We start from the raw sequence: 502,814 nt of genomic DNA, 5'->3' as shown, positions 1-502,814 counted from the left end.
GTTGTGCACTTGAGTAGTTGATAGAGAGCCAGAAAACCTGGAGTAGGGGGAGAAGTTAGCAGAATTTCCCTTATGCACATAGTATTTTGCAGTAGGATTCTGGCTAACCGAATAACCCACTGAAGTGCAATAATTAAAGCATTGCACATAAACAACGAGCTTTTAACATTTTCAAGTTAGCCCAAAATGCTATGCTTTCCTTTAATTTTTTCTGTTTCTTTTATTGACTGCAATGAAGAACGTTGCAGAAGTTAGGGTACTGCTTTTCACAACATGTAAAGGCAGTTAGGCAAGTTGGGGCTCCCCCATTTAAATGGAGCTTTCTCCTTATGGAAAGAGTTACTATAGTCCCCTTCTACAAGTGGTTGACCAGGAGGAACTACACACAGAACTGATTATTCTGCAGGGCATGCCCTAACAATAGTTCACTAGTCAAAATGTTTCATTCACAAATGAGATGTCACACTTGGTGGTGACAGTACATTTAAAATTGCGATGTTGTGAAAATTTGTTCCAGAGAGTGAGTCATGCTGCCTGGAGGCTTGGTTATAACTAGCTATTTTGGGAGACAGAAAAATGGCAGGTATAGCCCTGTGGGTGGTGAGGTACTGCTTGATCCCTGGATGTTCTCCACCCTTGGTAGATATCTAGATATGCATCTATATTAGACAAGAGTAGCAGCTTATGGTTGTGCAGCCCTCTGAATAACAGCACTTAGAACTTTCCAGTTAAGTATCCAAAACATTTCACCAAGTTAGAAAGCACAGGACTCTAGAGAATGGAGCCATGACAGTTAATGGTACCAAACTGCTATAACTGTGTAGTGTAGATTAGTGGTTCCCAACGTTGAGTCCTAAGATGTTCTTGGACTTAAACTTCACCACTAGCTGTGCTGGCCAGGATTTCTGGGAGTTGTACTCCAAGAACATTTGGAGATCCAAGGCTGGAACTGGTGAAGATGATAGATGCACTCTAGAACTGGGGTCTTCAAAGCAGTGCTCACAGGAACCTCTGTATACACACAACATTTCACGGCATTTTGTATTATTTAATATTTGTCGAAGTTAATCTCTCTTTCCTTAATGGTAGACTGGCATGTGGCAAAGTGATTTGCCAGCCTCAAGTGCCATTTGTTACTTTCACTAATACCTCAGGACCTCACAGAATCCCCAGATGCGTTCTTTCAAAATCTACAGTATGCAGCAGATAGCTAAACCCCAGAGCTTCATTTAAGCATACCTAGACTCCCACTTCTTTTCATGTGGAGGGTGTGGAGGATATTGGTAGATGTTTATATGTGTGAGTTTACCCTCTTAAGGAGGGTGAAAGAGGAGAGCGCAAAAATGGTCTGAAACTCAACATCAAAAAAACTAAGATCATGGCCACTGGTCCCATCACCTCCTGCCAAATAGAAGGGGAAGATATGGAGGCAGTGACAGATTTTACTTTCTTGGGCTCCATGATCACTGCAGACGGTGAACAGCATCCACAAAATTAAAAGATGCCTGCTTCTTGGGAGGAAAGTGATAACAAACCTAGACAGCATCTTAAAAAGCAGAGACATCACCTTGCCAACAAAGGTCCGCATAGTAAAAGCTATGGTTTTTACAGTAGCAATGTATGGAAGTGAGAGCTGGACCATAAAGAAAGCTGACCGCCGAAGAATTGATGCTTTTGAACTGTGGTTCTGGAGGAGACTCTTGAGAGTCCTCTGGACTGCAAGGAGAACAAACTTATCCATTCTGAAGGAAATCAACCCTGAGTGCTCACTGGAAGGACAGATCCTGAAGCCGAGGCTCCAGTACTTTGGCCATCTCATGAGAAGAGAAGACTCCCTGGAAAGGCCCCTGATGTTGGGAAAGTGTGAAGGCAAGAGGAGAAGGGGACAACAGAGGACGAGATGGTTGGACAGTGTTACGAAAGCTGCCAATGTGAATTTGACCCAACTCCGGGAGGCAGTGGAAGACAGGAGGGCCTGGCATGCTCTGGTCCATGGGGTCATGAAGAGTTGGACACGACTTAATGACTAAACAACAAATGTGTGAGTTTCCATGAAAATCACAAGTTTATCTTCTGTGTAGCAGATATTTTGTACTTTCCCAAGGAAAGTCTGGCAGTTGGAATTTATGAATCATCTGTGCCTGGGTACAGGGGAATTTTCTTCAACTGAGTTGCTTATCTTGCACTCTTGCCAGTTTGCCTTCCATAAAATGGATGCCGGGGGGATGTAGGTTTCAAGATGTTTCGGATGCTCAGGTCCAACTTCTTATTGCATTAGTTTCCTAGGCAAATTTCTTTTAGTCAATCCAGTTTGCCTTCTATGTCACAATACTTTTGTCACTGCTCATGCCCCAAATGGCAACCATAGTATGAATGTCATTATTGTCATGCCCATAATATTTTCTCCAAATTCTAGACATGTTCACCAGCCCCTTATCTAGAAAGAGCAAATGCCAACAGCATATTCTTCACATTACACATAGAACTCCAATACTAGTGAAAGGGTTGTCTAGTTTAGAGAATTAGTAATCGTGAGAGTTCACCATAGGTGCCATGTGACTCGCATGCCCCTCTTCACTTTTTTAGGACATTACCAAAGAAGGCAGCATCATGTCATATTACCAGAAGCATCTAGCTCCCTTCATTTCATTTCTCAAGGCAACTCTAACACTCTTTTCTTTGGTTTAATCTCTATATCCAAGAAAACAACAAAATAGATAATCAGAACAACCCTAATCAGCAGCTGCAAATGACATCCATAAATATGGGACTTTCCTAGGTAAAGGTAAAGGTTCCCCTTGACATTTTAGTCAGTTGTGTTTGACTCTAGGGGGCGGTGCTCATCCCCATTTCCAAGCTGTAGAGCCAGCATTTGTCCGAAGACAGTTTCCGTTGTCACGTGGCCAGCGCGACTATACATGGAAGGCTGTTTACCTTCCCACCGAGGTGGTATCTATTTATCTACTCGCATTTACATGCTTTCGAACTGCTAGGCTGGCGAGGAGTTGTGACAAAGCGACAGGAGCTCACTCCGTGACCCTGCAGCACACAACAGTCAAAAAGAGATATTCACTGCACACTATACATTATTGGTATATGTCCAATAAGATGGCTGTTTTTGTTAACTGTGATCAATAATTTGCTTTGAGAATGCACTTGTTGTGAATAATGCATATGACAATTAAAGAGGGTTGGGTATAATGTAATGTAAAAATGTAAAGCCGTAGATGGTTTGAGCCCTCAGTACATGGCAGAATGTCTACTCCCAACAGGGACTGCCCCTTCTACATGGACTTTGCAGGCTGGCTGGCTGAGGGTGCTGAACCCAAGGGAGGCCTGGAAAGAGAGAACAAGAAAACAGGCCTTCTCTGCAGTTGCACCCTGCCTTTGGAATGATACCACCTGAAATCCACCTTGCCCCCTCCCTGATATCCTTTAAAAAGCTTTTTAAAAGACTCTTGCTTTGCCAATCCTTTTAGAATGCACTGAACTGAGACCTATTATTATTATTATTATTATTATTATTATTATTATTATTATTATTATTATTATTATTATTATTATTATTATTATTATTATTATTATTATTATTTTCGTCGTCGTCGTCGTCGTCGTCGTCAACAACAACAACAACAACAACAACAAAAACAATAATAATAATAATAATATACTTTGATTTATATACCACCCATCTGGCAGCCAGGGCCACTCTGGGAGGTTTACAAAGGATAAACAAACAACAGAATAACAAAATAATACAGTATCAATACAATTGGGGCATAAATTAAATATCAGAAAGTGCATAAAATATAAAAGACAAGAAGTATGGTGGTGTGATAGATGATATTTCAGCAAACACTGAGCGCATTAGCCTTTTATCAAATTACCACCTTTTAAGAATTTTCTTAATAATGATTTACAGGTTCTAAATGTCTCAATTGGTTTTAGTATTTAATTCAATTTGTTGTTTATTTTATGTTGCCACTGATTATGTAATGTTTTTGTTATGGTCTTATTACTCATGTTAACTGCCCAGAACAACCATTGGGTTAGATGGGCAGTATAAAAAGCAAATAAAATAAATACCGTAAGTACGAAATAGAAAATTTGCCTATCATAATGTCCACTAAATGTGTTCTCCCATTTTGCTTTCTCTGTATAACCCCTGTAGAAGTCCACAAACTATCTGGGATGAAATGTTCAGGACAGGTTTTAAACAGAATAAATCTAAAATTTTAAATGCATCCTGAAATTTGGGTCTCTCTTTCATAATTGGAGCTACTACATGTTTCCAGTTCCTTTTATTTTTTTCAGAAGCTGAATACCTGCCTTTCTGATAAAAAGGTGCTGACAGTAGTTGACAATAGTAAGAATCAGAATAGAAACAAAATCTTGATGAAAGCTATAATATATAATTAAACATGTCAAAAGCAGAGTAAAAACACAGCAGAGACTTAGCCAGCACCTCATCAGTTTGGAGCGACACAGAATGAGCCACCCTGAAGAATGTAAAGAGCACATATTTGGGTATCCTCTGGGAAATGACAGCACCTTGTCGGGTGATCCTTCCACTCCAGAAGTACCATTGGATTGCTTCTGACATGAATGAGGAAGAAGCCCCCGATCAGTAACAGACCACTTGACATGCTGTCAAGGCCACTTGACTAAAATGAACTTTGTCTGTTGGTGGGACGACAACAGAGAAGGAGCCAATCTACTTTCCGTTATCAGGCATGTCTTTGATCCTGAGTGTGGTAAGCAAGGGCAAAACAATGCAGCTAAATCATCCCATAGTTTGAACTTACCTGATCTTGTAAAGATGTCTCTTTCAAATTTAGAAGACAGGCATTCAATGAACAAGAGATCCTTTTTGATCCCAAACTGCTGGCCCATGTGTACGCTCAGAGTGACCTTTGAATATTGTAATAATGAACAAGTTTTTATAGCGAGTATGAAAACTCTACACTTGACCAGGAAGGGAAAAGTTCATTAGAGTATTGGGGGCGAAGGTTCTTAGCAACATAATTGCATTTGAGGATGCATTTTCACCCGTTCCAACACTAATATAATGTACTGTAATGTGGACACAGATGCTTGCACATGCCGTGAAAAAGACGATTCTACACACTACAAGGGGCTTGTTTCCTATACAAATACATACAGACTCACTTTAATATCCCTCTCCAATAGGTCAAAGAAGAAATTATTTAACAAGGGCTACAAGAGGTGACCCCTAGAAAACATTTTGTGACGCCCTTAAAGGGTTATGACTCCCAGGTTGGGAAACACTGTTTTATAGCATGTCTTTGGACTGTGACTGACCATCAGTGGCTACTCTGATTAACAGGCTGACTTGAGTAAGTCATTTTGCCAGATTCTATATGGGAAGATTTGGCCTTTGAGTGCTTGTTGCTAAATCTGGCCCAGTTCTTCCTCTATTAAAGTCTCTGCTTCATTGCTGTCATTAAGGGCAATTGCTCTGCTGATGAGCAATACATTTCCACATAACTATTATTACCACATTACCATGTGACTGGTTTCCTTCTGCAGGTAGAGGAGGGTGTGGCAAACAATTATGCTATAACAATTTGCTTGATAATTTTCCTTTATAATAAATTTTGTTGGGTCTATGACTGTAAAATGAATTGATTTATAAGACATGCTTTCTGAGCCAAATTTAGCCATTATCTTATCCAGTCTTATAGCAATAACAGATGACCAGGTTTTAAAATAATTATTAAAAACATATTGGTCTATATAAGAACTGAGCAGTGTTTGATTTTTTTTATTAGTTTATGCATTACAATTATCGTAGTTTCCTTCCATGCGGCTGGAAAGGAACAACTTCATTAATTACTTTTGTCGGTAGGAACTTAATTTTACATTTTAAAAAATAAAACTCCAATGGCAAGCTATCTTGTCCTGCAGATTTATTATTTGTCATTTTCTTCACAGAAATGAAAAAAATGCACAGAAATTCTTTACACAATTCTGACTTACAGGAACCCTTACTAGGGTTTTCTAGGTATAGAATACTTGGGGTGTTGGCTATTCTCTTCTTCAGGGAGTGCCTTGGGTTTGTGTAGCTTGCCCAATGCTACTCAGGCTGACTCTTTTCCTCAGAAATGCAGGGGGGGGGGGTTGAACTTTGGCTCTGCAGCCAGGTACACCCATACATGGAACTCTCTAGCCAGCTATTTGACAGAAAACTCTATCTCTAGATGTTCCAACATAGAAAAGATCAACAGACCTTTTAAACTACAAGGTAATTATAAATGTGTGTGAGAGAAAGAGCCCCAGCATTTCCAACTTTTAGAACTATAGCAACCGCTAGAGATTTGATCAAAGACAGAGTCTGAGCTGATAAAAACTGAAAATCTGATTCTGGGGGAGTGATGTCAGACTGATTAATTGTTACTAGATTTGAATACCACTTCCTCGAGTTGTATGAGAAAATGTTTTGAGTTTTGCTGCCGTTGCCAAAGTTTTCTTATCGTTGAGTTTTTAAAAATTATTCTTGTGTTTATGTTGTGGGAGGGTTATTATGTTTATTATTGAAACTATCTGCCATATTTGTGCTCTGTTACTAGATGGGTGGAATATACATACATAAAAAGTGGGGAAAGGATTTGTGGTTGAATATGCGTCAAACAGAATAGAAGTGAATTTGTGAAAGTGTAGATTCAAAATTAATTTCAATTAGTTTGAGATTTTTTGCACAGTATTTTTTCAGTGATGACTTATACCTCCTAAATTAGCAGTAATGGCCAAAACTGTATGATATACTGTATGCTGTAAAGGCAGATTGCCACTAATTAAGGTACACACACACAACTCAGATGGCTTTATATGCAACTGGCAATCCAAATAGAGAATCTTTAATTAACAAATTAAAGAACCACCACTTGGATGACCTGGGCAAAGTGTGGCCCTCCTCCAGATGTTCCTGAACTGCAAATCCCAACATTCCTCACTGTGTGGGTTAGGCCCAATTCTCCTCACACTATTGGCTGTGTGGGCTAGGCTCAACTGTCCTCACTATTGGCTGTGTGGGGTAGGAATTATGGGAGCTGCAGTTCAGCAACATCTGGAGGGCCGCATTTTGCCCACCCCTGGATTACAGCTTGCAAGTAAAGCCATCCAATTCACATGCAACAAAGAATCACAAAAGGAATCTTGTCTGAAACAACCACCACCACCAGTTCTTTTGGCAGCCCTGTCTGAGTTTATAAATGATCTGCTTGGTACTAATACTACAGTGCCCCAAAGTACGGTAATTTTGTGAGTTATATACAAGTAGAAGGAGGTGATAACTAATCGGATATCAAAGTGGATTCCAAAATGACTGTAGTAGCAAACTGGGGAAAACAAACAAAAAATAGAGCCTATTTCTGTAAATAAGTCGTTCAACTGTGTCTGAAACACTACCCTGTTAACTAAACTGACACACTGGATGAAATCTTGTGGCTTAGTGCAGTGAGTCACACTAGAGTGAGCTAACAGGGGCCTACTCAGGTTGTGACCTACTTTGGCATAGTCTCAGTTAGAGTAGACTCATTTGAATCAATGGAGGGCTTGATTTACTGACTCCTCATTGATTCAATGGGCCTTCTTTAGTGCAAGCCACTATGCTGCGCAACATAATTGCGGCCATCATCAGAGGATGCAGAGATTATTTCCATGGGAAATAAAATTTTGTATGAGCAACAGATAACGGCTGAAATCCTTTTATGTGTGCTGGATTTGCACATTAGTGCAAGTTTATGCTGTGCAAGCCAGATGGTATCATCTTCCCTCTGACCATGTTCATAATGCTGAGTAGTGCCCAAACAGGATTAGGGATTGTGGACACCCAGTGTGGTGCAGTGGATAAAGCCTGGGTTTGAATCCCTACTCAGCTATGGAAATCCACTGGGGCATGGAACTGGTAAAACTACTCCCTAAAAACCTACCTTGAAAACCCCATTAAGGTTGCTGTACATCAGTTCCAACCTGATGGATTTTAGGTACGCAGTGTGGTGTTGTGGACAGAGCAATGGAATAGCGCTCTGGAGACCAGGTTCGAATTTCTTGCTCAGCCATGGAAACTCACTGGAGCCCTATTAGGGCTGCTAGAAGTAGGTTCGGACCTGACAGCACATAACTAAGGATCTCCTTCATGCTTAATCCTGCTGTTGCTGTATACTATCAAGACAGAACTGACTTATAGTGAGCCTAGTAGGGTCTTCAAGGAATGTGGGGTATTTAGGAGTGGTCTTACCACTACCACACCACCAGTGAATTTACATGGCTGATTGGGGATGTGAACCCACACCTCTTGAATCCTATTCCATCACTCTGTCCACTATACCATACTACAACATAGCAAATTTGCAAATTACAACATTGATATTTCTATAAAATCTACAACATACAGGAAAATGATGAGGCATAACAGGGAGGTTTAATCTACACCCTAACAAACACCTAACATCATTTGCAAAAGTGAGTGCAAGCTTTACATGTGCCCCAGAATGAGAAAGCAGATTTCTCAGAAGGTAAAATGCATTGTATCACTGTTAAGCTGCAGTTAATTTTATTTATTTATTTATTTATTTATTTATTTGATTTTTACCCCGCCCCTCTAGACCATGTCTACTCAGGGCGGCTTACAAAATAAAACAGAACAGTATAAAAATATATAAAATCATAAAATTACAGTTACAATTTCAATTTAAAACAATTAATTTAAAGAGAGGATTACCAAGATGGAATAGCAAAGAAAAGAAAAAAGGAGAAAGACTTAATTGACTGGAGGGAAGGCCTGCTTGAATAACCAAGTTTTTAACTGGCTTTTAAAAACACCCAGCGAGGGTGCCAGCCAAATTTCTGTTGGAAGCTAAGAATTGTTAATGTTCACTTTCGAAGGAGAGACAAAATACTATTCAGGCATTCTACAATCCAGCATTGTGAACCTCCTTGCAGAGGAGACCCTAGCTTCACCCCTTGCACTGTTTTGTTCTTCATGGTTCAGGCCTACTTGATGAATCTTTTTTTAAATCTTTTTTTATTACTTTTTCACTCTATCTACATTTGATTTGTGCTTGTCAAACATCATGTTGCACGACTTGCATACAATTATTTCTTTTTTATATCTCAGTATCTTCCAAGTTGTCCCCCCAAATTCCAGACATCTTTCAGACATTCAAACCATTCATGTACGTATTTTAGTATATAATATTGGCTACTATCATAATATTACTTTCAGAGTGTACAATATTCTCAAGATCTTATAATAACATTCTTAATAAAAGTAGTTCCAGATCCATGCCCCAACCTTATATCTAGTTTAATTTACCTAAAAAGATACTCCAGTATCTTTGCCAAGAATACCCCATGAACAGAAACAAAAGGCTAAAAGATATGACGCTGGAAGATGGGACCCTCAGGTCGGAAGACGTCCAACATTATACTGAGGAAGAGCGTAGGACAAGTACAAGTAGTTCCAGAGCTAATGAAGTGGTTGGGCCAAAGCTGAAAGGACGCTCAGCTGTCGACGTGCCTGGAAGTGAAAGGAAAGTCCGATGCTGCAAAGAAAAATACTGCATAGGAACCTGGGATGTAAGATATATGAACCTTGGTAAGTTGGGTGTGGTCAAATAGGAGATGGCAAGAATAAACATTGACGTCCTGGGAGTCAGTGAACTAAAATGGACAGGAATGGTTGAATTCAATTCAGACGATGACCATATCTACTATTGTGGGCAAGAATCCCATAGAAGAAATGAAGTAGCACTCATAGTCAACAAAAGAGTGGGAAAGGCTATACTGGGATACAATCTCAAAAATGATAGAATGATTTCAGTACAAATCCAAGGCAGACCTTTCAACATCACAATAATCCAAGTTTATGCACCAACCACCAATGCTGAGGAGACTGAAATTGAACAATTCTAAGAAGACTTAAAACACCTTCTAGAACTGACACCAAAGAAAGATGTCCTCATTCTAAGAGATTAGAATGCTAAAGTAGGGAGTCAAGAGATAAAAGGAACAACAGGTAAGTTTGGCCTTGGAGTTCAAAACAAAGCAGGGCAAAGGCTAATAGAGTTTTGTCAAGAGAACAAGCTGGTCATCACAAATACTCTTTTCCAACTACACGAGGCAACTCTACACATGGACATCACCAGATGGGCAATACCAAAATCAGGTTGATTATGTTTTCTGCAGCCAAAGATGGAGAAGCTCTATACAGTCAGCAAAAACAAGACCTGGAGCTTATTACGGCTCTTATCATCAGCTTCTCATAGCAAAATTCAAGCTTAAACTGAAGAGAGTAGGAAAAACCACTGGGCTAGTCAAGTATAAACCAAATCCCTTATGAATACACAGTGGAAGTGAAAAACAGATTTAAGGAACTTGATTTGGTGGACAGAGTGCCTGAAGAACTTTGGATAGAGGCTCGTAATATTGTACAGGAGGCAGCAACAAAAACCATCCCAAAGAAAAGGAAATGCAATAAAGCAAAGTGGCTGTCCAACGAGGCCTTACAAATAGCAGAGAAGAGAGGGAAAACAAAATGCAAGGGAGATAGGGGAAGTTACAGAAAATTGAATACAGACTTCCAAAGGAGACTTCCAAGGAGAGACAAGAGGGACTTCTTAAATGAACAATTGTGAGGGTGCGCCAGTTACCTCCTCCCCCGCTCCAAATAAACCAGGAGACATTTTCAAACCAAAAGACTCATCTTGATTTATTAAACTTGGCAACGGCACAGAAACATTCACCAAACTGGGAGTAAACTTCTCCGGAAGGAGCAATGGCTCCGACAGGGGTAACCATGCTTCAATCTCAAACAGGTTAGTCGACTTCGGTGCCCAGCGACCAGCCAGAATTCTTTAGCCAGACATCTTGGAGAGTGAAGTCAAGTGGGCCTTAGAAAGCTTGTCTAACAACAAGGCCAGTGGAGGTGATGGCATTCCAGTTGAACTATTTAAAATCTTAAAAGATGATGCTGTTAAGGTGCTACATTCAATATGCCAGCAAGTTTGGAAAACTCAACAGTGGCTAGAGGACTGGAAAAGATCAGTCTACGTCCCAATCCCAAAGAAGGGCAGTGCCAAAGAATGCTCCAACTACCGTACAATTGCACTCATTTCATACACTAGCAAGGTTATGCTCAAAATCCTCCAAGGTAGGCTTCAGCAGTATGTGGACCGAGAACTCCCAGAAGTACAAGCTGGATTTCGAAGGGGCAGAGGAACTAGAGACCAAATTGCTAACATGCACTGGATTATGGAGAAAACCAGAGAGTTCCAGAAAAACATCTACTCTTGCTTCATTGACTATGCAAACGCCTTTGACTGTGTGGACCACAGCAAACTATGGCAAGTCCTTAAAAAATGGGAGTGCCTGACCACCTTATCTCCTGAGAAACCTATACGTGGGAGAGGAAGTAACAGTTAGAACTGGATATGGAAACACTGATTGGTTCAAAATTGGTAAAGGAGTATGACAAGGCTGTATATTGTCCCCCTTCTTATTTAATTTATACAGTATGTAGAATACATCATGCAAAAGGCTGGACTGGAGGAATCCCAAACCGGAATTAAGATTGCCGGAAGAAATATCAACAGCCTGATATGCAGATGATACCACTCTGATGGCAGAAAGTGAGGAGGAATTAAGGAACCTTGTAATGAGCATTAAAGAGGAGAGTGCAAAAACCGGTCTGAAACTCAACATCAGAAAAACTAGGATCATGGCCACTGGTCCCATCACCTCCTGCCAAATAGAAATGGAAGATATGGAGGCAGTGGCAGATTTTACTTTCTTGGGCTCCATGATCACTGCAGATGGAGACAGCAGCCACAAAATTAAAAGGTGTATGCTTCTTGGGAGGAAAGTGATGACAAACCTAGACAGCATCTTAAAAACCAGAGACATCACCTTGCCAACAAAAGTCCGAATAGTCAAAGCTATGGTTTTTCCTGTAGTGATGTACAGAAATGAGAGCTGGACCATAAAGAAAGCTGTCTGCCGAAGAATTGATGCTTTTGAATTGTGGTGCTGGAGGAGGCTCTTGAGAGTCCCCTGGATTGCAAGGAGAACAAACCTATCCATTCTAAAGGAAATCAAACCTGATTGCTCACTGGAAGGACAGCTCCTGAAGCTGAGGCTCCAATACTATGGCCATCTCATGAAAAGAGAAGACTCCCTGGAAAAGACCCTGATGTTAAGAAAGTGTGAAGGCAGGAGGAGAGGGGGACAACAGAGGATGAAATGGTTGGACAGTGTCATCAAAGCTACCAACATGAATTTGATGCAACTGTGGGAGGCAGGGGAAAACAGGAGGGCCTGGTGTGCTCTGGTCCACGGGGTCACGAAGAGTCAGACAGGACTAAACAAACAAAAAACTAGAATACAGTGGTGCCTCGCTTAACGAGTGCCCCGTTTAACGATGAATCCGCACACCAATGGAGTTTTTGCAATCGCAAAAGCGATCACATTGCGATGTTTTAAATCGGGGAAAACCGCATTGCGATGATCGTGGGGAAGCGCTTCCCCACGATCATCCCAAAGGCCCCCAAAGGCCCCGCCGATCAGCTGTGTTGCGAGGGGTGGAGAGAGAGAGCCCCGAAGCCCAGCTGATGGGCGGGGGTTTGGGAAGCTGGCTTCCCTGTGATCTTTGCAAACAACCGCCCATCAGCTGTGCTTCGGGCTGCTCTTTCTCCCCTCCCAGCCTGGGCTGGAGCTGGGAGGGGGGAGAGAGCAGCCCGAAGCACAGTTAATGGGCAGTTGTTTGCAAAGGTCCCGGGGAAGCCAGCTTCCCAAACTGCCACCTCTGCGTGCTCTCTCTCTCCCTCTCCCCACCCCTTTCAACTCCAGCCTCGGCAGGAAGACTGAGGCGCCGCTGCCACCTGGGATCTTTGCAAACAACCGCCCATTAACTGTGCTTCGGGCTGCTCTCTCTCCCCTCCCAGCTCCAGCCCAGGCTGGGAGGGGAGAGAGAGAAGCCCGAAGCACAGCTGATGGGCGGTTGTTTGCAAAGATCACAGGGAACCCAGTTTTACAAACCGCCGCCTCCGCGTGCTCTCTCTCTCTTTCTCCTCACCCCTTTCAACTCCAGCCTCGGCAGGGAGACTGAGGCACCGGCGCCCCCACCCCGGCTGAGAAAGACCCTCTGCGCCTGCAGCAACCTTTGCTGCAGGCACAGAGGGTCTTTCTCGGCCGGGGTGGGGGCGTCGTTGCCTCAGTCTCCCTGGAGGAAGCACAGCTGATCGGCGGTTCCAAAACAGCGGCCGCTGTTTTGCCTCGCTTTAGAGGCACCAAAAATGGCCGCCGCTATGGAGGAATTTCGCTTTAAGGTAAGTTTTTAGCCCATAGGAACGTGTTAAACATGTTTTAATACGTTCCTATGGGCTTTTTAAAATCACTTAACGATTAAATCACTTAGCGACATTTTTCCTGGAACGGATTAACGTCGCTAAGTGAGGCACCACTGTATATAGAGTTGTATCTACTGCAGTATGACCTTTAGGACACTAGGTGGCAGGCTTCCGCAAGAATTGATAAATACTGTACTGTACATCACAAATTGAATGCTTCAATTTTATTGAACAGAAATTTCATTTTTTCTAACATTGTTACAAAAAACGATTAAAAAGCATATACAAAAATATATTAGTTTCTGTAATGTTTTGTGTAGATAATCAAAGTGCAGAACAAATGGCCATAAACCCAGAGGGAAATGTATGCAACGAAACCTTATTTTGAACATTAATGAAAATCCAGAAATGATTTGATTAAATAAGGAGGGTTACATTCCTCGAGACATCTAGAACTATCAGACAAAATTTATTCAGTCTAGTAATCCCCATGTGTGCTGGTTTACAATCCCATTACCTCCCCCGTATCAGCTGGCTATGATGGGACTACATCACATCTCGGATGTGTGCCAGGGATTGTGATGGCTGCCTTAGATTGCAGAGAACATGGTTACAAAGAGGGAAGCATAAACTGATATGGAACAAATTGGGGGTCACAGCAACACATACTGCTTAACATGGGCTTGAAATAAGCTAATGAAGTTCAGGCACAACAAAAAGAAAGGCAAGAGGAAAACCTGATTTAGCAACCTGGTCAGACTTCTAGGCCAGATACTTCCTACATGGCGTGAGAGTACATCATTGTGGGAGATGAAATTTCCAGCTCAGCATCAAGTTTCATGTTGTAGAAATGCCACCACATATTTTCCTCAGCACTAAATATACTTTAAAGTTAGGTTTGTACAAGCTGCACCCAACATAAAAAAGCTAAAGTTCTGCTCATGTGGTGGGATTTTCCTGCTTCTTTCCAATTTATTCCTGATGGTTGGGAAATGGGTGAAGTCATATTAGAAGGTGCAGCTGGCAGAGACTTCATGGAAACTGAGCAAAAATGCTCCTTGTCTTAAGGAGGTATAAGTGGAAGTGATGTTCACTTGACGGTTGATTTATATTTAGATATGCAGTAAGATTCAGACAAAATTTTGAAATATTCTGTTAATCATTATGTGATGCAGCCCAGCTTATGTGGTCTTGCAAACCAGGCTTTGTTAACTTGCTACAATGCGATTGTTGAGTCTTTTGAGAGTTGGAGATGTGCACACAGCCCTCCCCTCTAGAAGATGGACAAAGGAGCAACCCACAGATGTGAAAATCATGGAGGCATAACTCACTGATGTGTCTTCTTGTGCCATGTCCGAAGCCACCCTAATTTTCTTAAGTGTTTCAGGCCCTCCACTGCTGAAGTAGAACCGTAAAAGAAAATATACCTATTTTTATCCTTCATAAATGTTTGCTTCAAAGACCCAAGTCTATTGTGTTTAAAGATAAACTCAAACCCGGTAGTTGGCAAACCAAGGTACTTCTAACTGATGAAAAAGAAACAAAAACAAATTTCAGTTATATTACTTCACAGATTCCTTCAGGGTATAAAAGAAAAGTGATTTAATTACTGAGGGGGGGAAGCAAGGAAACTGAAATGATCTGAGGAGGCAGTAAAGAATTAGAGCTAGATTTGTCAGATCAGGTTTTCTGTCTCAGTAAATCTGTGCACTCAAAGATCCACTAAGATAACTGCACAGGAGCCAGATGTACTGCTCAAATAGAAACCAGAAGAGCACACACACTGGGAAGAGATCATAGTGCAGTAGTTAAATACATGTTTTTCATGTTGAAAACTCCAGGTTTAATCCATGATACCACAATTTTTAAAAGAAACCTGTAAACACTGGTGTGCCACTGAAAGCCAGAGCAGAGGATTCTGAGAGACAATTATCAACAATCTGGCTTTGTAGAACACAGCTTCATATGAAGAATACAAGTTACTGGGTGGACCATTTGGAACATTTTGATGAATAAACCACATTCACAGGTGATAGCTGAAAGGAACAAGCAAAAGAACTGATATTTTTGGTTCAGCAGGAGTGACTGCTTCAAAGTGCTTTTTAAAATAAAAAGTCCCTTCACTTGACACTCACACATGACAAGGCTACTGAGTCACTGCACATGCCATAAATATCCCCAGCATCGATGTGCAACCATCTCCCCTATATTAAAGAACTGAAAGGAATGCACTGAAGGTTGAAAGAGGAAAGAATGCTTCTTGTGGACGGGCTGAGAATAAACAGGGTCAGGCTTGTTTTCCCTGTGCAAAATACAGACAAGGAGTTTCAGTCAGCACACCCTTTATTGACACAAGATAGCGCTGCCAAATATATATGTGTGTGTGTGTGTGCAAAATCATATTTCTGTGGGACTGCATGTTCCAAACAGTATCTATGCATATCATCACTGCACAAAAAATATAAATCATGGAAAAAACAATAATCAACTAACTGGGCTTCATAGTAAAGCAACAATTAGCTTACCACAAGATTTGGCAACAGCTCCTTCTTTGGATGTCTATCAAGGGCTACTAAACATAATGCTCTGTGGAACCGTTTAGGTGTAGTAAGCCTTCAAACCTATTTTTGGACTACAAGTCCTAGAACAGCTCAGCCATTATGAACAAAATTATAATATTCCCATGCTACACTTCTAACTGTCCATGGGGAGGCCTATCGCACTCCTTCTCTACCTGTGGAGTTTCTGGAGATTTCTGGTTGGTCACCAAGAAATGGAATCAAGAGAACTGTGGTCTGATCTGGCAGGGAAATTCTTTTTCATACATCATACTTTAAAAAATCAAGAGGGACCAAGACCATCCACATTCTTGTATTTTGGATCACCATGTATCGGTGCAAAAGCTAGATAGTTAAAAAAGCTGACAGAAAAAAAATATGATTCATTTGAAATGTGTTGCTGGAGAAGAGCTTTGCCGATACCATGGACTGCCAGAAAGACAAACAAGTGAGCCCTAGATCAAAGCAAAGCAAAAGCAAAGTGCGCTGCTTATATACCGCACCATAGCACTTCAAACACTCTCTGGGCAGTTTACAAGTTAATGATGCAGGCTACACATCCCCCCCCCCCCGCTGCCAGTGAGCTGGGTACTCATTTTACCGACCTCGAAAGGATAGAAGGCTGAGTCAACCTTGAGCCGGCTACCTGGGACTGAACTCCAGGTCGTGAGCACAGTTTTGGCTGCAGGACAGCAGTTTAACCACTGCGCCATGAGACCCCTTCTCAAGCTTGAACTATCTCTGGAGGCAAAAATGTTGAAACTGGAGCTGTTTTACTTTGGCACATTAAGAGAAGGCAGGAGTCTCTGGAAAAGACAATGCTGGGAAAGGTAGAAAGCAGCAGGAGAAGAGGAAGACCAAATACAGATTGACTCCCTAAAGGAAACCAGAGGCTTGAGTTTACAAAAGCTAAGCAGGGCTGTTGAGGACAGGACATTTTGGAGATTGATCACTCATAGGGCTGCCATAAGTTGAAGGTGACTTGATGGCAGATAACAACAACAGTCTTTAGAATACCTATAGAACTCTGGTAAGATTTTAGAAAGTAAACTTCAATAAATATACATAATTTTTTTCATTATATTATTTCACTGATTTTTTGAAATGAATTTCATTTTCATATAAAATGTCTTTCTATGCACACTTTCCCTTTTCATTCCCCAGATGAGTTTCAATTGATAGGAAAAAATTTAGTACAAGCCATGCTTTTAATTTCTATAAAGCTGTATTAAAGTGTATCCTTACAAGTTCTACAAAGAATTTCAGGAGGTGGATTCTGCTATATCATGAAGATATTTTCAAGTATCATTAATAAATTAATGAATGCCTTCTGTAAGAGGGTGGTTTGAAAATGTTAAGACTTCCCTCCGGAAAAAAAAGGAAGCTCTGTCTTATATTATACAAGTATTACTTTTTGGAGTGACTTAAATTGTTTTACACTTCCCATACTTATTTCTGTATTTTGATTGTAATATACTGTGGAGAAACCCAGCAAATGTGATATTTTCTTGCCCCCACCCCATGTTTAGGAGGACACTGAAAAGGCACTTGTAACAAATACTTTTTCTACCAAGGAACTTTGTTGTTGTTTAGTCGTTAAGTCGTGTCCAACTCTTCGTGACCCCATGGACCAGAGCACACCAGGTGCTGGTCATTAACCGAGGAACTTACAAAGCTATAAATTAATCCTGCTGTTACTTTGCTGCTTCTTCTAACTTTTCAGAGCCACTCTGAACATAAGTAGATAGGAAAATGTAGGAACATGCCACCATGTCACAGATTATACATGTGTCTATTTTACTGTACTGCACACTCAGGCGTACACACTGGCACTTGGACCAGGAAGGTGCTGCATACACCCACAGTGAAACAGACTCTGGTCAACCACAGTAACTTTCAAGATGGCCTGAGCAACAGCGAGTTTTCTATAGGAAAAGTTTGATGTCTAAAGCAGCTCTGAAAATGCTTACCAACATTACCTACTTTCAAGTGTGTTAAAAAGCAATCTTGGTGGCTTTCAGGGTGAATAGGATGCCACCCATTACAATATGAGATTTCCACAATGCATTTATCATTCTGCACCACGTAGAGATTTTCTATGTGACGGAGGTATCAGATGGACAGGCAAGCTACTGGGGAGCTCATAGCCCTCTAATTTTATCTTGATGAGATGTTTTGCTAACGCAAATTCCTCCTCATCCAACATGCCGTCATTGTCACAGTCAGCAAGCTTCCAGATTTTCCCCAGCACGCTGTTTGGCAGTTTAGAGGTCAACATTTCCCTTTTTGCATTGGCTCCAGAGATTCTGCCATTGATTGGGGAAAGGGTGTAAAAGATTTCATCATAGGCAGGTTTATCTTTAGCAACAATCCATTCCTCCTCATCAGCTCCTTCCTTGGCACCTTCCCCGTAGCCTTGGTCAAAGGGCCCTGCTGTGGTACCATCAAACGCCCCGCCCTGAACCTTCTGCATTGGCATGCTACGCTCTTCTTGGGTAATCAACGTCATCAGGAAGGCAACTTTATTGGCCAGCATATTATCCACAGCTTCAATGAGCTTTGGTTTCAGAGAATGGAATTTGGTGAAGTCATAATTCTCCAGTAATTCCTGTGAAATGACAGAAAACACTTGTCAGCAGTGCATAGTTGAAATTCTTGGGCTTCCCCAAGACTGAAGATGATGACAGCAGAATGAATATCACCTATATCTAACCCCATGATGATATGTCAATCCTGTTTGGGGAGGAGAATGAGCAGATCATACTGCTGATTACATTTTTCACAAGTTATAAATCAAAATTTGTTTTCAAATCTGTCTGGCAACAAATAATTTGAAATGGGATTTACACGGCAATTTCTCAGCAGCAATTTCAGAGTTTTCAGTTGGCATGTAAATAAAATATGGTCCGGGGAAAAACACCACCATTTGGTGATAGGCTTTGTGAATGAAATCACAAAGCTATGGTAAACCCTGTCACAGTTACATTTCTCGAAACTACAAAGCAGAAATGTGACTCAAATGTATTGTCTCAGAAAATATTTTCATTAACAGCTTTAAACAGAAACAAATGTCCTTCAATTAAGATAACAGATTAACAAGTAAAAACTTACACCTATAGGACTTACTAACAGCAGCCTGAGTTTTGTATATTGTAGCTCTATTTATTTAGTTACTTAATGTGGTGTTTTTTTTTCAGGGAATAAATGACACAACTTTTTGTGCAGAAACTGCCCAAAGAGATAATGCCACTATATTATGGCATTGTGTTGTGTGATAAAGCTACATCCAAACTATGGCTATTCTAACAGGGTTTTAAAAGGTATATGAGATATTTAAGGAGCAGTTCTACCAGTGCCACACATGCACACCTCATGGCCAAGTGGGGATCTGAATCAAGTTCTCCTGAGCCTGTCACATTATCCACTACACCACACTGGCTCTCATGTTTTGGCTGCAACGGAACAGTCTTGTGAAAACTGGAACCTGTTACAATGAATATGATGAACACCTGAATCAAATATGATCAAACAGAAATTAATGCTTGCAAATTTTCTAGTTCTTTATGAAGCAAGATGTCTTGACTAGAGATGGGAACGAAATGCCAAAATACTGTAGTTTGTCTTGGTTTGTGGTTCATCAAGGTTGACCTAGTTTTGACCTAGTTTACGGATGAACTATGAATCGATTTGTCAGCGGGGGAGCCTCCACCAGCTGCCCCTGCCCCCTTTCCACTGCCCCATCGCTTGCCCTGTTTATAGCCTGCCAATCAGCTGTTCAGTGGTCTACAGACAGACAGGGCAAGACTGGCTGCCTTGTCAGAAGGTCCCCCCCCGCCACTATATTTGCAAATGGTAGCCAGATTTCCCTCTCTGCTTATATCCCTGAAGAACGGCTGATCCACGGGCATAGGCAGAGGGAAGCTGCTAAGAATGGACGAATAAAAAACGGGAATATTCATCCCTTCGTATTCATCAAGGTCTCCGGAACTGACAAATACAAAGGAATGAATATCTGACAGGCCAGCAATATTCAATGAATATCACAATTTGTTTTTTATATTCGTCCCCATGTATAGTCCTGACACACTGATACTCTTAGGTGAACAAATTGTGAATTGCTGCTGTTTTTCCTTTCTGCATTTTTTGTTAATAACAGAACTAGCAAAGCTCTCTTGGAAACAACAACAAAATCAATAAAGATTTATAACCCTCAACGCTACAGACCCGTTTCAAGTGCTTTCAAGTTCTCAACAAAATTATAGAATCAAGAGTTTGGGAGAGACTTCACAAGCCTGATTTTCATTAACAGACGGGCCACCCTAGAAAAATTCAATCTATGGTGAACCCACCATGCAGGAATTGTGCTGTGTAATAAACTCAAATTATAGATGATACAGCATTACTTTGTTTCAGAAATGCTCATTTCAATTAGTAACCCATTCTTCATTTGTCTTCTCTGTTCTCCAATTTACAAGGGTACTGGGAGAACGACAACTGAACAGAAACAGAGAAGCAAACTTTCACACACTGTTTAACTTTCATGCCACACTAGATAAGACGCCAAGTCACAGGGAGCTCTCCTACAAGTTTTTCTTTCTTCTGACACAAACCGAAGCTGCAGTTTGAAGTGAAAGACCTGTGTTACTGCAAGAGCTTGCATTTTACCCTTTTTCCCTCCAGTGGTTTTCTACCTGAAAATTCCCCCAACTTTCTCTCCCTGCTCCCCTTGGCAGAAATAATAGAGGTGATACCCCACACCATCTGAGATCTGAGAAGAACTACTTGGAGAAGGGTTTTAGCAACCCACAAACTTTCCCCTTCCCTGACATTAAGTCTTTCATTTGAGATGTCAATTTTCATCATTTCATTTTTTAAAAGTAATTTTTAAAAAATGTAAAGGTAATTTTAAAAAAACCATGTGGCTTGGTTCTCATATTTGGCATATGCAACCCGAAACAGTAGCCTAACTATTAGTAATCTCATCAACCTTTGCCTTCTACAGTCTCCTAATTTAGAGACAGAAAATCAACAAGAGAATCATATGTATTGGAACAAAGAAAATATAATTTAATCTAAAATATTCCAATGTGTGTTTAAGCCTGATGAAGCATATGCAGTGGAAAAGCCTGCAATGTTTTTCATGAATGCCTAGCACAACAGAATGTATTCCTTGCTCCTATTTGACAAGTGGGCTTCTACATTTTCTCCCCAATTCTATACAGCAGTGTAACCATACTGTTTTCTAAAAGGACTCCCATGGAAAGCACTGACAGCAGAAACACTAAAATGCTATAGACTGTGCAAAAAACAACCAACACATGTACATCCCTTTCAGGAGCCTCTTGGCATAGTGGTCAAACTACAGGACTAAAATCAAAACTCTGCTCATGACCCAAGTTCAATCCCAACAGGCCTGGTAGCTGGCTCAAGGTTGACTCACCCTTCCATCCTTCCAAGGTCTGTAAATGGAATATCCAGTTTGCTGGGGGGGGATTTAATCCTGAATAATTAAATTGTAAACTGTCCTTTAAGTGCTATAGGACAGTATATAAGCAACACGCTTTGCTTTGCTTTCCATGACAGGTGTATGCCATACCCAAAACGAAGAATACATAAGTAAGATTTCAGGGAGCTACTTGCTGTAAGAGTTCAGCACTTTATAGAGGAACAACTAAATGATGAATTTGCAAGGAGGTGTATACAATTCTTTTTCCTCTACGTTAACTAGTGTTAGACTTGCATAACTGGAGTAATCTAACTGTGCTGGAGAGACCCAGGTTCAACTCCCCACTCAGTCATGAAACTCAGTGGGTAAATCTGGCTCTGCACCTCTCAGGACAAAGTACCCCCCAATGTTGCTTTGAAACTGCTCAAGGGGAAAAGAAAAGGACAACTATATACGTATGCCACATATGAAACTCTTTAGAGGAAAAGTGAGAAATAAATGGCAATGCTTGGCTTCTTTACACAATAGATGATATTACTAGTTTTTAAGCTTGCTCATCTGTAATTTTGCATGGACTTCTGAGTCACTGTACCTGCATTTTTTTGACTTCTGGGAAATCCCCTGGTGAGATCTGGTGTTCTTGTTGCAATTGACGATAAATCTCAGGTAGTTTGTTTATTAATTCCTTCTTCTTAGCTTCTTTTCCAAATACAGAAGGCATTTCTTTCTTCAGGTAGCTAATGATGTAAGCATGTACCTACCAACAACATGTGGTTGCAAAATTACTGAAGAGCTTGCTTTTGAATTTTCAATTTACCTGTTGCAACAACAAACCTCAAACCCACTCCCTCCTACCCATCATTCAGTTATCCCAACAGGATACAAACCAGTGGCTGAAATCTTGTTGTGAAATTCCGTATGCACAACATTGATGATATCAAGAGCAATGGCAAATATCCACTGCTTAAAGGCTTCCTTTGGTGATTTTCAGGATGCGTGCAACTTTGTCAGATTGTATCTGAATTACACAAATCCTGAAATCACCTTTAAACAGTGGCAATTTGCCTATAATCAGTGGCAAATTGCCATTGGTGATAATGTCATCCCTATAGTGCACATGGACTAAGTGATGGAATGTCAACAAATGACACACAGAACTTAACCCTACACAGCAAGAGACAGATATAAAGAGAGGCATCCAGGGGGAAAAATATAGAAAGAAGAGAGGAGAGGAAAAAGCGCAAATGAAAGGGGGAAGGGAAAATCAGATTAGGGTGCCTTGGCCCATGATACATAGTTAGTTCATTACTACAGATATATGCATCCAAAAAGGTACTAAATATGCAAATCATGCAGGGCAAATAATCGGTTTGCTAGATATCTGCAGACTGACTTTACAGCACAATAACTTTAAGATAATCATAGGTAGATACTAGAGATCGGGGTATTCATATTCGTATACAAATATCCCCCCACAGGTGCAAATAACAAGGGTCTGGTCCCAGGCCAGACCGACCACTCATAATTCTACCGCTGCCGCCAACTCCGGACTCCCCTCCTATCGCTCCGGAGCTCACAATGGGTTAGCCACTCCTGGCAGAAGGCAGGATGATGAGCCTCTCTGCCAGGTCAAAGAGTGGGCTCATGTTACAGGAAGATGATTTTGGTTGGGCTCATGTTACAGGAACAATGGTTGGGCTCATGTTACAGGAAGATGATTTCGGTTAAATATCAGGAAAAATTTCCTAACTGTTAGAGAATTGGGGTAATGGAACCAATTACCCTGAGAGGTGGTGAGTGCTCCAACACTGGAGGCATTTCAAGAGAAATTAAGACAACCACCTGGCAGATATCCTTTGATCCATATTTCTGCATGGAGCAGGGGGTTCGACTTGGTGGCCTTATAGGCCCCTTCCAACTTCATGATTCTGTGATTCTATGCCATCTGCAGATTAGGCTCAGATTATAATTTTCACCTTTGCAAGAGGGACTCTCATGAGAAGCTAACACACACATATAGTAAGAAACTTGGGCAATTAATTATGTGTGGTAGCATCAGTGTCAATGAAACCATATAAGACAAGGATAGAAATGAAAAGGGGGATGAAAAGGGCAGAAATGAAGAAAAAGAAATATTTAGACAGCCCAACCAAGCAAATACTGGCCTAACTGACCAGATAGGCGGGATATAAATAAATAAATAAATAAACAAACAAACAAACAAACAAACAAATAAACAAAATAATTAACAAAACTAAAATGTTGATCTCTAAGAGTAAGTCCCCCACCTCTACCTCCTCAATAATTGTTTACATTTCAAAAACACAACCAAGAGTGGACATATGGTTTTCTATGGTTCATAAATTTATCTGGAAAATTTTGTGTTTGCAATACCAGATTGCTAAAGTATTTCCTTATTATTCTTAGAATGGATCGGCAAGTGGGTGCTTGTACATATGAACCCCTAAAACAACTGACTGAAGGCCAAATAAACCTGAGTATTGCTAAAAGCTTCCCACCCAGACTTTCAATCCCTTTGTAAACAAAACCTAAAGAGGCCTATCATAAAGTCTCTAACCTTCTATACTGAAAACTAGAAATAGCACATTCTAAGGGTAAAGGATAAGATTCAGCTGAACAGTTGGAATGGAAGTTATGGATAGAGACTGGTAGAACAGATTTCAACATTAGGGAAATAAGCATCATGAATTTTGCAGATGGAAAGCACAAATACAATGAAGAGTACTTTGCTCTTGTTGAACAGATCCTAGACTGACCCAACATCTTTAAGATGTGTTGGAACACAACGACTATAATCCCTTAGTAAGAGCTTATGGGCATTGCATTCCAACACATCTAGAGGCTGATAAGCTGGGGAGGGCTGTGCTAGTCACTTCTGCAGCTTAAGTGTCCTTCCCATTGGCTATCCCTACAAGCCGTGTGTTCACTTTCCTTCTCATACCTCACCAGGGGATAAGGACTTCAGGGTAAATCTCACTCTGTCACTAGCTTGAAGATAGATTAGTGAGTCATTAAATTTGGCAGCAAAATGCTGTGGTCAACTGATAAAAGAATTTCAGTGTGCATATGCACACACATCTAAAATGCTGCTTGCACCCATATTTTTCAAAAGGAAAAACACAATGCTTAGTTTCTACAAGCAGCATTTAAAGGCGTAACCTGTTGAGATGGTCCTATAAAATCAGCTTGATCAGCCTCTGCAACATATGTTGCATATCAAGAAATGTCACTTCTATCTTCCAAGGGAATAGAATTCACAGTCAAACAATCTGCTGCCGTACGCCTACCTTTTTACATCAACATTCAGTAGAGAATAATACTCAGCATAGAAAAACAACACTTTTATGAAACGGCTTGTGGGGTCCCTACTGCTCAGTGTCTTCCCCAGTACTCCTCCACCCCAAATGAGCATTTCTTCAGATGCTCCATGTGTTTTTGGACAGGTAAGAATGTTCTCCTGCTTCAAAGCCCACAAGTCAGACCTATCATGTGGGATGGAGGCAATGCCAGAACAGAGCTGATAAGCCTCTAGAGTTGATAGGGAGGTGGCAACTATTTTGATGCAAGAGGAATTTCAAGAGCAATGGGGTCAGGGAGGAGTGAAGCAAGATCAAAAGCCACATTATAGTTTCGTTTTTCCTCTCTCTTTTAAAAGGCACTACTACACAATAACTGTTTTCTTGAATAACAGCTACTTAAAATTATTTCAAGCTTAAAGTTAACTGTATACTTAAGCTTCACTCTGGATAATTAACTGCTTGTCTTCCTATAGGTATATTGTTCTCTGTTCATTCTATGGTTGAAGCCCAATATATTTAGTTGGATTTTAAAGCAAATTATGAAGGATTAAGGGAACTCTCTCATCTTCTGCTATATTTAGCATCCCCTGCCTCCCATTCCACTTAGTTTGGTGGGGTCCCAGCTAAGAGCACCTCTTCATTCTTACAGCTTACCTTTTACAAAATCAAGTTATCATTGTATTATCAGGGCAGTATGCAAATCCAGGCCCTCTGTGACAATAAATGCCACAATCTGAGGAAGTAGTTGTTCCTCAGAGGGACGCAACAAGGGAGCTTATGTGGTTACACCCAGCCATGAAGCTTTATCATGCCCCCCCACTTACTTTGGCTAGTCTTGATCTCTTGATCAGATCATTGAGTTTTCTCACTGTTGCCTTTTGAGGTAGGTTCTGGATGTCCTTGAAAAGATCCTGAGCCTCCGCCTCAAATAGCCTTCGGTTCTCTGTGTTTTGCAGGGGCTGGGCCCAAAAAGAGCCAATGTAGACCCGCAGCACTTCTGGAGTGTTGATCACTTTTCCCAGGGACCACATAAGCGCACCATAAACTCTCATTAACTGCTGAGTGTCCACTTGGTCAGCCTTATTCAACACCACCCGGATCTTGTCATCCTGACCCCGAAATGCTTTAATTGCTTCTGAGAACTCGTCAGAAATATCAAGTTTATGAGCATCAAATAAGAGAATGATGCGATCAACCCGCTCACCAAACCACCGTAAGACATCACAGAAGTCATAGCCTGAAAAACAAAAACAAAAAGAGAGAGCAAACAATAAAAGGTTATCAAATATGATAATGCTTGGAAGTTATGTGAATCCTCTAATATAAGTCTTGTGAGATAAAATATGACATAACTTTGCAGCACTTGGAATCATAACATATCCAGATGTTCTGGTAGAGAGTGCCTCAGTCTAGAATACACAAGCCAATTCTGTAGGGCACCCTACATCAAACAAACAGAAACAAAAATACTGACAACATCCAGAAAAGTTGTAACCAAGTGACTAGAGCACACTGTCAATAGATTAGCCAGTTTAGTCTGTAATAGAGATGGGCATGAACCTCCGGTTTGGCGCAGTTTGTTTTCCGGCCACACAGCTGATCCATGGTCTGGCACCTTACCCCCTCTGGCTGGTAGCCACTCAGAGGCAGCGCCCCAGCTTCCCTGCCCTACCTTCTCTGCCTCTTCGTGGGCATCCGCTGGAGGGACAGGGTGGTAAACCGCAGATCAGCTGTGTATCCGGGAAACATCTGCACTGAACCAGCAGTTTTTGACTGCCTATAATCTGTAATCCAGAAGGCACTTTACTTGGATTACGGCAAGTAATCCTTTGCATAGGATTTCCCTGTTAGTCATGACAAAAAACTCCAAAAGAATACAGATCACTATTACTTTTTTTCTGAGCACTACATGTTTTAGGTAAATATTACTCTTTTTTAACACTGCTTCTGTTTTCTTGTCTTCTCTTCAAACTTTTATTATCACCTTGTTTTATCTTCTTTGTTGCAACTGCCTGCTGGGAGAGAAAGGGTGATATGAATTTTGCTATCAACAAGTAAACAGACAAACTCACCTCTACAGATACGCTGTTTCTCTCCTGAAAGAATGCCAGGGCTATCTATGATACTGATACTTTTCAGAACCTGATTAGGTAACTGGGCACACATGAACCTACAAAGGAGAGAGGAAGAGTTCTGTTGTTTCAAACATGTTAACTTCAAATGTAACTAGAAAAGGCTTTTGGTATTTCTGAACAACAAACAGAAGACTATAGCAAGACATGCACAATGTATTTTTTGGACCAATTTCTATATGTGAAAAAAGATTCAAGGCTCCCAGGTTTGCACAGCATGAGACAGCTATGGGCTTCCTGAACTAGCCTAGCTGTGTATTTGGCAAGTGTGAGAATGAGCCCTAAACATGCACAGAGGGGGATCTCTAGTGGGCCAAAATTTGTCCTCATATAAACAAGTGCTACATGCATACATTAACATATGTTCACTGTCCAAGACTGTCTGGTATTTCCAGGCATGACCCTGGCTTCCTCCTTCTGCGCATAAGGGGTATTTATCTGAACACCCTTCCTGTCAGACAAAAAGAAGAGTGTTGCTTTATTATGAGCAGCCGCTTCTCTGGAACTGCCAAGCAGCAATACAAGACCAACTGGTCTCTTTCCTACAGAAGATTATCTCAACACTTTCACCATCTCCTATCAGAATAACATAGTAAAAATAGAGACTTTATGTAGATGTAAGCAGTACCATGGTATCTGAAGAACATTTATTTGTGACATCTGTACCCTGTCCTTACTGCCAGGAACTCAAGGGGATGTTTTAATACATGCTTCGTCAATTTGGTGTCCTCCAAATGCATGTTCCTTCTAATCTTCTGGAATGCTGGGTAGGGGTTCCATCTCATGCATTGGGGGGGGGGTCCTAGCCATAAGCTGAAGCAAATGGACAGCAACATTGGCTCATCTGTGCACCCTCAATAAAGTGCCACATGCCTGCACAGCCACACAACTTAGAGGGAAGTTGGGTTCCAACATTCCCAGACAGCATGGGGGACACCATATTAAGGAAAACAGTTTTAATGTCACAGTAACTTTTAAGATTTGTTTAAAATGCAACCTTAAGTTCTATATGGTTTTGACTATGTTGTTTTAATTATAATATTTTAAAAATTAAAAATGGTAAGAAGTGACTGAATAGAACAAACATTAATTATAATAGTTGTTGTAGGGTTTTCGGGCTGTTTGGCCGTGTTCTGGAGGTTCTTCTAGAGTTCTAGCTCATGTCCTCTAAAGATGCCAGCCACAGAGAGTGGCGAAACGTTAGAAAGAAAAACCTCTAGAACACAGCCAAACAGCCCCAAAAACCTACAACCATCGGATCCCGGTCGTGAAAGCCTTCGAGAATGCATTAATCGTGATATTTTGTTCTCATACAGTTTCTTTTTCTTTTTTCCTTTTGCAAAATGTCTGACTTTGAATTAGTACTAACTGCTACACCAGTTGTCAAGTATTAGGAAAAGACTGTGTCCTTTATTTCAGCTGAACAATGACTCAATGTTTTTTAATTTTCCGGATGTCAAATGATGTAGAAACAGTGGCAGGTTTTTCAAGATAAACAAGAACAGCAATTATATATGGAGACAGCACTGTGTTACACACTAAAGTCATTTGTAGGCACGTGATTGACATATAATAAAAAGAGGGGGAAGGAAATTTTATAGTGGTATAAATGAAAGATGTCCACAGTTTCTCATTTAGAACTATCTGTGAGTTTTTTCATTAAAAAGCAAAAAAAGGTCATATATAGGCCCCTTCCAACTCAATTATTCTGATTCTATCAGAATTAGCATTTTTCAAACCATTTTGCAAATTGATAAATACCCGTTATTTTAAACATTTCAGGCAAAAACAACTTAAGCAAGTTTGGAATTTATTCTTGTTTCAATGAAGTGAAGGAAGACTGCAATGGAATTGCAAAAAAACACCAAAACCTGGAGAGAGACCTCATTAGGTTGAAAGAACAGAGTTTGTCACACTTCTCCTCTTTGCTCACAAAATAAAAGCAGAGAATTCATGGCAAGTGCCTGAAAACAGTAACTGCGCAGAGGTAGGTTGTTTAAACGAGGCTTGGAAAACTTAGCAGTTTCTATTGCTCTTCCACTTGACAGCAGGATTAGAGTCTGCAAGTGCAACTCTGAGTTGATTTCTCAGGCAACAGCAAGGGAGCTGACAAACAGGAAGCCCTGGAAAGGCTGCAATTCTTCGTCAGATAACTAACTCAAACGCCTGGTAAAGCAAACACCAACATAAATGTCTGAGCCGTTTTACTTTGTACATTTGCAGAGAAGTTACAAACATACCACACTGTCCTTAATCACTGTGTGGGGGCAGAAGCCTGAAGCACTTGACAATACCCGCATGGAATGCAGGATATTGTGTTGTTATGTGCCGCCAAGTCAGAACTGACTTATAGCGACCTATAAGTTTTCAAGGTAAGTGAGGTATTTAAGGAGCGGTTTTACCAGTTCCACCGCTTCTAGTGAGTTTCCATGGCACAGCCAGGGAATCAAACCCAAGTCTCCTGAGCCCTAGTCCATTACTCTATCCACTACACAACACTGAGTACCCCTGGATAACATGATGCTACTAAAGCAAAGACCCTGCGAAACAGAGAAGTGTTCCTCTTCAATGGAACCAGAACCACTAATGCCAATAGAGAGAGAATGCTGAAAAGAAGTGTGGTTTAAGGAGCCTTGTGGCGCAGTGGTTAAACTGCTGTACTGCATCCAAAACTACAGTGGTACCTCGCTAAACAACAACCCTGCTAAACGAAGAATCCGCATGACGACTTTTTACGATCGCTATAGCGATTCACAAAACAGTCAGTCCTATGGGGTATTTTTGCTGGACGTTGATTAGGTCCGTGCTTTGCGAACCGTTTGTTCGCAAGACAATGATTTTTTCGGCTTCGCAAAATGGCTGCCCTGTGTTTTCCGGACCCATGCTTCACAGGCCAGCCATTTTTACACCTGATCGGTGCTCGCAAAATGGCTTTCCTATGGGCGATCTTCGCTGGACGACAAGGTATTTTCCCCATTGAATGCATTAAACTGGGTTTCAATGCATTCCAATGGGGAAAGGGTTTTCGCATGACAATGATTTCACTAAGCGATTTTCACAGGACAGATTATCATCGTCATGCGGGGCACCACTGTACTCACGACATGAGTTGAATCCCAGGTAGCCAATTCAAAGTTGACTCAGTCTTCTATCCTTTCAAGGCTGGTAAAATGAGCTCCATTCCATAGCTCATCTTCAGGTAAGAGATAAGTAGGCAAATCCGTACCTTCTTCAGATAACATTATTCTAGTCTCATTTACTCCACTGTTCAGTGATCTTAAAACTGCTATTTTTAAAAGTACTGACTCATCCCATTTGAATAAATTTTAGACTCTTCCAAAACTCAATGCTGGGGAGCTTTCACAAAAACAAGATATGGTACTTAAACTGGCATTGCAAATGCAAAACCACCCTATTACAACCAGTAGTGACTTACGCATTGAGTGATTGGATTATCCCCCAAATTGAGAGGGGGGCCTGTCCCTCTTCTCTCCACAATCTGTTTATGATTAAGGATATATACAGTGAAAATTGTAATGTCATTTCAGATTCTTTTGGGTGGCTGCCTCTTTCATTGTTTTTTTTTTCCTCATGTATCAGTTTTCATTTTACATGAAAGTGAAAATCTGTTTCAGGTTCTTCTGTTTTGGGCTTCCCCTTTCATGATTCTGGCACTCCAGAAATTTTAAAGAACCCTTAGAACCTACTTCAAAACAGCAGAGGCAAGGTAATAGAGAACAAATCTATTCAAAAGGCTTACAAAATATGTAAGAAAAATTATCAAAAAAACCACCCAAATGTTCATCTTTAATATAAACACACAATAAACTGACCAAAAACAATGAAAAGAGCACACAATCAAACGGGGAAAGCACCCCCTCCCGACATATAGAGGCAGAAGCAGCAAAATAAATAACTTTTTTAAAAAAATCCCACCTCTCAAAAAGCAAGAAAAGCAAGCACCTCAGCTGTGTAGGGGTGGATGTCGCAGGACCTGTCAAGCACCATGGAGACGCAGGTGCAAGAATGGATGTCATCCCTGTCCTTCAGCCTCAGCCACTCAACACAGGATCTTGGGCCACAACTGATGCAGCCTCTGCCGCTCCATGCCAGGAAACTAAATGAGGACTCTTGCCAGGCTCATCATCCAGTCCACTGTTCAGTTCAGCAACATCAGAAAGGATGGACTCTGACTCCTCTGATACTGAGCCCTCCCCTGCGAACGTCTTGCCAGGCATCCCTGATCCCGAAGAACCACCTCAAACCTTCTTCTAATCCCTCTTTGTGCCCACCTCTTTCACTTTCACTCGTGGCGCAGTGGTTAAACCGCTGTACTGCAGCTAAAACTGTGCTCACGACCTGGGGTTCATATCCCAGGTAGCCGGCTCAAGGTTGACTCAGCCTTCTATCCTTCTGAGGTCGGTAAAATGAGTACCCAGCTTGCTGGGGGGGGGGGACAATGTGTAGCCTGCATAATTAAATTGTAAACCGCCCAGAGAGTGCTTGAAGCGCTATGGGGCAGTATATAAGCAGCACACTTTGCTTTTTTTTTTTTACTTCTAGGTGCCTTTCGTGGAAACACGTTTCCCTCCTCCTTACCTCTTTGAGAACACAGAACATTGGTCCCACGCAAATTCTCGGGGGGGGGGGATGTAGGACTATGACGGGCAAACTGCCTGAGGCACTGGTAGCAACACTTCCATATAATCACAATCTCAATCTATTTAATCGGCTTTTAAACAGTTTTGTTTATTATGATTATTTGAGTTGTATTATTGCTTAATTTGTTTTAGTGATGTTAGCTGCCTTGAGTCCTTTTTCAGTAGAAATACGATATTAAAATATAATGAACAAAAATGAATAATTATCATGTGCAGATGCAATATGCTGTTGATAAAACACAGAATGATTCTTATTCCAGTAAAATAACTGAGAACGCACCCAATAATTTCAGTAGTAAAATACAGCACTGAAATTGGGCAGTATACTACTCCACCTGTTCTATTAAAAATAATGATCTATTGCCAAATTGAATCAAATTTAAACTTTATCAGGCTTTCTGATGAGTAAAATACAGAAGTAGTTTCATAATACCTCCTTCTTGTGGTGTGCTGGGACTATGCAGCTTGCCAAGTACAAAAGAAGTTCTTCCAAATATTTTGCATGTATAGGAGGCCCAGAGGCCCCCCCAACATGGCAAATTTACCTTCCACACCCCTTGGGAATATAAGTGCAATATTTGAGCAAATTTTAATAACTTGCTGGGGATTGGATACCCAGGGAGATGCTGGGATTGCATCTGGATCCCCATGCCACACTTTGCCCAGCCCTAATTTATTGCAACTCAGTCACACTATCCAAAAAGAGGGGTGCACGCAGAATGAATATACAGTGGTGCCTCGCATAGCGAGGTTAATCCGTTCCGGATTAACCTTTGCTATGTGAATACTTCGTTAAACGGAACAAAAAAAAGCCATGTTTAATGCGTTCCAAATCGGCAGAAAACTCACAGTTTAACGAAGTCTTCCCATAGCCGGCAGGCATTTTTGCGTCCTCGGTAAGCGAGGGGAGGGCGCAAAAACGCTGTGCGTGGCCATTTCGGCTGTTCCGGTGGCCATTTTGGACCCGCTGAACAGCTGATCCGCGGGTCGCAAAGCGAAGGTTGGTAAGCAAAACGCTTACCGATCTTCGCTATGCTAGTTTCGGCCATAGAGGCTGACGCAATGCCTCCGCATTAGCGATCCTGGAAAGGGGATGGATAGCTATGCAGATTCGTCGCTATACGAGGCGCTCGTTAAGCGAGGCACCATTGTATTCAAATATGTATAGATATGAATATCATATACAGAGTGCTGATCGCTGTTTATGAAATGCCCTGTCTAGGAATCCGGCAGGACCCCACATTACAGCATTTTAAGCAAAAAGTGACAGCTTTACACTATTGCTTTGGCCTTCTAATGTATTAGTACTGTATTGGTGCATTTTTAATCCTATTGCTCTCATTTCCTACTCTTTGTTTTCTGTCTGTTATATTTTCATGATGTTTCAATAGGTTCTATATTTTTACTTCACATTTTATTCTATTAATGTGTTTTATGATTTTAAACTTTATTTTATGAATGTCCAAAAAGCTTTGGCTATTCAGCAATAGAGGAGCATTAACAATCATCAGGGTTGTGTGTGTCTGTGCATGTGTATCTGTGTCTAAGAAACCCTCTTTGTGTTACTAGCCTGGCTTGTCCAAAAGTGCCCACTTACTGTGTAGCCCAAATTATAGTCCTGCATGTTTGCCAGCCAACAACTCTGGAACATAAACAGTTACAAACAGCAAGGGGGGAAAAGCCTTGTGGTGCAGCAGTTAAACTGCAGTACTACAGTCAAACTGTGCTCATGTTCCAGGTTCAATCCCAGGTAGCCGGCTGGAGGCTGACTCAGTATTCAATCCTTCCAAGGTCAGTAAACTAAGGACCCAACTTGCTGGTGGGGCAATGTGTAGCCTACATAATTAAATAATTAAATTATAAACTGCCCAGAGAGTGCTTTAAATGCTATAGGATGGTATATAAGCAGCACACTTTACTTCCCTCCCCCATAAATAAAGGTCAGCAACAGGCATTAAAACTAAAAGAAAGCAGAAAATGGTTTGGAAAGAGAGTGAGTGCCTAGTGCTACTTTGACCTATGCAATCAAAGCCTGCATAATAGTCAGTTCTCCACCATATATTCACATACACACTCAACTGTAATGAAGATTCAGTGCAGCAACTTAAAACAGAAAGAAAATTTGAGAATACAGTCAACCTAAAAAGTGACATACCACCCCCCTAGCCACATCTGTATGCAAAGCAGCTCCTCAGCTAGATGGTGAGGTTGTTCTGAATGTTTCCAAAAGAGATTTTGGCTTTCAGGCTTCAGCTGTCTACTCCTTCTGTCTTGGTTCTTCCTTCTTGTCTCTCAGCAACTGGCACCAAGTAGTTTTGGTAAAATGTCCACATTTTTAACCCCCCAAAAGCTGCAGCAAATTTCAGTGTTACACAGGATCACACAGCTGACGCAAAATTCCTTGAGCTGCCCTGCATCTGCTCCTGTAACATACAAATATTTCTGTTTTCCCTTGCTGGATACCTTTTCCCAAAAGAAGTGTTTACCTTAAATATATTTGTATCACCTACACTGTTCACTGTATTTTTTTAGTGCTTGGTAATATTGTCTCAAAGCCCTATGCTAGTTTTTTTTCAAATCTAGAAAGAACGATATCGAACTAGAATTAGGAAAAGAAACAGAAGTTATTATCCAAACTGTATGTAGATCTTTGAAAAAAGGTTCTTTCAGTTTTGCTCAGTGGTTCCCAACCTTGGGTCCCCAGATGTTCTTGGACTAAAACTCACAGAGGTCTCCACCACTGGGTGTGCTAACCAGAAAATCTGGAAGCTGTAGTCCAAGGTAAAGGTACCCCTTGACAATTTTTGTCCAGTCGTGTTTGACTCTAGGGGGCGGTGCTCATCCCCGTTTCCAAGCCATAGAGCCAGCATTTTCTCCGAAGACAATCTTCCGTGGTCACATGGCCAGTGCGACTTAGACACAGAATGCTGTTATCTTCCCACTGAGGTGGTCCCTATTTATCTACTTGTATTTGCATGCTTTCGAACCCCTAGGTTGGCGGGAGCTGGGACAAGCGACGGGCACTCACTCCGTTGCGTGGATTCGATTTTACGACTGCTTGGTCTTCTGACCCTGCAGCACAGTTCTGTGGTTTAGCCCGCAGCGCCATCACGTCCCTGTAGTCCAAGAACATCTGGTAAGCCAAAGTTGGAACCATTGGTCTAGCTGAATAGCAGCAGTATACTCATAAGTCACCAAACTCAGATTGATGCCACTTTCAATGCAATGTCCAAGGCAAGTACAGTGGTGCCTTGCATAGCGAGGTTAATCCGTTCCGGATTAACCTTCGCTATAGCGAAACATCGCTAAACGGAATTTAAAAAGCCATAGAAACACATTGAACTTTGTTCAATGTGTTCCTATGGCTTTAAAACTCACCGTTAAGCGATGTTCCTCCATAGCGCCGCCATTTTCGCGCCCTCGGTAAGCGAGGGCAGGGCGCGAAAATGCGGCACGGACCTTCCGGCGGCCATTTTGGAACCGCCGATCAGCTGTTCTCCCCTGCTTCGTTATGCGATATTAACTAAGCGAATCGCTTAGCGAATATCGCAAAGCGAATCGCTTAGCGAATATCGCAAAGCGAAAAAACACCATAGGGGCCATCGCTGAGCGAATGCTCCAGCGATGGCCCAGAGCCCCTCGTTAAGCGATTTCATCGCTCAGCGAGGCGCTTGTTAAGTGAGGCACCACTGTACTTGGGAAGAGCACTCAGCTTGTCTCCCCCGATCTCCCCACCCCACCTCAAACAGACTAAAAGGAGATCATACGCAGATTTTCTTTACCTATTTAAGAATGCATTTCCAAAACGATCAAGTTTGCGGAATGGCTTCTTTGGGTCTACTACTAGAGCATTTCCTGGAGTGCTTCCTTCTGTGTCTCCATACATGACAGCAATGAAAGAATCTGTAGTTGGTTCTGGACCGATTCTCATTCCTGGAAAGTCCTGTTCCAAAAGGTACCTAATTATGGTAAAGGAAATAAGAATACAACACTGAAACAATCAACCGAGAAACAAGACAGTAAGGACAACCTTTCTTCTAAGTAAAATAGTTAGATAATTCAGCTCCTTTTTGACTAGCAGTTTCCACAGTTACACCACCACCACCGAGCTACCAGTATGAATGAATGATTGAATGAATGAGTAGTATCTACTTCTTCATGTTTTATATTTACAAAATAACTGCAAAGTTCTAAATAGAAACAAATCTTTATATCTATGAAATGTCAAAGAAGACAACAAGGGACAGACCCTGCAACCAATAAAATGGATTAGGTCAACCAGCCAATCATAGCCAAGCTATTGTTTATATTTTTGAAGCATTACTTTATTAGAACAAAAAATAAAAATGTAACAGCTAAGAGGTTCTGTATTTTTACTAATGGGAAAAACAAGTAATTTTAACTATTAATGTGAAATATTGACCTGAATCTACTTTACAGTCCCAGTTGAAGTAGACCCATTACATCAGGTGGATTTACACTAATGTTGTCTTACCAAGCAGCAGGTGATGCAATGGATCTCTTTTAGTTGAAGCTAACAATTAGATTCAGTCCCACTAATAATGTAGTGAATTATTATAGCACTGAACACTATTCAGTAAATATGAATTGATTCAGTGAAAAATTCTTCTTTTTTGACTTTTACCCTGGAACATCATGATCAGCTCGCACCTCCAGATTTCTCAAAATTGAATTTAAATATAAATGTAAGAAAGAACAGCATTTTTAAAAGTCAGCTTTCAAAAACATTTCTGTTTAGGAAAATCAGGCCAAGTCCTCAAGCATCACCAGGCTGAAATAAATTCTCACTTCCATCTACATTATCACATTAATCAATTAATATCTCATACTGTACTCTTTGGGTGTGATCAGATGGGAACCTGAAGATTTCACTGAATTGCATTGGAAAAGGTCCCTTCCTGAGCGCAATCTTAAAAGGGACCCTTTAAAGCAGTCAGGTTCTGCTTCCATAAGCCCATTCTGAAAAAAGAGCAACACTACTGTTGGACCAAAAAGGACTGGATGTAGGATTGAACAGAGCTGGGCTGGAGCATGATCTGCAGTACGTTGTCTGGAAAATAGGGTGAACCAGACTGTGCTGTCAGTACTCCAAAATGTGATCTAAAACCGTGTTTGATCATACACTTAGTTTATCTTAGTACTGAGTCAACTCTGAATCTCTTATGTCCCTGTCTCATTTTAAAGCATATTAGATGTGAAGATGTTTTTTCTGTGCTGCCATGTTTTGCCCCAGGTACTGCAAAGCCAGAAGACAAGAAATTCTCACCCTAATTTGTTAGCAAATGACACCATAATGAAATCTTTTAAAAGTACAGTGGTGCCTCGCTTAAAGATTTTAATTGGTTCCAAAAAAAAAACATTGCTATGGGAAAACATTGCTAAGCGAAACATGTTTTCCCATAGAGATGCACTGAAAACCGGATAATCCGTTCCAATAGGAACAGATTGCCGTCCTTAAGCGAAAATCGCCATAGGAAACATCGCTAAGCGATACAATGTTTCCCCCATTGGAATGCATTCAATGCATTTCAATGGTTTTGCGATGTCCATTTTTGCAATTTTAAAAGTGTCTTAAAATGTTCAAAAACTGTTTTAAATGCTTGGAATCGTTAGTGCACCTTCTAAAATGTGTGCAAACTTAATTTGGCTTTGTTCTGACTCTTCGTTAATTTTTGGTGAATTTCAAACCCCCCCCCCATTGAAATGCATTGAACTCAAGTTTGACAGCTGTCAAACAGGCACTCCAATGCATTCCAATGGGGGAGAAAAAATTCACCAAAAATTAATGAAGACTCAGAACAAAGCCAAATTAAGTTTGCACATGTTTTAGAAGGTGCACTAACGATTCCAAGCATTTAAAACAGTTTTTGAACATTTTAAGACACTTATAAAATTGCAAAAACGGACATCATTAAGCGAAACAGGGGACCCAAAATGCATTCGCTATGCGAAGCATGGTCCCAAAATCGCCCATAGGAAACATCGTTAAACGATGCAGAAAATTCTTTTAAAAAACCCATCGTTAAGCGAATACATCGTTAAACGAAGCAATCACTAAGCGAGGCACCACTGTAAACTACCATTGTATAGTGCCATTTTCTGCTTCACATACTATTTCCTATGGCCAAATAACTAGTGGTCAAATGGCAATATTTGAGCAGCCAGTATAGCGGCATGTTATTCCTATGAAAGACATTAGAATGACTTGACTTGTTAAATCTTACCCTGAATGTTTATTATCTACTTATTTTAGTAATATTAATACATACATGTCTCTTGACAGTTACAATAAAAGCCAGAACAATTCAATTCTAACCTGCATACCAGACAGCAATCTTCTCTCTAATAGACTAGTGGAGTTAGGTGAAAATTATATCCTCCCCACCAAGTTACTTACCAGCATGTTATTAGGTTAACTACTTCCTGCTGTACCCAGCGAGAAATATTGAATTGTAGCCATGAGAAATGTATCCTTTTTGCATGGCATTCTATATTGTCTCTAATAAAAATGAAGGCTCCATTCCATTGTAATTGTGCTCCAGTACCTTTAGAGCAGTGGTGTCGAACTGTGGCCCTCCAGATGTTCTTGGACTTCAACTCCCAGAAGCCTTCACCACCACCTCTGCTGGCCAGGATTTCTGGGAGTTGAAGGCCAAGAACATCTGGAGGGCCACAGTTCGACACCACTGCTTTAGAGCATTGTTAGGTTAAAAACAATTCTGTATTCTCCTCACATATTTAGGAAGTATATACTTTCTGCTATACTTGCTAGCCTCATTTCACTCAGAAATGAGCTGAATACTCTATTGCAGTAATTAAATCAAATTTCATATTAGAAATTATTAAGGAACAGAATGAATACTCAGTACTGTAGTAAATCTCTGAATACAATCATAGCAATATAGTGTACAGCCATCTCTTGAATACTGCACATAGTTCAGACTATCCAATTTCTAGAAACAAACAAAAAACCCCCACAGATCTGGAGAAGGTTCAGCAAAGGGAATCTACTGTGATATAGGGGAGTGGAGTACAGGATCTTCCCAATGAGGTCAGGCTGAAGAGGAAAGGTCTTTTCAGTTGGGGGGGGGAGGGGACCACAAAGACAATGAGAGGACATGATAGAGATGTAGATTAGGAATGATCTGAACAGGAAAGCTTTAGAATGTATCAGCCTTTCCTTGAGCTGTTCAATATTAACTTCCTCATGATCAAAAGATTTTAACACAATATGATGCAGAATTAGTGCCCTAACCAGTAAGCATACTTTTTTTTCCTATTCCTGCTCAGTTTTCAACTTTTTAAAATCTAAAAATGTAGGCACATTATAATATATGGTTAAAGAGGGTTGTTTTCTCCACCATGCAGTATCACCATAGAAAATATAAAGATTTATGAGACCAGTAGCTAATAGAGGAACAAGGGTACAAAGCAACAAGTGTGCTACACAGGAGGACTATTTTAATACAAGCTAAGAAATATATAGTAGTTCACAAAACACAAATCCTGTGGGTATTAAAATGTAGATTGTTGGTCTTCGGCAGCCATCTCAGCTTTCCTTTTCCACACAATTCCTGAAAACAGTACTTGCGGTTAGGCAGAAATTCCATCAAGTCAAATACTTGTTTCAAATAAGAACACTACCAATGGTTATTCCAGAGTCCCTACTCTATTCCGCCAATGTTATGATTTTCCAACTGTGTTGCAAGAAATACTGGATTTATCAGGGTTTTTCTGATAGGAAAAATCTGTAATGTCAAACTCTTGCAGACTAAAAGGCAGGAATGAGTGTATTCTAGAGTGAATTCTCAAGTTCACACCAGGCAATGATAAAGTCCAGTTAAGTCTTAGCCTGAGCTCCAACTAAACCAACTATGCAGTGCCTACTCGAATTAGGTCACAAAATATAGGGTAAGTGATCTCTTAGAAAGCTATGAAAGAACATAGGAAGTAACAGCAAACTGAAGACAGCTAAGAGGGTTAATGTCAATTAGGAAGCTGAAAAGATGAGTGCAAAGATGGTTATTCTCCCTTGAAAGGAAGATGAGAAAAAAGTCAATAGAAAACGCAACAGAAATTAAAGGAAAAGTGAACACGGACAACAGAACTGGCAGATGGAATGGAATGTTTTAATGACAAATATTATCACACAATCAAAAGTAGCTTGGGGTTGGCATCATCTGTTGTCCTGTGTAATTGTACCTGTTAATCAACTGGCTGGTTTTAATTTATATGAGATTCTTTAAGGTTGACAGAGAGACTGCAAATGTGACTCCCTCCTCCTGCAGTTGATTGCCAATCTGTTTCCTTGTACCCTCAAACTTTACGTACTTATTGAAAGCATATCTTTTTCTTCTGATCTTTCATGAAAATGTTTGGATCTCTAACACTGCATTACTGTTTTTATTAGACAGTTCCACTGTTTGATTATACCTATGAGACTTATGCAGATCAGAACCAATACAGAAATATTACATACGGTATATGGACAGAAAGACATAACTCTATGACATACAAAGAAATGTGGTTTGAAAGCAACCACTTTGAAGCATAGCTGCTGTAGCAATATGGAAAACGGAATGAAATTATTCCAGTAGTTGTTTATTTGGACAGACTGAGAATAAACAGGGGCACCCCACCCAATTACAAAGTTAAAAATTATTTTTGTTGTATGCACATTAAAGGACAGAGGATGTCTGCTGGAGACTGAGAATCCTGTTTGAAACAAAACGCATGCCATCTGGAACCAGTACGAAGGAAGTCTCATCTTCACAAAGCCAGGAAGTTAAGAAAGAAAAGCCACTTCAGCAGAATACAGTAAATGTGGGCAGATGAGGTACATACATTGACGTTCTATGCTTTCCTCGGAGATGAAAATATTGGTTGATACTTAACACATTTCCCCTCGTGTTTTCACACCACAGATATTCTTCACAGAGAAAGTGTTGCATGAATGAAAAAAAGAGGAAACTCCAACAATTCAGGAGTTAACAGAAATTTTTTTGAAGCAGCAGAGATGGATATTTTAACTGAAGTATTAAAAAAACGAAGAAATTGTTGAGGCTAGAAAAAAGTGGGAACCTTTGTATAACTGGATGAGAGATTAGAACATGAATGGGTTAAATTTATAAGAAAGAAGATATAAGATATAATTGTAAATTTTAAAGGCTTAGAAAAAATGGGAAGGTAAGTTTGAAATAAGATTAGTAAGAAAACATATCAGCAAAAGTAATAATGATATATATTGTTCTCTATCACATTCTGTATTTTTTTTATTTACTCCAGTACCCTGTTCCAAATCCCCCTCCCTATGACCTTTCTTACCCAATGGAAAATGATTTAAAAAAAAAAAAAGAGAATGTGTAGCATGAACCAGATAATACATGCAGTGAGTAATCTCTCTGTAGTTACAGCTCAAAAAGAACACCTGGAATCAGAGATTGCTGCAAGTTCAATCCATGTACTGTTTGTTCATATGATAACTTCTCTACATGTAATCATGGACCCTTAGGATGTATATGTGTGAACTTGCAAAGAAAGAGTATTGTGCATGATTTTGGTAGGAAGAAATTATCATTAATAATTTTTTAGGACAGGAAAAAATGGAAGCAGATATTGCGTGTTATTTGCCTTCAAGTCAGAACCAACTTGTAGGGACCCTAATTGGGATTTAAAGATAAGTAGATATTTAAGGACTAGTTCTATCAGTTCCAGCCCTGTGACTTTCCATGGAGAAGTGAGGATTCAAACCCATCACTCATTCTGCTTCACCATACCGATTAACTCCTGACTATTAAAGCATTCCTGGTGGCGATGAGATTGGCATTACAACAGTGGAAAACCAGCCTAAGCCCATCTTCAAACAAGACCATAATCAAACATTCACTTAATATGGCTAATAAAAAACGTATAACCTGTGCTAAATGAGAAGCATATACTGTACAAAATTCATACTTACCAGAACTGTATACAATGTAAAATAAATTAAATATCCATACATGTCTCCCATCCCTAACCTCATGTTCTTCTACATTTTTTGTATATGCGTGTTTTAGCAACAGGAAACCTTTATGGGTTTACATCTGAGATTCTCTGAATCACAAAGATCATGACAGTTACTGATCAGCTGACTAGGAGCCTAGCAACCAGCAGCGAACACTTCCTCTTGATCAATATGCCAGAAAGGGATGAAATCAAAAAATCCTATTAACTGGCTCCTGACTCAGTCTTGGAAAGAAAACTGCCTCCTCTACACCACTAGACAATCCACACTAGGAATTTTTAAGAGCTTTTCAGGACCTTTGTTGATGGTATTCTTCTTATCCCTCTACAAAGGCTGTGTCTGGAAATATCAGGTTTCAACAGCTCTTTGCTGATCTTAACTTCATAAGAGGTGAGACAACCATTCAACTGTGTGTTGTGCATTTACATTGTTCACTTCGCTCTGGAACTCACTACCATCTGAAATACAATTAGCACCATATCTCCTTGGCTTTAGGACACAGATCACAACCTAGCTGTTATCACAAGCCTTTTTTGCCCTTACCCCTGATAAATCCTGTCTCCAGTAACCATTTTCCCCACCCCCACCCCTCTGCCTTTGTACTTGCTGTCATCTGCCACCTACGATGATTACTGTACTGTATATTTAATTTTTTTCACTTAATGCTGGTTTAGTTTCGGGGTTCCTATTTTTTGTAGATTATTTTTTTGTCTGGTGCCTTATGTGAATCTTATTATGGCTTCTGTATATTTATGTCATTTGTATCCCACCCAGAATAGTGGCCGCTGCACTAGCTGGGCATGATAAATAAATGACAGCCAGATTTAACCCTATACAGTACATCATATCTTACCCTACACTGAACACCTTCCCAACTTCCCTTCACAACAACGCCTCTGAGACTGTCAACATCAGTATCAAGCTAACCACTGACTAGACATTAGTTTCCAAATGGGAAAGAGGAGTGTGAAGAAATTTCAGAACAGAAGAATGAATCTGAGATTTCTGTAACTACCAAAAAAAGTATCAACTAAAAAAAAAAAATTCAAAGTTGATAATAGAAAATAAATGTAAAATAATTTTACTACTTTGTTCTTTATTTTTAATTTTAAATTACACATTGCTCCTTGTTTGTTAAAAAGGGCTGGATGGTGGTAAAAGAGAAGTGGAGAGGTGTGAGGCTTTCTCAAGAATAAAAAGGGGATGTAGTACCAAAAAGCTTGGAAACTGCTGCTCTTTATAAAGTAGGATACAGGGCCCAGCGTCAGGAAAGCATACACCAATAGCCATTCATCCTACCTCATTCCTGAGATCAAGATACATGTGAATAAAAATAGTAATTAGGAAAAGAATACTGCTTTATGTGTACATAAAGGAAGAAATGCAGTTGATATGAAACCTGCTACTACAAAGGGAAGTAATGAAGTAACAAGAAATATGCTTCTATATATTTTACTGAATGGTTCTGAATTTCCACCCCTTGAGAAAGGATAATTACTGACAGCAGCCTAAGGAAGCACTCCCAATTTTTCACAGGTGGTCTCTGATATCACACTTTACCGCCTACGTCCAATATTAGGTTTACACAGTTCCTTGGCCCGTTTTTGGTAGATGACCATGCCTAGGTTACTGGGAAACCAGTTCATCTATGCAAGTTTTCCGGAAGCATACCTTTTTTTAAGCAAGCAGGAGGGGAGTCAAATAAATAAATAAAGGCGCTGAAAATTGTAACAGAAGCTCGACTATAGTTTTCTGGGAGATAATCAATTTGAGCTACTTGACAAACTTGCGGATAGGGCGGTGTGTGTTCGGCCCCTACAACTACCCACCCACCCGGGTCCCTGTGCCTCGCAGGCCCTGCCAAGCCGTATAGGAACCGCTCAAGAGCTACCCCAGCCGGGGAGGAGCCATGATATTAAAAAGGTCTGCCTGCCACAGCGACCCTCACCATTAACAGCACTGGGCACCGCCTGAGGCGAGGCAATGCTGGGAGATATTTACTCAGGGCAACGTAGGGAGAGATGGGGCATTTCGTGGCCAGGAGACGTAAACCTGGAAAGATGACGCGCCATTTACTGACTAGTCTACTCTGGGCAGGGGTGGGCGGCGGGGGAGGAAGGCGCTTCCCCGAGGCCTTTTACCTGATGAAGGTGGTCTTGCCGGTGCTGTACTGGCCCACGAGGAGCACCATGGGCTTGTTGTCGAAGTCCGCGTCCTCCAGGGCGGGCGAGTGGAACTCATGGAAGCGGTAATGCTCCTCCAACGGCAGCAGCTTCTTGGAGTAAAGCTCCTTCAGGCCGCCGGTCACCGTCTCCACCACGTTCTCGCCTTCGCCAGGCCTCTGGCGCCCGCTCTCTTTCCCCAGCCAACTAAACATCCCGACGGGAGAAAGGGGGGCGAGGGTGGTGGTTGACGGCGATGGTGGCGACGGCAGCTCGCCTAAAATTGTTCCCTCTCGCCCGCTCCGACCGAGAGGCCAAGCCGGCAGCAAGCTCCGGGCCCCGCCCTGCCTCGTCGGCCTCTGCGCCGGCCTCGCTCAAGGCGCGGGCACGCCCCGTCGCCCAAGGTTGGCCGCTCGGCTGGGCGAGGATTTCCCTCAACATCAGCAAGAAAGGGCAGCTCCCAAAGGCAGCGGGGCCGGTTGGGTTGTGGCTAGTTGGGGGCAAACTTTCGTGACACCCCCCTGGGGACGGTCCCAGTCCTGCTGCTGGGAAAGAAATGGCATGGCAAACGGAGCTTGTGGCTACCTGAGGGGGGGAACGCTATTCGGAAGTGGATAAGGTTTAGTTAACTGTTAGTGAGCCCCAAAGTATAAGTGATGTCTAGCTCTGTGTGGCTTAAGGATATCAGCAAGTGGAACACTTCCTTTGGTCCTGGCTGAAGGGGCAGAGGAAAGGAAACATCTTTTAGACTGTAATTGCTGGTGCACTGCATTGCTGCTTTAAAAATTAAGAATGATCTTTTCTTTGCCTTGTCTGAAGGACCAGTCAAGAAACTCTGCAGTCTAATCTGTGGGTCATTGATGGTTTACTATACTGTAGTCCTTTTTTAAAAAAAATCACTTCCTGGAGGAGCCAGAGCAAATAGGGTTGCTTGACCTGTAAATGTGCCTTTTGGATGTGAGAATCGCAACAAATGGCATACTGTATCACTTCTCTAACCAACCCCAAAAGGCCATACAGTATTTAGAACACACCAGCCCACTTCAAATGCACCTTATGAGGAAGTGCCTCCTGGAGGATTACAGTCGACCCTCGACTTACAGACGGCTCGACTTACAGACTTTTCGAGTTACAGACTTCTCTGGCTGCAAAATTTAGATTCGACTTGCAGCCAGAGAATCGACCTAGAGACCAGAAAAAACCCAAAATGGAACAAAAATAGAATAAAAACCGCTGGTTATGGGATTAATAGGTTTTCAATGCATTGTAGGTCAATGGAGATTCGACCTACAGACTTTTCGACTTGCAGCCACCGTTCCAATACGGATTAATTCCTTAAGTAGAGGGTCCACTGTATCAGGTGAAGACAGCATCATTCAATCTCCTGTTTTATTTATTTATTATTTAATTTTTGTCTCAATTCTCAGGGATTTTTTTACTCCTCAGAGGACACAAACATATAAAGATCTCCCATCCCATCCAAAATTATCAAAACATAAGTGTTGGTGCCACGATCTTTAACAGTTTTGATTGCATGGGTGCTGATGGTTGCAGACATCAACCCATTTTGTATCTCACCAGCAAATTAATTAGTGCTGCTAGGTAGGACTAAATAGATTCAGCAAAAGAAGACTGTTTCTGCCTATGAGTCCTTTTATAAAGTGACACCAAGTGACGTTATGGAGTCAAGAAAAAATGGTTTTTATTTTTAAATTAGCACCAATCATGCTATACCAAAGTAAAATAATCTCTACACAAAACTCTAGTTCATACATAATTAGTACAGAAACATGAAACAATATCTTAAGATGTGCCCAGTCCAAAGGAAAAGAGATCTGTTGGGAATGAAATTTTGTCCATGGAATATGTAGATAATAAAAAGCATCAACATAGCAACATTACAATATTTTATTCAAAGATGCATTTCTATTATAACTAGTTCAGACCATTCCCAAATAGTTTCGCAGTAAATGGTTCTCTGTTCTTGCATTACTTGATCACTCTGCTTCATTTCTTGATAGATGCTGTATAGTAATTAAAGTAGTGTTTCATCCTTTACGACTGATTGATTTTCCAAAAGATAGCACACACATCTTCTCTTTAAAAAGATTGGGTAGTCTCTTTAATATTCTTTGTGTTTTTCATTCTAGAATGGAGTGTCTGTTATACTGCACTGTTGACGAATATGTAAAGGAGTTGAGAGTCTCTCTTCTAAGACTCAAATATGGCCATCATAAATTATGAAGCTGCTAGCTATTGTTATGCTGCCTTTTCCGTTCCACAGCTATTCGTAAAGCCCTCATTAGCATGTCTTTGTTGTTTTGGATATTGTATTGACTCAATTTGACCAGTTTTTCATAATCTTCCTCTGGATATCGCAAAGTATTTATATCATAAGGTCCAATAGTACTAGCAACATCAACCTCACCATCTGGCATCTCTTCAGGAGTACGTTTTACACCTGCAATTTAAAAAGAAAGGAATATAAATCAGCAGATGGTATGGAGAGATAGCCATGGTAGTTACAGCAGACAAATAAAAGGCAAATATATATCGTTATACATTGGGGACACTGGACAGGGCCTTCTTTGTCACTTTGTCCAAGACTCTGGAACTCCCTCTCACAGGAGGCTAGACTGGCCCTATCTTTACTGTCTGTCGCAAGCAGGCAAAGACCTTTCTCTTCAGGCAAGTTTTTCCCTGAGTGAATGGCTGCTGAGTGGGATTTTCAAAATGAATTATTGTACCTTGACTGTGTTTTGGTGTTATTTATGTTTTTTGGTATTGTATTCATTAATCTTTTTACTATTGTATAATTGTTACTAACAAATACTCTTTAAATTTTTGTATGCTGTCTTGGGTCCTTTTGAAGGAGAAAAGTGTATTAAAAATATTTTAAATAAATAACAGTTACAAATGTAGCATGACTGTTTTCTTGCAGAGTCCTCTTCATAGGAACTGGCAAGCCACTCCAGTATCTTTGCCAAGAAAACCCCATGAAGAGAAACAAAAGACTAAAAGATATGACGCTGGAAGATGAGCCCCTCAGGTCAGAAGGCGTCCAACATGCTACTGAGGAAGAGCGGAGGACAAGTACAAGAAGCTCCAGTCCTAATGACGTGGTTGGGCCAAAGCCGAAAGGACGCCTGGAAGTGAAAGGAAGTCTGATGATGCTAAGAAAAGTACTGCATAGGAACCTGGAAAGTAAGATCTATGAACCTTGGTAAATTGGATGTGGTCAAACAGGAGATGGCAAGAATAAACATTGACATCCTGGGTGTCAGTGAACTAAAATGGACGAGAATGGGCAAATTTAATTCAGACTATTAACATATCTACTATTGTGGAAGTATCCTATAGAAGAAATGGAGTAGCCATCATAGTCAACAAAAGAGTGGGAAAAGCTGTACTGGGATGCAATCCCAAATACGATAGCATGATTTTAATACAGATCCAAGGTAGACCTTTCAACATCACAGTAATCTAAGTTTGTGCACCAACCACCAATGCTGAAGAGGCTGAAACTGACCAATTCTCTGAAGACTTACAACACTTTCTAGAACTGACACCAAAGAAAAATGTTATTCTCATTATAGGGGACTGGAATGCTAAAGTAGGGAGTCAAGAGATAAAAGGAACAACAGGGAAGTTTGGCCTTGGAGTTCAAAATGAAGCAGGGCAAAGGCTAATAGAGTTTTGTCAAGAGAACAAGCTGGTCATCACAAACACTCTTTTCCAACAACACAAGAGGCGACTCTACACATGGACTACACCAGATGGGCAGTACCGAAATCAGATTGACTATATTCTTGGCAGCCAATGATGAAGAAGCTCAATACATACAGCAAAAACAAGACCTGGAGCTGATTGTGGCTCTGATCATCAGCTTCTCATAGCAAAATTCAAGCTTAAATGGAAGAAAGTAGGAAAAAAACACTGGGCTAGTCAGGTATAATCTAAACCAAATCACTTATGAATACACAATGGAAGTGAAGAACAGATTTAAGGAACTAGATTTGGTGGACAGAGTGCCTGAAGAACTATGGATGGAGGCCTGTAACATTGTACAGGACGCAGCAACAAAAACCATCCCCAAGAAAAGGAAATGCAAGAAAGCAAAGTGGCTTTCCAACGAGGCCTTACAAATAGTAGAGAAGAGAAGGGAAACATAATGCAAGGGAGATAGGGAAAGTTACAAAAAATTGAATGGTGACTTCCAAAGAATAGCAAGGAGAGGCAAGAGGGCCTTCTTAAATGAACAATGCAAAGATATAGAGGAAAACAATAGAAAGGGAAAAACCATAGATCTGTTCAAGAAAATTGGAGCTATTAAAGGAACATTTTGTGCAAAGATGGACATGATAAAGGACAAAAATGGTAGGGACCCAGAAGAGGTGGCAAGATTACTCAGAGGAATTATGCCCAGAAAGGTCTGGATGTCCTGGACAACCCAAATAGTGTGGTTGCTGACCTTGAGCCAGACATCCTGGGGAGTGAAGTCAAGTGGACCTTAGAAAGCATGGCTAACAACAAGGCCAGTGGAGGAGATGGAATTCCAGTTGAATTATTTAAAATATTAAAAGATGATGCTGTTAAGGTGCTACACTCAATATGCCAGCAAGTTTGGAAAACTCAGCAGTGGCTAGAGGATTGGAAAAGATCAGTCTATATCCCAATCCCAGATGTTTTTCTGGAACTCTCTGGCTTTCTCTATAATCCACCGCATGTTAGCAATTTGGTCTCTAGTTCCTCTGCCCCTTCGAAATCCAGCTTGTACTTCTGGGAGTTCTCAGTCCACATACTGCTGAAGCTTACCTTGTAGGATTTTGAGCATAACCTTGCTAGCGTGTGAAATGATTGCAATTGTACGGTAGTTGCCACTTTCTTTGAGACTGTCCTTCTTTGGGATTGGGATGTAGACTGATTTTTTCCAATCATCTGGCCACTGCTGAGTTTTCCATTGATGATGGTTAAAAAAAATAGCGCACTGGTCCTTTGATGCTGGGCTGTGGCACCAGGGTGGGTGACATGATGTTTAGCCTGGTTTGTTCCTTTTTGCCTCCCACACATAGAATGAGGGAAGTTGTAAGAAACCCCCCCCCAACTCGGAAGTCTCTAGCAAACGTCATTGCTGGCACCACTCTGGCAGCCACTGATGATGATTAAATCCTCTGCGAGCTAGTAAAATTTTAATGCAACTTGCTAGGCACTTTGGACACCTTACTACTCCCTATACCACCCCATGGCTGGTGTGCAATGTGTTCCAGCAAAAATAGTTCACATCTTTATTAAATTTGATGCATCCTGCTAGTTCAGTACACAGCCTGTGTAGATTCAATAAGATTTTGAATTCAAATAATGTATCATTTCCTTCCTTTCAAATCAAGGGGGTAATGTCAGCGTATATAAAATTTTGGGGGGATAAAAGGTAAAAAGGTTCCCTGACCGCTGCCTTAATCTAACGCAGCACCGGGGGAGAAAGAGTCAAGTCCAGCTCCAAAGATTCTGCCAGCTCCATATCAACCAAATTTCTCTAGTCCTCAAGGCTGTCAAATGACTAGCAGGAATGTCAGTAGGAAGTATCAGCCTGTTTTGTAAAGTTGTTTTTTTTAAAAAAAATGTTCTTATCACCCAGGCCCGGAGAATTAAAGAGCTTCTGCTAGTCTTCAAGACATGAGGCATTAGATAAGTTAGATAATGAGGAATGGCAACAAATGACAACAAATCCTCCCAGCTCCTGGTCACATCAAAGCAGCCAATGGAATAAAGTAGATGCAGTGAAGTAATTAAAATAATTAAAATAAATAAGTAAAGTAAAATAAGGTAAAACCTGTGGAGCCTCCAGATAAATGCTGCAAACAGCACCCCACCAGAACCGGAAGCCCCTGTAGTCACGTTTGAGTAAGATTTCCTCAAACATAAATACAAGAATGTAACAACAAATGCAAATTCCTCAAGTGAAAAAGAGTGCCTTGATAATCAAGACATCCCAACTGAATTTTTTTTTCTATTACTACAAGGTTTTTCACTCCTTCTTGATAGCAAAAATATTAGGGCCCCTTTCTCCCCAGCAGCAGCACTAGCCAGAGTAAAATAAAAAGCGAACAAACTAATGCACAAAATGTCAACATGGTTTTTGTACAAAATCCCATTTTTAAAAACAAAGCCCACTTCAGAGTGGTTATTGGAAAGTAAAGTAGTGAGAGGCTGATGTTTCATTCTAAAATTTTGAAGCGTGCCCAGCTCTCCAGCAAAAATAAAAGGATAATAAGGGGGTGCAAGGGGGCATGAGGAGGGTTAAATGGGACAGAGAGGAGTTATTGGAGGTATTTTACCTGTGAGATGATGGTTACACTTAATTAATTAATTAATTAATTAATTAATTAATTAATTAATCAATCAATCAATCAATCAATCAATCAATCAATTAATTTCTATGCTGCCCATCTGGATGTATGGGCAGTATAGAAAATAAATAAATAAATAAATAAATAAATAAATAAATAAATAAATAAATAAATAAATAAATAAATAAATAAATAATTTAGTGTATGAGTTGTGGTTTGTTTTGATGCAGTGTGTGTATTGGTGTATTTTTTTTCATCCAACTCATTTCCAGGATTCATCAGTTTGTCTTCTACAAAATGCATGTTGTAACAGAAAATTGGGTTCAAGGATGGCTAGTATATAGGTCAAAGATGGGCAATTTGTATCCTGAATATCTTCTTGGAACATACAACATGCATCAGTTCTGTCCAGGACTAGCCAGGGCAGATGCATAATGGGAGTTGCAACATCCACAACATCTAAAGAACCACATGTCGCCCAACCCTGCAATAGGATCACAGAGAATTTATCACTACCATCATTTTAGCCTCACCAGTTTGCCTTCTGTGGAATTAATGTTTTGTATTTGGTTGTGCCCACCATAGCAGCCATTTTATGTCTGGGCAAGCCCTCCTTGGTAAATATCATGGAAGAATGATCATGACATGCAATTTCCAAATCTCTCATAAAAGATTAGGAAGCCCTACTCTAAACAGTGTAACCATCCACAGATACCGTAACCTTGCCCCATCTGTCTCAGGTTCCTTTCATATCCTTTGAATGAACTGCTCTGCTTGGGCAAAGAACAAAGCAGTTTATAACAGAATTTTTTGCTAGTCCCAACTTAAGTAAACCACTGGTACAATGGAATTTACATAAGTTTTGATCCACCATTCAGCAATTGAGTCACTAGGTGTACTCCCTAGCTGAGACTAGCAATGGAATACTGGCTGATAAAATGAAATAGAAGGCCGAAAGTGCTGGGATACTCCAGACTTACCAGGTGCTTTGTATTCTCTGAAAGTGTCACAAACCAAGGGAAAAATCAGCACCACAGGAGTTTCAGGGCTTTCCTCTTCTCCAATCAAGTAGCACTCCTTCACATGTTCATCTCTAGGTACATTTTTGGGGAATGGAATTCCTTGATTTGAGAAGTAATCGGAGGCTTTTTGCAGAGGCTGTGTATTTGGGGTGGAAGAAGATTTTAGAACTGTGGAACTCTTACATAATAAAGAGACTGAAAGTGGATTCACAGCAGTGTCTGCCCCTCTGTCTCTATTGGTTAGAATGTGTGGCTCCCTACCTTGCCTCAATGATGATTCTGTCACAGGGCCTTAAAGCCTTTCATCCTTTATTAATTTCAAGTGAGCAGAAGCTGTTTCCTGATACGAAAACTCTGTCAAGTCAACAGCAGAAATCAATTCTGTTGACAGTCATTTATTCTGGGGAGAAGGGTGCCCAAAGCATTAACTAAGCAAATCAAATTTTAGGGTAATATTAGAAGACTTCTGGGAAGAGCTCCCCTTCAAAATATCAATGTCCAGTTTTCCTTAAACCCCAGAAATCCCACTTCTGTGATGTGTAACTAGAGAGACAGTAATGGAAGAATACAAGGACCAAGGGGAGAGAACTTCTGAAGCCCATATTAGAGTTTGAGCATCTGTAATTTCTTATATCTAGTATTAGCAGAAGTCAAATCAAATGACTAAAAAAATAAGAGAAAGAACAAGTGAGAAAGATTTTAGCAGCATCACTGACTTTGGCTCTATACTATTTTTGGAAACAGGAATATATATCCTGCATATAAGGTGCAATAGTAGCAAACAGCAATGCCCTTAAGCAGTTTGAATAACAACGACATCAACATTTTTCTTGGTAGATATGTGCATATTTACAGTATGACAATAATGAACTTTATAGAATTAACTGCTTTCATAGAGCTGCGGTACAGTGTGGATAAAGGTAGTTGGATATTCTCTCACTGGCACAGGGTTCTCTCACTTTCATCACTCAAACAACTCTTATCTCACTTTCAAATTGTCACATTTCTGCTTTTATTGGCCTGAGGAGGAAGCAGCTACAAGAATAAGATTTCAGCAAAAGAAGTCAGTGGGTTTTGGCATTCTACTTCCTCTTTGCCTCAGAAAAACAGAAGTGAGTGACAGTCAGAAGCAAGTTAATTATGCATAGTTACTGCTGTAAAAAAGAAGAACCACAAGTCATCTCACCGCTAATTGTGCTCCTGAGCTGTAATTTAAATGAATGAATAAATCCACTTTTCTCTCTGGCCTCAGAAGTGGTGGGTAGCTGGTATCAAGGGCAAACGCATTATCTACCAGATACAGGTAATCTTCAGATCCCGTCAGCTGATTAGGAAAACTGTCAAGATCACAGTCTAAAAGAAATGAATTTATTCTCAAAAGCAGGCAGTACAAAAGGAAGCACAATCCAGACACAGATTTCTTTTTCTTCAGTGTACATCAATACTACTGCCCTATGCTACTGAATAGAGAAGGCAACTCCTCCTTTCCACTCATTCCCATCCATCTGGAAGAAGAAATTGACAGTCCTAATACAGGCCTGGGATACCTGTGGCCCTCCCAGTGTTTTGCTTTAAATCTTCCATCAACCCCATTTAGCATAGCTAATGGCAAGGCATTCTGGGAGTTGTAGTCTAAAACATCTGGATGGCAAGATGTTTTCCATTCTTGCCTTGAAGCAGGGTGCTATACCCATAGGAGTTTCTCGTCTGATTCAACATCTCTTCCCCCTTTTCCATCTGGGCTTCTACCCAGGGAATGGGCTTATCTTCAATCTATTGAAGATTGGAGATATGCCTTTTTATGTCTTCCAGCACTGAGATAGGATTTATCTGTCTGCATTTAATCAATGAAAAAAGCTTGTTTCAACAGTTAAGTGGGAAGCCCTTTTTTATTGTTCAGTGCTGAGAAAGAGTTGAACAGAATTCATCTTGTGGTGAATTCAAAAGAATGTCCAACATACATCCTTCCTCCTCAGTTCCATCTCTGGAACCCTTTCCTCAACTCCTTTTCATTGGGGCATGGCTGGAGATAGAACAACCCCTATGTTTTATCTCCAGACATTTGGAGGGGTGAAACCTGCCCCCTGACGTCATCTGGGTCAATGAGTGGGTCCCTGTGCGTTGGAACCCACTGTACCTCTTCAGCCTGCCCTGAAGGCTCCCTGTGATACCTTTATGTCTGATATTGGTCACAGAAGCTACTCAGAAGAGATGCTTGTGCTGTACCTTTCCACTCTGAAAATTTACTCTCTAGATACTTGTTGTGCATTGGGCAGCCTCTCAAAAAATTAGGAATTACTGAAACTGCTGGTCGCCACATTATAATGTCTTGAAAAATACTGGCAAGGCTATCCGGAGGACACTGCTTGCGAGTAGGTAGTTCATGTGCCTTTGGATACCAAGGAGACTCATCTGCAGAAGAAAAAGAAAAAAAACCTCACATAAAATGTATAACTTTTTCATAGTAATTATTCATAGTAATGCAATCCTTTACCTGTTGAATGGTTCCCTTTGTTATTCCATATAAATATTCTGCTGAACTGCATATTAACCTTTGTCATAGAAGAAAGCTGATAAGAAACTTCATTTTATGATTTGTTTTGGCCACTGTGCCCACTACATATAATGTGCCATTCCCTTCCCTCCCAATCATATATGACTACAAGAAAATATATGGTATAGACAGCACATCATTAGGAGCTGAAAGCCATTAGTGTTTCAGGCTTGAGATGCCGGTAGGCCTTCACAACTCTGTGATTATACTTCCAGAAGAAGCCTGTGTTTATGTCCAGGTGACCCATCACACACACACACCCCGACAAGGTAATTCACAAAATTATACTAGGTATGAAAAGCTTCTGCTGTGGCTTTCAGATGCTCTTAATACTTAAAGATTTACTTCCGATAATGACATGCTGTCTTCAATTTATGGTTTGGCCCGAGGTTAGAAAAGCCCTGGCCATGACAAGTGGAGAAACAAACAGAGTCTGGCAATGCAACAATGGTGAAATGAGAATTATGTTGAATCTGTCCTGCTGTATTTTGATTAATGTTTCATATATCAACAGAATTGGAGGAAACATGTATAGCAGTGTTCCCTATGAATGTATTATGAATGTTTCTCCCAGGAATTGATAATCTTTCCCCGGTTTGTGAAAGAACAGTTTGCATTTGCAATTTCCCCACATTGCAACTACATCTATTTGAGGCACACCTTCATTGCTGACTATGAGATGAAAAGCTTTCTAGGATAACTCCCACTCATGGGATTGAGTTCTTTTCCTATCTTTGCTTGTTGTCCCCACTCACGTGAATTGATACATGATAGATGTGTTGCATAATACTAACAGATTTCTGTGGTTAGTAACAGGAATGACAGTGAGCACATTTCTCTCTGCTTAGTCACACTGTTGTTGTGCTGTCTCAATTTGGACAATGTTGTCCACAAGCAGAATTACAAATGCTTTTAATGCTTTGAAAAGTGCCAGGAATTCCAGGTAATTTATGTAATTTCTCCTCTCAGTTGGAGACCAAAGGTCATGATAGTTCTCCAGTGAGCTTCCCTGGACAGTTGTACTCATGTCGGTTGTCAATAAGACCATGAGATGCAGATGTCTGAATAGGATTCTCATTGTTAGGTATTGTGCCATTGTCCACCACATTAGCTGTCTAGCTAATTCTCTTGATATTCCAGTTTTCGGGTCTCTTGCTGCTGTCCTAACTTGTTAGAAAGCAAGACTGAAGATCTTAACTCTAGCGTAATTTACTACTGCACAGTAGATATCTCTCATGTCTGAATCTGGGCAAGAAATCAATGGAGTCAGAGAGCCATATGAGGCATCGCAGTCATAATCTGAGTCTGAATTATCTGTATTTCTCTCCAAATTGGACTGGAAACCAGACTGAAATGACTATGTTCTGGTTACAGTATTTAATGTAATGCATTTATATCAGCGGTCCCCAAATTTTTAGCCCCGCGGACTGGCTAGGGAAGGCGGGGTACCCTGCTGCACTTGCAAGCATGCATGAAGAAGTGTGTGCACTCTTGCGCAGGTGCGCTCATGCGCATGCACAAAGGAGTGGGGCACTCGTACGGGGGCATGCTCGTGCACATGCACAAAAGGTGGTGCAGCACTTGTGTGCGTGCGCTCGTGCGCAGGTGCAAACAGGCTGTGCGAGGGGAAAATGGGGTGGGGAGTTCTGTCTGTGTGGCCCAGTCTGGCTCAGGCCATGGGCCAGCACTGGGCTGCGGACATCTGATTTATATTACTAATATCTCTTGTAGCCATGCCATAAATAAATGGTAGAATACTCAAATCATTGAAGCAGAGTACTGTAATGGTACACATTCACTTCTCTACACGAATAAGTAAAGGAGAAACAAGTTGTCATGGAAACTTGCCAATGTCAGTTACTCTTTCTCGTGTCCATGCCTGCCAAAAATCTTCTGAACTCACAGTCAAAAACCAGGCATCCATAAGATTCACAGAAAATACACTACTCCAGATTCCTGTAATAGGAGAGAATAAAACAGATGTCCTTCCTGAAGTCTTATAAATAATTGTGAGTTTTTAAAAATTTCTGACTGTAAAATCACTATCAGTATCCTCCAAATTGTTTGAGAAACATTGTATATATTATACGGTTGAGAAGCACCATTCAACATTTTATTAGTTTTGTCTGCAGTCAGCATAAATCTCAATGGCAGATCACTACAAGTTAAGAAGTTAGTCCAGGCATTTGCTCTTGTTCATTGAGCCATTTGATTTGGCGTAGAACATCAAATGACTACACTCACTACTTAAGCTGCAATTTTGCCAACATGATTTATGCAAACTGCATTATGCCAGCACAACAATTCAACAGAATTTTGCTGCTAATCTTAAAAATCCACATGGAAACTTTTTCTCAGGTCCTTATATGGAAATGGATATTTTGCCCAATATTCTCTGCATGTTTGGGGGCATTTTTGATAGCGGTGCTGATGAGGATTATTTTCCATAATATCCTAGGAACTGGTGCAACTGTGGCATTTCAGATGTCTGTGGTCAACAGCTTCTAGCAGCCCTAGACACCATAGCCAATGGTTGTGATTGAATAACATCTGGAGGGCTAACTAATCCTGCGATGGACGACACTAAGGACCTGGTCATTGTGGAGGATGCAAAATAGTGGCAGGACTAACGACACAGTAATACTGTTGCCGATACTGCAACTTGCATCTAGCAGCAAAACAGAATGAAAAAGATACAAAAACCAAATGCACAAGGGAAAAAAAAGTTGTACTGGTGACCTTGAGGAAACCGCTGGAGAATGATACTCAGCCATAGAATACTCAACAAAGGTATTTCCCAAGTTTTTCTGCCAACATTTTGCAGCAGGCATGTCCACTTTGGACAAATGGGTCAGATGTATTTCTTGAGTCTGGGGAGTGTATGAGGTGTATCTAAGATCCCTTGCTCATCCCCAGCATGGGGCAACACTCCAGGAGATCCTTCTTACTCCATCTAGGATGCACAGGATTGGAAAGATGGGTCATAATTTGAATTAAGGAAAGGAGAAGTTCCTGTCCTAAAACCTTCTCTGGACACTCCAGCTATAGAAGTGTCAGATAAGGCTTTAGATACGATCAATGCACTATTATGTTCTCTTTCAGCTGCTAATCCATCCTTTTGGCGGAAGTGTAGAACAAAGTGACAGTCTTGCATCACTGCTTAGATCGCCTTTTTGCATTTTGGTGCACTTTGTCTCCTCTCAGCTTTCTACACTTTACTGAAGTTTTCTTACACTGTTAAGATTGAGTATGTGGAGAAATGAGGGCTTTGATTGGATAGGTCACACAATCAGGGCAATAGGTCTTTCTTTCCTCTCCCCCTACCCGATATATTCTTTTTTTAATCATTTTTTTGTGCAGTTGCTGGCTTGGATTCGGACACAAAATGTTAAGGTCTAGCATGTCCTTGAGAGAATCATAGCTGTTTGCATTTCTCCCAATTCACAACAACACTGTTATGTTCCTGTTTTACTTGACCGAGAACTAGAAATGGACAAATAATGTTCAGAGACTCTAGATGAAGTGGATCAAAATGTTTCTTAAAGGGCAGAGGGTTGTTTTGTCCTGATCTATATGCCCCATATTGAGGCAGAAAGTGGGTTGGGGGCCTTCTGCACATATCTGGTGTGAATGTTCTTAGAAAGCCATTTTGCTCAGTTTCACAAACATTTATCAGTAGTTCTTTAGATCAGTAGTCCCTTTGTATCATCACATTTCCATCTAAGAGTAATCTAAGATATATACAGATCTGTGATAAAATTTGGAATTATCAGTTTTAAAGAATGTACCACTACGGCTGCCATGTTATACATAGTTACCTGGGATTAAGTCCCACTGAATTCAATAGGACTCACTGGATTGCCCTGATTGTAGCTCACTCCGATAAGACTCCAAAGCTTCCAGGATGATGGAATCTTTTCTTTCCATTATTTTTAATTTGTTCATAGTAACAACGCCTGTATTGCTTACATATCAGAAAAATCACACATATATAGCCATCTCTTATGTGCTAGGACTTTATGCATTCATGTTTTTAAAAAATGCCAGATATCCTTGAAAATAATAGTAACGGGGTTTTGATATTGAATTGTTTAATTCATGAGACTAAAGGCATTCAGAATTCATTATTATCAATACTTTAATTAGCACCGAATTACCTTCCAAGTAGCAAATACGGGATTCTGGGATTTTCTTCATCAAATGACCCATGAAGAATTCACTACCAAAATGCTCAGCCCGAATGTAGGCTCCATATTTTTGGAATCCTATTTCATATGGGGTGAACTCCAACCATTCTAGGGAAGGAAGCCATAAGAGAGAAGTGGCACAATAGTCTCCAACAGATAAAGAGAAAGAGCCATTAAAACTATTTTTCATTTGATATAATCTTCTATCAAACATGTATAACATATAATTCAACAATAAACATAGAGGAAAGAACATCTAGATAAAAGATCTATTTACAAACCCATTACCTCTAGTATGTACCAGATGTTATATTCACACACATTTATAACTGATATCTCAATATTTCTGAATTAGATAACTCATTCTTCATGTTTCTCATTGTATACCTTTTAACGATGACATGCAGGTGTAAGACTAGAACACAATCATTACCTCTAAATCCCCTATTACTCAGTTTTTCCTTCACATTGAGACACAGGTACACAGGCAGTGGGTTCTGGCCAAGAGTCAAAGCTTGCTGCTGATCTGTGAGTTTATGAGGATTTTTCTGTTTGTGAGAGTAGGAAACAAAGGGTTAACATCGCAATAAAAGATGTAGTAAACAGCTTTGGAAGTTATGCTTTTGTTTTGTTTTTTCTAACCAGGTTTTCACTGAGGTTCAAGTAAGCTATCTTGGTTTAATGACCTTGCGACTACTTTTCTTGTTCTATGTTTTAATATCGTGGGGTTTATTCTATATGCTGCTGTGGTATTTTTCTGTTCAGAAGGATATAATGAACACATATTCTAGCCAGGATGTCATTTGAATCCAATTCTAAACTATTGTGCTAAGTTATTCTGTTCAAAACCTGCTCTGATTAATTTGTTTGTACTAAAAATCCTGGGATAAACATGCTTAAATTCAGTCAAGAGTGATTCAGAGTGAATATTTATTAAAATGTCCTGCTTATATACCATCCAATAGCACTTAAAGCACTCTGAGTTGTTTGCAATTTAATTATTCAGGCTGCACATTGGCTTTCTGCATCAAAATGCATTCTACTGGTGGAAAAAAATCTTTTAAAAACTAGACACAAATGAATTCCTTTAAAGTCAATGTCATATAGTCCTCATTCCCTGCCTGCTTATATTATAGGCACGAGGGCCCTGCAATATATTTAGCCAAAGTCGAACTCTTAACCTAATTGGCCTAATTTGGATCTATCTCCATGAGGTCTAGATGAGAGTGCAGTGGCCAAATCTGTTTTGTGGTGAAGCAAAGTGTATTCACAATTCACCTGTATCTGGAGTACAAATAGAATTGACTGGGGGCACAAATTATTTCAGCTAAAGCAAACTGTGAACATATCTAATACACAAACCCATGAAGCCAACTATATGAAATCTGGGGGGTTTACTCCTTACTTTAGAGTTTGTCATGTCTCGGAGTTTCATTAAATCAGTGCAAACAAAAAAGTTACAACCTTTTTGTTTTTAATGCAATTAAACAGGAGGCTTAGAAATCACTTTGGATTTAAGATGCAAATCAAATCAGATGGGGCATAAACCTCCCTGGACAGAATCAAGATTCATTCTGAATTGCCCTCCAAACTAATTTGACTGTGCACAGCTCTTAATAACCGACATGTTATCTGCAACATACACATATGATGTGAACTTTTCAGATACATCAAATATAACAGTGAAGATTGGAATCACATGTTGGTGTGGTCTTCTACAAGGTGGACCTGTGTAGCAGGCATAGTTCTGTCAGCCGGACACTAAGTTTTGGAGCATATTTTTGCTAACAATATACAGAATAGAAACTTTTTTTAAAAAAAGTAAACACAATGGATTTTGCCTAGCTATTTATTACTATTCTATCAGCAGTTGGTATATATTATTGTTTTGCAAACAAATCTCTTCCTCTCTACAGTTGCACAAGTTTGTCCCACTGAAATGAAGCAACACAAAAAAGCTCCATATCTGCTGGCTTGTTCCTTTAATCAGAATTAGTAATCAGCTGGCAAAGCAGAAGTTTGAGACAGAACAATATAGTACCCCATCACGCAGCATAGATTCAATGATGAGTCCCCACAGATCTGTAAAAGATATACTATGCCCTTCTTGGTACCGCTGCCACAACTCCTCTACATAATATTTCAGGCGTTCCGGAGAAAAACTTGCAAGGAACTTGTTTTTTCTCACTTGCTTGTGGACATCAGCGAGAAGACCTTCTAAATCATTACATGACCAGTTAGGGTCCTCATACAATTTTGACAGTGTCCTGGAAAGAAACAGGAGTCAAGACAAGCTAAGATTCAATAACATCAAATGTAGAAATACAGTAAATAAGTTTTTCAAATAAGCCAGTATTTGGCTGTACTTATGAACAATAAAATATGACTATGACAGAAATGACGTTCTTGAAGTGGTTGTAGGTGTGTCTTAACCATCACCCAATACATTGCAGAAAACCGTATTCCTATATAGGACAAATTGATAAAAGTGTCTGTCCTCGCTTGTCTGGAACATCACATAGGAAATCTTTCCCTGATTAAGGGAAACAATGTTCCAAACTACACCAAGCATTTTTAAAATAAATTCACATATTTTCCCTTCTCACCGACAATCTGTAAGAATGCCAAGAAATGTCATGTTTTCTTTAGCTCACCTAACTGACCTGTCAACTAAAACAAGGATTACCTGGTTCTCCTGCCCACATTTCCTTACCATGTTGTGCCAGATAAGCCAGTGAGGTAGAAAACACAATCCAAAACACCGAACCTCTGGAGAGTCAACAGGTGGGCATACAATGCTGTCAGTGCTCTGATCCCACCACCTGTTGTCATAATTGCCACCACCGGCACCTGTTTTAACAAGCAATAAAAGGGATAATGCTTATCAGAAGGGCCTTAATATTAGCCTTCACGATGCAACAAATATAAACCCCATTGAAGCTATAATTACTTCTGAATATCTGAAGAACAACAATTATAATATCTCAAACATAGTCCCCCCCCCAGGTCCTGTGGCCTCAGGCTATGTTCAGTTCCCTGACATAGTCCTTAGACAAGGCAGGGGAAATGTACACTCATGGCAACAGAAACAGTTCCGTCAAACAATAGAAAGACAGAAAGTGTGAAAGTTTTCCAGTTTTTAACCATCCCTGGAATCCAGATCATGAGGATTTTAGCCAACTTAGAAGACAACAGCACCGTTTCACCTAATTTTACTAGGAGAGCTCTAACTGACCTTAAAAGGGAGGGGGAGGTGACCTTGATTAGCAACATAAGAACACAGGGTTATGTAAAATCAACTGCTAGCATACACTGAAAAAGCTATCACAGGAAAGAGGACATGTGGGTGTGTGTGGGCATGTGTTTGTGTTCTGTGCAGGCCTTTAAAGACACAGCATTTAGAGTTTTACAAGCTGTGGATTACACCATAACCTGGAATGTGACAGGAAGAACTGGATCATAATTACCTGACTATTACCACAATAACCCTGGGTAGAGCTGGCTGGACAGTTTAGTGAGTGGGAGTAGCTGAAGTTCAGCTCTCCACTGTACACCCCAGATGAGCCAGTCTATGTGGCCTTGGGCAAAAAGCACAGTCTCAGGTTACCACCAGAAGAAGGGAATGGTAAACCACTACTGAGTATTTTCTAACTACAAAACCCTTGATTTGAAGGCACATTGTTATTACCATTAGAGCATATGAGCATTTGCAAGGATCCCCTTCACACATACAGCCAGTGAGTGGAGACAGTGGATGTATGTACCATATATATGGTGGGCTAGATCAAAATTATGGAATCACAATCCGATCCCACACATTGGCTACGTAGATTGAATAGTAGTGTGAACAATGCTAGTATATGCATAATGTGGAGATGCAGAAGGGTAGGACTCTGCAGGAGGGTTTGGACCGAAATAGCAGGGAACTGTAGGATCTGGGCATGAGAGTTTTGGCATAAAATAATACTGTTAGGAGCTATTTGATTCTCAGCTGCTCAGCTGGCCGCAAAAGAAAATCCATCTATCAACCTAAAATTTTAGCCTTCTAACCTCATCATCCTGCAGATCTTTCTCAAGCTGCAGAACCCTTTTAAAAGCAGCAGCAGCCACCTTCTTTCGCTTCTGCAGGAATTCTTTTTCTTCCGCGCAGAGATCAAATCCCAAACGTACATCAGGACATGATGCGCTGTAACATATAGGCGGATATATCAATTGCAGATTAATGTGAGGTATGCTGAATCAATGGATTCAAGCCAAAAACCAACCAACCAACCAGTGGGCTTAGCAAGAATTGCAACTCAGTACTACTTTTCATTGGTATCCTGCCCACTCTGTGCAAAACACTGCCTATGCTAGCACAGAATGCTAATGCACAGTACTATTACAGAAGCAGATGCTATAGGTAATCCTTCATTAGAAGAGGAACATTCTCAAGGGCCAGTTGTATAGGGTTGTCACATCAAAAGTTAATCTCATATCCTGGATTTTTCAAAATAGAGTGTTTTGTTGTGTGATTGGTCTTCTGAAGTCTGATTATCTCAAACATGGGAGCCAGGCTGAATCACTTATCTGCAGCACTAACATGCCAGCTCTAATTCTGGGTTATCAATGCCAGTTCTAATTATAGTTTATCTATAATGGCACTATTTGCCCTGATTCAAAGATCGTTGAAGGGCTTCATGTTGAAAATGTTCAAATCTTCACTAAGAACTGTAGCATCACTCTTCAAAAAATGCATACCCTCCAGTGTCAGAATGGACCTTAGTCAGAATGATTATGGTACAGTTAAGCTTTAATCAGATCATACACATACCTGTTTAAAAGACAAAGATTCAAATCCTAGTCATGATGCTGCAGAAACCTAAACCACTGAAATCAGTAAAAACCACGTCTTCCACTCTAAGAATGGTTAGTAGAGCACAGTATTAGCAGAAGAGTGTTGTCCTGAATTTGGTGACTCCAGAGCAATCCCAGTAAAAGCAACGGAAGTAGTAAAGACCTCGGTAGTAATAGAGTTAATTTCAGGGTGTTGCTAGTGGTAAACATATTCATTATGACCCTACTTTTTTCACTTAATGTTACATGTTTTAAAGTTGTTGTTGTATCAAAATGGAGGCATTCAAGAGAAATTTAGATAACCACCTGGCAGATATGCTTTGATTTTATTCCTGCATTGAGCAGGGAGTTGGACTCAATGGCCTTATAGGCTCCTTCCAACTTCATTATTCTGTTCTATGAAACTAAATCCAAATATTATTTTAATCTAAACTTTGGCTCCTAGAACTTAAACCAACATGTGTTAAAATATTTTTTTATCCACACACAAACAAAATAAGTTCTCAAAGTGAGGGGAAGGCACCCCAAGTTCTTACCATTTCTTTGCTTTGAAGTGTAAATTAAAGTCTTTCTCCTGAAAATCAAGAACGTACATAACTAAATATTACTAATTCTGTCATGTCATTGAAGCTTTCCTAGTTTTCCTGCAAGATACAAAAAAATATTTACCCTGTTCTTTGTCAGGTATACATAAATATGCATATATATAAATATGCAGGAATGTCAATGTTGAAGGTAGCTGTTCTGGTGAATATGAAAATCTGTAGTATTTGGGATTCACAGCGGCATTCACCTAATACTAGCACTATAGGTTTGCGCTCAAAACAGAGTTACTGCATTATCCTCTCACTCTATCCTTGTTCTCCTGAGCCAAATGTTCTGACATAATCATGTGGTGCATTTCCCCATATTTACTCCACAATAGTTACCACTGAAGTCAGACAAGGAGATGACATCACAACAGTGGAAAGCATGCCTAAATGTTACCAAGACAAGCATATTACTGAGTTCCACCATGATACTATTACTCATAATTAAATGGACACATGCAAGGGAGGAAGTAGAACAAAGTGTTCTTGGTGGTGTTTTCAGAAGTTGACTGATTCCCAGGAGTGAGGGAAGATTGCAAGGAATCTTCTTTTTTACTCCATTGGCTAAGAATGGACAGGGTGAGACCCAGATCCTCCATGGATTGAGTTCTATGGACTGAATTGGGCTTGTGGACCAGGGCCCCCCAAGTGTGTGTGTGCCACTAAACTAATCTGTGAGGCCTGTGACAATGACCTAATTGTGATTACCTTGATGCCACGTATAAATATTTGCCATGTTATATCTCCTTATGTCTGATGGAAGTGGACTTGTCCATGAAAGGTCACATTAAAAAAACATAAGTAAGTCTTTAAGGTGCCACCACGTTTTTGTCTTTACCTTTTTTTTCTTTTCACCTATGATGCTTGCACAGACTAACATGCCTATCCCTTCTACAACTATAATTGTGACTGACATCTTCCTTTCATCATGAAATGATGCCTCTGATGCATTTCAGTGAGTTGTGAATGGCTCTTCACAGACTTTGCAAAAAGCTTACACAGTTTTGACATACCAAAGGCTTAATTTATTCCATTTTACTTCCACTCCAGAAAAGCATGGAATCAAATTCTCATATAACTAAAACAATCAAAACCTTGCAACTCAGCCAGAAGTTTACCTCTTTTATTACTTCCTGATCAATGGGGAGCAAATTCACAGGCAGGGCCCAGTTCCTGTTCCTGTTCCAACCTGGTCGACCAGAAACACAGGCACACTGAAAAATAAATATTGCTTTTTAAGAAGCAGAATAATTTTTTCAATACCTCTCCCAATTAAAAGAGAACATTACTAGCTGTGATTACCCAGGCTACTACCATGCTCAATTATGACATACAAAGGAATAAAGCGATCTCTTCCTTGGGATCACAACATCCAGCTCTCCTTGCTTATGCCTGGTGTAATGGAACATGGAAGGTTCAGTGAAATGCAAGCCGGAGGCGCAGCCTAGTGAAATGTTTTGGGTTTCTTCAAAGGATCCTTTCAATGTGCACTTGATATCTTGTTCTGAAGGAAGATAACACAGTGATGGTGATTACAATGAGGAGGAGAAGGAGGAGAAGCACCACAGAAAAGAAATCACAACTTTTACAAATAAAATCAGACATATCTGCACATAAACTGAGATTACTTTATGGATATTCTTATGTTAAGTTCTTTGAGCTTTGATGGAAAAAAGTGGTACAGGCATTTATGAGTAAGTCACAGTGCAGTCCTTCACATCAGGGGTGGGCAAGTTGTGGCCTTCCAGACTTTGCAAGCTTTAGCTATCATAGGCAACAGTGAAGCTGCTGGGAGATGTACAGTGGTGCCCCGCTTGACGATTACCCCGCCTGACAGTGAAATCGCTTAACAATGAGGTTTTTGCGATCACTATAGCGATTGCAAAACGATGTTTCAATGGAGAAAATCCGCTTTACGACGATCGGTTCCCTGCTTTGGGAACCAATTTTTCGCTTCATGACGATCTTTACAGCTGATCGTCGGGTTTTCAAAATGGCCACCCGCTGTTTTCCGGACCTATTTCCGGAAGACAGCGATCGAAAATGGCTTCTCTGATGGAGGATCTATGATGTATTTTTCCCATTGGCATTAACCGGTTTTAATGCATTTCAATGGGTTTTTTACTTTCGCTTGATGACAATTTCGCTTAACAGCGATTTAAACGGAACAGATTATCGTCGTCAAGCGAGGCACCACTGTATTTCAACAATGTTTGAAGGGATACAAGTTACCATCCCTGCTGTACAAAGTTTGCATTGTAGTAAGTGTAGCAGCTCTTCTTTCCGCTTTCCAGTGGATTCAGTACAGCTTACTTGTAACACAGTGTACCTATGCTTTTTCCATCTACATGCCATTCATAGGTTTGTAACCAAGCTCTTTCTGGTTAAATATACTTGTGTCTCTTATGAACCCCTTCATGAAATATTACTGCTTCCAAGCCACCTCAACATCTAAAAGGCCCAGTGCTAATTTAGAGAAATGTGTCTTCTGAGGCAGATGACTCTGTAATCATTGATAGTTAGATCTCTATCTCACAATGTTCTTGCAAATTACACTTCATAGATTTGCCTAGAGCAGAGCTGTGAAAGACAACACTATCAATTACCACTATTATGTAAACCTGCCATCTCCATAGGCAGAAGGTGGAAGAGTGCTGGGAGCAGCAGTCAAGGGACTTCTGGAGGCCACACTTTGCCCACCTTGGCTTGCCTGAAAGCCACTCAGTTCTCTGGCAGATCACACATTGTATATCACACCAATTAACCTTTCAAGCCAAGGATACAGTGTGTGTGCTCAGAATCAAGAGACAGTTAGGAATGAGAAATCTGACTTTTCCATCTGTATACATATGCAGGAAGAAGACTACAAAAACTACTTCCTGCTTTGACCAACACGACATATTGCATCCTTTGTCATCCATATACTGAGAGATAGCCAATAAAAATCTACCTGTGCTAACTATGAACAGTAGTTGTGGGACCTTGGTTGTAGAACAACCAAGAAGTGTATTTTCTTTAGGTGCTGTTGAAATTAATGGGATAAACTCACATTGTGTAAGTTTATTGTCTATGCTACAGTTCCTTTGTTACACCATAGTGATAGGCCTTTTTTCTTGGGAGCACAAGAGATGATCCTCAAGACCAAAGATGCCTACTTCTTCTGGGAACTCTTCTTGTGCGTTCAATCACAACACTGTTTAGAATGATGGGAGGCTAAACTAAAAGTAAGGCCATAGGACTTCGTGTTTAGAATATATGTGAATATACTAGGCCATCTAGGTCCCAGCTTGACACATAGGCTATGAGGAATGTCCTTTAATTTTCAACAACTGAACTCATTGGAACCCATTTTTATACCAAATAATTAAACATGATAATTTGACTCTAAAACTCTTGTGAAAAAATCATGTACCATTAGCTTTAATTTAATTTAGACATTGATGACATTCATTTCGACCCAGTCTGGGCTCTGAAGAAACTTAGCAGACATTTTAGATTGTCATAGTACTCTGAAAAAAGGAAGTTACCATCTCACCTGCAACCCATTGCTGCAAATGCTTGAGAATGGATTCTAGAATTGTACTCAGTTAATGGTGGCTGATGCCCATTACAGTTGCAAGCTAAAAAACATGAAAATGGGAGCCGTCTACAGCAGCGGTCCCCAACCTGTTTGAGAACCAACCTAATGCCCCCACATGGATGTGACACACCCACCGTGCGTGCAGGCGGGGGGGGGGGGGCGGGCGGAGATCCGTCTCCGCGGCCAAGTTCCATCAAGCCGACGGACCAGCACAGGGCTGTGGACCGGGGTTTGGGGACCCCTGGTCTACAAACAAAGACAGCAATTACATTTTAATGTATTTAAGAGCATTACATTTTGCCTTCATGGTTGCTTCAAAGTATAAACTGTGCCTAAGGAGCAGGCTGCCTGGAAATCACTTGAGTTTAAAATGGGCAATATCTTATCTGCGCTAATGGAACACCCTCCACTGTGCTCTATCCAAAATTGCTACGAAGAACTACAGTATTTAAAGAAACAATAACCTCACGTTTAGAACGCTTTTTCTTTTTCTTCTTTTTCTTCTGACTCCCCTGAACCTCCAAGCAGCAACATTCACGACACTGAAACAGAAACAATGCAAAAAACAAGGTCCCACCATTTATTTCACTCTAAGAATTCTGTACAAGATATTAACTGTGTTTCTTTGACCAAATGCCTTATAATCTTCTGGCATGATGCTTTTAGGTAACTTAGGTCTTGTTCAGACAGGCATTTGTCCCGCTGATTGGTGCATTGGATGGGGAGGGGAGCAGATTAGTCTGCTATTTTTTCTGGTGACCACATGACATAATCATTAGATCTGCCCAATTTGCCTCAAGAGCTCCCCAACCTGTACCTTTTTGAGCCCCAGATTCAATTCTACGTATTGTGAAGTGGCTTAATAAGTGAGCCATTTCAAGATATCACCCCTGGAACAGTCTGCCCGCAGAGATGTCTGGCTCCCTCGCTGGGTGTTTTTAAGAGCAAACTCAAGACCTGGCTCTTTAGTCAGGCTATCCCTCCTGTCATCACCTAATTACTTTTGCCATCTTGAATTATATTATTACTATTGTCTTTATTTTATTAAATTGTTTTTACTTTTATGTATTATTGTTGGCCGCCCAGAGTAGGCTTCGGTCTAGGTGAGTGGGGTATAAATTGAATGAATGAATGAATGAATGAATGAATGAATGAATGAATGAATGAATGAATGAATAAATAAATAAATAAATAAATAAATAAATAAATAAATAAATAAATATTGTCAAACTGAAAACATCACCTGCTCCCTTGCAGAGGGGCAGGGGAAGTGAAATTATTATTATTTTTTACTCTGCTGGACAATTGCTGTTGCACTGAATCACTTTGATTAAATTTACAAAAAAGAATATTCTTCAGCATTGTGTGAAGTGCCAATTGAAATCACAGCTTTCTTGATTGGTACTACAAACAGGGTAAAGATTTCTTTTAAAGAAATTCAGGAATGGCCTAGCAAAGGCAAAAATAATATTTTCACTTCCCTTGCACAGGAAGGAGCCAGAGGGATGGCTTGAGATCATTCTGAAAGGCATATCACTTCTCTCCCTGACCTTAAGTGACTCTATTTAGATTGCACCAGCCACACCAAAAGATACAACTAAGCTCTGGGGAGTCAAATCAGGTCAATATGTGACTTAGCAAGAATTCTGAAATACATTAACCTAATACAGTATCAGATTTTGTTTACAATTTTGTTTTGTGGGACCTTACACATTATTTTCTCCATTTATCAAACAGGTAAGTATCATAGTGCCCTTTAGCAATTATCTCTTTATTCTGTACCTTTGGAAAAACTGATGTGGAAATTACATGCAAAAATGGTACTGCTTATTAACATTACTAAAAACTTTGTAACTGAGACCTGAAAGCAGCTATGTTGATAGATGTACTGTTACTGATTTTTCTGTAGACTGAAAAAAACATTACTCAATTGATTTTTGCACATCTTGTCTGAAATATTCTTACTTAGTGTAGTACGTTGCACTGGAGTAGGTATACTGAATCAGTGGGAATATGATGGGTCAACTCCTCCATAAATTATACTGATACAAATGCACCTCCTCTAATTGTGACTTTCTTCAATAGTAAATTATAATAAAAGCAGGTCCATTTTAATCAATTGAATGTATGGAGAGTCGACTCACGAAATCCCCATTGCTTCACTTGGTCTACTCCAGTATGACTTAAAACACTAAGCGGATTTCAAGCACTTTTTCAACATAATAAAATGTGACTTTAAAATGAGTTTAGCTATTGTATGACATGAAGATTTCAACCAATGATAGCTAGTGTTAATTAATACATTGAGAAAGTGGATATAATACTAATTACTGTACAGTGAACTTTTTGCAAATGTTGAAATACATATAATATTGGCATTCATTTATCCCTCTGATGATTCTACAGATTAAGAATTGTCTGACTCAGAGTGTATCCATATGTATTAGACAATATAAACTGTTTCTTAATAATATGTAAGCTAGTATGAGACTGTTCTGTGTAACTGAACATGCAAGAGCCCATTTCAGGATCTGTCTAAATTTCAAAAGCATGTCCCTTGGCAGCCTCATAAAGTTAATTTATAATAATATTAGATAATAACTTTTAGACTGCAATATCCATTATCAGCAAATTCATACATATATAATGGTATTAAAAAGGAATACGTCAATAAATACGTTAATAGATAAAAATTACCACCACTGCTCCATTACTAGTTATCATTTCAGGTGGACCCTGTCTAGGAAACAGAAACAGATACATAATTTTACAACTTTAATTATTTAAGTATAATTTTTAAAGAGCTTTTCAAAATATGCAACAACTTAAAGTGTTGATAAATTATTTTGACTTTTATTAATTTTAGCCTACTTTTATCTTTTGATCGTATTTGCTTTTATTTGTTAGCTGTTTTTTTTTTAGTGCCATTGTTGGAAGAAAGGTAGGGTATAAATGAATGAAATAGATAAATGCATCACTTTTAATTTAATATTCTGTGACTCCCAGAAATGTTGTATTCAGAGGCTGAAGCCCTAAATTCTGCCTACTTCACAGAAGGGAAGGTTTCACATCACTAGACGGCCAGGAAAACACTTGTGAAAAGCTGGAAAAGCAAGGTGTTCATCAAAGACCATTCTCTCCTGACACTGATTTACTGATCTTTTGAAGTAAAAAGACTTTTTGGATCTTCTTCAAGTAACTTTTGCTCTTGGAAGTGAAGGGCATATATTTCTGTAGCATACCTACTGGGCTATGTTTATATTATAATTATTTTATTCTATTGCTTGCTCCAAATTTTAAAACCCTTGCAAAGTTAATTGTATGTGGGATGCTGGTTTAAAAGATATTCCTGTAGAACCATCACAGCAGTACATTAAAATGGATTTGAATGTGCTCATACACATTTTGAAAGAAAGGTAAAATCCATCATAGATGGGGTAGCTATGTTAGTCTGTGCCAGCATTATAGGTGGTGATGGTGGGAAAGTTATATATATATAAGTTAGTCTTGAAGCTAGTACCACGATTTTTGTCTTTTTTTACTCTTTATTTTGTTTTCACCTATAATCCATCCTATGGGTGGGGAGTGTTCGGGAATTTTATGTGTGTGCATGTGTCTGGTCTCTGGGTGTCTGTGAATTTCGTTGTATGTGTATATACTTACAATGACAATAAATTATTATTATTATTATTATTATTATTATTATTATTATTATTATTATTATTATTATTATTATTATTATTATTATTATTATTATTAATTACTTTTTAAACTTAAGATGATCAAAAGTTATGGATGACCGATTGTAATAACATATTTCAATTTTCTGGATGGTCTGTGAATGAAATGAGAGTTTGTTGCTGATGTATTAGCTTCTATTAGTCCCTATATTTCTTTTTCATTTGAATACTCACATTGGCTCCAGTGTAAATTCAACCTCCAACTCTTCTTGTTTCTGAAAATCAAAATGTAACATAAATGACACACCTTTGGCAAATGACTATTCCACATACGTTAGGTTCCCCATATCTAATCTCCAATAAATTCCTATCCCTTGATTTTGAAAGTGGCATGCAGAGTCAGCTCGTGATGATCAAGCAGGGTTCACTCTCAAACTTAGTACATAAGCCATCCATGGTAGGATATCAGATACATTTTTCCAACTTTCTTGTAGAAATTGAAACTAGAAGTTGAAACTGAACTCGAAAAGCCCTGAAGAAAATATGAACTCCATACCCCAAGTCTTTAAAACACCTTCCCTGGCCCTGCATGTACTTCCCAACAGGTCTTTGTCACAAAGCATTTTCTCGACAAATAGGAATAACTTCCATTAGTGCTGCATTTCTCAGAACCTCACTATCATTCCCATTTTATCCGACCTCTGCTGTGTAAGACTTTTTTCTTCATACACCCTTGATCTGGTACATGTTTTTCCTGAACACAAATCTTTCTACTCATTGTCCCTATTGGCTAGTGAATAAAATAAAAATGCATGGGTGCATTTTTCAAAGGTATACATGCCTAGTCATATATATTTTGAGATGTCTCTCCGGGTCTGTGTGCATTTTTTGTCAGTGGAACCTGTTTCAAGTCTTGGAAATATACAGATTTGTGAGGCAAGATGTGATCCATCCTGTTGTTTGTCTTAGGAACTATAAAATGGTTATTTTCATAGAGAGATGCAAACGGTATTTTTTAAATCCTGCTTTCTCCCCAGATTACACATCTTACTTTCTATATACAGAACTCATCTAGAGAATAGTACGTGAAGAAAGAAACTGCTAGGGAGGTAAACTGCTGGATTAAGTGGAGAAAGACACTATGTTTTTCACTCAACCATCGTTCATGTTTAAAGTTTTAAATCCAGAAGCTATTATATCTCCAGAGCAGGCCTTGTGGGCAGCCCATAACAACCATTAAGTTTGTGACTTTTATAAAAGGGAATCAGGAGACTCATTTGACAGTGCAGGAGGATATGGGGATGGACCTTTCTTTTATTTCCAAATATTTGATTGATGAGAGTCAGATAATAAATGGGGTTAAGTTTTCCATTCAATCTTATGACAGTCAAAAATAGGGAAAACTCAATATGCTCCTCTGGCTAGAGCAAGACTGTATTTTGAAGACTGGAAAGGAGAGAGACTTATTCTGGTTCATGACTCTTGTGAAGCCCCATGCTTTCTTTTGGGAAATGATGTCTTATATGAAAATTGGTATAATTCAAAATTCTTCTTTGCCAGTGGCACAGTATGTCTATGAACGGCAAAAGAGACTTATCTAGATTCAAAGTACTGCTAAAGAAAACGTTGAATCTGCTCAAAAGCAACAAAAGTTCTATCACGACACTTAAGTCAGGTACAAAGAGTTCAGTGTTGGGGACCTTGTATTGGTTTTGAACCCCCTGAAAATTGATAAACTTCAGATTAACTGGCAAGGACCAGGAACAGTAATTCAGTGAACGGGAAATGTTAATTATGTGGTCCAAATGTCTAACAGAAAGGAAGACTCATCATGCTAACAGCCTTAAGCATTACATTGAAAGGTCTGCTGTAGTACTGAAATACAATGCAATCAAAGAGAGGAAGATGGGATTGTTGTCGTGTTGTCAGAATTTCAGAATACTGGTGATTGGGAAGAAGTGCATTTTAACTCGAGAGGTTACTGAAACTCAACAAGAGAAACTTCTAGAACTTATTCAGTGGTACCAATCTGTTTTTAATAAGCCTGGTAGCACCTCTTTAATTCAGCACAAAATTGATACTAGGGACCACCTATCTGTACGCTTATCACCTTAAAGGGCTGTAGGAGCACATGCTGAGCAAACTGAAAAGGAACTATATTTCATGCTTGAATTTGGCGTAATTAAAAGTAGCCAAAGTTCCTGGTCTAGTTCCGTTGTCCTTGTGCCAAAAAAGATTCCTCAAGGAGAAATTCAGGATGAAATTAGATTTTGTGTGGACTACAGAAAAGTAAATGCTTTGACAGAACTTGATAGTTACCCAATGCCAAGAGCTGATGACTTGGTTCAAAAGCTGGCAAGAAGCCATTTTATCAGCATTCTAGATCTCGTAAGAGGATATTGACAAATTTCCATAAATCCAGGTTTGTGAAAAAACTGCTTTTGTGAGTAATTGTGGATTGTTTGAGCTCTTAGAAATGGCCTTCGGATTAAAAAACATGCCTGCTACATTCCAGCATTTAATGGACAAATTATTAGCTGGTTTACCTTTTGTTATGGCTTATCTTGATGATCTAGCTATTTTTAGTGATGATTTTGATAGTCATTTGGCTCATCTTGAGATTGTGCTTTGCAGATTGAAGGAAGCTGGTTTGATTAAAGCTTCAAAATGTCAGTAGGTAAAGGGAAAAGTTACCTACTCGGGCTGTCTAGTGGGAAGTGGAAAAGCAGAGCCCCTGCAAGTTAAAATTAAAGGTGTTCAAGAATTGCCTATTCCTGAAAATAAGAAAAAGTTAATCTTTTTGGGTCTTGGGTCTTATGAGCCTCGTGGCGCAGTGGTTAAATCGCTGTACTGCAGCTAAAAAACTGTGCTCACGACCTGGGGTTCAAATCCCAGGTAGCCGGCTCAAGGTTGACTCAGCCTTCCATCCTTCCGAGGTCGGTAAAATGAGTACCCAGCTTGCTGGGGGGGGCAATGTGTAGCCTGTATAATTAAAACTGTAAACCGCCCGGAGAGTGCTTGTAGCGCTATGGGGCGGTATATAAGTCCAATATATAAATAAATAAATAATAAATAAATAAATTTCAGCAATACTTCCTGAATTAACCAGAAATAGAATGTCTGTTAATGTTGTTTGGACCCCAGAGTGTCAAAAAGTCTTTGATACCCTGAAACTTAAGTTAGCACCTGTCTTAATGGCTCCAGATTTTGAAAAGTCTCTTGTGTTTCAAACAGATGCCTCAGAATTTGGTATTGGGGCAGTTTTACTTCAGGAAGCAAGTGATGGAACTTTGCATCCTATCTCCTATTTCAGCAGAAAGTTATTGCCCAGACAAAGAGCTTATTCAGTGCCAGATAAGGAATGTTTATCGATTGTTTGGACTTTGAATAAATTTATATCATTTTTAATTGGAAAGAAATTTTTGCTTCAAACTGACCATTTGGCGCTAAAATTCCTGCAGAGAGCCAAAGATAAAAATCGATGTCTTCTTTGCTGGAGTTTAAGTCTACAAGATTTTAATTCTGAAATTAAGCACATTCCAAGACGAAGAAATGTGGTGGCAGATGGTTTGTCAAGAATACATTGTGGAGTGGAAGAGTGAGGAGAGATGGTTTCCTGATTTTGAGCAGGATTGCATTCAGTATTTGTACTAACATGTTTCTCTGTTTTCTCTTTCTAGAACTACACACAACAATAATCAAAGTCATAATCATATATAAATGCTGCTATTAGTATTGTTCTACCTCATCCTAAGCTAGCTCATTGCTATATAATAATATAATCTAGAAATTATATCTAATCACAATTATTCAAGATATAAAATAGAGATCTCCCAATTAGTTAATTGTGCTCTAAAATGCAAATCTGTCAGAATAAGATTTTTTGAATCCAAGGAAAGAGCGTGTGAGGATATGGGTTTTGTAGTACTTGTTTTCCAGAATTCGCAAGTGTTCCATATCAGCCTGAGACCCAGCTCTTGTTGTGGAGAAGAACCAAAGTCACCGCTCAAGACTCATACACATTTCATTTCATTCTAAGTGCTTGCCAGCCTGGGAGCAAGAGACTGAGCAGTAGAAAGTTATAAGAGAGGCATTTAACCAATACAATTTGTATCTTTTTGTATTTTTGTTTTATAACTTTTTACTCTTTTTAAATAAACCTTTTATATTTTAACCTTTTATATTTTACTCACACCCTTGTGGGTAAGGGTGTGAGTGCCTAAAGAAAGTGCCTTAGCCACGAGGGCTATGCTTGCTATTTTTGTTCTTTGGCTGTTCTACCTGGTAAGGCTGGTGTGCAAAGTTTAAAGTACACAACTAAAGAGTTTTAACAGGCATGAGGATCTATTTGAATCTTTATTTAACATGTTAAGCATTTTTTTCAGCTAGGGAAGAGGAGAAGAGGGCACAAAATGCCATCATGGACTTGGAGAAGGGCCAGTCCTTCTGCATACTTACCTGGGCATTTAATTCAAATTTCATAAACATGGATTCTCCAAGTGGGACTTTCGCTATGTCAAACAAAATAATATGGTCGTTGTCATCTCGAATGACATCTTCATCACATACAGCCAATTCCAAGACATTCTGGAAACAGAAATAATGATATAAATGAATTAATGGAGTAGAAACCCCTGTTTACAGCTTATTAGGGAATTACTTGTAAACAGGCCTCCTGCTGGCTGCAACAAAGCTGCAGATTAGCTGTAAACAAGACTTTCCTCCTCTCATCTTGTGTGGCCAGTTAGTAGTATGAACAGGCCCAGGGAAACCTGAATTCCCTGGTGTGATTTCACAGCGACTGAATGTGAGTGAATGTGCAACTCCCTTGCACCCTTATTGGTATAAGAATTTGCTTTATTTATTTATTTAAAATATTTTTACCCTTTCTTTTTCCTTAAAAAGGACTCAAAGCAGCTACATCAAGGTCTCAGGGCAAATGATTGGTATGTCTAGTTTTAAAAAAATATGTAGAAGAGTGAGGAAAGTCCTTTGAGGAAACTGTTAAAAAGTTGTTTGCCGTTAGGTGGTGAAGGCAGTAGCATGCTAGATGGACTAGCAGTATAGAGACTTTGTAGGGCTGCTTATAACCTAGATTGTTCTGGGACTGGTGGTTGGATAAGGAGGGCTTTAACAGACCAGAAAGGATAAGCTGAAATGCTTAGAACCGGGATATCCTGTTGGACTTGTCTGCCCTGGCTAACCTGGCTAATCCTTTTTAGGTTCATATAGCATGTATTTATTGCAATGGGATTCAAAACAATTTATTTGTGAAATGGACCCATTGGAGAAAATAGGAGAAACCACCAGAAAAGAAAGTAAATGACACAGTCCCAGTACTGAAGGTCTTTGGGGAGCACACAGGGACCCAAAGAGAGCTGCATTTTGAGTTCTGCAAGCATCTGAAAGTGCTAACTGACAGACCTGAAATGGAAAATGGTACTCTAGCTGCTGGTTGTATATATCTGCTGTACTTATACATTTGTAAATTGAAAAGAAATATTACAAAACACCAAGATGTCTCCAGCAACCTTCTTTCTAAGCAAAAACCACCAATGATCTCTTTTCAATGCTGGATAAGCACTGCCTGCCTGCAATTTCACACTATTTAGAGAAGTAGGTCAAACATAACTGCATATATAATAAAAAAAGCCCAATGCCATATATAGTGGTAACAGTAAGGCCTTCTGTTGCAGGTGGTTACATCAGGTTGGCCCAGTTATAGGATTATCTAGAAGCATCCTGAATTAGTGTGCAGTTTAATATGAATGAGGACAGGATACAAAACACTCACAAATGCATTACTTAGCCCACCACCAGAAAATTCATGATAATTTTGATATGGCCTAAAAGAGCTGAAGTATGTAGCAATTCGTATCCTACCTTAACCTGACTCTGGATCCTGAAGTAGAAGGTTTCATTCCACACTGGATCGCTGCAGTTTGAAACTGTTTTTGTCCGGGCTTTTTCCAATGAGGCAGTAGGCAGCCACAAGCTCACATAACAATCTGTTTCACTTACTGTAGGAAAGAATGCAGAATAATTAGTAATTTTATTAATGGTGGACTAGACTGAGCATTATCCCTGAGGAAGCAATTAAGGGTATTTACTATATATATTTTTGTTCTCATAGGCATTGCCATAGAACACTTTGATTGTTGAAGCATTATGTATACCCTTTGTTCTTTCAGATGGATATTTATTTTTATGCAGTGGTCCTCAGTCTTTCATATTTTATGTACCATGAATTATTCTATCAAAGAATCTGAGCCCCACATGGTAAAAATAAAGAATGGCAATTTTTTTCCAGAGTAGAATATATAGATCGTTACATATTTTTTTTCTTTTTGTCTATTTATCAGTCATGGGAGTTTGATGGGCAGGATTGAGGAATTAGATGAAATACCAAGTTTCCAGAATGACTACTCTTATGTCATTCATTCATTCATTCATTCATTCATTCATTCATTCATTCATTCATTCATTCATTCATTCATTTGGACTTCTACCCCACCCATTTAGTGGACAAGCCACTACTCTTGGCATCTTCCAGAAAATAACAAGAATATACAACAGAATGTTTAAAATGAACATACAAAAAGAAAAAAACCTTAGACAACCTCCAAATAGCAAATAGTGCAAGACTCAGAATGGGGAACCATGGACCAGCATAAACTTACTACAAAATTAATATTACAAAGGGATGAGGTTTGTAAAGGCAGTTTTAACATGCTTTTGAAAGCCCAGGAGGGCGAGGGCTGATTGCACCTTAACAGGAAGAGAGAGTTCCAGAATGGGGCAGCCACCATTGAGAAGGCCCAGCTTCTGCATTACGACTTCCGGGCTTCGCTCGGAGTGGCCACCTGCAGCATCAAGGATTGGGAAGGGTGAGTGGGACAGGAGGATGCCCTGAGGGAGAGACACTCTGACAGGTAGCGTGGTCCTAACCATAAAGGGCTTTGTACGTTAACATGAGTACCTTGAATTTGGCCCAGAAGCATACTGGCAGCCACTGCTGGTGAGCCAGGAAGGGCAAAATATGGTCAAATTTAGATGTATCAGTGACCAACCTGGCTGCCGTATTTTGCACTTGTTGCAACTTCCGAACTGCCTTCAAGGGCAACCCCATATAGAGAACATTGCAATAGTAAATCCTTGAGATTTCCAATGCATGAAGCAGTGTTATTAGGGACTTCCTGTTGAGAAGGGGGCAGACGGAAAAAGGCAGATGGAAAAAGGCAGACTTGGCAATGGCCAAGATCTGTTTCTCCATTGAGAGAGCTGGGTCCAGAAGCACACCCAGATTTCTGGTTCTTCAGGGGAGTGTGACCCCATCTAGATCAGGTAACAAATCCCCGGCCTAACCAATCAGGATGCCCTACCAACAACAGGGTCTCCATCTTGTCAGGATTCAATTTCAGCCTATTTGCCTTAATCCATAGCGGCAGCCCGGCAATGTTCTAAAAGCTGCATAGATTCCCCTTCTGAAGAGGAAAAGGAGAGATAGAGTCACATGTCATCAGCATATTGGTGACAACACATTCCAAAACTCCAAATGACCTCCCTCTCCAGCCTCATGTAGATGTTAAACAGCAAAGGGGAAATGATCAACCCCTGTGGGACACCACATTGTAGTTTCCATGAGAATGAAACAGCTTCCCCAAGCTGGACCCTCTGGCACCAGCCATCAAGGAAGGAATGAAGCCATTATAATGCTAGACCTCCAATTCCGAATCCCAGTGACCAGCCCAGGAGGATACTGTGGTTGATGGTGTCAGAGGAGGCCGAGAGATCCAGGAGGACCAACAGGATTACACTCCCCCCGTCAACTTCCCATAACAGATCATCTAGCACACAATCCTCCAGTCAACCTTCCATAACAAGTCACCTAGCAAGATGAACAGAACTGTCTCAGTCCCATGACGAGGCCTAAACCCCGACTGAAATGGACCCAGACTATCAGTATCCTAAAAAAAAACACCTGCAGCTGATTGCACCAACCTCTCAACCGGTTTCCCTATGAATAGTATGTTAGCAACCAGATGGTATTATTCAGGTTGTTGGTTGGCTTTTTTCAAAATGGGCTGGATCATCGTCTCCTTTAGGATGGAAAGTACCGTAAATATCCATGCTGTAAGGAGGAGTTTTCGATCTGCGTTGTCCATTCAACTGTCACTGCCCTGATTTTTTTTAAGAGCCAGGAGGGCCATGGGTCTGATGGGGAGGTGGTGGTCTTAGAGCATGCAAGTGACTTGTCCACATCCTCAGGTGACAAAGGTTTTATTTTGATTTGTTTGTTTGTTTGTTTGTTTAAACTTGTACCCCATCCATTTAGTGGACAATCCACTACTCTGGGGATCTTCCAGAAAGCACTGTAATCTATACAATTAAAAAGCAGTAACAACCCAAAAAAGGTTGAGCATATAAAAATAAAAACCCATTTGGTGAACCAAATGTAAAAATTAAATTAATATTACAAAGGGGTGAGGTTCGTAAAGACCTGAGTAAAAAGCTTGCTTATGGAAGCTCAGGAGGGTGGTCAACAATATCAAAGGCAGCGGAGAGATCCAGGAGAACCAACAGGATTACAATCCCCTGGTCAGCCTCCCATAAGGGAGAGCAGAACTGTCTCATTCCCATGACGTGGCCTGAGCTCTGACTGAAATGAATTCAGACTATCAGTATCATCCAAGAACACCTGCAGCTGGTCGGTCACAAAGGTTGAAACTGATCCAGTATAACTGGATCAGATGGTGCGGTGGATATCTCAGTATGATAACCCCTGGCAGATAGGTTTGGTGAAGCACAAGATGTTACATGTACAGGACAACATGAGGACTGGAGTGCCAAATCCTTAGTAACTGTCCTCAAGACCTTCTATTTCACCCAGACTAATCCATCTCCAATTGATGGCATGTACACTCCTGATAAAGAACCATTTTCAAAGGGATCCATTAACATCTTAATAGCTGCAAGGTAGAAGCAAATTAAGCAAATGTACTCATTGTTAAGTGCTGTCAATGCGCCTCCAGTTTATGGAGATCCTATGAATGAGTGATCTCCAAACTAGCCTGTCGTCAACAGCCCTGCTCAGCACTTGTAATCTCAAGGCACTGGCTTCTTTTAGGGAGTTACTCCATCTCATACAGTATTTGATCTTCCTTCCTTCAGCTTTTCCCAAAATTGTTGTCTATTCCAGCATATCTACGCTAAGCAACAGAATTTAAGCCAATCAATGTTTATCTCTAGAATTCATATCTGCTCCCTCTTTTAAAAGTATGAACAGTTGTATGACACTATTCCCCCTGCTGTGGATCACTTTGTGTGGACTGGGTATTACATTTCTCTCTATACTGTGACAAAATGTACTGCATAACAACTCAGCAATATTACTGCAGCACTTCAGCAAATCTATGAGATTCTTCAGGGGCTGCTTCTGTTTTCTGTGGAAAGATGACATGTGTATTCAGGAAACTACTGCAAAAAGATTAAATGCACTCATTATTTTCTCCAGAAAACAAATTATAGGGAAAAGAAATTGGCTTAAAGTTAGCCAGACAGTAACATCCTGTCAAGTGTCTGGGGACAGATAAATATATTGACTGGTTCTCAAATAATGGTCAACAATGGTGTGGTCAAGCTCTTTCTTGGGAAAGGAGTCCATACCTGTAGGATACAACTAAAAAAGCTCTTATGATTGCCATCATCTTCCAATTCTCTTTCAGAGCAGTACTCAAAGGAAGGCTTCTGATTATTATTTCAGTGCTCTATCAAGTATTGGTTTCCTAAATTATATAAAGCTTTATAGGCTGAAGTTAGCAATCTGAATTGGGCTCAGAAACATACTGTACTGGAAACATGTTTGGCAAACGTTTTCACTAACTGACTTGGAAAAGCCATCTCAGGTAACTACGTAATAGCTGTTCCTTGAAAAAGATGGCTACTTCAGATGATAGCCCAGGCCAGGCATTAAAAAAAGAGAGGCTTGACTCCCTTTTTTTGTCTTTCTGGAAGTCAAGGGTATCTGCAAAACTCTCCCTCAGCCACCATATTTTGAACTAATCATTTTTCTTCTGTCAGTATTCTTCACTGCCCAGCTTTCACACCCATAGATGGTGATCAAGAATACAAGAGAACGGATGATCTTGGTTTTAGACTCTAGTGACACATCCATACTCATATTCATTATGTCATATCCTGAATCCTCCACATCTTCCCATTTGCCTCAATAATATATGCTGATGGTAGGGGTTTCTTAAGAAAACCAAGCATAAGAAAAACATTAAGATTATGGATTAAAATATATCCAGTCATGTGTAAATATATTCAAAGATGATAGCAACAATTCAAAGATTTTAAGCAAATATCATCAGTTTCTTAACTTCATTTCTTCCCTTAATCATCAGCACTAATTCTCAGGAAAATGAAAGATAAGGCAAAAAACTTTTTAATGTGTCTTTTGTGGTGATCTGCAACAGATTTTCCCTCTGTTCCCCTTTCCAAAACACAGCAAGGCTGAGGAAGCTAGAAATAATAATTCAGCAAATATGTTTTCCAAACATGGTTGAATCAAAGATGAAAATGAAAATGATGCAAGAGCCTTAGTATCATGGTAAACCAGCTGACAGGAAATATGACAAACTACTGAAAAAGATCTTTCGCATTACAGGATCTATGGTTGAATTTTGCAAAATTTAATATAATTAATAAATGCTCGACACTGGTTCCCTCCCCCCAAAGATTAGTGGAATAGAATTATTGGAATATATTCTCACTCTAATTGGCAGCTGTAATTTTAGACATATGCATATGAACGTAAGAATACATAGAAAAGTCATTTGTAAACTTTAAATGCACAAAAAATAGGTAGATGGGGATCATTCAAGTACAGAATCATGACAGATTAAACCACGTATTACCCAAATTTATACTCTACATAATTTCCTGACATAAATTTATAAATAATGGCTGGAGATTTATGCCAGTTGTTGCTCAAAGACTCCTGGAGGGCATGGCACTGCCTACTGTTATCTACAAACTCTAGACAAATATGCTGTTCCTGGGCCTGTTTCAGCACAGAAGCAAACTGTTGAAATATGTTTCAACCCAGCATGCTATTATGAGAATTAACTTGTTCTTAAGCAGCCAATTAACAGCTCTCTTTCCTTCTTTCTTGGCAGGAGGGGAGCTTAACCTTTTTATCTCTGAGGCAGTTTTCATTTTCCATTAGTACCAGTTGAAAATATGTTGTGTAGAGCTCTCTCTTCAGTCATGATTTTAACAGACTAAATGATTCTTCTTTTTACCATGAACAATCAGGTCTTTATGTCAAGTTTCTGAGTACAGTACATACTTTTGTGAGTAAATACTGTTTCTTAAACTGTTTTTATCTACTAAATGTAATATTATATTTGTTTGCCTCTCTTTGTACTTTCTACACAACTTTTAAGTTAGTGCTCTTGAAGGAAATCTGTTGTATGTCACTGAAAGAAATCAAAATTCCTGGCTGACTTCACTCTATTTAAGTTCATGCTTTCTTCCTTCTCCTTTATATAAAAAAAATCATCACTATCCTACCTGATGCACACCCATATCAACAGCTTGAAGCTTGTGAGTACCAACTTGCATGTGGATTTAGAAAAGATGGGGGGGAATTTATGAGAGGCCATTTGACCATCTGTTTGTCTCAATTACTCACTTGACACATTAGTGCTTTATTCCAAGGGCCAACCAGTTCCCTACCCATCCCTAAATTAAAAATGTTTTAAACAAAACACTTTCCAAAGGGGAAGTGTTTGTCCTTTGCTAACTAGAGAACATAGGTAAAGATTCCTGCTATGATATGATGAAGAAGAAGCTATTCTCATATTGTTGCATGTAAAATAGTTTTCTAAGCTATCTGGGCTTTGGAAAGAGTGGATGATCACTACTATGCTCAGCTGCAAAGATAGCTGATGTAGTGTAGTGTAGTGATAAGGGTGTTAAACCAGAACATAGAAGATTTGAGTCCTATCTTGCTGTCCTCCTGGCACAAAATTCAAAGCCACTGCATCAGAGGCAGGAGAGCTAAACAAGGAGAAAACTGAAACCAAAACGTTGTTCTAAAGTATGGTTTGTGTTGATGGAACCCCAAACCATGACTTGATGAGCTACTATGAACTGTTACAACCTTACCGCGGGTTGCTAAAACAGATTATGTTAAACAGCAATATTTATTTTATGTACATCCGCCATAGATGAATTGTAAACACCTAGTAAACTTTCTTGTTCATTTATTAGAGATGCAAACATCTCTTTGATCAACTTAACTTGAATGAGAAACACTTCCGTTCTTCAGTACTGAGAAGAGCAGAAACAATAATAATACTTTCATGAGGAAGGTACATCAAGTGAAATGCCACCTGTGAGATGAGGAGGAGGCTGTGGTTGTTGTTGCTGATGATTGCATATGGCTATAGATATCCCTCTCCCCTACCCTGGTAATATTATTATTACATCTGCTCTTCCCAAAAGAAAATAAACATTTGCCCTCTCAAGTCAATTACATATGATAAATATTTATTTCTCTAGTACACAAAAACACTGCTAAAGCATTCTAGATTAGTACATTTCTAGATGCTCCATATCTGAGGTGACCATAATGGCCCTATTACAATTAATGCTGACATTATAATTAAAGTTGATAAACATCCATAAATCTGTCACAACTCTAGGGAGAAAAATAAAGCCAACCTAATATTTATTCTCTAGTCCTCAGAGGTTTCACTTGAGACATACTGTACTGTACTTTCAATCTGACTTCATCAGAGGTTATGCCAGTTAGGCACTCATTATTCCATTAATTACTGGAGCAATAATTCTTAGCATTAATTTTCCTTTATTGCCAGAGGTAAGGTTGATAGAGGAATAAATCCAGTCTCACTTTAGCAAATGCCAGTTTTTTTATTACATGAAAGCAAGGAATTGTGGTTTAAAATACATTCCAGTCAGCAGCTGAACAAAGCCACTTCTAACCTTCATTTCTTTCTGAGATTGGTTTAGTAAACTAGAGTTTACTGTAAAAATAATCTGGAAAGCTGTCTTATTCCTCCTGCCAGTTTTATGTGGAAGATAGAGAAGGAAGGTTCCAAGCCTCACATTTTGCACATAATTATTCCTACTTGATGTTACCTAAATCATGACCAAGGGCTAATAAAACCACTCAGCTAGGTTTAATGGTGGCTGAAATTTAAAGCCAAACTCTGAAAATCCTATATTGTCTTTCATTTGAACTGCATTTTAAAAATCTTATTCCAGCAGCCTTATTGGTATTTCAGCAACCATTTTATTATTACCGACAACCAATATTTCATTTTCTTGAAAGCATAGACTGTATAAACTGTCTGTAGAAATAGTACAAACTATGCATTTTGTTAATAAAACAGCATTGATGGAATCACCTAAATCTTTAATAAATAGTACACCTAGTACACAGCCATAGGACTTTCAGATTAACAAGAGCTTTATTCAGATGTTCAGTAAAATGGTTAATCTCAACATGTGAGCAGAGGAGGTAGTGCAGCCTTACCTGCCTTTGTGTCCCATATGCAAAGCACAAAATCTGGATAGAAGAACTGCTTCTACCTGTGGAGGCTTTTCATGTGATCAGAAACCCTTGGAAACCAAGGTTCCTCATCACACTGAAATGTTCATCACACATAGAAATGTTCATCACACACTTGCAGAAAACTATGATCGGGGGGGGGGGCAGAGCTAGCCTTCTCCCTCCACTTACATGTTCAGATGAATTGCTATAAAAACACCAACACCAAAACAGGGCTAAAGGATCATGGTGAAAAATGAAAATACTCACAATAATCTGCCTGATGAAGGTTGCGCATTCGTATGATTCTTACAGTTAGCACATAGCATGGTGATTCTATACTCTGCAAAAATAGACAAAAGATAGACAAACTTTAAAAGTGTTTAATGTATCCCTGTCCAGAACAGCTACAAAGCATTCCTTCTCAATGTGCATGTCCCACTGAGAGTGGCCCCCGCCATGACGAGGCAGTAAGCTGTGGTAGAATTGGGACTTTATTGGGAACAAAGAAAGGTGGAAATATGATGCATGAACACAAGTTCTTGCAGAGTTGGCCCCTGCAGGGTGTGAGGGTGCTGGCGTTTCCTTGCAAAGGTGATCCAGTACTAAACTCAAAAGAAATAAAATAAAAATTAAAAAACCAGAGGATCATCAACAAGAGGAGAGAACCCGAGGTGATGGTGATCACCGGATCACCACCACACATATAAAGGGAATGGAAAAAGAAGCAAGCAAGATGGAATGAAATACAATGCCACGGAATGTGTGTATTTGAAAACCAAGCTGCTTTACTACAAATCATAGAAATAAAACCAGAGGTGGGACTAGAGGAAGGAAGGAAAGAAAGAAGAAGGAATGCGGGCTGATATGCCAATTGCAATGTATCCAGTGCAAACACCGATCTCCTGAAACATTCCAGAGTTCCATGTGAACACTGATTACAATTTCAAATGCAATACAGGCTTCAAAGCAAATAAAAGCAAAGCAGAGTTCTAGTGTAGTCACACCCTTAATGCCAAGTTTAAAATGCATGGACTGTGATTCTCAACAGAGATAGAAAGATATCTGAGTGAAAGTGATGCAACCTGTTTCCAAACCTATGGGTTGCAGACTCAGAAGACAAAACCAAACTGCAACAACTCTATTTTCCTTTCTTAATGCATGCTTAGAAAGTTTCACCAGTAAAATTGTTCCAGTTACTAAGCATTTAAAACGCTTCCATTTAGCACATTTAAACAGCTGTTTGTTCCTAGTGACCAAAATAACCCCCCTTCAGTTTGTTTTCTTCCCCATGCACCTTACCTGACATTCAGCGTCCCACTGAACTGCATTATGGTACAGCCACTGTGTTTCTAGAGTCCCCAATGATTTTGTTTTGCTATTTAGAACCTGTCCAGAAAGAAAAAGCAAAATTCTGGAATAAAATTGGGAAAATACCTATATTTTAAGGGTTTCCTCCATTCTTCACAAAATTTCTGTTCTTTAGGGATGTTTCCTGAACCCCAGCTGGCCAGAGATGCAGGACATAGATGACTGGGACTCCACCAGCATATCAAAATATGGGCTGATGAAAGATAAGGAGTCAGATTATATGCTTAAAGCAGGGGTGGGAATGTGGGGATTTGGCAAGGAATTGAGAACACCAACTGCATTTTGTAAATTTTTTCAAGGATCAATGAAAAATGCTAAGTTTTCTTTCTCTCCTTAAACATTTATTAATCACCCCCAGGCAATGTACAAAAACCTGAAACAATGTCATAGGGGGAAAGAGGAGAGAAAAATAAAAGAACAGAAACAGAACTATTCTTAAAACATACCTATGAACAAAACTACAGTACCATCCTTCTGAAATGCATCAAACAAGTTTTCCAAGTTAACTTAAATCTATCTGACTCTCCATAAGAGGAATTCCGCACTCAGCATCCTGCCTTTGAAAAGATCCCCATCAAGCTAACCTTTCTTCCTTGTGGGATAACAGTCCCTTGGGGAGAAGGTAAAAGCTGACTCCCTGGGATTCCCCAAGTGGAGGCTATTTAATGTTGCCAACCTCTGTATGGATTTTTTTTATTTCTCCTAAAATACTGAAATGTATCTTCTAAGCCTTACTTACTGGCAGTGGTGGCTACAAACTAAGATACACTGGTACTTTTTGACCCCACCTTTTTTATTCAAAACTGCAGTCATCAACAGAAAGCAACCACTGAGAACCTAAACTGGATTTGAATTTGGCTCTTGGGCTGAAAGAAGTTTCCAAGGGAAAATTACAGGTTTGTGGCTTTTCCTCGCCCTTCTCTGAGCCATCATCTTCTCTGCTGTCTTCGATAAGGTCCTGCCTCTTTGACGATCTGTGTTTGATTTCACTTCGCAAACTCCATTGTCTATAGTCTGATTTTTCTGCTTGCTGTTTTCAAATTTGCATCATTTAAAGTACCTAGAGCAGAGATTTCAGTCAACGTAAGAACGGCAATCTCCATGCAACCTGACCAGTGAAAACCCACACTTGCTTTTCTTGTTTGTTTGGCTCACAGCATCTTTCAGATAGATGAATGACACTGCTTTAATGTTCCGCTGTCTCTTGTTGGCATTCTAAACACTCCACTTATTTATATTCCTCAGTCCACAGTTCCTTAATATTTGGAAAGGAGTTAGAAGGACTTTTAAAAGGTTCTTCCTTACAGTGAGGAGATTTTGAGAGGTATGTGTGGCATAGTGAAAGCCGTGGTTTCATACAGCTCTCAGTATCAACATGCAGTTTTATCACATGATCATCCGGTTATGGTTAGGAAAGAATAAAGTAGCATACTTGCGTAAAGACATAACGTCTAGAGCCTTGTAAAGCAACCCTGAAGTTCTATGTTTTGTCCTTACCTGAGGAAAAGTAGCTGGTGACTCCATTGTAGAAAGCACTTGCCTCAAAACTCATGCTACCGAGAACAACTCTAATGTAGTAGTGACTCTGGAAAGATATTGTGCGCACCTTGAAATGATAAAAGCTGCTCAGCAGGTGTCATAAACACACTGAGTCAGAGCCCCACCTCTTCTGAGATTTCAGCAGGAGAAAGAATCCCCACCTACTTTGCTTTCACCCTGCAGACATCTGTTGCAAGGATAAGGCCGTATGTGTTGCAAGAAAGGACCCTCTATGTGATGAGAATTACAGTAGAGCTACAACAAGCTACTGTATAGGGCTGCCTTTGAAGATGATTTGGAAATGTCAGTTGGTTTATAATTCTGCAGCCGGATTACTGAGTAGAACCAATTACAAGAGACTGTGTAAACTGCCTTGTTACTGCAACTTCGCTAGCTGCCAGTGTATTTCCCATTTCCATTCAAAGTACAGTACTGGTTATAACCCATAAAGCCTTATATGGCTTGGGTCCAGGCTATCCGATGAACCATATTGCCGTTCCAGTCTCTGAGATCTTCAGAGGAGGGCTTTCTCTCTGTCCCATCAGCATTGAAGGCATGTTTGGTGAGGAAAGAGCATTTTTAGTGGGTGCTCTCACTCTATGGAATTCCCTCTGACATGAGGGAATTCAGGTTGGCCCCTCCTTATTGCCTTTCCTCCAACAGGTGAAAATCTTCCTGTTTCAGGAAGGCTTTTAATTTGGCTTTCTATTTGTGAATGCCCTGGAAGAATTTGAGTTTTTAATGGAGGGTGTAGCAAGTTCTGTTTTTGTCACCTATCTTATATTTGTTTTAAGTCAGTAATGGTTTTAATATTGTTGTGGGTTTAATTTTGTTTTAATATTAATATTCTAATTTATTGGGAGTTTAAATATACTTTTTTAGTTGTTGTACACCACCTTGAATCTCTTCACTGGGAGAAAGGTATGATATAAATAAACAAAACTAGAGTAGTCCCTATTTCACAGACTCTACAGTACAGATTACCTGGTAGGAACTGAACTTTCAGGTTAACTTGAGTGGGGGAAACTATGAAAAGGCCCCTTTTCCATTTTCTGAATCTATCATGGCTTTACAACAAACAGCCTCCAAAACAAGATTTGGGAAGGCAAAATAAAGGTTAATGAAACTTAAAAATTTCTTTTAATTTTTTTATTTCATATTACCCTGCCCCACCCTTTTTTGCCTTTTGTTTTTTTCTAAATTGTTTCCTGGAGTGCCTGTCTACCTGTCCTGCATCTTGTGGACTATAGAAGCCTTGTCTCCCCATATTGTGGCGGTTGGGGGGGAGGGTCTCCAGAAGCAGGAATTGCCTTGACAGCACACCAGTCTTATTATTATAAATGTATCATGCCGTACAATGTTTAGAGGGATATTAAAATATCAATAATATGTTCTGAATGAATATGCTCCATTTTATGTAGACCAGCTGGCAGATGTACTTAAATCTACAAATTTTCATTGGAGTAGATCTCACTTCACAGATCAGTTTAAGAGGACTTTTAGATGTGCAATCAATTTTTTTTGCAAAAACTAATAGAAAACCTAACCTTACTATTTGTATGAAATTCTGTCGGTTTGGAAGTTCGTGCCAATTTGTCCTTTGGATGAACAGGTGCTCAACATTGTTCAGTCCCATCTTTTCTGGCGAGTGCTCACTCAGAGGCAGCATCCCCCCCCCCCCCCAATATCCTCCAGGCGTTGCCTCCGAGTGCGCACCTGCTGGATGAGGTGGGACCGGGAAGGACCAAACACATGCATTTTCGTCCAAAGCACAAACCAGCACAAACTGACAAACTGGTGGCTCATGCCCATCTCTATTCGTTAAGAGTTGGTAGCATGTTCAAATTAATATACATATATACCTTTCCATTTGTCTCCTGCCTGTCACATAGTGTTAGTAAGGCATTGAAACAATCTCTTCTTTTCAAAATAAATAAATAAACAATCCCACTGAGCAACAGACTTGAGGGATCAAGCTAGGTTAATTTCACTGTTCCTTTTAGTAACCTTCTCTCAGTGATGTAGTAATGGGAAATAAGATAATCAGGAAAACAAACATTCCTTTTGTATTGTTAGCCTAATTGTTCTGAAAGGAGAATCTCAGTTCAGATATGCGTTTTACTCCTGGCCCTCGTTACTCATAAATCCCGTTTAAATATAGGGCATACTTGTTTGTTGTTGTTTAGTCACTAAGTCGTGTTCGACTCTTTGTGATCCCATGGACCAGAGCATGCCAGGCCCTCCTGTCCTCCATTGCCTCCCAGAGTTTGATCAAATTCATGTTGGCAGCTTCAATGACACTGTCAACCATGTCATAGGGCATAGCGGTGTATGTCTATTCCCTATCTCTATAGTGCTCAATATAGGGATAGATTTTATAACTTTCTGGAAATTCGGTAGGACACAGACCTAGCCCAGCAACAATACTAGGATATATGTCAATAGTGAAGGGATCTCCATTCTTCAAGTGTTAGGTCTTGGATAGGCAGATTGGTCCCATCATTCAAAGATTTGGGAAATGTTGTTGTTGTTGTTCTTGTTGTTGTTTTGTTGTTTAGTCATGTCTGACTCTTTGTGATCCCATGGACCAGAGCACGCCAGGTCCTCCTGTCTTCCACTGCCTCTCAGAGTTTGATCAAATTCATGTTGGCAGCTTCGATGACACTGTCCAAACATCTCATCCTCTGTTGTCCCCTTCTCCTCATGCCTTCACACTTTCCTAACATTAGGGTCTTTTCCAGGGAGTCTTCTCTTCTCAGGAGATGGCCAAAGTATTGGAGCCTCGGCTTCAGGATCTGTCCTTCCAGTGAGCACTCAGGGTTGATTTCCATTATAACTGATAGGTTTGTTCTCCTTGCAGTCCAGAGGACTCTCAAGAGCCTCCTCCAGCACCACAATTAAAAGCATCAATTCTTTGGCAGTCAGCTTTCTTTATGGTCCAGCTCCCACTTCCGTACATCACTACAGGAAAAACCATAGCTTTAACTATGCAGACGTTTATTGGCAAGGTGATGTCTCTGTTTTTTAGGATGCTGTCGAGGTTTGTCATTGCTTTCCTCCACAGAAGCAGGTGTCTTTTAATTTCGTGGCTACTGTCACCATCTGCAGTGATCAGGTAGCCCAAGTAATTAACCTGTCACTGCCTCCCTTCTATTTGCCAGGAGATGCTGGGACCAGTGGCCATGAGCTTAGGTTTTTTTTATGTTGAGCTTCAGACCATATTTACATTCTGTTCTTTCATCCTCATTAAAAAGTTCTTTAATTCCTCCTCACTTTCTGCCATCAGAGTGGTATCATCTGCATATTGGAGGTTGTTGATATTTCTTCTGGCAATCTTAATTCCGGTTTGGGATTCCTCCAGTCCAGCCTTTTGCATGATGTATTCTGCATACAAATTAAATAAGCCAGGGGACAATATACAGCCTTGTCGTACTCCTTTACCAATTTTGAACCAATCAGTGTTTTCATATCCAGTTCTAACTGTTGCTTCCTGTCCCACGTATAGGTTCCTCAGGAGATAGATGTGATCAGGCACTCCCATTTCTTTAAGGACTTGCTATAGTTTGCTGTGGTCCACACAGTCAAAAGCTTTTGCATAGTCAATAAAGCAGAAATAGATGTTTTTCTGGAACTCTCTGGCTTTCTCCATAATCCAGTGCATGTTAGCAATTTGGTCTCTAGTTCCTCTGCCCCTTTGAAATCCATCTTGTACTTCTGGGAGTTCTTGGTCCACATACTGCTGAAGCCTACATTGTAGGATTTTGAGCATAACCTTGCTAGTGTGTGAAATGAGTGCAATTGTACGGTAGTTGGAGCATTCTTTGGCACTGCCCTTCTTTGGGATTGGGATGTAGACTGATCTTTTCCAGTCTTCTGGACACTGTTGAGTTTTCCAAACTTGCTGGCATATTGAATATAGCACCTTAACAGCGTCATCTTTTAAGATTTTAAATAGTTCCACTGGAATGCCATCACTTCCACTGGCCTTGTTGTTAGACAAGCTTTCTAAGGCCCGCTTGATGTGTGAAGTCAGGATGTCTGGCTCAAGGTCAGCAACCACACTATCTGGGTTGTCCAAAACTTTCTAGTACAATTCCTGTGTGTATTCTTGCCACCTCTTCTTCTGATTCTGTTAGATCCCTCCCATTTTCGCCCTTTATCATGTTTATCTTTGCACAAAATGATCCTTTAATATCTCCGATTTTCCTGAACAGATCTCTCGTTTTTCCTTTTCTATTATTTTGCCTCTATTTCTTTGCATTGTTCATTTAAGAAGGCCCTCTTGTCTCTCCTTGCTATTCTTTGGAAGTCTGCATTCAATTTTCTGTATCTTTTCCTATCTCCCTTGCATTTGGTTTTCCTTCTCTGCTATTTGTAAGGCCTCATTGGACAGCCACTTTGCTTTCTTGCATTTCCTTTTCTTTGGCATAGTTTTTGTTGCTGCCTCCTGTACAATGTTACGAGCCTCTATCCAAAGTTCTCACTCTGTCCCCCAAATCTTGTTCCTTAATTCTGTTCTTCACTTCCACTGTGTATTCATAAGGGATTTGGATTAGATTATACCTGACTAGCCCAGTGGTTTTTCTTACCCTCTTCAGTTTAAGCTTAAATTTTGCTATGAGAAGCTGATGATCAGAGCCACAATCAGCTCCAGGTCTTGTTTTTGCTGACTGTATAGATCTTCTCCTTCGTCATGGTATTGTCCATCTGGAGATTTCCATGTATAGAGTCACCTCTTGTATTGTTGGAAAAGAGTGTTTGTGATGACCAGCTTGTTCTCTTGACAAAACTCTATTAGCCTTTGCCCTGCTTCATTTTGAACTCCAAGGCCAAACTTCCCTGTTGTTCCTTTTATTTCTTGATCCCCTACTTTAGCATTCCAATCCCCTACAATGAGAAGAACATCTTTCTTTGGTGTCAGTTCTAGAAGGTATTGTAAGTCTTCATAGAATTGGTCAGTTTCAGTCTCCTCAGCACTGGTGGTTCGTCCATAAACTTATTGTGATGTTGAAGGTCTGCCTTGGATTTGTATTGAAATCATTCTATCATTTTTGAGATTATATCCTAGTACAGCTTTTCCCACTCTTTTGTTGACTACGAGGGCTACTTCATTCCTTCTACGAGATTCTTGCCCACAATAGTAGATGTGATAATCATCTGAACTGAATTCACCCATTCCTGTCCCTTTTATTTCACTGACGCCCAGTTCACTGATTGACCCCAGGAAAGTAAGGCATGCTTCATGTGACAGGTTCTAAGGACCCTCCTCCAGCCCAACAAAGACTGAGCATTCTCTGTGGCCACAGAATCCTGGCCACAACAGAGTTGGCTTGGAGACTGGGTCTCACTCCAGAATGTCAGGTGTGTGCTTTTCTGCTGTGTCACAGGCTGCCTGTGAACTATAGTGTTTATGCATATATGGAAAATCCGACATAGGGGGATGGAAAATCTTGGGGCAAACCATGGCTGGAACCCGAAATAGAAAGACACCATTCTCCTTCCCCGCTCCCCCCCCCCGCAAGTCTTGCAGTACTTTTATTTTGAGTTTGGAGGCCATTTGTGCTGTCTTTTCCCTACTAAAGCCTTGAGATGTTAGAATGATTGTTGCACAATCCCATTTTTTAAAAAATGATGGATGGACATTTCTTTGTGGTACAGGCTTAGTAGATTTCAAAAATCAGGAAATAAAAGGTATTCTTTCAACATCACCACTTGGATCTATCACACCCATATTACAATACTTTTTATTAATGACACCTCACACAGGATTGCGAAGTAGGTAATTGAAAGGGAAGTAACATAAAGGTTATGCTTCTCATGCATACAGTCCCAAGGTTCAACCACTGGCATTTTCAGCTAGGGCTGGGAAACGTACTTGTTTGAAAACTGCTGCCACTCATTGAAGGCTGGGGTGGAGAGCCTTTCATCCTTCAGATGTTTTGCCAAACAACACCCACTAGTCCTACCCAGTGTCAAGGATGGTGGGTATTCCAAATATCTGGAGGACTAAAGATTCTGTGCGGCAAATGTACAGTTCTAAGGCCAAATTGATCAGTGGTTCAGCTAAGTATAAAGGGTTACTATGCTTTAAAAATGGCCCATAATAAGCCCATTTTATAAACATCCTGAGATTAAAACCTCTCCTTCACTTTTGGATCCAAAAGCGAAGGAGAACTTGGACAGGTTATCTTACAATTGCAATTCTGAGGCTTCCCCATCTAGCATGGGAAAGTTAATATGTTTAGCCTTTAATAGTAGCTTAATAACAGTCATTTTTTTGTTCTGCAAAACAAAGCAAAGTGTTCTGCTTATATACCACTCCATACCTCTTAAAGCACTCTCTACGTGTTTTACGATTATGCAGGCTACACATTGCCCCCCCCCCCCCCCCGGTGAGCTGGGTGCTCATCTTACTGACCTCGGAAGAATGGAAGGCTGAGTCAACCTTGAACCCAGGTTGTGAGCACAGTTTTGGCTGCAGTACAGAAGTTTAACCACTGTGCCATAAGACTCAGCAGAACAAAGTATAGCACAAGGCAAACATTTGATATTCCTCTTCCATTATTTAGTGAGGCTGAACCCCATAACTATATAGGTAACCAAAAGGGGACTAGTTTTTAGGCAGAACAGAATGCAACAAGCCAGAATGGGGACTTCTTAATAAAATTAATGCCAAAAAGTGTGGGATGTACTGGACAAAAATCCAAGCAATATTTTAGACCTCAAACTCCATTAATATTACTTATTCCTTAACCCTCTATTACCCCAAAAGCTTTCTGAGTAGGACAGCACAACCAAATTAACCAGCCTCATCCAGCTTGTGGAACAGATGAAAACAGCCACAAAATGGTCCCAGGAACAACATTCCAGTATCTGTCCTGTACAGAAAAATCAATATTGCCAAAAACAACCTGGAAAATCGACTTCTGAGTAAGCCAGCCCAAAGAAATTCACCAGAGCCAACCAGCTAGAGGGGACTGGGGCAACCAGCCACAAAACGTTTCCAGGAACAAACATTCCATTATTGGTTCTGGGCAGAAAATTGATATTGCAAAAAATAACCTAGAACAGTCACTTCTGAGTAGATCAATCTTGAATTGACCCCAGAAGGTGATTGGCAAATGTGATGGAGTTGAAGCAGTGTGGGATATGTAGTCAGAGAAATTAAAGATGGAGTCAGACAGGTTCTGTGTGAAGATGATTTGAGAGAAGTTGGAACGTGTTTTTCTAAGTGCTATGATAGTGTTTTTCTGAAGACTGGTACAGCGTAGTTCGAGATAAAGCTGAAAGTTGGACCAAGGAGCCCCTGAAAGATTCAACATTCTGAGCTAATTGGAGAAGAGATAAAACACCTGGATCTCATGGGAATTGAGGGCAGAGGAAGGTGTTACAGCCCCTTGAGACTAATTGGTTAACATCCATGAAGTGTCAAGAAGAAGAGATGAGTTAGAGAATGTAGAAAATGGATGATGGGTTATGTGGGAGAAGTTCAGTTAAGGTCAATTCCATGATGATGGGAGTGAAGAACTTGATGGTTTGAGCATGTAGTTTGAAGGAGAATGTGAGTAAAGAGGAAGAAGGACTAGCCCACCTTAGGGCTAGCCCACCTTAGCCCAGCTTAGTAGTGTTTCTTATTTTAATGGGGATTCGTTATTTTATTTATCTGTAATGATCTTTGAATATGTTCTTTAAGCTAAAGCTTGAGCAATATAAACTGATTCTATGAAACTCTATTTTTCTAATAAAAATAATTATATTCTTACAAAAGGACTGGTCTCTTGGAACAGCAGAGTCTGGCTAAATCCAGGAGGTGGAAGGGGCCACAAACTAGATATCTTTAAGAGTCCTACCTAACTGAGCGGTTGTGAGTTCTAAGGAATCACAGAGCCAATGTGTCTGCACTTGCAAAAAACTGAGTAAAAGTAAAGAGTTCTAAGGTTAGACTTGTTCAAGAGGCTTATGCTACGCACTGCTGAGGTCTTGGGACTTGCCTCAGCGCAAAGGTAGGTAGGTAAATGGCCTGTCGAACTCTCTGACCAGGTGCTAAGCGCTCCTTATGGAGGCTCGGGCACCACAGCAACCAATGCAGATGTTTCAGAATAATATTCTCTTGATACTATGTACTAATTAATTAGCAGTCTAATTGCTATGTTTTGCACTGACTGAGGTTTATGAGCATTCTTCGAAGCCCCAATAAAGAGCACACTGCAGTAGGTGTGATACAAATAAGATATGGGTGGTTCTTAGCAAGCTAGATTGATGAAGGATTGGTAATAGGTGGCATACTAAAAAGAGTTGTGTAACAGTACTCCATAGTTGCCACCAGAGTATCCTAGGCAGGGTGGGCTCAAGAACATGACTACAAATGTCACTTTTCTGAGGATAGAATCTCATCTGCAACAGGATAGATCCCAGTCTCCAAGTGAGACTTTCTGTTAACCAGCAGCACCTCTGTATAGCATTTCTTTTCAGCTTCTTTGACCTTCAACCCATCTGTTGTCAAACTCAGGGTATTGGATGTTGACTGCTCCTTTGCTATCGAAAAGGGTCATTATAAGAACTGACGTGCCAACATATGGTTATTGTTGTTATTGTTGTTAGGTGACAATTCATTAAAATGGAGGTAAAATGACACATAGGGACGTGGTGACGCTGTGGGCTAAACCGCAGAAGCCTGTGCTGCAGGGTCAGAAGACCAAGCAGTTGTAAGATCAAATCCACACGACGGAGTGAGTGCCCGTCACTTGTCCCAGCTCCTGCCAACCTAGTGGTTCGAAAGCATGCAAATGCATGTAGATAAATAGGGACCACCTTGGTGGGAAGGTAACAGCGTTCCATGTCTAAGTCGCACTGGCCATGTGACCACGGAAGATTGTCTTCGGACAAACACTGGCTCTATGGGGATGAGCACCGCCCCCTAGAGTCGAACACGACTGGACAAAAATTGTCAAGGGGAACCTTTACCTTTACCTTAAAATGACACATATCGATTCTTGAATGACTAATCGTGAAATAAATGTCTGTGTACTGTAAACAGGCACTAACTAAAGATAGGCAGAAATTGTGCTTTGGTTGTTTGGCCGTTTGGTGTAGTGCCCGCACAGGTGTTCCATGGGCACCGTGCACGTCCCTCATCCATGTGATTGCCCACTTACCAGCTACAGCACACTTCTCTCCCCTGCCTTCTCCACACTATCTGTCACTAACAGCAGTGCACTTTCCTCCACTGCCTTCTCTGCGCAATCAACCAGTCACTGGCTGCAGCACAATTCCCTCCTCTGCCCTCTCTATGTGATTGCCAACTCAGGTGAGGAAGCAGGGCAGGGAAGCCTGAGGTACTGCCAGTGACTGCGCAATTACGTGGAGAAGGCAGGGAAATTATGCGCACAGTGCTCACGGAACACCTGTGCAGGAGTTGCACTGAACCAGGCCAAACCGCTGAAGCACAGTGTGTGCCTATCTTTAGTTAATACCTGTGTAGACAGAGTGTATTTTAAAAGTCTATATTTCTAACGTTTTACACAATAGGGCCTCCACATTCATGTAATAAGGCCTTCATATTCAACTCTTAATGCATGATCACATGGAAAACAACCTTCTACTCGCTGATAATTTTGTGGGGATCATCTCTTGGGCAGGGCCAGATTAGTCATTTTCTCACTTTTTCCTGACCTCTCAAGGTGGTTTCAGGAACTTTCAAATAAAGTCTCTGTGACTTTACTTGTTGTTTAGCTGTATGAATTTTGGCGGGTGGAGCTCTTTATCCTATGGCGACAAAAGCTTCACTTCTTTGACATTCCCTTCTTCAGATACTTATTAAAGATATAGGAATGTTGCCAGATACTTATTAAAGATATAGGAATGATTATGTCAACCATTGGATATTCCTATTTGGCCAGCAAATATAAAAATAGGGAGAGAAGTTACTTTGTTTAGTCTAGTTTTTCTCTTAGGAGAATGCTGTGTTTATTCACTGCTGGATAACATGCACCTAGCATATACTCTGGAACTATGTTAAAGGTCTGCCAGAATATGAGTATTAGCTTATGTTAGCTACCTTTCTTGTTTTCTTGTGCGATTGTTCTTGCCTCAAACCCTTTTAATTGCTTCTTTGCTACACAATCTTTTGATTATTTCTGTAACTTTAGAAACTGTTTGGAAAACTTTTCTTTTTCCATTTTCCCCCTTTCCTTTTCTCTTTTTTCCCTTTTCTTTTTTGCTTTTTCCCACCTCCTTTAATAAAATATAAAATTTTACAACTGTTTGGTCATAATGCAGAAAGAAGGTTATTGGTACTTTAAACCAGACCCTGCCTCAATCATCTATTAGGAGCCTATGCATTTTGTGGTATTTTTTAAATGCTCCTGTCTTGCAGACTTGGCATGAAAGTTGAAGTGTTTAATCTTGTGGATTTGTTGGTACTTCCTTGAAGTGGAATAATATGTTGGGAGGGCACTAGGCAGAAAGGTTTTCCCCAGCTAACTGCACACATGGTAATCCTGGATTTTATACACACCAAGAAAGTCTGGGCAGTGTGGATGATTGGTTAGTATGGGCCTCTCTGACCTGGCACAATCTTGTCAGCAACCACATGCAAAAAAAAAATCCCACCCCAAAAATACCACAGGTTTCCCATGCCTTTAACATTTTTGTGGAAGGAGGAATGTAAACTTGACAATCAACCCGTTTTATTTCACTGGGAGTCCCTTGAGAAACACCCTGAAAAGAATAAACACATTATTATTATTATTATTATTATTATTATTATTATTATTATTATTATTATTATTATTATTATTATTATTATTATTATTATTATTATTGTTGTTGTTGTTGTTGTTGTTGTTGTTGTTGTTGTTGTTGTTGTTGTTGTTGTTGTTGTTGTTATTGTTATTGTTGTTGTTGTTGTTGTTGTTGTTGTTGTTGTTGTTAATTTATTTAATTTATTTATTTAATTTATACCCCGCCTATCTGGGCGACTCGTCCACTCTAGGTGGCTTTAAGCTTTATCCAAATTAAAAATAAATAAATAAAAAAGATTACAAGGAAATAAGTGTGGACCAGCCACTTAGCAAATAATTCAATTAATCTACTTTAGGTGAGATAAGCAACTGAATTTAGTTGAAGGGGCACAGCCATATTTTACCATTGTTTGCTATTTGAGATCTGGGTTATAATCCCTGTATAAATTGTACGGTGCTATTTACCATTGGTTCCACTGTACTGCATAGAAATGTGGACTATAACAAAAGCCTTTGAAAAGTGGATTTACTTCAGGATGCTAAGAACTTCCTGGATCACATAGGTAAATAATGGATTGAAGTACAAGGCATTTAATGTAACAATTGACATTTTATAAGATGGCTGTTACTGTTGGATCTCTCTCTCTTTTTTAATCTTTTGATTTATTGTAAAGTTAGGGTGGTGCCTCGCTTAACGGGCACCTCATTTAACGATGAATCCACATAGCGATGCGGATTTTGTGATCGCAAAAGTGATCGCATTGCGATGTTCCCTATGGGGAAAAATCACTTTGCGATTTTTCCCCATAGGCCCCATTTTCCCCAGCTGACCGGCGGGCGAAAAAGCCGGCGGGCGCTTCAGAAGGAGCGCGGGGGAGCCCTCCCCCACGGTCCTTCCCAAGCGCCCACCGGTCAGCTGGCCGAAAAAGCGGCGGGCGCTTCAGAAGGAGCGCAGGGGAGCCCTGCCCCACACTCCTTCCCAAGCGCCCGCTGGTCAGCTGGCCGAAAAAGCCGGCGGGCACTTCGGAAGGAGCGTGGGGGAGCCCTCCCCCGCAGTCCTTCCGAAGCTCCCCCGGTCAGCTGGGTGAAAATGCCGGCGGGGGCTTTGGGAGGACCGCGGGGGAGCCCTCCCCCGCGGTCCTCCCAAAGGCCCCATTTCGCACAGCTGATCGGCAGTTCCAAAATAGCCGCCACGTCAAGAAAATGGCCGCCCGCAGCATTTTCACACCGATTCCTGGCTTACCGAGACGGCAAAAATGGTGGCCCTATGGAGGATTCCCGCTTAGCGTTGAGTTTACCCCCCCATAGGAACGGATTAAACGGAGTTTAATGCGTTCCTATGGGGTTTTTCTTTCCGTATAGCGATGTTTCTGGATAGCGAAGTTTTTCCTGGAACGGATTCACGTCGCTATGCGGGGCACCACTGTATTTATTTTTTAGTATTGCATCCTGTTTCTCACAATGACAGGATTCAGAATACTGTTATAGTGAAATAAATAGAACAAATGCAAAGCAAAACTAACCACCAGTTCTGCTCCCAGGAGGGCAGAGCACCCTGCTTGCTCTTCCATATTGGAAAGCCCCCAAAGGAGGCAGTCTAAGGCAAGAAGCTAGACTCAGGTGACCTTAGATCTGCTAATCAGGCGCACACCCCTCCTGATCTGCTGGATCATCCCTCCCCGTATTGGAATTACTTTGGCATATATTTCTTCCTGCAATTGCTTTGAGTGCCACAAGGCACAGAATGCACCAACAAGATCCCCACCAAGGGAAAAGTGACATCTTTCTCCCTTCCATTGAATGTTGCTGTTTAAGATGGCACAAAAGCTCCATCTTGAAACATGTTGTGGCAAAAAAAAGTATGATAAAAAATTAATGCAAATAGAGATTTCTAGACATGAGGCAAAAACCATATAGAGGAGGAACAGTGGGAAATCAAGGGGGATCAAAGTGGTTAAGATAGGGAAAAATAAAGCCATACTTTGTAGGCTGCAGCTCTGAATGGAGAATGGATCTTATTACAGGTGATTATTTATTATTGATTACTTTCAGGCTCTGGGGGTAGACTCACATAAAGAAATATTTGGGGCAATGGATGATATGTAGGACCTAAGAATTAAAGGTTGCAGATTTGAACTTGCAGTGTTTATTCTCAACAAAACTTGAATTACCTTCCCCCCCCCCGAATCCATAGATCGTTGAGTAGTATGGGATAATACCTGCGGGCAAACCCTTGGAGGACAGAGCTTTAAATAATATCAGTCACATCTTTCTTTCAAAAGATGAAACTTCTATACTAATCATATATTGTGACTATTATATTGTACATAATGTGCTGTAACCTCTTTGGCAGACCTGGGTTTGGGAAAAGGCATGGCAGCATGTTACATCATCCACCTCTTTCCCATAAACATATTGTGCTAGAGCAGGGGTTCCCAACCTTTTTCATCCTATGGACCGGGTGGGGAAGGCGGGGCACAAAGCGATACGAAATAATTAATGATTATGATCACCACCACCATCATCATCATTTTTGTTACTGTTAATTATTATTATTACTTTTTTATTGTTGTTGTTACCACTGTTATTATCATTATTAGGGGATTTGTGACAAAGGTAACAGCAAATGGTACAGAAGTAAATATTTTCCTAAATGAGGAAATGCCCATTAAACTCCACACATAGCAATATCTTTGACATGTAATCTTAAGGCCATAAAGCATATGCCAAAACACCTGTTTGCTGACCATCTTTACTGCCTTTAACATTTGGTATTATATGCTGAATACTGTTTGATCTGATCTGTATCCACATAAATGCCATACAAATTGGGACAATCTCACCTTGAGGTGATCAGAAAGTGGCCTGAAGCAATTTGTTCTTGGGTTTCTGAAAGGTCCTTGTATGTTTCTTGATTTGGAGGTGTAGGGGAGGACCTCTAAAAATGTGGAATATTTGACGTCAGATGGGAGACACTGCACAGTGCGATTAGTTGTAGAAATGTGGTGGACCTGCTTTATAGCTCAATGATTAAGTATCAGAAGTTGGGAGTTCGGGATGGCACTTCTGTTCGGGAGGAATGGGCAGCTAAGAACTACAGTGGTGCCTCGCTTGACGAGTTTAATTCGTTCCAGCGAAATCGCTGTAGAGTGAAAACGTCGTAAAGCGAATACAAAAGCCCATTGAAACGCGTTGAAAACCGTTCAATGCATTGCAATGGGCTGAATAACTCACTGTTCAGTGAAGATCCTCCTCAGGGGTGGCCTGTATAGCAAGGAATCCATCCAGAAACACAGCAGGGAGCCATTTTGAGCAGCCGGCGCCCATTTTGAAAGCCCAGCGATCAGCTGTTTTGATCGTCGTAATGCGAAGAATCGGTTCCCGAAGGAGGGAACCGATCGTCGCAAAGCGAAAAAACCCATTAAAACATTGTTTTGCGATTGCAATTGCGATCGCAAAAACATTGTCGTGAAGCGTATTCGTCATTATATGGGGTAATCGTTAAGCGGGGCACGGATGTAAACCATTGTGTTGCCAATATGGTAAACAACTTTTAAAGTGCATTTCTTCCTTTTGAAATCTGATTTTTCTACATAAATCTTCAGAGGGAAAGATAAGGAATGAGTACATCTAGTTAAACTCTTTAAAGACTGTGATGATTTAGAGTGGAATGCTGCTTTCGTTTTTGATTGTGATAAGCTGTTAGAGTTTTTAGAACCCTGTTTCTAATGAGAGCTTCCAACAACAATATTCATTCCTAATTATTCTTCTCTATGCCAAAGAGGAAGGCTGTTCAAACTCCTGCTTGGACAAGAGATAAAGCTTTAGATAAAACTCCTGACAAGCCGTTGGATTGTAGCCTGGAACACTTGAGGAGGCATTAGAAAAAATAAAGAGTCAGAGAACAAAGTCTCACCATCCCAAGCTGTAGATAAGCAAGAAGCAATGGACGAAATGACACGGGTTGTGAAGGACATGTCCTGTAAAATTAGTCAGGAGTTTGAGCATGCAGTGAGGCGAGCCAAGTCTATTGAAATGAGCATTAATAAACTTCAAGATCAAGTCATAGGAATGACACAGGAGTTGAAAATTGTCAAACAGAAAGTTAAGGCAGTGGGAGACAGGGCAGAAGCAAAGGAGACCAAGATAAGCAAGTTGGATGAGAGAATCAGCAAAACAAACAAAAAGCTGATTTATCTGGAAGACAATTCCAGAAGGTCCAACATTAAAATAAAGCCTTCGCGAATACATTAAAATAATGAATTTTCAATTGCAACATGGAGAAGACCTCAAAAAAGAGATTGTAATGTGGGTTAACTCCATAATGGGCATACAACACTTGCATGAACAGGACATAGAAAGAGCTCATTTTGTTGGCAATCCCAAAAGCCGAAGGACAAGACCAGTGGTGATGAAGTTTTTTAATTATACAAAGACAGAACAATTTATGAGAGAAATTAAACAAAAACAAACCAGCTGGTCTACAGAGGCACTAACTGCAGATTTTCCAAGATTTAAGCAGTGACCCCTTAAATTGGAGAAAATCTATGAAGCCTGTTACAGCAGTATTGATAAAAAAATAATCTCAAATACCAATGGGGTCATTCTGGTTTTGTTTTTGTTTCTTTGAAAATTTGGAAAGATCAGGTTCTGTTTAAAATCCACTCATGTAAAGAAGGTAAAGAGCCACTGAAGGCATGGAAACTCTGGCAGGAGAAAGATGGAGGTCAAGAGTTAACTCCGACTTCAAGCAAAAAAAAAAACAAAAAAAAAAAACCCAGAAGGTTGAAGCAGAAAGGACGAGATTCCTGAAGGAAGAAGACAGACCACTTGTTGTTTCCCCCTTCTAAATCGTTTAATTTTATTTACTTTTACTTTTCTTCTCTCTTTCCTTCATTCATTCATATCAATTTTTTTACTTTCTTTCTAGTTTTTAGTATTAACTATACTAATTATATTAATAAAGGATAGCAACAGTAATAATAAAACTGAAATTATTAATAATTCTGGATTTTAATTGTTTGTTTACTTACAATTACAGGGGAGAGAGGGGGTGAAGAAGGGGGTTTCAGTATTATCAAATATTAAGAAGAAATGCGAAAATTTGATAAAAAGAGCAGAGGCGAGGTTCTGGTTGCGGTTCCACTGGAGAATGGTGGTGTTTCCCCACCACCACCTTGTGCCCTCACTAGTAGTTATAGCAGAGGAATATGGTGGGGCGGGAAAAAAGATAAATGTTCAGTGGGTTGTTAGGGGTAAAGCATTAAATGTCTGGGTTATGTGGAGCTTAATTTTTAGTATATTTTTGTTTGGGGGCATGGGTTGTAGTTGTAGTAGTATTAGTAGTATTAGTATTAGTAGTAGTTATTATGCTGATTATGATTCATCATCATCATCATCATCATCATCATCATGATCTTCAGTTTTTAGGCAAAGGTCTTATCAGCTTCTGCACCTTCTACTCCAAAAGCCATGAAACTATGGAAATATCCCCTTAGCATCCCTAGTCTCATGAGTCTAACTCATTCAATTGGGTCCACTTACAGTGTGGCCCAAATTAGAGTCTGCATGTTTGGTATCCAACCACTCTGGGACATACACAGACACCCACAGAAAGAACAAAATGTTCTGCAAATGAGGTCAACACAAGGCAATAAAAAATTAAAATATAGAAAATAAAACGGGCTATATTTTGACCCACCCATTCAAAGCCCGTAAAAGACAATCAATTATCCATCCCACATCCACACCCACTCTAAGTGTAATTAAGATTAAATATAAGAAATTAAGAAACATGACCAGTGCAAAAATTGATGAACCACCTTCTCGTTGCCATACCTAGATATGTAAGGGTTGCTGTTGGGTGGCTGGGAAATACATTGAAGCCTGTCAGGTTGGGTCTGAGCCCTCCCCAGGGCTCAGCAATTAGTGTTCCCAGGAGATGTTTTGTCTTTCATTGGAGCATCATCTGTCTATCTCCTTCTCCTTTGGCATTTCCTTCTTTCACCGCAGCAGCTGGCACCAACTAGTATTTTTGTTCACCCAAAAACACCCAAGCATACTTGATCTGTAGGGTGTTCTAGCTAAACCAAGCATGACTGGGGCCTTCTTGAACTGTCCTGTCTCTGCTCTAATAAGGAGCAGATATCCAAGTTTTACTCCATTTTAATGCTTTATTCCAAAGCCGGTGCACTATTTTGGAACATGTTTGCAATGAAATAAAATAAATGGGGTCCCATCATTTATCACCAATGGACATTCAAGCTCTGTCAAACGTGTGAATAATCTTAAGAAAGCTATGTTATGTGCCGTTCTGTTTTTCTCACCCAACATGTTTAGGATTTGGATGTTACAAAAACTCCGGGAGGCAGTGGAAGACAGGAGGGCCTGGTGTGCTCTGGTCCATGGGGTCACAAAGAGTCAGACACGACTTAATGACTAAAGTACAACAACAAGTTTACACAACACATATAACAATCTCAGTGTTGCATCTGAACAAACAAAAACGAGGATGAGTTGACATTTGGTGGATATTATTCGTGTGTGACAGATAGTATTACTTGAATTAGTAAACAGGAATTTCAAACACTGTACTCATATGTCATTCCTGCTATTTAAAAATGCTTTACTCCTAATTGTTACTCACAGTTATTGAGGAAATGATGAAGAAAAGAAATGCCAGTCATACCTATGACTAAGGTCTTAGGAAAAGGATAAGAACAGTTCTGTGCATTTAAAGACATGTATGAGACTTCTCTTCCTTGCCTGTAATTCTAGTTCACCTCAAAGAGAGATGAGGTGAATATGGTGGGAACAAAAGTTCCTGATGTGAGTCCCAAGAATAAGAAAGCTGACAGTTAATCTATGGTCTCTAACATTTGATTTCTCCCCTCCCCCCCCCACCTTTTCTAGTTCTTTCCATCAGATATAGGTAGAAACTTGCAAGTTTTGACAATTTTTTCAAGACTGAACTGAAACAAAAATTGCTCCCATATGCGCAGTCCAAATGTAGTAGGGTACAGTTTTTCCCAGAGATAGGAAGAGCATGCTATATCTGCTTGTCTTGAAGCTACTGAAACTGAGGAGTGTCAGGAAAAAAAAGGGAGGGGGAATTTTGGAGAAAAATAACAACCTTCCTTGCTTACTAATACTAGCTTTCAGTGGAAGAAGAATTTTAGGACCCAGAGGGACTTTCTTGGCCTAAGGTGACTGCTTACCTTTCTCACTAACCTATTAGCAAAGTCTCTTTTCCCAGGCTTGAGGCAAACCGCTCCTTTCTTCCTGCCTGCCTCTGCTTCCCTTCCTGTTTCTGCTTCTTCTTTCCTGACTTCTAATGAGAGCAGATGTGAAACCACATGCTCCTGACCCAATGTGTAGCTTGCATAATTGAATTGTAAACCACCCAGAGAGTGCTTTAAGCACTATGAGGTGGCTTATAAGCAGCACATTTTGTTCTTCTTTCGCCATCGGGCAGGAACCAGGGTGAACTGGGCCCTCACCTGGGTGAGGCTGCAATTCCTTTCTTTTACTCTCGATTATAACTCAAGATCAACTATAAGCAAATATTTTCTTTTTTCTACCTTAAGCTAGTTGTAGAATGATTTATTACTTACAAGCGGGCTTGATTGGAAGCAGGGAATTTGAGATACACTACCTTTACCCTTTCCTCGTGCTGTAGCTGGTTTCTGGTACTTTATACTTTAACAAAAGGAACAAACCAAATCCCAGAAATATGTAACAAAAAGGGAAGTTACTTCAGTGATAACATGGCTGAATTCTAACTCAGACTCATAAAAGTGAATAACTCAACAATCCAATAAATGGAGTAGCTCTGTGTGTGTGTGTGTTGTGTGTGTGTGTGTGTGTGTGTGTGCACGCGTGCGTGCGCGCGTGTGAATATCCCATGGGTGTCTTGAAGTTATTGTGCAGTGTTTGAGTGAGGTAGGCCACATTAACATAGGACAGTGGTTCCCAAACATTTTCAATTTGCAGCTCCCTTTCCTTCCCAGTCCTGGGATCGGGTGCCCTTTCCTTGTGCATCAGCTCATCCTCCTCCCTGGGTTCAGCTCCCAGCCTGCTAACCTGGGCCTTAAGTCTCAGGCAGGCGGGTGGGATCCTCCCTCCTCCTCTGCTGCCTCAGGTCAGCCTCCAAGCCACGGCACCTTGCAAGGAGGCAGAGCTAGAAAGGGTGGCTCTAACCCCTACCCATTCCCACCCTGGCGGTTCAGCCCTTTCATCCACTGCAGGAGGTACATAGAGGGGAGTGGAGGTGGCCTGAGCTACCTCTTGTGGTCTTTCTTTCCACTGGCCCCACTTTCCATGGCCCACTGACTGATAGTCTGTAAAATCATGGTTGGGTGGAGCTGCTGGGTGGGGGGTCAGAAACAGGCATATCCGTGGGCATCCAGGCCACCTACCAGCACAGCCGCCCCAGCCACGGCAGCCAGATGAGGCGAGAGCAACGCAGCCCAAGGAGGCGGCAGGGATTGGAACCACTAGGCATTGCAAAGGAGCAATGGGGGGGGGGCAGAGACTTTGCTCTGTGTTTCCTTCCCTGTCCCATGGCGGATGGCGCCCCTCAGGAGGCTCGGCGGCACACCCAAGCATTGTGGCACACCCTTTGGGAAAGACTGACATAAGAGGATGTACTAAGCTAGTTTCCTTCCTTCATACTTACTGACAGCTTTTTTCCCCCAGCCTTTCCTTTTCCCCTGTGTTCCAAATAGCATGACTGACAAATGTGACAGAGAAGATCGCAATCAAGTACCTTATCCACTGGCACAATGAAGGTACTAATATGGGGGTGTTCGTTCCTCCGTTAACAAATTGTTTAATCGAGTAAATTTGAATAAATAGCACAGTTCTTGTTACTCTTCCACTTTGTGTTTAAGCAATAGAATATTAGCTTTTTATCAATAAACCTTTTAAGGAGAAAAGTTGCATGTCTGAACATTTATGAATGCAAATTATTCTGATGTTTTAATCAAGTATGTAATTTTCCTTCCACTTTTGCACTAGAAATATTAATACTCGGCCAAATGCATAAGCTGAAATTCAGTAGCAAAACTTATACCATGTAAAGTTGAGGACCATCAGCTGCAGCAGTTTTTTATAAATTAATTTCCCATCCACCTTCCTCCCAAAGATCTCTAGGCTTCCTATGTACCCCTTTCATTGTGGGAAAGCAAGTGGGGGCCACAGGATGGATGGCAAATAGTCTTTAATTTCTGAAAATCACCACTCTTCTGATGATTTACACAAGTATAACATAAAATTAGTTAAACAAATGGAATAAATCAATTGTTTATATATATAAAAATTGGAGATGCCCAACTTTAGCAGATGGAGGGACCACCTTGGCCCCTTAAATCACACGGGAACACAAATTTCATAAAAACAGCAAATTCCAGCAGCAAAATAGCAGAAAACGAGGGGATTCCGCCCAAAGAAACAAGGCATGTAGAGAGCATGGGCCTTTATAAGACCAGAGTTCCAGTTCTAGGAGATTTCCAGGAGCATGGGGTCTGCTTAAAAGGTGGTATGCTCTCGAGAAACTGAGCCTTCTTGTTTGTGTCATACCATCTTTCTGGAATGGGCTTCTGGTCAAACTGCACCAGGCCCCTTCCCTCTCACCCGTCAAGAGACTGCTGAAAAGTGAAGCTCTCATGAAGGGTGCCAAATCGTGTTCCCCCATCCATCCGCTGTCTGATACAAATTGCTTTATATTGTTTACTGATTTGATTTACTGCATTGTATTTCCTTTGTTTATTGAAAAACTTTGGGGGGGGGGAGAGAAATGGCAATCCTGATTTATCAGCAGTAAGATTGCACTCAAACTTTTAAGACATAAACACTTCATGGCCGAGGGCTGAATGGAGAAATCTGCCAGTTTCATTTTTTTCTCATATTCAAGTTCTTTCTACCCCAAATATGGAGAAAAATATAAAGGTTTAGCATGTCTTTGAAAACAAACTGACATGAAATTCTTAAACATTCCTGATTTACCTTGATTTAAAAACTTATTGCAGCCATCTTAATGGGATAAAAATCTTGTGACCGTAATAATTTTGCACTGCAAATGCACAAAAAACAAGAAACAGGAGCAAGAGGAGAAGACAAGGGAGAAAACTGACAGATGCTGACACTTGGGGCTTACTTTCTAAGAAAGTAAGAATGGTAGTATTTATCAAGGATAGGGATTCAGAAGTCATGACTCGCTCTCAAATCTGACTTAATTTGTATTGGTGACTGACAGGAAGAGGCGGGCCAGAGGATCTGCCCTTGGAGTATGGCAGGCTAGAGTGTCAAAATGAAAGGCCTTCAGACTCCCTGCATGCTAGGGCATTCCTCCTGTTTCAGAGGACCTCCCTGTACTGGCATGTCAGCTGGCTGGTGGGCGTGGGGGGGGGGAAGAGGCAGCAGGCCCTTGGCTTTTGGAAGAGAAGCTGGGCTTCCTTGCTTTGAAGATAGTGGGGATAGGTGGTGGGGCCTGCTGTCTCTGCACATGCAGTAGCATGGACGGTGCATGCACAGTCCAAGTCACAAGCTTTGAGAGCAAGGCAGAAGAGTCAGACCTGGGGCACGGGAGCCCCGAGACTTGCACTTGGGCTTGGGACTCGAGCCCAAAGACTTACCAGCATCCCTGGCATTTATTAGAGACAGGAAAAATAATCAGAATCCTTGTTCTAGCTAACTAGGGTGGAAATGCAGGGAGCAAGGATTGCACCCTCAGCTCAGTGGGTTGGAATGACTGGCCGTAGAGTCAAGGGATGGAAATTCAAATTCCCATTGTGCCTCCCGAGGAGAGGTGAGAGGAGTTATTTATTTATTTATTTATTTATTTATTTATTTATTTGAATTTTACCCCTCCCCTCTAGACCATGTCTACTCGGGGCGGCTTACAAAATAAAACAACAGTATAAAAATATATAAAATCATAAAGTTTTCTTTTATGTAATTTTGTTGTTTTTATTGTTGCATCCCTCGTTGTAAGCCGCCTAGAGTGGTCTATCGACTAGATAGGCGGGATATAAATAAAATAAATAAATAAAATAAATAAATTACAATTACAACTTCAATTTAAAACAATTAATTTAAAGAGAGGATTACCAAGATGGAATAGGAAAGAAAAGAAAAAAGGAGTTACTTGCCTTTCCATATGCGTGGCCTTGGGCAGGCTGCACAGTTCCCGAGTACTGTCAGAAGGAAGGGCTGGCAAACTACTTTGGAGTACTTTACATCTAGACAATCCTGCAAATATTACTGTTGGTTGATAGTACATTATTATTATTACACGCCTTTTTATACAGCCTCTGATCAAGGTGCATTGCAGAATTTGGAAAAGAGTGAAAATAGAAGGGTAATATGTGTTCTATTTCACACATTACTTCATGAAGTAAGAATTAGTTGGGTTCAGATTGGTTCATAAACCAGTCTCTTGTGCACATTGACATAAAGAAAAAAATGGGTGGAACATCAAGATTGCTAAAGAAACTGGAGCAGAGAGGAAGAGGCTGTAAGTGGTACTAGTGAACATTGGTGCAGCTTTCCATCATGACAGACACCATTTCAAAATAAACATTTTAACCATATGGTAAATGTATGTTACATCTTAGCATTTTCAGAAAATGTTTTTGAGGTGCAGTGGGAAGGGGAAATAGCCCCCTTTTGCTTCCACTGGATTCCAGTATTCTCCCAGTAGAAGCCCAGTGTTTCATTCTGCCCCAAATTATTTGTGTTAAATGTTTATCCTGAAATATTCAGTAAAATAAATGGCAGCTATAGAAATGGTGATATCTCACATGATTGTAGTGAGAAATTTAATCAAAATAGCCATATAAAAATAAGTGCTATAAATAAAATGCTATGAATTTTCTATCATCCACTCAAATATAAATGAGAATACATATTTTTACACCTTTTACATAAAATATACAGAATACATATTGTTACACCTTTTACATAAATTTGGATTAAATATCTTTATTCTTTATTATAAAAATTTCAATATCACATTTAAGCAAAAGTAAAGAACTCCAACACATAGATAATTTGCATAGCCACCACTGACTGAAATCTGTGATGCAGTTGTACAAAAGGCGTAACCTTTGGAAGCAAATTGCTGTAAATTACGAAATCTCCATATCTACTTCAGAATGATTCATGTGACTTGGCATGTGATGGATAACGTTTACAGAGATTTGTTAACTTTACATCAATTTGTTTCCAAAAGTTATATCATTGCGTAACTGTGCAACAGAGTTTATGGCCACTAAATGAGACACCTCAGAGTTCTTGGCAGCACCAGAAGTCTATGTGGAATTGGGAAGCGTTTGGGTGAATACTAATTGCTATTTATCCAAATTACCAGGCAAAGTTGGTTGCAGGGTGCTGTCATTAAATCTGTGTGGGTCAAATAGAGTGGTGGTGGAGACATTACTTTTGACCTGAGGTTCATATGCATTTAAGTCTTATTTCATGAAATGAGAAGAACTGAGAGAGAGAAAAGAAATCTAAGAGGGCAAAATGATGTAGATGGGAGAAATAAAGGAGGTAGATAGGGGGGGAAATGGCTAAGTCTGCTTTTGCTTCTGGCTCCACTCTCTTTCGCTCTATCCCTCAACCATTGCTGGCATGAGAGGTCTGGTATCTTTCCCTGAGGAGATGCTGCTTCAGCAGAAAAGAAAGCTACCCTCTGAAACGGAGCACTGAACAGAGGGCATGTATTACTAGGTGCAGGTGTGTGGCTTAAAAAAAAAAAAGAACCCTAGGATGACAATAGACACACAAAAGGAGCAACCTGACGACAGGACTTAGCTATACTGTAGTTCTAACTCTGGGTATGCTGAAAATTATGCCTAGTCAAGTTATGCCTAGTTTTTTGTTTTTTGGGGGTTTTTTGGATAGGGAAGTATTTGTGGGGCATTTAAGTTGCCTTCAATGTTTTTTGCCTTCACCCTTGTGTGGAAACTTCCAGATTGATAAGTCACTACACATGTTTCTCCTACATATACAGTAGTCAGTTTTAAGAGGGAGAAGGGTACCTTTCATGTTTGACATTAAGTGAAGTCTCAAGATCTAGATCAGGCTTGTCCAACCTGCGGCCCGAGGGCCACATCCGGCCCAGGTCAGCTCATAATGTGGCCCAGTGCAATTTTTTATTTTTAAAGAAATTCCAAAGTTTAAAGTTACACTGCCGGCATTTGCGGCCGGAATGCAGCTGGGGCACGTCACAGCGGTGGGGGGAAGGAAGGGAAGGAAGGAAGGAGCAGGAGGGGAGGGGAGAGGGGGGCTTTGTGACTGCATTGCACCGCCCTGTCAATAGGTGGACCCCCTCCAAGCCCCATAATGCCACCGGAGTCGAAGCTGGCAGCCTCTGCTGTCTGAGATCGCAGCTGCTGGTAAGCGCGCTTGGAGCGGGGCTGCGGAGGATGGCTAGGACTGCCCCCTCCATGCGGCCCAAATCAAATTTATGTGTGGCCCAAACCAAATTTTCGTCTTCTAACGTTGCCCAGGGAAGGTGAAAGGTTGGACACCCCTGATCTAGATGGTGGAGAAAGAGGTCCTAGATCAGTGATGGTGAAGCTGTGGCACATGTGCCATAAGCAGCCGGATCACTCTTTCTGCCCCCCTGGAGCCAATCCTGAGGCGGCAGCTGCTGAGGTTGCGGTGCTGGTGCTTTGACAGGGCAGTGAGCCAGGATTTGGAGCAGCTGGTGCTGGCTGCAGATCTGGAGTGGTGTCTCGAGGCATCTCTGTGCCTGGGATTCCCCCTTCCTCTGCAACTTCCAGTTCTGCCGCTGGCGGCCACCCGCTGGTTTTTTTCCTCCCAGTTTGGGCACTCGAGCCCAAAAAGGTTTGCCATCACTGTCCTAGACTATAAGAATATTAGCATTAAGAATGTGACCAGTGAGGGGCAAAGAGCTAAGGCCAAGTGGTGGCAAGGGGAATCCCATCCAACCAACCAATTTCCTAATATCATGATTTGTATAATCTTGGAAACCAGCATCAGGTTGAGGATTCAATATTGCTTGAGTGCCATTTTATTTGGCCTGAACTTGAGATATTTTATGGGGGGTGCTGGCCCATTTACCTGTAACTTTTTTGGCCACTGATACATGGAATAATATAACACAGAGCAGATGTGTCTCATATTCTTGTTTTTTTTCCCATCATTTGTTGCCCAATCCATGCACCAATCTACCAAGATAATACTGTATATCTGGGATTTTCTGAATGTTTAGAGGAAGGATTACATATATACAATCTATTATTATTTTTTATTTATCCCCCAAGGCTCAGGATTATAATAATTTTTCCAGCTTTTCCCTTCTCAATTTTGAAATGCAATCCAACACAGAACTTTGAAGTCATTGAAAGTGAAATAAGTATGAGTAAGGCTGCACATTTGCCTGAAAGTAAGCCCAACAGAACATAGTGGGTCTTTGTTTAGAGTTCTGGATTGTGCCCCAAAAGGGTATGCAAGATCACTTCCAATATCAACACCCACCTGGGCAGCAGGAAATCAAGAAATGATACAGAATTGGTGCAAGTGATAATATGAGATTTGGAACTGTGTTTCTGGCTTTGAGTGATGATTGTTTTGCTCTTGTGCTATTCCTTCTAATACAGTTGAACAAAGACTACCTTGAGGACATCGGCACAGCTGGTATCTAGGTTGTGGGTGTCAAACATGACAATTTAGAATATCAGTCATTCACAAAATAATTACAAGTGCTAGAGAAAGATTACTTCTATTAATGCCTTCATTTGGGTGTTTTTTGTTCATCTGGAATTATCCCATGGTGAGACCAAAACAGTTTTTGTTTTTATTTATGAACATTTGGAGAGCTTAGTCCACATTTCAGCTTCTCACTGTACTCTTGAAAACATGCAGTAAGGCAGATTATTTCTTAAGTACTTTTTTCCGTTCCACTGCTATATGCAAGGCCTTTAGGATCAGACGTTGGTTGTTCAGAATATTGTATTCACTCAGGTCCACTAGTTGATCAAACTCTTCTTTGCTGAACGTCAGTGAATATGTAGAATAGGGGCTGCAGTTACTGGAGAAATCAATATCACCATATTTCATTTCTGATTCAGAACGTTTTATACCTGAGAAAACATTGCAGCAAAGAGTTGCTATAAGAATAAGATTTGCGAAAATCAATTTTATGCACATCAGAAAGAACAGAAACTTACACATACAATGTTTTTGGTTTAACTGAAGACATTTTTTAAAAAGCTGACATTCTCCATTCTTATGACTGACTGCCTTTGCTAATGTTACTGTTATTCAATTTTGATGCAATAGCACCAGATAATCAGAGCACTTCATGTGCTTTCCAAGGGATATGTAGCTGTTGGTCCAGTGTGAGTGAGTAGGTAGCAGGTAAAATCTTTGTTCCAGGATTATAGTGTGATACTTCAAAGGTGTTCTGACAGCAGTAGGCTCGAAATAGGCAGAAACCACTCATGCAGAAAAAATACCCTTGTCCCAACAAAATCTCTTGTGTGACCTCATCTCAAGATCTTCTGGCAAAGAAATCTGCCCACACAATTGCTGTGTTGACAAAGGTCCAAGTTAGAACCCCATTAGTCTAGTTCTAGCTTACAACTTTATAGAAACCAAATATGTCATAAGAGATACTGAGATCTCAATTATATTCCATGCATGTTTCACATCTCTAACAGGAAGAAAACAATGCATATTGACTGCATACCAGGTGCTTTGTAATAGCGAAAGGTATCATTCACTTGTGGAAAAAACAGTAATACTGGTGCTTCCAGATTCTCTGCATCTTCAAATAAATAGCATTCCTTTAAATGTTCATCATCTTCATGTAGCACAGCTTTGGGAAATGGGATTCCTTGTTCGGCATAATATTTGCACGATTGCTTCAGAGGCTAGATGAGAGGGAAAGAGAATGGTAAATATGAGATAAGGTTGCCAGACACTTTGAGTGGGTCATCTTGAAGTAAAGAAGAAAAGAAAACTCTACATTAACATAGAATCTTTGTAGGAAAGCATGGTTAAAAGAGATAAGGCAAAAAAACCACACATCTCACCAATGATTGTGATCCTGCACTATAATTTAAATGGATGATGACATCCACCTTCCTCTCTGGTCTCAGCAGAGGTGTTGCGCTAGTATTTATAAAGAATCCAGTATCTTCTAGAGACAAGTATTCTTCTGTTTGGGTCAGCTTATTGGGTGAAGATGAGTCAAGTACAGTGTCTAAAAGGCAAGACATGGTTGCAAGAGAAATGGAGTTAAGTCCCAGTTCTCGGAGCCATCCTGCGTCTGATGGCTTTAAACTCCTTTGTCTGGCAGCTGATTTTACATTCCAGTTGAATAGTTTATTTGCCACCAAACATTATTCCCCCCTCCCCCACCAAGGGGATTAACAGCAGATGGTAAAGACTAGAGATGGGCACAAACCTTGATTTGGAGGTTTGTGTTGATTTGTACACGGGCCACCACAGATGCCACATGTTGCTTTCCCCTGCATCCCTGAGGCGTGCTCCTCTCCTCTTTGGCTGTCCCCGGCAGGAGCATGTATCCTTGGCTGAGAGGTGGGATAGGGAAGCCCATGCTCTTGCTGGCAACTGGTTGAACAGCCAAAGAGGAGGAAGATAGGAGAGCACACTGGCTAGTTGCTTTTCATAGGGTTTATTCTGAGGATGGATCATTCAGTCTATGGCCAGCCTCCTTTACTTTTGCTTGTGTTCTTCATTTTTTTCCTCATTAAACTGTGATTTAAAAATAAATGCACAAAAATTTCATTTATGTCTGTACAGTATATTTATTTCTGAATGTGTTTGCACATTAAACAGCTATTGGCCAATTGATTTTGATACCTTTTTGAGCTGCAAGCATAATAAACCTCAATCAATTATCAGCCACTTCTGACACATTAGTTTAATCCTACATAGCTAAAGGAAAATTCTGCAGCATTATCCAACAGCCACACAGTCCAGTGATATGCCCATCAACTGGACATTTCAACATAAAGGTGAAGTGAAGAATGGCGGTTGCTGTCTAAGCATCTTTCACTGCCTATTCCAACATTAAAACATTCATTTGAACAACAAATGAAAATACCTTTCCATCTGCAGAATGTCTCATTCTTCAGATAGTTATTGTCCAGCTGAAGACCTCTGATAAAATTGTGATACTGGGCAACAGATAGGCGATCAGTAAGCACATCTCTAAAAGCACTGGAGAAAGGTCCTCCAGGTGTGTACAAATGTGTCTTTTGCTCATGTGGTCTAGTGGGTAAACAAGGCGTTTCATCTACAAAAGAAAAGGAGGCACAGTTAAATGTTTTACTGTATAGGCATTGAACAGGGTGGGCTGCCTCCAGAAAGCTGTGAGCCACACATATGCACCCATGCATCTTTCTCATCTCTTAAATTATTTTCTTTCAAAGAAACCTCTATAGCAGTCAATTTCTTTAAAAATCCATTTTGGAGGTGTGTGGGGAGGCAGGAGTGCTAGCCGCCCCCAATCCTGCCAAAATTGCCTACCATGTTCCCTAGCAGTTAAAAGGGAGGTTGAGCCCCAAACACATTTTTAAAAATAGAGAAAATAGAGAGGGCTGGGAAGCCCCAGATCAATTGGGAGGGTGTTCTGTGGCTGTGGGTTGCCATTCGTCCACCACTGAGCTACTGGTTGTTTATACTGAGTACACGATTACAAACTACAGCCCCTTGGAAAAAAAGTATGTTTGATGAAAATGCTAACTTACTTACCAAGAGCAGGGTTTTTTTAAATCCCCTTGCAAAATTTCTAATTGATCATTTAAACTCTCCGATAAATGGATAAATAAAGATTATTTATTTATAACTCCTTAACAGGGCCCAAGGTGGCTTACTATATTAAAACAAAGAATATAAAACTTGAAAGAGGGGCAGTCAATTAAAGATAAAATTTAAATAAGGAATAAATAAATCTGAAACATCTGTACATGTTTTTTATGAAAACCGAAGTTCCTTTACATGTGGCAGAGTTATAGAGTATCTTTGCAATGGTCACAGATCAGCTTAGAACATGAATGACAGAGAAAATGTCAGTGTGATAATGACCAACCTATATCAGTTATTTGGTCTCGTGTCCACCTGTGCCAAAATTCCTCTGAACTGTGAGATATATTCCAGAAATACAGGAGATTTAGGGAAAAGATACTACTCCACATGCCTAGAAAGGGAGAGAACATTTACAAAGGAATTTGCAAAAGTTAAGAATTACTGTTATTTCATTCTTCTGTTGAAGTGAGTTGCATTTCATTATTATTTCTCAATACATTTTACTCAGATCTATCAGGGAATCGTAAAACAAATACAGTAGATGATAATGGTGCTATTGTGGCATCAGGACCTTCCCTGACTGTGACTACTCCAATTGTTCTGTTTTGGCCCAGGCCCCCTTTCAGATATCAGAGAAAGCAGTAGTGATATGAGTACATAGACTTCTCCTTTTTTCCTTTGGCAGGAATTGTGGTGACAACATCAGCATCTGAGGTGACCATTGAATCTCAGCAGTGGAAAAAAGCATTGCACTCCCACCCTTGCAGTGAGTTGGGGGCCTCCAGCATCTCAAGAAGTTATCGAGCCTATCCCACTTTGGCTTCTTACAGTTCTGGACACTGCACTCTTAAGAAGGATGCCAAGAAACCAGAACAAGTTCAGAGAAAGGCAACAAGGATGATCAAGGGACTAGAAACCAATCCCTATGGGGGAAAACTGAAAGAACTGGACAAGTTTAGCCTTGAAAAAAGAAGACCAATGATAGCACTTTTCAAATACTTTAAAGATAGTCATACACTAGAGGGGCAGGATCTGTTCTCAATCATCCCAGAGTTCAGGACATGTTACAATGGGCTCAAGTTACAGGAAGCCAAATTTCAGCTGAATATCAGGAAAAAAAATCTTCCCACCCACTTGTTTTTATTTATAAAATTGTCCCCATGCAAGTCTTGGAGGGAGGTTTATAAAAAACAGCTGTGGGAGAGAACCTCTCTCACCTATCTATGCTGGGCCTGTCCAGACCAATGCCATGTACACTGATTTTCATTTTTAAAATACAAGGTCTTAAATAGGGACTGTTTTAACACTGCAGGTAGTTTAGTGTTTTTTTAGTCCATTAATTCTGCTAATGCATAAAAGTGCCAGTAGAACAGGTTAAGAGAACATATTCTGAGCTGTGTGATAGTATGTTAAGGTTTCCAATTAACAGTTTAGTTTGATAATGATGATGTGGGTTTATGATGTCCCATGTCTCTTCAAATGTGACATCTCTATGATTTTTGGATGGGTAATACATCTCAATTGCTCTTTTGCTTATTTATTTTAATTATCCATTTAAATCCTTTCCCACTATCCCTTCACTTGGCTAACACCTGTTCATTGTACAAAAGTGTGATTTTAAACAAAGTTGCCACACTATTCCTAGTTCACTGTAAAATCAAGTACGTATGTTGTTACTAGTTTAGAATTAATCACATGATGATGTAATTACATCATGAGGATGATGATTACCTTCCATGTAACAGAATCGAGTCTCTGGAAGCCTCTTCATCAAGCGTCCCATAAAGAATTCGCTGCCAAAATCTTCAGCTCGAACAAAAGCTCCGTATTTTAATATCCCCACTTCATATGGTGTGAATTCCATCCATTCTGCAGGAAAATTTACATAGACACAAATGAAATCTTTTCCATGCAACTGCATTCAACATGATTCAAGCAGTCCATACAGTGGCAGTTCCCATTCCCTTCCTTTCTCCTTGCATCCGCTGTAGAGCATATCTGAGGGTACAGTACACGTGCAAAAATCCATTCTACCAATGGCCTCCCACTGATAGATGGACACCATGAAATACACCAACTATGTTTTTTAAAAAATAAATCCTGTTTGTTTATTTGTTTATTTATTTGCTTGCTTGCTATGTTTGTTTTTTGGTGCTAGAGGCAGGGTTCTGATGCACCATTTTCTGGTGTACATGTTAACATTCTGATCACAATGATGGTCCATTTTAAAGGTTCGGTCATGGGAACCAATGTCCAATGTATTAACTAGTCAGACTCTGTAGTCAATCTGATGCACATTTTCTTGGAGCAAAGTCCCACTGATTCAGTTTCTCTTATATAAGCAGCATGCTTTATTCCTTGGTGAGTAGATTTAGAATTGAAACCACAGGGCAAAAGTAGAAGTTATTGTTACAATATTTGTGTTGAAACAAAAAGTTCAGGTTCTCACCTATGATTCTCGCTCACTTCTTCTGCACCTCATCAGCAAGGATGGTAAGGAATTTCAGTTCTTGCATTGTTAAGAATGATATTTTCATGCAAAAAGAATCAGTTTTGGACAGAGCTGCCAGTCTAAAACTGCCAGGTTTTGCATAAATGGGACAAGTTTTGTATGTGCAAAATTACACGAACTGCCCAAACTAGGCTGGCTTGATGCCTGACTTAAATGGGTTCTTAACAGTCAGCAGTCCTTCTGTGGTTGCTGCTTGTATCTCTGCTTCTCAAAAGGAAGAACTTTAGGAACATTTAAGCTAACTACAGAGAGCTTGAGGGGACAAAAGGGCACTTCATCTCACTCCTGATTGGATTTAAGGACACTTGTTGGGCTTTAAAAATCCTTTGTTAGGGTTTCTTTCAAGACAACCTAAGCTGATGTGAAAAAGGAATTTATTAATATTATTTCCATCTTTAGATTGTGTGTGTTTATTAAATCTGTCTTTATTAAATTTCCACATAACTGCTCAAGGTGGCTTTGAAAACATTACCAATCTGTTGCCTGCACAGAAGCATCAGCAGCTGTGGCACTTCTTACCGCTGAAATCCATGGTGCTGTACTTCTCTTTCACATTGATTGCAGTGTAGATTGGTAAAGGATTCTGACCCTCGTTCACTGCTTGCTGTTCATCTGAGAGTTTGTGGTTGTCTTTCTGTGTTGTTTTAAAGAAAAAAAATAGATTGGCTAGGAATTAGTGAACATGGTGAAAAATAATACTTCATATATTCAATTATAGAGTATTGTATATAAGAGAGTAAGTGTAGCTTATTTTGGAATGGAGAATGTTGCAGGAAACGTTGACATGAAATGTTGACATAATATGAGTAATGCTGACATAGGGACTCCTATTGGATGTGTGCTGAGAAACTGTTGTGTCAGCTTTTCACCTTGGATCTGCGATACGAATAGATAAGTATTTTGCACCTGTTCACTATAAAATAAGTAATTACAAAAAATGACAAGCCTGCTCTCATAAATGTCCATGTCACTCTGCTTCTTCCCTGCCCACCAAGGGCTGGCATTTAAATGTCTTATTTATCTCATACTACGATGATGAGTTTTCTCCATGCCAGTAAAGATATGAACATATGCCATTTAATGGTCTAAATTAATACAAGAAGTAACAAAAATACTGTACCCCATCATTTAATACATATTCAATAATAAGCCCCCATAGATCTATACAAGATGTCTTGTGTCCTTCTTCTTTCCTTAGACGCAGTTGCCTGTTGTAATATTTCAGACGCTCTGCAGAAAAGCAGTCCAGTTTGCTTTTAGTTACATGCCTTTTAACCTCCTTAATTTGCTCATTCAGATCCTTTTTTGACCAATAAGCATCTCTGTACAAATTTCCCATAGTCCTGGGAAAGAAAAAAACAAGAATATCAGCACAGTTCTGTTGAATCAGACCAATCGTGCTTAGAGTCTGACATCATCTTTCCAGACAAATGCCCCAGAAAGCCCATGAACACACACACACACACACACATACACACACACACACACACACACACAAACACACAAGCCCCATGGAAGCTCCCAGATGTTGTTGGACCTCAGCATTTATCATCTGCAGTTAACATGACCAATGATGAATATGATGAGAATCATGCTCTAGCAACATCTGGAAAGCCATGAGCTTTTCCACTCCCAGCATATTATTTCTGATCAGGGAATTTCCATCAAGCCCTGACAGCTAATCACTATTGGCAGAAGGCTATGCTTGGTTTTAACTGCAGATGGGGATATTTGTATTCATATATCCCCACACAACTAGAGTTAACTGTGGGGAAATCCCCAGGGAACCCTGCTTGGAAGCCAGCCAAGCAGCAGTTGCATGAAAACCAGGGAGAGATCTCTGAAGGTCTGCCCCCTAGGGCTGGACCATCCACTCAGCAGTGACGGCCTCGCTCATCCTTCCAATCACTCCCAGAGCATCACTCTTTTCCTGCTTGGTTGGCCACTTAGCAGTCATTCAGGGAGACTCGTCCTTCCTCCCCTTGCCTGGAGTGACTAGCTGTGCAGATAGAGAGCAGGGCTCCGGGAGTGATTGGAAGGATGAGAAGAGGCCACTGCCACCATCAGAAGCATGAGTGGACAGTCCAGCCCAAGGGGGGACCCTCATTAACTCTAGCTGAGTGGGGATATTTGTATACAAATACCCCCATCTCTAGTTTTAACTTATGAAGCCCCCCATGGCTTGGGACGTCAATACCTGTCAGAGCACCTTTCCCCAAGAACATAGACCCACTCCACCAGATCCTCACAGGTCATGCTCATATGGATGACCACACCTAGGGAGGCCAGAAAGACTTCCACCAGAAACTTGGCCTTCTTGGTTGTGGCACCATCCCTTTGGAATGGGTTTCCAGTCAAGCTGTGCCTGACCTCCTAACCTTCAAGAGACTGCTCAAGACAATGGTATTTATTTATTTATTTATTTATTTATTTATTTATTTATTTATTTATTTCCCGTCCATCTGGTCTATATGACCACTTTACTGAAGCTCTTCAGCACACCCTCTCATGAAGGCCAAAATTGTGTTGCTCATCTATTTATTGTTTGATGCTGATTGAGCTGTAAATTTAAGCTGTTCATTGTTTTGATTTCCTTAATTATATTTATTTTTGTTATCATTATATTATATTATATTATTTGTATTGATATGATTGTTAACTGCCCAGAGTAGTGCCTTGCACTAATTGGGCAGTATAAAAGTACAATCAATTAATGAGTCACTGTTGGGATTCCCGAGTGGCTGTGCTCATTGGTTTGGCACATACTTGGGGATCTCAGCAGAGATTTGTTAATCGTCACTTAGAAATGACTGAATGTTACACTGGTTGCCTTCTGCATGTGTAAGAAAGCAACAGAATTTCAGCTAATATATTTAACTGTGACACACTGAATCCCATTATTAGTATCACTGGGGGAGGGGGAACCACACTCTTTCAATAGTCTTAATCATCCATCATTTTATAGAGTTATTTACCCTCTCTAGGTCTAGCCCAGATGTTTTGTGAATTGAAACTTCAATTGTTCAGAGATAATCAGTGAATCTTAGAGAATTTTCATCTATATTTATATCTGTATATAACATATTACAATTTGACAAAGCTACTTTTTAAAACTATAACTCTCAGAATCTAATAGTGGTGATAATGTCTCAATACATGGGTGATTCTGGGAACTGGTGTCCAAAATCTAACATTTTCAGGTTCTGATTGCACAATATTCTTTATGTTTGGGATGGAGAAAATGTAATATTTTTAAAAATAGAATGTAGAAACACAACAAAATGGATATATTTGCCCATCCAGGTGTGAATCTTTCTGTATTAATTCAGTTATTGCTGAATTTGGCTGGTCACCTCATCTTTAACACTTATATGGCAAACATGCACAACATAATCCTTTATTGGGAATAACTGTACCTACTGACTTCCATTATTATTATTATTAGCAGTAGCAGTAGCAGTAGCAGTAGCAGCAGTTTTATTTATATGCTGCATTTCTCCCAACAAGGGACCCAAAGCGGTTCACAACATTAAAATTCACACAATTAAAAAACACAGTAAGTTAAATATTAAAAGATAAATTAAACAATATATGATTATAAATTAAATTAAAAGATTAAAACATTAAAACATGGAAAGATTAAAATTATTTGCTGAAATGGGGTTCAGGGATTCAGTTGTAATTGTTAAAAGCCTGCCTGAAGAGATGGGTCTTTAGGTTTCTCCGAAAGGATGACAGGGAAGGGGCCATCTTGATCTCCTGAAGGAGAGTGTTCCATAGCCTAGGAACTTCCACAGAGAAGGCCCTCTCCCGTGTCCCCATCAGCTCAAAAGAACTACCTGACTGTTAGGATTGCAGCCCCAGCCCACCCCCATTCTTCTTAACCCGGACTACATTAGACAAGTCAGAAAGGCATTGAAAGAGTGGTCCCCAACCTTGGGTCTACATATGTTCTTGGACTTCAACTCCCAGAAATCCTGGGCATAAGAGGTGGTGGTGAAGGCTTCTGGGAGTGGTAGTCTAAGAACATCTGGAGGCCCAAGGGTGGGGACCACTGTCATAAGGAATACAAAGCCATTGTCTTGATTTCAAAATAGGTCAGTAGCTCTATTTTAAATTCATCCAGCATATAAACTGATCAAACGTTGCTTATATAACTCTAATTATAACCTCATGTCCATGCTCTTACCATGTTGTTCCAGATAAACCACTAATGTATGTTGCACAGTCTAAGAGATTTAATTTCTGAAGACCTCGTAGGCTTCCATACAATGCCGTTAGTGATCTTGTACTGCCCCCTGTTGTCATAATTGCCACAACTGGAACCTGGATTACATAAAGGAACACATTAGGACACAGAAAGGTGAGACGAGGGTTTGGTCGGGACACACAGAGTCCACGGTGTATGGTTATCTCCTGCTCTTCCTGTAATCTATTTTTATTTTTTCATATATATCTGTAGCAAATCCATTTGGAGACAAAAACATGGGAAGCATGAAGGCGACATGCTGAAACGCTTTTAACAGGGAAGAGGCAGGAAGGAGATTGAAATAATAATATATGGATGGATCAAGATGATTTTCTCAGAAGAAGAGAGAAGAATTGAGATGTGAAGAGAAAAAGTGGGGGGCTGCATTGTGCAGGATTATTTAAAGGGGAAAGACATATAATATCATTGCTATTAATGATGTTACATATAGCACCTATTGCAAAATCCTAAGGGGAAAGAGTCAGAAGGATGGACTGTTCATATGTAAGTGGCTGCAATAAATTGAAGGCTCTGCCAGCTCTTCCTAGCAATGAAAAAGTAATAACTGTTCTTCCCTTCTCTCACTGCTTTCCCATTATTTTTGTTGTTCTCACTTTAAAAGAACCTTCTCATTGCAAGCATCAAGAGGGAATAATTATACATTGTGCTTGATCTTAGCTAAAAGGCAAAGAAGGAACTAAGGGGATGGTTGGAGTCAGCAAGGCTGTGAATCTAGCAGATACACAACCTCTGGTCTTCTCTTGTTTGCATGTTGACCTTGGCAATAAAGCATCTGAAAGATGAGATTGAAGCCCATAGGAACGCATTAATCGGGTTTTAATGCGTTTCTATGGGCTTTTTAAAATCGATGTTTTCGTTCTACAGCGATTTCGCGGGAACGAATTAACATTGTAATGCGGAGCACCACTGTATTTACTTGACTCTATGACTGTGAGTAACTGGTCTGTTATTTCACATGAGCAAGTTTACCTCCAACTAAAGTTGCTGACTCAATACCAGAAAGAAAGAAAGAAACAGAGGTGCAGAGGAGCAATAAGGAGAACAAATGATTAAAAAAACACCTATATTGGGGCAATTAAGAAACAAATTAGACACTACTTCATGATCCTTTAAAATGCCCCGGAGAGCTTTATTTTCTAAATGCTTTCACTATTGTACCCTTGAAGCACTGGCTAAATTCTTAACTGTCTCACACTTTAAAGAAGCAAAACCCAAGAGCCACAGATGAAATCACTTTCTCATCTCTCTGTCCTCCTATGATTTCACATTGTTGTTGTTGTTGTTTAGTTGTTAAGTTGTGTCCGACTCTTCGTGACCCCATGGACCAGAGCACGCCAGGCCCTCCTGTCTTTCACTGCCTCCCAGAGTTGGGTCAAATTCATTCTTGTAGCTTCGATGACACTGTCCAACCATCGCATCCTCTGTCGTCCCCTTCTCCTCTTGCCTACACACTTTCCCAACATCAGGATCTTTTCCAGGGAGTCTTCTCTTCGCATGAGATGGCTAAAGTATTGGAGCCTCAGTTTCAGGATCTGCCCTTCCAGTGAGCACTCAGAGTTGAATTCCTTCAAAATAGAAAGTTTTGTTCTCCTTGCAGTCCAGGGGACTCTCAAGAGTCTCCTCCAGCACCACAATTCAAAAGCATCAATTCTTCGGCGGTCAGCCTTCCTTGTGGTCCAGCTCTCACTTCCCTACATCCCTATGCGGACCTTTGTCGGCAAGGTGATGTCTCTGCTTTTTAAGATGCTTCGAGGTTTGTTACTGCTTTCCTGCCAAGAACCAGGCATCTTTTAATTTCATGCCTGCTGTCACCATCTGCAGTGATGATGGAGCCCAGGACATTAAACTCTGTCACTGCCTCCACGTCTTCCCCTTCTATTTGCCAGGAGGTGATGGGACCAGTGGCCATGATCTTAGTTTTTTTGATGTTGAGCTTCAGACCATTTTTTGTGCCCTCCTCTTTCACCCTCATATCAGAGGTTGTTGATATTTTTCCCGGCAATCTTAATTCCGGCTTGGGATTCATCCAGTCCCGCCTTTCACATGATGTATACTGCATATACAGTGGTGCCTCGCTTAACGAGTGCACCGTACAACGACGAAATCGCATAGCGATCCCTTTTTTGGGATCACTAATGCAATCGCTCAATGAACTTTAGATAGGGAGAAATTCGCTTTGCGAAGATCGGTAAGCGTTTCGCTTACCGATCTTCGCAAAACGAAGCTCCGACGATCAGCTATTTGGTGGACAAAATGGCCGCCGGAAGCCCCAAAATGGCCGCGTTCCAATGTTTAATGCGTTCCAATGTTTAACGCATTAAACGATGTTTAATGCGTTCCAATGGCTTTCCCTGTCCTGTTCAGCGATGTTTCACTATAGCGAAGGTTAATCCGGAACAGATTAACCTCGCTATGCAAGGCACCACTGTAATTTAAATAAGCAGGGGGACAATATATAGCCTTGTTGTACTCCTTTCCGAATTTTGAACCAATCAGTTGTTCCATACCCAGTTCTAACTGTGGCTTCCTTTCCCACATATAGATTTCTTAGGAGATGGATAAAGTGGTCAGGCACTCCCATTTCTTTAAGGACTTGCCATAGTTTGCTGAGGTCCACACAGTCAAAGGCTTTTGCATAGTCAATGAAGCAGAGGTAGATGTTTTTCTGGAGCTCTATGGCTTTCTCCATAATCCAGCGCATGTTAGCAATTTGGTTTCTAGTCCTCTGCCCCATCAAAATCAGCTTATACTTCTGGGAGTTCTTGGTCCACATACTGCTGAAGCCTACCTTGGAGGATTTTGAGCATAACCTTGCTGGCGTGTGAAATGAGTGGAATAGTATGGTAGTTGGAGCATTCTTTGGCACTGCACTTCTTTGGGATTGGGAAGCAGACTGATCTTTTCTAATCCTCTGGTCACTGCTGAGTTTTCCAAATTTGCTGGCATATTGAGTGTAGCACTTTAACAGCATCATCTTTTAAAATTTTAAATAGTTCAACTGGAATGCCAATACCTCCATTGGCCTTGTTGTTAGCCATGCTTTCTAAGGCCCACTTGGCTTTGCTCTCCAGGATGTCTGACTCAAGGTCAACAACCACACTATCTGGGTTGTCCTGGATATCCAGATCTTTCCTCTGTGTATTCTTGTCACCTCTTCTTGATGTTTTCTGCTTCTGTAAGGTCCCTACCATTTTTGTCCTTTATCATGTCCATCTTTGCATAAAATGTTCCTTTAATAGCTCCAATTTTTGAACAGATCTCTTGTTTTTCCCTTTCTATTGTTTTCTTCTATATCTTTGCATTGTTCATGTAAGAAGGCCCTCTTGTCTCTTCTTGCTATTCTTTGGAAGTCCGCATCCAATTTTCTGTAACTTCCCCTATCTCCCTTGCATTTGGTTTCCCTTCTCCTCTCTGCTATTTGTAAGGCCTCATTGGACAGCCACTTTGCTTTCTTGCATTTCCTTTTCTTTGGGATGGTTTTTGTTGCTGCCTCCTGTACAGTGTTATGAGCCTCCATCCATAGTTCTTCAGGCACTCTCTCCACCAAATTGAATTCCTTAAATATGTTCTTCACGTCCACTGTGTATTCATAAGGCATTATACCTGACTAACCCAGTGGTCTTTCCTACTTTCTTCAGTTTAAACTTGAATTTTTCTATAAGAAGCTGATGATAAGAGCCATAATCAGCTCCAGGTCTTGTTTTTACTGACTGTATAGAGCTTCTCCATCTTTGGCTGCAGAGAATATAATTGATCTGATTTCGGTATTGCCCATCTGGTGATGTCCATGTGTAGAGTCACATCTTGTGTTGTTGGAAAAGTGTGTTTGTGATGACCAGCTTGTTCTCTTGACAAAACTCTATTAGCCTTTGTCCTGCTTCATTTTGAACTCCAAGGCCAAACTTACCTGTTGTTCCTTTTATCTCTTGACTCCCTACTTTAGCATTCCAGTCTCCTATAATGAAAAGAATATCTTTCTTTGGTGTCAGTTCTAGAAGGTGTTCTAAGTCTTCATGGAATTGGGCAGCTTCAGCCTCTTCAGCATTGCTGGTTGATGCATAAACTTGGATTACTGTGATGTTGAAAGGTCTGCCTTGGATTCGTATTGACATCATTCTATCATTTTTGAGATTGTATCCCAGTACAGCTTTTCCCACTCTTTTGTTGACTATGAGGGCTACTCCATTTCTTCTATGGGATTCTTGCCCACAATAGTAGATATGGTCATCATCTGAATTGAATTCAACCATTCCTGTCCATTTTAGTTCACTGACTCCCAGGATGTCAATGTTTATTCTTGCCATCTCCTGTTTGACCACACCCAACTTACCAAGGCTCATATATCTTACATCCCAGGTTCCCATGCTGTATTTTTCTTTGCAGAATTGGACTTTCCTTTTACTTACAGGCACGTCCACAGCTGAGCATTCTTTCAGCTTTGGCCCAGCCACTTCATTAGCTCTGGAGCTACTTGTCCTTGTCCTCCGCTCTTCCTCAGTAGCATGTTGGACACCTTCTGACCTGAGGGGCCCATGTTCCAGCGTCATATCTTTTCTGTTCATAGGGTTTTCTTGGCATAATATTAGACTATTTAAGAATATTTGAATTGCTCAATAGAGATAACTTGGGGGAAACTGGGTGTTTATGCACAAAAATGGGGGAAACCCCTTGAGTGGCCTTGCTGTGATCTGTGGACAGTGGTTTATAAATTAAAACTGCCCCTGGCTGAATTTGGATATACAAATCGGAGGAATCAGAAATGGCAACCAACTCTGTTAGCCAACCTACAAGCTTATCCAATGTAATAACTCAAGATTCTTTTAAGAATTAAATGCAGGAGATGCAAACAAATATTATTAAGCAAGTTACAGAACAGATGAAAGCCCAAACTCTAGAAATCAAGGCGGTGACTTTAGGACTCAAAGAGGACATTGGACAAAGTACTCAGAAGATAGACCATTTCACCAAAGGCAGCAGAAAAAGACCAGCAATTAAAAATATACAGGATAAGAAGGAAATGGGTCTACCAATGGATTGGTGGGCAATGCTAAAATTAGAATTAAGATTTAAGAAAGATAAGCAATGGGCTTTTATAAGGGGAAGGGGAAGGTGGATGAGTTGTGGACTCACACTACCATGTTTCCCCAAAAATAAGACAGGGTCTTATATTAATTTTTGCTCCAAAAATGCATTAGGGCTTATTTTCAGGGGATGTTTTAATTTTTTTATGTACAACAATCTACATTTATTCAAATACAGTCATGTCATCTTCTTCTGGTTGCTGCACAATGCTGGACAATGCTGGAGGACGGGGTTTCACTTAACTAGGGCTTATTTTTGGGGTAGGGCTTATATTAATGAGCATCCTGAAAAATCATACTAGGGCTTATTTTCAGGTTAGGTCTTATTTTCGGGGAAACAGAGTAGTGATAAGATTATACAAAAATGTATACACATCTATACATCTGCCTGCTAATCTATTCATGATATGAAGCAAACACACACCACAGTGCTCATGTTCTATGTATTCTGATCTTAATTTGCTTGTTAAACATGTTCTATCCTATGCTGGCTGTGTACCCTCAAGTCCTCATGCATCACCAATAAAACAATCTGAAAGATTTGCCTATTAACCAATTAGCTGATAAGTAAATCCATGCTAAATATATCTGGATATTATAAGAATCTTCAGACAGCACCTTTCTAAAGAAAGTCTGCAGTAATTCTGAATTTAGTAAACAACTAAAGATGACCCACCTTCAGTAACAACATCCTCCATTACACTAACACATAAGAACAATCCATCACAAGCACTTGCTCATTATAATTAGATGTCATCACTTTTGAAAAAATCAAGAGCAACAGGATCAACAGTAGGAAGAGTAACCATAGGGAGATGGGGAAGATGAGGAAGAAAAGGAAAAGAATGAGAAAAAAGGGAGGATGAAGAAAAAGAAGAGGTGAGAATGAGGAGGCAGAAGAAACTAAGAGGATGTGGAGGATGAAGAAGTGGTAGAAGGAGGAGGGAAAAGAAAAAAAGAAGCACAGATTGATGGTCAACAGAAAAATTTCCTAAAAAATAAACACAACAAAATTTGATGTATTAACTTCTTTGGGGCAAAGAAATTTCTATTCCACTTATTGCCTGCTTTTTGAGTCTCTGAACAAAAGCACTCTTAGTGACTGGTTCCTCTATTCCCTCTATTCCCTCTCTGTTCCCTGTACCTCCACTTCTGTACCTGCCTGAGCTGAAAAAGAGAAGTAGAATATAGATGATCATACACTTCAAAATTCTAAAGAGTTCCAAACTGGAAGCTTTATGGGGCCAACCAAGCAAATACCAACCTCTGGAAGTGTCCATCCAAAGTGGAGTAATGCCTCTGGTTTCCAACTTGGAAAACCATTCTGAAAGGGTACTATGGTAGCACATAATACCAAGGTGAATCAACAAGACTATTTTAAGATTAAAGCAAATCTTCCTTGTTACACATCATCATATAGGGTGACCAAGGTAATCTTAGGGCCAAACTAGATTTGAATTATGATTGAAAAGGATCTAGTCTACCATCATCTGTTTAAGGTCCTGCCCAGAAAAGGGACCTTCACAACTGTTCTAAAAGTATACAGATCTTCTAGGCAAGGGTAGATTACTTAAGAAGCAGTCTTAGCACTGCCTTACCATATCTATTTAGAATACAATTGCATTTACCTACATATATTCCTCTACAAACCTGACATTCTTTGGAATCCTGGTCAGTCGCTTGACCTGATTACATACCTCGTGATCTTGTAGGTCCTTTTCTAGTCCAAGAACCTTTTTGAAACCATCAGCAACAATGATCTTCCTTTTGTTCAAGAATTCCTTTTCCTGGGGACAAAGGTCACATTCCAAGCGAACATCGAGGCCTCTCTGACTAGAAAACACACATAAAGAAAGAAATGCAGCATGTATATTAGCATTTGAATCTGTTTAGAGATGTCTTGAAAGTAATCCTACATTGATCATCAGTACAGTGGGTAGCAAGACAAGAATCACTAGTTTTTTTTTTAAATCAGCAAACAACATGTATGCGATGGCTTTACACAGCATTAGTTTGGGATATATACAATGCTGCCAGAGTTAAACCAGAGATGTGTGATTTACTCAAGCTGGCAGGTACACCATTTCCTCTCATTATAAAATAAAATTGTTTAATTGATACAAGCCTTGTATATTCACTAAACATAATTTTGGACTAAGTATTCAAAGTACATCTATGTTATTAATTTTTATTCTCTCCATACATATATAATACAGTATCCCACTTTAAATCAATGCATGTTTAGCTAATTTCCCTTATGATATTTTTCCAAGAGACAAAGAGAGAAATAGGTAAAATGGTAGCCATTACCATCCAAGAGAGGATAGATCTCTTACCAGTCTTCTGTCTTCACATGCAAAGCAAATGTATTACTCTGAAAATCCAGAATGTGAATTTGTTATTAATGCTTTTCAGTCCTAGGAATCCATTGTAAACACTGTCCTTTAGGCACTATGCATAAAGACTCTGAATCCTGTTCCAGCTTAGGAGAGATATGTAAAAAGACTTTGGAAACACATTGTTTGCTGACTTGGTAACTGTAGGCATAAAATTAGATCCAGATTCCAATAAATACTTCAAGGACACAATCTCTGTTCTTTCTGGCATCAGTGTTCTTTCTGAGAAGTTTTTAAAAATCATATGTCATTTGTAACTTAAGGAGAACAATCCTTCTTTATTATGGGTTTACTCACTGAACAATGCAGTGACTATTGCAGGTTTATAATTGCTGATTTCTGAGACAATTTCAGCCACTTGACTAAAAGATTCCTTCTTTGTCAAAGGCACTTCCACTTATGAACGGCAAAGTTGCTGTTTCCTCTACGGGCCCTCCTTTGTACAGTAGAAGGCAACACTCGAGGCAACCAATGAATGATTTTTCTCCTCATGCATGAGCAGAAATGCACTATCTTCTTGCAGGTGGTCAATGAATTTAAGTCTCTGATTCTGTATCTGTTGTTCTAACCAGTCAGTTTTGTTCACACATGTTTTTTCCCAAACACAACTTGTGTTGAATGCTTTAAACTGCTAAGGTAAACATGTATTCCATAATTTCTTCCTTCTGCATTACATTTTTATTCCTCAAAAGCAGACAAAATAATTAGCAACAGGGTGTGATCAGAGAGAGGGAGAGGTGTGTGTTCGATCTCACAAGAAAGGGTCACTTTGTAGGCAGCAACCTCCCTTAAAGTGACTCTTCTGTCTGTCTGGGAATCGTTCTAGCTTTTACCCACTAAAATAGTAACCCTACAAATGGAACAAAAAGGTCCAGCTTGGGCATGGACTGGGATCAAGCTGAAGCACAATTCCCTGCTTTGTAATCACCAGGGACTAGATTGCACTGGACGGCTCCAAAAGTGATCCAAAATATGACCTATTTCCCTGTGTGATCACTTAGTCAACTGACCACTAACTGATTGAGACTACAGGACCAGGATTACTCTGGTTATATTTTTTCTTTTCAATGCAGAGCACACGTAATATTGTCTATCATCTACCTAATCAAAGCCAACGGTAATGATGGATTGGTCTGCATAATCTCATATTCCACAGAGCGGGAGAAAACAAATTCCTATTCAAACACAAGTAGTTAAAAGTATTATGCAAGATGAGAACCAAGACAGTTCTTACCTCTGCTAGTACTATGTTCTTGCTTCTAGGAATTGAATTAATTTCCACTTTTAAGGGTCTTTCCTCTTTATTATAGGAACATCGGCCCTAGGAAGATAAATATGATTTTTTTTACCAGAACTTTTGAAAATTTTGATTTTGATGTACCTAGCTTGTCTGTCTATCAAATGCACCAGCAGATCTGCAACATGAATAGTCTCTTAATAGCTTAAAAATCATCAATAAGAGAGGGGGAAAAGCGGGAACAAACAGGAATCTTTTTACAGTTAATGCAAGGTTGCTGAACAACTTACAATGGCATAATCTAGGCCCTTCTTTGGTAGTTTAATGTCAAGGGTTTGATGTTTATATTTGACAAAGTGGAATGTGGTCTGACACGTTGGCCTCAGGCAGAAGTTAGAGCCAAAATTGAACTCCCGGTGTCTTTCATAGGATCCTTTCACTGTAAGAGCCAGTCTTTGTTCTAAAAGAAAGCAAAGAGTTTTCTCAAAAATTAAGTTGTGTTTGAGGACAGTCTCATGTACAAAGTGTGACAGTAGTTCAGCTGGCAGGTATCTAGCCCATGGACTAAAGGAAGGAGATAAAATGTCAACGTTGTTGCTTTTTCACATATAAGCAAGGTATCCAGGGAGTATGCTGAATGTTTTTAATGATAAGTGCACTTCCTAGAAACCTCTGGGTACTCAGTTCTCCTTAAAAATAAGCCAGATTTCCCCTCTCCACTTTGCCCAAGTGTAACAAAGTGATAAGTTTCCTGCCATTACTATACTGGTAGTGAATTCCGCAAAGGCAGAATTTCCTGAGAGATGGGGAGAAGAAAACTAGAAGTAGCCCACCCCAGTATGAAATTGTACTAAGTATTCCTATAGAGTGGTCCTTGGCCCGATTGGTCGTATATTTACTTGCTAGCTAGCTAGCAAACTAACTAGCAAACTAAATAGCAAACTAACTAGCTAAATGAATGAATGAATGAATGAATGAATGAATGAATGAATAAATAAATAAATAAATAAATAAATAAATAAATAAATAAATAAATAAATAAATAAATAAATAACATGCATCACAAGGTATAAAGTTGTGAGAGAATTCTTTCTTAATGAAATAAAAATCTTACTTGATTTTTTTGCCTTTTTCTTCTCCACCTCACATTCCAAACAGCAAACTTGGCGGGACTGTAGAAATGTAAGGAAGCACAGCAGAAGAATATTTATTGTGAATTTAACTAAAAGAAAAACATTCTTTTTTTCTTCTTCACCAGCCTTCAGAAAGGACAAGGTCAGAACTTTTAACCACTAGAATCTTATTCATTTCTTAAGATCAATGGAGACCACTTAGGTTGAGGGGAACACATAAGCACTATTCCCTCTACCATCATGAACCCAGAAACACAACTGTTTGAATAGAGAGAGGCTGCATAATCTCTCTGTGTGAGCCCAAGCCCTACAGAATCAGGGTCCTGCTTGCACAGAGAGACTGCATGAGCAGAGCAGTCTCTCTTTGTTCAAACAGTCATGTTTCCATGTTCAAAGAATGATGGAGGAGGCAGGGTTAGCATTCTTCCCTCAATGCCTATGGGCTCTGCACACCTCTTAAAAACTAAACAGGCTTAAGAATATTTTCTATAACAAATATATAGCTGAATGAGAAGGTTCTTCTACCTAATCCTTGAAATCTTCAGATATAAATACCGGTAGTTAAAAAAATTCTGTAAATAAATAAAATAGGTAGTCAATAAGTATTTTCTACAGGGTTTCAATATTTTGAAATGGAAAGGGGTGAAAATACTGAGAGGCAGACATATGTCCTTAAGAGGCATGCTCTGTTAACATCCATGGAAAGATCTGCATTTTAGTTAGAATTCCTCTGGTGTGAGAAAAGTTAAACAGGAGGCATATTATCTGAAAGAAGGACAGGACTGTCGTGGTGTCCATATTGTGTCAACACTGTGCACAGCAAATAACTAGGAACATATTGACTATGTAGAGCAGACAATGTTCAACAAAAGCAAAATCCCCCAGAATGATCCTAAACTGAAGGCATTGTTCCATTTAGCTATAAAAGTTATTACTATTGTGTTTTTCCAGTCATAGTGAAAACTATTCTTGTTGAGTCCTGCATGGAAATTGTAATTTTGCCTCTGTTCAATTATGTGAAACTGGAAATTTGGAGAGAATGCTGGGCACACATATTTGCTCCTTCCACTTCCAACGTCCTCATGTTGACAGGGATCATTTCTTGGTATTCAGTTGAACATGCCTAAAGTGCTGTATGTGTTCAAGTCCCTAACATGGAGGAATTTCAGTGTGTTCAACTGAATGTGGTTAGCTCTCTTTCTAGAAGTACAGTTTACAATGCATGTACAGGGCTTATGTCTGTAGGCCTTCACTGAGTGTAGGTATCCTTCAGTCTTGAAAGACTATGATAACATGCTCTGAATTGAGGTCTTGGAACAATATCTAAGAGGCCGAGAGTGACAATCCCTTCCACATTGAAGACAATTTGACCCCTTTCCAGCTCCCTGATTTTGCTGGTTTTGGGACTGCCTCTGTGCCTCGGCCTGCTGGACAAGGGTCTCTTCAAATTGGGAGAGGCCATGATGCACCGCCTGCCTCCTGGCTGAAAGCTCAGAGGTCAAAGTTTCCCATCTGTTGAGGTTCATTCCTAATGCCTTCAGATCCCATTTGCAGATGTCCTTGTATTGCAGCTGTGGTCTTCCTCTGGGGCACTTTCCCTGCACTAATTCTGTATACAGGAGATCTTTTGGAATCCAACCATCAGCCATTCTCACAACATACCCAAGCCAATGTAGATGTCACTGTTTCAGTAATGTATACATGCTAAAAATTCCAGCTCGTTCTGGGACTACTCTCTTTGGACCTTTGTCCTGCCAGGTGATACCAAAAATGCATTGGAGACAATGCATATGGAACGTGTTCAGCTTCCTCTCCTGCCATGCACAAAGGGTTCAGGTCTCGCTGCAAGAGTGTGCTCAGGACACAGGCTCTATAGACCTAGATCTTGGTATATGCAGTCAGCTTCTTATTAAGCCATATTCTCTTTGTGAGTCTAGAGAACATGGTAGCTGCTTTGCCAATGCGTTTATCCAGCTTGACATCTAGGGAGAAAGTGTCAGAGATAGTTGAGCCAAGATATGCAAAGTCATGAACAACCTCCAATTCTTCTGTAGAGATGGTACTAGAGGGAGGTGAGTCCACGCCATGACCCATGACTTATGTTTTCTTCAGGCTGATTGTTAATCCAAAGTCTTGGCAGGCCTTTCTAAAATGATTTGTAAGTTGTTGGAGGCCTTCAGCAGAATGGGCAACAACAACTGCATCATTGGAGAACAGGAAATTCCCCCATGCATTTCAGCTGGACTTTGGTCTTCACTCTCAATCTAGAGAGATTAAAGAGCTTTCCATCTGATCTAGTCTGGAGGTAGACACCTTCTGTTGCAGTTCCAAAGGTGTGCTTCAGCATGACAGCAAAAAAGATCCATGTCATCAGTAATTTCCCCCATGGGGAAAGTGATCCATCTGCAGAAGACACATTACTGCTTGTTTTGTAGGCTCTGCATGCATGCAAGAACCCCAGAATTCCCTTTCACACAGAGAAAATAATAGCAATTAGAAGGAGGTAGGTGTTCCCCTCTACTGTGGTGATTCTGTCCATATGACGAAAATCTGACCAGGACTCCAGACATTAGCTCTGTCCAGTCATTGCCTACCCATTTGTTGTCATGATACTTTGAGGAAGCAACTGCCCTTTTCTCTCTCTGTTGTCTCTTTCCCCACAAGGAGAGCTGACATATTTGAAGAAGAGAAACTCTTGTTTATGTGTTGGCTCTAAACTTGAGCAAGAACCTTGATTTTCAAGTGGTGAGAGGATAGTTGCTCCTCTCAAACCTTTTTGTAATGATTGGGTAGTTAGTAACTGGATATGGCTAATTAGGTATTGAAGGCAAGAGAAGGAAAGTGACATTCAGTTTCTTTACACTGCCCTCTCAGAGGAAATAATGAGTTGCAGACTTGGATGTAATGTATAATATTTTTGTGTTACCTGCCCTAGATATCTATGGTGAAAGAAAGAAGATATAAAATAAAAGTTACCAGAAGAACGCCATTCGTAATGATAGTTTCGAGGACTCTTGAACTAAAAAAGGCAAATGGAATAGAGTTATTTTTAATACAGTATATGTATATAATTGTAGTTAAAAACATAAAAACAGACCTGATAGATTTCACCTGAGACCTTTCTAGCCCAGTGTTTAGTTTCCACAATAGTCTACGAGATGTATGTGGGAAGCCCAGAAGCAGGTGATGAACACAATAGTGTTCTCCCCATTTCCTTTCCTTCCCCAAGAATTGGTATTTAGAGAAGGAGGTCATATATAGCCATCAGGTCTGGAGCCATTCATAGCCTTTTTCTCCATGACACTGTCTAATTCTCTTTAAAGGTCCTTCTTACATTCCTTGACTAAAAATTATTTTAGTCATTTGCTGAAAAGGTGAGATCAAAAGTAGAACAGGAAATCTAAAAGAACATGTTCTCATGGGCCCTCATTACAGAACAGTCCAGCCTCTTTGATGGTGCAGATTCCCCACTTCTAAAAACTCAATCTGTTTTGTAGGTTTATAGTCTAAGTAGGTGGTCCATAGTCCAAACATGTTGACTAGAGATGGAGATATTTGTATGTGAATAACCCTGCACAGCTGGATTTAACTTGTGCGCCCACCAGTGGTGGCCCCTCTCTTCCTTCCAATCGCTCCCAGAGCTCTGCTCGGCTAGCCACTCCTGGCAATAGGAGGGAGGACAAGTCTGAGTCACTAGCTGAGCAGTGCTCTGGGAGTGATTGGAAGGAAGAGAGGGGCCACCACCGGCAGATGCATGAGTGGATGGTCCGGCCCCAAGGACTGGACCCTTGTTAAGTCTGTGTGGATGTACTTGTACTGTATTTGTATACATCTCTAATCTTGACACCTGGAAGTGAGATGCCGCCTCTGCTCACACCACAAACTGCCCTTGGAGTGACAAATATAGCTTTACATATTCTGTAGCATGTGATTTTACTCACCTGTTTTGTAACTCAAACTCTATCTCCAGCTCCTCATGGTCCTAAAATTAAAAAAAAACCACAACTGAATGAATACAAAGACTTTTCAACAGTCTAACCTATCCAGTTTGGACGTGTACTATGCATGCAGTTTGCAATCTCAGTAAACTAATGGATAATAGTAAATGCATGGATGTAGTTTAGAATTTTCTGTGAAATATTTGTATTGTTTAAGATACAGAACCTAAAATTTCAGTCTTTCTGAACCTTGATGAGGTAATTGGTTACTCTGGATGAAACCTAATAGAACTATTATCACCTGAACAGACCTTTTCCTCTATATGACTCTGGCACGTCCTTAAACAAATACCGTGTTTCCCTGAAAATAAGACAGGGTCGTATATTAATTTTTGCTCCAAAAAACACAAAATTTCAGGAAATTTTTTATTTTACAGTCATGTCATCTTCTGGTTGCTGCACAATGGTGGAGGGTGGGGTTTCACTTAGCTAGGGCTTACCATATTTGCCGGCGTATAAGACAACTTTTTTGGCCCAAAAACATGCCTCCAAGTGGGGGGGAGTCGTCCTATACACCAGGTGCACTTCAGTTGGGCCAGGGAAGGAGCCACCGCTGCAGCTGTTGAGTGAGTGACGCGGGGCTGCGCCGGCCGGGGAGGTAGGCAGGCAGGCAGGTGGTCAGTCCGGAGGGAGGGAGGGAAGCAGAGCCAGCCATGCCTGAGTGGCCAGAACCTGCCGCCGGGCTGCCTGCTGCGCCGCTGAGCCAGCTGCCCGCTCTCCTGCCCACCGCCGGATAGCCGCTTCCCCTCCTCCTCCTCCGCTGCCACCGCCCGCCCACTCGCTTCCCCTCCTCCTCGCCCTTCTCCTCGCTGGCCATGAACTTCCAGGGTGGGCCTGGGCAGAGCCCTGGGCAGCCGCCACCGATGCCGCAGCAGAGCCATCCACTCTATATTTTGAGTGGAAATGTTGGGGGGGGGGTCGTCTTATACGCCCAGTCATCTTGTACGCCAGCAAATACGGTATTTTTTGGGTAGGGCTTATATTACGAGCATCCTGAAAAATCATACCAGGTCTTATTTTCAGGTTAGGTCTTATTTTCAGGGAAACAGGGTAGCAGAATGTAACTAGAGATGAGCACGAACCTTGGTTCGGAGGTTTGTGTTGGTTTGTACGTACAGCACCACAGGTGCCATGCATTCCTTTTCCCTGCCTCCCCAGCTGCATCCTCCAACTCACCATCTGGCTCATTCTCCTCTCCTCCTCTTCTTCAGCTGTTCAACCAGTCTCCAGCAGGAGCACGGGCTTCCCTGTACCACCTCCTTAGCTGATCGCCCTCTTATCCAAGGACACATGCTCCTGCCGGGGACTGCTTGAACAGCTGAAGGAGAGTACACTCCAGGTGGTGAGTGAGTCATTGGCCAGAAAGGCATGGAAGGGAATGAACAAGACCTGTGGTGCCATATGTACAAGCTGGCGCAAACCTCCGAACTAAGGTTCATGCCCATCTCTAAGGTCTTAAGATAATCTTCCTCCCAAAATTTAGCACCACCATTTTTAATATCTCACCTGATGAAGGGAATATATCCCCAGAAATGTGTACACTTTTGTATGCCTCTACACACATTTTGCATTTTTTTTTGGTGGCCATATGTAGTTTGGACTGTAAAGCAGTTTATACCTTTGGCCCTGTTTTGTGTTTGTGGAATGGCATGGCAGCCACGAGGGATACGCATGCAATCCATGTCCCAAAGCTCCCTGATTAGGTCTTGGTGAGAAAGAAATCATGAGGAAGGAAAATAGAAGAGCTCCATTTCTAGCTTCCCCTATTGAACATCCAATAGGTGGCACTGTAACATTTAAAAAGAGAGATGTATGCCAAGTTCCGGATTCAAACTAGCCTATAGGCTTATCGCATTTTCTGTAAAAATGTTCCACCAGGAAGCAAAAGTCACCTACTTGCCATAGCATGAGGTTTCCCTCACTTCTGAATCTTACATTTAGCGTGCTTCATGCTGCAATAGTCATTTGAAGACATCTCTTGTATAGGGATATTCAACATACCCCTGCACTTACAACCAAACTGGTTCTTGAATGATGAACACAAAGCAGTCCATTGTAACTTGAACCTTTTTTCCCCTGTAGGTGTAATGTTACGAATAGGGATTTTGTTCTGAAAATGATTTTGCATCAGTTGACATGAAAATAAAGGGGAAAGCAAAGGCTTTCCTTACGCTTTTTGATGATTTAACACTAAGCACATCCCATCTTTTCTCCTCAGACACAGTGAAAGGCAGGAAAAGTCTGTGCAGCTGCTGACTGAGTCAGCTGGCATACTACCAGTTGTCTTGTTCCCAACCCTAGTTATCAGTTGGTTATAAATAACAAGTCAGGATGTCATTGGGGGTATTGTCCACAACCACAAGGCTCTGCAAAGCTGGAGGTTGCATGTTGGGGAAAAGTTATTAATGTTTTTGGATAGGGGAACTCTATGCTCCTCATCTTGTCTAGCTAGGAAAACCACCGTTCTTGAGAATAGTATCAAAGCTGGACATTGCCTTGCAGGGGGTAAGACAGAATAGGGAGAGGGATCAAAAAGAATTTTGTTGCATTCAAATGTTTTGATAAAAGTGGCCGTTTTGCATCACCTGGCTTTTAATCACAAGACAAAATAAATTTTGCTTCTGATATCCACAATTTTGAAAGGCTTGTAGTCTGTTTTGGAGGAGATAAAAATATACCCCAAATGATGTGTCTGCTTAAAAATTTGAATGGCTAGAATGCATAACCTGCACAAACTTGTGAAACTACCTTTATAATTAAAGGTGTGTAGTTACTAGTGTGTAGTAAAAGTGCTGCCATGGCTGTGGAGCGGATGACAAGGTAAACAGGAGATGAGTTTTGAACCACAGGCCAGCAGCTTGTAGCACTCAGATTTTTTTCTCTCTAAAGGGAACTTGTATAGCAACTGCTTTCTTTTCTTTTTAAAATTATAACTGTAGCAGTCTATTTAGGGGTCTTTGAAGTATAACTACCTACTTTTTCCACAAACAATCTGCTTCTTCATTTGTGAAAAAGCAGATTGTTATTCACAAAAGTTCACACTGGAATAAATTTTATTTGTCTTAAAGGGGACAAAATACTGCTGTGTTTTTTTTTTCTGTGTTTGTTTTTGCACAAACGAACACAAGCTAACTGAGAAGTGTTTTACCGTTCCCTTCCTCTGGGGGTGCCCTGGGACTGTGCAGCTCGGCCAGGGCTACATAGCCTGGCACTTCTCCCAGGAGGCACAGTGGACGATCAAATTCTCAACCTCTGCATTAGCAGCCAAGTAATCCATGGAGGAAGGCAAGGTGTGGCCAAGTATTGGTCCTTATTTTATTTATTTATTATTCGATTTCTACCCCACCCCTCTAGACAGAGTCTACTCGGGGCAGTTTATAAGCAGTTATAAAACATCATTAAAAGTCATCAAAGCAATCACATAATTAAATCAACAAATTTAAAAGTTCAAGATGGGGAAAAGGAAAACTAAAAAGAAAAAAAATCAAGTGTTGGCTGGAGGGAAGGCCTGCCTAAAGAGCCAAGTCTCTAACTGACTCTTAAAAACACCCAGCGAGGGAGCCAGGGCGATTTCCAACGGCAAGGTATTCCATAGTCGAGGGGCCACTGCCGAGAAGGCCCGGTTTCTTGTTCTTTCTTTCCGGGCCTCTCTCGGCGTTAGGCCCCTCTGCCGTCTTTCCTGGCTAAAATGAATGACTCAGATAGATCTAGGTTCCGCCATGTATCGAGGTCCTAAACCGTTTAGGGCTTTATAAGTCAGCATTAACATTTTGAAGTGGATGCGGAAACAAATGGGAAGTCAATGCAAGGTGGCCAGGGTGGGAGTGATATGCTGGTATTTTCTCGTCCCAGTGATAAGTCTGGCCGCCGCATTTTGCACCACAGTCATTCTGTCAAATCCATGGCTGCTCTGGTATATGAACCAGTTTCTTCAGCCAAAGTTCAATATAGTAACCACTGCATTGCTTTTTGTCAGGCTGCTACACTTTGGCTGGGATTCCCAGTGTGGTTCAGTGGACAGAGTAATGGACAGAGACTCAGGAGAACTGGGTTTGAATCCCTCCTCAGCCATGGAAACTCACTGTAGATGCTGAACTGGTAAAACCTCTCCTTAAATATCTCACTTACCTTGAAGGTCCTGTTAGGATGGCTGTAAGTCAGTTCCAATTTGAAGGCATTTTTTAAAAACAATACTTTGCGTATCAACTCATGCTAATAGAGTAGTATTCAATAAACAACTACTCTTAGGGTTTCGATATAGCAACACAGCTCCCTGTATTTTTTGACTCTGATGACTGATGTTGCTAAAATAATGGGGGTTGTCATGGTTATCTCTTGCCACTACATTACTCAGAAACAAGCTGTTTGTAATACAAATAGGATGCCAAATGTTATTTTGCTTAATTGATCATTGAAATTACAGATTATATGTACATCAAAGGGACAGATCATGGGATTCAGATATTTAGGCAATGTCACACAAACATTGTAAACATGTTTGGCCAAAACAAGGCCCTCCAAATTTCTCTCTCTAGTAGCCTATTCAGGATTGCAGCCTTTACTCATTTTACTTGGGATTCCATTCCACTGAACTTAAAAGCCTGACACAGAATACTATGAAACACTCAGCCATACTTTCTACTGACCTTTGGATTACAGTTAAAGCACATGAGAACTTTTTCATTCATTGGGAGTCCAGCTACATCAAAGCGCACAGTGAAGAGAAGTTCATCTTGGCAGACATCCTCATCATAGACACTGAGCTCCAGCACGTTCTGATAGGAGAAACGTTTGTAATTAGGCTATCCCAGGTCAAAAAGGATAAGTATAAAAGTGACAGGATCCACCAAAATTGAATCATGGATGTGATTAAAAGCAGATGTTTTTATTACATCTAATATGTGCTCAACTGTTAGAGATAGGCACTAACCCCCCCCCAAAGGAACAAAGTAGTTCAGCAAAAATTGCTGATTCATTGGTTTTGATTGGTTTGGGTTCATTAAAAGCGACTAACTAAAACGAACCAAACCAACAAACTTTTAAAGTGGTTTTTGATTTGCTTTTGTCCATTATCTCCCCCCCTCATCCCCACAGCCTGCCCCCACCCCCTTCTTGCTGCTCCTCAACCTCTACTTGGTCCTGCCTCCTCCTCTTCTTCCATCATCATCCCAGAAGCACGGCCTTCCAATCACCCAGATGCTGCCTTCTGTGCATGCGCTGAGGACCCAGTTGATCAGAGATATCAGCTGTGTCACCAGAGTCCCAGCTGATATCTCTAATAAATTGGGTCCACAGAGCATGCACATGCACAGAGATAGCAAGCCTGGTTCTTGGAAGCCAGGCCTCTGTTTCTGTGCATGCCCATGCCTGTTAGCTGACAGGCATGCCATGTGCAGAAAGAGTGGCCCAGCTCACAGAAGGGAAGCCAAGCCTCTGGTCTATGAAGATGACAGTGGCAGAGGAGGAGGTGGCAGCACAAGGTAAGGAGGCGATGGGGGCAGTGGGATAGGGGAAAGGCGGGTGGCAGAGGTGGTGGTGGGTTTAGTTTCCCCTTCTCCTAGGCATGAACCTTTTTTTAAAAGTTCAGAAAGTTTGTGGTTCATGTGTAGCCACGAATCATAAACTACCATTTTTCTGGTTCATGCCCATGTCTAACCTCTGCCTTTGGTCTACCTCTAGCTCTTCACACATTCATGAAGTTGCCAGGCAGAACATACCTCCATCAATGCGATAGAGCAGTGGTTCTTAACCTTTGTTACTCGGATGCTTTTGAACTGCAACTCCCAGAAACCCCAGTCAGGACAGGTGGTGGTGAAGGCTTCTGGGAGTTGCAGTCCAAAACTCCTGACAGACAGCTATGACATCACCTGCCCATCACTGCTGAAGCTATGTGTAATTGACCAATGGCGTGAAGGAGGGTGGGACTTAAGGGGTGGAGCTGTTGTATATAAGGTGAGTGAATGGTGTGAGAGAGTCAGATAGGGCTTTGAGATAGGGTTTGCTGATAGGGTCTGATAGGGCTTTAGAGATAGGAACGGTTAGGGCTTGGTGGTACTGTACTATATAGTGAGAGTTTGTGAGTGTGTGAGTGTGACAGTTATATTATTATAGTGATTGACATTATTTACATACAAGTGATTACCATTCCGTTTGTTTGTATTCAATAAATCTTATATTTATTTTGAAATCATACTTTGGCCTGAAGCTTCATTTGAGGGAATGGTTGGTGGCAGTGGTACTGAAGAGTGTTTGTGTGTGACGTAATAGCCCCTTTGTGAGGTATAAGGAGGCTGTTACAATAAAACTGGTGTCCAGCGGCGGGATGTGAGTAGTCCAGTAAAGCCTTGGCAGGATCGTGCCCAAAGCAAAGGCTGTGGTGGTTTGGCCAGCGAGTCCTGAGTTTAGGGAAACTCTGAGGGGACAGAGCGAAGGCCAAGGGCAGCAAAGCTGAGGGATCTCCATTTAAACAGCTAAACCTAGCTCAAGGTAGAGCTGTGTGAATTTAAGATTGGTGCCAGAGGCAGAATAATAAAGTGAACTTTGTTTGGCAAGAGGCCCAGCTTAAGGGGCTAAAGCCTAGTTACAGTTGCTAGCTAACTGTGCTGGAGAAGGCTGCAACTTTATATCACAGACCAAGAGTACAGGAAAAAAGTGACTTTCAAACCAAGGCTTGAAAGTTGAAACAGGAGGCTTTGGTGAAATAAAATGCCCTTAACCCGAAGTAGAAAAGCTGAACCAAGACCAGCCGAAATGGCAGCTAGTTCAGACGAAGATATTAGTGGGGGAGAGGACAGATTTTCCTCAGCTCAGGAGGAAAGGTCCTCTAGAAAAGAGTTAACAGACCTCAGAAAGTTTGAGTTAACGCAAGCACATGAATACAGAATGAAACAGCTAGAGATGGAGGAAAAAAGGAGACAGTTAGAAATAGAAAAGGAGGAAAGAAAGAAACAGCTAGAGATGGAGGAAAGAATGAAACAGCTAGAGATGGAGGAAAGAATGAAACAGAGAGAACTTGAGGTAGAGAAAGTGAGGATGGCTTTTGAAATCAGGAGGCTGGAATTGTTAAATCAAAATAATAACAATAATAGAAATTCCAACTCTGAAGAAGGGCAGTTGTCAAAAGCAGATCTAAAGAAATTCCCTACTTTCAAACAGGGAGACTGTCCAGAAGCATTTTTAGCTCTTTTTGAAAGAGCATGTGCTGATTTTTCAGTCAGAGAGTCAGAAAAAATGATTATTCTGAGATCTCTAATTAGTGGAAGCCTCGCTGAGGTTTACGCTGAGATGCCTATTGAAATGATTAAAGATTATTCTGAATTTAAAAAGTTGGTGTTTGCCAGGTATGGCATCAATGCTGAACATCTGAGGCAAAAATTCAGAACATTAACCAAGAAGCCTAATGAATCTTACACACAGCTAGGTGCCAATTTGGCTAAATATTTGGATAAATGGTTGGCGCAGGAAAATGTACAGACAATTCAGCAATTTAAAAATATAGGATTGGAACAGTTTTATTCCCTTCTACATGGTGAAATCAAATATTTAGTCAAAGACAAGAAACCTCTAGATTTGAAACAGGCAGCCGAAACTGCAGATTTCATCTCACAAATCAGAAAACCTATGTATTCTGAGGGAAAGAGTATGAGAAAAACATGGGAGGATTATTTATTTATTTATTTATTTATTTATTTATTCATTCATTCATTCATTCATTCATTCATTCATTCATTCATTTATTCATTCATTCGATTTTTACCCCGCCCCTCTAGACAACGTCTACTCGGGGCAGCTTACATCAGTTAAAACAAGTTAAAAAACATATAAAATGCATTTATAATAATTAGTTCTAAACAAAAGGTTTTCAAGGTGGTGGTATACAAAAAAAAAGAAAGAAAGAAAAAAAAAGATAGAGAAAGAAAAAGAAATAGAAATCCCAAGGGACAAGTTAAAAGCCAGCAGAAAGTGGGCGGCCATTTTGTGGGAAAGACTTCAGAACAGGGCCAAGCCAGAGGCCAGAATTTGGAGGGAAAAGAAAAAGGGGCTGGAAAGGGTCCATGCAGTGATGGAATTTGCTTCATTTGCCATGAAAAAGGCCATATTGTGTCCCAATGTTACAAATCTAAAGAAAATAAAGAAATTTTACTTCAGAAAATGAATTTAAACAAGACTAAATCTGTGTACTGTATCCAGAAGGGACAGATAACTCCCCCAAGGGAGGAGTCAGTTGCCATAGCAACACCAGCAGAGCTCTCAACAGAAGCAGATAATAGTGAAGATAATATTCCTGTGGCTGAGATCAGACATTGTCTACTTATAAGAACTGACCCCCAATTATTTGAAGCAGCTGGTGATAATATAGGAATTTTAGAACACAACTATTTAGCATTAAGAGACACGTGCTCTCAGGTCACACTGTGTCACCCTGATATCATACCACAAGATCACATTATACCAAATGAGAGTATGACAATTAGGGGAAGAAATAGTTGTTTTGCCTGTAGCCGAAGTGTTAGTTCGTTATAAGGGCTGGCAAGGAAATTGGTGCGTTGGAATTTCCTCGCAACTGCCTTCAGCTGTACTTATTGGGACAGACCTCTTTGAGCATGTTAAGAAAGTGTTAGTTCTTACACGTTCACAATCAGACCAAACAGAGGCAGCTGAAAACGTTACTGACATTCATGAGGGAGAAAATGAAAATATACAACTAGCTGAGGCATTCTCACTTGAAATACCCCAAAGCAGTATATTTTCACAGGAACAGCAAGCAGATTCCACTTTAAAAGGTTGTTTTGAGAAAGGGTCAAGAGTGGAATTATCCCCTGAATCCCCTGAAAGGTCCCTTATTAAGCAGGGTTTTCTGCATAGAGAAACACTGATGAACATCTCTAAAGGGGGAGATGAGATTCGAAGCCAGTTGGTGGTGCCTGTTAAATATCGCCAAATGATTTAAGAAAGGGGACATTTTGATATATTTGCTGCACATGTAGGGATAAATAAAACCAAGCAGAGAATAACTCAAAACCCTAATAACTGGGACCAGAAATTGCAGTTATTGCTATATGCCTACAGATCAGTCCCACAAGAAAGTACCGGGTTCAGTCCTTTTGAACTGCTATTCGGGAGAAAAGTGAGAGGACCACTTGATCTGATTAAGCAAAATTGGGAACAGATTGTAGAAGAAGATCCACAAAATGCAGTCTCATACATAGACACGTTAATGAACAACCTCAAAAGAAATTTAGAGTTGGTGCTGAAAACCTGCAAGCCCAGAAAGTCAAACAAAAAGTTTGGTATGACAAAAAGGCTAGGGAACAACAGTTTAACCCTGGAGATGAGGTGCTGATGTTGAGGCCCATCAAGGGGAACAAACTACAATTGAACTGGGCAGGACCTTATAGGATCATTTCAAAAATGAGTGATCTTAATTATATTATTGAAGGAGATGAACACCTAGGCAGGAGGGTAGTTCATGTAAATGCCATTAAGCCATACTATAGAGAGGAAAAGAAAGTGCTTTTTGCAATGAAAGCAGCTGATAAAGAAGAACATGATTTACCATACTGGGAAGGAAGGGATGAAATAAAGTTCAACCCAAGGGAGGTGAAGATCAGCCCTGCACTCACCCTGGAACAGCAGAGGGAAATAAAGATGTTGGTTACTAAGTATCAACAGGTCTTCTCAAACAAGCCTGGTTTAGCCAAGGGAGTGATGCATAGAATCGATACAGGAAATGCACCCCCACAGGCAGTAACCCCATACAGAGTAACAGGACCTTATGTGGACAAAGTGCGCAAGGAGCTGGATGAGATGCTAAAAGAAAATATTATTGTGCCATCATCTAGCCCTTGGTCTGCTCCAATAGTTCTGGTTGACAAACCGGATGGAAGCATTAGATTCTGTGTGGATTACAGAAAATTAAACCTAGTAACCAAACCAGACGCTTACCCCATGCCCAGACTTGACAACCTGATTGAAACCATCGGGGGTTGTTGATACATTTCCTGTTTAGACTTGACTAAAGGGTTTTGGCAGATGCGGATAGACCCTAGAGATCAAGAAAAAACCACTTTTTGTAGCCCTTTCGGCTTATTCGAGTTTCGTGTCCTCAGTTTTGGCCTTAGGAATTCCCCAGCTACATTCCAAAGGCTGATGGACAAAACTCTGCAAGGGCTCAGTGCATTTACAGTAGCCTACATTGACAACATAGGGATCTTTAGCAACACCTGGCAGGATCACCTTTGTCACCTAGATTTAGTACTGCAAAGGTTAAAAGCAGTGGGGTTGACAGTAAAAGCCAGTAAATGTCAACTGGGTAGCCGCGAGATGAAATATTTGGGTCATATGGTAGGGGGAGGTGTTACCCCATCCTGCTTATAACTTTTTTGAACTGTTACCGTCTGGCAGAAGATATAGAACAATTAAGACTCGGACCACACGTTTTCTAAATAGTTTTTATCCTAGAGCTATAATTGCAATTAATAATGAGCTTAAAGACCACCAGTAGTGAATAATTAGTTGGACTGTGTTACTTGGCCTGAGGTGTAGATGTTTGTATTTTTAGTGGGGGACTTCTAGTGGGTGGGGAGTGTTTGGGGAATGTTATGTGTGTGCATGTGTCTGGTCTCTGGGTGTCTGTGAATTTCGTTGTATGGTATACTGTGTATATACTTACAATGACAATAAATTATATTATTATTATTATTATTATTATTATTATTATTATTATTATTATTATTATTATTATTATTATTATTATTATTATTATTATTATTATTATTATTATTATTATTATTATTATTATTATTATTATCAAACCCCTAGAAGCCAAGGTAGAGGCAATACGCAATTGGCCTAGACCCAATACCAAGAAAAAGATTAGATCCTTTCTTGGTTTAGTGGGATACTATAGAAAATTTATCCCCAGGTTCAGCGAGATTGCAGCACCGTTGACCGAGCTGACGAGGAAAAGGAGTGATGACTGCATCCCATGGTCCCGTGACTGCGAGGAGGCGTTCGGGAAGTTGAAGGAGGCTGTAACCAATCACCCTGTGTTGCGTGCTCCAGAATTTGATCGAGAGTTTATCATTTACACCGATGCATCCATTGCCAGGGTAGGAGCCGTGCTGTGCCAGTGTGATGACAATGGAGACCAGCATCCTGTTTCCTACCTAAGCAAGAAACTTCAGAAAGGTGAAAAACACCTGTCGACCATAGAAAAAGAATGTTGGGCCATCGTCTATGTGGTCAAGAAATTAAATCCTTACATCTGGGGGAGACACTTCATTCTGTGTACAGACCACTCACCTCTGAAGTGGTTAAAGACTATGAAGGCCCAAAACAGCAAGCTAATGAGGTGGGCTTTAATTTTACAGGACTATGACTTCGAGGTTAAGGTGGTCAAAGGGACTATGAACTGTGTTGCTGACGCCTTATCTCGACGACCAGACGAAGACAGATGAAGAAAATAGGACTCTTGAAATTAATAAAGGTGGTTAATAAGTTATAAAAATATGTGGTTAATGTAATATATATATATACAGTGGGGTCTTGACTTGAGAACTTAATCCGTATTGGAAGGCGGTCTCAAGTCAAAAAGTCTGTAAGTCAAGTCTCCATTGACCTACAGTGCATTGAAAACCGATTAATCCCGTAACAGGCCATTTTTGTTCCATTTTGGTTTTTTTCTGGTCTGTAAGTCAAATCTCAGTCTGCAAGTCAAACCTAAATTTTGCGGCCAGAGAAGTCTGTAACTCAAAAAGTCTGTAAGTCAAGCCGTCTGTAAGTCAAGGGTCCACTGTAAGCAGTTGATTTAATATGTGTAAGTATATTTTGAGTAATATGGTTATGTAAAAGTGTGCTTGATATGATAATGGTAAGTGTTGATATGTGGGGAAATGTATTGTTTTAATGCTGTTTCCAGTTGTTTTGGGTGAAAAGCACCTTAGCTTTCCCCATCAAAACAACTTTTAAAGGGGGTAGGTATTGTTATAGACTGCTATGACATCACCTGCCCGTCACTGCTGAAGCTATGTGTCATCTACCAATGGTGTGAAGGAGGGTGGGACTTAAGGGGTGGAGCTGTTGTATATAAGGGGAGTGAATGGTGTGAGAGAGTCAGATAGGGCTTTGAGATAGGGTTTGGTGATAGGGTCTGATAGGGCTTTAGAGATAGGAACGGTTAGGGCTTGGTGATACTGTGCTATATAGTGAGAGTCTGTGAGTGTGTGAGTGTGACAGTTATATTATTATAGTGATTGACTTATTATTTACATACAAGTGATTTACCATTCCTTTTGTTTGTATTCAATAAATCTTATTTTTATTTTGAAATCATACTTTGGCCTGAAGCTTCATTTGAGGGAATGGTTGGTGGCAGTGGTACTGAAGAGTGATTGTGTGTGATGTAATAGCCCCTTTGTGAGGTATAAGGAGGCTGTTACAAAAAGTTCAGAATGTTTGTGGTTTATGTGTAGCCACGAATCATAAACTACCATTTTTCTGGTTCATGCCCATGTCTAACCTCTGCCTTTGGTCTACCTCTAGCTCTTCACACATTCATGAAGTTGCCAGGCAGAACATACCTCCATCAATGCGATAGAGCAGTGGTTCTTAACCTTTGTTACTCGGATGCTTTTGAACTGCAACTCCCAGAAACCCCAGTCAGGACAGGTGGTGGTGAAGGCTTCTGGGAGTTGCAGTCCAAAACTCCTGAGTAACCCAAGGTTAAGAACCAGTGCGAGAGAGCACCTGCTCAGGATTTATGGCCACTCTGGATCATTTCCCTGCACCTCTAGCTGTGACTTGGGGCTGGCCCTACCATTAGGCAAAAGGAGGTAGCTGTGTCAGGCAGCATGAATGGTTTAATTTGCTACTGTTGTATTTTTATTGCTGAGGAGGAGGGGAAACATTTGTGAGATTTTTTTCCCTCTGGGTTCCCAAAATATCTCAGATGACCTCAGATAGTCAAAGATTCCTTGATTAGTGAGGAATGCCATTTGCTGTTCCACCTCTAGATACTGCTGTCCATCCATTCAGGATTGCTGCTGGTCTGGTGACCCAGGAGGACTTACAGATTGAAAAAGAATAACATTTCATGACAATAAAATTTCACCATGTATGAGGAAAAATAAAGCAAAATGTGGCACTTTAAAGACTTATGGGCTCATTTTGGAGTTGGGTTTTGTGGATTACATTTCCTCAGGCAGTATCTGCAAAACGTCTCACTGAACTAAATCTGTCAGCCTTTAAGGCACCACAGTTCTTTCGTTTTTATTTTTATTATTTTTATTATACATGCTGGCAACAGGCTAACATGCCTGGGTCTTTGAAAAGAAGTAAAATTTCATTAGTTTAAAAGTCAGACATACTTTCTACTTTCTATGTAACAATATTTCAGATTTCTGAAAAATCAGGTCTGAACAAGAATATAGGAATGTTCTGGCCCACCAGTTAGAAAAATTAAGCAGTTCCCTACCTTTGCTTTGCACTGGACCAGGAAATGAAAGGTTTCATTCCAGACCGGGTCTCTGGAATTCTGAACGGTTTTTGTTTGGAATCGTGTAGAAGAAGCTGTTGGCAGCCACAGGCTTAAGTAGCAATCAGAATGGCTTACTGTTGGGGAAAATAAGAAAGTAAATAAATTTTTTTAAAAAGAGTGGCCTTGGCTGCTAGATGGGCAGTACATAAAGAAAGAAAGAAAGAAAGAAAGAAAGAAAAAAGAAAGATAAAGAAAGAGAGAAAGAAAGAAAGAAAGAAAGAAAGAAAGAAAGAAAGAAAGAAAGAAAGAAAGAAAGAAAGAAAGAAAGAAAGAAAGAAAGAAAGAAAGAAAGAAAGAAAAGCACACCTCAGAGCCCACCAGAGGGCCTCTGCGCAGGTCTTTATTTATTTTATTTATTTATTTAATTTATACCCCGCCTGTCTGGACTACCAGACCACTCTAGGAGGCTTCCAATACAGCCCTCTAGTGGGCTGACAGGCCAGCTGCTCAGGAAAAAAAATATATACAGATTTTGTAATTTTTAAAATTCTTAATTTATTCTTTTTTAGCACCAGGGGACTTCTGAGAGGTGGGGACATCTGCAGAGGCCCCCAGTCTGGCTGACAGGCCAGCTTACTACTACTACTACTACTACTACATCATCGTCATCGTCATCGTCATCATCATCATCATCATCATCATCATCATCATCATCATCATCATTATTATTATTATTATTATTATTATTATTATTATTATTATTATTATTATTATTATTATTATATAACTGAAAACTCCCTACACACAACTGAATAGAAAGGGAACTTAAAAAGTCAAGAGGCACAAAAGATCAGTTGTTTATTGATAAAATGATCCTGAAGAATGCAAAAAGATGAAAAGCATGGCCTGGATAGACCATTAAAAAGCATTTAACTCATTGCCACACAGCTGTTTGAGATTAGTAAAAACATTCTGAAGTTCCTCAAGAAAAGCATGGAAAAAGAAAACGGTCCTAATGGCACATGGTGAAGAAATTGGGGAAGTTAACATCAAAAGAGGAATATTTCAGGGGGATTCTGTGTCACCATGGCTGTTTAACATCTCACTAATTCCCATATCAATAATTTTAAATACAACTGAATTGGACTACCATATTTTACAACAAGCTGGAAAAATCAATCATCTCTTATACATGGATGACCTAAAACTATATGCAAAAAGTTCCATGGAGATAGAATCACTGCTAAACACAATGCAACTATTTAGTGAAGCTATCCAAATGAAATCTGGAATTGACAAATGTGCAGCTCTGTCTATACACTGTGGCAAGTTCCAAAAACCAGATGGAATAAAGTTTAAAAGATGGCAATATTATACAATAACTCTCAAGTGATGAAAACTATACTCTAAATACCTTGGAATACAAGAAGCAGATAACATTGTGCACACAAAAGTTAAAGAACTGACAGAAAGGGAATATATCAAAAGTCTGAGGAAAATCTTAAAGTAAAAATTGAAATACAATCAAAGCCTTAAACACCTGGGCAGTTCCAGTAATTAGACACCCAACTGGAATTGTACTCAAAACAAGAAGAAATGGATTGAAAAACACGGAAACTGATGAACATGCATCATGATGGACAGATTATATTTACCACAAAAAGTCAGAGGCCATGAACTACTGCAAATACAGGAGGTAATAGAGGAGGGGGAAAAGAGAAGTCTAAATGATTACCATATTTTTCCATGTATACGACCCCCCATATTTTTCCAATGTATAAGACAACCCCCAATTTTGACCCTTGCCAAAGGTGGAGGAGCAGTCAATGGGCAGCCATGAGGGGTGGCCCAGGGATGGCTGTACCTCCACCTTCTGCAGCTGCTGCCACCACCTATTCACTTCATCCAGCTCATGTTGCCGCCTTGTCTCCTGCTCGAAGGGAACCCGCAAGTGGCACTGGAAGAGGTGATCCAGTGGGGGCGGCAGTCAATGAGCAGCCACGAGAGTTGGAGGCAGCCACACTTGGCTGCCTCTCGCGGCTGCCCATTGGCTGCTGCTGGAATTGCCTCCTCCAACGTCATTTGCGGGCTCGCTTTGGGCAGCGGACAAGGTGGCAATATGAGCTGGAGGAGGTGACTGGGCAGGTGCGGCAATAGCAGCAGTAGGCAGAGGAGCAATCGCTCTGGGCCACCCCTCATGGCTGCCCATTGACTGCCACTGCCTGATCACCTTCTCCAGCACCAGTGCCAGGGCTCACCTGCAGCTCACATTGCTGCCTTGTCCCCTGCCCGAAGGGAGCCTGCGAGTAGCGCTGGATGAGGCAAGTGTCATTTTATACATGAAAAAATATGGTATATCAGTACAAACAGAAAAATTACTTAAGGCAGTTAAAATGGAGAATATTTTGAAAACAACAATAACAAAGGCACAATATAAGAAACAACAATTTGAAAATAAATTAAACATCTGAAAAAATAAACCACTACATGGACAACACCTGAGAAATATTGATGGAAAGCATGATCGTAATTCAACATGGTCATGGCTAAAACTGGGAACCCTTCAGAAAGAAACCGAAGGCTTGATTTTTGCTGCACAAGAACAAGCACTCCAAATCAATGTGATGAAAGCTAAGATCCAAAGAGTTAGTGTTAATAGCAAATGTAAACTTTCCAAGAAAAAAATGAAATTGTCTCACACCTCATCACCAAATGTCCAGAGACGACACAGATTACAAATTTAGACATGATAGAGTGGCAAAATTAGTGCACTGGTCATTATGAAAAAAATATAACTTGCCAGCTTCCAAAAACCCATGAGAACATCAGGGAGAGTAGGTGTCAGAAAATGACAATGTCAAGATCTTATAGGATTTCCAGATCCAGACTGATACACACCTTGAACATAAAATACCAGGCATAGTAGTAATAGAACTAAGAAAGCTCTGGATCATTGACATCACAATTCCAGGGGATGCCAGAGCTACAAATAAAGAATTTGAAAAACTAACAAAGTACAGAGACCTGTACAATCAAAACGTCTCACCTCTGGAAGAAACACACTTCAGTGATCCCCATAGTCATTGGGGCCTTGGGAACAATATCAAGAAATTTCACACGGTACTATAAACAGTTGCAGATCTCAGAAATCACATCACCATTAGAGCTACAAAAAATGGCAATATGAGGAACATCATACATACTGTGGAAATATTTAACAGATACTTAGGTTTTTGGTTAAAAGTTGTATCTGTTATATAATAACAGTCAATGTTTATTATTATTATTATTATTATTATTATTATTATTATTATTATTATTATTATTATTATTATTATTATTATTATTATTATTATTATTATTATTATTATTATTATTATTATCAGGGTTTAAAAGTTGTTAGCTGAGAGGCGGGGACCTGACCAGAGACCCTGGTGGGCTGATAGGCCCACTGCTAAAAAATAAAAAATAAACTTATATTTTAGCAGTGAACCTGTAAGCCCACCAGGGGGCCTCTGCAAAGGTGAGGCAGAGAGCTATGCAGAGGCCCCCTGGTGGGCTGACAACCAGGTTAACAAAAAATTAATATTTTTTAGTTAGCCAGTTTGTCTGGTGGCCTCTGTGCATATCCCAACCTATCAGCTGAGAGGAAGAGATACGTGTGATCTCTAAACATGTGAATTTGTGGCAAAATAAGTAGTAAAAGATAGTAATGGTAGGTAAAGGTAAAAAGTATCTTGATAGTGTGGCCCTCACCTCCCTGGTCCATGCACCTGTAATCTCGAGATTAGACTACTGTAGTGCACTCTACGTGGGACTACCTTTGAGGTTGATGCAGAAGCTTCAAATGGTGCAGAATGTGGCAGCCAGATTACTGAATGGAACGAGAACATTCCAACATATCTCTCCCATCCTGGCTGCTTTATATTGGCTGCCCATTCGTTTCCGCATTGACTTCAAAGTGTTAATGATGATATATAAAGCCCTAAACGGTTTAGGGCCTCAATACCTGGCAGAACGCCTTCTCCCACCTAGATCTACTCGAATCACTTGCCATAGCCAGAAAAGGTGGCTGAGGGGCCTGACACTGAGAGAGGCCCAGAAAGAAAAGAAAAGAAAAAACCAGGCCTTCTCGGTGGTTGCCCCTTTGACTTTGGAATAGCTTGCTGCCAGAGATCTGCCTGGCACCCTCGCTGGGTGTTTTTAAGAGCCAATTAAAAACTTGGCTCATTAGACAGGCCTTCCCTCCTGCCAATAATTGATTTCTATTTTTCTTGGTTTCTGCTGTTTACTCTCCCATCTTGATTATATTGTTATTGTAGATTTCAATTGTTGGTTTTAAATCTGTTTTTGTGTATAATATATTGTGAGCCGCCCTGAGTAGACTCCTGACTAGAAGGGCGGGATAAAAATCCAATAATAAATAAATAAAATAAATAAATAAACAAGAATGTGGATTATCTTCATCTTCGTCTTCAATGACACATCCTCATACCTTACAGTAGTTCCTTTATTGCTGCCCTTCCTGCTCCCAGTCTTCATCTAATTTCTTGGCTGCAGTTTCCATTTGGATTGATGATTGAACCAAGATATAGAAAATGTCTTAACTATTTCAGTTTCTTCATTGTCAGTCTTAAAGTTGTGCAGTTCTTCTGTAGTTATGATTTTTGTCTTCTTAACATTCAGCTGTACTCCTGCAATTATTTTGAGTTTTGGAAAACTACCTGGATTCTCAGTTTTCAGTCTTGGCCCTCCAGGGAAAACCCATACAGGACTGGTCTGCCTGGCGAAGGAGTCTTATTATACAGGATACATAGATACATGGCAGCAAAAAGGGTGCCACTCTTATTGACCAAAAGGAGGTCAATGTAAATGACAGCCCTTTTGTAAAACAGTGGTATACAATAAGGTCAATATATATATATATATATATATATTTGCATTATACTCAAAGTGAAATTGTTCAAATAATGGTATGAAGGCTGCACATTCCCTCATGGCACCTAAGAGTCTTTAGATGTATGTGTGTGAGATGAGTAGGGCAAGGAGCAGAGCTGGGAAAGTTGCTTCAAAAGTAATTAATTATAGTTATTGTTCCAAATCACTCTAAATTAGGTAATTACAGTTTTAGTTACAATTTTAACACTTTGATTTCTTGTTTCTCAGAAGTAATGAAAAAGTTGTTTTTAATAAAAACAGCTGAATGGCACTACAAACCAGAATTTGAACTTGAACTGTGTAATGTTCTTCCTCTACCATTTTAGGAGGCCACACTGCCTTTATACCACAGACAATGCTGTTATCCCTTTCAAAGTTATAGTCTTGATGTAATGTATTGCAGAATGGAAATAATTACAAAAAAAATTAGTTACTTCTTTGCAGTAGTGGAGCATTGTATGGGCAGAAGGAGAAATGGTTTTAAGTATCCTCTGAATTCAATTCACTTGTAAAGATTCCCTGGGCTCCTCACCCTGTTACTCTTTGTTTATTAGAAAATTACAGAAAGACCTTAATTGGCAAGCTGCATGGTCCATTGATCATGCCACCATTATATAAAAGAAGAAACAGTAAAGGTACTCACAGGTATCTCCTCGATGGATATTTCTTCCTCTGATTGCTCTTATACAAAGCAAATAACAAGGTGATGCTTCTCCCTGCACAGTAGTGTCATGGAAAAGATTGCAATAACATGTGAACTGTAATTATGAAATTTGGATTTATTTGTTTGTTTATTTATCTTGAATGCCTCCCCACTTGTGTCATCCACCACATGGGAGCTTTACAGAATAGACCGGAAAACACCCACCCACCCCTAAACACCAGCCATATACAGACCCAAACAATATGATGATGACAACCAACTCAATAAAAAAAACACTAAATATAAGATTTAAAAATGGACAATAGCAGGGGACATGTTCCTAAAGGCCACTTTATAAAGTTCTGCCCTAAATAATTTCCTAAACGTCAGGAGGGACTAAGCCTAGTGCATATCAGATGGAAGTTTATTCCACAGAGTAGGGGCCACCACAGAGAAGGCCCAATTTTTTTCTTGTCATCTTTCTGGCTCTCTCTCAGTGTATCTAACCTTAAAACAACTGTTTGGGAGGAATGTGTAAAACAGATAGCTGTTTTCTGGGGGAAACATTCTGACAAATATCAGACACCTGAACCTAAACTGAAAGGTAGAAAGACAGAAACACGGAGTAGGAAGAGGCCATAAAAGAATCTAAAAGGGTATTCAGAAGCTCAGAAATCCCATTCATATAAAGCAAGAGTTATACTGAAATGTCATATGAAGTTGAAATCCATGTTTCTGGGACAAAGATTCAGGAGCAATGTAAAGAAGGGGGCTTTGGGATAAGAACTGACCTTGGAGGCCAATTAGTTATTTCTCTGTTCAGTGCAGATTTCAACCCCGACAAATGGCCATTCAGCACCTGCCACAATATTTCTAGTGAAGAGCCCTTCGTTGTCAAAGGCATTCTTCGGCTGCTGAACAGCTCTTGCCGTTAACCAAAATTCTGTTTCCCTAACATTAATTCTACTCCTACCCACTGAGTCAATATAGAACAAGTGACAAAACAGACATTCTGTACAGAAAATTATGTACGGTATCTGGTTTTGCCAAGGCACCTGTTCCCCTCAATCCAAGCTGGCACCAAAACTCACTGGTTCAATGGAAACGTGTTCGTTCATTCATTCATTCATTCATTCATTCATTCATTCATTCATTCATTCATTCATTCATTCATTCATTCATTCATTCAATTTATACCCCCCCCCAGACAGTGTCTACTCGGGGTGGCTTATAAAATCATAAAATATCATTAAATAACAATAAAAACATCACAATCTGTCCTCTGAAGATGCCAGCCACAGAGACTGGCGAAACATTAGGAAGAACAACCTTCAGCACATGGCCAAAGAGCCCGAAAAACCCACAACAACCATTAGAACCCGGCCGTGAAAGCCTTCGTGAATACAAACAACATTCATAATCATAAAAACATTTAAACAGTGTTTAGTGTGATCAAAATGGGGATAAAAAAACAGAAAGATAGAATTCAAGAATTGACAGGAGGGAAAGCCTGCCTGAAGAGCCAAGTTTTTAAATGGCTCTTAAAAACACCCAGCGAGGGAGCCAGGCGGATCTCTGATGGAAGGCCGTTCCATAGTCGAGGGGCTACTGCTGAGAAGGCCCGGTTTCTTGTTCTTTCTTTCCTGGCCTCTCTCAGCGTTAGGCCCCTCAATCGACCCTCCTGGCTATGCCGAGTATTTCGGGTAGATCTGGGTGGGAGAAGGCGATCTGCCAAATGCCGAGGTCCCAAACCGTTTAGGGCTTTATACATCATCATTAACACTTTGAAGTCGATGCGGAAGCAGATGGGAAGCCAGTGTTTGCATATGTGTAGTGCTTACTCAATATCAGCACATAAAAAGCAAGAAGTGGCAAGTGAGCAGTAGGTAAAGGGCCAATGGGTTCATGCATATGGGCTGACTGAATTCTTTAGAACAAGACAGAAGTGCCAGTATCACAACTCTTGAGCCTTCAGGTTGTACATGAGTCCTGGTAACAGCAATGCAGGACTTAAATCTGGGAACTTTCTATGGACTTCTGGGGAGCCTTCCACAAGCAACAGTAAAGGGCCTAGACAAATGCCTCACAGATCATGTTGTAGAGGTAAGGCCACACAAGGTGCAAGCTTTAGCAGGAGTGACGCCAAGCACTGAAGCTGCTTTGTGCAATTTGTCTGGCCTCATTTCATGATTCAGTTTTGTCTAATTATCAGTATTTCTTTGTATCTCTGCTTCTGTGACACAACAGAGCCATTTTGACCAGACTACCTTCTTTGCTCCCACTTTATCTGGAGGCTTCAGGGTCTGATCTGGACCACATAGTTTCCAAGGGGAAGGGTAGTCTCTGAGGTGACCTGTGTTCTGAAACAGATAACCTTGGAATCAGCATTCAAGAAAAGAAGGGATGTGGTTCTCTGTGGCTCATGTGCTGAAGAGATAGGACATCTGGGCTTTAAATAGCCATTTCGTATCCTGTCCTTCATCTGCATTGCACTTTAACAGAGTAGATTGCATAGCTAGGAAGAGAATGCTGGTTGCCACAGCACAGTGCTGTGAAAGGGAATTCCAGGTCAATGGGAATTCAGGCTTACATAATTTTCTGCCTCTGAATTGTTAGTACAGTACAAGGAAACTAGTGCTATCAGTGAACAGGATCAAGCTGCCAATGATGTTCTGAAAAAACTACTCACAACCAGGTTCATAAGCATATTAATCAGCATGGTAAAGTAAAATGAAAATCTCAGTTAAGACACACAGTAATGAGATGCTGTACAAAATAATAGGCCATCATGTACATTCACGTCCTCAAATAATTATCTTGGAGTAAAACACAGGAGTGGCAATAGCAATTAATATGCCTGAGTTTCAAGAAGAGCGAGACTTCTCTCATCAGGTTTTTTTTTTTTTTTTTTGGCTACTTGTACTCTTGAGCACAAACCAAATTACCATTTCAGAAATCTTTTTGACTAGGAAAGAGCAACATGGGCTTGGTCTGAAATCTTTCCAGTGGTTTTTATCTTACACTCTCATAAATCATAATTAACTCTTTATGAACTTATGCATTGTCAAGAAGCCAGCAGTGTTTTTCATGGTTTTCAGCAAAATATTAATACACTGAAATCATTGAAATAAAAATGTATAAAAGCCTTATAACCGTAAGAGATGAACAGAAGTTAGTTTTCATCATTTTTTAAAACGCTCATAATGAATAATCAGGTCTGGATTCTCTGAAAGGGAAACATTTGTACTCTTTTTCAAAAACTACCCGTGCTACTTAAGCCTTCCATGGTAGAGGGGGAGTACCACTAGAGAGAAGTTTCTGCCACTCTATAATCAAGGTTCTATAGTTTATGGATAATATTCAAAGTTGTTTAAAAATAGTCCCTATCCATATAATGTACAATACAGAATAAAATATTGAGTAACAGTTATGCTATCCTATATACAGGGCATTTAACAGTTTAACATGAATGCTTTCACAGATACAATAGGGCTCAGTCTGGCTTCTAGTTAAATATATGGAATTGTAGTTTAAGGATCACACCCTAAAACACCACTTTACATTGGATTTAGTAGCAGGCTGGAATTCTGTGTAGATCTATGCACTGAATTGCAACAAATACACATAAATTTTCTTTCTGATCTGGTTGTCAAAAAACAGAATACTCTTTCCTTCCTTCCTTCCTTCCTTCCTTCCTTCCTTCCTTCCTTCCTTCCTTCCTTCCTTCCTTCCTTCCTTCCTTCCTTCCTTCCTTCCTTCCTTCCTTCCTTCCTTCCTCTTCCATGTTTACTGTATATTTTCTGTGTTTCAATGATGATGCCCTATGTAGCTAGAGGCACTGAAAACACAATGAAAACTATAAAGAACCAAGGTTAAACTGCTGAACTGCTGAGTGTTCTTGCTGTAAATACTTTTGAGCCTTAGGGCATCTCTGTGTAGAAGACTTGAACAAATAAAACAATAATATCCTGTCCCCTAAAGAATCTCGGGAACTGTATTCTGGGAGATGGGGAAGGAATCTCGAATACAGCTCTAAGGTATAAGAAGATCTGGATTGTGTCAAATTAGAGGTCTATCTAGGTCAGTATCCTGCGTCCCACAGTGGCCTACAAGATGCCTCCAAGAAGTGCACAGGCATGACATGAGGGCTGGCCAGATGTCATTCTTTCTTTAGCACCTGGTGTTTGGCAGTATACCAGTTCTGATCCTGCAGGATGTATGTAACCATCAAGAGTCTGGTAGTTAATCACTGGTATCCTTAAATTCCATTAGGAATTTAAGTCAGCTAGCTGTCATTTAAAGCCTTCTAGTTTAGCAGCTTTGGGGTTATAGAGCATCTTGCTCAACTGTAATGTCTAATGAGGAGCAAGGTTTTTATAGTATAAAATACACACTTGAAAACATCCACTGAAAAAGATGCCCTGGACCAGCTTTCACTCCATCCATTAGAACAAGAATATCCATTAGAACAATGCTTACCAAATACGATAAACTTCCACATGCTTCCATCATGTGTTCTGTGCAAGTATGTGCAGACCAAATGTTCTTGATGGCAGCTCAGGATAAGACTAAATATTCACACACATTTGCAGTCTTTAAACTAGCAGAGGTTGTTAAATACCTGTTTCAGATATGATTCAGAACCACACCTCCCTCTACTTTCTGAAACTAAAAGGAATTTCCCCCTCTTCCTTCTGTACCTTGCTAAGTGTGGAACAACTGCCAACTAATGAGAAGTGTTTGAAGGTGGCAAGGCTGACCTCATGGTGATGCAAAAAAAATGATGCGGCTTTTCTTTTCCAGTTGTCCTATTCACCAGCTCTCTTTTCCTTGTTTTTTGCTTACACAGGCATGGATCAGAGATGAATTGCCCCTGGAATTGACTGGAATTATGTATTATGAGGACCTGTGCTCATCGAAACCTATCAGTTGGGCCTGAAGGATAAACATTTTGTTCAGAAAGAGATGCCATTCAAATGTACATTGCTATCCCAACCCTGGAATAAAGATGCGAGACAAAGATATGGGTTAAATATGGGCCACTTTATTGATAACATCAAATACGAAAATGGCAATCCTTTGCCAAAAGAGGGGGCCTGCTGTAGTGCAGAAACAGGTAAAAGGCAGGGGTATGCCAATACCCTTTGATCAAGAAATGGACGAGTCCCCGGCCCCAAATTCCAGCGGTCTCCAGACAGCAGGAACCCAGCCAGCCACTAATAAATACCCCCAGACCTCAAGCCATCTTTCGCTGATGACTTTTGGTCCAGAAGTGGCTCAGCGCATCTTCCCGCCACAGGCACTGTAATCGCACAATCCACAGTGCCGGGAAGTCGGATGCGCTGTTGGCTTAACTGAGATTACAATTGGGACTCACCGAAAATACCTGTTATTTCCATAGTACCCCCCTGTGTGACCAAAATTTATCCACCAAAATGCCAAGAACCCTCATCCAGTGTGGGATAGGCAAAAAATCCCCCCATCCAAAAGCCAATCAGGATGAAAGTCAAAAATTCCTATCCAGCCCCTAAAAGGCGACCAGAAAAACTCACACTAGAAAAAGGGAGGGCAGGTGGGAGCCTGTAAAAGAAGAGAATGGTGCGAGGGGGAAAGCCCTTTAAGTACCCAGGGCTTTCCCACCCCTCGCACAACCCTCATGATACTTAAACACAGTCTCGCTGTATCCCGGGTGGATAGCAAGGATCAATCATGCTGGCCAAAGGCGATGCCTTGCCAGCGATCACAGCAGTTGCTTACTTATTCGGTTCTATGCACACATCTCCTTTGCTGGATTGGAGCAGTTATCTCTTCATGTTAAAGAACCATATTCCAGAAGTGAACTACAAGATACATATAAAAGGCTCCAGACACCTCAAAATGCTCCATGCTGTCTGTGGGTGGGTGTCTGTTCTATCTATTGAATTTCTCCATAGGAGAGGAAATTTCTATAACAATTTCTCAGGGATGTGTTTTATGATTGGCGGTGGCAGTGGTAGAGCTTCTGGTCTTCCTAAAATGTGCTGTTGTTATAAATGCAATAATAAATAATTAATTAATTAAATAAAATACAACAGTGCCAGCTGCTTGTCTATCATTTTGCAAGCTCATATACAACTTTCATGTATGAAAAATAAAAATGTCAGTGTTTTGGGGGGGAGGAAATAGATTTTGAGAAACTATAGCTCAGCTATAAAAGGAAAAAAATGCCATTCTTCTAAACACAATACTTCTCATAAAGGGAATGTTCTAGCATACAGAATGTTGGAGTTTTGTATAATGTGTTCCTGTTTGGTTTGGTTTGCTAAGTTTTTTCAAAACCTTCATTTGTGTTTCTGTAGGTATGAGAAGAGAAGGCTCCTTGGAAAAGACCTTGATGTTGGGAAAGTGTGAGGGCAAGAGGAGAAGGGGACGACAGAGGATGAGATGGTTGGACAGTGTCATCGAAGTGACCAGCATGAATTTGACCCAATTCTGGGAGGCAGTGGAAGACAGGAGGGCCTGGCGTGCTCTGGTCCATGGGGTCATGAAGAGTCGGACACGACTAAACGACGACGAGGTATGATTAACTGAAATGTTTCTTGGCAGAGACTGGCTGGATAGCTCAGTGATATAGATATATGGCTGCACAGCCAGAGGATGGGAGTTTGATTCCCCACTGCACTTCCTGTGAGTAGAGCCAGCCTGTGTGGACTTGTGCAAGCTGCACAGTCCCTGGGCACCCTGAGAAGAAGGGGATGGTAAACCACCTCTGAGTATTGTCTACCCAGAAAACCCTGAAAAAGGTTATGCATACTTGGTTGTAAATAACTTGGAAACTGAAGAAAACATGTGCTTAATATTATTTATACCTGTATAGCAAGTTTTGAGGATACCAGAACTTTTTTTCTTAACCTCAGCAAAAGACAAAATCTGAGCATGGTCACCAGACATATAATTACAGAATAATCAGGAAAGCTAATTCAAAAACACAAAGCCCTCTAAAAGCACTATACTGTACTTTGTTCTCAGTCATGTCACTTTAGTTAGGAATTGCACAATGGCATGGCAGGCAGTTTGAGGTCTAAGCAACAAGGATGAATCAGAGGAGTTGAGCAAAGGGAATTAAATCTCACATCGGACCCTAGGGGGTAAAAATGGCCACAACTCTGTTCATTGCAGTTGCCATAGCTATAGGTTAGCATGAAGGACAGAGCCTCACACTATCAGACCAATTGACCTCTTTTCAGCCTTCTCGGCTTTTAAGATCTTCTGGGGAGGCCCTTCCCTTGATCGTCGAAGGTCCAAAAAATTGTTTTAACTGCCCATATGAAAAAAGACCAATTGAATGGAAACTTCCTCAGGAAGGAATTCCACAACCCCTGTCTATTTAGGATAAGACAATTTTTACCTCAAAAGGTATTACAGGAAAGGGTGTGAGCTGCTGGTTAGCTCAGTAGTTTAGGACTCTGACTGTGAAGTAAGAGGTTGAGAATTTGATTCCCCGCTGTGCCTCCTTGACAGGGGCTGGGCTTGATGACCCATAGGGTCCCTTTCAGTTAATTTTCCAACCTTGGTTTTCATCTGGATGCCCTACAATGTTTAATTGAGGAAAATAATTCTTATGAATTAATTATACACAAGGGATTGCCCCCTCCCACATTTTTTATGTATTATACATGGCTAACATGTACAATACATAAAGAAGATATTTTATGTAATAATTTTGTGTTATTTTTTATTTGCTGTTATATCGTATTGGAAGCCGCCTAGAGTGGTTGTAGGACCAGATGGGCGGGGTACAAATAAAATAAATAAATAACACAGCTGTATTAAAATTTACATAGAGAGTCTGGCACTGGTGTCTGAAAAAGGCATGAGAAAGATGTTTAAAAAGCCTGTGTGATACACTAGTTAAGAGTGCTGAACTACAGTTCGGGAAAACTGGGTTCAAGTCTCCAGTTGGCCATGAAAGTCATTGAGTGATCTTGGGCCAGTCATAGTCTTTGAACCTGAGGCACTTCACAGGGTTGTTGTAAGGTTAAATTGGGAGGTCATGTGTGCTATCTAAAATGTGCTAGAGGAAAGGTGGGATATATGCTAATACTAATAGTAATAATAATGCAGGGTTGCTGGGAGTTGTCGTCCAAGAACATTTGGGGACCCACTATCCTAGAGGACGGGATGGCCAACTGGTTGGGTTTGAAGTTTGAATCAAAGCACCACTGTGAGACTATAAGGGACACTGCCATGTTTTGTTTCAGGTTCCCCTTGCAGATTGTCTAGAGCTGGGTAAGAATTTAGATGAGTTTTTGATGAGAACTATCTAATGCTTCCAAATTCCTCTTTGAGGCATGTCTTTAACAGCTATGTACAGATAACATGTTCTTTCCATACATGGATTCCCTGCATGTTAAATTTCACTGGTGCAATTCTTTAAGAATTTGGTTAAAATTAAAACTAATTTTGTTTTGGTTCAATTAACATCCCCAAATTGTAAGTCTGTTTGTAAATATGACAGAAAGAACTTAAGGATTTCTTTTGAAAAATGAACATGAGAGAAAGTGAAACTGACAGATCAGTTCATATCAGTCTATAATAAACACAATTAAAACACATTCAGCAAAATTTACTGTCTGTATAGTCAGTTACAGGTAGCAGTGGTGACAACGGAGAAAGATAATCTGGTGTAGTTTAAAGGTCTGCGCATTAAGAACTTTTTTTAAAAAAAACTTTCCACAACTTTCAGCCAATAGCTAAAAGGGGACAAAATAGGTTTTAGCAAAATGAAGTTGGGGAAAAAGAGTTTCTCTGCTCACCAGCTAGTACATATTGGTGAGGTAGTTCCTTCTACTGTAGGACAAAACAGATATGCAAGTGTGTGCAGTTCTGTCATGGTGATATCACCCAAAAAATTCATTATAGCTAAAATAAATAGATAAATTGCAGACAAGTTTTTATCATTTGGCTATATATTAGATGTTTCTTTAATTTATTCATTTTCTTAATCTGTTGCTTAGAAGTTCTCTTTGCCTGTTTTATAATTGTATATCACAGCATTCCTCCAGAAGGCTTCAGGCTGGATTGGCAACATTTTTTGCTTCATACAGCATTTTTGCAAGTCATGATCATCTCTGCATATTTTCTTTGAGTTTGAAACCTCTAATGTTACTTTGGAACCCAAGTTGCAAATGAGTGCCAGTTTTTTTCCCACTTAACCACCAATATCCCCCCCCCCCTTTCCAACTGCTCAAGGATCCACCCTCCTGGTTGAAAGGTTCTGTCAGTACTTCAGAATACTTTTTTTTTCCTTTTTGGCTACTGTAGTCAATGCTTCCAGACTCGTTCTGGCTTAAATCCAGAGTCATCTGCCTGTATCTTTTGAAACGAGGCGGAGAAATTACATCACTTGCTCTGCAGAGATTTCACATCAAGAAATCATTCAGGATGCTGTGCCGACACATCCTTAAGCTGGTTTAGCCACCTTTACTGAAACTGTGAAACCTCTTGTATCTGAGCAATACAAGCACCCAAATGGCTAAAGCATGGTCTATACACATTGTAAAAATCATCAGAAAAATCTGTTTCTCAATCTACGCCTAATTGCAAGTAGGCGTGCAATTAGGGATATATGTAGATGCTTGCACCACACTGTATAGCTAGGAATGAGAAAGTAGGGGGGTTGTTTTTAGTTTCACCATCATGTGCTTCCATAAGATGTTATGACTCTGCCTCTGGGTGAGAAATTAAGCAGCAGGAAAAAATTAGAGGAATTTAATAACAGCACCAGCTACGGTTGCCACCATTAGTGGTCTTCCAAGATAAATACCATGGAGCATCTTTTATTTTTAACAATGATTGGGGAGTAGCTGGGCATGTTGAAGATAAAAGAGTTATTACTGTGTGCCTGCCATTACATATTTAATAATACAAAATAATTGAACTGGAGGAAATTAAATGCAGGAAGTTGTGTGTGTATATAATGTTACCACTCCTGCTTATTATGCTATGTGTCTCATATTAAATACTAACTGTTTAGTTTCCCAAATTCATTTCCTGATCCATTAATTCTTGCAAAATAGTTCATAAAAACGGGGATTAATGTTATCACATGATTGTTTCATGTACCTGGTGCAACACTGGCTTTCATGTTTTGGCAGATACATTCTGTAATTACTACTGCTCTTATTGCAAGCGGTTTGGCATGGTACCAGTAACTAAATGACCCAGTTACTTCTGTATCCAGTTGTCTTGGGAAACTTTGTGTGTACACCTCATGTACGGAAATGACTCAAGGTAAAGTAATACTCATTTGAAGCAACACTGTTGTGTTTTTTTAAATCAAGCCATTGCCCTCCCTCATTCACAGAAATTTATGGGAGCTGTGCACATGATTTTTTTTATCCCTATAATCCTCTGCTATAGCTGCAGAGTGTTTCCTTGTGCTTATACGGGCAGCTCTGTACCTGAAAATGTCTACTGAAATAATATCGAAACAGTTACCATCCTTTTGCACCAAATGCAAAATAGCTTCCTACAGAAGTTCAACAGGCAGCATCTCTGTTTTAGGAAGCTAGTTAAAATGCAATTATATAAAGATGCCTTTTACTAGTGTTACTGTTGACCTGAGAAGTTCATATTTGTTTTACATTTGTTTAATTCTATTTTAATGCAGGTTTTACTGTTTCAGCTAGTGACAAGGTTTTTATTATATTTAATAAATAATTTAGTCAACTAAATCTTTCTTATTTTTTCCTTCTTATGCTATTCCATCTTGGTAATCTATTCTTTAAATTAATTGTTCTAACAAATTGTAATCAAAATTTTTATGATTTTATTTATTTTTATATTGTGCTGTTTTATTTTGTAAGCCGCCTTAAGTAGACATGGTCTAGAGGGGCGGGGTAAAAATCTAATAAATAAATAAATAAATAAATAAATAAATAAATAAATAAATAAATAAATAAATAAATATGGTGGTTTTTAATCATATGATTTGTAATTATGCCTTTGATTAGTTGTGAACCACCCAGAGAGTGTTCTTACTATTGGGACAGTAGTAGTTGAAATACCGCATATACTCGAGTATAAGCCGACCCAAATATACGCTGATTTTACCACAAAAACTGGGAAAATTTATTGACTTAAGTATAAGCCGAGGGTGGAAAATGCAGCAGCTACTGGTAAATTTCAAAAATAAGAATAGATACCAATAAAATTACATTAATTGAGGCATCGGTAGGTTAAGTGTTTTTGAAGATACTGCCCTTCTGAGCTGTGAGACACACTTCACTGCCTGTGCAGAGAGGACTCATACCAGATGCTGAGCTTATCTACTGCTGTACTGCTGCGTAACAAGATGGAGGGAAGCGGAGGATGGGGTAGTAAGGCGGGAGGAGGAAGGTGGGTACATAGAATATGCAGAAGGAGGAGGATGGGAGCATCCTGGAAGTGGAAATGCAGTGTACTTAACCTGGGTCATCGGACCACCCACAGAGGCTGCAGGCACCCGTAAATGAGCAGGGGAGACTGGAAAACACCCACACTGCAGGGGAGAACATGTAATTTTGACACTGGCTCAAGTATAAGCCTTGGGGGTGCTTTTTCAGCAAAAAAAATTGTGCTGAAAAGCTAGGCGTATACTCGAGTATATACAGTAGTCTTCAAATTCAATGTTGAAATGGCATTTGATGCTAAAAGTAAGAGAGGTCCTGGTCAAGGAAATCGAAGCATTGCTGTTGGAACTGCAGTAGTAAATATGGTTGTGCAATTCTTAAGGATTGCTGTAACTGAAAACAGTTCTAACAACTTCTCCCCATGACATCCATGCTATATGCCATGTTGTGCTTTTTAGAAAGTGTTATAAACTCACCACAAAAAAGCAGGTGGTACACAAACATAGCCATACTTAGAGGAAGTAACTGGACAGCTCAATAAGTTGGATACCTGGCTGCAGAGCAATTTATATGTTCCCAATGCACCTCTTGAGAGAAGACCCAACCTGTGTGGCCTTGGGCAAGCTACACAGTCCTACAGTGCTGCCAGGAGGAGGGGTGGGTAAACCAGTTCTGAGTACTTTGTACCTAGAACCCATGGAAAGGGTCATCGTACGTCAGAATGAACTTGACAACAGATAATTAATTAGAGTGGGTTAGATCGAATCCACATGACAGAGTGAGCTCCCGTCGCTTGTCCCAGCTATTGCCAACCTAGCAGTTCAAAAGCATCCAAATGCAAGTAGATAAATTGGTACCACCTCAGTGGGAAGGTAACGGCATTCTGTGTCTAGTCACTCTGGTCATGTGAACATGGAAATTGTCTTTGGACGAACGCTGGCTCTACGGCTTGGAAACTGGGATGTGCACCACCCCCTAGAGTCAGACACGACTGGACTAAATGTCAAGGGGAACCTATACCTTATAGAAAAGCACTGTATCTTACATTGGTCCCACAAACATCTAAGTACTATTATTTTCATTAGTCTCATGGATAGTCTAACACTTTAGCTCTAATACCTAGATCTTAGAATACTTGAATACTGTACCTAGAATTATGAAAATTATGAAATTGATTGTTTACATCTCACCATTCTCCCAGAAAAAGGGATATAATGTGTTTTATGACTTCTGTAGATTTGGGATGCACCCATGAGCTTAGCCATTTGGTTTATTCTTCTTCTTATAATACAAATTATTGCCAAAATAACAGGAAACTTAGGCTACTTAGATTTGTTCTGTACCACAGTCCAGCTAGTAGCATTCCCAGTTTTTTTTTTAAAATAATGCTATGCACATCTTACAGACATGTAGGTAAGATGAGCAGGAAGACAAAACTATAATTTCATCGGACACTGTGGGGCTACTCATATACACTTGGACTGTATTGGGCCTTATGTGTGTGGCAACAGCGGAGGAAGTTTGTCCCAGGGCCTTATTATATCAAGAGTAACTTTCTAGATTATTCACATAAACACATGCTTACAAGCCAAAAGTGAGGAAGGCCAAATATGAAAGCAGTGGATGGGAGTTAAACATGGTTGGGTCTAAGCACTGTGTTATACTGAGTCTGTATTTCCTGTATCTGTCCACACTCCTCTCTTTTTCCTCCACCAAGGCAATGTGCTCCACAAATCTCTTCCTGTACCTTGCAAAAGACCTTCAGCTTCAGGAGCCTCTGAAAACTATCTCTGTCCTCTCCTGCCCATGACCTTGGCTCTTTCACATAAAGGCCAGTACAAAATTAGCTTTGGAAAACGGAGGTATCTGGAGTGCCAGGAATGATAACGTAGCTCTTCTAAGGTGTCATCAGTTTTGCCAGTGATTGCCATGTACTCACAATGGTTACCAAAAGAGCAAGAGAGTACAACTGACCATATATAGTGGTACCTCGACTTATGAACTTCTCAACTTGCAAACGATTCGAGTTATGAACTGCTCCGTTCGCAAAAAGTTGCTTCAACTTGTGAACAGAGTCTCCACATACAAACCAAAAAAGAGAAAAAAAAACTTTCCTGCCTTTTTTTTTTTGAACTAATTTCATCTTAGGTCAAAAGAAGAAGAAAAAATAAAAAAAAAATATCCCCCTAGTGGTAGAGTATGGATTAACCAGTTTTGCATTAGTTCCTATGGGAACTAATGCCTCTACCTACGAACAGCACCTCAACGTAGGAATGAAAAACAGCAGGTATGGATTAAACGGTTTTCAATGCATTCCTATGGAAAAGTTTGCCTCAACTTTTGAACTTTTCGACGTACGACCGCCGTTCCAATATGGATTAAGTTCCTAAGTCGAGGTACCACTGTATTACAATTGTGAAGAGTTTTTGAGTACTTCCAGGTGCATGTGCCTGTGTGAGAAATTATTTCCCCTGTATTAATGATGCTTGAATAGTTCTTCTAAAAAAAGAGGCAACACATGCTCTTAGTGTTTTCCATTTTTTGCCAATTTAATATTAAATACATCCCTAAATAGACACTGGCAGCTTACAGTGAATTCTGCCCCTCCAGGTAAGTCCTCCTGACCTCCCAATAAAATCCAGAACAGTTCCCCTACTGAAACACGGAACGTCTACTAGTGAAGAGATGAAACTGATACCAGTGAGCCGTTCACTTCTCCGTCTCCTTCCTGTCCCACGTTCTGAGCACATTCAAAAAAAAACAACCTCCCCTAGTCAACATGTTTTGGCACACAGAAAGGGAATTATTTCTTGGAGCAGTGCTGCTGTTGTCTTTTCCGCACCACGGCTTCATGCAAAGCTTGCAAAAGCATGTCCTTGTTGTTTAAGATGTTATATTCACTCAAGTTCACTAGCTTATCGAAATTCTCCTCAGTGTATTGGAGGCAGAAAGTAGAGTAGGGGGTCCGCCAACTGGAAACGTCAACCTTTCCTGCCTCCATGTCAGCATCAGTACAGCGTTGCTCACCTAAGATTAAAAAAAGCAGGTTGTTGCTTTTGCCCTAGTTCAGAAAAAATATAGAGAGACATTCTGTTCTAAACCAAAGATTCCTGGCACAGTTTATTCTGGGTCTTGAGTTTTCTTTAAACCATGCTAACCTGTTTTTTTTTAAATACAATACTACAATAAACTCATTTGATCTTACAGCTATCATCAGAATTCCATTTTCTTCTCTGACTTTTTACTGAAGTACCTGAGACGCGACTTACAGTAGGTTGTAACTATGCAGTGAGGACTCATTTAGAAGCTCGCTGTGGGCCTTATATCAGCAGGCAAAGACCCTTCTAGTCAGGCTGGCCTTTGACATGTATGAGGGCTGTTGCTGAAACAGGCTTTAATTGGTTGGATAGCAGGCCTTTCTTTTTTGTTAGTGCACTCTGAGTTTTTAATCTCATTTTATGTGTTTAATGCATTTGATTCTTACCTCTAGCAGTCCTCTTAAGAGGGCAAGCAGAAAGATTTATAAATCTAATAAACAAAACAAAACTGGAAAAAAAATCCTAGTACTGTGGTTCATTTGTTGCTGTCACTTTTTTCAAAGTGTTCGGAACACTTGTCCAATCAATAGAAGATATTCTACTCCACCGTAAGCTAGAGAAGTAAATATAACCTGCAGACACAGATATTCCCCTTGGAAAACCAACTTTTCCTAATCAAGGGTTTTACTAACCTAGAACCAGCACTCAGTCAAATGAGAACTTGTCAAATGGGCAATAAATATGTAGTGCAGAACTGTGGTGGGAATACTGTGTGTGGAAGAATACTCATGTCAACCATTCCATACCCTGGAAGAGGTTCATTGCATGATGTTGGATGACTAGCTAGCTGCACAAGCTATTTCTCTACCAGTGCATGACTGGTTATATTTTGCAGCCCTGCTAAATTGGGGAACCAGTTACGCAGTTCCACCCCCACACCACAGTTTCTTCTAACAGGATTCTGGCTGTAGTCTGCAGGCAAGCTGTGTCCACTTGCTTGGCTCCCGTCAATCACTCACCTGGTGCTTTGTAAAAACGGAAAGTATCATTCACTAGTGGAAAGAAAACCAGGATTGGGCAGCCAGGGACGTCAGCCCGACTGAAGTAATAGCATTCCTTCAGGTGTTTCTTGTCTTCTTCACTTAGGACAACTTCTGGGAATGGGATTCCTTGTGCTTTGTAGTACTGGCAAGCCTGTTCTAGAGGCTAGATTCAAATGGAAGTTGAAATAAGAGATAGTTGAGAAGTGAAAGCAAGCAAACTGTTGTGAAGCCCGACAAATAATATTGCAAAGCCTTAGAATTCCAATCAGGCAGAACTACACAATCTATTTGAACACAAAGGCTGAGAGTCTTACACATGAAACAAAATTAAATGCACCACTTTGACAATGAGGAACAAAATAATTGCACCATGTACCTCTTAAAGCACGTTTTTTAGAATTAAGCACAAATGGGGGGGGGGCAGAGGAAGAGAGGTCCAGATTATATTATAAACATGCACTTCAGAATTCCTAACTCGACACTTAAATGCAAACATTATATGAATTGGTTGTTGTGGGTTTTTCAAGCTCTTTGGCCATGTTCTGAAGGTTGTTCTTCCTAATGTTCTTCCTTCAGAGGACAGTGCTACTCCTGTCCTCTGAAGATGCCGGCCACAGAAACTGGTGAAATGTTATGAAGAACAACCTTCAGAACACGGCCAAAGAGCTTGAAAAACTCACAACAACCATTAGATCCCGGCCGTGAAAGCCTTCACGAATTATATGAATTGCCATGATCAGATTTGAGATTTGACTCTAACCATGTAGATGTTTTATCTGTCATAATTTTTATCCTGATTGAGCTTTCCTGCACCTATTGCTTCAAACAAAAGAAATATATTCTTACTTTGTCTCCAGTACCAGATTGCCAAAGGTTGCTCTGAACCCATGTTTCTGAAACAGTCACCCATACCACATGTTAAGCCCCTTTGGAAATTGAATGACATGTTAATGTTGCATAAGAACCTGCTATTTAACAAAACCAGAAGCAGTGCTTGGAAATGCTACTCTTCTTTTTTTTTACTTCAGCTCCTAAAATCTGCTAGTCAGAATGTCTATGATAACTTTATCAGAGCCTTGTAAGTTTCCTGAAGTAGCCCTTTGGTTCTTGGCTATTATTTTTAATATAAAATAAAATACGAGCCCAGTAACTAACTGGAAATTTTCTACACTATGTTTGTTATCACACTATTAGAATTTGGTAAATTGGAGTTTAGCTGCTAAACTTAGGACAGATTATACTTTATAGCACTTGTTTATTTCTTCTTATGGCATTATCGCTCCAGGCTTGCAAATATTTCATAGCCACATTGCTGTAGACATCAGACATGAAAACAAAGATGTGCTGGACATCAGATCTGCTATCTAGCTGACCAATTAGAAAAGAAAAGCAAGTTTATTTTCATATGTGGACTGGGATAAGTTCATGTTAGAATAAACAAACAATCTTTCCGTTTTCAAAATCATTGTCTCATTAGCTCTTGCAAAACAATTTGGACCACAGAAACATGTCAGATAAATTATCAGAGAAGTTGGCCAACTTGTTCCTTATCGGAAGACAAATATATTAATGTTTATCTTGCTGGTTTGTTTTCATCTTCCAAATAGGATCACTCTTTGTGGAAAGCTTGTGTCAGCATTTTGTTCAGTGAATACAGACATAACCTACAGAATTAATATTCATTCCCTGTGTAACTAAAGGTCATCATGGTGGATTAAGTGTTTTTGAACTTTATAGAGCTTTCAATATTGATGAAGACAAATGAACAGAAGAGTGGCCTTTGAACACAATTCACTCAACGCCATTTCAATGCAAGCAAAATTCAGTTTTACTGTTCCTGGGGAAATACTGCTTATCTTCTGTAATCTAATGTATAAATCTCTCTTGCAGGAGGAAAATGTGCCAGCAAGCACTACAAAGTCTATTACCAGTGTCTGTGAGCCTGAACTGTAACTGAAATGGATAATGACATCTACTTTCCTCTCTGGCCTTAAAAGTGGTGGGCAACTTGTATTGATGAAAAATCCAGCATCCACCATTCCCAAGTAGTCTTCATGCTCTGTCAGCTGGTTGGGACATTGGTCCAAGACAGTAGCTGTAAAAAGAATACATTTCTGTTACCAGCAAACAGTAAGCCTTCCTCAGATTTTTAAACACCCATTGAATTAAAAAATAATCCACTCTTTCTGCATTCTGACTGCAGTTCCAAACCATGTCCTTGAGAGTAATTTGCACTGAATTATGAGACCTACAATATATAAGAGCATGTGTTTTGCTTTCCCAAGAAAGTAAGCCGATTCATTCACAATTCCTTAGGCTTCTCTGAACTAGCCTTCTAGGATATGATGTAGGACTTCAGTTCACATGATGTGAACTGGAAGTAGGTTCCAGGGAAATCAGTAGGAATTATTTATGATCAAACATGCTTAGCATTTGGCTGTCGTATGAATGTATAGGTCCAGTGTCCACTCTTTTTAGAGGAAGGCAGAGCGTGGCCTTGAAAACCACTTTTAAGTCCAAATAGATTGAGAACTGTTAAACCACATGACGCTTGAGGATACTTTAGATTTGTTCTGCCTGCTTTTTCAGAACTGTGTACTTTCATGACCAATGGGTCCTTTCCCCACCTAGAATGCAGCCTTAAAGGCCCTTTAATGCCATATGTCTCAATAGATTAGTACTTCCAGTGGCAGCGCTCTACCACAGTTGCAACTGGAGGATGTATCTTCCATTGTTAGAAGTCAGTGGGAATATGAGATGCCTTTCTCCCTATATTTTTGAAGCTCAGCCACCCCTAAACAGGCATCATGGTAGTTATGATACCTATCTATATAAATCTCCATGGTTGTTGTTTCTTCCCCCTTATAACATGACAGATACTGAATTAAGCAATGGTAATTTAGTACTTATATACATATATGCCCTTTATTTCTCCACTTGGTGTCAAAGTCATTTGTTGATATACCAGATGACTTCTGTTGTTTCCCTTCATCATCCCTATCTATTAAGTGTCACAACACAAACTTGCAGGCAAGGACAGTCTTCTTTTTTAATCTGTGTACAGCTGTGTACAGTCAATTGTGTGTGGAAGCTTATTTCTAACCTTGTAGAAGCAAGTTCTTAAAGAGCGATACTGAACAGTGTACTCCCAATCAACAACCATATCCACCATTTTACCTTTCCATTTATGAAAATGTTCATTCTCCAAGTAACAGTTATGCAGCTGAAACCCCTTCAGGAAATTGTGATACTGGGCAACAGACAGGCGATCTGTCAAGACCCCTCGAAGTCTAGTGGCAAATGTTCCAGCTGGGACATACATGTGGCTCTTTATCTCATATGGTTTTGTAGGTAGATTGGGCTCTTCATCTGCAGTACGGCACAAAATGTGACAAAAATTTGTTTTTCTGTTTATAAGCATTCATTAACATTTGTGTAATTCAGTGGTTGAGATGCAGTTGCTATGTGTAGTAAGTCACACTAGAGTAGGCCCATTGCATCAGTAGGGATTTGGTCAGTCAACTCCTTCATAAGTTCTGTTGATTCAAGTGGGCATACTTTAGTTGCAACTGATTTAGTTTAGCATGGTAAGTCACAAGTAGAGTAGATCCATTTGAATCAATGGAACTTAGGGAGGATTTCAGTGGGTCTACTCTAGTGTGACTTACTAAGCCAAGCAACAAGATTTCAGCCAGCACTAGCTAAGCAAGGCTTCTAACACCAGAGATGTTGGCAAGTCTTTGGGTCCAAGTACCAAATCTGAGTCTAGTCTTTGCTACCAAGACTCAAGTCCAAGTTCGAGTCTTGAATCCCAAGCCCAAGTCTGAGCCCCTATTAAAAATAAGCTTTTCCCCCAGAAAAAAGGGAGGAGTAGGTGGGTTCCAAGCCGCTTTTAAGTAATTGAAAAAAAAAACCCTACCAAGCCAAGTTGAGTCACCCGTGTGACTTAAGTCTGACTTGACATTGAGTCCTGTGACTTGAGTCCCATCTCTGTCTAACACTGACAATCCTCATCAAGGGTGCAATGCATTAACTAGACTGAGAGGTACATGAATACCCACAATGAGATGGCTGTAAAAGGCCAACCCCAAACATATTTACCTAGATGTACGTTCCTCCCTGTTCAGTGAAACAGGACCTCCCTTCCCACTTAGGATACTAATGTGTGTTGGTAATGGTTTATAAGAGCCTACAGGCTTGATAAGCAAGCATGAAAGTGATCGTTGAGTCCAGATTCATTTCCATTCCAAAGCGGAACCAATAGAACTGTTAAGCAGTCCTGATATGCTATTAGCCTTTCAGGTATTGTGTCCTCCTCCTCTGAGATGACAACTACCATGCATCTGAGACCAGATGATGCCTTTTCCCCTTCCATGTGCAAAAACCATCTGAAAGACTGCATCCTATCTCAATAATGGAAAAGTGTCCCCAAGTATTCTCAGACTGATTTGACCAGGGAGGGCCAAGAGAAGTTCTTTGGTGGAAGACAACAGTAATGAAGTAAAGGAGGAGGAGCTGGCTGCTGCTGCTGCTCCTTGCCCCAAACCCAGGGCTCAGTATGATCCTTCCACTGCTCCATTACAAGATGGCCAGGGCCTCCCATTAAGTGTTCATTCTTGTTCAGCTTTACAAACTGATCCTTACTCTACCTATGGGTGGGGCTGATTCTATTAATAACACTTGCAGTGTTGCCTTGTACCAAAGGGGGACAGCTTTTTTGAGATGATGTGTGATGATGATGGCCTTCTATTTCAACCTTTGTCACAAGTAGCTTCCTCACTGGAGGTGCGCATTATGAGTGTGCATTACTCATTATGTTTTGGCACGCCATTCTTTGGCAAGATTTAGTGTGGGCTGCCAAGTCACAAATCTGATGTTTATACTAAATGCTGGAGAAAACCTACACAGGTTGGACAATGAACAACCTTGTGGCAGCGTGAACTGGCCCTAATCGGTTAATATGTAAAGAACAGAAAGGAACTCCAGATTCCCATTTCTTAAGATGCCGTTGCAGGACATGATGAAATTCCTACTTCATAGAAGAGAAATGGGTAAAACAGAAGCATCACATATACTCACCAATATCTATTAATTTGTCTTGAGTCCACCTATGCCAAAATTCCTCAGAGGTGCTAACCCTATTCCAGATGTACATCAAGTTCACTGAAAATATGCTACTCCACATGCCTAAAAATAAAGGGGAGAGATGAAAATAAATACTTCATAAGGAAAATAAATCTCTTGAAAATTGCCCTTCCTTTCAGCTTGCCTGTGACTACAACAGTACATTTAATTTCGACACTGACTAGGCTTCTATTTTCAGAGCCTGAGTTTATACACATCAAGCTTGTAAATTGAGCAGATTACTCAAGGTCAAGTAAAAAAAAGGCCAAGGAGAACAAATGCTGATGGGAACATTTTCTCTGAGCCATCACTTAATGGAGGCAGGGGAAGAGATGCATGGCAAACATATATACACAGCTGGTATGTATCATATAGCAGGTTTTACCACAACTTGCAGTTCTAAATATTGGGTCTGATATACAATGAGCTGCCTAATTTGGAACCACTCCTTTTATGAAGCTGTTCAGAAATTCATATAAATGGGAACCTTCATATTAATAGTAGTTAAGTCACTAGAACTACAGGTGGTGCAAGTGATACACAGACAGGAAAATGATAAGCAGCTGGTTGGCACAGTTTTCTCTTCAGGACAAACAAGAAGTTCTGATGATTATAAACAATGACAAGGAATGATCTCCAAGGAGGAATGATCAGAGGAGTCTTACAACTGGTGTTCTTTTTCCCACCATTTCAATGAGGTGAAAGGCAAAAGTCTTGTGTTTTTCCGTTAAAACAAAATGGCAGTCACAAAGTTCAGTCATTATTAAAGCAGGTGTATTTACCACATGTAGAGGAGAAACACTGCAGCTGTGCTTCCCTCCGTTTCTGCTGTTGTTGTGCTCTTACAAACAAAGAGTACACTTTCAAGAAGGAGGGAGAAAAGAGGAGTGTAACAGCTGCCATTTTTTCACTGTTATCCCAATGAGGTGAAGAAGAAAAAATGCCACGGGAGATCTCCATATGAATTGAATCTCTGGGCAATCCATATCTGGATTCACATGGAAAGTTTCCAGAGATATTGCAAATTCTTTCCGTAGATCTGTTACCTTCCAGATGTAGACAAACAATTGCACTGGAATCAAGAGGAGGCAAGGCTGCAGTGCTTACCTCTATGTGTGTCTCTTTGTTTGGGGGCCACGTGTAAATGTACAAATATTTGCCATGTAGCCCCACTTTTATGTCTGAGGATGTGGACTTGTCTGTGAAAGCTCACATTAAAATATATCATTTAGTCTTTAAGGTGCCACAATGATATTTTTCTTTATTTTTTTCTTTTTCTTTCTTTCTTTCTTTCTTTCTTTCTTTCTTTCTTTCTTTCTTTCTTTCTTTCTTTCTTTCTTTCTTTCTTTCTTTCTTTCTTTCTTTTCTTTTCTTTTCTTTTCTTTTCTTTTCTTTCTTTTCTTTTTTGGCTTCTATGCAAGGTAAATGTACCCACTTTAATAGCGACTGATTAGGGTAGTGTGTTGCTGGATATTCCACTGGATACACAGCTCCATGAAGCTTGGTCAAGAAATTACATTAGGGCCCTGTTGGTTTGGAGTCATGGTCTTTAGGTGAAGTGCCACGACTACAGTGCCCCCCACAAAGGCAGCATTTAAACATGCCCCAGGAAAGAATGAGACCATGACCCCCAAGCCAAGCCAAAATACTGGGCATTTCTACATTATTTATCAAGCAATAGATAGCTTTGGATCTGGTCCTTATTTTGAAGGCTAAGGAAACATGAGAGTAGCTATTCCTGCTCTTAAGATTTTTATTATAGTACTTAGGGGGTTTTTTTCTTTAAAAATTCAATATATCACCATGAAGATAGCATATCCGGCTTTCTGGAAGCTTCTTTATCAAGCGGCCCATGAAGAATTCACTTCCAAAGTTTTCGGGGTCCACAAATGCTCCATACTTGAGAAATCCCACCTCATAGGGAGTGAACTCTAACCATTCTGTAAGTAGAATACAGCATGATTTTAGAAGGAGTGCAAATATAAATGGAAATACAGAACCTAAAGAGGGAAAGATGCAAACCATTCCCATCACATTCCCTGTGATGCCTACTTTGCCTGCCTCCATGTACTGGTGGGATGAGACAAGAAAACAGGTTGTTGATTCCTTCTACAGCAGTGGTGTCGAACTGTGGCCCTCCAGATGTTCTTGGCCTTCAACTCCCAGAAATCCTGGCCAGCAGAGGTGGTGGTGAAGGCTTCTGGGAGTTGAAGTCCAAGAACATCTGGAGGGCCACAGTTCGACACCACTGTTCTACAGTCTTAATCAGAAAGCAAAATTGGTTGGCACTTCAGAAAAACAAAAATACTTTTGAATATCTGAAACTAAAAGCCTATGCACAGACATGCTTTCAGAACATGTTTTGTTAAACTGAATGGGAATTACCACCAAGTATACAGTACATGCATATATGGTCAAGTCAATTCTGACTCATGGTGGGCCTTCCCTAGTTTTCTAGATGGAGAGTACTCAGAAGTAGTATACCATTCTCTTCTTCTGGGGGCATCTTGGGTAGCACAGTGAGTTACAGCCAGAAGTTGGGGAGTTCTATTCCCCCATTGTGCATCCCAGAAAAACCAGCCTGTGTGGCCTGGGACAAGCTGCACAATCACAGGGCAAACCCCTCCCCAATATTATTTATATATATGCAAAGCTCATTGAATGTGCATGCAGCTAGTTGGGGGATAATTTAATTTTCAGGCTTTGTTGTTAAATCACAGTAAAGGCTCACTTACTATAGTGCACATATGGTGCAACTGCATAAAATCTTAGATACCTCACCAACTTAGAATAATAACAACAAAATCCAGTGTAATCACCAGTCCACAGTTCTCCTCAAGAGCAAAAACAACTCTTCTGTCTTTCCCAGGTCATATGAACGTGTATTTACAAATGTAAAAGGGAGTCATGTCACCTTAAGTTCAGAAAGTCAAAATAACTCTATTCCACTCTTTATTTTTATTATCAAAATAAATACATACTCTGTCAGAATAGCAGTAGTTACCTAAAATCAATATTTTATGACTGTGGTGATAATCAAGAGGTGTAATATTGTCATTTAAATATTATGGATTCCAGAGAGAGCCAAATGTAGAATTTATTTAATTGCCATTAAAGATATAACATATGAAGTCTCCTCCCCCACCCACCTTGGCCTTCCCTTACCTTTGAAGTCTTGAGTGCTGTATTTGTCCTTGATGTTGATAGTCACATAAATTGGCAGTGGATTCTGAGCATCTATCAGTGCTTCTCTCTGATCCGTAAGTTTGTGGTTATTTTTCTTGTTGTGAAAGGGGAAAATGTTATCTGTTAAGTCATGGCACAGAACATCTTGGTGCATATAACTAAGCCACACATAAATCTAGATCTAATGTCTTAATTGCTTATGATGAATATCTCAACCATGACTGAATAAGCCAGAACTTGATATACATTATCCTGATATAGGCAGCAGCATAATTACACCATAGATTACTGAAACACGAGAGAAAGCTCTGTATAAACAGTGTTTTCCATAGAGTGGGACCAATCTATGTGTGGAAATGACCAGAAGAAGGCGGGAGCAGGATTATACCTGTTTCTCATCCCCTGCAACCCCCAGATTTTATTGTTCTTTACGTCTTTTGAGCTACATAAGGAGGCACACATTCCTTGATAGTCCCAGTCATGCTGCATTACTAGAGCTACCAGCATGTAGATTTGACCTTTGGCAGGGGGGTTTCCATTACTGATGTCCATTGGCTTCCCTTCTGAGCAGTATTTAATGACACCATTTAAGTTCTGCAACTCCAGATCAATAATTGTTTATCTTAATTAATTCAACATATGTAAAATTAAATGTAATAAAGTTTCACATGCTCCATTATTTATTAATATTTTTTGCTATATTTCTGCCTGGCCTTTCCACTACTAGTCAGTGTTCAAAATGTCTTACAATTATAATAAAATACAATAAAAGAACAAGTAAAAACAAATGCAACTATAGAATCATTAAAATTAAAACAAAACCAAACATAATATTACATCAATTTAAGTTTCCAAACAGTTAAAATCATCACAATATATTAAACAGTATCACAAACCAATTTGAAACTATGTGTCTTTACACCCTTCCTAAAAGAGTGGAAGCTGAGAGGGTACCTGAAAAACCCTTTGCAACTTTTAAGGTTCCCAGGAGGGTCTCTCCTGAAGATCTTAACCTCCGGAGAAGTTCCTAACAAGACTGATGGCCCCTTAGGTATCCAGGCCTCAAGTTGTTTTGGCCTTTGAAAGTTAAAACCAGCAGCTTGAATGGGGCCTTGTAGGTGACTGGCAACCAGTACTGAGGCCATATGATCTCAATACCATGCACCAGATCTTGCTCCCCTAGCCAATTCCTGAAAGACATCTTCTACTAAAATGATTGAAGCAGTCTTGGTCCCATATCTGAACACAGCCTTTTACTGGCATTGCCATCACAAATTCTTATAGCGATTCCTGCTTCTAAAGTAGCTATTTTTATTTATTTATTTATTTATTTATTTATTGTATTTATACCCCGCCTATCTAGTCATTTCGACCACTCTAGGCGGCTTACAACAAATGATAACAAGTTCTAAAAAATTTATAACAATTAATTAATTAGATGATTCTATAAGAATCTATATTTACAATCATTTGCGATAAATAGACAGACTGAATACTGTACCCCATCGTTTAACATATACTCAATGATGAGTCCCCAGAGATCTATAAAAGTTGTCTTGTGTCCTTCTTGCTTTCGTTGATTCAGCTGCTGATAATAGTATTTCATACGATTCATGGAAAGCATTTCCATCTTGCTTTTGGTAACCTGTTTCTTTGCCTCCTTTATTTGCTCACACAGATCATGCTGAGACCAATGAGCATCTCTATACATATGCGCCATTGCCCTGAAGAAATATGGTATGAAAGAAAACCAAAGTGTGAGCGACTAAATGTGCATCTGGAGTTACACAGAACATTACAGACATGCAACTGGAACTTTGAGTCTAGGAGTCAGAAAGATTGTGGTACATCCATGGTTTCCTCATCATGTTCTCCAGAAGAATTTTGCAATGGACCTATGCCAGAAAACACACAAAGCTGCAATCGGAGTGACCCATAATTTCTATCAAGCCATCAATAACTAACTTCAAACGTTCTTTGCAAAGCTCTTCAATCTTGCATTCAACAACATATTTGGAAATCATCTGTGGTGATAATACCTATTTTCTGGGAATCTTTCAAAATGATTTATAAAAGAAAAGGTGTGACTACTAATAAAAGTGCAATGAAGAATAATTAGGAAACTACATGCTACAGCATACATTATTTATTTATTTATTTATTTATTTATTTATTTATTTATTTATTTATTTATTTATTTATTTATTTATTTATTTATTTATTTATTTTATATCCCGCCTATCTAATCAGTTAAGACTACTCTAGGCAGCTTACAGTAGCAAAAACGACAACAATATAATTAAAAGCAATTTTACATAAGGAAAACTTTCAGCAAGATGGGACAGACAGTAGGGAGTGGAAGGAAAGGGGAGGGGGGAGGGGGGAGATCAGGAATTGACAGAGGGGAAGGCCTGCCAAAACATCAATGTTTTTAGTTGCTTTTTGAAAATGCCCAGTGAGGGAGCCGCGCGAATATTAGGAGGAAGGTTATTCCAGAGGCGAGGAACCACCGCCGAGAAGGTCCGTTTTCTTGTCTTTTCTTTCCGGGCCTGCCTCGGCGTTAGGCTCCTCAGCCTCACCTCCTGGCTTGCACGGGTGACATGGGTAGATCTTGGTGGGAGTAGGCGTTCCGTCAAGTATCGAGGCCCTAAACCTCGATAGGAGAGCTGATCACCATTTTCAGCTGAATGCCAAAAACATCAGCAAAATCATGACTGTTTCTGCAACAACAGTAACATAAAGCAAAAAAGTCCAGGGTGTAGAGTATCACCCTACAGATTTCTCATGTTGAATCTGATATTTGTTAGATTTAATATATTAAAATTTAAAAACTATAATTTAATTAAAAGTAGGGCTTAGGGAGGAAAAAGAGAGGAATAGAAACTATCGGTACCATACAAGAAAGACGCTGAGCTCATGTCAAAGGAGAAGAAGCCTATCAAACCTCTCCTGTACGTTATCCTTTTTGAAAAGCTACATTGTGATGTGAGAGATATTTTCAATGTGACATAGTGCTTGGACTATGCCTTTTTTTCTTCTTTTTTAAAAATTAATTTGACTACAAGGACTCTGTGTATGTCTACATGTCTGTGTTCGTATGTATGCACCTGTGAGTCCCATTTGTGTTTCAAAGATCAGAGTTCTTGTTCCAACCAGCTTCTACTGTATGTTTTAAAATGGAAGATCACAATACAATATTGGGGATATGCAACCTTACATGACCCAAGCTTAACTAAACGAACAGCAAAGCCCCAGAGGATAACATTTGTAGTTATGGCTCTGATGTCCATGCTTGTACTTGTGCATTTCTAGATGCCTATGAAAGAAATCTCATTAGCATTATTGCTTGCACACACATTTCTGGAAGAACTATTTGTACACCTCCAGCACAGAGGACATAGAAAGAGAAACAGGAGACAGGTATTAGGAAATTTGGCAGTGGCAAATTTCTGCTTCACTAAGAAAACAGAAACGGAATCATGGGAAGGAAAAAAACTCTAACATCCTAACCCAACTGCAAAAAGGCAGGAACATAACAGTGGAAGAATATTTACCATTGCTTAGGTTTCTCTGGACCTTATGTACTGTTCAACTGTATGTTGAACAGAACTGGAATACACAGCATTCCAAGTGTGCTCACACACACCATAGAGCTGTATAAAGGCATGATGGCGTTGGCAGATATTCCAACATGCCACTTCTCAATCCATTAATAGTCTCCAGAAGGACATTAAGCTTTACTTACCATGAAGTGCCAGACAGGCCAGATATGTATGTTATGCAGTCTAAGAGATTTAATTTTTGGAGAGCACTCATGCAGCCATATGTTGTTGTAAATGATCTTGTCCCGCCTCCTGTTGTCATGACTCCCACCACTGGAACCTGGATAACACATGGTCAGAAGTAAATGCATTGACCAAATAGACAATTAGAAAAGCAAAGACAAGCAATTTGAATGGAGGGTTTCATTGCAGGATAAAACATTTGGTTAGGTTTAGGCTGACTGCTATTTATTGGGTGGCTCAATTGCACCTTGCATAGGATAACGTGAGGATCAAGGTAGCCCAACCGCTATCCTGAATGCAGCGAGTGGTTACCTCTGTAGCCAAAATAAATGCCTGAAGAAGAGGCCTTTGTCTGTTATAGTCTGTACTTGATGCTCAATCATTTGAAAACAAACAGCTTACATATTGTTTTCCTACAGAAAAATATACTCTAGAATATATTCTATATTATATACTCTAAAATATATTCTAGACCAGCACATATCTACGTCAGAGAAAGGATATAGATGGATAAATACTAGGGGAGGGGCAGTTGAGTAGTAGAGCAAAGGCTTGCAGGAGCAAAGCCCTGGCACTGTCTTAATAATAGGAACTATAATATCACCTGCCACCCTCTTCAGACTTCCCTGTTCTCTTTAAGCTTAGGTGCAAAACTCCTAGCAGTTGGGAGAAAAAAATGTATAGTGGTACCTCGACTTACGAACTTAATCCGTACTGGAATTAAGTTCGTACGTCGAAAAGTTTGGAAATTGAGGCAAACTTTCCCATAGGAATGCATTGAAAATCATTTAATCCGTAGCTGCTGTTTTGCGTTCGTATGTCAAGGCGCTGTTCGTAGTTAGAGGCATTAGTTCTCATAGGAACTAATGCAAAGCTGGTTAATTCGTACTCTACCACAAGGGTGTGAAATTTTTTTTTAAACTTTTCTTTTGACCTAAGGTGAACTTACTGTAGGTCAAAAAAGGGCAGGAAAGGCTTTTTTGTCTCTTTTTTTGATTCGTAAGTCGAGCCCCATTCGCAAGTCAAAGCAACTTGTTTGCAAATGGTTTGTAACTCGAATCGTTTGCAAGTAGGGACGTTCGAAAGTAGAGATACCACTGTATTTTCTCAGGAACAATAAATTGTTTGAAACTATTCTTGTTCTAATGTGGATTATTTGAGGAGTACTTAATCTGCACACTCTCCAATTATTAATGTGCACTGACCCTGAGCCAGATATCCTGGAGAGTGAAGTCAAGTGGGCCTTAGAAAGCAAGACTAACAACAAGGTCAGTGGAGGTGATGGCATTCCAGTTGAACTATTTAAAATCTTAAAAGATGAGGCTGTTAAGGTGCTACACTCAATATACCAACAAGTTTTGAAAACTCAGCAGTAGTCAGAGGATTGGAAAGGATCAGTCTGCTTCCCAGTCTCAAAGAAGGGCAGTGCCAAAGAATGCTCCAACTACCATACAATTGCACTCATTTCACACACAAGTAAGGTTATGCTCAAAATCCTCCAAGGTAGGCTTCAGCAATATGTGGACTGAAAACTCCCAGAAGTACAAGCTGGATTTCGAAGGGGCAGAGGAACTAGAGACCAAATTGCTATCATGCGCTTGATTATGGAAAAAGCCAGAGAGTTCCAGAAAGACATCTACTTCTGCTTCATTGACTACGCAAAAACCTTTGACTGTGTGGACAACAGCAAACTATGACAAGTCCTTAAAGAAATGGGAGTGCCTGACACCTTATCTATCTCCTGAGAAATCTATATGTGGGACAGGAAGCTACAGTTAGAACTGGATACGGAACAACTAATTGGTTCAAAATTGGGAAAGGAGTATGACAAGGCTGTATATTGTCTCACTGCTTATTAAACTTGTATGCAGAATACATCATGCGGAAGGCAGGACTGTATGAATCCCAAACCGGAATTAAGATTGCCAGAAGAAATATCAACAACCTCAGATATGAAAATGTACCACTCTGATGGCAGAAAGTGAGGAGGAATTAAAGAACCTCTTAATGGGGGTGAAGGAGGAGAGCACAAAAATGGTCTCAAGCTCAACATCAAAAAAAAATTAAAATCAGGGCCACTGGTCCCATCACCTCCTGGCAAATAGAAAGGAAAGCGATGACAAACCTAGAGAGCATCTTAAAAAGCAGAGACATCAACTTGCCAACAAAGGTCCGCATAGTCAAAGCTATGGCTTTTCCAGTAGCAATGTATGGAAGTGAGAGCTTGACCATAAAGAAGGCTGACCACCAAGGAATTGATGCTTTTGAACTGTGGTGCTGGATGAGACTCTTGAGAGTCCCCTGGACTGCAAGGAAAACAAACCTATCAATTTTGAAGGTAATCAACCCTGAGTGCTCACTGGAAGGACAGATCCTGAAGCTGAGGCTCCAATACTTCGGCCATCTCATGAGAAGAGAAGAATCCCTGAAAAAAAACCCTGATGTTGGGAAGGTGTGAAGGCAAGAAGAGAAGGGGACGTCAGAGGACGAGATGGTTGGACAGTGTCATCAAAACTACCAACATGAATTTGACCAAAACTTGGGAGGCAGTGGAAGACAGGAGGGCCTGACATGCTCTGGTTCATGGGGTCACGAAGAGCTGGACAGAACTTAACAACTAAACAACAGGAACAACTGGTGCTGTAGCCTGCATCCTGAGGAACTCTTGTGGGGAAAAGGGTGGCTATACATAATGTCATTGTGAGAACCTGCACTTCTAAGTTACGACTACACCACCGGGAAGAGCATCAGTAAGTGCTGACTTCCCCTGTCATGTATACTAGAACAAGGTCACTTTAGTGGTAGATAATCATCTGTCAACATTCCGGTAGACGTACCTCATGATCTTGTAAGTCATAATCTAGTTGGAGAACCTGTTTAACAGCTTGAGCCACTCTTCGCTGTCGTTTATGTAAGAACACTTGCTCCTGTTGGCAGAGATCATATCCCAAACGCACATCAAGGTCTCCTGGGCAGCTACAATGACTAGGATACACACAAACATGTACATTGTATTTTATCTAAATAAAAGAGAAATCTTAGGTTTTATCAACCAGAAATATAAGGATTAGCAAATTATTCATTCAGTGTTGTATTATGTGAAATAATCATTGGTTAGTTAGTGATTTCACATACTATTTATTTATTTATTTATTTATTTATTTATTTATTCATTTATTTATTTATTTATTTATTTATTTATTTATTTAATCAAATAAACAACAATCAAATAAACAATATTCATAATCAAAAAACATTTGAACATTAATATAGCATGATCAAGATGGGGAATAAAAGAACAGAAAAGATAGAATTCAAGAATTGACATGAGGGAAAGCCTGCCTGAAGAGCCAAGTTTTTAAATGGTTCTTAAAAACACCCAGCGAGGGATTTTTAAAAATTTAACTTTTTTCTTTTAGTACTGTAAGCTGCTTTGGATCCTTTAATACATCTGTTAATAAATCCTAAATAAGACCACTTGGTGAAGAAAGGAGACTGAGGCTCTTTGTCTCCAACTGCTAGTCCTAATTAGAATAGTTTTCCTCAGTCAATGGAACTCCCCATAAGTGTTGATTTGCCAAGATCCTATTTATTTAACGCTTCTATTAGCAGCAATAATTGTACGTATTTGTTTAACTCTTCTATGAATGCCACAAGCACTTTAAGGAAGCCATAAAAGAAATTCAAGTTTTCGTATCTTTTAAGAATTCTACAATTTAATAATGTTGGAAATACATTTAAAAAATATATTCCGGGCATCTAGTATAAATAAATAAATAAATAAATAAATAAATAAATAAATAAATAAATAAATAAGTAAGTAAGTAAGTAAGTAAGTAAGTAAGTAAGTAAGTAAGTAAGTAAATAAATAAATAAATAAATAAATAAATAAATAAATAAATAAATAAATAAATGCTTAGTTAGTTAGGCATCCTTCAGTCTCGAAGGACTATGGTAATGTGCTCTGTATGGAGGACTTGGAGCAGCATCTAGTGTGGCTGAGGAGGCCAATTCGAGAGTGACAATCCCCTCCACGCTGAAGACAAATGCAATCTGTCCCCTGTCCAGCTTCCTGATGTTGTTGCTTTTGTGACTGCCTCTTTGCTTCAGCCTGCTGGACAAGGGTCTCTTCAAATTGGGAGAGGCCGTGATGCAATGCCTGCCTCCAGGCTGAACGCTCACAGGTCAAATTTTCCCATCTGTTGAGGTCCATTCCTAAGGCCTTCAGATCCCGCTTGCAGATCTCCTTGTATTGCAGTTGTGGTCTCCCTCTGGGGCGCTTTCCCTGCATTAATTCTCCATACAGGAGATCTTTTGGAATCCGACCATCACCCATTCTCACGACATGCCCGAGCCAACGTAGACATTGCTGTTTCAGAAATGTATACATGCTAAAAATTCCAGCTCGTTCTAAGCCTACTCTATGTGGACCTTTGTCCTGCCAGGTGATACCAAAAATGTGTCAGAGGCAACGCATATGGAAGATGTTCAGCTTCCTCTCCTGTCGTGCACAAAGGGTCCAGGGCTCACTGCAGTAGAGGAGTGTGCTCATGACACAGGCTATTATAATATTTTAAAAGTATTAAGCAGATATCATAGTATCTTCCCAATCTTGAGCAGCTCAAGTGAAAGCAGATAAAAGGAACTGTTCTTGTGTTTCTCCAATTGATATTTAAACATTATTTTTCTTTCAATCATAGATCCATTGTAACCTAACATTCATTCCACTCCTGATAAATGACTTTTGATTTATTGTTTTACTTATTTCATTAGTTTTATTCGTATGCTGCCTTTCTCCCGATAAAGGGACTTAATGCTTGATAACGTCATTTAACCATAACAATTTAACGATTAGTTGATTAAATTCCAAAATAACAGTAAGAGCAACCTGAACCTCCAGATTTTCAAGGAAACTAGGATGAGTGGAAATTGCCTCTCTGTTGGTGGGGAGGAGCAAAGGAGGGGGCATTCCACCCCAAAGCCACAATTATGTCCATGGAATGAAGATGCTGCCATTGGTAGGCCTTGAAACAGGCCTTTGTGGAGGAGAAATTGCTCAAGGCATCCATGCATGCACTGAATCAGAAGCTCTTTCATTACTCTAAAGAATTACAGCGCTGAGTCCATCAGCTCTATGAAAGCTCCAGAGCTTTCATAAACAACGGCAGCACTTGAATGGCTGTTCTACCATAGGTCTTGAGAGAAATACTATCAAAATGAATGAAGGGAGACGTGAAACCATGTATGCTATCTTGAGCTCACTTGTCGGAATATAAATTTATGTAATAAACAAAAGAAATACGGAATAAATTAAACCTGTGATGATGTATTTACTTAACTAAACTTAAGCCGCCCAGAGTGGTAGAATATACCAGATGGGTGGATATAAATAAATAAATAAATAAATAAACAAACAAACAAACAAACAAACAAACAAACAAATAAATAAATAAATAAATAAATAAATAAATAAATAAATAAAAAATAAATAAAAATAAGAACCACTGAATTCAGTAATGTCTTACTGTTTAGTAAGCGTATAGGGAATTTACATTGTAAGATTCAGTCTTATAATATATTATTTGGTATCCCTTATAGGAACAAATACAAATATTTCATATCAACGGCTGCTTTGTGTCAGCTGTTTATAAATCAAATGCACTATTTAAGTGTTTCATCCAAAAATCAGAACTCATGAAAATATGATGCCAAATTTAGTTGATGATGATGATGATGATGATGATGATGATGATGATGATGATGATGATGATGATAATAATAATAATAATAATAATAATAATAATAATAATAATAATAATAATAATAATAATACAGTGGTGCCTTGCTTAACGAGCACACCATATAACGACGAATCCGCATAGCGATCCCTTTTTCGGGATCGCTAATGTGGAGGCATAGCTTCGGTCCCTATGGCAAAAACTCGCATAGTGACGATCGGTAAGCGTTTTGCTTACCGATCTTCGCTTTGCGATGCCCGCGGATCAGCTGTTCGGTGGTTCCAAAATGGCCGCCGGAAGCCCCGAAATGGCCACGCGCAGCGTTTCGCGCCCTCCCCTCGCTTACCGAGGGCGCGAAAATGGCTGCCGCTATGGAGGAAACTTAGCTTAATGATAAGTTTAGGGCCCATTGGAACGCATTAAACAATGTTTAATGGGTTCCAATGGGTTTTTACGTTCCGTTTAGTGATGTTTTCACATAGCGAGGGTTAATCCGGAACGGATTAACCTCGCTATGCGAGGCACCACTGTAGTAATAATAAGAATAAGAATAAGAATAAGAATAAGAATAAGAAGAAGAAGAAGAAGAAGAAGAAGAAGAAGAAGAACAACAACAACAACAACAACAACAACAACAACAACAATAATTAGAATAAGCATCATCATCATCTTAGAACTGCAGAGCTGGAAGAGACCCTGTGGATTGAATCTGGCCCCTGTCAATGAGACCCAGTGGGGAACTGAACTCCCAACCTCTGGATCTTTAGCCAGGTGACTAAACTATGTCCTTAACAAAGAAAAAACAATAAACATTAAAATTTCTTACCATTCATCCACTTTCACATGCAAATTGTACTTTTTCTCCTGAAAATCAAACAGTAAGATTCTATAAGTCACTCATTGTTTAATGTGGATCATTCATTCAGAATTGGGGGTGATAATCCCTGATTTTACAAATAGTTCCTTATTCAACGGCAGGAAAATCATTGAATAGGATGTTTGTCATAAACACATTTACTTGAAAGTAAGTATATCCCTGTAAATATTTACTTAACTAGATTAAACTTCAATTTTGTTAACACAAAATGAAATAAATGCTAACCACAAAGTCAATTAATTTATAGAAACATGAAGGAACAGAGAGTGGTGTAGATTATATGGAGTAATGAGATAGATATGAAGATATCCAGTTTTTTGATGGTTACCTTATGCATTGGAATTTGTTTTAAATTCCTATAAGCATCTACTTGTATGATGTAGTATGTAGTGTTACTTGTTACATGGACTCTAATGCCACAGAGTAGGTTCTTTGCATAGGAGTCGTTCTTTATTTTTGGATGTACGTGCATATATAGAGAACATTGTTCCAGCTATGTTAGAATCTGCTTCACATGACAAACCAGCGTCACATGAAGGATAAAGATATCTCCACATAATGCTATAATATACTGTATAAGCTTACTCCCTTTCCTCACCCAAGGACTGTATTCTAAACCTGCAGTTTCAAAACTGTTCCCATCACAACTGAAATGTTTTTATCCATCTAAATCAATGTACTACTGAAACTCGGGTTATTCAACACTTTGCAAAATAAGTAATATTCTAAATGCCTGGGGGCATTCCAGTAGGTGAAGGGGCCACTCTAGTTACTATACTCACCACCATTTTAACCCCAGACTGGGTGATACCCAGAGGGTGTGTGAATTAGCACTATGGTCAAGCTTCTAATCTAGGTTTTCACCTGTCTCCTTACTTAAGGCAGAAAAATCTCCTGACTATGCACTTTGTACTTAGCACACCAAGCAGACAAGGTAGACCACCCAAAATAATGAAATTAGTGAACATAGCCTCTGGCCAAGGCACCTTCTTTAGACACTCAAATCCTTTTTTCCTCCAGAAGCATCACATGGTTAAAATATAGATAAGTTTGTTAAAATTATAAGAAAGGTATAAAGAATTCAAAAAGGTGGTTGTACAGTTCCAAAACAATGCAAAGGCAATAAGCAATGCATGTGCAGATAATTAAATGAATCAAATGAAAGCATTCCCCCTAAAATAATAAAGGTTAACTACTCCTGCCTGAAAGCTAACTGCCATCTAAGTAATCATAGCTGAGCTTCTTCTCCTGTGTCTCTATCCCTATTGCAACTATCCATCATCATCAGCAACTCCTAGAGTCTTTGACCAATAGTCATGCTGGATGTTGAGTTTCTGGTCCAGAACATCTTGAAGGCACCAGGATGGAGAAGGCTAACTGAAGTCATTCTCATATTGCAGCCCAGAACAAATTAGTCTGACAGGAATTGTAGCGCAAAACATCTTGAAGGCATCAGGTTTGGAAAGGTCAGCACTTGCCATTCTCATGTTGCAGCCTACAACCTAAAGGTGGATCAATAAAGGCTAGCCACACATGCTTGAGGAAGCTGTTCCTACAAGAAGACATTGCTTCCCCAGAATTTAACCAATAACTCTTAAGGTCCAAGGAACAAGCAAATGATCCTGAAATCTGTGAGCCACAAATCTGTGGTAAAGATGCCGTGTGGAGAATATCACAGAATTCCTCTTCTCTCAATCTACTAATCTATTCTTACTAGCGTAATAATTTTAACATGCTATGCAGTTACTTCCTAAAGCTGAAAACAAGGGCTCACCTCTACTATTGGCACTTTCTCTCCGACGGGAAGGGAATTCAACATCACCGGTGGAACATCTTCTTTGATGCGGTAAGAACAGGTACACTGTGGAAAACAAAGGATCACCTCAATCAGAAAAGGCTTGTTCTGGTTATGTGTAGAACTGGCATTGTTATTAAAAGAAGTTGACGTACAGGATTGTAGCGTGGCTTTGTTTTTGGCAGCACAACATCCAGAGTGGGTTCCTTGTACTTGGCATAGTGAAATGTCGTTGGGCAAGGGGGTATAACGATGGCATCTGAACCCATCCTGAAGGAATGGCAGCCTTCACAAGATCCTTTTACAGAGACCGAAAGATCCTTCTCTGAAGATAAGAGGCAAAAGTATACAGAGAATCATCATCATCATCTGTGTTTGAAATCCTTCAAATAGCTTAATACCTCAGGATAAACATTAAGGGTGGTATTAGTGGAAGGCATTTCCTGCCTGCTAATGTCCCCCTTCACACTCCCCCCCCTCCAGAGTCCCTCCACATTCTACCCAAATGGTCTGGTAGTCTTCCTGAATTGGATAGACGGCGGGAAAATGCACTTCCAGCAACTCTCTTTTCCAGATGAGACATTTGTGAAAGATCATAATTCTGTGATAGGACCAGATGATGTTTATTATGTCCTGATATGTAAAACCATAGAATTCAAAGAGTGTGTGTTTTGGTTGATGTGGGTTTTCTGGGTTGTTTGGCCATGTTCTTAGGGTTGTTCTTCCTAACATTTCACCAGTCTCTGTGGCTGGCATCTTCAGAAGAGGGTGTTTCAGGGTGTGTTTTCTTTTTCACATGACTGCATGCAAAGTCCCAAGTTCAAATCCCAGCACTCACAGATGGGTTGGGAAAACTTCTGCCTCAAAACCCTGGGGAGCTGCTGTCAGTGTCAGCAATATCAGGGTTCATGAACTTAATACTGTATAAGATAGTGCCTAATGTTCCAATACGGAGCATTGTTGAACCATTCTTGGATATTAGTGATAAGATAAGCACTGGAATTACTGAGAAGTATCTAAACAAATGAGCTGGCTAGATAGCTCAGTGAGTTTGGCTGCAGAGCCAGAGACTGAGAGTTCAGTTTCCCCCACTGTGTCTCCTGTGAACACAGCCAGCCCAGGATGCCTCCAGAAGAAGGGAATGGCAAATCACTTTGGAGCACTCTCTGCCTAGAAAACTCCTGAAAAGGGTCATCATAAGTCAGAATTGACTTGACAGCACACAATTGTTATGGTTGTTGTTGTTGTTGTTGTTATCTACTCAAACAAGGGCATCTTCCTCTGTTCTTTTTAGCACTTTTGCACAGCATTGGAAACAGACAAAGAGATTATATCTTTTTGTAGTATGTAATTTAAATACTGTTTATAGCGATTTCTGTCATTGAAGAACACTCTTTTCAAGTGCTAATTGCAGATTTTCATTCATTTCTTATAACAATGTAAGAAATTCTGTTTGGCACAGTAAGGTATGACAAACAGTAAAAAGAATGGGAAATCATCAGGTTCAGATGGAATACCAGCGGAATATTATAAAACTTTTGAAGATGTTTTAGTGAATCCATACAAGAAACTAATGGAGTTTATTGAACAGGAAAGAGAAATTCCACCTACATGGAAAGAAGCCATAATATCAATAATACATAAAGAAGGAACTGAACTGGAAGAAATTAAAAATTACAGACCAATCTCGCTATTGAACATAGACTATAAGATATATGCTTCAATATTAGCAAACAGATTGAAAAAAAGTTTTTGTACATATAATTCATGAAGATCAGTCAGGCTTTCTGCCTAAGACACAGATGAGAAACAATATTAGAACATTATTAAATGTGTTAGAATATTATGAGACACAACCAGGAAGAGCAATGTCTATGATTTCTCTTGATGCAGAGAAGGCCTTTGACAACATCCATTGGAATTTCATGTTAAAACAACTAAAAATCATGGAAGCCGGAAAAGATTTTGTTAAGGCAATAAGGACTATCTATAGACAACAGAAAGCGAAGATCAGAATAAATGGCGAAATAACACAGAATATAAAAAACACAGAAAGGAGCAAGATAAGGATGCCCATTGTCTCCCTTACTGTTTGTACTATTTGTTGAAACATTATTACAAGTTAGAACACAGATATAAAAGGACTCAAAATAAGAAGGGAAGAATATAAAGTACAGGTGTTTGCAGATAACATGGTCTTTATTCTAGAGGATCCAATGAATTCAATAGGGACATTAACAGAAACAATAAAAAATTTGGACAAGTATCCGGACTAAAAGTAAATACACAAAAAACACAAATTTTGACTAAAATATGAAGAAAGAAGAGATCCAAAATTTAATAGAAATGATGGGTTTTAAGGAGGGGAAAAATTAAATACCTAGGAATCCAGATTACAAAAACAACCAAGTATTTTGATAAAAGACAATTAGATCAAATTAATTAGTATGATCGAAAAAGATCTGGAAAAATTGTCAAAATTTCAATTATCATTTATGGGGAGGATTGCAGCTGTAAAGATGAATATATTACCTAAAATTACCGCATATCTCTTTTTCAATACCAGTCCTTACAAAACAATTAATACTCCAAAACCTTACAAACAAATGAAGTTTGTCTGGCAAGGGGAAAAAATCTAGAATAAAAATAAAAGCATTGCAAGACACAAAATTAAGAGCAGTCTTTGGACTTACAGATTGGTTTTTATATTATAGAGCCTGTGCATTAGTTTGGATAAAGGAATGGATAGTCTTATAAAATGACAGAATACTAAAATTAGAAGGATAATAGTTAAACTTAGGATGGCATACCTTCCTATGGTATCAAAAAGCAAAGGATAACAAACAATTCAAGCACTACCTGATAAGGAAAGCTTTGAACTGGGTTTGGACTAAGATCCGGGAAGAAAATTATCAAAAAGTTCCTGAATAGGTCTCACCAATGGAAGCATTCACACATTCAACATTAATGGAAAAGAAGAAACTCTTGAGATATAAAGATTTGTTAAAATAAGACTTAAGTATGAAATTAAGAGAAGAATTAGAAGAGCAAGGTATAATATTTGATTTGTGGACAAACACACAAATAGATTCAAGATATGCAAGGGACAAAACAATAGGCTTCTCTAAGGAACAGAGACCACTAGATAAGGTACTTCTGAATGTAAAGGAAAAATTGATCAAAAGGTTTATAATAATTTATTAAAATTAAAAATGAAAGATGAAATAGTTAAAGAATGTATGATAAAAGAGGCCACAATGTGGGCCACAATATTAACTTGAAGACATATGGGAAGACAATATTAAGACACCTCTACTTGATGTTTTCTGCTTCTGTAAGGTCCCTACCATTTTTATCCATCTTTGTGCAAAATGTTCCTTTAATATCTCCACTTTTCTTGAACAGATCTCTAGTTTTTTCCCTTTCTATTATTTTCCTCTGTATCTTCGCACTGTTCATTTAAGAAGGCCCTCTTGTCTCTCCTTGCTATTCTTTGGAAGTCAGCATTCAGTTTTCTGTAACTTTCCCTGTCTCCCTTGCATTTGGTTTCCCTTCTCCTCTCTGCTATTTGTAAGGCTTCGTTGGACAGCTACTTTGCTTTCTTGCATTTCCTTTTCGTTGGGATGGTTTTTGTTGCTGCCTCCTGTACAATGTTACGAGCCTCCATCCATAGTTCTTCAGGCACTCTGTCCACCAAATTCAGTTCCTTAAATCTGTTCTTCACTTCCACTGTGTATTCATAAGGGATTATACCTGACTAACCCAGTGGTCTTTCCTACTTTCTTCAGTTTAAACCTGAATGTTGCTATAAGAAGCTGATGATAAGAGCCATAATCAGCTCCAGGTCTTGTTTTTGCTGACTATATAGAGCTTCCCCATCTTTGGCTGCAGAGAATATAATCAATCTGATTTCGGTATTGCCCATCTGATGATTTCCATGTGTAGAATCGCCTCGTGTTGTTGGAAAAGAGTGTTTGTGATGACCAGCTTGTTCTCTGACAAAACTCTATTAGCCTTTGCCCTGCTTCGTTTTGAACTCCAAGGCCAAACTTACCTGTCGTTCCTTTTAACTCTTGACTCCCTACTTTAGCATTCCAGTCCCCTAGAATGAGAAGAACGTCTTTATTTGGTGTCAGGTCTAGAAGATGTTGTAAGTCTTCATGGAATTGGTCAATCTCAGCCTCTTCAGCATTGGTGGTTGTTGCATAAACTTGGATTACTGTGATGTTGAAAGGTCTGCCTTGGATTCATATTGAAATCATTCTATCATTTTTGAGATTGTATCCCAGTACAGCTTTTCCCACTCTTTTGTTGACTATGAATGCTACTCCATGTCTTCTATTGGCTTCTTGCCCACAATAGTAGATATGGTAATCGTCTGAATGGAATTCGCCCATTCCCATATTTACCCCAGTACCTTATTCCAAATCCCCTTCCCTATGACCTTTCCTTTACCCAATAGGACATGAATATTTTTTTTAAAAAAAGCTATGATGAATGATAAACATATCCATACACACTCACTTGATTTATGTCGTGTCTTCTGATCCACTTCAGCTTCTAATTTGCAAACCTCCCGACACTGTAACATAAATAGCCAGCAAATAAAACCAATGAAATTTCACAATTCTATTAGGCTGCTTGTCTTAGATTACTTTGCAATGTAATCAGGACGTTCATTTCCAGAAGGACTAATAGGGTGTACCCATAGGACATTTTTACAGCAATAGCAGGCCCTGTTATTAGCAGAGAAGAATTCTTGGAATTGATATGAGTCTTCCAGATGTTCAGTAATACAGAAACAGTTCTATTTTCCCTGCTTATTGGTTGTTCAAGAGCAAGAGGAGAGGCTCTTGTGATATTGTATGCCCTTTATATGTGACTATGTCAGCTTCAACTGAGAATGAATCCTGGGTTGCCATGGAAGGTAGCAATGGTAGTGAATATGGAAGTTGGATTTGGCTTTCCATCAATGATGTTGAAAATAAAGGGAGAAAGCAATATGTAACCAAAATACATTTAAATCAATGTATAACGTGGTTGTGCTTAAATAAGTTTAGATGGGTGAGGCCCAACTATTACAGAATCAGAAAATCATAGAATCATAAAGTTGGAAGGCACCTGTAAGGTCATTGAATCCAACCCTCTGTTCAATGCAAGAATAAAAATCAACGGATATCTGCAATAATGTAGCCTTCCACCTCTTACAGCGTTCCGCATCTACTCCTGGTAGCCAACCAGCATAAATAACGAAAAGGGAAGACAGGGGTTACAGGTCACAGCATGTGGAGGGCTCCACACAATACATCTCTGTGCTACAGTCTTCCACTGAAACAAGTGGAACATCAAAATGATGTAACTTTGGCTTGATGGTGCTCTAAATGTAGGAATCAACATTCCACTTCATGGCAAATGTGATAATTTTAGGCCTGTAAAGAAGATTTTTAGGGCACCTCCATTTATTTTCTTTAAAAAAACAGATTAGGATGATCAGATTTAAGAATCTGAATCTAAAATTTTAAATTCTGTCCCTTCATGACAGGAAAGTGAAGTGGGAACTATTCACAGATTCGAGTCTTATTATGAGAAATGTCATCCTGTCACATTGCCCTCCTATGTTGAGTTCAGATACATGGCCAAAATTTATTTTGAATTCATTGAATACTAACCCCAAATAAGGCTGTCAGTAGAAAAACAAGTTGTGCTGTTAAAAACTCGAATTTCAACAGGGCACACAAGAATGATAAAATCTGCAGAAATATAATATAAAAATTACCACTAGAACTCCATTTGTGATTATGGTTTCAGGAGGTCCTGATCTAGAGAAAAAAATAAACAGATGGATATTTTGAATATATAATGATAAGCTTTATTGGTCATAATTGCTATTGAATTCTGGCATGATATGTCCTCACATATATTTACATCTAACTTAAATTAGCGAATATGTTATTTTGTCCAAACATTTATCAAAAAAGTTTTTGTTAGTGTCTATCAAACCAAAATGTTGAAATCAAAATCAAAATTGAAATAACTGAAATACAATTTAAAAACAATATTTTATATTCAAATTATAGAAGTTTTGATATATTCTGAATTTGTGTAAAACTTTGTATAACCTTTATGTCTGCCTGCATCCTCGTATACTAACAAGAAATTCACTTGGGTGGGGGGAAATATTCTAATGAATAGGGATGTAAATCTTTCCTTATTTTAACTCAACAGAATGATAAATTTCAAAAATTTCTCTCTGCCCAGTGAGATAAGAGGTTTAGTGCATTTTTCACAATATGGAACTTTTTTCTCATGTAGGAGCATAATATTCCATAGTATATAATAACCTTTGCACTGCAAGGGACCCTATAGGTCATTGAGTCCAGCCACTCTCAAGGAGGCACAATGGGGAATTGGTTCCTCAGCCATAAACCTCAGCCACTGAGCTATCCAGCAGTCCAGTAGTTGACCATTTTTGCCTAGGATATCTTTGTGTGTACATATCAACTGAAATCTAGTTGGTGTTACTACACCTATGAAAAGGTGATAATGTTATCAGCGTTATTTTTCATAATTAAACAGTTTCTCCTTTTTCCCCATCGCTTTTACTACTTGCCAATTATCTGTTTCATAGCGTTTCATGGGGAGCTGTGGGACATAAGGAAGAAGTCTTTCTTGCTACCACCATACAATGTTACTAACAGGTGAAGAATGTTGGTGATGGACAACTTCCTCCTGTTGTCCTGTGGCTTCCATACTATGAAACAGATTATTTGCAAGTCAGACAATCCACAGAAAAGAAGAAGAGGGAAGTCTTTAGTTATTGAACATCTCTCCCAATGGTGACATCATCATCATTCTGCAGGCATAATTATACCAATAGGATTTCAGCCATAATGTCACATTTTTCATTTTAAAATGACTGAGATTTTAAAAGATAAAGTTTAAAACACTTACGCAGGCTCCACTGTAAATTCAACTTCCAGCTCTTCTTGTGCCTATCCTCAAGAATACAGAAAAAATAAAAACAACTTAAATGGGTACATAATTTTCTTTTGTTTAGAAATTAAATGTATTGAATTTGAAGATTAGGTAAAGGTAAAGGTAAAGGTTCCCCTTGACATTTTTTTGTCCAGTCGTGTTCGACTCTAGGGGGTGGTGCTCATCCCCGTTTCCAAGCCATAGAGCCAGCGTTTTGTCCGAAGACAATCTTCCATGGTCACATGGCCAGTGTGACTTAGACACGGAACGCTGTTACCTTCCCACCGAGGTGGTACCTATTTATCTACTCGCATTTTGCATTTTGCATGCTTTCGAACTGCTAGGTTGACAGGAGCTGGGACAAGCGACGGGAGCTCACTCCGTCATGTGGATTCGATCTTACGACTGCTGGTCTTCTAACCCTGAAGCACAGGCTTCTGCGGTTTAGCCCGCAGCGCCACCACATCCCACTTGAAGATTAGAAGAGCCCACAAACTGAGAAAGTAATCAAATCATGAATATTGAGTTTTGCCAGGAACCTAGGCAAACCTCTTTAGAATTAGAAATCTTAATTTCATATTTAAGCAACACTTTAAAAAACAGCTTCACTTGCGGCAGCAGGAAGTGTAAACAAAAATGATGGTTTTAGTGCTGACCTGATGAAAAGTTTTCTGTTTAACAAAATAAGGCTTCTTGGCTGCTAAAAAACTGAATTTTATGGAAAGAAAGTGCAGAGATCATCTTCATATTGTTCCTTATGCATGTGGCCAATGCTAAGAATTTTGCCTCGTTTCTTTTAAAGAAAATCTTTCCAAAATTCACAAATTTCTTGAAAAACTAAAATGTTGGAGAAAGTGAGACTGACATATTCAGTCTTAGCAGTAGTGAAATCTGTCCAATGGATCGCAGTGATCGGTTTACCTTTTAGTAGCAAAACCAATACAAGATGCGGGCAAAGTGTCAGACACAACCTGGCCAAACAAGGAACTCTGTTCACCTTGAGAGACCCTGGTGGAAATTATAATTGACTGATAAACTAGAAATCAAAATAAAGCTACAGTGCTATATAGTATGTATTAAAGGAACATCTTAAAAAATAAAAATAAATCAGTGGCCAAAACCCTATTACAAAATATTGCAACCATAAGAAAACTGGGCCAATAGTTTTCAGTTTTCTATCTGTTGTGTTTCTGGGTGTGCAAGTAAGTGCACAACCTAGTTCATAAGCTGGCTACATCCCAGCATGCAACTGCCAGCCAGCATGTTCATGCACACTAATAGGACATATACTATTTCCAGAAAACTGAACTGCTAAATAACATGCAATACATTCACACTTGCTATTCCTGAAGTCTCAAGCAGCCAGGCAAATATGGAATCTTAAGGATTCCTGGTCAACAACCATGCCATCCTTTTTAGGAGAATGGTGCTGTAAAAATACTTTAAATAAATACATACATAAAATTCTGCATGGACCTTATTCAGCTTGATGAGTCACATGTTTTACAGGCATGCTGTACAATACGTGATACTGATGGGTTATTTTATCTTCCTATCTTGGGTCTTACCTGTTCTTCAGACTTAAAACACATGAGAACTTTTTCACCAAATGGAAGTCGAGCAACGTCGAAGCGTATAGTGAAGAGGTGGTCATCTGTACTGACGGCATCTTCATCATAGACAGCCAGCTCTAGCATGTTCTGTGAGAAGTAAGAAATACATGAGCCACAAGATAAGCCCTGTGTCTATCAAAGAAGGGAAACACTTTGTCCAGAATCCAGTTCATTGCCATGTGACGTAACCTTGTGCAGGCGTAACTTTGCCGGGCATTATGCCCTGCCAAAGCAGACTGCATAATCTTAATTGCGAATTGATGCGCTGCTTGTTTATCTGTAGCTATATTGGTTGAATTTACTTGCATGTAAGGTATTGTTTTGTTTTTAAATCTGTGGGATACTGCTTTAGGAGTCATTCTTCTCTTGAACGACAGAGGTGTTTTAAGGGGGAGATGCTTAAATATTTCAGTACTGCATAATGTAGTGACCATTAATAATAATAATCATGAGCTGTCAAGTGGAAATTCTGACTTATGGTCCAAGTTTTTCTAGGCACAGAGTACTCAGGAGGGTTTGCATTCCCTTCTTCGGGGGCCACCCTGGGATTGTGCAGCTTGCCCAAGGCCGTCCAGGCTGGCTCTTCTCCCTGGAGCCACAATGAGGGAATCAAACTCCTAATCTCTGGCTTCACAACCAGATACCAAAATCACTGAGCTCTCTAGCCATCAGCTGTAAACAGAACATGTCCTGTGTTGTTTTTCAGCAAACAACAATGCCAAGATGTAGGCATCACAAAGTGTGGTTTGGCTCCATTTGTGGGTAGGGAAGAGAGGTTTATGAAATATGAAGTGTATAAATTTAAGCCCAATCTTTAATTCTTATAAGATCAGGAAGAACAAAACAAAATCCAGAAGTGAGTCACTGCAAGGTTTTTTTCCTGATGAACGAGAGTTAATAAAAGAAAGAATATATTACATTGTAAGATATTTAAGCAACACTTTCATGCCTGGGGAAACCATTTTTACTAACGTTACAGTACACTATTTTATATTAATAGTATTTTGACATCTAATGAGTAATACTTATTAGAGTTGGCTAGTAAAATACAAATTAATTTGTATATGGAAGACCTGATATTTAAAAATGAGCACACATTTATTATGAGAAGCTCTTATAGCTGCAAACCCAACCATAAGGCTTGCACATAAAGACTTACACGTTTACTGCAACATGGTTTTTCTCATAGCCACCTTGTGAAGTCACCCGATTCCTGCTTAGGCCACAATAAAGGACTCTTAAGTTGCTACAAGACTTTTTCAGGTGTATTGCAGTTGCCAGACTGCATTTCTTCTTGCCCCTGTCCTACACCAGAGAGCGTTGTTACAATGCTGTACATTAGGGCTATGCAAAAAGAAAATCTGGCCAACTTCTGAACTGAATCCAGACCAGTTTGAGTCAAGCCCAAAGAGGAGGGGAATGGTCTGAATGAGATCCAAATTAGATCAGGACACTAAAAGAAAGTCTAACTGTACGTCTGCAAAAAGATGTAAAACCACACCATATATATACATTCCCTTCTTCGGGGGCCACCTTATATATAAGAAGACATATGGGTCATATACTAGAGAGAAGATCTGGACTTTGCTTATTGATAGCTCTGGCTTGTAATCTGAAGTAGGAATCTTGCCTGCATTGCTTTAGGGAATGACTGTATGATTTTATTGAAAATATATACTCAGTTCCTTCTCTTGTCTCTCCCTCCCGCCCCCCCTTTTTTTGGCTATTAGTTGTACATCTCAGCAAAACCTGCAGTTAGTGTTTTGGGGGCTCTTTATTTTTATCTTCATTAGTCTGAGTCTGCCTTATACCTTCCAAATTTTTTGTTTTGTTAATTTGAATAACCCACTCAATCCTCTTTTTGTCTTTCTTGCTAATTTGTGTGTGAGAATACCAGTATGTTCATTGTGTGTGAATCTAGTTCACACACCCTCTGGTGACCAATCTCAACATAGCATGTCTGATTTTGATTTTTTTGTTTCAATCTGTCTCACTTGGTGTGTTTTCTTTGTCTTTACAAAGCAGGTCTTCGTGTAAATAGAAGGTACAGACACCATCATGGAGTAGAAAAGCAGTATTAGCATATTGGAAATACTAATGTTGCATATCAGAGAAGATGTAAAGGATAAAAAGAAAAAACCTTGGACAATTTGTGTAAAACTTGTTTCACTTCATCAAATCAGAAGGTGGCTACAAATACGTAAGTGGAAAAAAAAGTTACAGTCATTAAATATTAGTAGCCCAATCCCACCTCAGATTTTTCTAGGATTTAACAGTAGCAGCCCACTCTGATGGGTATATAATGAAAAGCAATCATTCCAAATCCCAGTACAAACTGATGAGAGTTTGAAGATTCTGAAATTTGAGCAGAATTCAGATTGGTTATGGCTGTATAACCATACCATATATAAGACTGAACTGAAAGAGGTCTTAATCTAAATTCTCTGACTTCAGAACTGAATCAGGGAACCCTTATGCAGCCCTTAAACGATAATGATAATGTAAAAAGGACGTTGCAAATGAAATGAAGATGCAGTTTTTCTGAAGCTTGATTGAGGCAAGCCAGGCATTTAAATGAAACTTCCTGTTCACTGGGAGAGAGGCAGGATATGAATGAAATGAATGAACAAACAAGCAAGATATGAGCACTGAGACCCAGCTTCACTTAGCTTCCAGTCCTCTGTTCAGTTGCCTTACTATAAGCCCCAGTAAACTTGACATTGAATGACATTGAAACATGTAGCTCATTACCAAAATTCCTGATGGGAGTCTTTTTTGCAGCCTTCCTTAGAGATATTAGGGATTGAACTTGTGGCAAAGGGTGTACATCACACATGAGATTCCCTTTGTAACATGCATACACCATTCAGACATTCAGAACATTTACTATGGACTAATTCAGAGTCCCACCAGATTCCACTTGGAGGCAGTATCCAATCTCTAGATCTTGATGCTTCCCATTGGAATTAACAAATGACTATAGTTTTTCCTGTTGGACAGGGCTGGATGCTCATTTGATACAAATGTCACAGAAAACGCAATAGAACATGAATAAATAATGGATGTGGAAGATATGGTGGCAGGAGCAGAAGTACTTGAATTTCTGGAATTTTTCAAGCTACCACGCTTTATGTCTCAAGCATACTACCAAAGCTTTTAAATGTTTCTGTTTAGATGAAAGAACTAGTAAAGAAATATTGAACACTGAAATATACCTGTAGTGTATTACTTCAGTTCCCTGCCTGTGATTGGAGAGGCCTGATAACACCATTTATGATGATTAGGAGCTAGAGTGATGGACTTTATTTCTTGCCGAAGCCAGCTATAACTTTTTGTTTTAAATCAGACACTTCCCCCTCCCTTTAGAAATACAGTAATAATTACTTGTAAATTCTGGGGGAGTGGAACTCCTTGGCAGTAATCATATTAGAAAGGAAGGTACTATACCGACCCTTCCCCACCTGTAATGCGACAGAAGTCTCAGACTAGAAGTTCCATCATCACTGATAGGAACTGATACTGGAATGATGAATTTGCAGTCCACCACATCTGGATGGAGCCGGCTGGGAAAGCCTGTGCTACTCGATTGGAGTTAGTGCTTCTGTAAAGTCCCACTGCATGAGAGTGTAGGCGGCCGTGCGCTCTGTACACAAAAGTATTAAAATCAGTCCATGACAGTAGTTTAGCAAACAGGCTCCATTTACATGTGTGGAACTGTCTCGTCACCAGTCCATGCACACATAGGCCAATCAAGAGATGCATGTAGGTGGTGAAGGACAAAACCAAGGTGTGAATGATATTATACCATCCAGTTAAAAAAATAACGGTATTAGCCATCTGCAGCTGGAAGAGAGCTCTGTCAGTTCTCACCTTGACTTGTCCTTGAATCCTGTAATAAAATGTTTCGTTCCAAACAGGGTTCCTGGCGTTATTAACAGTTTTAGTCCTTTGCTTTTCACATGTCGCAGAGGGCAGCCAGAGGGTCACATAGCAGTCTGATTCGCTCACTATGTAAAGGAAAAAAGAAAAAGAAAAAAGTGTGTGTGAGAGAGGGAGGGAGAGAAAGTTGCTACTAACTTGTAACCAACTTTTGAAGCAGACCTTTTCCCTTTAACAGCATGTTGCTCTTGGACGAGGACATGCAAAGGTAAATCACTAAGTAGATCAGAAGCATGTTCCGATATTTTCATTTAAAATGGGATGCCCACTGGTCCCCTCAGCCAAATAAGTATGCAGAGAGAATGTGTGTGTGAGAGAGAGAGAAAAGCAAGTTTTATTGTTGCCTACAGGCATCCTTCTGGTCCTAGCATAAAGGCCAGTAAGCAGTAGTATTTGTACCACCACATCGAAAAACAGAAGGAGAAAGAAGAAGAAGAAAGGTGGTCAGGGAAAGCCACTCAAAGCTCAGACAAGAGGCATAAAAGTAGCATATAGATATAAGAAAGAGGGAAAGAAAGAAGATGCTGGTATTGGACAACCGTCACATGCACACCTAAATAATTTTAGTAGTTCAGTTTTTACTAAAATGGATATGAATAAAATAAAACTCCAGAATATAAATTCCAGCTCGCATAAGATCACCATAATGGAATGGGACTTGGGTACCCTGTTTTACTGTGGCTCAAGTCCTTCCTGGAGGAGAGAACTCAGAAGGCGGTGCTGGGAGATTCCTGTTTGAAGATCTGGTGGCTGTCCTGTGGAGTCTATCAAGGTTCTGTTTTGTCTCCTATGTTATTTAACATCTAAACGAAACCAGTGGGAGAGATTATCCAGAGTTTGGACGTTTGGTGTCACCAGTATACGGATGGCAACCACCTCTACCTCTCCTTGCCACCTAAATCTGAGGAAGCTACTTCGGCTTTAGATCAGTGTCTAGTTTCAGTAATAGACTGGATGAGGGTGAATAAACTGAATCCAGACAAGACAGAGGACCTCCTAGTCATTGGAAAGGAATTTCAAATAATAGGGATATAGCCAGTACTGGATGGGATTACATTCCCATTGATAAAACAGGTGCACAGCTTCTGGATTCATTCCTGAAACTGGATGCCCAGGCCAAAGTGCATTTACACAATTAAAACTAATGTGCCAGCTACGTCCATTTCTTGAGGGATCTGATCCGGCCACTGGGAGATACACCCAGTTAATTCCCAGCTGGATTACTATAATGCTGTCCATGCTGATGAAAAGTGTCAGGAAACTTCAACGGGTCCAAAATGCAGCAGCCAGATTGCTGACTGGGGCTGGTAACAGTGATCACACAACCCCACTGTTACAACAGCTCCACTGGCTGCCAATCAGTTACTGGGCACAATTCAAAGTGCTGGTTTTAACCTACAAAGCCCTAATTGGCCTAGGTCCAAGCTATCTCTAAGACCATTTCCCCCATTCTGAGCTGGCCTGGGTATAACGATCATCAGGAGAGGCATTTCTCTTGGCCCCACCTCCTTCACAGGTGCGTCTGAGGGGGGTATACGAGTCAGCCTTCTCTGTTGCTGCACCCAGACTTTGGAACTCCCTCCCACAGGAGGCCAGGCTGGCCCCATGTTTGCTGTTGTTCCTCAAGCAGGCAAAAACCTTTCTCTTCATGCAGGCTTTTAGTAAGTCCTGGCTGTTAAGAAAAGACTTTCTAAAGAGTTTCTAAATGGAGGGATATCTCTTATCTTTTTTGCAATGTGTTTTTATGTATTATTGGAATTCTGTTGCACAACTTTGCACCATGCAACCTGGATGATGCTATCACCAAAGCTATTTTGGGGAGAAGTAAGCATATTCTATTCCCTTTCCCCCAGGTTCTGGGGATCCCTAGAGATCCTTTTCATCCTGGGGAATTCTTTGGGAGCCACAGAACAGGAGGTAGCTCTTTAATGGTTGTTGCTGGTTTCTCAGGCTGTTCTGGAGGTTTTTCTTCCTAATGTTTCACCAGTCTCTGTGGCCGGCGTCTTCAGAGGACAGGAACTAGAACTCTGTCTGTGTTCTGGTCTAGTGTGTGGGATAGTTGAGTATTTGTAGCTCTGGAATCAGCTTATTGTCCTTTTCAGGAGATTGGGTGATGATGGTGATCAGGGTTGTTGTTGTTGTTGTTGTTGTTGTTGTTGTTGTTGTTGTTGTTGCTATGGGTGTATTGTTGTGATAAGGGGAGAAATGATCTGTCACTGTGATTGATGGGTGTTGTTAGCTAGTCTTTTGTGTGCATTGATCACTGGTCTTTGTGGCTGGGTAGAGTTCATTGACCTTTATGCAGACTGTATTTTTCATTGCTGGGAGCCAGGCTTCGTTGAGTTTTAGATTTTCTTCTTTTTTGTTGAAGCTTTGCTGATGTTTGTGGATTTCAATGGCTTCCCTGTGTAATCTAACATAATGATTGTGGGTGTTGTCCAGTACTTCTGTCTTTCAAAATAGGATTTCACGTTCAGCTTGTTTCAGGGCATATTCAGGTACTGCCGATTTTTCCGGTTGTTTCAGTCTGCAGTGTCTCTCATGTTCTTTGATTCTGGTGTGGATGCTGCATTTTGTGGTTCCAATATATACCTGGCCACAACTGCAAGGTATCTGGTATACTCCTGCAGTGGTGAGGGGGTCCCTTTTGTCCTTTGCTGATCGTAACATTTGTTGTATTTTTGCAGTGGGCCTGAATACTATTTGCAGGTTATGTTTTTTTCAAAAGTTTCCCCATGCGGTCCAAGAAAACAACACTGAACTGAAGAAGAAAAACAGCCACCCACAAATAAAGTATTTCTGCCATACATCAAAGGGGTCACGGACGCATGGGGAAACCGAAATCCACAATTACTGTTCATAATTACTGTCCTAATTTCTTTGAGCCTGATACATCAGACTGTTGTATATGTCTAGAGTAGAAGAAGCTTCAATTCCCTATTAGTAAAGGTACCTGTATTCCTTCCTGTTGCAGACACATATTCCTTGATAAGGAGATACACTTCGTACAATATCCTAATAAAGACACTGAATGAAATCCAGCAGTAAGTCACAATTAGAGTAGACCCATTGAGTCAATGGAACCTACATAGGTGTTGATTCACCAAATCTCCATTGATTCAATGAGCTTACTTTAGTTGTGACTTACTACTGGATTTCAGCCATTACTTCCTCTATATGTTAAAGAGACCAACTCAATAGGCAATTTGCATCTGAAATACACCAAAATACCTCAAGCTTGGAGCAATGTATTAATGATTTCAAAATCCGGAACAAGCCTCAGCAATCTGCATTTTTTCCTGTACCAGATTCTTTACAGGACTTTGCTTTACCCAGTTACAGTTTCTCTTTCCACCTCCAAACAATAGTTCTCTTTCTCTTATCATTCATCTAAAGAGATGAAGCACCAAGATGTAAATCATGCTTAGACGCTCACATAAACAGGTGCAATAATCTAGTCAGCAATGAAATCTAACAGTAAATGTCTCTTGTTCCTATTCTACTAATGTTTTAATTCTAGTGTATTTATTGCTTTTTATTCTATGTTTCATGTACTCTTGTAAACCTCCCAGAATAGTGCTTCGCACTAATGGGGCAGTATATGAAAGAAAGAAAGAAAGAAAGAAAGAAAGAAAGAAAGAAAGAAAGAAAGAAAGAAAGAAAGAAAGAAAGAAAGAAAGAAAGAAAGAAAGAAAGAAAGACTATGATGTTTTTAAGTTTGAAGCAAGTGTGAATTAATTAGGGAAGGAAGCGCACTCACAGGTATCAGCTTTGCGAAGATTTCTCATCCGTATGATTCTGACACTAAGTAAACTGCAAGGAAATGTATCCATTTGCTGGAAAATGATATGCAGAAAGGAAGGGTGAATATTAAATTTTCTGCAGAGCAACAGTTCCTGCCATATAAGAAATAATGCTTAGCATTCCATATTTTTTCCAGTTTTACAAAAGCAAACTATGTAAACTGTCATTAGTAGTTCAGCAAACAAAATGTTTGTCGCGGGCGGGGGGGGATTAAGAAAAGTCACCTCTCCCCAATTCCACCAATGGGATTATTAAGTAAGTTTTCCATGAGCAGGAGAAGATTGGATTGAAGCTATTATGGTTGGTTCCCTCTTTTATAAGCAAACACATTCTGAAGTTAAAATCTGAACATACTGGACTATGAGATGTAAACACTACGGGCAATTATATTTCCTCTCAGTTAAATGCCATTTTAGTAAACTCATTTCAAAATCTTGATTTTTTATAAACTTTTCAACAGCACTCAAGCCTGATGTTTTGGAAAACTGGGCAGTTATCAGACACATGCCCTTCATTTTCTACTTCCTGCACTCTGTGGTTTAGGGACATCCTGATAGTAAGCTATGTAATCTCTGAATGATGCCAGCCAATGAATTCCATGAGCTTGCAAAACGTCAGTTAAGTCAATCATCATTACAATTATCAGCTGCATCTTATGTGGAGCCAGGGTTCTTTTATCAAATTCACACATAATTCAAAACAGAAGCCGTGTCTTAATTTCATATGTGACATTTGTCTGTTTTTAAAATGAATGTATGAAGAAGATGCTTCCAGCCACCCTTGGGTTTATTGTTAAAAATCTGCTGATATCTAGTCATGCTGGTGAAATGCTACACCAGTATTTATCATTCCCTGTAACCAAGACATCTGATGATCATCTTCATTAATCTAGACATTCCCCTGTACTGATCACTATCTTTGTTTCCTGTGGGTGGAGTCCATAGAGGTCAGTGGGTGTATTTCCATAACCTAATTGTTATTTATATGTTACCAGTTTCTCTATAAACTGGTTCTCTCAGAACTCTCAGAACCACTGTCTCTCTCTCTCTATATATAAAAATCATGGCGGGTGAGTGAAGTGTCAGATGCTGAGAGGAGGGCTAATGGCCCAATCTGCAAGAAGGAGGAACCTGGAAACTACAGACCAGTCAGCCTAACATCAATCCAGAGAAAATTCTGGAACAGATAAGTGGTCAATCTGCAAGCACCTTGAAAACAATGCAGTGAGAACTAAAAGCCAAGACGGATTTGTCAGCAGCAAATCCTGTCAGACTAATCTTATTTTCATTTTTTTGTTGGGTAACATTGATACAAAAATGGGAAACCCTTTCAATGATGTTGTCACAGCTTGTTGTACCACAGATTGGGATACAGCAAGCTAATACAGTGGTTCTTAACCTTGGGTTACTCAGGTGTTTTTGGACTGCAACTCCCAGAAGCAGTCACCACCAGCTGTGCTGGCTGGGGTTTCTGGGAGTTGTAACCCAAGGTTAAGAACCACTGAGCTAACAGACCCAGAATCCAGCAGTATGGAATTCAACCCCATGGCCTAAACCTTCCCCATCCCTACATTAGTGTCGCTCTATGAAGGCAATTTGTGAGGCAGGGAAATCATCTTCAATTTCCCTGTCCTTCCAGTGTTCTCTCTTAGATAAGTCTTTGAATCTCCTCATAATTTCATGGAAGGGCATCAGAGGCAGAAATGCTCCAATTGTTTTTGCTCCTGAGTCCTGACATTATTTGAGATTTCATCAGTGGTTACACAACCCTACTATGGCATGGTAAATTATTATACAGTACTGCAGTGGAAAATGCTAGGGGTACAGCTGCTACCTATATACTGTCAGGGAGGTTCTGCTGTAATCCTTTCATGGCAGAAAATAGTTCAGGATTTTGCTGAAACAATGAAAAAGAACACATCTTGTAGTTTCTCTCCATTTTCTCCATTTTTCTCACATTTGGAAAAAAACCCATTGAATTTCTCAATATCTGACAGTTGTTAAAAGTACAGTGGCCAGATCAGATAAGGGCAGAAACCTTATTTATCAATTGGCTTCTCCATTATCCTTGTCATCTTCCCACTTGTGTTACTCAATGGCTGATCTCACTCTCTCTCTCTCAGCATTTACCTCCATCTTTCAGTGGTTACAGCCATAACCTCTTTCCTATCTAAATCTATCTATCTGTCTATCTGTCTGTCTCCTGTGAGTGGCAGTGCTTGCTAGTCAGCAGCAGTCACATGGTATCCTGGCACTCACCTTGAGGCCACTGTCTCCAGTCCTGCTCTGGACCTCAACCTCTCCTCAGTTGTTGTTGTTGTTGTTTGTTGTTGTTGTTATTAATTTACTTATTTAATTTAATTTAATTTAATTTATATCTCGCCTATCTGGTCGGGTCAGGACCACTCTAGGCGGCCAACAATCATAAAATGAGACAATAAAAAATATATAAACAATTCAAATGTTAGTGCCTAGCAGAGGTGAACGTATAATTAGATAACAGGTGTCCCAATACAGCTTGGCTGTCATTGGACATAGGACAGGCTAGTTTTTGAAGCTTGACATAAAATATATTCCCATTGCAGACCATAGTACAGTGAGAATGAGAGACACATTCCGATAACACACAGAGAAATGAAATGCAAATTGTAACAGATGAGCTCTGGGACCGACTTGCGCTAGTGGTCGAGTAGACCAGATAGGCGGGGTATAAATCAAATCAAATCAAATCAAATCAAATCAAATCAAATCAATCAATCAATCAATCAATCAATCAATCAATCAATCAATCAATCAATCAATCAATCAATCAATCAATCAATCAATCAATCAATCAAGATATGGCAAAATTACAACAGTAATTAAAGTCAACTGTGATTCTCTTTAGAAACAAAACAAATTAAAAGGTATCTTTGTGCATAGCTGCTGGCACAGCTGCTTCCATGAAGGATCTGTTTAATGAGTTGGTTCTTGCTCTCTGCCATTTTGCCATTCAATCGCAGCCTTTCCCCAGTTCTGAAAGTCTTTTGTACCTTGCATGGAGAATTACAGGGTACTTCATCGCACTGATCCGTGTGTTTGATTTCCATGCTTTCCACAGGATATGTGTTGATACTCAAGTCCTAGAGGAAAAAGGATTTTTTTTTTAAAAAAAGGTAAAACATAGAAGCCTGCAACTGCATTGTGTCATAACATTATGCAGTGCACACATACCAATATAAATGTTGAAATTCCATGGTACAATAGTTAATTATTAGGTGCTTGGGTATATTGGACACGCACACACTTAAGAGGATGTCTCAGTTGTAGGACATGGACAACAGGATGTAAATGTTATCCTTCCACTTGATATCGCAGCAATTTTCAAATGCTTTCCAGTGCAATCCTATCCATGCTTCCTCAGAAGTAGGTCAATAGTTATGGAACTTGTTCCTAGGTAAGTGTGAGTAGATGTGGGACGTGGTGGCGCTGCGGGCTAAACCGCAGAAGCCTGTGCTGCAGGGTCAGAAGACCAGCAGTCGTAAGATTGAATCCACATGACAGAGTGAGCTCCCGTCACTTGTCCCAGCTCCCGCCAACCTAGTGGTTCGAAAGCATGCAAATGCAAGTAGATAAATAGGGACCACTTCGGTGGGAAGGTAACAGCGTTCCGTGTCTAAGTCGCACTGGCCATGTGACCACGGAAGATTGTCTTCGGACAAAATGCTGGCTCTATGGCTTGGAAACGGGGATGAGCACCGCCCCCTAGAGTCGAACACGACTGGACAACAATTGTCAAGGGGAACCTTTACCTTTACCTAAGTATGAGTAGTCTTGCAGCTTAAGTGATCAAAGCATGAATATTTGAATTTTTTAAAAAAATCATTGCATTAAATATTTCCTGTTTGTAATCTCACCTTTCCAATCACTGCTCACTCTTTCTGTTTAAACTGTGGGGGAAATTACTGAAACATAACATAGAGAACGTGGAACATCCATACAAAAATGTTTTACCCAATGGAACTCAAGAGAATAAACCGTCTGCTGCCTTAACTATGCAGTACGCAGTTTTGGATTACTTTAATTTTTGTGCTCCAGGAGGTGCAAATGGACCCAGTCCATATCAGGATTGGACAAACACATACGAGTGGGAAGAACCTCATATTAACTCATTGTTGTGACCTTCGTTCTACCTTTCTCCAAGGTCTTAGACAGAAGGTAACTCACAACAAGATAAAAAACAATACCAGCAAGTACTGATGAAAAGAGACTGAAACTGTTAATTTAACGGCCAGTATTCTGCACAGTATTTATCCAGTGGCTCCCATATATTGTGCAATCTTGTCAAGGTATTGGTTGTGCACAACTGGGCACTTGGAGAGGACCTTGTTTTTAGTCCTGTAGCAACTTCCATAGTTGGAGTGCCCCACATGAAAATGACAAGTAGGACGCTGGCCTCTGAACAGTTTTTAAAAAGCACAATCAAGGAATTACAGCTAGAGATGGGCATGAACAAACTATGAACCAAGATAAAAAAAACACATCATGAACCAGGCAGTCCCCATCACCTCCTTGCCTGGTCCTGCTGCCGCCTCTGCCGCCGCCACCACCATCTCCAGCAGGCCGGCTTCCCTTCCAGGAGCTAGGCTTGCTATCTCTGAAGGTGGCGGTGGCGAAAGTGGAGGAGGAAAAGATGAACCAGGTAAGGTGGTGACAGGAGCAGAGGAAAGGTGGGGTGGGCAGCAGAGGGGGTGGACGTGGTAGGTTTGCCCCCCCCCCCGGGAGGCATGAACAGGAAAAACAAACAGCAATCTGGTTCTTTTTTCCAGAGATTCAGGGTGGTTCATTAGAGGGGCACAAATCATCATGAATCATCATGAATCATCATGAACTACTGGCTTTCTAATTTGTGCCCCTCTCTAATTATAGGATAAATAACGCTATTGCATTAAAACTCCTTAAAAGGTATTTTTTTTCCAAAAAAGCACAGTTCCCTCTTTTGCAGCCCAGTCTGAATGAAAACCATTGATGCATCTGAGGGAGGTCCCATCCCACCCTCACGTCCCAAGACTCTGGAGCCTTCCATCACCCTCTTGGTAATACTGAGTGCTCAGCATTGGTGTTGTGACCTGACTGCTTCTGTTATCAATTCCACTCCCCCTGGACTCATTGCTAATTTCATCAAGGGCACGGTAAAAGAAATGCACCTGGAAAAAGCACTTTATATCTATTTGCTGCAGTGGCAATGCAGTAGTGGTGGTGGAGGTGGTGCCGTTGGCAACACTGGCAGCAGCATTTCTCTTCCTTCCTCAGGCAGTGGAAGATTGTGGGTTGTCCATTCATCCTTGCTGAAAAACAGCCCTGACCATTGCTTTGTGTCTGGGTGAGAGGTTGGTAACTGATGAAAAAGGAGGCTGCTTCTGATATTTTCTGTTACTTGTTGTCACTTTGTGGGTGGTAGTGAGTATAAGAGGGTATCCTGTAGACCAGAAGTCCACGGCCTGATGCTGGTCCGTGGCCTGAGCCAGGCCGGGATGCGGTGACAGACCTCCCCCACCCCTGCACACACTCCGCCCGCACAGCTCGTTTGCGCCTGCCCATATGCATCTGCACCCACATGAGTGCTCCCCCACCCCTTTGCGCATGTGCACGAGTGCCCCAAGTGCCATGCTGCCCTTTGCACATGCACACGAGCACACACGTACCTGCATGGGTGCCCCTGCTCTTTCACACATGTACACAAGCGCAGTGGGGTGCCCCACCTTTCCCAACTGGTCTGCGGGGCTAAAAAATGTTGGGGACCACTGCTGTAGACCATTTTGACTGCTGCCATTGATGTTGTCACCATTAGGGCTGCCCTTTGCTATGTAAAGTTTGGCATCCTTTTTCCTGCTGTCAGTGTGAGCACACAATATTGTGCAACAACACTGGGCTATATCCTGTCATTTTGAATCATGGATGCACATACAATATCCCACATTCATAAAATGGAGGATTTTTGAAGAACTGGATTTCCTGGCTTTATAAAATACGAGTTTAAGTATACATACACTACATGAAACTTTTCTCATGTAGAATTACTTAGTAATAGAAGATACCAGAAGATGAACACTTGACCTGTACTATGCTTGCTGGGAGAGGAGAGAAGGCAAGAACAGATGGGATGTGGCTCTAATGTGGTTAGCGCTCCTGTCAACACTCTGGTTGATAACTGGTCCACCTTCGTAACCAGGGCTATAGACACGATCGCACCTAAACGCCCTCTCCATCGTAGAGCTCGTCCAGCGCCCTGGTTTAACCAGGAGCTTCGAGCGCTGAAGCGACATAGGAGAAGGCTAGAGTGTAGAAGGAGGAACCCAACGGATTATAATAGGATAGCTGTCAAGGTCGCAACTAACCTTTACCTGTCTAAGGTAAAGGCTGCTTGTCGAACTTACTTTGCTAACCGGATAAGCGAAGCGTCCAACCAACAGGCGGAGTTATTCCGTATAGTGTGCGACCTATCTGGAACTGGTCTGGATGATAGGCCTCCCCTTAGTTTTTCACCTGACCAGTTTGCAGCCTTTTTAAAATCTAAAGTGGAGGCTATCCGATGGGACCTCTCTCCTTTTTTGAACACAGTAAGTCGAGCAGAGATGTCCAGCGCTCCGTCTTGCCCGGTAACCCTTGACTCCTTTCAGCCTGTCACGCCTGATTCTGTGGCCAGAGTGCTTGACCGCTGTCGAGCCACCACCACCTCCTTGGACCCTTGCCCGGCCTGGCTAATCAAAGCAGCCAGTCCGATAACAACAGAATGGGCCACTGCAATAATAAATGGGTCTTTCCTTGACGGCAGGTTTCCCTCTGCCCTCAAGGAGACACTCATTAGGCCCATAAGAAAGAAACCTAATTTGGCGGCGGACAAAATTGGCAATTATAGGCCCGTCGCCAATATTTCTTTCATGAGCAAAGTAGTCGAGAGGGTGGTGTCTGACAAGCTTCAAGCACATCTGGATGAAACAGATGCCCTGGATCCTTTTCAGTTGGGCTTCAGGCCATGCCACGGTACAGAGACGGCATTGGTCGCCCTATACGATGACTTGTTGAGGGAGGCCGACAGCGGTAAAATTTCTTTGTTGGTCCTCCTCAACATCTCAGCGGCCTTCGATACCGTCGACCACGGTATCCTCCTGGGGAGGTTCTCTGAGTTGGGTATCGGTGGCTTGGATTTAGCCTGGCTCCGTTCCTTCTTGGAGGACCGCCCCCAGAGAGTGCAGCTTGGGGAGAGTATTTCGGCCCCATGGAGTCTCAGTTGTGGGGTTCCACAGGGGTCGATCATCTCCCCAATGCTGTTTAACATCTATATGAGGCCGCTGGGTGGGGTCATCAGGGGATGTGGAGCATCATGCCATCAATATGCTGATGACACCCAGCTCTATATTTCCTTTTCACCAACTACAGGTGATGCCATCCTGTCCCTCCAGCACTGCCTGGGGGCCGCACAGCAGTGGATGCAGGAAAACGGGCTGAGGCTGAACCCAGACAAGACAGAAGTTCTGAGGGTGGGTGGCCATGTGGATGGTAGCTTGGGAAACTCCCTCATGTTTGGGGGGGTGGCCCTGGCCGCAAAGAGTGGGGTCCGCAGCCTGGGGGTACACCTGGACCCGATGCTCACCATGGAAACGCAGGTGGCATCGGTAGTCCGCACCACCTTTTTCCATCTTTGGCAGATTGCCCGGCTGCGACCTTACCTGGACACGGGGGTGCTCACTACCTTAGTACTTGCGCTCGTAATTTCTAGATTAGACTACTGTAACGCGCTCTACGTGGGGCTTCCTTTGAAGCTGATGCGGAAACTTCAAGTGGTGCAGAATGCGGCGGCCAGACTCCTTACTGGAGTGAGAAAATACCAACATATCTTTCCTACTCTGGCCATGCTGCACTGGCTGCCCATCCGTTTCTGCATTGACTTCAAAGTGTTAATGCTTACATATAAAGCCCTAAACGGTTTAGGACCTTGGTACTTGGTGGAACGCTTACTCCCAACTATTTCTACCTGTGTCACCCGCGCGAGCCAGGAGTTGAGGCTGAGGAGCCTAACGCTGAGGGAGGCCCGGAAAGAAAGAACTAGAAACCAGGCTTTCTCGGCGGTGGCTCCTCGTCTCTGGAATAACCTACCTCCGGAGATTCGCGCTGCACCCTCGCTGGGTACTTTTAAGAACCAACTAAAAATATGGATGTATAGGCAGGCCGTCCCTTCCAGTTAATTCCTGTCCTCTTTCCTTTTTTCCCTCTTTATTTGATTTATTTTTATTTTTCCCATTTTATAGAATCATTTAATTAATTAATTGTTATAATTTTTTTTAGAACTCGTTATCCTTATGTTGTAAGCCACCTAGAGTGGTTGAAATGACTAGATAGGCGGGGTATAAATACAATAAATAAATAAAAATAAATAAATAAATAATCCCTCTGTGCCAAAATATTCTGATGGCCTATGTTGGACTTAATGAAATGGTGAAGCAAAGGTGTAAGTGCAACACATACAACAGAGAAACATACACACACTTTAACCTCTCAGGTAAATTAACATTGCCATGCCTGCTCCATGCAGACCAGAAAGATACGTTCCAGTTTCCAAACCCTCTCCTTGGTGTAGGCAACCTGAGGAGGTAAAGCTATATTGGACCAGCGGTTCTATAGACATGTTGTGTGCATGTTTTCCAAAAGATGTCCTCTCGCCTTTTGAAATAATAATAAAAAGGGAGAGCTGAGAGTTAGCAAAGATTCTCAAGGGAAACCAAGATCAAAGCCATCCATACTATGTGAGAGACAGGAACAAAAATCAGCTCATTTGAAATATGGCATTGGAGGAGAATTTTACTGATACCACAGACAAACAGAAAGCCAGAAAAGCAGGCACTTAGTCAAGTCAAGCCTGAAATTTCACTAGCTCAAAAATGAGGAAAGCAGGGCTATCTTACCACACATATAATGAGAACACTGAACTGACCAGAAATACAATATTGCTGGGGAAAAGAGGTAGTAGTAGGAAGAGAGGAAGACCTAACATGATTGGTGGAATGGTTGAAATATGACATAACATAAGTAGGCACCAAAGCTTTGCTAACATAAACCTTCCCCAGCCATAAAACAAAACAAAACAAAACAAAACCACCAGTAATTTCACAGCTTAAACGAGTGAATTTCTGGATATTTGTTCTCTATTATTTTTTTAAAAAAATATTTTAAAATATTTTTACAACCAGAGACACAGAACCCCTTTACCAGCCCCAATTCCTGTTTGTCTAGGAAGTAGTTAATCCCAAAAGAATATTTACTGAAAGCACCCTGGGCTGAGATAACTGCCCTGACTTTTTGTAGTGCAGAAAAAATTTGAATACACCTTACAAAATTGTATGCTAATGCCCTGGGGATACATGGCAAAATGTCTCTTTCTGGAGCACTGTCACTCCACCACTTTTTTAAAAGCAGGTCTGTTTTTTTCTTTTAATTCTTTCATTGCCCTCCAAACATCTCCTGTTCTGGCCCATGAAGTGGCAACAAGACTTTGGACTACCCTTGCTGGTAAGGTCTTCCATGCACACTCAGTTTTATAATGACATGGTTGTTTTTCCCTTTTGAAAAGCTCTTTTTGAGGATCAGTATTTCAGCCCCTGATGCCTGGATTCTTCCCGAATAAAAGTGGATGGGGCCAACCATTCTCTTTCAATGTAATCCAGATTGGTCTTTTCAATTTTTATGAGTTATTTTTTTTGAATCTGGGGACATTTAGGGCCTCTTGTTTCTGCACACGGGGAGGGGGTAAAATAGTTTTTATTTTAAAAATTCATTACTCAAAAACACTTTGCCTTTGCCCAATTCCCCCAGATTTGGCACAGAGCAAGAGCAGACTGTCTGCTCCATCCGTGCCAAATTTGGTACTGATCCAAGGTCCAGTTCCAAAATTATAATTTTTTGGTTTGGGCTGCCCCCATTTTGAGAATTGTCTTGTACAATGTTGATTTACTCTGCTGCACAATAACAAATAACCTGATTCCAGCCCATAAAGGACATAAACAGCTCTTTGATTTGTGTTCAGACATAGACTTCCTTCTTAGCATCAAATGTTATCTGTTGAGCGTGCCCGATATTAGCACAGCAAGTAAATATATATATATATATAAAATAAAACCTTAATTCTTGAGAAGAGATTAAGCAAATAAGCTTTCTGTTTTAAAGCACCCCTTACCTGGCATGATGCTGTTTTTGACAAATTGAAGTCGTGTGTGGCTTCCAGAGTCAAGGTAATTGGCAGAGGCTCCTGAAACATTCTTACTGTTGTTGTGCTGGCAGAAGTAAATGAGAAGGCATCTTAAAATTAAACTCAAGGCCCGCCCATTGAGATTACAGAAGAGAGATGGAACCCAACCCATTTTCTCTTACTACAGTAGAACAAGCCCATCAAATGGCTGCATTGCCTAGAGGAATGAGGTTGTGGTTGTGAAATGTCATCTTTCCATATCTTTCTTCCTCACTCCTTTTTTTGCTCCTTTGTACACGTGCAGTGGAAAACTTGAGAACTTTGGCTAGCTGTCAGATAATTAAAGTTTGAATAAAATTTACAGATTTTTTCCTTATGAGAAAAAGCACTTTTATGATATACTTTAAATTTTATCTAGATATGTGCAGAAGACTCATGACCCACTCTGCACACCAAGAAAGGCCATACAGATGGGGCTGTATCCTACAGGAAGCACTCCAACACAGTCCATCTCCAGGTCAGTGACATAGTCTGTGCGTTTCTGTATTATTTTTTTTAACTGCCAAAATACAAATAGCTATGACCTCAGTTGGGGCTACATAGGCCCCTGGTTTTATAACCTATCAATTCAAGGCTTGTAAATGATCATCCTTCTACAATGACACATCATTCTGTGCCATCAAATCAGAACTGACTCATAGTGACCCTAATACTGTATAGGGTTGCCAGACATCAGCCTAATGTCCTCCATCAGGCAGGCAAAGATAAAAACCTTTAAAATGTCAGGCTTTTGTATATTTTGTTATAATTTTGGATGGGAGGGGGAGAGGTGGAAGGACCCCCCCTCCGCCCTGTCTTTCCCCACCCCCAACCACCCGGCAAGCCAAGCAGTGCCCGAGTGCATCGATGGGAAGGCAAGTGTCCAAACTGTGTGTTCAAAGTCCCTTTTGAGGACTCCAACTCCCACACTCCCCGGCTTTGAACTTATGACCCTCAGGGGAGGGGAGGCTGCCTCATTCGGCTTTGCCCGCTGCCATTTTCCCCCTGCCTGCGCCAAAGCCTTGTTTGGGCATCCAGATTAGCAAGGCTGCCTCTGAGCCTGTGCAGAGTGCAAGAGTTTGGGGGAATCCCACAGCTGGGCCAGAGTGGGTTTGGATACAATTGGCTGTTTAAATAATGGGTGGGGTTTTTTTGGTATTTTGAAAAAAAGCCTCCATTGAATTTATTTTTATTTTTTAACATGACTGTTTCTTGGTCAGTTCACTAAGAGACATTTATTGGCAGCTATTGTAATAAAATTGTATTGATTGCAGGTTTAATGTGGAACAATTCAAATGAAACATTCAATATGTCCTCCTCTGTCCTCTTTTTTTGTCTTTCTATGTCCTCCTTTTGGTACCCATGTATCTGGCAACCCTACCCTAATAGGGCTTTCAAGAGAAGGGCATAGTCACGTGGAACATTTGAATCATTTATTTTTCCTCCTTTTTTATATCAATCTATTTGTATGTACTGTATAGTCATGTACTGTATAGTCATGTGTACCACTGGGCCCATCCACATGGCCATCAGGTTAAGCAGTATGTTTCTTGCTATTTGTACCTGTTATATAGATTACACATGTCATTTCAAATAAACTGATTCTTTTCCCCTCCTGTTTGTGGGTCCCTGCTGACCTAAAATTTATTTTTTTAAAAAAATCATAAGTGATACATTGCAATCTTCTGTCACTCCCAGCTGTTGGTTGATGCATCACCTGGTGGGATATGGCACTAAATAAATGTAGGGCAGCATTAAAAAGGACTTGAATTTGTGTTTAAAAGTTAGGGGGGAATTAACTATAACCCACACAAAAGAAGTGATAAGAGTTACAATATGGAAGATATCAGCTAAGTGATACATCAATAAATATATAAAACATATAAAAGAAAAAGTAAGTGATTTATCATTAAGCATCTCTAAAGAATTTTTAAAAGAGGGGGTACAAGCTCAGTGCCCATGCAGCGGCCATAACACCCAACCCCCCCCCCGTTCACAATGTAAATAACATGTGCCAAAGTGTGCCAAATTGATGAAGATGGAAGCAATACAGGGATTGAATCATCATGCCGTGAGGTGAGAAAAAAACTGACTTGCTGGCCAAATGAATCAATGCCACCCATGCGTCATGTGAATGGAAATTTATAAAACAATTTAAATAATGGCAGAATCTATATAACTGGGGGGGGGGGAGTTTAGCACGTGTGACTGCACTCTAAAAGTGAGATATTGATGGAGTGCTTTCATAAGTTCCACTCCACCAGTGAGTTTCCATGACCAAGAGTGGAGTCAGGCCTTGGTCCATGAAATCCTAGTCCAGCGCTGTCCAACCTTTCACCTTCCCTGGGCCACATTATAAGATGAAAATTTGGTTTGGGCTGCACATAAATCTGGTTTGGGCTGCATGGGTTCCAAGCGCGCTTACCAGCAGCTGCAATCTCAGACAACAGAGGCTGCCAGCTCTCGACTCCAGCGGCTTTATGGGGCTGGGAGGGGGGTCCACCTATTGACGGGGATGGTGCAATGCAGTCACGCAGCACCCCTCCTCTCCCACTCCTTCCTTCCTTCCCTCTCCCCCCCCCCACCGTTGTGACGTGCCCCGGCCGCTTTCTGGCCACAAGCGCCAGCAGTATAACTTGAAACTTTGGAATTTCTTAAAAAATAAAAAATTGCACTGGGCCACATTACGAACTGACCTGGGCTGCATGCAGCCTGCGGGCCGCAGGTTGGACAAGCCTGTCCTAGTCCATCACTCTGTCCACTATACCACACCGGGTACCTATAATTATGTGTCTTCAAGTCATTTCTGACTTATGGTGACCCTTTTCAAAGTTTTCTAGATGAGGAGACAGTGCTCATAAGTGGTTTGCTATTTCTTTCTTCTAGGGTCACTCTAGCGAAGGTGCAGTTTGCCCAAGGCAGTAAAGGCTGGTTCTTCTCCTGGGATTCACAGTGTGGAATTGAACTCCCAACAGTCGGATACCAAACTTGCTGAGCCATCCGCACAGCTTTGACCTTAATAGCATTACAATATTTCAGTGAACTCTAATGAACTAGCTTTCTCTTTGTCTCAATTACTGCACCACAGAAGGGCTAGTGTTTAGCTGTCCCTCACCTTCACCTTTGGCACCAACACCTCAGTCTACTGTTATTATATTGCTTTCGGTATCCCCTTGCCTCAGTTCAAATGGCTGACCATCTCTTTCACCCTGTTAATGGTGAATGGGCTACAAAGGATCTACTGTGGTGTTCTGCCTGAGTCATGAAATAGCTGCTTCTTGTTCCACTCTGTAGTCAAATCAGAATCATAATACCTTGATTCAGTTAAGTATTGCTTGTTTGTCCGACAGCAGCCATAGCTTATTTGAATGGTTAAGGAAAGTATCAAGATTGATTCAGGGCAGATTGTAATATTTATACAGAACTAATCATGAAGCTGTCCACCAAAGTGCTGTCCAAAATGCCCTGCTAGTTACCTTTTCAGGATATCCATCGGCCAAAATCCTGTGGCTTGGTGTAGTAAATTGCAGTAGAGTAGGCCCATTAATCAATAGACCGTATGGAGGCGATGATTCATGAAATCTCCATTGATTCAATGGGCCTGCTCTAGTGTGATTTACTACACTAAGCAACAGGATTACACAATGGCCAAGTGTAATATTCTCTATTTGTGGGGGCCTCATGGTTTCCCATCTTTCCTCCAAGATGTTGAAATCTGAGAACATTCACTCCCATTCAGATAAAAAGAAGGCGTAATATGTAAACATAGTTATGTAAACGCTTATCCCAACTCAGGGTAACTCAAGGAATTAAAATAAAAAGGGAGATAACTCTCGCAATTATGAAGATAGCATCACTATAAATCCTGTTTGAGGACTGTTTTCCAAATTTTCATTAGCACCTGCAGATATAACATATTTCCAAGTCTGACCTTAGATACACTTGAATGAAAGAAATCCCATGTAAAAGATTGAGTACAGAACAAGCATGAGTTCATCTGTCTTTTCCCTCTGTTCTAGGCTACGAAGTTGTGATATTAGAATTAGAGAATGGAAAGAAGAATCTATAAAATTGGAGTGAAAATATTAATTATTCACATTGTCATTTTCTTTGTTTTTGATACTATGAGACTCTATGGCTCGTGTGTGTGTGTGTTGTACAATCACTAAATCAAAGTCTCAAATATTACAGTTAAAAATGTGGTCTTTCTCCCAGATGCCTGCCAGACTAAAATGGCTCCAGCTATTTTTCAGAAACTTTAAATGAAATGCTTGAGAGTAATTTAGGTAGGTAGGAATTCTACAGGAGGCACCACACTTGAAAAATGCTGACTCTCTGCTCCCTCATTCTTCCATTTTCCAGATGGATCTCAGACAAAACCCAGTTCTCATTGAGATGGTGAATGTATATCTTGATTGTAGTAGTCCAGGTTGTAGATGAGGGACCAGATTCTCAGAACCAAATAGTTCTTCATATAAAAGGATTCGTGTTCAGAAATAAGAAATAAAAACAAAATAAAAAATGAATACGTAAAGGAAAAGGATAGAGTAGAAATATTTTTCTGAGTCGGTTTCTGTGTGTTGTTATTACTGTTATATGCTGGCAAGTCGCCTCAGAGTTATGGAGACCCTATGAATAAGATACAGTGGACCCTTGACTTATAGACGGCTTGACTTACAGACTTTTTGAGTTACAGACTTCTCTAGCCGCAAAATTTAGGTTTGACTTGCAGACTGAGATTTGACTTACAGACCAGAAAAAAACCAAAATGGAACAAAAACGGCCTGTTACGGGATTATCGGTTTTCAATGCACTGTAGGTCAATGGAGACTTTACTTACAGACTTTTTGACTTGAGAACCGCCTTCCAATACGGATTAAGTTCTCAAGTCAAGACCCCACTGTATCTCTAAAATGTCCTTTCCTCAACAACCCTGCTCAGCTCTTTTTAAATTCAAGGCTGTAGCTCCTTTTGTTGTTGTTTAGTCGTTTAGTCATGTCCGACTCTTGGTGACCCCATGGACCAGAGCACGCCAGGCCCTCCTGTCTTCCACTGCCTCCCGGAGTTGGGTCAAATTCATGTCGGTAGCCTTGGTGACACTGTCCAACCATCTCATCCTCTGATGTACCCTTCTCCTCCTGCCTTCACACTTTCCTAACATCAGCATCTTTTCCAGAGAGTCTTGTTTAAGGGACTATCAAAACCTGACAGAGGTTTGTGAGTGCCAAAGACTTTCTAGCATGATTACCCACTAATTCCTGGAATGATGGTGTGTTGAATTGTAATGTCATTGTAAGGGAGGTTTTTAGGGAGGGAAATATAGTATTACCGAATATGTCCATAGCATTTCCTGCAACCTCTCTTGGCACATCTATTTCGCTTTTTAAAAGCAACAGAAACATACAGCAGAACATTCCTGTTCTACAACAGAATCCCATACCCACATAAAGTTATATATCCTCTAGCTAGGATTAAGCAGTATCTGACTTTCATTGCTAGAAAAATAGAAAACCCCAAAGTTAACTTGAACCTTCGCTTGCTTGGATAAGGCTGATTTAGAAACAGGAAGCTGCTGTGCCACAAATTAGGGTCAACGGTTTCCATTGCACTTAATGGCAGGTGGAGGAGAATGCAGTTTTATCACATCTGGAGTGTTCCTGCCTCACCAAAGGGTTGGTTTTGCTGTTTCTGTTTGTGAGGCAAATTTTAGATAACCCCAAGTTGTGTTGTAAAGGAAGACGGTAACTTAGGAAGACGACTATATGAAAGACATACAGATGGAAGAGCACATATCTTGAATACAACCAGTCATGCCTTAGGCCCAACAAAAAAGCAGGCAGAGTGGTGGTGGGAGAAGCTAAAAGAATGTATTTTTCAGCACTATTGCTGACTGCCGTACAATCTACAGAGAAGCTTCAAGTCATAGTGGTACGAGGGCCTCTTTTTTGGGGAGTGGGGATGAGGGCATAACCAAATCATATTTGAGAAATAACTTAATGAATGGAAACAAAGTTGTTTATTAGGCTTATACTGGGTAACGTTTTCTGTATACTCTTAAGCCTCTTCTAAAAGAGGCAGTTTGAACATATTTTTCCATTCCCTTAAGAAACCTAATGTATACAGTGTGTAGTAGATAGAATGATGGAAGCTGGTGTTCAAATCCTTGCCCAGCCAGGGAAACTCTCTGGCGGTGTGGAAGTGATGAAACCACTCCTTAAACATCTCACTTACCTTGAAAGTCCTATTAGTTTGGAGTCTATACTGTACGTTGATTCCAACTTGATGACACATATTTAACTAACTAATAACCCTAAGGAATTTTTTTTAATGACACACACAAAAAAGCATCACAACAAGTAATGGATGAGTTTTTTCATATGCTTTGGCCACATTAATAGTGAAGAATTAGAGTTCTGGGTATTGTTGCTGATAACATAATAAATTGCTTTTAAAAATAAAATTTCCAGGTTGTGAGCAGTCCATACAACCATGTGCCTTTTAAAAATTCATTCTGTATGGCTAGTCAGGATTAGCAACGAAAGGATGTCAACTGGCAGATCAGTGGAGGCAAGGATCATAAATGTATTCCTTCTTAAGAAGGCAGGAGTGGTGAACTGGAGAAATCTTGAAAGAATGTGAAAGAATCTTGAAGTTATAAAAACATAGGTCAGATATAATCTATAATGACTTCTTAATTGTAAGCAATTCACCTCCAGAAGTTACACAGATAGTGTTCACAAGGGTAACTACTTTGTAGCACATTAACAGTGCTTGGTAGGGTCTGGCTCATACTTACGAACATCATGGTTTTCATCATTGCTGAAGATGTTGTGTAAGCCACATGTTCTTGGACTACAGCTCCCAGAAACCCCAGGTAGCACAGCTAGCAGTGAAGGCTTCTGGGAGTTGCAGTCCAATTACACCTGGGTTACCCAAGGTTGTAAGCCACAGTTCTAGGGAACAGTGGAGCCTGCTCTGGGGTTTGTTTACTGAGAGGAATAGCAATGGTGGAAAAACATATCTACAAGAGAGATTGAAAGCTATGTTTTTAGCACTATTCATCCTCTACCACTAACAAAATGATAGTTGCTGGTTAGTGTTGGGAGTGTTCCAGAAGGCACATATGTTTCTTGTATGGTTCCAGTAAATTTGTTTGAAACAAAAATGAAAATAAATTCTGGAAAATATACTTCTGTCTGTGTATGAGAATGACAGGACAGGTGGATATCACTGGCAGAACTTGTTGTTGTTATGTTTACATAGAACAATAGTGAGGATATGGAGTCTGTTTCCACTCCTCTTTATTTACAGTTAGTCAGTTTCTAATGTAATGTTGCTGACATGTTTGAGTTACCCTGCATAACTGATATAACTTCCTAGGCAATCGTGATTTTAGACAGAAAAATGTTAATAAGCATCTTAAGCATCCACCTTTAAATGTACGCCTTAATGAACATAGCTTGCAAGTCATAGAACAACTGATTAATAATAGTGAGAAGGGATCTGTCCAACTTCCCACACTGTGGGAAGGTGTGGCATACTTAAAGATATCCGCTAGTTTGGCCAACATTATGCAGATCATAGTATGCCACATGCTGGAGCAGGAAGGCTTGAGTTGCACATTCAAATGGCCCCATTAAAATAAATTTATAACAAAAAGTTTTTTAAAAAAACCATTAACAGGTTATCAGATACTCTTAACAACAGTGGGTTGGTTAGGTGAGCTGAAATTAGAAAAAAAATCTAGATAGGGAAACAAGGGGTGAAGAAGCTTAGATGTTGTGTTTGGCTCTGGTTTGGTGACATATAAACTTGCTTGGTATGAAGCATTGTGGTGAAGTGATTAATTAGGATATTAGGTGCTGTTTATCTCTACAATTGCCATTGCCACACTCCCAAGGCAAATGATAAAAGGCAAGACAGGAAGATGCGTAGGTGATGTGGAAAACACTTAAAAGGCTTTTGCCTGTTAAAGGAATGAAGAAGACATACAGCAAAGTCAATGGTAAAGAATTCAAACACTGACACAATCTCTTTATTACTTCCTTTCGAACAGCTGATATCACTCAGGCAGATGAAACACAGAAATCGGCACAGAAACCTATTCAAATTATCATGTGATTACAGAAAAAGGACACACAATCATTGCTTCATAACCCCAAACAACAGGGTTTTAGGAAAAGCAGCCACTTCAGGTAGGCTATAGGAAGACACCACATAGTGGTAAATCACCACACCAGGGTCATAACAAGTGTGAAGCAACTAAGATTTTTCCCCAGACCACCAAATGTTGAGGTGCCTTGCTTAGGACAAGACCATCTCCATCAAAGATTCCAGTTTTTTTTAAAAAAATATTGTTTTTCAAAAAGAATTAGCACAAACAATTCTGGTAACTTTAAAATGATTCGACTGATGATGTTTCAAATGCAAGGCACGCTTTGACTTTTATACAGACACACAGAATTTCTGTACTTAAAAATGTGTGAAGCACTGCACCCTGGTGGAAATAAGTGCCTGACTGTTTTATGTGATTGATTTACAGCTTTTGCAACAGCTAGATGGAAATTGGTGATGACTGCGGTAGAAATAACTGGATTTTTCATTGAAGCTTTTGTTGAATTAGGGTTCCCCATCACCCTTTCTGCCACTTACCCACACCAAGAAAGACGCCATGGTGGATCTCAGGGTCCCATGCCTGAAAGGAAAGAGACCTGAAAGTGGCATGAAATGGTGGTGTTTGACTCCATCACAAACAGAGAAAGACTCGAATGAGGATGATCAGGACCATAACTAGCCTCTGTATAATTTAGACCCAAGATAGCTTGCCTCCCCTGTTCCTCCTCTATTTCTTCTTAGCATGTGGATGTGTAATATGGCCAGCTATACCCTGTCATGTCACATCACCACCCGTACTCTTTCTCCTTTGATTTGGAATGCTGAGGCCTGCTACTAGATTCAAATGAGTGCTGTTACAGACAGCTATGACATCACCTGCCCGTCACTGCTGAAGCTGTGTGTCATCTACCAATGGCATGACGGAGGGTGGGACAGAAGGGGTGGAGCTGTTGTATATAAGGGGAGTGAATGGTGTGACAGATTTAGATAGGACCAGTTAGGGCTTTGAGATAGGGACGGTTAGGGCTAGGAGACTGTGAGATAAGAACTGTGCTATATAGTGAGGGTCTGTGAGAGTGTGTGTGTGATTGTTATATTATTATAGTGATTGCTTTATTATTTATATTCTAGTGATTTACCATTCCTTTAGTTTGTACACAATAAACTTAAGTTTTTATGTTGAAATCATACTTTGGCCTGAAGCTTTATTTGAGGGAATGGTTGGTGGCAGTGGAAACGAAGAGTGATTGAGTGTGACGAAACGGCCCCTTTGTGAGGTATAAGGTGGCTGTTACAAGTGCCTCTTCCTCTTCTCTTCCAAGTGATGAGACAAGAGCACTGTTGGCACCTCTGTGCTATTTTTTCAGGGGAGAAGGCTGCGATAGCCTCAGCCACAGTTCCCCCTTTTATCCAGGGTAGGGAGGGAATGCTGGTGCATTGCTGAGACATCCTTTTCTGGAGGTTGGCGTGGGAAGATGCACACAGATGCTGGTCCTCCTCTAGCAGAGATGTGTGTCATCAGTGTCATTGCACAATGCTGGGTAGCAGTGTCTCAAGAAAGTTGCTATTTCCTGGGAGCAAGAGCAATGCAGAACTAACGTCCTACATCTGTGTGGTCAGCACCAAGGTCAAATTAATACATGAACTCTATCTTGGGTCTCATGGGAACTGGCTGGTGTTGTCTTCAGTGGAAGGCTACCCAGACAGCCCACAATTTCTGTTATTTTTTTTTCTAAAGGAGACCCATCTTACAGTGTGTAAAGCTAGGGCCTGAATCCAATTGGTCGCTTCCACCTAGAGTAGGCTCCTTCAATCTGCTACTGAAAGGTGGGTCAACACTCACAAAATTCCATTGATTCAGTGAGTCAATTAATTGGATTTGGAATAAAGGGTTTTTTAAAAGCATTGAAATTCAGCCTGTTGCACTTTTCAAACCTGTTCTAATCAGTGAGTTCCCCTGAGAACTATAACAAGCCTTAATAGTATTATGTGAGTTGATTTATTGCTAAAAGCCTTGATACCAAATGTTTGCCTTGGTATTAAATTTGTCTTACTTTAGTATTTCTGCTGATGAAAGATGTTTGCCTGAGACCCAAGGAAGAGACAGCTTACCCTATTCTATCCACACTAGATGTGCTCAGGTGATCACCAGATGAAAAAGAAGGCTTTTAATAGGAATTTTCAGCTTACATTAAAAATGTCACCTTTAGAAATGTCCTCTTCTAAGCAAGTATTAAGGTACAGAAGCCCTGTCTGCCTTTTTATCTGGTTACCCTTACATGGACAGAAGGGATGATGAGAGCATGTTTACCGTGGAGGGTTGATTTTAGCTTAACATTCCAATTTGTCAATACGGGGGAGCCTGGAATGGGAGGAGGAAGTGTTGACCAAAATGGCCAGGTTGTCCTTTTGTTTCTGATCACCCTGGCCACATTTCCTTAGGCACAAACATTATTTTATGTGCCAACAAGTCAGAACTGACCTACAGTGACCTTCACAAGGCTTCTAAGGTAAGTGAAATACTTAAGGAGTGCTTTTACCAGCAACACCCCCAGGTGAGTTTCCAAGACTCTTTGGGGATTCAAACTCAGATCTGTCACTTGGTGCCCTATATCACATTGAACATCATAAGCATTATACTGTTGTAGAAAAGAATGAATGTTACAGCAAATACCATCAGCCTGCCAGCTATCAGCATTCCTAAACAAGTCCTAGTACTGACACCAGGTCTATTTACAAGCAACCCCAGTGGCTATTGGGGGAGGGTATTTTTTTTCTTTTAAGAAAGGATTAAACCAAGAAAAGAAAAGAAACCCTGTAAGAAAGCAGTGACCAATGTTCACTTATCACTTATCCATTTTTCCTTTTCATTAAAGGCCAATCCACCAGCGGTGATGTAATAGCAATTTTTAGCAATGAAAGGTTCCTCTTATTTGAGGCTCCCAAAGGTTTCCACCTTGCAAAAGGGAACTCCAGGGAGCCTCAGAACCTTAAAAAAAGGGAAGGGGATAGAAAGCATTTAATTAATTTAAGGGACATGGTGGCACTGCAGGTTAAACCGCAGAAACCTCTGTGCTGCAAGGTCAGAAGACCAGCAGTCGTAAGATCGAATCCACGTAACAGAGTGAGCTCCCGTTGCTTGACCCAGCTCCTGCAAACCTAGCAGTTTGAAAGCATGTAAATGTGAGTAGATAAATAGGTACCACCATGGTGGGAAGGTAACGGCGTTCCATGTCTAGTCGCGCTGGCCACGTGACCATGGAAACTGTCTACGGACAAATGCTGGCTTTACAGCTTAGAGATGGGGATGAGCACCGCACCCTAGAGTCAGACACAACTGGACTAAATGTCAAGGGGAAACTTTACCTTACCTAATTAATTTAAATTACATGTTCCTGGTCCCAGATTACATCAATAGCTCCCACTATGTAAAGTTAAAGGACCAGGATTTTGGCCAGTTGTTCATAAGGAGGTATAAAATTATTTAGTCAGTGATCAATGGCCAGATTTTAAAACTGATAGCAAAGCAAATTCTGTACTTACAGTCACAATATATAAACATCAACATGAAATCTCAGATGGAAGCTCAACTAAGGGCCTGTCCAGACAGGTTCATAGATCACTGTTGGTATGATTTGGTACAAACATGTGTTTCTACTAAGATCCATCTATCCTGCCCCTTTAAGAACTATCCTGCTCCTTTTTGGCACAGCGCTAGGGGCTTTACCCCATTTTCTCTTCATGTCACTGGTGTTGCTGCTGCTTCCCTAATTATAAGTAAATCAGGTAAACTTTGTTCACAAACCTGATTGTAAATCAGGTAAACCTGATTGTGACTAAACTGGCAATCCAAAGACCTTTGTGAACCCTTCTCATGGAAAATTAGACATCTTCAGTGTGAATGGAAAGATTGCTCAAGTAAGATAAAATAGATTGCACTGAAGAGAAGAACCTCTTAAATGCAAATCAGACTACTCAAAATCCCCCTGTCTGGTCTGGACAGGCTTCGGTTTCTTAATCTTAGACAACAGTCTCATTAAGGAGAGTACTTAAACACTACTACTACTTACTATTACATTATAATAATTGGGTGCTGTCAAGCCAATCCTGACTTATGGTGACCCATTTCAGGATTTTCCAAGTAGAGAGTACTCAGAAGCAGTTTACAATTCCTTTCTTCTGGGGTCATCTGGGACTGTGCAGCTTGCCCAAGGCCACACAGGCTGGCTCTACTCATAGGAGGCACAGGAGGGAATCAAACTCCCAACCTCTGGTTGTGCAGCCAGATCCTTAAAGCACTGAGCCATACAGCTAACTCTGCTTATTACTATTGTTGCTGCTGCTGCTGTTAATAATATTATACTTGTCGTTTTATACTTGTACTGAAATTCACATTTTAAATCAGTCTTTGAGATAATACAACCCAAGTCAATGAGAAGAGGTATGATGAAGTAGAATCAACATTCTTTTAGAAAGTCTCCTTGTTCAAACAAATGTTTGCAAAATACTGGCCTATATTCACAGACCCAAATTGACCTTCTCTTAAATTGACGTATGCAGTGGAGATAAATTAATCTTTGGAAAAAGGAGCATTCTGTGTGCGCATCCATCTATTACACATGTCTTGACTTGGCATCCATTTCTTCTGATTTTATTTTCCTTTTGATTGCTCTTTGCAAAGCTTGAAGGATCAAGTACTTATTATTCTGAATGTTGTAGCTAGTCAGTTCCACGAGTTTATCAAAATCTTCTTCTGAGTACTCAAAGCTTGCTAACCCATATGGAGAACAGGGACTGGTCACATCAACGTCACCCTGCTTCAGTTCAGATAGACTGCGTGCCACACCTGAAAAACAAAGACCATGGTTGTTGGCATCACATCACTGGGGGTATCTCATACCTAGAGCCCACCTCTCTCCACATGAGCTCCCTTCCTCAGTGTCATTTTGGGAAATGAGATCTAATGATCAGGATATCTTCGCAGTCCAGAGATCATGGGAAGGCAAAAGCTTGATAGGTCATTGACCATGTGGGTCACTGACCATAACAAAGTCTATCTGAATGTGAATCTACACCATGTGGAATACTGTTTGCGTGTGGCAATTTTAACCATGGCAGCAAAATACTATGTTCTCCTTTTGTTTTATGTGGTTAATATGGCTGAATCCATGTGGGGAGACAGTTCACACCAGCTGTTTCAAACAGAGAACACTTAGTACAATATTGGTACAATATTTTTGTGTGACTTATAAACCACAGAGACAATTTGGATTCCCTCCAGCTCTGCAGTTCTAAGATTATTATTATTAAATAATAAAGAAATAATCTTAGAACTGCAGAGCTGGAAGGGAACCTATGGACAAGTGGGAAATCCAATCTTCTGGTTACTCAGCCAGGCTATCCAGCAACAACAACAATTACTGTATTATTATTATTATCATCATCGCCGCCACCGCTATTGTTGTTGTTGTTGTTGTTGTTGTTGTTGTTGTTGGTGGTGGTGGTGGTGGTGGTGGTGGTGGTGGTATTATTATTATTATTATTATTATTATTATTATTATTATTATTATTATTATTATTATTATTATTATTATTAGTCACTAGGAGAAAATGCAGAGCAAAAGAAAAAAGAAATTAGGCCCATGTAAAGATGATGCTCTAAAATTTTGGAAAGAAATGTGGGAAAGCCCAACTGGACATAACAAATTTGTAAAGAAACTCAAGGAAAAAAATGGATTATATTGTTATAACAACTGAAATCATTAAGAGGCAAGGAAAGGATGTGAAAAATTGGCGTGCACCTGATCCAGATCAGCTGCGCAGGTTTTGGTTAAAGCATCTAACAAGTCTCAATCAACATATAGCAGTGCAATTTCACCACTTACTTCAAAACTCTACAACTGAAGACTGGATGACAACAGGCCACACATTTATGATAAGAAACAAACAGAAACCTTTATTGGCATACTGTACAAAATTAAACACACTAAAATGCAGATAAAACATTAAACAGCTAACATGTGGCAGGGAACAGCCAAATGCATATTTAGGGCTCCGCATTCTGCAACAGCACTCTGCGTTGCCTCTGCATGATGGAGTAGATGTATCTGGCTAGTATCAGGGTAAGTTCTTTAATAGTGCCACCTAGGACATGTAGAATTTTTCTCAGGTCGTCCCATCCAGAATGGGAGGAAAGGAAAGTGCTCAGATAAGACAGGCAGATATCCTTATACAAGATACAGTAGAACAACATATGCTGCGAGGATTCAACCACTCCCTGACCACAAGGACAGACTCTCAGTTCCATATATCTGCCCTGTGCTAAGTTTGAAGGTAAAATATTGCACCTAGCAAGGGTATATGTCCATCGATCTTGTGGATACTCTAAGTGATAGAGGTAATTGGGTCTTCTGCCATGGGAGAAAGATCATCAAAAGGGCAATGAATCCAGTAATTATTGACCAATTACATGCCTTGCAACAATGTTCAAACTCCTCACAGGAGTACTGCCAAGATATATATATAAATACTTAACTGAAAACTCCCTATATCCAGCTGAACAGAAAGGGAACTTTAAAAAGTCAAGGCACAAAAGATCAGCTGCTTACTGATAAAATGATCCTGAAGGATGCAAAAAGATGAAAAACAAACCTTAACATGGCCTGGATAGACTATAAAAAGGCAATGGCCTGGATAGACTATAAAAAGGCAATTGACACCCGCCTAAAAATGTTTCGGATTAGTAAAAAACATTCAGAAGTTCCTCAAGAAAGACATGGAAAAATGGAAAACTGCCTTAATGGCCCATGGTGAAGAAACAGGGGAGGTTAACATCAAAAGAGAAATATTTCAGGGGGATTCTTTGTCACCACTGCTGTTTAACATCTCACTAATACCCATGTCAATAATTTTAAATAAAACTGAATTGGGCTACCATATTTCACAACAAGCTGGAAAAATCAATCATCCCTTATACATGGATGACCTAAAACTAGATGCAAAAAGTTCGAGATAGAATCACTTCTAAACACAGTGTGAACATTTAATGAAGACATTCAAATACAATTTGGAATTGTTAAGTGTGCAACTCTGTCTATACACCGTGGCAAGATCCAAAAACTAGATGGAATAGAGTTTAAAAAAAACTGGCAATATTATAAAATCACTCTCAAGTGATAAAAATTGTAAGTACCTTGGAATACTAGAAGCAGATAAAATTGTGCACACAAAAGTTAAAGAACCGACAGAAAGGGAATATACCAAAAGACTAATTCATTTTGGTTCCAATCTGTTATTCCAGCTGGGTATCTAATTATGGAACTGCCCATGTGTTTATGGCTTTGATTGGATTTCCACCATTTCATTTTGATTTTAAGATTTTCCAGTCTTTTGATTTTTCCTGCTTGTTCTGAAATATGCTAGCCCAATCCAGCTTTATTTAAAATTACTGTTGTTATTATTATCATTTTATCAATAAGCAGCTTATCTTTCATTCCTTTCCCTTTCTGTATTTATTATTATTATTATTATTATTATTATTATTATTATTATTATTATTATTATTATTATTAGTAGTAGTAGTAGTAGTAGTAGTAGTAGTAGTAGTAGTAGTAGTAGTAGTATTGTCGTCGTCGTTGTTGTTGTTGTTGTTGTTGTTGTTGTTGTTGTTGTTGTTGTTGTTGTTGTTATTATTATTATTATTATTATTATTATTATTATTATTATTATTATTATTATTATTATTATTATTATTATTATTATTATTGAATTGATTTTATCTCTATGTGTTCCAGTAATTTCATTTTATATTTACCCAGATTGAGATTTTGGGGCATGGTGCATTGTGTTTGGACAAGTGTGGAAAAATAGACTAAATCTCTTTGTATTTGTTTGATTTTATGCCAGCTAAGAGGGAGAACAAGGAGCCAGTGCTGACCCCGACCCTGGAATGGAGCAAGACCACCATATCCCTTTTGGCATTTGTAAGGTTAAAAAGGTGGTCAGTAATTTGAATAAAGGAAAGGGGAAATTGGCAATAATGAAGTAAACTGAGCTGCTGGTATCAAAGGAGATGGTGAGTGAGAGATGCACAGTCTGATAAACATTGTAGGGAAGCTGCTTGCCCATGTTGTGCTGAAGAGGCTCCAGGTGCTTGCAGGCAGTCTATCAAGAATCACATTGTGGATTTTGAGCAAATCCACATGGTATTCTCCCTCAAACAGCTGCAGGAGAAATGTAGGGAACAATGACAGCCACTCTTTGTGGCCTTCATAGATCTTATAAAGGCCTTTGATTTGGTTAGCAGGGACAGCCTTTTTAAAATACTTCTCACGATTTGACGTCCACCTCAACTCCTTAACATCATCAGGTCCTTTCATGAGGAAATGAAGGGTACTGTAGTTTTTGATGGCTCAACATCAGATCCCTTTTACATCCGAAGTGGAGTGAAACAGGGGTGTGTCCTAGCACCGACTCTGTTTGGGATCTTTTTTGCTGTCATGCTGAAGCACACTTTTGGAACTGCAACAGAAGGGGTCTATCTCCAGACTAGATCAGATGGAAAGCTCTCTAAAGATTTTAAGGCTCTTTAAAGATTGAGAGTGAAGACGAAAGTCCAGCTGAAATGCATGCAGGACTTCCTCTTTGCCGATGATGCAGCTGTTGTTGCCCACTCTGCTGAAGACCTCCAACAACTCATGAGTCACTTTAGCAAGGCCTGCCAAAACTTTGGATTACCAATGAGCCTGAAGAAAACACAACTCATGGGCCAAGGCGTGCACTGACCTCCCTCTATTACCATATCCACACAAGAATTGGAGGTTGTTCATGACTTTGTGTACTTTGGCTCAATAATCTCTGGCACTCTCTCCCTAGATGTCGAGCTTGATAAACACATTAGCAAAGCAGCTACCATGTTCTCTAGACTCACAAAGAGAGTATGGCTTAATAAGAAGCTGACGACATATACCAAAATCCAGGTCTATAGAGCCGGTGTCCTGAGCACACTCCTGTACTGCAGTGAGTCCTGGACCCATTGTGCATGGCAGGAGAGGAAGCTGAACACCTTCCATATGTGTTGCCTCTGACACATTTTTGGTATCACCTGGCAGGACAAAGTTCCAAACAGAGTAGTCCAAGAACAAGCTGGAATTTTTAGCATGTATACATTACTGAAACAGTGACGTCTACATTGGTACAGACATGTCGTGCGAATGACTGATGATCAGAAAGATCTCCTGGCAGAGAATTGTGGCAGAGAATTATGGCATTGAAATCACCCCAGAGGGAGACGACAGCTGCGATACAAGGATATCTGCAAGTGGGGCCTGAAGGCCTTAGGCATGGAGCTCAACAGATGGAAAACCCTGACATTAGAGCGTTCAGTCTGGAGGCAGGCGTGACAGCATAACCTTTCCCAATTTGAAGAGACACTTGTTCAGCAGGCCGAGGCAAAGTGGCAGTCCTGAAACCCGCAAAATCAGGGAGCTGGATAGGGGACAGATTGTATTTGTCTTCAGTGTGGAAGGGATTGTCACTCTTGAATTGGCCTTCTCAGCCACACTAGATGCTGTTCCAAGACCTCTATTCAAAGCACGTTACCATAGTCTCTCGAGACTGAAGGATGCCTATTATTGTGTTTTAATGATGTGAGCTGTCTTGGGTCGTAAGGAGGAAGGAAGGAAGGAAGGAAGGAAGGAAGGAAGGAAGGAAGGAAGGAAGGAAGGAAGGAAGGAAGGAAGGAAGGAAGGAAGGAAGGAAGGAAGGAAGGAAGGAAGGAAGGAAGGAAGATTTATGAGGGAAAATACTACTGGAGTTACTAATGCAGGATGATGATGATGATGATGATGATGATGATGATGATGATGATGATGATGATGATGATGATTACGATTACTATTACTATTACTACTATTACTACTATTACTACTATTACTACTATTACTATTATTGTAACTTACCTGGTGCTTTGTATTTTCTGAAGGTGTCATTTATAAGAGGGAAAAAAACCACAATGGGAGCTTTTGCATCCTCGGGATCTTCAAAGACATAGCATTCCTTCAGATCCTTATCCTTAATATGACTCAGATCCACTTTAGGGAATGGAATACCTTGCTTTGAAAAGTATCTGGAGGCTTCATCTAAAGTCTGAATTATTATGAGAGAAAGTTAAAAAGGAAAATAAATATTAACTTTTAATCAACATGATTTTTGTGTAATTTTTGAAATAAAATTCCTAGATTTGTGGCTTTCCTCTTAATTTCTAAATAATCCTGTGCACTGAGTACTGACGAAGGATTTCATGAGGCTGCAGCAGGCATGTATATATATACCTCACTTTTCACTGTAATGACATGTTTTGCAGCCTTTATATGCATCTGGATTAGGCAGGGACAGAAGTAGCTGTACTGAGCCTACGAGAATCTTTCCAGAAAATATGGGACTTCATTGTGGTCTTAAAATATTTAGTCATCCATTAGAATGTTCAGAGTTCCTTACGCATCTTATCTAAACAAAGCTTTCAACAACTTGAAAATGTAGTCATACCAAATTGGACAGTAATTGCCAAAGGCCACTTGGTACGTTTCTGGCAAATACAAGATTTTAATCATAGAGTTAGATCTTCATTTATGGCTCATTCTCATTATCTTTACTATTCATCTAGTTGATGAGGCAGAAGGGCATAAAAGATGGGCAAGATGAATAGATGAAGAGTTGGACACTGATTGTAAGATGTAGCAAGAAGGATACTTATTTCCCCATCTATGACCCTTGTCAGGGATTACATAGCAATCTTTATGAAAAGGGTATAGAATCAGGAAATAGAGTAAAAATCAAAGGGCCACCATTTAAAAAAATATGAATATTGCTGTAGAACTAAGACAAACAGGACTACAATGAAGATCCAATGACAGATTGTGGGAAAAGGAAATAAGTATACTCTCATGAGATATATACTCTCTCTCTGTTTATATATATATATACAGTATACACACACACACACACACACGCACACAGAGAGAGAGAAAGAGAGTATGGTATATATTTCAAAAACCTTCCTTCTTTTCATTACATCCCCTCTTCACCCTGCTCTGCCCTTTCCTCCACCAAGCATCTTCTACTTAAAGCAGCCACCTTATTTCTAACACAGTGGCTCCCAACTTTGGATAACCCAGGTGTTCCTGGACTGCAACTCCCAGAAACCCCAACTAGCACAGCTGGTGGTGAAGGCTTCTGGGAGTTGCAGTCCATGAACACCTGGTTTATACCCAAGACTGGGAACCAGTGACTCAACAATACAGCTGAATGTATGCTTGTCAAACTTCACAGTCTAATAGAAGGGATCGAAAATGCTGATCTTTAAAATATTGTGTGGCCTTGGGGATTTTAACCAATTAATGCTTGAATATGGACAATGATTTTAATCCCAGTTTCAGGAATATGATCTGAGTGAATGTAACTGTAGGAAGGACATAGCAAGACAGGATATTGTGAAGTGAGGTGAAAGAGAAGTTTGAAAATAAGTTCAAATTTAATGTAGTTAGTGCATGTTAGTGCATATGTTCTACATGGAGATCATTAAGATGGCAGCTGCTGCACATAGCACATTATGCTTCTACTCCAATTACAGTCTTCATAAAAGGGGTGAAATCCATAAGGCAACTGCATGGATTTTATACTGCAGTATGAAGTAGGTAGTATGTGTTGACTATTTTCAGCTTTCAAGTGGTATTTATAATGTACAGACATGAGAACAGGTCTTTCAGTATGTTTTTCTGTAAATTACACTTAACACAAGCAAAATACAATGGTTGAAATCAAGTAGTAAATTACAACTAAACAAGGCCCATGGAATCAATGAAACTACAACAGAGTTGATATACCAGGTCCCTACTGATTTCAAAGGGCTACTCTAATTGTCACTTATTACATTTTTTTGCCTTTGTATTGAATTTTAAAAAACACTTTTTAATAATAAATAATCTCACTTTTGTTTGTGATCCTGAAGAATAATTTAAATGAATAATAACATCAACTTTTCGCTCTGGCCTCAAAAGTGGTGGGTAGCTGATGTCTAAGTAAGCTGCGGTATCTACAACAGACAGGTATTCTGATGTTGCTGTTAGCTGGTTCGGAAAAGTGTCCAGTACAGTATCTGAAAGCAAAATGTTGTTGTTAGCAGTTCATTGTTTCAAAAAGTGATCTGTTGCTTCTATGTTGATAAATGCACCCGTTCCCAGACTTTGATGGCTCATTACCTATACAGTACATATTGCACATATAAAATAATTTCTACATTATTAAATCTCAGATCAATTACTGACTGAGAGTCATTTCATCAATCCCAGCATTAGAGTTTCTGGCCATTTTTCTCCCTCAACTGCAATCATCCCATTATAATATCATTCAAGGACAGTTAATAATAATAATAATTTATTGTCATTGTAAGTATATACACATACAACGAAATTCACAGTTGCCATCTTTTCAACTGAGTTTCATTTGTCAGCTTTAATTGTTTAGATTTTGTCTCCCTCATCGTGAACCAGTTAAAAATCAGAACACTACAGATTAGTCAGGCCAAGTTCCACTCACTGTCTAGGGTTTGATGGTTTTCCCCTTCTATCTTAAAATGCAAAAATTGTGCTTTTCATTATTGTTGTTCCTTTTGTTATGAGGCGAAACAAAGGCACTTTCATACTAGCTAAGATTAGTATCATTGACCAGTTTTGTTTCTTCCATTCCAAATATAACCTCTTTCTCCTCAGTGTTAAGTTCCCTAAAAATGGACTGACATGAAATTTCCCACCATTTGCACCAACCAAATTCAGTCTGTACCTGCTGCCTCCTTCTCCTTTTCTTCTTCTCCTTCCTCCTTGAGCAAGAAAGCGCAAGCAGGTTCTGTTCCTGCTGCCTTTGCCTTTTCCTGCTTCCTTTTGGCCAGGGGTCCTTGCATGCATGGTGGGGTGAAGCCGTGGCCCTCCATACCTAAACTGGAAGTTGATTTAGCACCCCATTCCCCAAGTACAGCCCCTAGGTTAATGTTCAATTAGTCACCTAAAAACATGTATACCTAGTTTTCAAAATGAAAACTGTTACTTTTCCTTTAACTGAGCTATCCTCTTGACAAACGTTTGTCTGTCTGTTTACCTTACAAGCAGCTTTGCAGCCTTTTAGATATTGCACAAAACTCTTTAAATTGTGGAGATTCTCTTTAAAATGTTGCTTACTTACCCTTCCAAATACAGAAGTTCTTATTATCTAGATAGCCATTGCTGAGTTGGAATCCCTTCAAAAAATTGTAGAACTTGGAGGTTGTTATGCGCTGGGTTATGATTTCACGAAGAAATGTTGGAAATTCAGGAGCAGGGATAACCAGCTGAGTGTGCAATTCTTGCTGCCTCTGTGGTTGTGGAGGTAGTTCTTCTGTAAGTTAGAAGGAAAAAAAACACCACTTGTTAATTTACTGAAAAAAAACTATATGGAAGAGAACTAAAGATGTTCTCTGATGTACATTATAATTCTTTTTTTGTTTTTGTTTTTGGAACATGACACAGTGGCATGTTTTTAAAATCTATGTAATACGGGAGCTCTCTACATGCAGGAAATGCTTTGCCCCAGCTGGGGTATGTTCATTAAAACCTCTGTGTGCTCTTCTGCGTACAGCTGTGCCCATAGCATGTGAGTCATGTGACATATTTGGTCACCATGATGAGATGGAAGCTCTTGGCTTCATGGCTTATTATGAATACCCCAACAAGTCTGGTAGGCAAGAACATATAGTAACAGGTGCTAGCTGGGGAAAAAGCAGGAGCAACTTAACACTGAAATAGTTGTGTGGCTACTCTGTAGAGATGCCCCTATGAACAGTTCAGGGTGCCAAGACTAACATATGAACAGAAGTGTGAAAATCCATTGGTCTTGTTCTTCTTGTTTTGGCTTCCCAGCACAATTCAGTCAGAGACCTAAAGATTCAACCTGTTTCTGAGTTTTGGTTTAAATTCCAGACCTGACTCAGGTTGGATTGGATTCAAATAGTCCAAACTAGAGATGGGGGTATTTGTATTCATATTCATTCGTAGACAAATACGAATAGCCCTGCACAGCTGGACTTGATGCGTATGGTGGTGGCAGCAGCCTCAGTCAACCTTCCCAGAGCACTGCTCTCTTTCTGCTCATCTAGCCAACTCCAGGCAGAGGGAGGGAGGATGAGTCTCCCTGCATGGCTGCCAAGTGGCTAGATGAGCGGAAAGAGAGCAGTGGTCCAGGAGCCATTGGAATGCTCACCGAGGCTGTCGCTGGAGGACATGAGTTAAGTCCAGCTGTGCAGGGGTATTCATATACGAATACCCCATCTCTAGTCCAAACCAAGCTAGAAACTAATTGAATAGCTGAATTGGGCTACAGATTGCATCAGGCAGCTGGCACAGCACTCATCATAATTGTTTGACAAGACTGGCTCTGAATTAAAAGGTCAGTCCAGGGAACACACAAGGTTTCTATGTGTGGATGCTTCTCTACTTATTTAATTAACGGAGCTGACTCCATATAATGCAAAAGGAAGGAACCCTGAGAGTTTTCTCCTCTTTCTTCGTCACAAGAAAGGGGGTAACCCCTTGTAGGCCTAAGTGCTCCTGCAAACTTTTACTTCACCTTAAAATTGCCTTGAAATTAATTAAAATGTACTGTAAATTTTCTAAAAGTGATTAAAATTCAAAACCAAAATCTTAGAGTATTTGAAATATAAACAAAATTAACTCTGAGGTCTGAAACTTTGCTGAAGGTCGAATTTGAACTTTATATACAGTACCATGCAAAGGAGAGGTCACAGCATAACAATTCATTTTTATGTTATTCTAAAATAATCTAAGTAGAAAAGGAGATATCTCATGCCTTAGATCAGCTGAAAGAACTACAATAATGGCAAGTAATGTTCTCAGGACAGAACAAAATCAATAATCTGTCACAGCTGCTTATTTTTTCTGGCAGAAAAAAAAATGTAAATCTTCTTTTGAAAATAAAGGTGAAAATAGTGTTGCCAGCACATGCACACACACAGGAATGCAAACCACAGTTTACTGTTGCAATTTGCCACTAAGACTTCCGTGATTTTTTTTTCTGTGAGTTTAAATCACCAATGAGATTCTGGACAAATAGGTTGCTCAGATTAGCGATGGCACTAGAATGAATACTATTGAGGGGATGAGATGAAACAAAAATCTAAAGTCAATGCTTATTTGTAAAAACAACTAACCTATATCCTTCACTCTGTCCCTAGTATATCTGTGCCAAAAACTTTCTTCTGAAACGTCAAGGGCACGCCAGGCATCCAGCAGATTATAGGAAAACACATTACTCCACACACCTGGAGAGAATGACAGAGATCTGGTAAGAACTTCTGATACAATATGATAGCTGTACAACAACATTTTGTTTGGGGGCATTTACCAGTTCCTACTGTGATGATTTATCAGACCATTTAGTAAAAGCAGTAACTTTATGAAGCTAAGTATCATGATGTCAAAGCCCAAGGAGTTGGTGTGTGTTTTTTAATTTAATTTTTATGATGATGCTGTCTGCCAAACCTCTGTTCCCTGGGAACTTAGCTGCAGTCCTTGCAGCAGCGATGTATACCTGTTTTCCCCAGCAAAACTATGCTGTGTGAACTGTGCGCACTATAAGGAAAATAATTTAGTTGTGCCTGGATCTTAAGTTCAATAGCTTTACAAAAGACCTGCCCTCTTTTCAGCATTTTTCTCTTAGTTGCTTTGCTTCTTCCCTTAGTGGCCTTGGAGAAAGATGCGGCTGGCAAGCATGTATCCTAGTGTCCCAATGAACTGAAGAACATATGCAGCAGCAGAAGTATTGCTAAAAATGCACATTGTTGAATTACCATCAAAAATATCAACCACCAGTCTTCCAAAGTAACATGGCACGGGGGTATTTGCTAAAATCATCACTGGGGTTTGAGCTGGGTGCTTTCTGACTCAAAAACAAACCCATTCTCAAAACCACCACCAGAGGGCAGGCATTCCCTGTCTCTGTTACTCTTTGCCAGATACAGATACAAATCGGGGATAAGCTCTTTAAGCGTTTGTTTCGCTTAAAGAGTGGGACCATTTTAGGTGACATTTTCATTGCAGGGTGAGATTTTTAGGTAAATACAAATATGGAGATAAATGCTGTGTGGTGTAGTGGAAAGTATGAGGACTAGGACTCAAGACAACTTGTCTCAAATTCTTGTTTGGTCATGATGACTCTCTCTCTCTCTCTCTCTCTCTCTCTCTCTCTCTCTCTGTGTGAGTGTATTCTCTCTGAGATCATACATATAAAGGCAATGGTCTAAATACAAATGTTAGTCCCAGCTGGAGTACAGTTACTGAATCAATACTTACATAAATGTTAACTTATTAGATTCCCATTGATTCAGTGGGCCTACTCCAGTTGGGATTAATTACTGGATTGAGTTTGTTATTTGAAGCTTGATGCAGAGGCTGAAATGAACAAACTAAGGCGTCAATAGCAGTATTACATGCAGGAGACATAGTTTAAATTTCTACTGAACAGCTGCAAGAACCTGATTTCTTTGATAAGGGCCCACTACACTAGTTGACATGAGATTCTGTGGGCATAGCCCGCTTGTTCAGATTCATGTATTACAGTATTCAAGCCACCAATTGATATGTACACTGGTTAGGTTTATGGGAGCATTACTGAATGAGCAAGACTGGAGAATATGACAAGGATATCACTGCTCATAAACTTTTAAGAACTGTATAGCAGAAACACTCTGTAATCAGTAAGGTAGCTTACACGGACTATTTTGGGGGGAGTTGAGGGCTATGTGCAACTTAATGAATTTGTAGGAAGAACTTCATTACCACCTTTTTTCCATGAGTCAAAATATAATAAAAGATCATCCAAATAAATTTCAGATGAAGAAGAGGGATCCAAGCAAGAAGTCTCCTCTCTAGGTGCCAGCTGTGCAACTACATTGCAGACAGTTTCTTACACCAAAAACTGACAGACAACTGCATGCCTCTATCTTCCAGCTACCACTTATTACAGAGTCCATTCTAATTACAGCCAAGCTGTATGTTGCAAGTCAGTCTGTGCAGAAATGAACATGTTTAGGGAGATGATTCAGTCTGACATGCAATTATTTCGGGGCAGGGTGGTTTTGCTAAGCCAGTTTGGAATGGGGTTTTGTGTCAAAAGGCCATATGCAAAAACAAAGAAACAAAATAATTCTAGGCATATAATAACATCTTTTTAAGACCACCATTTTGCCCTTGGCCCAACTGGTGGGCCTCAGTGTTCAGTAATTCAAAAGCAAAGCAAAGTGTGCTGTGTATATACAGCCCCATAGTGCTTAAAGCACTCTCTGGGCAGTTTACAACTTAATTAGACAGGCTACACATTGCCCCCACTCCCAGGGAACTGACTACTCATTTAACTGACCTCGAAAGGATGGAAGGCTGAGTCAACCTCCAGCTGGTGACAGGATCTAAAGCGGACCATGAGCAGAATTTTGACTGTAATACAGTACTATAGTTCAAGCACTGCACCACGAGACTTCTGTTATCATGCTATTAGAAGTAAAGAAATGCTAAGTCACCTTTCATGAAGCAGATCTGAGATTCTGGAATCTTCTTCATCATTCGACCCATAAAGAATTTGCTTCCAAAATCTTCTGAATTAATATAGGCACCATATTTTAACAAACCAACCTCAAAGGGAGTGAATTCCATCCATTCTGTAACAAGATCAGACCAATGATAAACAAGATCAGACAATGGTAAACTGAAATTTGCTGTCATTAAATCAAGGGTGATTTTTAATTCTTTACTTCTAAGTTAATGTAGCTTCTTTCATAATTTGTTTGTTTGTTTGTTTGTTTTTTATTTATTTATTTATTTATTTATTTATTTATTTATACATACATACATACCCGGCCCATCTGGTCTATTAGAACACTCTAGGCAGCTATATGTATTTATTTACTCCAGGAAATTATAATTTTTGTTCACTTTTCACCACCCTGCCCATCACAAAATGATGTACAGAAAATGAATGAAACAAAGGAACAGAGGTAGAAGGAGTCACCATAAGGAGGCACAAATGAATAATGTCATGAGAAAAAAAACTGTTAGATTGGCAAAGACTTTTTCTCTTCAGGTAGGTTTTTAGTAACTGGGTATGAACAGAAATGTTTTTTTTTCTTAAGGAGGGATATTATACCAATTACTTTTTTTGATATGCTCTTAAATAGTTTTAATCTGTTTTGATGTAATACTTTTAACATGTAAGATGTTTAGCTTTTTAATACCACAATTTATCATGTCTTTGGTTGCTGACATCTGTTTTTAAGCATTTTGCAAGCCACTTTGGGTCCCTCTATTGGGAAAAAGGTCGGCTATAAATGAATGAATACAAGAAGGAAGGAGGAACCGAAGGAAGGAAAATCATAACTAAAAAGATACCCTTAAATGACTTTTTCAAGGCCAGTGCTAGAGAAGAACTAATGAATATTAACTCAAAGAGAATTCCACTATTTCTTGTCCACCATTGATAAGGTCTGCAGAGCTTAACTGTCAATACTGACAGATGTACAAAGAGGAAACCCCCCCCCCCAACACAAGCCAATGACAGGCTTTGATCTAGGCCCAAAAGCCAGCACAACTGGTACAAAAATAGAATCAAAAGTTTAGACTTTCTGGCCCTCATTAGGATTTATGAGGCGGAATTCATACTGGAATTATAGCTTCTAATAGAAGTGGAAGCATTTGTGGCTAATGCTCTTTTATTGAAATAGGGAGAAGCGTCAGGGGCAGGAAGGAGGAGATAATTTTCCTTCCTCATTTGTACTTCAGTGGACTAGGGGAATGTGAAGCAAGCAAGGGTGTAATGCAAACAACTTTCTGAGCCAGGGTGATCTCACACCTCTAATGACTCCAGTCCATTGAACAGATTGTGGCTATAACTGTCTTTAAGTAGATAACCTATTCATAGTTAGATTAGAGACTTTCTTTCACAAAAATAAAGAGCAGGTAAACACACCACTCATTCCCTAAGCAGGAAGACTATCGAAATGAGAAACAGGACTCTCATCGTGCAGAGGCTGCATGCAGACATCGACTGCTACCCTGCATCATGAAGGTTTTCAGTCTGGTGAAGAGCTGTGATACTTAATGGGTTTCTTCAGTGCATCTGTGGTCTATCAGCACGGGATGGGAAGAAAAAATTACACTATACATGGTGCCTCGACTTACAAACATCCCAACCAATTTGAGTTACAACCAGCTCTGGCTGCTGAATTTTGCTTTGACTTGCAACCGGCACTTCGAGTTCTGAACGGGGGAAAAAAGGTGGGGAAGGTAGGTAATTTGAACTGCTTTCAGTGAACCGTTGGTCAGTGAAGAGGCTGGTTCTCTGTAGCTCTTTCACCCCAGCGGTTAGAGAGTGTGGGTTCAGAGAGAGACTTCAGATTGCCTGGTGCTGTATGATACTGCACTGGTTTTTTGTTGTTGTTGCTTTTTTGCATTTTTGTTTTTTAATTTTTTTTCTTTTTGGATTTTTTCTTTTTGACTTTCTTTTTTAAAACAGAGAAACTGCCTGTTCTGGGTTTTTGCAGCATAGGTTTGGGCTGGGGGAGGGTTATGTTTCTATGCTCTGATAGGTCTTGCAGTGTGTAGTTGTAAGCATTTTAGTCCATACTAGAATGGTTTTTTAAAAAATTCTGTGGCTCCTAGGGTTTGTGTTCTGTGACCTCTCTTTTGTTTTAATAGGTGTTTGGTTTAAAATGTGTAGGTTTAAAATGTGTGGTTTTAACATGTGTGGGTTTAAAATGTGTTTTAGACTCCAAAGTCTCTTCCCCCCCCCCAATTGTCTTCTTTCTATCCTCTTTTTGTGCTTAAAAGCACAAACCTTTGTTTGAGCTGTCTGTGTGCCCCAGTGATGACCTTCTTTCTTTCCTCTTTTCCCCATTGTTCCCTCCCTCCTTTCCTGCCCTTTTTTTTAACCTAAGTCATCTTAGGTTAAAAGAAGAAAAATTATCTCCCTAGTGGTACAGGACTGATTAACTGCTTTTACATTCGTTCCTATGGGAACGAATGCTTCGACTTGCAACCGGCAAGAACAGCTGGAACGGATTAATCGGGTTTCAGTACATTTCAATGGGAAATGCTGCTTTGACTTACAACCATTTCAACTTATGGACATCTTCTGGAATGGATTAAGTTCATAAGTTGAGGCACCACTGTATGACAGAACATTCCCAATGCAGTAAACCATTGCCAGCAACAATAATGTACCTCTCCTTCATTTCCTTGATTAACACTGAAATACTTTGACATACCTTGTTTCTTTTACATGTGACTTCATGCTCAAGAGGAGGAAGAATTTTTAAAAAATCTTATAAAGTCTCTCACATTATTGGATGTTGGCCGTGTCATGAAATACTGGCCATAGTAGCAAGAGAGAATAAGAGCAGTTTAGATTAATTTAGGATCTCAAATGTGTGAGCCCGTGTTGTTCTTTCTGCCATTATTTATTTAAAATAGTTTTACTCTCACCTCTCTCCTTAAAAAGAATCTAAGGTAGCTTACATCGTTTATTTATTTGACATATTTATTTGCTGCCTTTCTACTGGAGGATCCTAAGCAGCAGTATTTAAAAGAAACAAAGTGAAAAGCCAAATAATAAATTATTACAATATTTAAAAAGCAATAAACAAATATTAAAAGTCATAATAAGAACAATATTAAAAACAAAAGCAAAACACAGAATAAAATGTTCCTTTTAAAAATCCCCTTAGTCAACCAGCCTGCCTGAAGATCACGTGGGATCTTGTTGCCATAAAACTCTGTTAGATTTCTTTTTCTTCTTTCTTTTTTAAAGAAGACTCAAACTATCATGCAACAATTAAAGTATGTGAAAGAGATATAAGCCAACTCATAACAGGAGATCTTCTCATTTTCAAACCATGTAGATAAGATTACCTTTAAATTCTGGAAGACTGTACTTGTCTCTGGTGTTGAGAACCATATATATAGGCAAAGGATTCTGGCCATGACTGATAGCACGTTTCTGCCCTGAAAGTGTACTACAGCATTGCTGTAGAAAAACAACAACAACTCAGTTTGGCCAATATTAGCTTATTAGATTGACATAATTCTACATTTACAGTTACAGGAAAGGGATAGAGGCAGGGGAAGATGGGCCTAATCCTTTAGCATAGTCTTAGACACATCCTCATATATCTACCCTAGTTCTCTCTTAGCCCCCATCCAAATTCCTTCTTGCTGCATCAGAGAGGGATTAAAATAGAGGTGGCCTGAAATATTTCAGAAAATAAGTCTCAGAAATTTTCTAAGAATTTTCTCTTTTGTATCCACCCCCCTGAAACAATTCCATGTCCCCTAAAGGACAGCTGGTGAAATGCTCCCCAGATTCTGTGCTTGAGGTTGTCAGCCTCAACTGTGGATTCAAGCCGGTATATATTAAAATTGTGGAAGCAAACAAATGTTTGGGCCACAACCCCTTCTGACCTCAAACTTCAGCCCCTTGTCTCCAACTCACTATGGATGAACAATGTAGTTTCATTTGGTTTTAACTAAGCTGCAATTTCTTAGACGAGCGAGTTCAATTTAACATGCCTAAAATCCTCTTTTTCAATATTTGTATCAATTAAGTTTTCTCTAAACATAATCCCCCAGTTTCATTTTGTGTAATTCAGAAATTAGAAATATGTGTTACCCCATTGCCTAATGCTTTGTCAAGGAGAAGTCCCCAGAGATCAGTAATACATGTTTTATAGCCTTGCTTTTGCCGCTGCTCCAAAGCATGGCTGTATTCCTTTATATTTTCTACAGAAAAGAGGCCAAGTTTTGATTTGGTCATGTTCCTGCGAGCCTCTGCAATTGCTCCTGAAAGGTCCTGCCATGACCAATCCTCATGTTCGTACAGATTGGACAGGGTCCTAAGGAAAAGGAAAGGTTTTAAATTATCATTCCAACACACATCTAATCAACAGAAATCTATAAAATCAACAATCTGGTTTGTGAACAATATAACCAGTGCTCCAACATTGCAGGCATTCAAGAGAAATTTAGAGAACCACCTGGCAGATATCCTTGGTTTGGTATCCTGTATTGAGCAGGGGTTGGATTCAATGGTCTTATAGGCCCTTTCCAACTTCATGATTCTATGAACCATGCATTGATTTGGGTCTTGAGAAGGGTTCTGGCATGCCTCTGAGATTTCTCAGCTGAAATAATGTCAAAACCTTCAGCAGTCTTGAAAACAGGACGAACATCATATTGCCATGAAACAGGGCTGGCAGAGATGGAGTGAGGTGACTGCCTCACTTACTGAAGCACAAGAAGCTGTCAATTTGCCCCTCTCCAGTGACTGGGAGGCTCCTGCCACTCTTGAGCTATCAGAAGGATCAATTGCTGAAATGCCTAGCCCTTTAAAGCCAGCTGTTGTGGGTGATCTGGAAAATCACCCACAACAGCTATGCTCAGGATGGTTCGTTTTCCAAGCCATTCCGTTCACGGTGCCTGACCCTGAGAACCACTCACAGCCAGGCCTTTCAGAGTTTGGCAGCTCTTTGTAGAACAGCGGATTTTGCTGGTGGAACTTTAAGCAGAAACCCACACAACTATGATGATGACAATGATTATGGTGTGTGGGTGTATATGTATATGGGTGTGCCACTATCAGAATGTGGGGAAATAAGTCACCACCATTGATGGGAGAGCAGCACTTTGCTTCCTACCTTAGACAACAGGAAAGCTTGGGGCATTCCTGGCAAAAAAGCTACACAAACCACTTCACCCTGTCTAACTAGACCTATGTACTTTTTCAAAAACATAACTAATTCATTCTAACATACAAGTATAGATTTTATACGCGTTAGATTATAAATATACCCTATAGCCAAAATCCAGTGGATTGCCTTTGCTGGATCAAACTCCTGATAGAATCTCAAGCTTTCCTTCTTTGTGCAGTGTCTTATGCGTGCCAAAACCCTGTTCCAGGAATCTGACAGAATCTCTGGAATAAGCTTTTTTGGGGCACCTCAGAAGACTTTAGCAAGAGGGCGAAGGAAAAAAAATCCCCAAATCCATTGGGTTTGGATACCAAAGCTTACATCTGGATCTTGGCCTATGTGTCTATGATAACACATCTTCTTCACAAGAAGAACAGTAAAGGTATTCCAATCACAAACAAACAAAATGTTAAAGTGCTGAAAGCAGAAGACTTCCAGCGTAGCCAACCACTCAAAAATGTTAGACCTTATGTATTTATAATTAATATATGAGTCTGTAGTTCCTCCCAGATTAGTAGACAAGATACCTCTCCATCCTGTTTGAGTAGGTCAGACTTCAGAGATAAGAGTCCACCTCCCAAGGCCAAATAGTCACCTTAAAGAATGAGATTTCCTCATATTCATTTACATACAGTACGAATGTAATACATTTTCATTTAATTTCTAGTTACGTTTGTTATTGTGTATTATGATTATTTTGCTATATCCATTGTTGTTTCCATTGTTGTCAACCACCCAGAGTGGCCTTTGGCTAAATGGGCAGTACAGAAATCAAATATATATGTCATGTCAGAACAAAGCAACCGATTTATCCCTCTGGCTTTTATTTCCTAATGCTAACACACCGTCTCTTCTACTTCTGCTTCCTCCTCCTCCTCCTCTTCTTCCAGCTTTATTATAACAGGTGAGTAATGGAATCAAGTAGTTGATGCATTTTATTTATTTATAACGGACTTATAATCAATTCCTATCACTTTCCATTCAATCACTTTTCCAAGGCAATTTAGTGGCGGAAAATGTATAAACCCATGTCAGTAAGTACCTAACAAAGCAAGAGCAGAACAAACAAACCATCCCAAAGGTGAGTATTTGGGATGTGGAGAATATAGAAATGCCAGATGGAAGCCCACATGATCCTCTCCTTACCATGTAGAGCCAGAAGATCCAGTGATATATGAGATACAGTCTAAGAGATTCAGTTTTTGAAGACCAAAAAGGTTGCCATATAAAGCTGTGAAGGCCCTGGCACCACCTCCTGTTGACATGACCGCCACCACAGGGACCTGTTCAGCATAAGACACAGCACTAGTTACTTACTGTATTTGGTTCCTTTTTTTTTTAAGTAGTAGAGGGTGTTTCTTTGTTAAAATTTATGTGAATAAGGATCAATTCAGACAACTTCATCTTAGCTCTTTTTTAAACAATAACTTGCCAAAAATTTGCCCATTTTTTCATATCTAGGATGAAAAAAAATGAGGTTGGTTTTAAAAAATGATGGTAGAAACTGAAGCTGGCAGATTTCAGTTCCAGGAGTGAAGCCATCCATAGGCAGGGCTTTTCAGTGGGTAACTGTTGAAGGTCTAGCTTTGAACCTCTGCATAGCCAACCATGTTAGTAATGGAATTGCCACTGATTTTTCTTTTGAGAGGTCCCTTGTTTTTATAGCAAGCAGGCAACTGTAGTGTGGTCTTCTTCAGCTATTTTTGGTGACAGTCTATCTACCTTTCTGAAGTCCAAAGCTGCATTGAACTTTCAGTGGGGGTTGACTTCATTCAGGTTTTTTTTAGCTTTGAGGGAATGCCTGCTGCACCTCAGAAATTACTAAACTGGGGCACAGGGACCAGATTATACATGGACTTAAGCTATGTACCTCACTGCCATCATCATCATCATCATCATCATCATCATCATCATCATCATCACATGCTCTAAAACAATTCTAACATAGTGAAGTTTTCCAGGGGTTCCAAGGTTTGAAGAGCCCAGAAATAATTTACTAGTCCCTTCTTCTTGGGGCACTCTGAAACTATGTCGCTTGCCCAAGGCTACACAGGCTGGCATTTCTTCAAAAAAGGTACAGTGAGGAATTAAACTCCTGATTTCTAGCTCTGCAACCTGGTACCTACCTCACTGAGCTATCCGGCCAGCTATTTCTATAATGTATTGAGTTTTTGTAAAAACAAATAATGGTGCAATGTGTCCAACTAGTTACAAGACCCATTGCTTTCAATAAGACATAAGATCTATTCAAACACTATATATTCATGTATAGGGAAGTGAATGGTGAAAACTTTCATTTCTGTTTCATTTTTGGTTCTTTCAGGGGGTGCCTCTTTCATTTTTATAGGGTTTTTTGTGCGCTGTTCCTTTTATTAAACATGAAAAGAGTCATGTCTTTGATATCATTTTGTTTTCTCCCCCCCCCCTTTTTTTGACAGTAGTCCAAAAAAGCCCTTAAAGAACCTGTAAAAACTACTCAGGGCAGGGCAACAGAGAACGAATCTACTTCAAAAGCAATCAATAACAATAACCATCAAAACTCCAACCTCCATATATACCTTTAACAAAATAAATACACATTAATTGTGTTTGTGTTGTGTGTTGTCAAGTTGGAACTGACTTATAGTGACCCTAATAGGGCTTTCAAGGTAAGTGAGATATTTAAAGAGTGGTTTTACCAGTTCCACCCCCCCCAGGGAGTTTCTATGGTCAAGTGGGAATTCAAACCCCAGAATCCTAGTGTATCACTCTGCCCATTACACCATACTGGGAAACCAAGTCTGAAGCTAAATAAATAACTGATTTTAAAAAAAATCAAAAAGGGGAAGCACTCACTTGCATACATGCCCAGGGCAAAAAATAAAATAAAATAACAAAAGTAAACACACACACACACACACACACACACACACACACACACACACTTTTCTCTCCCAAGGTCCCAGGAAAGAAGCAAAAAACACAAGTCCTCTCTCCCTGTGCCAAAATAACTAGAATATGGGAAACTTTCTCTCCCCACTACCATTCAATGCCTTATCTTGTATTTTCTTCTTTGAGTTCAGCGCAGAAACAGGCAGGGAACAAAAATTATCTCTGAAAGAAAAGAACTAAAGGGAGGAATCCAGAAAAAAATAATCCCAAGGAGGCACACTGGCATAGCCAAATTGCCTGGCACAGTAGCAAAAATAATTGAAAGAAACGGAGAAAAGATTCACACAAAAATGAATTTAGAAAAATGAAAGAATCTAAGACTGACTCATGGCCAAGTATCCAAGTTACACAAAATGGAGGCAGCCAGGAGCTTGGACACCAACAAGAAATGACACTGAAACAATGACCACTCCTACTGTGCTCCAACTAATCCAGGCTTTTTTATGCATTCAAGATTCCTGAACATTCTGATTGGCTTTTGACAGCACTCATCACAGTGCTATTGGATGGAAAATATCCTGGTTAATTTGACAGACAAAGGATGAAAGAAAGGGTAAATGAAAGTGTGAGATGCGGGGGGAAAAACACCACCCACCAATGTTTATGTTCCCCTCCTTAGTTAATACAAATAATTTGTATTGTATTTAAAAGATTTTCAGGAGCCAACAAAATACCATATTTTTCCATGTATATGACCCCCCCCCATGTATAAGGACTGCTCCCTAATTTTTACCCTTGCTGGAGCGGGTGGAGCAGTCAATGGGCAGCCACGAGAGGCGACTGGGCACAGCTGCTTCTTTGCCTCAGTCTCCGCCTCCTCCTGCTGCCTTCCATGTATAAAATGACCCTCAAATTTTCCTCTGATTGCTTTAGGAAAAAGTGTCATTTTATACACGGAAAAATATGGTAAGGTGAAAATTATGAAAGAGACTCTTTCATGATTTTCTCTTTTTGTTAAACATGAAAGTTCATCCCTATCCACATTCACTTACCACATGAAGAAAGTTCTTTCTCCCCCCAATCTCCCCCCTCCAATTTAATTCCCCTTCCACATGTGGAGGGTGACAACTCTGGAGAAGGAGATCTTTGCTGGCACATACACTTTCCATATAAATCAGAACTATGGAAAATCAAAGTGTGGACTCATGCTGGAGCATGCCCATGTGTACTAGAACTCTCCTTCCAGGATTAGGAAGACTGAAATGAAGATTAAGGGGCAAAGCTAGAGTGGACCTTGTCCTTGTAAATACTGTAAGTATCCCAAAATAGAGTGCAGGTATAGAGTTTCACTCTCCGCATTAGGATCACATGCCCAATTCTTCATACTGAATACATACATACTTGAGCACTACCATACCCACCTCATGGTCTTGTAAACTGTTTTGCAAGTGGAGAACCTTTTCCAGCGCAGTTGCAACAATCTCCTTCCGTTTCTGTATGACTATTTTTTCCTCCGTACATAGGTCATACCCCAAACGTACATCTAGGTTTTTTGGCCTTGTAGGATGAGAACAAGCAAAATGTCAATGTGCTGCGATTTTATCTTTGACTGAAGAGTCCAATAGATATTTCCTGTTTCTAATAAAAGAATCGAAGACAAAATGAAGCTGTACTCCTGCATAAATGTGGTAATACTAGATATACTTGTAAAATGGAGTGAAAAAACAAAGATGGTAGTTTCATGCACAAATACCAAATATATGGTGTACAAAACTGCATTTGTGCAGTAAATATCACACCATGTTTGGCTCTCTCTGTGTTATTTTATTTATATTTTCATAGTTTTTTTCTGTAAATTGTGCAGGAGTTTCTGCTGAAAAGTAAAATGCAAATTTTGATTCTAGGTAAATAATAAATAAAATGATCAGAAGTTTGAGTAGTCTGCTTTTCTGTAAAAATTGTTACTTCATGATTTTGTAAGGGGGATTTTTTTTTTTTTACTATAGTTCATGAAAAAGTTTAATTTTGGTAACAACTATTTCAGGTGGTCAAATTGCACATTCAATAAATACATGTAGAGAGAAAACAATATGCTTCATTCCTTTCCCTTTCATTAAATCTGATAACTGAACTCCTGCATGTTCAGCAGCATGAGCAAGTGTTTGTTTTTGTAATTATTACTGTTTCTTTTCCAGGTTGCGAGGATATATAGCATGTAACAGTTGTGTTTTGCCTTTTCAAGGTGTGCATGCTCTAGAAGTCCTCAGCATGGAGATGTGGAGAGTATTTGGGGGGAAAAAACACAACCTTGCTCTTTGTTATTTCTAAATCTCCTCATGCAGAGACTCCTCACTGAAACTTCATACCGCACCAGCAAGATTTCCAGGCTTCCACAAAAATCCCTGGTCTACTTTCCCTCATTTAATTTGTTGTTGTTTTCCACATGTATCATTTGTACCAAAAGCTGCCAAATTCTATGCAGCTCTATGCCTTTTCTGAGGAATCGTGTGCAGGAAATATGCCATTTAGCACAAAAAAATGTTAATAATTCTAAGCATGTTGGTGTGTCTTCTGAGGAAAAAATGACCATGGAACATTTGAGAAATCCCATGAGATTTCCTACAGGAGTCCTCAGGGGAAAAATAATTTTGGATAAAGAAATTTTGCAATGAGGAGGGAACAAAAGGAGTTTTGCACCCTTACCTCAGCACTCCTTTTGCTACTGTAACAAGTTGTATTATAATACCAATTTCTGGGAGTTTTAAAAAGTATCAAATTTATTTATTTATTAAATTTCTAGACTGCCCATTGACCAAATGGTCACTCTGGGTGGTGTACAACAATATAATAGCAATAAAATAAAATAAAACCCCCAAAACCGCTCATATAAGTAAAAACAATACAACATATGGCAAACAGGTTAAAGTTCATAAAGTAAGTACATCACCAGAACTGGCATATGCTTACCAATCCTTTATTTTTAGACCTAGATCAAGTGTGTTGTCCTAGAGATTAAAAATAATATAAAACTTTATTAGTGGCTTGTTATAGCATGACATATCCTTTATTGCTTGCTCTTCCTGTTTGGATAACTTACACAAAGACAGATTACTTCACCTCCCTCTCAATTGAATGCACACACACAATATATACTGTATATGATTTGCCAGGAGAACTAAGAAGTAAAGGTCTCAACAAGTAAGCTCATTTTGATTCATCTTAGTTGATGCCGAGAAGAGACTAGCTTAGGGGGCCTAGGGAACATTGCATAGCACAGAACTCTGCCCTCCAGTGCTTTGCTGCCATCCATAGCAACTGCTGCCTGAGAAGATTGTCTTACTTTGCCTACTAGTAAGACTAGCCTGCTTAAAAACAAGCATCCTCAGCTGTCCTTTTTAATAAGAGCTACATATCACAGAGGAAAAAAAGGCCAATTTCTCAACGAATCTTGCTTCTCTCCTGGACGTTTCACGCAACCTCTTTTATCTGTGACTTCAAAACCTGTCGCATCTACTATCTCTTGTTTTTTGTTTTCTCTTCCCACACTATACACAGCAAAACACAGCCTATCTATAACAAGAGATTGATTTTTCCTGTAGCTACACGTGTATCCAGAGTACTCATCCTTATCTGTTAAGAAAAGGCTTTTCTAATGACTGCTGAATGTAAATAACCAAACCAGTCATATGTGCTAGAACAGTGGTCCCCAACCTTGGGCCTCCAGATGTTCTTGGACTTCAACTCCCAGAAATCCTGGCCAGCAGAAGTGGTGGTGAAGGCTTCTGGGAGTTGTAGTACAAGAACATCTGGAGGCCCAAGGTTGGGGACCACTGTGCTAGAAGATGATATCAAATTATATGGTAATTTTCAAACAGCAACCATGTTAACCTGTTTCCCGAAAAACAACAAAAAGACCTTTGGTATCTTCAGAACAAACAGATTTATCTGCATGTGTTTTCATGAATTACAGTCTACATCCTCCAATGGTGTTCCATTAAACATATCAGTATGTCCTGATTCTATCGTACCACTAGAAGACTACTGTATCTGATTTGTAGCACAGTTCAAAACAGTTTGGTGAAATGTCTGTCTTGTTTTTCTCTCCCTCATTCTCACCCTTATAGTCAATTTTGGATACCAGGTTCAACTGGGAACAAGGAACTTTCAGTGCATCTTTCTAAGATATCATGTAAAATGATGGGATTATATCCATAGCAATGAAAATATTGACTAGTAGAAACAGAATGAGGAATTACTTCTGTTTACCATATTATAATTCTCCTTTAGTTTTTCATGCCTTAAACAGCAACATATCTGTTGTGCTTGCTCTGGATAATTCATTCTGTGTTTCTACATAAGTGGTGTAAAAATTCAAGACTCTTCTTACTTTGCTTGTGAAGCACCATAGATCAGCATTACAATATATGTGTTGGCAAATCTGTATATCTTTTATCAGAGCTTGGAAATAATTATTAAAGACAAATTTGTTATTCCTTACTTGTTAGTGTCAATAACAGTTTAGTATAGTAAGTATGGTATAGTACAATTAAAGTAGACCCATATGAATAAATGAAACTTATGGAGAATTTGATTCACTAAATCCCCATTGATTCAATAGGCATTATTCAATACAGTAGTGCAATTTACTAGGCTAAGCAACAGGATTTTGTTCACTGAATGCCAGTTAAGTTGTTTCTGAGTAAGAATTAATGTTTATTGTCCGTTTTATTTGTTACTATCTAAAGGTCACAATGGTTCCTCTTTTTTTCAATTAAAATATTTTTCAATTGAATTTAATATTTTGATAAATTATTTTGTAAAAACATTTTAATAATTTCATTTATAACTTAATAAGCTCCTGGCAAATTGAAGGGGAAGATTTGGAGGCCGAGACAGATTTTACTTTCTTGGCCTCCATGATCACTGCAGATGGGGACAGCAGTCACAAAATTAAAAGATGCCTGCTTCTTGGGAGGAAAACGGTTACAAACATAGACAGCATCTTAAAAAGCAGAGACATCACCTTGCTGACAAAGGTCCACATAGTAAAAGCTATGTTTTTTCCAGTAGCGATGTATGGAAGTGAGAGCTGGACCATAAAGAAAGCTGACCACTGAAGAATTGATGCTTTTGAATTGTGGTGCTGGAGGAGACTCTTGAGAGTCCCTTGGACTGCAAGGAGAACAAACCTATCCATTCTGAAGGAAATCAACACTGAGTGCTCACTGGAAGGACAGATCCTGAAACTGAGGCTCAAATACTTTGGCCATCTCATGAGAAGAGAAGACGCCCTGGAAAAGACCCTGATGTTGGGAAAGTGTGAAGGCAAGAGGAGAAGGAGACGTCAGAAGACAAGATGGTTGGACAGTGTCATCAAAGCTAGCAACATGAATTTGACCCAACTCCGGGAGGCAGTGGAGGACAGGAGGGCCTGGAGTGCTCTGGTCCATGGGGTCACAAAGAGTCGTACATGATTTAATGACTAAACAACAGCAACATAATCTTAATGGAAACCTTGGTTCTGGTTTTTCCCATCCTAACTGTCCCCAGATAGGACTGAGAAAAAACCCATCCTGAAATACTGGAGACCTGTCACCAACCAGTGTGGACCAGAAATGGGTAATCTCAGCAGGGCCAAGGACTATTTTCCAAATTTGCCCCCAGTCTATGGGCTCCACCCAGCCCACTCCCAATGTAGATAACAAGCCACCTAGACTAATTATCAGACTTGTTTTAAGGCAGCTTCTTCTGTTTCTGCTACAATATCAAGAGATATACAAATTATAGAATCATAGAATAAATGAGTTGGAAGGGACCTATAAGGCCATAAAGTCTAACCTCCTGCTCAGTGCAGGAATCCAAAGCAAAGCAGATCTGACAGATGGTTGCCCAATTGTCTCTTGAATGCCTCCAGGAATCTTTTTATTTTATTTATTTATTATTGAATTTATATCCCGCCCTTCTAGACAAAAGTCTACTAAGGCGGCTCACAACATCAAACAAATAAAAACAACAATTAAAAACTACAATAATAATATGATCAAGATGGAAGAATAAACAACAAAAGCAAGAAAATACCATCAAGAATATACTGTATAACCAGGAATGGAGTGCTCTCCACCTTCTGTGGTTCCATTGTCGTACTGCTCTAACAATTAAGACATTTTTTTTCAGATATTCAGCCTAAATCTAACTTTCTGTAGCTTGAGCCCATTATTACATGTCCTGTATTCTGGGAAACATAAGGATTAAGACCTCTTTCTATACTTGCTAGCTGCACAGCCACAGAATTGCATATGATTAAAATATTTAACACCAATGCGCTGAAGTGCCCTTGAAATCTGTAGAGGACAATGTATAACTGTCTGTGTCTTTTTCTGAGTATTCTCCCATCCACCAATATTTGATTAATAATGTGATCAGTATTTTATTTATTTTATTTATTTATTTTATATATATCCCGCCTATCTGGTTGGTTAAGACCACTCTAGGCGGCTAACAGCATAAAATAGCACAAAAGATAAATATAAAAACAATTTTTACATAGAAGAAACATTAGACAAGATGGGAGGAAACAATAGGAGAGGGAGAGAAGAGGGCATCAGGAATTGTTTGGAGGGAAGGCCTGCCGAAACATCCATGTTTTTAATTGATTTTTAAAGATACCCAGCGAGGGAGCCACGCTAATCTCAGGAGGTAGGTTGTTCCAGAGGCGAGGAGCCACCGCCGAGAAAGCCCGATTTCTTGTCTTTTCCTTCCGGGCCTCCCTCGGCGTTAGGCTCCTCAGCCTCACCTCCTGGTTCACACGAGTGACACGGGTAGATCTTGGTGGGAGTAGGCGTTCCACCAAGTATCAAGGCTCTAAACCGTTTAGGGCTTTGTACATAAGCATCAGCACTTTGAAGTTGATGCGGAACCGGATGGGCAGCCAATGCAATGCGGCCAGAGTGGGCGAAATATGTTGGAATTTTTTCACTCCACTAAGTAATCTGGCCGCCGCATTCTGCACCACCTGTAGTTTCCGCAGCAGCCTCAAAGGCAGCCCCACGTAGAGCGCAGTAATTAGGTGGAATTGACTTATGTGCTGTCAAGTCAATTCTACTTTATGTCAACCCTCCCAGGGAAGTAGGAAAATCTAAATATAAAAAAATCAGAAGTAGTTTATCAGTCACTCCTTTTAGTGGTACTCTGAAAGCATCATGCAGCTGCCTCAGACCACATAGGTGGCAGAGCACATAACGCAATCAACTACATATATTCTGGGTATTTCAGCTGGACCTTGCGAGCACAGCTAGCATTCAAGCTTCTGGGCCCTGGCTCTACATCCAGGTGCTTGAGCCCACTGAGCTATAACAGCTGTAATGAAGCAATATTTACCTTGCCTATATTGATTTTCTTTTCCACTTGACCTGAATCCAGAGGCAATGTGAGGCAAACTTTCTCATCTATATCTTTTCTAGAAAAACACTTAAAGAGAAGGACATCCAAATTTAAAATATTACATAAAAGCAGATTTAAATCATTCTTTAAAAGCAAACTTTAAAACTAGTTTTAAACACTAAAAGCCATATGAAATGATGGAGTCTTGGCTGCCAGCTGGAACCTCATCAGCAACGGAGACACTGATGAATGGAGCTCATGGATGCATCTCCTGCTTTGTCTTGGCTGGCAGCTAGAATTTGAGAGTCTTGCCAAATCTGGAGGATAGGTGGACCTCTCAGCTAAGAACACCAGTACATTTCACACCTGCCCCCAGATTCACCTCCATCTTTCACCCAAATACAAAGACACAAATGACTATAGAAGTCAATAAAAGGAATAAAATCTCCGTTCAAAAAACATGAAACATACTGAGTCGGTGCCATACGGTTTCCTTGTTAGCTCAGTTTCCAGTGCAGAGTCCTTATACTTGACGTAGTGAAACACCAGAGGTTCGGCTGGATGCAACTCTGTGTCCAAAGAAAACTCTCGAGTTTCTTCATAGGATCCTTGAACAGTAAATAATAGCTTTTTCTCTGCAACAATGTACACATAAAACCTTGTTGTTAATTGCTGTCACACATTTTGTTTTCCTTTAAATTCATATACATAGGGATAGGTGAGAATTTCAAGGCTGTTTTTGATAACAATTTACAAAAATCCACATGTTGCTTAATTTTTTAAGCATTTTGACCCATTAAATTGTGGACTTGAGTGCCATCCCAGTGCTGGATTAAGACTGTGAACCCCTTTTTTTCTGAGTAGCTCCTCAGCTCAAACATCTGTATGGCAACCAGGCACCACATGTCTCTCTCCAATTGGGGAAATCTTTTGGGACAGGAAAAAAAAAGATATTTAAAAAAATTGAATTGGGGAGAAAGCAGAACTGACAGGTTTTCTGATCCCTAAGAGTTGAACCAGCAAAACAAGACCAACACGTAATACGAGTACGTATACTTTACAGTGGAAGTCTGATGACAGACAGCGAGAGCTGCCATTTTATTCTGCTTTGGAGCGGCAGTACCTCATAAAACACATGAATACCTATAAATTAAATATGTATACATTTCTTTTTATTTGGCTCAATAAACAAAAACATACCAGGTATGTACATTTAAATCTTGACAACAACCCCCACACACGCACACATACCAGTTTTGCAGGGTTTATATTGCCATATTTGCCTCATCATTTGCTCCTTCGCTTGCTGATACCACGTGAAAGGAAAAGGGGAGGAAGCCACACTTCTTTAAGACACAGGCTCTATCTGGTTTTAATGCAGAATCTTGCTCCTGGAAACTTTTGGGAAATGCAGTTCTGCTTTAAAATAAGTCTGGCACTCCCTACAGGGCTTACTTTAAGGGAAATGCATATCCCCGTCTTCTCTTCTGCCTTGCCTTCAAAATTTGATGATGCAAGGGCAGGCTAGGGGTGCAGGAGATTTGGGAGTAGCAAATTCCCCCCTTCCCCCCAAAAAAGCTGGATAAGGTTGCTTTAACTTGTGCTCCATTGTTTTATCCAGTTTTTATCTGACTGTAAAATCTAATTTCATGCTAGTATACTCTGAAATTTTAATTTACTTGGTCAGTGAGTAGAAATGGAGTAAACATGCATTGAAATCATATCATAAAAGTGGGGGGGGGGAATAACACATCACATTTAGAACATTTTAAAAAAAACAAGCAGGTTCACAGCAGTTCAAAAGAATGATGTTTCTTCTTTAAAATGTTTAATGATTAAAACCTGTCAGACCTTATACTTACAACTGATTATTTTTAAAAAATTTAAATAATAACCTCTTGATTTCTTCTTAGTCAGCTTTTCCTCATTTGCCTGCACCTCCAAGCAGGAAATTTCACGAGACTATCAAAAGAGAAAGCAAGACAAAACAAGCCTATAATACACTTATTCGGTGAATTATGTAACGAAATTGACTAGCCCAACCTAAAATGCCTGATTTGTAGGTCTACTGACAGGGGCAGGGTAGGATGAGGCAAAGGTACCATCTTGCTAACAGAAGGGAGATTTTATCTGTAGGGATCAAGTCAGGCTCAGTATTCCAGTTCCACCCACCAAAATCCTCTGTGGAAAAAACCCACCCTATAATCAGCATCACTTCTACATAAGGCCATGAAACTGAGCTTGTGGGATAGATTGCAGATAGCTTTGGGTCCACTCAGTTCATAGTCCCTCCAAAGACACCTGAGCTATGGCTGCTTGAAGCTGGGATAGCTAGTTAGCCCATTGGTTTCACAGAGAGTCTACCAGGCTGAAAAACCCGACACAGTCCCACCAGCACTCGCCCTGGACACCCAGACTTGTTTTTCCTATATGCAATGGCAAGAACGCCATCTTGGTTTTTGCCTTGGCTGGAAAATATCTCGGGCTGGTCATGGTTAGTGGAAGACTTCCTGATTTGTCCTCTCATGTGAGGAGAAGAGCCAATGGGTAGTGTGAGCAGCCAAAAGGCTTGATCATATTATGATAAGATATGGCCATCTGAGCACTGTCTTCCCACAAAAGCCAGTCTGCTGGACCTATAAAACCCTTCCATGGGACTACAAGCCAACCTCCATGTTACTTTAGCTGATATCAGGTTAGTGTTTCAGAGGCATGATTTTAACAGTCCTTTGCAACAGAAAACAAGGCCCATGTTAATATCCAGAAGACCAATCATAAAACAAAACAGGCTAAATTGAAAATTATTGGGGGGGGTCAATTCCTGTCAAAATCTGTGAAAAAATTATCGGATGACAATCCATCCCTTCCAGCATTCTCTCCTCTGATTATGTCCTCTCTGTAATGCATTGACCTTAAAGCATCTGAATTGTACCAGCAACTACTCTATGATTGCTAAAAGGGAAATCATTGGGGAGGGGACTGAGATTACTTACCACTAATACACCATTTGTAACGATATGCTCATGACGAACAGGGCTGCAAAACAAAATAAAAATACTTGACATATTTTCAGTGATTGAAACCAGCATTTCTGATTGGCATTTCTAATTCCTCTCCAGCCCACTTCATGCCCAAATAATGGCACAGAGGTTGGTGCTCAACCCACCCTATGCACAACCCAGTCCAGGTCATTGTTAGTATTTATCCACTCTCAGTTCCCAGGAAAAATACCATTCCCCTCAGTGAGGAAACGCAAATGGCAAAGCCAGGTCATAGACTGAACAGTGCAAGTAGGACAGAAGGCCTTCTGGCCCGGCAGCAGCTATCTGCAGAACTCAGCACTGTCTTATTTTATCTTATTACTGTTCCAACAGCCCTCATCCTAAGTTAGTTAATGGTAAGGACTGAGGGATTAATTTTAAAAGGGCAGTGGGCACAATCCTCTTTGATTCCTTCTTACAAGGCATTGCAAGAAGACACTTACTGTTCTTTCTCTGTCTCTACCCATTTGCTTCCCTTGTTCTGTGGCCACAGTGTACATTTTGATGATTTAATAGATAATTTTCCACAAGGCAAGCAGGGAAGATTTATTTCTAAGGCAAATAATATACTTCTTTTCTCCTTTGTCACCAACTCAGCATTTTCCTGAGATTTTCTTTTTTCTTTCTCCACATATAATTGTGACACATGAATGCAAGATTTATCGTGAACAATCTGCTCATGTGCTGCTTCACCCTGTCAATACCCCTGGGCTCAGGACTCCATATATGGATGGTCAGAAAAGGTAAAAATGCTACCAACTCAGTTTGCTTTTACACATTTGTCCAAAGACAGTGCATCTCTTACAGCATTACACATCTTGTTGATTTACTTTGCTCTATTTTACCCACATTATTTATTTATTTATTTATTTATTTATTTATTTATTTATTTATTTATTTATTTATTTATTTATTTATTTATTTAATATCCCGCCTATCTAGCCAACTCAGGACCACTCTAGGCAGCTCACAATCATCAAATAATAAAGATATACATATATAAAACAGCATAAATAATAAAACTTTACAAGGGAAGAAACCAAGTAGAGAGGAAAGAAAGAGGATCATCAGGGATTGTCTGGAGGAAAGGCCTGCCGAAATAACCATGTCTTTAATTGATTCTTAAAGATACCCAGCGAGGAAGCCCCGCGAATCCCAGGAGGGAGATTGTTCCAGAGGCGAGGAGCGACCGCCGAGAAGGCCCGGTTTCTTGTCTTTTCCTTCCAGGCCTCCCTCGGCGTTAGGCTCCTCAGCCTCGCCTCCTGGCTCGCATGAGTGACACGCGTAGAAGTTGGTGGGAGTAGGCGTTCTGCCAAATATCGAGGCCCTAAACACATTATACCTTCTGATACAATCAGTTATTACAGAAGGGATTTAATTTAATTTAATTACCAGATAGTTATCCTTCAGGGTACAACATAAAACCTTTGCAAGATTACAAGAAATCTGAGAGTCAGATCAAATGATTGATATATAATGCAGTTTAGCTTGTTTCGGCGGAGCAAATTGCCTTGGAAATCTAATAGGGAGCAGAATTTCAGAATTAAAGGACTCCTAGTCCCATGTCAGCAGAAACCCACAAGGCCAAATTTTGGAGCGGAGAATCCTCAAACTGGCAGGGGGTGGAGCAGCCCCCTCATTTCCATGTCATTCCCATGCCCTTGTTCGAACCATTAGAAAAATGCCCCTGCGGTACCACAAGTTCCATCAGAGGCTGCCTCCATATTGAGTATTTGTGGCAGCCTCCAAATGAACTCGTTCTCCCATGCACGTTTGGAAATAGCAGAGAATCTTTGCAACTGATGCTTGTGTAAAAGGACAGTGAATGACCAATAGCTGCCCAATAACTGGAGCTCCGGAAAGTTATTCCCATGGTCACCTTTCACAGTAGGTAGATAACACACTTTTCTATGGTTGCCCGTTCTAATGATATGTTGCATCACTGTGATGTACTCACATGCTTTCCAGGCTAAATTCTACTTCCAGCTTTTCTTGGATCTGTAAAAGGAGAAATAGGTTTGCCATGCTCTGAGGCAAAGCTGGTTTGTGGGGAGAAGAATGCGAAGCACAGATGTGTTAAGCATGCATTGAGACCAAAAACTAATTTGTGTGGAATTTGATGAATAGCTAGCATCCAAATAGCTGCAAAAAGGAGACGCCATGAAATAATGATTTGCAAAATACAGTTACAACAGGTTTGCAGAATTCATCAGGTTAAGAAAAGGGATTATTAAAATAAGATGCTTTCTCAATAAATGGCAACCTCTCTGGAACATATTTAGAGAAAGTGCAGGCTAGATATAAGATATGATTTCATATACAAAGAGATTCAATAGCACATGTTATATGAACTGCCAGAAATTTATTATTTCTGACATTTATAGATCTCTTGACTACTCTAAGCAGTTTACATCCATGAATAATCAACCAACATAAACCAAAATACAAGCCTACAAATAACATAGGTAAAGGTAAAGGTTCCCCTTGACAATTTTTGTCCAGTCGTGTCCGACCCTAGGGGGCGGCGCTCATCCCACTCTTCAAGCCATAGAGCCAGCGTTTGTTCGAAGACAATCTTTCCGTGGTCACATGGCCAGTGTGATTTAGACACGGAATGCTGTTTACCTTCCCACCGTGATGGTACCTATTTATCTACTCGCATTTGCATGCTTTCAAACCACTAGGTTGGCGGGAGCTGGGACAAGCAACGGGCGCTCACTCCGTCACGTGGATTCGATCTTACGACTGCTTGGTCTTCTGACCCTGCAGCACAGGCTTCTGCGGTTTAGCCCACAGCGCCACCACGTCCCACAAATAACATACATTACGTTAAACTAAACAGTGGTGTTAACAGGAAAGACAGATATGCATTCACTTAAATGAGGATGTTCTTAAATGCTTCTCAAGAAACAAAAACCATCTTTAACATTCTCTTAGAGGATCGGGGACTTGGCTTACATTTAGCAGGAGCCTATTCCATAAAGATGGGACCATAGAGAAGAAGGCATGATTTCTTGTAACTGTCTTTTTTGCCTCCCTCAGTGTGGCCAACTGCAGAAGCAAGGACTGTGAGGAGTGGATGGGATGGGCCAATGTTTTGAAAGAGGATACTCTGGCAGATAACATGGAGATATGGTTGAATGTATTGACTTTTCAAGTGTTTGTCAACATTCTTGCCTGATACGTTATTGTGGTGGTATTCCTTGATATTAATACTAGTCATTTGGTTAAAAGGGTGGATAACTTACTGTTTATTGCATATGCTTATATATGCTTTAACCATATCTGGAAGTTGAGTCATGGCAACTGGACTTCTTTCTTCTTAGGTTGAAATATTTTGCTACTCAGACTGAAGAAGCTACTTGGATGAATTGCTGGTCCTTGACTGTAATAAAGTTATCCTACCCTATCCTTAAGGGATGTGGTGGCGCTGTGGGTTAAACAGCAGAAGCTTCTGTGCTGCAGGGTCAGAAGACCAGCAATCGTAAGACTGAATCCACGCAACAGAGTGAGCTCCCGTCACTTGTTCCAGCTCCTGCCAACCTAGTGGTTCGAAAGCATGCAAAATGCAAAAATGCAAGTAGATAAAGAGGTACCACCTCAGTGGGAAGGTAATAGCATTCCATGTCTATTTGCGCTGGCCACGTGACCATGGAAATTGTCTTCGGACAAACACTGGCTTGGAAATGGGGATGAGCACCGCACCCTACAGTCGGACACAACTGGACTAAATGTCAAGAGGAACCTTTACCTTTACCTTATCCTATCCTACTTGGATGAGTAGTGAAACGTTTCAACCTGACAAGAAAGAAGTTGCCACGACTCAGCTTCCTGATAACCTCACCTGGATGACTGAGAATCTTCACGGATATAATACTTTAAACATATTAAATATTCTCTTCATTTGCATTAGTCATGATTGATAATTTAGACGTTCACCACTTAGTGTCTTGAAAAAGTAACTTTGTTATAATTTGTGAGCCACACAACTGACATTGCTTCGGGAAGCAAATTATCCTGAGTCCAGTTGCCATGACTCAACTTCCAGATACCCTGAGTTAAGAAAACTTTGTCAACATGACCAGTTGCATGCTGAACCAGACAACTCTAAATGCAACATATAATGTCTACACCGATTCCTTAAATTAAGACAATTCATCTCCATAAGTTATGTCATTCAGTGTGCTCCTATCACCCCAGCAGGCTTCACTTAGTCTGGTCTTTGTTTCCTTCTACTAGATACATGTAAAAGCAATCTCCAAAGCAAGGGGACAGTGTATGTGTTCTCCCACCATAGCCTTTATGATGTGATGGGTTACAGAGAAGGTGAATGGGGATTCACTGGTTTCAGGACTCAACAGGGAGCAATTCAGGATGGTGTGGGACCCGCAGGACTACCAGCTGTGCCTCCTTGAACTGAATCCAGCATCCTGTTTCTAGCCAAAGAGATATTTCTCAGAAGCCTACATGAAAGACATGAAGGCAATCACCATCTAATGTCCTATATCCTCATCATCTCCTGCTCAAAGATATTGCTGCCCATGGCCACAGTAAGTCTGGCAGGCAGTCACATTCTTGCACTGATAAGGCTTCTGTACACACTCTAAAGATGTGACACAATGGAATGGATCCATTCTATTACCTGCATCAGTTCTGTAGGCCAGAATCACTTCATTCCACTCAAGTTTATCAAAAGCAACCTAGCTGTTTCTCCTTCCTGGTCTCTTTATCTTAGTTCTCTCCCTCCCAAATTTACAATCCTTTCTACTCACCCCCACCTCAGTTTATGGCATATGATTGGCAGCTAATTTTTTTTTCTTCAGCAACAGCTGAGATGGCTACAAGACTCTTCACATTCAGTCCTCTATTTGGAATGCTGAAAAGAACTGGCAGTGATATATTCCACCATCCCAGGCCTAACTATGTTTGGGCTCTTCCCTCTCTTCCCACAAATTTATTTTATTTATTTATTTATTTATTTATTTATTTATTTATTTATTTATTTATTTATTTATTTATTTATTTTATATCCCGCCTATCTAGCCACTTAAGGCCACTCTAGGCGGCTTACAACAAGTGCAATTACAATAAAATTAAGACAATTTTAAATATGGGGAAAACTTAGACGAAAAGGGACAAAGACGGAGGGAGAGGAGAAAGAGGAAAGATCAACTCCTTGCAGTAATTTCACATCTTAATGGCATTCTTCCAATATCCCACTTTCTTACTTTTGGATTCAATGGAAATGTGAGGCAAATGGTTTCTCCAAGTCGGATTTTAGAAACATCAAAGAGAACAGTAAGGAGGTGGACATCTGCAAGGCAGTGCTCTTCATCATGAACCATCAGCTCCAAGACATTCTGAGAAGACAGAAGCCAAGTTAAACCATGAAGTCTTGATTGTAGAGCATAAAGCACAAACGTTCAAAGCAGTCAGGGAAAACCTCCTGTCCATGGGCCAAATCTTTCTTGTGGGACATTCCGATCTTGCCCATTATCTTTGGTAGTAATAGGAATCTTTCTTTCACAGGCAGAGCTGGAAGGCAATTTTGATGCGGAAGTGCAGAAGGCAAACAGTCAAGCCCCATCCCACTACAACATTGATTCAATCCAGAAAAACTAGATTATTGTATATTTTCCTTCCCAGTTTTTTTTTTATCTTCTGAGAATCCTTATGATAATGAAGTGGATTAGCACTGACATTGAGTAGTGTTACAACAGCATGAGATCAAAGAGATTTCCAAGCTGTCACACTTTTCAGCTTACGGGAGGTACCTTATAAGTGTACCTCCAAGTCAGAAAAACCTCACTTCTTGTAAGCACTTAAGAGCAATAAAATGTTGGCAGTAGGTCTTTGATTAAACCAGTATATACATGTACTTGTAGGTTTCTACTTCAGTACAACAGGCCCTAGAAGTTTGAGCAGAAAATTTAGGACACTGTACAAACACCTTTGTTTTCTTCCATTGGCTTACTACTAGAGTAGAAATAGCATATCTTTGGGAAAAGGCAGTCTCTTACAGTGGATTTAGCACATCTGGAACATTCCATGTATTTAGAAGTTTACAAGACAAATCCATGATCATTGCCCAGACATTTTAAATTGGTTTCACTAATGATTAATATAGTAACTAATACCCATACTCATGGTATGCCTTTGATGTCTCTCCATTTTATGTCTGACTGTACTTCTTTTTATTGTGTGCATTATATTAAACTGTGTTATATTGTATTTATATTATTGTACATTTGTTTGGAATCTGTTGGGATAAAGGGCAGATTAAGGATGTGACTACGTAGCACAAAAATGCAAATGGATTCACTGTGAAGTCACATCCAGGGAGTCAGGTTTTCCTGGGTTAATTTGCTTCAGCTGACCACAGAGGAGTCGAATCATCTCCTCCCCACACCTGGTGCCCGGCTTGCTTGTTCCCTTCTTCTCTTCCTGTTCTGTTTATTTCTTCTTTTTTAAGGCATGCTGTCCTAGTACTAGACTAGTTAAGGGACCAAAGGAGAAAGTAGGAAGGAAGAAATCAGCAGAGAGACAGGAGGATGTTTTCACTTTAGTCTTGTTTCAAACTTCTTTGTTGTACTCTTGCTCTGGCTGTCCAGATTTGCAGGAGATACAATTAGAGCACAGCTGCCTTAAAGCTTCCTCCCCTCTTTTTTCCCCTTTAATTGGCCAGCTGCCCCAGCATTAGATCTGCAAGTAGGTAGGTAGGTAGGTAGGTAGGTAGGTAGGTAGGTAGGTAGGTAGGTAGGTAGGTAGGTAGGTAGGTAGGTAGGTAGGTAGGTAGGTAGGTAGGTAGGTAGGTAGGAAGGAAGGAAGGAAGGAAGGAAGGAAGGAAGGAAGGAAGGAAGGAAGGAAGGAAGGAAGGAAGGAAGGAAGGAAGGAAGGGAGGGAGGGAGGGAGGGAGGGCACTCAGGCATCAGCTCAAAGAGAAACCAGTTTTCCTGATGCCCTGCCTGTCTCATTTCTGCTGAAGCCATTTGGAATAGCTTGAAAAACAATAGCTCAAACCCATTCACATCATGTGATCTCATCAGCAGAATCAATGTGAAAGCATTCAATTCCAAAAAAAATATTGAAGCCCCAATGGGAGAGGAAAAAAACTAAGGATTTTATGTTGGATGGGGGAAGGAACTCTAGGCTGTTTCTCATTGCCTTTTATATCATGTAGCCAATGGGGGGGGGGGAATGTGAATTAAACCACCCCAATTCTAGAGCATTTCTCACATTACTTGTCAATGTTTTTGCACCTTAAGACAATTTGGAATAAGTACTAGTAATTGCTACAAGAACTCAGTGGCTCAGTGGCACAGTGACTTTTTCAGAGGATCAATAACTCTTCATTGCATTTGTGATTAGGAGATATTCTGATCAGACATGTTGAGTCACAGATAGAGATGGGCATGAACTGCTGTTCCGTGGCACTGTGGCTTTCCTTGCCCCACCTCCTCCAATAGACACCCACTCAGAAGCAGCAGGGCAACTTCCCAGCCTTGCCTACTCCAGCAGGTACCCATTCAGAAGCATCTCCTGGATGATGCAGGGCTGGGAAGCCACACTGCTGCCTTTCAGTGGGTGCCCAGCAAAGAAGGCAGGGCCGGGAAGCCAAGCCACTGCCTCTGAGTGGGTGCCCACCAGAGGAGACAGTGCTGGAAAGCCAGGGTGCCTACACAACAATTATGTGACCCAACTGTGGAACCATGGCTTCTGCCCATCTTTAGTCACAGATAATGATGGACGGTGACCTTTTTTCAACCATGGCCTAGTGAATGTCTAAATTTTTCAGCTTTGCAGTAGCCAAATGTTTTCTGTTTCACTTCCTAATCTAATGTGGGTTTGTTTGTTTCCTGTTATCTCAGAAGGATTAAAGTGAAGAACAGTATCTTACATAAAACCAGATCACCAAGGTGCATCATGCATCTCAGATGACTCTGGGGAACTTCTAAAAGCTGTGGTGAGATGCCAAGTTGAGCTACATAAATGCACAACAAACAACTCTGTATGTACAGTAATTATTCTTGAGTGGACTGATCTGAACCACATAGGGTAAAGCAGTGGTGGAGGTTAACTCTTCTGTAAATCCATTTGGTAGTCCCAACTGCAGTAAACCAACTCTAGAAGAGACAAGATTACTCACATTCATGAATTGTTGAATGGTGAGTCAACACCTATATAAATCCCACAGATCCAATGGATTTAACTGAGACTGCCAATTGGATTCCGGTCTCTGTTCCCAGTCTCATCTTCCACTCCATGTCTCAGTTACTGAGACTCAACAAATCTCTCACTGTCACCTGGGTGTTTCTACCAATTAACAATGTTAGCATTCCTATCATTAGGAAGACCACCAACAGGATTACAGGATTCCTACCAAAATAACTAATTCTGGACAACTAACAGTACATCTCAAGCATTAGCAACATTCATAGCCTTATCAGTACTCCTAAGTCTACTCTTCTGTGTACACCTGTGTACACAACTCTTACTCTCTCATCTAGAGATGGCTATGAAACGAACCATGAACCAAAACAACCCAACAAACTAGGCTGGTTCATAGTTATTTCATGACCCAGTTTGGGGATCCCATTTTGCCACAGCAAAATGAAACACAGAATTTTTTTCCTCTTTGGCAATTTGTTTGCTTTAGCAAAAAGAGATGCCTGCCCATCCCTTCCCACTATTTATTTATTTATTAGATTTTTACCCCACCCCTCTAGACAATGTCTACTCAGGGCGGCTTACAAATAAAACATAGCAATATAAAATATGTAAAATCATAAAAATTTACAATTATAGCAATTGATTACAACCAAGATATTACCAAGATGGCATACCATAAGAAAAAAGAAAAAGAAAGAGCTAGGGGTGGAAATCACTTAATTGACCGGAGGTGGAAATCGCTTAACTGACCCTGTCACCTCCACCTTCCTCCACCACCACTGCCATCGGTGCCATCCTCAGAGGCAGGAGGACCAGTTTCCCTGTCAGGAGCCTGTTAGTGTCTCTGAACATGTCTCTGTGGTGGCAAAAGTTGAGGCATCAGGAGCAGATAGCGCCCCCCTCCTAGCACAAACCAGAAAAACAAACCTTGAACTGGTTCATTTTTCCAGGGCCTCATGATGGCTCATTGTTAGCCATGAATTATAAACCGTGACACACCCCTGTTTTCCACTCTCATCACATGCTATAAAGAAAAAACACAGAGCCAGCCCTACCATTTCCCTGTGGCGTTCAACTCAGGTGCCAGAGCACACAGGGACAAATATGTGGTTGCTTCTTCATGCGGTCATCACTGACCCTGAGGCACTCATTTATTCATTTCTTTTTTTTATCTTGCCTTTCTCCTAATAAAGGGATTCAAGGTTTGTTTGTTTCTTTTTTAAAAATTAAGAAAAATGGAGTTCACATTCAATAAATGATGTTATTAAATATTTAACCCATTAAAACGACATTTTGTCTCCGGGAGCTACCCTGCTGTACTGCTCTGTTCTACAGATGGAGATGTCCAACCAAGTTTGGAGGGAGCAGCACATTCACAGGAGAAGGGGATTTCAGTTTCTGTGGATTTCTCTGGGCGTTTCTTGTACCTGCCCTCATGATAAAAGAGCACATAGGAGTAGGGTTGCCAGATACACAGGTACTAAAAGGAGGACATAGAAAGACAAAAAGGAGGACAAAGGAGGACATATTGAATGTTTCATTTGAATCGTTCCAGATTAAACCCATAATCAATACAATTTTATTACAATAGCTGCCAATAAATGTCTCTTAGTGAACTGACCAAGAAACAGTCATGTTAAACATTAAAAATAAATTCAATGGAAGCTTTTTTTCAAAATACCAGGGGTGGGTGGGCAGGTGGGGGCGGGGAAAGCCAGGGGGAAGGGGGTCCTTCCACCTCTCCCCCTCCCATACAAAATTATAACATAAAATATAGAAAAGCCTGACATTTTAAAGGTTTTTATCTTTGCCTGCCTGATGGAGGACATTAGACTAAAAAGGAGGACATGTCCTCCTTTTGCCTGACATCTGGCAATCCTACATAGGAGCCAGGCCAAAATAAAAATAACCATTAAGACAACTCCAATGATTGCCAGTAGCTGCACTTTGCTGCCTGGATTTTCCTTCTTTGGTGGCAGCATGCATGCAGGAAGATATGTGAAGGCGCCATTCCCCCCCCCCAACACTTCTCTCTAAGACCAGATAGCCCAGTGGCAATGATGAAGCTGGGGAGGGGGGGGGTTAGTACCTTACTTCCCACTTGAGGCTGCAGGAAAGCTTGGGGTCCCCCTGAGAAAACACCTAGGACCATCCCGAGGAATCTTCTCAACAACAGTACAGTTTACACTGCTATACACTCTTTTAAAAATCATTTAAAACAACTATAACTGAACAGGTAATTATATTTGGTTAAAGTATTTCTGTAACAAGAGTGGCCCAGTGGTTTGAGTGCTGTAACTGGGAGAGCCACATTCTAACCACCACTCTGCTGCGAGTAACCATTGGATGACATCGGACCAGTCACCAGTCCCTCAGCCTGACCTTCTTCATCAATCTGTAGGGATAAAATGGGGCATGGAGAAAAGCCATACAGGCTGTCTTGATCTGACTGGGCTGTAAATGTAAATATATATTGAATAACAAATAAAGAGCCTGACAGAACATTGATCTGAATATGACTGAAGAGTTCAGACAAAATGATTTATTGTTGAATGTGTGTCTTACTTTGACCTGACTCTGTATTCTGAAGCAAAAGGTTTCATTCCACATTGGATCCTTACAGTCTTTAATAGTCTTAGTCCGGACAGTTTCAAAGGAAGCTGTTGGCAGATACAAGCTGACGTAGCAATCTGACTGGTTAACTGTTTCAAAAAAGAGAGAAAAGAATGTAAAAGTTATATTCTTAGGATACACTGAAAACAAGGAAAAACATAGAAATCCAAGACATTTTTCCCATTGTATCCCATGTCTGCCCACATGTTGGACTGAGATAATTTAGGGGATAAAGCGCCTACAATACCCAATCCAGTTAGGCCATTAGCCCTAGTGGCTGAGGAATATGAAAGCTTTAGAGCAAAATGTAACTTTTTCTAGGCTGATCCTATCTATTTTAAGGTCTCATCAGACTAAAGCCCCCACCATTCCTCTGAATGGACATGCTAGTTAGGGCTCATAGGAGTTTTTGTAGGCCCAAAACCTTTGGAGGCCACGTGTTCCACACCCTTCGCTTAGCTCATAAAAATAGTGTGGCTTCCACTTATATACAGTATGTGTCTCTTCCATAAAACAAATGGAACAATTTCTCCCGCTGCGTAGGTCTCTTGCAAACAGACTTTTTTTTTATCTCCTGAAAGTACTGGGTTCTGCAATGAATATATCCATTTCCCACCCTCAATTCATGCACAGTTCCTCTTGCTATGATCACAGCAGTGCATTTTTGTCATGAATTTCTGCACCTTTTTTTTTGTTCCGGAAAGTATGGTTTACTTTCATTACTGCTTCTTACTTGTAGTTGATGTTTCTGGTGAGAACTGGATGTTTTCAATCAACATTTGAAAAAAAGAGAGCTCCAATAGAAAATCTGTATTAGGGAAATCTATTTCTAAAAGATTTCTTAATTTTGTTTAAAGAGAAACAACTTTCTTAAAGAAAACAGAAATGTGTTTTAAAGCAGAGCTTTGTATACAAATCCTGGTAAACTCCACGCTCCTTTTGACACCAAATGGCTGAAAGAAAGGGTGGAACAAAAGCTCAGCTTGGAAAATCTCTTAGTTACAATCTATGAGTGTATAAGTATGTGCTAATACAAGGCTTTGTAGTACCTACAAAAAGCCACTCTGAAGCTGGAAAACATCCAGCATTAACTGAAATATTTAATGAAGATATCCATTTCATGATTTGTGAGATTCTTAACAAAAGTGTCCATGTATCCTGGGTTTTCCATCATCAGGAGGAAATGGTGAGCATCCTTTGATTTTTGTTTTCTTTTTATATTTCTTGCAAGCAAAAATGTACAATAAAAAGGACACATATTTGAAAAAATAATATAAACATGCTTTAGTCAATGCAAAACTTTTAAATTACATAAATTAAAATGGATACATTAAAATGTTAAAATGGATGCATTAGGACCAATGTATGGCAAAACAGGGGCATGCTGCCTTACAGGGAAAGGGAGGAAGAGCTTCCAGCTCCATGACAGAACTTGGGTGGAACAAAATTGCTTGGTCAGTTACTGAGAAATATGGCAAAATCAAAACTAAAACATTTTCCGTTCTATTCCCTGTTTCTTTAGAATTTGTATAGCTAAGCAAACCCTACAGGCATAACTACAAGCAGTAAGCTTGGTTCCTGCATGTTTACACAACAAGGAAGACAGGCAAAGATGCAAATAACGGTTTTAGTAATTATGTCTGTAATTCTCTGATAAAGAGAATTAGCCACTCTCCCCCCTTCATAGATTGCTGCCTTGTCGTGGTGAAGGGGCTTGACTAATTCAGAGACGCTGTGGGCTATGCTGTGCAGGGACACCCAAGACGGACAGTTCATAGTGGAGAGTTCTGACTAAACATGATCCACCTGGAGGAGCAACTGGCAAGCCACTCCAGTATCTTTGCCAAGAAAACTCCATGGACAGAAACAAAAGGCTAAAAGATATGACACTGGAAGATAAGCCCCTCAGGTTGGAAGGCATCCAAAATGCTACTGAGGAAGAGCGGAGGACAAGGACAAGTAGCTGAAGTCGTTGGGCCAAAGCTGAAAGGACGCTCAGCTGCAGAAGTGCCTGGAAGTAAAAGGAAAATCCAATGCTGAAAAGAAAAATACTGCATAGGAGCCTGGAATGTAAGATCTATGAACCCTGGGAAGTTGGATGTGGTCAAACAGGAGATGGCAAGAATAAACATTGACATCCTGGGCGTCAATGAACTAAAATGGATGGGAATGGGCGAATTCAATTCAGAAGATTACCATATCTGATTACCATATCTGATTGTGGGCAAGAATCCCGTAGAAGAAATGGAGTAGCTCTCATAGTCAACAAAAGAGTGGGAAAAGCTGTACTGGGATACAATCTCAAAAATGATAGAATGTTTTCAGTACAAATCCAAGGCAGACCTTTCAGCATCACAGTAATCCACGTTTATGCACCAACCACCAATGCTGAAGAGGCTGAAATTGACCAATTCTATGAAAACGTACAACACCTTCTAGAACTGACACCAAAGAAAGATGTTCTTGTCATTATAGGGGACTGGAATGCTAAAGTAGGGAGTCAAGAGATAAAAGGAACAACAGGTAAGTTTGGCCTTAGAGTTCAAAACGAAGCAGAGCAAAGGCTAATAGAGTTTTGCCAAGAAAAGAAGTTGGTCATCACAAACACTCTTTCCCAACAACATAAGAGGCGACTCTGTAAGGTGCATGCATGTCTGGCCTGGATAAGGTGAAGAACCAGAGAGAGAGTTAGGACACAAAGATGGAGACCAATAGAACCAGAGGAACTATGGGACTTTGTATTTCTAGCTATAAGCCATCATTGTAAGAAATTCAACTCTTGAAGTGAATGTTTTGAACTATGCTTTCAGTAAGTTGACAAAAAACATCTGCTGCTAATTTAGGGAGTGGAGCAAACCCAGGGGTTAAGAAGACTCTGGTATGAGGATCCAAATGAGCAAGCAGATTCCACACCTGTCCACTAAGTAATGGAAGACACATTAAGCATTCCATACTTCACAATAAGTGATAAGGAACATATATATAGCGGGAAACAAAGAAACATCTAATGCGCATGCCCAGCTAGCAAACTGCCTTTATTAATGTGTCTTGTGAGATCCTTTGCTGTTTAATATTGTTCTTCTTGGGATACAAATATCTAGTGGTCACCATTTTGTGACAACTCTACACATGGACATCACCAGATGGGCAATGCCGAAATCAGATTGATTATATACTTTGCAACCAAAGATGGAGAAGCTCTATACAGTCAGCAAAAACAAGATCTGGAGCTGATTGTGACTCTGATCATCAGCTTTTTATAGCAAAACTCAAGCTTAAACTGAAGAAAGTAGGAAAAACCACTGGGCCAGTCAGGTATAATCTAAACCAAATCCCTCATGAATACACAGTGAAGAACATATTTAAGAAACTAGATTTGGTGGACAGAGTGCCTTAAAAACAATGGCTGGTGGCTCGTAACATTGTACAAAATGCAAGGGAGATAGGGAAAGTTACAGAAAATTGAATGCAGACTTCCAAAGAATAGCAAGGAGAGACAAGAGGGCCTTCTTAAATGAACAGTGCAAAGATATAGAGGAAAATAATAGAAAGGGAAAAGTCAGAGATCTGTTCAAGAAAATTGGAGATATTAAAGGAACATTTTGTGCAAAGTTGGACATGATAAAGGACAAAAATAGTAGGTGCAACAGATGCCTACGTTGCTCCTGTCAATCACAGTGGAACCTCATGTGCATAAGCCAATGAGAGGACAGGAGATGCAGATACAGAGTTTTATAAGTTAGTCAGTTGGAGAGTTAGTGAGAAGAAGAAGGGAGGTTTGCAGAGAGAGAGAGAGAGAGAGAGAGAGAGAGAGAGAGAGAGAGAGAGAGAGAGAGAATTATTACTAATAAATATACACTAGTTAAATTGAAAATAAGTAAACAAGACGTGATCTAATGTGGAACATAAAATATAATATGTCAATGATTGTGATCTAATGAAAATGAATAAAGACCATCTGTGATTCGGAGTTAGCTTTCATACCCTTTAATAAAACTAATTATGTTGTTGGCAACAAGTGTAAGAGTAACATTTACAGTGTGGATAAGAGAAATCCACTGGTGGCAGCGAGAGAGAAAGAATGAACATCGCCAGCATGGATCCTTGGGTTGAGAGAAACAAACAGGGGCATGGGGTGTATGTCACAGTAGGGACCTCACAGAAGCAGAAGACATCTGGTAAGAATACACAGAGGAATTATACCGGAAAGATCTGGATGTCCCGGACAACCCAGATAGTGTGGCTGCTGATCTTGAGCCAGACATCCTGGAGAGTGAAGCCAAGTGGGCCTTAGAAAGCATGGTTAACAACAAGGCCAGTGGAGGAGATGGCATTCCAGTTGAACTATTTAAGATCTAAAAAGATGATGCGGTTAAGGTGTTACGCTCAATATGCCAGCAATTTTGGAAAACTCAGCAGTGGCCAGAGGACTGGAAAAGATCAGTCTACATTCCAATCCCAAAGAAAGGCAGTGCCAAAAAATGTTCCAACTACCGTATAATTGCACTCATTTCACACGCTAGCAAGGTTATACTCAAAATCCTACAAGGTAGGCTTCAGCAGTATGTGGACCGAAAACTCCCAGAAGTACAAGCTGGATTTCGAAGGGGCAGAGGAACTAGAGGCCAAATTGCTAACATGCACTTGATTATGGAGAAAGACAGAGAGTTCCAGAAAATCATCTACTTCTGCTTCATTGATTATGCAAAAGCCGTTGACTGCGTGGACCACAACATACTATAGCAAGTTCTTAAAGAAACGGGAGTGCCTGACCACCTTATCTATCTCCTGAGAAATCTATATGTGGGACAGGAAGCAACAGTTAGAACTGGATATGGAACAACTGATTGGTTCAAATTTGGGAAAGGAGTACAACAAGGCTGTATATTGTCTCCCTGTTTATTTAACTTGTATGCAGAATACATCCTGCGAAAGGATGGACTGGATGAATCCCAAACCGGAATTAAGATTGCCAGAAGAAATATCAACAACCTCAGATATGCAGATGATACCACTCTGATGGCAAAATGTGAGGAGGAATTAAAGAACTTCTTAATGAGGGTGAAAGAGAAGAGCGTAAAAACTGGTCTGAAGCTCAACATCAAAAAAACACAATGATCATGGCCACTGGTCCCATCACCTCCTGGCAAATAGAAGGGGAAGATATAGAGGCAGTGACAGATTTTACTTTCTTGAGCTCCAGGATCACTGCAGATGGTAACAGCAGCCACAAAATTAAAAGACGCCTGCTTCTTGGGAGGAAAGCAATGACAAACCCAGACAGCATCTTAAAAAGCAGAGAGATCACCTTGATGACAAAGGTCTGCATAGTCAAAGCTATGGTTTTTCCAGTAGCGATGTATGTAAGTGAGAGCTGGGCCATAAAGAAAGCTGACCACTGAAGAATTGATGCTTTTGAATTGTGGTGCTGGAGGAGACTTTTGAGAGTCCCCTGGACTGCAAGGAGAACAAACCTATTCATTCTGAAGGAAATCAACCCTGAGTGCTCACTGGAAGGACAGATCCTGAAACTGAGACTCCAATACTTTGGCCATCTCATGAGAAGAGAAGACTCCCTGGAAAAGACCCTGATGTTGGGCAACTGTTAGGGCAAGAGGAGAAGGGGATGACAGAGGATGAGATGGTTAGACAGTGTCATCAAAGCTACCAACATGAATTTGACCCAACTCTGGGAGGCAGTGGAAGACAGGAGGGCCTGGCATGCTCTGGTCCATGGGGTCACGAAGAGTCAGACATGACTTAATGACTAAACAACAGCCACTCTCCTCCCTTTAAAAGTGGCTGTAAAAAAATTACATTGCTCAGCCTCCCCATGCCTTCAAGGATGGGGTGGCTTAATGACAGTTTGAAATTAATTTCCTTGTGGGAAATTTTGTGCTTGATGAAAGTGATTTTAAATCCAGCATGGTTAGCCATCCAATGCAGCATAAAATCCACCCACACTTCTCTTTGTTCTTAATGTCATCCATCTAGTGCTACTGTCATGAAGGTTCAAAGACAAAAGGAACACTTGAGATGACTCACAAGTAGTTGCCTTCAGCCTCACCAGGCAGGCTAAGCACCAAATTGACACCTCTAACTGCAGCTTTTGCAAGATGCAATCTAACATATTGCCTTTCAGATTTGGGGGGGGGGGGGTTAAGCACAACGTTATGCATCTAAATCAGTGTTTCCCAGCCTGGGAGTCATGACCCCTGAGGGGTCACAAAGTCTTTTCAGGGTGGGGGTCGTGGGTCACCTTATACAGTATGTGTTGTAGCCCTTGTTAAATAATTTCTTCCTTGACCCTTCAGAGTGGGATATTAAAATTAGTACGTATGTGTTTGTATGAGAAAAAAGCCCTTTTAGGGGAGAAAGAATCCTCTACTTTCTGAAAAGGGATGCCTTTACCCCATTAAAAATGTCATTTTATGTAAACATGGGGGGGCCTCACAGGTTACTTGGCCATTATAAAAGAGGGTCACAACTTGAAAAAGGTGGGGAACCACTGTTAAAAATACTGTCTATATATGTTGCAGAAGGACCTCAGAGAAGGTGGTTCAGTGCCTATATCGAAGAACAGAAATCCATTTTGAACAAATACTGCTTACGTTCTGGCCAGAAAAGTAACTAGACAGACAGAAAGACAGACAGAACCACAGAGATCTTAGTTAGAAAAAAAATAGATTAATTCTCTTGCGACTTGGCAGATTTGGAAATATAGAATTTTTCACAATTTCAGCCAAAATCCATTTGAATGTTAGCTAGGCTCACAAATAATTTTGCGCCCTATGGGGTGTCCAGGCTTTCTTTCCCTTCTGCACCTTGGAGCAATCGTAGTAACACAATGGGGTGGAGAAGGCAGAAGTGTCCCTTTGGCCTTATTTAAAGTCTTAACAACCTGAAAGGCTGAGGTCAAAAGATCTTGGGGCATGCTCTAGAGTATGATAAGCATGCATGCTCCTCCCTCCTCATCACTCTCATTCCTCCCTCCTCATCACTCTCATTTTTTTCAAAAGCTTCCTTAGAGCAGCAAATGAATAGCATGAAATGAATAACATAGATCCGAGATGTTTATAATAATAAATATTTGTTATTGAATAGCCAGTTAAAACTTGGCTATTCAAGCAGGCCTTCCCTCCAGTCAATTAAGTGATTTCTAATTTTTTTTTGCCATCTTGATACTGTATTGTTTGGAATTAATCGCTATAATTGTATTGTTTATGATTTTATATATGTTATATTGATGTGTTTTTATCTATGTAAGCCATCCCAAGTAGACATTTTCTAGAGGGGCGGGGTAAAAATCTAATAAATAAATAAATACATACATTTAGAGAGATTTTTGTGGCTTTACCATACTGTTACGTCCTTGCACCGATTGTGAAAAGTTGAAGCTATCAAAAGGCAATCCTCAGTTTAAAAAGTCTCTTCCATGCGAAAGGTTATGCAGCACAAGACCAATTTAAAGGTAAAGAAAGAATCACAACATTCTAACATGAACAGCTTCTCCCTCTGTTCTGTCACCCCTACTATGGTGACATGCATTATACTTCTCATTTCAACAGTTTTGCACTCTAAACCACCCAGAGTACTGCATGCTGTAATGAGGCAGTATATGAATAAAATAAAATCACTTTGGTGCGCAAATATTATGCACATTTTGCTCTATGTACTACAAGTGGCCTCTCAGTGAATATGCTACATCAAAGTAAATTAAGAGATGCTGCACAGAATCTCTGCTGAAAGCGAATATTACTATAAATGTTATTATACGGTAGCATACTCACATAAATCTGCTTTTTGCAGGTTTTTTATCTGTATGACATTCACAGTGAGCAAATAGCAAGGAGAGTCTTCCATCTGGAGAAGAATAACAAATATTTATTATTATAATTTGTGCTATAAACAGACTCAGCTTTGCAAAGCAGTGCAAAGGTAAATAGAGCTACAGGCCATGGGGGATACCTGAACTTCCACCCTCCACTAGGCAAATATTAACAGCAGCCCATGCTATGTACCTGATCCTTTAGAGCAGTGGTCTCCAACCTTGGGCCTCCAGATGTTCTTGGACTTCAACTCCCAGAAATTCTGGCCAGCAGAGTTGGTGGTGAAGGCTTCTGCGAGTTGTAGTTCAAGAACATCTGGAGGCCCAAGGTTGGGGACCACTGCTTTAAAGGGTCTATGATCTGATCCATAGCAGTCAAGACTTTTGTTTGGGCAACTGTCTCTGCAGCCAACGTCATTTTGGTTTTATTTTTGAAAAACTGGAGGAACAGTTTACCGGATGGTTTACAGTTTACATCATGGACTGGTTGATTACAGGCATTGGGGCTTTCAAAACAAGCATGAGCAGCCTGAATTGAACTCAGCAAAAAAGTAACCATGCAGCTTTTTCAACACTGGTATGGCAATTATATGTCTGTGTACCAGACATATAATTGAGGCATTACTATATTGCTCAAGATTCTGGGTTGTTCTGTAAGGGGAATTTTAAACATTAATATGGGACCAAGTCAAAACTGAAGAAGAATTATTGGACTCTGATCAAATCTACAAAATTAACTCCAAAATTTCAACAAGGAACAAAGTCCCAAGAGAGATTCTATTCAAATTTATACACAAGAAAACTAGAGACCTTATATTGACTAAACAAAGAACCCACCCACTGGAAGTAAATGGAATGGAAGTACAATTTTTCAAGATCTTCCCTCAGATGCACCAAGGAAAAGAAAAGACTTTGACTTTTTCACTCAAAAGCTTAGAAAACAAAAAATAAGGTATCATTGGAAATTTCCCTGTGTATTGGAAGTGACACTACCAAAAGGGAAATTTATTTTATCCAACCTGGAACAAGGTAAACAACCATTTGAAGAAATTCTAAAGAGAGGCAGCTTAAAGACATTGCATCAATCAGAAGAGTTGGATAATTTACCATCTGGAGAATCATTTAAGAGTGACACTCAAAGTGAATCACAAATTCTCCATGTGGGGATCTTTTTTTAAAAAAATTATAAACTAAAACCATTGGCAGTATTTTTAGAAGATGGAGATTCTAAGTATTGTATTTTTCGGTTGTCCTTGACATGTGTGAAATGTATGAATTTTTTTATCTGTAGTTTTCCTTTTGTACTTCTCCATATTTCAAAATAAAAAAAAATAAGGGGGAAAAAGATTCCAGGTCATCTTCAAGGACATCTACAATGCATTATTATAAGCTTAGCAGAGCACAGACAGACAATCTCTAACATCAATGGTCTAAATTCCCCCACAAACTGTTCAAGAACATTTAATCACCTAATTAAATTTAAAGCAAATATAACATATATCCAAGAAATACACATGAAGAAAGAACATGAACATGTTTTAAATACCAAAAAATGAGAAAAGCATACTTGGCATCAGCTAAAGAGAAGAAAAAAGGCATTGTAATATACATTAAAAACTACAGAACCTACTGTAAAAGATCCCAACCTATAAGATCACCTGAGTCTCAAGGGACAATGTTGCACCAAGGTGCACCCCCACGCCTGGTCCTTTGGAGTAGAGCAACCATTTCTAGAAAAGACTATAAATCCTATTACAGGACAGAAGACTCATGTACCAGAATTTACCCTTAATCCAACCCTCTACTGACTCATCATCTGCAAAAATTCAGCTGTTTCAGATTATGAAGAGAAGACAGAGCTGAGTGTCATCAACATATTGATGGGACCTCACTCAAAATCCACTAACAACTCCACCGAGCAGCCTCAGATGCTGTGGAGCATAGGAGGTAAATGGACTCTTATGGAATTTAGGTGTCTGGCTGCAGAGCCAGAGGTTGGCAGTTCAATTCCCCAGTGTGCCTCCCAGGAATAGAGCCAGCTTGTGTGGCCTTGAACGAGCTGCACAGTCCCAGGCTGACCCCAGAAGAAGGGGATGGCAACTCTAAATATTCTCTAGCTGGAAAACCATAGAAAGGATGGCCATAAATCAGAACTAACGTGATGACACATGATCATTATTATTGTGGGATACCACCACTTAAATGGCATGGAGTCGTGCCCTGCTGCCACCTACCCCACAGACTAGGACAAAACAATCTTACCACCTCTCCTGTGACATGGGGTTATGAAAATGTCTGTCTCATTCTCATAGGGATGACATGGGTTCTCATTGTGCATTTAATGGGAAAGCTCAAAAATGTTCTTCTTGTTGGGAGATAGAAAAGGCGCATTGTTGTCTTTTTAGTCAGCTTTGGGAGACATTTTGGAAACTGGTTTCTGTAAATTATGCAGTGTCGGAAAATGTGACAACAACAGGTGCCCTGAAAACTAGTAAAACTAAACAAATATAAGTGTCAGTATTGAATATATTGTTTAGGTCTTTGTGATCTGATTGCCTGCTCTTTAGTGCTTCTGATGTGAATGTGCACTTATCTTTATGGAGGAGAAAAGACACTAACTTTGTGCAGAGACGTTTTGCACAGGCTGCAAATTCACAATAACAACAGCAGCAGCAAAATGCTTAGTATCTCAGTGCCGCCCAAGAGTCAGAATCTCTTGGGGACAGGAAATTTTTTCCATGGGCTAGATAACTCAGTAGTTTGGGTATCTGGCTGCAGGGCCAGAGGTTAAGAGTTGAATTCCCCACTGCATCTCCTATGAGCAGAGCCAGCCTGTGTGGCTCTGGGCAAGCTGCACAATCCCAGGATGTCCCCAGAAGAAGGGAATATAAACCACTTCTGAGTACTCTATACCTGGAAAACCTTGGAAAGGGTCTCCATAAATCAGAACTGATTTGAAAGCACAGTTCATAGGGCACCTGGGAATAAAGCATGGTGTCTTTACAATGTGTTTTGACCCTATCTGTGTTGACCAGAAGCATAAGACTTGGAGTTGTGGAACATACACGTTTAGCAATTTGAAGCATGGGGAGATTTCCATCTCTCTGTCTCATCATCTGAATACCGAGTGTGGTTTAGTGGATATAGTGATGGGCTACGACTCTGGAGACCAGGGTTCAGCTCCCCACTGAGCCATGGAAACTCATTGAGGGCGTAACTGGTAAAACCACTCATTAAATACTTCACATACTTTGAAAGCCCCATCAGGGTCACTATAAGTGAGTTACAACTTGACAGCATGTAACAACAACTCCTCTCTATTTAATTTTGGAATTGTTTCAGCAGAGTAGAGAGGATGATCAGCTCACCCTAGAAGTAAGAAGTATCCCCCCCCAACTGTGGTTTTGTCACTGCCCTTTGGTAAAGTGACAGAGCTTTTTTCAGTGGCCAGTAGTTAAGGCCTGCCATCCCTCTCCACCCCCACCCCAAAAGGCCCCCAAATATGATAATGCATCATGTTCTTTGAAAAAAAAATCACAGATGCTTCAGAAATAGACATCTCCACCCCAACCTAATTTGCTCCCTACTACTGAGTGACATATTTTATAGGGTGAGTTTGTTCAGCTGTTGTTTTGACAGGTGAGTCCTACCTTTAAGGATTTGCAGAACATGTTCATTAAAAAAAACCTTTTGGGGATACAGTTCAGGAATCTCTCCATCAGGATCATTATGAGCTGTGCTAGCTGAGAGGTTCTCCTGAGAGCTCAGGTCTTTAAAAAGGGCTGTTTCAAGCTCTGAGATTAATTTGGGAGCCAACAAGTACGAAAAATGATACATTAAAAATATTTTTAGACATTTCTAATTGTACTGTGTCACATAATTCTCATGTCACTTCAATGAGTGTGTCTAATTCAATGAATGTGGCTGGATTGAATAAACACTCCAGACGGTACAAGAACTGGTTCTGTCACATAGGTTGTACCATGTGCTCCGACATCAGCTAGGTATTTCAGCTCCTTCCAATAGGATCACAGTTCAACCAAAGAGTCTCCTGCACCGCATGGAAATTAATGGTAGTTGTATTCATGACATGACAATTAGCATCGGTACACAAAACAAATGAACATGCCCATTCCCAGTCTGTCAATAAATCCCTCATTGCTTGTCTTAATGCTTGGATGGAAAGAAGGTGGTGATCTAACACGTTACAAAGAGAGCTCATAAACTCTGGTCATTCTCACAAGGCATCATGATGACAGAAATAACAGACCCTTGTGGCACCCTGAAGACTAAGTAAGTTCTATTTGGCATGAGATTGTGTGGCCATCGTCTTCATGCACCTGAGAAAAGGGGCTCTGCCCACAGGAAGAATTTATGCCAAATAAAACTTGTTAGTCTTAAAAAGAGTCTTAAAGGTTAGTCTTACAGACCCACAAGGGTCTTTGTAGAGTTTCCTACAAGAGACTTGAAAGTGTGAATCACAGAAAGAAAGCAAACGCAGCTCAGTGTCAACCTTTCCCTTAACATACAGAAGATTATAGCCTTTGAATTAATCCAGAATAATAATGACTTCCTACATTGTCTCACTTATAAATATACTTAGAAAAGGTAGTAAAATCTGCTCTTTTGTAAATATTCAACCACACTGGTTTTGAAAATTAAACCAGGAATCGTATACATGTTTATTGAGAAGCAAACCTTTGTATTTCAGTATAACTTTGATCTTTGGTAAATGAATTGTAATTTAAAGTGTAATCAGAGAGTGTTATCGCTAATCAATGTGAGCTGAGTTTAGAGTCTGTACCCTCAAGGATGACATGTGCATGCTAAGCCCTATTCAGGCTGCAGAGTAACAAAGCAGGGACGCAAAGATGCACATGAGTTTCCCTTGACCTGGATGTCAATCCAAATTTGCACATTGCTCACAGATCTGAGGGACTTCACAAGCACATTCCACATTCAGTGTTTCTAGGAGATCTGCAAACCCATTCAAATTGATGTGCATTAATTTCAATACAGTATCCAATTTAGTCTGGAGCCAATCCACAGTTTTTAAGCTGAATACTACTACTGTAGCCATAAAGAAACAGTAGTGCACCAATGTATCCTCATCACATTTCTGACTGAACTGGGAACCTTGAAGTCTTAGTTATAACAAAGAACAAAAAATAAGGCAATCAAGTAGAAATATAGATTTGTTCTAGTGTACGTATCTCCCACTATGTCAAAAAGTAAAAGACTACAGACACTAGTCTGGACTCTGTGTTTTGAGAAAAGATGGTATTGTTTACACTCCAGTCAGTCTTAAAATGGAACTAACAATACATGTAATTTTGCCTGAGAAACTGCTAAAGCAGATTAAGAAAAATACATAACACAAGACTGATTCCTGTAGATTAGCTTGGACTTCCTCTTACCTCTTTTGCTCTACCAGATGATGCCATTGTGATTTAGGTCAGGTGGAACTGAGATACAGAAAGTTGATCTTGTGTTGCTAATGCTTGGCAGCAAAGTCTTTTAAAACACAAACTGGCACTGATGGGTTAATATTGTATGAATACTGCCACACTGCCCCACCCCTTCTGACATTTCAGCCCAGAAAGATGAGGATACAGACAATGCATCTGGATAGGTGAGTTCAGAACAACACATTCTGGATAGGTGTCTTGGTCTTCCCCCAAGGGCATCCCGTGTTTAACAATTAAAGCAGCCTCCGACTGAGTAGACCGATGGGGATGGGATAGGGCTGTTTAGTCCTTTCCTTTTGATCCATTCAACTCCAGCTCACATGCCCAAAGAAACTTCTCAGGGAGAAAGCATTGCAGTAAGTAAGATTATTTTGAAGAAACAACTATGTGTAAAGCAAGGACATCTAGAGGAATTTTTCTCTGGGGTGGGGCAAACTTGCATCATAGTGGGTGGGCATAATTTGTCAGAGTGGTGCATGTTGCTACAGAACACCTGCCCATTTTCCTCCTATGTGTGTTTATTCATTTGTTCATTCGTTCAAGTAAAGGGTTTGTATAAACATTGATGCATATGCATGCTTTGATCCTCCTAAGCCTCACACTCAGTGAAATTTAAGAAGCCTACCATTCATTAGGAGAAAGATCTCTGGACGTGGAACTTGATACTACTGACATGGAATGCAAAAGGCACCAGGAGTTTCAAGATGTAGTGTAGAATGAGGAACATTCAACAAAACAATAAGAAGAGCCTCAACAAACAGATGAAGAGCTTAGGGGCCAGGTATTTATTAACACTGATTTTAATTTTAATTTATTGACATCAATGATTATATTGATTAACAACAACAATAATAATATGATTATATTGAGTAACTTCATATCAGGAAAAGGCTTCCTATGTTCCAAACTGGTTTCTTTCATCTTGGAGACCTTGATGAACGTGCCTGTAGAGAATAGAGTTGGAGTCTTAAGGGACAATCTTTGGCAGATGGAGGAGATATGGCTGTGTTTGATTAAGATTCAGGGTTATAGAGAAGCGTAAGGTGTGCTCACATGGAAAAACTGATCACAATTTGGACCACTTGCAGAGCAGTCTGGTGTGATCTATTCCTCAGCCTTCACACAATAAACAGGGAAATGCTATCCAGCTTGACCTCAATCTGTCCCTCAGCTGGACCTTTTTTTGGCTTCCACTTTTGGAGGCTGGACTGACGTAATTCCCCAGTTGATGAAAATATCATTTTAAGTGAGATCACTCATGTTACAGAATCCCTTTCTGGTGTGATCAAGCTCATGCCTTTTGAGTCATCTGACCATACCCTTAGACTGCTCATTTGCCTTATCATATCCTCAACCATTTTATTTTTTAAACACACCACTTCTTACAAACATAAAATGACTTTTGCACTACTGCCATTTTGAACGTTATAAATGTTATTTTGAAACTGCTTGTTTTGTTTGTGAAAAATGCCTCTAGAATTTCAATTTTTGTACCCAGCTCATGGGGGGGGGCACTATGTGTAGCCTGCGTAAATAAATGGTAAACCACCCAGAAAGTGCTTTAAGTACTATGGGGCAGTATATAAGCAGCATGCTTTTCTTTTCTTTTTAGCTCAGATAGCCTGGAAGCCAGTCTAGGTCAACATGACCTTTTTTCAAGAGTTTTGATTCATCATTTGAATCATGTCTAATCAAAATTAGAGACTGGAGATTGTCAGGCTCTAGTGGGCTCAGCCTGTGAGTGAGAACGTGAAAAAAAAATAGGGTTCTGGTCCATGTGTACATAGATATTATACTGTATCTTGCTTTCATGTGATTTTTTAGAAAGCTTACTTTCCAGCTGTCTTGCAGTGAGTCAACCTGGACCAAAACTTGTTTCTCAAGAAGAAAAGATCAAATATGCAGTGACTTGTAGCATACAACACCCAGCCTAGCAACAGTTCTTTTATGGTCCAATTTATTTATTATACACTGCAGTTTGAAAGCCCTTTTTTCCCCATCAGTTATGTGCCCGCCCTTTCCCTATCTGGCAAACGAGTGGTGCCCATAATTCCAAGCAAATTCCTCCCACTGAGGCTGGGGCACTTCAGAGGAAGATTTGGCTTTGAACTCCTGGCTCAGCTTGTCTCACCTTGCCTCACTTTGTGGGGGTGGGAGGCACACTAATAAACATTCCTTTAAGTAGTCATTAATGGCGCTGTATGCATTTTTGCCACCCTCACTTCCCCACCCCTCATTTGCTCCTCCCTTGACCTCCCATGTCAATTCCCATCAGAATAAAAGAGAGAAAGAAGTATAGTAGCTTTCATGTGTGATACAAATGGAGTAACTGCTAACCCACAGAAATTTTACTTTCACCAGACTACTGAAAAAATGCAGTTTCTATCCTGGTGTCCAGAATGTGAATAGATCTGGTGGCCAAAACCTCCCATTGATGCTCTGAATTTTTCTGTGTTTTCCTTCATTCTGCTCCATAATAAACAGAACAGCCTTACAGCCTCACTCCAAAGCTAGGTACAAAAAGCCAACATACCAGGAAACTGAATAACAGTGGGGGATAGCTCCTTCAAAAACACTCCCTTTTATTGCTTACAGAACAATGTTGAACACAAAATAGTACATAAGATAACAATAACAATAACAAAATAACAAGTCAAGCATCATAAACATAAACTAATAACAAATAACAAACTCTCAAAAAATGGTGACAACAAATCAATTGACATTTACACAACATGGCTCGAAATGTTTCTCATGCAGGTGAATGGACCCAATGCCAGTTTAAACAGCAGTGTTTTCACTTGCTTCCTGAAGGACAGCGGGGTGGGGGAAGGGAGCTTTGTCCACATCTGCAAGTAGTAAATTTCATAATGTTGTGAACACCACCAAAAAGGCCCTATTCCTGGTAGACATTTTCCAGGCCTCCCTCAGGATGGCAACTTGCAACAACAAGGTGGCCCAGGTGGTAGATCTGAGAGAGAGACTCCATCAGACCCTCTCTTACACAAGCTGGTTCACAAAGTCATCTGGGGAGGCCCCCCTCCATACCCACACTCACAGACACACAGACACAGACACAGACACACACACACACACACACAAACACACACACACACACACACACACACCATGGTGGATGCTTCTCAGCTCAAAAAGAGTGACTAAGCAAAAGAGGTTACACAAATAGACTTTTAAATTCCAGCAGGGAGTGAGGGAGGGAGAAGTATTAGCAGCCTTGAGCCAAATTCTCTGCTCCCTAGAGGCACTCACGGCTTGAAGCAGGAGGCAGCCCATACTAGACAAGCCACAAGCTCCCTCCCTCCCTCAAAAAATAGAAGTAGATTTTTTAAAAAAAAATAAGAGAGTTCTTTTTTATGTCATATTGGCAGTCAATATTGCACAACACATAGAGCCACAGAAACAATTTACACTGACATAAGCATTCAACATCAACATTGTTTTTTAAAAGTGAGATAAGAATTGATGCAGAATAAGCACCCCCTCACCCCACTTTAAACTAGCATGCATTTGGACTTTTTAAAAAAATCAACCAAAACCAGTCAACAATCCCCCCCCCCCAAAAAAAAGTATTCTTAGTTGTACGTCATGTAAACTGATAACTGTGGATCAATTTCAAGCGTGTTCACTGCTGCAAATACAAGTTTAAATGTACATGTAACCGTACCCTCAACTCACAGTTCCAGATCATAGAATCGTCATAGGGTTGGAAGGGACCTTGGAAGTCTTCTAGTCAAACCCCTTACCCAAGGCAGGAGACCTCATACTATCCCGGACAGATTACTGTCCAATCTTTTGTTGAAAATGTCCAGTTATGGGCCATCAACTTGGTGAGGAAAAGGACTCCAGCCACCACCTAATGAAAGTAGAACAGTCCAGCTGTTTACCACAATAGTGGAGTAAATGAATATATTATGTACAGGGTCTTAATGGTCATCTGATTACATTGCTCTTTACATATGGCATTTGAAATCAAATAACTGCTTTATTAGATGACAAATGTAATTATTACACATCAAGTCAGAAAAACGGACTAGGCAACTTTTTTTATCTGCAGAACAGAAGAATTCTGTTTGTACCTAGCCTAGCCTCCCCTCAAGACAAAATAACTACTGTACAGTGTAAATTATGTTTCTACAGATATAATTTAATCCTTCCTTCTTTCCTTTCTTTCTTTGTCATCAGGGAGTGTGCCAAGATTGCTGTAGTTTGTGGGACCTCACCTCAACAGAAACGTAGGCAAACCGCAATGAAAAACAGCTGCCAGGCAACTACTCCAGAGAGAGAAGATTCCACAGATTAAAACTCCACCCAATAAAGGTTGTGGAGCATCCACTCCATAAAAAACTGACCTGCCCTCCATGTTGCTGTCTTTCCTGTGTTGAGAAGAAATACAGACCAGATGCCACAAGCAGTCCCTTGTCAGGTGCTGGTTTGTGTCTTCGTTCAGTTCTAGGTTTTGATTTTAAGACCCCAAGTTAGTGATGGATGGGTATTTTATTCCAGTTTATTTTTATTTTTTTTACCAAATTACGCCAAATCCAGGCAGAGGGGAGGCAAACTGACAACATTTGCTCATAGCTAGCCTAAACAGAAGCACTCTGGACTGTTTATGAAGCACCTTGGCCTTATGGAGGACATCTTCTTCTCTAATGTTCCTCCCTACTTGCTCTGTGAGGAATGACTAGGGTTAAGAGGTCAATGAACCTGATTTCCTTGGTAATGCTAAGAGGTCTGGCTAAGGCAAAAATTCCCTCCACTCAGGAGAATTCCCATGGGCAGACTTTCCTAGGCCACAATAAACAAACACTGGGCCTGTCCAGATTGACTGTTTGAGTGTAGGGTGGATCAAGCTACAAAGGGTCTGTTGATGGGGGGGGGGGAGAGTAATATTTATTTATTATTTATTTAACGTATATTCCGCCCACACTACCCAAAAGTCTCTAGGTGGATATGTCAATATGTCATTGCCCCCCCACCCTGGAATAATCAGGCGAGACAAGTATTATGGGATAAACATGGGCCACACTTTGTTTACTGTAATAGCCATTTCTTTGTCATCCAGGAGTATGCCAAGATTGCTGCAGTTTGTGGGATATCACCTCAACAGAAACTGAGGCAAACCACAATGAAAAACAGCTACAAACAAATGGTCCTGCAGTAGTGGGGAATCAGGTTTTGCATAGGGGTCTCACCAGATCCCTTACCAAACAAATGGATGAGTCCCGGGGTCTCATGGTCTTGGAGACAGCAAGAGCCTGGCCGGCCCAAATTTGACCACCCCCAGACCTCAAGCCACCTTCCCCTTGGTGACTGCCAGTCCGGGTGTGGCCCCAGTGCATCTGTAATCTCACAATCCACAATGCTGGGAGGTTAGATGAGCTATACATTACCTGCGATTGTAACAGGACTCATCAAAACCTTTTCCATCCGCACTACCCACCATAGCATAGGTACTAGCTATACTAAGTCCCATGCCCACCAGTCATCTTATCCAAATTCAAAAGCAGGCCCCCCTGGATGTCCTTAAGGAATATGTCCAGGCCCCTATATGAGAGGTGCACACCATCAGTTCTAAAGAGCTCAGGCCTATCTATACAGATCTCATGGTGACCAATCACTGATCCCAGGCCGTTACATATTGCCCGACACACTTCTCTGTTAACACTCCTCTTGCTGTGTTAACACGCTGGCAGGCCACTCTCCTCTCAAGCTGAGGGATAGTCATGGATCACATGATCCGCATTGCCAAGTATGCTGCTCAGCCATCTGAGGTCCAGCTTTATGCCCAATATCATGGCCTTAACACTATACCTGGAGGCTGCGAGCCAAATGCACCCGCCCTGCAAAATTGGCTCCATAGCATTCCTCTGTACCCTTTCCATTTGATCTGGGCTGTAGCTCCAGGGCCCAGATTGCTTCCTCAAGCCGAATTTGCAGTGTAACATGCAGCCCAAAATATATAACCATGGCCGATTATCAGGATATGCAGCCGGTTCATCGCCACTGCCATACCTGTAATGAAAGAAAAGAACCAGGCACTTGCCTAAACGTGAGGAAGGATACGTACACATCTACAGTAACTATTAGAAGCCCACCGTCCCAACAGCTTAATTTCTTCAGGGTCATAGCCTAGGGCAGATAGTCCTCAAGGAATGTGTGCCAAATCTTAAGCCTTGTATTTCCACCTTTTGCAATGCCAGATCTGTCAGTTTCCAGAATTGATATTTTGTTAGGGGGGAGCCATCCTTGTGAACAAAAAAAGTATCCCTGTTCCTCTCCCCAAATGCTCAAGTAGCTTTCAACTGCCTTTACCGAACATAGATTCCCTATTGTGAATGAGGCGGACTAATGTAATATCAGTTCCCTTGCCACGCTGATCAGCTGTAGATCTACAGATATGAATCCTAACATTATTATCATCTAACCTAACATCATGCCTTTGTAAAGCAACACTAGATGAATCACCCTTCACTAATAACTAATGAATGGATTTAATTAATTAATTTAGGAAAGAAAAGGTGGGAGGGAATCCCCCCACCCTTGAGGGGTCCAGACTCCGAAGTCCAGCACCCCTTCAAAGACCGTCCACAGAACCACCCCTTGCTAGAGTCCTTTTCTTTCTCTGCTTTAATTTAATTTTTTAAATATATATATTAAGTTCAATCATTATTCCAATGTTATGGGGCACACACCTAGGCGCTCCCCGTTACGTTCCAAATTGTGGGGGGTGCTAATGCACCCCCCGAACTCCAATATCAACTGCATCACAAGTGAGCGAAGTAGCACGCGCGAGTAAAAGAGCTCACAGTCCATCTTTTGATGCAAGCCTCAAAAGAGGCTAATGGGAGGTTAGAGTGCTCGTTAAATAGGGCGCTCCTTCCCCCTCCCCTCCTGGGTCGCCTTTGTGAGACTCCCATGTCTTGCAATATCCCAGGAGGAAACAATGGAGCTCTGCGCTCCCGAAGCGTGCTCAGCAACATTTGGCATATTCCTCCCATCCAAACAGCAAATCACCCCTTGTAGCCCAATCAGCTGTCAATTGAGCACTTTCCCTGATAATCTGAGTGTAGTTCCATTTTCTCCCTTCCCCACGTCCTGTTTGTTTATTTGTTTGTTTTGCTTGCTTGCTTGTTTATTAATAGAGATGGGATATTCATATTTCTCTCCCCAGGGAGACGAATAAAAATATTGCCACCACAGGTAGACGGGCCTTTTCAACCCATCGTCATCATTCATGCCACACGAATCGCGGAAATAGCCTCCAGCAAGGAGGTGGGATGACAAGTCTCCCCACTCAACTGCTGAGTAGTCAGCAGCACAAGGAGGTGGGGAAGCCCCAGCCAGGCTATTTCCATGATTGGAGCGGCAATCTGGACTGTCTGGTTCATGCGGGGGGGGGAGTTCAAAAGAGCCCGGCCACCTATGGTGGCAATATTCGTATTCATCTCCGCCAGTACAGTAGTTGAATACAAATATCTCATCTCTATTTATTAAATTTGTATACCACTCTCATTCGTGCCGAAACACCGCTTCATCTGCTGCTTCTCCACTTTTTTCTGGGTAGTAGTTGTGGGTTACTTGGAACCTTCCTGAAAACAAATCTAATTGCAAACATTTTCTCCATAGTGTTACAACTAGAAAATGAACATTTTGGCAGATTCCAGGAGAAGCGTTAAGTCTTATTTTGTTAATATGTGTCATCATCAAAGGCCTTGAGTGACTTCAGTATATGGAGTTGTCTGCTTCTGAACAGAGATTGCCTCCAGGATGTGTCCTACGGATAATCTAATAATGTAGACTAACCATAATCCAGCAGCTATGGGTTGAATGGTCTCTCCAGCTATTTTGTTAGAACAGGTTCCCACAAATAAGGTGTGCTTTCCAGGAGGAGGCCTTCCCTACAGGGGAATACATGGTATAGATTATTACTAATGTTTTGCTAGTTCAGACTAATGCTCATCTGATGGCAATATATAATTAGACATTTTACAGGGCCGATTTAATGAAATATGTGGAAAGGCAGAGATCCTTTAGAATGTCCTGATGCTTTTTAATCTGAATAACACATGTCAGAGTCTTAAAAAAAAAAATAAGGGTGTGGGTGTGGGCGTAAGGGCCAAACAAAATGTAATGTGGCCACTGTTAATATATCATGTGCCCAGTTCACATATAAAGCAGAACTATTTATATATAAATAGGTTGTAAAATAGAGGGAGTCAAACAGGCCCTTCATCATCTTGAAGATGTTTCTCCCAGAGCACATATGCACACTGCTCCCATCAATCCATCTGGCATTGCCAATATTCATGGATTATGATAGTTGCAATCCAAAATATCAGGAAGTACCAGTAGTGGGGAAGACTGCTGTAAGGGGAGAAGGAGGTCTAAAAACATGAAAGCAGATCATGATCATCGGGCATAGTTATATATACTGGGCAGAACACTATGCAGCCGCATCTCCTTGGGGGAGCAATCTGGGGCTTGGAGCAAGGACTCACATTACGTGGAAGGGGCTGTGTGGCATGCAATGGGGTCAACTGTGCAGAATGATGGCGTTTGGCCACTGACCACCAGACCTACTGTTGATTCATCTTGGAGGCAACAACTTGCCTCGACTACTGGGCAAGGTGTTGATATTGGACATTCTGCGCGATCTTAAGAATTTGAAGGCAGCATACCCGGCGATGCGGATCTTATGGTCTACGATTATTCCTCGGTTAGCCTGGTGAGGCTCTGAGAGGAGTGGCGCTGTTAACAAGGCCCAGCGGGGCGTCAACAGGGAAGTATGCAGAGGCGTCCGCAACAGCACTGGATCAGTGATAGGTTACCGAAGGATTCAAGCTGAGAATTCCGAATTGTTCCGGAGTGATGGTATTCATCTGTCAGATGCTGGTTTAGAGGTCTTCTTGGAGGACATGGGGGGGCCTGCTTGCCGAGCTCACAGGGCTCTGTGGCAGGCATGGGACATAGCCAGGCTAGTCCCTATGCTGTGGCGGGTAGTGCGGAAAAAACAGGTATTTACGGTGGGTCCTGCTGTGATTTGAAGTAAGCCAACAGTACATCCGACCGCCTGGCACTGCGGATCGTGCGATTACAGTGCCTGTGGCGTGAAGATGTTCTGGGCCACTTCCAGAATAACAACCCTTGAATAAAGGGGGATCAAGATCTGGGGGAGTTTGTTAGCGGCCGGCTAGGTTCCTGCTATCCTTAAGATTGCTGGAGCCTGGGGGCCGGGGATTCGCCCTTTCATTGATCTAGGAGTATTTAGATACTCACGTCATTTAACTGTTTCCGCACTACAGCAGGCCCCCTCCTTCTGAATGGCAATTTTGAATATGAATGTATATTAATAAAGTGTGGCCCGTATTTAACCCATATCACTGTCTTGCGTTTTATTCCGGGGTTGGGAGGCCAATTGCTTTTGTTTGGGTGAGAAGTGGTTAACTGATGAAAAAAGGAGTCAGCTTCTGGAATTTTCCCTTGCTTGGTGTCACTTTGTGAATGGTAATGCACACAAGAGGGTATTCTGTAGACTATCTTGACTCTTGCCACTGGTTAACAATCAGGCTGCCATTTGCTTGGCATCTTTTTTCCTGCTAGCAACATGGGCCTGATATTGTTCAGTGATGTTGGACCATTTCCTGGTGTTTGAACCATGGATATAGGAACACATATTCCACATCCATAAAACAGAAGATTTTAAGTGAATTGAATCAGTGCCAAAGCTCTGCTGGCATCAAATAAAATAATTCTTAAGCACAAAGCAAAGTAATTTCACAGCTTAAACAAGGGAGCCTCTGAATATTTGTTCTATTATTTTTAAATTAGCTTTTGAAATATTTATACAACCAGACAGAGGATACCTTTGCTAGCATGAATGTCTGTTTTGCCACAAAGGAGTTAAAACATTCTCCTAAGAGTCAGCTAACTGGGTCCTAACTGACAGGATCAAAAATTTAGATTCCTTCAAACCTGGAGTTGATGTTTCCTTTGAAGACTTGTGTCAGGAGCCTGGTCTCAGAAATCCTGAGAGACTGTTAAGTGAAAACGCTCAGGGCTGGGGACTAATAAAACTGCTCTGTGCTTTTGCAATGCAGAAATACTTTAAATAACTTTGAATATGCATTTCAAAATTATATATGAATTCCCCAGAGATACATGGCAAAAGGTCATCCTTTCTAGAGGACTGTTCCTCCATTACTTTCTTATACAAGTCTGTTTTTATAACTATTCAAAGAAAACCAGTTTTTTGTCTGTTTCCATGACCTTTCATCACCCTCCAAATATCCTCCTTCCCAGCTCACAAAGCTGGAACAATATATCTACTTTGGAACTCTCTTGCTGATAGGGCAGTTCCACACATGCTCAGACTTATAACTAAAAGATATTTTTCTCTTTTGAAAGGCCTTTTTGAGGATCAGTATTTAAGCCCCTGAAGCTTGTATTCTTTCCAAATAAAAAGTGTGTGTGTGTCCAAACATTTTCTTTAAAAATAAGCAAGATTAATATTTTCAATTTTTCTGATCTGTTTCAAATCTAAGCATTCACTTATTTCTGAATGGGAGGAAATAGATTTACTTTTTTAAAAAAATAACTTGAAAACTGTATTCTTGAAGGTTTTCGTAGCCAGGATCCGATGGCTGTTGTAGGTTTTTCAGGCTGTTTGACCATTTTCTGGAGGTTTTTCTTCCTAATATTTCACCAGTCTCTGTGGCTGGCATCATCAGAGGACAGGAGTTAGAACTCTGTTTACACCAGAAAAAAGACAGAGTTCTAACTCCTGTCCTCCGAAGATGCTGGCCACAGAGACTGGTGAAATGTTAGGAAGAAAAACCTCCAGAACATGGCCAAACAGTGCAAAAAAATCTACAACAACCAACTTGAAAACTCTTTGCCCAAACTTCCCCAAATTTGGCACTGGTCAAGAGCAGACTCCCTTAAAGCTAGTGACTCCAACAGAAAAGATTAGCAAGGAGTCAAAAGTAACTGAAGAAGCTTAGTCTGACAGATTCCCTTTTTGTTAGGCCACTGGCACTTAATACTTGAGAACAGCCAGCAAATCTCTTTCTCCCACAACTCCTCCTTCTGCCCAAAGGACTGTGCAAATCCACACTTCTCAAAATATGAGTATTTTTTCCCTTTTCCTTGTTGCAGCCAGAATCAAACTGAGAGAAAATCAGCATGGGGAATCAGGGCAGGAGAGAGTCCAGAAACATTTTGGGGGTACAAGAGCACACTTAGAAATATAGTGGGTGACTGAGTGAGTATCATCCATTGAAATGCTAAAGGAATGAACTCCTGTCTACAAACATACTTCTCCTCCATGTACACACACTAGCGTACACATACTAGACATGAATCATTGTCTCCTTCCAATACAAAGAAACCACACAATTTCACCAATGAGGTGGCAATGAATTTACTATTGGTCTTTGTGACAATTTTTGCATTTGCAAGACCCATTTTAAGAAAATTGCATAACTTAAGTACCTATATTGCAATACCTCATGCTTTTTAAAGTTTAAAAGCAGTGAACACTTTAGCCCCACCCCTCTACCTACATATAACACTTAGGTATTCTGCAAACATCTAAACAGAGCTTAAGTAATATATACATATTTGTCTCAAATGCTTATCTTTTTTTTAAATCAGGAATTTCAAGATATGCAGTGTGTTTATCTTTAAGGAGTCCAAGCATGGGCATTCCGGAAAAGCAGGAAAATCAGAATTTGTGAGGAAGAATGAGGTGACACTCTGATGTAATGGCTCATTATTGTTTATTCCTGACTTTGGATGTTTCTTCATATGAAACCCAATTAACTAATGAGCGTGTAGAGTTGGTAACCAGGTGCAATAATCAAGAGACCAAGAAGTTGAAGACAATGGCATTGGGTGTGTATAGTTCTCCAAACTTTCATAGTCTCTACTGCACAATGTTTGAGTGCACCAGAACTGCTGCAGCTATAGCAACTACAGAACATCAGGTCTGGAACAAGTAAGGTTATAGTACCACCAACTAGTTCTTTTATATAATCTCCTTTCTACAATCTTCCCACTCCTCCCCCACTTCAGATGCATACATTTATGAAGATATCTGAGATGTCTGAGCTTGTTTTTTCTTTTCTACGGTGTTGTGCAAAACCTGCATGATTGTGCTTGCATTATTCTGGACATTGTAATTAGTTAGATTCAGCAGCTTGTTGAAATCTTCCTCTTGCAGTGAGACCTGTCTTGTGGAATAGGGAGAAAAGGCACTAGAAACATCAACTTGGCCCAGAGACATCTCACCGGCACTGCGTTCCACACCTAAAGAAAATAAGAAGGAGACGATGTCATCATGGGCAAGCCATTTCAGAAGCCCTGGCTGAGCTTTAACAACCTGAAGCCCTCCAGATAAGATGGACTCCAACCCTCACCAATCCACAACCAACATGATCAGGGGCAATGGGCACTTTTTCTGACCTGATAAGGACCAAGATGGGGAGGACTGGTAGTAGTAAGGGATGTCATATTTGGAAGGGCAGCACCACCATCATTATCTACATCTCACAATAAGGGGTCTTTGATGAAATGAGATGGGCTCCGTTGTATACAGCTATAGTTCAAAGATTGCACTTTTGGGTGGATTGTCTGTGGATTGTCAGATGTCATCTGGAAAGCTCCATTAATAGAGATAGACTAGCCCCTATTTATCTTGCTTTCAGGATTCTTGTGAGACTTGCACAGCATCCAGAGCTCCTTAGATGAAGGGCAGGTCACAAATGTCATAAGTAAATGACATTTAGGGCTTATTCGAGATTCAGAGTATCTGGCTGAATCCAGGAGAGCTGAATGGGGGATTCTGGGGATTATATTCCAAACAGTCAAATTTCCAGACTCTGGATTTGCTTTTAAAACCAAAGAATGCCCAAATGTGTTTAGGTTCAAGCTATGGCCAGAAGGGAATGTGGTGGCGCTGCAGGTTAAACTGCAAAGCCTCTGGGCTGCAAGGTCGTAAGATCAGAAGTTCAAATTCACATGACGGAGTGAGCTCCCATCGCTTGTCCCAGCTCCTGCCAACCTAGCAGTTCAAAAGCACATAAAAATGCAAGTAGATAAATAGGTACCACCTCGGTGGGAAGATAACGGCAATCTGTGTCTAGTTGTGCTGGCCACGTGACCACGGAAACTATCAATGGACAAACGCTGGCTCTATGACTTGGAAATGGGGATGAGCACTGCCTTCTAGAGTTGGATATGACTGGACAAATTGTCAAGGGGAACCTTTACCTTTTTATGGCAAGAAATGTTTTCACTTCCATACTATTTGCCATTATCTTACCAGGTGCAAGGTATCTTTGGAAGGTATCATTTATAAGTGGGAAATAGATCACGGTGGGAGCTTCTGGGTTGTTTGTGTCTTCAAACACATAGCACTCCTTTAAGTTCTTCTTTTCATCATCACTTAGCTCCACCTTGGGAAATGGGATTCCCTGTTCTGTGAAATATGTGGAGGCCCTCTCCAGAGGCTAAGGATTACAAAGCAAAGTACTTTTAGTAAGAGCAAAAATATAACCATAAATTGTTATACTACCGTATTTTTCCATTTATAAGATACTCCCTTTTCTAAGCCCAAAATTGAGAAAACTTAGCTTTGAGTATTCAACATCTGGGCTCAGAACATTCAGACATTACAAGTCCCTGTTGCATCTGAGCCTACAGTCTCCACCTCCAACAAGGTGTGTTCCAATTGGTTTGTTCAGCATTAGCTGATGTCAGTTCCATCAGGCTCGTGAATGGAGGAAGCAAAATCTCCGGACTGTAGGAAGCTAAGCCTCGTGACTGAAGGAAGTCTGTTTACAGACGCAAGGTACGGGCAGTTTTGTTATCTCCATGTTCTCAGCTTACTGCCGTGTATAACACGCCCATCAATTTTTAGTTGAATGGAAAAAAAGGAAAAAGTAGCATCTTATACACAGAAAAATGTGTATGTGGCCTCATATCAGAACAAACTTATAGTGACTCTAAGATAATATCCTAGGTAAGTGAGATATTTAAAGAGTAGCATTACCACTGCCACCCCCACCATGAGTTTCCATGGCTAAGCAAAAACTCAAACCCAGGTCTCCTGACTCCTAGTCAGTTACTATATTCACTACACCACACAGGGCTGCCACTGACTTAAACTATCTGTGATTTCTCACTCTAGAGTTGAGACTAAATTTTGTAATTCAGTAACATTTCTAAATTCAACATTTTTATATGTCTTAACACCTTCACATAACAAGTGATTGAAATCTAAGGATAATCTTTACAACTGTGAAGTGACAATGTCATTGAATGACTACTCCTTCACGTTAAAATCTGATGTAGACCGAAGAAACACCAAAGCTCCTGCACACTTGCTAATTTATTTATGAACACTTACATTCAATACCAATTTGATATAGTCAATACTTGTACAATTCTTTAATTTGTTTATTCTATGCTGGGGCACTTTAGTCCCCCAGACTTGCGTTGAAATCCCAAATACTTTTTCTTTTACAAAACTGACAGAGATGTATCCTTACAAGGCAGGCATTCAATTACATTGTCATTTCAATCATAAAGATTATCACTAGATTTCAGTCACTTGCTATATACTTTCCCAATAAACAAGTTTTGGTACCAGAAACACAGTAATTACACCCACAAAGAACAACTGAAGCAAAAAAGCAATTCCTCATTGAGTTCCAAACAATCCAGGTTCTTTCACAGACTCCTGCTCCTCCCTAGATGTTCTGATTGGTTGGTCATAGCAGCCCTCTGACACTATTGGATGAAAAAATTCCTGGGCAGTTTGATAGACAAAAGGTAAAGAAAAGCTAAAAAAAGAGGGAAAGCCACAGTCATTTGTGTTTAGATGGATCCTTTGGGGGGGGGGGAATTAACACAAGAACTAAAACAAAAAACAGAAGAGTTGTGTCTGACTCTTCGTGACCCCATGGACCAGAGCACGCCAGGCCCTCCTGTCTTCCATGCCTCCCGGAGATTGGTTGGTAGCTTCGATGACACTGTCCAAATTCATGTTGGTAGCTTCGATGACACTGTCCAGCCATCTCATCCTCGGTCGTCCCCTTCTCCTCTTGCCTTCACACTTTTCCAACATCAGGGTGTTCTCCAGGGAGTCTTCTCTTCTCATTAGATGGCCAAAGTACTAGAGCACTCAGGGGTGATTTTCTCCAAAATGGATAGGTTTGTTCTCCTTGCAGTCCAGGAGACTCTCAAGAGTCTCCTCCAGCACCACATACAGTTCATAGGTATCTATAAAGCACAAAACAATTTCGTGCATTCTTTGGTGCAATCCGGTAGTCAATGTATATTTGCAATATGATCTCAAGTTCCTATTCCTCTCCTGAACCAAGCTTGAACATCTGATGTTTCTCACTCCAGATATGGTAAAAGTCTTCATTGCAAAATGTTGAGCATCAGTTTGCCTGCACAAGAAATTAATGGAATGTTCCTGTAACTACAGCAGTTTTTTGGCATATGCTTTTTGGGAGACTGGTCTGTGAGCTATTGTTTTGTACTCCATGTTTGCTAGCATAGTCTTAATAGAATTTTAAAAGTTTCACTCTTTGCATCTTAAAAAACTCTTATCGATATCCCATTTGTTCCTGGTGAATTCTTTGTTCCAATTTTTTTCAGCAACAGTTTTCACTTAACCTTCTAAAAGAAGAGGTGCTTATTTAAAGGAATTTGTCATCCATAGTTCTGTTCTACATTGTTCTTCAGTATATTGTTTTTATTTCTATTTTTTATCTTGTTTAGATAATATATTCCCTTGTTATTTTTCAGTACTCCTAATCTTGTTTCCAATTTTCCTTTGAACTTTTTCGTCTTATAGAAAAAAATCTCTTGTTTTTCTTCTTTTGTTGTTCTCTTCCATTTTCTTGCAATTATAACAGTGCTTTTTGTATTTCCTTGCCAGTCATTAAAAAGTTGCATTTTGGATTCTGGCTCTGTTTTTATCAACTTTTTCCTTCTGCTGCTCATCTGTCATTAAAATTATTCTATATACAATCCTGGCTTTTCTTTTCTTGCAACTACAGGAATTTTGTTTGTTTGCATCCTTCCATGACAAAATTACAATTCATCTGGATTATGGGAAATTGTGTTTGGAAAAGGAAATCAATTTATTTGTGTTTTTTGAATTCTTTAATAATTTTATTTAAGTGATAATTTGGTGCTGCAATTGTTCTAGTATTCTTCTGCAGCTTTACTCCAATGTTTTAAATTACCAGTTTCCTAGTTTGTACCACAATCTACTCCTAGACAAGTTTTTGAAGTGTGAATAAAGCTTCTCTATCTTGTGTTCCAAGAACATAAGCTATCTGATTTTGTATTGGCTATCTGATGACATTAACATGTACAAGTACAAAAGAAAGTACACCCCCTCACATTTCATAAATATTTTAGTATATCTTTATTCAGTGTTGTCACATGAAAATATACACTAAAATATTTATGAAATGTGAGGGGGTGTACTTGGCTACAATGTGAAGCAGTGAGTATACAGCTTGTATAATAACAATGTAAATGTGCAGTCCCCTCAAAATAATGCAACACACAGCCATTATTGTCTAAACCGCTGGCAACAAAAGTGAGTGCACCCCTAAGTGACAATATCCAAATTGGGGCCAAGTAGCTGTTTTCCTTCCCTGGTGTCATGAGACCTGTTAGTGTCACAGGTCTCATGTGTGGAGGAGAAGCAGGTGTCATCACTCTCACTCTTTCAGACTAGTCACTGGAAGTTCCACATGGTACCTCATGGTAATGGACTATCTGAGGATCTGAAAAAATGAATTGTTGCTCTACATAAAGATAGTCAAGGCTATAAGAAGATTGCCAAAACTCTGAAACTGAGCTGCAGCATGCTGGCCAAGACCATACAGCAGTTTAACAGGACAGGTTCTACTCAGGTCTCTTCATGGTTGATCAAAGAAGTTGAGTGCCTGTGCTCAGCGCAATATCCAGAGGTTGGCTTTGGGAAATAGACGTATGAGTACTGCCAGCATTGCTGCAGAGGTTGAAGGGGTCAGCCTGTCAGTGAGCTGACCATACGCCACACTGTATGAATTGGTCTCCAGGGCTGTTGTCCCAGAAGGAAGCCTCTTCTAAAGATGATGCACAAGAAAACCAGCATATTAAGATTTATTGAAAAAGGACTGTGAGCTAAGGTCTAAAGAAGAGTTAGAGACACAGAATATATACATAGACTGGTGGTCCAGAGTACAGCTAGAATCTAGATATAGTAAAGACAAAATGGAGGGTTTCTATTCAGAATAAATGATATTTGATAAATTTTTACTAGGCTCAAAAGATAAAATAATTAAGAAAATGTGTAATTATTTGTTAGAACTTAAAATGCAAGATGAGATGGTTAAAGAATGTATGATTAAGTGGGCACAAAATATAGGCCATAATATTAATACTGATCAATGGTAGCAAATATGGCAAAATAATATAAAGCTTACACAATTGGTTAATTTTAAGGACAACATATATAAGATGTTTTATAGGTGGCATATGACTCCAGAAAAATTGTCAAAGATGTATACAGATGTATGAAATGTCTGCTGGAAATGTGAAGCACATGTGGGAAGCTATTATCATATGTGGTAGACTTGTAGAGTAGCGAAACAATATTGGATAGGAGTGCATACTGTGTTACAACAAATATTGCTTTGTAAGGTTCCATTAACCCCAGAACTGTTTTTATTGAGTATGATTATATATATAGTCAACGCAGCTAGAATTCTCTATGCCAAAAATTGGAAAAGTCCGGTGGTACCGAAACAAGAAAATCTTACGGAGAAGATAAGGGAAGCAGCAGAAATTGACATTCTATCAGAAGCAGTTAAGGACTGTCCTTTACAAAAGGCAACTGAAAGATGGGACTTATTCTACAAATGGTTAGTCACCAGACAGTGTTTAAATAACATAGATCAAAATGTGAACTAAAATCTGGAAGGCAGAAAATAGTAGAAAAGCGGAGTTTGAATCTTGATATTGCAATATGAATAGAATGGATGTTAGCATGTTTTTGTTTCTCCTCCCCCCCCATCCCAACCCTTTCCCCCTCCCTTACCTTCCCTATCCTACACCCTAACCCAAGTTATCAAAACAATAATAAAAAAAGAAGGAAAGCCAGCATACAATTGCTGCAGACAAGCAGAGTAAAGACATGGATTTCTGGAATCATGTCCTGTGGTCCAATGAGACCAAGATAAACTTATTTGCTTCAGATGGTGTCAAGTGTATGTGGCGGCAGCCAGGTGAGGAGTACAAAGACAAGTGTGTCGTGCCTACAGGCAAGCATGGTGGTGGGAGTGTCATGGTCTGGGGCTGTATGAGTGCTGCCGGCACTGGGGAGCTACAGTTATTTGATAGATCCATGAATGCCAACATGTACTGTGACATACTGAAGCAGAGCATGATCCCCTCCCTTCGGAGCCTGGGCTGCAGGGCAGTACTCCAACATGATATCAACCCCAAACAGACCTCCAAAATGACCACTGCCTTGCTAAAGAAGCTGAGGATAAAGGTGATGGACTGGCCAAGCATATCTCCAGACCTAAACCTTATTGAGCATCTGTGGGGCATCCCGAAATGGAAGGTGGAGGTGCGCAAGGTCTCTAACATCTACCAGTTCTTGTAACACTAATGGGTCTCATGACACCAGGAAGGGAAAACAGCTACTTGGGCCCAATTTGGACATTGTCACTTAGGGGTGTACTCACTTTTGTTGGCAGCAATTTAGACATTAATGGCTGTGTGTTGTGTTATTTTGAGGGGACCGCACATTTACATTGTTATACAAGCTGTATACTCGCTGCTTTACATTGTAGCCAAGTGTCATTTCTTCAATGTTGTCACATGAAAAGATATACTAAAATATTTATGAAATGTGAGGGGGTGTACTCAATTTCTGTGATATACTGTATCTGTCCAACAACTTGAAGCATGTATTTGCAATAAGCAAACAGTTAGCTTCACAGTATTCTATAAGTCACTCTCTTGTTTCAGTTCTAACTCTCAAGACAAATTCTCCAATTCTTTTTTATTCTGTTTTATTTCATATTTCCAGTATGAAATACTTCCGCCTTCCAGTCACCTATGATTATTGGTACACTCATTTTGGTGTGTAATCAGATTCTTCCTAGACACCTAAATAAAATTTATAATTAAAGCACAGATTTGAATTACTGCTATGTTGATAGGCTTTCTATGAAGTCTGAATGAGATTAATTTGCAGACTTAGAATGAGAGTCCATAACTGTTAGTAAAACAGTTCATAATTATACAACTGAAAATGTCCCACACTTAAGTTCCTTCACATAAAGTATTATGTCTATGTGTTCTATTTCTTGTTTTATAATTTTGTGCTTACTTTGATTCATACTTCTCACATTCCATCTACCAACTATATGCATCATGCAGCACTGGACTTTCCTTTTGTGGCTCTGCACACAATCACCTACATGTCCTTTCAGTTTTACTCCCGTTATTTCCTTAGTGACAGCGCTATTGGTACTTTTCCTTCGCTATTCCACACTAGCTGATTAAGTGCCTTCCAACCTTAGTCTCTTTTCCCATCAATATTTCTTGTTTCATTTTGGAAACTTCATCACAAAGGTTTCATAATATAAAAATTTCAAAAATCATTTACTATTGCCTTCCTCTGCACAGTACTAACAAGAGTTTAATAGAGTGTCACTGCTGTTGTCCTTGAAAGATATTCCAGCAGAGTTACTTTCCCATTACTGCTGCCCTTCAGGAATTTCATTGCACTATCACAAATTGATATATCAATTCTCTTCTGCTGACATAACCATTAATTTCTGAAGACAGAACTAAATCTTAATCTGGGTCAGATGACCCTGATATGACTTTAGACTCATAATGGAGTCTCATCTCCTGATGGTATTGTTCTCAGCTTCCAGCACACAACTAAGAGGGCATCAAACATTAGAAATGATTAAAACAATTTATCAATATGCATTTGATTTTTGCAAGCAAATTTAAGTCAAGAAAATAAAAATATTCATTGCCCCCAATGACTAGCTATTTTAATACAAATTATATTCATTTAACTTTAAAGTAATAATACTAAATATTAATTTCTAAATATTGTTTTATACATAATGTTTTGAAGATAGTTTTTATTTGACTTCTTTTTTCAAAAATACAATTTAAAAACTACAAATAGACTTCTCTAACCTTGGTTTGTGATCCTCCAGTATAGTTGAAGTGCAGGATGATATCAACTTTCCTTTCTGGTCTCAGAAGTGGAGGACAACTGGTATCAAAGAAAAATGCTGTGTCTACCAGTTCCAGATTGTCTTCAGGATCTCGCAACTGATTAGGGGAGTCATCGAGAGTTGTGTCTGAAAAATAAGATATTTGTATTAGGAAGAGAGGGAGGCAGGCAGGAGAGATAGAGATTAAAATGAGATTGGTAAGATTTAGAAACATAGTAGGGCCCCCATATCCATCCAATCAGTATCTGCTGATTCACTTATTCAGTCTGAAAGTATTAAGAATATTTAAAGAAAAATCTATAAATACATTTTTCTAAAAATGAAGTTATCAGAACTGGCCACTAAAGGGAGCAAGAAACTCTGCTATGTATAGCATTTACTATTAAAACAGTGTTTGTTATTATCCCCATTTTTCAGCATCTGTGAGAGGGCTTAGAACCAGGATACCAGGTGTGTGTGTGTGTGTGTCAAACTGTAGCAGCTATTTCCCTTTGCCTGACAGGATTTCTAAATTTGAATATGTTGTTGGCTGAGAATCTGTCTTCACAATCTGTAAATCCTCAGTTTAAAAAATAGCCAAGGAAGCAACTCTAGGTCTGACCAGAGGACAGTTTTGGAAACAACTGATGTGGGAGTAAAGACTGGACTCATATATGTGCTAGACTTACACCCTGTACAGTCTGTGGTCTGCCTTCTTATAAGGTAGAAATTTCACATGCAACAACATGCAGAAGGTCTGCAGAGAAAGTGCCAAGGCCAAAGAATGGATTAAATCCAGAATCTACACCATGGTCAAACTTTGTGCTACTATGGTGCTTTGGCCACCCTTGTTTATGATGTACGTTGTTGTTGTTGTTGTTTGCCAGTCTAACTCATTAAGCTGTTGGGCAGCTGCATTCAGATTTCATGATGTGCATATTGTGCAGGTCTTATTAAAGACACAGTGCATATATACAGAAGTACATAACATAGGGTGACTTCTGCAAGAAGAAGTTTATCTCAATGACACGATTATAGTAAAAGGTACCTGGCAGTCAGAAATCCTGAAAAGCATAAGATGAGCACATGTAAACAGCCCAGAGTGACTCTGGCACTCAAATAGGTGATATAGAAGTCAAATAAATAAATGAATGAATGAATGAATGAATGAATGAATGAATGAATGAATGAATGAATGAATGAATTTGCAATGGTTGTTGTAGGTTTTTCGGGCTCTTTGGCCGAGTTCTGAAGGTTGTTCTTCCTAACATTTCGCCCATCTCTGTAGCCGGCATCTTCAGAGGACAGCACTCTGTGCTCTGGTGCAGTTTGTTTGGGAGTGGAGTATTTATGGCTGTGAGATCAGTTTTTGTCCTTTTCAGGAGATGGGTGATTAGTGTGTCTTGATGTGAGTGTATTGTTGTGCAATGCTTAGAAAAGACACCCTTTATGAACTACATTTTGCAGGCTCGCCTACTGGGAATAGCCATTTCAAACTCTGTTCCAGAGCAAGACGTTGGTTTCACTTCTGTACAGAGCAGAGCAGCTTCTGCCATATGCACTGATACAGTTCTTGGGAAGGTTATTAATTTGCACTGCAACTTACATACACGATAGCATACTGCCCAGAGGGAGCAGTCTAGTAGTAACAGTCCAAAAAGCAACTTTGTCACACTCTGTGAGATATCCCAGAAGTGGAAAAATATGCTATATGATCAATGAGCAGTCAGGAAGAGGCTATTGCTGGTAGAGGAAGCAAACGGTGTTGTACCTTTCCATTTACAAAACTGTGGATTTTGGGTATATTCATTATGCATTTGTAACCCTCGTAAACAATTGTGATACTTGGACACTGATGGGCGATCTGTTACAATATCACGTAGAGAACTAGAAAGGCTTCCTGCTGGGGTAAACATCCGAGTTGGCATCTCATGGGGTTTCTCTGGCAAATCAGGTATTTCCTCTGTAGAAAGACAGAAGAAATGAATAGAAACATTCCTTTGAATTGGAATTAGGTACATTATTTTATTTAGATTTATTACACATGAATTAAAGTGGGCTAATAACTCTTAGAGAAAGGCAGAGTATAAATAAAGTGAAATTATTAAATCAATAAAAGAGTGGCCACACAGGACTTTTACCTAACCTGGGTCTTATCACAGCAGTCCAGATGTTTTGCATTCATTCCAGGTGGACTGCAAATATTTGTTACATTTCCACTTCCGCCATGCTTTTCCATTGCAAATCTCAGACTTTGGCATTTTCAGGAAAGATGACATCATCCTACTATACTACATTTTGTTACTTCTGTAACAACGTGGAACATGGATTACTTACCAATTTCTGTGATAGTGTCTTGGGTCCACCTGTTCCAAAAATCCTCTGAATTGTCTGCTGCATGCCAAGCATCCAACAAATTCTTGGAAAACACACTACTCCACATCCCTTTGGGTGGGGGGAAAGGAGCAAAGATATTAATGGAGAGAAGCGTGTCAACTCAGAATGTTATCCTGCCTTCAGGACCTAAAGGATCCTTCAGATTCTACAAAACTCTTTATTGCATCCTCCATGTAAAGACTCATTAATTTTGTCAAAGAGATGCTGGCTTATGAACTCTAATGGTCAGACTCAATGATACAGTTTCCTGCATGTATACTGAGCTTTTCACAGAAAGACATGAGAACTTCTGCTATCTTTTTACTCAGACCTGGAAACTCTGCTGTCTTTGGCCATCAGGTTTTGTGTAATTATGTGCCTTGGACTCTCCCTCCCCTCCCCTCCCCTCCCCTCCCCTCCCCTCGCTCCCTCTCTCTTATTCCCCTCCCACACACACCCATTCTGAATGATAAGTAATAATTATGTCCATCAAGTCATTTTCAACTTATGCCAACTCTTTCCAGAGTACTCAGAAGTGGTTTACCATCACTATCTTTGGGGGCACCATGGGATTGTGCAGCTTGCCCAAGGCTACACAGGCTAAGTCTTCTCCTGGGATGTCCAGTGAGGAATGATTCTGGCTTCACAGCCAGATACCTCACTCACTGAGCTGTCTCTCCAGCAATCTGAATAATATTGGCAGTTTTATTTCTATCCCTTTACTAATCATGTCGAGCATGGAATTCCTTCTCTCATCTTTTAGACATGATGTATTGATAGCAGCGTTTTCTTCCATAAGCCCAAATGAACACAGTGAAAAAAATCACAGAAATATGATATTCAGCATCGTTCTGATATATGATGGTGTTGCACCAGACACACTGTCATCTCTATTCTTATCAAAATGATTCCCCTTCCTAGTGTAAAAAACTCACCTTGCATAAAGCAGATCCTTGATTCTGGGAGCTTTTTCATCAGGTGACCCATAAAAAATTCACTTCCAAAATCTTCAGCTTGAACAAAGGCTCCATATTTCAGGAATCCCACCTCGTACGGCGTGAACTCCACCCACTCTGCACAGAAGTCAAACAAATAACATATCAAAGAGAGGCTGTTTTTCTTATATAAACTTTCCAAACATTGACCACCCAAGGGATTTCACTTGCTTTTTACATTTTAATCTGATAAAACAGCATATGTCAGTCGCTACCAAAGGTTGACCATAATTGTTAGGGAGACAAGGAGGTCGAAGAGAGAATTCTCAACTCGTATACCAATAAAACTGCTGTTCCCAGGCTTGACCTTCCTTTATGTCAGAATTGGGATGTAGGTACTTGAACATGGCAGTAGGCTGCCATATCCAAACAGGCAATAACATTTTCAATATAAAAAGATTTGGAAGCACAGTACCTCTGAAATTTCTTGTGGTGATCTTGTCCTTAACATTAAGAGCCAGATAGATAGGAAGAGGGTTCTGACCTCTGCTCACTGCCCGTCGCTGATCTGAGAGTTTATGGTTGTTGCTCTGGAGTTTGGGGGGAAGGAAAATATACATCTGATTAACAGAGGTGTGTGTGTGTGTTTGTGTACAGGAGCAGTCAGCTGTCTCTGAATTAAGTTCCAAATTAAGATCAAAAGAGGGCAAAAATCAAATTATTGTTTTTTGAACCATGCTTAACACTGACCATTTCATTTACTTCTTTGTTACAAAGAACACATGAGAAATTCATTGAGGCTCAGAAGGGCAGTGCATGAATCCAAGGAAGTTAACCCTTTCCTCTCTTTGCCATTTTCCTGGTTGACTTTCTGCTATCAACCTGCTGCTTGTCCTTAGATAAACAGCTCACTGAAAAGAGCCCTCCTGTTGGGATTAATAGCAGCTGCAGGTGGTGATTTTCTGTTTTTGAAAAAACAGTATGGGGGAAAGGGTTAATCTCCTCTTCCTTGTGCACAGTAGTCTTGAAAAGGTTTAGGTTTCATAAAGCACAAAATTTGAGAGGCCAGTGTCACACAGGCTTCTCCCCCATCCTTCATCACTAGCCATGATGGTTAGAGGTGATGAAAGGTTCAATCCAGTATCATCTGGAGAATCACAAGCTGCCTACGCCTGTTTTAGGGTGTTCAACATAAAAGAGCTGTCTTGAGAATAGAAGACAAAACTAATTGTGCTAAAATTACAGTTTACTCTTATCAAAATGTTCCTAGTATTCTCAGTGGTCAAATCTTTCATATCACAGTGATACTATATACAAATGGTAATCTTAAAATAAAACCCTATGGAAAATTAGCCAAGATGATCAGGAAGACTATATTCTACAATAAATATGGGAATAGATTGCTGCTGCTGCTGCAAAAGATAAACAGAAATACAGATTGGAAGACAACAGAGTGAAGAGGATAATGAGTCTTGTCTCTGAAGGCCCCACCTTGCTTTCATGAACAAAAGAAATTGCAAAGATGAAAAACACTGGAGGCACAGAAAATTTTGAAGGGAGAAGAAAATAATACATCTGAAAACAATCACATATAGGATACCCCATCATTCAGCATGGCTTCAATCATGAGTCCCCAAAGATCTATAAATGATGTCTTGTATCCTGCAATGGTCCTCAGACACAGCTCTTTATGGTATGCCTTGAGACTTTCCAAGGAAAAGGCATTTATTTTAGATTTGGCAGCTTGCTTCCGAGCTTTCTTGATTATCTCCCCAAGATCTTTATATGACCAATCAGCATCTTCGTACAAATCTGTCATGGTCCTGGAAAGAAAAGATGTAATAAAGAAGATCCATCTAAATAATGGAGAGTAGCCGCATTGTCCATGAAATTTCTGGTTTCATTTACTTAAGAAATAGACATCCCTACACTTCAATAGACCCTGATTTTAGGAAAGTGTGAAGGCAAGAGGAGAAGGGAACGACAGAGGACGAGATGGTTGGACAGTGTCATCGAAGCTACCAACATGAATTTGACCCAACTGTGGAAGGGAGTGGAAGACAGGAGGGCCTGGCGTGCTCTGGTCCATAAGGTCACGAAGAGTCAGACATGACTTAACGACTAAACAACAACAACACTTCAATAACATTCCCAGAATGGCTTATTTTGAAGCATAATTAAAAAATTAAAATTGTTTTTCTGAAAGAGCAACAGAAATAGATAATAAACCCAGCCAAGTTATATCTCAGAACTGAAGTATAAGGCCTGATAAATGTTTTTAAAAGTTTGTCCTAGGACTGGACCCCATGGAGACACGTTCCATGCTTCATTCACAACCACTGAAGGTCCTTTCCTCAGCTGCCGTCTACTTTTTAAGGCGATGTACTTTTGTTATAGCAGGCGCTGGTTGTCACAGAAGCTGGCTATAAGCATATACTGATTAGGAAGGCAAACATAACTGGCCAGTATAGCCAAGGCTCACTTGAAATGACCAATTATGGACGTTGGAATTTATATATATGACTATTGTCGGTCTTATTCAAACTTGTGCCAGCATTGTAAATGGAGAAAAGAGCTTTCAAGCTGGCATCACCTGGTTCCATTCCATAACTTCTCTCGCCCTTTTGGAGTTTGTCTAGCGCCAGATCTTAGCCCACAGAACAGTATCTTTGTTATCACATTACACTTTTTCTATACATCATATTGAAGTAAATATTTTCCTCCATTTCCTTCCCTGAAATTGTCCTTTAATAATAATAATAATAATCTTTGAGTTGCAGAGCTGGAAGGACCCATGTGGATTATCAAGTCCAGCCCCTGTCAGGGAGGCACAGGGAAGGAAACTAAACTCACAACCTCTGACTTCACGGCCAAACACCCAAACCTTTGTCTGAAGTGTTCCAAATTCTACAGATCTGCCACCTGAGATTTCCTATAGAGCTGGTTTAGAGCACAGCCTTAACTTATCTAAGATGGCTGAGGGTCTGGTGAGCTGACACTAAAAGCCAATTGAAGCTGTGCTGAATCTAAACTTCTTCCAGTCTTGGGATCTTGGAAATTAGTTGGGACTAACTCTGCGCTAGCAGAGCAGCTATGAGTCTGGGCTGAATGGGTTTAGTGCTAGTGTAAGGCAGTTCTCCTCCACTGTTCCTCTTCTCTATTCCTTCCTTGTCTCTTTTGCTTGATAATCACTATTGTGCCATCAGATTCATTTGTACCATCACAGTGGCAGTTGTGTCGACACGAGTTTTCTACACATTCAAAATCCATAGCAGCTGGTTTTATGTTTGAGTTTGAATGGCACCACCTGGTTTCCATATGTTGGGTTGTTTATGGAAGCAATGAAATTATAATTGCCATCTGCATGATCTATTGACCATAAACAGGGGAAATTCTAGCTTTGAAAACTCCATTGAGGCACAAAGTACTGAACATTGTATAGAAGTATCAGAAGTAAATCATAGATAAAAACATTGTTCCTTACCATGTTGTACCTGATGAACCAGTGATATATGAAACACAGTCTAGAAGCTTCATTCTCTGGAGGCCCCAAAGAGTGCCGTACATAGCTGCTAATGCTCTCATCCCACTGCCTGTGGTTGTCACAGCAATGACAGGCACCTGTTCAAAAGAGCAAAATGGCCAGCTATCAGGAAAACATGATGACAAGGTGACAAAGAAGCCCACAAAGAGTGCTGATCAAGTTGGAGAACTTCAGGTTTAAGCTAAGAAAATAAAACCACTTTAGGGGACTTCTTGTTTTTTTGTGTGTTTTTTTTGGTTTGTTTCTTTGTTTTTTGTTTTTAACTAAGAGTGACTGTGGGATGGCAACAGCCCAACTTCTACTTTTTTAATCTTTGAGAGAGAGCAATGATTCCAACAAAGTGTCTATATTTTTTTTAAATTCAGGAAATAACAAGTACATGAAAGACATTCTGTCACTGACTCTTTCTGAAAATCCATTCATTGCTATGAATGACGCTTGTACATTTGTGTATTTGCATGTATGTTGGTTATATGGGACAAGGTATGGAAATGAACCATTTATAAGTGCATGGACATTCACATTGATGCAGACCTCAAAGCCTTCCCTGATGGACCACGTGCATTCAGGGGAGCCTGCCTAGGCCTTAAGATAAGGCATAAGCCTTGTTGAAAGTTTCTGAAATAGATACTAACTGGTTAATAGGGAAATAGGAAATGGCCTTTCAGGAGGTGCCCCTCCCATCTGTAGAATTTCTCCCTTCAAAATATACATTTCACCTGCTCCCTGTTAGGCAGTCCATAAATCTATTTTAATTTCAACTCCTTTTTGTTTGGGAAGTGAAGCTGTATGCTTGCTTACTTACGCATATTTATGTTTATTTTATTTATAACTGCTTCTCTTGATGTAGTTATGCAACTTGTTCAGTTCTGAAATAATGAGAAATCAGTTTTCAAGAGCAACTTTGTTGCTTTGTGCTGATGCTTGCTGAAGCACTCTGGGAGCTGTAACCTTAAAAAGTAACTTTTTCTACTTCTAGCATTATTATGCTATTTTGTTTCATTTATTTCTGAAATCTATTTTTATTACAGAAACATAATTAATGTTGTATTCAAATTACAGGGTCAAGAAAGGCCAAAAACAAGGACTTTTTAGAGTTCTGGATCAACTGGACAAACTCCAAATGGATACAGAAATCTGGCAGGGATTTGTGCTCTCCTGGTACAGTGGTGTTTCGCAAGACAATGTTAATTCGTTCCGCGAAAATCATTTTTGTGCAAAAACATTGTCTTGCGAAATGCGGTTCCCCATTGGAATGCATTGAAATCCATTTAATGCATTCCAATGTGGAAAATAGTCGTCGTCTTGGGAAAATTGCCCATAGGGAAAACCGTTTTGCAAAGCACGGACCAGCTGTCAAAATTGCTGTCTTGTGAAAATCGGTCCCTTAAAAAACCATTTTGTGAGTCACAGACCTAGCTGTCAAAATCGTCATCTTGCGAAAAACGGTCCTGAAAAAAAGTCTTGCGAAGCACGGACTGAAACATTGTCCAGCGAAAATCGGCCATAGGGAAAACCGTCTTGCAAAGCGCTATAGGGACTGCAAAAACTCATCGTCTTGCGAATAAACTGTTTTGTGAGGTAATCGTCTAGCGAGGCACCACTGTATTTCCATTATGTGTCACTTACTTCCTGGTCTTTCAGGCCTTCCCCTAAATGAAGAAGATTTTTCAATGTAGCAGCCACCACTTTCTTCCTTTTTGTCAGGAAATTCTGTTCATCCAAGCACAGGTCATAACTCAGACGTACATCCAGATCTTTCGGCCTTTTAAACAGCAGGCCCTGGGTCCTAAAGCGAGGGGAAATGTACACACTCAAGTTTTACATGCTGCTTTATTGCTAGGCTGCCACCTAGCAAAGAAATGGCAAGAGTTGTATGGCTCCTTTAAAACTAAGAAACAACAGCATGACATTTCTTGAATTATCATTCATGTCATTGGATACACGGATTATCATCTTGGAGGTTCAGTGCACAGTTTGTGCAGTTAGGTGAGTAAAACTGGAGGCAGAAAGTCACAATTATACTGCTACTACTTACCATGGACAAGGTTGTTCATGATATGACAAATATCAAGGCAGTAAATTGCACAGATAAAACATTACTCATAAATCATAATTGGGACCACATCCTCTAACAGGACGTAAATAGGTACCCAGGCAGGGCGATGTGTCCTGGTGAAATCTATGGCCAGGATGTCCGTGAAAAGTCAGAACAGCATATGGATTTATAGGTACCCACAAGCTCTCTCGAGCTACAGGCCTGGCAGGATTCCTCTTTCCCCACCTCAGACTGAATAACATGTTGCTTTTAAAACCAACAGAATAGGTGGTTCTTTAACAAGGCTCAAAATTGTAGTCCAAAGCAGGGAAAGGAACAGCAGCACACAGGCATCTGGCAGCACTCAAAATGTGGGATTTGTTAACCGTCAACAAACCTAGTTAATACTCATACAACACAGCAGAGATTTAAGACTTTAAAACCAACTGGAATAATTGTGCTTACACAAAAAGCTGGATCTCTGTATCTCTGCATAGACTTAATTAGGCATTCAGGATAGGGAAATATATGAATACATGAGGAAAAGAAATAGGCCTGTTCCTCCCCATTTTGCCATCCCTATCTTCAACTGAAGAGTAATAGGCTGAAGAGGACAACTGCTTCTCTGTCTGTCTGTGTGTGTGTGTGTGTGTGTGTGTGTGTGTGTGTGTGTGTGTGTGTGTATACAGACACACACACACACACACACATATATATATACACATACATACACATACATATATATACATACATACACACACACACATTTCTATGCATATCTATAGTGTGTAGGATAGGATGTTGGAACCTTCATGGTTTAGTACTGAGAGAAAGGACACATTGCAATTCTGTGCAGGCAACTCTTAAACATGCCTGTGTAGTTAAGTAAGATTCCAGCTTGTTGAGACGGCTGCACAGAATGAGATTTCACTTCCATAGGGCTTGTCTACACGTTCCATTAGGAGTGGGCTGAAGAGGGCTAAACAGGACCACCAGGAGGTCTGCTTGGCCATTTTGAGTCACCCTTCTATCCAAATGGCCTACGGACTTCAAGCAACCCTGTTTGGTCTACACCGGCCTACTGTCAACTTGGCAATATAGAGAAGTAGCTTAAGAAAAAGCAAAAAAAAAAAAGAGCAAAGCGTGCTGCTTATATACCGCCCCATAGGACTTAAAGCACTCGCTGGGTGGTTTATAATATAATTATGCAGGCTACACATTGCCCCCCCCCCAGTAAGCTGGGTACTCATTTTACCGACCTCGGAAGGATAGAAGGCTGAGTCAACCTTGAGCCAGCTACCTGGGATTGAACCCCAGGTTGTAAACATAGTTTTGGCTGCAGTTGACCCATTTCACCACTGTGCCATGTATATTTTAAACTGTATTTTTAATACAGCTGTGAATATATGTGGTGTCACTTTAAAGACCTAAAACACCAAGGAAAAGGTGTGTTAGCACTGTGCAGCTCAGCCTGCTGTCAAATTGCCTATTATCAAAATACACATTTGCTTTCCACTAGTCTTTTAGTGTTTTATATATATGCAGAAATGATTTGGGATATCACTTTAAAGACCTAAAAGACTAGCGGAAAGCAAATACTGTATATATTTTAAAATGTATATATATAAATTTCATTTAGTCCTTCCATGGAGACAAAAAAGTGATTCATTTGCCAGTTTCTTGAAGTGGTTTAACAAGAGAGAAACTTCATTTCCTAAATGTAATTACATCTTCCATTCTTCCCTGACAAGGAAAAGAACATGCTCGACTATTCATCTTTAAAAGAATGATCACTATTTCATATTATATTCAGACAAATACATAATAACTATTTGTGGATGCCTGACAAATGGTCAGCAATGATTCATTAGTTGTGAGCGCTTGACATTAAAAGCACCTGAGATCAATGGGATTATGAATAAAAGGAAGACAGATTTTGAAAAAAAGAAAAGGAAAGGAAAAAAGGATGGATGGATCAGAGCTAGGTGGGAGAGGCACTAGGAACCATACATGAACGATGGAGCTTAGAAATTGATTTCTTACCAATCTTTTGTCTTCACACTCAAATCAAATGTTTTGTTCTGAGGGAGAAAAACCAAGAATACAGGTATCAATGAACAGTGTCATGGACCAATTAAGTGTGCTGCTTATATACCACACCATAGCACTTAAAGCATTCTCTGGGTGCTTTACAGTTTAATTATGCAGGCTACACATTGCCCCTTCACGCCATCAGCAAGCTGGGTACTCAGCTTAGTTTACCAACCTCAAAAGGATGGAAGGTTGAGTCAACCTTGAGCTGGCTACCTGAATCCACCAGGGTTGAACTCAGATTGCATTTCAAAAGGAATGATACTTTTTTCACATTTTTATCACACTTCCTCAAATAACATGAAGTGTATGTATGTATTCCAGTACAGTACACAAGTAATTAAGACACAGAAATTACCATGTTCCTAAAGATAGGAAAATTAGTTTCTGTATTCTAGAAACTGAACAGAGGGAACCTAGTGCTGTTGCAAGATAATTAATTGCCTCCTGCCAAGGAGACAGGGGCGCCTCCCTCCATTCAAGAGTGACAACTGATTTTCAATACTTGGGAAGGCGCTACACTAGACAAGCACTAGCAAGCACTTCCTCATCATCTGTCACTTCTGGTGGCTACTTTATTCTGTTTTCTGGTAAGACTGGGTCTAATCAAACTAGGAGCAGCATGTAGATCTAGAGGGACATACTGTACTACACTCCAAAAAATTTGGAAGAGCCCTCAGCATGTTGTGAGCCACCTAATTGATCAAATCCAATGGACAAGATTCAGCTGTGTACAGTTATGCTGGCATAAACAGGATCTGGCACTGGGGATCATTAAATTGATTTAATGGAAGGCTTCTTATCACCCACTTCCAGGTTCTGAGGCTCTGGTGAAGCCTTTGAGAGCTCCAGAATGGGGGTGAACATTTAATAGTCAAAAATCAACACCAGATCACTGCCACCAGTGATCCAGCGGGAATTTTTGACTATGAAAGGCTCCCCTTCCTGGCCTAACACCCCTTAATCTTAGACAAAGGGAAGAAAGAAATCATAATCTCTGCCTCACAGAAATAGAGTCCGATGCCACAATAGGCAATATATCTGCTTTGCACTGGACACAGACTGGGATAGCATGGATTCAACTGTTTATTCAGTTCAAGCAAATATAAATTACACTTGACAATTATCTCGTTAGATGAGGAAATTGCTTAACGATTAGGTTTTGGCGATTGCAAAACGATGTTTAAATGGAGGAATTTCGCTTCATGATGACTGGTTCCCTGCTTCGGGAACCGTTTTTTCGCTTAACGACTATCAAAACAGCTGATCGTCGGGTTTCCAAAATGGCCACCCGCTATGCAAAATGTGTTAGGGACTGATTCCTTACTATACAGGGAGCAGAAAATGGCCGCCCTATGGAGAATCTTCACTGGACAAGCAGGTATTTTGTCCATTGGAACACATTGAACGGTTTTCAATGCATTTCAATGGGTTTTTTTATTTCGCTTGATGACGATTTCGCTCCACAGCAATTTTGCTGGAACGGATTAACGTCGTGAAGAGAGGCACCACTGTAAGTGTGAACTAGGTATTTCCATCATTCCCAGCACCACAATTTGATGTTCTCCAGCCTCATCCTGAGCCATAATGATGAGCCGAGCTGACAAAATAATTTGCAGAAGGAAACATGTTGACATGTTGCTGAGTAATGGTAGAAGTACTAGCATACAAAGGATAGATATAAATCAGACAATTACAGACATAATTTTAGAAAATAGTAACCTAATTTTACTATGAATAATGGCATTGAATGTTACCCCAGGAATTCAATTTTTTGCTTTTCCTTTTGGGTTTGTTTGTTTTTTCTGTTTGTTTCAGTTTTTGTTTTGTTCAACAGTCGATTCTCACCGGTGGTATAGTCACATTCTCTTGTAAAGGAAGTGAGTTCAAGGGAACAATTGTTGACTCATTTCTTTCTTGGGAAGCCTGAAAATAAAATAAAATGAACTCTCAGATAACATTTTATAAAAAGCAGTCTACATTTCCTGCAAGGAACGTCTGAGGCTAGAATGAAGATCCCAGAACTCTGTGCAGCTGCCCTCTATTGGTGAATCACAAGGGTAAGAAGTTGCGTAAGAGACTGGAGTGACTCTTACAGCAAGGAAGTTTTCTCATCAGAACTTGGGAACGTTTCTGGAATTTGTAGTCCAAAACTACAACTTTTCTAAATGAGACTTGGTTATTGTAGGCTCTGATGTCTTCTGAATCTTACTCTGCCCCCTAGTGGCTTCCATTTCAGAGCAGCCTGTGGCTGGCTACTTATGCTTCCTCTCTCATTCATCAACTCATTGGATGATGTAGTTCCCACAGTCTTGTTATAGAGACAAGAAATAACGTACCACACATAGCTGTCTTCTTGGCAGTTCAATGCCAAGTTCTGATTGGTTATATTTGATATAGTGGAATTTAGCTGGAGAAGCACGGCAAAGCCAGGTACGTAGTGTGAGGTTCTGAGCTTCTTCATAGGATCCATCCAAAGATAGGGTGAATTTTCTTTCTAGAGGAAGGCAAAAAGGGAGACAGAGAAGAATATACCAAAAAAAAAGATGATTCCATGAAAGTACTTGTGATAGAAACACTTTTCCTGCATAATTTGGATGCCGAGTAGCTCTTCTGTGTATGGAATGACATTTTTCACTTGTGGAAAAGAGCCGTATCCCTTAAAGAGCATAAGGTGAGACCTTTTGAGCTAAATGTTTTGGGGCAGAAATGCAAATATTTGGCGGGAGGGAGGTAAGGCTATTGTGGAAGCCCATTTTATCCACCCTTGGTATGGATCAACTGAAAGCTGTAAATTCCATTTAATCCACAATTAAATGTCAAATGATGATTAATCCACAATATAGAATTACTCTGTGAAATCCACAGAATATTTGAGTACAAGCATTTCAAACAAAGATTCATTTTCGACAGTAATGGGACTGCTGACATACTATCATTCCACTGTTTTATTAAATATCACACCTACCCATCTATATGCCACCCAAAGAGAAGGAATTCCAGAACACAATCTGCCTGGTGAGGGAAAGTAGGCCAGTCAGACAGCTTTCTGTCTTTACTGCCTGTGACCTTACCACTGGGATTCCAGCTTGACTAGTAAACCTATTTGCCAGCCGTGCCTTGTGAGACCTCAGCTTCCACCTGAGACTTCACATCACTATTGGGGACTGAGTGATAAAAGTCTGGATTCCTGTCAGTCCAGGACTGCCCCTGGATTGAGCTAATGCCAAAGGGGATAAAAAAAAACCAAAGGGGGAACCACTTCAGGTTTGATTCTAGATTAGTACATGGACTTGGCCAGTATTACAGCATCCTATCTAGGTGGACAAACATGTCCACCTAGTTCTCTGTACAACAGCAGGTGATGACTGTAGGGGAGCAGGGGGCTTAGTTTCAGTAACTTATCATGATTCTCCTTCACCAGGTGTACCTTCCTAGATAAGGTACTAGACCATGTAGTGGTGAGGCCGCACTTGGAGTGCTGTGTCCAATTATGGTCACCACAGAACAAAAAAGAGCCCCTGGAAGGGGTGCAGAGAAGAACAACAAAGATGATAAGGGGACTGGAGGCTACATCCATTGAAGAATGACTAAAAGAACTAGGTATGTTTAGCTTAATGAAGAGAAGACTGAGTGGAAGGCATGATAGCACTCTTCCAATATCTGAAGGGTTGCCACAGGGAAGAGGGCATTGATTTATTCTCCATTGTACCTGAGGGTAGGACAAGAATCAATGGGTGGAAACTTGTCAGAGGGAGATCCAACCTGGAAATAAGGAGAAATTTCCTGACAACCATTTCCTGAGAACCATTAGGCAGTGGAACAGCTTGCCTCCCGATGTTGTGGGTGCCCCATTGCTGGAGGTTTTCAAGAAAAGTTTAGACAGCCATCTGTCCAGGATGATATGAGGTCTGAGATGGTATGAGGTCTTCTGCCTTGGGCAAGGGGGTGGACTAGAAGAGACCTCCAAGTTCCCTTCCAACCCTACAATGATTCTATGAGTCTATGGTGGCTCTAACCACTAGGAGTTCCAGAGTGAGATTTAAAGACTAGTTCTATTTCAGTCGAGATTCAGGACTGGTTGCAGGATGGGAATATATTTTGTTGGTCTGATGAATGACTGACACTGAGAACTAGATAGAAGGTGTTGGTTCTGCTGGACCTCTCAAAGCCTTTCAGTAACTTTGACTTTGGTATCTTTCTGATCCATTTCTCTCAGGCAGAATTGGGAAGGATGGTTTTACAGTGACTCTGGTCCTTCCTGGTGGGGGCTGCCCAAAGGTTCTGCAGTGGGACTCGTGTTCAACACCTTGACCTTGGGTTTGTGGGGATCCTTGGGGGTTCTCTTCTGTCCCCCATGTTATTTAACACATACTATCTACCTGTTTTAATTCTTCCTCCATCCACTTGAACTTCCATACAGGCAACTTCACGAGACTGTAACAAATCAAGACAAATAATCAGAAATTACAGAATGCATGATAAGCATACTGTACATTTTATGCTTCAGCTGGACTTCATTGTGCAGGCAAAATGTTATGGGAGGAAATCATTGCAAAGGAAATAAAGTTGCCCTTAATTTATGGTTGTTCTGAGAAGGACTTTCTTTTAAATTTTATTTATTTATTTATTTATTTATTTATTTATTTATTTATTTATTTATTTATTTATTTATTTATTTATTTATTTATTTATTTATTTATTTATTTATTTATTTATTTATTTATTTATTTATTTATTTATTTATTTATTTAATATCCTGCCTATCTGGTCTGATTGAGTTTCCTGTGCTAAAATGCCACCCTCGAAGATGCAAATTGATAAAAACCAGTTGTCTTTAAATAGGTTAGGGAAGATGCTCTTACTACACTTGGAACAGCTCCCACATGTTAAGATTAATGTTAAGATTTCTGAGTCAAAGGATGTGTGGTCAGGTTGATTTAATATCAGCTTCTTTCACTTCAGAAAATGAACATTTGATGACGAATATTTAAACTTCCTTCTAAGTTTAATGAATATATATTAATCTCCAATATCTATCTTTTCTGTGGGGCATGGCAACCATTTCAACCACTCTAGCCCTTACTCAAGGCCAAGAAATATTGGCACAGGAGAAAATGATTAAAAGTCATACAGCTCCTAGTGAGAAACTGACATCATTATGGAAAAAGAAACCCTTCTTTTTGGAGGGAATAACAAGTCATATCAGTGTCCAACTGGGAATTCTAGGGGCATAACGGTGAAGATTCTCCACTTCTGTCATTATCTTCCACTGGCTGGATGGACATTTCTGGCCATTTTGTTAATTAGAGCAACCACAACAGCTTGAGCTCTTTCAGGTTGATCAACAAGATGCTCATCTACTAAATGAGGCAAATTCCTTGCATTCTGCTTTTATTACAGTCTACTATTTATACTCCAGAACGACTGGTGGAATATAGGCAGATGCTCTGCAGCTAGAAAGGTGAGGCTTTAACAAGAATATTTTGGTTCCTTGCAACTTAGGACAAACAAATGGACTCTTAAGAAAGGGGAAAACCAGTTTTACACAAACACATACACACACACACACACACACACACACACACAGAGAGAGAGAGGATTATCTTGATGGAGAAATTAGTCTATCGGCTGACATTCCTTCCCACACAAAAAAGTAATACACTAGATGACATTGTTGAGGAAGCAAATTCCAGAGAAGCAAGTAGGATGGGGTTTATTTGGGTGTGAAGCCATCTACTAAGACAAGAGGAATTACACCCATATATATTTTGCCAGTACATGTAGGAGTCAGCATATTCAATGGACTACAAATACTAGTCATAGAATCTGTGATTTCCCAGCGTCCTTGGCATAGAGGTCTGTGATGAAAATGACAGATGCAATGCATTCTTCATTGTGACCGCTTGGTGGAAATCTCAGATTGTGGGAATGCTGCAATGTACAGAAGCTGAAACCAAACCTGCTTGCTTCAGGCCAGGTTTTCTTTAGCATAGCATGACATAGGTAACTTGAGGAATGTCAAGATTTGAGCACCCTCGTTTTAGGAACTTTAGCTTTACCAGGTATGTAGTTCAGGAACAATAATGAAAGATTAAAATTACCACCAAGACGCCATTAGTAAAAATCTTTTCTGGAACATCCGGGCTGAAAAGAGAGGAAACAATCAGAACATCAATAATGTGTCAGTAACTGTTTGCACAGCAAAGATGGTACTTTACATCTATTTTCTTTTTCACTTTGTTTGTCCCCAGCTGTATCTTTTGCAGCTGCTCATGCAACCAAAGAAGTTGTTGGACCATAATTGGGCTGCTGTATTAACATATAGCCATCCTTATCATGGCTTGACAAAATCACATTTTGGGACTCAGAATCCCCAGTTAGCATAGATCAAAAAAGTAGCTTTCCAAGCTTTGATTCTCAGTCATTCTACAAGGCCTTATTTTCAGAGGGAGAGAAACAAAATATGAGAGCAAACCAAAGCTCAAGACAAAAGCCAAAACTACAAGGCATTGTTCTGTAAAGGGTGAAGAAAGCCAGAAACACTTTCAAGTACAGTGGTCCCTCGCTTAACGACGATAATCCATTCCAGGAAAATCGTTGTTAAGCAAAAACTTCGTAAAGCGAAATTAAAAAACCCATTGAAACGCATTGAAAACCATTCAATGCGTTCCAATGGGCTAAAAACTCACCGTCCGGCAAAGATCCTCCATACGGCGGCCATTTTCGGTGCCTGTATAGGGAGGAATCTGTCCCTAAGCACAGCGTGGAGCCATTTTAAGCAGCTGGCGGCCATTTTGAAAACCTGACAATCAGCTGTTTTTGATCATCGTAAAGTGAAAATCACTTCCCGAAGCAGGGAACCGATCATCGCTAAGCAAAATTCCCCCATTTAGACCACCATTCTGCAATCGCAATCGCAATTACAAAAAAAACATCGTCGTAAAGCGGATTCGTCGTAATGCGGGGCAATTGTTAAGCGGGGCATGACTGTATTCCTTTTCAAGAATGTGCAGATGTGAGAGTATCTGGAAGCTGAGTCATGACAACTGAACTTTATTATTAGGTTAAAATGTTTCACTATTCATCCAAGTAGCTTCTTCAATCTGAGGAGAGTTCGTAGGAGACCCTTGATATATCCTCCACATTGGTTTCACTTCCCCCTGGTCTGAATAGGATCAGTAGAGGGACAAAGGACTGGGGGTGAGTGAAAATCCCACTTCTGCAGTCTTTCTGCACCCATTGTTATTAACAGTGGTCTTTGTGATGTGTGTGGTCCTAATCTTTCTTGGGACAGATGAAAGGGTAGCACAATAAATAGGACAACGATTGTGTCTAAGCCCTCCACCCCTGCTGAGCGAGGGATTTTCTATATGCACATGTATGGCCTCCCTGGCCAGTGTAGCACTCTGAATACTCTTCTTTGTATTGGACCGCATATACTATATTGCTCCTGTTGTGTTTTGGTGTCCTGTCTTTTGGGTAGACAAGTCTCTGCCTAATGGATGAAGAAGGACTGCAGAAGTGGGATTATCCCTCACCCTCAGTCCTTTGTCCATTCAACAAACCCATTCAGACCAGAGGAAAGTGAAGCCAATGCGGAGGATATATCAGGGGCTCCTACTCCTCAGACTGAAGAAGCTACTTGTATAAATAGCAAAATGTTTCAACCTAATAAGAAAGAAGTCCATTTGCTGTGACTCAACTTCCAGATAACCTCACCTGGTTATCTGGATGACTGAGAATCTTCACAGATAAATGTGGGTGTTATAAAAGAGGAGCAGCCAATAATTCCAAGCCTTACCAACAACATAGGTACTCCTGCTACAACTAAATGCAGCAGAAGGAAGCCATATTTTGGTTGAATACAAGGAAAAACTTCCTATCAGTTGTACCAGTACAGCAATGGAATTAATTGCCTCATGAGGTGGTAAGTTCTCCAGCACTGGAGGCATTCAAGAGAAAGCTAGACAAATATCCTAGGATTTGTGTACCTGCAATGAGCAGGGGCTTGGATTCAATGTCCTTATAAGCCAGTTCCAACTCCATTACTCTATTATTCTATGAAGATCAGGAACAGCATTACTAAGAAAGAGATTGGGTAGTACACTTTCACCCCCAACAACATCAGTACCAGGCAGAGGACTGGCTTATTTCGAAGGTCTCAGACATGACCTTGTATGGTAACCCATGTGCTAGCTGTCTCTTGCTAGAGCTTCTTTTGATGATCATAATAAAAATCATGTGCCATCTAGTCAATTTTGACTTATGGTGACTATTTTCAGGGTTTCCAGGTAGAAAATACTCAGAAGTGGTTTATTTTGGCCTTCTTCTGGGGACATTCTTGGGCTCTGCAGCTTCCCCAAGGCCACACAGAGTAGCTCTTCGCCCAAGATATAGAGGAGGAAATTGAACACCCAACATCTGGCTATGCAGCCAGATACCTAAACCATTGAGCTATCAAGCCAGCTCAGCTGTTTATAACTTTGGGCAAAATCTGAGCCTCCAAATGTTTCAGACTATGAATCTCACTAGCCTTAGGCAACACAGTAAAGACTGATGGAATTTGTAGCCCAACCATCTCTGAAGGTCCATGAGCTGGCCTTTCCTACTTTACTGCAATGCAGATAAGCACCTGAGAATGGAAAGAATGCTTTACTGGGTGTATTGCGGTTTTTATTAAGTCTATCTCAACACAACGAAACACTTCGACAAGGAATTCTGAAGTCTTGTCAGATTTCTCACCTCCAGCCAACAGCAGGAAAAATAACTATTTTTCCCCTCAAGGGTCTCTGTAATTTACATTAAAAGTCTCATTAAAAGTGCAAATACACAAAAGTAAAAAAAATACTGCCCTGTTGTTAAAAAAAAAAGATGGAAGCAACCCAGCTAGTGCTTCAGATTCTGAAATTAGCGGCCATTTTAACTTTGGGCAATTTGTATATATTCTGCACAATTTGCAAATTATGAAATTTTGCAGAAGAGGCTGATTTTGTGCAAAAAAGAGACACTTTTTGTGCAAAACATCACATTCTTCAATGTGAGAACATTGTCAAAACTCATAAAAAATTCTTTGCCCTACTTTCCAACAAAAAAAATTTCTGACATTTCTCAACTTTGACTGAAATGGTGAGAGAAGCAAAGACAAGTCAAAATTTACACCCTGTCCATATTTTGTAGCTATCTTGTTGCTTTAGATATAATTGCCCAAATCCTCAAGTTTCTTATACATGTGATAACTGTGATACACATACAGATCCTTGAAATGCACTACATTTCCATTTATTTTCAGTGGAAGCAGAATCTCAGTATACAAGAATGGGACACACAGCTGTGCTTCTACTGAAGTACATAAAAATTGGCAGTGATAGAATGAAATTCATGTGCATCAAAAAGTACTTACGAGGCAGTAGATCTGAAAAATCATGTAGAAGATTAGCAAATGCTATGTTATGAGTCTCCTTAATGTGTGTTTTGGCATGATAACTTTATTAACAGTTGTCCTTACCTGCTCTCCAGTGTGAACTCAACTTCTAGTTCCTCTTTACCCTGTAATTTTTTTCAAAAGCATTCAAAGTGATTACATGTCCATGCATTCCTTCTAAAAATAATTCCCCGTCACATACTAATAATGTGTTCCACACTTTGAAAGGGCAGTGCAGGTGTGCCATCGGCCACATCCTCTAGACCAGATGTGCACACTGCCCTGAACATGCACACTTATCTAATTTTTTAAGCTAAGCAAGGTTGACTCTGGTTAGTACTTGGAGGGTGTTGGAATATATAAGTGCAACTCAGCATTTATCTATGTGTATACAAAAATGGTAGAGTTGTGTACTTTACATAACTTAATGTATGTAACCAATACAGTATGATTATGTCTGGCATTAGCCAATGGGTTACCTGCCAAATTGATAAAAAGAAGAGGCTGTTATTTTCGAGTTAGATAGTCTGGAAATTGTCTGTTAGAGATGTCTGTACTCCTGTTAGGAGTCTGCTTGCCTGTTACAATGTCTGATTAAGGAAGATAATATGAAACCATTATAAGTCTGTCGGGCAAAGGTCTGTAATTAGTCCAAATGTTTCAAGCACTGTTAGTTTATCCTATGTACAGTATGTGTTTATAGTAAGTGTTCTTGAAGTTTTTACCATGACCGAGTAACTATTATTCCAATTGCGCACACAAGCACACACAAAGGAGAATACTATTCATACTCTATGTGGTTTTTTAATACTACACTTGAACTGCTGTGTACAAACTCTCATACATTTCAAGAGAGGGAAGAATATTTGGATGATACCAGAGATCTCCCATGTGGGGCTCAGAAAGAATTCTGTCTGTAACCCTGGAGAGATATTACCAGTCATAGTAGTCAGTAGTGGGCTAAAGGGACCAACATGATATAAGGCAGCATCCTATGTTCCTGTTCACACAGCATCCTGATTTTGTGTTTGACATCCATGTTTTGAGTATGGCTGTCTGGACAGAAGATCCTTCTGAATGCAAGCATCTACAACCAAAACTCTCGAGCTTGCACAGAGACCTAAGTGCATAGAGCTCCCTGATTAGGTAAGTACAGAGAGTTCCTTGCCGATATGCTTCTGGACTGAGTCTATGGTATTCACAGTGACATATAAAGCCCTAAATGGCTTGAGACCAGGATATTTGAAGGAGCACCTATCCCTATATAAGCCTGCCTGATCACTAAGATCTGATGGAAGAGGGAAGCTCTTCTGTGCCTCATGATTAAGAATAGTTTGTTGTGTGGAGACAAGGGAGTTCCCCAGGTTTGGTATGCCCTCCCCTTGGAGGATCGATTGGTGCCAATATAGGCATCATTTTGGTGCCACGTTAAGACACATTTATCAGAGCCTTTGAGGGTTGAGGACTGTGGCCTACACAGGTTTTAGTGCAATGTTTTTGTTTTACGTTGTTTGCTTTTAAATAGTTTTAAATGTCTTACAATTTAAAATTGATTTATCACCTGCCCCCAAGATCCTATGATACAGGGCATTATTTAAATAAATAAATAAATAAATAAATAAATAAATAAATAAATAAATAAATAAATAAATAAATAAATAAATAAATAAATAAATAAATAAATATCCACACTAAGTGCATGGGCGTCAAGAGAGCCGTCTGACTTCCGAGAGACAGGTGATAGCATTGCCCTATCGTGTTGGAAGGTTGTTGTGAAAGTAAGGTGTCAAGAACAATGTACGTATATGGGCACATTCAGGCATTTGGCTATGTAGTTAAAGTAAAATTACATGTGGTTGAACAAAACTGAAGTTCCGTAGACCTACTACTGTGTCTAGTTAGAAAGATATTAGCTACATCAACTCAATGTTGGCACATAATGTAGACAAATCCAGCTGTGGCTCTTTTCTGGCCAGATGTATTGCCACATATTAATCTTGTATTAGAAAAGTCTTTGGTGCATATGTATTTTTAAACTATGTTCCTGTGACTTGGAACTTAACTAAGACTCGTGATTGAATCCAGTGTGCTCTCTCTGCAGCTGTAAGAAAGACTCACTGCGCACAAGTGGAAAGAGAAATACTCAGTGTCCCTATTAAATTGTGAAAAGATCTCATCATTGCTATAGCTTTGTGCTACTGTCTATTATATCACACTACTTCCAAGTAAATATTTTTTTAAACAGGTGGTTGGCATATGTTATGTTATCATAAGCAATGGATCCCTTTCCCCCTTTTCTTTCTTTATTTTCTTCTTTTTCCCCACTCTCAAAGCATTTATAATTTAACTTTTTTTAAAAAGACAAAAACACGATAGGAGCAGGCTAACCATATTCTCTCTGTCACATAGAGAACAACAGCCCCAACAAACTTCCTTCTTTCTACATGGCCCTGATATTTTGATCAAACGTGTAGCTCTAAATTCTCTTACTTAAAGCCAATTTTACTCAAAATTGAGAAAACCCTGTCTCTCATTTTCAAGGTTACAGACTTCTTTTAATTTTTTGGTACAGACCTTTGGATTCAGCTGAAAGCTGAGGCAAACTGTTTCTCCAAGTTGGATTTTAGATACGTCAAAGAAAACAGTGAGAAGATGATCATCTGCAGTCTGTTTGTCTTCGTCACAGACTTTAAGTTCCAAAATGTTCTAGGGAAGGCAAAGGAAGAGGAGTACTTGGTTAGAATGAGGATCATGGCCCTTGGCTTGCATCCAGCCACCCCATAAGGAACCATTTTGTCTTGTCGCCTCTTTCTTTGTACAACAGAAGACTGAACATTCCTTTTGCTCAATTTTGCTTGCTAACGGCATATTCTAATATACACAATTTACTGGGAAACAGTAAGGGAGGCAACCACTTAGCATTTCAGTATCACGCATTTCTGATTAATAGGTTAGATTCAGGCCTACTTTCACTGAAGTCTGAAATTATTATTATTATTATTATTATTATTATTATTATTATTATTATTATTATTATTATTATTATTATTATTATTATTATTATTATTGTTGTTGTTGTTGTTGTTGTTGTTGTTGTTGTTGTTGTTGTTGTTATTGTTGTTATTGTTATTGCTGTTATTATTGTTATTGTTATTGTTATTGTTGCTATTATAGTTATAGTTATTGTTATTGTTATTGTTGTTGTTGTTAATTATTATTATTATTATTATTATTATTATTATTATTATTATTATTATTATTATTATTATTATTATTATTATTATTATTATTATTTAGTTTATATGCTGCCCACTCTACCCAGAAGTCTCTGGGCGGCTTACAATAATTAAAATTGATGCGGTTAGCTGAATATTGGTTTTACTAAAATAATAATACACATTAATTGTGATTTCTTTAAATGCAATCAAGGCACTACTAGGCTTCTATAGGAACTATCACCAAGGCAACAATACCCATTGACTGAGAAATAGGTCCTACTGAAGTAAATAGGTAAATGCATGAGTTTGCATTAGATCTTCGTGTGGATTTTCCTCTTACATCAAACATTGGTTTAAAAGTTCAGTAACTCTGGGTAGAGCCAGTGATTAGGATCATGTATAGATTCTTAAGCATGACATTAGCAATCTAGTGGGCAGCTAGGTGTTCACTTCTCGCTCCTAAGCATACAATTATTTCTGGTGCTACAACTTCTCCATTAACTTTGGATGTGCAATCAGATTTGGAATTATTCAGAATTCACTGAATAATGTCCTATTTGGATACAGTAGTTCTGAAATTAAATGACACCAGAAGTAGGTCTGTGGCAAAACTGGCATCCCATATCAATTGCCATCCTGAATGACCTTTAGCCACAAGGTGGTGCCAGATTTATATTGGGCTGTCAGGCAACTTGTAAAGTGGCAGGTAGCCAGAGCACACGTGGCCCATTTTACAAGGGACATCTGAAGCAGCCAAGATGCAAAACACGCCTGTCTCTCTCTAACAAGAGTGAAAGAGTGTGTGCTCTCTCAGGCAGGGGACATTGGCATTCCACACTGCTCAAACTTGGAATGTGGATTTGTTGAAATTTTTATGTTTCCCTTAAGATTGCTGGCTGGACTTCCCTGAAGTCCCCTTTAAGTAAGAGAGAACAGCACACTCTGCTCACAGTACTAGGTATGCCATAATTCATGTCTTCCGCCCCCTCCTTCTGCCTCTTTCATTCTTCCAACTGCTACTCCAAGATTGTGCTCACTCACACAACTGTGATGTGCCCCATGAGGCTGGCACACTTCTCATCCACCACAGGCTATGTGCTGCTTCAGATCTCCCGTTGCTGTCCAGGGTGTTTGCCCACTGGCCAGTCAGCCTGTCCTCTGTTTCCCCAATGCTGCTGGCATTTCCTGCTGGCATTGCAACTGTTCAGAGTTCAGGCAGTATGCCCATTACAGTCATTTCCTAATACCTAGGCATTGCTGGCTGTTGGTGGGCACTCTTTTTGTTTGACCACCATCATTGGGAGGGTGTCAGAGGGAAAATCCTTTTAAAATGTTTTGCCTGATTGTGTTTTTTAAAAGGGGGAAACAATGACTATATAGTATTCATATTAACTGTAAAAGAGTTTGAGATAATCAGAAATTCTGGATTTTTAAAATTCCATATTCTGAATCCAAAGGGCTGTAATTCCAAATCTGAATCCTGGTGTTAGTGCACATCTCTACTATTAACCTTAATGTTCAAGGAAATAAACAAGAACATTGTTGATAATTGCTTTGTGCGAGACTAAAAACGATGGCCTAATAGACGCATGTAATGGGCATCAGAGACCATGTGACCTGTTTATACTTATTAAAAGAATACAGTACTTTATTGGGAAACAGTAAGGGAGGCAGAATCTCAATGACTTATGTGTCACATATGTCCTGTCACAGGGGGAGGGAACTTCTGTTCCTCTAGAGGTTTATTGATTTCAACTCCCAGAAGTATCCAGCCACCAAAGCTAACAGTGACAGGCTTTGGGATCTACAGTCCAAAATTATCTGAAAAGTCAAAGTTTCATGTACTGTGGTAATACCATATTAGTACTTTAATACTGCAGGAAGAAAATAAGAGTGCATGACTCTGGCCGGTTATTGCTCATTGGACATCAAGGTTTCTTGTTTTCTTTCTTTTTTCCACTCAACTTCTGAGTTGAAGCAATGCAGGAAGCAGAAATAAGACTTTCAGCAACAGGAATCTTAACCATCCACAACTACGCACAAATTTGTCAAACGTGCCCCAAAGAGGTTAGTATAAAAGTATTTCATGTTCATTTTGCCTCTTTATACTATCATTTAGATGGATTCCAAGAGGTTGCAAGGGGAGAGGAGGAGAGATTCAGCGTTAAACCATAGAAAAGACTGGCTATTTTTTTAAATTTCTGGCAACAGCTACACAGCTCCCACTTGTGACTGACTAACCAGCACCACTTAAGAAAGATCTAGTGATTTGTGTTGAGTGTGGTCACCGTAACACCTTACCTTTACTTGGTTTTGAATCCGGAAGTGAAAACTTTCATTCCACACTGGATCTTTGGTGTCATTCACAGTCTGAGTCTTGGTTCTTTTCATTGAAGCAGTTGGCAGCCATAAAGTCACATAGCAATCAGACTGGGTAACTATTCCAAAAGAGATTATTTAGTGGTTATATAGCCATGTGCCATAACCATTCAACAGTTATGATGAGCAGCACTTTTTATTGCTACGGACAGTAAAACATTGTCTAGGCTTATACTGTATGTTTTCATTTCATCTGTCATTTGGCCAAAGCTTATTTGGGATGGGCTTCAGGAAGGACAGTTAGAATCAGAGGAGGTAAAGAAAAAAGGATAAGGAGTGAATGGAGACATTTTTCTCTCTGAGGTAAAACAGCAAACAGTGTGATGAAGGTGTATAATGTCCAAGGCAAGGGAAGATGAGATGATTCTGAAGCAGAGCCACACACAAAAAAAGTCTTCAAGCACCACTTCCTTCTAGTAAAAATGCAATAACAGCAAATTAAATAGTTAACTATTTCCTACTTGTTCATGCCAGTAGTACCTGCCTGAGGCAGGCAAATCACTCTGTCTGATGCTAAACCTAACCTTAATTGTTTCTTTAAAAGCAGTGCAATCAAACTCAAAGATATGATGGCTGTAGGAATAAAGATTTGGCAGAAGTCTCCTCTGCTGGCTGGCATGACTTTCTGCCAGCCAGGGATGGAAAGAATACTGTTTAAATTCCTCGTTTTCATCAATTTGCATAGTCTTCGCCTGATGAAATATTTTGAAGACAATTCTTCAAGCAACCACTGCCATATTTCTCACCTCCAGCCAAAACTGAGACAAGGAACTCTTTTCTTTTCTACTCAGTCTCCACAGTTTGTATAAAATACCCCTGATATGCATCCCATTTCAGAAGTAAAACACAAAATTATACACCAAGCACAGAAGTGCCAGCTGATTATTCAAAAAGAACCAAATAACCCATCCAGTGCTTCAGATTCTTATCCAAAGCAACAATCAACACTAACATGGGACTATTTTGTTCAAATTTTGTTAATGCCAATATGAGAACTCTGGGAAATTTTGTTGTGTGTTTTAAGAGTGCTTCCTCTCAACAGAGAAGTGAAGATTTTGTTTTAAATCTCTTGAGTTACAGTCCAACATTCTAATCATTACCAACATGATTCAAGATGACATGTTTATCATTTATATAGTTACACCTATATTAATCACTTCTAATGATAATGATACTAGATAAAAATAGACCATCATGCTATAGGTATGCAAAACAGGGCTGTACACAGGTCTCCTGATTTATTTCAGAGACAATGTTTAGCACTTTGTGATGGATCCCAGTTTGGTCTCTGGTGATTCAGGTTCCACGCAATTTAATTTGGAACCTAGATTTGAACCAATTAGTACATCCAGATTGCCAGTTTTCTCATTGACACTCATTGGAAGACCAAAATTGCTGTATGGTTTTTTTGTTTTGATTTTGGGTGGGCTTTTTTCAAGTGTATATAAAATTTGGAGACATGATAGACCTTTCTTCTTGCTGTCTAGATAGCTAAGTGGTGTTTTTTCTTTTTCTTTTAGTAATCTCTTTCTAGTTACAGATGCAGAATAAAAGACCTTGTGGTTGCATGGTTTTCTTTCTGATACTCTATCATTTATAACTTTGAGATTTATTACAGAATGTATTATATGATGATGGGATTCTTGTGTAGATCTTTACATTTCAGTGAGTATCTAAAAATCTTTGTATGGCACATCCCAACAAGGACTTCCATCAAGAGTGCGATATCCATATAAATAAACATATACAGGTATTTGTACACACAAACAAACAATATAACATGCTTAAGCGCTTTTTATGCAGCCCTTGTGGAACATTTTGCCATTCTATATGAAACTGTTACAAATAGTTGAGAATGAAAGCTGTTACTATCACATAGTAAAGCATTTGTGCCTAGACATAATATCATTAATCGGCAGCTGTTAGAGTCAACCTATGTAGTCATGGGCAAGCTGCACAGTCCCAGGGTGTCCACAGAAGAAGTGAATGATAAACCATTTCAACGTATTCTCTACCTATAAAGCCCTGGAAAGAGTTGCTATTAGAGATGGGGATGACTCACCATTTTGGCGAGTCATCCTGCTTTGTGAGTTGTCAAAAATTGCCCCCCTGAACCGATGAATAACAAATGTATTTGTCGATTCGTGGGAGGTGTTACTAAAAAAAACCCAATTCCTTAAGGGAATCCAGGCTGCCCTTTGCAAAGATGGCAGCTGCAGCTTCCCTACCCTAAATGAAGCTGCTGCTACCATCTTTGTAATGGGCAGCCAGTTTCCCTTTCCCTGATGGAGACCTCAGCAGCAGCAGAGATGATTACAGTAAAGGGGTGGAGTGGGGCGGTAAGGTAGGGAGAGGAAGAGGGTGGGGTAGGCTGTGGGGATGGGTGGCTGTGGGGTGGGTGGCTGCTGATTGGCCCACCAATCAGCCAATCAGCCGGAAAAGCCACAGGATGGCTTTTTTTCTTCATATGGAGGACAAATAAAAATTGGGAAATATTCATCCCTTCATATCTGTGGGGATCTCTGGAACCCATGAATATGAAGGGATTAATAGTTAACAAAACAGCTATTTTAGACAAATATCGCGATCTTTTTTTTAATTTGTCCCCATGTCTAGTTGCCAAAAATCAAAATTGACTTGATGGCACACAATTATTACTCTGCTGGATGGATAGCTCAGTGGTTTATGTATCTGTCTGAGGAGCCAAAGTTTGAGAGTTCGATACTCCACTGTGCCTCCTGCAAGTAGAGCCATCCTATGTAGCCTTGGGAGAGCTGCACAGCCCCAGGGCGCCCTCAGAAAAAGGGAATGGTAAATCACTACTTAGTATTCTCTGCCTAGGAAATCCTGAAAAGGGTCACCAGAAGTCAGAATTGACTTGATGGCACATGGGTATTATTATGAACATATATGTGAACATATCAGAAGAAGCTAGAAGTTACTGAAGAAGCAAATGATGGTAGGAAAAGTTGAAGACAGCAGAGAAAGAAGATTCAATATGGGATGGATTGCCTCAATAAAGGAATCCATGACCTTGAGTATGCAAAACATGAGCAGAGCTGTTAATGGTAGGACTTCCTGAAGGTCATTAATTCAAAAGGTCAACATAAGTTGCAAGTGGTTTCAGAGCACATCACCACCAAAACAAGCCATTTGGGTATCGTTTCTATGGCACCTCCCCCACATCATTGCAAAAGGGATGGAGAGTTTGTGCAAAAAGGTGACCAAAAGCACCTAAATGCATGTCTGTATGGTAAGAGCCATTTCATATCGCACACGTTTCACTGGCAACCACAACACATTAATTATCTGCAAGTCTCCAAATGCCACATGTATTTTAAATAGCAATTTCAAAACATGAGATGTTCCCTTAGCTAGATGAACAGGTTTACAATAATAACTTCCCACACTTGAAATCCTCACCTTGTTCTTCCCACTTTGCACATTTTTTGCATTGGGAACTTGTTACTACACAAGGGAGAGTCACATCCTTTTTTAAAAAAAATGTTCCATCTACAAGTATAATTTCAACTGAATTTATGCAAAATCTTCCTGTCATCCACAATACTGTCTTACATCCTTATATGACCTGGGGATATTGATCACATGCTTCCAGCTCTAAGCAACTGACAAGCCATAACTTGCCTGTGACTGACATCAACGCTAACTTGTCACATCACAGTCTCACTGAAATCTCATTGAGGTCTGGGATGATGCTGCCATTATTCAGGAGGAAAAGGTTCGCAGATAACACCACAAAGCTAAGCTGGTGTCGGCCTAGTAGTAGGTCTTTGTTCAGTCACCATTCCAATGCTGCGTATGGTGGCAAGGTTTATGCCAACTCTCAAGGCTGGGTATTGAAATAGCTACTACCTGGAATCCAGGTGCTGTTGAAATAGAAAGAGGGTTCCACATGCCACACAAATGTGTGCAACATTTCTGTTCAGTCTACCTGACAGCCAGGTGGGCCCTTTCCCAGGATATTTCACTCCCTCTCTCCCTCAGGCTGTTTTAAGGTAGTGGTTCTCAAATTTTGGTCCTCCACCTCTTTTTGAATGTTGACTCCCCAAATCTCTTACCTTAGCCAAGCTGGCTGAGGCTTTTGTTGGCTGAAGTCCAAACAAGCCAAAGGGCAAAAGGTTAAGAACAACTATTCTAGGGTATTTCTTACTTCCTTCGTGATTTTTTTAAAAAAATTCTCTCTGTGTTTGTGCTTATGGGAATCTTTACATATCTCTTATGTGGGCATGGTTTGCGCTGTCTAGACTACATGGGGTCCCTAAGCACATAATGAGCTTGTCATTAGGATTAAGGCAGATTCCGGAAACTGATCTCTAAGATTCTTCATTAGCCTCCTGCTCACAAGCTGCTGCCCTTATTAGGTGGCAGCAGCATTTTTATCTTGCTAAGTAATTAGCACATGGCTGTGTCACATGTTTCAATGGACATGACACAGAGTCCTTCCTGTAAGTAAGTAAAACAGCACAGCATTTATATGGGTGAAATACGTGCTGCTTTGAATACTTTTTGGGATCAATGTCTCCTTTACACAGAGAATTTGTAGATCAGTGTTAGGATTATGTGATACTAATGAACATCATGTTACAGAGTTCCATCTACTCTGCCTTACTGGCTTTAAAATTAATACACACACATACACATCCAGGCACAGAAAAAGGTCAGAATGAGCCTTACTAGAAATCATGATTCATGATGTACTGGCTTCTTTAGTTCCATGAGCCTCTCTTGCATTTATCTTCCCACAGCATGTGCAAATATGTCAAAGGCCTTGACTACACAATCTAATACTGCAGCTATTGTAGGGGTCAATACAAAGTGCATGTTTTTTTCTTTTCTGATCACACAATGCAAAGACCAATTCGAATTAGTCCAGTCCTTTTTGCTCCCAACTTTTTCCCCTCTGTCATTGGGGGCTTCTCTGTCTTCTACTTCTACTTTTTTCAAGCCAGAAGATGTCAACAGACTTTCTCACATGAGATCAGTTGATTTGTTCTTGTAAAGATGGTGTGTGTGTGTCTGTGGATGGGATGAAGGCATTAGGGGCATGATGCTGAAGAGCATAGAAATACCTGCCCCACCTTCTTTTCTCCCACTGGTCTGAATTTTTTTCCTTTTTACATATATAAGATTAGTGCTAAATCAGCTTATTAGTTTATTACTAGATTGATATACTAGTTTAGTGCTAGATCACTTCCAGATGAGGGAAGCAATTTTAAAAATTGTGCACAGAACAGAAACAACCCATACGAAATAAAAGAGGCTCCTGTAATAGGTGGTATTTCTATGCACTTCAAAAACGTTGGAATGCTGATCCCTTATTCAGAACACTGCACAACCCTGTCAAAACCAAGTGGCTTGGCAGTGAAACATAAATGAGTCAGCAGAGGTGGGACCAGAGGAAGGAAGGAAGGAAAGAAGAACAGTTGTGAGCTGAAATGTGTATTCCTGTTCGGCTGGTAAACAAACCAGTGGTTCATGCCCATCTCTATTACATGCCACAAGTTGTTTCTGATCCGTGATGACCGTATGAGTCAGTGATTACTAGAAGGCCCTACTTTAACCCTGCTCAGGTCTGCAAGCTCAAGGCATGGCTCCCTTTCTTGAGTCAATTCATCTCAGATATCATACACAAAATATTTGTTCTATTTTTCTGTTGCTTGCAATTTCTCCCACCATTACTCTGGTAACTCTTATGTTCTCATGTTATTACTGAACATTGTGTTAATACTACCTAATAACAGGCACTAATAACTACCCAGTTCTCTGGGGATGAATAATTCCTGTTTCATTTTGTTAACTGTCAGATAAATGCATTACTTCCAAATGTTATTAGCTGGGCTATTAGCTAGTAGATGCATTACTGTCATTCCATATGGCAAAAATATTCTGGCGTTGCAAATGGAATGTTCAACTTACTTGGAGCTAAGTTTAGTTTATATATATGCTGCTTGAAACTTTCCATGATGTCAGTATATGTGTTCCTTATGATGTGAGGCATCACACAGAACAAGAGAGGTTCTAGGAAGTGTAACAATACTTACAAAGGTCTGCCTTCCGGAGATTCTTGATTTTTATTATCTTGACAGTGAGGATGCTGCAAGGAGCAGACTCTACCTGCAGAACAAGAGCAACCACAAGGAATGGGTGAACCTTTAGCTTCTGGTGCAGAGATTGCATCTTGGTGACTTTATTGTCTGCCATAAGTCACAGAAGTTCCACAGGACCAACATATAAAAGCAAAAGCAAAAATACAATTGCAAACCCAGACCAGAGGAAACAGAAACCCTGCTCCTAAAGGCGTATAGAGCCAGTACAATGCACCAAAAAAGCATTTACTCTGGTTAGATAAGTCACTTCATAAGGCATGGATCAGTGGGTTAGAGCACTGGGTCATGAGTTCAATTCCCCGTCATTCCTTCTGAGAATAGAGTCAGCCTGTGCAGCCCTGGGCATGTTGCATGGTCCCAAAGCACCAGCACCAGAGGAAGAGAATGGTAAAGCACTTCTGAGTAGTTTATACCTAGAAAACCCTGGGAAAGACTTCCAAAAGTCAGAATTGATTTCACAAATCATCCTGCACAAAGTTAACTTTTCCAAGTACTCAAGATTATCTGATTTTGTACTACAGTGTAGCCCACAGAAGCTGTTGGGCTTGGGCTCTCGAAGGAAAAGCCAGAATTTTTAAAGGCAAGAAAACTCCTGCAACATTGGTTTGACATTGACTTTGAAATGTATAAAAACATTTTTCAAAGTTTTCAAGGGAAAGCTTTATTAGTCTATTGCAGTAAAACAAAAAAGAGTCTAAAGGTAAAGGTAAAGGTTCCCCTTGACAATTTTTGTCCAGTCGTGTCCGACTCTAGGGGGCGGTGCTCATCCCCATTTCCAAGCCATAGAGCCAGCGTTTGTCCGAAGACAATCTTCCGTGGTCACATGGCCAGTGCGACCTAGACACGGAATGCTGTTTCCTTCCCACCGAGGTGGTCCCTATTTATCTACTCGCATTTGCATGCTTTCGAACCGCTAGGTTGGCGGGAGCTGGGACAAGTGACGGGCGCTCACTCCGTCACGTGGATTCGATCTTACGACTGCTGGTCTTCTGACCCTGCAGCACAGGCTTCTGCGGTTTAGCCCGCAGCACCACCACGTCCCTTAAGACGTGGTCTAGTAGCACCTTAAAACCTGATACATTTGATTTTCCACAAACTTTCCTGGACTCCCACTCTCCAACCCACTGAGCTGTTTGGCCAGTACCTTAAATGGGTCATTTATTATGGCAGGAGCCCAAACATCCTGGCATACATAAGCTGATTAACACATGCCTAGTGATGAAATCAAGTTAGACAATGAAAGTTAAACAAAGTATTTTCTAATAATCATAAAATATTTAATCTGTACCTCTGTAAATCAGATGACAATGGGTCACTTACGGGGAATTCCTATGGGATTCTCATGAGTGTGCAAGGCTTTTAGACCATATTATGAGAGAGTATCACTAGAAACCTCTACACATGACAAAATGTTGGTATGTATTTATATGCATCAGCCATATATATATAGCAACTTTTATTTACTTATATGCATCAGAATATATGTATTTTGTCAGTTGTAGCCCCCCAAAATACAAATCAGTGCACTTATACCACCTACTGGGACTGACTGGCTGTTTACTAAAGCAGCTGAGTTGTTCCCCCTTGGAGTTTGAGGCTGAGATATGGTCCTCATGTGCTAGAGAGAGTAATGCTCTGTGCATCAGTTTTGAAGGTTCTTTGAATGGTTGGCCCTGCACTAAATAATCCCAACAAATGTGCTGGACTCATGGAAATGCCCTCTGGATTTCTACAAATGGGTCATTGATACTGGACTACTCAAATATAACGAATAGGGCACTTAACCTTTGGTAGAAGTCAGGGTGAAATCCAATGCAGTTTTTCCATTGGTAGAGTTGCTTCCCTCACTGGAATTGTAAGGGGATGGCCTCAAATCCTTCTTGACCTTCACCAACACTACTGGAATACTGGTTGTTCCATGGCCCAATACAGTAATCGTTATCACAGAATTAATAGCATTTGCATTACCCGGGGTGACTAGTGGACGTGTCATTCTTTCAAATCTTCTAGGCATATTCACACTTCTGGTGGTGACACAAGCTAGGGGAGATCTAGTTTTTTGTGTGTGTGTTGTTGTTTTTTAAGTTGCATGGCAATAGAGTCCCCTTTCTTATTGTCCATAAAGTGTCACATAGTAGTTATGGCTGTGGAAGTTATTTATTATGACACATCTATGGAGGTATGATATCGATGATCTGAATGCTGGTAACACCCAGCACCAGTACTCACTTCTTTATGGTGTATGAATGTGTTCCATTTCCATATGAGTCTGGACTGCAAGTGAGTACTGATAAACTTCTTGCATAGCTACATTCACACTTTCTGAATATGCTTAACAACTTTTGCCATCAGCCAGAAAGCTAGACTACAGCATCAAGAAAATATAATGTATAAATGTGAAGGATCTAGTTGTGCTCCTGGATTAAGTGAACCTGATCTGCTCCCAATGTTTTGAGAGACTTCACCTGGGTGATTTGTGGTTCTGTTCTCTTCTATGGCCATAAGCCGACCAAAGTAATTTTTAAGCAGCACAAGAAGTAGTCCCATGTGAGGAATCTACTCCATAGACTGTTTTCTTCACCAATATTTGCATACCTGCATAATGTATGTAATATGTTCAATTTGTGTAATTTTCAAATATAGGCTTGGTGCAATTTTGACTCTAGAATCTTCATATTAGTGGATAGCTGTGGGCAAATGTGAGAGGTGTGAAAATGTGCTCCTTTTGAATGTTCAGGAAGAAAATCATCTTGTCTAAACATGCTATGGTTAATGGATAGACTGTGTCATGTCATGTGCAGATATTTTGAAATGTAGAATTTATTTACAACTTCAAATGCACATTTTAAAAAAACTGCTAGCATAGGACAAATTATGGCCAGATGAAAAGGAAGTACAGACTTCATAAATATGCAAATTGTAATTGTGAGGTAAATATGAACCTGCTAATGTCTGATTCATCTAGCACTTACCAGTTCTGACACAGAAATAAACTGCTAAGCCTTCAGTCTGCATCTGGTACAAATTTTTAAAGTAAAATCTGAGCAGACTCTGGAAGTGAAATGACTTCTGCATTCTAAGCACTTTGGGAATTAGAGGATTAAGGAATAGCAGGCTCTGTGCTTTGAAGTGGTGCCCCAAAATAAGGCATCTTTTTCTTAAAAAGAAAAGAGGGCTCTATTAAAAGATTACTGTTACTTATGAAGCATTACTCTTCCAGGTGCTGCTTGTAATCATTTTGCTTTACAATGCTGACCTGCCATTTTGCTTTACAATGCTGACCTGCCATTTTAAAAATATTTTTTCTTCCCTTGAAATAACAAAGAACTGTATCCCACTAAGAAAATCAATTTGTCTTGTGACACCTTAGAACTAACCAGTTCAATATGGCTTAATGTAGTTAAGGTGGGCTACAATCCATGAACGCTTATGCAAAATAAAACATTTATAAGATGCCACAATGCTCCTTGTTTTTGCCATGGGATAGATTAGTAACAGGAAGCTGGTCTTAAAACAGGAAGGTCTTCAGAGAGGGAGCAGACTAACAGAACTTCCCACTTAGATGTATCTATACTGTGAGCTTTTGTGGACACACAGCCCACTTCCCCAGATATGTCTAACCAAGCAGACTATGTATTCACCATGAAAATTCATGCGCTGATCCATTTGTCTTAAAGGTGTCACTGGACTGATTATTAATTTACAACAAGCTACCATGGTTGGCTACCCCTGTGGGATTTTCTTGCTTTGGTTTACCATGCACAAAATACAGCTCTTACAGTATGTGTCATGATGGGTTTGCATTTTCATCATTGTCAAACAAAAGTACAAAAACACATCTGTTTGTTTAACCTCTACATTTAACTGCAAACATTTCAATGCAAAATTCCTCCTACACAGGCCAATTTCCCTAAGGAGGTTCTTCCCTAGGACACATTTCGTGCTGGTAGCAATAAGCCAGCTGTAGAGTCTGTTCTGGTCCCATAATGTTCCCAGGTTAGCTGAAGGGGCTAGCAAACCATTAGTGATGGTGGCAATCTCCTTCGACTGAAGAGACAGGATGTATCTTCCAGTAACATTGGCCCTCAAGTAGGAGTCCTGTCGAAGTCATGTAATCTGCTTTGAATCTGAGAGAAAATTACTGTCTCGAGGGTTTTAAGTTACCTTCCCAATTTTTTTCACACTTGCTATTTCAGCCAGAAGGTGGACGCTCTAGTTGAAAGAATCCTTCAAATTTTTATTTAGTGGAGCATTCAACAGGAATCTAACAGCTTCCTTTGCCCTGACTTGTTGGCAAAGAAAAAAGCATAACTAATAAATGTCCATCAAATGTTTAAAAAGAAATGTTCCATGAAGTTCCCAATATTTTTTGGGGAGGGATCCAAATTTAATTCCATACTGAAGCATCATTACAAAACAAAATCTCTCCTGCAATGCCCAGATTCAAATAATAAAGAGGTTTATTTAGAATCCCCCATGTCCTTACCTTTTGTTTACTTCCATACACCCCCATTGCAGCAGCTCTTGTCTAACAAATCCCAAGAGTTTCCCAGCAGGCAGCAATGGAAGGAGGAGATTTAAGTCTTTAAATTTGGGAGTTGATGAGCAGGTATTTTGCAATATGACTCACAGCTCCTCCTCATTTAATTTTCATAAAAATGAAGCAATCTCATTCATCAAACTTCTTATGCTGAGAGCAATTAAGTTCCATAGAAGTACAGTTGCATGTTCAATGAACAGGAGACCAGGAAGACACTCATGCTTTGGCACAGACTAATAGCAAAAATGTACAAAGCGCCATACACTTATACACTGTTTAAACATGTGCTACAATTGTAAGAGAACCATAATTTGGTGTGAAAAGGAGAGTCTTCATATTAAGCAAACTGATGTAGAGGAAGCAAATCAATTGAGCTGTTTAAGAATTTTAGAGCTAGATCATACATTACTCTTGTCTCTAGAAAGGCACCAACTATTATGTCTTGGTAACAAGTTCTACAGCCTTCAGTTCTAATCTTTAGAACAGGAATTGGGAGAAATTAGTCCAGGATGTATTGGTGGATCACCAAATTATCTGTGGTGGGTCAGCAAGTTTTTTCGGCTCCCTGTGTTTTTAACAATAGTGACTTTGCTTCCAAAGAGGGCCTTCTCCCTCCTCAATTAGGCTGTTGACATTAAGGAATCCTAAACAAGGGGCACATGAATAGATATGTGGGCAAAAAGATTTGTGGCAGCTCTGGTGCTAAAAATACATTCTTAGTCTGGGTGGGCACCCAGACGTTACTCAGTTTTACGTTTGCCTTCCCGATCTACTGCAGCTTCCTATCATGTAGTGTAGTGTTGTGAAGCAACCAGATATATTTATTTTTGTCAAACGTATTTTCAGATTATGCAATACAAACTATATTCAAGCAATATGTGACTTAGCTATCTGGATGCAGAGCCAGAGGTTGGAACTTCAGTCCCACACTATGCCTCCAGGAGAAGAACCAGCCTATGTGGCCTTGGGGAAAATGCACAGTTCCAGGATGCCCTCAGAAGAAGGGAATGGTAAACTACTGAATTTCTAAGTAATCTCTATCTAGAAAACCCCAAAAGGAGTCACTATAAATCTGAATTGATTTGATGTCACTAGCATTAGTTATTAGTGATCAGAATAAGAACAATTTGTGAGCTGAAGTCATTCTTTGCAAAGTTAACAGCTATCTCTGCTAAGTATTTGTAGAACTTGAAATAACATGGATGCAGGAGTTTTGTTGTGGTTTTTTTATGAACAATAACTCCCAACATCCACCAGTCAATGTGTGATACACTGGCTTGGAGAGTCAAGGATTTACTGTATAGTGGGAGAGAAGGCTGGGAATTTAAGTTATGCTGTTGAATAACAAAGAGGGCTACATACTAGATAGTATACTTTACCATAACTTTTAAGCATATAGAACTTTGTATCCTATGGCTATTGATAATTTTAGTGAGCCATTCAGGAAATTTCTTCCAAATATAATTACAACGGAACCTGGTAAAACCTTCTGGTTCTGGACAATTACCAATACAGAAACTCTGTACAACTGCAAAGTTGTTGTCCCATATCCCAGTAGACTCCACTAAGTTGTAAGTGCTCTCAAAGGGTGTAAATGTAGAGAACTTCCCACCTCCCTTCTCATTTCTTTGGTGGCTTACGTATTTGGGATAGAGAACTTCAGGATCATGTGAGCCAGATGGGTACGAACAGTGCAGTTACATAAAGTGCTTTCACAATATCTTCATATTTTTCTAGCCTAATGTCCACAAAGATAATATGAGTTTTTATGAGCTAGACTAAATACAGTGGGGTCTTGACTTGAGAACTTAATCCGTATTGGAAGGCGGTTCTCAAGTCAAAAAGTTCTCAAGTCAAATCTGCATTTCCCATAGGAATGCATTGAAAACAATTTAATCCGTATCTGCTCTTTTCCATCCATAGAAACTAATGGGAAGCTGCTATTCTGCCTTCGACCACTAGAGGGGGATATTTTGTTTCTTTTTTTCTTAGGTCAAGAAAGGTTCAGGGAAGGCAGGGAAAAAGCAGTCCAGGCAGTACAGTACAGGCAGTCTGAAGACTGTCTCCCAATCCACTCTCTAAACGCTGGGAGGAGTGAGGAAGCAGACAGGCACCCTTTTCACTGGCCAACAGTTAACTGAAAGTTCACATTTTGCACTTTCCCTGCCTCCCACGTGGGTTTTTTTTAGTTCTTAACTCAAATCTAAGTACTTAAGTCAAGTCAATATTTTCCTATGAGAGCGGTTCTTAAGTCAAAATGTTCTTAACTCGAGTTGTTCTTAAGTCAAGACCCCACTGTATGTTCCCTTCCAAACTCCTGGATGGGAAATTCCATAATATCCCCTTTTCAGAGTTTTTATGTCCTTGCAAAAGCAACCAAGTAGAAACCGTGACCCACGTCCTTCTGTGCTGCCCTTTCTCTCAAGAACTATGTAAGGAGTTTATTCATCCTGTTATTCACAAATTTCCGGGGCAGCCCACTGAATTCTATGTGAAGCTACTTCTTTCAGACAGGTCGTTACAGACCACAAATTGTGTTGTCAGATTCTGTAATGCTCCTATGCTCACCTGCAGATGTATGATTGCCAGAGGTTTTAGTTCTGCAAGCCATACATAGTGCTCTATTAATAAGTGGTTTTATTATGTAAACCATGTATCTTTTTACTAATATATTTCTATAACTTTTTTATTATTATTATATCCTTTAGTATTATGTAAGATTGGGTTAACAACTGCAAATAAACTATTTAGTGGCTTCTGTCGTGGAAAGGATAGCACTGGAAGATTCTTATGAAAAGTAAATTTTGCCAGTTCCTGTGGTAAGAATCGAAATCAAGCAAGACAAAGCCATTTTTCCCAAACTGTTTAAAAATGTTAGAGAAGAAGAAAAAAGAAATCATCAATGCTCTTCATTTTCAGGGCAAGTACTACCAAAACTATAGGCAAAAGCTCAGGCTTCCTATTCCCTCATGAATTTGGACAATGTTAGTTCAGTCCTAGTTGCCTGTCATTGTGTCTAAATGACAAATCAGAACACTGGTAAAGACAACTTCTAGCTGAGGAGAAGTTGAGAATATTTAACATTCAAGAAAATTAAAAGAAGAAAAATATTTTGATTTCTGACTCCTTAGAGGAGGTATGTTTGTTATTTCCTCCTCACACACACCTTTTTCAACGTCATCCCACATCATTCTGATAACAGAAGAATGTAAACCCACATAGCAAGAGCAGGATCACCTAGGAAATGTACCTAAGTGTCAGAGGTGGGATTAGACAGAGGCGTGAGTATAATGCTTCTCAGATAATCCAACCTGGCCTACCTGCTTTATGCATTCCAGAGCAGGTAGCTGGAGATCACATGGAGAATGCAATGGTACAATTTCTCTCAGGCAGTACTGTAATTAGATTACTGATGATTTCATTCAGGGATATCAAGGCGAAGCATATTATGGCTTATGTAAATTGTGGGAATATGGTAATGAACATGGAAACATAATTCTGGGACATATAAATGTAGAAGTTTTAGTTAAGTAATGATCTTTAAGAATTCAGCCTGAAAGGGAAAGCAGAGTGAAAAGAGTTATGAAATTGTACAGCAAGACTGGAATGTGTCCTATCTGCAAAAATGCATCATGCTTCTTGTAGGCTGGAGACAAGATAGCCTTTTCCAGCGAGGTGAAGGCAGTGAATTAGAAGTATAGCTTCTACAATGTGACCACTCCTCCCATTATTATCAGAGGTATGGATGTTGCAACGCTTTTCAAAAGCCTGCAAAACCAGTTGGACCAGAGATATAATTATATGGACTGTGCCATGATATGATCTAGTCAGTAGATGACAATGCATACATTGTGTCTGGGTGTCTTCACAGGTTTCCTTTGTCTTCTGTTTTTGTAGGAGACAATACATTTCTGTCTAGCTTTCTGACTTGTGTTCCTCCCAGGACTCCACAATATGATGTCCAAATCCACATTCATGTATTCTTCCAACAATAGACCTTTAACAAAAATAAATTGGTCTATTAGATCAATCAGAAAATGTCCACCTATAAGAGGTAAAGGTGTTGCCAAAATTATTGACACTGCTCAAGATTTTGAAGTACAGTGGACCCTTGACTTACAGACGGCTTGACTTACAGACTTTTTGAGTTACAGATTTCTCTGGCCGCAAAATTTAGGTTTGACTTGCAGACTGAGATTTGACTTACAGACCAGAAAAAACCCAAAATGGAACAAAAACGGCCTGTTACAGGATTAATCAGTTTTCAATGCACTGTAGGTCAATGGAGACTTGACTTACAGACGTTTTGACTTGAGAACTGCCTTCCAATACGGATTAAGTTCTCAAGTCAAGACCCCACTGTATCTCTAGATGCATGGTGCTTGTTATACCAAAGATGGTAAGGAGGTAAGAGGGACAGCTTGTAGACAAAGGGCCTTTTCAGCAGCTGCCCCGAGACTATGGAATGCCCTCCCGACTGAAATTTGTCTGGCCCCGACACTGATGACATCTCGACGCTGTTCCAGAAGGCTTTTAATTGAAATAATATTAGCTGTGGGTCCGATGGCAATTTTATATATTTTTTAAATTGTATTTTAAATGTTGAATTTTTATTGTATTTTAAATGTTGTAAGCCGCCCAGACACCTTTGGGTAGTGTGGGTGGCATATTAAATGAATGAATGAATGAATGAATGAATGAATGAATGAATGAATGAATGAATGAATGAATACATACATACATACATACATACATACATACATACATACATACATACATACATACATACATACATACATACATACATACATACATAATCTTCTTTGATGAGTTTCCCAAAGAAAAGTAATGCATGGTTTCCCTCTTCTTATCATGTAAGTTACTACAGTATATTCTATTTCTCTTAATAGGTGATCCTAAGCCCATAACATTTAAAGAATAAAACTTCAGATCACCTATCGTTTTAAAATCGTATGTTACATCCTTTGATTTGAGAAGTGTCTATTGTTACAGAACCCTTTTTTACTAATGCCCTGAGTTGTATTTTGATTACCCAGTTGGTTCTCTGTATTGTATTGTACAGTAATCAGTAGTCCAGGGTGAGGTTAAAACCAAATAAGACACTTCATATTTTATATGAACTGTATTGTTATTGTCTATGGTTTGCTGTACTGAGGATTCTGCCTCTTTTTCTACATTAGCTAGACTAATCAGACAGCCCACTGGACATTTATCAACCTCCCTAGTACCCCCATGCTTCAACAATTGATTGTTTTAAGGGGGCAGAAGAGAAATTGGGTGCAATTATTTAAAAGAATGACTCATTCTTATTCCAGTTCTATTAAGTATGTTCCACAACAAAGCCTATCTTTGGCCCTTCAAAGTCTGTAATAAATGTAATATCCATTGAAGTTGATTTAACACTTTCTTCAGTTTGGGATAACAAAACAACCTGATGTTTCATCATAACAAAAGCAAAGGATTATTTTATCCTTGTATTGCCATCATTTTGATGACCATGGCAAACATGGTATTTCAACATGGTAAAAACTTTTTTGTAATTTAATTCAGAGGAGAAAAGGCGAATGGTTGTTGTGGGTTTTTTGGGCTCCTTGGCCGTGTTCTGAAGATTGTTCTTCCTAACGTTTCGCCAGTCTCTGTGGCCGGCATCTTCAGAGGACAGCAGAAAAGGCGAGATTATCTTGTAGAGTACTATTTAATCCATCTAAGGAAGAGGGACTGCGAGTCCCAAATCTTCAGGAATGAAGTATTTCATTTGAAGCTCATCCATTGTCTATTAATGGTTGGCGCAAAAGAGTGTGGATGCCCAGTGTCATGTAGTGGATAGAGTAATGAATTAGGACTCTTGAGAGACCAGGATTCAAATTCCCACTTGGCCATATCTCACTTAAACATCTCACATACCCTGAAAGCTCTATTAGGGTCGCTATATGTCGGTTCCAACTCAAGGGTACAGAACATACACACACAAAAGAGTATGGAAGTTAGCCCTCGCTGAAAAGTTAACAAGTGAAATAAGAGTAGGCAGGAATCCATCATACACTGGCAAGTGTATAAAAACTGTATGTTGATGGTTTCTACTCAGTTTGTAAACAGGAGTACTAATCCAAGGGTGAAACCACTCATGATGTACTTGGGTATTTGGCAAAGTTAAGGTTGAAGAATTGAAATTTGATGTTACGATTTATCAATAATATTGGTGATATAAAGTTTTGGACTTTTAAAGATAAACTTGTGTGTGAGTGAGTGAGGGGTTCCCCCCCCCAAAAAAAGTATGGCAATATTGTGATTTTTTGTGATGTGTAGTACTATGCATATTTGCAAATACATTTTTATTAGAAAAAATAATTCACATTTTTAATTCCAAATTCCTAACAAAACAAAACAACACAGCACAGTTTCCTGAACCAGAAGCCTTCAACTTTAATAATCTTGCACACTGACCTCTTTCTTCAACAACACACACTACTGGTCATCATGAGTGATTCTCAGACATTTTCTGACATGCAACGATTTATCTGGCACTTTGTTATTAATTTGTTATGCATGGCATCCAAAGGAAAAGGAAAAGACAACTCCACATTTTCTTTTTCATTGTATTTGTTAAAAAAAAAAAGGAGTGTGAGACCAAATCTGTACAACAAACAGAATTATGCCTGCAAACTCAATCCCATAATTAAACCAGAACAGAGAGAAATAGTTCTGAACTGCAGATTAAATATATATAATTCTTAACAGCAGAATTACAAGTATTTATCTGAACATATATCTCACTGTGTTTAAGAGGGCTTCCACACTAGTAAGTGTGCTTCAGTAAGTATGTTTCAGACAGTAGCCAAACATCAGCAACCTGGGGCTTATGACTTCTGCCATTTTCTCCGCTCTACAGCCACACGCAAGGCTTCAAGGATCTTGTTCTCATTGTTTAGGATGTTGTATTCAGTCAGTTTCACCAGTCTGTCAAAATTCTCCTCGGAAAATGATACTTCCCTTGTAGTAAATGGGGAAAGAAAACTGGAGACATCTACATTGCCTTCCTCCACATCTGTGGGGCTGCGTTCTACACCTGTGAAAAATAACAACAGTTCAATGCTTTAATCTAGGGTTTCATCCAATGTGATCAGCCCACTCACACAAATGTAAACGAATCATTGGTCTAGTTTGCCCACTTCATTTTGTTGACAGCTCTGGACCACGGCTAAGTGACTTAGCAGAGAGGGAGGCAGACGTAGGAAAACCAGGGCTGGGTTGGAGGCAACTCAACGTGTGGGAAAAGGAAGATTGGAGCTGAAGAAGGGAGGGTTGTGGAGGAAATGCTTGGGATCAACAAGGCTTGTTGGACCATCTGAAGTGATGTGGACACAGGGAACCATTGGCACATTCCTAGGTGTGTGTGAGGGAGGAAGGAGGCAGAGAAGAAAGAGTACTTGTGAAAGGATAAGAGAGAACAGTAAATTGAAAAGAGGTCAGTCCTCCCCTCTGCCTTATACAGTGGTGCCTCGCTTGATGATGAAAATCCGTTCCAGGAAAATTGCTGTTAAGCAAACACATCGTAAAGCAAAATTAAAAACCCTATTGAAATGCATTGAAACCCGTTCAATGCATTCCAATGGGGTAAAAACTCTCCGTCCAGCGAAGATCCTCCATACGGCGGCCATTTTCTCTGCCTGTATAGCAAGGAATCCGTCCCTAAGCACAGCGGGGAGCCATTTTAAGCACATGTTGGCCATTTTGAAAACCCGACGATCAGCTGATTTTGATCGTTGTAAAGTGAAAATTGGTTCCCGAGGCAGGGAACTGATCATCGCTAAGCAAAATTCTCCCATTTAGACCATTGTTTTGCGAGCGCAAAAAGATCGTCGTAAAGCAGATTCGTCATAGTGCAGGGCAATCGTAAAGCGAGGCACCACTATATTTAAACGCTTGAGCAAGTAATTAGCATCACCAGTTTGTGTCACAGGAAAGTATTTGTTTTATGATCGACAATGTCTTGTGGCATTGATACGTTAATGCTTCACCATGGTCGCAAGTTCCAGTTTGATGACACATTTGGCCATTTCATTACATTTACCACAAAAGCATGTGGAACTTGGGCAACAATAACACTGTAAAATAAGAAACTAGCTGCCTAGTGAAGCCACTTCACAACTAATTTACCATGTGCTCACACTCAGCTCCTGAACCATCAACCCTTGTTTCAGGGCATTTCTCGGCTAACTTTGGCAAAGGAATGTTTAAGCGGACTAGATAGGCCATACAATTCTTGCTACCCGAATATTCATTCTAATGTTAGAAAAATAAACAGCTTTTCATAACATACCAGGTGATTCATATTTTCTGAAGGTATCATTTGTCAGTGGGAAAAAGAGCACTATAGGTGCTGAGGCATTATCTCTGTCTTCAAACATGTAGCACTCCTTCAGGTTTTTCCTGTCTTCCTCACTGATCTCTATTTTGGGAAATGGGATTCCTTGCTGAGAGACGTATGCTAAAAACTGGTCCAGATTCTGGATAAACAAATCATCCAAAGCAAAATATTAAAAATCAAAGACAAGATAAAACAACTGATGCACCAACAAACATAAATACAGTGTATTTCAATTAAGCCTAGTGTATTTCATACTGCTGATATAGCTCACTGGGTTGGAGGATGAGGCAGATGAGGGTTTACTTCCCTACGAAAAGTCATGTAGCCATATTCCAATTAGCTGTCCAAGTCTTCACAGTTGAACTATTCAGGGGTCAGTGAGTGAAATTCCTTCTCCAGACCTTACTAGAGTTTCTACATGGTTGACACCATTGTGTTCATTGTGTTCATCAGTCTCAAAACTCAACCACCCTTCCATTTCAACAGGGGGAAAAGTCTTTTATACCACATTCAACAACAGGAGCTTAAGGGAGTAAAGGGGAACCATATGCTGCGTGTTGCTTGTCTTTTCCTTCTAAAAACATCTGTGTTCTTCAGGCAAGTTGGATAGCTGAACAGTTTAGAGCAAGTTCAATTCCACTTTGTGGTTCCTGGGAGAAGAGCCAGTTCATGCAGCCCTGGCCAGGATGCAGGGGCACAGAGCACTGGGACTGGCAAACCCCTTCTGGGAACTTTACATCCAGAAACTCCTGGGAAAGATCAACCTGACAGTATATAATTGCAGTTATCGATGCAAAAAAAAAATACATAAAGTTGAATAGAGCAACTGATAAAAATTATTCACATTAATCTATGCAAAGCAAGCAAAATGTAAACCTTTTGAAATCTTCAAATATCACATAACATCACTGGAGCTAACAAGGGAGGAGGTGTTGAGATAAATTGAAGGATCTCACCTTGGTCTGGGAACCCCCAGAGTAATTTAAATGCAGTATAACATCCACTTTCCTCTCAGGCCTCAAAAGGGGAGGATAGCTTGTGTTGATAAAAAATCCAGTATCCACCAGAGACAGAGCTTGGTCTGCTGTTTCCATTAGTTTGTTAGGTTGAGAATCTAAAACAGTGTCTGAGAAGCAAATATTTCCAGTCAGCTTTCTACAAGAACAAAACACTGGTGAGAAAAATAACGGATATCAAATAAGAAACAAAACAATTAAAATAAAGAGAGACAAAAACATTATGGCACCTTAAAGACTAACTGCCATATTTTAATGCTAGCTTTCACGGATCAAGTCCACTTTATCAGACATAAGAGTGACAATCATTTACTCATGGCTCCATGTTATATAAGGACAAAGTGACAATGGCTGATAAGCATAGCATAGCATAGCATGAAAATAAAAGTGTGACTATTTTTTCCAGAGTTCATGTATTACTTGTTTTTATTACTTATTTAACCTGTGCTGTTTTTAATCCTTGCAATTGGTTAAACTGATTCTTTTACTGATTCTTGTAGCATTCTTATTTTATTCTTTTTAATTGATTAAAGTTGAATTATTGGCTGACTTTAGAACTTTTGGAGGAAAGAGGGGAGAAAGATGCTTCAAGCCAATAAACAATATATGGGAAAAGGGGACATGATGCAGAAGGTTGTTTAATCAGTTCATGAGTTTTATTTGTTTTTATTCATTTTTTTTCCTTCAAAACAATTGATACTCTACTCATCCATCTATGGGATATGGCTTAAACCAGTGAGCTTCTAAAATGTACAGCACTCAGAAAGGCACTGTGGGTGGAGAAATGAGATTTTCAGCATCAGCGACTGTTTTGGGAGACAACAAAGGGACTCTGATCTGATTGTGTTTGACATCAATTGTAAAAGATAATCCTCTTCTGTTCCTCTTCTGGTTCATTCTCTCCAATTTTCTATGTAATCGCATTAAGATGGAGAAACGTGAGAACTTTTGTTGCTTAAAATGAATGGCAAGAAGGCACATGTACCCATGCCATGTAGGAAAACTTACTGAACTGGTCTTACTTCAGTACTAGCAGCAGAACAGCACCCTCTACCCCAGGGCAGGCTAATTCTGGGAGATGCTGGCTAAGACAGATGACGCATCACTTTGTCTTGGAAAAAACTTACTATTGCTTCTAGTTCCCAACAAGAGCCACAAGAGGTAGCTGCTTCATTTTGCCTAATGGTAGAACCAGGCCCTAACCTTCTAAGACTGGATTTGAGAGCAACAGCCTTAATCTGGTCTCACCAACTGCCTTTGAGTAACTCTAAATCTAACCCCAAAGAGTGTTTTTACACATTATTAGATGAGGCATAAATGAGTGTTTTGTTTTATCTACTATCCCTACCGACAGGTGGAACTGAGCAGACCTCACCAGAACTTTGTGCATGGTTTTGCATGGGTTGTATGGATGATTTGAACTTCTTTTTGTCTTAATGAAAAAAAAGTATATTCTGAAATTAATCTTGCAAAATACAGTGGTGCCCCACATAGCGACAATAATCCGTTCCAAAAAAATCGTCTCTATACGGATTTGTTGCTATGCGGGGCAAAAAAGCCCATAGGAGTGCATTGAAACCCCTTCAATGCGCTCCTATGGGCAAAAAACTCACAGTTCTGTGGAAATCCTCCATGCGGCCGCCATTTTCGCTGCCCGGTAAGCAAGGAAAGGGTGCGAAAACACTGTGGGCAGCCATTTTTTCCGGCGGCCATTTTGGAACCACCGATCAGCTGTTTTTAAAACATCGTTATGTGATCATCGGTAAGCAAAACGCTTACAGATCATTGCAAAGTGATGTTTTCCCATTGAAAACATCGTTATGCGATCGCTTTTGCGATCGCTAAAACCTCATCGCTATGAGGATTCGTTGTTAAACGAATCGCTCGTTATGCGGGTCACCACTGTATCTTAAATAGTTCTAGTAGCCAGATGCAAATAGAACTTACATGTTCATCATGTCTGCTTGTGTTGTTCACTGAAATCCTACATCACTTAATGAAAAAGACTGGATGGCCACCTATCAGAGATGCTTTAGCTGTGTGTCATAGTGAATAAGATCCTGTTCATGTAAAGCACTGAACATTGATTGTTTAATTCCTTTTTATGAGCAGCTTGACTTTTATTGGCAATTATAAATGAAACAGGCTTTTCTGATCCTTCAGAGACCACATGTCAGCAGGTTGCGTGTGAGAGCTGAGAACGGGGTAAAGTTTTGGTACCCTGACCTGACATATATATTTCTTCCTTTGGCAAATAGTTGGATTCAGTGGGTCCTTCCCAAGTCTACAGTTACATAATTCTATGAATTCCTCACTCAATTTCCTCAGTCAAATATTGGAACTAATTATCCTTTTTTTTCTAAGTCAAATTTTGAACTATATCCATTTTAGATTATAAATAGGATCATCTAGATATGAGGTGTGCATGACAAGTAAAGCTGTGCTCTACATCTAAGATGATACTTCCACAAATGTAGAATTAATACTGTGCCTTTCCATGTAGAAAATTGCTCATTCTTCAAATACTCCTCATGAAACTGGAGGCCTCTCAAAAAATTGGGATAGTCTGCTATTGTTGGACGTCCTGTTAAGACATCTCGGAAAGTATAAGAAAACTGACTTTGAGAAGTGACCAGGAGAGTTTCCAGACTGTGTGGTCTTGAAGGGATTGGAAAATCATCTGAAAAACACAGAAATAATTCATTTGATTGTATATATGTTCATGTAATATTAATGGGTACCATCAAGTTGGAATCAACTTATAGCAACCCTTATAGGGATTTCAAGGTAAATGATTTATCTAAGGAGTGGTTTTATCATTTCCATTCCCCCAGTAAGTTTCCATGACTGATAAGGGATTAGAACTCTGCTCTCCAGAGTTGTAGTCCATCACTCTATCTACTGCACCACACTGGGTCCCACCATGCAATATTAGCTCACCCTATTAAGGCAGACATTACTGAAGAGGCCCAGAAATCCAGAGACAGGATTGTAATACTTACTCTGCAGCTGGATGACAGAGTGCCCAACAACATGGCTGCTCTAAACTCACAAAGAGAGCCACCACTATCCCCGGTAATCATGCTATAGGATGACATGGTATCAATAGACACTCAGATGGCTGCCTTCACGGTTCAACCTATACAACCTCCAGTTACAGGACACAATGAAGTGAGCCTAGAAAATACTTGAACTACTACCAATCTAAGAAGAAAATACTAGGTGCATCAACCAGTGGTAAATTGAAGCATTTTAAATAAGAGTTTGTTCGTTTGTGTGTGTAAAAGATCTATACACAACACATCCAAACTGTAACTAGAAATATAACTTAATGTATCTCTACCTGTCAATCACTGCTGCAAATATATAACTAAAGCAGAACAAACAAAATATAATCACCATCACTATTAACTTAGAACTGCAGAGCTGGAAGGGACCCTATAGATCACCGAGTCCACTTCTGTCAAGGAGTCACGGTGTAAAACCGAACTCCCAGCCACTGGTTCCACAGCTAGAGACCTAAATCACTGATCATAATCTGAAGGAGCAATGTAAGAAATTTGTCAGGTTTGAATTTTTATACAAACTCACTAAATTCAGTCCTGCTGTATTGATCAGTTAATTTTTGGGGACTCCTTCATCAAAAGTTTCACTTTTCAGAATTGTGCAATACAATTTGCAATTTTAAAAAGTGTTCCAAAATGTGTGCATTAAAGAAACACACATGCAAAAATGGGCATAATTAGTGGAAATTATACAAAAAATGGTGTATTGGTGCTAAGCACACTAGAAGAAGTACATACAAACGTATATGGGGGGGGGGGAAATACAGACAAATCCATACAAATATTTGTGTTGTATTTTGCTACATTTGCGAATGTATGCAAATACGGGTCCAAATAGATCTCCCCAGTTTTGAACATGGCCTGAAAATAAAAATATTTCATAATCAAAAGCTGGAGATGAAGAGCTTTTCATCTGCAACTACACATTTCAAGTAACTGGCACAATTTTGTTTGGGATGGTTTACATTCTTTTTCGGTCAAGACATTTTACTAGAAACCTAGAAGCTAAGAAACACTTGCCCATTGTAGTAGCAGACAAAGCAAACTATGAGAAGGAACAACTCTTACTTCCCAGTACTCTTCTGATCATCTTTTCAAACAAGTAAATAATTTTTCACAGAATCATTTTGTACAGAATCATTTACTTTTCTCTAGAATCATAGATTATATCTTGTTTGCTTTCACTGAAATGACCTAACCAACATCAAACAAAGGCATAAAAATACGTATCTTAAAAAAAACAGAAAAGGCAAGAAGCAATCACATTACCAATATCTTTTACTCTGTCTCTTGTCCACTTGTGCCAGAAGTCTTCGGAGTCAGTAGCTGCATACCAGAAGTGCATAAAGTCAAAGGAAAATATACTGCTCCACATACCTTGAAATGGAAGAGATTTAAACAAGTGATGTATTGGAAACAAATAGCATTCTAAGGGTAGAGGTTCCCAGCCTTGCATCTCCATAGGTTCTTGGACTACAACTCCAAGAAATCCTGGTCAGTACAGCTAGTAGTGAAGGCTTCTGGGAGTTTTAGTTCAAGAACTCGTGAGGATCCAAGGCTGAGAACCACTGTTCTATTGCCTACAACATAGAGCAGAACCACAGTCATGGAACCAGCCAATTTTTTTCTTCACATTATACTGTTGACCATGTCTTTTTATCAAAATCTTTGTTTCTACTGATGGAATTTCACAAGTCCTGATCGCAGTTTCTCTTTGTTCTATTTGGGGATATGATAATTTTTATCCTAAAGGAGGGAATGTACTGTGCTAAACATTCTGATTTTGCTATGGCTTGGTGCTGCTTGCTCTGCATATAAAATATAAATCACTCACTCCTCTTTTTTTTCCTTCAAGTTTTCTTCTGTTTATACCAGAACTACCCATTACATAATTTGGAAAAGTTACAGTTTTGGACTACTGCTAACAGAATCTCCTTGCTTATTCTTGTTGAATGGGCTCACCAAACTGTTACACCTATCTGACTCTGAAAACCCTTTGGGACAGAGATAGGAGCACAACAGCATGACAGCACTTCTAGTTTAGGTCCAGCATTAATAAGAGAATACTGTACATGGAAAACAAATTCTAGAAACACTGGGTTCCATTGGGCATGGTCACTTGCCCACTACAGTGGAGGTTGTGGACAACACGAGCTGTTCTATGAGAAGGAACAGCCTTTAATCCTCACCAGAATATTTTGTAGAGTGCAATAGAAATCATTCTAAAAGGATACGCAAAAGGATTAGGTTTATAAGAAGCTTATGTTGTAGAGTACTATTTAATCCATCCTGGATGGGGTAAACAAGTATATTTTGATAATAATAATAATAATTGCATGCCATCAAGTCAATTATGACTTATGGTGATCTTTTCCAGGGTTTTCCAGATAAAGAGTACTCAGAAGTGGTTCATCATCCCCTTCTTCTGGAGACATCCTGGGATTTGGCAGCTTGCTCAAGGCTACACAGGCTGGCTCTTCTCCCATGAGTCACAATAGGAACTACCAATCTCCGGCTCCACAGCCAGATAACTAAACCACTGAGCTACCCAGATTAATTTGGAAGTGGCCTTCATACAGTTTAGGGGGCACTCAATTTAAATATATTGCATATAAGATCCTGTGTTGTGTGGCATACATAGCTCACTGCAAAAATTGCCCCAATAAGAATTCTGAAAATAAGAAAACTAATTTAGGCATCAGAAAATGCCAAGCAGGAAATACTGAGAATAAAGAATGTGAATTTTTCCACATAGTCTCAATCTGTTTTGGTTTAGTTACATTTTTATATTAGCTGACTATTTTTCCTCAGTACTTAGGTTTACCTTCCAGGAAGCAGATTCGCATTTCAGGGAGCTTCTTCATCAGGTGTCCCATGAAAAACTCACTACCAAAATCTTCGGAACGAATGTACGCTCCATGTTTTAAGCTTCCCACTTCATAAGGAGTGAACTCCAGCCATTCTGTAAGCACAAGACCATGACAATTGCTAATGTACTAGACCAGAGATTTGCAATACAAGACAGTGATCAAGTTATGCAAACTACAGCTTCTTCTGCTCTCCGAGTTGTAGCTTTTACTTAGCCAAAGAAGAGCAAAAAAAATTGCTCTAAATGGTCACGCTGATAGTGGGACCAAAGAGATCCAATTATCAAGGCGGGGCTTTGCCAATTTGCCCGGACTGACACGTGACATTGGAGGGCTGTACGCCAGAACGGCCGAGGGGCATGGGCCATCAGGGGGGCATTTAAAGGGGTGCACCCCATTGTCTTTATCCCACACTGGACTAGGAGCGTCAGCCAGGCAAGGGTGGTTGCAGTTTGGTCACACGGGGTGGGTAGTGCGGATTCAATGGTATTGAATATTGGTTTCTTGGGTAGTGGCACCAAATTCCAGCACATCTGAACTGGCAGCACGCCCAGGCAGGCAATCGCGGTGCTAGGAAGTAAGGATGCACTGGGGACGCTCCCGGACCCCCGGAAGGCACAGAGAGAAGGAAGGGGTCCGGGGAAATTTGGGAGGCCGTCAGTTATCCCATGGTAATAACGAAGGGAATAACCGAGGCCTGAGCCCAGCCTCGCAGCTGGGGAAGGGCCAACCTAATACCCAACAAGGAATTTGAATCCGCACTACAGCAGGACCCCCCTTTCCCAAAAGATTGGCATGTTCATGAAATGGAATGGATTTTAATAAAGTATGGCCCATGTTTAACCCATGAACCTGGTCTTGCGTGGTTATTCCGGGGTAGGTGGGCAAAGGATACCCTCAGGAGGGCTGAAGAAGAAGGTTTGCTGAAGCAGATAAAGTGGCAACTACTCTTTCTTCAGTTGAGTATTCCGACCCTTTATGAAAGAGATCCCTCGTTTCTACAGAATTCTACACTCATTGAGAAAGAATCCCCTCATCCATTGGAAAGGTATAGATCAAACATATAATCATGACTTAGGAAACTTTACTCCAAGTATCCTTCTTTTTTTATACATCAATATCATCTTCAACCACAGCTTCAGGCTGTTATCTATGACTATCTCAAACTCTAAACTGCTCTTGTCTGGTTATTTTTAGACATTTTATGGCATCACGTTAACTTCTCCCACCAATTAAACAGCTTCTGGAAATGGCTCCCGTTTCTGCATCCTCGCAGATCTTCTCTCCAACAGATCTTGGACATGAAGAACATGAAGGGAGGGGGAGAAACTGCCATTGCTCAATGGGAATTCTGTTTACCTGATACTGGATTTCATTCATTAGTTCCTAGATACCTGCCAACTCTACAACCAAGTTTACTTCTTAATCAGTGCCTAATGCTGTCATGCAAGATTAGACTATTGCTAGGGTTTTTAAAGTACAAAGGACTGTATAGCACCTCAGCCTTTCTATCTAACATTCATTCTGTAAATTAGTAGGGGGGAAACAAGGCAGTAATTTGCTCACATACAACATAAAAGCCCTTTAGCAGCAACACAGCTGAGGAAGACTAGATTGCTTACACAGAAAAAACCTATTTAGTCTGTAACACTGCATTTCAAAATAGGTTTGCTGCTAAAAATGGACAACTTAATGTTTATTCAATTATTATACTGAATTTCCTTCTGTATCAAAAATACAAAATATATTTGCCTTTGAACTGACTCTTTTTGTTAACACAACTAAGTATAGATAAAATGAGCATGACACAATTCATATATAATAGTAACATCACCTCTAAAATCTTGAGCACTATAGTCATCTTTTAGACTGATAGCCAAGTAAATGGGCAAGGGGTTCTGACCCTCGTTGACTGTCACTTGCTGATCTGACAGTTTAGTATTGTCTTTCTGGAAAAAAAGAGAGAGGAATGTTTGTTATTCAATATTATAAGTTTACTGCTTTAATATTCATTTTGAATCTAAGATCTGAATAAACATTCAACTGCTTACACATATTGACTAGCATGTAATACCTGTAGTTTAATTGGAGTCACTTTGAATGTTTAAAATTAAATAAACTTCAGTGGCAACTAGAAGAAATGCAGAGGACTGCTTCTTAGACTACAAAGCCCATGACTTATTAAACTACAAAGCTCATTGTGGCATGAAGTACAAGACTATCTGTCTATCTGTCTATCTGTCTGTCTGTCTGTCTATCTATCTATCTATCTATCTATCTATCTATCTATCTATCTATCTATCTATCTGTCTGTCTGTCTGTCTGTCTGTCTGTCTGTCTGTCTGTCTGTCTGTCTGTCTGTCTGTCTGTCTGTCTATCTATCTATCTATCTATCTATCTATCTATTGTGTTTCCCCAAAAATAATATAGAGGCCTTATATTAATTATTTTTTTCATGTACAACAATCTACATTTATTCAATACAGTCATGTCATCTTCTTCTAGTTGCTGCACAATGCTGCACAATGGTGGAGGGTGGGATTTTACTTAACTGGGGCTTATTTTGGGGGTAGTGTTTATAATACAAACATCCTGTAAAAAATCATAGTAGGGCTTATTTTTAGGTTAGGTATTATTTTCGGGGAAACAGGGTACCTACCTGCCTGCCTGCCTTCCTACCTCCTTTGTTCCCAAGGTGGCTCACAACAATTAAAATCATACAATAATAACAGTTTAAAATGTCATGTAACAATTTTGAAAACAATTAAAACATTTTAAAATATCTGAATTTCAAAAAATAGAGTGTTCCTTAGATACTCCCGGTCCCTGTGTCCACCAGTTCTGTCTCTGCAGCTCTGTGATCTTGTTGTTGAAGGGCAACAACTGCAGGGCATTTCTACTCACATTGATATGAACATAAGAACTCTAAACATAACACATACTTCTGTATCACCAGGATTCCGGGTCACACTAACAGTTCTACTTCCATTCAAGAGACATTTTTCTGTCCCTACAGACCTACATCACAGCAAGGTTGGGGAAGTGGGACAGCAGAAGCAATGTGCATGAGAACATTGGGTCAGCACCCACATAAACCGGCAGGGCCAGTTAAGCCTGCAGTCATTCAGAAGAATGGTTCAATTGGTCTCTGAGCTTGAACAATATGTAGTCCATAAATTAAACATGCAGAAGTACTTTCCATTTAAATTACTCCCCTGCACTTTATTCAACTCAATCATTCAACTCAGACACATACACACACTCCTTTTCACTTGTCTTAATCCTCACGTTTCAAAACAAATTTCAGCCATTACCCCATCGTGTAACATGGACTCAATGACAAGTCCCCAGAGATCTATAAATGAAGTGTTGTAGCCGTCTTCGGTTCTTTGCTTCAGTTCATCATAATAATACTTCAGTTTATCCATTGAAAAAGAGTTAAGCTTGGATTTGGTCACTTGCTTCCGGGCTTTGTTAATAGCTTCTTCCAGGTATTTCTGTGACCAGTTAGCATCTTCATACAATTTCGCAATAGTCCTAAATTTTAAGTAGTGTTAAAATATAAGAATGAGATACAATCCACAGAATAGGAAGTTTAAGTTCAGAGAAAACCACATTATAGCTGCGCCTCAAGGCCTTATAATGGCTCTACCCTCTCTTCCTCCAAGAAAAAGATTTCACTTCCTGAAATACCTGAGGCTGTTTAGTATCTGTCAGTTATCCAGAATTATTCCTGGTAAGTAAAGTGTGAAGAAATTTCTTATCTGATGGAAAATTCCATATTCCACCAGCATCAGAAGCACGGCTTCACACCCTAAATTTAGTCATGACACTAGGAATCTGAGGAAGGTTACAATTCAGTCCAGGACCTGTGTTACTGAATATTTATTTGATACAGCCCAAGAATATGCTAGAGTTCTGCCCCCTTTATGTCCTCGCTTGTCGCCTGTAGCTATGAACAACTGCACATCTTCAGTATGATCACATGATTTGATGTATAAACCCTTCTTATGTTGGCCTTTGATACTCTCAGAATCCACCTGACACATTGTCTGTTCCTCATAATCCATTCCTAGCACTACCCAACGCCCATAGTTCTGGGCCCGAGGTATCCTCTTTGCTTAGATTACCCAGATGCCTTTTCAATTCATTTAGTTTCTCTCCCTTTGAAGTGACCATTACCAAAGTCAGTTTGCTTCATATAAACATTGTTAATATTAAGCATAGTTTTATTTATTTATTTATTTATTTATTTATTTATTTATTTATTTTTAAAATTTATACCCCGCCCATCTAGACCATGTTACCCGGGGTGGCTTACAACATAAAATAAATCAATATAAAATATATATAATCATTAAAAATACAATTACTATATTAATTAAATGCATCCACACAACATGACAAGTTAAAGTGGAAGGGAAATCTTTAGAACAGCTCCTTGTTGGCATGTGGGAATGTGGCACATGAAGTTGAGGCTTGGCTAGGCCCATTCTTATAACACTAACCCACAATTTAGCAATGTATCTGAACAGCCATCTACATTTTCGTCTCATAATGCAATAATCTTATTAAATAAATTTACCTCTACTCAGACATAAGTCCCATTGTATTTCAATGGAACTTACTTCAAGAGTATATTAGACTACTGTACTTCATTGTATAAAGCACTACGGCCTTAATTAATTTAAAATAGGATTGCATTTATTCAAATAAATCAAATAAATTTACCTACTTTTATTTGGTAAAATACTTTTATTTGGTTTATATGGGTAAAAACATTATTTCTGAAACAAGAAGCAAACATCCCTTCTTACTGGGCAATGCACTCATGTTTTCTAGTAGATGTTGTTCCAGAAGGGGCATTTCGATTCTCCTAATGTACAGGGCCTTTTTAAGCAGGTATTGGTATTTTTTACAAACTCTTGTATTAAAAATCCCAACCCTTTTTTCAAACTGTAATCAATTGACTGACCAACTGTTTTGTCTGTTAAATATTTAAAATCAATTCGTCTGACTAATGAGTTACAAATGCTTATAACACTTCCTTGCATTGCTTTAAAGTAGAAATTTCTTCCATAATACAGTGCTGACCCCTTGGAAAGTTTTACACGTTATTTGCTACCTGATATAAACAGTGCTGTATATAAACAATAAACTGAACAGAGCATGTAAAATGATGGCACGTGAAAATTCTCCTTACCATGTTGTGCCAGATAAACCTGTAAGGTACGTAAAACAGTCTAATAGGTTCAGTTTCTGCAAACCCAGAAGGCTTCCATACATTGCTGTAAATGACCTGGTTCCACCCCCTGTTGTCATGATTGCCACCACAGGTACCTGTTTAATAAACAGAGGCAGGGAGTTAATGGTGGCAAGCTTCTGAACATGATTCTAAAATAACAATGTTTGATTTTTAAAAAAATGTTGTGCATTGCTGGAAACTTCAAGTATAATTAACAACTTTCATTTGTGGCCATCACAGAAGTTTATGGAATTAACCAGCTAGGTTTTTTGTACTATTAGTAGCAGAGAAGATTAAAGAGATTCCACTGTTCACTTGTGCTTCCGCTGTCTGCATAGAAGAAAACTGCATCACATAGGAATCTTGTTTCGGATGGGCATAACACTGTGTGAACCCTGCTACCATTACTTAAGTTTTAACATACAAAAATAGTGTTTTTCCCCCTAAGGAAATTGTCCACTGCTACTGAAAATGAATTTTATGGCTGATCTCGGTGCATCTTTGAGGTTTTCTCTCTCCGTGCTGATGCTTTTCCTTCTTTCCAACCTGAGCCCCACTCCACCCCATAAAGCACCTCCATGTATGCTTGAGGGCAACATTTCCTTCCAGCAGCAGACTGCCGCAGAGCATATTAGCACTGAAAGAGGGAAAGTGGACATGATTGTGCTTTACCTACCTCATCATCTTGCAGCTCTTCTTTCAGCCGAAGAACCTTCTTCATAGCAGCAGCAACGTACTTCCTTCTTTTTTTTAGGAAATTCTTTTCCTCTGTACATAAGTCATATGCTAAGCGAACATCTAGACCTTTGGGCCTGCAATATAGTACTTTAGCATGCTTTAGAATATGTAATTAACATAATTTTTAACTAGCTGGACTACTTGAATCTTTGGGGGATATCACCTCTTACAGAGAGTTTGGAAGAGGTACTTTTGGGACTAGAATTGCCATGATCCCCAGCCCAGCATGATCAGTAACTATGCCAGCTGGGGAATTCTGGCAGCTTTGGTTCAAAAATGACTTTTCCAAGCTGTGCTCCTGAAATAGTCTATGACTGCACAGTATCCCCAAGACTGCAGTACATAAGAGGATAGGGAGAGGGCTTTAGGCACATCCCATGTAGATAAAAATTGTCCCTATTTTGCTAGTGCACTTTAATTTTTCTTTGTTTTCCAGAAGATTTGCCTATATGTCGTCCAGTTCGTTGTACACTAGGATTTTATCAGTTTAGTAGCTCATATTCTGATTTTATAATTTTTGTCTGTTAACACATATTCTAATATTAGGTCTGTCTAAGGGGCAAATGATTAAATCTCTTACATTATATTGCAATTCAGTATTCACTGTAACCAGTTCTGCACTTGAAACAAAAGTTCAAGAAGACCAAATCAGTGACATTTTTACTAAAGCCACGAATCCCCAAGGCTTCCACACTGGTCAACAAAACTGAAGGGATATGGATCTCTTAAACATAGTAAAAATAGATGTGGAGAATGGTTGTTGTGGGTTTTTCGGGCTCTTTGGCCATGTTCTGAAGATTGTTCTTCCTAACGTTTCACCAGTCTCTGTGGCCGGCATCTTCAGAGGACAGCACAAAGAGCCCAAAAAACCCACAACAACCATTAGATCCCGGCCGTGAAAGCCTCCGCGAATACACAGATGTGGAGAATGCTAGGGAAGTAGCTGTGAACTAGCTGTCTTGAATACAGAGACAGGGAAGAAGTTGGTGGTGGTGGGGTGCCCTGATTCTGCCCCCAAAGTGGAACTACTTTAGCCAACTACTGTCACCAAACCATTCCTTTACAATCCGTAAATGTGTAGAAAAAGTGAAAAGAATTTAAGACATCACAAAGCTTCCATGTGCTGTCATCTGGAAGAGACTTAGCTGGAAAGATTGCCTTGCACCTGTTTTGAGGTAAGAAGATAACGAACCAATAACTACACACTATGTATTACTTAAGTTAAGAAGAAGAAAGGAGGGAATTGGTAGAGATGTTAATGGACCACTCATACAAATTGCATTTTGTACAATCTGCTGGACTTGTTGAATATACACCAAATATTTCCTTCTCCAGGCAATAGAGTCAAAAATAGCACTTTCTGAGGGTATAAGAATATTTTCTCTTCACTACCTCAAAGTACTTTCCCCAAACTCTTCAGGGGAAAAGTCCGTGTAAAATGAATGAATGAATTAATTTAAAAAACACTGATACGTGAAGAAACAAGAGAATCAAGGATGCCCTCAGAGCTGTGGATGCTTCCATTATTAAATTTTGGGCTCCTTGTTTCTCTTGTTTCTTTACATATCAGTGTTTTTTAATTAATTAATTAATTTTACACTTTCCCCAGAGTTTGGGAAAAGTACTTTTTGAATACAATCTCCAGAATTCTCCAGACAGCTAAGGGGATTCTGGGGTGTGGTAATCCAACCAGTCACTTTTCCAAGTTATTTTTTCCCCTTCTATATATTTCTTTTCTTATCCCTTGATCAATCATATGAGAAACCTTACCCAAAGATATTTCACATGACAGGATGCCATCATGATATAGCTGATTATATGATTATGTCAGTAAGAAGAAATGAAAGAAATGCTTCCTAGATGATATAATGATAGCCAATCAGATTTGGAAAAGTCTCTTGGAAAAGATAGCGATGGAGTCAATGTGAAATTAGAAGTGACACAGCATCTCTGGCATGGCCAACCATTTACAAAAGAGGGAGACGATTTGCACAATATTCACTGGATTATTGTCAAGAGACATGAGCTCTGTCTAGATTCAACAAGGCCAGCAGTTTGTACAAATGTAATTTGTATGAGAGGTTTGTATAATATACTTTTAAAATCCAAACCACATTTTAAAGGAGCAAGATCAAATTGTCTCTGCTTAAAAGAAATCAGCCCAGAAATATATTTTACCAGTCCTTCGCCTTCACATGCACATCACACATTTCATTCTGAAAATCAAGAAAAAAAACCATTTCAGTCATATCTGTAACCAACAGTATCACCATGTCTTAGGATGTTGGGTGGAGCCTCAGGGGAGTGCTGTGATCCCAGGCAGAGAAATAAATATCAGGTCAAGAAGTACTGAAGTACATGAAAGTCTGGTTCTTGCATGTAATAATATCTTTAGCACCAAAACCCAGCTATTCTGAACGTAGTTTCTGGAAATAACTTGCCACAAAATTATCCTCCTTTCCTAATAAGGAAGGCCAGAATTATACTCTTGAATTGGGGTAGGTCTGAGTTTTTTCAGGAACATAGAAAGTTCATTGACACTGGATCAGGCTACATTGGCCCAGCACCTTTGCGTGCAACCCTACACATGTTTCATGTGAAGTAAAGTCCTAAAAGGACTGGTATATGATTTACGTTTACCTGCAATTGCATCAATATTTTAAAAAAATCAATCACACAATGCACAATGAATCTCGCTCTTTCTCCCTATGGACTTGCATTATTATGTTTGGAAGTGCATTGTTTAACCTCCTCCTGGCAGAGTCATTGATTTCACCTCAGGGCTGAACTGCAGTCTAACGCCTTGAATTGCCCAAAGTGCCTTGCTCTCCCACCATAAATTGCTCCCTGCCCGATCACCCTCTGCCACCCTGCTCCTTGCCTCCCTATGTTTGCCCTCCCTACCCGACCACACCTGCCTCTTTGGATAACCAGCAGAGGTGACGGGGGGTGACACCAGCAACAAGAGCCATGAGAAGTGGGGAAGGAAAGAGGGATGAGCAGGTGAAGGGAGCCTGAGAGGAAGGGGAGGACGGGGCCAGTCCAGTGCAGGGTTGAAAGAGTAAAGAGCTATCTTTGGGGAAAAAAACTGGATCAGAGGCACAGATCCTCATGGGTCTATATAATTTTTATGTAGGATCATCCCCAAAATAAACTCAATAATAGGAACCATCTCTGCCCATTGTATATAATGAAGGCAGAGTGGACAAGCTTCAAATAAAACGATTTTAAAAGCTTGCGTAACCCCCCAACAACACAGATTAAAACATATTAAAAGCTTTCCCAAGAGGATCAGTGTAAAAATGCAACGCTTTAACCACTATCTCAATGGATACATGCAGACAGCAACTCATGTACCATGTGACTGTCACATGACTTTCAAAAAACCTCTATGCATCTCATGGAGTTAATCAGCAATGTAGATAAGCCATAAGCCAAGTACATTTCATGGTGTTGCCTTGGAATACCAGGAACACTGGGCTTTCTGTATACAAGGGGCATGTTTTTCAAGGAATTGCTTACTTTTTCTGACAACCAATTAAGTTCAAAGCGAATTTGTTTTCATAAAGACAGAGCACTCACCTCTCCAATTCTTATTTTCTCTTGTATGGGAAAATCATCCAAAGGTATAATTACAGTGGCATTACTTCCTGTGTTTTCTTTAAATGAAGTCAGCTAAATATACATAAAAGTATAGATGTTTAGAATTATGTCTGGTGATTTCATACAGGATTTCTAGATTACACAAGACAGATTAACATCCCTGTAAGTATTTATTATAAAGGCACAACAAAACATTGTTAAGGGGAAATGTACCAATTTGTGACTTGACTTCTGCTAACCTAGCAGGACCTTTTTTTCCACTTTACAACAGATCTTCTTTCATGACCTGCTTTAAAGGTTCCCTGAATTCTCTGGAGCAAATTTTGAGGTGAAGTAAATGGTCTAAATAGGAATCAGTCTGTTGATAAGAGACATCTTTTCAGTGGGAGGGTCTAAAATGGATCAGACCCGAAAAATTACAGTACAAATTGGAGTTTGTGAATTTTGAAATTTAAAGATATCGTACTTCAACTGGTTTTGTGACAGATTGTGGAAATATTAATGTGATGAAAATATGGAATTAATTTTGTTTCCCAGACTTCTACATACAACTTTTTCTACTTTTTTAAAAAAAGTCCAGGTAAGAAATTGCAAACGTTTGCAAGATAATCTTACAAATAAGTTATTAGAGAATTTGCTCCACCATTTGCTTTTGCCAAACTACCGCTGATGTAATGTCGTGATTTTAACTTACTTTTGACCACTGCATCTTCTGGGGTAGTGTGATTTTCAGATTTGATTGAAGATTCTTGATACAGTGGAACTGAACAACAATACTATTACTATGGTGAGAGTCAGGAGTCAGTGGAATTCTATGCATTTCCTCATAGGAACCTTTGACTGTAAGTGTCAGGTCACCTTCTGAATAGAAAAACAAAACAAAACCAACAGTACCTGCCAACTTGTTTCTCAAATGTTTAACAAGTGGGCAACTTTGTCTATGACCTAGTTACAGGGAATCCCCAGGAGTTAAAGGTGAAGTGGCTAATGGGGACCCAAATTTTCCAGATACTTTGCTTCAATATGAAAGGAACTGTAGGGGACTCCATAGGAAATCAAAAATCCAAACTCCAAGCAATTTCAGTTTCTGGAGTGGACTTACCCTAATAAGCGGTAACGCAAATTCTCTATAATGAACTTTCCATAACTAATAACTAATCCATAACTAAAAAAGGTATCCCAAAAGACCATCATATTCCTCTCCCAGTGCTTCAGACATGACATTCATTAGGATATATTTCACAGGCATTGTAGTAATGCCATTTTGGAGGCACTGAGGGTAAGAAAACATGATGAACTCTTCACATAGGCTTCAGGGGCTACAGTTTTTACTCGTGGAACAACACACAACTTCTAAATAAATTCACACAAGTGTGAGAACGACACACTTCTAAAATTCAGCATGTTTTTTTTAGTTTGAAACAACTAAAGGGCCACGCAAATTTAAGAGATATTGTAACACATCTTGAACTGTTGCTAAAATACTGACTCAGTGTGAGGGTTCAGTATTTACCTCAGGCTTTCCAGACACAAATACAGGAATCTCTTGTTCTTGAAAAACAGAACTGGGATTTATTGGAAAATCAAATAAAGAAGTATCAACATTCAACTTGTCATTTGTCTTTTCTCTCGCCGCCAACGGGTCCAACGAGGGTATCCATGTTTCCTGATAAAATGGGTTAAAACTAGGTGCGTACCAAGGTCCTTTGGGAAATGGGTTCACTTCAGCCGGTACCTTCCCTTCAACATCTACTTCAATCAAAGGTAATGTCTCTTCGTCTCCCCTCTCCAAGTCGGAGGGGTCGCTCCCCTCAGCATAAGGGGTCCCATGGTCCGGTAAAGACTTCTTCCAGTGAGCCTCCTCCAGCCTTCCTTTCCCTTTCCTCCTGTTCCACTTTCTCCTTTTCTTCCCTCAAACGTCTTCTCCACTCCCTAGCCTCTTTCTCACCCCAGTATGACAGTCTGGGGGGCAAACCTCTTCTTCTCCTGTAATCTGCCTCCTCCCGAGGCACCCTCACCCTCTCACTTCTCCCTGTCCAGGGATCTTCTACACAGATCCATTCCCATCCCCCTGGTATCTTGTCTCTCTCCTGCTCCACCTCCCCCTGCCCCGCCTCTATCAACGGTCTCTCCGCTACTTCAGTTTCCGGCCTTTTCTAGCTGGGTATGTGTAGCGACAGACATTCTCATTATCCCCTGTTCCAGGTCTCCTGTGTCTACCCCCTGGTGTCTGACCGCGATGTATGAAGTCGGAGATGCTGTCTGGGTCTCGCGTTCTCTTTTAACTGAGGACGACACTCCAGTGAGGATTTCTATTGTCTCGCCTCTGGTCTCACACTTAGGGCAACACTTAAAGCCCTAAACAGCTTGGGCCCTAGATGCCTCGACCACCTCCTTCCATATGAGCCTACCCGGCAGTTAAGATCTAGCCAGGGGGCCCTTTTGAAAGAGCCATCCCTTAAGGAGGTAAGAGGGACGCCTTGTAGAGAAAGGGCCTTTTCGGCAGCTGCCCCCAGACTATGGAATGCCCTCCTGACTGAGATTCATCTGGCGCCGACGCTGATGACATTTCAGCACCAGGTCAAACCCTTCCTATTCCAGAAGGCTTTTAATTGAAATAATATCAGCTGTGGGTCCGATGGCAATTTTTAGAGTATGTATTTTAATTGCATTTTAATTGTTTTGACTTTTTATTGTATTTTAAATGTTGAAAGCCACCCAGAGACCTTTGGGTAGTGTGGGTGGCATATAAGTTAAATAAATAAATAAATAAATAAATAAATAAATAAATAAATAAATAAATAAATAAATAAATAAATAAATAAATAAATAAATAAATAAATAAATAAAATAATCAATTAGAGGTGCAATGATCTTACTTGTATAGTGTTGCTTCAGTTTCTCAAGATCTAGCATAACTTCCAGACATAAAACATCACGTAACTGTAAAAAAAGAGACATACTGTAAATAGCATAAATAGCATCCATAAATAGTATACTCATCAATTAATTTGAATGTTTACACTACATATGTTTACACCGATATATCCCTAGTTATTCTAAATCATCGTATTCTAAATCATTGTACAGATTCCAGCACCATCGGTCATAATCTGTGCTCTCCCCGATCTTGCAGTTTCCCCAATTTTGCAATGAATCTTTTCTCCTTCTTCTACAACACCCATATAGTGTCCAAAGTGCTTCTATTGACTCCCCATCCCTCTGTTTGCTGCCCCCTTGGCTTCCCTTTCATTAATCCAGGAAAAGCTAAAGACCCATAGCTGTACGAATCCCTCTTCTGTCTACATAATTGGTACATATATGAAAAATAATGGAGGCTGCTCAGAAAAGTCTGATCACCCTCTGGACAATCAAGCTAGCTGTTTTCATTCACTCACACAGAACTTCACCCTACCTGTGAGCATGTTGGCAACCTCCCTTGCTCCAATGGTAATTGTGAGGAAGCCATCTCACACATAAAATGGCCCATAGTTTTTCCCTGACCTGTTACATGTCTCTCAGATTACTGATCCTTCTTGCCCTGCATTGACTACTCCGATTGGCAATATTTGTCTCTAGGATCTCAAGCAGAGACCTTTCATGTGATGTACCACCTGACCCTTTTAACTAGAAGTACCAGAATCAGCCTGAGACTTTCTTTATGCCAAGCATCTACACTGCTACCTATTAATGAGCTATGTTCTACCCAGCCATGACTAATGCTAAAGATTTTGGGGATGGTTATTACAGAATTATTGCAGTATCATCTAACATGTTGAATAAATCCAGCTGTCTGATACATATAGTAATTCTATTTCATTAATTGTAACCAATTGCCCTGCTTTTTATCAGGCTATAAATGCCTAATGAGTTACTGATTTCTGTTGAATGGCAAGAAAGGTTGCAGTTTTAATTGGAATCTTTTATTGAGTTAGAAATTCATGGCAAGCTATGGTAAAGAAAATTGTTAATGAATGCATTTTGAAAATACTTTCTATAGTGAAGAAGAAAAAGAAGAAGAGAAAAGAGGAGGAGGAGGAGGAACAGGTTAGCTGAATCTAAAGGAAATAATAAAAGAAACCATTGGAAAGAATAGCAGCTTGACTGAAATCTGTTACTGTTGAAAGATATACAGTAGTAGGATTAGATCAGATAAGATAATGAGAAGATACATGTTCTTCACATAGTCTGCTTGCAAAGCATAAACACAAAGGCTTCTCCACTTAGTATAGGTCAAGAAGGCTCAATATTTCAATATGAAAAATAGATGAGGGGCAGAAAAAGAATTAATTACCACCAAAGCTCCATTTGTAATGATGTTTTCAGAAAGGCCTGGGCTGGAAAACAAAATGACAAATAGTAATATCTGTTAATACTTTCTGTGGCAGCATTCAAAGGTTGTGTCCCACTTGCAAGCAGAAAAACCCATCTTAGGCAAGAAGGAACACGAGTGGTCTTTTTGTCAGGACAAACTCCTGGTAGAGCTAGGCTTTAAAATCATGTGGTAGGCATTAAAATCAAAGTGTTTGCTCCTATCCTGTTTTTCAAAATCTAAGTTATATCCAGTAGTGCCTCTTCACTGATGGAAGCCCCCTTGACCCAGGACAGATATCAATCAGCAAAATGGGGAGTAATTCCAGATGTCACTTCTACTATATTTCTGCATCTGATTCTTTTCTGTCTGTTTTCCTGTTCAAATTCATTTTCTTTATTTTTGGCACAATTCTCCAATCTGTTAAAGTCACCTTGAATCATGATTGTGTCTTCTAAATTATTCAGTCCTCCTCCCATTCTGGTGTCATCTGGAGATCTGATTACCATCCCTTCTAATCCTTCAGTCAAGTAATTTATTATGATGTTGAACAACACCAGGCCCAGGACAGAACATTGCAGCAGGCCACATCCTTTCTCTCTAAGTTAATGGAAATCCGTTTGTGAGCACCCCTTGGTATTTGTATATTGTTAGCTTTAAACACTGTCTTGTAAGCTGCCTTGGATCCTTTTTAAGGAGAAAAGTGGAGCTGAAAAATTAAATAAATATATAAATCGGCCACAAATGACGCTAGCAGTAGCATTGTCTGAGCCACATTTACCAGCCTGGTTACAATAATATCAAGAGGAACCGTGTCAAAAGCACTGTGCTGAAATCAAGGTACGGTAAACTATATCCACAGTATTTCCCCGATTAACCAGTTTTGCAACTCTATCCAAAAAGGAGGTTAAAATTAGTCTGGTATCACTTGATTTTGACCAACCAAAGGTGGTTTTTAGTCATTTCCACATTAAGTGCTCTTACAACATTGTTTGATAATCTAGTTTTTTTTCCCCTGTTCTTGCTGAAAATCAGATTTGTTAATACCAAGTACTTTGCATCAGCGAATTTATCAGTAATTGTTAAGCCAACATCATGCCAAAAAGTAAACCAATAAAATGTTTATAAAAATAATAGACAAAATGGTGAAAAGTCATAAATGTTCTTAAAAAGAAAAGCAAACAATATTTTACATTTAATAAAATAACAAAGTTTGAAACACAGTGGTGCTTGGTCAGCTTGGCTTCCCTCCTCTCCACCTCCATGCTCAGCTGTTTCTTCCCATTAAGAGGCTTTTCGCACCTACCCACCTCTCTTGTTGCAAATGACTGACAAGGTGCCAGGAAAGAACTTGGGTGTGTAATCAGGCACAGGACCAGGCACACAGCCAAGACATACCACAGAACTTCATCAATTAAGCACAATTAGCCACAGCAACATACAGAAACCAAGAGAATTCTGACCACTGATTGTTTGTATTATTCAATAACCAACCATCTGAAACATATGCTGTCCTTTAAATATTTTGACTGGGAGATTTCAGAAACCCATCACTACAAGATCCTTATCAAAATGTCTTCATTAATTCCAACCAAAAAGATATATCTCATCTCAGTATCACTGGAGATTCATCCATATTTCTCAGTATACTAGACAGCTGCAAAGAGACTAATTTCACGTTATTTAAAACTATAACCAAATCTGAACCAAAATTGTCTGCTTGTACCACATGAAGGCTTTTGTCAGTCCTAACATGTTCATAGAAAATAAAAAATAATAAAGCAGTTGCCCCCATGTCTGATAGCCTCTCAAAGGAAACTGGTTAGCTGCTATGTGACTCCAATGCTAGGCCATTGATCTAATGCAGCATAGCTCTTGGTAGTTGCTGATAAAATTGTCTTTTTACTTTCATGGCTTCATTTTTCCCCACAGCTCCATAGATCCAATACAATGCAGTCTTCAAAGAAGGCACTGTTATGAAGGCTTGATACCAGCCTAGGGTTGCCAGATACATTGGTACCGAAAGGAGGACATAGAAAGATAAAAAGGAGGACAAAGGAGGACATATTGAATGTTTCATTTGAATCCACATTAAACCCGCAATCAATACAATTTTATTACAATTCGTGCCAATAAACGTCTCTTAGTGAACTGACCAAGAAACAGTCATGTTAAAAAAATAAAAATAAATTCAATGGAGGCTTTTTTCAAAATACCAAAGAACATTATTTAAACAGCTAATTGTACAATTACTACCTTTTAATTTTTATTAATTACACGGCATATTTCTCAGAGGAGCCAACTTTTCGCAGAAGATCTTCATTAGCAATCACATATGCATAAAACTGTTCACAAGTAATATTCTTCAAATTGTACTTTGTGAAAATGATTCCTTTTACAGAGTCAATGAAGAGTCTGTTCCTTTCCTTTGTCCATTGAGCATTAATCAAGGAGAACACTCTTTCCACATCGCCATTGTGTCCAGGAATACAGAAGAATAATTCGCAAATTTTAAGTAACTCTGAAAAGCAACTTGCATTTGGGCAACTTTGGAAAAATAAACTCCACTGTTCATGCAAGAGTCTTTCAAAAAACTGTTCATTTTAGTCCCAGGTGTGTCAGTTGTCTTTTACTAGGTGTCTGCTAAATATTCCAGTTCTACCCAGTTCAATTTAGAGTCTAAATAGAATCTTGAAATACTTGCTGTTCTCAGCAGAGCTAAATGCAATGCAGATTAAATTTTGCAGTGTTCCTTTTTTCATGGTTTTATGGAAAAGTCAAGTCTGTGTGTGTGTGTGTGTGTGTGTGTGTGTGTGTGTGTGTGTGTGTGTGTGTCTCCCTCCCTCTCTCTGACACGCAAACCCTTCCTCAACGTTCAAACAATCAGTTGCTTCAGTTCACTATGTCCATTTCCTTTCATGTCCATTTCCATCCATCCCTCCCTCGCACTTTTGAGCCTTCTCTCCCTTGCAGTCACAACCTTTTTTCATGGTTTTATAAAAGTAAGTCTCTTTCTCACTCACATACACCCTCCCTCCTTCCCTCCTTCCCTAAATTTTCTACAATCTTACTTATAAACAAGCTCTGTCAAGCCACCAGTCGCTCTCTCGCACCTTTCTTCCCTTCTTAATTGTAGTTTTACCTCGTGCTCTCAGTCACCTCCCCCGGAAGCAGTCATTGATTGCCCCAGGCTTTGTTGCACAGCGGTGACCAATTAAACTGGCTTATCTCCGATCAGAACTGAGGATTTACAAGTGGAGGATTTACAAATGCCTTACAACCAAGGAAGGAGGGAGAGGTGATTTACATTTTGAGGTTTGGCTGCAGGGGAAGGGGGTGAAGATAGAAAAGGCGGACATTTTAAAGCTTTTTAGCTTGGCCTGTCGGACAGAGGACTTTAGCTTCAAAAGGAGGACATGTCCTCTCTTTGCCAGATGTCTGGCAACGCTATACCAGCCTGTCTCTAATTAGTTCCTTGCTCCCTCTCCTATAGCCAGAGTAGGATTAAAGTATATAGTTTTGTAATAAAGGCAGAAGCTTCCTCTCCTTAGTGTTGTTTGTGAGAGTGAAACTGGGCCTCATAAAAACCAATAATAACATTTCTGTGAGGTAGGAAGTGTTTATTTAGCTCACTTCAGTTGTTCTGATTTTTTTCATTTCATCAGATGAGAGTGATAACAGTCTTCACTGTAGGAGCCATTATAGATATATAGAACACGATTCACTTGCTTATCTCCTGCTTGCTGATCCAGGCCAGAGGTTTAGGAAAATCTGAGAAATCTGTTTATCCATCTTGACCAACCTTCAGAATGTTGGAAATCAAAATGTATTGGGGGAACCTCTTGGAAACAGGTGAGTGGCTGTCCATAGCTACAGTTTGAAGAATGTAAGCCACCACAGTTTCCTGCAGGCTTGGCTTCTCTGTTGTTTCCTTTTTGTAGTGATTGTCGGCAGATTGCAGCTGTAGCCACTAGGCCTCTAGTGACCACCTATATTTTCTGTGCCCTCTCAAACATTTGTCAGGGGTTAATTTATTTATTTTTTGTTTTGTTTTTGCTTCTGCAGTATCCACTCCACCACCATAAGAACAGAGCCTGTGGACACCATGTTGACATAAACCTGAAACAAAATTTACTCTTCCCTCTAGCCACTTGCCTCCTTCCCAAGTGATGCCCAGTAGCCCTAGAGCAGTGGTGTCGAACTGTGGCCCTCCAGATGTTCTTGGCCTTCAACTCCTAGAAATCCTGGCCAGCAGAGGTGGTGGTGAAGGCTTCTGGGAGTTGAAGTCCAAGAACATCTGGAGGGCCACAGTTCGACACCACTGCCCTAGAGCATACCTAGGTTCAGGCTTCAGGTTCTTAAGTCAATTCAGAGACTGACACCTGAATTTTACTGTACTTCTGGCACTGCATACTCTGTTAGCACAGTCCTGCTATGCAAATGAAGATGGCACATGGTGTCCTTTTTTACTGGATATTCCTCATGGAAACTCTGCAAACTGGAATTGCTAGAGTTTGGTAAAATGTTCAAGGACTCCCTTTTCAGAGATAATTGGATAGCATATGAGTAGTAGCACTGATGGAGGAACTGATTACTCACTTTAAACTGAATAGAGGAGAAATAAAAGAAGATAAATTTGTATAGATTTGGCACCGTTTATTGGAGAATGAGGATTTGAGAAGCCATATAGACGAATGGTTTGCTACCTTTTACGTTTAATAGAAAGCATAGGTAAATGGACTGTAGGAATGAGCCATATTCATCATAGAGATAAGTGGACTGTTGTGCATGTGACTATATTGCTAACTGAGTTATAGGTCTCTATTATCCCTGATAATGTTTTTGTTTCTTCCAATTGTCAATAAAGAAAAAAAATATGTTGAACTCCTCCTGCAGGGGATGGCTAAAAGAATCCTAGCTGTAAAGACTTAGATCATTTTGAATGAGGCAGCTGTATTAATGTTTTTCACGATGCATTGTAGATATGATTTTATTAACGTATTATGTAATGTTGATTTTAAATGTTCTTAATTTTAAAGAAAACACTTTGTAAGCCTCCTTTAATACCATCTGTTAATGGAAGGGCAGAGTAAAAAGAGAGAGGGGGGGATGGATGGATGGATGGATGGATGGATGGATGGATGGATGGATGGATGGATGGATGGATGGATGGATGGATGGATGGATGGATGGATGGATGGATGGATGGATGGATGGATGGATGTTGTAGCACCTTAAAAAACTGAGAGATATTTCAGTATGTGCTTTCAAAGATTACAATCCTGTTTCTCAGAATATGATCACAATAGATAAGAGCTAAAGTAATAGACAAGTGGCCACAGTGCCAAACTAAGGCAAGGAAGATCCAGGTTCAAGTCCCTGTTTAACCACAACATTTTCTAGGTCTGTCTCTCTATAAAATGGCTAGGAGGGGAAAGCTTGTAAAGAAAGCGACGTGATTAAAATGTATATAATCATAAATAAAAAAACCGCATAAACAAACAGTAAAACAAAATTTTAGAAATGATAATTATTTATTTAATTAAAGCAAACCACATATATTAAGCTTTTTTTTTAGTCATCTTTTAAAACATACTTCACACATTTTTGTGTACATTTATTTACATTCATCTGTATGTCTTTGTCCTTCATAATCAGTTTCATTAAAAAACTTCTTGTTGGTCTGGAAACAAATAAAAGTGCAGAAATTCAGCTCTGTTGGAAGGAAAATGAGAAAAGGACATCAAATTAGCCATCAGCCATTCTTCAGGCAGCACATCTAGCAGAATCTTTGTGGGGATCTGAACTGTTTGTTTTTTGTATTTCTAACTCCATGAGTCAGTTTGTTACTGTTTTCTCATCCATCTTTACACTGCACAGCAGAAGGACACCATAAGAAGGAGCTCCAATATTCATATATCAAAGGATGAGGTCTATCTTCCATACTTTGTTACATACTCTTCTACCTTATTCAGAGATACCAGACTCTGTACAGGGCCTTTCCTATTATGCATGTCTTTAAAATGCTTTCAACATCTTAAAAATGACGAGTACCATTTTGTTTTCCAGGATCTGCAAACTGAGGCCATATTAGAAACCGGGAGGCTTAGGAATATGGATACTGCGAAACCATTTGAACCAGCGAGATCCTAATTCAAGAATACCAGTACGAGGAGCAGGCGCAGGTGCAGCAGCCCGAGCTGGAGCGACAGTATTGCGAATTTCGCCTCCCTGTCTTTGGATCCTGAGAACAAACAAGAAAGTAATATATTAAAATGCTGCTATTTGTTAAACACAACAGAGAAATGAATGAATATGGAAAAAATTCCAGTCAGCTATCTAAAGGAAAAATAACTCACCTTCTCAAACCATTGGTTCCTGAGACATGCGTCTCAGCCAATTCATGGGATTTCTTGACGCAAATGCAGATAGCTGAAGAATTCTGGACCATTGTGGGTACAGCTGTTCCAAATGGCCAGTGCCAATGTATGTCATTCAGTAAGGTTGTCAAAACCCTTATAGACCTGGCCCCAGAGTGGCCTTCCATTCCTTGTAAAGTGCAATTTATGAACTGAATACTACGTCCCTGGGAAGTTCTTACCTGCCTCAGATAGCTTCTGGGCAAGTGGAGATTGATGAGCAGATGTTCTTAGAAGTTCTGGTAACCTACATAACCATGTGTACCTTGCACCTGAAATGCTGCTGAACATTTCATAACATTGCTCTAGGAGTCTTAAAATGTAATGATTGCAGGATATCTGTGCAGAAAGCTGCTGCTTAGTTCCTTAGCCATACGCAAAACTGGGAACATGATCCACCTCTTCTTCATTACAGAATTTGCATTTGCTGATTGCTCACTTCCCAGCTAGCATCAAGGTTGTGATGTGGATGCATCAGTCCCACGATATCTGGGGGCTCTACCAGCCCAAACTCTGAGAACTTCAGATGGAGGAGCCTCCTCATTCACCCAACATTAACTGCTACCTGAGTAAGAGCATTCTTCATTGTAGCACCTTCATTACAGAACACTGCACATTATTTATAAGCTACTTAAGGTCCTTTTGGTACTTCATAGGGCGAAATTACCTTTGTGACCCCTCATTTGTTCATTGCCCAAGTTAAAAAAAACTAGGTAAACTCATTGCAACTGATTTGAAGCACACTCTCTCGTGTATTTCTGAAGCTCTGTCACTCAACCATCATCACCTCAGTGAACCCATTCTGTCCAATGATCAGTATAGAACATCAAGACTAGAATCCAACTGTCCCGTTCGGTGCTATCTTCTTGTGCAGTCATAAGATCCAAAGGACTGATCTCCAGCCTCACACCAAGGATGAAGTGCTACATTCCGTATGAGTTTGAAAAAGGATTCTGGTCCAAGCATTCTTCTGTCCCTCTTTTCCAGGTCTGAGGCAATCCTATCAGTTGTTAAGATGAAAGTCTTCCTTTACCTTGCACTTAGAGACATGAACAGTACTTGCTAAATTCCCCAGGTTTTTGTTGTTGCTGTTGTTATTTTAGCTATCTTGACACAAGAGGACACCTAGATGAAAAGTTGTCAAGCTTTGCAAGATTCCCAAAAGAGTGAGAGAAGAAGTGTTTTTCTGCAATGTCTGCAAGTTGTCCGTATGGCAACCGGCAGAAAATTTGTATCCTGTCCCTTTAGGAAGCATAGCACACATACATACATGAAGAAGGGATTCGTTGATTGCTTTAAAAAAGATGCAAACAACCTATTGATGCTCCAGATATTGAAGTCAGTAAATGAAGCCAAAGTTGTCATATTTGTATAAAAGTGGCAATTGCTTTTTGTAAAACTAAACCTCGTGTAAACCTATCAAGCACATAGCACCAGCGAATATTGCCCACTCTTAGTTGATGGGGAAAGTGGACATTCGTCATCCTTGCCTTTGAGGTTTGCAACCTTACCGAGACAACATTTTTAACATGCTGCATAGACAGGCACATTCTGTATACAATGATGTGGCATTGCCCATGGAAAATACTTTTCTGCCAGTGACAGATGATCTGCAAAAATAAGAGTATACTCACATGGACTGTAACGTGAACTCCACATCCATCTCTTCACGTGTCTAAAAAAAAGGGGGAGAAGAAAATGATTCCCTGTGCTTAAAAATCTTTTACTTTTTTCCAAACATTTGTTAAAAATACTTAATTTTTTGCATATTACACATCTCCCATATGATAGCATTTAATGCAAGGCATAGTATTATTATTCCATTACATGGAGCCTAATTATTGTATTTCCTCCATCGTTATTCCTCATTGTTATCACCATATACTTAACAGCCATTCCAGTTTTACAAATATTCTTTCCTATTTCAGATTTCAGTCTAGCATTAACTTCAAGAATTCTAAATCATGCAGATACAGCCACCTGTGCCACTCCTGTCTGTTCACATGTAGAGCTTAAATGCTTTCAAGAGACCCCAAGGAAGGCTGCCAGTGGGTTACAGTACATATGACACACCCTTTCATATGCCCTGCACAGTTTATTGGAGTACTGAAAAACAGTGACTTCCTCAGAGCAAGGGAGGCTGCATGCCTCTCTCTGCACAGAAAAAGTGGTGATAGATGCTAACATGTATTTCTCAATATAATTTAACCGCTTACTTCTGTATTCAGTTTGAAGTTCACACGACTGGTTTGTCCAGTTTTCAGTTTACCAACATCAAAGAGGACTGTATAAAGGTGATCATCTTTGCTAAATGAATCTTCATCACAGATTTTCAGGTGCAGGATATTCTAGTAACAGAAGCATATTGTGATAATAAAAAACTGTTTAAACATCTGAATGTTGAGGTTTGGAGAATCCATGAAAGGAAGTTGCAGACATTCAAGTAGATGAAGAAAATCAAAGTTACTTTAGAAAGTTATTAAAGTTACTTTAGAAATCACATCTATTTAGATAGAGTAAATAGTGAAATCTGTTACTTAGTGTAGTACTGTATGTTGCATTAGAGTAAACCTATTGAATCAGTGGGTATTTGCTAAATCAGCTCCCCCATAAATTCCATTGATTCAAATAGATTTACCGTATTTTTCCGTGTATAAGATGCCCCCATGTATAAGACACCCCTCACTGTTCTAACCCAAAATTAAGAAATCTAAGCGGGCCTTAGCAAATATAGGGGGAAAGGGATCAAAGTTCTGCAGGATCACTTTGATCCCTGCTTTCCCCTCCACTTGTTTTTGTTCTCTCCTCAGCTTACTTCCGTGCATAAGACGACTCTCAATTTTTAGTCTAAAGATTTTAGACAAAAGTATAGTCTTATACACGGAAAAATATGGTACTCTGGTTGCAAATGGGGGTTCCTAGGGGCAGATGAGAGACTAGCTGGAGTTCTAAGATGATCTCTTGCTCCTCTGAAGCCTCATGGATCATTGTGCCGAATGTTGGCACACCCATACCTGGAGAGGTCTGAGCCTCAGCAGGGCTGAAGCTACCTTTTGCTTAGAAGGTGTAGAGAATACAGGAGAGGTCACCGCCTATAGAGCCAGAGGAACATCACTGGGCCCTGGCACTGCCATCCCGTTGCCAGGAAGGTGGTAGGTGGTGGAATTAAGAACACCAAGACAAAAGGATTAAACAACAATACATGTTGGCCAGGCATGGCTTACCTCTTGCCTATTGCAACTCAACTAGGCTCATTCTCAGTGGGCCAAGCTCCAGTGCCACCAGGCCCACTGCAGCACCAGATGAAGTTCAGCTTGAGCTACAGAGCAAAATTTCCACACCACAACACAAAAGAAGAGAATGCCTCTAGCAGTGCTTATCACCCAATGCACACCACTCCCTGATGCCACACAAAGATTCCTCTCCTGCTATTCCTATGCAAACATTCTTCTACCACCAGACTTATGCATAGAGCAAAAAATTAATTTGTTCACTCAGCAACCAATTCAAAACATTTGAAGTGCCAAGAGATTTTAAAAGACAAAGCAACCGCATGAGTTCAATGCCACCTACCCAGCATGACAGAGACACTCTGGATCTGGGCAGTGTAGTAGAAAAAAGACAAGCAAGGGGCCAGCCAGCCAGACCCTGAATGCCTGACACACAGAGACACCCACTCACCAAATCAACCAACAACAGCACAACACCAAGAACAACAAGACAGAAATGCCTAGTATGCCCATAAAGCCCAGTGGCACACTGGCACAGCCACAAAGCCAACACCCACAGAATCAAACAAAGCAGTCCATGGAAATAGACATGCTGAACAGAATACCGTATTTTTCCGTGTATATGACAATGCTTTTGTCTAAAATCTTTAGATTAAAAATTGAGGGGCATCTTATGTACGGAAGTAAGGCTGGGGAAAGGGATCAAAGCACTTTGATCCCTGCTTTCCCCCTCCACTTACTAAGCGGACCTAGCAAGAAAGGGGAAAGCAGGGATCAATGCAATTCTGCAGTGCTTTGTTCTCTGCTTTCCCCCTCCACTTGCTAAGCCCCACTTGGATTACTCAACTTTGGGTGAGAAAAGGGGGGTCTTATACATGGAAAAATATGGTAAGTACAGAGTAACTTAAACAGTATTTTTTAAAAAATAAAGAAACATCAACCAAAGCACCCCCCTATACATGGGCAGTGGGGGAGGAAAAGCAAAATATGGTGCATGCTTGCACACACGCATGTGCATGCGCGCACACACACACACACACACACACACACACACACACACACACACACACACACACACACATACACACACAGGGCCCTCTTCCAAAAACCAAGAAAAGGAAACAAGGAAATAGAAGTAAAAATGCAACCGGCCTCCCCTACCAATCAAAACGTCTAGAACATGGGGAGACACACAAGGAAACATTTATGTAACCCTCTTTCATCACTTCAAAAAATTGACTTTTCTAGATGAGCCATATTATTAATTTATTTAAATGATTAACTTCTTAAAACCCAAAAGGCCCATATTTAGTTATAAACACCAAATGAAGAAGCAGTGATGTAAGTAGAATACAAGAATGCTTACACTGAGCATTGTGTGCCTACAGAGGGCGATAGCAGTACTGTAATTAAAGACCAACACTCTCCGTGGCATATCTTCTTGCTTCCCACACTCCCATGTTTTCAGTTTTCCAAGCAAGTAGCCAGCTATACATTGCATGCTTTTCTTGCTACCTCTAAAAGAGGCTATATGTATAATTCTGTACTGAAACCTTTAATGGCATTTACAGGTCATATGTATAATAAACACTGATTTTCATCATTTTAAATAGTCCAAGTATCATCTACTGAACCTCCGTCTTGCAAGAATTGTAAGGTTGATATGGACACTACTACTCATACGATCCCTTGCTGTGATCTAGTTACTTGAAAACCTTTAATGTTAAGAGATTATTAACCACTTCCTTGATCTACCAAAGTTTCCAAGTGCTAATTTGTGGATTATAGTGTCATCATACTTTTCAAGGTTTAGCTAGTTGGATTTGGTTTCCTGTGGCTAGTCCAACAATATCATTTCTCTCTGACTTCCTGGCTTGTGTGTCTAAGTCTTCCATAACACACACCTTTCTTCTGGCATCTCAATCACACAGATAGTCAACAAGGTCCTCCCACCGTTCTTTCTATCCATTTGGGAAATAAAGCAATTAATTACAAGTCACAGGATCCTTTTATCAATTGCTCCAGAAATTGAGAACAAAGTTCTCTGAGGAAATTCACATACATTTTTGAGAATCAAGTAAACAAATTTTTAATATGCCATGAATTTGAAAAGTAGCAGGAGACTGCAAATGTTGTAACGGTTTTCTGTAATGTTAGGTTGCTTTAACGGAATGCATGCACTGTAATTTGTCGTACGAAATGACTTGTAAACAGTCAAGCTAAGAAGAAATATATGTAGCCTCACCTTCACACGGCTGTCGATCCTGTACGTAAAGGCCTGATTCCATACTGGATCTTTTGAATTGGGAATAGTTTTGGTCCGGACTGTTTCACTTGAAGCAGTTGGCAGCGATAGACAGACATAGCAATCAGATTCTGTGACTAGAATATAAGAATAAATTGTCTTAAGAATATATATGCACATGCTGGTGGTAAGGCAGCATGAAAAATAGCTAGCTTACGCTTATAATTCCCTTTATGTCAGCCCACTTCCTTCACTGCTATCCTAATTAGAGATGGGGGGGTATTCATATCCGTATACCCCCTGCACATGTGGACATAATGAGAGTCCGCCCCCCTGAGGACAGACTGTCCACTCATCTTCCGCTGCTGTCGTGGGCTATCCGCTCCCTTCCTATTGCTCCAGAGCACCTGGTCAGCCAGCCACTCTTCAACTTGGCAGTGAGGCTTATCGTCCCACCTCTTGCCAGGAGTGGCTAGTCGACAGTTAGCTCTAGGGATTCCCAGGGAGTAACCCACACACAACAATCTGGATATTGAAAAAAAAGAGCCATTTTCCTAAAAAGAAGGATAGGGCCACTAAAATCTCAGAACAGGTTAGCTTTTGACTCTTCATCAGAGTGGGGGCAGGATGGGAGAAAGAAATAGAAACTATCACCACCCAATCCTGACCAGATGTTGAGGCCACACTGTCAACATTTGAAATGAAACTTCAAAATGGTGGCTGCCAGCTCGTGGAATCAACTTGAGCTATCAGTGGATGTAGATTCCATTGCCTTTCTCCATTCCCATAAATGAAGGGCTGCCAGTGACTCAGAGTGTTTCCCACTGCCTTATAGACAGATTTTAGACACACATTTAAAACATGCTTCCATGTGTAATGGCTATTGAGGAAAGTGTACGTCAAGTACATGACCATATACTTGCTATAAGTGGGGAAATTCTCACATACAACTTTGTGGGAACTGAATTTCCCCTCCATAAAAATAGTTAATGTAATCTATAGTCTGTTCTTGTCTAAGCTAATCAAAATTCCAATGAGCTGAAATCTTATTCTATGAAGTATGCCCTTTTCTGCTGAAGGTTTAAATATCAGAGAGTGATTGTGAGTCTCAGTTTCTGCAATCTCTCTGCATCTGACATATACTTATTAATCATGGTTTCTTAATATGTCACATGTTTCCTAATACAGCTGTCATCATTTGTCAGTTATTAAGGATCTGGCTTTCTTGCATGCATCAACAAAGACGTGGCACATGCAGTTGACCCTGCACATATTCAAATTAGTGATTATCACGTTGTAACAATGCAAATCAGCAGTAATGAATCACTAGCAGGATGTGATTTTTACAGGACTCACATTTCTTTCCCACTGCCGTTCAAATGTACTGCCGTAAACAATATTGGGTCACTGATTTTTCAAAGCTCTATCTGTAACCTCTCAGTAGCACTTCTTTGTTTTTTACAAAATCTTTTTTCCTCTTTGACAGATGGTCAATCCCATGTCCAATGGAACATAACAGAAGAAGCACCCTACCACTCGTCTCATGCCAGTTAATAACATCCATATCATTAATATGCTTCTCTCCTCACCTGTGCCAAACATCATAACATGAGTCTAAAGAAGTTCCAAATTTACCAGCTCCATGAGTGAAATGTGAAAAAAGCGTGCTGCTTATATACCGCCCCATAGTGCTTCAAGCACTTGCTGGGTGGTCTACAAATTAATTATGCAGGCTACACATTGCCGCCACACACACACACACCCCTGCGAGCTGGGTACTCATTTTCCTGACCTCGGAAGGATAGAAGGCTTTGTCAACCCTGAGCCGGCTACCCGGGATAGAACCCCAGGTCGTGAACACAGTTTTGGCTGCAGTACAGCGTTTTAACCACTGCGCCATGAGGCCCATAGCTGCTAAAACAGTTTCTATCCCAGAGCAGCAACCATATTGAATTCCACTATACAGTATAGTGCAATATTAATGTGTTGTGCGATGGGAAATTGAATGTGAAGGATGTGGACGTGAATGAGAGGGATGTGTTTTATGTGTAATGTGCTATGTTTTCATGTTATGGTTGCTATGTTCTTGTGAGTTTTTATCATTATGTGTACTGGAGATGGCATTTAATTTTGTTGTATGGAAGTACAATAACAATAAATTCTATTCTATTCTATTCTATTGTAATGCCTTTTAAGTGCAATCCATGTGTTGTATGTGGTATCAAGTCACTTCAAGTGTTATGTGCCACCCTAACATAGTTTTTTAGTTATGTGAGATGTACAGTAGTATAAGCATTTGTTTTATCAGTGAACTTCACCACTCCCTAGTGAATTTCCATGGCTCAGCTGGGGTTTGAACCCCGATCTCTGAGTCCTAGTCTGACTGTCTATTTATTATACCACACTAGCTGTCCACACTTGGGGCCACAGCTCTGCTTGAACTACAATTCCAAGAAGCCCATACCAGCAGAACCAACAGTCAGATGTTCTGTCTTCTTAGAAAATCTCAAGATTCATTGTTTATTTCTCTCTCAGTACTCTCTTTTTCATCTGTCAGATGCAAGGATAGAAATGTGACTTGGAAACATTCCACAAGTGCCTCTAAATGTGGACTGAATCATAACCATTTTTCACTCTCCAAAATAAATGGAGATCAATGTGAGAAAAAGGCTGCAAGCACTTTGTGTTAGCTAGGATTTAACAAAACGTTGCCAAATGGATTCCCTTCTATTAGCAGGCTTGATAATCCACTATCTCCTTTGAATGATTTTATAGTTAGATTATTCATCTGAATCTTGCGCTCCTAATGAATTATACTTGCTATAGGAGCCCCCATGTAATCATTTAAGAAGGAATGTGGTCTAAGATGTTCCATGTTCTTACAATGCTGAAGAGCAACGTATGTCTTATAGTCACTGTTGACAAAGCATTGCCCTGCTGCTATTAAGAGGAAGCACAAAGTGTGACAAGAGTTTGTCATGTTTCTAATGGTCTTGAAACATTCATGCCAGTTTCTAGGATATTGAAAAGGCGGTGGCAGCAGAGATGATAAGGAGTAGCAGTTGGGGGGGGGGAGAAGCAGCTTTAAATGAAAGACATAACAAACCACATTTTCTACAAAAAAAATAAATACCACAGCCCTATTCAGGCTTACAGAAAAGGATTAATGAATAAGCAGGGACAGATTGTTCAGGCCAACCCCAGCTCCCATCCTTTGGTTATTGTCTGCATGCAAAGAAGACAGTCTGAGAAAGAAAACCAGATATTGCATTCGGTTAAAATCTAGTAAAAAATGCTAATCTATAGTAAGCTTGTAAACATTTACAACTTTCAATACAGAACTTCCATTTTAAAAAGGTGTTGTACTCTCCTTCTTTCCCAGGAAAATTTAGGCATATTTATCCATCTCGTTACATCAACACAATGGCTAAAATCCTGTAACTTAGTGTAGTAAATTATATCAGAGTAGGCTAATTGTTGCTTTTGAATTGTAGTGCTGGAGGAGACTCTTGAGAGTCCCCTGGACTGCGAGGAGAACAAACCTATCCGTTCTGAAGGAAATCAACCCTGAGTGCTCACTGGAAGGACAGATCCTGAAGCTGAGGCTCAAATACTTTGGCCATCTCATGAAAAAAACAAGACTCCCTGGAAAAGACCCTGATGCTGTGTGAAGGCAAATGTGAAGGCAAGAGGAGAAGGGGACGACAGAGGACAAGATGGATGGACAGTGTCATCAAAGCTACCAACATGAATTTGTCCAAACTCCGGAAGGCAGTGGAAGACAGGAGGGCCTGGCGTGCTCTGGTCCATGGGGTCACGAAGAGTTGGACATGACTTAATGACTAAACAACAACACACTAATTGACTCAGTAGGATTTGGTTAGTCAGCTCCTCCGTAAGTTCCATTGATTTAAATGGGCCTATTCTTGTTGTGACTTACTTTAACATAGTAAGTTCCAACTAGAGTAGGCCAATAGATCTATTCTAGTGCAAATTGCTACACAGCATAAACTGCTATCAAGATATCTAAATGTCTCTCATAGGCAACCCCTTTTGCCCCCCCAAAATAGCAAATAACACTAGTAGAAACTATGCGGGGGGGTGGGGAAAGGGGATAGGAGTTTGAAATTTAAATACAGTTCCAACCCCAGACTGGGTTAAGTCAGAAAAGCCTTCCTTTTAAAAGGAAAACAGGAAGTTAAAAAAAAAGAGGATAAACAGCACGAAGAGCATAACATTACATTAAAATCGCCAAGCTCCTAGGGAGGCAATTTAAACATACTTTGGGGGTACAGGAGATTAAGGGATAGAAGGGATTCAAGGGCTGATGGGTTGCAGTTTGTCTACTCCAGACTTTGGGGCATTGAAAATGGTTTAAACACACTCTTTCAGTGGAGGGTAAAAACCACTTGGACCACAGGCAGAAGTAAGAAGGGACTGTGACTCCATTTGGTCCAAGTGGGTTTTTACCCTCAGCTGAAAGAGTGTGTTTAAACCATTTTCAATGCCCCAAACTCTGGATATCTTGATAGCAGTTTATGTAAAGGACACATTTTTAAAAAATGTATGAAAGAAAACACTTCTCTACAACATTTCATTTAAAAGTAAAAAAGCTTTGAAAGCTTTCTTTAAAAGACAAGGAAGAATACCAGAGTTCTTATAATAAGAAAATGTAAAATGAAAACACTTCTAAGAGTGTCGTTAACACACAAAATCAATCCAGAATGTTTTCACCCACTTTAAGCCAGGTTTCAGCTATAAGTCTAGATAAAATCCACTGTTGGCTTTCTGGGGCCATGCTGTTATCTTTCCACTGCTCTAAAGACATTCAGCTGTCATCATTTTCATGCTCTGCCTCATGCTCTTTCTTCCTCTTTAGATAATAGGTCTCATGCCTCGGTAATAGTGTGTAATATTTATACCCCTTATTTTATCTTAGGCATCCTTCAGTCTTGAAATACCATGGTAACATGCTCTGTATGTGTGCCCTCTCCAGAGCACGAAGCCTGGGTAGAATAATATGGAGGATAGGCTTTTACCCAAGCAGCAAATCCCCCCTCTCCACGTCGCTGAAATAGTCCTATGGAAAGGCAAGAGCCAATACAACTGGTTCCAGCGACGTCACAGGAGTTGCCAGAATGACATGTTGACTATACCCCTTGTTCCTCACCAAAACCTCAAACAATTCTCTTTTATCTGGCTTCTTAAGCCAAAAGCTGTGGGTTTCATTAGATTGGGGATTGGATTGAGGTGTCACCTACCAGATTCTGGGTGAGAGCAAAAATGGGCCTTAGATCATATGTTGCCCACTGAAGACAATGTTATATTAGAAGGGCCTTCTGGAAAGTGTTAGATCCATTATTGTTCTGTGATGCATGAAACAATTTTCCAAGAATATGACACAAGATGTTTTTTTTTTCCATAGCTCATCTTGCTTATTATTCTTTCTGTGAACCACCCTGATCAGCACATGGCAGAAGGATGGGATACAAAAATCTTTTTATGAATGAATTGATGTATTCTGATAATGAATGGTGCAAGATACTCACATAAGTCCGCCTTCTGGATATTTCTGGCTCTCATTATTCTTACTGTGAGAAGTCTGAAAGGTGTTTCCTCACTCTGTTGGCACAGTAACACATAAATAAGCATCTGTTTGGTTAATACATATTTAACCATCCATGCTTGGGTAAGGGCTTTCAGGAAAACATACAAACACAAATGGAATAGAATATGAATGGTAGGGAATAAAATATTTTTCCTATGCCATTTTATACTTTTGGAGTTACCCAAAACATTTCTAAACATCACTAAAATAAACCGTTCAGTTACATATTTTTAAAAAAGCAGTAAATGTGTTTTTAAAAATAGACAGGATTTTATAGATAAAAACATAATGATGACTGGTACGAAATGGTGCTTCAAACCCCATATGGAAATAAAGTGAGATCTTACTGAAGGCTCTCAGGATGCTTAAGTCAGTAAAACTTTATTTGCTTTCAATAAAAAAAGTGACTGGGAAGATTTGGGCCATAATTATCAGGGTAGAGTATTTCTGTCAAATGATTTTTGAAAGTTCATTAAAAAATTGGATAGGAATAAGTACAAAGTACTGCACCTTGGAAAAAGAAACCAAATGCCCAGTTACAAGATGAAGGACACCTGGCTCAGCAATACTACAAGTAAGCATGATCTTGGAATCATCGCAGATCACAAGCTGAATATGAGCTGACAGTGTGATGTGGCTACAAAAACAGGCAAATGCTATTTTAGGCTGCATTAACAGAAGTATAGTTTCCAAATCCCATGAGGTACCATTTCCCTTCTATTCGGCACTGGTTAGGCCTCATTTTGAATATTGTGTCCAGTTCTGGACACCACACTTCAAGATGGATGCTGACAAATTGGAACAAGTTCAGAGGAGGGCTGGAAACCAAGCCCTGAGGAAAGACTGAAAGAATGGGCTTATTTAGCCTTAAGAAAAGAAGAGAGGGGTGATAGGATAACACTTTTCAAATACTTGAAAGGCTGTCATACAGAGGAGGGACAAGTTCTGTTCTCAATCATTCCAGAGTGCAGGGCACACAACAATGGGCTCACGTTTCAGGAAGCCGGATTTCAGTTGAATATCAGGTAAAAACCTCCTAACTATTACAGCAGTATGACAGTGGAATCAGTTTCAGGAGGTGGTGAGTGCTCCAGCACTGGAGGCATTCGAGAGAAACTTAGACAACTACCTGGCAGATCTCCTGCATTGAGCAGGAGGTTGGACTTGATGGCCTTGTAGGCCCCTTCCAACTTCACTATTCTATGGTTCCATTTTCCTGTCTGTCAGCAAGAAAATGAGAGCTGAAATATATATTTTGATCAACCCTGGAAAAAGATGATCAGTGTTGTTAGACCATCAGTTTGACATTTTCTGCATATCCTTGATCCAGCAAAGGGAACTATGTGATTTCTCCTTTTGTGTGTGTGCGTGTGCGCATGTGCGTGTGCATGCTGTAGTACACGATGTGCATATGAAATGTCCCCCATCAGTCATGCCAATGATGGCTAATCCTTGATTACTGTGTTATTAAGATTTATACTGCACTGTAAGCTATGAATATATCTTTTAGAAGAGTGGCAGCAACCCTTTTTGGGCCCGAGAGCCCAAACTGGGTGGGTGGAGGACACAGCAGGTGGCATGCCATGGTAGGAGCGGAACAGAAAGTGGCAGCTGAAGGGAGAATCCTGGGCATGGAGGAGCCTCAAGACCCCACTCTGGATCCACCACCAGTGCCTGCTGCTCTGGATCCTGGCCCACTGCTTGTCGAAGTGCCAGCACCACAGCTGCAGCCAGCTCCTGAGGTTTGGCCGGGGGGGATAATGTGATCTGGCAACTTCTGCATCGCATGCCTGCAGAAAGGGCTGTGTGTGCCAGCTCTGGCAAGCGTGCCATAAGTTCGCCATCGCTGGTTTAGAAGATAGAGATGTGGCACCAGCTATTATGAGAAAAGGCAAGCTTTCTAAAGATAGTACTAACATGTAATGTTTAGAAGCAAAAGAAAGTCAAGCACATTTAGGCCCCAGTTAACTGCTAGTATCTCACTGACTTCAACAGATTTAAGTATGCTATAAGAGTCTATAAGAGATGAATCACAAAGGAAGTTATTATCTGTTTCAAGTCTCATCCTGTTCTTCCATCGCTGTGGGCTGAAACGTAATTCAGTGAACTACAATACAAATTTTGCATACTGCAGTAGTCAGTGCGATGATTTATGAGGTGGCAAATTATGGAATACATTAATTAGGAAACTGGTTTAAGTTGGGACATGATGAAATTTTGAATCTTCTGACACTGTGGTGATATTGCAAGGTTGAACTATCAGAACATGTCCAATCTACAGAAAGAGGCATCACTGAAGAATTGATCATCTCTACAAATCAATCATAAGTTCTGTCTTCTCATAACAAAGGTTATGAATGGATATGCAACTATTATGAAGCATGCAGAGACAAGAAGAGGGGCTACCAGTGCAAGTCTAACTGACCAAGAATATACCTAGATGCGCTACTTCTTCAAAGAAAAAGAAGAAAGCAAAGCAGAAATGAAAATACCCGTTAAAATGGAATGCAGATAGGAAGCTTAAGTGTGTTTCAGATTGGACATTCTCAAGTTCAAGCTGGCCTCTAGATATTGTGGACTTCTGTTACCTGAGTCCTTGACTCTTAGCCTTGATGACTGGAACTTCTGGGAGTCACAGAACATCTGGTGGGCCAGTAGTAGAGAACTACTGCTTCAGAAAAAGTCTGGACTTGCTTGCTGTGAACTAGGATGTTTGAAATGGTTCCCTGCTGAGATTCTCAGAAAGGGGCCAGAAGTAGGTTTCAGTGTATTCTTCCCCAGCTTGGTGCCCTTCAGGTGCATTGAACTACAATGCTTCTCACCCTGTCTGGTGTTGCCCCTACAAACTGTAGTCCTACCTTACTCGTGGACATCAGGTTAGGAAGGTTCCTTTGGTGATTAGAGATGGATAGCCTTTGATTTGCCCCCTTAGCTGCCCAAATGCCACTTCCATTTTCTGTAGGATTCTATGGTTCGTACAATTATGTCATCATTTGAAATCAAAACCTCTGAGATCAAAGTGGATGAATCCTTTCTTAGAAGAGGAACTGACACTGAAACAGTTCATAAAAGTTATTCACAAATTGGTCCCAGCGCACATCAAGACAAATTTGGTCGCCACTCAGTAAGCTGGACTTCCTGTGAAGAACATACTTGTTGGTATTTCTTATATCTTTAAGCCACCCAAGAATGCAATTTGTTTAGTGGCCCTGGAGCACTGAAGATTTTAATTGCACTTTGCCTACCCACCCTGGGCAAGATGGGGATGAAAGTGGCCTACACCCACGTTCTAGTGATGCTCACAGTGGAAATTTGTGCTCTGATCCGCTTGAACCCTCTGTGCCACCAGAGAATTGGCTTTAGAGGGTTTCTCTGCTCTCCATTTTGAGGCTGCAATGGAAAAATCACCCCCTGCTATTGTTGCTGTATCTCATCATTCCACCATTGGAAACTGCTCACAGGTATTTTTATTGTTTTTCTTTTCTTTTCTTTTTTTTTTTTTTTGGCAAACATTAGGACTGAACAAACACAGAAGGATTTCTTAGAAAGTTTAATTCAAAGTTTAATTGCTGAAAGTAACATTGGGAACTGAATCTAGATGAAAACCATAGTATAAATAAAGAAATCATTAAAATTAATAGGAATGCAATGAGCCATTTGACTTCTTTGTGCCATTAATAACAACATAAAAAGATTAACATGCAAACCAAGACTGATAGTGTCAAACTCTATGGATGAGAAAAGTTTAAAGTCATTCTAAATTGAAAACAAATACTGTTATGCAGTAAGGTAAAGGTAAAGGTTCCCCTTGACAATTTTTGTCCAGTCGTGTTCGACTCTAGGGGGCGGTGCTCAACCCCGTTTCCAAGCCACAGAGCCAGCGTTTTGTCCGAAGACAATCTTCCGTGGTCACATGGCCGGTGCGACTTACACATGGAACGCTGTTACCTTCCCACCGAGGTGGTCCCTATTAATCTACTCGCATTTGCATGCTTTCGAACCGCTAGGTTGGCGGGAGCTGGGACAAGTAACGGGAGCTCACTCCGTCGCGTGGATTCGATCTTACGACTGCTTGGTCTTCTGACCCTGCAGCACAGGCTTCTGCGGTTTAGCCCACAGCGCCACCACGTCCCTATGCAGTAACAGTACTCAAAACCTACACTTATTTCAGTCAAGGGTTGTGAAAAGGTTGCAGTCAAGTTCAAGTTGACAGAAAATGGCTAAAAGGTACAGTGAACCTTTGGAAAATTGCATGCTATCTAAAATGAAGCATCTTTATAAAGAAACACTTTGAACAGAGCAATCATAACCTCATGGTCTCCCAGTTCCAAAGGATCCTAACTTACAGAATTGTTAGGATGCAATAATTTGCTTAAGAAGCACAACTACCTCACAATATGGTTTTGCCTGACAGAAAGAGGACAGCATCTCACAAAAGCAACCAGTCTGATGCAGAATTTATTTATTTATTTATTTATTTATTTATTTATTTATTTATTTATTTATTTATTTATTTATTAAACTTATACCCTGCCCATCTAGAACAAAGTCTACTCTGGGAGGCTAACAATAATAGATGCAATAAAAACATATAATAAAATAAAAAACAGTAGAAATATGGTTCAAGATGGGGGGAAATATTCAAGTGATGATGGGAGGGAAAGTCTGTCTAAAGAGCCAGGTCTTAAGTTGGCTCTTTAAAACACCCAGCAAGGGAGGCAGACAGATCTCTGGTGGCAGACAAAGGCAAGGGGCCAATGCCGAGAGGGCCCGGTTTCTTGTTCTTTCCTTCCTGGCCTCGCTCGGCGTTAGGCCCCTCAACCGCCCTTCCTTTGAAATCAATGCAGAAACGAACGGGCGCCAATGCAAGGCAGCCAGAGTGGGGAAAATATGCTGATTTTTTCTCATCCCACTGAGAAGTCTGGCCGCCACATTCTCCACCATTTGAAGCTTCTGCATCAATCTCAAAGGTAGCCCCACGTAGAGCATATTATAATACAGTGGTGCCTCGCTTAGCAAGCGCTCTGTTTAGCGACGAAATCGCTTTGCGATGAACTTTTTGTGATCACTTTGCGATGTTCCCTATGGGGGAATTTCGCTTTGTGATGATCGGTTCCCTGCTTCAGGAACCAATCATCGAAAAGCGACCATTTTCTCACAGCTGATCGGCGGTTTCAAAATGGCCACCAGGTAAATAAAATGTTTTCTGGGACAGATTCCTCCCTTAAAAGGCACCGAAAAGGGCTGCGCTATGGAGGATTTTCGCTGAACTGTGAGTTTTAAGCCCCTAGGAACGCATTAATCAGGTTTTAATGCGTTTCTATGGGCTTTTTAATATCGCATCGCGACGTTTTCGTTCAACAGTGATTTTTGCGGAACGAATTAACATCGCAATGCGAGGCACCACTGTAGTCTGATCTTGAGACTACAAGCGCATGGACCAGAGGGCAGAGGGCCCCAACATCAAGATAGGGACACAGCTGGGCAATCCACCACAGATGGAAATAGGCAGAGCGGACCACTGATGCCACCTGGGTTTCCATGGTGAGTGTCGGATCCAGATGGACCTCCAAGCTGCGAACCTCACTCTTTGTAGTGCGAGTCACTCCCCCAAAGGAGAGGGAGTTTCCCAACCCACCAATGGAGGGGCCGCCAACCCTCAGGACCTCTGTCTTGTCCGGGTTCAGCCGGACAATATGTATTTGTCATTTTTATGTGTGTATTTGGAAGCCGCCTAGAGTGGTCACAAGACCAGATAGGCGGGATATAAATAAAATAAATAAATAAATAAATCTATTCTCTCATTTTCTGTGTCGTTTAAACAGGTGTGTGACAGAAATGTAGAAGATATGACTTTCTCTAGCATAAAAATTCTGTGTCAGGAGTCCTGGGCCTCTTGAGTTTCTGTTTATCATGCAGGAATATTTACATTTCAGACAAAATGTAAAACAAACTTATGCACATAGAAACAAGCCCCACGGAATTCAGCTGCAATTCAACATGAGCTCATTTTTATTAAGGGTTACCCATCACTAAGAATAACTCTAACAAAGGTACTCAAACCACACTGACAGATTGAAATTTAATCTTGAATTGTATCCAAGTCAGGAACAGGCCTTCCAACCCTGCAGTCTCAGTGTTATTTTTGTTTAAGCTGATGCTATATTTATTTTTAGTAATGATTACATCTTTCTGCCCATTTGTTATTTAAAAAAGCAATTGCACCAAAAATGATAAAGACATTATTAATCATCGTCATGTGCCATCATGTCAGTTCTGACCTATGGCAACTCTTTTTTTCAGGATTTTCCAGGCAGAAAATACTCAGAAGTGATTTACCATTCCCTTCTTCTGGGGGTGCCCTGGGACTGTGCAGCTTGGCCAAGGCCACCCAGGTTAGCTCTATTCACAGGAGGCACAGTGGAGGATGTGGAGCCCATCCTTGGGCTCCACAGCCAGATACCTAAACCACTGAACTATCCAGCCCACTCGTCCCTGCATGTCTTAGAGAGCTCCTTTTAAAATGAAATGTGGTAAAATGGGGATGCTGCAGACCACCAGAGAGAGATGAGTGTACAGTAAAAGACAGGACAATCACACACACCAGTCAGACAACTCCTGATGGACGGAAACACAAGAGCCCACACCCATTTCACTGACATTTTTTACACATCCGAACATTTTTAAAGCAATTTATTTTCTTTCAAATGGAATGAAAATGGTCAGTAATATGCACAAGTTTCTATATACAGTAATACTTGTATATATTGTACATACCCTCCTTGCCCGATGGCCTGAATCAATGCCTGAGCCCTAAAGAAAGAACAAGACGTAGTTTTAGAAATAGCTATTTAACACTTTTGTATATACTCCCCTACTAAGGTTTGGGTTTTTTGATTATATTACTGGGATTTCTGTCTGGCTCTCAGGATTTTTGTACCATAGGAATAAAAAGCAAACATGTGGTGGTGTCTCTCCACACACACACACCTCCAAAAGGAGCCTGAGATAAAAAGACAAGGATTGTTGACTTGTCAAAATGACCTCAACACATTCTACCTACATTTGAAACTGTCCACAAGGTGCTGCTAAAGTAACTCAAGCTCTTGGAAGGTTTCTTACCTCAGGTGAGCTTGAGATTGCTCCCATAGTGGCATCTGATGCATGTAATCCAGGTGGCTGGAGTAGCGCACAAGTGATGCAGTTCTCTACCGACAATGCCTCCTGAATGAAGTAGGCAAGCAGGTGTCTAAAAAGATGAATCATGACTCCACCCCTCTGAATTCCAAGCCATATAACTCGTTCCTTCTTTTCCTCCATCTGTTGAAACTAACCATCTGAGTTAATTGCAGCTAGGAATTTACGTTGACGATGTTGTGACTTATAAGGCTAGGTCCTGGATCACTTTGATGGGGCAACTCGATCAAACAAGAGCATCCATTCAGCTTTTCTTTCTGTGCACTGAGTTCTCAAACTGCACAGGACTGTTCTGTGGGTTAAGTGGACCAGAGAGCAGAGGGACCGATGGAATGATTGGATCTGCGAATTCCTGGAAGGTGAAGGAACTTGGGGTGGAAGACCCCACTGTGGGAATCCATGGCAAGGTTAGCAGCAGTGTTGCCAATTAGTGGACATCTATCTTCAAACGTTTTCAAACGAACATGTTGAAATGAAAGGCAAGTAGAAAACTAGTAGCTGCTTTACGTTTAGGTTGGGAAGCCAGGAACATTTAACATAATGATAATGTATCAGTACAAACGCACAGGTAGGCATCCTTCAGTCTCAAGAGGCTATGATAACATGCCGGGAATAGAGGTCTTGGAACAGCATCTAGTATAGCTGAGAAGGCCAATTGAAGAGTGACAATCCCTTCCACACTGAAGACAAATATAATCTGTTCCCTGTCCAGCTCCCTGATTTTGCTGGTTTCGGGACTGCCTCTTTGTCTCGGCCTGCTGGACACATGTCTCTTCAAATTGGGAGAGGCCGTGATGCACCGCCTGCCTCCAGGCTGAACGCTCAGATGTCAAGGTTTCCCATCTGTTGAGATCTATTCCTAAGGCCTTCAGATCCCACTTGCAGATATCCTAGTATCACAGCTGTAGTCTCCCTCTGGGGCTATTTCCCTGCACTAATTCTCCATACAGGAGATCTTTTGGAATCCGACCGTCAGCCATTCTCACGACATGCCCAAGCCAACATAGACATATGTCTACAAAAGGAAAGGTTCATAGACAAAAGGCTGAATAGTAGACATGGTCTAGAGAGGCGGGGTATAAATAAATAAATAAATAAATAAATAAATAAATAAATAAATAAATAAATAAATAAATAAATAAATAAATAAATAGTTACAATCTGGGACCTCAAATCCCATTGCTTTCAGGGGCAACATTAGTTGTTTTAAACTAATGGGGATTTATAAGGGGGTCTGAATTCAGAATGGAGAAGAATTTTGCTCGATTCAACAGTAAAGTTTTGCACCTCTAGAGGCTTGCGAGAAGAATGTGTACATTTGTCAGGCTGGTGATATATTTTGAAGGAACGATGCATGCACAGAATTATATAGACATTTTAACAGCTAGCCTGCACAGAATTAAAATATTATGCAGGGATATCCTTTAGTGACTTCAATCCTGATCTGTAAATTACACCACATAAGGTGAATGATGGCATTAGCTGCAACAATTTTTTGGAAGTAAAAGATTTCCAATTCCCCAAATCACTCTGAAAGTCCCAAGGCTCCTGTAGAATTCCTTTCATTGCTGGGAAGCAATTGTGGGCCGTGGGGCAAGGAAGGAAATCTTCAACTGCCACTGTTGGAATGATGTTACTGGCAGCTATGATTCTTAGTAATTAAACATTTTATCCCTGTCTCATGGCCCCAAACACCTTCCTGATGATAAAAGGGATTTTACAGGAGCCTCAGGACTTTCAAGGGAAAACTGGATGTGTTTTATTTCCAAAAAAATTGCCATGCCTGGTGATGTCATTAATGATAATAAATACTGATGCACTGTCAAGCCAATTCTGACTTACAGCAACCCTTTTCAGGGTGTCCTAGGTAAAGAGTACTCATAAGTGGTTTACTGTTCTCTTCTTCTGAGGTCATCCTGAGCCTTTGCAGCTTGCCCAAGGCTGCCTCTTCTGGGATGTACAGTGGGGAACTGAACTCTCAATCCACTGAGCTATCCAGCTGCCACCCTTAATGAAGATACCATTAGACTTAGGCAATGTAATTTCTGGAACAGGATTTCAGTGAATAGGAGAAATGCATCGATTAGGTGAAATGCACAAATAAAAGCACACATTAGGAAAGAACCTCCCAAAATGTATATGAATTACAGGGACAGGGGGAGAAGTCTCTCACCTCAATATAACAAGGAAGGAAAGAAAATTTGGACAGGATTTAGATAAATATAACCAAACCAAGTCTGATAGATTTTTCACATCCTCTAGTCTGGCATTCTGTATATATTTCTGTCACACAAGCTTCCAAAATGGTAGCATGTTAGTTGTAACCACTGAGACAGATTTCTGGCACCTTAAAGGCTAGTACATGTGGTACTGTGGCACAAATTTTAATGGATCAGAGTTTAATTCATCAAACATGTGAAGCAATCAGCGGATGCATCCAGTAAAATGAGCATGCAAAAGTGTGCCCTTGAAAAGGGCTTCTCTTTACCATGTCACTTTAATGCAAATTGCTGCTAGGAACTCGTTGACACTGCAACAAACATGACTGTCACTATGCCACACAAAATCCACCACAGCAACTTCCTCTCAGCCTGTTTAGAGAATTGGATTGAAAGCATTTAGGCTTAAGGTACTCAGAAGTAGAAACTTATGTCAAAAAGGCAAATTTCTATAGCAATATGAACTCTTGTTTTCATATTTTATTTTAGTGTTTTGTTTCATATTTTGTTTTAATGTTTTGCAATAGGCTCAGCTTTGAAATAACTGGTCTTTATAATGAATGAGTGAACATTTTAAAATGCATTCCTCAAAGATCCTCAGCTAATCTCTGTCCACCTAAATGAATCAGATTCTATTAATTTCACACACACTGGCTGGCTTGCAGTGACCCAGTGTCACCTGATTGGGCACATGTCACAGCCACACTTTCTGGAAACACTGCAGGGCTGTGATAGGGCCATTTTGAGGAAACCCATTGCTATGTGAGTTCATGACTAATGGCCGGGAGAGAGGACAACAGCACTTCCATGATGACAGAACAAAACTGAAGCTGTTTACAAGAGTTAAAGAGAACTTCAGTATCTAAAACCTATGAGAGAACTTATAATGGTTCTGAAAAATTAGAGGAAATCCCTTTTGCCCTTTCTCTCTGTCTTTCTTTCTGTCTGTAGTTTGTTGCTGTTGTTGTTGTTGTTTGCTTGCTTGCTTATTTGTTTGCTTTCTGTATAGTATCAATGTTACTATATTTTGATCTTCTTAAAAAGGGTCATGGTAGAAGTTGTTTTTTCTCTTTGTGAATATGAAAAATGAACATCACCAAACCAATTTTGAAAGACTAAATGTTTTGAAAAGTGGATGAACGTCTATCCCAGACTCTTTCTACACCCCGTTTGAAGGAACTTTTTTTCAGGAGACAAATTCCCCAACCAGTTTGCCCTCCCTCACAAAAGATTTAACAGCTTCAGAATTCTCAAGACATGTACTTGAACACTTTGCTTCAAGTTCCTATGAGCACAACAGAAAAAGTTATTCAAAGCCAACTTTTGAGATTTATGCAGGAGATTTTCTTTGTCTCGTGTACTGAAGTATACATTAATAGCAGCACAATCCTACATATGCTCCGTTAGAAGTACCCTTGTAGCTCAGTGGGGCTTGCTTCTAGGTGAATGGTTATAACGTTGCTAATTTCATTAACTCACACTCTTTTTCACTCTTTACTTTTTCTTAAACCTTGAATGGCTCCATCTATCTATTTATATATTACCTAGCATAATTTAGACCTTCAAATTTCAGCATCTACAACACAGTTAACAGTGACAATTGCTTCAGAACAGGTACAACCAGCTAAACAGTGTTCCTAATCTAAGAAAAAAAAAACATACATTGCTAAATAAATTGCTGAGAACTATCTCAGCCCCATGGCATTCAGCAAATTTGTCTCTCTTTTTTCCTCCCCATCTCTTCCACAGCCTCTAACCAAACCTGTTCATTCTCCAAATATATGCATACTAAACACACTCAACTAGGAAACAGTTCACCGCAATTATAATAACTCAGATACTTAAACAACTGAGCTATCCAGCCAGCTACTTCTTTTTAGAAAGTTCCCAGGAGCAGTTTGAAATAATTAAAGTGGAACATCCAATCTCTTTTTAATGTTCTCTTTCCTGTGCAGGATTCACATGGAAGGACAAGAGAAATGTCAAATTGTGCACAGTTGTTACTGCACAGCTCTCCTGTGCAGAATTCACAAGGACATGAAGCAGTACAGAATTTGGCAATTTGCTGCACAGAACAATGGGCAAAAAATGGAGGGGTAGGAATTAATAAATCAAAGGGGACATGAAACAGGAGTCATCCATCCTATACTTCTGCATCTGAATGTGTTCTACCCACATGTAGAACTTTAGATATGTCCTTTCTCTTTGGGGGGGAGTGGGGGGGCGTGTTACAGTTATCTAATCTGTGAAGGCCATCTTGAATCTTCTGAAGCATTAGCTATCCCTCCCATTTTGGTATCATCTGCAGAGTTGATGAGCATCTCCTATATTCCTTCACTGAAGTGTTTTGTAAAGATGTTGAACAAACACAGGTCCAGACATTACATGTCACTTCTCTCCAGGAGAATGAGAAAACATTGTCGATTATTCTTTGGGTGTAGTCTGTCCACCAATTACAAACCAATCGAACAGTAGCATGATCTTGCCTACATTTTACTTGTGCAAAAGACTATGAAAGAGAACCTTGCTGAAATCTTTACAAAAATCAAGATATGTGTACTGTATCTACAACAGTCTCTTGATCTACCAAGGTTGTAACTATGAACAAAAGATATATGATAACATGGCTTGATTTTGAGAAATGCATGCTACTATAACACCTGTGGACTAGTTGGTTCAGCCCAGTAAGTGGACAATCTCAGAAAGGGGCTGTGGTTTCGAAGGTCCAGCTTCAGAAAGCAAAGGAGAGAGAGAGAGATGGGGAGGACAGGGGATGCTATTCCTATGGAGGATGATATAGGCCTTTTTCACCTTGGTTTTGGTTATTTATTTTCAAAAAAGCAAAAAAAAGCATGCTGCTTATATACCGCCCCATAGCGCTTCAAGCACTCTCTGGGCGGTTTACAAGTTAACTATGCAGGGTACACATTGCCCCCCCCCAGCAAGCTGGGTACTCATTTTACCGACCTCGGAAGGATAGAAGGCTGAGTCAACCTTGAGCCGGCTACCTGGAATTGAACCCCAGGTCGTGAGCACAGTTTTGGCTGCAATACAGCGTTTTAACCACTGCGCCACGAGGCTCTTGTTTGTTTGTCACCTTTCTCCCCATAGGGGACCCAAAGTGGCTCAAGACAATCAAAACTATACAATGGTTACAGTTTTAAAAACAGCATTTAAAACATAGTAAAAAAATTAATATATGTCAATTTTCAAATCAAGGTTAAAAACAATTTTGAAAACATTTTAAAAAGTTTTTAAAACTAAATTCAATCAATACAGCATTCCTGAGATTCCCACTTGTTGCTTATATGTAATAAAAAATAATAACAATAATAGAAATGCAACATGTTGTGCAGGAGGGGCACTGGAAGGGGAAATCCATATGGTGATATGATGTATTTGCATCTGAACATGTAGTTCATGCTAAAGATTATACACCCGGCTGCTTGCTTTCTAATGTGCATCTCCTGCCTTGGATGATAAAGATATCTGGTGAATGGAACTCAATTTTGTAGCATCCAGTTTTAGCTTGCTTCTACTGCTATTAATGTTATTTTCCTATTTTACGTTTTTGTTTCTGCAATACTAATCTAACAAACTCAGAGAGTGATACACTAGCTCATAGGAATTGCAACATTCTTTGCTGAAGTGTTTACAGGCTAATTATTGAATGAGCTACGGCTGAAAAGCTGACTGATCAGTTGTCGTTTTGGTTCCCTCTTTTCCATGAGAGGGAGAATATACATCTGCCTCCAGTCTGTAAGGACATTGCTTGTTCTCCAGAACGTTAGAGAAACTCGTTTCAGTTCATCTTTAAAGATCAATTTACTGTTCAAAATCACTATGCCTTAACTATAAAGGGTTACAAAATACTGCAAGGAATAGGCAGTAATATCGATAAAATACACTCTATTTTCTTTAACTTAAACATAAAATCATGAAAAAGTTGCACTTTTAAAGAACATGGTGCTTTAAACATCTCCCTATTCTAATGTTCATGGAGTATTTGTTCCTCCCCAAAATTGGCAAGATTTTCAGCAACTTTAAGAGGACCTTTCAAAAATCTTAATGATGGAAAGGAATTTGATCAGTCTTCACAGTCTCAACAAAAGTAAAGTTTGCATGCCTTCTACATTACACAGGAAGGAAAAACACTTCAAGAATTTGCTCATCTGTAAGGTTTTATTATGCATTTCAAAGAACTAAAAAGAATACACTCTACAAATTTAAAATGTGTACAATGGAAGAAATGCATGAAAACACACTTTAGACAATGGCCAAAAGGCACCATATACATAAATACACACAGAAATATCTGATTGAAATAAATGCAAATGAAATTCTTCTAATTCTTGCTGAAAGGATAACATCTCAATTTCTGCAGTAATTTTAATTACTCTTTCTTTTTTAAATGATAATTTGTACCTCCAGTTCACAGACGGTTTGCAACCCAATGATGAGAAGAAAGATGAGAAGAAAGTGCACATGGAATTCAGAGAAGCACAACAGGACTAAGATTGATCCACTTCCCTCCAAAGCTAAAGATGAATGTACTTTTTATCCCTGTAATAAAGGCACTTTGGCCACCAAGTGGTGCTGCAGTAACATGGCATGATATAACATCAATCCAGACAGCGCATTGCAAAGCTGGAATGCTGCTAGGCTACTCTGCTATCAGTTGAAAATTATTTTATTGTGAAATTTTACTTCCAAGCTTTGCTCAAAGGACACTCCAGTTTTCAAGTGCTATTTCTCCCCACCTCTCCAGAACTGGACAGGAAGACCTGTTCCAAAAACATTGGTCCATGGTTAGCATTGGAGAAAAGCTATCTACCTGGTCACTCTTCTGCCATCTGCTGGTGACTATGGATGGGACCTGAACACAAAGCTCACAATGTTTCGAAATAGAAGGAACTAAAATTCTTCTTAAAATGGAACTCCTTTTACCAGGAGTTCCAAGCACTTCAATTGCTTCTGTTTGGGAAAATATTAGCATGAGAACTGAACATAGTACCGGTGCTGGTGGCTTCTAGAAACAGATTATTATAAGTGGCAACGCTCTTTCTCTCCCTCGCTTGCTCTATCCCGAGAAGAGATTTTTAATGGGAACAGACTTCACTGCTTTTACAAAGGCAAGGGAATCTGTGCGCCCCTCCCCCTAAAAAAGAAATAAGTTTTGCCCAAACTCCACCTTAAAAAGCAGCTGCAAGTGCCGCTGCCTCTCAGCTTTGCAGAGCAGCAAATCAGGTAAGGAAAGGACCTTTTCCGTTCAGACAATCCATCGTGTGTACACAACAATATCACATCCGTTGATTGTGTAATGCTTGATGATGATGATGATGATGAAGGAGGAGGAGGAGGAGGAGGAGGAGTTCATTTTTATACCACTCTGGGCAGTTTACAACATGTAGAACCAACAGGCTTAAAAATAATGGACAATCAACTGGGGTCAGTATGAAAAGCCTCCCTAAAGAGCCATGCCTTTAGTTGCCTCCTAAATATCCACAGGCAAAGCTGCTCTGGAAGCTGATTATTATGTGAATGTGCTTTGCTAAGATTATAAAAAAAAAGATCAACTAACAAAAGTATAGATTTTGAGGATTACAAACCACTGTGACATAGAATCAGAGTGCTGGACCAGGTTTGGAGAGATACCGCTTCTAGTCTCCACGGATTCAAGAAGCTCAAGAGATGACCTTGGATCAGTCTTTCTTTCTCAGCCTTATCTATTTAATTGGGTTCTTGTCAGAAGAAAACGGGAGGAATGAGGAACAGACCTCACTGTAGGAAAGGCTGAGTATGAATGAAAAAAGGGAGTGATAAATAAGGGCCCCTGCCATTACATCTGCCCCATATGACATGGGTGCATTTGTGCTGCAATGAAATTCTGTCTGCCAGCCTTTTCTCAGTCATTAAACAATTCAAGATGTATAATTGTTTTGGGGCCATATAGCTTTTGTTGCTTTAGGTTACATAGTCCTTAAGACTGAATCACATATGAACATTCATAAGAAAACAACAGTTTGTAGTATGGAACACCACATTCACTTCTTCAGAAGGCATGAAGAACCTGACTACAGGCAATGAACTACAGCTGAATATGTGGTTTCCCACCATTTAAACAAGTGTTGCATTTGCAGTGATGCAAGGTGGACCAGAAAGCTCAATTCCGAGATGACTGTTTTATAAAGGTGTATCATTACTCACTCAATGCTGCCATCCTCAAGTTATGAAGATGCATTTTTGTATTAAGCCATAGCTATAGAAGCTAGAGCTTCTTGCTGCTAGATGACTTCAGTTGCTCAGCAAGTTGGATCCATACTTTTGCAAAGTCTCCACAGCATGGGGCTTAGACCTAGGAAGACCAGGTTCCAATTTCATCTTTAAATTCTCAGTTGTATCTTGAGCCACTGATTCCCAAGCTATGGATTTCTTAGTGAGGTGTATGCAACAATGATGTGATAGCATTCTTTGCCCATTTGAGGTATAAAAAGGACAACAGTAATAGCTTCCCATATTGGTGGTACTGGTAGCTGTCAGATGGAGAAAAATTGGGAAATACATAACATGAAAAGGACTAAGATGAGTAGGAAGACTCTTTCTTTTGCTCCTTCTTTCGTTCAACTGCTGTACGCAAAGCCTGAAGAATCAAATGTTTATTATTGACGATATTGTAATTTGTCAAGTTCACTAGTTTATTGAAATTTGCCTCAGAGTATTGAATTATCCCAGTAGCATATGGAGAAAAAACAGTGCTGCAAACATCAACGTGGCCTTCCTCCATTTCATCAGGGCTGCGTTCTACACCTGCAGAAATCAAGGGCAGGAGAAGAATAGAGTCACCTTCTGGCTCAGTCTTGGTCTGCTGCTCTCATTAGTGCACAGAAAATAGAGATGGGCAGCTGGGGATGGTGGGATACGACATGTCTGAAAATTATGATGCTGGAGAAAATTATTTGCCCTAAAACATGGCACCTCACTTCCTCACCCCTAGGGAAAGCGTCATCCATGCACCATCAACAATACTGGCTCCTATTTTCTGTGACTGATCTACAAATTGATGGTAGGGCCATTTTAAGAACTGATCCCTGCAACCTAAATAGCTGGCCAGGAGAGGAAGATTTGTGACAGTGGGTGGAAGATGAAGAGGTTTCAGTCAAATGTTTCTCCAGTGCTATACAAGCTGTAATTGCAAGTGGTCAGATGATTCCTGGCACTTCACAGAGCAATGATTCCCAAACTTAGAGCTCCTAATATTCCTAGACTACAGCTTCTAGAGACCCTGAGATATACCGTACAGTATATTATTGGCTCTGCTAGTTATGGCTTCTGGATTTTGCAGTTCAGTCATGTTTATAGGGCCAGAGCTAGGGCTAACTAGTATAAATCTAATCTACAAAGATGTACATGTATGGACATTAACCCTATGCAGAGGCCATATCAAAACTAGTGTTTTTTTTAATTTAAGTAAAAATCCAGTTAAAATTACTTTTAAAACATTATTTTTGTAGGATTAGATTAGATTTTTTTAAAATTTTCTATTTCCCAGGAAAAAAATATTTAATATTAGCATGTAACATCTCCAGGCTCCACTTTGATCTTATCAAAGATCAAAGATTATTGTACAAAATTTGTAGTTTCATTATGCAGAAAACTTTACCAGACTGTTAATTTAACAGATGGAAAAAGTCTGGAAAGGTGTGTTGAAGCCAGCAGTCAGGGGTTCAATGCCCCATTGTGCTTCCTTGACAAAGTATAGACTCAATGATCCATAGCTCTACAGTTGTAAGATGATGATAATTAAACAATAGTATTTTTCAATCTATGTTCATCTTGAATTTAAGAAATATAATGGCTTGGTTCAGATAATTGTATGGTTTATGAATTTGCAAATCAGTGCTAAGTCAAGCATCTTTCCCTTAACCCTTCTTTTCCTTCTTTCCTATTGCATGCCAATTTTAGTGCAAAGTTCTACAATCCATGAATCGATTCTCAGGCTTAATATTGACTTTATATTGTCAATATTATTATTAACTATTTGTGGTGGCTTGACTGACATTAAATCCACATTCCTAGGCTAGCTGTACTGGGAAACTCTGGCTTAATACTGGATAAGAACTTAAATGATAATAAACTTCTTCATAGGTAGTCCCTCACACCACATAACAAGTACTGTATACATTTTTCAGACCAAACTAATCAATTGGCTTCTCAAAGCAGCACATTCCAAAGCCTGGGAATAACCACTGAGAAAGCCGTCTCTTGTGTCCAAAACTTGGTGGAACTGAGAGAAAGGCCTTCCCAGAATATCTTAAATGCTGAGAAGGCTCATAAAAGGTGACACAATCCTTCAGATAGCCAAGGAAGGGACCGGGAGGCTAACACAGCAAGCTTTGGTTCCAGGATCCAGAGAAGATGGAATCCAGATGATCTGGAGGAAAGCATCACACAGCTAGGATTCCTTTTCTGTATTCTTCTGACAAAAAGAGAGTGCACCATTTCAACTGACTGGTGGCTAATCATCATCATCATCACCACCTTAGAATTGCAGAGCTGGAAGGGACCCAATGGATCATCAAGGCCAACCCTTGTCAAGGATCTCTTTGGTAGCAGGAATTTTTGTTGCCAGAATAAAAGTGTGGATGTGCCTGTATTTTTCTTGCTGCGCCCCAATGCAAACCTCTTTTTTTTTAATGCCAACCAAACACTAAAACATCTTGAAGCCAGGAATGAAAACCAAGACACAAGAAGCCCAAGCAGATCCCAAATAACTTACCTGGTGCTTTGTATTTTTGGAAGGTATCACACACCAGTGGCATATATACCAATATAGGAGCCTTTGGAGTCTCTCCTTCATCAAAAACATAGCACTCCTTGAGATGCTCCCTGTCATTTTCAGTCAGCTGAACCTTAGGGAATGGAATGCCCTGTTCTGCATAGTATTTTACGGATAAGTCCAATGGCTAGAACATCAAACATGAGTCAAGTCAGAATACAAAGAGAAATCGAAACAGCTTTGACTGCACAAAAACTAGGAATTCAACGAGGTAAGTGGGCCTAGCATCTCTCATGCTTTGAAATGGGAGATGCTGCCTTGGCATAAGAAGAAGGGTAGACTAGATTTTCTGTGTCTATGATTCTGCAAGATGGTGTTCAGAAAAGAGGAACTAGTGACAATCTTGCAAGGTCTGCCTCTTTAGGAGGACCTCTCTTCTCTCTGATTCTCTCTCTCTTTCATAATTATGAACTTATTACAGTGGTGTCCCGCATAACGAATGATTCGTTTAACGAAGAATCCGCATAGCGATGAGGTTTTTGCAATCACAAAAGCGATCGCATAACAATGTTTTCAATGGGTAAAAATCACTTTGCGATGATTGGTAAGCGTTTCACTTACCAATTATGTTTTAAAAACAGCTGATCGGTCATTCCAAAATGGCCGCCGGAAAAAATGGCCGCCCACAGTGTTTTTGCACCATTTCCTCGCATACCGTGCAGCGAAAATGGCGGCCGCATGGAGGATTTTCGCTTTAAGGTGAGTTTTTTGCCCATAGGAACGTATTGAAGGGTTTCAATGCATTCCTGTGGGCTTTTTTGCCCCGCATAGCGACAAATCTGTATAGCGATGATTTTTTTGGAACGGATTATCATTGCTAGGCAGGGCATCACTGTATTTTATTCATTTCATTGCTGTCCCACCTTTGTGCCCCTAGAGGAGCCTCAAAGTGGCTCAGAAAAGATGTCCAGACCCAGATATGATATTATTGCACATGATAAAATCTTGGAGAGGTGTGGAAATAGTGGGACTTGTGCAATTGTACTTGAAATAATTTCAATCATTTTGAATGGTGGTTTCTGGTCAGATATGACTACACTGAATCAGCGCAGGTTCCCTTCCCCTAGGCTCTTCAAATAATCTTCTCTCAATATTTAGAAGGAAGGAAGGAAGGAAGGAAGGAAGGAAGGAAGGAAGGAAGGAAGGAAGGAAGGAAGGAAGGAAGGAAGGAAGGAAGGAAGGAAGGAAGGAAGGAAGGAAGGAAGGAAGGAAGAGCCTATTAGATATGGAAAAGTTGCTATGGACAAAATTCTTCTCACCAGTGTCTGAGATCCTCCACTGTAATTTAAATGCAAAATGACATCCACTTTCCTCTCTGGCCTCAGCAGAGGAGGGCAGCTGGTATTGATGAAGAATGCTGTGTCTATAAGCTCCAGGTATTCTGCTACATCGCTCAGTTCATTGGGAGCTGAATCTATCACGGTGTCTGAAAGGCAAATTGAATATTGACACATTCAGCCCTGTCAAATTGAGGTGTGAATTATTTGGCCCTCCAGATATTGCAAGGAAATCCTATCTGTGTGAGGCTGCATTTGAAGGTGATACAGAAGCTACACCAGGTTCAGAATGCAGCAGCCACATTGGTTTCAGGAACTTTGAAATATGACCACCTCTCACCAATCTTAGCATGCCTGCATTGGCTTCTTGTTTGCTTCTGTGCCAAATTCAAAGTGTTAATTCAAAAACCCTTAACAGTTTGGGACCTTTTTGCCTGTTGGAGCATCTCTCCTTAAGAGCTTCTACCTTTCCAAGCTTCACTGTTGCAAGCGGCCACCCCAACGGAGACCCAGAAAATGATCACTAGGAACCAAGCCTTCTTGATGGTGGCTGTGATGCTTTGGAACATGGTGCCTGTGGATGTCCACCAGGTGCTCTCCCTCCTGACCTTTAGGAAGCCGGTTAAAACTGAGTTTTTAAAAGAAGCCTTAAAGAACATCCTCCTCCTTTGATTGTTTGTTTATATTCCATTTTCACTTAGCTGTAGCCTTTGGCAGTTTCTTTGGTGGAATAAGTTGTTTATTTTAGTCAAGGTGGGTGAGTGTTGGTTTTTAACTGTTGTAATTGTTGGCTTCCCACTATGTACGCTGTATATAAATGGAAGAAACAAATAAATAAACATAGCAAGTTTCATTTCAAGAAACCTAGGTGCAACCTGCTGGAGGGAATGAGCTAAATTTATTTCACCAAAAATCACTGAATTAATCTTCCTGCAATATCACCCTTTCAGACTAAAACCATGCATTTACCTTGTTCATGTTCACCACCAGTTTTTGTGGAAAGTTAGACATACAGTACTGTATTTCTGAAAAAAACTGAGCTTAAAGTGAATAATTTATTCCTGCAGTCACTGAACGGTATTCTGGGGACATTATGAACAAGAAGGGTGTATGATCAAGAAAAGGAATTAAAGAAGGGCTGGGATTAAAGAAACAGAATGATTGGCAACCCTGTTTCTTGAGATTCAGTGTAATAACTCAATCTTGTCCCAGCTCCATAGCTTTTATTTATTTTATTTATTTTATTTATATCCCGCCTATCTAGTCACTTAAGACCACTCTGAGCTTTTACCACCCACTCCCTCTGTATGTGTTGATTGAGAAAACAGCAAACTTGCTTTTCTTCCTAAATTGAAACTACTGCATTCAGGACTGTTAAACATTGGATAATGTGCACATATAATTATGAAAGAGGATTCATGCCCCATAAGAGGAGAGGAGAGGAGAGGAGAGGAGAGGAGAGGAGAGGAGAGGAGAGGAGAGGAGGGAGCTGGATAAATTACTATTCACATTACCTTTCCAAATACGAAACCTGTCATTCTCCAAATATTTGTTGTTCAGCTGGAGGCCCTTCATGAAATTGTGGAAATGTGAAAGCACTGGACGCAATGTTACAACATCTCTAAGGACATTGGAGAGGGTCCCACTGGGGATGAAGAGGCGTGTTGGCTGCACATAGGGCCTCTGAGGCAAGCTGTGTGGACTCTCCTTTTCTGTGGAGCAGAGACAGCTTTGCTGAGATTCCTTGCCTAAAGTTTCCTTGAAATAGCGATAAAACAGTGCTTGGCAAAGTTACTTTTTAAAACATTACTATTTCCAAGATATCCCAGCCAGCATGGGGACTTTTCCTAGCTGTGTAATAAATATTCAACTATGATTATGATAATCAACAACAATGAATAACAACAATTAACAGGAACAAGGTGACTTACATTTTTGAATGTCAAATTTCAGGCAAAAATATGGAAATGCTTAACATTTAAAATATCAAACTTAACATTTTCAGTTTTGCCAAATTTTACATTTATTTAAAAAAGAAGGCTTCACACTATAGCAGACCATTGTTGTTGGACCTTGTACAATATTAGTGAGCATGCATTAAGGGTGGGGAACAGAAATGCCATTAAATGTTGTCAAAGTAGAGAATTCTTTGGATTCAATTCTGTTAATAGAAATTGCCTGTGAATAGTTCAGAATGGAAGCAGGATGGGATAGCTCAAGGAAATTGGGAGAGTCTGAGACTCTAGCAACTATTTCAGGTGGGAATAGGTATCCTCCATGAATATATTAAATGGGAGGTGGAAAGAAGCTGGATGAAGACTCAAGGTATACCTGCCAAGCCACATTCCCTTCTCCTTCTTCAAGCTGCAAGTAGCTTGACTCTCTTCAACTCCCTTCTGCATGCATGCTATCCAATGCTGAATTCCCCTAGAAGCATGAAGATAGCAGGTTGACAGAGGAAAAGGGAATCATATGGCTCCTATACAAGTCTTTAGACAACTGTGTGGGATCTGACCTTCAGCATGCCTGCATGCAAGTGGAGGGAATGATTAATGCTATCACTGAAATTTACTTCTAGCATTGTATTGTGTATAGTACAGAAGAGCAGAATGGAAGAGCATCCCTTCACAGGGCTTAACACTTACATACAATAAACTAACTTGGGGTACAGGGGCTGGGAGGGAGGAATCTATTTGCCAGTTTATAAAAGAATGGAGAGCCAGGCATACGGTTAAATTTGAGGGAGGGTTCTCTATTTCAAAGTAAATCTCCAAAATTCTTGGGAAATGGGGCCTTTTGTGTGATTAATCTTCCAAAGGAAATAAATTAAATGAGAGGGAATATTGTACTGACCTATATCATCAATACGATCTTTCGTCCATCTGTGCCAAAAGTCATCTGAACAGTCTGCTAAATATAAGGCATCAAGCACATTTTGGGAATATATATTACTCCACATGCCTGAGAAGGTAAAAAAAAATTGGACAAAGACTTATTTGAGATAATGTTTTCAAACCACTGGAAAGCAAATTTAATTTAATGTTCAACCAAATTGGTAACAAGCGTTCTACTCTCTATTTTTTCAAAGTATACATTTAGAAACTAAAATTGTGGGAAGAAAAGATTTACACTGATCTAAGAGTCATCAGAAATCAATGAGAATTAGGAATGCAGTAATTTTTTTATTGTAACATTAACAAGGATTCAATTTCAAAATGCACAGGATACAATTTAGCCCTTTCTCCTTGTTTTAAGATAAAGCTACCTTGCATGAAAGTGAGCCGAGATTCTGGGATCTTCTTCATCACACGACCCATGAAGAACTCACTTCCAAAATCTTCTGCCTTAATGAAACTTCCATATTTCAAGAAGCCAACTTCATAGGGCGTGAATTCCACCCACTCTGTAAATAGCCATATAAAAATAAAGGTAAGTTACATCAAAAATATGAATCATTCAGAGCATGGAGGCAAACTGATAGTAACTCTGCAGTCAACCTTTTCATGTTAACTGGGACATTAGAGGAAATACTGTATAGTACAAAAAGCAGTTTTCAAAGTTTTTAGTTTTCAGTCTGTTTCTGCATACATAACAACAGCAAACAAAAATATTGTGACATCTGTAAGACTAACAGATTCATAGTATCATAGAATCATAGAATAATGAAGTTGGAAGGGACCTATAAGGCCATCAAGTCCAACCCCTTGCTCAGTGAAGGAATACAAATCAAAGGATATTCATTTTGGTGAGCTTCATTAAATTACAATCCACTTCTTCAGACCCATGGGCCTATATTTTTTTTTATATCTACATGCCAATGAGAGGAACTATGGGAGTTGCCAGCAGCTAATTGATAAGATTCCAGGTGTGTTCAAGTTGCTTGCTAAATGAGCACGCAATGAGATTTGTGACTAGCACAACATGTGACTAGCACCTTATCAAAGCTCTAAACACCTTGGGGCCTAGATATTTGAAGGAGCATCTCTACCCATGTAAACCTGCCCAGTCACTAAGACCTGCTGTGGAGGCCCTCCTCCATGTTCCACTGTTGAGAACTATTCATTATGGGGAGACAGAAGGGTGGCTTTCTTGGCTGTAGCACCCCAACTATGGAATGCCCTCCCCTTGGAGGCTCAACTGGTGCCAACGTTAGCATCATTTTGGCAGAAAGTCAAAACATACTTAGTTATTAGAACCATTGGAGGGTTAAGGATCTTGACATGCACAGGTCCTTAATGCAATGGTTTTAATGTTTCAATTTTGTATGTTTTAAACAGTTGAATTTTCAAGTGTTTTGAAGATTTTTTTAAAGGAGGCATATAAATATAAATAAACAAATACAGTTTGTGTGTATGAGGAAGATTTTCCCAAGGCAGAGGAAAGGGTCTTATAATTTTATCCTTTCAATGATCACCCCTTCGCCATTTCAAATTGAACTGACTGTAAATTGATGCACTCGTTAGTAATACCTGTCACCTGGTATCTGCAGCTAGTAGCGCAAGACTTCAAACACATGTGCATGCTAAAATTAATTAGCGCACTTAAAAACCAAACAACTCCTAGGTGTGTACATAAGATTCTCATAACTGCAAGTGTCTACAAGTCTGTCTGGGGATGTGGTGGCACTGCAGGTTAAATCGCAGAAGCCTCTGTGCTGCAAGGTCAGAAGGCCAGCAGTTGTAAGATCAAATCCATGTGACAGAGTGAGCCCCCGTCACTTGTCCCAGCTCCTGCCAACCTAGCAGTTCAAAAGCATGCAAAATGCAAAAAATGCGAGTAGATAAATAGGTATCACCTCAGCGGGAAGGTAAATGGCATTCAGTGTCTAGTCGTGCTGGCCATGTGACCACAGAAGATTGTCTTCAGACAAACGCTAGCTCTATGAGTTGGAAACGGAGATGAGCACCGCCCCCTAGAGTCAGACACAACTGGACAAATTGTCAAGGGGAACCTTTACCTTTACAAGTCTGTCTACAGCACACCAGTATAGAAGCTTGATATTTCTGAGTACTTCATGAAACTGCAAATCCTAGAATTCAATACCATAGGTCTTAGCCATGGCTGTTGAAATGGTATCAAACTGCTACAGCTGTGTGGTGTAGCTATATTCTAGGTTTCATGGTCTTGGAGCTCTGACGGATCAGTACTCTGTTACTAGTAATAATAGTAGTAGAAGTAGTGTGTATACTATATACTAATACACATAAGAACTGAAAAGCATCTCAATCAAGTGTTTTCTGGATCCCTGGAGAATGCAGTTGATCACTAAAAACATACAATGATTAACTAACAAACAGAACTGTTTAAGCAAAATATCTGTGGAGATTCTCAGTTATCCAGGTGAGATTATCTGGAAGTTGAGTCATAGCAACTGGACTTCTTTTTTGTTAGCTTGAAACATTTCACTACTCATCCAAGCAGCTTCTTCGGTCTGAGGAGAGTTGGTAGGAGAACCCTGATATATCCTCCACGTTAAGTTTCAAACTAACAAGAAAGAAGTCCAGATGCCATGACTCAACTTCCATATATTTAAGCAAAGTGTTTCAGCTTCCGCAGCCTCAATTGCTCTAATAAAGATATAAAGTTTATTCCATCTTGGAAACAGCCTACTGTTTCTAGAGCAACTGAAGAAGGCAGGAGAAGGCTTAAATACTTCTATTTGTTAGTATTATTACATACATAAACTCACACAGGTTCACACACACATATGTATATGTATTCAAACAGAGATAGACAAAAAGCCATCTAGAATTCACTGATTGACTGACTTAGCTACTGTCCCATATGTGCATGCACCACTCTGGGCAGTTTACAAGTTAAAACGTACAAAGTCTAGCATGTGTTTGTAGAAAAAAGGCCATGAAAAGCCTCCTGTTCAGCCTTTTGATATCTAGCTTTTAAAGTATGCTCATATAATGTATGTTCTACTTAAGACTCTACACATGTGATTGGATCTTACCTTTAAAATCCAGTGTGCTATATCTGTCTCGGACATTGAGGGCAAGGTAAATGGGCAGAGGGTTCTGTCCCATGTTCACTGCCTTCCGTTGATCTGAGAGCTTGTTGGGATCTGGCTGTTCAGGGGAAGTGATAATTAACAGAAAATTATTTGGGCTTGTGTTAATTTATCTTGAATGTTAAATATTCCTGTTTAGGAAACCATGTCATTTTTCTATGTTTATAAATGTCTTATACAGTACTGGTTTGGGGAAGTTATTTTCTATCGTATTTCTATGAAGTATAAATACATCTCTCTAGCTATCCAAAGTTTCTGAACAAAAGTTGCCTCGATGCAGCCTCCAAATAGATGAGACATTTTAACCCTCATTTAGATGGATAAAAAAAAAAATCTAATTCCCTGAATGACTTCTATGATTTTTTTAAATCTATGGAAAAATCAATATATTTCAGGGTATGAATATGACCTGAAATATATTCATATGGTCCCTATGTCCATTCGCAGGAGCATTTATGGGTGCAGAAGCAATTTTATTGCCTTATACCCAAACATCCAAAGTCAGAAATCACTACAAATGTTTGTTTTGAGTAACTAAGAACTCCCTTTTTTGCAAAAAAAAGGTACAACCAAACAAATGTACTTAAGAACAGTGTAACTGTTTTTTTACAATTCAAAACTATAAGAATCCCACTCGGAAACCAATAGACATCCAGAAGCAAAACTGCTCTTTTAATGCATTTGCAGGAAGACCAAGTAATAATGATAGTGGCACATTTTTCAATTCCAATAACAAGATTATGTCTTCCTACAGAAATATTTTCCAATGAAGAGCCTTTCATTGTGCCTAAGTGATGCCTCTGAGTGCCCTGTGTTGAATCATCTATGCACATCTGCACCACATCTTTCCATTCCTCAAAAAGCTAGCAGCTCCATTTCATCATTTCTAGATGGAATCAAACATGCAGATGCTGCTGTTCCTTATCTTTTGCCTCCTGGATGGCCATAGCCATGGAATCTATGGCCATGGCCATCCTTGCTTTGTATGCCTTAATGAGTGCTCTGAGAAAGTATGGTCTTCAAAACATGAATACCAGGAGGCACTATCTTCATCTTAAGACGTGCACTGATCACTCTCAGTCTCTCTGAAAGTGCCATTCCCAGTTTCCTCTGAAGTACAAGATTTTCATTTTATTGAACTCTTGACTGCAGAACACATAACATAAAAACAGTAGAGAAAGATGTACTTTTCCCCATCCTTGTTTTTGTCGGTGCACACTGACTTCCACCTCCAACCCACAACGGTAATGTGGAGTCATATTTCCTTTCCTTTTCCCCCACCCCATTCAGACCATAGCAAAATATTTTTTTTTAATCTGTTCAAACACATAGTTACTGTTCATGGAACAGCCACAGATTAATTTTTTCAGTTAATTCTGTCTCTTTGAGGGACTCCTGATAGTCTAGCTACCAAGCAACTGATCACATATTTTCCCTTTCATGAACAGGGTGCTTCATTATCTTAGGGAATAGTAGCTCATTTACACAGATAACAGGGCTTCAGATGGGAGCTGTCTTCCACTTCCGTTTTAGCGGTGGGAAGTACTATTTCCTGAAGCACTCGTGCCAGATTTTCTGCATATGTGTCAACCAAAACACAGCATGGAACACTTTTTGCCCTGACACACAGCACCACAATGCAAAAGTGCAATACTTTGTTGGGATAGGGTTTTGTTGTAGTAGGTTGTTTGGTTTTTTGTTTTGCTTTGTTTTTTGTAAAATAAAAGCCTGTGAAGGCAGGTGGCTGAAACTCAAGGGCCATGTACACAATTCCTCAGGTATACTGTAAAATGCCTGATTTGTAAGTTCGGTTCTTTGTGCTATCAGCAACAAAGAATAATTCCTAAGGTACTAAAACATCCCGCCTGCCTTGATGAGGATTAAAATGACTATCTACAACAACAACAAAAGTTAAATTAGAAATGGTACTGTAAACAGTTTTTAATCAAAACAATGACACTTTGATGTTTTGAAACTCATTGCCTTGGTCATGTCAGTCTCTGGTAGCCTCCTTTATCATACCAGGATGGTTTGAAACTGAAATGCTACTAAGCCCATTGAGATAAGTACTTTGATGGCAGGAGGGTGGCATAGTTTCCACCCAATTCACCAAGATAAGTGTGGCGTACACATATATAAAATGTAAATGTAAAGAAATACTAACAAACTTTTTTGCTTTTCAGGTTTATGCCATTTCCTCACCTTCATCTATAATTAGATCACATTCTCCTTTTTAAAGAAGAAAAATATGCTAATACAATACCTCATCATGGAACATGGATTCAAGAATGAGTCCCCAGAGATCTGCAAAAGACAGCTTGTGGCCCTCTAAGTGCCTCTGACATATTTCCTTCTCATAGTATTTTAAGCGCTCCCCAGAAAAACAACACAATTTATTTTTCATGACGTGTTTCTGAATTTCATTGACCGGCCCTTTCAGATCCTTCTGTGACCAGTATGCATCACCATATAGTTTTATCATGGTCCTGGGGAAAGAATTTAAAAGACGAAAATGTAGAGTTGAACTGACCAATATCTTCAGGCAAATACAGATGGATACTTACCTGGTGCTAATTTGGTCATGCAACTGCTTGATGTTGACTGTCCTCCTATACATTCAGGAGGGTGTAACTGTACATATGCATTGCGTCAAACAGCGAAGGAAGTAGCAGAGAGGGTTATACACTACTCACTGCTTGGATCAAAGGAGTTTATAAATTTCCTACATACTTCAAATAAGATAATGTTTCTCCCTCCCAGCAAAAAAAATCCCAAAATAAATAAACCAGAAAGCTGCTAAAGATCCATAACCACATTCAGATGTTCTCTAACACAGAGATTTACTATGGTCATGCCAAGACAACAGAACATGTGGTGTTCATGTTACATTCCATCAAATCATTTCTGATTTACAGCAGACCTATGAATTAGTGAACTCCAAAAGGTCCTGTCATTAACAGCCCTGCTCAGGTCTTGCAAACTCAAGGCAGTGGCTTTCTTCGTTATAGAGTCATAGAGTTGGAAGAGACCACTGAGGCCTTCTAGTCCAACCCCCCACCATGCGGGAACACCCATCAAAGTACTCCCAACAGATGGCCATCCAGCCTCTGCTTAGAAACCTCCAAAGAAGGAGACTCCACCACCCTTTGAGGCAGCCTATTCCACTGCTGGACAGCTCTGACCGTCAGGAAGTTCTTCCTAATGTTCAGGTGGAATCTCTTTTCTGGTAGTTTGAAACCATTGCTCCGTGTCCTAGTCTCCGGAGCCCTGGAAAACAAACCTGTCCCTTCTTCAACATGACATCCTTTCAAATATTTAAACATGGTTATCATGTCCCCTCTTGACCTTCTTTTTGTAAGGCTAAACATTCCCAACTCCCGTCGAATAAATCCATCTCAAGGCCGGTCTTCCTCTTTTCCTGGTGTCTCCAACGGTAGAACAACAAACTTACTCCACTGCATTTCTATTTGCTGACAGCATCACATTCTATCCTTTCTTCTGTTAGAGCTGCAGGCATCAAGCTTTAATTTAAAATGCTTGGGGGAAAAGACACATTTTTAAAAAAAAATTAAAGTGGTGCCAGGGGGTGGGGGGGCATTATGCTAAGAAAAGAGAAAAGGTAAGGAAAATGTCTAGAGGGGTCCAGAAATACCAAAAAAATATTTGTTCTGGTATTATGACTTTTTCCTTTAGCTTAAAAAGAAACCCTCAGATGACATTAGTGGCAGCATAATATCCAGATTCTGAGGGGGTAACAGTTCTATTCTACTCTGAAGAATTAGACTGCATCTGGAGTACTTTCTCCAGGGCCAAATTAAAACATGCTGAGGCTCTAAACTACTGTACTCACAAGCATTACTAAAATAACACTTGCAATGTGGTTCATTTCTATTCTGTTTCCTTTTGTATAAAGAAGCCCTTTGTCATCTGAGACCGTAAGCGGTTGTTCAGTCGGCTTGAACATAAATCCAGCACTCACTTTGTCCAGTTATAGATACCACATTTTAAGAAGGACAATGTGACCAAGATAGCAAGGGTTCTGGAAGCCAAGGACAGAACAGCATATAACATGCATTCTGCCGTGAGAAGTTGCTTCTGTTTCTTTAACTGAAGGCATAGATGACCCATTTTCATTGGCTCTGTCATGCATGGGAAGGACAGAAGACCCAGCCCATTACACTGGTGGAGAGGGAAAACAGAAGCCCAGGTTCTCTTAGCAGGGTTTTTTTCCCCTCCTTACCATGTTGTTCCAGATAAACCAGTCATGTATGAAATACAGTCTAAGAGATTCAGCTTCTGGAGAGCCAGCAGGCTACCCAACATGGCTGTCATTGATCTTACACCTCCTGCTGTTGTCATCAAAGCCACTACTGGAACCTACACAAAAGCAAAACATCTGACATTAATTTTTTTAGGATTGAAGAGAGGAGGTAATGTACATGATTCAGTATTACCAGAGTCTGAGGAACTTATTTAAAAAAAAAAAACTAAACTCCCAGAATTCTCCCACCAGCACGCCCAGTTTTAAAGCCGGCAGGATGCATAGTCACCCCTTGTTTTATACTATTCAACAGTCTTGGTGCCTTGCTGTAAACCTTTCTTGATGGGCTTAGTTACCAGTGAAAACACTACTATTTAATTTAATGGAGAGTGGGTTGTTTGTAGTATGTTATTAATGGGGTAACTTTGTGTCAGATTGGGTGCTGAAAACATTTAATTTAAACTTATAGAAAGTTTCCTGTCCCACTGTCCCTTTCAGGTTCTGAAGCTCTCTCTTGCTCTGGGAAAGTCTTTGCTAGCCTCAGGACAGGGCGAGTGGGGAGAGTCTTTAACAATAGAAAACCACTACCATATCATCACCTGTGGTTCTGATCTAGACGTTTTGCTTTCTAAAGTGGAACAATAAAAACACTGCCCCTTTCTGCAAGCCAAAGTGCACAGGATCTATAGATCACCTGATAATTTGGGCACCTGAGACAGAAAATCCCACGAGGATAGAGGCTTCTTTGGGGGAGTAACAATAAAGTAATATAAAATCCAAAACAAAGCAATGTGAATCTCCTTCATAACTCTCAAAATCAGTTTCCTGAATCAACCAGGTCTCGTTCTGCTTACTGGTAGGGCTCAATAGTAAGGTAGCTTACTCTGAGTTCAAGTGGAGGAGGCATTCACTGGTGACTCTAGATATCTACTGGTTGCAAATTCAATTTTCTACTCCTTTTCAGAAGTGTATATTATGCATGATGTGTATTGTGTCCATATGTTTACACCAAATACCATGAGCTCCCTCTGTTTTTGTTGACTTTATCCTTTGAAGGCTATACCTCATCATCCTGCAGGTCTTCTTCTAGTTGGAGAACATTTTTCAAACTCGCAGCAACATATTTCTTGCGCATGCAGATGAAATCCTGCTCCTCTGGACAGAGATCAAATCCTAAACGTACATCAAGATCCTTCTGACTAGAGGACAAAATGTGTTATTATAATCTGAGCATTTCAACACATATTTAATCAGTTCAATTTAGTAATTTTATTGCAAGTGAGAAAGCAACATAGTGCATACCTTTGAACACATGTGAAAACCAACATAATAGTTCTTACTGGCCTCAAATAGACCTGGTAAAGTCCCCTTGTTTCTATTCTAGTTGGGACTAATAATTGGGTTTATCCCATTCAATATATTTCTATTCTGCATTTTAATTTTTAAAAATTCAGAAGTTAATGTGCAGAATAAGTGGGTTCGTGCAAATAATGAAGTAAACATGTCAGTCTGTATCAGCATATGGGCAAAAGAAAAGGGAACTAAATAGTATAGTACTCTAAAGATTAACAGTTCTATTTTGATGTGATCCTTTGTGAATTATCTCTGGAGCAGAGATAACAGTGGATAACTACAAGGGCTCAGAGTTCAAAATTCACCTTAGTGAATTCTCAGGGCCAATTCCATATCTGTGAAATATGAATAATAAAAGGATGTCACAAGACTGAGCACGAAAAAGATTTAAAGAAACTGTTGGAATTTGATAAATAACTTCAAACAGTATTTGTATCTAAAACATGACAGTGAATAGTACTAATATTTGTCAATTGGCAGAATTGCTAAGAGTTGTCAAGAAGAGAACAGCAGAAAAGGAAGATGAGAGTTAAAGCCCCATGAGAAACCTCTTTCTGGACATACAGGGAGGGCTAATAGATCAGGCTACTATTTGCCTCTTTATGAGCAATGTGAGAACACTGGAAGGGAATTCTCTCAAATAACTGAAAATCAATGAAAGTAAAGATTGCAGTAGAACATCATAAGAATCAACAAACGTGTTTACCAGTTTCCTGCTGTCACAAATATATCACACTGCTTTTTCTAAAACAAAAACAAAAGCCAGAAATAAGTATGTATTAGTCATTTACAATATTATCGTGATTTTCGAATGGATTTTGTTTGCCCTCCTTATTTGTTAGTCCACTCTGACAATTAACACAGCCTGTGAATTGAATCTTAATGGGACAGTTTGCATCTGTCCTGTTGTGCGCATCTCCATCGGTTCTGTCTACACAAAGGAAATTTGTTTAAATAGAAAATGTATAAACCAGAAACTCACAATGCTCCTATACCTAACTTCAGATCATCATGAATTTGTGAGGAATATCTTTAGGGTCTATGAGTGTATGGAGAACATTTTTCTAAACTACTGAATAGATGTATTCTCTGACATTGTTTAAAGCAGAAATCCAGTGTCATCATGTGAGGAGCAAGATACTCTTAGATTCTGGTTACAGGGAAATCTCTCTCTCTTATTACAACAGCCTTACCGGCTGCCATTCTGTTTCCAGGCCCAACTCAAAGCTGACTATATAGATTTGTTCCAGACTATTTGAAAAATCATATCACCCCATATGAGCCTTCTCGGCTTTTAAGGTCTTCTGGGGATGCCCTTCTCTCAGTTCCACCAGTTTCCCAAGCTCATCTGGTGAAGATGCAAGAGAGGGCCTTCTCAGTGGCTGCCCCAAGAAAATACATTGATCTCCTCCTTCTTGTCCCTCCATTATCAGGCAAAGACCTTCTTTTTTCAGGCATTCCTTTAAGCAAAACCTGGAGGTCTCAGGAATGCCATATTTATTAAATTTAGAGACTGCAAACTGTTTTTAAAATGTTTTAAACCTGTTTTGAACCTTGATTTTGATATTGACGAATTTTTTATTGTTTTTAAATGTAGTTTTTATGAAATTTTAAAAACTGTTTATGATTGTATTATTTTAATTGTTGTGAGCAACCTTGGGGCCCCTATGGGGGAAAAGGTGGCATATATACTGTATAATATAAATAACTAATAAATAAATAAATAAACATAGCTACTTCCAGATACAGGAGCACTGAAGCTTACATGAAACTCATTATATGAATTTCCACGCATTTCAGTGGAGCTTCAGATCTGATTGCACATTCCTCTGAATATGCAAGTCAACTCCATACCTGGGATTCCCGTGTATAGAAAAAACCCTATACTTCCAAGAGACCATTGGTGTAAACACAGATCACTGGACTGGACACAGCCTGGAAATGTAATTGTAAATGTCCCAGAATCCCCTTGTCAGCATAGTCAGTCACAACTGGAAGGTTCTGGAAGCTGTGGTCCAAAAAAAAAAACCCTAATATATTTTGTACACTGTTCACTCTGGAACTCTGATAACACAGAAATGTGATGAAATATATATTATTTGCAACAATGACTCACATTAGCTATTTCTACTGTTTGTCCCTCTGGGAGATGAAGCAAGGACAGCCATATGGAGTCCCTTATCCCTCTATTTGAAAAATTCTGGAAGAGGAAAAAGAAATGGCACAACAAAATCATATTTTTAAAAATAAAGAAATAAAGTTTATGGTAAGCAGTTCCTGAGCACTACTGGAGTGACATGGGTGTAGCATAACCAAGCATGGATATGTTAGGTGAAACAGAAATATTTCTGGGCAATAGTTCCCTAGTTGCATAATTCATTTTCATCAGAGATGATAGATAGATAGATAGATAGATAGATAGATAGATAGATAGATAGATAGATAGATAGATAGATAGATAGATAGATAGATAGATAGATAGATAGATAGATAGAGAGAGAGAGAGAGAGAGAGAGAGAGAGAGAGAGAGAGAGAGAGAGAGAGAGAGAGAGAGGCAGACAGACAGACAGACAGAGAGGGAGAGAGAGAGAGAGAGAGAGAAAGATGTACCATTAAAAGCAATTAAGTTATTCTGATTCTGCAATCAGTCCATGCCAACACTACAGGGCTAGATGAAGCAATGGTGTGACCTGGGGCAAAAATATAAATTCTTTTGAATCTCTAATCATACTTTCAAAGTGACAACTGAAAATAGGCAAACTGCATGCAGTTTTTTGCTGTGTTCTAATTATTCTGATCAACAAAGTATTTCTAATTTTTTGCATGCAGGTTATGGATGCTACTTCTGTGGACCTAAATATAGATGACAGTTACTCACACAGAAGGACCATTTCTTTGCTAATTTCACCTCCATTTGGGGGAAACAATACTTAGCATAGTGGAACTCTATGGGAACTGAGGCAGCATTTTTGGTGCGAGAATCCAGGACAATGTTCTGTGTATCTTCATAGGATCCTTTCACTGTAAATGTGAAGTTTTGTTCTGAGGGCAAAGCAGACCATCAATTATTAATCAGTATACAGTCTACAGTATAACCTCTCTCCTCCTTATAGTTGTACACATCAGGTCAGCTTTCCCCAACATAGTGCCCTCCAGATGTGTTGGACTGAAACGTCTGGCATCACAGCCAGCATAGCAGTGGGATACACTGCCAGGGATGGTGGAGGTTTCCATTGTCCCATATCAGGGAAGCCTGCATTACATTTATTCCACCTTCACTACTGAGGTAGGCTGAATCAAGTTTCAGTGACTTGACCAGAGTCACCTGCAGAACTTCAGAGCTCAGGGGAACACTGGAAGCCATATCTTGCCGTTCAAGTCCATTCTGTCCTTTAGATGACACCCGTTCTCTTTTATAAAGTGGGTGGGAGATTACACTCTGATGAAAAGGAAAACAGAGTGCACCAGAGATCTGCTCAGTATTAGAAAGCAAGAGGATGGGTCTGCAGAACTTGATGCTATAGGAGAGAATTACAACTGAACTGTACTACAGCTGTCACTAATTAGGGGATTTCTTAGCTGCAGAATATGTGTGATAGCCAGAGCAGGAATTTTCTTCACCTCCCTTCTCTTGTAAATTAGCTAAGCTTGCCTTGTGCTTAGTCTTCGGAATGCAGCCATGAGTTTTTTTTGTAAGTCTGATTTTTCAGATGCCTGAATCATGTCACTATAACCCTAACATGGTTTCAGTTTTAATGATTGCTTATGTATAACATACTGGACAAGTCCTGCTTGTACATGCCTGTATAAATGTACTAGGCTTTACGCCCAGCAGCAAGGAACTGCACAATTTGATTGTGCAATCAATCATGCGCCCTAGCATGACCAATTGCGCAAAGCAGAAGCAGAAGTTCTGCACCTCAAAACTATCATAACTACTGCAGGTACAACACTGAATTGCCCCCACGTAGTTGGGCAACAGGATTTTGCCCAGCATTAGATTAGATAAAGAAGAAGGGAGAGAGTGATCAAAGATCTGCCTTTATAATGGGTATGTGTGCACATTGAGGGATGTCAGATACTTGCAGGAATAAGGAATAATGGCCCAGTTATTATGGAGAGTGAAGTCTAGTGGGCCTTAGAAAGCATGGCTAACAACAAGGCCAGTGGAAGTATTGGCATTCCAGTTGAACTATTTAAAATCTTAAAAGATGACACTGTTACGGTGGTACACTCAATACGCCAGTAAGTTTGGAAAACTCAAGAGTGGCCAGAGGACTGGAAAAGATCAGTCTGCATCCTAATACCAAAGAAGGACTGTGCCAAAGAATGCTCCAACTACCGTACAATTGCACTCATTTCACAAGCTAGCAAAGTTATGCTCAAAATCCTACAAGGTAGGCTTCAGCAGTATGTGGACCAAGAACTCCCAGAAGTACAAGCTGGATTTCGAAGGGGCAGAGGAACTAGAGACCAAATTGCTAACATGCGCTGAATTATGGAGAAAGCCAGAGAGTTCCAGAAAAACATATACTTCTGCTTCATTGACTATGCAAAAGCCTTTGACTGTGTGGACCACAGCAAACTATGGCAAGTCCTTAAAGAAATGGGATTGTGTGACCACCTTATCTATCCCCTGAGAAACCTATACGTGGGACAGAAGCAACAGTTAGAACTGGATATGGAACAACTGATTGGTTCAAAATTGGAAAAGAAGTATGACAAGGCTGTATATTGTCCCCCGGCTTATTTAATTTATATGTTGAAGACATCATGTAAAAGGCCGGACTGGAGGAATCCCAAGCCAAAATTAAGATTGCTAGAAGAAATATCAAGAACCTCAGATATGCAGATGATACCACTCTGATGGCAGAAAGTAAGGAGGAATTAAAGAACCTCTTAATGAGAGTGAAAGAGGAGAGTGCAAAAAATGGTCTGAAGCTCAACATCAAAAAAACCAAGATCATGGCCACCGGTCCCATCACCTCCTGGGAAATAGAAGGGGAAGATATGGAGGCTGTGACAGATTTTACTTTCTTGGGCTCCATGATCACTGCAGATGGTGACAGCAGCCACAAAATTAAAAGACGCCTGCTTCTTGGCAGGAAAGCAATGACAAACCTTGACAGGTTTGTCATTTAAGTTAATTTAATTTATTTAATTTAACTTTTTCTTTTTCTTATCTATCATTTATTATTTTTGTATGTTTGTTAATAATGGATGTTCATGGATTCATTTTGGTTTAATTGTATTTGTTCTGTTGTCAGCCGCTCAGAGTGGTATAATTATACCAGATGGGCGGGATATAAATCAAATAAATAAATAAATAAATAAATAAATAATAAACAGCATCTCAAAATGCAGAGATATCACCTTGCCAACAAAAGTCCACATAGTCAAAGCCATGGTTTTTCCTGCAGTGATGTATGGAAGTGAGAGCTGGACCATAAAGAAAGCTGACCGCCAAAGAATTAATGCTTTTGAACGGTGCTGTTGGAGGAGGCTCTTGGGAGTCCCCTGGACTGCAAGGAGAACAAACCTATCCATTCTAAAGGAAAGCAACCCTGAGTGCTCACTGGAAGGACAGATCCTGAAGCTGAGGCTCCAATACTTTGGCCATCTCATGAGAAGAGAAGACTCCCTGGAAAAGGCCCTGATGTTAGGAAAGTGTGAGGGCAGGAGGAGAGGAGGACAACAGAGGATGAGATGGTTGGACAGTGTCATCAAAGCTACCAACATGAATTTGATCAAACTTTGGGAGGCAGTGGAAGATAGGAAGGCCTGGCATGCTCTGGTCCATGAGGTCATGAAGAGTTGGGCATGACTAAACAACTAAACAACATTCTCTATTCCTGTAAAATCTGGATATCTTGTGGTATTTCATAAATGTGTGTGCTAGATACAATAAAGAAACTCCAGAAATACACAAACAACAATCTTACTTCCTCTTTTCTTTTTCTTTTTTCTTCCATCTACCTCTGCTTTTAGACAGCAAAGTTGCCGAGACTGTAAGAAGAAAAAAATCCAAACATGTACCTTTAGGGGTTCACAGACTAAAACAGTAACCAGTTTGTCTCTCCTTAACTCGTTTAAAGGTTAACTGTTCTTTCTGCTTATTGCATACAATATACACTTACTTTACAATTGTCTCTTTTGCATTTCAAGCGAAGTGTTGTTTATCTGTTTATTTTCATCTGAGCACAGAAACACTAGAGAAAAAGACTCATCAAAGTTAAAGCAGACTTCACTAGCTGCAATACCTAAAGCGACAGACTCTGTGCTCCATAAAGTCTCAGTGTACACAGCATACATTTATATGCATAAGTACTGGATACAATAAGAAACATTCACATACATGCACACATGCCCCATTCATAGCTTTGGTGATGCACTCAGTTGTGTTCTTCCATTTGCAGAAGAATGTCTGACCCAGATAATGTCTCTCTACTAGCCAAAAAAAAGAAGAAATGGCTTTCTTGGTGGCTTCTCTCAACTTATGGATACCCAACCCTTTCCTGTTGCCCTCCTGTTGCCAGCAAGCAAGAGGTATTTACACATCACATGCACCTCCACGATCATACAAGAACCAAGGGAGAATATGCAACAGGGAACATTTTTGCTAGAACAGACCTCCCCTTTTAATAAGAGTTACCTGGTGCAGTGTATGCCTTCAGAAGTCATCAGGCTCTAAACTAAAAAATATTTATCATTCATTTATTTGCCTTTAAGCGTAAAAAAATCCTCCCAAGCCATGGGATATGATACAGAAACTATGGATACAAATACAGAACCAAAGGACATACCAGGAGTACTCCATTTGTAACAAGATTTTCAGGAATATCTGGCCTGTGAGGCAAGGAATGGGAAGAAGGGGAGGAAGATACTTTATTATATACCTCATTTCAATTGGTATCCCCCAATACTTTCTTTCATATTCTTCTAAGTCCTCTGAGCCATTTAAGATAGATATATTACTTTTTCCTAGAAAAGGTTGGATTTAGGCACTCATTTTTTTAGTTAGATCTGATCACTGTGAGGAAATTTTAAAAGGAATTAGTTGCAACTAGAAATGGGCACAAACCACTTTGTGCCAAGTTATCTTAAGTTGTTGGCACAGCACCACAGGTGCCACACATTCCCTCTCCTCCCCCACTGGCTCCCCCACTCACCAGCCAACATGGACTGCTTATTCCCTGAGATTTTCCAGTCCCAGCAGGAGCATGGACATCCCTTCTCCACCTCCTCCAGCAGCTGCCCACTGACAGAGAGCCATGCAGGAATCCCTGCCCCACCTCCTCATCTGGGTGGGCAGCTTCTGGGGGAGGCAGAGAAGGGAAGTTCATGCTCCTGCCAGGACTGGAAGATCACACAACGGGGAAGGAACAAACAGCGCATGCTGGCTGGTGAGTATGGGAGCCGACAGGGAGGTGGGGGTAGGTGCTGCACCAATGAGTTACAGTGACCTGGCATGAAATGCTTCAGACCTCTCTCTAGTTGCAGCTGTAGTTCTGTGACTCAGAGAAACAGTTAATTACCATTATAAATTGTGATCTGCATCCATTTGTTAGTCCCAAGTATGACAGAACTTCCAGAATCAATTGAATTTACATAAATGTTGACTTATCATTAAGGACTTGATTCAGCATATGTCCTCTATCTGGAAAAAAACAAGGGGACTTCAGCTGAATTTTTTAAAAGTATACTTTTCTTTAACTATTTAATTTCCAGTGTCACAGAAACTTAAGTTACTTCTTAGCAACCCAAGGCACACAGAAGACAGCATTTGAACCATGAGGTATTCCTCCTTCACCATGAGGAAGAACATATCCCTGTAACTGTTAAGTAACTAAAAACTACTCTTGCATTGGAAAAGGAAAGATGATATTCTTGGTTTGTAAACTAAAACTGGTTTTCATTATGATGTTCAAGGTTATCTGAGTGAGAGAAATATTTTGCACTTTTGACTAAAATAGCAGAATCATTTTTAACAAATTATTAACTCAAAGGACATTTGGTATATGCCTCTTAACGATGTTCAGGCCATTTGCATCAGTTCATAACATATGCATTATCTACCACAGGCATTTCATCAGCTCAAGTTTAACTCACATTTGTTCCAAAGTAAACTCCACTTCCAGCACCTCATCCTTCTGAAACCGAAAAAAAAAAATAGGAAAATGAAATTGATGTAAAGTTACACAGTAATGTCACAAATGGTAGTTCTGCTGTGGCACTTTCTGGAAGCTACTTCATTAGCAAGTATTTCATGTCTGAAATATATGAAACACATCAGAAAATTGTGTGTCATATACCATTCTTCCTCACAAAGAGTTCAAGGCAGTACATAGCATAAGGAAACATATATTGTCTGTGCATCATTAAAACATAAACAATTCTATACATAAATTTAAAGTACAGTAACTACCATAGTATTAAATGAAACATAGCATACAATCTTGATGAGCATAGCAGAGCATGTTTTATATTGGAAAGCAGCTACAACAAAATGGAAGCATAGTTCCCTACTGTTTTTGACACAGTAGTGATGCTTATATAGAAAATAGTCCTAAGTGGAGCAACCGAGAACTGCCACAACCAAACTTTCGTATGATTGGTTTGTTGAGTTAAGATATTGAGGACCTCTGTCTTGCTACAACCAAAGCCTTTGTCTTGGTAAAGAAGTACTTCTTCCAGAGGGGCTCTGACAACACATGGAGCATCACTGAGAAAACCATCTTCTGTACAGAAGCTGCTGTAGGAGTTACAATTAGCCTTTGAAGAGCAGGATAAAAGTTTTTAAAAAATAAGTAAGGAATGCATGTATAAATCACATAGGAAAGGCCAAGGACAGTGTTTTCTCAAGAAAATAGAGATACATGACTGCTTTGATTACATTTTTTAGGCAGGGGTTCAGAATTTAGGTCCAGTAGATCAAATCACCACATGAATCTCTTCAGCTTATCATTTAGCCCTTTTGAAATGCTGGTTGTGGCTGAATTTTGATGGACAGCTTCATTCTGAATTACATAACAAGTGAATTAAGAGTCAAGCTATATGTTACCTGAAGTTACAGCTACATCTTAGGTTTCTGATACATTAATTACAGACATGGAAACTAAACCCTGTTACAAACCTAGATGGCAGCTCCTTCCCCGCACCTACTCTGGCAATGCAATTACAGGCCCCAACAACATCACACACAACATTGAGGGTGTCTTTACTTGTTCCTCTGCTAAGTGTGATCTATGCCATCTTTTAGCTTTTGACTTAAATTTTTTTTATTCATTCATTTAAAATATTTTTACCCTGATTTTCTCCTTAAGAAGGACCCAAGGCAACTTAAATCATTAAAAGACAATATTCAAAGCTAAAACCAGTAAGTATACTGGTATACTAAAAAGGATGGGAAAAATCACACTAAAAGACATTAAACAAAAGCAAGACCAAAAATACATTCAAAGCAGTACGGCACAACCATCAATTTTAAAAAAAAACACTCAGGCATGTAAGCTACTATGAGAAAAAAATTCTTATAAGATGTCAGGAAACATGCTGGGAAGGAAGGAAGGAAGGAAGGAAGGAAGGAAGGAAGGAAGGAAGGAAAGAAGCTTTGCAGATCAAAACTTCAGATAAAATCTGGTCACATCAAATCTTCAAATATTCCACATGATTCAATTCCAAGACTTATTTAGACTAACTACACTTTCAGGTTTCCTTCTAATAAGGACACTGGCAGTGAATGTTGTCGTTTAGTCATTACGTCGTGTCCAACTCTTCGTGACCCCATGGACCAAAGCACACCAGACCCTCCTGTCTTCCACTGCCTCCCAGAGTTGGGTCAAATTCATGTTGGTAGCTTTGATGACAGTGTCCAACCAACATCAAAGCACAACATGCTTACAATCAGAGGTGCAGTAGGTTTGTTAATGAGGCAAAAGCAGCTTGTTGTAGGCATGCACCTCAGAACGTGATGAAAACATTGAATGCTGTATGCTAAACAAGTTAAATATACATTAAAGGATGTTTTCAGGGTGTTTCATATTAAGCTATATTTTACTTTCCCAGACTGTAGGCATCATTTTGTTTCTCACCTCTTCATTGAGTTCAAAATGCTTGCAAACCGTTTCTCCGGGCTGAAGTTGAGCTATATCAAATAGGACCGTACAAAGCTTGTCATCCTTAAAAAACTTTTCTTCATCACAGACCTTTAGTTCCAGTATGTTCTGCATTGAAAATAAATATATGAATTGAAGAGGCAGACCCCACTTTGAAGGGAAGGCAGCATTTGCACATATATGGGAGAATTCAGACAAGTATTTACTGCATAGTTTCAGATGTTAGATTTAAAAGTCAGTATTGATTTCTGACAGAGACAAAGCACTCAGAAACGTTTACATCTGTCCTATTCATATGCCTTCATAAGTCCTGTCCTATTAATCTGTAGTTTTCTTTGTAAAAAAAAATCAAAATCCACCAAAATTCCAGTTTGTAAACTTAAATATTAATTTAACAGAATGCCTTATCGAAATAGACATTTTTTTGTTAATTCCATCCTAAAATATATGTTTTTGTGTGTATCTTGATAGCTTTTGAGGCTGTGAACATCACAAAATTTGTAGAAGGAGCTAAACAGGAAGGCAACCATGTTCCAATAAATATCTTGGTCAAGAGAACAAAGATCAGGCCCATTTGTTTTAAAATGTAGGTCAAACAAGATCCCTGAGAAACCTTTATAGGTAAGAGATTCTTCTGGCCCACACCACCATTCCACCCAAGAGAAAATAACAGGTAAATCTTCATAACAAAAGCTTGTACTTGATCTCTTTGGGATAATCTAGATTAATAGGGAACTTCAAAGCAGTGACAGTACAGGAGACAAATGATTATGCAGTATATAATTAGAATTTGGAGCCACCCCAGGAAATTGTTGTAACCAAGGATTAGAAACAGGATGCATAGAAACCGAAAGATCCCCAGTGGATCTTTTTTCAATGCCGCATGTTCCTTACGCATTTATAGCCAAGAGATGCCTGCATGTATTGCAATCTCAGGGAAATGCATGTAAAGGTTGAGTAGGGTTGACACAAGGGTTCTTTCCCAGTCTGGTAGAACCTTTCCTCACATGATGGACTGGCCCCAAACACGAAGTCATATCATGCACACTGTCTGTCCTGCAGCCCCACATAAAATTTACTGGGCCAGAGAGGTGACCTCTTGGAGTCAAAAGGGTAAGAGCTTTGTCCATTCACAAATCAAATGTAAGTATATATTAGCACAGCTTGGAAAACTTGGTTTTTTGGACTCAAACCCCCAGAATCATTGAAGCAGCATGGGCACTGGGCATTTAACTTGGTGGTTCTGGGATATGTAGTCCAGAAAACAAGTTTCCCAGGCTTTGCAGGAAGACACACAAACAGGAAAGAAACAAATAACACCTGACCTTAGCCATAAGCTGGATCCTAAAGAAGAACGTTGCGTTCCAGACTGGATTTCTTGTATTTGAGATGGTTTTAGTCCGGAATTCACCAGAAGAAGCTGTTGGTAACTTCAAACGTACGTAACAATCACTTTGGCTTACTGTGTGTTTTTAAAACAATATATTATTCTTTAAAACCAGGGATGTGCTTGTCATTTCTACACAACACTTTAACATATACTATCCATAAAATAAAATAAGATAAATTAGCTCAAATCATTTAAAGTAAAGGTGGTTTTCCACAAAAATAACTTTGCTATTTTGTCATATTGAATATCTAATTCTCAAAGTCATGGTAATTAGGAATTTTGATTTCAAACAGATGAGTTTTATTCATTAGATCCCCTTTTTTCATAACAGCACAGTGAGTATATGGGGAAAGAATGTCTAACATTTATCTAACCAACCTTTGGGATGATGAAACTGAGCAAGATCTGTCAGGTACACATAACCCTGTTTATGGGTTTATCCTTTGAAATGTTGCCTCATTTATATAATATCCAGTTTCTCCTTCCATCCCACCAACCTTGGGATAAATGTACACTTGTAGTACATCCATTTAATTAGTTACAAACAAGGATATCTGCAAGTGGGATCTGAAGGCCTTAGGAATAGACCTTAACAGATGGGAAACCTTGACATCTGAGTGTTCAGCCTGAAGGCAGGCAGTGCCTTTTATAAAGGCATTAAGGTGTGATTTTATTAGCATCTTACGAAATTGCCATGCCTTTCAGTACATAATGTTTAATTCACTGTAGTTGACTTTTGTCCTGGCTAAAGCTGGAATCAAACAAGGCCTAGAAAACTCATCCCTATAAATGGCTGCGATGCAAGCATATCTGCAAGCTTGCAGATATGGTAACTTCAAGCGGGATCTGAAGGCGTTAGGAATGGACCTCAACAGATGGGAAACCTTGACATCTGAGTGTTCAGCCTGGAGGCAGGCGGTGCATCATGGCCTCTCCCAGTTTGTAGAGGCACTTGTTCAGCAGGCCGAGGCAAAGAGGCAGTCCCGAAACCAGCAAAATCAGGGAACTGGACAGGGGACTGATTGTATTTGTTTTCAGTGTGGAAGGGATTGTTACTCTTGAATTGGCCTTCTCAGCCACATTAGACTCTGTTCCAACACCTCTATTTAGAGCACGTTACCATAGTCTTTCGAGACTGAAGGATGCCTACTGTAACAATTATTGTTAACAATTTCTCCAATGGGCCTAGTCTAGGCTAAGCAATGGGATTTTGCAATTTACTATACTAAGGAACAGGATTTTGGCCAATGTGTGGTACGTACAGGTTCACATGTTTTATATTTCAGTGAGATTCACATATGAAATAACTAAAAAGAGCTGCTTTGCTCAGCATCCCAATTTACAGACTTGCACATGCACACAATTTTTTTTGTCAGCCAGTACTGGATTTACATGTGAGGTAAGTAAGCCACAAGCTCAAAATTTTAATTTTTATTATTATAAAAGAACAATAGATTTAAAGTCAGGCATAATATACGGCCTCAGCATGTCTTAAACCAACTCTGCTGCAAACAGGAGCAAACCATGTTTCAAACGCATGATATGAATGAGGCTTCCACCATTTCCCTTCCCAGAGATAGCAGAGACAAGGAAGACAGCTTCTTTAAATGGTTCAGCAAAAACAATGGTAATGGACTCAGCATCAACATCAAAGATGGGCAACTTGTGGGCCTTCAAATATTGCTGGACTGCAACTCCCATAAGAACTAGCTATGATAGCAAATGGCAAGGGCTGATGGAAGTTGCAGTCCAACAACAGCTAGAGTTGTCTTTTCATGATCTACAGAACCTGTGATAGAAAGGGCTATCATGGTTTCCATTAAACAATGATAACAAGTACTACATTTTTATTAAAGCCAAAGGAAATAATGCTAAATGAATCCCACCCATCAGTGTCTAAGGAGTTGGTAGACAGCAATAGGTTTTACTGATACTCACATATATCTGCTTGTCTTAGATTCCTCGCTCTTATAATATGTACAGACAGCAAACAGAAGGGAGGGACTTGTGGCTAAAGACACCATGAAAGAAGGAGAAATGCATGAATAAATCTTGATGTGTATTTATAACCTCTCTCCTAGGATACTATAGTTAGTTAGGTTACTATAGAAGGTTCACTATAAAAGTCAATAGAAGCCAATAAAGAGATCACATAGGATGCTATCTTCCTATTTCCAGAGGGGCAAAAAAAATGAATGATCATTCTACCATTTCAAGTGTGAAAGTAAACATGTCCAGCAAAGAAAGCAAAATATTTTCAGTAAGGTCTCCTGCACTATTCTTCAGCAAACAACCTCAAACCCAAAACTGTCTGTGCTGTCTTTACAGACTCCCTTGATTCTGTTCTCTACAACAGTGGTCCCCAACCTTGGGCCTCCAGATGTTCTTGGACCACAAGTCCCAGAAGCCTTCACCACCACCTCTGCTGGCCAGGATTTTTGGGAGTTGAAGTCCAAGAACATCTGGAGGCCCAAGGTTGGGGACCACTGCTCTACAAGAATTTAATTTGCTTTCTGTAAGCAGCAATCCATGGAGGCACAGCTGGTGAAACAGTCATGAAACAGTATGGCTGCTAAGACCACTGGAAATAAATAAATAAATAAATAAATAAATAAATAAATAAATAAATAAATAAATAAATAAATAAATACATACATACATACATACATACATACATACATACATACATACATACATACATACATACATACATACATACATACATACATACATATCAGAGGATAGTCCTGAAAGGGGCATGAATACATGATCAATTAAATAAACAAGTGGTTCTTGTTTATAACATTTACCTCAGACATATTAGCATCCCTCGAAAACCATTGTAGAAGCTCAGAGTAGTGGTTAGCATGTTGGGCTAGGACAACTAGGCTCAAACCCTCACTTGCATATTTATGAAATATAATACACAGTCAGATAATGCACCTAATGAGAACTACTGTAATATATATTCTAATAACCAGCTAATACTGAAACCACTTGTTGATTTTCAGTTTTACTGCTATTACTATTATCTACCTTCAGAGAGAAAGACATGAATTTATTTCTTTTAGAATTGAATTTGACTTCAGTTAAAATCCTGTTTTTGCAGTTGCTCTTTGAGTTTTGGGGGCACAAAACCTCAACGGTTTAAAACCTATTACTTCACTTATGTAAATAAGAAACTTAGTTATACAATATTGTAATAACTTTCAATGAAAGCGATGCAAAAGTATTCAAACTTTAACACACTATCCCTTCATAGGGACAATGTCAGTTATGATGAATCATAGAATCTGTTCTTTTGCTTGGGTGGTCTGTACATTTCTGTAGGTCCCCCCGGAGGGCGGAGTGTCAGTTATCCTTATCAGGCATTGTCAATAAGTACGTCCCATGCAATCCAATCTGATAACACCACTTGTCAAGCTGGCCGTTCCTCTGGCAGTCTCCATTTTGGACCTCAAGTAATGACAGGTGTATCTTCAAACTGGGGGGGGGGGGAGTGGAAGGGGAAGCGGCAAGAAAGAGGGAGCTTCCATCCCCTCAACTGAGAAATCAGTAATTTTGGGGATACTCCCAGTATCAATAGCTCACTTTGAGACATAGTTAAAGGGGGGGGGCGGCGGAATAAAAGTTTACCTTTACTCACAGTTCTGAAGAAATTCAAAGCAGCATACTGTGTCCAAAAATGACTGCTTGCAGACTTTCGGGCCTCAGCAGATTTCTGCGGACTACATTATTAACCGTTCTAACTGTGCAACTGCTCTCTAACATCACCAACTGATAGAAGACTAAAAGAGACGGGGGAAACACTTAAGCAGAGGGGCATCTCTTTTAAATCAGAGGCAGGGGAAACATTTGGTTACCGCTGGATTGATTAATTGACAGTCACCCCAGTCCAGAAAAGTACTTCCTGGCTTAAACCTACAAAGAGAGCATATGAGGTTGCTAAAACTCCTATTTCAATATTTAAATGCACAGAGCTCTGATTGCGAAAACTGTGATTGCAATCTGGCAAAGTGCCAGTCATGTTCAGCTGTGTGCTTAATCTATCCCAGTACGATGGTCACAGCAGCTTTCGCTGTTTGAGCTGTACAAAGGTAAATATGAACAGGACATTGAGCCAGGACTCTTCCTGTCTTTGAATTGTTTTCATTTCAGCTGATTGTGATAAGAAGACTCAACCACATCCGAGGCATTTTTCTTTTGTTTTGTTTTTCCTTTCCTGTCCCCTCCCCGTCCTTCTTTCCTATTGTGTCATGCCTTTTTTTTAATTGAACCCTGAAGACAGAAACTATATTGGGTTTTTTATTTGTTTGTTTTTCTCAGTCAGCCACCCTGGATGCCTTTCCAACTGGAGAGGAGGGTGTAACTGTTTTGAATACATAAACAATGTAAACTCAAAGTGGAATTATTTATATCAGGGAAATGGCATGGGAAGAAAAGACTAAACAGCCTCTCCCAATTCAACATATTCTTAGTTTTCAATGCCTCCCCACGGAGCTGCTGCTAATTACTATGTACTCTTCCAGATAAAGCGTCAATTCCACCCTAAGGACCAAGTTGTGCACTGATCCTATCAGAAGTTGCCCTGACTTGCAGATGGCATTCTGCCACTTCACTTTATCTTGGTTTGTTGTTGTTTTTCCACTGAGTTCCTGCACCTGTTTCTCCCTCCCCAGATCCTTAGTTCCTCATTCTCTCCTATCAACAGGAAATTAAAACAAAGGCAAAACAAGAGGGAGAACATTCTGAGTCTGGAAAGAACCTAAAACAAATATCACACACACTGCAGCAGTATAATGGTTACATCATCTTGCATATTTATTTATTTATTTATTTATTTATTTATTTATTTATTTATTTATTTATTTATTTATTTATACCCCGCTCATTTAGACAACGTCTATTCTTGACAGTCACCCCATTTGTTTAGCATAGCTAAACAAATAGCATAAATTTGGGAGGCAAACTGCCTCAGACCAAAAAATTACTGTAGACATTATCAGTTGCTGAGTCACACAAACTAGTATGCAATAGATAATTTCTATGTGATCTCTTAACTTGATGCAGTTCTCCTCCAAAAGTCATGTTGTTGGTGTTACACTAGCATAACAAGACAAGGGGATTTTGGCCAATGTTTGATTTGGTCCATAGCATGGCTTTCCATCCTCTCTGTGTATATCATGCCTCTGCTTGAAGTTTCTTTGCAATACATTCACACCTTTGCCAGTTTTTACCTTTGTTCTGTTTTGCCTCCTTCTAGTATTAGATGTGAGATATTCCAAATCCTTGCCATCAGAGAAATACAGATAAAAGCTGAAATCCTCTTGTGGAAGTTACACTCAGAGAAGAGTTATGAGGTCATCAGCAGGGAGAGATGCTCTGTAATTAAAGACTTCACCCTTCTTTTCGAAGCTTGTCCAACTCCTGAAAAATCTAGTTCATTCACTGGAAGCTATGTGCAAGGAGGAAGTTTTTAATTACTGAAAATATCCCCCTGCTGGTAACATCATCATGCAGCAGCAATTTTGGATAATGATATACTTCTGTTTGCAGATGCCATGGCTTCCACACAATGAAACAGATTACTTAGGAGTCAGATAAGCCATGTAAGAAAAGGAGGAAGTCTTTTTTTAAGGAGCTTCATGGCCACAGTGGTTAAATTGCTGTACTACCGCCAAAACTGTGCTCACAACTTGGGGTTCAATCCCAGGCAGCCAGCTCAAGATTCAATCAGCCTTCCATCCTTCTGAGGTTGGTAAAATGAGTACCCAGCTCGCTAGGGGAGGGGGGGGGTAAAATGTAGCCTGCATAATTGACTTGTAAATCGCCCAGAGAATACTTGAAATACTATGCAGCTGTATATAAGCAGCACATTTTTCATGACTGAAAATCCCCTTTGCCATTGAACGTACATGTGCAGATTTGTGTTTTTGGGCAGCAACTCCCAGGCAGTACCTCCCAGAATTCTCTAAGAATTGCAAACCAAACACACAAATCTGCACACCTCTACTGTGGAGGTTTCCTGAGCTGCTTCTCAGGCGACATTGCAGCTATGGAAATTGTGAGAACCTCCACTCACTCTATTTTTTTCCTTCTTTAAAAACAACCTCTCTTTGCAGAGAGGACCGGGAAAATGAGACACTACCATCCAGCACCAGGTGCCCCACAGCCTGGGAGATTCTTTGCTGGAGAAGGAGGAGGTGGCTCCATCACTAGCTCTCTGGGTTTGGGCCAGGAGGTAGTCTTTCCAATTTGGAAATGGAAAGCACAGGCAATACCAGTGACCCCTGGGCAGGCAAGTGGTTGGGTGCCAGCCAACTGTTCTGCCCATTGGAGTTTGGGAATCCTGCAGAGGGCTTTCCTCCTGCTGCTCTGGTTGGAAGTTGGTTGTGGCAACAGCAACAGCATCCAAGGTAACTTTTCAGAGGAGGTTCCAGAGGACAACGGCCGCTGTCCATATTGTGATTCCCACCACTAAGCATGTCACTCCCTCTCGGTGAACATTATGGCCGATGTACTGGCGATAATATTGTTGCTGAGAAACCAGGAGCTCAACAACACCAGTCAGGGTGTGGATAAAAAGAGCAATTTAGAGTGATCTGGGTGATATTTGAAATACTCTTGTCTTTGGTATGATCCATTTTATCTCTCACTTGAGTGGTCCATATATTTGCATGGGAGATGTTTCTTCTTCCATGAGAAGGATCCAGATAGCCCTTCATGTGGCTTCAGATTATTGACATTCCCACCTTTTATCATATCTGTCATACTGTTGGCTATGGCCACTTTTAAAAAATTTATTAGGTGGTATACATCAACCTGGATACTCCTTTATATCTGAAATAGTGATGCATCACTTAGGAGAATGTGTTTTTTAAAAAATGGTGAGAAGAGAGAAATACAGGACAGGGTTTCTCTATCATCCTTTCTGTTCCAACCCACTGCATACATTGCAAGGCTGTCACCTAAGAGACCACCACCCACAGCTCTATTTGGGACTGACTGCAGAGCAGAATACGTAATTAGGGGTGCTCTCAATTGCACTAAATAAACTGCAGCCCCAGTGCTATGCCAGAAGGGGGCTTTTACTTAAACCACATGTGGTTGCCAGAAAATAGAGTGACCGAAACCATGCCAAAAGTGAACCAAATAAACTATTTGCTCATCTGATCATCCCCTCAATTGACTTGGGCTGGGTAAATACAGTATGGGGGACAATGAGGAAAGGGAGAGGATCCGTAAAGGTGTGCTGATTTCTGTTTTTCAACTGTTACTTGAAGAATTCTACCTGGGGAATTCTTAGAGAATTCCGGGAATTCCTATCCAATTCTGAGAGACGCTGCCTGAGAAACCCAAGAACACAAAAATGGCACACGTCTACCTGTGACATCATCGCCTTTCCTCAGGCATGAGTTACATAAGAGAATTTCAACCCAAATGTTACAATAAAAAAAATGTTGCTCTGAAAGACAAAAATGTTTTACAAGTCACCAATCCACAATTATCAAAGGCTTGTGGCATCATCCAATGGCAGGAGCAGCAATTAGTTCTTGCATTGCTTCACTTTGGAAATAACATTAAGCCTGCCATATTCATGAGATCCATTACTTGCTCTGCATTTTTGTGACTGTTTTTGGATTTTGAAACTATTTCTGGAGCTGTTTGGAACTGTATTCTTCTTTGCCACTTTTTACAACACTTTCAATAAGATATTTAAATTTTATAGCAGTTTGGTCATTTTGAGACAACGCTGGTAATAAAGAATGGCATTACCTTGACCGCCTACTGAATTCCTTATATTTTATCATTTTTCTGGTATTCCTGCCTGGTAAACTTGGCATGAAGGCTTAACAGCTTAATTTTGTGAATTTTTGGTAACTCCCTGGAGCACCAATCAGTCAGAGGGGCTCAGGGTGTTAGGAGGGGTTTGGGGCAGGAAGATTTCCCCCAGCCATTAGCATATTCAGCCCTTCTGGAATCTACCCACACAAGAAAAGTTTGGGCTGTGTGGCTGAATGGTTAGGGTGGGCCTTTCTGACCTGGCCATAACCTTGACGTAAGTTAAGTGTGATAAGGTAGGACAATGGGGTCTAACCTCTTTTTATGCCTGCCCCTTCTCTCTTTTACCTTAATATTTTCCCTTGTGTCAGATTCCAGATAGGTTCATAATAGGAAATATGTGATGTAAATATGTGATGATGGAAGCACAAAACCCATACACAGAGAACACGTAGGTTGGCTAGCCAAGCCAGCAAAATCTCATTCCTTAAGATTTCAGCACCGGATCTCAGGGAGGTGCCTGAGAAAATTGGGCAGGCCCTTGTGAGGCTGTTGATCATCCTGCCATTCTCCCCCTGGTTGCATTCACTCACCCACTGAGTGTGCTGATGTTGCACTAATATAACACATATACAACCATCTTCAAACTGAGCCCTGGTGCCAACTGGGAAGGGATGATGATGGTCAAGCCACAGTTCTTCAGGAGCACCCTCCATAAGGTGGTGCATCCTCTAGCCCAGGAGAGCTTAGATCCTGATCAGTCATGTGATGGTTAATGAGCAAAAGAACTAAAAGTCTCAGTATCCTCTGCACCCAAGAGGACCTGGCCCTGGATGTCAGGGGTACTTGACCGACTAGACATGAAAGGTGGTGGGAGTTGTAGGGTTGCTACCTATAGGTTCTATAGGCTCTATAGAAGGCAAAGATTAAACACCCCAAAAATAACAAGTCCCAGGAAGTCCATCAATGCGGAGGGGGTGTAATAAGAGGACATGAGGTCAACATCGGAGGTAAAAGGACAAAATCTAGACATCTGACAATTTGCAGGGAATTCTTGGAGTCCATAAACGTAGAAGAGCACATCTCAGTGTCAAGCCCATTTCTATGGATTTTTGTCCCTTTTTCCCAATCTGGGAATCCATTCTCTGATGGTTCCTTGTAGTCCACTCATTATTGGTTTCAAAATTAATTTATTATCATTAAACATTACATTGATTTTTAAAAGTGACTTGATGTGTAACTCATCAGCTGTTTTGTACTTTCCGGTAACTTTAAAAATAAATTTAAGCTTGATACACAAATGGCATAAAACATGACAAACCGCTGTCAAAATGCTTTTTAAAATTCCCTTTAAATTTAATTCTTAAACCAGAAAGCATTGCTTATTGCACCAGTGAAACGATTTTATTCCCACTTGTTGCTTTACTTTTCAAAAGCAGCTCTATTATGTTGGAGTCATGAAATGAGCAGGCTGATAGTCTATGTAGTCACAAGTAATTAGGATAGCAAATAGTCTCTTAGAGAAGTTAAAGAAGTCAGCCACACACAAGGTGGTGCCAGTGGTGCTCCTGATGGGCGACTAGAAGGAGAGGACCTCATACAAGATGACTGCCCTGCCCCCAGGAGGACTGTGTTTTTTTAACCTTACAAGCTCACAGATAGTTGATAGTATACAGATAGTTGACAGAGTTCAGATAGGACAATGGTTACATCATGCCATTATGATTGGCCTAAGAAGAGGCCTTTAAACAAGCTCTCTATCACCTATGAGAAAGAAGAAGAATGGGTAGTCATGCCCCTCAGAAGCAGCTGTGACGTCATCCAGGAGGGTTTGCCCTCTACTGTAGATTAAGCCAACAGTTTAGCAACTTTGGGGAGGGGCATTCCCCCACACTGTTATACCCTCTTTAAAAAAAGGAAGGTGGGAGGATGATTAGTAACACGTAACTGCACCACATTCAATTTAATTTCATGTTGTTTCTTACTCATTCATCAAATATAAGTGTGTTTTTGTTGCTGAATCTTTCACAGAGGCATTGGAGATTAAAAAAATGTACAGATTTCTAACAGTATATGTGTGGTTGTCAACCTTGCGTGACCCAGAAGTTCTTGGATTGTAAGTCCCGGAAGCCTTCACCACAAACTGGGCAGATTAGGGTTTCTGGGAATTGCAGTCCAAGGGTTACGTAAGGTGGGAACCACTGGTCTATATCGATATTCTGCTTTAAAGTTATGGATCATATAAAGTCGCACCAAAAAGATGACAGAAAAAAAATTTCTCACACACCCCTAATTACTATTCCCCTTTTTCTCTGCTTGTGCATAGACCAGCCTAATCCCCTTCCCCATGTGATGGCACACAGCTCTCATCTTCTCCAGCAAGCATGACCAATTTGGCAGGAGTTCCAGTTTTTAAGAAAGCTGGTGGAAACTCTCTAAAACCAGTATATTCCACACGTGAAAATCACCATCCTGCTCTCCACTCTAAACATTCACTATAAACCATTTAAAATTGTTTGATATCAACTTAGCAAACTTTCCATGTTTCCCTGCCTACTTAGTTTTGGCAACCCATGCTATGTTCCTCATTGGTACCTCATGGATAGAGCAAGATGGGTTCACTCCAGAATGGTGGCAAGTAGACTGTTTCCTTAAACCAAGAGCCACCTGAGATAACGCTTCTTGATTCTGTATAATGAAGAATGATGACCTAGGGAGCACTGTACAGCTTGTAATCAGTACAGTGGGGTCTTGACTTAAGAACGGCTTGAGTTAAGAACATTTTGACTTAAGAACCACTCTCATAGGAAAAAATTGACTTGACTTACATACTTAGATTTGAGTTAAGAACTGAAAAAAAACCACGTGGGAGGCAGGGAAAGTGCAAAATTTGAACTTTCAGTTAACTGTTGGCCAGTGAAAAGGGTGCCTGTCTGCTTCCTCACTCCTCCCAGCATTTAGAGAGTGGATTGGGAGACAATCTTCAGACTGCCTGGTACTGTACTGCCTGGACTGTATTTTCCCTGCCTTCCCTGAACCTTTCTTGACCTAAGAAAAAAAAGAAACAAAATATCCCCCTCTAGTGGTCGAAGGCGGAATAGCAGCTTCCCATTAGTTTCTATGGACGGAAAAGAGCAGATACGGATCAAATGGTTTTCAATGCATTCCTATGGGAAATGCAGATTTGACCTGAGAACGTTTGACTTGAGAACCGCCTTCCAATATGGATTAAGTTCTCAAGTCAAGACCCCACTGTAATAGCATGGGTGTGATATATAGGAGATAGTCTATAACTCTTACACATTATGCTCTGCATAGCTTTTCCTGGGCAAGCAGGGAAGATAAGCAAATTTTCTTCAACAAAAATACACAGATGACTAAAAAAAAATGATATATTTTAAAACAGTAATGCTTCATCATGGAAAATAGTTACAATTCCCCCAAATGAACAATACTGTAACTTATTTATACATATACAGTAAATGTTCTGTTATACATTCTGTTATACATGTCAGATCCAGAACAATAATCTTATTTTTAGAGGGGGCTAAAGCCAATCCATAGTTTGCAATTCGAGTAGACTCAAAGAATCGATGGCATTTGATTCTAATGTTGACTTATCATTTAGACATTAATTCAGTGCATCTGCTGCAGTTCGGACTAGAAGTCCTAGAACCTGTTTATTTGGTGTGACTCTGCTGCCCTGGGGGTTCTGGGAAATATTATCCAAAATCTTTCTGATGTTCCTGATCCATAAAAATCCTCTTGTAGACAGTCAAATGTCTTCCATGAGTGGGAGGTATTTGGTCAGTGGAAACTGAGATATATCTCCAGCCCACTATGACCTTGGAAATAGGCTGTGTAGTTTTGGGGGACCTACCATTGAGTAGGGCAATGGTTCCCATCCTTGAATCCCCAGATGTTCTTGGACAACAACTCCCAGAAATCCTGGACAGCACAGCTAGTGGTGAAAGTTTTAGTCCAAGAACACTGGGGACCCAAAGTTGGAAACCACTGGAATAAAGGCCATGGTGGTGATGGCTGCCAAAGGAGGAGAGACAGGCAAAAATTTCCTCTCACATTCTTACTTTATCTTAGCAGGAGTATTCTGAGGAGAACTCTGATAGGAATGTTACCACCAGCAGAATGAAAACTTTGACAATCATTCCCCTGCTCAACGCACCCAACCTGAAGCCAGCACAGCCATCCTGCAGGCATTCCCAGTTCAAAAGGTGCTCCCTGGTCTCCTTATTCCCAAAAGAAGAAAGGAGATAGGTCTGGTAAGCAGCAAACTGGACAGTGGGTGGCTGTGACCACTGCTCTTAAGCTGGGCAGGCAGATTGGGAGAAAATCCTGCCTCTTAAACTGGGCAGGCAGACTAGAGAGAAAATCCTCCTTTTCTGGTGCCCCTGTATTGTCTGGATCTCCCCCTGCCAGCCAATACCAGGCCAGCAGGGAAACCCCAATCCCTACAAGCCAATAGGGCTGCTAGGACAATCTCTAGTGGCCACCCCTCCCCCATCCACTAGACCGCATGGCTAGTGCCATGCCTGTTCTGGCGCCTTAGCCGAGGTGAGCCCTTCTTAGCAGCGACTGGGGTGCCCAAGCAAGTCTGTTTTCCCACCAGGAGAATGAAATGTTTGACAGTCATTCAGAAACACAGCTGCTATTTTCATACTCAATGACTTTCTTATCTTGAAAGCCTAGATAGATTAGATCAACTGATCTGAACAATATAATGAAGCATAACAACTCATTGTAATTCTTCACAGCTACCTCCCGCCATAAACACATCTGCCTTGCCTGGTACCTGGCATTCAGCCCCGTGGGGAATTTCAGTTCCATGACATTGGGGCCTCCTCATGTCCTCTTCATGTTTACATGGGTGTATTTGACTATTTGCGCCCTAGGAGGGAGAACAGAACTGTAATGGATCCCGTCTACAAACAAATCACTTTGATTTTTAATATGATAACCTCTAATTAATTTGTACTTAAGAACTGGAGGGAACCCACAACTAAAAGAATACAGCATCTACAATTATTCTACACTAGATGTCAGATACTGTCCTCTTTTGATCGTAGGGAATTTTATTCAGTACCTGAATAAGAATACAGTATATGTATTGAATCCATGTGCTTATATCCTGCCTAACAAGAGACAGTTGATAGGAATGCTCTGTTAGCTAGCCTTCTTTCTTTTTCAGATCTTCTTCCATGTCAAAGACAGCCAGCAGTGAAAGTAGAATTTACAGTTATCACCACCACCACCACCACCACCACGTTTGCTTTGAGTTAAGAAAACAAAGCATAGCACCTGGTGCTGTGGATCTTACCTTATGACACTTCATTAGTCTATAAATCCCTGATACTTCTGCTTCCGAGGCTCCAGGTGGTGCAATGCTGGGGCATACAAGTGGCAGTGATCCTTGGAACATGGTTGATATCTCTGAATCTGTTCAGGAGGATGAACAGGTTTAAGCACAGTATATGAATGATGACACAGAGTTCCACCCCTTGCTCTGTTTTTGAATGAAAGTGAGGGGTAACCTCCCACTGTCCATATTCTCTCTCTAGTTAAATCTTTTGGGTGTTTCCAGATATAAGGAAGCTCTCTTGCACACTTCCTGGTGAATTAAAAAACAAGGGGATCAGGTACAAAGAATATAAAACTTTCTGAACTTAGCTGTCACATTGAATGGTTTGAGAAAGATTCACAGACAAAGCATGTTGTAGCGTTCATCCTTATTATGTTAAGTAGTTATGAATATTCATGTTTCAGGCTAATGTTGCTGAGAGGAGGAGCCAAGAGAAATGTAATAAAGAGGCGGAGTCAGAGAGTGAGTGAGTCAGTCAGAGTCAGAGTGGAGAAGGAGATAGAGTGTGGTATTTGGGAGATCTGAGGTGTGATTAGAGTGAAAAGTGAATAAGAACTGTAATGACAAATAGAAGGTTGAGATTGATGATAATAGAAGTTACCTATGATTAATATTCAGACATATGTAATCAATAAAAACATTTTATTTAAAACACGGTGAAGTATTGATCTGCATCTTCATCCTTCCTTAATTAATGTTGATTTAGTGATCAACTGGTGGCAGCGAGGTAAAAAGGAGTAGTACTTGTGTGCTCTGAGATCTGGAGGGTCAGGCAAGGGGGCACAAGGGTGAACGCCACACATGTGCATTTAGATATTGAAGAATATGTCATTCATAAGTGAAGGCTTACCTCACATTCCCACTGTAATAATACACACATTCTTTTATCTCATCAAGTATAAATATTTATTTTCTGTAGTAGCTTAAACATTAATGAGCTCTATTTGGCATAAAGTCACAGAGGAACTTACCACTGTCAGCCAAAAATTCCTGTGATGTGTCTAGTTGCTGACAGGCCCCACACAACCAACATAGAAGTAGCATTTTTGTAAGACCAGGTATGCTACTCCACTCAATGGACTTTACTGCAGAGAACAACATAAAAATCTTGACAGTTGAACCAGCTGTGTGTATTGTATTGTAATCTAGTATACCATTCTGTTATAAGAAGCCATCTAATGTGGAAAACCAAAACACTCACTTTCTAATTGGAGATTTCAACAGCCAGAGCAAAATCTAGGGCTATGAACATGATAAAATGGTGAAGCCATTATAAAGTGGGCAGAATCCCATTCCACAGGCCTTATTTATTTATTTATTTATTTATTTATTTATTTATTTATTTATTTATTTGTTTGTTTGTTTGTTTGTTTGTTTGTTTGTTTGTTTGTTTGTTTGTTTGTTTGTTTATTTGTTTATTTGTTTATTTATACCCTGCCTATCTAGTCAAACGACCACTCTAGGCGCCTTATATATAAGCCTAGACCACCCAGTTCATTTAACAGTGGCAAGTAGCAGCGAGGCTGCAATCCAGAACTAGTTTTGTTAGCAAACCTATAGATCAATAGCATATTAACAGCGTAAGAGATCCAATCCCAGACACTCAACAGAAACCTATACCATGTCAGTTCTACTTGGCCATTTGACCTCAATCTATAGTATTCCATAAGAGGTATAATTTCAGAAAAGTCGACTGGGAAAAGTTTATAGCAATGTTCGATGCAGCTATGCTTCAGACTGCGTCTCAGCCAGACAACTGTGATCAATTTGTAACTTCCATTTTGGAATATTCTCATGCCTCCATTCCAAGAGGCTGCCAAACCAACTACACCTCAGGTCTCACACTGGAAACACACGCTCAGTGTTTAGATTTTATTTCTCTCTTCAAAGCAAGTCCTTTTAGTGAACATACAGGAAAAGCTGGGACAAATTTTATCTGGACACTTTCAGAAATAAAAAGATCTTGCGAGATAGACACTATAACAGAGCGTGGCATGACAAGAAGGAGACAGAAAGTTTGGAGCTTATTGAAAAGAATGAACAATGATCAAAACAAAAGGCCACTTATAAAAACAATCAGCTGAAACCAAAGCCTTTAAAAAATAGGTCTATGCCTTCCACTTGGAAAATCCAGTATGGTGATAATTTTAACAGTGGTTGTTGAGTGTTATTTAATAGCTCTTGGGATATACAAGATCCAAAGATCACTGCAAAATGAACAATGGTGTGTGATTTACCAGTCCACTAAACATTGTTTGTTCAGAGCAATTTGATGTATTAGTAGATTTTCAGAGCAATTTAGAATATTAGAAGATTTTTCAATCTGCTCAAAAATTCTAATGATAGAAATAAATAAGCCTTGACAAAATTAAATTAATCAGAGTGTATACCCAGTAACCCACAATGATCACTGAATATTTCCTAACAACTATTATTACTTCTGAACTGTTAAATAATCCTCCATAAACTGTTAAGAATATTAGCATTTTAGACCCTTTGTGTTTTCTGTTTTGATCCTGATGCTTTGATCAATACAGAGTATAATGAAGCAAAGTACAGTGATGCCTTGACTTATGAACGCCCTGACCTATGAACAAATTTACTTACGAACAGCCCTGGCCACAAAATTTTGCTTTCACTTGCGGCCGGAGCTTTGACCTATGAACAAAAAAAGGCAGGGGAAAGGGGCGGGAATTAAAAAAAACTAACCATTGGTGGTGAAGAGGCTGCTGTGGAAGGCCTGGTGAGCTACTGGATGGCTCCCAGTGCAAGCAGGGTCATTGGTGGGGGGGGGAGGGAGGAGAAGGAGGGTGGGGGGTGTCCCCTTTCCCCGGCCAGGTGGTGGTGGGGAGGGCGGTTCCTTCCTTCCTTCCAGGGAGAAGGGGGACCCTGGGCTCCAAGGCCTGTGCCTTCGGTCCCTGCAGCAGGGCAGGGGTGGGGACCCTGGCCTTTCCCCTGGCACAAGGGGGGGTGAGTTCTTCGTGGGGGGGAAACGGTCAGCCAAGAATGCTCACCCGGCCTTCCCCATAGCTGCATGGGCTCCGCCACCACTGAAACTACCACCGCCAAACCCGCCGTCCGAGAACTCACCCGGTGTTCCCCGCCACCGCCGAAACCACCCCACTGCCGCTGAAACCACCCCACTGCCGGCGAAACCACAGTTGGCGGAGGAAGGCTGAGTGAGCTACCGGATGGCTCCTCGCCGACGGTGGTTTCGGCAGCGGCAGGGCCCAGGTGGCTGACCATGGCCGGGAGGCTTGAGATGAGGCTTCATGGGGAGGTAAGTGTGCTGCTTTTTATTGTTTTGAGTGGCTTTTGCATGGTGGGATTGGGCTGGTGGTGTTATTTTGGGGGTTATTTTGTGTTTTGTTTTGTTTTTTGCAGCCCCAGGGGCTTGCACGTTTTTATTTTTATTTTTTGGGGGGGTATTTTTTTCCTTCAGCTGGAACGGATTAATGGGTTTTCAATGCATTCTAATGGGAAATTGTGCTTTGACTTATGAACATTTTGACTTACGAATGCCATTCCAATACAGATTAAGTTCGTAAGTCAAGGCACCACTGTATTAGAAGCATGAGGGCTATCCATGCACCCTGGTATCCTTGTGAATAAAGGGCAATGTGGAAATGTTGAGATATGAAAGTTGGCCTTTTCCATAGCTCTGTCCCAGCTTTTGAGTTCTTTCACAAGGAAAGTTTACTTAGTTGCCTTGATGATCCACTTTAGCAACATTGCCAGAAGGATCTTTTCAAGGAAGGTGCTTTGGTAAGTGTTCTAATTCAACTAGAGATTGAGTTAATGGATACCTTCTAATTATTGTTCTTCACTTGTTCTTAAATTTTTGCTGCTGGTTGTATGGTTATTTTATTGCTATTATTTTATGGCTTAAAAATTGTCTGCCTTGAAGTCTTTCAAAGGAAATGTGTTTTCAAAGAAGAAAAAGAAAAAGAAAAAGAAAAAGTTTGATATAAATGAACGTCTTCAGGTTCTGCAGCTGATAAGGACAAAATCTCTAGACGGCAGCCTTGCCATTCCAGACCTGTAAATAGCAAGCTGTGTTGTTATTAGACAACTGCCTACTAAATATGTTTGGGTAAGAAATGAGATACACAGCTCATCCAGAGAAAAACATATGAACAAAATAATGCTCATCTCTGAAGGGCTGCAGATGCAATAATTTAGACATTCACTTCTAATTCAATTTAGATAATAATGTGATCTTTATATGGGGTGTGATTTATTTATTTATTTATTTATTTATTTATTTATATTTGATTTATACCCCGCCTATCTGGTCTACTCAACCATTCTAGGCAGCTTCCAGTATAGGATAAAACAATAAAACACAAGAACATTACATAATCATTTGATATTTACTCTGACAATTCCAGTTTTGGCAACAGCATCTGAGTGATAGAGCTCCTTTACCTAATGCCTTCAGTAACTCTGAAAGAAATGTATGCCGAGCTCTGACTCATAAATCCAGACTGTTGTGCTGTTGTTTAATCATTTAGTCATGTCCGACTCTTCGTGACCCCATGGACCAGAGCACGCCAGGCCCTCCTGTCTTCCACTGCCTCCCGGAATTGGGTCAAATTCATGTTGGTAGTTTCGACGACACTGTCTAACCATCTCATCCTCTGTCATTGCCTTCTCCTCTTGACCTCACACTTCCCTAACATCAGGGTCTTTTACAGGGAGTCTTCTTTTCTCATGAAATGGCCAAAGTATTGGAGCCTCAGCTTCAGGATCTGAATTAAGACTTGTACTTTATATTAATACATAGGAATAGGAATCTCCTGCTGCAGCAGTGGCATGAATGACATTCGTCCAAGTGTTACAAAAGATATAATATCAAATAGGGATTAGACTTTTGTGGTCACAAAAAAAATCTTGGAAGAACCTGTTTCCTTCATCTTTTTGTTGTTGTTGAAACAGAGCTTCTTAAACACATATGATTGAAACAGAGCTTCTTAAACACGTATGATTCATGTTAACAGACGTTTCGTGCTCTTTTGCATTTCCCTGTTTTGTTAAAGCTTTCTTTCACCTATCAAATCACCCAGGAAATTTTTCATCCAATAGTATTGAAAGGGCTGCTATCAGGAACCCAGTAGGTAGGGGTCCTTTTTTCTTCTCAGCACTTCCTCTGGGTGGGATTACTTTGTACTTCTGAGTTCCTTGTGCCCTCCATGTTAGGTTGTTTTCCTACTGCTGCACACAGGACTCCAGGCAGAACAGAAGAGAAAACATCAAATGATAGGGGGAGAAATCTCCCAATTTTCTACCCATTTTGGTTTAGAGGGTCTTTGATTGTATATTTGTATTTCCTTGCTTGCTTTTCTTGATTTTCAGGAGAAAGAGAGCAATGTGGTTTTTTTTCATTTTCATTTTTTGTTTGTTGTCCTTTTTGGCTTTTTTCCACTTTGGGTAGATGAGTGGTTGCTTTTCCTGTTTGATTATTTTATTAAAAATGCTATTAGGCTAATTTATTGTATATATTGGGTGAGGTTTTGGAAGGACTGGGGGGAAGTTTCTGATGTAGTTGATTATTTTTCTGTTTGACAGGCAGTTAGTTAGCCAGGTGGCCAGGCACTGGCTGCCTGATTCCTTACCTTTTCCTAGTCTGCTCCTCAGGTCCAGAGGGTCTCTGCTGTGGTGAGTTGCCTACAGCTGGACAATTAGCAGAGAGAACGTCACAGAAAAGAGTTCCATAGCTTGTGAAAAGCCATTAAAAGGCCCTTTCTCAAGTCCTCTCAGATGTTCCTGTGAAAACATTGGGATGAAGGGAAGGACATTCCTCAAATATCTTAAAACATAGTGAGGGTAATATGGAGATATGTAGTTCTTCAAATAGCAAGAACCTAAAGTATATAGGGTTTTATAAGTCATAAACAGCACTTTGAATTGAATCTAGAAATGAGATGTCAGCTAGTAAAGCTGGTGTAACATGGCAGTTACAGATTTCCTGCAAATTGATCTGACTGCTATGACACATGCTATAGTTACATCCTTTCTGGATTACTATAACACATGGTATGTGGGACTGCCTTCTAGGAGCATTTTGAAACTTCTGTTGGTCCCTAATGTTGTGGTGAGGCTATTGACCAAGTGCCAAGTGTGATAAAAAAAAAATACTAAGCTTGCTTAAGAATAAGAGTTTCGACATAAGAACTTGTTTAACCAGAGAAATTCCAGTAGCTAGACTACCTTCTGGATTTCTTCCATGTCCTAGTTCTTCTGCAAACAATTAGAACTATGCAACCCTACCAGCAGGTAACAATAAAAGGAACTGACAGCAGGCCAGTCTTCTGACCCGTAAGAACTTCAGAGTCACTGTCCTACAGTATTGATCTGAAGTCTGTTTCAAAATCTGAGTACAGAAGAAGTTCTCAAAATGTGGCTGAAACTGATTTTACAACTGATGTACGAAGGACATATTTATGGGATAATTTTGGCCAAACAGCTACTGTCAGATGTTCTCTCTGTTGCTTCTCTTTTCTGTTTTATTACATTTTTAAAGCAATGCATGTTGCTTTGTTTGTGAGGTTCACCAAGAAAGTAGCTTATAAATCTTAAACAAATAAATCTGATGCATATCTATTTAAGAGGACTTGAGAAGAAATGCATGCAGCTTTGTACTACGTAAAACTGGGTATGAAAGGAAGTTAAATAGAAGCTAAACCTACAGTAGACTCTGGTTCGATTCCTAAAGCATAGTGCAATTAATAGTCACTGGTCTGTTTGGGTCACACTGCATTGGAATTATTCCACAAATGTAGAAAGGCATGCAAAAAAAGGCTGTAGAAATCTGTTTAGTTCCCATACTGGCTGACAAGGTGCCTACAGGAATAGGGCTGGTTCCTCTCAGGGTGCTGGGTGGAGTCTTGGGGAACTGCTGTGATTCCTTGGGTCTCCAGGCAGGGAGATGTATTTCAGGGTCAATGGGGCTGGCGGAAGAGAAAGTCTGTTATTTTTGTGACCATATGCCTACATATGCCTATAAATCCTGAGTACCCATTTCCATCCTAATCCTGGTGATGCCAGGGCTTCGTGGCTGAGCATGAAAATGTTTGCTGAGGCAGGAATGAGGGGAAAAGACTGGGAAGGGTGTTCATGGGTCCACACACGTAATGGCTATTTGGTTCAGCCCAGCGGGTAGGGAAATCCTTAGGAAGTGTTGTTATGGTAAAGTATCCGTTTGAAAAGTGAGACAGATGGACAACGAAGGAATTTCTGCTCCCTCCAGGAGCAATTTGCCACAGCAAACGACACAGTTGAAGTCATGCACCCATAAACCATGAACAGGATTTGGGCCATTGCCAGTCTATAGGCAGTATCCTTCAGTTTTTATCCTGACAATCCCTTCCATGGCAAAAAGTCATAATAGGGTACTTATAGCAGGAAAAGGGGCTGTGATTGACCTCAGCATAGCTAAAGGTAAAGGATGATGAGAGTTGCAGTGCAACAAAATCTGGAAATTCACAAGTTCCTGAGCCTTGACTTAAAGTCTCATCCTTATATGCCCTTGTAGGCACAGCCAGGTGATGTTTCAATGTATTTTGCATTCATTTTGCAATTTTTTTTACTCCTATGGCACAGTCTTAAATTGCAATACTGTTGACAGACACACACGCTACTTGGAGCCAGGTAAGTTGATGGGCTGCTTCTTGGGGGCAGGAATGGATTGCAGTGGCAGCTTATGCTAGATATGAATGCAAAGCACACATCTCTACTTTAAGCACTATGGGGCAGTTTATAAACAGCACACTTTTTTGCTTTGCTTTTCTCCCTCCCACAGTTAGCCTCATGGAATGTTCCTATGACCAAGACTATGGCCTATTTCCCGTCTCATCCATATACTAAAAGTATATCCATTAACACACTCCAAAATTAATACATTACTTCTGAAGTTTCTCCAGTCTAGGTAATTGAAATATTCCATCTAATCTTAAACTACAGAAATGGAGATGAAGAGAGAAGAAGAAGAACCAGTGATAATCTTCTCTAATTGAGGTAATGAGGCATCATTCCTTATATTGAAAAATGGGTGAATATTCCACTTCAATAAGACTCCGCCACCTTCTTCAACAACTTGTTTGACAGCAAAACACACAGGACAGTTTATCTTGAATTCATCATCTACCATTTGTTCTTTCAAATGATACCATTTGACAAAGGCAAAAGTGGTTTCTATTCCCTTTATCTCTGCCTGCATCGAACATTCCCTTCCTTAACCTCCCTTTACTACAAGATAAACACATCAATTTTATTTCTCCTTTCTTCATACAACTTGAACTCTAATCCTTTACCTTCTCTTTCCCCACTTCCTCCCTCTATTTTGTAAATCCTCTTTTGTCGACATCCTTAAAATATACAGGCACTATACTATGGGGATAAACATAATGCCTTGCAAATTAGCAAATTCATTCATACTTGTTATTTTTATGTGCTATCAAGTCATCTCCAATTTATAGCAACCCTATGAATGAGAGATCTCCAAAATGTCACACTCTCAACTGTTCTGCTTGCAAATCCAAGCCTATGGCTTCTTTTAGGGAGTCATTCCATTTTGTACTTGGTCTTCCTCTTTTCCTGCTGTCCTCCACCTTTTCCAGCATTACTGTCTTTTCCAGCATTACTGTCTTTTCCAGATAATCCTGCCTTCTCATGATGTGCCCACAGTAGAACAATTTCAGTTTCAATATTTTTGCCTCCAGAGATAGTTCAGGCTTGATTTGATCTAGGACCCACTTGTTCATATCTGCTGGATATCTTTTACAACCATACATAGTGATTAGAAAGACAAGGATGTACTCATTCATTCATTCTATTAGATACATTTGCAAAAAGCCCAATGAACGGGGGGAGACTGGTTTGCAGTTTAATTCTCACTATGGCCCAGTCAGCGAACAGTGGTTCCGGACAGATTTACCAGTAAATTTCACACACTCTACTTTGGTAGCTCAAGACAAAAAAAAAAAAAAAAAAAAGCAAAAAGTCAAATCCTATCATTTATTATGATTACCTCTACAGTTGTGGCAAACTAAAGCTACAGACAATGCAATCTGTGGGTCTTAGGTGGTCCCAAGGGATATTTCTGCACTATCAAAAGCCATCCCTGTGCTTCCCCAGTTTGAAAATGGAAAAAACATCCCCTCTAGAATAGCCTATAACATCTTTTAGAAACCTTCATAATTCCGACCACCTGCAGATGCTGGCAGTGAACAGCAGAAGAAGGCATCCTGCAGGACAAAAGTGTCCTTGTCACCTTGCTTTCTTTCAGTTCCATAGATGTGGGTTCAATACTTACTCATTTGCTCCACCTTACCTATTCATTCATTCATTCATTCATTCATTCATTCATTCATTCATTCATTCATGTACCATCCCATTAATGCCAAGCTCCAGATCCTGACCTGCCATCTGTGACGCGCCAGCACCGCGACTGCAGCCACCTCCTGAGGTTTGGATGCGAGCGCAGAGTGGAGTAGCGATCCGGCAACTTATGGCTCACATGCCCGCAGAAAGGGCTCTGCATGCCAGCTGTGGCACGTGTTCCATAGGTTTGCCATTGTTGGCTTAGACCATAAAACAGAACAAGAGCCTTTAGACAGGCTCCCAAAAGTGGATTGATCTAGAAGTCTCTTGCTTTCATTTAGATCTTAACAGATCTTCTTCTTAAAGGCAGCATTCCAAAGGCCCAAGTTAAAATGTTGAAAGTGAGGTGTTGGCTATTCAATGTAAGAACTTCTTTAATAAACATGATAAAATTAATTATCTAGGCAAAATTTGCATTTTGATGGCAGCCTCCGGCTTACCAGACATGGATTAACTCTTGGAGCCTTATCCTTTTCAGGTCAATACAATTTGCTGTACTTTAAAATCTAGTCACCCCAATTCAAACCAGAGATTCCAAAAAACCCTGAGCTAGAGGAGAAAACCTTCACATCTAGACTCAGACATCTATGGCTTAGTTGGGTAGCTATGATAGCATCACATCCTGCTACAAGCCACTAATTACTGGCAGTAACTACAGCACCCTCTGTGCTGCAGGGTCAGAAGACCAGCAGTTGTAAAATCGAATCCATGTGACGGAGTGAGCTCCAGTCACTTGTCTCAGCTCCTGCCAACCTAGCCATTCGAAAGCATGTCAATGCGAGTAGATGAATAAGGACCACCTCGATGGGAAGGTAACAGCGTTCCGTGTCTAGTCACACTGGCCACGTGACCACGGAAACTGTCTTCGGACAAACGCTGGCTCTATGGCTTGGAAACGGGGATGAGCACTGCACCCTAGAGTCGGACACGACTGGATTAAATGTCAAGGGGAACCTTTACCATTACCTTACAGAGGTAGAACTCCATACATCTCTTTATGCAGAGAGGTGAAGAGGAACAGGTCTCTTTTTTTAAGAACTAAAACTGTGGGGAAAGGCATTGGTACCACATCACTAACAATTGGTAGGACAGATTCTCTGGGAATTTTTATAAATGGCCAAAGATCTTCATTTATTCCAGATGCCACATTCTGCCCACCTCTGAGTTACCTTCTTCCGTTTTGTTCCCCAAATTTTGCCCAGTGTCCCGTAAGCTTTCAGGCCATGCAAAACTGGGCACCAATGTGTCTCTGAACACTTTGTAACAGGCCCATGTGCAACCGGAAACGATCTGTCACAAGTGCACCATATATTTAAAAATCACACAAAGAATACTAGAAAAAATAATTTTATTATTTCTGAAAAGTGCTGTGTCCTTCCTTTACAAAAAGAATCACAAACATTTCTGAAAAACAAAGTTGACCTAACTTTAAAGTTTAAATTCCTATGAATTAATATTTCTATCCTGATGGTCCAAAAATACATTGACAGTTCAATGTAAGTCATTCTTCTTGTGTGGCCATATTAGCCATATCACCTCAGCCCACACAAGATTTGACAGCCTCAGTGTTTCTTCTTCAAAGGTTCTCCATTAAGAGATTGTAATTGTGTTCAATAATTAAGCAGTACCAACCTCTACACATTCATAATAACTTTTAACTGTAGATTAAGATGTTTTCAACATTGTAATAAAGCCAAATGTAAAATACATTCTCAACGTTTTCTGAGCAGGCTTATAGAACTAAGGGACAGACACGGCATGAGAAGGAAAATATGCCTTAATTGTCATGTGCTCCCAATAATTTTTTTGAAGAGACCTTTCTTAAGCTATAAATAAATACGGCTCAAAAGAGATGCATTGTTTCTTTTTTTTTCCCTTGAAGAAATTGTCTTCTCAGGCAATGAAAAGAAAGTGCATTTTTCAGCATGGCCTCTTGTCTTATCAAATACAAAACTGTCAGACCAAGCTATAAAAAATGAGTGAAGATAAGAAATCAAGGGGCAGGAGCCCAGGAGAGCCTCCTCAGCATTATCACAAGACATTGTATCTGCTTTGGTAATTTGTAACTTTCTTACAATCACTGGTTAATCACAGCTAATAAAATTAATCCAGATTTCTTTTCTTGTCCAGCATGAAGCCCTTGCCCAAGTCTTGATTACAGGAAACTCAGCAAACAACAGACAGCTGTTTGTTATAATTCCACTAACCATTCATTTGTGGGAAACAAGAGAGGATAAAGGAGTTTGCCACCCTAGCTTAGTTTAGCTTCTAGCAGATGTTCAGATCAATTCTGCAGAAAAATAATCTATTTTACAAAGGAGATTTCTATAATAACTAGCAGCTTGCATTTTTGATACGTTCTTTAACAAGGAGATAAAATCTTTTTCTCAATTGGTAGTGAGAGACTTAAGAAGTGAGGCCAGCAACCTGTTACATTAAAACTGTTCACACAACAGAGCGGTTTCACTTTTTTGGCCCTTGTACAGGGAGGGGTCCAGGACCACTTTATGCAAGTATATGTCATCTCTCTGTAAGGGGGATCTTGGTGCACTGGCCTCAAGCATGCAAGCAGGAAATCCTGCATTACTACTGTGTTTCCCCAAAAAATAAAACAGAGTCTCATATTAATTTTTGCTCCAAAAATGTATTAGGCCTTATTTTCAGAGGATGTTTTATTTTTTTCATGTACAACAATCTATGTTTATTCAAATACAGTCATGTCATCTTCTTCTGGTTGCTGCACAATGGTGGAGGGTGGGCTTTCACTTAACTAGGGCTTATTCTTGAGGTAGGGGTTATATTACAAGCATCCTGAAAAATCATACTAGGGCTTATTTCAGGTTAGGTCTTATTTTCAGGGAAACGGTATACCAATGGAAACTCACAGTTCATTAGTGTCCAGTTTGTGTCTTTTTTTTAAGCTTTCGCCTACTTAAAGCTAAATGGAGCGCTTCTAATATAATGTCCTTGTTATTTAATACATTATAGCAACTCAGTTCTACTAATTTGTCAAATTCATGGGATTCATAGGTGAAGTTTAGTGTCCGATATGGTGAATCTTTTCCCTCAACTGTGAAATCACCATAGGATTTGTCTTCATCGGATTCACGTTCTATTCCTACAGCCAGAAGGAGGTAGAAACACACTGGGTAAAAGACTTTCCTTCAAGCATATTCTGACAAAGAGATATGACATCTATGTGAGGCTTTCACTCAATACATAATGAACAGCAAATGAAGAAAGAAAAGATATAATTATAGAGGGATGTCAGGCAATACCCAATTATATTATTCACATTTTTCCAGGAGGGCAGCCATATTATTTTGTTGCACTAAAACCACCAAAGAGTTTTGTGCCACCTTAAAGACTAGTATCTTTCCTTTCCTTTTTTTTTCTTTTGAGTGGGAGCAAGTGTTATGCTTCCCACAAAAACCATTTCCTTGGCAAGAGTTCTTTTGACCAGAGCAGGTTACAAGCACAATTCATTACTTTAACCTTGGAATAAACTTTACTTGCTCCTACATCCCACTTCAACAAGACATTTTATGCTGAAGCCTTCTATTTAGAAATATAAAATAAAATCTGCCAGATACTGTGGGACTACAACTCCTATTATCCACAGAAATGCAGTCACTGATTACAGCAATGATAGTTCAACTGCTTCTGAGGCACCAAAGCTGTGCTTTGGGATATTCTAGTAGTTAAATATAACTTACTGTAATATTAAGCTTCTACCATGCATGACAGAACTAGATGGTGGAGCAAAGCCTTATCATATACAGTGGTGCCCCGTATAGTGACGTTAATCCATTCCAGGATTAACATCGCTATACGGAAACATCGTAAAGCGAAATAAAAAAGCCCATTGAAACGCATTAAAACCCGGTTAATGCGTTCCAATGGGCTAAAAACTGGCAGGGACAGGGTGGGTGGGGGATCCCGAAGGCTTCCAGGCAAAAGCCTGGAAACCTTCGGGATCCCTCCACCCTATCCCCGCCGCCCCACACTGCCTTCCCTAGCCGAGATCGGACTCCCAGGAGCCCGATCCAGGCTGGGGAAAGCGGCGGGGGTGGCTGCCAGCGAAGCGGACAGGGTGGGTGGGCAGACCCCTCCACCCTGTCCCCGCCGCCCCGCGCTGCCTTCCCTAGCTGAGATCGGACTCCCAGGAGCCCGATCCAGGCTGGGGAAAGCGGTGGGGGTGGCTGCCAGTAAAGGGGACAGGGTGGGTGGGGAGACCCCTCCACCCTGTCCTTGTCGCCCCGCGCTGCCGAGCCCAGGATGCCTGACAGGCATCGGGTCTCCCCACCTTCCCCCCGCGGCTTGGATCCGGCTTGGATCCGACCCGCGGGGTCTACCCCTGGCATGGCTGGACTCTTGGGAGTCCAGCCATGGCAGGGCTAGCCCCCGCGGGTCCGATCCAAGCCACGGGGGGAGGGTGGGAGAGCGGGGGGATCCGGATGCCTTTCTGGCATCCCGGGCTCGGATCCCACCCGCCGCCGGTTACCCAAGGCTGGGTAACTGGCGGCGGGTGGGATCTGAGCCCAGGATGCCTGACAGGCATCCGATCTCCCCACCTTCCCCCCGCGGCTTGGATCGGACCCGCGGGGGCTACCCCGGGCATGGCTGGACTCTTGGGAGTCCAGCCATGGCAGGGCTAGCCCCCGCGGGTCCGATCCAAGTTGCAGGGGGAGGGTGGGAGAGCGGGGGGATCCGGATGCCTTTCAGGCATCCCGGGCTCGGATCCCACCCGCCGCCGGTTACCCAAGGCTGGGTAACCGGCGGCGGGTGGGATCCGAACCCAGGATGCCTGACAGGTATCGGATCCCCCCACCCTCCCCCCGCGGTGGCCTCAGAAGGACCCTTCGGAAGGGTCCTTTGAAGGCCACTGCAGCCATTTTCCCCCAGCTGAGTGGCGGGAGTGCTCCTTTGGAGGCTCCCGCCGCTCAGCTGGGGGAAAATGGTGCCTATGGGGAAAACATCGCAAAGCGATTTTTCCCCATAGGCACCTTCGTTATACGATCGCAAAAGCGATGGCATTTTTGCCATCGCTATGCGAATTCGTCGTTAAACAGGGCACTCGTTATACGAGGCACCACTGTATGTGTGAGTAACATTTTGTGCAGATTTGCAAGCTGTAGTCCTTTAAACAGGCTGCTTTTAAGACACCTAGTTCATCTCCTCAACTAACAAGAAAACTTTGAATTTTCACTGCAACAGCTTAATGACAACACCAAAGTTCAAGTTCAAAACATTCAGCCCATTCAATATTCCACCCTGGAAGAACAGTGAGATTTTAAACATACGCTATTTAACAATGCATTCTTACCTGGTGCTTTGTATTTACGGAATGTATGATTAACTAGAGGGAAGTGTAAGATGATAGGGGCCTTTGGATTCTTGGCATCCATAAATATATAACATTCTTTGGGGTTTTCAACATCATCTTTGTTCACAATAATTGGGGGGAAGGGAATTTCACGTTCACTGCAGTACTTTTGAGTCAACTCTAGAACCTATAGAAACAGAGAAAGTCAGTGATGGGGAGAATAAGTAATCAGGATATTTTCCTTGAATTTGACTACAAATGTCGAAGCAAATGTCCAGAGAAGGAGGCTGTTTTGGAAGTAATATGTTGGAAAAGTGCTATTGATATCAGGCATCTTTTTCAAGTTTCCTTCCAAATATAGCATTCACTTCCACAATATGGCTCTTCCTACAGAGAACTGAAACCAAAGAGAAAACTAGAACCAACCAATTTCTTTTGCAGAACCAGAATAGAACCAAATACCAAAACTGATTTTACAAATCACAGCACAAAATGCCTAGTGTGATTTGCCCGTCAGTTCTGCTATAACCCAAATGAGTAAGAGTAATGGATAAAATAAAAGTAACATCCTGGAAAATTATGAATGAATAAGAGTAATGGATAAAATAAAAGTAACATCCTGGTGTGCATTACTGAGACCTGGGTGGGAAAGGAAGGTGGTATCCCCCTCTCCCAGCTGTGTCCACCTGGATAGTCCAGCACCAATGAGGGTCGGGGAGGGGGAGTTGCTGTAGTCTATAGGAGTTCTATCTCCTTGACCAGGCTTCCTGTCCCTTTGAGAGGAGGTCTTGAGGGCCTGTATTGTGTGTTGGGCTTGCGAGACAGATTAGGGATTCTATTGGCATACCGCCCATCCTGCTGCATACCAACATACTCCCTGCCTGACCTGACGGAAGTAGTCTCGGACCTGGTGTTGAGTACTCCCAGGATGTTGGTGCTGGGGGACCTCAACATCCATGCCAAGGCTGCCTTGACTGGGGCAGCTCAGGACTTCATGGCCACCATGACAACCATGGGGCTGTCTCAATGTGTCATCAGCCCGACGCATGAGAAGGGCCATACCTTGGACCTGGTTTTCTCAACGGGACTGGAAGATGGTGGTTTGGATGTGGAGGGGCTGGTTGTGACCCCATTGTCATGGTCAGACCACTTCCTGGTCAAGTTTAGTCTGTTAGCTTCTTCTCCCCTCTGCAAGGGTGGGGATCTATTAAGATGATCCGCCCTCAGAGACTAATGGATCCAGATGGATTCCTGAATGCTCTGGGGGATAATCCGTCTGATATGGTCGGCGCTCCAGTTGAAGCTCAGGTCACCCTATGGAATAGGGAAATGACCAGGGCGGTTTACACAATTGCGCCTAAGTGCCCTCTCCCTGCTCGCCGAGCCCAGACAGCTCCTTGGTATACTTCTGAACTGCAGGCTATGAAGCGAGAGGGGAGACGGCTGGAGTGCAGGTGGAGGAAATCCCGCTGGGAGTCCGATCAAACATGACTTAGAGCCCATTATTGGGCCTATTTCGTGGCAATATGGCTGGCGAAATGGCAATTTTTTTCCAGCCGTATTGCTTCCTCAGAATGTCATCCAGCAGAGCTGTTTCAGGTGGTCCAGGATCTTCTTCAACCGGGAAATCCAATGGAGGTCCCGGACTGCTCATCAGCTCACTGTGATGAATTTGCCATCCATTCTGAGGGGGAAATTGCTCAGATTCGCAGTGGGTTGGACTCCACAGTTACTGCAGAATCAGAGGATGTGTCCAGTGCGCCGTGCTTAGGTCAAGTATTAATGGATGAGTTTCAACTGTTGAGACCTGAGGATGTGGACAGGGTGCTTGGATCTGTCCGTTCTACCACCACTCCACTCGACCCTTGCCCATCCTGGCTAATTGGAAGATCAGCCAGGAGGGCTCGCACCTGGGTCCAGGAGGCCGTGAACGCCTCTTTGAGAGAAGGACTAGTCCTTACCACCTTGAAAGAGGCAGTAATTCGCCCACTCCTTAAAAAGCATAACCTGGACCCAAGGCTGGTGGTTAACTACCGACCAGTAGCAAACCTCCCTTATTTGGGCAAAGTGTTGGAGCGGGTTGTGGCTGGGCAACTCCAGGCGCTGCTGGATGAAACGGATTTTCTGGATCCATTTCAATCGGGTTTCAGGCCGGGTTTTGGCACAGAGACTGCCTTGGTCGCCCTGTACGATGACCTTTGCCGGGAGAGAGACGGGGGGAGTATGACCCTGTTGATACTCTTGGACCTCTCAGCGGCTTTCAACACCATTGACCATGGTGTCCTTCTGGATAGGGTGGCTGGGTTGGGAGTTGGGGGCACTGCTTTACGGTGGTTCTGCTCTTTCCTGGCTGACCGTGTCCAGAGGGTGGTGCTGGGGGACAGTTGCTCTGCCCCATGGTGGTTATGTCATGGGGTTCCTCAGGGCTCAATACTATCCCCTATGCTGTTCAACATCTACATGAAACCACTGGGAGAGGTCATCAGGAGGTTTGGGCTGAGGAGTCCAACAACACTCCGACAACACTCAGCTCTACCTCTCGTTTTCCACCAATCCAAGTGAGGCGGTTTCTGTGCTGAACTCGTGTCTGGACCTGATAATGGACTGGATGAGGGTTAATAAATTGAAACTCAATCCAGACAAGACAGAAGTACTGTTAGTGGGTGCTTCACTGGACAGGCTGGAGGGCCATTTCCCTACCCTGAATGGGGTTACACTCCCCCTAAGGGACAGGGTCCACAGCTTGGGAGTCCTCCTGGACCCCAATCTAACTCTGGAAGCCCAGGTAGACTCAGTGGCCAGGGGCACCTTCCTTCAGCTGCGGAAATTATACCAGCTATGGACCTACCTGGATAAGTGGAGTCTCATGACAGTTACACACGCACTGGTAACATCCTGCATAGATTACTGCAATGCGCTTTATGTGGGGCTGCCTTTGAAGACGGTCTGGCGACTGCAACTAGTCCAGAATCGAGCTGCGCGGCTGGTGAGTGGTGCGGCCACCAGGGAACATATCAAGCCGATTCTGTTTAAGTTACATTGGCTACCAGTTGCTGCCCCGGCCCAATTCAAAGTGCTTGTTTTGACATATAAAGCCCTAAATGGCTTGGGCTATGGATACCTGAAGGACCGTCTCCTTCCATATGAGCCTACCCAGTAGTTAAGATCTAGACAGGGGGCCCTTTTGAAAGAGCAGTCCCTTAAGGAAGTAAGAGGGACAGCTTGTAGACAAAGGGCCTTTTCGGCAGCTGCCCCCAGACTATGGAATGCCCTCCCGACTGAGATTCATCTGGCGCTGACGGCGATGACATTTCGGCGCCAGGTCAAAACCTTCCTGTTCCAGAAGGCTTTTAACTGAAATAATATTAGTGCGGCTGATGGCAATTTTTATATATATTTTAATTGTATTTTAATTGTTCTGAATTGTTATTGTATTTTAAATGTTGTAAGCCGCCCAGAGACCTTTGGGTAGTGTGGGTGGCATATAAATTAAATAAAATAAATAAATAAAATGTGTGTATTTTGTATTTGTCCAGATTACTGTGTTCTCCACCCTCTTCAAAACAGCTTGGCCTGTGAAGCACAGCACTTTCTTGTCTCACCTCAAATGGTGCCTCCCAAGAGTAATTGAATGACAGGATGACATCAACATCTCTTTCTGGCTCAAGCGCTAAGGGAAAGGGAGAATTGATAGAAAAGCCCCCATCCACTAAATATAAGTTCTCTTCCATTGGAGTCAACTGGTTCGGAAAAGCATCTAGGTGGGTACCTGGGGGTGGATGGAAAGAAATATAATGAAACATTTTCATGCTTTTCTTTAACAATGGTGAAAAGGAGTGACATGTAGAAACTCAAATAAAACCTAAAATGTTTTAGAACTGAATGTCCTGTACTAAGAGAAGAAAAGTCCATGTCTATATCCAGTACCTAAATGCATTTCAGAAGGACTTATTTCCCCCCTAGGGACAGGCTTCACACAGACTTTTAAAAACTTTAGACATGATCAGATTCTTCAACTCTTTACCTTTCCAGGCCACAAACTTCTTTAGGCTGACATAATCCTTGTGAAGATGCAAGCCTTGCATGAAATTGAAAGTTTCTCCAGCAGTAACACGAGACTTGAAGAAATCCTGGAAAATTTGTAGCAAAGGTCCACCTGATATAACCATACGTGTTTTCAGCCTCATCGGGTCTCTGAAGTGGAACCGTCGACAGTCATCTACAATCAGGAACCACGCAAAAAAATATCAATGTAGAGAACATGTACTGATTAAGTCTAGCCTATAGCTTGGGGAAATAGAGTATTTCAATCAACATGGTCACTATTTATATTTGGTGACTAAAGATACTTACCAATAACCTTGACAACATCACCCAGAGATTCTAGAAAGCTCAGTCCAGAACCAACCACCTTCAAAAAGACATCATCCAGACTTGCAGCAAACGCGCTGCCCCACATCCCTAGGGTGTAAATAAAGGTTTAAGTCAAACCTGAAAGCTTCCCAAACCTACATTTTTGAACTCAGTGTGCACCTACACTATCAAATACTGCAGCATTTGCTCTGCTTAAAAACTGGTGTATTTGAAATATTTTTTTACATGATGCAAAGGCTCATTCAAATCCATCAGAGGCTTTTTTTCCTCCTTTTTTTCTTTACCATTTGTACCTTCTAGTTTTTTATTCAGAAAGAATTTGAGCAGGGTTTTTCCCACGTGATCAGTTTTACAAGGTGGTGGTGTGTTTGTAGGTGCCAATCCTTCCTCCTTTCTTCTAATTCCATCTCTGGCTTTCCTTTTATGGTTTGTTGTAAAGCAGCTTGGTTTACAAATGCATACATTCCATGCCATCGTCTTTCATTTTGTCTTGCTTACTTTTTTCTCTGTTCCCTTTTTTAAAAATTATATATGTATAGATATATATGTATAGAGGTGATCGAGCACTAAACTCAAAGGAAATTAAAATTAAAATTTAAAAATCAATCGATGATCAACAAGAAGAGAGAAGGGGAGGGCAAATTCATTGGATCACATCTGCATATATAAAACTTTTTTAAAAAAAGAGAACAGAAAAACAACAAGAAAGCAAGATGAAATGGAAGACAATGCCATGGAACATGTGTACAGTCAACCTACGAACATGTAGAGTTATGAACAGCTCTGTTCGCAAAATTTTGTTTTGACTTGCGAATGGAGCTTTGACTTACGAATGGAATAAAACACGGGGAAGGCGGGAAATCTGAACTTTCTGTTAACCATTGGCCAGCGAAGAGGCTGATTGTCTGCTACCCAGTGGTTAGAGAACATGGATATGGAAAGAGTCTTCAGACTGCCTGGTACTGTACTGCCTGGTACTGTACTGTACGGACTGTTTTAATTTTTGCTTTTTTATTTTGGGATTTTTTACTTTCTTTTTTAAAACAGAGAGACTGCCTGTTCTGTGTGAGTACACTGTATTTACTGTACAGGGTTTTGCAGCTTGGGGTTCTCCCCCTAGTGGTAGAGGATGGATTGGTAGAGGATGGATTAACCAGTTTTGCATTAGTTCCTATGGGAACTAATATTTTCACTTACAAACCGTGCCTTGACATAAGAACAAAAAACAGCCGGAACGGATTAATCAGGTTTCAGTGTATTCCTATGGGAAATGCTGATTTGACTTACAAACATTTTGACTTATGAACATCTTCTGGGATGGATTAAGTTCATAAGTCAAGGCACCACTGTATTTGAAAACCAAGCTGCTTTACAACAAATCATAAAAGCAAGCTAGAGGCAGGACGGACGGACGGACGGACGGACGGACGGACGAACGGACGGACGGACGGACGGACGGAAGGAAGGAAGGAAGGAAGGAAGGAAGGAAGGAAGGAAGGAAGGAAGGAAGGAAGGAAGGAAGGAAGGAAGGAAGGAAGGAAGGAAGGAAGGAAGGAAGGAAGGAAGGAAGGAAGGAAGGAAGGAAGGAAGGGCAGATGTAACACCAATTGCAATGCATCCAGTGCAAACACTCATGAAACTTGTGAACTCATTAAATGTTCCACAGCCCCTCTGTAAATATGGATTTTAATTTTAAACACAACACAGGCTTCAAAGCCAAGCCAAGCCAAGCCCTTCTGATTTGACTTTCCAAGATAGACACACCCTAAGACAAACATAGAAGCAAGGGCATGACTTAGATACTTATCTTGACTCAGTTAATGTCAAACCACGGCTTCTTTGCAACAGAAACTGAGAATGACCACTTAGCCTTACATTTTATACATGGGTATGTTTCCCCCTGTGGAGCTGCAAAGCAACATCATATACATAGTATTATTTAAAAATAGCAAATATGAAGGCTGAAACAAGGTACTGTTTTCAGCTTAAAGTTATGGGTGTCCAAGTTTTGCTTAATTCTGCAGGCCTCCCTTAGGTACAACTTCCTGCCTGATTAGTTTAGAAGACTACATGATCCTTCTTGAACACATATGCATCTTCAGAAAATAAATGAAGATTACAACGAATCATAGAAATGAGCTATTTCTGGCGGTGGCCAGACTTCTTACAGGGGTGAAAAGGTACCAACGTATTTCCCCCATGCTGGCCGCTTTGCATTGGTTGCCCATTCGTTTCGTGTTAATTTCAAAGTTCTTAGAATGACAAATAAAGCCCTAAATGGTTTAGGACCTCGATATCTGGCAGAGCGCCTTCTCCCACCCAGTTCTGCCAGAGTCACTTGTTCCAGCCAGGCTGGGCAGCTGAGGGGCCTAATGCAGAGGGAGGTCCAGAAGGAAAGAACAAGGAACCGGGCCTGTCTTATCATCGTAAGGTGGCAGTCACTCTTATGCTACAATTGAGAGGCAGCTGGAGGGAAGCACACACTGTGCTTTCTGAATGTATTGAACTTTGTCTTTTACACAGTAAAAATCATACCCTGTAGGTAGCAGATCCTTGGCTCAGGATGTTTCTTAATCAGATGTCCCATGAAAAACTCACTGTCAAAGTCTTCTGTTCGAATAAAAGCACCATACTTGCGGAATCCAACCTCAAAGGGAGTAAATTCACACCATTCTAAAAAGACAAATTCCATCACCACACAGGAAAACTAGGTTGGTGTGAGCAACCTCCCTTATGACCTCCCATTGTCATTTACCATTGTCTCTGCTGGCCAAGGTTGATGGGAACTGCAGTCCAACACCACCTGGAGGGCTACACGTTCTCCAATCCTACTTGACATGAACAAACATTACTTTTACTGTATCTTTAAAACCACTTCCTTTCCTTGAAATTCATTTGTAATGTATTTTAGATTTGTACTTATGTCATTTGTAGATATGTATAATTTATGGGTTTACATTTATGACACCAGATATTTGTAATTTGACATTTTTAACTGTGTGGTTTTTATTTATGTTGTTAACTTCCCTGAACCTCTCTGAACAAGGGTACAGGGATGTAAATAATTATATTCCCATTCAACTGAATTGTTGTAAATGCTCGTTCCAGAAAGGATACTGTGCTGCCAAACTCAGAAATATAAAACAGAATAAATAATATGGGCTAAGCTCTAAAACAGAGAATGCCCTGGCGTATGTGACCTTGTTCTCTACTATCTCCCACCAGGTCCTGTCTTTCTGCCTCCTAGCTACCTTATTATTTTTCAGCACCAATGAATCTCCATCTCAATCTTTTCATTTTACTCTTCTTCATGATAGCAGTAGGAACAGGGCCACCTGTTGGTGGAAAAGGTCCATGCCTAATAGATAATAATTAGATCAGTGTAATTTACCGGTTAGTTAAATGAGAAAGAGACCTGCCTTATTATACCTGCAAAGTCGTCACCACTAACATTGGGCCTCACATTAATAGCTGCATAGATGGGGTAGGGATTCTGCCCATGCTTCACAGCTTCCTGCTGATCAGACAATTTGGATTGGTCTTCCTGAAGGGAGGAGAGAATGCATAGGATTCAGTGAAATTACATTTCATTCTCAATACGAATATGTCTTACACACATAAACGGACACACACACACACACACACACACACACACACACATTCTAATATTGGTACACAACATGCCTACAAATAAGCTGTTCAATCTATGGCCCCAAGGTCATCAGATCGCCAGCAAGATAAGAATAATTTGTGAACCTATATCATGATTTTTAAAAAATAGCTATATGATTTATTCTACCACATTCTAGCTGAAATCCTGTTGCTTAATGTAAGAAAATTAGTAACTTTCTGCTCATATCTAACCAGGAAATATAAGGTCCCTGACATGATTCTCTAGGGTGCAAGCCAGTCTACACCTACACTCCAATTACTGCATCTGGGACACTTAATTTCCAACTAGGAGTGGACTGAACATTAAGAATTTTCTTATGTTAAGCAGCAGTTTTCAGCCTATGTGTTACTGTTAAACAGTGATAAGCTAACCTGTAAGTAAAAATATGTTTACAATTATATATGACATTATTTATTTTGTTTATTGCATTTATATGCTGCCCATCTAGACATAGTCTACTCTGGGCGGCTCAGATGTAATTATACGTAATTACATAATACAATTGAGTTTTCCCCATTTTCCTAACTGGTGAGAAGGTTTGAGGGGCAGCGTGAACCAGTTTGGTTTCTCTTAGATAAAACAACACCAGAGTCTTAGCAGTATTTTTAAACATTTGTCCTGTTGGTCTACCCTGTTTCCCTGAAAATAAGACCTAACCCAAAAATAAGTCCTAGTAGGATTTTTCAGGATCCTCGTAATATAAGCCCTACCCCCAAAATAAGCCCGAGTTAAGTGAAACCCTACCCTCCACCATTGTGCAGCAACCAGAAGATGACATGACTGTATTTGAATAAATGTAGATTGTTGTACACGAAAAAAATCATCCCCTGAAAACAAGCCCTAATAAATTTTTTGGAGCAAAAATTAATATAAGACCCTCTCTTATTTTAGGGGAAACACAGTATTTATAAATAGTGCACATCACAAGCAGATAAACAATGCTCGAATGGACAAATTCCAAAAACAGAGTTCCATAGAAGTGGCATAAAATCTACAAGCTTATTAGGAAAGACTAAAATTAAACGTATGTAGGCTGCTTCCAAAGCCCTTTTTTTCACTGAGGGGTGATATAATGATGCTCTAAATAACTAAACAAACACACATTCCCTGATTGGTTTTAGAATGCTCAGAGACAAGCCTTGAACACATTTAAAAGCTACATGCATGTCTACAGACAGACCACACAAGAGGACTTTCTCTCACACTTACTCCACCTACAAAAATGTTTGTCTGCCAATGAACAGCTCATTCAAGGAAACGTTCATGGTCACTATCAAATGTTACTCCCCACCCCCAATCCCTTCCACTCATTCAACAGTCCTTTAGTCCTCCTGTGAACTTGCACTAGTTCAGAGGGATAAAGTCAGCCAGATGCACAATATAATTAGCCTATATTTTTCATTTAAACCCTTTCAGGCGGGTTTGCAATAGTCAAATACAGTACTTGGTTCTACAGCTATGGAAGACCTGCCTGGTACTTCTTGCTGTTCAACTGATATGTTTTATGAGAAATTAGCAATCAAACAAACAGTGATGAGGCCAGCCACATTATTGTTGTGTACCCTACACACAAATTCATGTGGTGTAACAATAGACCAATATTAAGATAGGAAGCTAATAGATTAAAGGATTCAGTCTCCTTTTCTACACACTTCTTGCTTGATATGTTTTTGTTATAACTTGTATCGTTTTACACAAGTATCTAACTGTGTTCCTCCACTCACAAAAGGATCTTTTATAAATGGCAGAAGAAGGAAAGCAATTTTTGCAGACTTTTTCTCTTGCAATCTCTTGCATTATGCACCCCATGTTTCCAAAGAACTCCCCAACCCTTTGGAGCTGGTATGGAGAGGGGAACAAGAGGCTACAGAAATAATGAGAGCCACTCAGTGAAAATCACTCCTTCTGCCCTTCTATACGTATGAAATCCTTCATTAGACTGAATAGCCTTCTGTGGCCAGAAGGACATAAGTGGAATACTACTTTTGACAATAAAATACACATTCCTAATCCATTATTAATATTAAACCCTTTAAAATGTAGGTCATTTTAATAGCAAAGATAAGCACATGCTTAATTCCTTTGCAGAAACTAAAGGAACATAAAGTTGGGCAAAAATGAAAGAAGAATAAAAAATAAAGAAGACAAAAATGTGGTGGCACCTCAAAGTCTAACGGCTCTATTTTAATGTGAGCTTTTGTGGACAAGGGCACTTCTTCAAAAGTGGAATATAAAAGTGCCCTGGTATTGATTGTGACACAACACAAGGCATCCTTCAGTCTCGAAAGACTATGATATCGTGCTCTGTATGGAGGACTTGGAACAGCGTCTAGTGTGGCTGAGAAGGCCAATTCGAGAGTGACAGTCCCTTCCACACTGAAGACAAATCCAGTCTGTCCCCTGTCTGGCTCCCTGGTTTTGCTGCTTTTGTGACTTCCTCTTTGCCTCGGCCTGCTGGATAAGGGTCTCTTCAAATTGGGAGAGGCTGTGATGCAGTGCCTGCCTCCAGGCTGGACGCTCAGATGTCAGGGTTTCCCATCTGTTGAGGTCTATTTCTAAGGCCTTCAGATCTCGCTTGCAGATGTCCTTGTATCGCAGCTGTGGTCTCCCTCTGGGGCGATTTCCCTGCACTAATTCTCCATACAGGAGGTCCTTTGGAATCCGACCATCAGCCATTCTCACGACGTGCCCAAGCCAACGTAGACGTCGCTGTTTCAGTGATGTATTCATGCTGAAAATTCCAGCTCGTTCTAGGACTACTCTGTTTGGAACTTTGTCCTGCCAGGTGATACCAAAAATCCATCGGAGGCAACGCATATGGAAGGTGTTCAGCTTCCTCTCCTGCTGTGCACAAAGGGTCCAGGACTCACTGCAGTACAGGAGTGTGCTCAGGACGCAGAGTCTATAGACCTGGATCTTCCTATTGATTGTGTCCTATTGATTGTGCTCTCTGTGTAATATTGCAAATTAGCAATATTAAAAATTAGCAAATTATGCTAATTTGTATAATATTAATAATCTGTTCAATGACCAGGTTTTTTAAAAAAAAATTAATGGAACTCGTTTGTTTCAGGACTTCCCTACTATGCAGGACACTACAAAGCATTTGCATATATCTAACAAGGACAAATTCAAAGTGGTATCAGAAGCTGAGGATTCTTATCAGATGGACCATTTATTTTCATTAAAGTACCAGGTTCGACACCAATCTTAACAGAAATTCCCCTCAAAGCCCTCTCAACAAGATTTCTCTCATCACATATCAAAACATTTTTTCATGTGTTGTCCTATCTTTTGTCCTTCAAAAGCCCTTATTTTTGTACCACTTTGTACTGGAAATGACTTTAGTGTTACAGCACTTCTGTAGCATTAGAATTAACACTTTAAAGAAACAAACACCCCCTACTTCCCCCACTTCTTTTTTTCTGGTTTGTTCCCATTGGAAGGGTTTAATAGGCAAGTGGAACCTAAGAACAAGAAATGAGTGAAAGGACATCTTAAGCAATGGAGCCAATACCAGAGAAATTACTGAGTCTTCTCTCTGCATTCTTGGGCGCAAGGCCTTAGCATTCGCCAGGAGAGGCTGCTCCATGGAGTGTGTTTGACAGGCCGTGAATAATAAGAGTTAAGCTACAGGCATTTCCTCAGGGCAAAGGGTGGCAACCAAGTAAGCCCTCTTGGAAGGAAAGTATAGCAGGGATTTTTGTTCCGAAACAGTGACACACTTTAACAATAGTTATGACACATTTCTGGCAAATCAAGTGATTTTCTTTTTCAGCACCATGTGTCAAAAAGGAAGGACACTGTGGTTTATCAGTGTTCAACAGGAGTGTGTAGAAGAAGGCAGTCCAAATGCTCAGTCTGGAAAAGCCCTGTGTTTTTCTTTAAAAAAATTAAATAACAATGTATTTTTCACTTTTGTAACTCTGTACCTTCTGCTGCAGGAAGTATTCTACAATGAGTCCCCACAGGTCTGTGAAAGACACATTTCGTCCAGCATTCTCCATTGCATTCAGTTCTTGGAAGTAATACTTCAGCCTCTCTGAAGTAAAAGCTCCTACTTTACTGCAGGACACTTTCTCCTGGCCGTTTTTGATGGCACCTCTGAGATCTTTACACGACCATTCAGAATCTTGATATAACATTGACATGGACCTAAAAAAAATTCCAGACATTACAGACTAAATTTTTTAAGTCAAGTTCAAGCAAAGCATACTTCCACTACCACTGCACTGAACTAATAACCATACATTTAAGAAAGCATGAGAAATAAAGACTCCATACTTAATTGGGCAGGGCTTCTTCCAGAATTAACACTCAAAAGTAGAAAGATTAATACAATGATGAAATTAATTCGTTCCACGAGTCGTGTTGTATTGCAAAAATTTCATCTTGCAAAGGACGGTACTAACGGTTGTGCGATTTAAAACAAACCCCCAAAAAGGAAAAACATTCATCTTGCAAAGCACGGCCATGGAAAAGTTCATTTTGCAAGTCACCAAAAAAATTGCAAAATGCTTTCATCTTGACAGTTTTTCATTGTGTGAGGCATTCGTCTTGTGAGGCATCACTGTACTCTCATTATTAAATTATTCATCACGCTCAATCTGGTGTGGTAGCTCTGACAATTCAACTGAATATCCTGTTTTGAATACTTATTTAAAAAGTACAGTTTCCTAGTCAACAATAATTGGATTTTTTTTGACAAAGCAAGATATTCTACTAGGATGGAAAATACTTTTTCTTTAAAAAAATCCAAGATTATTAGTTTCTCACAATAATACTTACACACACCCACACACACAGCAATCTCTTTTCAAGATAAGGAATAAGAGCACCTACCATGTAGATCCAGAGACACCACAGAGGTATGTAGAGCAATCCAGAAGATTTAACTGCTGAAGCCCCCACAGGCTGCCAGAAAATCCTGTCAATGCTCTCATCCCTCCACCAGATCCCAGGACTGCAACAACAGGAACCTTTACAAATGACAGGAACAAAATCCACATAAGAAAAAATTAGGATATTATACATGTTACTTACATACATATATGTTACTAATCATGACTGAGGTTTGGAGTAATTTTTTATAAAAATTATATTATTTTTTAAAAAATCACCAACACAAAGACATGATATACTGTATATAAAATTGAAGGAGTTAGGACTCATTACTAATGACTTCATACACCTCATTTTGAATGCTAACCAGTCACATACCTCATCTTTACTAGGATCCTCTCTCAGTTTGAGAATCTTTTTTAGTGCCTGAGATACTATTTGTTTCCTCTTCTCCAAAAACTCTCGCTCTTCTTTACACAGATCAAAACCAAGACGTACATCAAGGTCTTTTATCCTAGATTAGAGAAAATTTTGGAAAGAAAAAAAATTATAAGCATATATGCCTTAATTTCAATAGCAATGTTACTTTTGTGGCAGTTTTAAGACTAACATTCATTTCATTGTGAGGTTTCACGGATTACAATAGGCTACAACTGTAGAATCTAGTGCACTTGATTATGGGCGTGGGGACCAAGTGAAATGGGATACATGCACATGTGATGAACATTTAAAGTGACAACAGCACAACTCTCAAAATTATCATTACAAAAAAATCCTAATGGAAAGTAATTAGATCACATACATTTTCTGGGAGCTGGTAGATAGTTTTTAGGCTGTCTTTGAAATATCAATACAGTAACTTTACTTTCCAAAAAGAATTGGTTCTGCTGAGGCCAGATACTTGCCAAAGAAAATTACATTTTGACTATATGCAGAACTGTAGAAAAAAAACAGTTCATTAATATATGATGTACTAAAAAGTCCCAGCCTTTATTTAAGCCTCTAGATGAATAGCAGAATTTGTGTACTGCTACTGATGGGATTGAACTGAACACTTCAGTGGTCTCCCTCTCAAATCTCCTTTTGTTTTTCTACAGTAACCACTTTTCAATCAGAATTATTACATTATTTTAATACATGGTTTTTCTTTTGTTAATATTTCTGTATATGACCAAACTTTAAAAAAAAAACAGCTCCTAATGATGTGTGCAGTATTTTAGATATTAGGTCTTTCAATAACAGCATCTGTTGCTCAACATATAGCGCTCTAAGAATTAAGATTGCTCATTGGCTATTTCAGTGAGTTAGGTATCTAGCTGCAAAGACGGTATAGCCTTGGGCATCCTGCACAGTCCCAGATTACCTTGAGAAGAAGGGAATGATAAACTACCTCTGATTAGAAATGACTAGAAAACTCTGGAAAGAGTCACCATAAATCAGAAATGACTAGGTGGCACGTAAAGCCAGTACAGAACTAATACTGGATCGCTGAGATTAAAGTAGCATAAGGCACGGCAAGTCATAAAATGTTAATGGAAACAAGTGCTCTGTTTTGCATACCCAGAATCTCTGGATAGTAAACAAAATGTCAGTGAAAATCAAAACAGATTTGAGTAGTTACAAGGGAAAAATAAGGCTTTTTAAAGTCCATATGATTTCAGTGCCTTGATACAAGGAAATCAAATGTATAAAAATGGATGAAAACCACACACAGTGTGTTATTAATGAATATGCACCTGGAGCACTCTCTGACGACATCTATATTTTTGTAGATTCTGAAAGCCAAAACTACAAGCTACATAATGGCTTGGTTCTTTTATATTAGATGGTTGCACAGGGAGAGTACCAGCACTCGGATTGCACTGGCTCTTCATCCAGACATATATGTATTTTCTTTGGCTTGCAGCTATAAAACCAGTAAAACAAATCATGTTGTCTTTCTAGAATAGCCTCTAGATGCAATCTTGATTTTAAGCACAAAATCACCAATATTTGCAGATAAATATAACTCACATTTGTTCAGCTTTCAGCTGCAGATCGATATTTAGCCCCTAAAAGACACAGACACTGGAATAAACTGCATGAAAAAAACTAGATTTCTTAATTAATGTTATTGTTCACTAAATAGTGAAATTTATATTCCTTTCTGGTCATTAGACCCTCCATCCCGCCACCTCATCATTCAGTATGCAAACCTTTACTTTGACCCTGCTTTACAAAATTCCTACTCATACAGCAAAGCAAGTTATGAAGTATTAGGAACTTGGAGCCCATGTCTGTCAGGAATTTCCAAGAACTGTAATAGAAGAAATTGACATCCTAAACAGAACCTAGAAAGGAAGTTATTAATCAGCCATATTGTACAGCTTTGTATAAAACTGAGACTAGGCAGAAGGCTGATGTAATTCTTATGAGATCACCTAGGATGAGGTCATGTTACCTGATTGGTCACATGTACTTTACAGTGTACATAAGAACATAGATGTATGGCGGAGAGTTGTAGAGTTGCTAGAGGACATGCTGCTGGAGTATTCTGTAAAGACTGTACATATATAGTATAAGCTTTAAAGAAGAAGCTGTTGTCTAGTGTTTTTTCTCTCTGCCAGGCCCTTGGATGCTGGTTGTACCCATTTTCTTCAGCGCACCCCAAGAAATACTTGACAATGTCTACAAGCAATCTCACCATCTTAAGTGCTTAAGTGCACAAACATTTTTCAAAAGGCCAGCAAACAGACCTAGGAAACATATGTGTGTGCAGGGCATATGCACAGATGCACGCACAAACATGTATGATATTGTTTGGTGAAGGGGAACTTAGAAGAAAATATAGTAACTGAAAATCTAAAGTCAAGACTGCAAAATATGTGACTTACCAAATTAAATGTAACTCATTAGACAGGCTTCAGAGTTGAATAATGATTTTGTACATGAGTCTGCCATACTACAATTGATTGGTAGCATGGTACAAAGTAGTACAAATCTACTTTGAATAAGCAAAACCCTTCTGCTTTGAGCTTTACAAAAATCCACACCTTTCTCAGGTCTGCCAAAAACCACAACTCCAGAGAGGCTGCTTTGGTTCACAATCCTGTCCAGTACCACAATTTCTGAAATGAGACGTAGATGACCCTAACTACACCCTATTAGTATTAACTTGGCCGTATCTTAGGAGTACTGATATCTAAGAGATAAACTTTATAAGAACAACTACCAACAGAACCCATCAGAAAGTGCTATATTGATACCCAAAACAAGTATTACCTTTCCAAGTGGAAGAATCATATTAGTTTCCTTTCCCAGAGGAAGTGACTGAACAGGAACAGATCCAGAGCCAAGAATTGTGCTATGCTCTTCAACATCAGGACTCACTCCATCCTGGAAATAAACAGGACAATGCTTGCTAAACAGGGCAAGTTTGTAAAACGTTTGAGAAAAGGAGCACATAGCAATTTCTCACCTGAAGAACTGTAATTGTTCTCTCCAACTCCACACCCAATTCTGAACATATCTCTTTGCCAACATGAAAAACAAATGGAACCTCATCATTCTGGTTAGAATCTGGCTTGCAGGGGACATGTAACTGTTTTTCACATGATCCTGGGAGTGAAAGCTTGAACTCACTGCTTCCTAAAGATGACAGTTGGGATGCAGATTGTTTGGAGCAAAACAAAACAGAATATAAATATAAAATGACAGAGCAGCCAAAGAATCAATAGCAAAACATCTACACCATGAATTAGATCTTAACCACTCTTTAACTGACATTAATAGACTGAAATGTTCACTTTGGTCGAAATAAATGGAGAACTGTATTCAAGGAAGACTAAAGATTAAAGTCTACACTCTCCTACAGTTTACGTTTTTATGACTATGTGCAGCAGATCTTGCTATTCAACAAAACTGTCTGAGCAACACTGATAATGTCCCTATATTGTGGCAGATGTTCTTATTACTTCAAAAAATAGGGATATTAAAAAGCAAAATAAATAGAAAGAATTAAATCTAAGTCTCCATCAAGATCCCCAACTCAGTGGATGCCAATGAAGGTGCAAGCTTTTACTCACTCATCCCTCTCCTTCCTTGATCCACTCTTATAAAAGCTCCACATTACTGAAGAGCTAAAAATATTCCATCCTGATGTACAATTTATGACAACAGATAGATTATTCATCATTCAATTGGTACTTTTGAAAATCAACTGTCACTCCAGATACATTTTACATGGAATACAGTGTTCCTCCCTTCCACGAATTCAGTGAAGGCCCGTATCAAATCCCACACATTGTTGTAGCTATTTTGAAATCATGGGGATGGGAAGGAGCAGAACAACAAAGCAGACCTGACCTTGTTCTCTTAGCTTTGACTTTTCATCTTGTTTGATCACCCCTTGCAAGGAAAGACAAGGATAAGCCTATTGTGAAGTGACAAAAATGACAGGTGTTAAATATAATTTTTGGCAGGAAATAAATTCTTGCACAGTGAAAATAAAGAAACATTATTTAGACAGCCATGTTTTGGAACTCAACATTACAACCAGTTATCATTGCTTAGGTAACTGATACTAAAAAGGGGGCAAAATGATCTAGATAGAAAAGCTTGGTCAATAATAAAATCATAACTAGAAAAAGGAGAAGAGGAGAAGGAGACAACAGAGGATGAGATGGCTGGACAGTGTCTGCGAAGCAATCAACATGAATTTGACCCAACTCCGGGAAGCAGTGGAAGATAGGAGGGCCTGGCGTGCTCTGGTCCACGGGGTCACAAAGAGTCAGACACGACTAAACAACGACGATGAGAAAAAAAACAGGATATAAAAGCTTTTTCATTGTAATTCTCAGAGCACATTTTTCCTTCCTAACAGAAAGTACCTGAATTTACCAGAAAGCATTAGAGACCTCATGGAAGTATGTCATGGCACTAGAGTTAGTCATGTCATTATGCAGTACCATAAACAAAAAGAACTTGTTCTTGGAACATGCAAGGGAAGTGTTAATATCAGGGGATAAGTAGTCAGTGATACTAGCAATTATGTTGCTGATCACTCACAGTTAATAACTAATCAGGTTCACTGGAGAAATTTTAAGTTGGAAACCAGGCACGGTTTCTCTCTATTTTTCTTCAGCTATGAAGTGGGGAGGGAGGATCAAGCAAGACACTGGGTCCTCCACCGGACAATGGTTGACCAGGATCCCACAAGGCCATGTGGCTGTGAGTAAATTGGGGATGATGTAATTGGATGTGTGGAGGATATTTGTTTATTGGTTAGCTGTTCATGATGCCTGTATGTGCTTTGTTTAATCAGGTTTTGCCTGATTTGCTTTGTTTTGCCTAGGGAAGAAGCTCAATGATAAGCTTTATGCCTTTCTATTGTATTTTTTCCCTTTAATGCATTGTAGCTCTTCTTTCTCTTAGTATGTAATAAAACCTAACATTTTCTTAGACAAAATCCAATCTGCCCAATGCCTTTTCTGTTCTGTATGTATATCAGAGCCTACCCTAATAGCAAGGTGCTAAGGCTTAGATTTTTTGTAAATTGAGACTCTTCATCTCAAGCCTGTTAATGGGAGAAGATGGATAAAGGGCTGATGGCTGTAAGGTCCTCTATCTTCTCTCCAAAGAGTGGACCAAGGAAAAAACTTTTACAAGGTTAACTTTTAATCTCCTAGATATACATATGGCAGTAAAGTTAATTACTGCTGGAAAAAGAATATTAGAAGAAAGTATTTTATGGAACATGCCACCACAGTAATGGCTAACATACTGGAGGACATTAAAAGATTTGAGAAATGTATGGATAAAACTATAGCTACCAGCCATGACATCTCCTGTATAAGAGACAGTATGAGCTCTTAATATCAGTTGCTATAGAAAAGAAGTGGGAGGTTGCCATTTTATTCTTCTAGTAGACTTCATGTAAGTATTTGATCAGTGAATGTGGGAATGAGACAGATTTAGATCCTCTGTTTGATCTAACAAACAGACCAATGCTGCAACAGACCAAAAATGCCTTGATTTTGAAAAGCCTCTTGAGCTGACACGATGAACAAGAATTTCCAAAGAACAAATACTCACCACAAGGACTCCATTTGTGATAACTTCACCAGGAGCATCTGAACTATAAGGGTAAAATAATACCATGAATAATTATGTACATTTATTTAACATGTACTGTTCTGACCATCTTTGAACTCTTTAATTCCTAGGTCAGCTCTGATGCAGCACATGATATATCACAGGAGAAGATTAAAGCTTGAAAGAGCACAATTGAGCCCAGATTTGAGAGCGGGGGTGGGGGGGGGCGGGAGAGGCTCACTCCTTCCATTTGGAAAGATCCCACAGAGTCTTCAACCACTGATCGGAGAAGGAACTGGAGTGTCCAGTTCATCTTCCCTCAGACAGTCTAGCCTGCATCTAATTGGTGTTCAAAAATATTTACATACCAAGTTTGGGCTAATTACAAGATATGGGGTGTGTCTCGGTTGCATGCTTGGTTATCGACCTGATTTTGCAACCACGCTGTGTCCCAACACCTCACTAATTAGCAGTAGCAAGTTACATAAACGGTTGTTGTGGGTTTTTCGGGCTCTTTGGCCGTGTTCTGAAGGTTGTACTTCCGGACGTTTCGCTAGTCTCTGTGGCCCGGCATCTTCAGAGGACAGCACTCTGAAGATGCCAGCCACAGAGACTGGTGAAACGTTAGGAACAACAACCTTCAGAACACGGCCAAAGAGCCTGAAAAACCCACAACAACCATTAGATCCCGGCCGTGAAAGCCTTCGTAAATACAAGTTACATAAACCTTTTACAAACACCAGTAGGTTAGCTTCCTCTGTTTTGAATGCACTTTCCCTGTAGTTGGGAGAGAAAAGTGTTCACAAGCAGTGTTCTTGTTATTAACTTCTTTCTTTTCTGTGTGAACTCTTGCAGAGATATTACTCTGCATCTGCTGTATTGCAGGAAACTAACTGATGTATTTTTCATGCATTTCTGCATTGAATAAAAATTTGTCTGCATTTAAAATTAATCTGTGCTTTATGTCAAGAATGCTGCACATATACATGTAGGGGGAAATATGCAACTGTTTCTAGTTTATGGAGGGAATATTTTTCTAAAGGATACAAAAAATTATACTTTAAAATCCCCAAAGTAATGAAAATGTTCAACCTGATTCTGTGCATCTTTATTTAGGAGCAAGTCCCATTTAATTCAGTAGCATTGACTTCTCATTTGCATATTTCAGAGTGATGATTTTGCAGCAATACAGTCCAATGCAGCTCTCACCTTTTCTCCAGAAAAAATTCAACTTCCAATTCTTCCTTGTCCTACAAATTAATAAATATAACATTAGCACATTATATGTGAACACAAGGACAAGACTAGTTTGACACTATTTTTAGATCATTCCAAAATATATATCTATTCTGAACTACATGATACAGGAGAGACAGCTGCATGTCCAAAGTTAGGAGCTAAGCAGCTATACACAGATCTTCTGGTCAATGTATTTTCCACTATGGTAAATATATTTTTTATTCTAAAAAATAATTATTTCTGCATCTGCATCTATACATGAACATTACTAGGTGTGAATTTTGTGCAAAATTGTCCCTTCTTTTGTCCTTTTTTTTTTGATTATGTGTAAATAGTCACCCTACACATGTTATTTTAATTTGGGGGGGATGATTGAGAAATGACAGTGGTACCCAAAATTATGAACAACATTATAAACATTTGTATTATTAAGCTGTCTTGTATCCTGATATTTGGGAGAAAAACAGAATATAAATCAAACAAATGAGTGCCTTCTCACATAATAATGAAACTTATGTTCAGATGTATTTATTTTCACTATATGGGCCAAAATCCTATTAGATATGCCCACCACCACCACAATGCAATTGGTGTGAATTTTGTTAGCACATTCCTGCAAATTAAGATGCTAATATAGGCAATTGCTGTTTAATGTTGAACTATATGAGGTGGTACACAAGAGCAAAGGCCCAAGCCACCATCTTAAGTAGTGACAATTCACCAGTGAGACTTACCCCAAATGTGTTAGACCAGCAAAAAAAAAAACTTAAAAAGGTCATGATGTCACATATGTGCCTAAATGCTACTGGCTTTGCCTTTATAGAAAGCAATCAAGATGTTTTTAATATCTGCCATAATAAGCCAAATGAACATTCTAATGAGCCTCTATCTCATACCTCTGATTGCTGGATGATGTGAGCCAATTAAAGGACATGGCTATTACATTGTGCCTCACCTATGAACTTCCTATAGGAAAAAAATGGCTGTTCTTGAATGCAGAATGCAGGATTAGATAGACAATGATCTGAGACAGCAATGTTGGCCTTACATTATACCTTGAGCATCTTGAGCCATATCTAGCGCAGAGGTGTAATGGAAATTAGAACAGATTACAGTGGTGCCTCGGTTTACGAACTTAATCCATTCCAGAAGATGGTCGTAACTTGAATTAGTTGTCTGTTGAAGCACCATTTCCCATAGGAACTCGAATTGGTCATAAGTTGGGCAATTTGTAAGTCAAAGCACCACTGTATATGGGATCATGCACCTTAGAATCTTCTGCTGTATATCCAGTCACCCAAAAATGCTTACAAGATGATATTCTGCACCAGCTGGAATTTCTCAATAGACTTCAAAGACAGCTTCACAGGCTTAAATTCCACTTATAAGATAGCGGTAAGGAAGGGGAGGGGTAAATACTTAAGTCCCATATGTTATCAGGGTTCTCATTCCTAGGAGTATTGTAAATGCAGTGGACATAGTCACCTTGTGCTGAATGCGCAAAGGTTTAGTTGACATCTCGGACAAGACCCTGAAGGTTAAATTTTCATGATCTAAAGGTCCCCAGTATAATACTATAAAGGGGCTCTAGATTGGTGAAACAGTCCCAGATTCAGATGAGGTAGGAAAAGCTCCTGTCTGAAACCCGGGGTTGTTGCAGATGATAATTAGCTAGATAGACCGATAGTTCAGCTTGGCCTAAGGCAGTTTTCCATGTTCCTCATTACAGCATTCAGTTGAAAAGGTCAAGAGGATATGAATGACTGTCACAGGTGATATTCAGATGGAGATTATGAAAATCACTCCCAGCCCAACCCACCGAAGATCCAAGAGGAAAGACCAAGAACATTCCTATTTGCAAAGATTCTTTTTGTTTAATCCACAGAAGAATAAAATTACTCACCTCTTTTAACTTGAAACACTGTTTCAAAGGATGACCTGCTTCAAGTCCTGTTACGTCAAACACAAGAGATGTAAGTTCATCACTTATAAGAACATCTTTGTCAAAGAGTTTCAGCTCCAGCGTATTCTGTAACAAGAGGGAGAGAATGGACAGAAATGAATGAAAAGAAAGAATGGTTTGCCATTAAGTGTCATGTTAAAGGCAACAGTCTTTTCCTTTCAGTCTGTTGTTTTTCACATGAGACAGTATAACTTCAAAAACAGCAAACACCATCACTATTAATACACTTGTAAGACTTGATATCATATTCCATTATCTGCTTCCCTAAACAATGAATCAGAAAGTAGTTGTAAAATAGTGCAGCAAGGCAGGGAAGGATATACACTCCAATGAGTACTAACTACTGTCAGTATCCTGTTGCGCAGCAATGCATGCACAGTGGGAATGGTGTCATCATAAATGGCAGATTGCCAATAATTGAAGATGTCCTTTTTCTATCTTGGTGTATGAGTGACTTTAGCTCAATAGCTGAAAACCAGCAGTAAGTCACAGCTAGAGTAGTGGATTTGGTGAGTCAACTCTTCCATTGTTTCAATGAGCCTACTCTAGTTGTGACTTACTACTGGCTTTCAGCCATTGTGTACTAGCTGTACATGTGTGCCAAAATTTAAAAAAAGGAAGTCTTTAATTAGTGGCAATATGTTGCTGAAGATTACATTATTACCATGGTGCAAGCAGCTCTCTGTGTAGTTTCACAGAAACAACAGAAGAACATTACGAAGCCAACACAGTCATGTATTGTCACTATATTCATTGTTAATAAATTGCCCACTTGCATTCATCCACAGGCACTTCCACTTCATTAAACATTCATCTGTGCAGATAATAGTCTTAAAAGGCTTTCAAAGGGGCTTGGGTATTAGATTCCATCATCATAGCCTCAGCCCAGAATACTACCAAAATGTTATGCCAAAAAGTATGTTATACATGGACAGAGCAAGGACAGATCTTTTAAGATCTTCTTGAAAAAGTACATCACACTATTGCTATAGGGAGAAATGATGGCAAAACAGTTATTCGCATGAGGCAAAATCAGCCATGCATTTTCCTGCTTTCCTGTGGCTAGTAGCCCTCTGGGACTTTTATCTCTGTTCTATTTCCTCTTCTTATCAAGGTTGACTGCCTGGAAATAGTCTGGGACAAGTGCCAAGAGTCAGAGTGTAGGAGTGAGACAAAGGAAGGAGGAAGAGATTGGGCAGAAAGCATAACCAGAACTTGACCATATGAAGAATGGTTTCCACAGAACACAGCTATGACTTTGTAATGTTGTCACCTGGGACAGGCAGCACCATTTCCCACCCATTCTGCCCTAAGGCACAGATACAAGCTACCACCAAAGGAAAGAAGAAGAAGAATATGGCCACCGACTTTGAACAAAATATAAAATTTATGCTTTGAAAAACAGGGAAGTGAATAGGGCTAGAAGTGTTGTCATTTATTTTCACCTCCAGACCTTGGTGCTCTCTACAGTCTGGCCACTGAATAATAATTTCCAATGGTTGCTGTGGGTTTTTCGGGCTCTTTGGCTGTGTTCTGAAGCTTGTCCAGTAGCACTCCTGTCCTCTGAAGATGCCGGCCACAGAGACTGGCGAAACGTTAGGAAGAACAACCTTCAGAACACGGCCAAAGAGCCCAAAAAAACCCGCACCAACCATTAGATCCCGGCCATGAAAGCCTTCACGAATAATTTCCAAGTCTGGATCAGGATTTCATTTTATTTTCCTGTGAAGAACATATGTTCTCAGAAAATGAAATGGTTGAAATGAAAATGAAATGAACCACTGAAATGGTTCTCTTTTCTAAGATGAAGAATGCTGCCTAATATAGTAAAAGATTCTGTATTGAAAAATATCATCCTTTACCTTAACAGCATTGTGGATTCTATACTGAAAAGTTTCATTCCATTCTGGATCACTGCAATTGTCAATAACCCGAGTTCGGTAAATGACTGGGGATGCTGTTGGAAGACTCAATTCCACATAGCAGTCTGCTTTGGACACTGCAGGAAGGAAGACAGAAAGAAATGTGGCTATGAAAGTGCTACTTAGCATTGACTCATTACAGTGGACCCTCTACTTAAGGAATTAATCCGTATTGAAATGGTGGCTGCAAGTTGAAAAGTCTGTAAGTCAAATCTCCATTGACCTACAATGCACTGAAAACCGATTAATCCCATAACCAGTGGTTTTTATTCTATTTTTATTCCATTTTGGTTTTTTTCTGGTCTGTAAGTCGATTCTCTGGCTGCAAGTCGAATCTAAATTTTGCAGCCAGAGAAGTCTGTAACTCGAAAAGTCTGTAAGTCGAGCCGTCTGTAAGTCGAGGGTCCACTGTACTTTTTTCATGTCTACTAGATCTTCAGAAGGAGATAAGGCATTCTTCAAAGTAGCCTCCTTTAGAACAACAGTAGTTATTAACTAGTCATGTGAGGAGTTGGGTAGACAGTACTGAGCAATTTATCAGTGAAGCAGTGGTCTGCCTACATATAAAGGCTGTTTTCTATGTCCCCTGCCTGGCTGACTGTCACCGGAATCAAGATGATGGACTTGATGCCACCTTAGGTCTACTCATTTTTCAAACATGTTGCTCTTTTTTTCATGAATAAGACTTTCTGGTTTTCACAAGAACAAAACACGTTACCCAGCTGAGGAGACTCTTTTAACAGGAATAGTAAGACTGTGTGGGAGGGGGAAGAACAGAAATGCAAAAGATAATGTCTCCAGAGACTTACACAAATCTGTTCCTTGAATGTTTCTCGCTCGGAGAATTTTCACGGTGAGATTGTAGTAAGGGTGTTTCTCCCGCTGGAAAGATAATCAGCCCAAATATATTAAATTGTAACTAACTGTATCTGCCAAACATTTAAAAAGATAAAGTGTAAGCTGGTGGAGGCGGTATAAGTTGTCAAGGTCATGTTTCTATACATTGAATGTCTCTGGACATCATGAATTGCACAAGATGTCATTCTTCACAGATTTTTGGATTAGAACTTGCCTATAGCATCTCCTAAGGGTTCACACTGAAAACATTTGTCAAGATAGTTATAATCAGGGCCTGTACAACTAAGACTGTGCAACTCTGAAGAAACGCAAATGTTACACTAGAATTAAAATATCAAATGTAAATATGGAAAAACAACATTCTTGCAAGTGAGCCTTATTCTTAAGCCACCCAAGTTCTCACGCCAAGTATACACTGAGGTGTTTTGCCATTCTACTAATTGGCCCAGCACATCATCTTGTCAATCTTCTTTGGACTTTTTCATTAGTTGTTCTTTGAGGTTGTTTACCTCAAAGTCTGTAGACAATTCAGCAAATTTACAGCATAGATAATTTGTGCAATTGTATACACTGCTTTGTTATACTGACAACAGCAATTGAGCATTAATTAATTAAAAGAAAATGAAAATTGGGTTATCCAGCAAACTTCCTTCCATTCCCATCATCCCCACTTATGAGGGGATGTGGGTGGAAAGTCATAATAATGAAACCATTGCAGATCAAGAGTATGTAAGGCTACCAGGTTTGTATACATATTCTAGCTTTCTCTCAGTAGATTTATTTTTCCTGGTGAGAAACGGAGACCAAATAAAACAGTGGGAAGGCGCAGGACAGTTACAAATGGAAGACAATGATGTCCAGCCCCCCTGTAAAAACCCAAGTGGAGCAAGTGCATGTTAAACCCTGCGTATGAAAGTACTTACATCATCCTTGGTGTAAAGAAAAACTGTGTGTCTGTGTTCTGTGCTGTCAAGTTGGAACTGACATATAGCAACCCTAATATGGCTTTCAAGGTAAGTGATATATTTAAGAAGTGGTTTTACCAGTTCCACTCCACCACTGAGTTTCCACAGTCAAGTGGAGTTTTGAACCCTGTTCTCCAGATTCCTTGTCTGGTCACACTATCCACTACATCAGTTGTCACCAACCTTGGATTCCCAGGTATTCTTGGACTACCATCCCCAGAAATCCTGGACATCACAGCTAATGGTAAAGGCTTCTGGGAACGCCAGTCCAAGAACGTCTAGATTACAAGGTTGGGAACCTGAACTACACCATGCTGGGAATCACAGTGTTGCCATAAATCATCAACACTGAAATCCTGTTTGCATAGTTATAATATATAAAGCTGATTATGTTGTCAGCTGTGGCAATATTTTGAATTTTTTTAAAAAAAAGCCCATACCTCCCCCTCCCCCCCGAACGTCGTGAGGGTCCCATGAAATCTCCTTCAACATGGGGAAGCCACTGGGGCTCACAGGAGAGGGAAGTGCATTCAGGACCTGTTGTAATCTCCAGGTCAGCCCCACAGGAAGCCCTATGTAGAAAATATGTTTTGGCTGCACAGACAACTCTGTGTCCTGCTACCTTTTCTACATCTTCCCTGCATATGGATGGAGTTGGAAACAATTTGCTCCTTACAGGGGGTACTACTGAGCAAGTTGAATTTACACTGTTTGCAGCAGAGTAAGTTAATGTTGCCAATGTGCTTAAAACTCTTGCTTTTGGGAAAGGCTTAATCAATCAGCCCAAGTACAGGATAAATTCTTGGATCTAATAGTTGTTAATAGTTTTGTAGCTAAAAGTGGGACTGTGGATAGCTGAAGTCTGTTTGCTTTATAAGTTCTAATCTTCCAGAAACACCCTCAAGGAAAATACATATGTTTCTTTATAGCTTCTGCTCACCCTCTTTATCAGAACAACCTAAACTGGAATGGCGAGTTGAAATAATGGATGGAGCTCTTGTTCTTTTAATGGAGATGCAGAATAAAGATCAGCAGCAGGAAGATCAAGATCTACTGACACATCACTGGGTAATCTGCAGTCGATCTGAAAGGGTTTCTGACTCCCAGTGCTTTAACAATAGCAATAACAAGATTTTGTGAGGGTGGAAAGGGTATCTCCCTAATTTAGGCTACTGGAATGAAGAAAGTGTGAAATATACAGGGCTGGATCTGTGTGTGAAAAATCTGTGAACTCTATTAAGTTCTGGTACAAAAAAAGAAAGAACAATAAAGCACCCACCCTCATGTCTCTGAATGCACTTGGAGCCCCTCTGTGTGTTTTTTTAACACAATGTGCACATACCCCCACTTGGCTTTGTTACTAAATATTGGGGATTCTGAAAATAACAAAGAAGAAGAGGAAGAGGAAGAGGAAGATCCAACAATCTGCTCACCTCAGTTCATTAACTCACTTTCAACTTAGGGCAACTCTTACAGGGTTTTGACTTTTCAAGCTATATGAGATGTTCAGGCACTGGTTATTACTGGCACCTCCCCAGACAGTTTCTATGGCCAACAGGTCTCTTGAATCCTAGCCCAACACATTCTCTATATTACATCACACTGGCTCTCACTCATCTTTCCTGGCAAACCCTTCCAATGAGTGATGTCCAACATGTCTTCTTGTCCGCCTTTACTTTACTTTTATTGGACTTATACCCCGCCCCCCCTAGACAAAGTCTACTCGGGGCAGCTTACATGAATAATAAAACACAATGTTATAGCATACATAATAAAATTCTATAAACTTGTTTCTATATACATTGTCAAGATGGAATAATTAAAGAAACAGAAAATCAGTTAATTGACTGGAGGGAAGGCCTGCCTAAAGAGCCAGGTTTATAAATGGTTTTTGAAAATGCCCAGCGAGGGAGCCAGACGGATTTCCATTGGGAGGCTATTCCATAGCTGAGGGGCCACTGCCGAGAAGGCCCGGTTTCTTGTTCTTTCCTTCCGGGCTTCTCTCGGTGTTAGGCCCCTCAGCCCCCCATCCTGGCTTTGTCAAGTGATTCGGGTAGACCTGGGTGGAAGATGATCTGCCCTGCTCAGCTCTTGTAAACTCAAGCATGTGCTTTCCTTTAGGGAGTCAATCCATCTCGTATTTGGCCCTCCACTTTGCCTTCAACCTTTCCCAGCATTATTATCCTCTTTTCCAGAGAACCTTGGCTTCTCATGATGCGCACGAAGCATGACAGCCTCCGTTTCATAATTTTGGTCTCCAGAGAGAGTCCAGGCTCACTGGATCTCGGACCCTCTTGTTCCTCTTTCTGGCAGTCCAGAGTATCCGCAATGGTATCTCTAAGCACCCCATTTCAAACAAATCTCTCTTTTTTGGTACTTCTTACCACCCCAGAAACAAACCAAGCCGGCCCTGTTCTCCACCTGCTCGCCCACGTTCTATCTACACCTCTCCTATTGACATGTAATGTCTCTTCCTACCTTTACAGCGTTCCTTTCTCAACTAACTCATCGTTACTTTCGATAAGCTTACAAAGTTACCCCCCCACCCGTTTCCAACACGCGAGGGGGGGGGTTGCGGGGGCAGAGTTCCCGCCGTGTCGTTTCCTATTTTACAGACTACCCCGCATTTGTTCCAAAGTCAGGTTTTATTGTTGCTATGATTACCCGCCAATGACGGAGGCCGGTGTCCTTCCTCTCCTTCTGTGGGAGCAGCAGGGCAGCCACGAGGGGCCACGTGCGGGGCGACCAGCGGCTCGCCAGCACTTGGCGGAACATGAGGACCTCTTTGCCGAGCGCCGCGGCGACGAGCTCAGGTAGCGCGGGGCGCAAAGGGTTAAGCCCGGACTTTGCCGATTCCTGCCCGGGACGAGGCTGAGCGGGTCATCTGGCGCGCGGGGAGGGGAGGGGCGTGGCTTGAAATGGCTCAGGTGCCTGCCTAGTCAGGCAGGATTTCTTTCTGAGGATGGGAGTGAAGGGAAAGGGGAGGCTGCCGCGGATATATGTATTTGTACGAAATCTGGCCGCAATAAACCAGATTTTTTTATCGTTTTCAACTTCTTATGTGTTTCCTCTGGGTTTTGTACCGCTTCCTCCTCGCTGTACCAGACTTTAGGGAAATAACAGCCCCAGGAGTTTCGCTTTCCCAATGAAACCTGTCACTTTCCCAGGAAGTTTTGGTTTATGATTTCCAGAGTAATAAGTCGAGATGGCATGCGTATTGCAAATGATCGCAGTGCGCCTTAAAAAAAAGTGGGAACTTGACAGTGGATCATTTTTCGCATACATTTTTTTAAAAAAATCCCCTTTCATTCTCCAACCTCCCCGTTGCTTAAAAATAAAATAAAGAATCCCCTTTCGGTCGGTCGCAATTTAAAAGGGCGCAACACAATTGTGTGCAAAAAGAAAGCATGCGGTGTTTAGTGGAATAAATGGTATTCAAGATAATAGGGCAGGAGAGGAAGAATTTATCAAGAGCCAAGAAAATGAAGAGCGATCCATTGATTTTCGAATGGAGACATTTAAAAATGGAGGAAAGGAAGACTTTCAAAAATGTAACCGAGTGAACCTCGAGATAAATAAGACGGCTTTCTTAATTAGCTCTTCATTTGTGGACTGTCATAGAAAGCATGACAAAACCAGCGAACATAAAAACATAAACATTCTTTTTATTTTTATTTTGTTTTTTTTAATACATGCTGATACGAACTAACACAGCTACCTCTTTGAAAACAGGACATCATGAGCACAAACTACTTTTCAACATGTTAGGTGGTAGTAGTTTCTATTTTAAAATGGGTGTTCCTAGTACCTTTGAAACAGGATGGGCAGCCTGACCTGAAGAAGTACATCACTTCCACAGTCTAAATGAATTAACCTTGTTGTATATAGATGATAATGGAATGCAAACAATAAACAGGAATCAAGGTATATTACATGTTGTAGTAAGTGCCTGTTAAATGAGGAGTCTGCATATTAGTAACTAAACCAAGACCTGAGTTCAAATTATGCTTTGGCCACATGATTTTCTCAAGGATGGGAGGTTTGAATTAATCCTAAATTCATTTATTACTTCAAGATAAACAAATATACTACAGATGCAAATTATCCTATGCAATCTAGAAACACTCTTGTGGACACTCTTCTTTGGCCATAAAACTCACTGGGTGAACTTATGCCAGTTACATCTGCTCACCTCATGTGCAGATGAGGTGAGCAGGAGAGCCGTATGTGCCACCTTAAGCTCACTGGAAGAAAAGATATAAATTATAGCAAATGTAATGAATATAAAATGCAGCAGAACAAGATATCTTTTTCTAGAATTACTTGAAATGTTCTGCTGCCGGTGACTATGATACCACCTGTCCTGCTACCTAGCCATTCTAAGTCATAACCAGCTGATATTTTAGTCTGTAAACATTGTACCTTCAAATAATTATTAGTGCATTACTCTATGTACATGCCGCGTAACATGTGCCTTTCATCTTGTACCTTCTTAAGGAAGTGTAGGAGTATCTCTTATTTACAATTGTAACTTAGTATCAACTTGATTTGAACACTTTGTGTATCAGGTGGGGTCAAGGGCCAGCCTTGATGGTAGACTAACCAGGCAGTTAGCTGGGACACCAAGTTGAACTCACTGAATGCTTTTTTAATGTACTGTCTATAGTGCAGTACTAAAAGATGGAAAATGCTACAAAGCAAAACATACTATAAGGAAATGCCTGGTTTTGCTAATATGAGGCACTCTCTCAGGCCCACTGTGACAGCCTCCTCATACGACACAAAGGAGCTGCCACGTCACACTCACACTCACTTTATTTCACGCTGCCACCAACCATTCCCTCATAAGACTCTTCAGACAAAAGTATGATTTTTAAAATAAAAACTTATGTTTATTGATAATAACAAAAGGAATGGTAAATCACTATAATAATTAAAATAAAAGGCAATCAGTAATAATAAAGTACCCCACACACACACTCTCTCTCAGAACTTCACTCTAATATATAGCACAGTACTACACAACGTACAAGCCCTAACTCCCTAAAGCCTTAACCAGACCCTATCAAGTCCCTATCCAGACCCTATCAAGTCCCTATCTCAAACCCTATCTGACTCACACCTCATTCACTCCCCCTTAAATACCCTAGCTCCACCCTCTTATGTCCCACCTCCTGTCACGCTATTGGTAGATGACAAACAACCATATCAATGACGGGCAGATGACATCACCGTTACTGTAACACCCACCACTTTCACAAACGGGTTTGGTGGGGACAGGGGGGAGGGCCTTCTCTGTTGCCCCACCCAGACTCTAGAACTCCCTCCCTCCCACAGGAGACCAGGCTGGCCCCATCTCTGCTGTCCTTCTACAAGCAGGCAAAGACCTTTCTCTTCAGACAGGCATTTCCTTCGTGACCGGCAGTGTAAGAGTTTTTCCAATTGGATTATGGCACTTATTTGCTTTTAAATGTGTTTTTAGGATTGATTTTATTTACAATTTTAATATGATACTTGTTTAATTATTTTTTAATCTTTGTACATGTACTGTTCTTAGCTTTTAAATATTGTCCTTATAATGCTATGAGCCACGTTGGGTCCTTTTAAGGAGAAATGTGGTGTAAGGATAGTTTAAATAAATTTGCCAATGCGCAGAAAGTTCAGGGGGATAGATTTGTCTTGCACATATTGTATTCCAGTGGCTGAGTAATCAAGGCTTTGAGCAATATCATTCTTTACATGTCATCCTTTGAGAGATGTCCATACTGCATGACAGAAGCTTCAGGGATCCCGGAAGGGTGCACTGAAAGCAGAGCAGGAAAGAAAAAAGCCCCAAAGGGAAAACTTGGGAGTAGCCAGGCCTGTTTCACTGCTCTGTTTTGCAATGACACAAAGTGAAATGCCTTGGGAGCAGTGCAAAGTTGCAGGGCTGCCGAAGAGAAGGTGGTGGCCCTGCAAAGTAAGGAGGTCCGTGTTTGTAGCTGCCAGGCCCCTGCCCCTTGGGACACCAGAATTCTTAGTATTCTGTTTAAAATTCTTATAAAAAGAAGAAACAATACATTAGCATGTAAATTTACGCTTCCACATTCACTGGAAGAGACAATCAGGCTGAGAAAAGTGGAAGGCAGCTTGATGGGATGAAGACTGAACTTGGGGTGGATTGGCTCAAGAATGAGCCACAGCTTCCGTTTGCAAGATGTCAGCAGAGCAGTGAATAATAGGACCTTTTGGAGTTTACTAATTTGTAGGATTGCCATAAGTTGGAAGTGACTTGATACTAGATGACAACAACAAAGAAAATACTGATTCTTGATATGTAATTACAGCTGTAATGAAGTAAATGTTTTATAAAGTTGCATGTGAACCAGAACAAATACTTATTTTAGGCTTAAGTGGTTGTTTAAAGCATTGATATGTAGTCCACATGGTAAAGAATAATTAAACAAATAATTTTTCCTCCTTTGGTCAAATTTGTTTGCTTGTTTGTTTGTTAAACTTTTATACTGCTCAATTCATGTAAAGCACTATTCTGGACAGTTAATAATCAATTAACCCAACAATAAACAGTAACACAACTATAACAATAAATAAAGCATGTCAAATCTGCTAAAACAATACAAAACAAGGGCTCCACAGCCTTAACTCAGAGCAGGGTGGCAGGGCAAGGCAGAACCATATAAGATTGCTCTCAGGGGCCTCTGTAAAAAGCAGGGACTTGAACTTTTGAACAACTTTCTGACTGTGGACAGGGAGCGAGCCATGTGCCACTTGACCAGGAGCTGGTTCCGAAGGACTGTTGCCACAGTCAAGAAGGCCTGCTTTCTGGTAAAGGTTTTCCTGGCGTCCCTTGGTGTGGCACCCAAAGGAGCACAGCCTGGGAGGATCTGATGGTATTGGTTAATGTTCTGGGGGCCAGGCACTCCAACAAGTAACAAGGTTCCAAACCATGATGGGCTTTATATGTAAGCACCACAATCTTGAACTGGATCTGGACCATCACAGATAACCAGTGGAGGTGAGCCAAGACTAGGGAGATGTAATCAAATTTGCTTGCACCCACCACCAGTCTCGCAGCCCCATTCTGGAACTGCTGCTGTCACCAGGTCAACCTCAAGGGAAGCCCTATGTAAAGAATGTTACAGCAGTCAGTCTTGGAGATCATCAGTGCATGCATCGACATCTTCAGGAGTCCTTCATCTAGGTAGGGGAGGAGCTGGGCAATAAACCTCAGTTAATTATAGGCTGACCTGGATATGGCTGCAATCAGGAATCCCAGGAGAGAGCTGGATCCAGGAACATGCCCCAATTCTGGACTCAATCCCTAAGTGGAAGTATTCCCTCATACAGTCCCTAATATTATCCCCTAATATGTCAGAAGGACCTCCCAGGAGGAGGATCTCCATCTTGTCAGAGTTCAACTTCAGCCTATTAGCCCTAGTCGATTCAATAACTGAAGCCAGGCAGCCCTCCGGCAACAGAACGCCATCCGCTGCCAAAAAATGTGAAAGAGAGATAGAGTTGTGTGTCATCAGCATACTGATGACAATGCATTCTAAATCTCTGGATGACCTTCCCAACAGCTTAACATAGATGTTAAAATGCAGTGCAGAAATTGATGACCCCACAATTGAGAGTCCAACGGGCCAACAATTCTTCCCCAAGCTGCTCTCTCTCTCTCTCAAGCCCTCGAGAAAGGACCAGAGCCCACCTCAGTGCCAAAGGTCCAATCCCCACACTCAACCAGGAAAATACTGTTGTCACCAGTATCAAAGGCTGCTGAGAGATCCAGGAGTACCAACAGGGTGAGTCCCTTCCTCCCCCCCCCAATTGGCCTCCCTTAGCAGGTCATCCTGCAATGTGACCAGTGCTGTCTTGGTACCATGCTGCGGTTCGAACTTGGACCAGAATGGATCAAGGCAGTTCTCCATCAGGAACATCTGGAGCTGCTCCACCACCATCCATTCTTGTCCATAGAAAGTATATTGGCAACTTGTCTAAAGTTGATAAGATTATCTGTTACTTAGTTCATTTCAAAATGAATTGAATAGTGTCACATCCCCCCCCCCCCAGTGTGCCCTGTTTGTTTTCCTTCAAACACAGGTCCGCCTTCGGACACAATGTACTATTTTCTCCCTTTATCTGCTGCCACCAGTGGATCTTTATCCACCATGCACCAAATATGTTTCTTAGACTCAGGCTGCCAAATATAACAGGTTTATTTATGGTTTGATTGGTGAATCACAGAAGTCATAGACGTTCTTTTATTGTTCAGTCATTAAACTTGGATAAGATTACATGTTTGCTTGTTTGTATTTGTAGCGGGCCACTCTGAAGCCTCCGCTAACTCAGGCCTCCAGGAGTGCTCACTACTTTTCTTCAACTGCTGCCACCACTTATATTTAATATTCAAAAAGGACAAGTGTTTCTTCCAAAACAAAACTTGTTTATTGGAATAACAAAATTAAATAAGTAAATCACAGGTAGTAAATCAAGTTGTAAATCACTGTTTCTCATTCATTGAATCACACACAGACTTTTCCTCACTGACTATTTTGGCTCACAGGCCTACTAACATGCTAATCACTAACTCTCAATCTCTCAATCTATCCATCTCTCTTCTCCCCTTCTCACACCTCACACACACCTTTTATATTTCAGCTCCTCCCCCTTTTGCACCACCCTCCGTCCCCTCATTGGCTGATGTTCCACTGCCCAGCTATGACGGACAGGTGAGAGCAGGGCTGTATGTTACAGTATTCGTTCACATTAACCACTGTAACAATATCTTAGGACTATCTATCTATTTTCTATTACTTTTATCTCTTATCTATTCTCTAACACACACCAACTCTGTCTTAACCCTTCAAAGTTCCCCTCTCAGTCTCCAACTGTTCTCCTGACTCCACCCCTCTTGTCCTGCCTTAGAGCTCCATATGACGGACAGGCGTGACTTGGGCATTCTGCCACAAAGGATTGTTTCCTTCACACATGAGGGAAGACAATCCTGCCTCACTGAAGCATTAACAGCCCAATCTACAATGATCTCACTGGCAGCTTTTATTAGTCATGATGGGCAAGGGTTCAGCAGGGAGGCAGCAAGTCTGCAGCAAGCCAGCACGCTGGTCACTTCCTCCAACGTTACAGGCTTAAACTGAACCAAACGGGCAGTGGGAGATGATGCACCAGCAATCTCCATCCGATCAACCAAACTGTTTGTGGAGTCCAGATCTATAAAATGCTATAAAATGGATCATTGGAAGGCCGGAAGGGACAGAAGGATTGCTTATTAACTAAGCTTATGGCCCAAGTTCAAGGGAAATTAAACCTATCACAGTCTGGTAAAAATGGTTCATTACGTCTAGGTAGCCACAGAGATAAGACTGATCAAACAGGCCTAAGACTAGTCAAGGTTAACTTGCCTCAGTTACGGAGTTTGTCGGAAGGAGAAAAGGAACAAGGAAGGCTTTAAGGAGTTGGCCTGGTCTTGTCATAGAAAGAGCTTCAGGTGTGCTTAGGAAAGAGTTCAAGTGGTGAACTTTTGCCTAACATGCCCAGGCAAGATGCCACTGGAGAGTAGTATTAGCAGAAGGAAAGGGAGTGGGATGAGGCCAGGCTGTAAGGCATAAATCCTTCCTGCATGATAAGGTAGAAGATTAGCAGTATATTGAATGATAAATGTAGAAAGCTTATTAAAACTGAGCACCAGGAAGAAAGAAAAAGGATGGCTTTGGAATTTGGGAGAGAAATCTCTGCTCACAGACTTAACCCTACTCCTTTACCTCCCTGGAACACACTGGTCATTCTGCTTGATCCTAGAGCAAGGAGAACAGGCGAGAATTCTCACATTTAGACCATGCTATAGCCTCCAGCTTTGTACATTCATCAGCAACAGGGCCCCCAGCATCACGCCCAGCCCAAGCCCTTCAAACTCTCTGGGTGAGTCTGCAAAGCTGACTGAGGCCACTCTTTGTCCAATAGGGCTGTTTGAAGGAGATTTATGGAGATTATTGTTGATGGGAAGTGCAGCTGCCAGGACAGGGACTTAAACGGGCAGTTTGGAATATGTCACACTAATCTTTGAATTCCACACTCCTTTGAAGTTCTGGTTTTGTCTTATACAGACTTCCATGATTTTCCAGCAGACTAGAACACATTCAGATATCTATTTAAGGGCTCTTGCCACCAGATGAGCACTGAGTGGCTATCAAGGCAGGGCCTTCTTGATGGAAGCACCCAAAAGTTGATCTTCCTAGAGTTTGCTGCTTCTTTCTTAACTTTTAGGCTCTAGTCTGAAGTAATAGAAGGTGAAGATAGTTGAAACTTCATTAGTTTTCATTGTTGCTCTTATTTAGGTTCTTTCTTATGGTTTTAACATTGCGTCTGTGATTTTAAATTAACAGTAAGAGCTATCTTGTGGACGTTTCACTAATAGATACCTACCTATATAGAAATTATTTCTAGGCAGCCTATAAGCCGCCTAGGGTGGTCTTATAGGCCAGATGGGTGGGGTATAAATCAAATAAATAAATAAATAAATTTTATTAATGAATCAAATGAAGAAATGTGTTCATTTTGTCATTCTGAATCTTGGAACTATTTTTCAACTTCATTTTTTCCTCTCTTCAAAATCATTAAAGGAACAAGCTTATTTGAAAAATAGAACAGAGGCTCCACAGAAGATCCATTAACTATGAAACAATTTCTATTAATGTGTGTTTAGTTTTATTGTCAGAATATGGATACAGAGAACATTCCTGTCTTTTGAAAAATTAATTGGGAATGAAACAAGTACAGTAATATATATATACTTATATATCCTTGTTTCTCAGTTGGGTAATTCCTGCATGTCATCACAGCATAGTTATTTGCATTGCTTCAAACTCACAGTAGTTTTTATTTATTTATTTATTTATTTATTTATTTATTTATTTATTTATTTATTTATTTATGGTATTTAACTTACATGCCACCCACACTACCCAAAGGTCTCTGGGCGGCTTACAGCAATTTAACTACAGTAAAAAAGATAAATCAATTAAAATACAATTAAAACATATACTCTAAAAGTTTCCATCAGGACCCACAGTTTTTTTTTCACTTTATTTTTTTAAATTTATTTATTTATTTATTTATTATTTCAACTACCAACACATATCTAAACCTACATTACAAACATCCCAGATCCTCCCCCCCTTTGAGGACAGGGGTCCAGACCTCATTACATTCCAGCTTTCCCAAACTTCAGAGAGTACTGAAAAAAAGAAAAAAACTAAGAAGAAAACAAAACCCGTCAATCATTTTACCCTATCTTCAGGTCTGACCCTGGGCCCAAGCATGTATTAAGTTCCAACTTTGTTTTGCATAGTCTCTCGGTTGATCTCGTAGCGCTTCTGATAATGTATCCAGTTCTATAATGTCCAGCATCTTCTTCAGGAGCTCCTCCATTGTAGGTACATCTTCACTTTTCCATTTTTGGGCCCAGAGTAACCTAGCTGCTATCAATATATACATCAAACAATATTTAATTTTCTTGTCAGTAATTTCTGGGATAATGTTTAATAATGCTATTTCAGGTCTCAAGTTTCAGTTCTTTTGAATAATTCCTCTTATCATTTCCCACACCTGTAACCAATAGCCCCTAGCTTTTTCACATGACCACCACATATGATAGAAAGTTCCCACCTTTTTTTTACATTTTTTACATTTTTTTACATTTTTTACATTTCCAACAGATATTGCTACCACCTTCTGACATTTTTGCCAGTTTTATAGGAGTAAAACATTTTAAGGACATTTTCTTTTAGATTTAACAGTCTTTCCACATCAACGTCCAGTGATCAATATCAATGTTATAACCGAAATCCCTTGCCTATTTTATCATTGTTTCCTTTACCCTTTCATCTTCCAATTCATATTCCAATAAATATGTGTACATTTTCTTTATTATTTTCTCATCAGAATAAATCCAGAGTTTATCTACCTGTACTTCACCTTCAAAAAAACCCAAATTTCCATCTTATCTATATTTTGATTCTAATTTATTAAATGACCACCAATCTGATGCCACCCCTAATTCCTCTAGTTCTTGCTTACTTTTTAAGTTTTGTTCTCTATTAAGTAACTCTTTGTATGTTAACATCATCCCTTTTGGATTCAACAATTGTTTGATGCAATTAAAATATATATAAAAATTGCCATCGGACCACAGTTGATATTATTTCAATTAAAAGCCTTCTGGAACAGGAAGGTTTTGACCTGGCACCAAAGTGTCATCAGCGTCAGCGCCAGACAAATTTCAGTTGGGATGGTGTTACATATTTTGGGGGCAGCTGCCAAAAAAAACCCCTTTGTCTACAAGCCATCCCTCTTACCTCCTTGAGGGACAGGTCTTTCAAAAGGCCCCCCTGGCTAGATCTTAACTGTAATTTAAACAGAATTGGCTTGATGTGTCCCCTAGTGGCCCCACCACTTACCAGCCATGCAGCTCAATTCTGGACCAGTTGCATTCGCCGGACCATCTTCAAAGGCAGCCCCACGTAGAGTGCATTGCAGTAATCGATATGAGATGTTACCAATGCATGTGTAATTGTCATGAGATTCTGCTCATCCAGGTAGGTCTGTAGCTGGTATAATTTACACAGCTGAAAGAAGGTGCCCCTGGCCACTGTCCCCCAGCACCACCCTCTGGACACGGTCAGCCAGGAAGGAGCAGAACCACTGTAAAGTAGTGCCCCCAAGTCCCAACCTAGCCAGCCTATCCAGAAGGACACCATGGCCGATAGTGTTGAAAGCCGCTAAGAGGTCCAGGAGTATCAACAGGGTCACACTCCCCCTGTCTCTTTCCCAGCAAAGGTCATCGTACGGGGCGACCAAGGCAGTCTTTGTACCAAAACCTGGCCTGAAACCCGATTGAAATGGATCCAGAAAATCCGTTTCATCCAGCAGTGCCTGGAGTTGCCTGGCCACAACCCACTCCAACACTTTGCCTAAATAAGGGAGGTTCGCCACTTGTCGGTAGTTAACCACCAGCCTTGGGTCCAGGTTAGGCTTTTTAAGGAGTGGCCGAATTACTGCCTCTTTCAAGGTGGTAGGGACCACTCCCTCTCTCAAAAAGGCGTTCACAGCCTCCCGGACCCAGTTGCAAACCCCACTGGCAGATCTTCCAATTAGCCAAGATGGGCAAGGGTCAAGCGGAGTGGTGGTAGATCCAAGCACGCTGTCCACATCCTCAGGTCTCAACAACTGAAATTCATCCATTAATACTTGACCTAAGCACGGCACACTGGTCAACATTCTCTGATTCTGCAGTAATGGCGGAGTTCAATCCACTGTGAATCTGAGTGATTTCCCCCTCAAAATCAATGGCAAACTCATCATAGCAAGCTGATGAGTAGTCCAGTTCCTCCACCAGATTTTCCGGTTGAAGAAGATCCTGGACCACCTGAAACAGCTCTGTTGGATGACATTCTGAGGAAGTAATACAGCTGGAGAAATATTGCCATTTCACCAGCCGTATTGCCACGAAATAGACCCAACAATGGGCTCTAAGTCGTGTTTGATCAGACTCCCAGCGGGATTTCCTCCACCTGTGCTGCAGCCATCTCCCCTCTCGCTTTATTGCCCGCAGTTCAGAAGTATACCAAGGAGCTGTCTGGGCTCTGTGGTTTCTGCCATCACTGAGTTCCTTCACCAATGAAGCCATCAACTACTGTGAGTCTGAAACAATGCAAATAACTATGCTTTGATGACATGCAGGAATTACCCAACTGAGAAAGAAGGATACAATTTTGTGTTATCGCTTATGTGATCTCAGAGCAGCTTAATGAGTCCAAGGCAACTGGGTACTAATTATTTCACTGGATCAATTCAGTGGCAGCATTCTAAAGAATGAGATAAACTCTGAAGGCTACGCAAGACTTCTTCAGGCTAACATGAGGAGGACAAGGACACATGCATTACAGATTTAATCTTCTGAAGTGGTTTAAGCAAAACAAAGAGGGAAAACAAATTTAGTTATAACATGTAGTAATGATAATAGGACTCAAAGTAGATTTAAAAGTTACATTGAACAAAATACAGCCACTTCAACTTTATGTTTAAAAGTAACCTTATTTTTATTTCCAAGTTTTCCTCTAGCGAACTCAAGGCAGTACACACGGATCTCTTTCTCCTACTTTCTTCTCACAACAAACTGGGGAGGTAGGTCAAACTGAAAGACAGAATTACTAGCCCACAGTTTAACTACTGTCAGAAGGTTTGTGTAACCAGCAACAATGTTGTCACTGCTTAATGTCAATGATGTAATTGACATTGTCAGCAATTTGTGCATTTAATTTCCCTCTGATCTCACTATCTATAATCACACACTCACCACTGCTATACGTATCGTTATTTGTAGCTGAAACTCTGAACAATACAGAGATCTGCTGAATGTGGGCTACCATCCACAAAAACTTCTGCACTAGTGTGTTAATATTTAAGGCGTCATGGGCCGTGCAGGGTCACCCAAGATGGACAGGTCATAATGAAGAGTTCTGACTAAAAGCGATCCACCTGGACCGGGTAGGTGGGGCTCATCAGCCTTGGGAGCCCATCTAATAGAAGGAAAACTCTGATGTCAAACCTCCACTGCCTTGCGGCTATATCCACTGATGGAAAAGGCTTCAGGAGTTAACCTCGAGGCAAAATCCGGGGTCAGAGTCCTGGAGGCAGTTTGTGTCGTTCTGGCAACTTCTGCGACGTCACTGGAACCAGTTGTATTGGCTCTTGCCTTTCCATTGGACTATTTCAGCGACGTGGAGAGGGAGGATCTGCTGCTTCGGTAACAGACTACCCCCCATATTATTTTACCCAGGATTCATGCTCAGGAAAGGACACTCATACAGAGCATGTTACCATAGTCTCTCGAGACTGAAGTATGCCTAAGAGACATGGGCATTTTGAAGTCTCACCAAGAAATTTTACAGCATAAGATAAACTTATAACAACTGAAGCAGCTAATGAAGATACAGGACAAAATCCTGTTTGGAACTGTGGAGATTAAAAATATTGAAATATCTGGACAAACTGGTACATATTTCTTAAGATAGTATTTGCTAGCAGCAAAAATAAATGGCTTTGTTTATCCAGTGCTAAATCTCAATTATGTATCAGCATTCAATTTTAAGCAGAACCCTTTCTGGCAGAATTTATGAACTTCCTTTATTAGTTAAATGGCCAGAATTCTACTACTTACTACATTGGCGTAAGTCAAGAGTAGAATTTCAGCTGTGAATTGCCACCAATTATAAAGACAAAGCTTATATTTCTTGATGTATGCCAAGTAACGCAACTAGTATCTGACAGGAAATACAAGCACCAACTTCATAATTAATGACTATTAACCACTATTAATCACTGAGTTTTATGCCACTAGACTAACACCAGCAGACATTAAATAATACGATTCTGGCTGTGGGTTGTGTGTGTGTGTTTTTTGTTTTTTAACAGATCGTTCTTGTTTTATGAAGTTCTAAAGGAAAATCCCTCCCTGGGCCAACTTGCCTGTATGTATCTATCTGTAAGACTGCTTCTCTCCATAGCAACCCGTGTCTCGTGATCCTCATAGATTTATTTATTTTGCTCAGCTACCTGACCAGGCTAGCTCACTGTATGGAAATGAGGCAAAGGCCTTTTATGTGAAGAAACTGAATTCCTGGACTGCTCTCCCCACTGAATTTCAACTGGCAGCAGTGCTATGATCATCCCATTGCCAGGTTAAAACCAATATTGTGTTATAGTGACTGTTTAGTCTCTCAGTTGGAATTATGGATGTGATTTTATGCTGCTGTTTTTATCACAATGCAGTTGTATGGTTTTTACTAGACAAGGGAGCCAGGGAGCCAGGAACAACAGATGCCATGGCAGTCTATTCCTGCCCCCGCAGAACAACCTGGTCCACTCACCAGGCTCCTCACAGTGCGCACATCCAATGGCGCCAACAATGCACCAATCGCAGAAGTAGTCCCACCAGCGCTACCCTGCCTCTCAGACCACCACCCAGCAGCTGAATGGGGAGACTTGTCAAAGACAGAGAAGTATTTTCTGAGAGTGAATCAGGTACAACAATATTGCTTTTCAAAATATGTTTGAAGTGGAAAACAGTAGTTATATGGCAAAGCAAAAGTAAAAAATAAAGGATCTCGTATGAACTAATTAATAGAATGGAAACTTACTTTTATAATCAGAATATAATTAAGTTTCAGTTCCAACTTGCCCATCTTTCTAGGATTGACCTGGCAGCAGTCTTGATATACAGTCCACTTTGTATGTTATTTATTGATGAGACTGTAACAGTTGCTTGCTTTTATCTCTCAGCATATATTTCATATTTGAAGACACTGAAAGTGAAATGCTAACAGCTTTCTTTAATACCATAGATAGCAAGAATACAGTATCAAAACAATGTGGAAGTGCATAAAATTTTACTGTGGAAACCCATACTCAGGATTCATAGTTTATGTACACAGTGACAGAGCTATATAAACTCAAGATGAATAACTACTGAACAGGATGATTTGCTTTCTTCCTCTGGTCCCGTGTTAACATGAAAAACCATGCTACAAATTTTGAAAAAAACACGTA

At 40.1% G+C, this 502,814-nt stretch overlaps 9 protein-coding genes and 2 long non-coding RNA genes across 13 annotated transcripts; all 11 read right to left on the bottom strand.

Moving 5' to 3' along the window:
• Positions 1–13,576: 13,576 nt before the first annotated feature.
• EHD4 (EH domain containing 4) lies at positions 13,577–44,107 on the bottom strand. Its single transcript, XM_020793774.3, has 6 exons — positions 43,650–44,107; positions 35,267–35,443; positions 26,764–26,861; positions 25,516–25,928; positions 21,964–22,128; positions 13,577–18,533 (listed from the first exon to the last, which is right to left on the bottom strand). The coding sequence occupies exons 1-6, from the start codon at positions 43,883–43,885 to the stop codon at positions 17,997–17,999; spliced, it is 1,626 nt and encodes a 541-aa protein (XP_020649433.3). The 5' UTR covers positions 43,886–44,107; the 3' UTR covers positions 13,577–17,996.
• A 1,109-nt stretch (positions 44,108–45,216) lies between these two features.
• Positions 45,217–105,703, bottom strand: LOC110078990 (cytosolic phospholipase A2 epsilon). Of its 2 annotated transcripts, none has more exons than XM_072986236.2 (21): positions 104,931–105,703; positions 85,351–85,437; positions 84,319–84,391; positions 76,350–76,486; positions 74,925–75,053; positions 70,701–70,741; positions 69,484–69,526; positions 67,256–67,328; positions 64,541–64,710; positions 64,325–64,420; positions 63,153–63,190; positions 61,831–61,966; positions 60,494–60,630; positions 59,822–60,047; positions 58,214–58,328; positions 57,751–57,888; positions 55,442–55,549; positions 53,266–53,451; positions 52,226–52,392; positions 50,998–51,175; positions 45,217–46,131 (listed from the first exon to the last, which is right to left on the bottom strand). In XM_072986236.2, the coding sequence occupies exons 3-21, from the start codon at positions 84,344–84,346 to the stop codon at positions 45,920–45,922; spliced, it is 2,358 nt and encodes a 785-aa protein (XP_072842337.2). In that variant the 5' UTR covers positions 84,347–84,391; positions 85,351–85,437; positions 104,931–105,703; the 3' UTR covers positions 45,217–45,919. The 2 variants fall into 2 exon arrangements, with proteins under 2 accessions (XP_072842337.2, XP_020649361.3); XM_020793702.3 differs by lacking the exon at positions 104,931–105,703 and adding an exon at positions 86,917–87,054.
• Positions 105,704–112,518: 6,815 nt separating this feature from the next.
• Positions 112,519–159,702, bottom strand: LOC110079011 (cytosolic phospholipase A2 epsilon). The gene is made up of 21 exons (XM_078387383.1): positions 159,673–159,702; positions 155,194–155,266; positions 149,610–149,746; positions 140,782–140,910; positions 136,079–136,119; positions 135,576–135,583; positions 135,114–135,148; positions 132,119–132,176; positions 131,295–131,464; positions 131,002–131,088; positions 129,708–129,745; positions 129,069–129,204; positions 122,210–122,346; positions 119,141–119,363; positions 118,540–118,654; positions 117,240–117,377; positions 115,792–115,899; positions 114,805–114,996; positions 113,768–113,937; positions 113,422–113,605; positions 112,519–112,813 (listed from the first exon to the last, which is right to left on the bottom strand). Exons 1-21 carry the CDS (start codon positions 159,700–159,702, stop codon positions 112,605–112,607), a joined length of 2,418 nt encoding a protein of 805 aa, XP_078243509.1. The 3' UTR covers positions 112,519–112,604.
• An 8,486-nt stretch (positions 159,703–168,188) lies between these two features.
• Positions 168,189–213,171, bottom strand: LOC110079010 (cytosolic phospholipase A2 epsilon). Its single transcript, XM_020793734.3, has 21 exons — positions 213,166–213,171; positions 210,514–210,603; positions 207,439–207,514; positions 203,610–203,746; positions 199,695–199,826; positions 198,103–198,143; positions 196,928–196,970; positions 195,676–195,733; positions 191,307–191,476; positions 191,131–191,217; positions 189,306–189,343; positions 185,579–185,726; positions 182,702–182,838; positions 180,458–180,680; positions 178,936–179,050; positions 177,573–177,710; positions 175,726–175,833; positions 173,824–174,015; positions 172,575–172,741; positions 170,623–170,809; positions 168,189–169,592 (listed from the first exon to the last, which is right to left on the bottom strand). Exons 1-21 carry the CDS (start codon positions 213,169–213,171, stop codon positions 169,369–169,371), a joined length of 2,517 nt encoding a protein of 838 aa, XP_020649393.3. The 3' UTR covers positions 168,189–169,368.
• A 7,661-nt stretch (positions 213,172–220,832) lies between these two features.
• Positions 220,833–280,628, bottom strand: LOC110079008 (cytosolic phospholipase A2 epsilon). The gene is made up of 19 exons (XM_072986233.2): positions 280,556–280,628; positions 272,718–272,854; positions 267,212–267,343; positions 263,941–263,981; positions 261,936–261,978; positions 260,838–260,904; positions 259,414–259,577; positions 258,940–259,029; positions 254,530–254,567; positions 252,984–253,119; positions 249,838–249,974; positions 247,614–247,836; positions 246,857–246,971; positions 243,475–243,612; positions 241,111–241,221; positions 239,091–239,282; positions 237,845–238,011; positions 235,817–236,003; positions 220,833–230,703 (listed from the first exon to the last, which is right to left on the bottom strand). The coding sequence occupies exons 1-19, from the start codon at positions 280,626–280,628 to the stop codon at positions 230,471–230,473; spliced, it is 2,424 nt and encodes an 807-aa protein (XP_072842334.2). The 3' UTR covers positions 220,833–230,470.
• Positions 280,629–290,260: 9,632 nt separating this feature from the next.
• Positions 290,261–342,989, bottom strand: LOC110079007 (cytosolic phospholipase A2 epsilon). The gene is made up of 20 exons (XM_072990585.2): positions 342,963–342,989; positions 338,411–338,483; positions 332,271–332,407; positions 329,326–329,457; positions 326,836–326,876; positions 323,432–323,474; positions 321,710–321,764; positions 319,670–319,824; positions 319,176–319,253; positions 317,280–317,317; positions 314,828–314,987; positions 313,139–313,275; positions 311,255–311,477; positions 310,130–310,244; positions 309,655–309,792; positions 308,681–308,788; positions 308,115–308,306; positions 306,324–306,490; positions 299,404–299,590; positions 290,261–298,388 (listed from the first exon to the last, which is right to left on the bottom strand). The coding sequence occupies exons 1-20, from the start codon at positions 342,987–342,989 to the stop codon at positions 298,165–298,167; spliced, it is 2,430 nt and encodes an 809-aa protein (XP_072846686.2). The 3' UTR covers positions 290,261–298,164.
• Positions 342,990–345,866: 2,877 nt separating this feature from the next.
• On the bottom strand, positions 345,867–403,726 carry LOC110079006 (cytosolic phospholipase A2 epsilon; the record flags this gene model as incomplete). The annotated part of the gene is made up of 21 exons (XM_020793731.3): positions 345,867–350,103; positions 351,358–351,544; positions 352,362–352,531; positions 354,913–355,101; positions 356,756–356,863; positions 358,311–358,448; positions 360,188–360,302; positions 361,668–361,890; positions 363,557–363,693; positions 364,275–364,410; positions 366,515–366,552; positions 367,919–368,011; positions 368,634–368,800; positions 370,819–370,882; positions 372,234–372,276; positions 380,305–380,345; positions 380,887–381,018; positions 384,146–384,282; positions 389,695–389,767; positions 396,531–396,566; positions 403,595–403,726. Coding segments are annotated over 21 exons (2,568 nt in total), but the record flags the coding sequence as incomplete, so codon positions are not given.
• On the bottom strand, positions 372,642–380,257 carry LOC144588413 (uncharacterized). Its single transcript, XR_013543962.1, has 2 exons — positions 378,306–380,257; positions 372,642–377,966 (listed from the first exon to the last, which is right to left on the bottom strand). It is a non-coding gene; the product is annotated as an uncharacterized LOC144588413 (long non-coding RNA).
• LOC110078989 (cytosolic phospholipase A2 epsilon) lies at positions 403,333–438,503 on the bottom strand. 2 transcript variants are annotated; one of them, XM_072986231.2, is made up of 20 exons: positions 436,064–438,503; positions 434,356–434,428; positions 432,353–432,489; positions 431,004–431,135; positions 429,022–429,062; positions 427,716–427,758; positions 426,855–426,918; positions 423,791–423,954; positions 423,029–423,112; positions 421,619–421,656; positions 420,623–420,758; positions 419,539–419,675; positions 417,562–417,784; positions 415,242–415,356; positions 412,548–412,685; positions 412,136–412,243; positions 410,797–410,994; positions 409,265–409,431; positions 407,946–408,132; positions 403,333–405,976 (listed from the first exon to the last, which is right to left on the bottom strand). In XM_072986231.2, exons 3-20 carry the CDS (start codon positions 432,359–432,361, stop codon positions 405,747–405,749), a joined length of 2,214 nt encoding a protein of 737 aa, XP_072842332.2. In that variant the 5' UTR covers positions 432,362–432,489; positions 434,356–434,428; positions 436,064–438,503; the 3' UTR covers positions 403,333–405,746. The 2 variants fall into 2 exon arrangements, with proteins under 2 accessions (XP_072842332.2, XP_078247450.1); XM_078391324.1 differs by lacking the exon at positions 423,791–423,954.
• A 4,232-nt stretch (positions 438,504–442,735) lies between these two features.
• LOC144588407 (uncharacterized) lies at positions 442,736–448,710 on the bottom strand. Its single transcript, XR_013543953.1, has 2 exons — positions 445,535–448,710; positions 442,736–445,105 (listed from the first exon to the last, which is right to left on the bottom strand). It is a non-coding gene; the product is annotated as an uncharacterized LOC144588407 (long non-coding RNA).
• Positions 448,711–456,288: 7,578 nt separating this feature from the next.
• Positions 456,289–491,460, bottom strand: PLA2G4F (phospholipase A2 group IVF). The gene is made up of 20 exons (XM_020793704.3): positions 488,856–491,460; positions 485,178–485,250; positions 484,309–484,445; positions 482,387–482,512; positions 480,454–480,494; positions 479,245–479,287; positions 477,517–477,583; positions 476,630–476,799; positions 476,434–476,547; positions 475,186–475,223; positions 473,551–473,686; positions 473,173–473,309; positions 472,263–472,485; positions 468,087–468,201; positions 467,193–467,330; positions 464,637–464,744; positions 464,308–464,502; positions 463,886–464,052; positions 460,284–460,470; positions 456,289–458,075 (listed from the first exon to the last, which is right to left on the bottom strand). The coding sequence occupies exons 1-20, from the start codon at positions 488,964–488,966 to the stop codon at positions 457,849–457,851; spliced, it is 2,553 nt and encodes an 850-aa protein (XP_020649363.3). The 5' UTR covers positions 488,967–491,460; the 3' UTR covers positions 456,289–457,848.
• Positions 491,461–502,814: the final 11,354 nt, after the last annotated feature.

The sequence above is a fragment of the Pogona vitticeps genome, chromosome 1 (assembly GCF_051106095.1).
Source record: "Pogona vitticeps strain Pit_001003342236 chromosome 1, PviZW2.1, whole genome shotgun sequence".
In the NCBI taxonomy this organism is placed as follows: Eukaryota; Metazoa; Chordata; class Lepidosauria; order Squamata; family Agamidae; genus Pogona; species Pogona vitticeps.
Note: the sequence above shows the minus strand (reverse complement) of the source record. Positions and strands in the feature narration are given on the sequence as shown.

Excerpts from the sequence above, each read along its gene's own strand:
- EHD4 (XM_020793774.3), bottom strand. The coding sequence starts at position 43,885 with ATGTTTAGTTGGCTGGGGAAAGAGAGCGGGCGCCAGAGGCCTGGCGAA. Across the intron at positions 26,862-35,266 it reads GGAAATGCATTCTTAAATAG|GTTCATGTGTGCCCAGTTAC; the intron begins GTAAAGAAAATC and ends TCTCCTTTGTAG. Across the intron at positions 22,129-25,515 it reads AGAGATCAAGACTAGCCAAA|GTACATGCTTACATCATTAG; the intron begins GTAAGTGGGGGG and ends TGTTGTTGGTAG.
- LOC110078990 (XM_020793702.3), bottom strand. The coding sequence starts at position 86,943 with ATGGAGTCACCAGCTACTTTTCCTCAG. Across the intron at positions 84,392-85,350 it reads AGTGGGACGCTGAATGTCAG|AGTATAGAATCACCATGCTA; the intron begins GTAAGGTGCATG and ends CTATTTTTGCAG. Across the intron at positions 60,631-61,830 it reads AAGATCTGCAGGATGATGAG|GTGCCGGTGGTGGCAATTAT; the intron begins GTTAGAAGGCTA and ends TTGTTAAAACAG.
- LOC110079011 (XM_078387383.1), bottom strand. The coding sequence starts at position 159,702 with ATGGAAGCATGTGGAAGTTTATCGTATTTG. Across the intron at positions 129,746-131,001 it reads AGAACATAGTACTAGCAGAG|AGTAATACATTTGCTTTGCA; the intron begins GTAAGAACTGTC and ends CTGGATTTTCAG. Across the intron at positions 115,900-117,239 it reads TCGATTCTGTTACATGGAAG|GCATGTGGAGTAGTATCTTT; the intron begins GTAATCATCATC and ends CTCCCTTTCTAG.
- LOC110079010 (XM_020793734.3), bottom strand. Across the intron at positions 182,839-185,578 it reads ATGACTTACAAGATCATGAG|GTTCCAGTGGTGGGAGTCAT; the intron begins GTACGTCTACCG and ends TGTGTTATCCAG. Across the intron at positions 174,016-175,725 it reads AGACAAATTAATAGATATTG|ATGAAGAGCCCAATCTACCT; the intron begins GTGAGTATATGT and ends GCCGTACTGCAG.
- LOC110079008 (XM_072986233.2), bottom strand. The coding sequence starts at position 280,628 with ATGGAAGACTCTCCTTGCTATTTGCTCACTGTGAATGTCATACAGATA. Across the intron at positions 254,568-258,939 it reads AGAAAATCAATATAGGCAAG|GACAACACACTTGATCTAGG; the intron begins GTAAATATTGCT and ends TTTAATCTCTAG. Across the intron at positions 243,613-246,856 it reads CAGTCTTCCAGAATTTAAAG|AATGGATGGAATTCACTCCC; the intron begins GTAATCTTATCT and ends ATCTTGTTACAG.
- LOC110079007 (XM_072990585.2), bottom strand. The coding sequence starts at position 342,989 with ATGGGGGTGTATGGAAGTAAACAAAAG. Across the intron at positions 309,793-310,129 it reads CACCACAAGAAATTTCAGAG|AGTGGGTGGAGTTCACGCCG; the intron begins GTACTGTGCTTC and ends ACTTCTGTGCAG. Across the intron at positions 308,307-308,680 it reads AGACACTATCACAGAAATTG|AGGAAATACCTGATTTGCCA; the intron begins GTAAGTAATCCA and ends GTCTTTCTACAG.
- LOC110078989 (XM_072986231.2), bottom strand. Across the intron at positions 415,357-417,561 it reads AATCCATGTTCCATGATGAG|CCAGATCCCAACAAGCTCTC; the intron begins GTATTGTATTAG and ends TCCCCTGAACAG. Across the intron at positions 409,432-410,796 it reads CAGGTTTCGTATTTGGAAAG|ACACCGTGATAGATTCAGCT; the intron begins GTAATGTGAATA and ends TTTGCCTTTCAG.
- PLA2G4F (XM_020793704.3), bottom strand. The coding sequence starts at position 488,966 with ATGTTCCGCCAAGTGCTGGCGAGCCGCTGGTCGCCCCGCACGTGGCCC. Across the intron at positions 485,251-488,855 it reads CCGGCCTCCGTCATTGGCGG|CGGGAGAAACACCCTTACTA; the intron begins GTAATCATAGCA and ends TTATCTTTCCAG. Across the intron at positions 482,513-484,308 it reads GAATCCACAATGCTGTTAAG|AATACGCTGGAGCTGAAACT; the intron begins GTAAAGGATGAT and ends CTCTTGTTACAG.